General features: G+C 41.9%; 22 protein-coding genes, 2 long non-coding RNA genes and 1 other non-coding gene across 42 annotated transcripts; 14 read left to right on the forward strand and 11 right to left on the reverse strand.

Annotated features, from left to right (window-relative positions):
* The first annotated feature begins 213 nt into the window (after nt 1-213).
* Nucleotides 214-23,109, forward strand: LOC118229055 (solute carrier organic anion transporter family member 2A1-like). 2 transcript variants are annotated; one of them, XM_035420711.1, is made up of 14 exons: nt 214-424; nt 8,285-8,422; nt 10,881-11,043; nt 13,015-13,227; nt 13,536-13,634; nt 14,235-14,374; nt 15,116-15,191; nt 15,596-15,760; nt 16,056-16,269; nt 17,986-18,127; nt 19,124-19,293; nt 19,990-20,054; nt 21,065-21,188; nt 21,286-23,109. In XM_035420711.1, the coding sequence occupies exons 1-14, from the start codon at nt 362-364 to the stop codon at nt 21,404-21,406; spliced, it is 1,893 nt and encodes a 630-aa protein (XP_035276602.1). In that variant the 5' UTR covers nt 214-361; the 3' UTR covers nt 21,407-23,109. The 2 variants fall into 2 exon arrangements, with proteins under 2 accessions (XP_035276602.1, XP_035276601.1); XM_035420710.1 differs by having other exon boundaries at nt 215-424; nt 17,980-18,127.
* Nucleotides 23,110-24,131: 1,022 nt separating this feature from the next.
* Nucleotides 24,132-100,389, forward strand: LOC118230536 (ras-related protein Rab-6B-like). The gene is made up of 8 exons (XM_035423641.1): nt 24,132-24,365; nt 63,292-63,350; nt 74,462-74,515; nt 75,609-75,714; nt 77,773-77,884; nt 86,906-86,999; nt 90,872-90,938; nt 97,548-100,389. Exons 1-8 carry the CDS (start codon nt 24,296-24,298, stop codon nt 97,610-97,612), a joined length of 627 nt encoding a protein of 208 aa, XP_035279532.1. The 5' UTR covers nt 24,132-24,295; the 3' UTR covers nt 97,613-100,389.
* Nucleotides 100,390-101,072: 683 nt separating this feature from the next.
* aire (autoimmune regulator) lies at nt 101,073-116,206 on the forward strand. The gene is made up of 14 exons (XM_035420918.1): nt 101,073-101,575; nt 103,563-103,747; nt 104,374-104,548; nt 104,635-104,775; nt 104,921-104,986; nt 105,440-105,553; nt 107,088-107,230; nt 107,666-107,787; nt 107,882-107,951; nt 109,482-109,604; nt 110,418-110,536; nt 110,859-110,946; nt 114,098-114,187; nt 114,488-116,206. The coding sequence occupies exons 2-14, from the start codon at nt 103,601-103,603 to the stop codon at nt 114,566-114,568; spliced, it is 1,479 nt and encodes a 492-aa protein (XP_035276809.1). The 5' UTR covers nt 101,073-101,575; nt 103,563-103,600; the 3' UTR covers nt 114,569-116,206.
* LOC118229187 (RING finger protein 208-like) lies at nt 115,456-120,558 on the reverse strand. The gene is made up of 4 exons (XM_035420919.1): nt 120,415-120,558; nt 117,057-117,436; nt 116,225-116,323; nt 115,456-115,544 (listed from the first exon to the last, which is right to left on the reverse strand). The coding sequence occupies exons 2-4, from the start codon at nt 117,404-117,406 to the stop codon at nt 115,529-115,531; spliced, it is 465 nt and encodes a 154-aa protein (XP_035276810.1). The 5' UTR covers nt 117,407-117,436; nt 120,415-120,558; the 3' UTR covers nt 115,456-115,528.
* Nucleotides 120,559-123,951: 3,393 nt separating this feature from the next.
* On the reverse strand, nt 123,952-124,023 carry trnap-ugg. Its single transcript has one exon. It is a non-coding gene; the product is annotated as a tRNA-Pro (tRNA).
* A 30,088-nt stretch (nt 124,024-154,111) lies between these two features.
* On the forward strand, nt 154,112-166,875 carry LOC118230542 (angiomotin-like 2a). The gene is made up of 11 exons (XM_035423647.1): nt 154,112-154,320; nt 155,698-156,519; nt 156,697-156,886; nt 158,722-158,866; nt 159,121-159,210; nt 161,958-162,253; nt 162,504-162,697; nt 162,814-162,915; nt 163,063-163,235; nt 163,660-163,830; nt 164,671-166,875. The coding sequence occupies exons 2-11, from the start codon at nt 155,786-155,788 to the stop codon at nt 164,754-164,756; spliced, it is 2,181 nt and encodes a 726-aa protein (XP_035279538.1). The 5' UTR covers nt 154,112-154,320; nt 155,698-155,785; the 3' UTR covers nt 164,757-166,875.
* Nucleotides 166,876-184,812: 17,937 nt separating this feature from the next.
* LOC118229133 lies at nt 184,813-189,780 on the reverse strand. Of its 5 annotated transcripts, XM_035420830.1 has the most exons (4): nt 189,458-189,780; nt 188,893-188,945; nt 187,546-187,727; nt 184,813-185,891 (listed from the first exon to the last, which is right to left on the reverse strand). In XM_035420830.1, exons 2-4 carry the CDS (start codon nt 188,933-188,935, stop codon nt 185,571-185,573), a joined length of 546 nt encoding a protein of 181 aa, XP_035276721.1. In that variant the 5' UTR covers nt 188,936-188,945; nt 189,458-189,780; the 3' UTR covers nt 184,813-185,570. The 5 variants fall into 5 exon arrangements, with proteins under 5 accessions (XP_035276721.1, XP_035276719.1, XP_035276723.1 ...); XM_035420828.1 differs by lacking the exon at nt 188,893-188,945; XM_035420832.1 differs by lacking the exons at nt 188,893-188,945; nt 189,458-189,780 and adding an exon at nt 189,311-189,451.
* A 3,195-nt stretch (nt 189,781-192,975) lies between these two features.
* Nucleotides 192,976-207,204, forward strand: sap130b (Sin3A-associated protein b). Its single transcript, XM_035424018.1, has 21 exons — nt 192,976-193,465; nt 194,439-194,564; nt 194,831-195,087; nt 195,456-195,623; nt 195,733-195,859; nt 196,427-196,548; nt 197,516-197,640; nt 198,279-198,426; nt 198,534-198,624; nt 199,024-199,128; nt 199,581-199,722; nt 200,234-200,352; nt 200,667-200,939; nt 201,661-201,832; nt 201,955-202,059; nt 202,808-203,175; nt 203,637-203,879; nt 204,313-204,438; nt 204,584-204,687; nt 204,912-205,025; nt 205,367-207,204. The coding sequence occupies exons 2-21, from the start codon at nt 194,456-194,458 to the stop codon at nt 205,523-205,525; spliced, it is 3,177 nt and encodes a 1,058-aa protein (XP_035279909.1). The 5' UTR covers nt 192,976-193,465; nt 194,439-194,455; the 3' UTR covers nt 205,526-207,204.
* Nucleotides 207,205-213,467: 6,263 nt separating this feature from the next.
* On the forward strand, nt 213,468-242,396 carry LOC118229238 (unconventional myosin-VIIb-like). 2 transcript variants are annotated; one of them, XM_035421036.1, is made up of 49 exons: nt 213,468-213,693; nt 214,349-214,384; nt 214,995-215,020; nt 215,194-215,295; nt 215,584-215,736; nt 216,935-217,119; nt 217,322-217,443; nt 217,563-217,705; nt 218,167-218,280; nt 218,688-218,841; nt 218,952-219,028; nt 219,551-219,670; nt 219,979-220,121; nt 220,675-220,885; nt 221,001-221,136; nt 221,528-221,697; nt 222,773-222,913; nt 224,633-224,791; nt 225,248-225,340; nt 226,229-226,323; nt 226,629-226,713; nt 227,265-227,483; nt 227,994-228,197; nt 228,690-228,905; nt 229,105-229,254; nt 229,486-229,563; nt 229,791-229,945; nt 230,702-230,828; nt 231,094-231,213; nt 231,303-231,476; nt 231,957-232,184; nt 232,871-233,038; nt 233,251-233,368; nt 233,841-233,967; nt 234,257-234,423; nt 234,825-235,006; nt 235,795-235,916; nt 236,121-236,257; nt 237,034-237,187; nt 237,424-237,579; nt 238,528-238,633; nt 238,723-238,836; nt 239,310-239,412; nt 239,520-239,626; nt 240,110-240,295; nt 240,804-240,920; nt 241,022-241,105; nt 241,222-241,341; nt 241,696-242,396. In XM_035421036.1, the coding sequence occupies exons 3-49, from the start codon at nt 215,003-215,005 to the stop codon at nt 241,789-241,791; spliced, it is 6,456 nt and encodes a 2,151-aa protein (XP_035276927.1). In that variant the 5' UTR covers nt 213,468-213,693; nt 214,349-214,384; nt 214,995-215,002; the 3' UTR covers nt 241,792-242,396. The 2 variants fall into 2 exon arrangements, with proteins under 2 accessions (XP_035276927.1, XP_035276926.1); XM_035421035.1 differs by lacking the exon at nt 214,349-214,384 and having other exon boundaries at nt 213,469-213,693.
* A 2,031-nt stretch (nt 242,397-244,427) lies between these two features.
* On the forward strand, nt 244,428-251,076 carry LOC118229389 (uracil nucleotide/cysteinyl leukotriene receptor-like). The gene is made up of 2 exons (XM_035421312.1): nt 244,428-244,519; nt 247,518-251,076. Exon 2 carries the CDS (start codon nt 247,527-247,529, stop codon nt 248,547-248,549), a length of 1,023 nt encoding a protein of 340 aa, XP_035277203.1. The 5' UTR covers nt 244,428-244,519; nt 247,518-247,526; the 3' UTR covers nt 248,550-251,076.
* Nucleotides 251,077-251,202: 126 nt separating this feature from the next.
* On the forward strand, nt 251,203-305,743 carry LOC118229388 (F-BAR domain only protein 1-like). Of its 3 annotated transcripts, none has more exons than XM_035421309.1 (27): nt 251,203-252,383; nt 261,968-262,016; nt 272,774-272,865; nt 277,171-277,245; nt 277,627-277,768; nt 278,612-278,764; nt 279,446-279,550; nt 281,836-281,967; nt 282,728-282,824; nt 283,485-283,599; nt 284,737-284,761; nt 288,346-288,403; nt 289,929-290,110; nt 290,681-290,705; nt 291,285-291,347; nt 292,161-292,233; nt 292,684-292,763; nt 294,004-295,065; nt 295,589-295,698; nt 296,547-296,679; nt 296,976-297,090; nt 297,684-297,839; nt 297,951-298,083; nt 298,304-298,500; nt 298,904-298,968; nt 299,268-299,435; nt 305,098-305,743. In XM_035421309.1, exons 2-27 carry the CDS (start codon nt 261,990-261,992, stop codon nt 305,124-305,126), a joined length of 3,612 nt encoding a protein of 1,203 aa, XP_035277200.1. In that variant the 5' UTR covers nt 251,203-252,383; nt 261,968-261,989; the 3' UTR covers nt 305,127-305,743. The 3 variants fall into 3 exon arrangements, with proteins under 3 accessions (XP_035277200.1, XP_035277201.1, XP_035277202.1); XM_035421310.1 differs by having other exon boundaries at nt 292,182-292,233; XM_035421311.1 differs by having other exon boundaries at nt 281,869-281,967.
* LOC118229390 lies at nt 301,183-304,920 on the reverse strand. The gene is made up of 6 exons (XR_004765661.1): nt 304,668-304,920; nt 302,942-303,096; nt 302,491-302,563; nt 302,054-302,160; nt 301,816-301,884; nt 301,183-301,652 (listed from the first exon to the last, which is right to left on the reverse strand). It is a non-coding gene; the product is annotated as an uncharacterized LOC118229390 (long non-coding RNA).
* A 2,309-nt stretch (nt 305,744-308,052) lies between the features above and the next one.
* Nucleotides 308,053-355,125, reverse strand: LOC118229392 (DNA-binding protein RFX2-like). The gene is made up of 16 exons (XM_035421315.1): nt 354,958-355,125; nt 336,809-336,921; nt 335,246-335,328; nt 334,097-334,358; nt 329,045-329,226; nt 328,213-328,332; nt 327,324-327,445; nt 325,725-325,843; nt 321,924-322,036; nt 320,413-320,564; nt 319,655-319,752; nt 313,817-313,966; nt 311,027-311,235; nt 310,604-310,757; nt 308,896-308,932; nt 308,053-308,200 (listed from the first exon to the last, which is right to left on the reverse strand). Exons 2-16 carry the CDS (start codon nt 336,911-336,913, stop codon nt 308,076-308,078), a joined length of 2,031 nt encoding a protein of 676 aa, XP_035277206.1. The 5' UTR covers nt 336,914-336,921; nt 354,958-355,125; the 3' UTR covers nt 308,053-308,075.
* Nucleotides 355,126-358,446: 3,321 nt separating this feature from the next.
* LOC118229393 (oocyte zinc finger protein XlCOF6.1-like) lies at nt 358,447-364,053 on the forward strand. 2 transcript variants are annotated; one of them, XM_035421317.1, is made up of 3 exons: nt 358,447-358,769; nt 359,299-360,614; nt 363,211-364,053. In XM_035421317.1, exons 2-3 carry the CDS (start codon nt 359,523-359,525, stop codon nt 363,340-363,342), a joined length of 1,224 nt encoding a protein of 407 aa, XP_035277208.1. In that variant the 5' UTR covers nt 358,447-358,769; nt 359,299-359,522; the 3' UTR covers nt 363,343-364,053. The 2 variants fall into 2 exon arrangements, with proteins under 2 accessions (XP_035277208.1, XP_035277207.1); XM_035421316.1 differs by lacking the exon at nt 363,211-364,053 and having other exon boundaries at nt 359,299-361,538.
* A 98-nt stretch (nt 364,054-364,151) lies between these two features.
* LOC118229391 (long-chain-fatty-acid--CoA ligase ACSBG2-like) lies at nt 364,152-381,594 on the forward strand. Its single transcript, XM_035421313.1, has 15 exons — nt 364,152-364,273; nt 372,037-372,160; nt 372,259-372,365; nt 373,007-373,275; nt 374,264-374,352; nt 374,741-374,861; nt 375,727-375,807; nt 376,185-376,334; nt 376,753-376,929; nt 377,508-377,689; nt 377,815-378,054; nt 378,812-379,029; nt 379,279-379,418; nt 380,658-380,904; nt 381,255-381,594. Exons 2-15 carry the CDS (start codon nt 372,060-372,062, stop codon nt 381,332-381,334), a joined length of 2,202 nt encoding a protein of 733 aa, XP_035277204.1. The 5' UTR covers nt 364,152-364,273; nt 372,037-372,059; the 3' UTR covers nt 381,335-381,594.
* A 2,683-nt stretch (nt 381,595-384,277) lies between these two features.
* LOC118229750 (protein ENL-like) lies at nt 384,278-401,875 on the reverse strand. 2 transcript variants are annotated; one of them, XM_035422063.1, is made up of 12 exons: nt 401,751-401,875; nt 397,400-397,580; nt 396,705-396,787; nt 393,851-393,994; nt 393,132-393,257; nt 389,229-389,975; nt 388,743-388,833; nt 388,467-388,578; nt 388,028-388,121; nt 387,686-387,754; nt 387,447-387,518; nt 384,278-387,120 (listed from the first exon to the last, which is right to left on the reverse strand). In XM_035422063.1, exons 1-12 carry the CDS (start codon nt 401,760-401,762, stop codon nt 386,992-386,994), a joined length of 1,860 nt encoding a protein of 619 aa, XP_035277954.1. In that variant the 5' UTR covers nt 401,763-401,875; the 3' UTR covers nt 384,278-386,991. The 2 variants fall into 2 exon arrangements, with proteins under 2 accessions (XP_035277954.1, XP_035277953.1); XM_035422062.1 differs by having other exon boundaries at nt 387,677-387,754.
* Nucleotides 401,876-403,924: 2,049 nt separating this feature from the next.
* On the reverse strand, nt 403,925-412,208 carry LOC118229753 (alkaline ceramidase 1-like). 4 transcript variants are annotated; one of them, XM_035422070.1, is made up of 7 exons: nt 412,114-412,208; nt 410,872-410,966; nt 410,093-410,207; nt 406,280-406,418; nt 405,937-406,074; nt 405,454-405,591; nt 403,925-405,014 (listed from the first exon to the last, which is right to left on the reverse strand). In XM_035422070.1, exons 2-7 carry the CDS (start codon nt 410,962-410,964, stop codon nt 404,837-404,839), a joined length of 801 nt encoding a protein of 266 aa, XP_035277961.1. In that variant the 5' UTR covers nt 410,965-410,966; nt 412,114-412,208; the 3' UTR covers nt 403,925-404,836. The 4 variants fall into 4 exon arrangements, with proteins under 4 accessions (XP_035277961.1, XP_035277960.1, XP_035277959.1 ...); XM_035422069.1 differs by having other exon boundaries at nt 410,872-410,972; nt 412,114-412,204; XM_035422068.1 differs by lacking the exon at nt 412,114-412,208 and adding an exon at nt 411,583-411,655.
* Nucleotides 412,209-413,622: 1,414 nt separating this feature from the next.
* LOC118229754 (acidic leucine-rich nuclear phosphoprotein 32 family member B-like) lies at nt 413,623-419,130 on the reverse strand. Its single transcript, XM_035422071.1, has 7 exons — nt 418,787-419,130; nt 417,819-417,968; nt 417,174-417,296; nt 416,464-416,647; nt 415,958-416,070; nt 414,779-414,815; nt 413,623-414,409 (listed from the first exon to the last, which is right to left on the reverse strand). Exons 1-7 carry the CDS (start codon nt 418,838-418,840, stop codon nt 414,288-414,290), a joined length of 783 nt encoding a protein of 260 aa, XP_035277962.1. The 5' UTR covers nt 418,841-419,130; the 3' UTR covers nt 413,623-414,287.
* A 3,173-nt stretch (nt 419,131-422,303) lies between these two features.
* LOC118229752 (uncharacterized protein C2orf72 homolog) lies at nt 422,304-424,989 on the reverse strand. 2 transcript variants are annotated; one of them, XM_035422065.1, is made up of 3 exons: nt 424,121-424,989; nt 423,532-423,639; nt 422,304-422,980 (listed from the first exon to the last, which is right to left on the reverse strand). In XM_035422065.1, the coding sequence occupies exons 1-3, from the start codon at nt 424,854-424,856 to the stop codon at nt 422,844-422,846; spliced, it is 981 nt and encodes a 326-aa protein (XP_035277956.1). In that variant the 5' UTR covers nt 424,857-424,989; the 3' UTR covers nt 422,304-422,843. The 2 variants fall into 2 exon arrangements, with proteins under 2 accessions (XP_035277956.1, XP_035277955.1); XM_035422064.1 differs by having other exon boundaries at nt 422,304-422,989; nt 424,121-424,988.
* A 2,433-nt stretch (nt 424,990-427,422) lies between these two features.
* LOC118228804 (coiled-coil domain-containing protein 39-like) lies at nt 427,423-443,697 on the forward strand. Of its 2 annotated transcripts, none has more exons than XM_035420235.1 (21): nt 427,423-427,626; nt 427,852-427,971; nt 428,551-428,697; nt 429,145-429,303; nt 429,559-429,651; nt 429,869-429,997; nt 430,121-430,312; nt 430,973-431,076; nt 432,927-433,059; nt 433,333-433,527; nt 434,316-434,480; nt 434,915-435,052; nt 435,521-435,729; nt 436,919-437,042; nt 437,428-437,587; nt 438,052-438,158; nt 438,705-438,845; nt 439,566-439,745; nt 440,039-440,121; nt 440,416-440,541; nt 441,567-443,697. In XM_035420235.1, the coding sequence occupies exons 1-21, from the start codon at nt 427,537-427,539 to the stop codon at nt 441,769-441,771; spliced, it is 3,000 nt and encodes a 999-aa protein (XP_035276126.1). In that variant the 5' UTR covers nt 427,423-427,536; the 3' UTR covers nt 441,772-443,697. The 2 variants fall into 2 exon arrangements, with proteins under 2 accessions (XP_035276126.1, XP_035276127.1); XM_035420236.1 differs by having other exon boundaries at nt 441,591-443,697.
* A 7,912-nt stretch (nt 443,698-451,609) lies between these two features.
* On the forward strand, nt 451,610-461,836 carry eif2b5 (eukaryotic translation initiation factor 2B, subunit 5 epsilon). Its single transcript, XM_035423152.1, has 16 exons — nt 451,610-451,831; nt 452,531-452,655; nt 453,084-453,269; nt 453,711-453,888; nt 454,344-454,424; nt 454,527-454,604; nt 455,247-455,559; nt 455,663-455,808; nt 455,906-456,050; nt 456,846-456,947; nt 457,508-457,615; nt 458,434-458,524; nt 458,914-459,037; nt 459,562-459,687; nt 460,623-460,733; nt 461,337-461,836. The coding sequence occupies exons 1-16, from the start codon at nt 451,667-451,669 to the stop codon at nt 461,406-461,408; spliced, it is 2,151 nt and encodes a 716-aa protein (XP_035279043.1). The 5' UTR covers nt 451,610-451,666; the 3' UTR covers nt 461,409-461,836.
* Nucleotides 461,837-461,840: 4 nt separating this feature from the next.
* On the reverse strand, nt 461,841-468,351 carry LOC118230284 (mitochondrial ubiquitin ligase activator of nfkb 1-A). Its single transcript, XM_035423153.1, has 5 exons — nt 468,192-468,351; nt 464,697-464,816; nt 463,724-463,811; nt 463,448-463,568; nt 461,841-463,110 (listed from the first exon to the last, which is right to left on the reverse strand). The coding sequence occupies exons 2-5, from the start codon at nt 464,802-464,804 to the stop codon at nt 462,612-462,614; spliced, it is 816 nt and encodes a 271-aa protein (XP_035279044.1). The 5' UTR covers nt 464,805-464,816; nt 468,192-468,351; the 3' UTR covers nt 461,841-462,611.
* A 3,312-nt stretch (nt 468,352-471,663) lies between these two features.
* Nucleotides 471,664-475,273, reverse strand: dnajc19 (DnaJ (Hsp40) homolog, subfamily C, member 19). The gene is made up of 6 exons (XM_035420804.1): nt 475,118-475,273; nt 474,539-474,590; nt 474,036-474,109; nt 473,828-473,907; nt 473,672-473,742; nt 471,664-473,289 (listed from the first exon to the last, which is right to left on the reverse strand). Exons 1-6 carry the CDS (start codon nt 475,118-475,120, stop codon nt 473,219-473,221), a joined length of 351 nt encoding a protein of 116 aa, XP_035276695.1. The 5' UTR covers nt 475,121-475,273; the 3' UTR covers nt 471,664-473,218.
* A 35,050-nt stretch (nt 475,274-510,323) lies between these two features.
* Nucleotides 510,324-568,436, forward strand: LOC118228762. 3 transcript variants are annotated; one of them, XR_004765532.1, is made up of 5 exons: nt 510,324-510,357; nt 511,170-511,254; nt 555,944-556,020; nt 557,192-557,360; nt 567,376-568,436. It is a non-coding gene; the product is annotated as an uncharacterized LOC118228762 (long non-coding RNA). The 3 variants fall into 3 exon arrangements; XR_004765531.1 differs by lacking the exon at nt 510,324-510,357 and having other exon boundaries at nt 510,976-511,254; XR_004765530.1 differs by lacking the exons at nt 510,324-510,357; nt 511,170-511,254 and adding an exon at nt 528,891-529,466.
* Nucleotides 532,664-534,748, forward strand: LOC118228761 (transcription factor Sox-2-like). The gene has a single exon (XM_035420170.1). The coding sequence runs from the start codon at nt 533,102-533,104 to the stop codon at nt 534,041-534,043; it is 942 nt and encodes a 313-aa protein (XP_035276061.1). The 5' UTR covers nt 532,664-533,101; the 3' UTR covers nt 534,044-534,748.
* Nucleotides 568,437-576,716: the final 8,280 nt, after the last annotated feature.

The following is a 576,716-nucleotide window of genomic DNA, read 5'->3' on the forward strand; positions in this document are numbered from 1 at the left end:
GGTATTATCATTGCTCTACAAATGTCTGTTGGATGATTTAATGCAATACTTTATTAAAAAAAAGTTTTTTTAAGTTACATAAACCATATGAATCAGCGCCATATCTTGTTCGAAGTGGTGCAAACTTGGTTCTGTATGACGATCTGTATGACGATCTGCATGTGAAACATTTCGTGTCTGTACAAGCTAAAATTCTGTGAGCAGTGTCAAATTACATCACAGAAAGACATAAAAGTACCCTCAGAAGTATGAACCAACGCGCTCGTGTTTCTGAGATGTCACTGGTTGGAGGTAAAGCAACGTTGAGGTGTTAAACGCGCGGACTTTATCTTGCAAAGTGGAAAGTGCAATATCCTTTAGAATGGAAAAGAAAGCCAAGATGATTTCAAGCTCCAAAATAACTTCTGTGTTCTGTAACATCAAGGTATTTATTTATTTATTTATTTATTTATTTATTTATTTATTATGGACTACATAATTGTTCGTAGTGTTGATTTTTTATTTTTGGTAATAATTGACGTTGGTTCGTAAATTTGACAACGGTGCATGTTGTGCTTTAGTGTGCTCATTCAATAAGTTTCAGCATCCACTCCCTTATTCCCAACACTAGTTTAATTTTCAGTGCCGTAGCGCACAGCACATGCAATGTAGCATTATCTGCACAAATACTATCGATCATTAACGGCAACAGCCTTCAATAGCCTACACCATATTTAATGTATCTCTTTTATCATTATGCAGGCTACCACCTTTAAAAAGCATATTTGAATACAAAATGGAAATGCTCTTATTTGATTCCAGCATTACTGCTTTGTTTGTCCCTCAGTTGTGACAGGGTTGTTTTATAGCACTAAACAGTGATTTTCAGAGAACCTGTTTTTAACAATCTGCGTACTATTACATTCAAATATAATAGGAAAGAACATGACCTAAAATACCTTGGGTCATTCTGTCTTAAAATGAGAATTTATTGCCTTTTTTTATAGTGAGAAAAAAATCATCATTATAAATCATCATACGTAGGCTATGCTGTCTAAAACTGCATAGCACTTAGATACACCCAAGATATGAGACCCATGGATATATGGATGTTCTTTTTGCCCCGAGTACAAAATAAAAGTTCGTTTAATATGACTGACAGAGCAAAACTTGAACAATCGCCAAAAGCTACATGCAGTGCAGTGGTCTACCTTAGGTAGAATATAATCTCTCTGGTCTTGTTTAAACTCACCTGGAATGTGCTGCTCTAAACTGCAGATATGCTTAGACCAAGTTTTTACATTCTATCTGGCTCCTTCTATGAAGTGTTTTGCATAAATACATGCGTGTCCCATTGCATTGTATTTTGTTTTAGTTTGGCTGCGTCGGATGGTTGTAAGGTGCAGATGTTTAGCTTGGTTTGTAATCTCTGCAGTTTCAATCCCCAGACAGGTCACGTCTACCTTTGAGTGTGTTAATAAGCTTGAATTGCCTTATTTAATAACTTGATGCATGTATGGGTAATGTGTCACAAGGTATTGCTATGCAAGTCAAACTGGATAAGTTGGTCTGGTTAGTAAAAATACCTTTTATTGAATATGGTGTAGAAAGGATGTTAAGAAGTGTTTTATTAAGTTAATTTGCTAGTAATGATGGAGGGTTAATGCCATATGACATAAACAAACATTAGAGTGGTGTTTGGTAAGTATTCTGGTAAGCTGAACAGATATGGAACAGAAGGAGATCTCCTATTGCAATATTTTCAATAAAGGTGTAGCATGCGTCAAATAATGATAATTAAGTCAGCTAAATTCAGTAATGAATGCAGATCAAGCCTTTGTTTATGTAGACAAAGCCTTTGTTTATCTCTTATTCAGCCACCAGAGATTCTGTTTTGCTCATGTATATAGGACAAAGTTATTGAAATGAAAGATATTTGGTTTGTAATGTAGTCTTTTTATAGTGATAGATCTTTACTTTGTTGAGCATAGGCATGTACTTGAAAAATGTACAAATTTTACTAAAGATTATGACATACATTTCAACATCATGGTCTAAGTTTAGAAAAAAGCACAATACATGCAGAGTCAAATTTCTCCTGTTCCCCCGTGGGTCCAGGCTGAGTATCAGCATCCAGCTGTTAGAGGTCTCTTTCATCAATAGACATAGGCCTGGATTCAATAATCATTTGTCTTTAAATTTGACTTGCCATTCAATGGAAGCATTTAGTTCTTTCACAAACATAGCTTCGTGAGTTCAGCCAAGACCAAGGTTGACTTGCCAGATAGCAATCGTGAAGAATAAAATAATAATAATAATAATTTGGCCGCTGTGCCTGTTTCTGCATGTTTTCTTGAAGCCCGCTTCTAGATTTCTTCATGTGGCCATGTTCTCTGCCCTTGGAGAATAAAGGTAATACCCAGCAGGCAGAGATATTTTCCTATGGTGATAGTAAACTCCTGATGTATTTGAACATGTAAGTCTCTTTTAAGAAAGCATTGTTGGGTTTCCTTTGCCATGGCTCTTTCTTTTCTGGCCCTTGTTTTCTCAGTTGGGATTCAAACCCGATTCAAACTCATGCAGCAGAGGTTATTGAATGTCCACCACGGGCTGCCAATACCTCCTGGAACTTAAGTAACAGTGCAGTTAGTTCCCTTGGCTTGGGACCTTGGGCTTTTAGCTAGCTTTTACTGTAGATAGTTTACCATATTGCTTGTTGTGCAGTACAGCTGGGAAGGGTAGCAGTTGGAGGGCTGTCCGTACAATGGGGAGGTAGTGCGGTGTCGTTTTCCACAGTTTAGACCTGCTTTGCTGCAGACCTGGCTCAAACAATTATTTATTTATTTTCCTGCACATTTTAAGAGGAGCTTCTAGTTTCACAAATATTTTCAAATGGATTTCTTCTTTCAACTGGCTGTACGATTGTATGTTTGGTTAATAACACTGAAAATTCTCAAGTGTTTTCCAGTTTTCCTGGCATCTAGTTTTTAGTATGAAAAATACATATCTGGCCCAGGCCTGCTCTTCTGTGAGGTCATCGACGGCACCCGCCCACTAGCAAATGTCAGGGAGGGGTCTGCACCTGCCTGTTAGAATGCGCCCTCTCACTGCGTCAACAGACACTTTGATGCAGTGCTACTAACGTCACTCACCTCCAGATTTATCAACCCCTTTCCCATGATCCTGCTGTGCTCATGCTGGAGCATAATCAAAATGAGGGAGGCATGCTCGGTAGCACAGCAGCATAGACCGTACGCTAAGGAGGCAAGCAACCTGCTTTTGGTGAACAAAAACTCTGTCTCTACTGCTACACGATGCTTGGCGTGACGCAGAATACAGGAGTATTCTCTCCCAACAGCTGGACAATGGAAAATACTTAATTGCTGGAATCAGTAACATTCAGTGCTCTGAACAACATGTTTTGGTTATTCTGGTCTTCTTCAGACAGTGAAGCTCCAGGCATTAATATGAAGACTCACATCCTTTGAGCATGGTTTTATACACACTGGCCAGATGGTGGATGTGTAGTTGTGGTCCAAGAAGTATCACTTTTGAACTTCAATTTCACTTATAATCGCAGTTGAGTTGTCACTGCGCTTTCTACTTTTGGTTCTGTGTAAAAATTCAGACTATCTGACTGAGGTATTTTATTAAAGTCACGTAACTACAATTTAGCATAGTTTATCGTATCACTACCTATTCAGCAATATCCGTAAAGTATAAAGGTGTAATTCCAGACCCCCCCCCCCCCAAAATAAAAAAAAGTTTGGAATTGACAGAGTAGTTTCTGTAGACTTGTGCTTATGTATAATGACTGGAAGAGTGTGGGCAACTTCTGTTTCATTCCCCTCTCTCTACTCTAGCCTGTAAATTAAAAAAACTAGTTTCTTAGTGTGTATGTGTGTGTGTGTGTGTGTCTGGGTGCTTCTGTGTGTCTGTGTGCATTTTAATTTGATTTTGTTTTCATTTTTGCATATCCCCAGTCATTCTACAGCTTGTCAGATCAACAACATCCTCATGCTAATCATTTCTCCCTTGAGCAGAGTGCACATGAGTCATTAAGTGCAGCAAACGTTAGCGATAGCTACAGGCTCCCTTCTGCGAGAATGTGCGAGTAATCACAGAGTTGTTTTTACATAATGTCAGGGAAAATTGTGGGTTAGTGTATGAACCTGCAGGCGCTGTGGGGAGTGACGTGAACACCTGAATGCAAACTACCGTAATAGCAGGCCTTGTTCCCTCATTTATTTATTTATTTTTTTAAGGCCATGTCAGTCTTAGTGTAGAGGCAGCTCTATTGATTTGTGCTGTGTTGTTAAGGAAATTGTTGAAAGGAAAACCGCGGTTGTTCGTTTAATTGATGTTCATCCGGAAACAGCTGCAGAGTGGCCAACTAAAGACTGTGCGCCAGAGTGGAAATAATAGTCAGTGAAACTCTTGCCACTTTCATCATCTTCATTGCAGAACTATCAGCAGATGTAGTTGTGCCAAAGCTGTGCTTAGTTAGCATAACACTTCATATTTGCGAGTTGATTGCTGAATTCACCAACAGTGTTTGTGGAAAAAAAAATCCTTTCTTTTAATTGTCTGTTACAGTTAAGGGAACATGTTGATTTAATCCCAGCTATAGTAGGCGTGTACATCACATGAGTAAATATTAATTTTACTTCATCTAATGATTTAAATTTTTTATTCTCTTTATTTGAAAATTGAGTTTTATTTGATTGTATCTTCCAAGTAATTCTGAGGACACTTTTCCCATTATGAAGCCCTATAAAGCCCTTCTGTGAAGAAAAAATAGATGCAAAGGAGGAAAGTTTGTGATATATTACAGAGGCGTGCTTTTACAGGTGTTCACCAAACAAAAAGAAATAAATTAGCCTCCGATCTGTTGCAGACTTGTGGCTGGTGATTGTTGGTTAGTTGTACAGCTGCCAAAAAATGTTTAATTTGTGCCAAGGTTTTTTCTTTTGCTCGGTAGTGTTTATTTTCTCTGTATGCAGCCCAATCCTGGAGCAGGAAGTGCTTTTATGTACGGAACAAATACATGATAACCCTCTTGTAGTGTTTGTCAAAGGAAAGGATTATTGTTGTGTAGAAAAGTTACTTCATGAAGGAAGATCAACACCAGCCCAAAGGTATCCTCGTGCCTCACTTGACATAAAGCATTTTGAAACAATATTTCTGCGTCAACGCTGAAAATAGACACCAAAAAACTTCCTGCCTTTCTCCAGACGCAGCAAGACACCAGATATGGACAATGGCTGCCGGAGATATAGAAGCAAAGGAACTTCTTGAGTTGTGCGGTCACTTGTTCTGCTCATTCTGTGGAAATGCTAGTGCTATCGTGCAGATGTCGTCATATCACGCTAGGATCACATGAAATGCAATAGATGTCATTTATTGCTCAAGCCACTTCGGCGTATATCTACTTACCCTTCCTCCCCTCAAACCACTGAAGAGACTAACAAGTGATAAGTTCACTCAGGAATGTGCGAACTGTATGTTCACAGCCAAAGGCATACTTCACACGTATGCCAGTGCACATGCTGATGAATGCTCGTGTGTGGTTGTTGGTATAATTTGAACATGCACACAGCAAAGCACATCCCATTACTGATATTTAGCAGAGATATCCACGGTGAATTATGGACTGTCTTACAAGACGGATTGCCTATGACATTGCCGTCAGGGCTGTTTAATGTCCTGGGGGTAAGATTAAAATCATTCTTGGCAAAAACCTTCAAACTTTTATGAAAGCTCATTTACTCAAAGCAAAAAAATGTAATTAATTTGTACAGAAGTACAGAAAAGAGTACATCCTTTTAAAAGTTTTAATTTCATGCTGCATATTTCCCCGTGGGAGAGATCGAAAGATTCACATTGATTGAAATCTCTCATCTGTTCGCCATAGCTTTTTAAAGTCAGATTTTATCCCCGCTATGTAAAGCCCAGTGATATTATTTTGGCTCATACCATCACTGAAACCTCCTCTGTCCATTGGGTAGTGCACAGACACGCATGCACTCTGTCCATTGGGTAGTGCACAGACACGCATGCACTCTGTCCATTGGGTAGTGCACAGACACGCATGCACTCTGTCCATTGGGTAGTGCACAGACACGCATGCACTCTGTCCATTGGGTAGTGCACAGACACGCATGCACTCTGTCCATTGGGTAGTGCACAGACACGCATGCACTCTGTCCATTGGGTAGTGCACAGACACGCATGCACTCTGTCCATTGGGTAGTGCACAGACACGCATGCACTCTGTCCATTGGGTAGTGCACAGACACGCTTGCACTCTGTCCATTGGGTAGTGCACAGACACGCTTGCACTCTGTCCTCGGGAGCACTTTGTGCTTCTTTTCACTCCACGGTCTGGATGAACTGCGCAACCATTGTGTTAAAGCCGAACACCTTCTGTGCAGCTGACACAGGCAATGCTTTGGCCAATTATATGACAGTCTGTCTGGCTCTCATCTACAGTTGGCACTGGTGTGGTCAGGATCTGTTATTAGACTACAGACTCATCAACGGCAGAAACCAAGCCAGTGAGTTCTGAAAGAAAGACTGTAAAGGTAAATGGTTACATTGCTAACCATAATGGCCTTCATTCCTAAAAAATGTCAAATGTGGGGTAAGGCTCCTCCAATGCAATACAATCACTTGATTAGGTTTGATTTGTTCGCAATGACCACCAGCATGAGTAATTTAACCAACAGTATCTATGAGTATCGCTTTATTCCAGTGTAGTGTAGATCTTTATCCAGAAAGCACAGATTATTGCAACCTTTTAGAATGTACCGTAAGGTTTCAAACCTTAATTTATACTGTACAGGGAAATCACATTGATACACTGGGTCCCTTTATCAATGGAGCCCTGAAGACGAAAGAAAAAAAAAACAGTCTAACAGGCAAACGCTAAAGATTCCAAGAGATAAAATGAGTATTTAAAAATGAACTAAAAATAAATAAAAAAACAACCAAGCAGTTCAATTCAGTCAGAACATTTACATTCAAATCTAGCCAGTTTCTTGATCAGGGTCTTGAATTAGCCCATGGTAATCAAAAGAGTTCAGCTTGCGGTAAATGACGTTGTATTGTGTCCACATTTTCTTTTTGATAAACCACAGCTTTCCAGCTGCATTGTAAGAATGTCTTTTTCCACATGAAAAAGCTTAAATGATTTTGGTGACCCAAAAAAAAGAAGACCATCTTTTTACAACTCTCCATAACCTAAAAAATTTGTAAATGTTTTCAATTATATGGCTTTTTGAGTACAGCTAGAGACTGTGCAATGTAGAATAGTTGCTACAACTCTTGAGTGCTTAGTGACATTTCCTTTGTGAAGGGGTGCTACTATGTAAAATTGGATTGATGGATTAAGTCTCATTGCATAATTGATGCAAAGAAGTCAAATACATTCAGTTGTCTAAGAAATGTCCTGGAGCTCAATTTCAGTGGCCTAAGTAATCATTTTTATACATTTACTTTCACATTTGCGACTCTTCTGAGTTAAGCTCAATGCTTCTGTTACAGTGACACATCTTTTTCAAGTTTGTTTTAGCCTCTGACATTTTAGGAAGGCAGTTTGACAATCTGCAAATGCTTTCATTTTTACAAAAAGAAACAAAAACTGACTTCAAAGCCATTTTTAAAAAAATGAATGGGATTCAGTTTCTGCTCTCTGATAAATATCTGCTATGTGTAGCTGTAGCATTTAAATGAACTTTTATGTCAGTTACAGTTGCCTGACCTACAGACGCTGTGGCGCTGTGGTGATATGTCTGACGTTTAAAAAATACAGGGGATCAGTCATGGGGTGATTTATTCAGGACTGGATCTGAGCATCAAATCCTGTTTGAACTATTTTGTGGGAATGAGATATACTGTGCTGATGCTGGGCCGTAGGTACTATGTGGTCTATTTCCTAAATATGTATTATTATACAGAATTGAAAGGGATGTGACTTGTGCCCCAGTGCTGTAATTATGGAGATGGATTCTATAGCTGGAATTGGCACTTCTGTGGTTAATGTCCTGGTGTTATACTGTAGCTGCAAGTTTTATTCCTATAGCTACAATGGGGACTCATACTGTGCTTAATGCCCCAGTGTTGTAGTTATAGAGTTGATTCTTGCAGTGGGAATGGAGACTCAATCCTGTCGTTAAGGTCCTGATGTTATAGTGATAGTTGATTTTGCTGGAATGGGGACTTACCCAATGACCCCTGTTTCAGAATGGTAGAAAGTAGAAAGTGGTACCTAAGGCTTCAGTCCCATTTTGTCTTCTCCCCACAGTTCTTTGTTCTGTGCCATGGCCTACTGCAGTTGTCCCAGCTCCTCTACAGTGCATACCTCAAGAGCAGCATCACCACCATCGAGAGACGCTTTGGCCTCAGCAGTTCCTCCTCAGGCATCATTTCCTCCCTGCACGAGGTAGAGCACCGCCTCTCAGCCCTGAAGGGCAAGCCTTTCTAACAGTGCTGATGGGAAATGAAGTCTGAAGTTTGCTAGACTTTGCTCTGGACTTTATTTCCCATTACCCTGGAGCTAGACTTTACCCAAGGATTCAGCTACATTCTTGTTTCTTCTGAATAATCTGCGTCTGAGTCTACATTCTGTGTCTGATACCAGTGTGTGTATGGCTATTGCTAGGGCAGCTTTGGGTAGTGGTCTGCAGAAACATCTCTGTAAGCATGCTGGCATATTGTTTTGGGTTTTGATCACTTCATTACCATACAATGCTAGCATGATTGGATATGTAAAATAAGATATGGAAGTCATTTTATTTGCAATTTTTTTGGCTCATTTAGCAATTATTCAAGAACCATAGTATCTCAGCAAAAAATTCTGTATTTTATTACTGGAGCAATTTGAATACTACATCCATATGTGAACCAAATGCCGCATATCATTCATAATTAGACTTTAGACTTTATAGTCCTCAGAGAGGAGATTCTTATTCACAGATTGTAAATGCATGCAAGGTATGGCAGAACAAGAGACAAGGGAACAGGGAACAAGAAGAGACTTAAACACTTCAAGCAGGGATTAAGACACCATCAATCACAGGTTGTTGTTAATTCTGATGCGGCAGGGAATGAGTGTCCCTGCTGAAGCAGCTGTTTTTCATGGTGCAGACTCCGGTACCTCCCACCAGATAGGAGGGTTTAAAATTGCAGCGTGAGCCAGATCAGATGTAGCAACGAGGGCTTTGTGGTTTGGGTGGTGGTGTGGGTGTTGAGGTCGAAGACGTTGGTTCTGGTGACGCTCTGCAGTTTGCCTCTGTTGGTCATTGTCATGATGATGCAAGGACAGAAATGCCTTATATGTGCACGCATTCCACTATGCTATTGTAGTAGGGGGACGTGTTTGGGATTTACTGACAGTTTCCTGATAAGAGTAAAAAACCTTTTTAAGAGTGATATACACAATAAATGCACATGTTGTCTCTAATAAAAGAAACACAGCCGATGTGAATTGCCATTGGGGGCTGGGGGGTTATAAACAGATCATTCAGAAATGTTTCAGCTGTTGTGGCCTTTGGAACATCCTGGGTCTGTGAATCCATGAACATTTTTTATATTAATCTTAAGACACATCCTTTTAGCAACGCATTTATCTAGTTTTTTTTCATTGCCTTTATTTATTTATTTACTGTATTTATTCATATTGCTATTACTATTATTGCTGCTATTGCTGCTGTTTGCTGTTTTGCTGTTCTTGCCATCACGGAGTAATCTAATTTTACTTTTATCCATTCCCCTTTTTGTGTACATTGAGTTGCAGCTGTTGTGTGAAATGTGCTATACCAAGTTTGATTGAAATATGATATTTTTACCTAGTTTACTTTAAAATTATACATAACTACTTGACTCTCTGTTTAGAAGACTGGAGACTCAGCACAATAGCTGCCATTTGTCAAACAAGCTGTCAAATTTGTGACATTTTGGATCCTGGTCGTGTGAGCTTGCTCCTCGACATGCCCAGTGGCATTTATAATTGATCATCCGATGTGGGGCTAGAACAGGAGAAGGTAAAATGGACATGATCTGTTTCCATATTTCATGCCCACCTGTTTGAATCATTTAACCATCCCTATAATTTACTTTTTGATATTTTGCGAAATGTATTCAGTGGCCCCATGGTTACCAGATGGAGAATATTCTTGGGTCCTTCTATGAAAGATTTTACTGTGGTCTATTCTATGGTGTTGTTGTATTCAACTGATTGGCTAATTAGACCAAGGTAATTGGTGGTAATAAAAGTCTTCACACTAGCCCTCCAGGAATATAATTGCCCACCTCTAAATTGGAATAATCATCTCTCCTGCACCTGCTTCTCCAAGCCTCTTTTACCATTATGTAGTCTATTATTTTGAAGCCTGGTCCTTTCACACACATGCCTCTTGTCTATTGTATTGTGTCAGAAAATGCCTGACCTTCGTTTCTATTTCTGTCTGAGTGCAAGCAGTTTGACGCAAAATCATCACAGAATCTCAAAAGTTGGAGTGGCGAGAATGCAGCCTAAGGTTTTGTAGCTGCCACTACAGTCTCCATTGTTTTTGAAACCATCCATGGCCTGTACACATAAACAATTAATTTCCATAGCATGTATATGAGAGAGCATGCATACCATCTCCAATGGTCTTAAGATAACTTTCAGTTCATTTCTTAAGTAAATTAGTTCCTTGAACACATTGCACTTTTTGATGCATCGTGCTGTACTATCTGACCCCCCCTCCACCCAGCTGTATTTCAAATAACTGACGCAGGGAGCCTCAGCAGTCTCTGCAAAAACCCTGGTTGATTATTTGTTTGGCTGTACGTGTGATCATTGTGCGGCAGGCTTACCGATGTGGCACTGATCTGAAGGTGCTTTGTATCTGCGCCAGGTGGGGAACACGGTGCTGATTGTGTTCGTGAGCTACTTCGGGAGTCGGGTTCACCGGCCACGCCTCATCGGGCTGGGAGGCCTGCTCATGTCCGTCAGCGCCATCATCCTCACCCTACCTCAGTTCCTGTCGCAGCCCTATGTCTTCTACTCCACCTTATTGGGTGAGAACCATCTCTGTTTTTAGTAGGTGAGGTCTACATTGTTCCTGCACCTTTCAGTAAGGTTGCTCTGCTCAGTTAGACAGGGAGAAGACAAGAGGTACAAGCTGCTGGATTTTTTGTCCTCAAATTATTCAAAAGTAATATACTGGTTTGAATGAGAATCTGGGGAATTTTTTACAACCTTGTCACAGGTGAAATATTTTACTCACAAACAAAATGTTGTATTTTTTTTATATTATTGATTTGCAAGTGGTCAAGAAAATATACTCATGCCAGTTTAGTAAAATATGACAGTACCTCAGGCCTACATTGTGCTGTCTTTGGCAAAGGTTTGAGGTTCAAGTTTGAGGTTTTGCTTGAATATTCATGTAAATATTCACATATTAAGATTGTTTGAACTCAATGCATGTCATTTATGTTCGTTGATGGACTAGAAGCTGACTAAAATGCATCAATATAATTTTACACTTATGTCTGTCATTGTAATTGTATATTGCTATCCATGGCACCATACCTGGCACACGGTTCATTGGGGGAAAAAATGTTAGGTGTGAGAATGTCAAATGGGAGAAAACCCAAGTTGCAGAATGTGGTAATGGAAAATAACAGTCAAAAATGATTTGGGTGAGATGGCTTTAAAGGCCAAAGTAAAAAAATAAAAAAAAAATAAAAAAGGCAAAGAGGAATTTGAGATGAGCTTTTATTGTGGCAAGCAGAGCCAAAAAAAACACATCTGCTAAAAAATGTAATTTTCTTTTTGCTTTGCTTGCTACAATAGAGGCTTTTGAAATAATTCCTGGGTTTTTAGGATCTTCTTTGCCATATTGGAAACCATTTTATATTGACTTTTGATCTCAAAATCATTTAATCCTCAAAATCCTTTGTTATTCTGGGTCAGTGAGAGCTACAACTTACCGTGTCATTACATATTGTATAGTATACAGTTACAGCTTCCAGAGTTCCTGCGTTCACAAAACTAACAATATTCTGTTACTGCCTGGTCTTCCATTATTTCCTACACTGATGCATTATGGATGTGAGGACACAAAGCTGCTGTAGTGTATTTTCTTTTGATTTCCTGGTGCCTGGATAGGTATTAGCCATGTGCAGTATGTGTGCCCGAATCCTCATACTGGAGTCTTTCTACTTGACCAGTTCAAAACAATCAGGTTACGGGTGTGCTGCTGGCTGCATTTAGAGTCTACCCTGATGCTTACAGAGCATAAATCATGCAGAAACTTTATATCACAAGCTGCCACCAAGAAGATTAAAGATCTCATAGCCTGTTCATTTGTATTCATATTCGGAAGTTGTTCATATGCCAGAGCTTACATACCTTGGAATCAGGTCTGGGGTGCTTTTCAAAGGTAATGAAATTTGTTTTGGGAAATTCAGACTATAGTAATACTAGGATCCAGACTCACAACAATTATTTATTTATTTTTTTTGCAAGTGTCCTTTCCTGCTGCCCCAGTGTAAAATCTACTTGCTGGAGCAGGGCTCCGAAACCTTGGTCCTGAAAAGCAACGGGCTCTGCTTATTTTCATTAGCAGTTGATTAATCAGTTAAAGCAGTTAAAGCAGATTCAGGATGTTAAGGTGAAAGAAAAACTAGCAGGCCATGTTCCTATCTGAGATTAGTGCTAGGGAACCTTGGTATAGAGCAGGGGTGTCAAACTAAATTGTCATCTGATGGTTTTTGTGATTTCCTTTCCATCAACTACAGTTAAGGCCTTGAAAATCAGGTTAGTGGATTCTTCAGCCAGTCAATTACTTAAATGAACCACTGGTACCGTGAACCCCCAAAGAACCAGTATACATAGACATTGAGGCCCTCCAGGACTGAAGTTTGACACCTGTGATATGGAGTATCCAGCGCTGCGTCTAGCCTGGATATCCCAAGGTCCTGCTCTGTTGACATGTTTCAGGTTTCTGTGTGGCGGTTTTCAGTCCCCCTGTTTGTGCGCCGCAGACAACCCTGATGTGTGCGACTTCAGAGGAAACTCCTCAGCGGCGGACAGCTGTGGGGAGGAGGGTTCCCGCCAGCTCACCGACACCAGCAACCTGTGGCTACTGATGGCCACCGCCCAGCTGCTGTTCGGGGTGGGCTCCGTGCCCATCCAGCCGTTCGGCATCTCCTACGTGGACGATTTCGCGGAGGCGGGAAACTCTCCTCTTTACATCGGTAACCACCTCCCGGCTGCCCGCACCAGACCCGGGTCAAATGCGTATTTTGTTTTGGTTTTCAAATATTTTTCTAAGCTTTACTGATCTTGTCTGGTGTATTGGAACCAATTAAATACTCTCAAAAAGTGCAAACCTCACCTCCTGGTCATATTGGCAGGCTCAGTTATACAAGATCAATAGAGCACAGAAAAGTATTTGAATCCAAAACAAAGACATATTTGAGCCAGGTCTGGCCCGCACACTTCAAACAGAGCCGTTAAAAAGAGACGCGCGGGTATACTTACGCGTCTACTTCACTCTTTCCAGCCATCCTCTTCTCGGTCTCTGTGTTTGGGCCCGCCTTCGGATATCTGTTGGGATCTGTGATGCTGCGGATCTACGTGGACGTGGGCAGAACTGACCCAGGTACTGTACCTCTACATTGGTCCTTTGCTACTGTGCTTTGGATGGTTAGGTGTGTCACCTGACAAAAGACTTTTCCTGGGTTTGTTTTTCATTTGCTTATTGACTTTTTTCACATATGACATAATCATAATCATTTTTAGATTCCCAGGGACACACATATATAACCATAACAGTCTGATAAATAGTTAATCTTTTTTTAAACAATATAAAGACCCTAGCAGGAGAAGCTATGTCTAAACTTTGCCAAATACATGCACCCCAGCTGAACTTCTAGTTTCTAGTGAGTATAAATAAAAAGAATATTAAAAGAATAACATCTGTAAAGATTTAAAGTTACAAAGATCATATTATAAAACCAACATGCATTAAATTACACGATACTGTACAAGGCTAAAAATATATAAAATTAAAGTGAATAGTGCATTAAAAATCATATCTCATTGAATTGTATTACTTTCCAAAGTTATTTTTCTCTCAAGATAAATTACGAGTTTTTTCAAGATAAGCAGCTCTCAAGTCTCAGCAGTGATATGCAGTATGTGTGGTCAGTGGTCACTCGTACCCTTGGTTTTGCTGAACCTGAGGCGTCTCACCCCACAGCCAGCGTTCTGGAGCTGAGCCCCACTGATCCGCGCTGGGTTGGGGCCTGGTGGATGGGTCTCCTGGTCTCCTCTGGCTGTCTGGCTCTCACCTCTATCCCCTACTTTTTCTTCCCCCGGGAAATGCAACGGGAGTTGCATGTAGGTGGCTATATTTCATCTCAGGCCTTCTCTCCATAGGTTTAAAAACAGTCAAATTGCCATTTGTGGAATGTGTTCTGAACTGCTTTGGGATGCATAATTTGCTTCTAAATGAAAGAATGCAGTTAGCCCCCACCCCCGAACATATACAGACATGGTACCGCTGCATAACACAAAACATGTTTTTCTAAAACCAGAGACACACAGCAGCACACACACCTACACACATACACACAGTGCTGAAAGATACAAACACACAATTGAATAGCATTACTTGTTGGCTGATGGCCTGTGCAAATCTTTTCTGTGAGAGAAGCCAGTGTGTGCTAATGATAAACAGCTAATAGAACCTTCGTAAGGCAGCAGCGGGAGTGGTACATGAAAAATGCTCATGAAATGTATCAGTTTTAAAGCTTACCGTCTTTCCCCTCTCATTTATCTGAGTTCTTGGTCTCTCTACCCAGGTTATTTAATACTGCAACAATCAACCTCATCAGGAAAATATATTTGCTTAAAGCTAGTGGATAAGATGTGATACCGCTTCTTTCTTGGAACTGTGGTACACAGACCTAGTCTTAAAAAAACAAATTGTTAAAAGAAAAGTGTATCAATCATGGGAAATGTGCCTCAGTAGATTGCTTAAATAAATTTCCCACATATAGCTTTCGAAAAGCAACATTCCAATATAAGAGCTCAGATTTTGTGCTCCTTTATGCGTGACACGAATAAATTATTTCCCAGGAGACTGAAGCTGAATCCGATACTTTGAAAGAAGACCCAAAGAAGCCTGCAGTATCTTTGTTTGACTTTCTTAAGAGTAAGTTCTTCATAACACATTATATTTGGTGATGGTCGGTCTGCTGTACTCTCTAACTAATTCTGACAAATGAAACTAAAGTTGGAATTATTTTTGTTCTTTACTATAATTTAATATATATTTAAATTATAATATATAATATATATGTATATATTTAATTGATTCTACTATGTAATGTGTGGCACCATATCCTGGGTCGGTTCACAGTAATGTGTATTACAGTTACTGTTGTGTCATCCAAAGCCTTTTTAAAGGGTACTGTCAACAGGCTTATTTCTATAAGAGGGGCCTACTTGCCATTACAACTCTCTAAATCCCCCAATAGATGTTTGAAGCAACTGTGTATGTGGTGTTTGTTTCCGTGACCATGCACATGCATATTTCTGGCTCTGATCCAATTGCAGTGTTCCCCCGGCTGTTTGTGAGGCTGTTGCTAAGTCCGCTCTTCTTGCTGCTGGTTCTGGCCCAGTGCTGCTTCTCCTCGGTGATTGCCGGGTTGTCCACCTTCCTCAACAAGTTCCTGGAGCGACAGTACAGCACCTCCGCCGCTCACGCCAGCTTGCTCATTGGTGAGCTGGAGTAATTAGCTTGAAGTATTTCAAATATTTGGTTGACCCTGGTCTGAAGTGTGTACGCTCTGTCCAAACATCATTGAGCAGCTGTGCTATCTCCAAAATTCTTAGCATGTTTAATCAAGTATCAAACGTGCTTTGGATAGCTTGAGAGCTTTCACCCATTGCTCGGTTTTGAGTACTTCTGGTATCTACTCCACTGTAGCTCCCTCTCATTGGTGCTTTAGATGCCTCTGCTGATTGGCCAATACCCCTCTTAGAGGCCTCCTCTCCTGTCCCCTCCATCCCACAGGGGCAATAAACCTGCCAGCGGCTGCTGTGGGCATGCTCCTAGGCGGGGTGATCATGAAGCGGGCCAGCCTCTCCCTGAAGACCATCCCCAGGTTCTCCGTGGCTGTGCTGTTTGTCTCCATCGTGCTGTGCATCCCTCTCTTTTTCATGGGCTGTTCCACACAGAAGATTGCCGGGGTCAATGTCCCCTACAGGGATCCTTCAACCATCGACAGGTGAGTGAAAGGTTCCCTCATCTGACCTCCTAACATAGTACAACGCATTTTTAGATTTAACAAATACAGATGGACATGTACTGGATTTGGGCAGGGTTCAACATTAAGTCTTAGACTCTCTAGACTAATCATCAGCAGTCAAACTAGCTTGTTTTGAATAAAACTAAAAACATGTTTGGTCCTGCCTGACCAAGGTTGCATTCCCCAAATGAAGGTCATGCAAAGTAGGTGCAGACTGCGTCTGTTGATCCTGACCATGATTTATGTAAAATTTAAAAAGGGCAAATAATGATGACCCAACAGATAGTAAACCCAGGGGAAAGGATATAATCTTTCTCAGGGTATAATTTTCAGTATTATAAATAAAGAAAAAGAGTCATTCATGTTCAATTGAACGCATTTGACAATTTATCAAGTTTCTGGATAATCATGAAGCAAGAGGATGTTTTGCAGTTGTCACACTCAAGGAGATGAGTCAATAGAAATTTCAATCCAGCCAAAACAACTTATCCTTCCTCCAGGCCAGACTGAGGCCTTGCATTGAGTGATTATAATAATCAACAAGGCCTTACGTAGTCAAATAGAAATTCAGAGAAAGGAATTAAGCCAGCCAATCCTGTCTGAGGGAGGAGGCTTAGAATTCCTTGGCAGTTGCATATACGCTGGCCTCACATGGAAGTGAGGCTCCAGGCCTCCTCAGTGGGGTCAGCTTGAATCCATGGCAAGCACAGCGTGAAACTGTATTGGCATGGACAGCACTATCACACAAAATGGCAGTATAATGAGTAGATTCTTCCAAACAAAACACCAGTCAAAATAGTTAAAAAGTCATTAAAGATTATGTTAAAAATAACAAAATGGCATACTGGCGTTATCAGTGAACTAATTATTTATAGCAAATGTTATATAGCTAACTTGTTTTGATGTATTCCTATTTTGGTACATATAGGCTGAAATAAAAATGCAGTCCATTCCAGTTTCCAGCGAATGATTCACTGCAAATATGGAATAGTGATGGTATTATAAATTTAAATAGCTCTAAAATAGCTCTTGTTTGCATAGTTTAAGAATAATTGTCCTACCTAGAATTTTACCACTTAGATTTAAATAATTTAACATTATATTATTATTTTAAAGAAATCTTACCCCACTTTGCCTAATTTAACCAAATTTTGCTTAATGCTTGCTCAAATCATGCTTAATGCTTGCATTTTTACAGTTAAAGATCTGTAATGATATAGCTAGATAACTAAAGCAGCTACAGTTCTTTTAAAACCCTTCAACGAACTAAGTTTTTAACTAATTTTTTTCTTTTGTTACACATTTTATGAAATCTTGTTTTTATCATGTTGTTCATTTATTCAGTGCAAGAAAAGCTAGATTTGAAATTAGTATAAAATTAGAATGAATTAAAATTCAGTTCACATGTTAGCTTAGTTGATTAAGGCCATTGCTGAAGTTAGCTTAGCTACTGACAGTTTGATTAACTTTAATCGATTAGCTATCTGATTGACTACCTAATTCTATTGGCTACTTCCACTAATTATTTCACAAAAAGCCTTGAATGGAAAACTTGTTTCCAGTGTTCTGGACTCCTCATTGAAAAAGCAATTAAAATAGTAAAAAAAAGTATGTAGTAAGTCTTGTTTTATTATTTATTATGTATTATTTTCCACAGCAACTGGTTTAGAACTGATCATTTTTGTGCAGATCCTTGTCCACATGCAACTCCAACTGCTCCTGTCTTAAGAGCGCCTTCAACCCGGTATGTGGTTCGGACAACATGGAATACATCTCGCCCTGTCATGCAGGCTGCACCAGCTTCTCAATGGACCCAGAGAAAGCAAAGAGAGTCCAAGTGAGTCTACAATCCTTCAGACCAATCAAAGCCAACAGCATGGTGTTTCTCAGGCCTAATGAGAACATACTGCTTTATAGAAGCATAGCCGCAGTGCGTTTCAGACAAACTGCAAGCGTCTCATATCAGCTGAAGCTGGGTTGTCTTTTGCAGGGAAATCAACACAAAGCTGAGTCTTTTTTGGCTTTGTGGTTGTATCCCCCGACAGATCTCCACTTATTTAACTCTAATTGAATCAAGATGGCCAATTTAGCCCGTAACACAACAGACAGAATCGGCTCAAGTAGCGATCAATTACCCAATACAGCCAAACTATAATTAACAAAAGCACGAACAGGAAGTTGTTTAAGTAGCACAAATCACTTAATGTTTTGCATTTTAGAAATAATCGATTTTTCTCATGTCTTCTGGAATTCAATGTAAACAGGAGAAAGCAATTAGACTTATTTCTATTATTCTGTGCAGTAAAGGGCCAGAAGCTCATCAAAGGATCTCTTAACAAAAACTACAGACTATATTCTGTTTCATTGCTCAGGATAGTCATGGCATCGCTTAAGGAGGGAGGGTTTCAGTAGGCAGCACTTTTCTGCCTCATGGCACAGTGGCGGCTACCCTGGATGATGCCTGTGCTCTGCCTGCCCCAACTGCACATGACGTGTATTCCTTCCACACAATGAGTGCACTGCTCAGCTGATAACCAACCTGTGGAAAAAATAAGGAGGATATGCTTCAGAAGACACAGATGGCAATTTTCCCCCTCTTCTGATCTGACAGAGGACAGGCCTACAAATATGTCTGGGTTTTCCAGCCCAAACATATTTGCTGAAAAACTGCTAATCGAAATCTCAAATTGAGTGCAAACTTTAACTATACATTTGATTGTGTTAACCTTATTTTAACATTATAGCATTTAAAGTAACAGCATAAAACAAGCTTCAATATAGCCACAGTAGTCGTGAGGACACAGATGTTAAAATTACCTTCGTGTGCCCGCAGTTCTACACCAACTGCAGCTGTGTCCTGGACCGGGACGTCCCGGGGAGTGCCCGCCCTGGCTCATGTGAAAACAGTTGCCCGCACTTCCTCCTGCCTGTCATTTTCATCATCTCCCTCGCTGGGTTCATTGCCTGCCTGTCCCACAACCCCATCTACATGATGGTACTAAGGTAGGGCAGCATTACCCTGCTACAGAATTTCAGATTACTGTCCACACTGTGTGCTTCATAATGGATGGTAAAACCTTGGTAAAGATGGTAATCATGTATTTTAGGTAGATGCACTTCCTAAGCTACTCTGCATAAGTGTATCTGTTAATTGCATAAATGTGAATTGCAATGATTCAATTATTTGGCAGATACTTTTAGCCAAAGCTAACTGCAAAAGTATATTTTGCATGGTAAACAAACATCTTAAGAGCTTCCTGCCATATACAGTGAACTAATTTACATAACATTACTATGTCCCAAATATGTCTCTAATGGTGACACCAAAGTGTACAAATAAAATAAAAAATAAAAAATCTGATACTGCGCACTTTATCCTCATGTGAATTGTTTGATTACAAATGTAAAACTGTGGAGTACAAAGCCAAATCAAGAAAAGATATGCCCCAAACATTATATCTTCCCCAGACATTATGCAGCTCAGTGTCACTGCCAACATCAAGATGATTGTCTCAAGATCTACGAGTTAGAGGGAGAGAAGCGTTAATTAGTTGCATTGAGGCAGAAACACTGATGTGTAATTTTAAGGCAGGCTTTGAAACATTTGCAGAATACAAACTCTCCAAAGGTAGTTACATTTTTTTTCCTGATAGGAAGTTTCATGCTGAATTGTTTCTTTTGCTTTTTGTCTGAATTCAGAACTGTCCCTCATGAAGAAAAGTCTTTTGCTATAGGAGTTCAGTTTTTGCTCATGAGGGTGCTGGGTAAGTACAATCAATGCTCATTTCAGTGACACTGAAATAAGCTTTTTTACTGTATACATGTGCAGGAATTATATTAACTGTTAAACTGAACTGGATTCTACTGCAGTTCTACTTTCAGATAGATTATGAAATGAAATATAAAATTCTGGTTTGTTATTACTTTTTTAAGACAAGAATTCTGTTTCATTCATGTATTATGATAAGTGATTCAATTCAATTTGCATAGAACTTTTTGCTTATGCTCTGTTTCAAAGATGCTTTATAGGAAAATAGGGAACTAAGAATAGGAAAGACTAGGCCTGAGCCCCATGAAAAAATAGAAAGCAAGTTAAAACCCCAAGTCAGATGAAAAACACTGAAATATTGGCAAGAAAATACTCTCCTGTGGGACAAAATCTTAGGAAAAAACCGGCGTAGAAGAGCAGCCCATCCATCACTAGCCGGCCCAATGTCAGTGCTTAAAGTCCTAAATTCTAATGGGGAGGTAATGGGAAATCTACTGGGCAAGCAATCATAGTGGTTGGGGAGCTTGCAGCCCAGGGTATTAGACTAGATCATAAAAAGGCAATGTAGGTACTGTAAAGGGACGTTTATTAAAAGCTTAATAGGCAGATCAGAGGAGCAGGATGATGCATCTATGCCTCCAGGTTGCATGATATTAGAACAACAAATTTTTCTTTTAATGTCATGATATTTTGTATTATTATATTCTTGCCATTTAAAGAGAGCACATCATATCCTTTCGGGATTTCAATTGCATTGCTTTACTCAAAGCTAAGCAAATTACAAATACCTTGTGAATGGTACAGCTAGTGCTGTTCTGACGTTTACAGAGCAAAAATGGGCTTGCCATCACCTTGTTTATTTTTTGCAATCCAGTGTTGTAGCTCCCCCCAGTGACAGGAATTGCAGTATTCTAAGGAGAGGACGATGCGTGTTTATATAAGACATTAATAAATCACTGCAGCATGTTCGGGTCCTAACCGATGGTCACTCTCACCTCGCCTCAGCCTGGTTGCCGGCCCCGGCTGTGTTTGGGATGGCCATTGACTCCACGTGCATGTGGTGGAAGCGCCTCTGCGGCAACAGGCTGGGCTCCTGCGGTTACTACGACAACAACCTCCTTAGAAACAGGTAGGGCGGCGATGCGATACGACCGTTCTCGTATTAGGATTGCAAGGACCTGGAGGTTGAGTTACCCTTCACCACCCCCAATTCTGTCCTCTTGCAGGTACCTTGGCCTCCAGGTGGGCTGCAAAGCCATGGGCATCTTCCTCCTGGCCTTGGTGGGCTGGAAGGTGCAGCGGACCGAAGAGTACTGCCTGGAGAAGAAGCCAGAGGGTCCAGTGTGAAGAGCCTCCTCCAGCAGCTCTTCAGACTCAGACCTCCTGTGACTTTTTTTGCCGTGTGATTCGGCCCCTTTCAGAGCCCATCCTGCATCAGGAGAGATGGAAAGACCCGTCCGTGCGAGACTGGCTGTCACATGACTGCTCAAGTCTAGAGAGCCTCAAAAGGGAGGCTCCCCACTGAGCCCAGTGGCCTAAACTCGTGTCCTTACAGGCGGGTTTTTCCACAAATGGTTGAAGAACTGCATTTCAACTACTGAGGGTCTGAAATATTTAGCAAGCAATTCATTTGGGCCTTTTCATTTTGTACTGTCACTGTAGGCCGTCCCTGACGCTCAGGAATTGGCTGCTACTTAGAACAACTAAGCGCTTTGTACTGGCAAAATATTTACATTTTTTTTATTCTCACAGCAACTTCCTGATCCCTTGGGCTGAGTAAAAATGGCTCACAACAAAGCATTCCAGTCACTGGCTGTAAGCTCCTTACCCACATAGCTGGTGTACTTGATGCAGAATTTCCTATTTTACACAGTTAAACCTGTGGATTAGGATAAATGCGCATACACAGGGTAACATTTCCCATGCAGTATGTAAGGTGTGCAGGAGCTGCATTTAACAACTTACATAATGTTTAAAATGTATTACAAGGATTGTTATACCTGGCCATTTTGGCATTTATTGGAAAAAAAAACTGTTGTTTTGAAAAGGTTAATATTCCTAAAATACTACACTCCAAGCCAATACAGTGCCCATTGGAAGGATTCGTTATAATTGATTGATGTGTTCGCAATCACATATATAGATTGTCAGTATATGTTTGAAGCTCAAATAGTGAATGGCATTGCAAAATGTTTACTGTATTAACTGGTGGAAGGGGTTGTTTGATTGGAAATAGTCTGCCTTTTCTAGTTGTGAAAGTCAATGTTCATTTTAATCAAGCTCAATATTTACATTTTCAGAGGATTTTACTTAAAAAGTTACTGTTAAACACACAAGTGCCTAACATGCAATATTTAACATATTTTGTATTTATATGTTTCTAATTTGTGAAAAACTTTTTTGTAAACCAATAACAGAACAGTGTCATCCAGTGTTGTAGCTATTCATATTTTGTTTGTAGGATCTTAAAAAATCTTTGAATGGGATCATTACAGACATGAAGTGAAAGAGGTTACAGATATAATCTGATAATTTAAAATGTTACTTAAAAGCAATAGATTTCAGTGATTATTACATATTGATGTTTTGTTTTCTGATATAATAAAGGTAAAGAAAATTAAACCTTGTTGAAACTAAATCATGAAAGACAGCTCTTTAAGCTTTCATCTGATTTAACAGCAGTTTCTATGACATTTACTTTTACAGCTTTAGTCAAGCTTACATGTTTTTAATAAGGTATTTTTTATATACATACTTTTCAAACAAACTATTTTGAGGAACATATTTCCTGAAGCACATTGACCGGATTTATTGAGATTGCAGGTAAGCAACTGGAAGTGGATAGACGAATGGACAGATACACAGAAGACAGATTGGCAGACGGACTGACAGACTATACTATGAGATGGTGATATGTGTATGTTTATATTGTAATGTATTAACTGTGAATGTGAAATGTGAGATGTCTTGTTATTTTTGTGCAGTAGGATCTCTCTGGTCCAAGACAATTTTCTCCCTTGGGAGACAATAAAGTAAACCTTAACCTTAAACTTAACCTTAAGCATCTGCCAAGTCATGGCTTGGCGGGGCATGCCCCATACCTATGCAGCACCGAGAGTTTGGCACTTTTCAACGTTTCCTACAGAAATGACCACAGTGACCACAGACTCTCAGCCCTTAAGAACATTAACTTCTGTACCTTCTGCCCTCATGCAAACACACAGAATTCAGATAAAACCTCACACGTCCATACAATAAAGCCTCGAACTTGGGATATTTAGCATTTTTCTCTTTCTCCTGCCCATCACAAATGCTCCATTCACTGTCAATAATTCTCCCCATTGAACATTTAGCTACATTTTCTGCCAATAACAATGTCTGATTAAAGTAGTCTGATCAAAGTAGCCAATTGCAGAAAACTCAGATACACAGGTAAAATAGACATATATGGAAGTGCACATGTGATGGTATTTCAGCCAACAGCACACATAGAAGAACATAATTTAAATTGATGTGTTAAACAGCTGATGAAAAATTACACTCCAGAAAGGATATGTTTAAAGTTTTAAACTTCAGCCAAATAAGTAAAATAGTATCATTTATTTTAAAAAGTAGAATAATAAAAATCTTACTTGTGAGCACAATTTTCTCAACAAAATAATATCAATAATAACAATAATAATAATAATAATAATAATAATAATAATATTTATTTTATTTATGCTGCACTTTCCAAAAGCACTGTACGCAGACAATTGTTCAAACATAGTGTAGTCATTTTTAAATTCTTAAGTGTAACATGGCTGAATTGTAGTTTATTTCCACTATACATTATTGTAATTTTATACTTTCATGTGACACATACAAATTAAATTACCACATTCTCTTCTGATGGTAAGAAAAAAAAACAGGTTATGTTACGTTAAATAATTTAGGAAACATTGGGCAGCATTGCTTTGGAATAGAGTTTGCTTAATTTGTGTGTGCTTCAATCCAGCATGACGTCATTTGTGAGAGAGGCAGGGGAGGCCAGCGAGAGCGGCAGACAGACAAACTGAGGGAGGAGAGGCCGCGCAGGCGCACAGGCCTCCCAAACTGACAGGAAAGGCAGTGCAGCATTCCCATCGCTTCGTGGATAGAAGCGCATCTTTACACGGCGAGCATCCACAGCAAGAGTACCTGAACCGTGGGGAAACGCAGATTAATTGTCTACTACTGTAAAAAAGCAACCCAAACATGTCTGTGGGTGGTGACTTTGGGAACCCTTTGAGAAAATTCAAACTCGTTTTTCTGGGGGAGCAAAGCGGTGAGTTTCGTTTATTTTAATGTTGCTTAATTTTATTTCACCGGATTAACCTGCATACACCTGCTGGACCTGATTAAATGAATTCTTGGCTAGTTGTGTCGAAAGAAAACAAGAGCTTATTAAAAGCTCCGGGTTTAATTGAATTATGTCAACGAACGCATTGGGCTCTAAGTTTCAATTTGGTAATTTTTGGGGGATTTGAATGTTGATAAATCATGATGAAAAAAATATAGGAAGAAATAACTCATTTTGTTGTTTTAAGAGTCGCAACTTTAAATAAACGCACTGTCATAATGGATTGTTTTCATAATAGTCCTGGGAACAACTATTTTTTGCATATATTGTGGCGTGAGTTTTAAGGCACTACGTAACAAACATGAAGTAAAATTTATATTGTTGGGTTAATTCTATGTAGTGGTGTCAAGCTATATATATATATTTATATATATATATATATATCATACGCCCTAATAATAATTTACGCTTTCAAATCGGGAGGGAGAAGGAATATTTAACGATTTCAAATGAGCGAGCAGCACTTGGATTTGAATGGATAAATAAATAAATAAATCCTCTGTTGAGACACACCCTGGTTGCTACTGTCTGTAGAATAACTTGTTACAGCTGCAGTCTTCGCCGCCGTCTTTTATTGCCTGATAGTGCAGAAGAGGACGACCAGAGTTGGTATATTAGCGTATTTTAGCGCCTCGGGCAATAAAAAAACAACAAAATCTCAAAAGAAAATCTGGATGCATTGAAAACTATTAATATGAAAAAAAACTCCCACATAGCTACATAACTGATAAGAGCTATCCATGCACATCTTCATATTTTTTCACTTTCATTCCAAGAGAATATGACCGTCAGCATATTAGAATTCGTTGAATTCAGCGTTCCGGGAACAATCAATGTTGATGTGTTTCATATGGAACTGCGCTGTCACCGCTTCCACTTGCTTATTTTGAAGCGTGATAATAGGGACATTGAAGTCGAAACTGTCTTTGCCACAGCACAAACAACCAACAACAACAAATTGCTGCGTGTATGTGAAGAGCTAACAAACGGATAGATATGTATTCTTCTAAATCGGGAAAATCTCGTTTTGTTGTCCCATAAGCCTTCTGGGTAAGCACTTGTCATGTCGGGAAACTACGTTGGCGATTGCCCATTCCCATTCTAATTTGGCTGCAAAGCAGACTTGCATTGCCCACAGCCCATAACTAAAGTGATTGTACACCGAGGATTCTGGCAGAGGTAGCTGGCCTTGCGTTATGTTAATTAAAATGATCAAACATTTTGTTGTATGTTGCATGTACGAGTCTAGCAATGTGTAGTTTAAATGACAATTCTAACAGAATGCACTGCATGGGTTTCGTAAAAGCGAAGTGGCTAAAGAGACCCGTCGCTCCATGGGAACGCATTGGTGGCGGTGGGAATGCACCTGCCATCTGATCCTTTGACAGCACGTATTATGCCACCTGTCTGCTATGTCCTAGCAATGCAGACATATCAGCAGAGTGACATGTGTAGGAAACATGGCCCATGACCTGAAGACCTCCGCACGAATATTATAAACCTGGAGCATGTAGTTGTCTGTAAACTGTTGTCTGTAAACTGTAGCTGTTTGAATTTTGTCCACTGAAATGCCTTATCTGTCATAAATCAAATTTTTTCCTAAATTTGCACGCTCCGATCTAAATGTGCTTTGTGCACAAGTATGGAATGTAGAAAATGAACTCTTCCTTTATTTACTAGCTATGTTTCAATCATATGGAGTGTGACTTTACAATTTTTCTATGACTGTGTATGTCATATTATTTGCATTACATTTTGTAGTCTCTAGTGAGAAAGTGAATTTAGTATTAAGATGCTCCAAGAAAGTAGATTTGGCTAGCATTGTGAAACACAGATTTAATTACTGGTCAATTTTTATAAATTTTCAGCATGTCTGTTTGACCACTTTTCCTGGGTTTGCAAGTCTCAGTAGACTGCTGTTTTCACCAATGAATGGCAATGTGCCCAACATGGCTACAGGGTTCACGGGATTGCCCCATGTGCTGGTGTGAGAATGGCTGGCCCTAAGGGGCCACTGGTCTGGGTCAAACACTGCCCTATACTGTATGTCAGCCTGTCACGGCTCCCTCGCAAATTCCCATGGGTTTACTTCTGCAGAGACTGCCCTTTCGTCATCAGCTATGTGATTGACATGGCAGTCGTCAAATACTCTTTGGCCACTGGAAGAGCGAGCTTACCGCATTTTGGCAGGATATCCTCTACCAGGTAATGTGCCCGCTAAGTTTGTATATTTACAAGCAGCATGATTTGTCGGAGGTTTGGAGACCGTACACAGACTGTGGCCGATCCTGGGATTGAACTGCGCTGCTCTGCATGTTTCTGTCGCCTGGTTTAATTGGAGTCAACAGGAGTCTAGGCTTTGGGAGAGTCTGCTCGCAGTGGATTTCACCATCAATGTAAACGTTTGACTGGCAGAGGGATGTTTTTGAAGCCAGGTCTCCTCTTGCCTAGGGAGAATTGAAAGGCACCTGAAGCGCTGTCCGTGGTGCTGAAGCTCCAGCCTTAGAGATAGAGGCGCAAGTTGAAAGTTCTGTGCATTAAGAGATCCCGGGCCCGGCTGCGCTGTCTCAGATAACGTGTTCCTTGGCCTTATCACAAAAAAGACAGGCAGCAGTGTGGAATCTCTTAGGCCAGGGTGTCTGGAGATAGAGGCAGCTGCTATCCGCCCCGCTTTGATTGGTCAATGCCGTCTCTCTTCCAGCTCAGCCCGTAATCGCGCGCTGGTGCTCAGGCAACCGCGAATCCACAGCAGGCCCGACGGCGTAATTTATTCATCCAGAGGACGGGCCCTGGTCAGGGAGGAGTTGGGCAGAGCCACGGTAGTCGCACGGCCCTATGGCTGCAATGACTGTGATGACCTCCCCTCTGTAGGTTCCTGATAGGAATTCAAAGGCCATGGCCGCAGCTGGGGATGTGATTAAAAAAAAGCATGAGATATGAATTTGTAAGCAGATGAATATACATGCAGTAAAATACCTACAAGTGGACTACCCTTTGAGCCAGCTATTAACATGTACAGCAGGGTAGCTGGACTGCAGATATGCGAGCGTGGACATGGGAGCATCTGTTTCCTTAAACAAGATTCATAACTAATATCACAATTTGATGTTTTGGAAGGTGCACTGACACAACTGAGGTGGGTGTCTGTGACAGCAGCCAAAGCAGAATGTAAAAACCTGACTCACATTAATGATGACTCATAAGCAATCGATGTGAACTCCACTACTCAGTGATGTGTTAGTGGGGATGATCAGCATCCCAGAACTGCACACTGAATATCCTATATCGAAAATACTTAAATATAAATACATATATATATATATATATATATATATATATATATACATATAAATACTTTACAATATAGTCAACTATATGTTTCTTAAAAGAAAATGTATTTATATTATCTCTAAATATATACATTTATAAAATATACCTTATTTCTGGCAGGAAGGACATACCGTAGGTGCGTGTGATGTGTGCGTATATATAAATATGTTGGTATATCTTTATATATTTTATATATTATTTCTGAGTAAAACATGATAAATATTTAATTTCAAATTCTTTCTTGGCGTGGGAAGCCTGTGCGTACGTCCTCCCGTGTCACTGTGTGATGTTTCTGAAGGCTTCAGGGCAAAGTAAAACACAGCTGGAGTGGCGGTGGAAAATAAAGAGCGAGAGTGGCGGAGGGGAGCAGATAGGCCGAGAGGGAGCGGGGAGGGCGCGTGTCTTTTGCAGGGAGAATATTAAGCGAGCTGTCAGAACCCCCCCCACCCCCCGCACAACCACCCCGCCCCGAGCACCACAGTCAGCTCTCGGTTATCCTCGTGTTGCCTGTGCGCGGAGAGAGCCGGGCTTAATTGGCTGACTGCAATCCATGTATCCACATTTATTAAGGGGCAGCCATGCTGAACCAGAGAGGCGGCCTGCCGGTGAATGTAGGAGAAGGCTTGTTTGGGGGGATCTGCAGGATCAGTGTTGGAAGGGCATATTGATGTAGTGTGTCCGCCCTTCCTCTATTCATTCAGTTTTCCATGTAGTGTCAATACAAAGACTAACATACTGAAAAGACAGCTATTTATGTACCTTTTCCATTTTGTTTACACATAAAGCCCATACACAGGCAATTTTAGATAACAGGTATACATTGCTATAACATTATACGAGTCCCTTGGTAGTCACTCTTAACCAAATTTGAGAATGCTGGTTTTAGAAGCATTGTCTGGCTGGTGTGTAGGATCCACAGCTTAGACTAAGAGCTGCTTTGAATAGGTGATGAGAAATTGACAGAAATGTTGAAGAGCAGATTCCAAGCAGACACTGTGGTGCCCTGCAATAGGAGAGGTCAAACAAGAGGGAGGACTTTTTAGCCAAGTTGAAATTTAGTTGATGGTTTGCCAGATGGTTGCAACTAGAAAGTTGATACCAGAGTATTGCAGGAGATAAGGAAAGTTGTTTGACATCAGTCTAGCAATAATAAGACACGGGAGGGGGGCTATGGGAGGACATGACAGAACAGTCTTCATATAGGGAGAGAAGAGAGGATCAAGGACCGAACCCCGGAGGACACCTGTTGAGAGGATATATTATGAGGTCTGGAAACTGTGCCTCATGTGCAACTTAGTCTATCAAGGGCATGAGCAAAGCAGTTGAGCTCTGTGCTGCAGAAGGTAATGAGGGAAGATGCTGGCTAGAGATTGAGGAGGATTGGAATGGAGGATTAGAACCTTTGCTGCGGTCAGCTGTTTATTGAGTGGTCAGCTTTGAAACCATTGAGGTGTTGAGGGGCTAGGAACTCATTTTGAAAGAGAAAGGGATAGTTGGTTGAAAACAGTATGTTCAGGAGTATGGTGGAAAAGGGAAGGAGAGAGACAGGACTCTATTTCCAGATGACAGAGGATTCAAGAGTGGGTTTCTTGAGCAGGGATGTAACACAATATTGTTTGAAGATAGCAGGGGCACATCCAGTGGACAAGGAGGAGTTCACCGGAGGAGATAAATGAGAAGTTGTCAGGAGAGTCTGAGATGGACTGGAGGAGGGGCCTGGGGACAGGGTCTAGGGAACAGGTAGTTAGACTATGAGATAGCAGAATTTGAGAGAGGTCAACATCTGAAAGGGCAGGGCTAATGAGCGAGGAGAAGCGCAGGGTTGTATGGGGAAAGGACTAACTGATGTGTTGGGGACTCCACCATCTTAAAGGAGTAGCAGATGTCAGCAGCCTTCCCATCAAAGAAAGTAGGAAAGTCATCAGCAGTGAGGGTTGAAGGAGGTACGGGAGGGGGAGGGTTGAGGAGTGGCACTGTGTAGGTGATTAGGCCTGAGCCACTAATGATGAGTAAATGTTCATAATTAAAGTAATATCTTTCGCCTTTTGTCTGTCAGGGGCATAGACAGAGGGCTTTGCCAAAGTGAACAGTCCCCTCCAGCTATCACTCTATAGAAAAATGATGGCTCAAAATTATGATTGTGCACCAGCAGCCAGTATACAGATTTGGTACTATTGAGGGACACATGCTAATGTATCTCTTCAGTATGACTCTTGGCAACTCGTCTAAAGCTAATTACATTTTTGACCTCCAATAGGGCTAGCATGTACACATCAGGCCAGGGCACACACTGTCTGTGATCTCTCCTCCATCAAGCATAACGATTGTCCTTCCTGTTCACATAGGGTTTTAATTCATGATAATTGTGGCAGAGTTTTTCCCCGTTAAAACAAAGTGTCATGTTCTTAAATGTAATATCTATTTGTGTTGTTCCCTAAACTCATAGAGGAAAAAATGAAACAGAAGTGAAATGTAGTTATCTTCAAGGTTGCACCTAGTCATTTCAGACAAGTCCAAGTAAATGTGTTTGTCTCTACAGTTCAGAATCTCTTTTTCCTTTTTCCTTTTTCCTTGGGGACAATACATTGTGTAGCAGGAGCCAAACAAAAGAAAGTATGTTCAAATGGAAAATATAGAATTGAAAATATCAATGGCAACATGCTGTGATCTCAGGATAATTAACATAATGTTCTAGTTCGATGAATTTGCGCTAACTATGTCAGTGCTGAGCTCATTTGCATGAACCTGCAGGGTTTGTCTGAGGACACAGCGGCATCTTTTGTTGCCAACAGGAAGTCTTGCTCGTTGCCATGAGTCAAGATAAAGGGTACTGATACCTTTACCGTTAAAATATTTTTAAAAACAGCGTGGATTGTCATTTATCGAGGCCATTTTGACTCCTGTGGCGTGTTCTTAATCCATCTCCTACAGTGCGGCTGTCCAGACACAGCAGACCACAGGGAGAGAGAACAGGAAGGGCCATCTTTTTCTGAGAACCACCCCTGTGTGTACCCTCAATTCCCCCCCCCCCCCCCCCCCCCCCCGCTTCTTCTAGTTCAGGCAGAATGTGCATGGATAGAGCTGTGCCCCTTCTACTTCATCAGTATCTGCTTGCTATCTCTCTCTCTTTCTCTCTCTCTCTCTTTCTCTCTTTCTCTCTCTCTCTCTTTTTCTCTCTCTCTCGCTCTCTCTCTTTCTCTCTTTCTCTCTCTCTCTCTCTAAATCAGGATTCTTCATCAGTTCTTCCAGCATTTTTTTTTCTTTCAAAACACTGCCTTCAGGCCAAACATTTCTCACATACTATTTATAAAACAGTGCGTGAACAAGCTATGCTGTACATTTGTGCGAGCAAAGAGGATGCCTTCTTAATGCATAGCTAGTGCTCTATTATTCTGTTAAAAGTGAGAGGTGTGCCGATACTGGAGATGCACACCTAGACTCACAAATTTGACATCAAAATTACACTTTTCCTTCTCAAGGCCAGGAGTACATCTGCAATGAGCCGTATTTAGCCATATTTGAATGGCTCTCCTCTGAATGATAAAATATTATACTAAAATATTCAGCAAGTTCTTTTGCTTGACCAGTGGCTTTGTGCAGAATTGTGTGACTCATTTCATCAAGAGAATATATTTATTGAAACGGAAGATTAAGATTAAATCCTGCAATCCACTCATTGGGCCTCATTATACAATCAAACATGCATACGATCAAATTTGATCGTTAACTATGCAAACAGTTCTGTGAACATTTTGGCATTCGTTATTTTTTTTTCTTATCTGAATTTATTTCATTTGAATTCTTGGTAAAATCTAAATCTGTGTTTGTTTCCAAACAAACTCCTAAGGTAATATGCAAAAGATATTTCTATTTAGTATGCTTTATTATTAATGCATTTTAAGTAGTTACAGACCTAACGTTTACAACAAATGTTGATCAATACAATTGCATTTCAATTTCAGTTTCGCTTTATTTTTACTTTTAAGAACAAGTTTGGTAGTTTTAGCTTCGTTATTTCAAAACCGTATTCTTATTTTTATTTCAGTTTACGGTGGTGTTTATTCCCCCCTCATGCACTTTTCATCTTACTTTTATTTATAATAACCTTGTTGGTAACAAGTGTAATTCAGTTCATTTATGGATTAATGAAGAGATTTATGATAATTGGTAATGCTATATGACCCACAAATGTGCGGCCAAACCCAACATTCAGCAATGGCGTATTTGTTGCTTTCGGTTTACTTGGCTAATCGTGCCTTGGGGAGAGAGGGCGTCCTTATGGGACCGCGCATATGAGGCGCAGATATGTTTGGAGAGAGCGGTGAATGGCTGGTGTTTGCACACGGCCCTGAAGGCACCATTCCCTTTGTGGGATTGCAAAGGTGTTTCCTTACATTTGCACGAACAGGCACGCGCGCTCAATTTACAAACAAATGGTTATTTGTCCTCTGCTAACCCTCGGATATGCACAAAATCAAAGGCCTGCTCATTACATGAATCCCACGTCGGTTTTTCTTTGCTACCTTTTTAAGAACAGAATTTTTTAGGATTGAATACACGTTTTGTGAATGAGGCCCATTTTCTGTTCCCTAACCACTATGTGTCATTGTCACCCAAGTTTTGAATGCAGTATGTGAACTCCTCCCTGTCATTAAAATATAACAAAGGCACTCACACACCTGTAAGGAGTTGGAAACCACTCTAATGTCACCTTAGAGGCTTGTATTCAAAGCAGATGAAAGACATTATCTTAGTCTATCCCTCGCTGTCTATCTTAGTCTATCCCTCTCATAACAGGACAGTATTTCCTTCAATACTTGCTGAGCAAATTACTCAGCAAGGACTTATCAGAGAAGTGTATTCTGTGCTACAGCTGAGCATGTGCTCCATCTGTTTTGTGAAAACAGAGGCCAAAGCTTGCCGTAATTGCACATGCAGTTGTATCTGTGTATGCCTTTGGTTTCGCAATGAATGTATATATTATCCATACTCCGAAGAGAGGAAAAAGAGTTTGGTACTGAACAATTTACTTGACACTTTAAACAATCAAACAGAAATGCTGAAAATCAAGGTAAATAATGTCACGGCCTATATGCCTGGATTTAGACGATCATTTTTTATTAGCATTGATTTTCAAATAAATGTCTCTGTTTACTGTTTTCTTCACAGAAAAGATCAGCAATCACTGCAATTATGTTAACAGCCAATGTGAAGAAAAGATACCTACTACAAAGTCACATATCGATTTAATTCAGACCAATAAGTTCTTGTTTCCTGTAGTCTTGCAAACAGCTTTGACTTGTCTGAAAAGAGGCCGCAGGGTGAGGCAATACTTGTTTTATAAGAGGAAAGAGTGCTGTTATTGAAGTGACTGAGGTTAAGACAAGCATTAAGCAAAGCATTCTAGTGTTATGGTGATTTTCCATATCTCTCTCTCTTTCTCTCTCTCTCTCTCACTCACCCCCTCCCTTTCCCCTCTAGGATCTGGAAAGCACACTTTAATTATAGATCAGCAGCGGTGATGGGTTATACAACTAACTCTACCACTTTCAGGGTCCTCACACGTACAACCCTGCAGGGCTTTTACCAGCTACTCTCTTCTGTTCTATTTTGTTTTGTTTTTTTCTTCGGCTTCCTGCATTTTAATGAGATCCTCCAAGCACCTTTAGTAAATATTCCTCCAGTTCATCCTACTGAATAAAACAACCCTTTGGATGCTACCTGCTTTCGTGTGAGGAGCTGTATACCAGCCGGTCTGTACATTAGTCCTCATACTTGGGGAGTGGATAGTGTGGGAAATATCAAGCTATTGAAATGTGCCGCTATACTGTGCTAGAAATGCATTGGACCAAAACATACAGTATTATACGCAAAACATTATATTTTCCTTTTAAATTTGTGAAATGAATGGCAGTTCATCTATATCCCTCAGTAGGCCCAATCATCGTTTAAAGCCATAGCTTCAGGGTTTATTATGCAGAACATGGCTAAATTTTTCTCAGCTAAATTGTCTGAGCTGAAATTCCGATAACCGCAAAACATTGTTGATAACGGTGGTTATTTGTCTTTGTAAGAAATAAATGTCATCCATAAAAATAATGTAGGCTGCACTATTTATGAATGCCAAAATACAGTTTCTGCAGATTAAGAAAACCAGTAGTAGTACAATATGTTTTGAATTGCATCTAATAATTGGAAGTGTAATTTTTTCACTGTAAATGTGCATTGTCTGGAGAACTGGATTTTTATATTTCATCCATTATATTTCACATTCATTACATTTATGTTTCTTTCCTGTCACACATTACATTTTCCTATTAACTGGATGAAAACCTTTTATATAATGAAAACTACATTACAAAGAATTATGTGCTGTAATGTAAGACTATTTTGTCCCTTAAAAATATCTTTGTTAAATAGTTCAAGTAAAAAGGTACAGAAAAAAAAAAAACATTAAAAAAATTCTTTTTTATAGACAACTTTAAGAAGCATATATTTTTCCTGAGACTGTGGTGGTGTTGGTTCTGCAGAACCCTGCTGTAGGCATGATGTAGGTCTGTTGGTTTTATCTTGTATTCATCTAACACTGTTAAGTGGCTTAACCTTGGGATTTGGTTTACTGGTCACTGCTTTTTCAAGCTTATTTTGAGCAGAATCTCTTGGCTTCAGACAATGCTACTGCCCACATGCAGTACACATGTATATTTACCAATGCATGTCAGAAATGCATATTTCTTTGATGTGTGTTCTAATTAAAAATGTTGATCACAAAAAGTGCACATTTGAAGAATGTGACTATATTGTACAATAGGCTGAAGTTCCATAAATATACTGTATGGTTTCAGCTTTGTTTATATTAGAACCCACCTCTCATCTATTCCTTTGTTTGGAAATAGGTGACAGAACCAAGGCTATACTACATTGATTTGCACCCTGTTTCCAAGCACAGAGGAAAATTGCAGGCAGCTAGGTTTATTGACAACATTTTAGTTTAATCCCATTAAAACTCAAAATGTTTCAAAAATGTTGAGGAACATACAGGTTTAAATTCCTGTTTTGCTGTGAGATAATGTTATGATATAATCATTCCCCAGACATTCTTAGAATATATTTATCTCAAACATGTTCCGACAAAGTGAAAACATTCCATGCATGTCGCATGCAAATGTATTTGGACCATCCCCTGACAGCTACAGTATGATGATGTTGTAATGAAAACATAATGGGAGATATGTCATCAAAATTCAAAGAATGTTCTGAATGTAAGCATTGCAATGGCAAACTCTAAGCATTGACAACTTTCCCCATAAATTAGTAAGAATAACTGTCCTCCATTTGACTTCTTTTTAACTGGAATTATAAAAATGAAAAACGTTCAAAGACCATTCCAACTTTCTCCTTTGCAACATAGGAATGAAGTTCAAGGGAACTCTAGGAAACCAGAAGCCAGCTTTTTTGGAATGTTCTGGGAGTGAAAAACAGTTAGCCAGGGTGACCTTCTTTAGAAAGGTTAAAACCCCTGTTCAGTTTTGCATCTCTGGTGTCCTATAATTATGGCCAAATTTCATGGCAAAAGTAGAGGAAAGCAGGGTAGTAGCCTGTTCTTTGTAGTAGATGGCTTGGTCGCCAGAGGTTAAGACGAAACTCACTCAACTATGTCATGTCCTGTGGTACTTATCTTGATTTAGCAAACTTTTCAGGAGGTTATGTGTATCGACAGATAAAATATTGATATGTAATCTGTTTAAAAGAATATCTTTGTACATCTACAACTTCCTCCTTCAGTTCTTAGCCTGTGTGGCACTGCAGTTGGAGATTTTAATGCATGCATCTCTCTGGCAATTAAAATATTGATTATTTAGACTACTCTTAAGAAGTCACCCTGGAAAAGAGCAGGATTTAGAAAATGTGTGGACACAAATTTTTATTGGCTGAGATAGGCCTCAATGACTCATCAAAAGTGGGGGGGGGGGTTTACAACCCACCAGTAAACCGACTGTAGAAGACTCACCATGGACAGCACATACGGAGAACTCTTTATCGTAATATCTCCGGCGAGGTTCCGTGTACACTCGTTTCACTAATCAAAGCAAGGATTACACAAAATTATTGAATTACTATGGCCCTCTGAGCTACTTCAGTCTATAGTTACATAAAATGATTTTAGGTCATTGATTAGTCACAGCCTATGGCAACATGCATAACTATGTAGTGTTTAGGGATGTCACCTAGGTATTTAGGCCTTTACAAATGATTTCTGTAATACAATACTAATGTTGTAGCTAATTTGCTGCAAAGACAAATGGTCATTAGATTAGATGTGAAACTGTGTTTCTTTCTAGATGTTTCTGAAATGCATGTTGGGATGGAACCCAGTTATGTAAGGGGTGGGGTGTTTAGCCTCTTTTTTACTTCTCAGTCTGTTTATGTCCTTCTCTTTTCCCGACAGTCGGGAGTAAGTTTATGTTGGCCTTAAAGCAGGTCTGTTAGATCAGGTTACTGGGGCTTCCCCCGCCTGATGAGCCCTGGTGTCAGCAGTCAACGTGACTGACAGTTCATTTCGTCTGAGCGAGCTGATGCAGTCGTACTCTAAGACAGCATGATTCTCAGACTCTGTGACCGAGAGAAGCTACAGAATCTCACCCGAGCTTACAGCTGCTGAGGAAAGATGAGAACATGTGTATTGTTCACCCTGTTTTGTTAAATCATATTTTGCCACGTGTTTAATATGAGAGTGGTATATGACAAATGCGTATATCGTGGTTCATTTTGAAAGGCTTTAATTTGAATATTTTACAATGCTTTCATGATCAGTGAAACTGGTCTTCTCAACTTGCATTTTACTAACACCTCATAGCCATCATTGACAAAGGTTTCGGCATGGGAAACAGAAAAAAATCTGCTTGCACTGTCTTCTAAAAGAAAGTTTTAAAGATGGAAACAACTAAATCCTTTAGAGTCATTTGTATAATTTTGGTAGCACTCAGTTACAAGCTGGAATATATAATAAATAATGCTTTAAGTGTTTCTATTATCATCTGCAGATGGCAAAAAAAAATGTTTTTGGGGATGCCATTTCATTTCTGGTTGGCTTCCTTCTTGAATATCAGAATAAACAATATACATTTCAAACTCTATATCATTTTAATGGGGTTTTAAGAATTTTTTACAGGAATGGAAAGTGGACTCTATTAATGCATTGTTATCTTATAGCATAATAAGGCAGTTTGTGTAGGAATTTGTGTAGGATTTCAGGCACGCATACTGTCGTTGTTCACACATTTAATGTTTTGCCTGTCCTACTGCCGACCATTTGGAGCCCAGTGTGTGTGCAGGTAAATATTCAGAGGCACACTGTCGGGGTTAGGGCTGGTCCTGTGGCTTAAGTTTGTTGCTTTATCGAGCAAAAGTCCAACTTATAAAGATAATCTCTTTCATTTCACATCTCGTCGCACTCGTGTGCGACAGAGCTCTTTCGCTTCGACGGTCTGGTAGGAGCTGCTGACCGGCACCTTTGATCTGCTATTGACTGAGCTGGACAGCATCCAATGGGAGTAACCGATCATAAGCAACGTTGTAAACCCCTCCCTTTCCAGGAACCACTTGGGCAATGCTTTTCATTGTATGTGCAGTTGCATTTGCCTCTTAATGGATGAAATTTATCAAATTGAGACATTTAGGGCCAATTACACAGCAAAGTACATTTGAGGTAAAAAAAAAAAAACAAAAAAGAAAAAAAAAAACTTACTTCGTATCTTTCAGCATGCTGTTGTGTAATATAATTTAGGACAACCAGTACTGAGATTCAGCAAGTTCTATTTCCTGAATCTACACTCAAACTTTTTTCACATGTGTGAATGCAGTGACATTTTTAATGTAGACATGAAAGCAAATAACTGATTTACATCCGCTTACTACAATATTCAAAGGGGAACAGCAAGGAATTCATAAACAATGTCCAGGAAATTCAATATGACATTTTACAACAGATGAGATATGTGTCTGTCACAAAACCTATTCCTTGAAATCATGATAAGCATATTTATTCTCGACAATGAAAATTTCATGTGAGTGTAATAGGCCTATCTGTAGAAGTTTAAAATTCAATTTTGTCTCTCCAAAATAATACAGCTAAATTTGAGCTTCTTTATAGTATCAATGTCCTTGAGTTCCCTGTTCCCTAGAATTTCTCCTGAAACATCCAGCCCTGGGTTAACCATTGACCACACAGATCCAAGATCATTTTACAATTACCAAAACCTGGTATCAATAATTAGGAGGATTTTTTAAAAATTAACGTCAGGAAAGCTGACTCTAGATTAATGCCTAGTATTTTTTTTCATTCATTTATATCAATATATGTATATATTTTTGTGTGTGTCAAGTAATTTGTTTCTGAATTGTTGTTTGTTCATTGTCTAGCTGATAACTTAAGATATGTTATTCCTTATATTCTCAAACAAGGGGAATCAAACTCTGCATTGACCTAACTTGAAGGATGAGGCTGTGCAAACAAGGTTTGAAGTAGTGCCTCCTTTAGCCATGGCATTTTTTCTGCATTAGCTAAGCCTGTTTTTGCCAAAACTTTGGCTTTCTTTTTAAAAACCAAAGAGACCACACGCAGTGTAATGGACCTGTTTACTGGCAGCTGGGTAAAATCTGTCCGAGACAGCAACATCCTTAGACATTTTAATACTGGGTGCAGGTACATATATTTGGTCTGCACCAGGGTTTTGAACTGTCAAAGTTCAAATGCAAGATGAAAGACATTCACCGTACAATGTAAGATGTGTGCACCTGTGCAGTAGCCATAAATGACATAAATGAAACTACTGTAGCTATGTCAAAGGGCAGGGAATTCTGAGTGGTGACAGAGAGAGCAACAAAGTCTTGCTCCATTTACCCCATTGTCTTATGTAGTTTTATTATACCTGCTAAATTTCCCAACAGGCTCCTGTGACAGCTTGGTTGCGTGGTGTCATCATGTATTATGGTATACCATTTGGCTTATGATATCTCACTATTTTATCATTGAATATCATGGTATATGGCGTACCCTTTCATCCCTTGATCCAGCATAGTTGAGTGAATGTAATCCGGTGGATCAGTGACATCAAACAACCTCGCTGATACTCAACCTCTACAAAGAAGCAATTAAATTTCCAATAAGCTTTAGATGCCTCAGGTGTCCAGGGAACAACTTGATTCTACTGCTGCAACTACAGTCGACTGCATGAAGCATTGCTGCAGTGGGATTTCTGTTCCAAATGGCAATGCTAAGGTCAGCAAGTCTTCTTCCCAAGCCTCGGTATTAATAATATCAGAGTTTTAGCTTTCACCCATAAAATCAAATCTGCCTCCAATATGCTGGTTTATAAGGCTGCGTAAAAATCTCTTTGAATTGATGGTCTCATAACAATTTTATTAAAGGCTGCGCCGTAAAAGAAATTCTCCAAATTTGTAACTCAGTGATATTCATGCTATGGATTATTGGAAATGTAAGTGTGTGTGTGTGAGGGGGGGAGGTGGGGGTGAGTTTCATTGTCCAATTTCTGCTCGGAACGATAAACTCGTATAACCCAAGAGATTCAAATTTGCAGAACTGAGCAACACAAGGGAGGGTGATGCATCGCGCCAGTGCAGTTTCAGACGCTCAGGCCGATGTTTGATTGCGGCTCAGGCTGGTGCGGAATTATCCGGATGACAGGATCCCGTTAAAAGGGAGCCCAGCTGCTCCGACAGCCAAACGGCTCAAAGTGTACCTAGTCCCGCTGAGGAGGAAGTCTGTCGTATCCCAGCATGCTGTGTGCCATTCCTCTGGCATCTGGTAGCTTCTGTGAGTATTAGTTTTTCTTCCGTCTCCGCTGAGGTGTACCAGTACAACTCACGGACCAATAGGCCGTGTAGCACACAACCAAGAGATTGCGGCTATTCCAATCTGTGGTGAAAGGCCACCCAGTTTTATTTTCTCTGATTTCTTTTACATTCATTTTTTTCCTCCTTTATTGTTCAGTTAACCTGTTAGGTCACCTACGACATCCATTTTCATTTGATTCTGTTTCGACTTTGGGGGAATCAAATTTGGCAGAAAGTACTAGGCATTTACTAATTTAGATGTAAATAGGATGATTAGGTGGACAGATGAGGGAGGCCATTTTTGTGGAAATTAGAAAACTACGATTAACACCTCAACTATTGATAATGTATCTGAAATTGCCACAGCGAATCAGGACCTCAGTTTAATTCCTTATCCCAAGGATGGATCCATATGATCAAGACAGGCATGCAAATATAAGCCTTAGGTATCCAGTGTTACAAACTCGGGGAGTAATCGAATTATGAGTAGTTTGCAGATGTAATGAGATGGATAAGTTTTGGGTTGATCACTTTAAAGCTATGTGTTGAGATAATGGGCAGAGGGGGCACCAACACTGATATTTGTGGTGGTTATAAAAATAACAGTAATAACAATGAAGAAGAAAAAAAATAATTATAAGAAAAATGCATTCATTACTTAATAAAACTTCTTTCCAAAGTTCCCTGCTAAGTACAGGCACATACAAATTAGGTAAAGAAACACATTCATCTCAATAAAAGAAACACAAACTGAAAAAATGTAATGAAGTTTAAAAAAAAAAAAAAACCCCTAAAAACCTATACAAGCCGAAGCAAATGACAGCCAGTGCAGAATTCGTCCAATGGGCAGCCACTAAAAACCAAATAAAAATTAATGAAGGCAGCGACTTAAAAGGGTCTTTAAAAAGCAGCGTTTTCCCTGCAGCTTTTAAAGTGAGGAGTGAAAAAGCACAGACTGAGCTATTTGTCAGGCTGGTGTATCTGAAGTGCCTGGCCTGGCCTGGCCTGATGTAATTACTTTGATTTTTGAGGACTTCTCAAGCAAGCTTAGAGCTTTTGTCCTTCAAAAAAAAAAAAAAAAATCAATAAACACGGTTTTTCATTACAAGGGTTACTCCCTAGACTTTTTGTTTATTCATTTGGTTTTGAGCACCTCGTTTTTTCCCCCCGCTATCTATTGTTTTCTGATTCAGACGGTCCCATGCAGAGCGACTGCTAGTTATTGGAACGATTGCAATTTCACAGCGGGACTCTGGGGCTCTCTGCGAAGATCGATGCGCTCCTGTTTATTAATCAATACCTCCATGGTAATGTAGCAACATTTGAGTCAGGGGTAGAGTTGGCTAATGGAAAATGTATTTTGCCCTTTTGGGATCGCAAAACTCACTTTGATGTAACAGTTTTTAACAAAACCATCCACGTACGCATCGCTCCGTCCAGCTAAACATTAGCCTTTCTCACCTTCCGCGCAACGAGAGTGCGATTGATTCCCATTGTTTGCCGTGTTTCAAAGGAGCTTGTTTCGTGATGTCCATCGTGAATGAGGCGTGTCTGGTTCATGAGATGAGCATTTTTTTTACTGCACGGGAATACGCAAGAGTGGAGAGTGAATTCTGTTTTAACTTCTAATAGGTTTCATCGGGACATAAATTAAATAATCCATTTATAAGAGAAAAATAAGCATTAGCCAGTGATGTGGTATAGTGAAAAGGAGAGTTTGTGACATTTGACATTGGATGTAGAAGGATAAAGAAAGCAGTTGGACTTTATTATGGCTGGTGAGTCATGTTATAGAGTAACTGTCATATGATAAGAAGCATCTCTGGGTGTAATGCCTTGAGCTGACAGTGTAGCATAATGGTTAGGAATTCAGTAATATAATCAGAAGGCTGCGGGTTTTAATCTAGCTGTGGTACACTTTAGTTTGGAACTGAATCTGACATATCATGGATATTATGTCAGTAAAATGTAAGGTGCATTAACTGGCCTCGGAAGAATATGTACTGTTCCAAGAGTTAATCCCTTTACCCTTTTGATGTCTTCCAAACTATTCTCATAAGGTATGTGGCATAGCATAGCTGAATTGTACCAGCTACCTTGTTTGCTCGCACAAAATATCAGAGAATTGCTACCATAAAGAAGTGGAAACCAGGAAATCCATAGCCCGGGTGTTTAATGTACTGTATCAACTGTGTCATTGTCCCTGCGAGAATGCACAGTAAATAGTGCTCTTGAATTCAGCACTAAAACAGAAGCGTGCTGCCTGCAGCTTTAATTGATCTTCCCAATAGTGTAATCTTTATGCACAACATTGGTGGCTGGTGCCTTCAGAAATTGAGGAGGCTTCGAGTTTGTTGGGTTGTGTTTGTGTATGCCTACCAGTGTGTGTGTGTGTGTGTGTGTGTGCGCGCGTGTGTGTGTGTGTGCGCGTGTGTGGATGCGTGTGTGCGTGGGTGTGTGTGTGTGTGCGTGTGTGTGCATGTGGGTGCCTGTGTGTGTGTGTGTGTGTGCGTACGTGCATGCCTGTGTGTGTGTGCGCGCGTGTGGGTGCGTGTGTGCGTGGGTGTGTGTGTGTGCGCGTGTGGGTGCGTGTGTGCGTGCCTGTGTGTGTGTGTACGCGTGTGTGGGCATTTGGGTGTTTATGTCGGGGTGTGTTTGGCTGTGCACAGGGAATATTGCACTGGTATTCGGGTGACCTCTGAGGGCTTTGCAGGGTGGGATCTGCAACGCTGTGGCAGGGACCTGCAGACAGTGAAAGTGACAGGAGCAGTGGTCTCTGAATCTAATATTAGCAGTGATCTCTTGCACCTTCTGCGCACTGGTTCATTTGGGCTGTACCGTAATCGACAAGAGTTGATCCACGCTGGTGGCCACAGCTCGATTTGCTTTTCTATTGTGTTCTGTTGGCTTCTAGCGGCCCAAGGCATACCCAAAATGCATTGCAATGTTGATGATGATATTTATAGATGGATGCACTTTTGGTAGATGATCGGACTCTTTAGGTGGGTGCATACATCACTTGCTACAAGGAGATTTTTTATTTGTGATGCTAGTGTCTGGTTTTTTCGGTCAGCAAAAGCATAGATATAGTGACACAGACGTATATTGTTGATGGATATATTGTCTGGCCAAATGATCATCAGACAAAAAAATACAAAAGTGTTTTTACTGATACGAAAGTGTACCTTGATTTTTGTTCAGTTATATTGGTGCTGTGTATTTAAAGTATGTAAATGTAGGCTAATCTCATGGAATAAATGATCAATTCAGTTCAAGATTAATCTAGAATAAATATTGCCATGGTTAGCTAAGCCCTTAGCTAGCTAAGTGCTTTGCTAAGCAGTTTTGCTAAAATGTTCGCTACGTTTTATGCACTTATTTGTTGACAATTTGTCATTTGCCTGCAGTTATCTGTTCTGGTACATCCTCTTGCCAAAATGACCATTGTGACATAACCTAGCTCCAAATTTTATTATAATAATGCTAGCTCCAGAAATGAAATCAAACTGTTTCTGGATCAGTGTCATGAGCTCGGATCATGTTTGAACAAGTTCAAAAACTCCAGCATGGGTCCAGTGCAGGACTGGCTTGGTTCCAATGTGCCAGTGCAAAAGGTATATCTGATATAAACAGTGATCTCTGAATCTGATACAAGCAGGGATTTCTGAGTCTCATATAAGTCTCACTGACTTTGCCAATGGATCCAGGACCTTGGCAGACTGTTCTCAGTCGAAACCAACCTGTGACATATATTATTTTTTACGCCTCGTCCCAGATAATAGTATCGATTTCTCATTCAGAATCCTCACAGAATTGTCATATTTTTTAAATCCATTTTTGGTTCTTGGATTGTGTGCCGAAGCACCAGAAGTCTTGCAGAAGCCCCCTTTTGCTGACGCTTTGAAAGAAATAAAAGAAGGAACAGCTGTTGTTATAAAATCAGATTTTGAATACTACTTCTTTGTTATTGAATTCACATAATTGGAATATGGCTGAGTCCTACAGTTTGTCCTTGATGTTACCCAATCTTCTCAGTCATACATTGCATGTGTGCTGTTGGTCAATTGAACAGTACTTAGGTGCATGCTCCTTGCTTGCCTTGCACATTGTTACATTTTAATAAGTCAGCTATGAGTATTCATTTGTCCCTATTCTCATGTTTCCATGGATTTCTGGTGTGGAAGCTAGATCTGAATTGTGTCTGTGTTTAATGCTGTTCTGTGATACTTTAATTGAAATGATTCAGTTATTTTTTCAACTACTTTTGAAAGTACTCTGCCTTAGACAGTGACTTATACAGTACATCTATTCTTTCATTTCTGACATTACTGGAAGTACACCGGTTGTGTCTGCTGTGTCTTCAGTCTTAATGATCCATTTGAAAGTATTACTCTAATGCAAAGACCACTAAAGACAAAAAAAGTCATCAGTCAGTCAGTATATTTCACTATTCCTCCTTAGATGTTTAAACACAAATTGGATGCTGCATTTCCCTCGTGATACCTTCAACTGTCAGATAAATGACAGCCCACTTCAATGGCATGCAGTTAACCCCCCCCCACACACACACACACACATACACACATCCAGAGAAATTTTTTTTTCTTTTTTTGCGAACCTCACTTAAATTATTCATCCATGTTATTTCTGAGAGGAGTGTATTACTAAACCCATTTATTTAAAAGGCAACCGAAATTAGGTAACTAGCTAATTGCTTATTATTAAAATGTCAATTGCATAGATTTTCATATTAAAATCCAAAATGTACACTTCAGGACCTGATGACCAAGGAACCAGTCTCAACAGTGGGATCCTATTTAACATGTAATTGGAAGGCAGTGAAGTGGTGCTTACACAGAAAATGTCTTCCTTTGAACACAAAGGATATGCTTTGCCATTTGATGAATGTGCAACCAGCACAGCTCTAGAGTTTTCTATCTGTCCAATATGGGGCAACTGTCTGTTCTGAAATATGATATGCTGGCCCTCTATCTGAAACCTACCTGCTGCCAATAGAAATAGTGGAATTATTAAAGTGTCAATTGAAAATCATGTTAAACACACTTTAAGAAACAGTTGTATTGACAATAAACAAATACTGATTTTTTATTTTATTTTTTACAATGTGTAGGTCTGGTCCTGTGACCAGTTCAGGTGACCTATGATTCATCTTAAAAGGACAGAAATCCACATTGAATTTGTAGCCTCTGTGAGACCCGCATGTGTGAGTTGCAGCTGCGGCGTGAAAAGAAGCAGCTGGCTGGCAGGTGTGTGTTTCAGAGGAAAGCTGCAAATTGCCTTCACTTTCTCAAGCCAGCACCAGGGGCCATATATGAGCATGCTTTTTACATAGTCTGTAAATCGGACACTCCGGATTCAGGTGGAATTGGAAATGCCAAATTATTCTTAAAAAATAAAAGTAGAAAAACAAATTTGTACCCTGATGAAGACTCAGCACTGAGTTTAAACATGTTAGTATTTTTATGTTGTCTAGCCATGTTGGAATAAAGACTTTAAAAAAAAAACTTTTATCACTATCACAGAGTACCTCAGATTTTTCAAGACTGTTAAACCCCACTAGTGGACCACTTTTTTAGACAGTTCTCGAAGCCACTTGCTAAGTATTTCCCATCCGGAAGAGCACCTGATACTTATTTACCGGTAGATTTTAATATCATGATTCAGTGCAGCACTTCCATATGATTTCATTTTTTAAACAGTATATTGATTTTAAATATACAGTGCAATGTTGAACGAAGAGTTATATCCAGGTATTAAAATTGGGAACTTTAATACCTGGGTATTTCAGTGGTGAAACTGTCAATCCTCATTCTTTCTTTTTATTATTGTAATGCCCATGCAATTCAGTGTACCTCTGCCATGTGAGTAATAATAAACTTGAACTTGAACATGACCACAAGTGAAAATTCATTGAGATGAAAATTAAAATGAATATGCTTAATGTCATTACAATAATTATAACCTGCTACAAAAAATAGCTAGCTAGCTTTGTTGTAGTTTTAATGACAAGCTCAGCACAATGATCTTTTCTCACATTCTGAAGCTAACTTGAATGTGGTAAAAGCATAGCTATATATCAATTAGATAGGTAGCCAGAACAAAACAATTCTTTGCTGGCTAACAAGCAACCAGTTTTGAGATTAATTAACATTACAATCTAGCTAGCAGATAAAATTAGCTAACAAAATTAGCTAGCTAAATAAAATTATAAATAAATAAAATAAATAAATAAATAAAATAAATAAATAAATAAAATAAATAGCATCATGACAATATATGACAAACAAGCAATGATAATTAGCATGCTAACATCTCAAAGAAATGACTCGGCTTCAAAGATTTAGCTATTGCCTCTATGAGAATGTAGCTGACATAGCTACCTTAACAAATGTCAAGGAAATGGAGTGCTATTGGTCTCATGTTATAGCTATTATTTCACAACTGTTACCCTGCTGATGTAAGGGCCAGTGAATAAAATGGTGACAAGTTGACATAAACTGGTGTGGCTTTTTTGTGTTATAGGAATGTGTGAGTTTTTACCACTGAGTAAAATAAGTTTTTCCAGTACCAGCTTATTTTACCCATTTTTAACAGGGGCCATGTGACATATGAACAGAACTGTTCTAGCTATGAATAGGCTCAAACAGAGCTTGCCATGCAGAGCTTGTTACCCCTGGTCCTGATACCCAATGACAGTCAGAAAAAGATTCAAACAGCCAGTGACTGAATGAAGTCTCCATTAAAACACAGCTTAACATGACAGAAGCTGCGTTAGCACGATGAAGGGCCGCAAAAGGGCAGTAATAGATTAAAAAACGTGAACGTTTTTTTTTTTGCAGACTCTTGCACTTGTCTAGATTATGTGTCTGAGAAATTTGCGCATGTTATGTTAAAAGCGACCGGTCATGCAGTCAATGGCTGTCACGCTGCACTTGAACCAGGAGCTGCCAGAACGGAGCCCACAGCAAACTCATTTGCCTTGTGCAACCTTGTGCTGCGAAACAACGGCGCAGCAGTGATTTTTCGGGTCAGATACTAAAGGATGCTTGTTTTATCCCCCGCAGCCTTCTGGCCTGGCACCCCCCGTGCAGACACATATGCACTCGCTATGTGAACAGAATCTAATTTAAACATGGAAATGTCAGGCTCCCTCCCTCTCTCGGGCAGGCGGGGCGGCCACTGCGGCAGACATATGGCTCATATCTCCTTTCCAGGCAGTCATCGTCGCTGTGGGAGCCATATATTTCCACAGTGTTATCATTTCTGTGTGTGTGTGTGTGTGTGTGGATATGTGTGCGTGTGTGTGGGTATGTGTGCGTGTGTGTGCAATGCGTGTGTGTGTGCGTATGTGTGTGTGTATGCGTGTGTGTGTGTGCATGCGTGTGCGTGTGCGTGTGTGTGTGTGTGCGTGTGTGCATGCGTGTGTGTGTGTGTGTGCGTGTGTGTGAAAGAGGAGTGGAGGGTAAGAGAGGGAGAAGGCAGGAGAGGGAGGAGGAGAGAGAGAGTTTCCTGTGCATTTATTGAGAGGAAATAAACTGCATTTAGGCTGTACTGGTCTCTAATGTGGCATTTGTTTACAACTCCACCAGATAGGTGTGTGAGCACCTTGGTGCCTTTATTTTATTTGTGCAATAACAAAAAGGTGTATGCATTTCTGTACTGGGGTGCCAATGTTCTCTAGTGTTTAGGAAAACAGTAACAAGAGGTTGCAGATTTTAAGTGAGACTTCAAGTTAGGTTACAGCTTACTGTGTTGTCAGCAAATAAACCCTAAGATGAATGGAGCTATGTGATTTTGTCCAAGGACGTTGGCTAAGCAAACAAATAAATTCAAGTCCAGGTCTGTATGGTAGTGCCAAATTCAATACTTTCTGACATGGACAGTTACTCACAACGTAGTCTGAGAATTATTGATGCTTGTGAAAGAATAGACCAAGGGCTTGAAGCTTGCTGCAGTTTCACCAAATAACGTACAATCAATAGTATTTACTGTCCCAGCGCTTTCATGTGATTTGTGCGTATTTTTTGTTTTTTATGTGCTAAAGAAAGGAGAGGTAATTGGGCAGGAAATCAAGCTTTATCTTTCCCAGGTTACGTGCCACCAGACCCATGCTATGTTTCCCAGAAAGCTGGCAGGGCCCTCTATTGGTCCAATGCGCCAGGCCAACTGGGCATGGCGTGCTCATCCAAAACCTCCGCTCCGCATGAGTGGGCTACACTACGCCAGCTCCGTTTCCACGGCACCGACAACACCAGGGTCAGATGCCACCGCTGAGGAAATGACCCAGGAAAGGGAATTGTGGGATTGTATGCATTATCTGCATTGTGAGAGGGAAACATCTTTGAGATGTGACATGCATTTCTGTAAGACTAGAGTATACAGTATTGTCTAGTATCATCTAGAGTGGAATGACACAGTTATCGCTAAGGTACAGGTCTGCTGAATCAGTTCTCAGTCAATCTGTGAGATACAGTAAACAAAGCCATAAACTACTGCTCACCTCTGTCGGGTGGTTTATTTTGTTGATTTCAGCTGGGTGGACACTAGAAACTGGAAAATATTTGGCCATTTATTTTGAGAGAGGGAAAAAACACATCAGCCTCTTAAGACTATTAATGGCAATAATCAGCCAACCGAACACCCCCTTCCCCTCCCTCGCCTCATTTTAATAACTTCTGACACTGTCTCCAAAGAAATCTTTTAAGGGACTAACAGAGACTGTCAATCCCCAGTCCCCCTCTACAGAAAAATAAGGCTGCATTACTCTAATCTTTTATTAATTGATTTATTTTCTTTATACGAAAAACAGGGCCTCATCCTTTACCAGTATTGAGTACTTAAATTTGATTTTCTGACTGAAAGAGGATTATGCCTCCGTGGAATACCCATCATGTCTGTGACAGGGCTGTAATAAAAGAGAAGAAAGAAATGGTTAATCTTGCAGTACAGTGAAGAGAGGGGGGAATTTGTTGGGTTTGCAGGGAGGGAAAAGCTTTACCCTTTCACACTGATTTTCCAGGCTTAGGTTGTTGTTATTTTTAATCTGCATTCTTTTGGAGAAAGAAGTGTCTGATTGCTCTAGCTTTGGAGCAGTCAAGTACTGTGGGCTGGATACAAGAAATGCTACTATGTTTCAGAAGCTTCATAATGACCTGACTGCACAGGCTCAATGAAGATTCATCAGCTTCGTAGGTTCGGAGGATCCAGTGCCCTGAACGTTCAATTTTAATCTCATGTCTTCTCCCCCTGTGCAAAGATAATTGTCAAAATATTCAGACTCAGTATTATTGGTGCTCTCTTCTACTTGGTGTTTCTTTCATAAAAGGTCACTGTATACAATTTCTGACACAGCTTGATAAAGGATTCTGAAGTTTGTCCTCATTCCTGCTGAGAAAATAGACCTGCGAAATTGAGAGGAATTTGAAGCAATGCTCATGGTATACAGTGCAGTGCTCTGCCATACTTCAATTGATGTTTCAGTCCTGTCAGTGTGTAACAAATTGACCCTCTGGTGGTGCACTGATACCAGATTTCTCAGGATGAACCCTCGGTCAGATCTTAAAGGCATACTACACAGGATATTTTTCCTTGCTTTGCTCGTGTGTTTAAAGTCAAAAATGACTCCTCCTTCGTTCTCAACTCCGCCTATACCCCTAGGATGACGAAGCTCACGCACAAGCAAATTGCATTACAGACTGTCAAAATCACATCTCTTTCATTCATTCCAGTCAGGTAGTCACAAGTATGTCAAAATGCTCAACTGACATATGCATAAAGGTTACGGGGTAGCTAGATTTAACTTAGTGATGATGGACCGGACCTATGCGAGCCACTGTTAGCACAGCACCAGTGGGTTTCAGTCTGCTGGGAAAAATCTGGAACATAAACATTTACATTCACAAACACATCCATTCATTGTCGCTTTTGCTTTTATTTATTTTTTGCATCTTTACGTAGTCTAGCTTTGTGTATCTATTGCAGCAAAGTTGTATGCCTCTCCGGCCGCATAGCTCGATGGGAGGCTACCTTCCCCCTTTAGCAGATTGCGTAGAAGATGTCCAGGCTGCAGCCAATCAGCCAACCCCTCGTGGCAACAAAGGCACACCACCCGAACAGTCACCTAAGATATGAATATAGGAAAAATGCAATGTGTGTCTCTGACCCTGTATATCTGTATATTGGTATCTAGTAGTCTCTAGCAGTAACCCAGCTGAAAACACTCACTGTAGCCAATCCATACACGTTTCATCTTTGTCTTCTCCTTTTTCTATTGGTCACATGCTGTTCAGATACAGCCCAGAAAGAGGCCCACGCCCAGAAATGTCCTGAATACTATACAAATACTGGTGGACTAGCAAGGACTGGGCAGAAGTGCACACAGGCTCAGATTTCCAGGGCATCATAGTAGTGACTATGTTTTCAAGGTGAAAATCCTACATAGTATGTCTTTAAATAAATGTTCTTAAAAAATTATACATTTTTGATAGCAAACAGGAAATACACTGGCCCATGCTGCCATTTTGTCAGTTTTCTGTGATACTGAATTTTAATTATAACATCAGCAAATTGAAATGAAACACATGAACTTCAGAAATATATTTGAGTTTTGATATGTAAAGGTTAAGCATTCATAATCAATATTAAAATGGCTTGCTTATCCTATCAAACTGAACTTCATTATCTGCTGAGGTCAAGCTGGTGCGCTTTCTGCACAAGTTTTGATTTGGTGCTCTAGTTGGACAGGGTCTTGGGAGTCAATGGTTTGGCATGGTAAAATGATGAAATAGGGACGCCATATCCCGTGATACGCATTTTACAGGGACCCTCACTCTTTAATAGCACCTCTGTCCAAAAATTTACTGACGGTGCTTTTAAGGTTTTTTATATGAACTATGTTTAGTGTTGTGTTGTGTACCACCCTTTGTGCCCAATGACCAATCAGGTTTCCCCTTGAGGGATAATAAAGTTTTATTGCACTGTGAAACACAACTAACCAATCCCACACCCTGCAGGAGCAATGCATTTGAAAATGCCAAGGAATAAAAAAATAACCCTTAAATGCACATTCAGAGAAAGCTGGGAATATGTTACAAGAGGATTTTAGTTTCTGGCAACCCTGTGAGGCACTTGGATAAATTATTGTTTTTTGAGATTACGGAACGACCTAATTAGCTTGCTAATTAGTTACAGAATAGCTATCCAGCTAACTGATCTACAACTAACAAAAGCCATGTGGAGCTTGTATGGTGTTCAGATACTTATAGCTTGCAATCTTATGGAAATAATTTTGCTGTGAGGCGACTGTGCAACCTACTGCACCACCGCCCCATCCTTAACCAATTGGAGCTCATTGTTGGGAAGAAACACATCCACTGTTTTCCTTATTTCTTTTGAGGTAAGACAACATATACTATTTTATCATGTGGTACACCATGTGGAAAATAAATCACACCAGACCACTGGATAGGCCTTGTAGTCAAGCCCTACAGCCTGGCTATGGTACGACACCATTTTAGAGCATTACTCTGAGTGTTTCTGTGATCTAATGAATTCATTTTCATGCACAACTGATTTAAAAACAATGAGACTATCTGCATCGTAAAGCAGCCCGTGAGCCAGACTCTTGACATCTGCTTTTGCATGAAATTAATTGGGTGAAAGCTAACTGCACCGAATGCTTTGCATAGAGAACTCCTCTGGCATCTCTTCGTTTTTGTATCACTGTGTTGTTGTTAAGGACATGTTCATTTTGCAGAGTTTGCGTGTGATGTGCAGTATAAATGGCTGAGCTTCCTGACCTGGGAGACACTGGAGAGAACACTGGAGAATTGAAAATATGCAAAGTGTGTTCTTTCGCGGTGAAAACTAGGGCCGTTGCAGTGGGAATAACGCTCGCGCCACGGCCCTCGCTGTGAGACTGAGCTCTTGCGTATTGACGGCAAATGATTGTCTCAAGGGGGCGGAGGGCTGGGAGGGGTGGGGGTGGGGGTGGGGGTGATGCTTTGGATCTTTCCCCAGCTGCTGTTTGTACAGTACTGTAGACAGCCTGTCTGGTGACTTTAGCAATATCAAGGTACAAATCCCTAAGTTATGGATTCCATTTAAGAAAACTGTAAAAACTGTGAAATGCGAGGAAACGGTGTTTGATTTGAGCTTTGTTGAATAGGTCATGTATGCATTTTAAAGTCAAATACAGACTCGGCGTAGCATATGTGGCATCAGTGATAAGGTTTCAAGTGTTGTTTAGGTCTGGTGGCATTCTGCAGCTTTCCAATGATGCAAATGAATTAGTCTTTAAAGGTAGAGTGAAGTGGACCTAATTGATTTACAGCCCATCTACCTGTTTTTCCACCTCAGTGGTTGATTCTCCTCACAGCGGAGTTGTGAGCTCATTTGGGGTCAGTAGAGTCTCCCCCCTCCCCACTCCCCTCTCTTTCTGTTTCTTTAATGGGAGCACCTCATGAAACATCCCTGCCGTCCTGCTGTGTCCAATGAATTTTTGATCGCCCCCCCATCTTCGCGGCATGGCTGCCTCACGCCGCTGCAATGTGCAAAGACGGAGGGGGGAGCTGCCAGTTTATTTTTGGGACCCTTGTAGCCAAAGGAATACAGCCGGGACTCCCCGCCCATACCGCTCTCACAGGGGTGTTGCTTGTTGTTTCCCACCTGCCCCCACACCCTGGGTGCTGCCACGATGTCTTCAGCCTTTTTGTAAATGACGGCACTCTCCCCATACCACTGCGATCATCGACTATCACTCTGTGCAGATCATCACAATGCTCCTGTGGCCACGAGCGTCCCATTGGTCTGCTGAAAAGGCCTGGCTGTGGTCTATTCAAGATACAAATGTGTAGTGTTTTACAATTTAATACTATATATAAATATACAAACTAAGTAAATACAAAAATAAATATCAGCATACAGAGTCTCGGTCAAAGTAATATGTAATGTGTTTTTGAAAAATTCCAGGAACGATGTTTTGAGTGGTGTTATGTAGGATTTATTAAAATGTAGATTTACTTTTACATTTTTGTGATGAGATAAGAGCAAAGTCTGTGATCCAGATATTCTGAAATGTACGCACAAATCCAATATCAATTTCCTCTAGTGGATAGTGCTCAGAGAAATCTCTCTCATTTGCAGTGGTAACGTATTCCATAATAATTGTTTGTATTTAAAGTTTGAGGTGTTGCTCTCCAGCCTAGTAATTTAGTTTTTAACTCATATTCCTTTATGATTCACATTAAGCTCCTAACAAGAACTTACTGGTCTGTCCGAACCTCAAATTGGCCTGTTTCAACGCCTTGTCAATGTACAGTAAATCACTGTAATACTAGAATGTGCAAATCGATTCCTGCAATTCCCTGCTTTGTCATCTATATGCAGATAGACCCATGCTGTAGAATAACTAACAAGACAGCCATTCGTCATAGGAGACTATTATGAAATAATCCTTTCTGTCTAAATGTCTCTGTCACACTCCGACATGCACCATATTTTGAAAGCAAAATCTTCCTTCAGTGTTTGGTGGTTATAGTGGAACGTGGCAGTCCAGTGCTTACTGTGCTCTAGAAAGTTCTATAAGGCTATATAAGATGAATCAGAGAGGGCAGACTTCCCATCACAGGGCCGTCCTTTTCGTTTCTGGGGAGGCTGCACCATGAAGCATTGCTATGCACAGATCATAAATCAATAGCCCCCACTGTAGCGCCTGCCCATTTACATGGACAGAGTTATCTCAGAGATGGGTGGGGCTACCGAGAGGACCTTTAATTATCATAAGACTGAAGGGCACCTGACAGCTTGATGGAATTAAATCAGTTTCCCCTACGGCGCTCATTGGGGACTTGACTGAGATGTTGGGAACATGAAATCGAGTAAGTAATATGGATTCCAGGAGTCGTTTGAAAGTTAATACAGCCAGAAACAGAAATCAGAGATGGACAAAGGGGAGTGGTAATAAACTAAATTATGTAATATATTTAGCCAACATAAAAAATAGAAAACACCGGTTTAAAGACAGTTATGTTAAATAGCGTGTTAGGCGACCAGTGAGGGCTGTTTGCACTGTGGCATAACCAGAATCTCAGATTCTACAGGAAGAAAATGGCACCACTCTTCTCACTCACAAAAAAAGTAAAAATGGGAAATGCTGTCTCTGGCATTGTTCTATAATATTCTCTATAACACTTGGCTTCGTTCAGATCTGGTGACTGAGAATGGTGTCACGTGAATGACATCAGCGTTATGCTCCTCAAACCCTTGGGTATCTGTGTGTGCATTATTGTCATCTTACAAAACTTCAAAAAAGAAATTGAAAAAATTTGAATAGAAGAAACGTGGAGGGAAGGTAATCACTCATTGTCGTTTATGACTGACAGTGGCCCTAACTTATGAGTGTACCCAGGATAAATGTATTCCACACCATTATGACACCACCAGAACCCTTCCCTTTTGGAGGACAGGCGTGTATCCATAGCTCACATAGTTTATAAACATAGTTCATATACAGTGCCATGTCATTTCCATTGTTTATATAGCATCAGAGTCCTTTATTTTCCTTCTTGCAAGAATATCCCATTAATGCTCCGCAGAGCTGTTTCCCCCTTCCTTTCTGCCATTAGAAAGCAGCTCTTCATCCTCTTGTAATATTTTATGCCCCAGTTGTAATGGCTGCTGGGCATAAGAGCAGTCATTTGGCCAGTCTCATTTGTGTGCCTGTTCCTCCCAGCCAGGGGGACAGTGCTTGCATTCTGTACTGGAAGGCTCCCTCAGCCTTGTGGGCTCCTTGACATCATGTTACCTCATGTGAAACAACAACTCTACATGCAATATGCCCAAAATTACTGAGAGCATAACTTGTCTTTGTTTGTTCCTCAGTACCTAGACCTTCCTTCAGTCTTCAGTGCCCCTTTTTGTCATTATGATCATTCTGAATAATGTTTTTTCCTGGAAATACAAACATGATATTTTGTGGGCCGTTTCATGAATGGAATAATCATGGGTCGCTATTATTACTATGATTATGATTATTATCAGTATTGTTATTATTACTATTATATATTATTATCATATTCATTCTTCTTCTTCTTGGTGGTCTTCTTCTTCTGTACATCGAATTCTGCATTCTGAAGAATGATATGTACAGGTTATGTACATGTAATGTATGTGAAAACAAAACATAAAAGCTCTTGTCTAGCCTCTTAACGCATGCTCACAAAAAACCCTTGTGAAGGCAAATTAGTCTGTGCTTAATGTAGTTATTTTGCTCATCAAGAAGTCAACTACCACAAAGTGCAATCAAGCCATTCCCCCATCACCAACAAATCATAACAAACTATGCCTGGCACTGAGGTGAGATAGCCAATTAAGCCAATTAACAGCTGAGAGGTAAGCCTGTTAGTAAGTAAATATGGATCCCTTTCTTTGAGGCAGAACATCAGGGTTGTTTTTAGGAATAGCCTTTTATCTTGGTAGGGTCAAAAAGGCAGAGCCTTCTTTTGCAGTGTCTCATGCTGGGCTGTAAACTGATTAGAATGTATTAGTCACTAGGAGTGCAGGCATATACTCAGAACCTGCATCTGAGTAGTACAAGTACACTCCTCTGTTCTTAGTAACCCCAGGAAGCCAGTGCTGGGAGAACATCTTCCCTGCAAAATGGCTGCACTTATGCCCCTGTGCAGCTGTCGCCTTGGAAGAGCTGATTACACTGATTCCTGTATGCCCTATGTCTGCGTTCCACATACACTAGCCCTCTATGCAATGTTAGAGTTTAATGGTAGCCTATTATTGTGGTATTAAGGGGAACAACTGTACTCATCAACCCCTATATATATTCTGGTGAATGCAGGGACAGCTGACTCTGTTCTATTCGTTTTGCACTGCTAGTAGTGTGTGTGTGTGTGTGTGTGTGTGCATGCATTTGTGCTTGCGTGTGTGTGTGTGTCTGTGCATGCTTGTGTGTGTGTGTGTGTGTATGTGTGTGTGCATGCGTGTGTGTCAGTATGGGACTAAGCAGGTGATTGTGATTATTATCTCTTTCCCAGAGATAATGATGCTTAAGTAAAATGTAATATTCTACGGTTACAGTGTAATTGCATCGTTATTTGGGCCACTAAACAGTGGGAATATTAATAACTACTGTGTGGAATGTGATTGCTGTAAAATTTCATATTATGTGTGAAACGATCATTAAAAATCTTATATCGTTGAAGATGCATTTTAAATTTGTTTTTAAGATGCTATAACCTACAAAATACAAATATTAATAGCTGCTGTTAAACTGGCATTGCACTGTCAAAAATGAAAATAAGATTAACATTGGAAATCTCATGTTTGCCCTATTTCACTTTATTTATAACACCTTTAAAACCCTTAAGCTTTCCTATCATTCGTCCTGTCGGCAAAATCCAAGAAAATAAGCGGCAAAAATATCTAAAACTTTTGTGCTACCGCGGAATATAAAAACTGTTCTCTTGATTTTTTTATGGCTTGCAAACATGTCCTTAAATGTGTGACCTACATAGCTGGACGCGTGGGGGTGAAAGAAACGTTGTTAAGCATTGCTAGAATGTTCTTATTCAGCACAACCTAACTGCAACTTTGTAAGAAGTGTGCCAGTTGGGAACTCACCTTTCTCAATGATAAAATACATAATAAACGAATAGAGAAAAAAGAGCAACGCATCCTGTAATAGCATAGACTGTGAATAAAAAAGCAGTAATCCTCTCAGAAAATGTCAGTACTTTATTGTACCGTACAATTTTCTAAAGCTTTTATAAAGTTGATATCTGCGGAAAGTATTTGGCTGGATGTGCCTTGCTCATGACAATAGACGGGCCATGTGAGGCTGATGGATAAGCAAAGGCTTTACAGATTCAGTAAATCATATTCTCCCTCTTTCCGACAATGTCTGTAGGTATCTTGTTAGCTTGTCGTCAACTTGCTGGAACTGAGGGCAAACCAGGAGTGCCAGGTGAACGTGTGGTCTGATCATTTTATCTGACTGAGATTAGAGAAAAGGTGAAAAGGGTGATTTTGGCTGGATAGGTCAATTTTGGGATATTATTATATTTTTAGCTTCTACACTTACTGTAGTTTCATAAAATATCCAAAACGGCGATCAGAAATAACTTTAAATAGTTCATTTAGATGTTACAGTTATAGTTATGAAATTTGACATGATGCTTCTTAACCAAAATAGCTAGTGGTTTACTGAAGATGTTTTAAATATATTTTGTCAATTATATTTTATAGAGTATTTTATGTAAAAAAATAGCAAGAAATCTGATTTTTTTGGCATATTCATAGTTTTTTAAATAATTCATCAATAAAACAAATTATCAAAAAACCCCTCTGTAAATTACCAGCTGTTGAGTTATTCATCACATTGAAACAATAAAATGTACTTTAGCTTAATCCACTGAGGAAAATAAGTGTTTGAACTATTATGCAAATTAGTATTTTTTTATTATTCATTAGCTGATTTGCATATGTTCCTTAAAAAAAGTAATAATACAAAAAATGTTTGCATTTGTGTCCACATTCAAAATATGAAATATGGAATATTTTTTCCCGATTCACCTGTGGTACCTCCCCTTAATTAATGTTTCCCATGTGCTAAATCTGTAATTCACACAGTAAAGGCAGGGGATAGTAATCACTCTAGAGTGGATGCAAACTAACATATAATAAACTCTGGTCTACATAAAAATGAGGTGTCACATTTATAACATACTTAAGCCTTTTGATTGGATTGTGAAAATCTAATGTTGGTTGATTTGGGTGCCTATCATCACGGTAAACAAAATCTGGTTCTTGAAAATCAGAAGATGCCTCAGTCTTAACCTAACATATATCAGTCTTTGCGCGCTTAACCTTTTGCCTTTTAACTTCAGTTGCAAGTAGGCGGGTAGGCTTCTAAGATTACTTCTTGACAGGGCTCCATAATTTATTCGAGTTTTGGGAGAAAGGGCTAAAGGGAGATTAATCTTGGCGCTGTTAGCATGGAGGAGCTGTTGAGGTTGAAGCAGCGTTGGCCATTTGTCACCCGTATGAGACATTGATTTTAGCGACAGGTCTCCTCCTGTGGGAAATTGGTGACTTTGATGTGGGTCACCTCACCGGTCTTCATCATCCGCCTCCCTTTGCCTCTCCCTGCGGCGTCGGCGGGATTGGCCGTCCCTGTAAGGTAATCAAATCTAAACACAATGATCTCCCATCGCAAGCCGTGGAGACTGGAAAATGATGTCCCTTTCAATCTCTATTACCATTCATTGTCACTTAAATGTGCGGCCCTCTGATTGGTGAGCGTTTCCGCTCGTCGGTACAGTTTTTTTTGTTTGTTACAGTAACAGAGAGCAGAACGGTCATCAACATTTGCCACATCAGAATCCATCCTTCTAGTTAGAGAATGAAGGGTCATTTAAGTGGGCAAGCTACAATGTAGAGTACAGCTGCATTGGTGACATGTACAGTACAGCTGCATTGGTGTACGCATTCCTCTTATAGTTCTGTACTCCTCTTATAGTTCTGAAGAATTGGAAACCTGTTTCCCAGGTGCAGTGGTGTCCTCTGTGTGGATGTGGGCATAACATCTGGTGTACTGCAAATTAATTTGGCTGTTTTATCTATGGCCTTTTTGCTGTAAAATAGCCTTAGACTTAGACCTGAAATTCTGTTTGCTTATTAGTTTTAGATTGTTGAAGGTCTTTATCTTAATACTATGTGCCTTACTTTTTCATTTATTTGCCAGCCTTGTATCCAACCAATTGAAATTTAGCTGTCTTAAAGATTTGTATTATGAAATCTCAATTCCTTAATCAGTTTATGTAATCCATAACGTAGTGGGAACTCAAGGAGTGTGCAGTCTCATGTTGATCAGTGCAGCTGGATCAGTCAGTAGGTAAAATTGCTTCATCTTTGTTGTCCTCCTCTGGCTCATACAGATGTCAGTAGACTGGTCTGAAGAGCCATTTGGCTTTAATGCCTACCTGTTTTCCACATTGCTTTGTACATGTTTTTTCTTCAAAGTGCGATTTTTGCAAAGTAACTGATTTAAGGGGAGAAGACAGGCTGTCAAAATTTGACAATTCCTTTTGTGAGAAGACAAAAGCTTTTTTAAATTTGCTGCCATGGTTACTAATGTTTGAAGCTCTTCTTCCTTGTTTTTATTTTATTTAATAACTTTTTGTTTCTTTGTCATCAGGGTTGCTCCATCATGGGAAGACTATCACTGACTATATCTGTGTGAATACAGCATGGTAAAGTGTCTTAGGATTGCTTTGTCCTTAAATTCTTACCAGCTCATGAACTCCTGTGTGAGGACCACTGTAGACATATTATTTCACATACAACTCTAACCCTGCATATATGGAGTTTTTAGACTGAGGGTATTGGATGTGATCCATGCCCTCACCTCTATGTTGGTTCCAGATGTTTATTCTCATAGTTTATTCAGGTCATTATAAAGCCCATTAACTGCTCAATGATGAAGGAACCTAATTACTGGGGAGTGAAAGCAGGATAAAAAAAATGGTTGATGATAACGCTCTTTTGATTTAGTTCTTTTAATGACTGCATTTTTATTTTACTCACCAGACATCACCTGACCTGATTGCATAAATAGTTGTGCTCTCAAAGTTTTGCATGGATTTCGGGGAGCTTTTTGTAATCTGTCTGGGAGCTTTTTGTAATCTGCATATATTCAACACAAGTGTTCAGTAACTTCACAATAATTTGGTCTTTTCGATAAAAATTTATAGGCCTCTTTGATTACTGTATGATGCAATAAGCAAACCGCAGGGACAGACTTGCCCAGATGATGATAAGGAGACAAATGGTAATCAGCATATTTAGTAATTAAGACTGTAAATGAGATCTTGATTTCTAGAAATGGGTGGGTAATGAGGGCAGAAGCGCAGCTTATTACACTGTCTGATAAGTGCTCTTTATGCTGGCTTCCATTATTAATGCCGCTGTTGGTGTTTTATCGGCATTGTTCATATTGGAAGATCAGTCCTTTCAGTAATATATCCTGCAAGCTGCATGTTTGTGGTATTATGTTGTGCAAGACAAGCCAATAGTCCCACCGGTATGAACAGGGTTAATTTTTTTCTTCTGAATGTCTGAGCATTGCAAAGTAAAACAAATATATATAAACCATTAATGGCTGGGTTTTTAAAATTTATCAAAAAAATTAATTTCCTTTGTTTTCCCCCCAAACTAGAATTCTAAAATGTTTACAAATGTAAAGCTTGGAAAGTAGGTCAGATTGAAACAGGATTATAATTTTTTTATCACAAAGGCAGGGCTGGTGCCACACTGACATCTGCAAGCACAACAGGAGGTTTTGTTATCATGGAAACACATCTCGGGTAATTACTAGTTTATTTAATTTATTCTGTTTTAATAAACAGGGTCTGGGGAGAAGCTTTCTGCTTTAGAAGCAGTCTGCTTGTGGAATTGGAGGCATGCCTGTGTGTGTGTGTGTGTGTGCATTAGTCATGTATGCTGAAATATTACATTACATGTGCATGTGTATGAGTATGCTTTCTTCCGTAGTGGCAACACATTTTACATTTGATCAGACAATATTTACACTGTGTCCTCAGAAATTGTACTTCCCCTGTGCTGGCCTTCAACCGACATAGATCAGAGAGAAAGAATGCATATTCATTAAATACATATCCAATTATCACTACTGTTTTGAAGGGTTTACTCCATCATTACAGAGATCTGACCATTCCTTAAGTAGATGCAATATAGTCTTGAACATTTTGGCTTTGTTGGATTCCTCTGGTATTTCACACCCCGGCCAGGAGAAGCCTTTCAAGGACTCGGCCGTGCATTGGCACTGATGAAAGAAGGGGATATGGCCAGGGACCATTGGTTTCTTTGACTTTGTTCCCAGTTAAATGTCAGTCTCCCAGGAGCCGGGTCCATGGATTTCATCCGAGAGGATTTAAATGTATATCAAAAAGCCGCCAAAGTTTGGCGTCCCATGGCGAGGCTGTACGCTGCTGGCAGAGGTGCTGGCTAATTAATCGTCGGCTCTTTTTTTCAACCAGCAACATAAAGGGCCTCTCTGAGCCCCTGGGCCTTGATGTTTTTAGGGCAAACAGTAAGGTAGCCGCAAGCAGGAATTGAGGGGTCCAACCACAAAACTCCAATTAGCAAAAAACAGAATATAGAGCAGAAGAATTTATGGAATCTTTTATTGCTGTAATTGTGTGAAAAGTTTCATTGTTTCATTTCACATTTAGAAAAGGCATGAGTTGTTGCTGGGCTGCTGCTGGATTTGCTCTTGACCTCAGGATTTGCAGGTCTGAATCATAACAGCTCAAATGTATATTTTATTGAGAGTATGGCACACAGTATTTATAATATATAATAATACGTTTTTTAGTTTCATTCAGTTTCCACAGCAACTTGCTCTTAGTACACTGGCATGGTAATAAGCTACATTCTTGCATTCTTGCAACAAAATTTGGCCAGCTAATTCAGTCTCCTGGTGAACATGCTCAAGGGCATCATATTTATATTTAATATTGATGTGTCGAAGTATGGAAATTAATTCCACCTGCCATTTTTGCATTTTCTAGAGAGACTTATAAAGTGCCTGAAACAAGTACACTGGATATTGGATTTTTTTTTCCCTGGCAGAGAGATGACAATGCAGCTAAAACTTTATTGAGTGGAAGTCCAAGGAGGTCATTTAATCTAACACGGCTGTGAATTCACCATGTAGGTCCGTTCCTCGACTGCATGAGCGAATGCATATATGAGGCAGCTGGTTGGAGGTTAGATACCCAGGCCCGAACATATGCCGTCCATCACCAAAACGCTTGGCACACAGCATCTCTCCTCATGTATATGTAATTACCAGAAAAATGATGTGTGCCCCTGGTGCCAGAGATGGGACATTAAACATTTAGGAGGTGTAAAATTGGACAGCCATCACATAGACGGGCCATGTGGAAGTCAGCCAAGTTGATCTCTTCTGGTCCACTGCCACTGTGTGGATTATGGTCTGTATAAAAAATTTCAGGCAAATTTTGGGTGTCAGTGTTTTAAATACACTAGCACGTAGAGTTGTACCCTGTAACACACCACGGTACTTTAACAATTGCAGTATCATTCTTCTTTCAAATAAAATTGACCCTACAGTGGTGGAATTGGCAGTAGAAGATTTGTATCTAGATTTTAAACTAACAGAAATAGTTTTTTTGGATTTTCCATGAGGGACCAGATTAAAGGGTCTTGGCAGGGATGTTAAACACATTGACAGATGTTCGGCCAGCCAAAACGTTACCTCGGAAAAGCAATCGGAGGGCATTAAGGGCAGAAGTTGTACGCCCCTCACTCCTCTCCAGCGCACTCAGCACAAAACTCGCCCGTCCATCGCATTAAAACGCCATCTCCAAACAGATCAGCTGTTTCCAAGGGAGCTGCGGCGCGCGCAGGATCAATAACCTGAGGCAGGGGGACCGAACGCTAAAATGATAAGCCTGTATTTATTCGCCGGCTTTAATAAGGCCTCGCGAGCCTTATTAATTTACATTTTTCCACCGTAAAAATCCAACAGACCCTTGTCTTCGGGGGGAATTTGCATTTAAATGACTCACGACGGCCTGCTCCTGGACGCGACTGCTTCTGCACAGTCACGGCAGTCCACTCGAACCTGCCCGGGGGGAGACGGACCCGCCCGCCCCCTTTCACCCCCGTCTAATCCTCTTGTCCTGAAGCCCCGCCCACAGTGGGTGTCATTTCCTTTACCGTGCCGTCGAGGGTCTGTGATTAACACATAATTCCGAGTGCTGGATTGTAATCTGGGTGACATCGGCTGAGCGGTGTTTATCGGGGCCTTGTAGTCCACCACTTTATTTCTACATTACAGGGAGGAGAACGTGTTTTCCAGCTGTGCTGGAGCCTTAAGTTGCTACTTTACAGGTTTAATGGACCAGAATAAACAGACTAAATACGGAAAATGCAAATTATCAATGGCTTTTTTTTTTTTGCTTAGGTATTTTATTGAGCGAATTAACTGCAGCAAGCCTTTTGCTGACGTCAGACGTGAGTCTCAAATGAAATATGATGCCATAATGTGTGCTTGTGCGAAATGACTTTTACATATATGTTGCACCAACATGTCTGTGCATCAGCTGTTAACCGCTTTTTATAGTTATCTTGCAGCGTATATATTTTTATACCAAATAGAGTGGCACTTTTACATATATGTTGCACCAATAGCAAGGGTATAGCTATAGTCCAGGGCCCACCAAGCTTGGTCCAGTCCTGGAGAGTCACAGGGTTTGCTGGTTTTTGTTGTTACTCACAATAAAATGATAAATTAATAAAGTTTAATGCAAAAACATCATTAATTTACCTTACCTGGGACTAAATCTGTTGCTGAATTTCAGAAGAAAACAAAAATTGGCAGACTCTGGCTCTCCAGGCCCAGTGCTTTAACTTGCTATATAGAAAGCTGCATAATTCTTCTCTCCTGCCAAAGTTTGTTCCATAAACTCTCCGCATATTGATTTCAAATGTATAATGCTGCATTAAAATGAAAAAAGGAATTACTATCAATCCTGTACTAATAGACTGTCCTGTAGTGATTTTAACCTTATCTGTGTCTTTACAGTTGGGAAAACATCCCTGATCACGAGGTTCATGTATGACAGCTTCGACAACACGTACCAGGTATGTCCTCACCTATGTAAATGACCATATATGCAGTATTTATAACTCTGCTTCATCCACAATGTTTGAAAATCCAATTTTGGACTTAACGACTCGGTGATGAAGTGCTGCTGATAATTACTTTATCACGAACCGTGTAATATTGACATAATTGTTTACACAGTCACTCAAAGGGCAAAAATGTTACAAAAACTGCTTGTGTGCACGGACGTGGATGGTACAGAGCTGATTTATTAGTCCAGTCTAATGACTTGAACTGACTAATTTATTTTACACTGAAAAACGGTCTCAGTGTGTCTTTCTATCCTCCATATATCACTGTCTGCTAAAATTTAGGAAAGCAGCCAGGGGAGGTTTGTGCTGGTTTGACCCGAAGGAATTGTTTCTGTTATGAGTGATTTTCATAGGCAGAAGGCAAAGGACATGCAACATCCTGTGACTGTCTGTCAGAGCATGTATCTGCTATTCCTTCCTCTTGACATTAATTAAAGTCTGGTGGCACCAGGAAAACCTGAGAGAACTCAGATCTCCTCACACTGGTGTCTAGACACATCCAATGTCATTAGAGAACTCACATCTCCTCACACTGAGGTCTAGACACATCCAAGGCCATTAGGGAGCTCACATCTCCTCACACTGGAGTCTAGATACATCCAAGGCCATTAGAGAGCTCACAACTCACCCTGGAGTCTAGATGCATCCAAGGTCATTAGAGAGTTCACATCTCCTCACACTGGAGTCTAGACACATCCAAGGTATTAGAAGGCTCTTGGTGAGGATGGGTCTGCTAAAAGTGAATGTCCCAGAAAAAGAGGAGCACAGAGATGGTTTCTCAACATTTTAAGATCATCAGGGAGCATTTGGGGGTTTGCTCTGCACTTGTTGATTCACTGCCTGTTTTGGTGAGGTGCGTCTTCCAGTAATCTTGCTCTTGGCTCACAGGTGTTCTTAAGTATTGCCCAGCTTTTCATTTGTTGAAACATGATGATGAGTGTTTCTGCTCTTCCCTACCTAGCTTTCATTCTCTAATATTTTCTCACACCCTTTCCCAATGCATGTCATTACAATTTGACTAGTATCCTCAAACAACCGAAATACAAAAATCCATCAAAGTTTTAGTATGGAGTGGAGCATTGAGGAGAGATGGATGACAGAAAGAGAAAAAAGGAGTATAGATTACTACAATATTTTCTCTTTCATATTTTATAAAAAAGTGTTTTTAAGTATACTTTTCTCCCTCAAATTCAGATATACGTAAAGCAACTTAAAGGTAAATAATGTGTCGTAGCTTACCATTGATAGGAGGCTCACTTTTGCTTAAACTTTTATATTTTCGTATTCTAGTCTGTAGTTTGTATTCTGGTCATTTCTCCTTCGAATTCTTCAAACCTCTGTCCTTGATTTGCAGTCTGTAGATTATAGAAGGTCTACAAAACAGCAATCTAACTTTATGGGAACTGGCATGAAGTGAGTAATTTTGGATTTGGAAAAGCATTTTTCACAATGAGTTGCAGAGAAGAAAGGACTGAGAGCCTATCAAAAAAACAGAAATGCTCTAGAACTGTCTAACCAGAGGCATATTTTTCATTTCAGAAGAAATGCTCAGCTTTGTTGATTCTCCACTTTCCTTTTTCCCTGAAGGGGTTAGGCCTAACACCTTTTCAGAGCACGAGGCATAACCAGGGCTATTCCATGCCTCTGAAAGTGTTCAGATCTTTCACCTCAGTGCGTTGTGAGAACGTTATTATCTTAGCAGCCATTTTGAAATCCCCACAGCAACTAGTAGTCTCTGCCAGAGCAGCAGGGCACTTATTCTGGTGGGGAAACATGACCGGGAGTGAATTAGGCAGACAGGTAACCCCACTCTGCCAAAGCAGGTCTCCGTAGTGACGCAGAGGATGCACATTCCTATGTGTGTGTGTGTTCGTCTCTGTGACAGTTCATCTAGATCATGGTTTTCCTTTATTTCTCTGGATTCCCCTTTCCTTAATGAGGCCGCTGAAGGACTCGTCCAACTTCAAACCCACCCAAAGAAACAGAAGCACTCACCAAAGCAAGGGTGCTACCGCTAACATGTCCAAGAACACAATATCATATATTTTGTTGGCATAACATGACTAATTAATTTTGCTCAAAACAAAACCAAATTAGTAGAAACACAAGTCCATGCAAATTTGGTTAATTATTTGAAATGTAATTCATTTAAAAGCCCTGTAATAGAACATCACAGCTGTTTTTCAATTTATCTCATTTGAAAGATTGTGGCTCCTTCCTCCTTAGCCCTTCTAAGGAGGCCAGGTCATTTCAGAAGTGCAGGGAGGAAGCGCATGCTTTCAGGCAAGTGCACTTCACCGGCTGTCTGACAGCCAGGTCTAGAGGGGTGGAACTGCCAGAAGCACTCTTAACCCCTGTCTCCATCAGCTCAACTTCATACATTTGGCTCCAGACAAAAGGAATTTACATATTCATAAATCATTCTGCAAGTCGCTGCAGCGGGCTCTATTTAATAAGTGCGCCGAGGAGCATGAAAGCAGAGCAGTGATTTGAAATGTAAGGATTCTTTTTTTTCATCTTGAGGTTGAAGGCTAAGGCATGGTAGCAGCCCTTGTCTGTGGTAGACCTTTTTTTAAGACAAAGCACTGATTTAATTTTGTATGAAGGGGCTGTACTTTGTATTGGCAGGAAAGGTTGAGCTTGAGGCATTTGTGTGTGTGTGTGTGTGTGTGTGTGTGTATGGGATGTGTTTGTGCACGCGTATGTAATCGGGGTTAGCTCTTCCCTAAAGAGTGTGAGCTTGCTGAATGTCACCTCCCAGGCAGTTGGCACGGTGACAGGTAGCAGTGGAGCTGGACCTTTTTGCAGAAAGGCTCCCAGGACCTCCTGGCCTTAAGCCCCGCCCACTGCAGTCCTGCTGCTGAGCCCGGGCAGACATACCGGGAGCAGCCGAGGCCACTGGCCGGACTGAACAGCGGGGAGCGTGCCCTGCCTACTGCAGGGGGCCCGTAGCTGGGTAGGAGCAGGCTCAGGGTGGGGCTGGGAGCCTGCTTTACCAGATCGGTTTAATCTGTTCCGCCATACCTCCCGCTGTACAAAACCATATGCTGCATCACAGTTTTTCTGAAATATTCACTTCCCGCGAATTGTGTCTTAAACACAGTCACGCGGAACTTGGCATGGTGATGCAAGCTTTACCAGGGCTTGGCACTCACCCTGTTTAGTCTCTCTGAATTATCTGTTATCAAACAGCTTGGTGGACCTGTTAATTTGAACTAATTGCGCCTAATTATCACGGCAATTATATAATTAACATTTAAAGTATAGTGAGGGCTGCAGAAACAGTGTTGGTATCCACTGGCTTATGTGTTCTGTCTTATCAGGTTTCTTAAGTTCTTGTCTTTTTTTGTGTTTCTACATGATATTGTTCCACGTGTTTCAAAAACTTTTCAGGCATATTTCAGATTCCTACTTGGTGTTTAAAAAAGTACATGGAAGCACATTTGCGGGTGAAAATAGTCCCTGGGTGGAATTATCCCTGTTATCTTTGTGTACAATGATTGTCTGGGTAACTGTACAGCTGATAATGGGAGTTATTGACTTGACAATGTTGTGTGGGAGCATGTAGTAGCCTATACTCAGTACCTCCTCATCGCAATTAATGCAGCATCACTCCACACTGCACAGAGGATTGGTGTGTGTGTGCACATGGGTGTGTGTGTGTGGCACTAGTGTGTCATCTGGTGGGGCCAGTGTTGTGAGGAGCAGTTGTGTTGCTAGGGCCTCTGCTGAGAGACACTGGTTGAAGGGGGAAGGGGACAGAGGGGCAGGGGGTGGGTGTGGCGTATAGGGAGGAGGGAAAGAGGACGGACGGACAGACCGCCGGGCGGGAGGACAGACGTCAGCCGCGGCTGCCGGGGAACTGCGGCCGAACGACATCACGGAATCCCCTCTCTCGGGCGAGATCCCAGAGGAGCAGAGCCGCTCTCTAAGCGCTATCTGAGCCGTCAGTCAGCGCTGGTATCCAGGCGTGACTGCGCTCCCCTCTCTGCTCCTGACTAAAGGGAGTACAGTTAGCGCTAGATGATTACTGTCAACCATTGAAAGGAAATTCATTTGCATATTTCTGGCTGATTGCGTTAACAACGCAAGGCACTCCGTCATGCTTCTGATCTCGCATCACTCCCTCCTGTTTTATCATGTAACGGGTGCATTTTGGATTTTTGTTTTAGTTTGTGTACACTGATGCCTAGCAAAATTATGACAATTTTCTGAGATTACCCAGAGGATTTTTACAAACAGTTTAAAGAATATTTTAAAAATAGTTTAAGGAATTAGCTGGTCAGTTTTTTAAGGTTAACAAAGCAGTTCTTTATATCGGGCAGATATGTTGTAATGAAACGTCATGTTTTCAATAGCAAGCATCCTGTTCTTTCAGGGTTAATTCTGTTAAAAAAAGAATTAAGACAAACTGTGAGGTACATGTGCATTATAACCATGCCAAATCAAAACTAAGAAGTTTAATTTATTTTATGGATAGTTGACTTCTGGTTCATACCAATAATAAGACACATTACAGCCTGTCTGAATCCTATTTTAAATTACATTTTTCTCTGGCTTTCTTTTTGAGAGTAGTATTACCAAAGCCAGGCATTTGCTAGAATAGCAAGGTTAAAAAACAATCAGACAATAGCAAAGAATGAGCAATAACATGGACGTAGCAATTACACCACGCAATAATATGAATCAACTAGCACATTGTCTTTCTCTGGCAAAGCCGTGCTGGAGGGCTGATCCCTTTGGCCCTGGTTTGTCAGAGACCCTGCAGTGTTCACTCTGCTCTCAGCCACAGGGCTGAAAATCGCACTTTCAAATTTATGCCCCCTGCATCGCATGACGTCATGCCTTCTAAGTGCTCTGTAAGGCCGCTGCGAGCTGTTGTGATCTAATCAATGAGGCTTAATTAAACGCTGCGGGTGTTGCGCCCTTATTTGTCTTTGGAGAAATGGGCCTATTGATACCTAATTGGCAACTTGCCAGCCGCAACTTTCAGGCGCCTATGGATATAGTGCTGAATGTGTCCTGCAGCAAAAGCCCAGCTTACAGGTTGTCTGCAGGCTTTTCCTTCAACAGCCGTGCTCAAAGACAATCAGATATTTTCTAGCTGAACATATTCACATTCACATGCACTTCCATAGATTTTTACATTTAATATATCACAGATCATTTTTTTTTCTTTTTTACATATTTTATTTCATTGTTTCATTATTAAGAAAAAAAACCTCCTTTATACTTTCATTCAAGGGTATGTGTTAAAGATTTAAAGATGCAAACATGAAGTGTTAATTGGAGCCAAAACCTGTAGCATAGCATCCGGTATATACGAATATGCATTCATGCCCACACATGTTTACACACGTATGTATGCGTGTTCACGCTTGTTGTACTATATCATTGCGCTAAAACATTGACTCAGTATTAACGGGTTGAGCAGGACATTTAACAGTTTTTCCGGGGAGAACATAATTTCCATTTAAGGGTGCTCCCTCATTCTCTGACAGGAGCTGGTGGAAGAAGGCGGGGTTCGGCTGCACCCGATGAGGGTAGTTAAAAAAGCCGGATGGGGCTGGCGCTCCGTGGACCTCTCCTAGCTGGTTTGGGCCAGACGACAAATTACTCACCGCGTTTCCAGAACTAGACAGTGACAGATGATGCTGGCGGGTGCCCAAAATCTGCCTGCGCCTAAAGGCTGGTGCGGACTGGGGACAGTTAGCATGTGGCAGAGAGTAATAATAAGAATAATCAATTTGATTTAGACATTGTCTTTCATCTCATTATCTCAGTGTACTTTATAGTATGGGAGGGGAATGTATTTATAGTGTAGAGGGGACCACCAATGTAGAACAGCATCTGGCTGATTCATGGCAGCCATTTTGTAACAGAATGCTCTCCGAACGTCAGCCAAGGAACAACACTAATTACTGTAGTTTAGCCAAGTTTACTGTGGGATGATTAGAAGCCCAGATTGGAAATACAGCTAGAACACCTAGGATTTTTCTGTTATTTAATGCCCATTTAAGACTGGCCATTTGAGACTGCAGTGTCCTCATTGCTGTACTGGGGCATAGATTTTTCTGTTTGGTCAGGGGAAGACAGCCTCCTGCTGTCCCAAAAACTTCACTTCCAGTAACAATGTAGTTTTTCCAAGAAGTACTAAACAAGCTCAGCCTTAGTGAGCTGCAGTTGTCAGGCTGGAGTCTCAGTGTGGTATGGCTGCTGCCAGCAAGTTACCCTGACTGTCAGTGGGTGGTTAACATGAGTCTACCAGGCTAAATACAGAGCAGTGCAGTACAGAGTTTGCAGTGGAGCGCTGATTGGCCCATGACAAAAATCACTGAATTCTGATTGGCATGATGATTATAGAATCACACACTTTATATCCTGAGGCTAAGAAATAATGTGGAGCGATCAAAGCAGCAGGATCACTGGACAGCCCAAAAGATGTGCAGCTCAGCATTGCGTGTGATTTCGAGAGAGATGAATCAGTTTCCTTTGAAAGATGAGCAGTTGATTAATCCAAAGGTATTTTTCACAGGCGTTCTGCTCTCCTTCCTTTGGGATTCAGTGAGAACCATACGCACCCAAATTATACTGTTTGTCAGTAGCCAATTGTTTTTCCCAGAACAAAAAAAATTCAAAGGTAAATTGCTTCGTTATGCCTTGATTCCAGGCTGCTCTGGGTTTAGCCCAAGGCTAATGCTAGCTTGAATATTGGGTGCGTTTAGATTTCCTGTGCTTCTGAAATTCCATTCCTATAATGCAGTATTTTCTGATGGGCATAAATTGATTCTACTGCATTGCTGCTGCATTCTCATTACTCAAAGCCTGCTTTCGGTTGCCACTATCATTCACCATCCTCTTCCTCCTTATTGCCCATTACCTGATTAATCATTGTACCCCTGTGCACGTATGCCATGATCATTACAAGACACAGGCACAAGGAATCATGGGAGAGCTGGCTAGGCAGCAGCAGTCAGTGTGTTAATGTGGAAGTGCGGTCATTAAAAATTGAAAAGGTCATGAATAATTCGCATGGGTTTCATATGCGTGCGAGATGTTCTCTGTATGGGATTCTATATTTAACACTGAACTCACAGGAAGTCTAATTCCACCATTCGTCAGGAAAATCTTCGCTCTTTTGTGCACCTTTGACAAGACGGTATGTAGAAATGATGAGAACAGAAGCCTCCTTTTATGCCGTGGTATGATTTTTTTTCCTCTGAGAAGAATGCATGCTTATCATGCTTTTCATATTAGAAACAGTTCATTAATGTTATCACAGCATTGCTCTAAGGTTGGATGGCATAACACTGCATCAACATTATAGGAGCCTTATCCGTTAGTTGTGTTTCTGTCATTAAATATATAGATATAGTTCAAAGCCTTTAAACGGGTTGGAGGGGCTGGAGCTTTACATGTGCTTAAATCTGGGGACCTGCAGGGTGCAGCGAGGCGTGGTTTAGGGGTAGAAGCCGTACCTCTCTGTGCCAGAGGCCTATGGTGCATGCTGTGCAGCAGGCAGCATCGCCACGGGTGCAGGCTTATTATTGAGATGTCGATTCCATACTGTGTGTGGGGCTGGCAGATGGACTGATGAGAGAGAGAGAGAGAGAGAGAGAGAGAGAGAGAGAGAGAGAGAGAGAGAGAGAGAGAGAGAGAGAGAGAGAGAGAGAGAGAGAGAGAGAGAGAGAGAGAGAGAGAGAGAGAGAGAGAGAGAGAGAGAGAGAGAGAGAGAGAGAGAGAGAGAGAGACCACACACGTCCCTGTATAAATATAAAATGTGAGAATTAATATTGTTCATTATACATTTACTGTAATACATACTACAGTAATAACAGTGGCAGAAATATAGAAGTCTATCTAATTAGTATTTACATTTATGTGATCAAGGATCCACCATGTTTTGGCTTAGGATATACAGGGTTACTGCAAATATCCAATTTCACTAGTTGTTTTTGCTGTCACAGCCTATTGTACACATAGTTGAAGCTAATACATTAACTCTAGCTGTGAAGGCTACAGTTGCCTGTAGGAGTTTAGGAGGCCTCAATCCAACTCGCCTTGCTCAGATTTTGCTCCTACAATATTGGGACAGACTCAACATGGTGGGTGGCATATTCCAAAGGGAGGAGAGTTCGGTTATAAGGGTGTAGTTGAGGGTGTATTGAGAGCAGCATCAGAGGCACTCACATTAGGCCCATTACACTGAACAGTCATGTATTGTTCAGTATTGTATATTAACACAGCAGGACTATATAGCTATAATACGGAACCCTAAACCTTAATATACATACCATGGTGATGGAGCATGTTGTCTGTTGATCAAGACTGACTAAATACGTAAACATACAGTGATTTGGATTCTGTTAACATTTGTCTTTAAATTTGACTTATATAACTATAGATGATAAAAACCTAAATGAAAATGATTTGAAAAGGTTTTTTTCATATGTAGTTTGGTGAGTTCAGCAGTATCTCAAAAGATTACACTAACGTGGTTGTGTAGTAAAAAGCTAAAACTTGAATTTATTTCTAAGTAATGGCAAATGTTGACTCTATGCCATTGTCTTCATAGAAGCACAATCACTAGAGTGTCTGACAAAATTATTTTTTTCAATGATGGATTTCATTTAATCTGCCGCGGTATTCTCTTGACATGTATGGAACATGGGCACGGCATTATGAATTTGGTGCTTCAACAAAAAACTACAATGTGCCCACAATTTCCACCTGTTATCATAACATGGGAGCAGGTGCAAAAAAAAAGACATTTGTTGGTATCCCCATAAATGTTTCTGGCAGCTTCTGGCGGTTTGAGGGGGCGGAGCCTGCTCCATTCCTTCGCCGCCAAGATCCAGAGCGCGCCAGCCGGCGAACCGCCGTGTCGGGACCCAGCCGAATTCCCCTCCGCGTTGTTGTTATCAGTAATTCTGTTTGTCAGATGGGGGCCTTATCGCGGCTGACAAGAGGCCGCTTTCCTCTGAAGCAGACACGGACTGCTGGATGCGCTCTTCGGCTGCTGGGATTTCACTGACATGACTGCGCCTGAGACTGGGGCCTCAATCAATAACCCTTCAGCTTCGACCCCTCCACCTTTTTAGCTGTAAAGCCGGTGCTCTTAGATGGAGTGAGAGCAACGAGCGTACCGCTCCGGGCACCTCTGTTCCTCTCTACATGCTCTGAAGAGGAAGCTTTAAGCACTCTCAAAGCCCTGCGGGATTTATGCATTGCGAAATTGTCGGGAAGTTTGAAAAGTCTCTAATGATTTATATGACATTTGTAACTTTTGATTGAGTTCAGCTTTGTCTTAAACTTTTAATACAGCTGAGAGGCTGGCAAGAGGTAATTGCCGCATTAAATTTCAGGAGCATCTATTTTTCCCCACCTGCTTCTATTTAGAGTCTGTAGCAACAAAGCCGTAAAAATCCTGCAAGAACTTTTCCCCCTTTCCTCAGCTGGTCTTTGGCGGTACCTGCTGATGTTGGCCATGTTCTGGGGCTCATTCAACAATGCAAGGTTGTCATTACGCACAGAGGTTTGCTGCGGGACACAAATGTCAATCAGGAGTGATTAGACACGCGTTACTGGTCTTTTGACATTGGATGCTAGCGTGACGGCATGAGGGTAATGGCACAGCCATAGTGTCAATGCTGTTCATTAGCCAGGTGCATGACAGCTTGGGCCTTGGTTGAATACCCTATTATGCGTTTAATGAGGATCTTGCTGTCACTGTAAGAGGCTCTTCCAAAAGGTGAGCCATTTCCTTGTTGACCTTGTTGGAAGAGGGGTAATTGAGCATGGTGCACATGCTTAAAATACAGGCAGAGCATAGTTACATTTAGTGCAGGTATGAACATGAAATGCCCTTCTTTGTTAAAAAAAGTAGCCATTCACTTATGGATTATAAACTCTTATAATAGGTTGTCAAATACATTGTGATTACAAACCTAATGATCCTGTCCACCATTTTACTGTAATTGACCACATCGTTAGTTGTTAGCTAAGAGAGCAGACTGAAAGAACTCATGATCCTTAGCCTGTGCTTGCACTGTTGTGGTACTGAGAGGTCAGTGGAGAGATTTGACAAAATATGTATTTGTAGCATTTGTCTCAATTTAGTGAAGTAATTAACTGATTTGTATTACAGATTCATACACTACCGGTTTTAGTACACTTAACTTATGTTTTTGTACTCACGTTTTATGAAATTTAAGCAGTTTGTGTCAGTTTCCAACCTCAAATGGAACTTGGTAAGAAGTAAATAGACCGAAGTTAAAACAAATCTGTTACTATATATGATAGTGACATGCATTTTTGAAAAGCAATATTTGGCAAAATAAATAAGTAAACAAAATCAATCCATTTTCTAACAAGAGGAGTAAAATTGGGCTTGTTCTGGATGAATTGGGCAGAAAGGCTGAGGAGAAGCAACCCGCAAGTGCAGCACATCTGTGGGAACATTTACAGCAGTGTTGGTGTTAACTTTCAGAACCGTATGACTGTCCTTGTAGAAAAAAATGTCATGAATATGTTCAGTAGTTATTACTGCAAAAGGTGGCCATTTTGGTGAATCTAAGGTTTAGATCATTTTTTTGTTAAACAAAAGGTGACAGGTTTATTTCTTTTTTATGTCTGATTGCTTAAAAATTGTGGGTACTAAAAATTTTTTTACCAGTAGCTTATACTGTATTTTTATGGTGTGCTGGCAGGGACCAGCTAGTGGGCTAAATTGATTTTAAATCTTATTTCAGTTGCTAGCTCGCTAGCTTAAAATAAAACCTGAAAATAAATAGTTTTCTTATTATTTATTAAGTTCAGGTCTTATTAGCAAGATTAAAAGCTTCTATACCTTAGACTAGTCTTCCTATTGTTGTCTTCTGCCTTCAATGTGTTTGGGTTTTTGGTGGTATGGAAGCATTAAAATAATTTAAAAACTTTTGGTCTTGCTATGTGAATCTCTCTCTCTTTCTCTGTTTGTGTGTGTATGTGTGTGTGTGTATGTACATCGTTTTGAACACAAAAATATTGACTTAATATTTCTCTCTTGTACATCACAGGCAACGATTGGAATTGACTTCTTATCAAAAACAATGTATTTAGAAGACCGAACGGTGAGTTCTTTTCATCTAAAATCAATTGCTTTGTAGTACAAATATAATCAAAATATTGATATATCCTCAAATGTATCAACCTTTAAATTAGTCTTTAATGATTAAATCTTTAATCATTCTTTCCCAGAATCCTATACTAATGTCACTTAAGTATCATAATACAGTGTTTATAATCGCTTTTTACATTTTATAACATGTTAAATAATTAATAAGGCATTATTTGTATCATTTTTTAAATGAACACCATTTGTCTGAATGAAAAAGTGGAAAAATGTTATTACAGTAATTTTAAATAAAAATAGATACGTAGTTAATGCATTGCAGGTATGTGGCAGTAAAGATTAGGCTAAATATTCAAACATTTTGGTGACTTGGCATCATCACTGAAATTAAGTTAGGCCCCATTTGTGCTGAAAAATGTTGAGTGTAGATCTTCTACTAACTGAATTTGAAAAGTCAGTTTTGTTTATTTTTCCTAGGTAGGCACAAAACCTTTTTCAAGCGATCATAGTTTTGGTTAGGTTTAAGGCTTTTGATTAAATTAAAAGATGAGGTTTAATACTCGAACATTTTGGCATACTGAATTCATTGGTGAAATGGCTTTTAGTCTCTGTACTGAAATATATTGAGTGTGGATCTTCTACTAACTGAATTTGAAAAGTCAGTTCTGTTTATTTTTCCTAGGTAGGCACAAAACCTTTTTCAAGCAATCATAGTTTTGGTTAGGTATAAGGCTTTTGATTAAATTAAAAGATGAGGTTTAATACTCGAACATTTTGGCATACTGGCTTCATTGGTGAAATGGTGTTTAGTCTCTGTACTGAAATATACTGAGTGTGGATCTTATTAATGCAAGTATTACAGTTAATGGTCCGGGTTGGGGACAAATTTAGTCAAGTCAAGAAATCAGTTGAAGGAATATAGGGAATTTTTTTAATGAATAGAATTTCGTCCCAGAATTGACAGAATTTAAATGGATGCCAATTCTGCACCCAATTGTGTGTATACACTTACCATACCTTGAGAGGGACCCTTTTCCCTGAGGCGTGGAGTGAGTGAGTGATGTCATCCTGCTCCGCCCTCTGAACCCCAGGTGAGGCTGCAGCTGTGGGACACGGCGGGACAGGAACGGTTCAGGAGCCTCATCCCCAGCTACATCCGTGACTCCACTGTGGCCGTGGTGGTGTATGACATCACAAGTGAGTACGCTCAATGCCCACCCCGTGCTAAAGTGGTGTCAATTGGTGAGTGTCAGTTGTATAGCTCTTTTGCAGCTCAATGTTGTTCACAGAGGAGACAATACAATTTAATGTAACAAAAACAGCATATTGTAAAAGGCAACAAGGACAGATCTTTGACGTGGGTGTAAATATATATACAAATAGCCCTTCCTACCTCCCATAAATATAAATCTATCTACTTCCTGACTCTTTAATGTACAGTATAACATTATCATGCCCTATTATAAAACAGCACACTTGAAGTCTCATGAAACCACCATCCATAGCCATTCCAACTTCCACTGACCTCCTGGTAATAAACCTTCATTCTTATATGCACAAAGCAATTTCAGATACCCCCAGAGCATGCATGCACGGACATGCATGCACACACACACACCCACACTCACATGCATACATATGTGCATACACATGCATGCACACACACATACACACACAAACACACACATGCATATGAACTTCCTGTGCTATCTAACTTACTGTGTCTAACTGCCTGCATTACTCATTGTAGTATGACAGAGAACATGGTCAGTCAATGGGCATGTCTATGGTTAAAATATATTCACTGACTACCAATGCTTTCCTGTGCCTTCCTGAATTGCGTCTTTATTTATTACTGTTCTGAAAAACATCCATCACAATACCACAGCTTTGACCACTGCTGACAATCCTGCTTGGTCCTTCAGGAGAGCTGCAAGCAACACAACTGAATGGTTTCATTTAAACAGGAATTCTTTTGAGAAAACATCCCTCACAAATTGTTGACAGAAATTGTCTAACTATCCCATGTCACTGGATTTGTTGAGTCCTTTACGGTTTAAATCTGCACAATAGTCTTTATGATTGACTTTGTGAAAGATACATTGATCAATTGTTTTTTGTAATCACGTTCAATGCCAAAAATTTCACAGTTCTCTGCAGAATTGTTATGGGTCTTTGCGGGGAACCAATGATTTGGCCCTGGTTCTCCACGGTTGTCCTTCTCGTTCCAGCGTGCACATCGGGACCCCATAAATCAGTTTCTGTGGGGGTTCTGTCTGTTTTTTTTCCCCCACAATGAAAACAGACAGGTTTATTGTCTCGAAATCCCACCGTAGCTATCGGGGCTGGGATTTAATACGCTCGCAAGCGAGAGAAATGGGGTCACTTAAATATCGGGGGCCCCTGGGGACATGGGATTGCAAGTGTAATTTTATAGGCAAAGCGCCACTGAGCTAAAGACAGCCGTGCACTTTCACCTTTGAACATGTGATAGGTTTACCACAATCCGCTCCAATCCAGGATTGTGGTAAATTTAACCTAACTGGACACATCTTGCCAAGAGACTGTACTACTGGCCACATCTGGTGACTTGGCATAAACATATATATGAAATAAGAGTTTTGACAGTAGGTTTTTACTCTTTTAAATTTAAGCAAGTGTCTGTACTGAAACTGAAATGTATTTTGTTTCCAGAGATCTGGCTCTATCAACCAAAATATTGCTCAATACATTTTACACAAACATTCCCACAATGAAACAATTCAAAGACTACATGCTGCACTGATAAAGTGACCCGATATATCAGCTGTACCTGCAGTTAAAGACATGATTATAATAATGATGATGACGATGGTGATGATGTTGCTGATGATGATGATGATAATGGTTTTTACAGCTATCCAATGATGATAATCTAATGTAGCCTCTAAATAATTCAGAAACATATCTCTGATATGATAGTAGGACCCATTAAAGCTGTTTATGCTTGTTCCATACCCCGACAATCATATAAATTAAGACTGTGTTGTTTTGCTACAGCCACAAGGGGGCCACAATAGGGCAGGTGGATGAGATCCCCTCTGAAAATACATTTACTCTTCAACACACCTCTGATATTGTTACAGTCCATGTCCCTAAAATCTACACCAGTTTCGTTTGGGCTACATTTGACAGTACTTAACTGTAACAACAACCGACATATTTCATTTTGTCTATGCATCTTTGACACTGCCTTGTGCCTCCTGTTCTCCACAGATGTTAATTCCTTCCAGCAGACTTCCAAATGGATTGATGATGTCAGAACAGAAAGAGGAAGTGATGTCATCATCATGTTAGTGGGCAACAAAACAGACCTGGCTGATAAGAGGTGAGTGCTGCTTCATTTTGGTGGTAGCGGGCACTTGAAAAATATCTGTATTGTCTCGGGAAGTCCCCCCACCCACTGTGAGATTGAAGATGTTTCAGCCTCTACTGTATGCAGCAGCACCACCTTCAGTCTTCTTATTCCATTGTAGAGTAGTCACATCTGGTGGTGCGTACATTTCGGAAAGTCTACTCTGATAGGGTCAGCCATGTCGACCTCTCACACCACAGTTTGTACCCCGGTGTCTTTTCATGCCTCTGTGCCTTGTCATAAATTTGAAGTTGTCAGATGGAGTGATGCGGCACTCAACCAAAACATTTCCGGATGAAAGCTCAGCAAAGCTCCGTCCAGTACTGGGGGAAGGGTATGGGGGCAGCCGCCTAATGACCTCGCCGTGATGCGTAGCCCCGTGGTTCCGCACGTTTCCTCTGAAATGTTCTTGTGTACTTCTTCCGAGGGTGGGGGTTGGGGGTTGTGGGGTTGTGGGTGAACAGAACAGCCTGCTGCTAGGCTTGATCTCCCCCACCCCACTTTGTCATCTTAAAGCTCGCTATTTAAGAGCGAGCATCTGTCAGGAGCAGTACCTTGAAGCCCGTGCCCTTGGCCATCTCGAGCTGAATGCATTAGCATTTTTTTCCTGCCTGGAAGAAGTGATTGGGTGGACGGGTGGCAGGGGGGCATTTTCCCCCTCTGGCCTTTTCTTTTATGCAAAGGGGTTATCTTTGATTTGTGTGCGCTATTGAAAATTTTCATCAAATTTTTCATCTCTAATTAAGAATATCAGTTGTGTACATGGGCTCATTCTTTATTCTTATTCCTGAGTGGCTGTCAAACAGCTTTACATCCGCGTTAAGCCAGCTGAGCGGTACATTATAATAGCCCCTGGGATCCTGTTTTTTCTTTCTCTAAAAAAAGTCTTTATTGACACTGAAATAATCATAGAATGAGTACATTTTTGAACATGCACTTACGTTTTACATGAATTCAGTTGGCTAAGCAGGTCTCCAGTGGAGACAAATGGAAGGAGTCGGGTTCCTACATTTGCCTTTGTTAACCGAGTTTTGCTTGTATGAACTGTAGCTAATGTATAAAGCTGTAATACTTCTATGCTCATGTAATAAAAAATGAGCGACCGTGTGACTAATTTATAATGCTGCAGAGTGATAATGTAGTCTCCACATTGCTCTGCCATACTCTCCATTTGTCGCTGCCACTGCTTTGTTTTATTAGTGCTAATGCAATTCGCTGGCAGATTTCTGGAGGTCTCCTACCGGCATTAAACAGCCTAACACCTGCTCACAATGCTGTTTCATAATAGTTTCCCTCTGCCCCTCCAGAACCATAGACCTTACAAGCAAGAGACAGTCATTACAGTTCTCTCATAGGGAAATGGTATGGCTTCACTTTTTTCCAATTACCTGTTGGCGCTGTGTGCTATTGATATTACAATATTTCCACGGCTTGTGCCAAGCCGAACCGCAGGTAACGCATGGCACATGGCCTCCCGGATTTGGACACGGCTTTAACGCTCGCTTCTCCCCTCTTTCGCTGCTCATTTGCATGACCGCTTCGCCGACGCGAGGGTCGTGCACTCGCCCCTCTGTAAGAATAACTTGGCGGGTTTGCTGAAGTGCCACAGCCGCGCGACCTGCAATACGTCTCATCGTTCCTGGCAGGTTAACGGTCTCTGTGAAGGTCGTTTAGAAAGGCGGCGGGAGGGACGGAGGTTTCGGCTTCGAGGCCGCGAGCCCCCTCGACGCGACGGGCCGCCGGACGGCGTCGGGAGCTTAGGCTGGACGAGGTGCTTTTACGCCGTCGCATCGCGGTTATTTAGAACAGCAAAGCGTGAAAGGCAGACCGTGAAACCGAGCGAAAAGGATGTCCAGGCGCACGTCAAACCACAGAATTGCCGTAATCCAGTCCAATTTCCTAGTGTCACGGAAGAACTCCGGGGAGGGCGCGGCTTTGAACCGAAAACCTAATCAATCGGGGCTGGCTGAGGGAAGTTGAATTTATTTACCTCAAAATAAGCATTGAAAGAGTGTATTGTTCTTAAGCTTCCCCGTAACAGCAGTGCACTGAAAGAACCGATTGTGTCTGCTGTCGCTCTCCAGACTCGGCAGAGACAAAGTCCATTCCGATTGGATCTGACCTTGTGTCTTGAATCCATTACCACAGCAACCAAGACAATATGGGCTGTTATTCTAATCAGTATCAAAGGCTTTTCTCTTACATTCTCAGGAGAATAATGCCAAACATACCGTTTTGTGGATAATCCATGTATTGCACATGCCAACCAGGGACATGTTTTGTGTTTTATAACAGTTTCATCACAGCAGCAGTTTCTGTTCTTTTTTAAAACCAGAAAGGTTGCTGACATGGTTGTAATTCATTTGCCAACTGCTTTAATGTCTCAGCTTAAGGAATGATAACATCCAGTCAGCAAGGTCTCTCATTTTTGTTTCCGAGAAAATTAACTTTCATTGTTTGGTTTGTGACAGAACCTGATACAGGCATGATCAAAACAGTTCATGCTGTATTACAACCTCTATCCTGTTCTGTATAACACAAATGTAAAGGTTACATTAAACAGTGTATAGCATTATTTATGTTTGTTCATTGTTAATTAATTTGATAATTTGACACATCTTGCCATTGTAATTAGTCAAACATTGAATATTTATATTTATCTGAATGTTCATAACATTCTGTTCTAGCGCACATTTTTGTAATTATTGAGATTTGCCATCACTATCAAAATCAAAGATGCAGTGGCACTTTCTTCAATCCCCGATTCACATCCATTTAGGTAATAATTCCTCTCAGTTTGTGTTTCCCTGGCTGTTGTAATGAAATGTGACACATTCCAGTTGGAAGAAACTGACTTATAATAAACCTTGTTAGCTATCAGAAAACACCATAGATTAAATCACAGTAGGTGAGAGAGGGAGCACTCTATTGATTGAAATGAAAATTGGGATTGTTTTTTTTTTGTTTTTTTTGTTTCCCTCTTCCCCCTGCCAGGGTTTGAGTCTATAGGAACATACATGATTGCCTTTGTGGAAGCTGCAGCAGGTTGGTGTTATCTGGTGAATAATTTATAGGAAGTTGTTAAAAAAAGAAGCAAAGGTTGCTATTAAGGATGATTCATCTGCACCTTTACTTATAGCTCCTGAAATATTTATCAAGAGACACCCGCTTTGTGCTGGTCCAAACCGAGTGGGTCATTTTGGATATATTCCACAAACAATTGACAAAATCTCTCGCATTTTTATGGTGCGACCATATATAATGTCATGCAATGTTAATGAGAGCTTGCTTGCACTGTGCTACCTACCAACACTAGTGAATGTTAGTGTTTGAGGTACAGCGTATTCAGAACAAAATCCTTACCTGGGTAATATTTTGAGCTTGGACCAGTAGGTTTGAAATGTGTGAAATAGGTTTTTTTTTTTTATTATACCAGGCAATTTTTGTGTTCAATTTGTAAAACTCAATATATTCATTTAGCACATAGGATGACTTACAAAACAGAGTACAAGCTTTCAAATATGACTTAAGAACTACAGTAGTATAACTGCACATGAGTAATATATCCCAGGGCTGATTTACTGAAGTTTTTAGCATACAAGCAAAGGATATTTCTCCATAAAAAATTATTTGGTCAAGAGAGTCATTTCCCTCATTGTCAGTAAAGCTGAGGGTTTGTCATGGAAGTCACAGGTGCCATGGATTCCATGACATTTCCTATTTTGTGCCATTTCTATGATTTCCTGTGTTTATAGTGCTTTCTGTGTGCTTTCAGCAGTTTTGGATGGTAACTGTCAACTGTGTCATTTGTATAGGCCTCCGCATTTTTAACAATAGCCTACTGCCAAATGCTGGGAGTAACAAAGTGTGACACTGTATACAGATTCTGGAATGCCCTTGGATTAAGATTCTTGTCCTTTATCTTTATCTTACCAGTTGTTTGACGGCCCCTCTCAACATATTGTACCAAAACAAACTACATGCAGATTATTTTAATAATTCAATTTGAGCATGCTCTGTTTCTAACACAATTTTGTTAAATAATTGGCAAGAAGGCGTGCTCTTTCTTTCTGTGATGCACCAAATTAAGTGAGTAAATGCACCAGCCATTTCACTCATAGGCTGCTCCTAGCCGTTTGAAGAAAAAAAAGAAACTTTAAGCACCTGTTACTGCTACAGTTGCTCATCTTATTTCATTTGATTCCCACTGTTGTGCATGAGATATATTAATTATTTAAATAAATTAACATAAAAACTCCGGGATTTCTTGCGGTTTTTTTTTCTTGTTTTTTCAGTTTTCCATGATTTTAAACAGGTTTGTTGTGACTGCTTAATGACTTCAGCCACTATTTTCCGTGACAAACACCCAGCCTTATTAATCAATATTCTGTAGTATTTTAGTGTCAGTTGTTTAGAAAATGTGGCATGTTTAAAAAATTCAACATAACAACACATTGAGGATTTTCAGTAAATACGTTGCCAGAAACATTATTCTTCTCTGCTAGATGACATCGCTTATCAAACAGTCTCTTCTGAGGTTTTGATTGGCCAGACATCTCGGTGTTGACCAGATATTCTGTATTCACAACAGCACACAGTCATGCCCCCGCTCAGCACTGCCTACCAATTAGTACCGGGGACAGAATGCACGTTACACATCACCCCTGGGCCCTCTTAATGAATGCCTTTGCATTATGAGGCAGTCAGGATTGTACAGCCCACACCATATCATACAGGCCAGTGTCATAATTCAGAGCGCTTATTGTTCTATCTTTGCAGGGACCCTTCATGAGGAATAAGCTTTCAGGAGGCCAGTCCTTCTACATGTTACTGGTGATATTGTTAGGTAGATTACATCCCTTACCCTCTTTGTTCAAAGTGTCATGCTCATGTATAGTACAAGTCATGCAATGGCAAGTCATCCTTGCATTTGCTTTTTTACGCTTTCAAAAATGAACCAGATGACAACAGCTATTTCAGGCTGTCTGTCAGTGTAACAATGGGGAAGACATGGAAGTAAGTTGGTAAACTCTGCACTAGTGTCAGGAAGAAGCTGGTAGTGCATGGAGCAGATTGCTCAGTGCTACACGTGCAGAACTGCAGGTACATTTTGAGCCAAGATGGGCGGAAGGGCTTGTTCTCATGTACTACTAATATGCCTCCTGACTCCAAAAAAAAAACAAAAAAACAAGTAACTTGTAATAATTAAACAGGAAGTAGCAAACAAGGCTCCTGAGTGAGTAATCAGTCACGATGTGGACAGAAAGCGTGCACAACTTATCGACTGGCCCTTCAGTCACATCTCATTTGCCTTTTTTCTTGCGTTCAGTGGCCAACAGACCAGACCAGGCCAGAGACGCATCTGCCAATCCTGACTACAGCAAGCTCACTTTAAAAAAAAAAAAAAAAAGGCAATCTGTTTGCAATAAGGGAAAAACCAATTTTCCCCACTGCGCCTCGGAAGCACCTCGGAATGCTGAAACGCCGCTTAATCCAAGTACATTTGGAGGCGGCGGATCGCATGGTAATAACGTTTAGGAGGCTATTAGCATTGGAACACGGGCTTAGATGTCTCGAAATTCCCACCGGCTTCCTCTCAGTCTCCAGCCAAAGTCTAATTGACAGATCGCCAGGCAGGAAAGTGCTGGGTGTGCAGTTTATGCATTGGACCAACAATCGGTCAATTAACATTCCATCCCAGGCATAATAGCCGATGAAGCTCCGGGGCTGTGGCAGGGGCGGGCTAACTCCTAGGACGAGAAATGCGCTCGGAGTGCCGTACGGTCCACATAGCGTCTGCAGGCTTTGTGGCGTCGGCATGCTTAGAAAACAACTCGCAGTCCATCCTTTATAAGCGATGTGAGTGCGCTCCTCCGATTACCTGCAATCTACGCGTTACTTCTTCTGTGTACAGTAGCCTACTGTTTGAAGTCTTTTGCTTTGAGTGTTCCAGGCCATTTTAAAGAGCGATGCTTTGAGTGTGTGTACTTTAGCGCTGATGATGGACAATGTGCTTCTATGGTGGAAATTGGTTCCAACAAAAGAGAAGCAGATGGCATTCTGCTGTTCCAAATTACCCACCAGTGTCAGCTAGAATCATCCACCTTGCTGGGGGGGGGGGAGGAGGGGAGGGGAGCGAGCAGTGCCAATGAACAGAGCCTTTTGCTGAAGGGATCAACAGCCGATTCCAGATCATGGCTTCGTTATGCAGCTCTGAGCTGTGAGAAAGCGCACTGCTTTTGATCTCAAAATAAGAGTCACATTTACCCCTCTCCTGTGGCCATTTCTATTACCATCTCTGGGATAATTTCTGCCAGGTCAGTGGTTTCTCTGAAATGAGCACAGCACGCGAGACCTTAAAGACAATATATTCACTGTTCACCAGGTAAATGGATTTTCCTCTTTTTTTTTTTGAAGATGCTGTAGTAACAGAGTGCTGAGACTGATGTTCTTGAAGTCATTGAATGGCATTGTAAAGCCAGTGGCCTGAATTCAATTGGCAACTGTTCTTAGATGAGACTTAATTAAATGCAGGTGTTTTTATGTTCACCAAGTTTTTATGTCCCCCAAAACAGTTCAGCGAATTCAGCAATCAGCAAGAGCAACTTGCCAACTCTGTTTATGTGGAAAATAATTAATTGCAAGTCAAAGTAAAAGACATTAGCATGATTTTATGCTTGCCAATGTATTGCTAAGGTTATTTTTTGGGGAGAATATGCAGAAGGTTTAAGTGCTAGTGAGCCCGCTCATTCACATTTTACCAATCCCCTGCTGCCGTTTCTGTATGAGATTATCTTAAAAAGAAGCTGTAGAAGCTGGCATGGTCACAAGGCAATCAGTATCACCGTGGAAACAGACCAGTTTGCCCGCACTCGCTTTCCACCAACAGACTGAGCTGGAGAACGATTGCTCTTTCAGTCCAGCACTGGACCTGCCAATCTGAACTCGCAGTCTAAATCAAAACTCACGGCGTCATACATTTCAATTCACTGGTGCAAAATATGAGGCGCAACAGCACTTCTGGGGCATGTCACTGTCCGTAGGCTTCTCTTCTTCTAATTATGGAAGGCTTCCTAACATTTTTGACTCCTGTTCCTTTATGCTCCATTTCTTCCCATTGCTCACTTTGTACTACTTTTCCCAGTCTCTCCTTGGAAACACTTGAAAGAGAGAAGAAAGATGCCACCTGGCTCGGTACAAAGCCCATTTGGGAGGCCATGGAAGCCATATGTGACCCACAGCACGGAGGCCCCTCATTTCCTTTGCTTTTTTTTGAACTCTGTGATGGTTCACGATGTAAACCATCAAAGAAAGTCAGAGCTTATCGTCAGGATGGCTTCAATCTGACTCACCACTCAATGGAAACACCTGACCAAAGAACTTTTCATTTCATCAGTCTTCCACTTTTCTGTTTACAATGACTTAAATGCAGGCCAGTTTTTACTGAAAGATCGGTAACATAGAATATACAGTCTTTTTTGTGTCGAAAGAGCCCACAGACTCGCAGACTCGCAAATTGTAGTCAGTTTTGTCTCAGACCTGGACGATGGTCCCATCCAAATCAATTTTTGTGTCTAAATTCAGCTGCAGGATTGGGCGGGACAGCGAGGTCCGGCACCTGGTAAACGGTAATGACATGCCTATCCCGAGGACCACAGCACCACTGCAGCGGGGAGTTTTAGACTCACCGTTTCTTCACTCGAGTAGAACTGGGGGGGGGGGGGGGGGGGGGGGGGGGGGCGAGGCTCTTATTACCATAATGAGAGGGCCTGCAAAAGCATAGCACACGTTGACTCATTCTCCCAACACAACAGTTGTCAAGACGAACATTCAAATATTGTTTTTATATGATCGGTTCCACACCCTCGAGGCTCACTGAAGGAAACCGAAAGTAATGTGCAATTTTAAGGATGATGCCTGCTTTTATTGTACTTTGAATATTGAATATTGAATTAATGGAATTTTTTACTTGAGCACAGGGGTTCTTTGCAGCTATGCTGTTCCTCTGATAAGGCTGGGCGAATACAGAGCCAATGTTTTGGCGTACGCATATTCCTTCTTACTTACCAAATTTTAATTCGTTTTTCTGTCAGTCATTGTTAATCAATGGGAAGAGATTTCTGAAATGGGATACTCACAGCATAAGTATTGTGATAAGCATGTAATGGTGCAATGACTACAGCACTGCTTCCTTAACAGTGGGTTGGAACCCACTGACGAGTTGTGGGAGTGGCTGAGGTGGGCTATTAGGTACACATAAAATAAATCTCTTTCTAAACGGTATACACTTTCCACTGATGTCCAATTTTACACCGCACTAGTTACGTACTCTCTATTAGGCTACGGTGTATGTGCAGTTGTTTTGCTATAAATTCCACATTTGAACAAATATTGGGTGACAGTTTAATTTAAGACATTGCTGGTTTAAATCATGTGTGGAACTCGTAATTAAGATATTGCTGAATAACACAATTAGGAAGCATCACACTGTCTGGTGCCCAGTCAGAAAATGGACGAAGAGCCCAGCCAACTCGTACAATGCAGCAGTCTCCCGTAGGGCGGTAGGCACTGTGATTTAAGCATGGTCATGTCCCAGCTGGCTACGTGTAATCGGAAAACAATACGAGTCACTACTTTTATTACTGTGCCAATAGCCCTCTTCAGAAACCCGAATGCAGATTCATTCATTAGTGTGTCAACAAAATGCGCTTTAATTACTATCTGCCCACACAGCTGTGAATCAGTTTTCCCATCATTTAATTAATGAGGTAAGATTGCAGTGGAAAACAGCGACTTATGAGGCTTGCTCAGGCGAATCACTCTTTTGTGTTTTCTTTTGGATGAAGATCATTTTAAATAATCTTTTACTCTGAATATAAATGGAGTGACTTATTTCCCCTTAATCTCATTTGCTTTTGAATCAGTAATTTCCATTTGGATCAACCTTGGCGGTTTTTGCTCACAGAACATCTGTCATTTTAAACATTTCCTCAGGCAAATTACAATTGAAGAGGGAGAGCAGAGAGCCAAAGAGCTGAATGTAATGTTCATCGAGACCAGCGCAAAGACTGGCTACAACGTCAAGCAGGTAAGCCTACCGTCAACAGTATGGACAGCAGGGATGGAAGGGAGAGGATCTGTAAACCCCCAGTGTGGGTGGATATATCAAATACGATAGTCAGCCAATCAATGTGTTTTGCTGTTGAGAGCAGTGTTTTGGTTGGTTTACAGCCCATCGAAGCCTCGCTCTTCCATCACTGTTGAATAGCTTAGGCCAGGCATGGCCAAATCTGGTCCTGGAAAGCAGTTTTTTGTTGCTACTCAGCACTTAATTGATCATACAATGCATTTTATAATTAAATCACTTTGCCCGATTTCTTGCATCTAAACTGACTGTCTGCTGCTTTTTTTAAAAGGTTAAAAAAAAGAGTTCTTTCCAGACCCGGAGTCTTTCCACGTTCAGAATGGGAAAGCCCAGGTTTATACAGCCAACGTGTTGTTTGATTTTCCTCCTATACACAAAAATGCATGGTGCTGTTTTAGTTGTGATGCACAACTTTCCTTTTCCTGTTTGTAAACTGGCTGAATGCCTGTGACTAAACACAATGTCCTAAAAATCAATGTGTCACATAATCAGCACAAACCGTAGAAGCAGCCAGCAAATCACTTGTGCGTTTACAGTGGTTCTGTTTGGTTAATATTTCTTGCCTTCTCCCCCAGGGTACTTTCCAATAGGCTACATTAGTTTGACAGCTGTGCAGTCTTGAGTGAAACATATGTGTATAAATTCTAGATTAATTAACTACCTTATTTAAATAAGGTCATATCATTTAAAGGTATAGTTTACACTCAAGTGTGTCAAAATTTTCCAAAGGGGCAATTTTCAGTCATGGTATCTATTTTCAGTACGGCATATTAACAACAACAAAAATAAATTAATAAATAAAAAATAGCAAATACCCAGAGCTTACATATGTAGAGTTTACATTCTTTTATATTCTTTTTATATTCTAATAAGGCCATTAAATGCACAACATGAATACATAGCAGTTGCCTTCAATGTAATTTACAGTTGTCAGAAATAACCATCTGAAACAGAAATAACTGGCAGTTTTTCAATAATTACGGCACATCAAGATAAATATTCACAGCTGTGTCAACATTCAGACTAAATACACTGATTATCTGACATGATGAGCTCGAGTTGATAGTCCGAGATACAAGATGTCTAAGGGTGCACAGTAAAAATGGTTCAATCACATATTTTTTACAACCCATCTTCAACCCATCCTACCTGATACTCTAGAATATATATAAATTTAGCATGCAAAGTCTGCCGCGAAGTGCTTAGCCAAACCTATGGCCTCTCCTGGCTGCAGTTATGTCATCACAGGCATGCATAGGTCAATGGGACTTGACTGATGTGTGTTGGAGGAGGATAGATCCTCACTATAGAGGTCATGGCATATTGATTCGACTCTGCGCTTTGATCAAAAAGCAGCCATTTCGCTCTTTGCATTTACAAGAACAGCTGAGGTCCTTTGGGATTCAGCAGATTTCACATGATACCCACTACGCCAGGCCACATTAAAAAGGAGGCTAGGTATATATGTACGTCCATGTTACTGTACTGTGTATGCATATCAGTAATACTGATACAAATTTCTATGCGCAAGTAATGTAAATATATCTTTGCTACAGGTACCCAAGAATATATTACGATCGTTAATTTTGCTTGTAATTGCTGAAATGATTGTAATGAAACATTATTTTTACAAGCACCCCTTTCAGTGATTACCAAGCAAGTCATAAATCCAGTTGTCACCCAAGGTTAATTTGTGTTGTATCAGTTTTAGTAATCATTTAACTTTGTACACACTACATTGTCTCAATAATTGTTTTGCTGCTGAAAAATTTAGTACAAAAGGCTCCACTTGAATAATTATAGCTGAGATAAAAGTGAAACCAAATGAAAAGAAAAGAAAGATCCAACAAATAATTGCTGAGAATGGTTGGGTTTCAAACAACATTTGTCCTTGCCTTTGACTAACAATTAAAAGCAATAATTATTCTTGAAAAATAATTCTTTGAAAACACAATTTCGCAAGTCCAACAATAATTAAAAGGTCAAGGACAAATGTTAATAGAATACAGACCAATGCATGCTTATGAAAAAACCCTAATTAGTCCTGTCCTGTTTTTTCTCCAGTCATGCTGAAACACTAGACCTTTTATCTTCAATACTGCTTGGCTATAGGAGAATAATGGGATGGCTGGGGACTGAAACAATAACCCACATACTGAAGACTCCACTGTTCAAATAGCCTGCCTCCTTCCATACCCTTTTAACTGCATATAGTGAATATCACAAAAAGATATATTGAAGATAATTTTGTGAAAAATCTGTTTATTATTGGTGTATACATTATTCATGTACACGTTTAGTCTACTAATGTATGCTTATTGTTCTAAGCACTACGTTCAGTTGAACAATAGAATTTACGGTTATCATAAATGTGGTAACATGCGTATACCATACATGTATTTGGGATATTGCAATGCAATATTTATAGCATGTGGTGTATACTGTTTAGACAACTTTGAATAGTCGTCCTTAATTACACTACCAAGAAATATATTTTTTTCAGATGTCCTGTTTTATCGCACTGAAGTTCATAATTATGTGTGTGTATGTGTGTGCGTGCATGCGTGCATCTGTGTGTGTCTGTGGTTTGCCAACAATTACGATGTCGCATTTGTATGCTGTCCCAATCACAAAGTTTTATAGGCTCCTGTTGCCTGAGCTGTCAAGAGCATTTGCTTGAATGCGGCAAACAAAATTTTATCAGCAGCTTTTATTTATTCATTTATTTATTTATTGCTCTGACCTGTGTGATTGCTTAGTTTTCCATATATTCGTGCCAAAACTGCATGATGGATTAAAATCCAATTTAACAAATCGGGGCCTAAATACAGGTCTGTGCTGTTTGCTGTTGCTTGGAAGCTGGCAGCTGATTATGCTGGATTTCCATTTTGCTGACGGCTTTGCTCAGCACCACTTAAGGGGGCATGATGGTACCGACAGGCTAAATAAAAAGAGGTCTCAGTCCGATAAATGGACGTACACCACTGTCCATTGTAATGCTGAAAGATGAGCTTTGTTTTAGCTATGTACTTGGACCAGTCCTCCTTCTCACCATTTGATCATAGCATATTTACCAGTGAAAACTTTAATAAACATGTGCTTTTTGCTGCCTTATCATACGTGTACATCGTTTGTCTGTTGATAAATAGCACCACATATACAGTATATTTACCTTGAATCTTAACACAGCTGGAAGTAAGTTCTTTGCGGGCATTTTTTGCACATTTTCCTTTCCCAATAACCTTTGCATGAGCCACTGGGGAAGGACAAAAGTCACATGATCCACTGCAAGAACAATGCATTTGTATCCAAACAAACCGGGGCACATTAATGGCCCTCACGTGCAGGGCCTCGGTAATGACCCAGCAAAGACTGCTTTCAGAGTCATTTCAGAGTCGGTCTCTGGAAATGGGCATTCGCGAGAGAGAGATGCACTGTGGTTAATTGTGTGTCTGAAATGGAGCTCTTCCCCAGCCCCGCAGTGTTTTTGGGCTCTGATTGGGAGTAACAGGACGGGAAGCTCAGTCCGCAGAACCAGACGGGGATGGCGGTCGCCGAGCTGCACCGAGTCACGGCTCTGTCTGCCAGGCGGCCGCTATGTCGGGCCTGGCTAGCGGAACATGAGTTCCTGGGTCTCTGAGCTGCGGATGAACGGAGCTGCCTTGTAGCCGGGTCAGGGTGGACGCGTCCTTCGGCTGAGTGGAGTGTTTGGGCCTGCGGGGGAGAGTATGAACCCAAACCCGGACCCCTCGTCCTTGAGTCGAGCCTGAGCGGCAGGCTTCTGACCCTTCTCTCTCTCTCCCTCTCCTTGGCAGCTGTTTCGACGTGTGGCGGCCGCCCTGCCAGGGATGGAGAGCATGCAGGAGACGAGCAAAGAAGGCAGTATCCTTTCTCTTTCGCCTCACATTGTGGCCTACAATTGCTTTTCAGTCTGGAAATACTGGAATTGTCTCCTAAACAACTATCAACATTAAATGAAATTTTCATATTATGGCCCCAAAAGTATGATTACCTTTCAATGGGGAGATGGTCTATTGCAGCATAAATCCACAATTGTCTTTCGGCTGGGAAATAGTTATATTGCAGTCTACAACAAAACATTTTATAATACATTTTTTTCTTCTGAGGTTATAGAACTCATCAAGCAATTCATTCTGTAACTACAATTTCCTTACAGTGGGGAAACACTGGAATTGTGGAGTAAACGACTATCAACTTTAAACATTGACAAAATCACCGTGGTCCAAAACCACAATTGCATTTCCGTGGGAAAAAAACCTTGATTATGACTACACTTTTTTAAAAACTATTTTCAGTTTGCAGCAGTTTGAATTTTGAGTTTGCCAAAAAATCAGTCTGCGTAGTTTGTGGATATGTGGTTTGACAGATATCTTGAGTAGGGTTGTGAATGTGTGTTCCTCTGATAAAAGAGGATATGATTAAGCTTTCTCATGGCGTAATCTCCAGCTGACTGGATGTTAACTGTACACTGTAGCAAAGACATTGATTACTGATCGGTGATTACATAGAATCAAATATAACTACAGTGCCCTCCATAACCTTTGGGACAAGGGCATATTTTTTTTTCATGATTTGGTTCTGTACTCCACATTAAACAATTCACATGTGGTTTAAATTCACCTTCTTGGCTTCTAATAAAGGGTATTTGTTATACATTTTGGTTTCACCATGTAGAAATGACAGCACTTTTTATCCATAGCCTCTCTATTTTAGGGCACCGTAATGTTTGGGACAAATTGCTTCACACATTGCTGATTAGTGAAATGTATAAAAAGTGCAGTAATGGTGAAATCAAAATGTTCTTTAAAAACTGTCCTTTAATGAAAGTTGGGATTCTGGACTTTGTCTAAAACATTATGGAGGGCACTGCAGAAAGCACTGAGCACCTGCCATTTATTTTTACTTTTCTGTTTCTGTTCCCAAATATATAATCTACTCTTTTAAACAGTCCAGCATTTCTGACTTTTTTTTTTTTTTTTAATATCAGAACTAATCCATCTGGAAGCAGAACATCTGTACAGGATATGGAAATGTAGAATGCCATTTGAGAGCCAAAACCTGAAAGAACTTGTTTCAGATCACTTTTGCCTACATCATTTTATGATGCTATTATGATGAGAAAATTTAAAACATTTTATTTAATTTTACGTTTTGTGCAGTGTGGATCATAAAACTGAGCACAGTGATCAATTTGTTTTTCATCTGTAATGCCGGTTTTTCGTCAGAAATACTCTGGCTGGAATGAGCTCATGAGTTGTAGAGTGAAAGAAGCCTGCCTCTTTTATGAGCTCATTCACTGTCATCAACTGCATTGTCACATTTTCAGTGTTGCTAAATTGAAGGTTTTCCCAAATCACAAAACTGAGGTGGATTCACTTGTCAATGCACTGGGAATAAAAATAGTGATGTGATTTGCTGTGAATCTGATTGAACAAGACTGTGGAATGAGATGCATCAAGCAGTGAATTCTTGGTCGGCAGGCAGCGAACCCACAGACGGGCAGTCGGATAACCAGTACTGAACGTGGTTAATGTGTGGCACTTGAATCAGTGGGGCCTGGTTCCCTCTCTTCATCCCCTCCCTGTGGCTCCATATATTGGAATGGACAGGAATACTGTAACCCAGTAACATTTAAATTGCTGATTCTACTTTTAGATGTTGATATAGCTTTTACTTTGATTAACATCATTTTGACTTACCAGTCATCGTTTCCCTCCTCTTCATTATTATATGAAAACAATTGTAATACCTATTACTTAAATGTATATTATTATTAGTATACATATATTTATTGAAAACATGTTCATGAATGGAATATTTTAGCATTATTCCTCAATTTATTAAATTACATGAATTATAGTGATTATAGTATATTAATTGCATTAAAACAGGGGTCATTGTGAAGCTGGTGACTAGCAAACAGATTTTTTTTTATAAAGGTTAACTTGTTCTTTAAAAAAGTTCCCACCTGCACTGTTAGCCACAAAGTTTCTAGGCTACACCTCTTCCTATTTTTTGGATTTTTCAGTATTAAAGTACTTTAAGGTTTGTTTGATGAAATACTTAAGTGTGGTTGATTGAACTGCTTATGACCAAAACTGTCTAAGTGCATTTCATTGAAGCTGGTGGTAAATTTTCTTAATCCTTCCACATGTTTATTTTTCTTGTCAGCCTCATTGGTGGTTAAATAGAGCCTCACACCACTCAACATTTATATGAGTCATTACCTATTAAGGTCATGTAATAGATCCTCTTCTCTCATTTTCTGCCTCCTGAATATTTTGTTTTTAGCACTCTTTAGCACTTCATCTCAGTATTTCTTTCGCACTAGGTAACAGCACAAAATGAGCTGCCATCCCATTTCTCTTTCAAACATGGGTTCTTCTCTTATGTACAACAACTATACCCATCCAGTTGTGGACACACAATCAATGCCCATATCCCAAGGGGATGGAGGGCTGTATAAATCCTATATGGAAAATACTGGGAAATACTCCTATAATGGAAAATGCCCGCTCTGCTTTCTTTGACATATTAATTTAGTCGAAAGTGGCTTGGATTTGTTTCGCTTATCCCAATGGAACGCTTCCTTGGGGCAATGGTGTGGGTCTCCCGAATTACTATGTGGAGTGAGTGCCTGGGAGTCGTCACGTAGGACACCTCGTCATCAGTCAAGCAAATGGAGCGCATATGAACAGCTTGCGCCAGGCAGCCAACGCTCGTCCCGATCACCGTAGGCCACTTGGAAAGAGGGCCTTCATTTGTACTGCTTATAAATTGTACGGTGCTGAGCAGCCTCACCCGGCCCCTCAATTCAAGTAAGACAAACTCTCACTACCTCGCAATTTGTCACCGTAGTCATAAGATAATCGGAAAAGCGCAAGCGGCGAAGGGCATTCTTTTGTAACTGTACAGACCGCAATCTGAAAACGGGATTCGTGCCGTTAACACTAACATTTTGCTGATCGTATTTCGGAAAACTGTTTGCCTCAGAAGAAAAACATCCAATATATATCAGAAATGTCATTTTGCACGCTCCCGTGGTGTGACGTGAACATAAGCGAAGCAGCTATTGTTAGTTTGACGCTGTTTGTGTTGCTTTTCGCTTTGGCACGCCGTTCGTTTTCCAAGGAAGTCAGCGTTCAGGGATGAAAGTGGAGTACTCTTGAACATGCTGCTTTCTGTTCTTGCGGAATGTTGTCTTTTCCTTCTTCCACACAGCCAGTTACGCATCTGGTTTTCTTTGACGGATTACTTTTTACTCTGAAAACAAGATAACATTTACCCTAACCTACCTCCTCTTTTCCATGGTAATTGACAGCGCTTATTACCATGCCCCCACCCATATTTCTACAGTTTGTGCCACGTCTCCTTTTTTTTGTTCCTTCATCAGACGTGTCATCGCCATAGTAACCAGCGATGTTCAGAAAATTGCGTTCATTTTCATTTTTCCTTAGCTTCCATTTGCCTGTCTTAAAAAATCATTCAATGCAATTTATATTTTCTACATTTGTGAACTGTAAAGCTTATTTCAGACATTGGAGTCACCAGTGACCCCAGTCCGAAATTTGTCTTTCTCCTTTAAAGATTGGGACACCCTTGTTTGAATGTTCATCTGCATAACTGTATGTGGTACATACATAAAAAGTTGGACAGTTCTGATTGGTCTGGGGCATTAATGTGAAGAAGTACCAAGACAGTGCAGTGCAGTGCAGTGACCCCAACCCAGTTTAAAAGTGTACCATGCTAGAAATGAGAAAATTCTAGAATAAAGCCTGCTTCTTTTGTAATATGTTTTGGGGCACCATTTATAAGAAAAGAAGAGAGCAAAGGTTTGATAATCAAGAAATAGCCTCTCACAGAACAGACAGTGCCATATGTTCTTGCCCCCCCCCCTCCTGAATTTGTGTTAGGTTGGTGGTAAGCTGAGACCCTTTTCAGTGAAAACAAAAGACAGTGGTTGATGCAGTTTATGAGAGCCACTTCTTATAATTGCCTGTTTCCTTAGGAGAAGGTCAGGTTACTAGTTACCAGAGTCCAGTTGATTTATGAAGGGTGCCGGGACCCGCGTGTAATAAACCTCTTTTCTGCTTTTGAAGGGCAATCTGGATGTTTAGACCCTGCTCATTATCTCCAGTGCATAGCGGAAGGCAGAGGTCAGGTGAAGACATTGTCACCTTAAGGTCTATTGTGTTAATGGGAATAGTAAAGTCGGCCGATGGGCACTTTGTGACCTGTGTACAGATGCAGCAGTGCAAGCATTTAGTGTTCATCACTCTGAAAACTTCAAAAACCTCATTCCCCAGATTCATTGATATGTTGTTATCAGCAGCAATACAAAATACATCACTCCTGACTTGCATTAATTGCTTTAAGTCTGTCAATTCCCCTCACTTAGGGGTCTATCTGTCCCCTTTACTTAGGGGTCTATCTGATACCCTCATTTAGGGGCCTCTCTGTAGCCCTCATTTAGGGGTCTATCTGTACCCTCACTTTGGGATCTATCTGTCTCCTTGCTTAAGGGTTAGTTTGTACCCTAACATTGGAGGCTCGCCATCTCCCTCACATAGAGGTCTATATGTTCTCTGAGATATGTCTGCCTCCCTCACTGGGTTCCCTGGATATCATTTTCCTTTCCATTTGCTGATTGTGCTCAGCTGTATCCTTCAGGTGTAATCTGCCAAACGGCCAATCCTCCCTCCATTGTGGCTCACCATGTCCCTGCCCAGCATCAGCCAGTCCTTTAGGCAACACCCATCAGCTCTCAGGGACCAAGGCCCAACAGCCTCATCAAAGCTCCTCTCTCACAGCATGCCAAGGCTAACCGTCCCCTCCCCCCCCTTACCCATCCCCAGGAGGGTCACTCCCATGGCCCTTTCCGAACTGTTGACAAGGCCCAAGAGTCCTCCCGCTCTGAAACATTCCACGGATACCCAGGAGCCTGAAATCTACACAGGCCCTGTCGATTACATCAGCAGCCAAGGAAAGAGCCAGAGGGAGAGAGCTGAGAGCTCAGTCCTGAAAACTTGCCACTTTGTCAATAAGAGAGCCTTTCAGACATTACTCCACCCACATGGTGCCAAAGCACTCGGGTCTGCTTTCAATTCTGATTGGCTGCCAACAGTTTATATTTAATCTATATTTCAACCTTCGCTGGCTCAAATGCACATCGCATGCATTTTTTATTCTTTTTATTTTCTGTGGTGTATTTTCCCAGCTGAAGCCTTTTTACATAGACAAATTAGGCCTTGTTAATAGCCTTACTGAAATTAGAAGCTGTGATTGGAAATACCTCTCCAACACCTGCGGTTAGAGAATATTTTTCCTTTTACACAACACTGTTTCACTGATGAGGGTACTATGCTTCTTATCTTCTCATTTTTAATTATTTTTTAAATCATTTAAATTTGGAAAACGCAAATGCAAATCTTTAAGGAATACCGCATTTTTCTCATTCATTTTTTTTTTATCAGTCTGGCCTCTTTTTTTTATCAGTCTCGCCTCTTTTTTCCAGCTCAGTGTTTTTGTCCCTGTATTTACATTGTTGTGCTTTGACGGCTGTCATGGCATGGTAGAAAAAGTGGTAGAAAAGATAGCAGAGAACTGTGCTCTGGAGAGGGGGGGGGGGCTGGGCGGGGGCAAGTTTGGAGTCAACAGGGAAGAATGCCAGAATGCCAGCTCCTGAGAGACCGCAGAGTGCTGCCAAGGCTGCAGGGAGCGATGATGCAGCACATTTCCTGCTGAATGTCAGGCCTCCGTCAGTACTGCTTTCCTCTTGGCTGCCTGCAGTGTGGTCTGTAGGATATTCTTATTTTGTCCTTCAGTTCAGCTCAATTAAATTGGATTCAGTTCAATTATATTCATTTATATAAAATTTGCTACAATTGTATGATATTACTCCTTTTTTTTCCAATTAAAAAAAAACACATGGAGAGACCATGAAATACACTAGCAACCCATCTAAAAGTACTGCACTGAGCTATTTTGATTATCATAGAAAGCTTATTATCCTTTACAATAGCTACAGTGTATTACATGAAAACATTTCTTTAAATAGATGCAATGAATTTGTAATGCATAAAAGCATCTGAGTTATTTATAGGTACTGTAAACCATCCATTTCACAGATTTTGCTATCGCTGTGTTCTCTTTGTTATGTCGGTTCTTGTGATAGTACAACAGTGGATTTACAGGTCTATCAGAAAACAACTGCTTGTTGTATTTTATTTTTTTATTTGAGCTATTTTTGTTTTGTGTTGTGCTTGTTATGTGTTTTTTATTCATAGAAAAACAATAGTGGGTTACATTAAGTGGAAATTAAGGTTTAAAACAAATATATAAATTGTGTGCATAGGCAAAAACAAGAGAGGTCAAAATGGGAGATGTTTGCTTACTGTATATCATCTCATCATGTACTGACTGTGCTGAGCCCTTTTCCTACAAATTTTTCCTTAATGGCGCACTCTCCAGTGATTGACATCAAGCTGGACAAACCACAGGAGCCTCCAACCAGCGAGAGTGGGTGTTCCTGTTAATGCACAGGACTGGACTGGGCAGCTTCATTTACCACATGCTTGTTGTGTTGCTTCCTATTGGTTAGCTTCCAGTTGAGTTTTCAGATATTCGGATATTTGGCCTTTTACATCTGATTGGTTGGAACTAGTGTCTTCAATCTTCAGTTGTAAAATATTGTACTTTATTAACTAAATTGCCAAAAAGTTTTAAAAATTCAAAAATGAAAAAAAAAACAGAAAGGAAAAAAATGGTAGATTAATTTCAAATGTGTGTATACTTTTTGAAAACTAGAATGGTACAGTTTTTTGTTTTGTATTTTTGTATACATAAGGAAAAGCACTAAAATGATGCAGACAACCTAAGTATTCAGCTTGTTCAAGAGTGAGAGGGATTGGGCTGGATAGTCCAATAAAAATAGCATTCCTAAGTGAATATACACAGCATGCATGCAAGCAGTTTTTGAGCGTTAATTCTGTCTGCTGGTGTACACAAGTTTAAAATGTTAAAGCTTATTAACACCTGTGACTTTATGCATCACGTGGAAAGTTATCTTGTCCAACATTCCTGTAAAAAAAAAAAAAAAAACTGGATTTCAGTACATGATTTAAGAATTTGTTTTTCAGTCAGTTGAATGTGTAAATGTTACCTATCTATACAAGCAACTTTAGATAGCAACTGGGCCCTTTGAACAAGCCATGTCCTTTGCATCAGTGCATATTGACCATTTTTGCTGATGGAATTTCACAAGCTTTCCCAAACACTGAGACATGCTACAAAGTACTGTATATAGTGTTTATATGATTGTGATCACTCTTTGTTAGATACAGTCCTTATTCACCCATGTAGAAGATACATAGCAGGCTTTAAGGATCAAAGGGCTTCACTCCAGCCTTTGTCTTTTCCCACTGACAGCCACACATTCGCTGCACAGTGTCTTATGTCTTATCTATAGTCTGTTTTGTCATGGCCTTACTCTCTAACCGATTCACTGGATAAAATTACATTGGTAGCTGATCTGTCCCACTCCATCTACCTACAATACCTCTTAAGAACGTGTGCTTTTCTGGCCTCGTCTCCACAAAAAAATCACGGGAGACATGACTGGCAATAGACAACAGTAGTATGCACATTTCGGCCTTTGCTGCGCTTAAAGTTATGAAGTTAGCCGCCGTTAGCATGGAGCAACGAGGGATGACCTCTACAGGGATTGGGTGTCCTGAGATTGTCCTCAAGACAAAGACAACATTGGTCAGCCTGTCTAAAAAACCGAAGCGCTATGAAAGCACTTAGCTGTTTTCGCGGGACTGCCTTGGGGGGGACCACACTCACCACAGAGCTCGCTTACCAAGAAAAACTTGGTCCGTTAGCATGGTGCAACGTCTGCAGGTTTATATGCAAAAATTTTAAAAAGGAAATTAACACTAGGGAACAGCAAAGGAACTTCAAAACATTCAGATTTCTGGTGGCCCAGTGGTTAGTGAAATGGTTGTTTTATTTGACATGTCTTCTTTGTGTGAGAATTAAATGCACTTTTTGTATATGTTTTGACAATGAAATATCTGCATAGTAGCCTTTTCCATTAATGAAACATTACACGCATCTTCATAGGAGCTAGAATACCTTAAAGATTCATATTGTGTTTTTAAATGATGCATAATTATTAGAAAGCTATTTTCAAAATGGCTAACATTGTCAGGCTCAATTCAACCAAAATATTTATGCAGGAACCTCTTAGAATATGAGGATACAGCTGGAGTAAGGTGCAGGCGTGTGCTGCTGCCGTATGTTTCTGAATGCTTTTAGATGAGTTGAACAGGAGATGGGTTCACTGTGTCTGTACATCTGACTAAGACCAGGATACCACTTGCTTTAATCAAAGAACACTAAAATCGTCTGACAAACACCCTTCTACAATATTTACTTATTTGCTTCTAGCCCTTTCTCTGCCAATAGAGGACTTTGACTGTAAATTTGTCTGTTAATCTGAAATGTTGAAAGTGCACTGTAGATTCATATCCAACCGTTGTTGTTTTCAACATAGATGTATATTGCTGCCTGAGAGGACTGCAGAAGGGGTAAAATATTCAGGCGCTCACTGGACAACTAAACTGGAGAGCCCAACCCCCACCCACCCCCTCGCCCCACACTGTAAAATACCATGGCGCATATCCACCATAGTTGTGAAGGAAGCCCAGAAAGCCTCCTCGTAGTTGTCCATGTTACCGCTTACTTTGATGAGCTTTTTTCTCCCGTTTACTTGTTTATTACACCGGTGCCTTCTTGGAACACTTTTTGGCATGTCATGTGCTCCTTGTGGGGGGTCTAGAACATTCTGCAGTGGGGCTTTTGGGCATAGAAATGAAAACCTGGGGAGTTTGGGGTGGGGAGTACTTCTTAATTGGGTTAATTGACATGTGTATTTGTCATTCATTTACCACGTACCTTAGAATGTGTCAGAGCATTTTTTTGTTTTGTTGAGTCAGCGCTGTAGCCAGGCCTGGAGTGTCAGCAGAACCTTCCATGTAAGGAAGTACCCACCTTGGTATAGTTTCATTTGGCTGGGCTTTGAGAGGGAGGACTGGCATTCCCCCAGCTTCCACACAGCACTAGGGGCCCGTAGTGCTTTCTGTAGCGTTGCTTCAACGTCACGGCAACGTCGAGGCAATGTTGTGCGCTAGCTGGGGTCCTGCTAGGTAGGGTGAGGCCATTCACCTTCAGGGCAGGCTCTTCATTCACACTGTATAGAGATTTAGCATGTCTGTCTAAAAGATCAATAAAAATGTCTTATTACCAAAAACTGTGAGTGGTTCAATCATTATCAAATGCGTTTTTTTCACCTGATGATTTATTATGGGAATTTCAATTACCTTATTGTGTGCTTGATGTTTTCCATTTGGGTTTATTTTTAAATTTTTACATTACATTTGACTTAATTCGATGAAACCTTTCGTCAATCAGTTGTATATACCACATACTGTATTTCTCAGACAGAAGGGCCACCTATAGTTGTTGTGTAGTATCCTGATAATATTAATTGTGTGTGCATTTGTACATTTATTCCATTGCTGTAAGCGACCAATGGAGAGGAGCCATTTGAACTAATGTTCCTAGCAGCAACTAAAAATAAATTGCATGCGTATGTATTAGTGTGTATGTATGTGTGTATCTTTGTGTGGGTGTATATTTATGAACCCGAATATACATATAGCCAAGTAAACATTTTTTTAAATATCATATGTAATGTCAGACCAAAGGGTCCATGAACTGGAAGTACAGTGACTGCATTTTAGCTGGTGTTACCACATGCTGTACATCTGGAAAGACCCTTTTTGCAGACTAAATGTGTGTGAGTTTTCGTGAGGGTGTCACCTGCGCAGTGCTGTCAGCTGCAGCACTTACGATGCTGTCACCCCCCCCCCCCCCCCCCCCTCCCCAAAGAACATAGAGTGTCCCAGGGGACAAGGCAAGGGGTCCTAGAGGGGACATGGCCCAGAGGGTGGAACCGACCCATGCAACAGTTCAACTGTGGACTTTCCAAACCACGGCCACTTACCAGCCCGCTGCTCCCACTGTCTAATGGAAACTCTGTTGCAGAGGTCAGGAAGCTATTTAAGGAATGTACTCTCAAGTGGTATCTGGATTGGCGTTGGCAAAGTGCAGAAGAGAGACACAGAAGAAAACAACTGTCTGACTCTGAATTTGCGATTGGTAATGTTAGGTGCTGAGACTGTAAGTTAATCTTCACCCATGTGATCCAAATGGCCTTTGCCCTATTAGGAGTAAATTTAAGTATCGGTTCATATGGCAGTAGATGGGAGTCCGGTTTAACAAGCAAATTAAGTGTCAGTTTCAAGTTTAATGGTTCCAGATCCTCCCATTGTCACAAAAAGTGCTAACTGGCAACTTCTCAAATGGCTCTAATGCCACATAAAAGTGGGTTGCAGTGGGTGATTCCTTCAGGATTCATATTCTAAACACTGAAGGTAAGTGCTTTATGTTCATTGTTTTTCATCATGTCTATTATATCTGCATATGTATGGGACCAGATATATGCACCTCAGAGTTGACGGACTGACAGACCATTAAACAGGGTATGAACCCAGAAGTAGCATTAGCACTTTTCATATTATAAAATAGGCTATATATGTAGATTCTATGCTATTGTCAAAAATTAAGCATCGAATAGATTAATCATAAGTTGTACTGATGAAAAAACTTTGAATACACTCTACCTTTAGAACTGTGTGTTGGGTCCATCTATAATCAGAAATTTTGTCAAAGGACGGAACAATGGTAGTCTACTCTAACCTTTACAACAAAACATGTTTTAATGTGTTCCCTCACACTTTGACAGATGTATTCCTTCATTGACTGTGCTAGAAACAGTTTAAGGTGAGCTGGGTGGCCAAACGCCACCTACACGTCTTCAGACCGCTGCTCCAAATTCAACGTTGCTTCACTGATGCTGTGTCTATTAAAGACACGTCAAGAACCATCCCTAACTTGCTTTGAATTCACCAGTTTGTCTCAAGGGCATAATTTACAACCCCTCAACATTACAAAAAAGGCCAAATTACTCCCCCAATAATATTGCATGATGATGAGAAAAATAACTCCATGTAAAGATGGGGATTTCATGATGTGATTGGGATGTGCTGATCAGTAAGGCTAGAAGTCGCAGGTGCCACTTCCGTGACTCCCAATTTTTTCAATTTCTGTGACTGTTGCAGCAGTTTTTTGTGCTTTCTGTGAGTCTTCAGCAGTTTCAGATGGTAACTGTCCACCTTAACGTAGCCTACAGTGTCATTTGTATAGGCCCACACATTTGAACAATAGCCTGTTGCCAAATGTTGGGAGAAACAAAGTCTGACAAAGTATACAGATTCTGGAATGTGCTGGGATCAAGATTCTCATGCGTGTTGCAATCAGATGTTTGACGGCCCCTGTCAACAGTGTTGATGCCCAGCACTCCTTCCCCCATTACAGTGACATTAGTGACAACTGGCACTCATCAAGGACCCAGACCTTGCAATGTACAACATAATGTACCAGAACAAACTTTAAAGAAATAATGTTAAATAATACCATGTTTTATTCTTACTGATGCAATTTGAGCATGCTTTATTTCTAACATTGTTCTGTTAAAGGCAAAAAAGCATGCTTTCAGTGATGGACCAAATTAAGCAAGTAAATGCACCAGCCTATCAATGTATTGCACTCATAGGCTGTTCCTAGCAGTTAGATTTTTTTATTTTAAGCACTCATTATTGTTGCCACAGGTGTGCATGTTATTTCAATTGTTTGCCAGTGCTGTGCAAATGTTTATGCTAATAAATTAACTTCTTTTTTAGTGATTTTCAACAACTTTGCCGTGACTGCTCCACACCTTCAGCCATTATTTTGTGTGGCAAACACTCACCCTTACTGACCAGTAATCTCTAGCATTTTCCCTTTAGAATTCACTAGAAATTATCATTTTGCAGCAGACTTTAGTGTCAAACTAACCACACAAACACTGATGTTGTTTCTGCTGCTGCTGTGTTTTAGTTGAATGAAAAGTGGCAAGTGCACATTACATTACATTACATTACAGGCATTTAGCAGACGCTCTTATCCAGAGCGACGTACAACAAGTGTATCAATTCAAGGTGCAGAGGTGCAGAAAAACACACTAGAGTGAAGTAAAGATCGTAGTGCCAGAAGTGATCACATAGATCAGGACTCCAACCCTGTAGGGTAACCTGTTCAGCAAAAGTGCACCATACGTGTACATTAAATTTCTTTCATGCGTCATCTTGCTGCCCAAAAAGCCCTCCCATTATCCTCTAGAGGGTCCCAACCTACAGTTTGGGAACCACAGTTTTGTTTATTTCTTTTTTTTTATACACAAACAGTAACAAAGAGAGTGCTTGTTTATTTGTATATCCTGTGCTGTGTTAAGCTCGGTAACTCTGTCACTGTTGTCCCCAGTGCCTCTCTGTCTCTTTCCAGTATCTTAACTTGAAGTGATGTGGACTGCTGAGCACTCCGGGGACGCCGACCTTCACTCCCAACTCAGGGTGTCCAGGACTGAGATCGCCATGGCGATAGACGACCCCTTCCCCTTGCTCTATGGGCTGGCTGACAATGACATCATCACTGAGCATATGTTCAAGGTACTGCATCTTTCAGTTCAGATCTCTTCTCATTCAGCGGTGCCAAGAATGAGCTGTCTCTCAAACTGGTACAGCTTCACATAACCATGGAACATATCAACTGTATCAGGACCATAAAATAAAGTTTGATTGTTCCCTTCTGATTCATTAAAGTTCATTGCGAGCCCCTTTCAAAGTAAATTGATATTTTAGACTACAAGCATAGAGAGTTTGAAAATCTAATCCAGATAAAGACATTGCAAATCTATCAGGATAGCTGGGGATGAAAAATATAGCTTTGCAAGAGATTGCAAATTTGTAACATGACCAATTTTAGACTGGAAACTGGTGAGACACAGTGCTTTGAGCAGAAAAGGAGATACATATCTGCATGATCAACTTATAATATTCAGTAACCTGTGATTCAGTAACCTGCGACCAAGAATTCTGTATTTATTATCAGTATTGTTGTTGCATTTGTTATTGATGATGAATTATAATAATAATAATAATTATTATTATTATTATTATTATTATAGTATTGTTGTTGTTTGTATTCACTATTAATACTAATACTAATACTACTACTACTACTAATAATAATAATAATAATAATAATAATAATAATGTACCATGGTCTTCTGCAGGAGACTCTGGAGAGGACGAGACAGGAGGGGATACACAAGGCAAGCTACTCCCTGCTCACCTGGCTCCTGGACAGAGAGCCTCGTGTCATCCAAGCCTTCTGGAATAATCTTTCCAAGGAGTACAACCGGGAAAGGTACCCCAAACTGCAGGCAGTCTTTGCCAGCCTCCAGCGAGGTAAACAGCATTGGACCAGAGCGGGGTGTGGAAGGGTCTCTGGTTAGTGCAGAGGAAATGACATTGGACTCGTTTCCTGCTCATAGACAGGGGCCTAGGTGGACAGAAGAGGGCTAAGAAGCCGTTTGGTGGCAACAGGATGGTCCTTCAGCCGCGAGCTCAACAGGGCAGGAAAAGAAGCCCTAGGGAGGATGAGCAGCCCCACCCCAAGAGAGCCAACAGTCCAGGTCAGCCGTCCACAAGGGGGCGACATACTGCCATGAGCCCATTCTACACCATTCAATCCATGAAAGGAAACCAAAGTAACACTAAACCAGAACAAGCAATACCACTACCAATCCCATACAAATTACTGTTCGCATGATATTACAGGGAACAAATTGAAGACAATGAGGAAGACAGAAAGTGCTGAAGTATCCCGGTTGCCAGCAGGAAGTGGTAAGCCTGCAATGGCAGGTAGTATTGCGTCAGTGGGGAAGGAATCTTTCTGGTATGAAGGTAACAACAACAAATAAACCCTGGAGGTTGAAAATACAATTTTAGGGAAATTCTGGGTAAGACATATTAATTATTTACTGATCACATTTACAATTAATTTTACAATGGTGCATGTAATTAAACACTCTCTCAATTTATTTTTTGTAAACATTTACAATTATTTGTTATTGAACTATTAATGGAATATTATATTCAGAAATATTCCCTAACTGCCATTTAAGGAAAATATTACATTACAGTTTACATTTAAGGAAATATTACAAGCAGGGGTTAAAGGTTCAAGAAACCCACAGGGAATGTGTGTCAAGCTTTAGTAATATTTTACGAGTTAATTTAGCAGAAACTCTTAAAATCTCTTGAATGCATTTGTGAATTAAATGTGAGCTCTCATAGGTATCCAGGCAGTGGCTACCTCAGTCCAGAGGGCGGTGACGGTTTCATCTGGTGAGCTGCCGGTCAGCTGTGGGTCAGTGGAGGAGATCCTCATTAAACAGGTCTTTGAGTCTGGTAAGCCCAAGCCTCACTTGTCAGGCTTATAACTCTATTGTACTTTGAGCCTGGCCAGGATGACACAGCATTTCTGGGATGAAATTGACCATTGGTTAATTATCTTTTCTAATAAACCAATGGACAGTTACTTCTGATGACACGTGACCTTATGTAGGTGGTACTACAATTGGAGGCAGTGATTGAAGCCAGTAGCATAACAACAACTTGCCCTAATGATATCACAAGGAAACCAATCTCACAAACTGTAACTGCCCTTCCCCAGCATTCAAGATAACCTGAGACAACCTAGCCTTTTGAGACCTAGGGTGATTTTTGACATTTTTTCACTATCCTCAGTTTTTTTAAATTTTTTTTATGACAGATTTTAAACAGGTTTATCTAACAGGTAACCCCTCATGCAATCCCTAATTTCTTTCCAAAAGACTTGTCCCTATCAGTCAGGCCTAAGCCTTTGTAAGATACTTTAGTTGGTAGCCCCCCTTATATGAGAAAAAAAACATTTTTGCTAAATAAAAAATATGTTAATTTGAATATATCTCCAAAATAAAAAGTGTCAATTCAGGTTTATCATCTTACTTTATGAGAATAAGTTGTATTAAGTAACCGCATCATAGACCCATGTCAATAGGACACGTCAGTGCTTTATATATATACAGTATGTATAGAAATATCAGAATACTTGGTGGAAATATGCTCAGAGAACTGAAATGGTCAAATAAAACAGTTTACTTTTAAAATAAATACATTTATAAATACCTATTAATATAATTACTACTCATTATTATCTTTCCATAAATTGAATGATTACAAGAAACTGAAGCAGGTGACAAATAGCCTACGTTCGTTTTCACAATGTATTCAGTTTCACGTCATCCTCAATTCCACGGAAATAAACTTCCTGATTCCCAGAAAGTCCCTGAACCATCACTGCTAATGGCTTTAAGTGGAAGATCTACTGATAACGATTGTGTATGAGGCACGTAAACAATTGTGTAAAGAATTACAACTATGAGGAAGTGACTTCTTCCGGTCCGTGTGTGGTTTCAGCAGATACTACGTTTACTATAGTCATGACTATTCAAACGCAACCCTGGTTTTAATGTCGGTCGATTCGACATATTTAAGAGTTGCAAGTCTCCCCTGCTTAACAAAAAAGAAAAGAAAATGATCATACCTTCAGAAACAACAGAGTTGTTCGACGGTGATTAAAGTTAGGGCTTTTTGAGGCAATCTGCGTCATTCGGCTTCAAAAGGCACTATTTCAGAAAATGATGGCATGTGGACATGACACCATCTGGATGCATGACACAGCCAGGCAGTTAATGCTGAGCATATCAAGTATTTAACAGCAGTACATTTTTTTCAGGGTGTCAGGCACTTTTGATCACTCAATGGCTCAGGCATTTCCCCCTGGAATGCTGTCCCTGCTCTCCCTGCCCCCCTTCCCCCCCAAATAAAACAAACAACAAAGCTCTTCCTTATATACCAGTATTTGAAGGCTGTTTATTATACCACATTTGCTTTCTTATAGGGAGCTCTAAAAAGTGTATTAAAATGGGCGGTGAATTCTACTCCCCTGGAAAGCTGGATGAGTTAGGAAGAAACAAGGTCAAGACTGCTAAGACCCAAGTTCGCCACAAGGCGGCGACATCAGCAAGCACCAGAATAACTGAGGTAATTCGAAACTACTATTACTTTGCATTACATTATTTTTTAGTCTGCGATTACGTGTTCATAGATAATAAATAATTTTTTGCTCGTTAGATTTTAAGGCTGGACAGTAGCAGGCAATGCGTGTTTTAACTTATCAAGTGCATAGCCGATCGTGTTTTTGGCGCCATTTGGGCTGTTTTAAAGATTTTAAAGCAGTGGTGTGTGAATTCTATTTGTGTGTCCTCCTCTTGGTTTAACTCTTGAACAAATGATCAATGCATGCTTTCAGCTTCTTCCACAACTGCTTGTGTGTTTTGTACCAGTTTGTTCAGATATGTTTCAACACATACGGATTAAGAGTGAGGCAGCGATTCTCGAATGCTACAAAAATGTGCGTGCCGGTATCGCTGCTGCAACGTTAGCGGATTTTCTGAACGTGACCCGGGCTGATTCCAGGTCCCCCGGAACGACGACGAGTGCTCGGTGTGCAAGGACGGGGGCGAGCTCATCTGCTGCGACGGCTGTCCCAGGGCCTTCCATCTCTCCTGTCTGGTGCCCCCTCTCACCTCCATCCCCAGGTAGGACACGAAAGCACTGCGGGTGGGGCAAGGCATCGAATGCAACGTCGACACTGAGGAGAAACCAGGCCCGCTGTCGTGTGTGTGCTTCCAGCGGCACGTGGCGCTGTCAGCAGTGTCGTGGCAACCGAGCTGAGGCTGAGAAGACCTACATACCTGTGCAGGTGTGTAACTAACGTATTGTTTTACACTGCTTGTCTTGAGGCAAAATCTATATTTCATGTCGAACTACTGGGCCTTATAAACCTAGTCACATATGACATGTCAGGCAGTTTTTCTGTAGGCTAACCTTATAACAATGTTTTCACATTGTTTCATAATGTTTTCATAATTTGTGAGTAAGGTACCTGTTGGCTGGGATTTTTGGACAGTTAGTGGTTATCATGTTAAATGACTAGCAAATCACTTGGAAACTCAAACTCAACCTTTATTTGTATGGCACCTTTCATACATAGGGCAGCTCAATGTGCTTCACCATGGGCAAAAAATAAAAACATAAAAATGACATACATAATGGGACACACAAGGTGAAAATAAAATATAAGATAAATAGAAGATAATAAGTAAAAACTACATAGGTGGAATGGGGGTACAGTATTTAAAAAGTAAAAATCACCAAAATAATTAAATACAGTGGGCTCCAGAATTATTGGCACCCTTGATAAAATGCTTTAAAAAATGCTAAGCTAAAAAATAATAGTTATTGACATAAGCTTTATTTTCCAACACGTGTAAACTAGTGTGCTTGATTAATGATCCATTGGGATAAATCAAAGTATTACATTTTTTTAATAAAAAATATTTCCACAAAAAACAGGTTCCACAATTATTCGCACCCCTGGTTTAATAATTTGTGAAAACACCCCTGGCAAAGATGGCAGCCATGAGTCTTTTCCTATAATTTGTGATAAGGTTAGAGAACACATTTGGAGGGATTTCTGACCATTGCTCCATGTAGAACTTTTTAGAATCATTGATATCTATGGGTTTGCACTTATGGACCCCCCCTCTTCAGTTCAGACCACAGGTTTTTGATGGAATTTAAGTCTGGAGACTGAGATTACCATTGGAAAACATGGATGTTGATTTCACTTAAGCATTTCTGTTTAGTTTTTGATGTATGCTTGGAGTCATTGTCCTGCTGGACAATCTACCTATGACCAAGTCCTAGCTTCTTAGCAGAGACAACCAAATTTTCTGCCAGAATTTCCTTGTACTTTGTTGAATTCATTGTGCCATTGATCTAAAATAGCAAAAGCCACTGCCAGCAAAACATGACCCACCTCCATATTTGACAGTAGGTATGGGGTGCTTCTCCTGTATGCATTCCCCTTTTTCCGCCAAACATGTCGATGGTGTGTATGGCCAAAACATTCAATTTTGGTCTAATCTGACAATACCACTCTCTTCCAGTCATAATTCAAATGAGGTTTGGCAAGCTCCAGATTCTTGGTTTTGTTTATTGTGTTCAGTAAAGGCTGTCTTCGTGGTATGGAGGTGCCATTGTATGTTTCTATTTTATGTTCAGATACTAATCATAACATAAAATAGAAAAAGAAACAATCAGACATGGCAGGAACGGAGCTTTAAGAACTACCCGCCGTGGCTTTCCATGGCTGCCTGTTTCCTGTCTGTCCAAGTATGCTTCAGGGCATGACCTCTGACCTATGTGTTCCTGCTTGACCCTCCTGCAGACTGCCAAGCTAACTGAGACCAGCTCCAGCTCCTCGGTCGACTTCTCCTTCTTCTCCGCCCTCTCCTCTGCCTCGCTGTCCAGTGTCACCACCACCAAGAGCAGCCAGACCTCGGCCGCTCAGGTGATACCATGGGCACCAGGGCATTGTGGGTAATGAGGAAGGAATGTGTCCTAAACAAAACAGAACTAAGAACTGGACTATACTGCCTACTTAAGTCCGTCTTGGTAGAAAGTGTGAGATCACTGAACTTCGCTTACTTACTGGATTGAGGGATGGTGTCTTAGTTGGATCCCACTGGTGGAAATCTTTAGGCTAAAAATCTCAATGAACACACTGTGTTGACAGGTTTATGCAACAAAGTTTTTTAAAGAAGCATTTGCTATTGTTCCGCTGAATTCTGAGAACAGGATCTAATAGCTAGTTACAATAGTTCTTATAGCAGGCTTCCACTGTACTTATAATCCCTCTTTACAGTAAGTTAGATGAACAATAGCCTGAATGTGGAGGAACAGGTTTTGTCAATATTTGCATGACACATTATAACCTTTGAGTTATTGAAGGGACATGTGTGTACCTCAATGTGTGTGTATGTATGTGTGTGTGTGTGTGTGTGTGTATGCACGTTCATGCAAATCTATGCGTATGTGTGTGTATATGTTTATGGGTGTATGTGTGTGTGCGGACATGTGTGTATATGTTTATGTGTGTGTGTGTGTGTGTGTGTGTGTATGTTTATGTGTGTGTGCGGACATGTGTGTTTATGTGTGTATGTGTGTGTGTGGACATGTGTGTGTAAATGTTTACGTGTGTGCGTGTGTGCGTGTGTGTGCGGACATGTGTGTGTGTGTGTGTGTGTGTATGTATGTGTATATGTGTATGTGTATGTGTGTGCGTGTGTGTGTGTGTGGCTGTGTGTGTATCCCGTGTATCCAGATCCCAGGTGCTGAGTGTGCAGGTGTGGGGCAGAAGTGTGGTGTGTGCCTGCAGGGAGGAGAGCTGACCGCCTGTCCTCAGTGTCTACAGGCCTTCCACCCTCACTGCTACTTCCCCAGGTGAGATGTGTCTAGTAGGCCATCCACAGATCCACCCAAGTACCGTAAGTTACACCGCATCTTCACCCTTCATTTAGTGTATTTTTCATTTGAAGACCGCAACATTTTCACAGAAGCACTTCAGAGTACTCTAAATTTTTACACAAATATTGTCATGCCAGCTGCTACATGGTTCAAAGGGAACCAACTGATCAGCCAAATACTAATCAGTGAAAAATATTGAATAAACCGATTGCTTCAGAGGGCAGTATGGTGGACAGTGTGAGGCAAGCTCTGCTCTGTACTGAAGCGCCTCTCTGTATTTCTCCCTGCTTCTCCACAGCGGAAAGTCCAAGTGCAGGTCCTGCTGTAAGACATGGGGCAGTATCAACGAACGCGAACGTCCGGTGGCTGAGTCAGAGAGCATGCAGGTATCTGCCGGTCGCTAGTGCCCCCGCATGCTTTAATCACTGTGTGCATTCGGCTTTGAATGGACTGAGGAACATCAAGTAATGGCATGTGATCAAAGGAACAGAACAAGTTACTCACAGTTTGTATTCTTGGCGTTGGACAGTTCAAAACCTTTAAAGGTCCTGAGTGTTCTGAGCGATAACGTCCCTCAGTAAACTAGCAAGGGAATGCAGCCAAGTTTGAACCAGCTTTACAACTACCCAAGGGCAGACTGAGGGGTTGCGGGAACGAACAGTCTGGACTGGAATGTACCAGAATGTACTGGTCTTTTATCATGTCAGGGGATTGTCATGCTCCAGGGAGATCACCTTGGATTTTTACTTGAATTTAAAATTGGGTCCAGTGTTCCTTATCACTGTTCCATCAGTAAAGCAGACTGAAAACATCACAGGGCCAAACAAGAATTTGTGGGGGTTTAATGCGTGTTAAAGAAGTACAGCAGCCTCCAAAATTATAGGCACCCTTGCTAATGATGACCATGAAAAGACTGTATAAACGTAATAATACTGGGAATGTGCTGTGTTGTGAGATGAAATCAGAAAAGTAGACACAGGCAGTATTCACAAAACTGACACACTGCTTTTAGCTGTATAAAATGTGATAAAAGCAGTTTTTACATTTGTACGTTAGCTGCAAGGCACACGTATATTTGTGAGTTTCTAATGCGATTTATTGAGGCTGGTGGTGACCGTGGAAACCGGGTGTTGAATTCAGTTCAGGCCACATCAACATGGCCTCTGTTATATAGAAGAACGATAAGGAGACTACACCAGAGATTTAACTGGGCGAACACTTCCTGCTTGAATATCCCGCTTTTGTACAAAAAAAACAAAAACTTTTCTTCACATCCCACATGTTCTTGCCTCTGGCTCATTTCTAGTTTCAAGTACATAGTCAGCAGCTGGGCATAGTTCACATTCCCAGAGCTTTGCCAGTACTCTCATATCAGTGTTGTTTACCAGGTAAGTTGTTATTGTTCTCATGAACATAAACCAAGCCATTAAAATGACAGCAGTGTTCAGTGGAAACAGGAAAAAAAACTTTCTTTGTTTTCAATAATTTCCCTTGATTGACAGGTGTGCCAATGATCTGAATAATTCAATGGCAGGTAAACAGATAGCTTCTTCCATAACGTCATGTTAGGGAGATGTAACGATCACTTTAGAAAAATCAGTCGTAATCATTAATACACTTGAATACACTTAATCATTATACACTTAATTAATAAAGATACAGATGGGTGACAAAGAAAAAACCTGAATAAATGAGTGGAGAAACATAAAAAATGCAGATGTTTTCATACAGGTGTACTGCATGATACAATTAAGCAATTAGCATCCTATCATGCTCTGGCATGTATAAAAATGCTGAGCAGGCCCAGTTGACCTTGATTTTGGATCAATATGGTAAGAGAAAAAGATCTAAGTAACTTTGCAAGAGGGTTCATTATTGGGGTGTTCCAAGAGGAACAGTGACTAATGTGACGTCTATGGGAAAGACATCAATAAGTAGGGTCGAAAATTGTGGTCGAAAGTGCACATTCAATGACCGTGATTCTCGTACATTTGTGCGATATGTAAGGAAAAACAGAAGAGCAACTCTTCCTCAGGTGACTGAGAATTTCAATGCAGGATGGGATCAGACTCAGAAAGAACAGTCCATTGACATCTACGTAGAAAGGGATATTATAGTATGGTTGCAGTGCATAAACCCCTCATTACAAAGACAAATGCACATTTGAGAGTTCAGCAGTGCAAAAACCATAGTCTACAGAGATGTGGAAAAAAGTGATATGGTCAGATGAGTCATCCTTCACCATGTTCTCAACAAGTGGGTGAGTGCATGTGTGGTATACACCAAGAGAACAGTACAGGCCTGAATGCCTGACCTCTACAGTGATGGGGTATAGTGGCTCTGTTATGCTGTGGGGGGCATTTTCCTGTCATGGTTTGGGTCCATTTTTCCCCTTTGAGGGAAGGGTCACTGCAAATAAATACAAAGTTATCCTGAGTGATCACCTTTATCTTATGATGAAACATTTCAATCCTGATGGGAGTAGTCTCTTCCAGGATAATAATGCCCCCATCCACAGGACACGTGGGGTCACTGAATGGTTTGATGAGTATGAAAATGATGTGAATCATATGCTATGGCCTTCGCAGTCACCAGATCTCAACCCAGTGTTAAGACAAGGCCCTCCACTACCATCAAAACACCAAATTAGGGAATATTTTTGGAAGAATGGTGTTCCATCCCTCCGTAGAGTTCCAGAAACTTGTAGAATCTATGCCAAGTTGCATTGAAGCTGTTCTGGCAGCTTGTGGTGGCCCAACACCTTACTAAGACACTTCATGTTGGTTTTTCCTTCAATTTGTCACCCGTCTGTACATCACTGTGTTCACTCCTGCATTAGCTTTCAGCACAACCTGCAATAAAAGCTTTAAAAAACTTTTCTTTAAGATTGTTTCAATTACAGAATCTGCACATTACAGATCTTTGCCATGAATGTTCTCTAAGTTTCATTCCTGAGAATTAAGTGTACATATATTGTACATGTACAATTTTAAAATAATGTTGATAAAATGTGCATGATTTTATAATACAAATGAAACTGATTTTATTACTTGCCTAAATAGACTAATTAAGATGAACTGGCTATATCTGAAGATATTGAGTATCGATTTTAATTGTTGTATTTATTAAGGAAAATGAATGAAAACAGGTTGAGAACAATGATCAGTTTAAAGAGGTTTTCGGCCCTGTCTGTTCTCAGCTCAGCAACTGCCACTGGTTGTGCTCAAGTACAAAATTATGTATGTTAAAAGTTAGTCACTCTGGATAACAGCCTCTGCTAAAGGCCTGTAATGCAACGCAATCATTCTTTTGAGGATCGAGGTCTGAAAAGACCGAAACGTTTGCCTTTGTGTTTGTGCACCTGAACCATTTTTGTTCTTTTTTTTTTTTTTTTACCTTTTATGAAGAGGTTCAGTTATTGTGGACATTTTCTCTTTTCCTATAACAACCTGGTCAAGAGGTGTCAGTACTAAAAGACATGTGACAGGTAACATGAAGTAAAGGCAGACTCATGCCCATGTCTATCTGCGTCGACAGGTTGCCCTGTACGATGCCCCCCCTGAGCAGAGTGCCCCCGTCTCAGAACAGATGCTGAACAAGGAAGAGCTGGACTCTCTCATGGGGGAGGTGAGCGAAGCTTTGAATCACCTTTCAGTCACCTTTCAGCACTGCCCTTTGACCTTATCCAGACCTGCTGAGAATATCTTCATGTTTAGCCATTTTCGGCTCTAATTGTCTGCTGAGAGTGTCATGGTCATGCTCAGATGACACATTATTATTATTATTATTATTATTATTATTATTACTACTGTTATTATTACTGATTTGTGCTTGACTGTTTGGGAAAGGAGTGGGAGGTGCGATGATAAAGAAAAATATTTTGGACCATGTCTGTCTATCTGTCCATGTCTGTCTGTGTTTGTGCAGAATTCCATCGATGGGATCCTGCAGTGGGCCTTGCAGAACATCTCCCGGCCTCTGGCTGAGAACCAGGGCTTCTTTCAGTGAGGCTGCTAGCTTTGGACATAGCTGGCGCTCAGCTATATAAGCGTTTTCCATTTATACCAGTAGTCATGTACTCTTTGCACTTGGGTGAAAGGATCAAGATTTGAGACAATCAACAAAAACAAACTATAAGACAAGGACTGGACTGCACAAAAAAATGTCTACAGGACAACAATACATTTATTTGATGTTGACTTGTTTTTGCTGTATTTGGGTGTACATAGTGAGCTTGTTTTAGAAAAGTGTATATGACAGCCACATGTAAGTTTCACTCTACAGGTTATTTGCAAGTCGTGCTTCTGTGATGTAATGGTCTGAAACAGTTAATAAAAGTGCTTACTTGGCAAGGCAGAACTGTTCTTCTTTATACTTTCTGTTTACAGCCAGCAGCAGCACATCCATAAATAAGTTTGACTTTTTTTTTTTTTTTACCTTATAACAAAGTATTTGAAGTATTAGGTCAGGACTCTTCATTGGAACTGGGTCATAATTTCAAAAATGTACGAAGTAACTGGTTTCTCAAAAAACTATGTCACTGACAACGGAACTGGATAGCTTCAGGCAATATCTGTCCTTAAGCTTAAGCTCAATCACAACCTACAAGATATAACAACTTGTACCACCAGAACATTACCCTTTATCAATCATAAGCATTATCAATCATAATATAGTTCACATTATAACTTGTAAAAAAACGAGGCAATTTAGAAGCTTAACTTAAACAGCTGATTTCCTGTACAATTGCTGAAAGACAGTTTTTTACACAATCTGTATCCTTCATGAGGTCCCTAAAGATTTAAATATTGTGAATGCGTACGTCACATTTTTAACTTGATATACAAGGTGAAATTTATATTTGAGAATTAAAACATTAAACTTTACAGTAGATCATCGTCTTCCTCTGTCTTCTCTCCTGGTTTTTAATTCTTCTTGGAAGTCCCCTCAAAACTCTAGACTCTTGTGTCATGACGTGCTACATCTGTTAGAATAAAAAAAGTGCAGTCAGTTGGTATGACTAAAACAGGAAGACTGCCACATGAACTATTGCGTAAACAATGGTTAGGTTGGTTCCATGTAAAAATGAATATCAAGGAAACGTATTTTGGAATAGCCAAACACTTGCATCTTTTGCCACTATGACTCACTGAATTGGTGTGTGTGTGAGTGGTAGCACGCACTAGATATGCATAAACATTTTCTTTGTGGCTCACTTTTGAACAACTTTGTAACATTTGCTGTGCAAGGTAAACTATAGTTCCAGCGTGAATTGGCATGTGAATAATAGTTGCTGCTAGCACATTGCTTTCATAAACATGGGAGCATCTTCATTAAAGTAATGAAGTTTTCCTAACAATATACTTTGTTGACTGCTTTTCTGTTCTCTTGTACCGATTGTATTGACAGCGTATGTCGTTTGTTGCACTTGCTCAATGTGTACATGACATATTGTCTAACATAGTTTAGCATAGCATGGTGTTGCTTCACAAAAATGTCCCATTTTATCTGGATTGTCTCAAATTATGACTTGCCCGAACAATACATTTTTGCTACTCTGGTGTTTTATTTATTTTTTTAAATGGTGACTAAAGACAAGTAGTTCGAGTGAATCACTGCCTACTAATAAGAATGACAACGCGCAAATGTGAGGTAGCAACTCACGTCTGGTGGCTGATCTGGAAAGTTCTCTGCAAGTTGTTGGAGAGTCTCTTCAGGATGGGGGGAACCTCTAGATGAAGCTTGTAGCTCTTGAGAGAAGACCTGATGAGGAGGTGAGAGAGAGAGAGAGAGAGAGAGAGAGTGCGAAGTTAGCGCAGAACCACACAATCCCCCCATAACCCACTGATTTGACTGTTAAAGGTGTATCGCAGAGCGATGTCTGTTCACGTCCCGGCATTCGAGACAGCCTCTGGCTTTAAAGTTCACCAATGAACCTCAGTCTGCCAGCCGGGACCTGCCTCCACACGCTCTTTTATCAGCGCGTGTTCTGAACTCGCCAGAAACATTACTACAAGTGTTTTGACTGCTGAACATTCGTAGGAGAGTGATGTCAATTCATCAAAGGGACAGGTGAGATGAGTCACAGGTTGCATCACCTCCTGAGACCCGGCAGAAAAACATTTAAGTATTTAAATTTTTTTCACATAAACATACAAGAGTCTTAAATATTATTTACTCTATTTTTGTTATATCCCTCGTAATGTTGGCTTCTGCATGGTACAATATACGGTTGTTGACATTAAGGCCAGGCTTCTGTCCCCGACAGAGGACAAAAGTGAATTGCTGGTCCTTTCTCTGGCTTGCTGACCCGAGGTCTCGGCATTCATGAGCACCTGTGATTTGCATTCTGTGTACTGATCAAAGCCTTAAAAATCAGAGCTCTGACAGAAAGGTGAAAAATTACACTCTGTATCCTAAGTTCCCTAAATGAGTAAAACTGGCCTGACCTATAATATGGACCAATAGGTTTGGAGAGGGGGGCTAGGATACGCACCATTTTGACTGTTGAGTGAGTTGGACCTGTCTGGTGGCCTGCCCCTGGCTCTTCTCCTCCTCCTCCTCCTCTCTCTCCTCTTCATTCTTGTCCTCGTGTTCGGAGATCTGGTCCCACAGCTCGGTGTGGACCCACAGCCCCTCTTGCAGGCTGAGGTTGGGCCCCACGCAGGTGGTCCAGCGGCAGAAGGGGCAGCGTACGGCCAGGAGGGAGCTGAGGGCCCGGCTCATGCGCTCCAGGCACAGGGTGCACAAGACGTGGCTGCAGTGCAGCAGGCGAGGGACCCGCTCCGAGCGAGTGTAAGCCTGGTAGCACACCCCGCACTCCCGGTCCTCCTCACACACAACCATGTTTCGACACACTTGGGGGGGGTGGGGTGACTGTGGAGAAGAAACACAGAGTTACAGTTACACACCACAACCAATCTGTGAGGAACAAAAGGTTATAGGACAAAAGGTTAGAGGACAAAATAAAACCACGGGGACTTTAATTTGACACTAGAGAAATGTGCCTAGCCTGCGGATTGCATTATATCAGTAAATCAGTTAAATTGTGCTTTCATCTTAAAATGCACAACCAGTTCAGACTATAGATATAATTGGTGAGGTGAGTTATCTGTATAAAAAAAAAAAACTTTGATTGAAGAAAACCTGCACAGCATGCATCTCTCAAAGGTAAGAGTGAATGCCACTCATCCAGGTAACATCCTCATCCACTGTATGAATGGATTTTGTGCCAAATGACAGTCATGCAAGTTCTCAAGTCAAGTCTAGTCAGCTTTATTGTCATTCCAGCCATATACAATGCAGTTTACAGTGGAACAAAATGGCGTTTCTCCTGGTCATTGGTGCAATACATACAATATACAGTACTGTGCAAAAGTCTTAGGCACCCTAGATTTTTAAATATAATAGATAATATATATTTGGTCTTTAGTGTGCATTAGTGTGTCAGTAGAAAAGAGCAAATGTGAGATTTCTAAACATGAATTTTCCAAAAAATGAAATTTTACAGATACATTTTTGTATTTTTCAGATAAAAACTTGAACAAGGGTCTCTGGGATTACCTGGAGAGCCAGAAGCAAGCAAAACAGTCAAAATCTGCAGATTAACTGTGGCAAAATGCTCCAAAATGCTTGGAACAACCTACCAGCCGGTTTTCTTTTAAAACTACAGGACAGTGTACCTAAGAGGATTGATGTAGTTTTAAAGGTGAAGGGTGGTCACACCAAACATTGATTTTATTTAGTTTTTAACTATTTACTGCTCTTTATATATATTTTTTTTTTTGATATTTATAACCTTTCATTTCATTATTTTTAAAAGCATCTTAGCTGTACAGCATTTTTTTTTACAGGTGCCTAAGACTTTTGCACAGTACTGGATATACAAGACATATAGACAAGGACGGGGCTGTATGCCCAGGACTATACATAGTCCAAGTGTAATAGACATGACGAGTGCAACTCCATACAATACAATCCAGGACAGTATAAAAACAGAACAGTAAGTACACAATAAATACACTAAATGGAATAAAATTAAGAATTAATTAAGTTACAAATACGTAATAGAAAAAGAAATAGTGTCTAAAGTATGGTGTAGCAGCATGGTATAGTGGGTGGAGGTAGTCCCTGAGAAAGTAGTCCAGAGGAAATGTAATGCAACAGGATGTATAAAAATAAAATAAGTGGCTAGAGTGGGGGGCTAGAAAATTAATCACGTGAAACAATGCTTGTAGTATCTACTGCATATCTGGCAGCAGCACAGTGGTTTGAGGCTCATTTGATACCCTGGACCCTTGATGACTTAAAGCCATTCAGCCAACAAATGTGTTCCATACTGTATCAGCATAATTTACAGCTGAATCTAGTCCCACCCCCCAGTTCCCATAGAAATCCATTCAAATGCAAAGAGTTTTTGTATCGCTTGTAGGACAACATGAAAATACGATATCCAGACTCTGATGATGTTGATAGGTCACAGACATCAGGAAGTCATGGCATGCAAATGATAAGCAACCAAACACAAAACACGACTCTTTTATTTGACATTATGTTGATTTGTCTACTGTATAAGTGAATTTCCCTGTTTCTAGCTTTTCCCCAAACAGTTCACTGCGGCAAAAGTAAACAAGCAAATGGTGGCACAGGCGGTCTCAGGAGTGCATTTGTTCAATTCTTGCTAATTTTCTGACCAATGATTCAGTCCAGATCCGGAGCCGTGACAGAAGCCCTGGGGGATTTTTTGGTCTGACAAAAATTGAACTCTTTAGCCTGAAAGCAAGCCATTGTTTTGTGCAACCCAAACACAGCCCTTGGCGGCAGCATGCTATAGGGTTGCTTTTCAGTGGTTGGGACTGGAAAGCCTGTTGCCATCAAGGATGAGATGAAGACAAATACAGGCATACTCATCCAGATGTTCACCAGAGCTCTGTGCTTAGTGTGAAGATTTATTGGGCTAACAGGAATAAGTTAAGTGAACAATATAAAAACCAATAAAAAGCTCTTGCACAGTCCACAGCCTCCAGTCATATGTCCTGCCACTAGTTTGAAGTATTTACATGAATAAAATATTTTTTTTGTTTGTTTTGGTTTGCTTTCAGTGAATGTAGAGAACTCCAGGTGTAACCACAGGCTAGGCTTATCATTGCAGTAAACATTTGCATATTGCTTGCATTACTTACAATGCAGGTAAACATGTAAAGGCTTGCAGAAATTTGAAGTACACATTGTAGGCCTGTGTGTGCATGTGCTTATGTGTGTATGTGTGTGTGTGAGTGCGCATTCAAGAGAAACTGGCCTAGATTTAGTCAGCATTTGGCCTGCATTTTGACTTGCAATTAGATGCAAATACTTTTTGGTAGTTCAGTTTTTATTGAGTGGTTGAAACAGAATATATTTGATCTTCAGTCACACCATTTTCATTAAAATGGAACTCCTGCTTTTAAATTTTTTTTAAAATAAGTACAAAATCATTTTCCGATTTCATTTAAAATTAAACACATTTACAAAGAATGTATAATATCAGCAATATTAAAGATACTCATTTCTTTCTTCATAGCCAAACTATGCCTGTAAAGCAAAAAGTATTTTCGGTTTCAACAAAGTGATGACCTTTGACTGGCTATTAAGTTTCACTGATAATCTTTAGTAGCTTTACAGGTCAAACATGATAAGCAGTTATTTCAGGGAATCAAGTAATTTAAAAGAATAACTAATGCTGTATATTATTTGTTTAGTTGACCATTGTTTCCCAATAATTTGTATAGTACAATTTAACAGAAATTAATTTTTCACAATGGACCTGAATCACTTAAGATTACCAAGGGATCAGTGGAGAAGGACATTTTACTCACTGTAGTCCTTACTCTTGCTGCCAGACGGAGGATGCTGTGTTCTCCTGTAATGGTGACGCGTTGTATTTCCAGTGTTCTTGCGTGTTCAGTCTTGGTCCCCTCAGCTTGACAAACTGGTTCTGCTGATCTTTCTAGCTCTCTTTCTTCCTCTCTGTTACATTGGAAGTTCAGTTATACCGCACAGTGTTTTATAGGCAACATGAACAATTTGGCCCGCCTCCCTTTTCCAGCTAAGTTCCAAAGAAATGAGATACGTAGGTTCATTAAAACATACTGGACACACCAGTTTGGCTCATTTTATAGCATCCAAGAGAATTGAATATGTGTCATTAGCATGTACTCTATCTGATCTTAGTTTTTTTTGTCATATTATTATTATTATTATTATTATTATTATTATTATTATAGTAATGGAGGGTGAGGGTTCAAGTCCTCTATAAGTTTTAGATTTACTGGGGTTTTAGTGAGATTTGCTTTCATCCCTCTTCAAAGTAGCAAGTCTCAAGAAAATGAATAAATGTCTTTTTGTGATTTTGGAAATTTTCTGTGACAGACATATCTTTTAACCTAGAATTCACTTGCCATACACATGTCCACCTAAGACCCAGCAATCACCTGTAGGGGACATGAGTCTCTGGTCATAATCTCAAGAACCATGCAGTGCCGTAAAAAAAGCCCTCATCCTGATTTTCTCTATTATTGCATATTTTTCACACTGAATGGTGTCAAATCTCTTGACAAAAGTTTATATCAGACAAAGGGAAACTGAGTATACACCAAACAGTTTTCAAACACCCATATCACTCATGTGAAAAATAATTCCCCTCTTAGTTACTCAATGAACCAATTAACCAAATTTAATTGATAAATAGATTCAGCTGATTGAACACAGCCAGATAATAAGATTCAGCTGATTTCAGCAAGCCCTGCTGAATCTATATAATCATATATACTCATATTGAACCTTACCATCAGAGTGAAGTAATCACCACAAAGTTTCTATAAGCACACAATCAAAGGCAATTTCAGAAGAGATGAGCATAAAAGTCTGAAATATATCTGGTCTGAAAGGATTACAGAGCCACTTCTAAAGCTCTGGGACTTCATCGAACCACAGTGAGAGCCATTATCTCCAAATGTGGAACACTTGAAACAGTGATAAATCTTCCCAGGATTGGGTGGTCTATCAAAGTTTTTCCAAGGACGCCGCAACAACTCCTCCAAGAAGTTGCAAAAGTTCCCAGAAGCACAGTCAAAGAATGGCAGGCCTCTCTAGCCTCAGCTAAGGTCAGTGTTCATGACCCCACGAACAACACCAGGTCAAAACCTAGTATGTGGCTGGAACTAACACACGTGATCCGGGCGACCAATGGTGTGACTTCATAACTCGGCTGACCAATGGGGTAACTTCATCACACACTCAGTCACTAAGTCACTCAGTCACAGACATTCACGTTTGCAGGGCTGGCCCCGCTGTTGCGGTCCAGCCAAAAAGAAAGAAACTGGGCAGAAATGGGATTCATGGGAGAGTAGCAAGGCGGAAACCACTACTAACCAAGAGAACCATCAATGCTCATCTCACATTTGCAATAAAGTATCTAGATGATCCCCAAGCAGTCAGAGTTCATGATCTATGTACAGGTGAGTCAAAAGTGAAACCTTTGGATAACACAGGTTTCATTATGTCTGCCATAAAGCAATATAATACAACATTTCACAGAAATAAACAATCACATCCCGCATCACATTCATTTTCTGTTTCAGGAGGAACAGTTTCTTTTTTTTTTTTCTTTTTTCACTTTTATTTATTTATTTTTTTAATTTTTTTTTTTTTAATTTATTAACCAAACAAGTGGAGACAAGTACAGGATACAGGGACACCTAAACAAATGAAAGGGATTGTCCAAAGTAAGACAAAGAAAAACAACAAAGACAAAAGGGACAAAGGTAAACTGAGGAATACAACACGGGTTCAAACTGGTGGGTATGTTAGAGTGAAGAATCGAGAGGGAGAGAAAAAAAAAATAATAATAAAATAAAATAATAATAAAGTAGAGAAAAATAAATAAATAAAAACAATAATAAACAAAACCATTTTAAGCAGTTTGGTATGAATGTGGTTAGTATCGGAGTTGTCAAGGATGACTGTGTGTGTGTGTGTGTGTGTGTGTGTGAGTGTGTGTGTCTATGGATTGAGTGTGGGGGAAAGAAGGATAGAAAAAAAAGGAATGAGTGTGTGAATGAGTAAATAAGTATAGTGAGTGTTTTCAAACTATGGGTTGTAGACAGAAAAACAACAAGTTAGAGGAATCAGGTTTGTAAGAAATCCATGAGAGATGACCAGATTGGGTGGGGTCCTGTTGCAGTGTTATTGATTGAGGTGGATAACTTTGCCACGTAATCTATGAGTAAGTTTTTCCAGTGTGTAAATATGGTGCTCCTCGATTTCCAGTCCATCAACCCCCTCCTACCACCGTTGCACCACTGGTCCTACTGCATTTTCTGTATTGTATGTGTTTTTATTGTATCTTTGTCTGTTTTTTTTTTGTCGATAATTTTGCTTGTATTCCCTGTGTTGTAAAGCATCTTTGAGTCTGTGAAAAGCGCTATATAAAATACATGTATTATTATTATTATTATTATTATTATTATTATTATTATTATTATTGTTATTATTATTATTATTATTATTATTAATATTAACAATAGTCAAATGTGGTGGTGACAGTGTGACAGTGTCTGGATGCTTTGCTGCCTTGGGGCACAGCGAAGTGAAAGATCAAAATTTGGTCACTGTTTTTGTTGCAAAAGTTGGTGCAACTAGTTATTAAGTTTACGTTAAAACTGATGGTCTGTGGTAGTCCTGCTGTCTCCTACACAGAGGTATATAGCATTACCAATGATCTTGTTTAATGTACTGAACCTGTGTAGTACGTTCGGTGGCTATTTGCAAATGTTAGGCATGTGATATTTGTTATAAAACTCTATTTTATGGATAGCCACCTGGAGGTGCATTTACGAGTAAGGTTAAATAGATAGTTTGCTTTCTGGGGTTTTAAAATGTTTATTTCTATTTTTAGTGTTTTTAATTAGCCCAGGTAACAGTGTGTGTGTGTGTGTGTGTGTGTAAGGAGGGATACTTTTGATATTTCCGGTGTTCATTTTAAAGCACATGCTTTCCATGCAAAGATTTATTTTCACATCAAGGAATTCCAAGAACTCACTCTAAATCTTTACAATGAACTTCTGTGTTTATATTTACCATGAACACTCCCGCATGTTATTTGACTCCTAGGTAACTATTAACTTGCAGAATTGCAGACATAGCTCCACAGAAACGGCTGTATTTTTTGGGGGGGCCTATGATTTTGAAGACAAACTGTACAGTTTACGTTTCTCCTTTGTTGTTCTTATAAGCTTTTCTGTTCAGGAACATACTGAAAAGGCTACGAATGAACGATTATTCAGACACAATGAATCACTTGTTTGGATGGATCACCTGATTGATTCAGTAAGATATTGAACAGGAAAAAGTGTGGGCTCGTCCGGGATTTGAACCCGGGACCTCTCGCACCCAAAGCGAGAATCATACCCCTAGACCAACGAGCCCTATGGAAATAAAGCAATGGAACAATTGTATATAATAGATGTATATGCATGTTGCCTGAAAGGAATCGAGCATTTTGGTTACGAAAATCAAACACAATCGTCAAATAAATTCAGATAATTCGCCATCTAGCTAAGATCTCTAAAAATAGATGTGTAACAAATGCATGGATCATGCATAACTAGTAATGTGTAAAAATTGCAGTTTTGTATATTTAACTACTTTCATGTCACACTGTAAAGTCTGGAAAACACGTTTAGGAATACAACAGTTACAGCACATTTTCTGGCTTCATGTTATTTAGAATGGTAAATTCTCTGCTCATGCCTTCCAAATGTTAGCTGTTTTGTATACTTTTGTCTACAGTGCCCCCGCGTGCGTAAGGCTGGTATAGCAATAAAAAACAAACAATGTGCTTTCCTTTGTAGTGGCACGAGGGGAATAATAATAATAATAATAATAATAATAATCACCATCATCATCATCATCATCATCAAAGAAGTCAAAAACATGACACAATTAAGGCAAAATTAAACAAAAAAATTAACTTAAAAATTTTTTTTTTAAAGAGACTAAATTTGGAATTAGATTCTTACACCAAACAAATTGCCATGGGTCTTTATTATCAGGGATGAATTAATCTTGGGAAACTGAAAACATATCCCAAATCACACCAGAGACTAGCGAGGTGGTGAGGTATTTTATAATTTGTCCATTTGTTGCACTGAGCATTGAATATTCTGTTTGGTCAAGCCGGAATGCAGCCTTCTAATTGCGCATGAATACCACTTTCAGCAGCAACTTAGTTTTTCCAGGAGGTCCCCGTTCCAAGCACTAGCCATTGGCCAACCCCAACCCTGTCTGGCTTCAGAAATCAGACAACAATCCAACTTATTCTATAATTTGTGAAACACACACTTGTGCATTGGTTAAATGCACAGTTGTGTTGGCTAAAATCATTTTTTTAAAATTAAATCTAAACTGTGATGATGTTGATGTTTAGGCAAATTACTAAATTTAAACTGCCTGAAAAATTTTTAAATACATTTTTTAATTGATTCATTTTGATGTTTCATTTCATTTAACATCCTGGAGTTTCATTTTGGAGCATCATCAATCACGGAACACTATGATTTTCATTATGAAGGAATGTATTCATGAGTCGACCACGGAAGATAACTGCTCAATAGGGCAGGGCTGAGCAATGCTTCCATTTAAGGAGCTTTTTTCCTGAAAATTCATGTGCTAACTGAAAAAATAATCTGGGGCACATTTACTATTTGGAATGCATTAGTGTGCTCCTAAATTTTTAAATGTATGCACACATGTGCTCCTTTGAAAAAAAATGTTAGAGTACAGCCCTACAGGAATGGGACCTTTATAAGACGAAAATGATTGTGGGTCTGTTATTGATGTAGGTCTATTCTCAATGTCCTCAGCCTCCATATGGATAAATGGGAATTTTCTTAATGCACACATAATGGTCATATTTTATGCACATTTTGAATTTGTGCATATTTTTCTGTGGTCATCACTGGACCCTCTTCTGCCAGTTGTTAGATCTTTTCACTCGTCAGTTCCACAACTGAGTTTGAGGTGGGCACTTAATATGGAGCTTGTGCAGGAAGACTGTGGGTGACTGGCTGGTTGGGCTGCTGCACAAGAAGACGCAGAAGTCCCTGAAAGTCCTCCTTCCTCTGGTTTCACTACAGACAGTTAAACACCATCTTGCAGTACTACCGGCCTCAGCGGATATTGCCACTGCCTGGATTCAACACCAGACCCATCTACACGATGTGTAGATGTTTTGACACAGACATGTGTATGGATGAGTTAGAACAACATGAAAAAATGCATCCTAGTGCATGTGATAGCATTTTTGACTGCAAAAATGCATGATTGCTGCACTTTTATTTCAGCAGGGGGCGACATATAACCCCTGTTGCCTAAAACACTGCATGTGCGTGATACACCCCATGAGCCCAAAGGCATGGATAGTTTAGTCGACAGTGTACAGTGGCACTGGCCTAGACATGGCTTTGTGTCTGCCTTGGCTATGTTACTAGCATTATGTAGGCAGCAAAGGGGCACAGTTGGCTTGGGGAGATGTGAGGGGTGCCCTGGGTATGGAGGTAAATGCCATGGCTCATACCCACAGGATTCTGTCATTTTCCCTGGCCAAGACCTCCCAGTCTCGGTAGGGCCCTCTGGGTTGTTGAATAAGGGTTTCAGTGACAGGAATGTGAATGCAGATCCAGTGCTGTCAACTCCACTGCTCCCCCCTACCCCATCCCATCCATTTATGAGCAGCATGAGAAAGCCCATGTGGAATTTTAATGTCAACCATGTGGGACTCAGATATTTGTGAAGGTAACAGCCAAACATAATTACTGATGTGCAGTCGACGGGGAATTCTCACATTGTGCAGATGGCCCCGATAGCATCACGGACAAAGAAAAAAAAAAGATAATTTTCCTGCACAGATAATTCAAAGAATAAAAGGAATATTGTTTCTGTAAAAACAAATAAATAAATAAATCTTTGTGAGTAATAGTTACTGTTGAAAATATTTTGTACTAGGCTGGGGGCCAGTTTTCCTGTATTTGGTCTCTATGGTTACCAGCTCCATTATGCCCAACAAACAGAGACAAGGAATTTAGTGTGGTGGACATTTACTCTCCAAGGAGTATGAGAAACATGCTTTTAATGTGAACAGGTTCCTCGTTGGGCTGTATCCTTTGGTTGCAAAAAGGGCAGTGAAGCTGATCATTCATCAAAGATTTTCTGAAGCCAAAGGGCAAGGTTTGCATTGGTGGTTAACATAACAGAACATTTAATAAAACATAACATAATGATGAGAACAGGCCATTCCGTCCAACAATGCTTTCCATTTTCATGAATAAATTGTACCTAGTGCTCTGCTTACAGACTAACTAGAAAGTATCTAACACTGTATCAAGTCTGGTCTTGAAAATCTCCAGTTTCCACCTCTGCTACATGACCTGGTAGACTATTCCACAAATTGGTTACTCTCTGTGTGAAAAAAATCTTCCTAATGTCTGTACAGAATTTACCTTTTGTTCATTTCCATTTGTTCATGTCGTTCTACTCACAGCACTCAACCTGGTTGTGTTCTAACTTTTCAACAATATCATCCCGGTCCTTTTCTGGTCCTGTTATGGTCATTGTGAAAGTGCTACCATGTCAATCTCATTGTAAATCATATTTGCATATAAACACTAAACAAAAGCGAGGCATTAATTAGATACAGTTGAATGCTTGCTCTTAAGACCTTATGTAAGAATTCCACACAGGCACATCTTTGAAAGAAACATGAGTGATGTCCCTGCCCTTTAGCCAGATGTGTTGAAAGTCCTGCCATTGTGGTGCATTTTGTCAGGCTGCTGCCAACATCAACACCACACAGGGAGCAAACAACAGAGGGCGCTATTGTTATCTCTGTCTACCACATGACTGAAGCGATCTCAAATGGTCTGGATTGTACCATGACAGAAAAAAACATAACTGCAAGCTGGAAGATTATAATGTTTAAAACCACAAAAAATGACCATTACCGTGTACGGGTGAAATAAAAGATCACCAAATGTTTCCCGCCTTTGTGTCTCCTAGGGTCACATGATGAGAGGTGACTGTGATCACAACTCCCAGGTTATATGAAAACTAGAACTATCACACTGCAGCATTCCCTGCCAAAAGCATCACTACACAGTCCACACTAAGGCAAACAAACAAAGGCTTCTCTGTCAATTGCAATATAAATTTCAATTTACATTGTTTAACAGTACATATTGCCAAAGCTTATGTATTTGTCATAACAATTGCATTATTATCATTATTATTATTGTTGTTATTGTTGTTGTTGTTATTATTTTAGACTGGTTTAGAAGAAGAAGAAGATAAGCAATATTAACAAAATAACTATGTCAAGAAACAAAAAGTATTAATATAAATCAGATGTCATTGTAATATCAGTTAAAATGTGTAAAATCTTTCAGGCTTTGGCAGGCAGATACATATTTTACCGCCAAAGTTGTGTAACGCAGCCTATTGCCTCTCTGAGGAGGAGTTGCTGCGGTCTACATCGAACAAAAATATAATTTTTATAAGTTAAGTGAGGCCAGGGGTTGCTGACTGTCCCAGGTTTGTTAATATGAATGTTGAATATAGGGCTGGACTCAAGCCCTGTCACACTCCACGCCCCTGAGTGAAGAAATGGCTTGTTTTTTGCGGCCTTAATTGCTCACTTCCGTGTTCATTGTAGGAACATCCCTTTCTATAATTGTATACATTAAACCATCCCAGTTTTCTGGAAGGCGATAAAGCAAGAAAATGCTTTATTCTTGTTTTGGTTGACATTTTTGTCCATTAGGGGAATAATACGGTCACTTATACAGGGATTTGATAAATTACCAATCTGGTTTTCAGTCAAAATTGTGGTTTTTAAAAAGTTCCCAATCCTGGTTTATAATACTACAGGATCTTCCCCAATATTCAGTGTCTTGGTAGTTGTTAGGGTTAATTTTGTCTCCACTTGATTGCAGAAGTCAGGAAAATAGTTTAAACTGAGAACCAAATTGAACTGTTTTTAAATGACCCTCTTAAATCCCCCCCCCATCTCTCTCTCTCAAACACACACACACACACACGTACATACACAATGGACGAGTCTAAATGCCAACTTATACATTTAAAACACAGAATTACATAAATATTGACTGGTTTGCTGCTTAGACTAGTGCTTATCTGATCTATACTGTAAACACAGCAGACAACAATTTGGTTTATTACTTTCAGTTTAAGGACAGGGGTATGATTATATGCTGTTGTTTTGCTATCATCCGAAGGTATGTAAATATCTTCGCTCTTTGCAATGAACTGGGTTGGCTTGCAGCTCTCTGACATGTTTATCTCATGTTACAAAGCCAGTACAATTTTTGGTCTATTTTCTTTCTGTTAATTCAAGCTCATAAACAAGAAAATGTTTCATGAAACATTTTTGTTGAAAAAAAGCATCAATATCTAGAGCAAAACAGTCTGGTTTGAGCCCCAAAACTGGATTCTGCTGGGAGAATTTCACAGTAGGATAAGGTTGATATTGTTGGGACTCTCATGGATATTTGCACACTATTGCCAAAACAAATAGTCGCACATCATGAACCAGATTCCTGTCATATTTCTAGTGTTTGCATGCACAACATTTCAGTCCAGCCAGGTGGCAGTTTTCCTGCTCTTTTTTCAGTTTTCTTCGGCTGATAAGTCTTCACTGATAAGTCTTTGTTCCCCTGAGGGCAGCTATGATCTGTATTTTTGTGTTTCATTTTTCAAACTGTTGCCTGGAGTATAACTGCCGGTTTTCTTGATGCGCACACCTGACACATTTTTGATAAAATGTATAGGATACCTTTTCAAAAGGCAAAACAAAGAGGGATTTGTATCATTTTGGCAACAATGTTTTCTCATTTAATGAACTATTGTCCTTGCTTCAAATGTATGCATTACTGAAGGCTATAACATTAGTTTGGAAGTTGTCAGTGGCTTATTACACATTAAAGTTTCCCTGAATCTCCAGCAGGCATTACCTCTGAAGTTGTAAAATGCTCTGGGGAAGTGAAGTCTGTCTGTAAAATCCTACGGCGCATTTTAATTGTGCCTGACATTCCTTGGGAGGGAAAAGGGAAAAGGCGAAAGGTGAACAGCTTTCCCACAATTGTCCGGCCGCTCTGTGCGAGGCTCACATCGCCCAGACCTCAGAGGAGCGTTTAGTCTGCGCACCAATCTGCGCTCCACTTCCTGTGACAATCTGCTGCCTCATTAGCCCACAAATCTCATTGTTTTGGGGGGTGCGTAGAGGAAGCGGGCGGTTTGTTGGCCTTGTACCCAGACCGCCAGAGCGGCAATCTGAGAGTACTGCTTAGATAAAGAATGCATTTTTATCAGCTTGTGCCATGAGGGCCAGGGGGTGGTGATGGACACGGAAGGGCTAGGGAAAAAGTCGGCACATTGGTGCCCACAGCCTCGCTCTCCCCATACCCAAGAACAGAGATACTCAAATCTGGTCCTCAAGGCCAGTTGTACTTCTGGTTTTTATTCCACCCCTGTAATTATAACTGATGTGAATCTGGAACACCAAGAAAGTTCATTCTCTGGGCAAGCAGTGGCATTAATCAATAAATTAACTATCTGTTGGATAAGAAAATACTACTGGCCTCAAGGGCCAGATTTGAGTATGTCTGTTCAAGAGTTTTGATGTCCAAGCATGACCATAGCAAAAAAAAAAATTCTCATAAGGCACCATGGCTTTTGTTAGGTTAGGAACATAATATGGCAAATGCACACAAAAGTATAGAATAACTATATAGAATTTTACATTGTATAATAAGTTTATTATAATGTATGTGGGGCGGCACGGTGCTGCAGTGGGTAGCACTGTCGCCTCACAGCAAGAAGGTCGAGGGTTCGAATCTTTGCTTGGGGCCTTTCTGTGTGCAGTTTGCATGTTCTCCCCGTGTCCACCTGGGTTTCCTCCGGGTACTCCGGTTTCCTTCCACAGCCCGAAGACATGCAGGTAGGCCGATTGGAGACGCTTAATTGCCCATAGGTATGAGTGTGTGAGTGAATGGTGTGCGTGCCCTGCGATAGATTGGCGGCCTGTCCAGGGTGTATTCCTGCCTCTCGCCCAATGCACGCTACGATAGGCTCCAGCACCCCCTGCGACCCTGCTCAGGATAAGCGGGTATAGATAATGGATGAATGGATGGATGGATAATGTATGTGGCATAGATAATGATACATTAAAGACACATTTATGTGATTATTTTCTATAATTATAATATAATGTGAAAGCATGGCCTGCACAGAGCTAAGAGGAGCTCCAAGACAGTTCTCACAAAAGGCATCAGTGCATCAGCTTCAACAAGACCATCAAATAAAAGCTTTCTCGTTCACAATTTGCAGGTTTCCAAGAATAATGGAGGGTATGGGACAGAGACAGCCACCGAGTCAGGAGATGACGAGATCAGGGTCGAGGAGATCAAGAATGCCGATGTCAGGTGATGTTTGTATACATATAAACTACTGTATGGTATCTAATCTGACACCACGGAAACTTCCAAATCAGTATGTGGTAAAAGCAAATGTAAGTAATTGATTTGTCTTGGTTGCAGTGTAAAAGTGAAGAAAAAGCCAAATATGAGAATGGTTACGCATACCATTCGTGTGTTCTAAAAGGCCCTCGCACACACCAGAAATACTGAAGGACATTTGTCTGGTGGTATGTGTTGTGCTATGTCTGTGTGTCACCACAGAGACAGAAAAAGAACGCTGGAAACCAGGCACGTCTCCCCCTGTCTGGCATTTAAGTGCATGCATAGTGCTGGTTTGGAATCCTTTTTGGGGGTCATGTGACCTGTTATGTAAAGTGCTTTACAGGGCTAGTAATGAGGGCAGCACTTTGGAAATTCTCCATTAGTCAGTTCTGGTTTTGCCACAACCTTGGCTAACCCCCTATATCCCCCCTCCTCCCCCGACCCCCTCCCCCCCCCCCTTGCATTCCAAACTCCTGTACATGATTGGCGCCTTACACCAGTCTTCTCCTCTGTTGAAAGCCACTGCGCATGCAGGGACGGAGTGTGGCGCAGTGGGTAAGGAACTGCGCTCGTAACCGAAAGGTCGCAGGTTCGATTCCCGGGTAAGGACACTGCCGTTGTACCCTTGAGCAAGGTACTTAACCTGCATTGCTTCAGTATATATCCAGCTGTATAAATGGATACTATGTAAAAAAAAAAAAAAAGTTGTGTAAGTCGCTCTGGATAAGAGCGTCTGCTAAAATGCCTGTAATGTAATGTAATGCATGCTTTGCATATCACAAGTACGGCAGCAGGACGTAGGTCGCTGGGGAATGAATCCGAGCCTCGTGTCCCAAATTCCTGTCCGAGCGTAAACAGCTCTTCCACCAAGACTCTGTGGCCCCCGCCGGTTCCTCCGCTCAGAAGGGCCAGAGCTGTGAATGCGCACTTTAACATGAAGGCCTGAGATTAGCAGTGGACATTCAGTGCAGTGGTGCATTATGTAAGCCAAATGCCTTACAGAATGTAATAGGTTATTGTTTTTTATAATTGTTGAATTATTTATGTCTCAGCATTTGAAAAAAAATCAATGTTTACAAACATCAGTAAAAAACCTATTTAACGTGAAACTAAAATCTGCTGGTTTATCGATGTTGTCTGATTGTATTGTACTGTCTTCTTTAATGTAATTGTATATATGTGTGTTTGGTTAGCACTGTGTAAAGTGTGTGATTTGCAAACATTTGATGAATATAATGTATTATCATTATGATATCATATTACATATATTGTAAATAAACCGTGACAAGCCCTATAATTTTTGTGAAATATGTGTGCCGGGGGTGGTAATGAGGCAGGAGGCTGAAAGCCAAGAGAAAAAGAATAAAGAAAAAAAAGTTCTGTTCCCACCCCAAGAGTGTGTCTATATGTAATGAGAACCATAAATATGGCTTTGAGTGGTTTATTTCACTTATACTGGGGCACTTATCATAAATCAGAATAAAATTGCAAATGTACAAAAATAGAGAGTAAAAATTATTTCCTTCTTACATTGTCAAGATGCAAGAAGAGAGTAAGAGTTTTTGTTAGCTACATTTTTGTGTTGTAGATAGCATCGAGGGACTAGCACTGTTCAAGCAATCAAACTAGTACAGGAAACATATTCACATACTGTATGAGAGCTGACTTTTCATAGATATATACAAATAGAATAATAGCAAAATATTCTGGCTTAAGTCAATTTCAGCTGACGTTAGAAAACAAGAATGAAATCAAGAATGAAATGTTGTACTAATGCTAGCAAGTGAACTAGTTAAGTATGATATTATTGGGAGCTAGCATTAGCACGCTACTTAGTTGACCAACAGTATCTAACCAGTGCTAAGCTTGTGGGTTTGTAGGACTCTAATGAAGTGAGCAGAAAAGCCTGGTGTAGACTGTAGGTTAGTAGTGCACGCTTAGTAGCTAGCTAGAAAGCTTAGCTCTACCTAGTTATTCTCAAATATGTTAGCAAGTTAACCAGTCAATTGTTTCCTTTACTGCAAGCTAATTAAGTAAGCAACTGATGTGGTATAAAAAAACTACATAGAATCTCTGATATCACTTAAAATATCTGACATTAATAGTTACAATGTCATTGCATTTCATTGACTAGGTACCTCATAAAACAATTTATGAGGTATCTAGGAATTGGTTTAAGTGGTAGGAGTCAGTTCCACTTCAGCAATTATATCATAAAAGTTGGGTAAACATGTGCAGCATAAATTGTCTGATCAGTTGTCTTGAAATGAAATTTCCATAATGTAGCAGATCAGTATTTGAGATTCTCGGTCTCTTTGTTGTAGATTATGGAATCGTGTTTTAAAAAGATCACTTACTGGCATTTTTCATAATATTTCAGGTTCAGTGTATGTTTTTGATTGGCCCAGATAGTTTTTGTGTGCAATGAACTGTATTTCACTGCATTTAACCACAATACCATTGCCCCTATACCAGCCATGGTGAAACTAGCAAGACACATGAAACTTCTATATCTAAAATATCCTTAATGGCATAGAAAAACTAAAATAAACTAAAACTGAAATAATATATTTTTTAAAACCTTTAGCAAATAAAACAATAATTTAAACAAAGGGAAGTATTACGGCAAAGATTAGGCCTTTTATTCTGTGGGCATATTAGTATGTGATATGAAAATGAGAAGGAATTTTACAGTGAAGTATGTGTGATAACGCCACGTGCTTATCAGCCAGTCAGAATTCCAAATAATTCAAGACGCACACACATACACACACGCACACATGCACACGCACACACCCACATGCATACACACACAATTTTATGTGCATTACATTTTTTGTTTGTACTTTCACAATGTGCAATGTTCATATTTTGTGATTAGATCAAAGGACAATCAAAGTGACAGTGATTGATTTTACAAAAACAAAAATGCCATCTCATGCTGAGAAAGTAATGAGCAACCAAAGATTAAAACATATCACATGGTATTGCGCTACAGAATTGTAAATACTCCATGGTTTTTCAGTTACACCAGGAATTTTTGGGGGTATAATTCTGTTTACATTCTTTTTGTAGCGTTGACGTAAATACCGACGACTGCTTTAATTGCCAACTCCCGCTCATGAACTCTGGCGGACAGAAGAAAAGCCCCAGAGGTCGTTTCCTTCCTCAGATTCAGCTGTAATACTTTCAGAGATTAATGAGAGATCAGAAACCTTTCAAACAATGAAAAGGACCAAAGCCTTTTCAGGGTTTGTTTAGCTAATGAACCTTTCCACAAGCATGCTAACTCAATAACTGTTGTTTCCAGTTCAAAATGAAAATGAACACACATCAAAATGATCATAGTGGAGAACATTCCTACGTATTGTGTGTGTGTGTGTGTGTGTGTGTGAGAGAGAGAGAGAGAGAGAGAGAGAGAGAGAGGCCACGCAAATCTCTTCATTTTCTGTACATGAGTGTTTGTCTGACTGGAGTTCTGATGGACCTATTCCATAATGAAATGGTGTCTCAACAAAATATGGATATATTTAATATTGTAGTTTTACTTGCTATCAAGATATCAAATATTCAGTCAACTTTATCAAAAACTGAATTTAAATGTGACCTCTTGAGCGTAACCCAGGACATTCCCCCATGGGGTTAAAAATAGCGCTAAGAACAATGTGCATCTGTTAGCGCTGTGTTAGCCATAGTCCCCTCATTTCACTTGGGCATGTCATTCAAGCTCAGACAGGGGATCTGAGGACAAAATGGGCCTTGAATGACCATATGTAAGTTCCTGTGGCCTGAACAGATCCATTTTAGTGTGAAATTTGTATTCATGTGATGAGGGATGCCTTTCTCTCTCACCACATCAGATGCTTCTGATAGATTGTTTTAACTGTGTTATTAAGTTCAAAAATTGAGTTCACAACCCACTACAAAATGCTGTCACTTCTTTTACTGATGATGATTAATGATTTTAATTGCAGGTCAGCGATACAGGAGAAATCGGTTAGTATGCTCTAGGGTGCATCTGACACAACAATGAGGTAAAGTGGAGAATGTTTTTTCTTTTTTTTAAAGATTTTATGGAACATAATTATGAAAGGCATCACTTTGGTCTCAAATTAACTCGATTTCAGTGGCTGTTGCATTAACAAATTAACACAAACCATAAAAAGGTCATCTTTAGCAAACCATTCAAAAACTTGACATCTGACACTCCAGACATACGCATTGTACTCGTTGGGGTTGCAGGTGAAATCTGCTCTCTGGATTTTAACGACTGAATTCCGTTTGAAGGAAGCTAAGTGTGAGAGCGGGAGTTGGTAAAGGCGGGAAGGAAAACCAGTAAATGCCGTTATCAGTGGCTTGTGCCGTGAAACTATTTGCCTGCAGGGAAGCCTGAGTTATGGCTTCCAGAAAAAAGTGTCCGACGGTTTGGAATGCAGAAGACATGAATAATTATCTGCAATTACACCTGGAGTTCCTGAATAGAAAGCGCAGTGCTTTAACATTTAGAGAGGGGCAAGTGTCAAAGCTCAATGTTTGAAGGCCATCGCTCTGGTAACACTGTTACACACCCTCTGGTCTGAGTTGGGTTGAAGTCACAGAGTCTTGAACAAGGCAAAGCAGAAGGATTTGGGGTCCTGTATGACATAAAAAAGGCCTGAGCTTATCAAAATGTTGGGTTGAAACCTTGTTTGCTCTCACATACAATTATGTTCTTCTGAAGGCGTTTGAAGAATGTTACATTTTTCTACTATATTTGTTTAACAGTTACGCCTGTCAGCAACTGCAGATTTAAATCATATGTATCCTGTCAGTTATTTAGCACATTTCTACAGAAGAGATTTTAGTAACTAGGGCAAAGTACCATTCTCAGGGATACAGCAGTATCTTGCCAGGACTGAACTGACAACCTATGACCTTTAGCTCCAGAGTCCACTACACAGCTCCAGAGTTTCACACCACATGTCAGTGACTAACTGTGAATGAATTTCCTGAACTGAGCACTTTTTGGAAACCTTGCAATATGCTAGGATTGAGCATTCAAGTTGAGTTTCCAAATGGCTCTATCTGTTAGGGTTGCCAGATTTAGAATCTGTCAAGACCAGACAACATGCACAGCTGGAAGCGTAACTGTGAACGAGTTCGGCAGCTATCCTGGGTGAAAATCCCCCCCGGGAAAAAAAAAGGACATTTTAACAGTTAAATGCATCAATCTGGTGCACATTGAGAGAAAGATTAAGTCTGTGAAGAATTTTGTGCTTTTGTAAACAATCCAATCATAAACCGTATGCAGTTGTATGAACTTGAAAGATGCTTGAACCTATAATTGAGCCATCAAATAAATTAGTAAAAAAGTTTGCATGTGTTGTACTGGTTTATTTCAAGTACCTGGAATCATGGTCAAGTAAAATCACATTCAAGTAAAAGCTTGATGGTGAATTAAAGTTAACATATCAAGGAAAGCATTTCTACAGCCAAAACCAATTACTTTTTTCAACTTCAAATAGTTAAAATGTTTAATCAACAGGTTTCAAGTTCTCCAGACAGGAGATATTCCAACTACACAAATATCTGGTACATATCACAGTCAGTCAGTCAGAACCTTTATTTAAATTCTCGGAGGTACAATTGAGGGCCAGGCCCTCATTTTCAATGTAGCCGAGATTACAAACACAATTAAAACACAATAGGTGTAATGAAAGATCATAGAATATAGATACAGCAACTAACATATTAAATAATAAAATAACAGTAATAAAATACAGTAAAATATAATAAAAAAATAAAAATAAAATAAAATAATAAAATAAATAAAATCAGCACAGATACGATCAAAAACAGATTCACTCAGACACAGGAATGTTAAAAACCAGCGATCTAAACTACCCATAAGTAGGTAGAGAGCTGATTTTCAGCAATTGTTGGAGCTCATTCTAGGAGGATGGGGCACTAAAATGGAATGCTGACTTCCCAATTTCTGATCGAGCCCGAGGGACCTTAAGCATAAGCAAGCCATTTGATCGGGTTTGATAGGGTCCAGAGCGCCACTCTAACAGCCTTGTAATATAAGGTGGAAGACACAGTCGAGACATAGTTTGCTAACTTGGAACATGGAAATAATGCAGCCTACTAGTACAGTACAAGTGTACAACTAACGTTAATTGTTTTGACTTGACAGACCATTGTAACCACTTTGTTTATATCTATGTAAATGTAGCAAGAGTTACCTCAGGAAACAGGCTACGATATCAAACTTAGCCAGCCGCTAATAATTCATATCATACAGTATCACAGTCCCTCACGTAACATTAGGCTTTACAGTCAGGACACAGAGAGCTTTGCTAACTTGATGCTGGAAATAATGTTTTGAACCATTGTAACCACATTCCCATTGATGTAGCTAGCGAATAGACCAGTAACTCAAACAATGTTGTCTTCTCAAAATGTGTTCTGGACTGTTGCCTCGTGGAAGTTGAGATGCAGGACTCGGGTTCGAGAGACACTACAGTGAATGGCGAAGGCCTGCTCTCATCTCGTGCACATGTGTAGCTAGGGGAAGCGAGTAGAGAGGTGACTGGCTGCAATTGAGAGCTACTTTGCTGAAGTGATGGTGCAAAGCACACTGTGTTCTTTTGTGTTTATTGTGGAAGTCAAAAATATTTTGGCTTCATTCTGAAAGTGTGACAGGACAAATTAAACTGTGACGGGCCGTCACCGTTTAGTTAACTAATGGGAAACACCACAATTCAGTATAACGCAAAATGTCTTTCATCGGTTACTCTGACCGCAGACTACATTGGGGTTGGGACCACAAACTGGACCTGTACAAATAATTTGAAAACTGGACATTCCAGTGAAAAAAACAGAAATCTGGCAACCCTGCTATCTGTATCTGTACAAATTACAATATTATTCTTTTATATGTAAGTAGACAGACCAGAAGACCAGAAATAGGCTATTTAAACTGGAAGTTTCATATATGAGAGAAAATGCCCGTTTTCTAATCTGAACAACATAGGCATTGCAGTTGTGCTTTCAAATTTATAGTGTGTGTGTATATAAATATGTGTGGGTGCATGTCTGTTTGTGTGTGTCATGAAAACTTGTTCCCACGTTTGACAGTTTTGACAGCCAGACTTTAAACAGTGGAATATTTTCCAGGACTCGGCTCCCACCTGATTTCCCTAGGTTGGTTTCACAGAGGTTTCATTTCGATTAGCTTTTGCCCCCAGGTACTGAGGGAAGATTGAGCAGGTAACACCGCAACACCATTAACAAAGACATCTCCAGCTAAGAACTGTCTCTTTTCATTTGCATGTTGGGCTGCTATTCACCCTATGGCCAATTGGCCATCTACCCAGCACTAGGATGAGCAAATTCCAGATATGCAGGACGATCCCACATTCTGACTCTCTGTTCTTAGCATTGCGTCAGATTAAAGTATGTAGCCATCTGAACTCATGATGGCATAATGATCATAATGGCTGTGCTTCCTGTTTAAACTGTTGAGTCCTTTCCCTCCCACTCATTGACTCTGTGCTCCTCAGTCAAAATAGTCATTTTGTCTTGGATGGCAAAGGCGGTACTCACATACCCTGTGGCTCAACTGAGTTTATGTATTGCATCAGGATATGACAAATTGTGTACACGTAGTGTCAGCCCACAATGCCCCAACAAATCTTGTTTCAGCTTTCCCTCTTCCTGTCTCACGGTGCCCTATAAAATACTGCTTGTACTATGATTGGACAGTTCTAATCCGGTCGCCCTTCCCAGAAAGCCGAATAAGGGTGTATGGGGCAGCTATCCGACCTGAGACCAGTGCGGGGAGCAGAAAATAAAGGAATAGCACCAAAAAGTGTCTGCCTTTACAGGAGAAGAATTTGTAAATGAGAGCAGAGAGTGAAAATTAGTTTAAAGGTAAATGGACTGCATTTATATAGCGCTTTTATCCAAAGCGCTTTACAATTGATGCCTCTCATTCACCAGAGCAGTTAGGGGTTAGGTGTCTTGCTCAGGGACACTTCAACATGGCCAAGGCATGGATCGAACCAACAACCCTCCGACTGCCAGACAACCGCTCTTACCTCCTGAGCTATGTCGACCCCACGAGGGGACTGGCTCATTCCAACATGCCAGGAGTTCTAGGGTAAGGGGCCAAGTTCATACCAAAGTGCCAGCATTTCACAGAGGACCAGGGTGTGACTTCCTCATTCCTACCTGTTACCTTTCATCCATTGCCTCAGAAGGATGGCTGACTGAGACATTCCACAGGGCTGTAGTGAAATGTTTGCCCAGTGCTCCTGTCTACGGTCTGGACCGGCTCTGCCACAGCGTGGGTCCCGATGTGTAGCATGAACACTTTGGACCGAAAAGACAAGAGGCTCGGACAATTATTCCATTTCAAAGCCACGCTACAACGTGGCTTTGAAATGGCCACGTTAATATACTTGACATAATGTTACATATCACAGTCGAGACATAGTTTGCTAACTTGGAACATGGAAATAATGCAGCCTACTACTACAGTACAAGTGTACAACTAACATCACGACTGAAATTTCATACATGTTTGTTGGTGTTAAAAATCCAGTTTAACTGCATACTGTTTCCAGTCACAAAGAAAGAATGAACAGAACTATGCACAATGAGATTTCTCAGCCTTACATTTTCATGTAACAATTACAAGAATGAGTGACCTTCATTTTTTGTGAGTTGCAGTACTTCCCCTACCCTTCCTTACTGGTGTCTGCTTTCTACTTATCATCCACTATCTCAGAGTGTTTCCCCTTTTACGTTTGTCTTTATTTTAATGAAGAGCATGGCTGAAGTTCAGGTTCAGTACCCGTTCCATCGGGTGCTGGCCGCATTCCCCTCACGATGATATTAAGGCCTCTATTTCTGGATCTGGTGGCAGTCGGGGTCGGTAAACAACTGGTCCCTTTGTCCCCTATCACTGGGAGGCCTGTCTCACTCCTCTCTTTCATCTCCAGCGCACCACAGAAATATTCTGAGAAATATGCAACAAATATGGGACTTGAGGAGAAGAGCGATGGAAAAAACAGCCTGTCCTTTTTTTGTTTTTAAAAAAGTGCCAATCATCTTTCTTGGAGGACTCACATACATTTCTAATTCCAGCTTTGGGCCCTTTATTTTTCTTTTCTTCCCAGAATTGCTGCTTACTTCAAGGGTATTTTATTGTTTTCCACAGAAATGTGCACATTTTTGGTTTTGTGACTACATGCAAAGAACTCCCATCCCCTTTCCTATGTTTGTGAAGGAGAGTCTCATATATCAACCCAGACAAGAATGCAGATATTCCGGTTTGGCACAGGGAAAGCACAGGCCAGGGAGTGTACGTTGTTTGCCTCAACGCTGGCAGCCGTAAATGTGGAATAAATGCGTGTACAGCAGGTGTAAATATGTTTTTGTGAGAATACTCTGAATCATCTTGTTGGGTCATTAGTTGTTTAGTCAGCAACAGCCAATGAGTTCTTCAGACATTATGTATACATGAAACAAGAGGTATATGTGTAACTGAAATTAGAAATCATAGTCTAATGTCAAATCTGATTCACAAAGGCTCATCTGAAACTAACTTTGTGATGAAGAGAACTGTGTGGGAGCCAAGAAACCTCTCCCTAGTCTTACTCAATTATGGAATTGTCTGATGTGTCATGAAATTGAGTTGGACTTTTTGTGTCTGATAATTGATGCTCTTGCGCTGATTCCTGAATCCATTAATGTCAAAGTCTTTGTGCATTATTCTAGGAAATGAAGCAGAGTAATATCGAATAAAACATTAATTAAGGTATCCACAGTGCATTCTTTTCACTTGTATGACAGTGGGAAGAATGCATACCATTAGGACTATAAATCGGCATTTAAACTGTTTGGGACAAAGGCATATTTTTTCTTGATTTGGCTTTGTACTCCACATTTTTTGTTAAAATGCAAATCCTCAGCTGTTATTAAAGGGTATTTTAGTACATTTTGGTTTCATCATGTAGACATTATAGCACATTTTATATATCAGACTCCCATTTCAGGGCACCATAATGTGTGGGACAAATGGCTTCACAGGTGTTTTTGATTAGTCTTGTATGTTCAGTTGCTTGTTTAGTGCAGGTATAAGAGAGCTTCCAGTATCTAGTCCTGTTTATAGGCTTTTGATTGCCTTTGGAGTCTGTTATTGGGATTTGTCAAAATGAGCAACCAGAGTTGTGAAAATGAAAGTCAAGGAAGCCATTTTTAAGGCAGAGAAATTTGATAAATAAATAAATAAATAAATAAATAAAGACATAGGCCAAACCTGTTTGGGGAAACATCAAGAAAAAAGAGAGCGCTGGTGAGCTCAATAACCACAAAGGGCCTGGCAGGCTAAGCAAGATATGTGCAGTTGATGACAGAAGAATTCTCACTATAAAGAAGAAAATCCCACAAACACCTGTCTAACAGATCACAAGCGCACTTCAGGAGGCAGGTGTAGATGGGTCAGTGACTATTGTCCACAAGAAACTTTATGCTAACAGCTTTTCATCCTACAGCAAGACAATGATTCCAAACATACTGCTAAAGCAACAAAGGACATTTTCAAAGCCAAAAACTGAAACTTTCAAAGAGAAAACCTGAGGCAACTAACCCCTGAAACAAGAAGGAGCTGAAGATGGCTGCATCACTAGCCTGGTAGAGTACCACAGAAGATACTCAGCATCTGGTGATATCTGAGGGTCACAGACTTCAAGCAGTAATTGCATGCAAAGGATATGTGACAAAGTACTAAATGTTGACAACTTTCATTTACATAACTAATACGTCTCAAACATTACAGTGTCCTGAAATTTGGGGGGGGGGGGGGGGGGGGGGGGAGCTAAGTATGAACAGTGCTGTCATGGTGGAACCAAAATGTATAAAATATTCTTTAATAAAAAACTGAGAATCACAACATGTGAACTGTTTGATCTAAAATTGTGGAGTACAGAGCCAAATCAAGAAAAAAATATTTCTTGTCCCAAACATTACAGAGGGCATGGTATCAGTACATGGATTGAAATATGAAAGTGTTTCTAATGTCCTTTATTTGATATTTTAACATTAACACAGTTTGACTGTTTTTCTATGGGAATGAGAATGGGGTGTGAAAGTATTTGTTTATGGTGGAAAGGCATGGCATTCTCAGGTGTGCTCAGGGAGACATGTTCAGGGTCACAGCTTAACACACAGAAAGGACAATGTCATTAGCAGCTGAGCGGATCACAAATGCCTTTCCCCAAACCCGAGCTCTCTCTCCGTTTCACCGAGAGCTGAGGAGGAAGCGGGAGCGCCTCCGCGGCTGCTTCCCAGCGGAAGCGGGGAAGCCGATCCGCCATTGTTCTTCTGGGAACGGCTCCTCGCGGATTCGGGGCCGGCACCCCGGCCTCTCTTTGATCCGCGGTGGAAACGGAGCCCGCGCGACTCCCGGGGGGGTGGGAGAGACACCTCGGCCCTCCCTTTCAGGTGGCCGTCCTGGGACAATGGGGCCTCCGCGAGCCAGTTGACGCTTCTTTAAAGTCTCGCACCCTCGAACCGAGACCTCATTGTGCGGCATCGGCTTCGAGGCTAAATAGAGCCCGCAGGTGAAAGCGCCCATTTCCCTGTCGTTCTCAAGAAGAATGGCTCTTTCTAACGCGGGCTTTGTTTCTTCTGAACAACGGACACATGACAAACTTTGTGGGGACCTTTATAACAGTATACTGTTTGAGGAAATGGGAGTGGAGCTTCCTAAATTTTTTCACGCTCCTTAGGGAGTGGTGTGGGCCTTTTCTTTCATTGAACCTATTCAGGGATTCGATTGAAAAATGGAACCATGATTAATGAATCTTTTTAAAATTTTCAGCCTCTTCATTTGTTTCAACCAAAGCCCGTTCAGAAACATACAAGATTATTCCTCTGAAGGAAAAGTGCGGGCGTGCACATATTGTATTCTCACCGTGAGCATATTTAAGGCAGGAAGCGTTCACAAAAGAAATACAATACGATTGAGACGCACCTGAACCTGTCAGGCGCTCTGCGTCTCTCTTTTTCAGTTATCGCATCATCGCTCATTGTTTTAGTCCAGTTCAATAGGTCTGTTTCAAGATGATGACACGGCTATGGTCAATTCTGGCCCCCAGACTGCTGTCGGGAATTTTTATGGCCGGAAAACTCACTCTTTGGCCGTCTGGCTGAAAACGGCAGGAACGGCTCGCATAAATCCAGGGAACATCCGTAATTTTAGAACAGCTCCGCATTCCTTTGCAGTTCACTGAGCCAAGCCCTTCCACAGCACCCCCCACCCCCCCCCCCCCCCCACCCCCCCCCCCCACCCCCATCAGGAAGAGAGGCACAATGGGAGCAAATCGCCAGAAGCATGCAGTCTCACAGTTTTGCCAGAGAAGGGGGTGGGGGGGGGGTATGAGGTGTTGGAAAATGGCGTCCATGGGTTCCATGAAGTAAAACTTTTGCCTGCTAGAATGGGGAGAAAATATTATTGATGTACAACCAAGGGAATGAAACACTCAGCAAGATCTGTGGGTTGGAATTTTGATCAAACCCATCAGAATGTTATCATTCTTAAACATAATGCTGGTTGTAGGCATTTGACCATAAAGGGATAGGTTTCTTTCTGGGTTTTTGCCATCATAGCAGTTTTAGCATATGTTTTCAATTGGCCCTGACAGTTTTTTGTGTGTGATGAACGACAGTTTCGATACTTACCGAAGTTTCTGATGGCCTGTCAGCTTTAAAATGGACGGTTTGGAGCATTTGGGGGTTTGTGGTCCAAAGCAGGAAAATACATTTCAAGTAACTCAAAAGCAGATAGTGCACATGTATATTGCCATATGATTCTTCAAAAAATATGTTAGATTTTTTTTTTTTTCAGTTGGAACCATTTCCTGTATTGCATGCAACCTGAGGCTGCTGTAATGAGAGAAGTAGGTTAGGAACAATATAAAAAACTGATATTTATGTTTATGAAAGTATGTTATGTGTATAAAAACTATATTACATTACATTACATTACATTACAGGCATTTAGCAGACGCTCTTATCCAGAGCGACGTACAACAAGTGCATCAGTTCAAGGTGCAGAGGTGCAGAAAACACACTAGAGTGAAGTAAAGATCGTAGTGCCAGAAGTGACCACATAGATCAGAACTCCAACCCTGTAGGGTAACCTGTTCAGCAAACAAACAAACAATCCTGCCAAGTACAAAACTAGCACTGAAATCACATTTGCATAAAATTGTCTATTTTTTTTAATTACTTTTTTGCGGTCAAATGTACAGACGATGGAAATGTAATGTGACAGTACAAGCAGCATTGGAAGTGTACTTGTATTTATATTACTTGATGTGTTGTTCTTTCTTTTGACCACAAACCTCCAAATGCCCCACACCAGCCATTATAAAGATGGTTGGTCATTGGAAACGTCTGTAAGTATATAAAATATTCTTTATTGCAAATAAATTCTGTCTTGGCCAATTGGGAACATACACTAAAACTGAAATAAGATCAAAAAAGCCAGCAAGTGAGTAATCCTTATCCAATTCATGGCATTTTGTATAAATTTAGATTTAAAAGCAAAAAATACCCTTGAAAATCAAATGCAAACATCTTCCCCTCTCTGTCACATTATTCTGATTTTACATGATAACTGCATTAGACATAATATTATGGGATGCCAGTACAAAGCAGTAAAAAATTTTCCCAGTGATGAAAGTATATAAGTATATATTATATGAGATGTTTTTTTTTCTTCTAATAACTAATTTGCTAATGATTGATCTCTAAGGCATTAATAGTGTTTGTTCATGGAAACTTACTGTATTTTTTAAACTATAATTCGGTACTTGATCACAGATCTGTTCCGATGTTTTTTCAGAAATCTAAATAGGATTTCACTGATGGTAATAAAAGCAATAAAAACAACAACAACACTAAGCTCTGACAACCAGAGCACTCTCTCATCGTAGCGGCAGCTGTCTAGGAGAGGGTACTGTCGTTGGGACGGAGTGTGGCACAGTGGGTAAGGAACTGCGCTCGTAACCGAAAGGTCGCAGGTTCGAATCCCGGGTAAGGACACTGCCGTTGTACCCTTGAGCAAGGTACTTAACCTGCGTTGCTTCAGTCTATATCCAGCTGTATAAATGGATACAATGTAAAGTGCTATGTAAAAAGTTGTGTAAGTCGCTCTGGATAAGAGCGTCTGCTAAATGCCTATAATGTAATGTAATGTAATGTTAAGCTACGTATGGGAAGGCAAATCTGTCTCATTGAGATGGCTGAGGAGCTGAGCTGTCTGTCTGCCTCAACTATGAAACTGATGCATCATGGTCCCTGAGTCTCATCATGCAACCAGGTGTGTGTGTGTGTGTGTGCGCGCGCACGCACAAGTTTGTGTATGTACAAGTTGTGTACGTACGAGCATGTCTTGCAGGTGGAGTAGGTGCGTGTTTGTGATTTGCGCGAGCGCAGGAGTGTGTGGCATGCGTGCGTTTCTGTGTGTGTGCCCTGTGCATGCGTGGCGTGTAATCTCTTCCAGCCAGGCTCCTCTCCTCCATTATCCCCATACCATAATTCAATCAGCACACTATTGTGAGGGACCCAGCCCCCACAAACCCGACCACGCCTGTTTCATCAGACCATCTGCCGCAACATGAATAGTGCCTAAATTCCTCCTTTCAGCACTCAAAGCGTTCTACACAGAGGGCAAACCACACCTCAACCACCAACACTAATGTGCAGCTCACCTGGTGGGGGTGGTACCATGGCACTGGGGGGTGGGGGGGTGTATACATCAGCTGCTGCATTCCATTCCTAATGTCTGAACAGTGTCTATTCTGTAATGGGTACGACAAAGTGAGTCAAAGCTTAAAACTGTGAAGAAACACTCAACATAATTATTTAACCATTTGTAAGGTGTGAAGTGTGTTGGCTTTACAACTAATATTATGTGAACCTGGAACAGAATGCTCAGAACATGTGTCAGCAAAGATGATTACTGTATGAAATCACACATTTTCAGACTCAGAATCAGACTTTTCCTTTACCCTCGAAAAATCACTGCTATTGTGATCAGTATGTTCCCATTAGATCTGTCAGCACATTTAGCAGAGTAAATCACTCACACAACATGTTTGGTGGCTCAATGTACACATTTCAAGATATTTTGAAAACCTTTTGAACAATGCTTGCTGTTGTTGTTGCGGCAATACAACCCTTTTCTAAGACTGTTATATAATATGTTGGGAAACAGAAGACTAATTTTGCTGTTTGTACCCCATGTTACTTCATATAGATACAATTGTCTAAATTGTTGAAATTTCTTTTAGCCTTTTCTTGCTGGATTACATTTCTTCTGGAGGTATTTCCGCAAAGAACAAATGGAGAAAAAATAACATTTGTCTTTGCAATCTTACACTTGAAGACACCGTAGTACTTGACCCAACAGTACCTGACCCAAAAAAAACAACATAAATAAAAAATAGACAACATGCACAACCTCATAACAGCATCCACAACACCCTCTCCGTCTCCCCAATTCACCACCCACCCCACTAGCCAAACTGTTGTAATAGTTACAACGACTATTCTAACTGTGATCACACAAGTACTCCATTGTAATAGATGATGCTGTATCAAGACCGTAACAGAGAAAGCCCTACACCTGCTTCCACTAATCTGCAGACGGAATGTGTACCACAGCAGGGGCTGGAATAAGCCTGCCATTCAGCAGTGAGCCCCACTTGTACAGTGGGACAGGTGGAGGGCTAGTGAGGGTGAAGTGGTAGGGGGATAGGACTTTGAGCAGTTTTGACTCATGTATGCTAATGTCACTGAGCAACTCTTGGGCCCACCAGCAAATTTGCCTTATATATACCAGAGGTTTAGCCCTGAGGTCACCACAAACTCCCAGAATTCCCCTTGGTGCAGGCGTGGGCAACGGGACCAACGGCTCTATTGTTGGTGTGTTTGGTGTCAGGCTGTCAGCTGGTGTTAGGCATCACGTAAGCCTAGAGGCAATGGATATTTGTTTGTATGCACTTAAACTGCCAGTTACTAATTCTGATCGGGTGCTAGAGTGTGGTTTATTCAAGATGTGATGTTTTGAATCCCAATTTGTGTATAATCACTATTTCCAAACTTAAGAACAATGATTTAGTGAAAACTGAAATTGTTTAAAAGTACTTTTCAATTTTATTTGTATGTAAATATACAATATGTTCCACTGTGAGCTAAATGTAGAACTTTTTTTTCAATATATATAGATATTTTTTATTTATCCTGACATTCCACTGAAATCTGATTGATTTCAAATTGAGATGATCTGCACATTTATTGACATAATTCCATGGATTAATTCAGCTAGTTCAAGTGTGGAGGCAATGAATACAGAGAAGCTCAATACAATTCAGAAAGTTACTTTAAATACACGGAAGAATAAAGATTTTTATTTATTTCTTCATTTTTAAAAGGTCAGGAAACAAATTGTTTCCAAAACATTGTGTTAAGAAAGAGAATTGCTGCCCAAACAGCAAAATAATGGCATTCAACTCAATCCCAAAGCAATTATGTTATGGGCCAAACAAAGGCTGTTTATTTTGTGATTTTTTGAAGGCATTAGAGCTAATTACGCTTTGCAACTTTAAATGCTTTTTCTGCAAGGCTGGCATTAGGGAATGCTTGACCTTTCAGTTTCTGAGTAAGGGCAGGCCCCGGTTCTGTTAAATGACCCAGTTTACGCACTCAGATTTCCCTTTTTCCAAATTCTGGTCTGATGATCAGATCGGCCGAAAAGAACTTTCATTTCCAGCAAAAGGTCGGCAAAATATGAACGCGTCTGGTGCCGCCCACAACTGACCGGTTTTACGTAGGCTACTTGAACTAATTGGACAACGGTGAAATGATAAAATTCGATATATAATAGCTGTTTAATCTTGTAGGGGGGACGAAAGAAGTGCAATTATCTTCCCATTAAATGTCAGAATGTCCACGCTGAGGATGTCTCGCATCGTCTTTTTATTGTCGACACAGAGCGAGGCATTGTTCTGCGCAACGTGAGTGATGCGCTCCCTGCGTCCAAAGTACAGTCGGTTAATGAAAAGGAAAAAACGTACAACTTGTCTTTGAAGGCCCCGACCAGAGGAATATTCCTCGCTTAATTACAGACGCCAACCTTAAAGGGGCAGACGTCATGGAAGTTACAGAAGACAAAGCGTGCCTTATTCATGGAAACGTCTTTTTTTGTATCACCTGTTGGAGCGTTAGTGGTATTTTAGCTACAGGTAAATGGAAACTATTCGATGAAGCGATAAATGACCCAATGCATGAATGCATCGCATCTTTGTTCAGTCATTACTTACATGCAGCAACAAAAAGCGACAGTACTGTGACATCGTCATTCGTATTATTAGAATTCATAAAGTGGTTTTGAAAGAGGCTTTAAATGTTCGAAAGAAATAATACCTTCTTTTGTATGATTATGATCAGAAAGCAAATAAAGAAATGCTATTTATTTGTGCCTACATAAAACTATAGTAACTTGTGAGAGTTGTTCAGTAGAAAATTCCCCCTATAACCAACAAGAAGAAACAGAAAGTACTTTTGCTAGGTTAGGACTGTTCATAAGGGAAGCACTGAAAGAGTACACAAATTTGACCAAAAAAACATTGTAGTTTGTTTTGTATATATACATATTTGACTGCACTGTAAGATGGTGCCATTCACTTTTCTAATGACTGTCAATGGTCCACAGAGATGATAGTCGTGTTCATATGAAAAAACATATAGAAAGGTAAGGAGGCAGCATAGATGTAGAGATGTGTTCGAATTTGCGGACAGTGTCGTTTGCCACATAAATGGTAAATGGACTGCATTTATATAGCGCTTTTATCCAAAGCGCTTTACAATTGATGCCTCTCATTCGCCAGAGCAGTTAGGGGTTAGGCCTTTTTGCTCAAGGACACTTCGACACGCTCAGGCCGGGGTTTGAACCGGCAACCCTCCGACTGCCAGACAATCGCTCTTACCTCCTGAGCCATGATCCATAAGGTCAGTTTTTATGGAAATGAATAACTGAATGGTAATTTGAGAGCCCGGCAGTTGCAGCTGTTACTGGGAGCAGGAGAACTGCATCCTGCTCCCCAATGGCCTGCTGTTGCTTCTGACCACAGCAGATTTGGTTAGGCAAATGAGCAGCGGGGGCCTAGGGGCTGGTGATAAGTTGCTTTAGAGATGACAATCACATTTCTGCCCTATGCCCCATCAGCCCCAGGCTACGCCACTATTGACTGCATTTGGAACGTTGGCCGCATGCAAAGTCAATCTGCACCATCCCTAGCACCACTGGGACCTAAGGTTACAGAATAGTTCAGAGACATAATACAATCACTCATGTAGGCCTGGGCTATCTGGTTTTGTGGTTTCAACTCTTTAACACACACACACACACACATACATGTATATATATAGGCAGCCAGTGTTCTTATTGGTAAAGAAACTGGCTTCTTTTGTGGAAGTGAATGGTGTCATGTACTGTTCCACATCTTCCATGTCACCATTGTGAATTAATACTGTAGAAAATTAACTGAGTAACTGCTTTGAAAGATCTCTCTGAGAATTAAAAACTGTAGATTTACAGTGCAAATCAGCAAGATTAGAAAAACTGAACTAGAATATGTGGGAATATTACATTCAGTTTTAAGCCGAAATTCAGTTAATTTTATATGTATATGCAACTGTATAAATGGAAAACATGCAAAACAATAAGATGTTTGCATTTGCTTTGATAAGTGTGCCCGCCTTGCAAATCCGTAATGATACTTAAAGTGACTAAACAACTAAATAGAGGAGTGAATTGAATCACTCAGATACTATATTATCTCCCCGTCCAGTGCTTACATTTTTTAAATTCCAACTGTATTTGCATGCGTAGACAGTTGAAGAAAGAAAAGGTGGACTTTGTGATTACTATATATGTCTTTATCAGCAACACACACACACCCACACAAACGCACACGCACACACACACACACATACACACGCGCACACGCACACGCACACACACACTCACGGTCATAGTCCAATAATTCACAGGGTATGTTGATACTTACACTGACACCATTGTGTCTGTGTGGAAAGTGTGGACAAGCTGGACCTGGCATGCTGCTCTTTTGTTCTCGGGGAAAATTCCAATTAGGGAGAAAATGTCGGTGGCTGCAGGGAGCCCCCTGATTGTGGCAGTCGCTGGGGTTCAATCAGCTCCCATTGACATGGTAATGCAGAGAATGCACTAATTTCCTCTTTCACCAGAGGACAAAGGGGGTCGAGGCACAGCTCCTTGGCTCTCAATTCTGATCACACAGAGTGTGCTCAACACTCTCTTTTACACACACACACACACACACACACACACACACTTACACAAAACGGCTATTGAAGGAAATGGCTATTGAAGGAAATGGGCCTACATTGAAATATTCTTTTGCATGAAGTCAGTGATATATGTGTTCCATTCTTAGGGGAGCATTCCGTATTCTTAAATATGAAAAGGATTTTTATCAGTGATTCAAGAGCTGCTGACAGTATAAGAAATTTGATCGATTCACAGATGCAAGTGAATGCACATACGCGCACACACACACACACACACACACAAAATTATATTTTTTACTTTTCAATGATGCTATAAGAACAGACTAAACATCAGGGGAAAATTTGAATATATACAATATATACCCTTTATAGCTGAGAAATGTGATGCCAACTGGCCACTGTAATTTACACTACATGGGAGGGAGCTGACTGAATGGAATGATCCATGAAAATGACCAATGTCAATGCACCTGATTTGGACAAGCAGAGATACTGATGGCTATCTTATCTGTGTAACTAAACCAAGACATCTGTGTAGCCAAAGCAACAGAATATTTTCCAAAGATCACATCCAGGTGTGTAAGCAAATGATCATTTCCAGGCAGTTCATTTTCAACTGCCCCTGTCACCTTTCACTTGCTGACATACTGATATTTATGTTAGTGTGTGTGTGTGTGTGTGTGTGTGTGTGTGTGAGAGAGAGAGTGTGTTTGTGTGTGTGTGTGTGACTGGGGAGGGTGCACACACATGCATGTGTGTGCATGTGTATCTGTTTGTTGGGGGTGATGGGGGCAGCAGATGGGGAGCCTCATTCTATACTTCCTGGTGCGTGGAGAACAATGTACCTCTTAGAGCTGTGATTAAGGCAAGGATTTTATTCAGGGACAGCTGGTAGGCTGCCTGCCTAGCATTTGTCTTCTCCTACATATGAACAGATACAATTACACACACATACACACACACACACACACACGTGCACACATGCACAAGCACACACAGCTACACAATCACAAATGCATTAAAAAAACTCCTAAATTCAGAATCACCACTCCAGGGTATAGTCAAATATTTACAGGCCGGGGGCAGAACTATAGCAGGGCGCTGGGGCATGGGTGGGGGGGGGGGGGTTCTCAACCTTTGTTATTATTTACCAGTCATTTGAAGTTTAATTCTGTGGTTTCATGGCATCACATCATTTATCCTTTTCAGACAGGAAAATGACTGGAAATACTGTCCAGGCAACTTTAAATGGATACTCAAGATGATACCTTTGTTTACATGGAAATCCCATATGCAGCTTCATACAGTATAGTAGTTCATAATTGGGACATGATACAGTTGATATGATTTGAATTGTACTGTAGCTCATCATTAAGAATAATGATCAAAGAGGGGAGGAGGTGGTGGGGAAAATGTAAAAGAAAAATAGATTTAAAAAACAGTAGTGGCAGAAGTTTGAAGGTAACCTCCTGTCCACATGCACACAACTGGGTGCAAAATTAAAGGGAAATGATTCAATGAGTCAATGATCTTGAGTTTTGAAATATCACTAAGCAATGCAGGCATATACGGTTAGTTCAGCATTAAGAAAAATAGTGGTGTTCTTAACAACTTGAGAAAAGGGAAAATAGTATACAATGCGGTCCATAAAAAATTTGTACAGCGACACACGTTTTGTTGTTTTTGCTCTGTACTCCAGCACATTGGATTTGAAATGAAACAAAATGAACATGAGGTTAAAATACTGGCTGTCAGCTTTGATTAGAAGGTATTTACATCCATGTTGGGTGATGTTTTTAGGAATTACAGCATTTTTTATACATAGCCCCCCAACCCATTTTAGGGGACCAGAAGTAATCATACAGTTGGCTGCTCAGCTGTTTCTTCCTTTGTCTGTTATTGCATCATTAGTTCATGCACAAGAAAGGTCAGAAAAGGTCTAGAGTTGATTCCAGCTGTGGCATTTGTCTTTTGTCGCAGTCTCTCAACATGAGGACAGAAGAAGTGGCAATGCCATCATAATGAGGCTGAAAAATCAGAATAAATAAGACATACCCAAAACACTGAGTGCATCAGAATCTACTGCTTGAAACATTGTTAAGATGCAAGAACGCACTAGTGAGCTCAGCAATACCAAACAACCTGATAGACCATGAAAAACCACTGTATTGGATGACAGAAGAGATGAAAAGGATGAAAAAAGCCTGTGAACTGTATGGAACACACTGTGCCCAGAATAAAAAGTTGCACCCCAAAATCTGTGGCTGCACCCCCCCCCCCCCCCCCCCCCTCCCCACCCCCAATCAGAACAGTCCAGAAGCAGGACTGTCTCAGGAGAACAGATGGCCCTCACAAAGCCATCACAGGGTTTCTGAATCCTGTCTGTCTCATGCATCTGCATTCTGCGTCATGATCCTGTTGTTAGCGTGGGCTCCTAAAACACTTAATCGCATCTCATTTTTGTCCAGCCGAGTACAAAATTGGACATATTACAGTGGCTTCAAGCTCCTCCAATTCGGTCACGTCTGGCGTGTGGTCAGTGCGCTTTCCACAGAGCCTATAGATTGGCTGATGTCTCTCATCACACGCTGGAAAGGCCATGGCCTGTGTGGCCATATCCCGGCATGTTTTTCTTATTTTGTGGGCAGTGGCCATACCTGTGATTTCTGTACCAGCTTCAATAACAATAAGCAGTTGGATATACTGTACGTACATGTGCCTGCTGCATCACATACCATTACATTTCAGGACTGTTACAGTTGCCCATCAGGGTAACATTGTGCGTGGATGCCTTTTATTCATTGTTAAAATCATCAAAAATTGTTAGAATTATTATAATTATTAAGTGACATGCAGAAAGATAGTGTGTAGCTACCATCTTAATGGTCTCTGGCATGAAAATGAACCTCCTTTTTTTGTCCTCTATTTCAAAGTCTTTCAAATGCTGTCGCCATCTTACCTGACAATTCAGTTATTTCTCTTCTGAATAATGCTGCCGTTAAGATCAATAATGCGCACATGGAAACATAAAACATGTACGGCTATGAAAACTACAGCAGCTACTAAAACATTTGGAGACTATATTATTACAATGACAAGGAAAATATTATTAAACTATTTAAAAGCTTTACCTTTTCGTTTGATTAAATTAGCAATAGTCATTTCAGTCAACGAAAATTTTAACATAGTCATTTCTGAATGACTATGTTAAGAGAAAGAAATATTAATTTCCTATATGCTTGATCTCCTATACAGTATCTTCAGATAATTAGTTTCCACTAAGGAAGCGCACCATACAACACTGGGCCAATGCTGAAAACTATCAACGCGTGATATAGCGCAGTTGCTACACAGTTGTGGTGGACTGGAATTGCGATTTAACTAATCCTCCAATTATTCAAAAACATGACGTTTTCTATGTTTGTTTTTTATTACATTCAAAATGACAAACCGACCGGTTAAGTATTTTATTACCTCTCTCTCTTTCTGTCTCTTGCTTGCTTGCTCGCTCGCCCTCCCTCTCTCTCTGTGCGCGGTTTCAACATTTGATCCCGGGAGAACCTGGAGCTCGCGCATTCCAAACATTCCAGCCTCAGCGAACAATCAGGCCTCAGTTATTTATTAGCTCACTGCGCTCGCAGCGGAGTTCAGTCTACAGCACGCACACTCTCTGGACGTATCCACAAGCGCTCTCAGTGGATCTTGAACCGGGTTTCAAATTAAAGATTGAGGATTCAGTTTACGGAAATAAATACGCGCTGTGTACACGTCCAAAACCTCTGACTGTGATGAGTCTTTGAGTTTGTGAGTACTTTCGTTTTATTTGTATTCTAGTGTTTTTGTGTTGTGCTATGTTTTAATTTAGTTTGGCTTTACTGTGTGTGAACCTGTGCCGTGTTGACTGTTCATACTTTCATATGCTTATGGGACATTGGTTATGGTTATTATTTATTGAGGAATGTATTTATTTTTAACTGAGGACAAGGACGCAATGTATGCAGTACAATAATATAATTATTGGATACGTATGATTTTCCCCAAAAAGTATTTTGTTGGAAATAATGGAACCTAGGCGTTCTGCCTTTTAGTCGCTATGATTCCGCTGTTTTGGAAACGCTGTTTGTTTTTGTTTTATTTAGCTCAAAGATTTCTTTATCCCAAGTTTAACGCGAAGTTATGTCCTGTTATGATTTTCATTAGAGAAACCTATACCGCCTTCTCGGGAGGTAAAGTTGTGTCAGTGTTTCGTAAAATTTACTGGTGGAGTCCCGAGACGAGTGAATCGGTCGTTGTGAGGCAATGCGTATGGAATTTGCTCATTTCCCAGGAAGTGATCTACGTAAAGCAACACCCATACACGCATTCCACATTGCAAAATCTAAATAAGAAGTAAATAACTGTTACCAAATGGTTTATTAAATCTATGATAACGTGGGTTCAGTTGTCAACTTTTTTTTTTGTTGAGAATATTAGCGACACGCAGTAAAAAAAATTCGGTGCACTCATGCTTACACGAGCTGTGCTTTTATTGTTTTTTTGTCTTACTATTTAGAGTTGTTTGTCTTGCACATTCAAACTCGCGTCAATATGTATTCTCCATTTGGGTGCCAAAAGAAGGGTTCTCGAGGGAAAATGAATTGATATTTTGGGGCAGCCATGTCGTTGCTATGGCAATAACCCTTGAGAGTTGGAACATGTAGCCCCACGGAGTCACGACTGGTATGCGCCGTGTTTTTGTATCGGGGCACATGTGCCCTAGAGGGTAAAAAGATTCCACAGTTCCATTCAGCATTCAAGATGGGGCCTCGTTAGTTTTGCCGCTGCCTTCTGTCTTTTCCTGCATTTCTGGAAAGCATGGGTTCTGAGCATTCCCTTCCAACTTAAGTTTATTTTCTGTCATTTTGTTATAAATAGAATGGTATGTATTGGGAATGCCAGCAACTGGAAGCCAACAATAATTGGAACTGCTTATTTCAGCTCAGGTATTTCTGTGAAAGAATTTACCTCCCGTGCTATTTTAATCCTATATATTCATAGGTTGGTGTGACTGGTTAATGTGGTGTTTTCTGAAGTGGTGTAGTGTGTCTTTTGGCTTCTCGAAATCCAGGGAACTAAAATTTGTTTTTACATTTTTTTGGTTTCTGCTTAAAGTGCTGATTGTTGTGCTTCTGTTCCAACTAGGTTCACCCATCAGACGAACATCCCCCTTCCCCCTCTTCACCCAGTGTGAATAAGTCATCACTACCTTTTGCTTCAAGTACACCTGAAAATGAGAACAGCGGAGGAGTCGTCTGGCACGGTCCTGCACCGCCTCATCCAGGAGCAGTTGAGGTTTGGCAACCCCACAGACACCCGCACCCTGCTGGCCATCCAGCAGCAGGCCCTGCGAGGTGGGGGCAGCGGCGGGGGCGCAGGTAGCCCACGCTCGTCCCTGGAGAGCCTCACGCAGGAGGAGTCCCAGTTCCTCCAGCTCTCAGCCCGACAGGAACCCCAAGGCCAGGAGCACCAGGGGGACTACCAGCACTCTGAGAGCTACCAGCTCTACCAGCTCCATGGAGAGGAACTGCCCACCTATGAAGAGGCCAAGGCCCACTCCCAGTACCTAGCCTCCCAAAGGGGCCAGATGGGGCTGGCTTCATACACCCTGCCCGAGGCCACAGTCATGGAAGGGATGGATCACCAGGATGAGGGCTTGCGGGACATGAAACGGAGCCACGTGCGCTCGCTTAGCGAGAGGCTAATGCAGCTGTCCCTGGAGCGGAGCGGGGCTCGGGCCGGCATGGCCTTGAGCTCCTCGCACAGCTACCCCCAGCTCACCAGCTACAACAATTACCACGAACTCAACCCCAGTCAGGGGTCCCAGTACAGCCCCGACCATCGCGGCCCCCCTCCGGAGTACCCCTTTTCTGTCAAGGCCCCCGAATATATGCTTTACAATTCCCAGGAGCATGGACAGTGCTACAGCGAACCACCACCACCACCATTCCATTCCCAGCATAACAGGTAATGGACGTAATGGAGTGAATGGACTATCACTCAAAATAAAAAGAAATGGTTATTGAGTAATTTCAAAACCACTTCACCTCCTTGGCAAAAATAAAATCTGGTGTGTGGTTGTACATAATACATCAACATTTTTGGTTGGTAGTTAATATATAACCATGGTCCTCCTTTTTGCAGGTATGTGCAGGCTCAGCCACCAGTGTCACACCAGAGTGCACTGACCTCTGCTGGTGTGGAGGCCTTCATGGCAGCCCACGCTGTCTCTAGCAGCAACCAGATGGCCCAGATGGAGGCGCTCATGACGGAGAACGAGAGGCTGAGGAGGGAGCTGGAGGGCTACAGTGAGAAGGCCATGAGGATCCAGAAGGTGAGGAAAAGACTTTGTTCAAATTTCATGAGTGCTCAGTTTTACTTTCACACACTCCTTCCACTCCACTGTAGTCTTTCTAGAGGTGTTCTCTAGATAGAGATTTGAATCTGAGATATTTGTGAGCACAAATGGTATAGCAAATATCCATGTCCCATCAAACCCAGTTGAAGAACCAAAACTAAGGCAGTAGTAAGGGTAGGGTGTGAAGTCTGGTTTTAATATGGTTTACGAAGGGTGTGGATTTCATTAGTGATCAAACGTTAGTCATTGCCACACCAGAAAGATTGACATTCCAGAAGGATTAGCTTTCTAGCAACTCTGGAATGTACAACAGGGGACTGATTAATCTTTTTCTTCATTTATGGTCATTTGCATTCACAATGGTGGGATGATATTGCTGTCAAAAATATCAAACAACTTGTGTTTTGTAGTGTTAAGCACCGGAACACCTCCCAGTGGTATGTTTATGTATATGAAACTGAAATAAAAGAAAATTGGCGAAGAACAAGTTTGTGCTGACTTCAGCCTCTTACTGTAGCAGTGGGGCCATCACAGTCCATAAAAACCATCACAGATGCAGTTGGTCTAATTGTTTTTAAGGGCTGTAATGGCCCAGCTGTGGGTTCCGGAATGCAAGCGTATCAGTGAGCGCAAGAGTAGCAAACCCAGACAAATCCCATAATCCTCCTTGGGGGCAAAGGCCCAGAACTGGGAGTCCTTGTTGGGCAGGCTGGTTGGTGAGCACTGTCTGTGTTTGAGGGGTGGGGGGTTGGGGGGTTGGGGGGTGGGGGGGGGGGGGTGGATAGAAAGGGAAAAGCAGCCGTCGTGCAGCCAATTCCTGCTTTTGTTGTCAGGGCCCCTGGTGAGCATTTGCCTGCACCCTGAGCGGCTGCAGATGCCCTGGCTAATCCAGGAGATGTCAGGGTGTGACATGGGGCCCTGACCTCAGTACAGCTGAGGGGCTTTGAGTACAGCAAGCGACAGGCAGCTCTAACAGTTGGCTCTCTGAGACTGAAAGGCCTTATTCACTTTCAGCCTTCACTTATTCCCTACCAGCCTCCTTAAGGGTTGGTTCATGCCCTCATTCTTCTTCCCTGTCAGATGTGAGCACAGAGATCCTATTGTGTGTGTGTGTGTGGGTACTTTGAATAGGAAAACAGATTTGGCTAGCTGACTTAGTTGATCAAGTCTGAGAGAACTGACTCCTGTTATCTCTTACAAAATGTTTAAAAACCCACACATGTAAGTCTTAAATCAATCAATGAGGCCTTATGTCTTGTTTTTTCCATGACCAGCCCCATACCTTTTTTCCGATTTCAGTTGGCGCGTTTGGAGTCTTCTCGCGAACGATATGTTGCATCACCTGGGTTCCGTTCTCTCTCATGCAGAAGGAATGATAATTATAGAGGTGGAAAGTTACACAAGCAGGTTGCCTGGAATAAATACGCCCAGGCAGATATGATTTGAGTAATGTTTCCTTTGTGGAGGCTTGTACACATTCGCCATGGCTTACCCCCCCCCCCCCCCCGCTCTCTGCTTCACTGAGCTGGCTCTCTGCCCACTCGAGAAATAAATGCGGCAACACCTGGAACTGGGGCCTTAGCTCTCAGAAATGTTGATTCAGTTCCCAGTCCCAGAGGAGCAGTTTGCATGTGGGCACACGTGATAAATGTGGCGACTAGGTACACGTGCGTATACAGTCTGCCGCCATATTTTCTGCCTAGTGAAGCTGATCTTTGTTTATTGAGGTGACTGCAAAGGTATGTGAGATGTTCCCGAGGCTTATAATGAAAAGTGGTTCTAAGTAGAGAATGCATGTCTCTATTTTTCAGCTGGAGCTGGAGATCCAGAGGATATCAGAGGCCTATGAGACGCTCATGAAGGGTTGCTCCAAGCGGGAGACCCTGGAGAAAACCATGAGGAACAAGCTGGAGGCCGAGATCAAGAGGCTACACGACTTCAACCGGGACCTGAGAGGTAAGCCCCTTAACCCTTCAGCCTCAGTCTGCCAGCCATGTAGTTTCACATGGCCTGAATACACGTGAGGTCATAAAAAGGTCACCATTGGTCATGTATGTGCTGACATACATGACCAATGGTGCTCATGCTCTGGACCTCCTGGTTAGCATTTGGAAAGTTTAAATCTGTTGCAGAGACATTGATGCTGGTTGTGTGGTCATTTTCCACTGGGGAAAATTGTAACTGTTTGGTCTGACCTTTCTTTGTCGCAGACCGCCTGGAAACGGCAAGCCAGCAATCTGCTAAAGAAGTCGAAGCTGCTGACCAAAACCAACATGTCTTGGCCGAGCTCACAGAGCAGAGTGAGTAGAACGATTGTCACATTTTCTGCTAAATATCTAAAGAGCCTGACTGGAAAAGAAATGCGCACTCATTAAGGTTCAAGCCTCCTGGCAGTGTTAGTGACTATTTGAAAGACTTTTTTTCTCACTGTCTCAGAAGTGAAAGACCAAAGATCAGTAGAATTAACTAGAGTTAAACTCTGACTCAGCCTACAAATTTATGGTGCATTGTGTACAACTTTAATTTGTTTCTCTTGAGTCAGGCTTTTATTTTTTAGATTAGGATAGTGCCCTTCTGGAATCTGTTATGTATTGCAGATTTTGCAAGCTTGAGAGTTTCTCATAAGCCTGCAGAGGAGCATGAGGTTTCTGGCAGGGCTGTCTGTTTGGGGAATTGTTGTGGTTTGCCTCAAAATGCCAAAAGTTACAAAGCGCATATTGACACTCGGTGACGTAGAAAAAAACATTTTAAGGAATTCATAAAGGGGGGGGTGAGAATCAAAGTGTCATCAGTAATCAACACCAAATGAGCCCGTTCTGTCAGGGGGAGGGCTAGGAGGTGGGGTTCTAAGGAATTTCCTTCCTGCGACAGGAAATAAAAAACGAATCTAAAACAAAACAGAAATGCAATCTTCGACAATCTGGGCTGTTGTATAAAACGATGTGTTCCCGAAGCCCCTGTTTTTAATAAGAGGAATGCTTGACTGCATTCATATGCCGTGACCAGCGCCTAACAAAATTTTGTTGTGAACCTTTTGTGTTTATGCCAGTTAAGCACATCCTTAAGATACGGCAATCTGAGCTATTGCAATTATGCAAGAGTGTTCTTTTTTCATCAAAGTTTAGAGACAGAGAATGCCTGTAACTCTGGGTTAAGTCGGGGGCTGGGTTAAGTATGGTAGGCAGCGATACTTTGTGAATGTGTGCTGTGGGATGGCTGGAGGCTTGGTTAATGTGTAGTCTGCCCTCCCAATTGCAAGCTGCACTTGGCATATGAGCAGCAGCCATTCTTCTCAGGGGCAGTAAATGTGGCCTGGATTCTTGAAATTCCTTGGCCAATTCAGGCTGTTCCGCACACCGGGGATGCCTCCCTCCGGCAGCTAGCACAGATAGCCGTCTTTCTCTCTCCCCAATTGGAGCTGCCAGAACCAGCATTCTGAGACTCCCATCCTGGCTTCTGCCCACTTGGGGCATACCAGATCCAGTCTGCCATGTCTCCTGTTTGCACTGTTTTGTGACCCAAAGTCATGATGGAACGGGGGGAGTTCTGACCAAGTCTGCTACTCTCCCGCCACTTCTGTTTTTTTCCCCCCGCATTGTCAGATCAACAGCATCTGATCTGATCCAGCAGACTTGGCAGGAAGACATCTGTAGCATTGTTTATCTTTGAACAGATCCTGTGCCTGATTTGATCAGCCATTAATCTGTGTGAACACAGTTTAAGTCCTTAAGTATGTACAAGGTGGCTTTTTCTTATCTGAAATGGATTTATTTTTCTTGTTTGTTAAAGTGGCCCTGTCCATATTACAAAGAAATGCCAGAACAACGATTAGGGCCATACATTCCAAACATAACCAATAATGGTTTTGAAATAGTTTGCTTTTTCCTAGTTTAATAAAACCTTGTAGCTACACTATTTCTCGCATTAAACTAAATACTAGTGTGTTTTGTGTAGAGGCCATTCAAATTGTCGATTGTAGTAAATGCTACATCCTACTGAATTACTTTAATCGTGTCATTCTTCTTCAGGGAGGAAGTGTTGTCACAGTGTTTAAAAATCACAATATTTTATACAGCTAACAAATTAACAAAGTTTTGCTTATGTGCCCTAAAAGTAAACCAGCAAAAAAAGTGACAATCTGCGAGACAATTTTGTGTGAAACGGTGAATGCCTGGAGCCATGTTTGAAATGAACCGCGCTGTTTCTGGAGATGCTGCGGAGATATGAGGCTTTTCTATGCTGCAGGGGCATGTGGACATTCTTTAGCTCCAATGAACACAAAGGCATGTTTGTGGCACCAAGGAGGGTGTGCATTCTCAAAGTGGAAGCCATTTAGGTTGTGTAATCTGTACTTACTCTGAGAGCGCGGTTAATGGTGAAAGCTCTCCAAGCTTGTTCAAGGGATTAGGTGTTCAGTGTGACCAAAAAAATACGCTTGAGTGAAAGTTGAAAAGGGCTATTAGTGGGGAAAAATAATTTGCTGCAGAGCAATGCCAATGTGTTTACATCATTCTCCTGCCATTTGTTTCATTGTCTGGTCCATTCATGGGAATTGAGTTATCTGAAGTGCTGGAACTCAGATAAGGGTGCAGGGTGGAGGGGCTGAGGCGCCAGTTAGAGGTGCGGGGTCTCCCTCAGAGGAATGCCCATAAGTGGGTCACAGGGAGTAGGCGGCTCCTCCTGGCTCTTCCTTGCATTCCAGACGGCCTTGTGTAAATCAAGCGCTCTGGTCTTTGTTCAAACTCCGGGACCTAAAAGAGCAGGAAGTTGGGGGGGATGGGATGGGATGGGGGTGGGGTTGATATCCCTAGAGGAAAAAGGCATTCAGGAATCCACCTCACCCCCCCCCCCCCAACCCCACCCTGATGTTAGTATGATCCCCATTTTGATTTAACAGCCTTCCTTTCAGGAGAGCCCCAAGTGACAAATTAGTGTGCTTTACAAAGGAATTCTCTGATGGGCATCCTTGGTTCCAATCCACGTCTTCAGCAGTAAACAAAAAAAGACCAACTTTCTCAAAGCAAAAATGTTTCTGTCACCCCTGCAGATGAGGAGCAGCAGCGGGAGAGGGCGCGCCTGGAGCGGGAGGTGCTGCGGCTGCGGGCCTCCGGCGAGGAGCAGCGGCAGAGGCTGGAGGCGCTGGAGCAGGCGCTGAGCTCGGCCCAGTCACGCAGCCGGCAGCTGGAGGAGGAGCTGCGGCGGAAGCGGGCCTACGTGGAGAAGGTGGAGCGGCTGCAGCACGCGCTGGCCCAGCTGCAGGCCGCCTGCGAGAAGAGAGAGACCCTGGAGCAGCGGCTGCGTCTGCGGCTGGAGCAGGAGCTCAGGATGCTGCGCGCGCACCAGGTGAGCCGTCCTACCCACAAGCCTTTGCTTTTCACCAAAGCCACAGTCCTACCCTCAATGTTTTTCGTCAAGGCCCATAGTTCTACGTGCATTCCTGAATGCTGGTCCAACCCAGAATTCTTTTCAAGGTGGCCGTGCCTTTTATTACATCTCCATTTGAAGTAGTTGCCTGTAATGCCTGTAATGTAATGTAATGTAGTTGAAGACCGGAATGTTCCTAACCAGGTTCTCCCCTTTGTGTCTCCTTTAGCGCCAGTCACACAACACGGGTTTGGCCACGCCGAGCGAGCTGAGCACAGCCTCCTTGCAGGAGAGCCTGCGGGAGAAAGAGGAGCGGATTCTGGCCCTGGAGGCTGATATGACCAGGTGGGAGCAGAAGTATCTGGAGGAGAGCACCATGCGCCAGTTTGCCATGGATGCAGCCGCCACAGCAGCCGCCCAGAGGTGAGTCACAGGTCACATGGTCACTGACCCAATCAGGGAGACATGCATTGCCGTTGTTTTTATTTGATGTTATGGTTTCTTTACGGATTCCTAATGGTTGCTGTCTTATCCCACAGGGATACGACCATCATCAACCACTCTCCCCGTCACTCCCCCAAAAATAGCTTCAATGAGGATTTACCAACAGCCAATCAGAGGAATCAGGAGATGGAGAACAGGTATTACCACGCCCAGCTTTCCTTGTTTGTAGCTCTTCCCTTGTGTCATGTTAAGGCATTTAAGAAATACTGTATTGGAAGTGTGTGTATTTTTACAGCATGTAGCTAGTTTGGTAAGCAGCGCTAAGTGTTGCGTGTTGTTCGTAGGATCCGGGCGCTGTACGCGCAGATCCTGGAGAAGGACGCGATGATCAACGTGCTGGAGCAGCGGTCCCGTCGGGATCAGGCCAGGCCCGAGCAGCAGGGCCTGCGCTCCGCCAAGTCCGTGCCCTCCATCAACTGCCTGACCGTGTCTGCCGACCACGCGGGCCAACCGAAAGGTGAGCGCAGAGTCGCACTGAGAGCAAGTTCAAGATGGTAGAATCCGCAGCAAGATTTGGGTCAATTCAATTATGATTCAGTGAATCCAGGGCGTTACTTGAGGTTCAGTTCATTCCCTGGAAAAAAATCTTCACAGACATTTAGACAGCTTATGAATTGCATTCCAATGCATTTCCTGAATGGAAATTGAACTAACCCTGATCCGTAAAGTTGCCAATTCCATGGTTCCAATTCCATGACCGTCTTCAGTGTGCTAATGAACGCTGTCCCCACATGGCCTTCAGGAAAATGCGTGTAACGTTGTCACTCAGGAATCCTATGAATTGCAAAGAGAGCTTCTCTGAGAGGAGAAATGTGTACTCTACAGGCGAGACTTGGCGGTAATTAACGGGCTTCCTCTCGTTTTTCCTCTGCGTGCAATAGGGAAGAGCCTCTCGGATGACCAGACAGCTGTCGCGTCTTCCTGTGCCCTGTCTGGCTCTCCCCGGTCCTTGAGCCGTGACTGCGGCACCCAGGTTGACCTCCTTCCCCAGGAGTCTCCGGTTACGGCCCGGCCTGCCGGCGCCCCGGTGTCCGGAGCGGCTCCCACCCCCGGTGAGTCTACCTTCCCCCCCTCCACCCCCACAGGAATAGTGGGCCCCCTCTGGATTGTGGATCAGAGGCACAGAATTCTTGAGGACTTTTATCTTTTACTTAGCTGAAAACCCTGACCGCAAACCTGTTGGGCCTTCTTAGACATGGCAGGTTCACCCTTTGGAATAGCAGTTAGGCAGAGTTGAGAAACACTGAGGAATAAGTGACTACTGGGGAAAAGAACGGTTTCCATATCCTGTCACCCCCCATACTCGAAGATCAGTAAAATGCAGCTAATGCTAAACGGTACACAGGCTGTTATGTATTTATAGCTCAGCAGAGCAGACCAGTGCCTTCACACTCGCATGGTTAAACTGTAACTGGGGCACTCGGTAATGGAAGTGGTGGAAGTTTTCCATTCAGGCCACTGGCGATTTAGTTATTAAAACCTTGACTGTGTGCCTGTGCCTGCCATTACCAAGGTTGTTGCCACCGTGTGTACACGCGGGCGGTTTGCTTTTCCGCGCAAACATTAGGGCCTGTTTGCAGAGCCGTTTCGATGTGTTTGTGCAAGTGCACAGCAGCACTTGGAAAACGAGCCTCTCTGGTTCTGTTCACGGTCTGCTCTCCACTCGAGCGTGCGCTTGCACACCATCAAGGTGAACGCGCAGTCACATATTAGCCGAGCCACAGTAACTGTGGAAAATTAGTGACCGAGTCTGTCAGCACAAGTCAAGCATGCAGTCAGGATTCCACCTTAGCCAAGTTATAGCCCAGGTGCATAGTGATGTTTTTACATTAGATGTGCCATGTACAATGTTAGCAAACTCCTAATATTCCTTTTTTCCTTTCTCTGTATAGATAATACGAAGCAGCAGAAGCCCTCTATCAATGCGTACAAGGGCCTCAACAGCTTGGAGGCAGGAGCGGTGGAAATATTTATCTGAAGAATTCGTGGAGACCCCACGAGACAAAGGCTTTCCACAGCTGCGATGAGGCAGAAAGAGACGTACACCCTCCTGCGATTTCACGAAAAGGGGACGCTGCGCTTTGCCGTTCAGAAGCTGCAACGAGAGAAAAGGATCTTCAGAGAAAGGCTGGCTCCTCCCACTTGGTGAAAAGCCACTGCTGTGAGACGGAAAAGTACGTGCTTGTTTCGAGACGAGAAGGACGGGACTGTGGAGTCGCACGTAAAAAAGAAAGCCGAGCTTTCCTTAAGTGCGTCTCTACTCTAAAAAGGGCTCACGTCGGTTCTGTCATTATATTCATCTGCCTGGTGCAAGAGATGGGTGTGAATCTTTCGAGGTACATGGACAGTGTTTCACCTGCCAAGGGCAGCTGATGGACTACATGTATATAAAAACCTTCTTTGTAATAGCTGCTGCTTCTCGTGACAGTGTGTGAAGTGCTGTTGTTGCAGCACTTAGTTCTTGCCCCCAAGATGGAAAAGAATCCTGAATGTATATTATTATTATTATTATTATTATTATTATTATTAATAATGCATCGACATACCATCCTCATGTGCATGTGATTTTTATGTATGTTTCCATTGTATGATGAGGTGTTGAGCTACAGTGTTGAGGATTCTCATGTCTGTTTGTAAGAAAAGCATACTGCGTCCACGGTGTGTCATGTCACAGAAATGTCGTCTATGGCGACCGGGCCTTTGGTTGCTCCTCTCCCTTGCTGGCCTTCCCCGTACGGTGCAGCGCATTGTTAAGCTAGTAGGAATCCTTGCGCAATGCACTCCATTCTTCTCTCAGGGCGACGGCCCTGGCGCATTCTCCCCCTGCCCCGCAGCATTTGCACACTGCATAGCAACTATTCCCCCTGCGCAGCAATAATTTCGCGCTGCACAGCAACAGTTCAACATAGCGACGGCTAGTTTTCTGCGAACGTAGATAAACAGCGGTCCGCTATTAGTCAGCCTGAATTTACGCTGTGGCCGGTAGTCTGTGTTAATGCCCGACGAGGCCCATTGTCAGCCGTACAATGGGAACGGGGACCCTCGCTTCGCGAGCTGCGACAAGGTGGCAGCCTGCTCTGTTTAATATTGTCAGAGACACTTAAGATTTCACTCTCGGGAGAAGAGAGGCCTCTTTCGCAAGACTCCCATTTTTCAGATACCTCTGAAGAGCAGGTTATCGTTTTGGACCAAGGACGGCAAATGCCCGAATGCCTCTCCTTAATCTTCCCGCATTCCTCTCCATTGGAATGGCTCTGGTGGAGGAACAGGGCTATCTGTAGTTTGATGACACCCACACACTTTCAAAATGGCAAGCATTCAGTTCATTTCCTTGGTCTATTTATTTCCTCTTAGCCCATGTAGCTGGTTCTGTTCATGGTTTTCAAAATTGACAAGCAGTTATATTCAGCACCTTGAAAGTAACTTGCCTTGTTTGGACAAGTTATTGTCATTTTGTTTGCTGACAACCGTGTTCTCTGGTGAAACAACACCATTTTAACGCAGCAAAACAGAACCCAACAGTTGTGAGCTAGCGTGTACATGTGTGTAATTATGTTCACCTTGCATGGAGAACCAGTGGAAGTCTCTATTGATGTGTCTGTCCTTTGTGTTCATCAGTAGGCTGTGTGTCTTGCAAGATAGGATGTGTGTCTTGGCTGGCTGTGAGCTTGAGAGGAGTGAAGATTGATTGTTTTGTTTCAGAAATCTATAATCCCTGTCTTTCTCCAAATGCTACTCTTTTATTTTTGTATTTTCTAATGTGACGCATCTGCTGGCCAGAGCGACACTAGGAAAATCCTTTTGCTAACCCTTTTGTCATTTGATCTCTGTTTACAGAAAGACTGTTTTAAAATGGAAAACTTAATATATTTTGTATTCTTTAATATGCATTTACTGCCATGAACATAATGCCAAAGATTCGCATTACAATTAAGTTATAACAGAGCGTTAAAAAAACTCAACAGGACTATGTCTAGCTACCCTGTTTAAGTTTGTTGACTCGTACTTCGATGTTTCTGTGAACCTGGGAATTTTGTATTGAAATGCCAGAAACATTTCATTAATACAATAAAAACCTTAATATATATGTAATATTACAACTTTGTCTTTCTTTCATTTACAGTTGTAGCTTCCTTTTTGTTCCTTGTTCGTATTTCACTATTGTTATCTGCATGTATTGTGTTTATCAAACCATTTTTGTGAATTAAGAAAATTGTGTAAATATTTGTCACTGTCAGTGTAATGACAGAGTCATTTCAGATAGATGCACAATGCCGCTTTTGTGCCAAATTCATCGAGAGCATGGTAAGATTGGATTGGACTCCTGGTGAGGGGGTGATGTTTTTTGATCTGTCCGCTTATCAAAATTCTTCCACATGTATGTTTGGCATGCCATCTCTTATTCACTGCTTAAGTAGGCCATCTGATTGGCAACACAGTTCTGGCACCTGCTAAAGAATGGGCCCTATCAGTACACTTCCCAAAAAGCTCCCAGAGAATCTGGCCTAAGGAACTTCCTGGAAAGTGATCTCAAGGTAACGCCTACTGTTTACTAGGAAAGGGTTTGTTCATTCACAGTACTCTATGGTGGCGTCAATGGCAAAATAACTCAGTCACCCCAGACTACACCTTTACCAGTCACCCCAGTCTATACCTTTCTACTTGGTAAGCATTTGGAGGTTTTGTTTACAAATACCATTTCCCTTGAGAACCTTTGGATGTCAAATCTCTGAGGATAAATATTGAAAATTATGACTCATTGGAATAGTCTGCTGTAAAATGATAAAAAGAAAAAAAAGGTGGGCATGTTTTTTTCACTCCACGTGTGAACAGTATGTAAATATTTTCCCACCCCCCCCCCTCCCCAGGCAAACAGGTGCTATAACAACGAAGAATTGTGTGTCAATTGCACCCACAGATCTCAGGTTGCTCTGAGAATGGTCTTACTGAAATCTCAGTACATTTAATAAAGTGATATTAGCCACTAACTTCAGCTACAGCTTACATAATTATGTTTTATTTTGTCATTCAAATGATATGCACTGCTACAGTTCTCTCAAAACATTGATGAATTATTTGAGAAAACCAATCAAGAGCACATATGGTCTCTCTCACACACACACACGCACACACACACACACACAAACAGGAAGGCCCCTTCATCCCGATTCTGAGTAGAATTAACAAATGTTGATTTATTCCAAAAAATGTATTCTCCATCAAGCTTAGATTGAAATAGTCTTTGTCATGTTGGCTCAGCCACAAGGAATGCACAACAAAAACACATACCACACATTGCCCTGAAACTGTTAAGAAAAAAATAGGCGGTTGCGTAACAATGTTTGGGAAATTGAGCTTGTAACCTCAATATTGCAGATTTAGTTCCCAGGTGGAGCAATGCCATTGTGCCTTTTAGCAAGATATATAAGCTGAATTGCTTCAGTAAATATCCAGATGCATAAATTGGCTTGTTAAAAGAATGCAAGAATGTATGTTTGTCTGGATAAGAGTGTCTGGTAAATAACTAAATGTAGGAAACTTTACAAAAAACAGAAAGACAAAGAAGCATTGATCAAATTTTAAAAAATTAACATTGATACTGAGTCATTGGCTCAGATGCAGAAATCATATTCATTCCAGGAGCTTACTTTCAAAAGTGTGCAATGAACATCGTCATCGTCATTTTCAAGAAGGCTGCATAAAGGAACATATGAAGAGCCTAGACTAAAGAGTCACATTCAAGTATTGCACTGCATCGTCAAAGGATAAGGATAATTTGCGCATTTCGGATATTTAGCTTTATGTGTAAATAGGAGAGGTTAAAGGGTTCAAGATAGACTCAACAGCTAAGAAATGGGTGTGTTGCCAATTGTTTGATATTGATATCTCAAGAATTGTGTTACCTTGTCTCTCGGCGGGGTGAAGAAAACTTCACTGCAGCCACATTTTTGTTTATTTTATCCCGCTGGAATTCCAAATATCCTCGACTGTGTGGCCTCACAGGCGGATCGCATTCCAAACTGGCTTTGTGTGCGGAAAAAAAGACATGGGGGCTCGGCGAAGGATTCAATGAACCAGATCTGATGCAACACCTGTCCAGCAGCATCAACAAAAGCCTGTTAAAGAACAATTAACAAGGTCACGGGGTATTGCTGGAACAGCAGTTTGGCAGAGCCTGCTGCATGTGCCTGTAAAGTCAGCCCAGAAATACTCAGCGGATGGATCATTAAAACCAGGGGAGACATTCCTCAACTCCCTAATCACGTCACAAAAAAGTATCTGCATCTGATTCACATCACGACGGTCAGTTCTCACTGTTAGGAAGTTGTATTTAGTTCTAAACGAAAACAGAAATGCCTAATACAAGGATGCCTGAGGCAAACTCTGAGAAGCCTGAGATAATCGGAATTAAAAATTGAAAAATGAAAATAAAAATGCTGTGTACAAGATATGTCTTTCTACAAACCAATAATGAATGAAGGCAAATGTGTAGTAGTTCATGTGATGATTAAAGCTGTGGGGCTACTATGGTTTCTGGATGGCTTGCGACTTGAAGAACAGGTTTGTTAAATAGCCTTTATAGCAGATTGTATTGAAAGCTAATGCAGTAGTTAACAAAGTGATACATTTTTTTTTGTGAAGTGTATCCCAAATAATTAAAAGTGATTTTTTTAAATTGAATCAATTAATCTCCCCAACATGATGTGAAGGAGCTGTGTGTTTACTGGCCAATGGATTATTCAGATTATTGGCACACTTGTTAATCATGGAAAATTAATGAAAAGGTTGAGACCAATGATCTAAAGTGAGTTTTTTGCCCTGTTTATTTTCACTTCATCAACTGCCTCTGGGAATAGTACAGAAAGCTAAATGGTTTCATTCCACATTTGGATAATTTGGCTAGGGAGCTAGCAATACTTTCGGCATACAGGATTGAATAGCCAATCTTTTTTTGAATAGCCAGTACCAATGAGCAGGATGTCATACTATAGCAAAAATACATAAGGAATGTTGAGACATACCACAGACATATTTTTGCTATTGCACACAAAGCTAAATGGTTTTACTCCATCTTTGAAACCAGTTGCAAGAACAATAGTCTTGGCTGTTGATCAAACCCAGAACATCAGCATTTGAAGTTTGAGCAAATAAACCATTTGACAATGGGTCAAACAGTTAAAAGAACAGTAATGTATTACTATACATTGTAATATTGTGTAATATTCTATGTTATATTATAACATTCACATATTCCTTAAGAAATGTTTTTTTCTTCCAGACCACTAGCTGTGAAAGAAGCAAAATAAAGTGACTAACATACTTGTTGGAAGACGAAAAGAAAAACTTGAGAAACTGGCACACACATAAAGCAATAATAGCACGTTTCCAGCTGCCTTAATTAAATTAGACCTTTACTAATCATGACTCCAAAACATAATGGAATACTTGTGGCCTGATGTAGCTGTAAATGACGTAGGGTTGAGCCGCACAGGACAGTTGGGTCACTGCAGGAATTTGCCCTCTCTGTGCTACAAGACCCAAATAAAGGGGCACTCCACAGAAGCTGAGGGCAGGACAAAGGCAGCTTTAAGCTGAGCAGAACCAGTATGGTTAGTAGAGAGCTGCAGACAAAACCCTTGGAGCAGATAATTAGTATACGTGCAGCTTCCCTCTTGCATTGTCCCGTTGTGCACATGTCAGTGAAAACGGATCCCCTGTTCAAGGTTACGTTCATTTTGTATAAAACTTTGTGTGAACCTTTGCATGAACTTTTTGTTAAAAAATTCATCTGACCATGCTGATCCAGGTGCATTATTAGACCTGGATATAAAAATATATTACCAGGGATAAGACACCTGAATTATCAAGGGAAAAAAAATGTAAAGAAAATAGCCACAAGTATTTATTTTTTTTATTTTTTATTTTTATGCTATTTTATCTTTATCTACCCAGCATGTAAGTTAACTGAAAACTAAATTATGATTTGCAGTGCCGGCTGGTTTTCAGGTGTAAAGGCATCTGAATATAATCTGTGACTTGTTTCTCTGTATTATTTATGTAGATGACGATGGGATTCCTAGAAGCATGATTTAACAAAATCCCACAATTACATTTTTCCTTTAAAGGAACTCTTCCCAGAGTAGAGTTTCCAATTGAGCTGTACAGTGAACAGAGGGCGGGGTTTCCACGAATCGGTCACAATAGCCATGAATACATACGCATGGTACCAGCTCAACTCGACTCGACTCTACTTGCTTTTGGTACCAGGTACTTCGTTTCCCACTGCAGATAGTACCCCCGTCAATGTAGCTGCTCGTCATTAGTGACGCCGCATGAAATGCGTTGCTCTGGCCAATCAGTGTTTTCAAGTCACCTTTTGGTATCGCCTCAGCTCGCTTCGAACCTCGACGGAGGTGATACCAAAAAAGTACCAGGTACCAGGCACTATCCACAACTTTGCACGATGGAAAACCAAAAAAGTCGAGTCGGGTTGAGCCGGTACCATGCGGTGGAAAAGCGGCTAATGTGAAATGTGTCCCCACACACCTCCTGGCAGAGAAGGTGTGAGGCGGCTGAGGTGGCAATATATAAATACTTCACAGTTCGCTGTGAGCATGTTTAGTTGTGGCAGACCGATGTGACTTTTGTTGTTTTGGGGCGGGGGGGGGGATGGGGGGGGGGTGGGTTGGGGTGGTGACATTTCCGAAATTCTTCATCTCGTCAACACAGACGTAGGAGGCCAGGCCACTATGTTTGATCTGCTCACCAGAGGTGTTTTCTGCACCACCCTGGGAAAATGACAGGGCTGTCAGAATCAAGAGGCATATGTCTTAGGCAGTTCAAATAATGGCAGGTAATATCAGGGAGATACATGATCCAGTGTACTGGATATCTGATTTTGCCATGTAACATTTTATTAATGTTAGCGTAGCCAGGGTTCTGTCTTATTTACCATTTCCCTAATGAAGACTTACAGCGGAAACATAGCTTTTCAAGATTGAATAACAGTAGACATTTTATACTTTCATTGTTCTCATTCTTGTAACATTTTAGTAATACAGAAACAATTCTATTGCATTTCATGTTTTTTTTTTGCTTTCTTTAGCAATCTTTTCTTTATAGAAATATAAAATGCGGAATGAAATAGTGAATTTTGATGTATGTAGCAAAGTTTTAGCAGCCGAGAGAAACTGACATGACTCCAAAATACGCATACATGCCAGGATGCATTGCTGTCAGCAATGGTCTTGTCTTAAATTGAACCATTTAATGTTTTTTTTAAATATGCAATACCTTTTGTGATTCTTCATGCTACTTTGGTAAAATGTACTTTCTATAAATTTTAATTAAATGGTGTTTCAAAAGCGTATTTGCGTATTCAAAATAAGGGTCTGCATGGGAAAAAAGCTGCACACAGATCCGCACCACATAGGACAGAACAACATATCCCATAAAGAATATTTATCACTAGAAAAAACATATTTCTGTGACAAAACAGAAGATGTCCCATCAGTGAATAACATTCCAAAGTGTCTCTATAACATGTTATTTTCTTGCATCCACATTATAGCAGTGTTCAAGTGGAAAAGCAACCACATAATTTATGTATGTGAACAGGTTCTTTTTTTTTTTTTCCTGGATAGTTTCATGTTAGTTTCAGTCAATCGTCCATGCCCTTCAGCTTCGGGGCATGTGAGGTAATAGATTGATTTCCCTACATCAATCCATTGCATTCTCATTTCTTAACCAAGCCAGCCTTAATTATATGGATTTCTTTGTGGAATGCCCTGGAACAAATATTTTTGGAAAAAGAAAACATTCAGTCAAGTGCTTTGTCCACTTGTTGTAGTGATTCCAAAATGTTGTGCCTGTAGACATTTGAGAATGCGTTCTTTCCTCCCACCCCACATAAAACGAGCTTCTCTCTGTTGAATTATTGTTTTGAAACTGGAAAGGATCATTTAGCTTTCTTATTGCTGATTTTGCGGACACACAATATTCGAAATAAAATAAGAAATTTGCCTCCAGGACCCAACATCATTTAGAAATAAATGTAACTGGAAAGTTGTTGAATCAGTTCCATGGAAAAATTGAATGCACAATATAATGCATAGCATACATTTTTTTAAAAATATAGACATTAAGAGGAATTAGAAAAAGGAAGACATGACAATGAAAACATTCAATATTACATTTACTAATACTGGTAAGATACTGACTGAGCTCTTATTACTACAGGGAACAAATTCATTTGGGAAGCTCGCATTTAAAAGCATGTGATGAACTCTCATTGGCATTTTCAAGAGGACAGCATAAAAACAGGAGGAACACACAGTACGTAAGCGGTAAATACAGGTAAACACCAGTCGGCATGTTAACGGAATGTAGAAAAAAGCGTGATCTTTCTAAAAAAACGGCATTTCTGAAGGTAATCCGCATAGGGTCACGAGTATCACCAAAACAGTATGACGTAAACGGCAATGAGTTGGATACATTGGCATTTCAGAGGAGCAGACAACATGTTATGAGTCACGGTGTTTGGGTGGGTGAAAAACAACACCAAAAAGGGTGTGTCCTGTATTCAGTCACTCATGAGCCTCCGGGGTGAAATGCAAACTATGCGTGTACTGTAACAGTTTCTTCAGTGCTATCATTCAGGGTATTGAAATGTGTTGTGACGGAAAGGACATGGGCCCATGCCCTTGACAGCATACCCAATAAGCACCTAAGTGACGTTACAGCCATGTGACAACGACCAAACAACGTTACAGAAACGTTACCAGAAGGTTGTGTCTGTTGGGTAATTATGGTCAGATTATCTCAGTCTCTCCACTTCTGTAATTTGGCAGAAGGACAGACTCTTACCCATCAAACACAGATGGTATCTTACTGACCCATCTCCAGACACTGCCTCATATGATTCTGTAAATACAAACAGAATTCTGGTAAGTTATTTAGTTGAATGAGCTAGTTCTTTGAGGGAGATTTGTTACTTGTACATCCCAGTAATTCATTTTCTTAGGCTTCATTTACATGTTCACATAAACTACAGAAAGCTTTCAGTTAAATTCAAGCTTCAGTTATGTTACTGTGAAGCAATCTTCAAAAGTAAATAGTCTGACTGTCACAGAGCAATTCTTGATGCCTTTTGAATGTGAAAACATGAGTTCAAGGCAAACCAACTGCAGAATTGATTTAGTGTTTTACAAGCTCACCTAATTCCACAAATTGGTCAACAAAGGGAGACAGCAATACACTTCCTTGTTAATTCAGAATTTCACATAAAAAATTCTAACCGAAAATATTATATCCCTTAAGAAATGGAATATACTGAAATTATGCTGCAATAAAAGTTATTGCAGCCCTTTACTATGTATGGGCAAATATTCTGCTTTCAGATACTGCAGTACATTTTAAAAACACTACTGTAAAATATATTTATCATTATATTGTATAAATATTTCTCATACTTTATTTCAGTATTATCCATTTTCATAAGGAATGTAACCTGAGGGTAGAAGAGTACGATAATACATTTCAATAATATTTAGATATTCTATGTCTTCTTAAATGCAGCTAGAAAGCTGAAACATGGATTTATCTGGGAACTGTGTGATTATCTACCATATATTTTCACAGTAGCCTAATTGATTCTGCGAAGCTACCTCATAATTCAGAGAAAATGAGCTTGAAATGTCATTTGATCCCTTTGAAGTCCCTTTGAACCCTATCTATAGAAATTCTGCAAATTTTTACTGTGTTTATCTACACAGAGGTCTGTTGTAATCCACATCACTCCTACTAAATCAGGAGATACACGTCATGCACAATATCTCTCCTCCTTTCCCAAGGCCTCAGTCAGACAGAATTCTGACGGACAGCAGTAAGCCTACGATCGCATCTGGAGAATTTGCCTTATCGCCTCAGCAAGCATAAACCTGGTCTTGGGATCTGGGATTCCTGTATGTGGGACCAGGAATCCCAGATCCAGATGGAAATATATCCCTAATTTTTTCGATAGCCAGGATCGCAGCGGGAATTCTGGAAGCAGCGGTACGCTCTCGCCGAAGCGGTGGCAGCTTTTATTTACGAGCCGCGGAGCGCTCCGACAAGCTGCCAGCGTTCTTTATGCTTTCGGCAGGGGTTGTTATCCTTTGGCCTCCCAGTCCCTCGGAGAATGTACAGTATTCAGGAGGAGGGAACATCGCAAAGGGTGTCACAGGTTAAATACCAGCAGAAGCATGTCCTGTCTCGAAACGTTTGTTTCCAGGCTTTACAATCGTTTCTGATCCTGTTGTGTAGCCGCGTCATAAATCCAGTCGTTAATAAGGTGTGAAGTTAGTTTGATTTTAGTCGCTGGCATATCTGAATGACACTCATGGCTTGTCAGTACACTTCACTTGCGCTTTTTAAACGATGATTTATTATCATTTATTTATTTATACATATTTGTTGGCCAGTGATTAATAGTGAGCCACCCAGACACCCAAAGAGTCAAACTCAGAAAACATGCCAGTCAGTTCATGTGTACCCTTTACTGAGGTTATCCCGAGGACATCCAGCAGATCGAATGATTTCACGGGGCTTGAATGCATTTCAGCTTGGAGCAATGAAACAAAGTGTTGTTGTCCACTGGCTTGTATCAAAGCATCTGCAAAAAACAGTTCCTGCAGTGTTCAATGTCCCGCCATCTTTAAAACACTTTCATGATCTGAAAGAAGTGATTTGTGTAAAGAATCTGAACAAAATTACACAGCTGTTATTGGTAGGAGAAAGCTGTCACTGTGGAGCATGTGTGTTATGAACCTGTTAGCCTATCGATCAATTGCTCTGACTTCGAATACAAATTTCCACCATCAATTAACTGGAGGGGGAAATAAGCTCAGTGACAAGCAGGGTTCAATTCACATGGGTTGAAACATCCCGAGAGGCAAATAAATTGATATCATCTTGGCAAAGTCGCTTTCAAAAGAACAGCATGTGCAATACATATAATACATGTGCAATCTATTAGTCTTGTAACACAACAGGGAGTGATATTGAGTCTCCACCTCTCACAGAAATAAAAAATAACCTTTGCTCTACTATGTACTGTATGTTAAATATGTTACAAACTTTAAGTATGCACATTTTGTTATACTGCCTTTCAGCACTTTTGCCTTTTAGTTCATTTCAGTTCAACTTCATTAAAATTAGTCGCAGGGTATCTTTCAGAGAATGACATGTACAGTATAGTCACAATACTATGTTGTAAAGTGCTGGTAGGTACTGTGCCCTTGTTTTTTTATTGTGACTTAGAGTATTACTACTAGGCTGCATAATAAATAGCCTAAAAGGGACAATAAACAGTTAGTTCAGTTTATCTGTCCAACAGGGCTTAATCTAGTCCCAAAGTTCCATTATTTGAGCATGCATCTCTATATCACTTAAATGATAATAAGGTCAATGAAGTGCAAGCATAATTTCAGGAAACAGAACAAATTGAATGCTATAGACTGTCTGCGGGGGCATGAAATCAAGGTATCTCTGAAGGTTGGCAAGTAGGAGGACCAAATGGATTTGGCTTCAATGCCTAGATGGTCTCCATGTGCTGGTGCATTCACTTCTCAAATCCAGACCTTAATACCCAATGAATCAATAGCTATAATGAAGCAGAAAGATTTTTTAAAAAATCAATAAATTGGTGTGTGTTGATGGGCCAGATCCTTTTTCCCCTCCATTATTAATCAAAAGCCCAGTTATACAAACCTTCATTGGACAGAGGGTGTAATTGTTAACCAGATCCAGCTATGTGATTGATGGTTAAAATGACACATGTTTGGGACATATGACAAATTAACTTGGCTGTCTAACTACATGTACTTGCTTTTATTTGTTTAAATGATTGTTTGGTGACTGACGAGAGTTTCGTCCTATTAAAGCACTGTTCTAATTCATGGATGGATGGGCCTCTGATATGGATTCTGGACTGGACTAGCGCCAACTGTGGCCAGCAGTCCTGCAGGGCAACATGCAATTGACTCTAGAGCTGTGCAGAGAGAGGAGGGATTCAGTCAACCAGGACACATTGCACTCCAGCCATCCTTGATGGTCGAAAGGAAGTCCACCCATAAAGCTGCACATGAAGTGTCTTCCTCCGACTCATGTCTGTGCGGGCCTGAATCACGAACTGCAGTTTGGTAAGAAGCAGCTGCTGACATCACGTGCATCGGAGGTAAGCGCATGCTTGTCTGCACTCTCCTGAACTGAAAATGAAGGTTGCATGAAGGTAGCAAGATTGGGCATTCCTAAGTGAGGAGAAAAAGGTGGAGGGACGCATAAAAACATGGCTGCTTTCCGCACTGAACATTGTGTAATAGAGTGGTTGCATTTAATTCCATTAACACAGATCATAGTGCACAAATTGAAGCACCTCTTCCAAGTCTCAAAAACATAATGAAATGTTGCCTGCATTTACCCAGTACCTGTAATGAACCTTGCGGCATGCTGCCAGAAAAATAATTTGGCAATTTATTTTCCGCATCGCTGAACTCAGATCAAAAAATGTCTATTGTTTGGGGATCTCTGAGACATTGAGATATCAGACTTGTGTGGAAACTGAAAGCCTTGGACCGATCATGTGGTAACACGCTTACCCTCCCAAACGCAAAGGGCAAAGCACGGTGCGAAGAAACATTAAACATCTGAATTCAATTTGCAGCATGAGGATACGTGCCCACACAGTGACTGATTCTCAGCTGTGAGCTTTCAGTTCATCAGGTGGCCCACTTAATAACTGTTTCCCGCAGAATCCAGATATCGCCTTTTATTTCCAGGGCCCAGGAACGCACATTTCTGAGCGCATTGCAAAGGTCTCCAGTTGGAACTCAGGGGCTGACAGCTGGTTCGCGTATGTGCGAGGAAACTTACTGTCATGAGGATATCCAGAAAGCAGATACTCACTCTCAAAATATGTAAAGATTGTGCCCAGGGAGAAAGACCGTCATTTTGGCTGAAATCTTACCAAAGTACCAGGAGAGAATTTAAAACATTGTGGCCATCAGCCCCCTGACACACAGGCAAAGCTGATATCATCCAAAATGAGCATTGCAGCAGGGAAATGCTACCTGACAGAGCAGCCAATCACATTACCTGTAGTTCAGGCCTGTTTATGGCTTCCACAGGTAGGGGTGTAGAGAGACCAACATACTGTAAGTGCATTACTTAGTAGATCTGAGCTGGCATTATAATATGCTGCTGCTGGCTCTTACTTTGTAGTGTCTTGGTATGTCAATGTAACGATCAACAAAAGCTATTTTCTAAAAGTGGTGACACAAACAATTGTTTGGTAAAGGACAGTTTACCGTTTTATATTTATTAGACCATGGTAAAATCATTATTCAAAATACTGAACTCTGTGGTGAAACCAGCAAAATTCCTGCAATTTGAATTCTTAACAATTTGAAAACAAACTCTACACTCTAAATCTGTAAACTTTTTTCACCAATTTTCAACAATTTTAAAAATTTGTATGATCGTGCATTTTGGATCATTACATTTTTAGTTGATTGTGTCAAGAATCTGAAAGAGTGTTTTCAAATTTGACCAGTACTAGGCTGAATTATTTTAAGGTCATGTTTAACGTGAGTCTGATATATAGACAAATGGAAATTATTTTTTGGCACATTAAATCATAACAATAAAAACATGGTTTTCGTATATGGTGCTGTCCTGGAATTCTTACGCTCCTTGACTGTCGGGACAGAATGTTCTCTGAAATTATTGTTTTAATGTTTGTATCAATAAAATGCATAAAAGGTTGTTCCCGGAAGATTTGGCAAGATGCTCGATAGCTATATATAATTAAACGGGATTCAAGGAACTGAAGTTATTGCTTGAACCTGTTACAGTCTTCATGCTGTATCCATGGAGACCATAATATTTTCATCCCCATCTTTCCCTCCTGAACGAAAGCGATGCCAGGTATCCATTGTTTTTGGACACAAGCCTGAAAAGGCACTGAGCCATAATGGAGATCCTGATCCTGGAGAGCTCAAGCTATGCATCAGAATAAGCCTGACAGATTGCATGTGTTTCTTTCTGTTTATTTATAATCTACGCACTCCTTGCACAAGCCTGGCAAGCAAGTATTGTTTTATTAACAGGGGAATTCCAATATTTTATTTTACGAGAAAAAGTATGCAAGTGTGCCATTTTTCTCATTGAAAAGTTTTCTTTGGATATTTTGAACTCATGTTACGCTGTTTGCCCCTACATTACCCAGTAAGTACTTCTATGAGAGTCATGCACATCAATCCATTCATATAGCTTGTTTGTTGTTTGTACTGTACATGTATTGTATGCATTACGTACATTCAAGCTAGCAAGCATACAGTGGCCCACTATAGTGGCACACCTGTCAGTCCACCAGCATCTTGTCAATTGGCACCATGGTGGTGTGCTCGTGAACAGCTGAAGTAATCAGCTCAGTAACAGCTCAGGATCAGGATCAGGATCTGCTGGTAAGGCAATGCAAGATAGCTGGTGAATTGTCCTGAAGCTAAAAGAGTGTGGATTTACAATATACTGTCGGGAATGTGTTTGCCTCCTGGGATAGCACGAGAAGATGCTTTGTTTGGAAGTGCTGAGCTCTATGGTGAAATTTAAAACAAAGAAAAACCACTAAAGAAAACATTAATTAAATGAACACACATATACCTGCTGGCAGTGGACACAGTAGGGGTTTCAGTCTGCCTGAGGCTTTGGCATAACGTCGCAGTGAACAGGGGAGGAGGCTGTGTTTTCCCTGCTAATTGCAGTGGAATCTGTTTAAATACGGGTGCTGCCAGCTTCAAGCCGCTGAGGGCCACCGCAGCCCCGTCACATGCGAGAGCAAAACAGAGAAGCCTTTATGAGCACAGGCGACAGAAATAACAGCCAACCCTGGCAAAATGGCCAAGGTCTGGGAGCTCTACACTGAGGTGACACAGAGACACATCAGCCGGGTGACATCATAGCTAACCACCAGGCCTGGTCAATGTGCCAGTAATGCCTAGCATACACTACAGGATTTTCAGGAACGATTTTTCGGGTTTCAAGATGTTAAGAAAATCTTCTAAAAATATTAAGTCTTTGCATGAACGCTCCGCATAAGCACCCCGATGGCCTTTTAATCTGAGACGTTCAGAGACTCAATCGCAGCTCTGCCAATACAGCCTTAAGCTAGTCTGTGGCTCTCATGAGAATATAAACTGATTTGATTTTATCACAGGTCTTCAAGCATGGCTCGTTTTGTGTGTAATCTCTTGACCATAGACTGAGAACACGTGTTTAGTGTGAGCATTCCTAGGATGAAAATACCAGTGATTTTTATAAGAGACGGTCATTAAATTTTAGATGCTCTCCATTGTTTGGATTTTGAAAGTTGCGTAGTGTGCGCAAGGCATAAGATGATGCTCACAGTGGCCTGTATTGTGTAGGAGAGGGGGGCGGGGTAGCAGCTACTCCCATGGCTCCGCTTCCCCTTTCCCGTGGCCTCGCTCCACTGCTGACATCATTTCCCTTTCCTCCCTGGCACACACAGGGCCTTGTTTTTTGCCACCTTCCCCTTCGCCCTTGTTTATTCAGCATAACAACATTTCAAGCTCCCAGTGGGTCTACCTGTCAGCGTCTGAATTAATGGGCCTGTGCATGTCAACATATTCTCTGTGTCAAAGGCAGTGGAGGCAGTTGCCATAGCCGGGCAGAACCCCCCGGGTGTATCTGCAAGGTTTTCCATGCGGAAAAGCACAAGGTTCTCTTCCAACTTCAGGCAAACTGTCAGGATTATTACAGCCTCTGGGGATAACTGCACACGGGCCGTGGGCACACACACTCAGTCACTGAAAACTCCCAGCAGACGGCAGCAATCTTACGATGCCAAGAGGAGGCAGCAGCACTCTGTGTCATTCGCACACACGAGTCAAATAAATATTTCAAATACGTTAACGCTTTAGACGCCAGTAATTTTCCTCAGCGAGCAATGCAAGCTATAAATAGCCTGATCTGATAATTGCTCATGCAAACAGCTTTCTATATATTGCTTTTCACAATGCTTGACCGGGTGAATAGATTGTACATAATGTGTTAGTATGACAAAAAATACTAACACGTGCACACCCAAACCAGTGATACAGGTCCACAACATAGCAAAGTAGGTAAATGTGATAGAATCTGCACCCCACATTAACAGCTGTCAAATAGCCAAGAATGTATTTTAAAATACACCATAACATGATCAGTGTTTTGTCCTGTACTGCTTCTTCTTCTTCAGGAATTCCATGCAAGGCATTAACCAAAAGTGTTCAGACTTCAGACAATGAGAAACAAACACTATCGCGGTAGCAAATAAAAAAGAAACTTCGGAATGGAATGCAAGCTCTTGAGAAAAAGACCTAGGCAAGTGCCTGAATGTCTCCATTTCTCAAGAAGTTCTTGTCAAAATATTAGGTTAGCCCTCCGGAATGACATCTGAACCTAAGCCAGAAAAGTTTATTTTGCTGATCCTCTCCCGTTACCAGTGACAGTCGCAGTAAGTCATACGGGAGGAGCCGTAATGGAAACCTTTCCTGGCGCTTACATTACCCACACTCCTCTCTGGCAGGTGGGACAGGCGCGTTTTTCTCTGTACTCCCTGGACAGGAAGCGGGAACGTCACCGTTTTAGAAAGTGACTGGAATGTAAAACAGGTGGCAGCGCCTAGCGCTAATGAAAATGCCTTTTGTTCAGGCAGCTTCTGAACAACTTGTTAACTTAATCTCGGAGTTGACGCATAGCAATGCTGACAATGGCAACAATGCTATGCCATTGTGTGTCAACGGGGCAAGGGACATGACATACGCTTAAGGGATTTTAAACTTCGGAGCCAGCACAGATACAATTAAAATTTGATTCAAAATTATGGGATGCACCACTGGACAAAGACATATTGTCCGGGCTGGATTGGCCATCAGACCCTGACATTTCCTATGGAAGTAAATATCCTGTGTCCTTGGGTAAACAGGCTATTTGTAAATGTCCATAAACGAATGTAAATCAAGAATTCTCCTTTCCTAATCATCAAAATGTCCAAGACAACCACATGATTTATGATCCTCCACATTTATTTCTAATGTTAAGTCAACGTCACACAAGACTATATATTATGTGGTTATTTAACTCCTATCCCCAACCAAGAATTATTCGCAATGAAACCAAATGCAGTTAACTGAGCTGCACTCATATTCTGGCTGATGTCAATTGATTTTAGGCCTCGGGGTCCTATAATAAAAACACCATTGAAAACGTAAGAGATGTCTCACTGAAGTATATGCTTTGTACACGGACTGTTTGTCTTTTGCATTTCATATAAAAAAATCACAAATCTTTGATTTCACCAACAATGAAAGGATGGACAGACAACATACAATAATATTTTTGGACCAAGAGGATTTCACGATCAGTGAAAATAGTAAAAGCTTTAAAACTACTACTTCTAAACTTCACCTACCTTTTCTTAAAAGAAAAATTGAAAGGCTCAAGAAATTCTTATTTTGCCTGATGTCCTTTGCCATTGTGTCCTTCATCACATCTGGATGCTGCGATCTATTTCCTTTAAGTTCTTAATCTTCATGAAACACTGAATGGAGGAGTTTGATGCTGCTTTTCAAGGGGGAGGGGGGGAGGTCGGTGGGTTATAAAATGAATTATATGATAATAATTTTTGGCTGCACAGATAACAAATGGTGGAATTTGAAAGACCAACCATCCAATCATGCACAGCATACCAGCGAAGCAAAAAAAGCACCAATGGGCTCATTGCCAAACATCTGCATCTCATTCCCACTGACATATGCTTACATACCAGGAGGGTTGTGCATTTTAACTTCCTTTACGTGTTTGAATTCCTTGGACACAAGTGGTTATAATGAGATTTTGTCATGGGCCAAGGTATGTGCAAATAGAAGCAAATACTTTTTAAAATACTTTAATTTCTTTTGACAAAAAATTGGTTATGTTGTTATATGTTACCAGTGTATTCAGGTTTTACTGTTAATTTTATGAAACATATCGTCATAAAAACACTTATTGTGTGCATTTATTATTTTTGTTCAACATTAATATGATCCTACTTGATTGGTTCTCATTGGGAAAACATACCCTATGACAGACTGAGTTCCTTTTCAACCTTTAAATCTTTTGCATGAGGTACTGCTGCTACTGCAGTTATTATGAGTGCATGGTGAGTGAAATGTCAACAGTGTTTTGGTAAAACTAAATACTGCCACCTAGTGTTCTCAGACAATAATTATAAACATTCAAGAGGATCTGCATGAAATCGTTTCAAATAGGCTAACCTCAATACAATTCTCCCAAAATACAAAATAACAGTACAAAAGAAATACATTGAATATTTAAATCTGTTTCCAAAAGTATATATATATATATATATATATATATATATATATATATATATTATTATTATTATTATTACATATGTATGGTTATCTAATATACATTACACAAAGTAAATGCACTTTTCTTTGAGATCCAGGGGTTCCTACCTTCACATCAAAGGTGAAAAGTACTTAAATAGACTCACAATTATTGTGCCAGCATAAAAACAAACCAACCAAATGGAGACAAATGACAACCATAACAATAATATGTCTATGCAAGAGGGTTAGGCATGGAAAAAATGCCAGATGAAAAAAGGGGGTATTACTGATAAGTCCAAAAATTAAGTGTGATGGTTTTATGCAATATTTAAAAATATCTCAAATTTTACTTCAAAAGGTAGGATGTGAAGAAGGACTGTGTGATGCATAGGCACAAGCTAAAGTACTGTAGACTGCCCCCACATCTCTATGATGGCAATGATTTGATTGTAGCTCTAGTGTTGGTTTTCTAGACATGTTAAATGCACCTTCAGTAAGTGGCATTGGCTAAAAGCAACTAGTTATTTCCTAAATTGCAAATTGCAACCAGAGCTGTACCTGATGTGTAACTTCTAGTAAATTATTTGACATACAAACAGACCAACGCGGCAAAAGTACACAATATTCTGTACTTTATAATCCAGTTTATTTACTTCTTAGCTTATTTAGTTCTTAACTGTAACATTAAGGAAAGTGTACATTGCAGTCCAAGCCCATACCTGAACCAGTAACCTCCTGCTTAAAAACCCATCTCTTCATCCCTAAAGGCCATGTGTGCGCAGTGTTTTCACCTTCTACATCTTCTGATTTATTTATGGTACTCTTCTTATAATGAGCAAATGTGGCAGCCATATTAGATTTTCCACCGAACCATGTGACCTCACAGTACAGATGCAGTCCATTGCCCACTACACTGTAAAAATGGTGAAGTGGCAAAGGTACAAAACTGTAAACAGCTGAAATGTAAATAATTGCATTATATTATTGTATTTTATAATATCAATTGTGAAATGGAACTATTGAATGTAATTATACTGCACGTGATGGATTTTGCGTAACCTATACATGCGATAATGTGTAAAATGTGTATTTCACAAAGGCATAACATGTACATGAATCGACACATGATTTTGGCATGGTTATTTTAGTATTTATTTTTTCTATATAGATAATAGCTTCATACAATAATAGTTATTTTATACTCATTTTACTCTGTGGTTGTATGTGTGGTTTTTGGGCAGCAGACACAAAGCAAATTTCTGTGTTACCAGAAAAAACTTAAAAGTATAACCTTCTCTTATTTAAGGTGAAACACTGAAATACTGAAATATTTCTTCGACATACCGCCTGCTACCGTATGCTTAGTATATCGGTACAGGTATTTATATGGTAAAGGTCCGGTGACCCAGTTTCCAGTATTTTGCCGTAAAATGCACCTTTTTTTACAGTGTACAAACATGCCAGGTTTTGCAAGTATTTGAGAATCTGGATTTTACACCCCTTTTTCTAAAGTGGTGGATGAGAAGAAGAAAAAAAACCCTGAACAGTATCAATATGGTGCCTTACACACCTGCTCTGTGCCATTACAATAATGCCATAAAGTCATATCAAGTCATATTTTATTTACATTTCAGAGACAGGGAGATTTATGTTATTCTTCACTGGCACCGCTGTAGCCTCTTTGCCCTACAAGGCTAACCAGAGGGTAAGGGAAGATACCATAGAGCAACAGAAAAAGAGCAATTAGGATTAACCAGGGGGCCGTAGTAAGTCACATTTTACATTTTGGCCTGGAATTGTGGGTCCTCATCCTTACAGGGCTGCACAGAGTGCATATATAGGAACTGTAGAGATTCGGACGTGCAGTGCAGGCTAGGAAGTAATGGAAAACAGCCTCTACTGTGCATGTTGAGTGCAAAAGAGCTAGCTGCCCATTGAGCTCAATGTAGAAAACCAAGATGATTTAACTACTGAAGAAAACCTCATTGGTCAGTTTTTTGTGATCATAAATTTCATTGTGTGAAATGGTCGTTGTTTTAGTCCAAAAGTTTTGGAAAAATATTTATAAAAATTTATTTACTGCACATTTGCCTAAAAAATTCAACATTTCATTTAATTAATCTGCTGTTCACATGAAACGTTTCGATTATTAATCGAGTTTCAAAATACTATTGGGGAAGGTTTATTTTGCCTTCAAAAGTCTGATATTCCCCATTCACTTTGATGGGAGCTCCACGTTTAGCGCTCAACACGCGCAGTACAGGCTTACTTCTGGGGCTACACAGATTAGGCTGGCTGAGGGCCTGCTTGCCTGTCCAGTTAAATATGCATCTATGGGACTGCGTTGTGCTCCCTCACTAAGACTGGGAATGCTCTTGGTGAGGAAGCTGCATCACCGTGTCCAGCTGCACGTCCAGCAACACCTGCTGTATGCGCAGTCTCGCCACTTTCTGCATTTGCGCCGTTTCCATCTGCCTGAGTTCCGAAGCAACAAATTTGCCAAAAATGTCAAAGGAGTCTTCTGCCGGAGGTTCCCTGGCATTCCCAGTGTCCAATCTGTCTTCGTACGCCAGCCTCATCCTCTTCTCCGTGGCGACACTGCCAGCATTACCGTTCTGTGGCTGGTTTGGAAAATCGGCCTCCTTCTTCTTGTCGGTCTTCAATCTGTCTTCGGTCACCTGCAAATGTGTGACCAGACATATGCATCCCTTCAAAAAACACACTCATGTGCAGATGCTATAATATATTACTCAGAAAAAAAACTCAATGGCTGAAACTGTCACTTGTTATATGCTAAATATTTCTTTTTTGTGGCTTCCAAATGAAACATGTGACTACACTCTTTTTTCGTGAGACGTTATTCAGTTAATTCATTACCTACAGTGCAATATTAGGTGGCCAGTAAGTCAGCCATTCTTCTCTAAAGACTGAGGTGAAACCAGTTCTCAGTCCATCAAAAGCAAAAATACAAACAGAGGTAATGATTCTGGATCAGACCAAGACACTTCATAAAGAGCATGAAATGCAGGCCTAATGTACTTTCCCAAATATGATGCTCTCTACCTGTGACCTATCAGTGCTGCCTTAGACTGATTGGCTAAACATCCCCTGACACACCCCAAGTGACAAACCACTACTCTCTTTATAAAACTGGATATATAACAGACTTGTGGAAAAAGGCAACCTTTATGTCTGCTGCAGCTTTGACGGAGAGATTACGAGTTTGAACTGAGTTCATGTTCATTAAATATTTATAAATGATCACAGCAGTTAATAACATGACAGCTCAGCTGATCCTGGACGACTTCTACTGGGCAGTACTAGTCTGTTTTCTTATGGGAACATCCTGGTGATCTCAAAAACATGCATATCTTGTAAAATTCCTTTGTAAGCCTTGATAACTTAGGGTGTTGAAAACTGGTTTGCTATTTATTATTATTATTATTATTATTATTATTATTATTATTATTATTATTATTATTATTATCAGTTGTTGAAGTAGGACATTTAGTAAATAGTGTGCTTCAAGAATTGGCACCTGTTTGTAAAAAATCCTTTCACTGACTTTAGTAGTGCCTGAGGATTTGCCTCATTTAACACAGCTGCTGTTTGCATATGCAAATTACAGGGCTACTTACAGCTGGTTCTCCCTCCCCTTCCTCTGACAGTTGAGCACAAGTAGGTCAGAAGACACAGCAAGGAAAAACCAAGTGGTTTGATTATTAGTATGTGTGATAAGCAACCATTGTGGATAGGTTTTATGCATAGAAGCTCTCCAAAAGGATATCTTTTGGCTGAAATACAGGGCTTAGCCAAAAATATGGAATGTAGTTTGTGTGGTTCCTTCGACAAAATTAGCTTCTGGGAGTGGAAGATGGATGTGAAAAATAGATATTCACAATATTGCAATTGGGAGAGGTTTGGTGCCATTTTGAGAGGCTTTTGGGAACAAACCATTGGTAAAGCACATCAAATTTCACTTCTTCGTTAAATTGACTCCACAACTTTTTTCCTGGTATTGCAGACATCCCGAAGTACGATTTTGAAAAATAAACCTGGTTTTGTCCAGTATCAGAAATGCATGTAATCACTACAGAATAGAGAAGTATTACATTTCATTGCTGTTTTTTAGAATAAACATGTCCTGTATGTTTACTGAGTGGGACTCCCATAGGATCAGGGAATTTGGTAATTTTGGAACTAATGTGCTCTTTATTTCAAGCTTTGACCAATTTCTGAACTGTATATAGTTTTGGCAATAACAAGGTTTATTTAAGATGGGTGGATTCTTGGGGTTTAAGTGGTTATCATTTAAATGATTTTGAAACTGACCTCTTCATTGACTTCAATCGTTGATATTGAGGCATCAGACTTCTCCAAAAACTTCAGTACTGACAAGAGGTACCATTTTGATGAGGAAACTTGACAGTTTGTGACAGGTGAAAAGCGTGTCTTCTGTCTCTCTCTGGCATATTGACTTCGTAAGTTCTTCATTTTTTTCAGTAGTTCTTCCACTGTTGGGCAGAAAAAAACAAAGGATCATTGTAATATGAAAACAAATCAATAAATTTTAAAATTACTAGCACAACATAAGTAAAAGCATACAAATGTCAACCAATACACTTCACATTGATACACAGTTGTTGTGCCCAGAGTGGCAGGGTTTACTTTTTGTGTCCCTACCAATGTCTGTCCAACTCCAGTAATTATGTTAAAATTCTGGACCTGTAACAAATAATGTTTGCCCTTGTTGATCAATGCCTATACCACCCTGTTTTACATAATAGCAACCAAGTTTTTTTTATTTTATTTTTTTTACACTCATGGAAGTAGATAAGCAGACTTCAAGCAAGTTATGATTTTTAAAAACACTTTTTATTTGTATATAGCTTCCTTAATTAATTATAAAGCAGAGGACAGGTGCCTAGGGAGCTATTGAGTCTCTACAGCTTGTGAGTCTGGTTGTTAACAATTAATACTTTACATAACAGACTAAATTAAAGTGTTTCAATTCAAGGGACTGAAACTTAATTCGCAAGGTCACTTGTGGGTAGCTGCTCCTGTAGCTAGTGTTCAATTAGTATTCAATTAAACATAACCAACCGTTCACTGTGCGTTGCAATTTAAGCCAACACTCGTCATGAAAATGCATTTGCAAGGCCATTTCCAAAAATGTTTGTTTAAAGTATTATTATTATTATTATTATTATCCTAATATTTGGCAAAACGCTGTTCAGTTTCCCATTTGACGATTTATGTTTGCACGAATACCTTGCTAATACCAATGAAAATGCTTAATTTTTCAGCCTTACGTTTCCGTGTAGCCTATTGTTTAATCAGGTAGTTCAGTTCATTTATGTTCATCTGGACAATGTCAAGCTGCTGTTTTTGTTGAACACCATCGTCCTCAAGTAGCCTTGTATCGTAAAGAACTCAAATAGCCATTATAGCTCAGCAGAACTACAGAAAGTTAGCAACAGAGGAAACAGGCTCGACATGAACGAAATATATATATTGCACTACCCTTGTTTTATTTATACTCACGTTACATAACCATTTGCCATAATCACCAGTTTTGTTGATCTACCTAGCATTTATTTCCCTTCAGCGGACGTATTTTGTTGACTTATTTTGTTCCTTCGCCCAAGCGGGCGACTTTGACCATTCCTCTCGACTTACCTGTTGTGTCCAAATGTTGAGCAATTTCTTCGGTATCACGCATTTTGTGTCATCTATCATGATAATCATTAGCACATCAAATTTAACTTCTTCGTTCAGTCGACTCCAAACTTTTTTTCTGGTGTTGCAGACATGCATCCCGAGGTACGATTTCGAAAAATAAACCTGGTTTTGTCGAGTATCAGAAATGCATGTAATCACCACAGAATGAAGTATTACATTGCACTGTTGTTTTTTGGAATAAACATGTCCTGTATGGACTCCTGTAGGATCAGGGGATTTGGTCATTTTGGAACTAAAATAAACAAGGTACTTCAATAGCCATTCTAGCTCAGTAGAACTGTAAAAAGTTAGCAACAGAAGAAACAGGCTCGACATGAACGAAATATATATTTCACTACCCTTGCTTTATACTTACGTTACAGGACCATTTGCCATAATCAACAGTTTTGTTGATCTACCTAGCATTTTTTTTTCCTTCAGCGGACGTATTTGTTGACTTATTTTGTTCCTTCGCCCAAGCGGGCGACTTTGACCATTGGAGAGTTGAGCAACACCGACTTACCTGTTGTGCCCAAATGTTGAGCCATGTCTACGGTATCACGCCTTTTGTGCCATCTATCATGACATTCATTATCAACATTGTGCAGTGAGGGCTTTGTTTTCCATAGTTTACAGAGCTCCTCTACTTTTGGCCGGGTCCAAAATTCTTTCCCCTCCATGCTGGTACAGGGAACTGTCTACTGTGCGAAACAGATTAGCCTACTTTCACTTCCCTGTCGATCAGTGTAAACGAGAGATTTTAATGTTACCGTTTGTCATAGATTATCGTCGGAAACGAGTAGAAGTGCGAACCAAGCAACAACCGGAGACAAAATTGTGTTTCCGGTGCAGGATAGTTGCCTCATTTGGCGTTAATGCGCAGGCGCAGTGGTAAATACACTAGTGTCTATGTAGCGAGCTGCGAGTGTGGTCACCACGCTCAGAGCTGTGGGCAGAGACACCACCAGCTCCACTGAACTGTATAAGAACTAGAAGGGAAACTGCCTTCTCAAAACGGTGTCAGTACAAAAGTTGTTGCTCGTACGAAACGTGTTGCTTTCCGCTTTCAGTCGGGTTCCGGAACTGGTGTCAAAGTACATTTCTTTAAATTAAACAATAGAGTACAGTCATGACGTCTTTTTGCTCGCCAACCCGAAAACAAGGTATGTGGTTAACGTAAGGCTAAGCGTTTCACGTTTTGTTCTAGGAGATAAATTACAGTAATTAATGTCTCAACCGTGAATTTAGGAGCCGTTATGTGGTTGAAAGAAGTGAATTGCTAACAAGTTGCTATATTGAAACTACAACAACGGTCCATTTCTTAACTACCGCTCAAGGTTCCATATTAGCCCGCCGGCCTTCGCGTGACAAGTATTGTAGTTTCAATATAGCAACTTGTTAACAACTTACTTTTTTAAGTAAGTTGTAATTTATCCTGTAGAACAAAACGTGAAACTCTTAGGCTTACGTTAAACGCAGACCTTATTTTCGACAGGAAACGAAATCTCTACGGGGAAAAAAAACATTGTAAATCTGGTGAGGGAACCCATGACTGAAAAATATTATATGTAGCCTACTTCCAACTTGCTGATGGAAATACAACAACACGATTGGTAGTTTCCGGACATTAAAACCACAATGCAACAGGAAATTAATTCCTCCTATCTTTTTGGAAAATTTCCCTGGGCATACAGAACCAAAATCTGTCTTCTGATTTAAAAAAAGAAGTATTTTCAGCGTTCCATTGATGCAATTGATTTTCAGAGTTCAGTTGATATTCAGTTACATTGATACAATCATTTTCAGCAGACCAGAGTTTTCAACAAAACAAATTCAACTAGGACCCCTTTTTAAAAAATATATATATATTTTTTGTCATACTGGTTATTTGAGTAATTCCTGTTTTGAGTCTATTAGTGTTGATGTGAGATGTCAGCAATTTATAGTCAGAATTAAGAAGGTCTAGTGGTATAAAATTGCATTTTTGAGTCCTTTCCTGGTTTAGGTAGTAGAATAATAACTCCTTGCCTCTTAGTAGGAGGAAGTGTATGATTTTCAATTATTTCCTTTATAGTGTTATAAAAAGCAGTTCATCCCAAAAGTGTCCATAGAAGTTAAAAGTTAGACATTCTGATCTAGGTAACCTGTCCAGTTTTACACAAAATAAGGCCTTATCTAGCTTCTCAGGGGGTCCTTAGGTCCACATCACAAGTATTTTTAAAACTTTGGTTTATTTTGGGGATTAAGTGTGTCACTTTTCTGAAGAAAGCAGCACAATAAGTAAGGGGAAAAGATGACAAATAAAGATTATGGTGAAAGTTAAAAACTTCCTTGTCAATAGTGTTATGGTCATTACATTTTATATCATTTATGAGAAATGTTTATGGCATTTCTTTCTTGGTGTATTTTTTATAGCTTACAAAAGTGTGCTGTGACCCTTTCCCCCTCTTCAATCTACCTAGCTCAAGACGTAATATATGCCCCCTTTTATTTCTTTATGCAAATTTCATCTAGTTATGGTTAAGCCATAATGTTTTGTTTATCATTGTCAGTAAGAGTGGCCTTGTTACAGAATTAGTTCATTCCTGAATTTGATTGGCCTCCTCCAAGCATTGGAGTCTGTTAAGGGGTTTGCTAAATGAAATTGAGGAATTCCCACTTTTTGGAATAAGATGTAAAGTTCTTCCTGTTTACTTGCGATATAATACATTTAATGCCATTACAGTAGTTATTGTATAAAACAGAGGAGTTGAATTTCCAATAGTCTTTATTATGGAGCATTACCAGAGGAGAGTTTTCTCTATCATAAACTAGAAGTCTGTACAACACTAAATTTTTAGGCCTTGCAGCAGGGCCCCCTTTGTTTCGTGGCACTGAACCTCTCAAGGACAACAAGAAGTTGGAAGTACTGCATGTACGTGTGTCTCTGTGTGTATGTGTGTTTTTCCCACGGTGCACAGGAACTGGCGCCGTGGGCTGTGCATGGCAAATTGTGGTCACTCACTTACTCACTCACTCACTCACGGATGACCTTTGAGGGACGTTTTGTGGGACGCATGCGCAGGTGGTGCTTCGTTTAGTGGGATGCATGCGCAGGTGGTGCCAGCTAAAATGTGTCTGCTGAAGTGAGTTGCGCCGTGGGTCTGGACGGTTCTGTGCTTGTCTTTCTCTCTATCTCCTCTACATTTCTCAGAGTCCAAACTGGTGAGCTTGGCCTTTCCATTATCCTCCCCCCTGCCATCCTACCAGGGAGGAACCATGACACTATGCTGTCTGGGACTCTGAGAACAACTCAAAGATAAAGTCTAAGTAATTATTTTTGATTTAAAACTTGTTTATGTAATGTTGAAGGCTAAGAGGTCACTGTGTGCTCATTCAGTTTTCATGCCATATGTCATGCCTGGTTATTATCTGGAGAGAATTTTCTCTGCTCAACAGATGCAAAACCAGGGGGTTTTAATCCAACCAGATTAAACAATGATCCATTAATTGTGCAGCTGATTGATACGTTTTTTGACATTTTTTGAAAGGTTTTGTGTGTGAAGAAAGATTTTTTTCAAATGATTTAGAACAGGAATACCTGCCCACTCCAAGGTAATGTTTATAATTGTGATGCTGCTAAATTAAATCTGCTCATATTTATAGCAAGTGGAAGTGTAACATCAGAGTACAAACTCCTTTGGAATTACTTGAAGTGTACTTTTTTCTTTAGACCACAAACCCATAGCTGCAATTGTAAAGTTGGCAGGTATTCAGAAACTTGTCTAAATATTTAAAATATCCAAAGTGCAGCCCAAAACTCTGGACCAAACTGAAACGTTCACTAAAAATAAAACTTAAAAAACACAAGCAGAAGTGAAGTACCCCTTTAACTCATGGCTTCCATTTTATGAAGCCTTAAATGAAAAATAATGATCCTTTCACAAGAAACGTTATATTTGGTAACTATAATTCAATTCTGAACTGACTTCAAGTTCATTGATAACTAAAGTGGTCAGGTTGGCTCATTAACACCAGTACCCCAATACGATTAGGTGAATGGCTTATAAATATTTAGAGACTTGCTCAAGCTCATTGGTTAATTAGGAAGAAAGGAATTCAAATAGGGCGGGTTCGCATTGAACCAAAGAGATTCGCCTTTGTGGCCATTTCTCTGGATACATAACAAGGCCCTAGTTGATTGGTTATTCTGTTTCCAACACGCGCCCTTCGAAATGTTATCTGCTATTGGTCAACTCAGAATCATTTTTCTTTTGATTGGATGTAAATCTGTGCGGTTTTCGCCGAGAGCAGTCCTCTTCCGGTGTGACTCATTGGTGTTGTTGAAGAGACGGATGGAGAAGACTGACCCCGCTAATACGGTTTATGATGAGTTGGGCTGTTTGTTTTAAAAGCAGATATTGTACGGCAAACTGAAAGAATAAAGTGAACATCGATGAAAAGTAAAGGGACTGAACAATCACCCGGAATACATATACCTGGAACATTTCAGCATATCTGACGAAGAACGAAGCTAAAAAGATCATTTACGGTAAGGGGCGCCTTGTTCTTTGCACATTTAGCAAGCTTAATAGCTGCCTTCTCTTGCGTTTGATTGATTTTACTTTGAAAATAATTATTTTTTTCTTGAAGAAATGCTGACTATCTTGATTTGTTCACTTGCCGGCGTCTATGCCTGCATACTCCGCTACATAGCCGGCCACATATGTATCATTGATGGCTTGCTGTATAGCTCGCTGGAGCTAGCTTTTTATTTTACACATCCACGCGTCGTTTTGCTGTATATTTCTTCTTCGCTTACTAGCAACCTCGTAGTGCAGATAATGAAATTATGTAAAATGTGTTCTAATTAATTAGCTTGTTGACGTTTGCTGGATAGCAAGTATGGCATGATTTGTTCAATGCAGGGGTGGGAACAAACAACCCTTTTTTATAAATGCATATTCACCGCCTTAATAATATTGCGGAAGAGTATCTGGCTCTGGAGTTATTACTGTTGTCTGGGGAAGTATTTACGTGTATTTAATTAGCGTTACGTTTGGTTGTCTGAACTGCGACGTGAAATTCTGGACATCGAGCATATGTGTAGGGTACCTGCCTGGCTAGCAAGTTAGTTAGCAACCGAATCGTGCTAGCGAGCTTTGGCACTAATGGGATCTGCTTTTAGTAACGTTACTGTTATGTATAGACTTCATTGTGCAGTGAATCAGCATATCCAGGGTACCTTACAGTGTTTTTTCCTCCCATTTAACCTTTTTATATACCCGGCATTGATAATCTTTTTAAACGTTTCATTTGAAAGTAACATTATGTTTGCTGCATCCTGAATAAAATGCGGGAACTAGCTTGCTGAGGGCATTGACTGTAAACATTGGCAGCAGTATGTCTTGCTATAGCCTTAAGTTTTGTTAAATAGTTAATGCGACTAGTGTTTCGTAAACATTTAAATGATCAAGCACTGTGAACTGGAAGACATGTCAGACAAAACGATACTTTCTGAACAGAAATAAAGTTTGCCAACATGAGCTCCCAGCAGTTTCCGAGGTCCGGAGTACCCGCCCCTGGCCTAGGACAAGCCCAAATGCAGGGAGCCACCACTACCATGGTGCCTGGAACCCAGTCAAACATAGGTAATGTGAAGTTGCAGAGAAATGAGAAGACTTTATGCATTAGTCCTAACTGCTGTATCCAAACTACAAAATGTGCAGAGTATGGTTGTTATATAGGCCTGTGTGGTGTAGGTTTTTTTTACAGTGTTGAAAAATTGGATTGTGTAATGGTTCATTCAGTCGAGTGTACCATGGGCATCATTTTTCAGATGGGGCCAAAGTTGCCTGGCTACCAAAATCAATCCCATTCAGTCAAATGCTTGCTTGCTTTGTACCGTGCCCTGCAGCGGGGAGCGAGGACGGGTGCAGAGACGGCGACCACGGGCCACGTGACCACGCCCCCAGCGGAGGAGCGGCCATGCCTTTCCGTGACGAGAAGCAGGAGACCGTGGTGGTCCGGCCCTACCCGCAGGTCCAGGGCCACGGGCAGCCTTTGACTCTGCCCCAGCACCTGATACAGCCCGGCACCCCTGTCACTGTGTCTGCCCCGCCCGCCCACCTCACCCAAGGCCTGCCCCTGGCCTTCACCGAGGGACCCATGAAGGTAGATGCCCGGCCTGGGCGATTGTGGTTACCCCTGTAGGAACTGCAAACCTGAACCCTCGAACTGTAAAGCTGCAGTTACTTCTGTTTTGCTTCATTAATGAGTCTTAAATTAGCTTGATAGAAATAGCTGTCTTTAACTGCTGTCAGGCTATCAGTAATGTAGAAATTAGTCATATGGACATATGCTAGCAATATGGTGACTGGTGAACTAGGATTGGTTACCTGGGCTGCAACTTTTTTGGTGATATTTCAGTTTTTTTTTTTTTTTTTTTAAAGTTCCACTCATCACAAATTCAAAATACGCATAAAAACGGTTGGATGGAAACCCCACTGTTGTCATTTATCCAAACTTCTGGTGTCTTCCAGTCTGCCCTGAAGACGCCCATGCCCAGCAGGCTGATCGCCCCGGCGCCAGCCTCCAGCCAGGGCCACCTCGCGGTGCCGCCCAAGGTGCCCGGCCACGTCACCGTCACCATGGAGAGCAGCATGCCTCAGACCTCCGCCATCCCCGTGGCGACCATAAGCGGCCAGCAGGTGAGGCCCACGCTCTTCCCCCCCCGCAGGCGCGCACACTCGCTCCGTTGAGGGCTTTTCGCGTCCCTGGTCCGTGGCGAGTCGCGCTGAGGTGTGTCTGTCTCCACAGGGGCACTCCAGTAACCTGCATCACCTCATGGCCACGAACGTGCAGATCATCCGGAGCAGCACGCCGGCCCTGCAGATAGGCTCGTCCCCGGCCCCTCCGCACACCTTCACCTCCCATTTACCCAGAGGTCAGTGGGGGGAACCTGCTTCCTCCGTGTTGCTCACACCCTGACGTAGGGCACCGTTGGAATCGCTGCCATATATTTGGTTCAAGTTTGGGTGTTTTCAAGTTTGGTGTAGCAGTTTTATTCATCCTTAGTTTGAAATGCATCCTTTAAATGACCGTAAGCTTACTGCAGGTTAATGGCAATTTTCAACCATATTCAGAACAGATTTCTTCTTTCATATGTGTGTTTTGGTTAGGAACGTTTCACTGGAACTTCACAGCGCTGCAGGAGTGTTTTCAGACTTTAACAGCATGCCAATAAGTCTTTAAAATGCATATAGGACCCGTTTCCTAAGTTTATTTATATAGCAAATGTTATACATAAGAAAGTCATTCATACAGGATGCAAACTTGCATACATGCAAGAAAAATGTATGAAATATAGCACTATGCAGGTCAGCCCTGTCCTGCATTTCGACGGCGGTTTTTGTGTGCTGAGCAGCGCTGTGAATGGGGCGGGTGCTCAGCGCTCGTGGTGCTCAGCGCTTGTGGTGCTCAGCGTGCGTTTGTGCTGACCGTCTCCCCGCAGGTGCCGCCGCCGCCGCCGTGATGTCCAGCTCCAAAGGGCCCACGGTCCTGCGGCCGGCCGCGGGGCCCAGCTCGGGGGCCGGCCAGCCCGCCGTCCCGAACTTCATCCACCAGCCCATCCAGGTACCCCCCGCCCCGCTGCAGGGAGGGGTCAGGGCTGGCCCGATTCAGCTCTGCTCCCTTTCAGTTTGGCCAGTTCACGACATTCAGTTGTTTATTGAGATATGTTGTACTTTTTCAATTCATTACATTACATTGCAGGCATTTAGCAGACGCTCTTATCCGGAGTGACTTGTACAAATTTTTTTTCATAGCATTTACATTGCATCCATTTATACAGCTGGATATATTACTGAAGCAATGCAGGTTAAGTACCTTGCTCGATGTTACAACGGCGATGTCCTACCTGGAAATCGAACCTGACCTTTTAGGTTACAAGACCTGCTCCTTACCCATTGTACTACACTGCCGCCCAATTCATGAATTTTAACCGGCTGAATCGAATTGGGAATTTAAATTGTGTGCGAGTACCCTACGGATTCTTTTTTTTCATGTAAATATTTTACATCTCTGATGCTCTGCTTTTAATTTGCCGTTTTGTACTTGAATGTGGATTGTGTTTTTTTTTTTTTAGTCAAAGAAGCGTGTCGCATTTGTTCTGTCAGTTCGGTGAGGTCCAAGTCAAATGAAACCAAAGTGCACAGTCTGAATTCAGGCCATGCCCGTGCAGAATGGGGCTGGCAGTGCTGCGGGTTTGGTGCGAAATTGACCGTAGCATCACAGAGCAGCAGCCTCTGGTCTAATGGCCTCCTGCAGTAAGTGCACGTGAAACGTGCCACTCCAAGGCAATAACTGCACAGCTCAGCTGGAGGACTGCGGAGTGAAGACGAGCGTCGTTTGGCAACGCGGCGCTCGTTCGCTCTCCCCCGTTTACTAAAGGCGTTGGCGGAGATGGCGGCTAGGAACATAACTGCCCATTCCATATGGGGGGGGGGTGAGAAGGTTCTAGGCTACGAAGGGGTTCCGTAAAGAAGGAGGAAACGTTTCTGACCGCCAGTCGGAGTGACCGCCTCTCTCTCGTTTCCCCCAGTCGCGTCCCGTCGTCACCACGTCCACGGCGGTGCTTCCCGCCGTGGTGGCCCCCGTCTCGGCCACCCGGGCCCAGTCCCCCGTCATCACCACGGCCGCCACGCACTCCGCGGAGATGGTGCACGGGTAAGGACCCGCCCTTTCTGGGGTTCAGCGTTAACATCCGACAGTCACCAACAGGACCACAAAGGATCACGTCTGCTCGGTAGTCTGTGGTAGTCAGATTCATTCCTGCTGCGTCTACCTTTGTGTGCGATATATTTGATTGCATGTCTTGCTGTAGTGAGCTACAGATGATGGAAAACAGGTCATGGTTTCTACAAGGGCTGTTGATGTAGTTTAATTTGCCGTTTGATATTCAAGCTATAGTAGTAGTAGCCTGCAGCCTTGGACGTCCAAGTACAGCTGCACACACGACATCAAAACTCAGGGAATGATGAAATATATGACTTTGGAAGTAGGAATGAAAAACCTGTCATTCACATTATAATACTTCTTTATGCTGGTGTACTAGGCCATACATAGAAATTTGATATTATTGAATTGGGATTTTTTGAAAATGTAATGTGTGGAAGAAATTTGCCACTGCAGCATTTGTAATGACTATTAGCCTTGTTCGACTGATTTACTTTAATGCTAACGTCCTGGTAATGATTATGCAGAATCCATTCATCTGAATTTCGTCTACTGTATGTGGAATGCATGCCACTGCACCAGGTGGTGACGCTTAAATCTTGTAAATCTGATCTCCGTTCCGGTTTCAGACGTCCCGGCCTGGCCATGCACCCTCCTCCGGCCACCATCAGCATACAGCGGCCCCCCTCCTCGCGGGACACCGCCACGCGCATCACCCTGCCCTCCCACCCCGCCATCGGGGCGCAGAAGCCCCAGCAGCCTCACACCATGACGCAGGTCAGGGCCCCTTCCCAGCATGCCTTTCAGGCGCGGCCTCCTCCTTCGTCGCGCTTTCGTCAGACCCCCGTTAAGCAAACTCCCCTCCTCTCTCGCCCCTTCTGCAGAAGCCTATTTTTAGCACTGTGACTCCTGTTGCTGCGGCGACAGTGGCCCCCATCTTGGCCACCAACACTGTGCCATCCCCTACGACTACAGGTACGCCTGCTCGGCGCACACTTTATTAATGTGTACCATAGAGTGATTCTGACGTTCCTCTTTTTCTGTTGACAATTGATTCAATGAGAACAGAATCGGCTGTCATTAAGCAAATAAGAATCTCTTGTCTTTTGCTTATCCGAAAAGTCCAGTGACAATTCTGAACATTTCAGTGCTAACAAAAAGAACGGCCTATCCTTCTGTTATGTGCATTGCATAGAAAATGTGCGGGTAGCTAGGCTTTCAAGGTTTGTTCCTGAATGGAGCAAATGGAGCTGAATTTGCTAGCTGAGTGCTCAGCGACACAATGCTGAGTGCTAAGTAACTCACAATGGTGTGAATTAGCCAGGGATTCAAACTGAGCGTGATGCTAGCGAAATGCTTCCTCCTCTGTCGCAGGGTCCGTGCCCCACACGCAGATGACTGCCAGTAACATCGTCACCATGACGATGCCTTCTCATTCGTCCCACGCCACGGCGGTGACCACCTCCACCATCCCCGTGGGTAAGCGCGTGCCACCTTGTCTCGCCACCGCGCTGGCACAAGCCACCCAGAATTCCACGGCAAACTCTTTCCTTCCTCCCAGGGTGATACTCTGTCTGCCATTGCTCCACCCCCACATAAGGAGGTTTAACAGTGTACCATTTTAAAAACGACTCCACCGTATGATTGACCCTTAAAGTGCAGGAATGGACACTGCATTGCAGTTCGACCATTTCAGGTTTTATTACAAGCAGGCATTGCTACAAGCAGGTTGGTGCATTGAGTTTAGTCTGCCTGTTGGTGGCACGCTAACCCTCTTATGGTAGGACCTGAAATGGCTCCAGCTGCTATGAGTTAGGAGCGTCATGTTTGTCTGCAGTGTTCGTTTGAAATGTGTGAGCTAGTCCCAAGGCTTTTTGTATCTGATGCTGAGTATATTTGTGTGTTTGTTTTGACCGTCGCGCTCTCCGCAGCAAAAGTAGTGCCTCAGCCGATTGCCCACACCTCGCCCCGAATCCAGCCAGACTACCCCGGGGAGAGGGGGAACCTCATCCCCATCTCTGGCCACCGCTCCTCCCCAAACCCCGTTACCATGGAGGCCCGCAGCGACAACAGGTAAGCATTGCTGGGACTCTTTATGATGAGCTTTTCACAGATCCTGTGCGGGAGTAGTCTTTAGGATATGGCTTTTTTAGATCCAGTGAGGGAATAGTCTTTAGGATCTCCCTTTCACAGATCCTATGAGAGAATAGTATTTAGGATCTCCCTTTCACAGATCCTATGAGAGAATAGTCTTTAGGATCTCCCTTTCACAGATCCTATGAGAGAATAGTCTTTAGGATCTCCCTTTCACAGATCCTGTGAGAGAATAGTCTTTAGGATCTCCCTTTCACAGATCCTGTGAGAGAATAGTCTTTAGGATCTCCCTTTCACAGATCCTGTGAGAGAATAGTCTTTAGGGTACTCCTTTCTAAGATCCTCTGAGAATATGAGCTCTAAATGCCTCGGTAGTGCCTAGCAGATGATGTGGAAAAACTGAGTTTGCTGCTGGCATCTTGAAGCAGTATTGTTTTTTTTTTTTTTCCTCCACTGACCTTATCAAAACCCCTGTCTACCCCCCCTACAGGCAACCTGTGCCAGTGCAGTTCCAGTACTTCCTGCCCACATACCCCTCCTCTCCGTACCCGCTGACACACACCTACACGCCCATCACCAGCTCCGTGTCCACTATACGCCAGTACCCAGGTACTGCACAGCGGTGCATTAGAGGCCTGTTCTAAAGCCAGGCGCTCTGTGTCTAGAATGGGAAAGAAAATGTGCAGTTTGTGTAACTGGTTTCTGTAAGAAGTAATTTGCTATTTAGCCAGTGGTGAGTTGGTTGATGAGTTAACTGCACCACCATAGAGGTTTATGGTTTGAATCCCTCCCAGCTACACAAAATGATTTGTCAGGATAAGTGACTCCCCATTGGTTTATGATCAAAATGCATGTGCAGAAGTTGAGCTGTGAGCGCCTGTTCTGATTGGCCTGTTCCGGTTGTTTTTTCCATCGTTGCGCAGTGACGCCTCAGGCCCCCAGCTCGGCCATGCCGGCCCAGACGGGGGTGGGCGTGGCCTCGGCGGTCCACCTCAACTCCATGCAGCTGATGACCGTCGACCGGATCACTCAGATCAGCACGCAGGGCATCCAGCCCGCGGCCATGGCCGCCCAGGGCATCCAGTCCGCACCGATCGGGGCGCAGGGGCTGCACACCTCGGCGCCGATCGGCACGCAGGGCATCCAGCCGGCGCCAATCAACACGCAGCAGCCGCAGACGGAGGCCAAGGCGTCGGGTAAAGTCTTCAGCATTACAGTCTTCGGAAGTGCTTTAATTTTACCCTTGAAATTGGTTACTGAGTCAAACCAATGAAACTGAATCCCTGGTTTTTCAACAGAGGGTCCTTGAAGGTGCTGTTGGGGGGGTCTCTGATCGGACAGTGATTATATTGAGATTTGGGGAAACTTTTCAAATGATTTTTGGAATTACCCTTTGATTTGATGGGGGCCTCCTGGATACTTTTGAGCCTGGGTGGCCGGGGGGGGGGTCCATGTATCAGAAACGGTTAAATAGCTTGATTTTTACCAAATAATTATTGGGCATCAGTGAAAATTGCAGTGATAGAAAAAAAACAAACACTCACCAAAAAACGAGTGTAAGTTGATCACAGGAACATATGCAATTGGAAAGGAGAATACTCGCACACTCGCTCGATGCTCAAAAAACGAATAATTGTATTTATTTGCCTTGAGATCGGTGGCATTTGCCTTCGACCTCACGAGTATTCATCAGAGCTCTGATTACTATTCAAATGGGTCAATATAAAACCTGCACCCTCGGTGTCCCATAGGTACATGACTCCATTATGTGAGCATCTGTGAAAACCAGCAGACCCTGTAGCTCTCCTGACTAGAGTCGGTGACCCTTGATCTAATGCATTTGTATGATGGCGAGACATCTATTTTTTTTTTATTCCTCTCTAAGGTAGTGGTTTCTGTTTTACTCTCTTTCTATAGTCGTTCTGCCCGACGGCTCCACCCTGGTGGCCAACCCCATCAATACGTTCAGCGGGACCCAGCCGGTCACCACCGTGGTACAAACGCACCCCCAGGGAGGCGGCACCGGCGCGCCCACCCTGGTCTCCTCCCCCCGGCCCAGCATCCTCCGCAAGAAGCCGGCCAATGAGGGGTGAGGAGGCGTGTCCCGAGACCACCGGAAGATCACACTGTGTCGCACGCATTCGCCAGGTTGTGTTGCTTGACTGTCCGGGCGAACCGTTTGATTTGCTGTTGGGTTGATTTTGTCCTCAGGTCCGCGGTGCGGAAGAGCCTGATCCCAGCACAGCCAGGCGAATCCACGAGCCCCAGGCTGGACGGCAGCATACGGAGCGCGTCTGGGTCCCCACGGCCAGCTGGGTAATCTATCCACGACTTGTATTTAATGTTTTAGGGCGTCACTTCTGTAATCTATATATTTTTTTCAAGTTTAAGGGTGTAATTAATACCCCAAATGCATTGCCATTTTGAGTAGCACCAGGCCCGATTAGAAAGATGCAACTGTGCTTGGTAGTGGCCTCCTACTGGTGGCTTCGCTCATTACACTCACTGGAGCTGGAATGATTCAAACTGGTGTGCACTGGGAATTACTATAATAATGTCACAAGCCCGGATGACACACATTAGTATGCATTTGGAATGAATGTAATCAGTTTGAAAAGGCTCAGGGGACCAATTTGAGTGTATCAATAGCTGGCGTAATCTATTTCTCTCACTTGTTCCTGCTCTTTTTCCGTCTTTCTTTCTCTTTACAATTTTGGCAGCAGTGTTTTGTACAAGTTGTAGTCTTTCAATAACTTTTGGTAACTTAAGGACTACAAAAGCTGCTTACCAAAAGTGTGCGCAAACTTCTTTGCATCATGCAGTGTTAGGAAGGGTCTTGCTCACCCTGGTGCTTACCTTGCTTTAGCTGAAGGCATCTGCTAAATATCAAACAAACTGTAATTGTAGATTATATGTCAGTGCTTGGCTCCCCACCTACATGTGATCGCATTTCATCTGAAGAATCCGAAGCACCTCCATGGAATGATCTCCACAGATTGTCGACCTGTTGAGACTCATTGTAATGTCGATGGTGTTGTAAGGTAATATGTAATCTCTCTTTCAGAGTGAAGCAGAAGCCTGACATCCACGTGGCCATCGCTCCCCCGGTGACGGCCGCCGTGGAGGCCCTGCCCAATCAGAGCGGCGACCACCAGCAGCAGGCCCCGCCCTCGTCGGCCCAGCACCCGTCCCAGGCCGTCCCCGCGCTCCTGGCCGCGGCGGCCGCGCCCCCCTCCCAGCCCGCCGCCGCCGCGCTGTCCGCCATCCCGGCGGCCGTGGCCGTCACCCCGCCCATCCCCGCCTCCATGGCCAACGTGGTGGCCCCGCCCACGCAGCCGGCGGCCAGCAGCACGGCGGCCTGCGCCGTCAGCTCCGCCCTCCCGGAGATCAAGGTCAAGCAGGAGGTGGAGCCCGTGGACACCTCCCAGCCAGGTACCCCGCCTCGTTCTCATTTAGACACGCTAACCACGCCCCCTCAGTCACATGACAGTCACAAATCTGTATTACAGTCAAAACCTTTCAGATTTTTCTTTCTTTGAAAACTTTAAGACTGTGGCCCTCAGCTCTGTTTGTACTGTAGACCTTGGACTCTGCTGGTTTTTTGTTGTTAAAGGGATTTTTCCATAGCCCTATTTTCAACTTCCTTATGATGTTGATTGATAAAAGAACATGTCATGCCAGTTCAGCCTTCACATAATAACCAGACATGGAGTTCCTGTTTGTGAGCTGCAGCTTATAATGGAACTGAACCAGGGCAACCTAATGCAGCTCCAAAACCACACACATACTCCACAGTGCACCTTCAGTGAAAAGAATTCCAGTTTTCGGTTCGATAATGTGCAGATTCGGTTTGCCCGACATCGCTCTCTTAACGGGCTGCGTGTCCCTCGCAGTGCCCTCGGTGACCCCCAGCGCCGCCCCCGCGCTCACCCTCATGGGGAACTCCCTGTGCGTCGCCGCGGGCGACACCATCCCGGGCGCCTCGCCCCGCAAGAAGCCGCGGAAGCAGCAGCACATCATCTCCACCGAGGAGAGCGAGATGATGGAGACCAACAGCACGGACGAGGAGAAGGTCACCGCCCGGCCCCTCAGCATCCGGCCCGAGAAGCGCAAGTCCCCCCCCAAGGAGTACATCGGTACGCCCCCGGCCCTCCCTTTCCTCCCTTTCCTCTTACTCATTGTGCTCTGAATCATTGTGGTTGGGATCGTAAATTACCAGAGTCCAGGGTCATAGTGAAAGTCCTGCCATGTGTTTCTTACACCCTTGAACTCAGCCAGCTGATTGCAGTAATTGGTTCTACTTCCTGGCTGAAGAATTGTGCTGATCTAATCTTGAACTAATCTGAGTGATTGGAACAAAATACTGGGGAGGACTTTTACTTTCTGATTCTGGATTTTCCCACCTCTGGAATTTATGATCAGACTACCTTAGCCTATAAGTGAAGTGAAGTCTTGCTGTGAATTTTGATGACCCCTTCCTTCTTGCAATGGCACGTGGGGCAAAGTGCTACGGATTTGGTTAAATTCACTGCCCGCCACAGCCCCTGATGGTACGCTCTGCCTTTTCAGACGAGGAAGGCGTCCGCTACGTGCCGGTACGCTCGCGCCCGCCCGTCACCCTGCTGCGCCAGTACCGCAACCCCTGGAAGGCCGCCTACCACCACTTCCAGAGATACAGCGACATCCGGGTCAAAGGTCAGCTCGCCGCACGATCCTAAAATACACGCGTGTCATATTTTTTTTTTGCCTCCGCTCGTTGTTTTCGGTCTGGAGGCCGTAGCGTGACGCTAACACGGTCACCTGGAGGAGAGTGTGATGTCTTGACGCTTCTTGCTTGCAGAAGAGAAGAAGGGCTCCCTGCAGGACGTGGCCAATCAGAAGGGCGTGGTTTGCCGAGCGCAGGGCTGGAAGATCCACCTCTGCGCCGCACAGCTCCTGCAGCTGGTGAGCGGGGATCCGGGTGGGGGGCGGGGCGCGGGGCCAACTGCAGCGAGGTTCCCGCCTTTTACTCCCTGACTCCCGTACTCTACAGGGAGTAGAAGCCGACCCTTAGCATTTAAAGAGTTCCTTTGTTATTGCGGTGTTCAAAAATATGAGAAAAGCCAAAAGAAGGAAGGAAATCCTGCATTGGCCTTGAATAACTCCTTTTCTTCTTCTTCGGTCCCCAGACCAGCTTGGAGCATGACGTGTACAGCCGACTCACCACCCTCCAGGAGGGCCTGATCCCAAAGAAGAAAGGCGGGTCCGACGACGACCTCCACCGCATCAACGAGCTCATCCAGGTGAGATCCCCCCCCTCAGCGCTGCTGGCACATGAAACAATACAGCGATTACAAAGAAGTGAACCTTTTTAGTAGCGTTAGCCTGACTCCTCTTTCTGAGACCACTTCAGAACCTTGAAAACCTTTATCTTTCCTCATTCTGTGCCCCAGGGCTGCCCAACCCTGTTACTGGAGATCTATTGTCTTCTAGGTTTTCATTTAAACCCTGATTTGGCTCACCTGACTCTACTAACTGGCAGCTCAATGAGATTTCTATCTGTCGAATGATGTGTGCTTTGATAGGGTTGGAGTGGAAACCTACAGGACAAACACAGAAATTGAGAATGTCTCTTGCCCTCTAGGGTAACATGCAGCGCTGCAAGCTGGTGATGGACCAGATCACCGAGGCCCGCGACGCCATGATGAAGGTTCTGGACCACAAGGAGCGAGTCATGAAGCTGCTCAACAAGAACGGCGGTGCCAAGAAGGTGTCCAAGCTCAAGCGCAAAGACAAGGCCTAAAAAAAAACGAGCCGCCGCCCCGTTTCTTCCAACCTCCCGTCCGTCGGGAGGAAGACGGCGGTTCCCAGGATCGCGGTTGTTCCGCCGAGCACAATCACACCGGCCGCCAAAAGAGGAAAAAAAAAACTGAACGAAAGGACAGCGGGGGAGACGGCGGGATTCCGCCTTGGGGCTCTGGCCGGTATAGGAACCCGTCGATTTGTATTTTTTACCGGACAAATGGCTCCGCTTCCATCACCTTAAAAGCCGGACGTTTAGAGATGGGCCAATCCAGACCTTGGTTTCCATTTCTCCGCCAACGTTGCATTTCAATCAAGGATTTAAAGAGCTTTTGTCCTTTCCTCTTGCCTGCCTCTGTCGGTGACAGAGCCGGTAGCACTTCTTTTGTGGGTGAGGACAAATACCGAATCTGCCACTGGTGTGATTTGTAAGCGTTGGAAAGAGCACTAGGTGGTGCTAGCAGTCTTAACTGTTCACCTGAACCTTAAGGAGCCAGCAGCGGACACTGCTGATCGTCTTCGCCTGGCAAAACTCCTCTCTTCTGAAAGAAGCTTTCCGTGTCTCCGTCTGCCCCAGTTTTGTTAGACGTCTGACGAATTACCTGTCCCCTTAATTTTGAAAAATTCCAGGAACTCAGATGAGGGTATTAGGCTTTGATTTTCAAGTGCTCCCCTCCCCCCCCCCCCCCCCCCCCTTTGCCAATAAGTAATCATGAAACCATGACTCTGCCATGATTTGTCCTAGTTTCGGTTTCGTGTGAAGGTTTCAATTTAAAGTAAAGCCTAGGTTCAGAAGGCCGTGGGGTGGGGCCTGACGTTCTGAACCGAAGCACAGGAACGAAGCATTGGAAATGGTCTGTTTTTCAAACTTAACGTGAGGTTGGACATGCGGAAACCTTTATGCTTTTGGGCCTCTCCCCTAGAACACTTACAATAAGCTACATCCATAGCATTTTCATTGGCAAATGTACTTGGTTCCCCTCCAGAATCAATGTGAGCCTCGAGTATGCCATGAATTGGCAACGTGATGTTGCCGTCCACCCGTATTTGCACTCCCGCTGCTTTCAGATTGACGTGGAACACCAAATCAATATTGTATATTACATCACTGTTGGCTCTGTTGAGGAGTCGTATAGCGGGCAGTTGTTTTGGCCCTTTTTGTTCTGTTTTTTTTTTCGACAATACAGGCAGATTTGCCTTATAAAGGGAGATACTGACTTTGAGGTGAGATCTGCTTGGTTGTCGAATGTCTCTCCTTACGAAAGCTGCGTGGGGAGTATTTCACTGTCAACAGGTGGATAACATGAAAATCATGTTTAAAAGTAGAAACATTATAAAGTGACTATAAAAGAGCAAGAAAAGTTAAATCTATATAATAGGAATGCCAAAAATGAGCATTTCTTTTTATGTTATGTGTTTAAAAAAAGAAGCTAAATAAAAGTAGGTTTTTTTCGTCTTGTAAATGAAAATGAGTTTTATTCCTTGTTTTTCTTTTGTATTTTATTAAGTAGTTCACTCGTACTGTTTTGAAGCATTTGATTTTGACTGTGCCCTGTAATTTTGCTGATGGTTGGTGTATGTTTATGCTGTTGTCACCTTAAAATCGGAACCTCTGTACATAGGTTTTCTGTGTCATGAGATTATACTCCCATTACTGCAGTAAAATGCTTTGTACATTTTGTGCTTTTTGTTCATTTTTATGCCTTCCCACGTTGCCTTTGAAGAAGCTGATCTGATCTGTGGTGTGGTTTTCCGTTTACACCGCAGGTAATCTTTATTTTGTTTTCCATCTCTAGACGTCTCTCCCTGTCCAAACCTTTAAGGCAGGGGTATGGAACCCCTATCTCAGGAAGAAGTGTTAGTTTCTGGATTTCTTGCTAACTATACTTAATTTTTAATTGGCCCAATCACTTACGACATTACAGTTATTGGTGAGCATGAAGTGTGTTTACTTCACTATATGAATAGTGAATATATATACTGTGTATATATATATATGTGTATATATACATATACACACATATATATATATATACACATATATGTATATGTATATATATATATATATATATGTGATGCACTATATGCATCACTATGTGAAGCCGCAGCTGATTGAATAGTAGTAAAGGTTAGAAAAGAAGCTTCGTAAATATAAGGTTGTGGGTTTGGGCCCCAGGTGAGGCAGTACTGTTGTACCCTCCAGTTAGGTTCTTGTTTGCAATTCCTGTGAATTTCCCATAGGAGTGCGAGCTATGCTACTCCCATATATACACTTGGAAAGGGCGGTGAATAGAACTTAGGAAATGGTATCGAAAACATAGTCGAATGTGCAAAATGAAAAAGTTAATTGTGTGTAATGTGAATCAAGAATGTAGCATCAAGAATGATCAAACCTAGCAGGCATGGCCTCAAAAAGAGAATAGCACGCCGATTAAATAATCTAGTCTCCTTTCTGTTGCATCTGGAATTTTCTAATATGGGCATTAGCCCAAAAGGTACAAAATATGACAATACCAAATTCTTCATTGAGTTCTCTGGGAAACCTGGTTTGTAAATTTTTGTACATTTTTTTCCCCTTTGGAACGTAAGAGGAAATATTTGTCTACTGTGAACTTGAAGATGTTTGTCCTTTACCAGTAATGATTTGCTTCTTAGCCAGTCATCCCTGTATCTTATGAGGATATCTGCTTTTCCCATTTTACAACCTCTCAGCAGAAACATTGCCTTTACTCTAGTTTTCCTGTAGCACTATAGTAACGCTCCAGGTTGTCAGTTCCTCTATACAAGCTCATAAATTCCTTCGTACTGTAAAACCGTCACATAATTTTTCCACTTTTTGACAGAAAAAAAAGTTCATTTCCCACGAAAAGGTGGTCGCTGAAGATTTTTTATTATTGTTGTATATGCTCTTATGTGCTCTTTGTGAAGTAGGTCATCAGAATGTGTGAAAAAATAAGTGCTTTCCATAAACAATTTATCTAGTCAAGACCTGAATGGCTTATAACCACAAGTGGTAATTCTTTATGTCTGGAAAAAGACCATTAACCCAATATTGATCAGTGTTTTCAGTATGCTGTTGTCTGTGAATACTGATACTAGTGCCCATTAACTGGAGATCACCCTGGTGATAATCAGCTGTGTAAACGGAACAAGAATCGCACGCACTGCCACTCCCTTACCGAGAGGCAGTTTGCCTCCTGGGTCACTTACGTCACATCCATTGTCATAATCTATTTTCATCCAGACCCCCATATTGAAATTGGTTTGCACTATTCTGTTACAGTCGCTGCCAAATTTTGTGGCAAAGTTGAAGGTACGTGAACATCCTCAGTCCTACCTGTTCTGGGGTCCAGACCCCCCCAGCTTGTTGCTAACAATTATATAGTCCGGGGACTTGCACTTGTGAACTTACAGTACTTACAGTGATGTGAAAAAGAAAGTAAACTCTCTCTTAATTCTATGGTTGTGCATATTGGGACATTGTTAACCCTCATATACTCAGGAGGTCCTAACAGTAGATAAATCTTAACTCGTGACAACACACAATAGATCATTTTATGTTGTCATTATTTATTCAACTAAAAATGAGCCAGCATGCAGAATCCTTATGTGAACTAGTGTACCCCATGATTCAGTCTCTTGTAGAACCACTTCCGCAGCATTAACCTGAAGTTTTCCGTATTCTTTCATCGCATCGGCCCACTCCTTACATTACTGCTTCCGCTCATTGACATTTAAGGGCATTTGCTAATTCCCTCCACAACATCTTAATGGGGTTGAGGTCTGGATATTGACGTAGCCATTCCAAAACCCTGATTCTTCTCTTTTTCCAGCCATTTGCTGGTATGCTTAGGATCATTGTCCTCTTGTATGATGCACTTTCGGCCAAGCTTTAATTGTCAAACAGATGGTCTCACATTTTCCTCTAGGAATAGGTGTGGCAAACTCTCCTGGAGGGCCACAGTGTCTGCAGTTATTTGTGGTTTTCTTTCAGCAGTCAGTTCAGGCCTTAGTAACATGGTGTGTGGAGTCTTTAGCCAATAAATGACTTAAATGAATCACTTGTGCTGAAATGCACTGAAAACTAGCAGATTTTGCGGCCCTCCAGGACTGGAGTTTGACACCCCTGCTCTAGAATATGCTGGTGTAGAGAGGACTCAATGATTGAGAGGCATCCATATCCTGTGGCTGTGAAACAGCCTTAAATCATCACCCCTCTACCACCATGCTTGACACTTAGTGGGTTTACACGATGTTTGAAAAAGTCGATTTATTGTATTAGTCCAACTAAAACTGGACTTGTAAAAATCATGTAAACATTGTAGTCCGACTGAAATCGTACGAAGTCGAATTTTTCGAAGTCGGACTAACATACCTAGATAATGCGGTTCGGGGTTGATTTACTACGGCATGCATACGCTTCAATCGGACTACAATTGGCCTAGGGGTTCTGCGCATGTTCCGTAATTTACATAGAAACTTTACGCTCACGGTGGCCAAGCGGAATCGATAACGTTTCAGAAAATATATAACTTTAAAAGATTTAATTCAATCTTCAACTGGGACTTTTGCTGTTTATTGAGGGTGTGACTGAAAGTTTCAGTGCCGCTGACTGTAATTGAATGTTTTTCACATTTACCGTTTGATTGGGCAAGTAGCCTGCCATTGAAAGTACATTTTTATGGGTTAGTGCTGTCTGATTGTACTTCACATTAACCTTGTACGGCGATCAATAAAAGTTAATAGCACAGTATCACTTAATTATTGTCACTTTTATCACCACTGTAATGAACTAAAAAAAGGCGACAAACAACCTTTTCTGTGAGAAATGCATTGTCGAGCTCACGCACATACACTGCTGACGACATTCTAAAGCTCCGTTTTGCCCTCCCTAGTATCATGGCAAAAAAAAAACATTTCTGGACGGACAAGGAGACCAACTTCATGCTATCGCAACTAAAGGAGTTAAATATCCTAAAATACATGGATGGAAGAAAACTGCGGAATGACGAACTATTCAAAAAAGTTGCGACAAGATTGGAGGAAGCTGGATTTATAAGAAGCCTTAGTCAGACACACCTCGGTCAATAATTCGATTCTTTCCGAGTCATGTATATTGGGACAACGACAATAATCCAATTAAATCTCATCTTTGGCCAAATCGAGCTATTAATATAGCTCGATTTCAACTGTGCATGTAAACGTACTTGATGTGTGGTTCTTGTGGTGATATGCAGTGTTTGATTTTCACCCAACATGGCATTGTGCACTACTGCCAAACAACACCATTTTCTCTCATTTGTCTAGAGAAGTGTTCAAGCAGTTTTGTGATTCATTCAGTTGGAATTTTGCAAGCTGTCTGAAAAAATATTACAGAAATAAACAGATTAGATATGCATGCTAATCTAGTCTCCTTTCAGTTACAAATGTTCTAATATAGGTAATTAAACATTAGACTACTGTCAATCTCCAGAATGTACGAATATGGTTTTTTGACAGATTATTCAATGGGACCATCGGGGGACCTACTGTAACGTGTAAAGGTGTATCGTAGATAGATATTATCATCACATGTTTGAATAAGTCAGAGTAAATATTTGTCCACCATCAAGATGAATCTGTGAAGACGTGTCTGTTCTTTACGAGATAATTTATTTCTTACCCTCGTAAAATAGAGGGATGACTAGCTATCTTAGATTACTGTTTTATGATGTCCTCAAAGAAACATAACCTTTCTTGTAGTTTTCCTTTTGTAGTCATTCAGTTCCTCTGTAAAAGCTTACATAAAAATGAATTTGTACTGTAAAAAAAAAAAGTTTCACTCTATGGAAGAGGTAGTCGTTAAAGACAAAACTTAAATCATTCAGATCCAGTGGCTGCAGAACAGCCCCAAATCATCACCCCTACACCAACATGCTAGACAGTTGGCATGAGGTTCTTGTGGTGAAGTGGTATTTCATTTGCATCAAACTTGGCGTGGTGCATTTCAGCCAATCAACTCCATTTGGGTCTCATCTGTCCCGAGGATAGAGTTCCACAAGTCATGTGGTTCATTCAGGTGCAATTTTGCAATCCTAAACTGTGCCGCAATTTTTGTAAAGAAGAAGATATTTTGTCCTGGCTACCCTTCCATGAAAACTATACTTACTCAGTCTTTTTCTTGGAGTTTACCATTTACCATGTTGACATAGGTTTTTTAGATCCCTGGGTGTAGCTTTGGGATTCATTGCGATTTCTCAGACCGTATAGTCTGATGTTGGGGTGAATTTGGTGGGACACCCACTCCTGGAACTGAATTGAATGATCTCCAAATGTAAATTATCTTTCTCACTGTGGAATTACTTTGAAGGTGGAAAATCCATAGGTTTAGAAGGTAAAGTCCTCCCCAGTATTTTGTTTCAATCACCTGGATTTGCTAATTAGCGCACTTCTTCAGCCAGGAGGTAGAACTAGTTGGTGAAACCAGCTGGCTGAGTTCATGTGTGGAAGAAAGACATAGCAGGACTTTTACTTTCTGTCCCCTTTCCACCTCGAGGAATGATGAACATTTTTATAGCCCTTCCCAGATTGATGAGGAGAAACAATTGCTTTCTATTACAGATATCTTTTGTGAGCATGCTGTTTTAACATATAAACCTAAATGCACCAGACCAAACTGTCAAAGTTTCACCTTCTACATACAGGTGGTAGCACATCCTGATACTCAACTAATTGTATGTGTGTTTGATCCTAATGACCTTTACTGATATGGAAGCAGTAACTTTTTGCACTTACTTTTTCACACATGGCATTTTGGCTTATTTTTGGTTGAATAAATAATGACAAAATAAAATGAGTTTGCTGTAAGTCACATATGGATAGATTTACTGCCAGGACTTTGGTTGGTCTCCATCTCTCATACCACACAACGATTGCCAATGGCAGAACGGGAGCGCTAAAAGCATTGCAGTGGGTGCACTGATTCGACCTGAAAATGATAAGACTGTCGTTAAGAACACTAAACCCAGCATCTGCCTGCCAAAAACATAACCACCTTTGATTGGTATGGTCCAACTTCCTCATTGCTGCTAAGATAATGTGATTCTTTAAAGCGTCAGATGGTATTTTTGACACGCAATGATGGTGAAAATTGCCTGTTTATTCACATATATAATTCTGCAATAATATAACTTTTGAAAAGTAGTCAATTCTAATTGGTATCTAATTGCAACATAGTTAGTGGAACCCCATTACTATCCTGAGACTGGATCAGGTAAGAGTGAAAACACATTTTACAATTTTATATGCTCCACCTGCTACTGGACCTGAAAGAGGTGATATAACAAGGCCAGATTGTGAAACTGTGAAAAGGCATTTTGAGCATTTCTACCATCCTTCTGAGCAAATAGATGTGTTCTAAAAGCAATCGCGTGCTTATCATAATTGGTCTCAATATTTCTTCACTGATATTCAGCATGTACCTAAAGTATTACATACTGATTTGATTTACATACTGATGTGATTTTGTATGTTTTCTGGTTGTGCTTCACTATAAAGAAGAACAAGGAAGTTTATGTAACATTAGTACTGCCTTGATTTTGTCTTCTGCAGAGTAATGTTTGTTCAGGGGGATGTGCAAGTCCACTAATTCCCTTCGAGAGGAACCACTCCTTTACAGATATTAAACGTGGGCGCTATTGCTGTCATTTACAGCATAATTGCCTCTCTGTTTATTCTGGAGGATTGCATATGTATGCTACGTGCGATGCAGGTCTCTGGCTCCAAAGTTCAGGGGGCATTGAGCATTTCTGATTCTATAACCGGAAGACGGCAAACAACGTTTGTTGCCAGTTGTGACCACACCAAGTGCAGTGGCTGTAATTTTTAAGTAGTTGCTCATATTTGAATATAGTTTGGTATACAGATTTTATTTTATTTTATTTTTTTTGCAGCAGGAATATCAAAGCTGAGTATTTGGGGTTAGGGAAAATTACTTATAGGGTAAAAGTCAGCGGGGATAAAGAGTGGGGCGTTTCGAGCAAAGGTTCAATTGAGACGTCACGTTGGAGGTGGCGCCCACTTCCTGGTCCATGTGTCAGTAGCCGAGGTGGAAACGAGTTTGGTTGGGCACTACTATTGGGGAGGCCAGAGAGGATTTTAGAGGACAACCACTGCAGGCGTTGTCCCTAGGTAAGACTAGCCATCAGGTTTAATACCTTTTGTTTTCTCAGGCTGCCAAGGTTTATTTTCAAGGCTATTTTATTATTTTGGTGAACTTGACATTCACCTCGACAGAAATATTAGCACAACTAGTTTTCGAATACTTGCACTGTCATTGAGTACAAAATGGCACATTCATCAGTACTGGATTAGTAAAATCTCATAGATGCTAGCTGTCTCAATTAATGTTCTGTTCTGAGAAGCCATGACATAATATTGATACTGTATATGCTTTTCTGTGGTCATTTGCAAATTATGAGTTTTGGAATTGTTTTATGAAACATATGACACAATAAATAAAGAACCTGGGAGTTGAAGTTACTTGATTTCTAATACTGTTGCATTGAAAAACAGTACAGTGCTTATATGACAATATTCACAAATCACAATATCAATGTTTTCACATTTCATATTATTGTGAATTAATGATATCTTGTTTGACTCCCTGGTGGTCAGGATTTTGTGAAATATATTTTGTACATTCACACAAATAGCACATTTTGTAACAGGTACTTGGAAAGGACATTTTCCAAGCTTTGCTTAGTAGACCTGAATCTCAATTCTTCTGAAAAATGTATAAAATTAGTTTTAGTAAGTAGTTGATTTATTTACTGAACATTTTCAGGCAACTTGCATGATTAATCTGAGAAGCTTTCTTATGGTAAGAATATTATCGTCCTTGAATTTGATTTGAATGTATAACTCTCTGTGTACCGTTGAAGAATTCTAAGCTGTCCATAAGTTTCTGAACTTGTATAGAACCAAACAAAGTACAGACTAGATCACCAAAGCATAAAATAAATCAATTGTCTCTGGGACATTATATTTCGAAGACATTCTAAATTGCACTTACCTAAACAAAACAAAGTTTTAAAAAATATGGTAACGTTTTTATATCTAACAATGTCATGTGTATACTTTTCTGTATGTCAAATGATATTAGAGATTGTTTGGCAGTAAAAAAAAAAGTTAATATTCTAGTTATGTATTTATGTATTTATTTATTAAAATGTAAGTAAATTTAAGTACATTTAGAACATTTTATTGAATAAAAGACTGCTACACTTCTTACTAAGGGGTTGTTAGCTTAATAATAGCACCTCATTGCCTCAAGGAGCTATAGCTCAGGTGGGGCAACCTTCAGTTCCAGCTGACTTCCTACCTGTACATGACAGCGAGATAAAAGTTAGGGAATAACTCTGGGGACAGCAGGTGTGTGATCAGTTTCTTTCATGATTTGAAGCTCTTTTTATTCTTCTGATTTTTTTCAGAATCAGATATGGTAGTGCTAAGAGAGGTAAGACATCCATCCAGTCATGCTCTGCTATTTTTCATGTATGTCATGCTGTGTGAAAATCTTATATATTCCCAAATAATTAAACCTCGAGTGAGATTTTTGCTTTCATTTTCTGGCGGCCATTTTGGTGAAAGCTGCAGACGTGCTCAGTGACTTTGGTTGCTGGGTTTCAGGGAGATTATGTGTGGGTGGATTCCAGCATCGGGGTGCCAATCGGCGCCCAGGTCAAAGTCACGGGTGCTGGACACCGGCTGCTCATTGACGATGAAGGAAAGGTAGGGTGCAGGACGGCCATTAGCCTAGATCTTTTCAGCAGCTAATCGTGGCCTGTATACAAATCAACATATTTACTCTGACTTTGAATAAATGAGGTTCAATATTTTTTCCTCACAAACATAGTATAGAAAGTTAAGTGATCACCAAATTAGCCCGTGAACTGTGTGAAGCAAATAAGTAATACTTAAATGTATTTGTAAGTCAAATTTAAAGACAAATTTTGATGAATCCAGGCCCATGTCAAGTACATTTCTTTTATACTGGGTACTGTCTCCGTTACGTTGCAGGAGCACAAGATCACCAAGAAGAACGAGGGCTCAATTCGGCCTATGAACCCCACTTCTGTCAGCGGGGTGGACGACATGATCCAACTAGGCGACCTCAATGAAGCAGGCCTCCTCCACAACCTCTTGATCCGTCACAGAGAAGGCCTCATATACGTGGGTTCTGGCAGAGTGGTCAAAGCCACCTTTAGTGACGTTGTTACAGTAAATCTACGAATACATTGCCTGAAAGCTGTGGAAATTGGTTTCAGTATTAAATAACACAGCCAGAGTAAAACAGCCTCAGAGTACCATAATCATTTATTATATAAGTGAAGTTATTGTGTAGTATAGACAGTCCTCTTTTTTGGACTTTTTAGAGCATGTAGTCTGCCCTCTCGTAATAGTTCTTTGCTTCATTCAAACAGCGGAGAGGCTATCAGATAGTGAAGGAATCACAGGTCAGAAAGGGCCATAGACAGGGTATCAAATCCCCGCCCACAAAGGGAAGTTTCTGCGTGGCTCTGGAGCTTGCTAACCTATGGACTGCACCACAGGTCTCACCAGACTTCAGTTGTTTTGGAAAGTCTGTAATAGTCTTTCCTGGATCGTAAAAACTGGGGAAAAGTAATGCATGTTATATTGTAAAACTGATATAAAAACAATGAGGAAATGTATCTCCAATAACCAAGCCCCTATATAGGCTCATAACCAGACCATGGGTGGCAACTTCATGAGTGACAATGAGCTGCTGGTGCCAGCCTGTCTGGCACTTGTCTGTGACTGGGGCTGGCTCTGCCCATGGACCTGCAGACTGTGGGAAATTGCTCAGAGGAAACATTTTTTAACTAGTAATAATTCTATTCAGTGAAAAGATGTGGTGTCATAATTATCCCTGTCTGTTTTCAGTACTTTGTGCACCCTCCCTTTGCAAGCATAACACTACAGAGTGGTTGTCTATAGAGTTTCATAAGATTGGTGAACACATTAGATCTTTGACCCTTCCTCTATACATAATATTAAAAAATCCTTCAGATGCTTAATTTGCCATTTATAGACTGCCCTCTCCAATTCAAATTGTGGGTTTTTGGATTGTGTTCCAGTCTGGTCATGTTGAAGAAATTCATTTTTTTGGGCAGTTAACCGTTTCTTGGTAGAATTTTTGGTTGGGAAATTTTTTCTGGACCCATAGATGCAAAGCAACCCTATAGCATTTCTGACACCACATGCACTGCTGGTGCATGTGGTCAAAAAGGTTCCAGTGCTATTTGCTCATCAAGGGTTCCAATGAATTGTTGAGGACACTGTATGGAGGGCACTGTATTTATGTACAGCATGTGTAGTGATGTAACAGGCAGTGTTCTTCCCCATTCAGACCTACACAGGCTCCATCCTGGTAGCAGTCAACCCCTACCAGCTGCTGCCCATCTACACGGCCGAGCAGGTGCGCCTCTACCACAACCGGCGTCTGGGCGAGCTGCCCCCGCACATCTTCGCCATCGCCGACAGCTGCTACTTCAACATGCGGCGCAACCTCAGGGACCAGTGCTGCATCATCAGGTTAGCCCCGCCCCCACTCCCACACAGCAGGGCCAGCCCCGCCCCTTTTTCCCTCTTTCTGTCCACCTGTGTCAGTGGGGAGCTCCGTTTATGTGGCTCTTTCACTGCCAGGTCTGCTCATTCTAAGGGAGCCCGTTCTCATTATGTGTACTGTCTGTGTCTGTGTGAGCGCCAGTTAGCCTGTCTCGTTTCTCTGTGCCAGTGGGGAGTCTGGTGCTGGCAAGACGGAGAACACCAAGCTCATGCTGCAGTTTCTGGCCGCCGTGAGCGGTCAGCACTCCTGGATCGAGCAGCAGATCCTGGAGGCCAACCCCATTCTAGAAGGTGTGCTATGCTCTTTACATTGTTTTCCGGTCACACACAGTCTGTGATATTCAATGATGCCTCATTAAAATTCCAAGTTAAACCTCCTGGTGACCTCAGTGACCCTGCTGCTTCAACAGCCTTCGGCAACGCGAAGACCATTCGAAACGACAACTCCAGCCGCTTCGGGAAGTACACCGACATCTACTTCAACAAGAACTGGGTCATCGAGGGGGCGCGCGTGGAGCAGTACCTGCTGGAGAAGTCCCGCGTCTGTCGCCAGGTAGGCACACAGTGTGGCTGGGCCTCTGCCAGCTTCTGTGAGAGGCGGTAGCTTGCACGCTACTCTTACTATGAGCTGTATATAAATTATAAATGGCAAATTGTTTCTCTGAAGCTTGGGTATGTGTCTGAGTGTGGGATAAGACATTGGACCACTAAGCTTGTTCACCCTTATGGGTGGCAGTGTGGTGTAGTGGATAAGCAACTGGCCTGGTAAACTGAAACATGCAGGCTCAGATCCTAAGCCAAGAGCTATTTGGGTGAAGTCACACAAGGGACATCCATAGCCTTGATTACTCCAATAAAGCCTACCCAGCTATAAAATTGATGGATGAAAAGCGCCAGTTACTGTAACTGGTCCTAGATAATTGTGTCTTTTGACCAAATCAATTATGACCAGCCCGTTTCTTGGCGCAATGAGGAAATTTGATGATTTTTTAATTTGTCATTTATTCTTTGCAGACTGCAGAAGAACGAAACTACCACATCTTTTATTGCATGTTGTTGGGGATGCCAGCCGAGCAGAAGAAGACTCTGTCTTTGAGAGGTGCTGAAGAGTACAACTACCTGACTATGGTATGGTATGGCATAAGAAGCCTAAAGCATAACGATCCAGTTTGCCAAGTAACATGACCTCGACTAGCTCCCGTGGACAAGGAATATACTGCATTATATAGTGCTTCTATGTGGACTTTTTGGAAAATATGTTAAGTATATGTCATGGCAATAGATTCAAAAATGTATCTTGCAATATCTGAAAACGGTAATAATGAGTATATTTGATCATATATTGTCACGTTTTATTTCTGTTGATTGAAGTTTATTCCATTCCCAGAAGTTTCTCTAGTTGTATAGCATAGAAGTGATAAATAGGCGCAATAAACTTATCACAATGATGCTTCAAAGGCATGAGGTCTAAATGTTGTTGTTTTTATGAGTCAGCACTCATCAAATGGCAATGACTGAAGCCTCTGCCTCTACAGGGAAACTGTACCACCTGTGACGGAAGGGATGATGTCAAAGAGTATGCGCGCATCCGCTCGGCCATGAAGATCCTTACCTTCACAGAGAAGGAATCCTGGGAGATCTTCAAGTTGCTGGCTGCCATCCTCCACCTGGGCAATGTCAACTTCGAAGGTGAAGACTGGGGCCCATCAGTCCCATCTATGGTGGAGGAGAAATGGATTCTGAAAGCTTTGTGGGCCAACGGGACTAGAATGAATGTATTTTTTCTTGCTGTTTAACAGGCACTATCTTGAACAACATGGAGGGCTGTGACATCATGAACTCAGATCATTTCAAAATGGCCGCTAAGCTGCTGGAGGTATCTGTGGCATGTCGCTTTCTTATAGTGTCGTGTTATTGCGTTTCTAATAATTTGGTCGGTGCACTTATCCAGAGTGACTTGCAGGGCTATTGTGGAATGTAGTACATAGAGTGTACATCATGGGAGCTGCATAGGAGAATGGGCATGCATATGAAATGTATGCAACATCAAGTAACACATTAAACAGTAAAACAGAAAGTCCCATACAAAAATATTCTCTATGAAGTCCATAGTGCAGTGAAGCACTTCACACTTAACCTAGCCAGAGTTTTCTCAGATTTCAATGTCACTGGGCAAGAGCAGCTCCTCTGACAGATTATGCTCCTACCATCCACCTGCATTATCTTCACATGAACCTGAACCTTTATGCCGTTAGGAATGTTACTGCTAGTCTGCATTCCCCCTGGGCACACTGTAGTGACAGGAAGGGCCTAGGTGTGAGTAGGAAAACAGTAAATAATTATATGTAGTTAGAGAAATCTATTTTATTTTTTGACTCCATTATTCTTCTTTCCTCAGGTGGATATCCATGCATTGGAAACCAGTCTTACATATCGCTCCATCCTGACCAATAGGGAGAGTGTGACTAAGCCCCTCACCTCCGAACAGGCTATGGATGGCAGGGATGCCTTCGTCAAGGTATGGGAACTGCCTCAGAAATGTTGATTGCCCTGCACATTTTGAACTTGGCTGACCTTATAAATGGCAATGGGGAATGATAGATCCTTAAAAGCGGTCTCTGTTTAATGGGCTCTGGTACTTTCCTATTAAACAGAACAAAGCATTTTCCCAAAACACATCTCATTTCAAGTTGTGTTAATGTTATCAGTGGGCCTCAGCTCTTTGCTCACTGTACTTGCTGTGTGTGTGTGTGTGTGTGTGTGTGTGTGTTTGTGTGTTTGTGTCTGCATGTGCATGTGTGCGTGTGCCTGTGTGTCTTTCTCCAGGCCATTTATGGGAGGATGTTTGTATGGATAGCTGAGAAAATCAACAGTGCCATCAACAAGTCTCCTTCTAATGGTCCTACCTATGTCCGTAAATCCATTGGGCTGCTGGACATCTTTGGCTTTGAGAATTTCAACAAGAACAGGTGGTTGCACAATCACATGCTTTCTCTCCACTTACATGTGTTGCAATACTATGGAATCCTGCAATATTTGTTCATTTCTATAAAGTTTTTATGGACCGCTATACCCATATGATTGAGATATGGTTATGCAATTTCCTAATCAGAAGTGTGTAGTTGCTGAGAAAAGGTGTCAAAATTGTTCTTCAGGGATGTTTACAATGATGGGCATGTTTGACTGAATACTTTCACAGGGTTTTATTTTATTATGCAGTTATGCTAGGCTTTTGATAGTGGTGAAAAAAGGCTGAGGTGGATGCATATAATAGCTCATGTTCCAATCTCAAAATGGAGGTCCTGCTTTTTCCGCAGTCCAATTCCGTTGCATGCGATTTAGTTTTAATTCACCATGCAATTCCTTATTTACTCTTTTTGAATACATATCAAATTAATTGGCTATGATAAAACCGTGATTCATTAAATTGAGAGACCAAGTGAAAAAAAAAAAAAAAAAAAAAAATATTAGGCTGTAACAAATACACACATTTTGCATTTGACGTCAATTTATGTGGTCTAGCTTTGAACAGCTGTGCATCAACTTTGCGAACGAGCAGCTGCAACAGTTCTTCGTGCAGCATGTCTTCAAGCTGGAGCAGGATGAGTACAACTGCGAGAACATAGTCTGGAAGCACATCGTCTTCAACGACAACCAACGCACCTTGGACTTGATGGCAATCAAGCCCCTCAACATCTTGGCCCTCATCGATGAAGAGAGCACCTTTCCAAAGGTAACACACGTGCGCCCTGCTTTCTGAAGTTGGTTGGCAAGTCCCAGCAAGTTGTAGTTCATTGTTTGTTGAGTACATTTACAATCTGTAACAGTAATATGTGTAATAAATTCAGGGTACGGACATTACCATGTTGAACAAGATGAACCAAGTGCATGGGAAGAGCAAAATGTACCTCCCTCCTAGGAACTACCATGACAAGCAGTTTGGGATCCAGCACTTTGCTGGAGTGGTCTACTATGACTCCGAAGGTATCCAGCAAGATACTGCACATGGCCTTGAGCTGCCACTCTAATCCCTCTTTATACCTTTGGTGATTCCTACAATATAAGGGTCTATGCTGCTTTTCTTGTCTTTAATCAATATGAGTTAACAATACTGAACCAAAATACATTTTCTTCTGCAGCAACAACATACATTGACAATTTATCTACACAACATAAATAAGTCATAAAATTTCTCAATGATGAAACCATTATGACAAACCTCCACAACTTTTTACAGTGTATTTACAGAGTTTACGTCAGATACTTACAAGACATACCTTTCTCAACATATAGTCAGTGTGTTATTAATGCAGCATGGAAGCCGAACTTTTGAAAACATTTTTTATCTTCAGCTAATTGTTTGGTCGTTTTCCAGGTTTTCTGGAGAAGAACAAAGATTCCGTTAGCACAGACATCATGAAGCTGGTGGAAAACTCATCCAGCAAGCTCCTCAAGCAGATCTTCAGATCTGACATCACATCAAATGCAGTGATGAGCTCTGCCCGCAATGGTCGGGTAATACTAACCCCGAAAAGTACCCTGCGGGTGAGTAGAGTGAACTGAAACTTACTATTCATGTTTGGATGCATTTATGAATGCATTCTCAATTAAGTCCTGTAGGGCAGAAAATGAAGTTGCACTAAACCAGAAATCCAAACATCATTAACTTAAAATATTATTTAAAAAATAACAATATTTTATTTTTAAGATTTTACAATATCAGGAACATTTTCAGGAAAAATAAACACATTTATCTTCTGATATTATGCTTTGTCAGATGGAACAACAATTCATTAGTACTAAATTTAATTTCAGACAAATCTTCAACTATAGACCCATTTGCATTGATTCAATCTTGCAGTATGTCTATTCTTGCATTGTAATTCAGTCCTCCGCCAGCTAGAGGTCATGATAACCTTTGTCAAGCCACTTCTCAAACAATAATCCCAATTGGACAACCTCAATAATCTAAGTTGATAAATAAATTGCTACTAATTAAGCATAAATGATGATTGACAGCAATGTTTGCTAGCAACACTCATGTTAAATTCAGTTCAATTACTATTGCGAACATTCTGCAGTATTTTTAAAGGTTGTACAGGGGCATGATAGGTTTTATTAGAAGCAGTGGGAAATGCCCACATTAAAAATGACAGCAGTTATATAACAATTTACTTGCACAAAAAAAGTTAATAAAAAATAAATTCTTTACTCAACTAATTAACAAATCATGGTCTTAAATGTAGACTTTAAGTAAAACCCAGCTGCACTCAATGACCAGGTTTGAGAACCACTGGCTCAAAGATATACTTTTCATTGCATTTCAACTTCCATCCAAGTTCACTTTCCTTTCGGGCTCTCCCCATATTACGTCAACTAATTATTTTCATAAATGTTTCAATTAGAAACTCAAGTGTACAATTAGTCACTTGACTTGGCTGTTGAAGTGCCTGTGGGGACTACTGGAGGACAACCATTGAAATACAAGTTTAAATCCCTGCAGGTCACATGGTGGAGACAAACTTGTGTCCCTAGTCATTGTACATTGAAAATCATCAAAACTACATCAATGCAGCAGATTTTTTTAAATCTACATACAAACATCTCCTTCTCTCCATAGCAAATGTCAGAAACAAGGAAGCAGATGCCCACACTGAGTGGTCAGTTTCGCCAGTCCCTCGACTCCCTGATGAAGGCCTTATCAGACTGCGAGCCCTACTTTGTGCGCTGCTTTAAACCCAACGAGTACAAAAAGCCCTTGGTAATTAGACACAATCTAATTGTATGCTTATCTCTACTGCATTTTGTCTTACGTCGCATTTGTACTGACTTAATGTTACCTATGCTTGTTCATTGTCTTTCGGCAAAATTAATCAAAATGACCAAGAAATTTATTTTTTATCCAGTTTTTTTTTTTGTTAAAATTTTCACGTGGTTTTGAAGGTAACATATCTAAAAGCTAAAAATTACAAAGATTGAAGCCATCCCCGAACCTCAGTTTCAGACATTCAGAATCCTTTGCATTGTACCTTGAATGGTATTTGCTCAGTGATGGGATAACACCGACAAGGTTTTGGAACTGGAGTCCCTAACCTAGCCGGTTGTCCAGATGACAACCACCTGCATGAGGTCCCTCTGCTCTTATCCTCTTTGGCAGACCTCAGAATCGCAAGATCTCTTAATCTGTGCTACCCTGTCTCAGGGTATAGTAGAATGCTGGAACATGTAGACTTACCCGGCTGGCAATTGAATCTGCGGTTTTTGCATGACAGACAGGCACAGTGATCTAAACATTATACTACACTGCCACCGTATATCTATGACTATTGACAAATAGACACAAGAATGTCGCAACTGTAAATTCCTAAGAAATTCCGCTGTTGAAAATCCTACTAGCCTTGAAGAATTGCTCAATAAGTATACTACTGCCCAGAGGGTTCATGCAGAATACAACCTTTAACTTGACATAGTTTTTATGTGCTTACGGAGGGCTTGTGCTGAGTCAGGAGAAATGGCTGGTTCATGGCTGGACCTGCAGAATGTGTGTAATCATATGGCTCTCCTTCCTGAGGGAATTCTGTGTTAGTCTGATTTTCTGCATGTTTTTGCTGTTCTGGCACCTGTTGATAGGCAACTCAATGATTTATATACAGTGCACACACACACACACACACATATATATATATATATATATATATATATATATATATATATATATATATATGCTTCTTTGCAGATGCTTTTATCTAAAGTGATGTACAGTATATACTGTATATATGTATACATTTTTTAGTATATGTAGCCCTCTGGGATCAAACCCTCATTCTACCAATGCTTAATGCTCGGTCAACTGAGCCATGGGAGTACTATTGATTGATTTAAACACCTGAGCACCACCCAGAATGCACAAGACATGATACCCAGATAATGTTAAGAACAGCTGATATTCCTGGAGCAGGAAGCAAATCGCTGCCTGGCAACAGCATTGATCCATAGATGACAGATGGTAGGTGCTAATAAAAGAAAATATCACAGTTATGGCATATCTACAACTCTATTGCAGTTATCAGGTTTAGCATCCCTCTCAAACTTCATACAAGAAATTTCATATTTTGTTAGAATGGTCAGTTTTGAGCCATCAATGTTTGGGAGTTATATCACTGAGGATATTTAAAGGACCTTACATAGACCTTGAAGATTCCATATCAATAATAAAACCTTTATTTGCATGGACTTTGTATTTAAGCCATAAAACGATTGGCTTTTATAGTAGCCTTATGCTGTCAGTTAAACATTAGACAGAAAAAGTAATTGTGATGAACAGTGAGTTATGCATTTCTGAATCAAATTTGATCATGCAATTTTGACGGCACTATTATACAATACAGACCATATTTTGAGATTTGTAGAATCATCGACTATGATGTAATGGTCTACAGGGCTTGGTATTTTAGCCTTGAGCTTTCTTTCCTCCTCACAGCTGTTTGACAGGGAGCTGTGTATGAGACAGCTACGTTACTCTGGGATGATGGAGACCATTCGAATTCGCAAATCGGGGTACCCCATCCGGCACACCTTTCAGCAGTTCCTGAATCGGTACCGGGTGCTGCTGAAGACCACCCTTTGTGATCCCAAAAAGGTGACAGATATGCTTTTACCCTCAATTTGATCTTTCACTCTTCATACTGGCTTTTGCAGTGCTAGCCACTGTTGTGTCCTTGCCTCACCAGTTTACCTCCTTTTGTTTTCTCGCATGATACAGTCCTCCATCAGCTGTTTGCTTCTTGGGATTTATTGATAAATTTCCAGTTGTGCAAAATATTCAATTCGTCGGTATGCAGTGTACCAGGTGGATAAGACATGCTTTTCATAGCATTTAAACATCCATCCATGTTCACTTTTCTTCCTTACTTTCCCAAAATTAGACCAACCAATTGTTTTCTCAATTAGAAACTCTTTTTTTTTTTATGATTATTCACTTGATTGTACAGTTGAAGTGCCTATGGGGACCCCTTGGTTAAATCCCTGCAGGTCACGTGGTGGAGATAAAACTGTTGGCCTTACTCATTAGTAACAACTGACTTCTCCTGCACAGGAACGTGCAGACAAGTGCTGTGACTGTATCTGCAAGGCTGTCATTCAAGGGGCAGGAGACTGGAAAATTGGAATGACAAAGATTTTTCTGAAGGTACTGAAGGCACCAAACCTGTCTAAAACATGAGTTAAATCTTACATGGGTGTAATTTAAGTACATTAAAAATGGAATTTCTGACAGTGGATATTATTAAAAAAGAATATGGTCCAAGGTAAAAATGCTCTTTTTCAACACTGGTTTTCAGTGTAATGATTCACTCCTGGGTTTAGAATCATATTAGCATGTCATAGTAGTCCCACATAGGTAGGAGGCCATGTGTGGAATCATCACCTAGAGAGGCTTTCATTCGGCAGGGTTGCATCTGCCACACTGATCAGCTCTTCTGGTTGATTATAAGGGCTATATATTGCTGTCCATAGAGGTGTACATAGACACAATGGGCCTCATTCACAAAACTTTTGTCAAATTATTATTACTTTTGTTCTTAAAAATGTTCCTATGAAAAAACACTATGAGACTCATGACACATGTGCAAACTTTTGTTTTCGTGCATATCCCAGATATGAGATGATGAATGCTGGCTATTTGTAAATTTTATGCACAATCCTGTTCAAGTGATTTGCATGAGGAAGCAGCCATGAACAAAAATAAATCAGAAAAAAATGATGAATGCCGAAATGTTATTGGAAACGTTCTTACACGCAGTTTACAATCAAATGTGATCATACGCATGTTTTGTGAATGAGGCCCAATGACTGTACAATGCAGTCGGTGGGCTAAGTGACTAATTGGGCACAAGATCTTTGGTGGAGAGGAGCCTTGTTTGTCTGCATTTGCCCAAATCAGTCAAGGATATTCCTGGGATGAGAAGGGCCTATGAATATGACTGGGCATTCCAAACTGGAAAGAAACATAAAAATCAGTCTTAATCGTTTGCTGAAAAAATAGCGAAAAGTATAAACCTTGGTCCCTTGATCCTAGGATTTCCATGACTCCCTACTGGAGCTAGCGAGAGACAAGGAGATCCACCGGAAAGCCGCCATCATCCAGAGGGTCATGCGAGGCTACAAACACAGGTACGGACACAGATGCACCAGTCTCTTTAGTGTGACAGATCATTTCCTGGACTGGCTTTACACTCACTTCCCGCCACTGTTCACAGTGTCCACTCAAGATCCATGAATTTCTTATCATCAACGTGAACTACAGCATACCTTTATTACTTAACTGCACCCATTGAACTTCAATCAGCTGGTGACTGAAGGGCACCTCATAGCACATTGGATCTCCAGGATTGGTAACACAGTCAACTGGTGTATGGCTTGGATTCCCAGTAGTGGTCATAACAGAGCTGTTTGTTGTCACCCTGTGTGTCCTGCAGGAAGAACTTTGTCTCGCAAAGGAAGGCAGCGTTGCTCATACAGAAGACCTGGAGAGGCTACAAAGGCAGGCAGCAGCACAGAATGGTGAGCTAATAGCCCATTGGTTAGCAGCAGCAGAGAAACTGAACCTTTACTCCTGTAAATAAAATTGTCTTTACAGTTTTTGCCCTCATAGTTGAAAGTTTAGGTTTCTTATATGAAAATTAAGCATGCAGTGCCAAATTCACTAGCACAGTTTCTCACTGCATACATTTAATGTATACGTTACGGTCTTACAAATCATTGTCATTTAATTTCATCTGTCCTTCTTTTCTTGTCTTTGTTGGTCTGATGTAACAATAATATCTTATTACTCTCATATTGTCATCTCGGCCCAAATTCCTTGGATGTACTAGTCAAGTAGACTTGCATCGGACACGTTTATAAAAATATGTCAAAGTTTTTTGTAACCGAATCCCCCCCCCCCCCCCCCCCAACACCACCTCACCCTAGCCCGAAACAAAAATAACGTTGTCTGAACTAGATGCTGATGAGCTGACGAATAGGGATGTGAGCTAGTGAGCGTCATGAGCTGATCAGCTGACGAGCTGGCTCTGAGCTGATGGAAAGGCCCTTTGCCCCTGTACCCCTCGCAGGTCCAGCTGGGTTACCGCCGACTGCAGGCTAAGATCCGCGCTCGACGGATGCGCTCGCACTACATGCAGAAGCAGGAGGCGGCCGTGCTGCTGCAGGCCCAAGTCCGGGGATACCTGAACAGGAAAGAGTGGGACCGCAAGAAGAAGGCCGTCAGGGTGCTCCAGGCCCACACCAGAGGAGCGCTGGCCCGGAAGACCTACAAAGGCATCAAGGATGCTGTGAGTTCATTATGTCTGGAGAAACTGGCTCAACTATGACAGTGTGGATCCATGTTGAGCCTGTGAGCAACTAGACATATGAACCAAAAATGTTAATGTTAATTTATGTTTTACAGACTGGATTTAACATTTATCCTTTATATTTTGTCATTATTTGTAAAGTTTAAAAATCTTTGATAAGCATTTCATCTGTTGTTTCCTGCATGTGTAGGTATTAATGTGTGAGACTGACAGGGTGTTGTCCTATTTGATGAAAATGACGGCATTTCATTATAACTTATATTGTATTAAAGGCTGACTGCAGTCAGTACTATAATGCATCACCCTCCTCAATCTGATTCTGGGGACTTTGCGCCAACATACTGGCTAATTCCTGCCAAATCCAGTGTCTGTATTTAATCAGCCTCTGCTCTCGGAGCTGCTAGGTGGTTTATCCGGTTTAGGCACAGCTCCAGTGTGTGGATGGCCCCCCGGGGTCTGGGATCTGACATTCCCTTGTGTCTCCGGCAGGCATTCCTTTCTGCCCAGGAGAAGCGAGCCCAGGAGGAGCACGCCCAGGAGCTGCAGCGTCGTTTGGAGGAGGTGCTCCAGAAGCAGGAGACCAGCACTGCGTCCCGGGAGGAAATTAGCGACCAGGAAATGGTGGAGAACATCTTCGGCTTTTTGCCTACCACAGTCGGTGGGCAGGAGGGACAAGCTCCTGTCGGCTTTGAGGTTAGACTTCCAAAATACTTGCTAAAGGCCTCTGCTTTAACAAGATATGATTGTGTATGGGCTTAACAGCAAGTTGCAGCCAGAAAGCAGTTTAAACAGTATATAAATACTGGCAAAGAAAGAAATTTGTGCATCCGCTATATGCTTCAGTATGAGTCCATAGGGTTTGTTAATCCCTTACAGAAACAGAATATTTGCAGTATATTGTAAATATGTGGAATTAGGAAAGTATAATGATAAATATATTTCACACCAATGTAATATATATTAGAATAAGGCAATTATTTGTATATTTGCTAATACATTGTAAAATGATGCAGTATCTTGACAATATCCAGTATTTCTCAGTCTTACCTAGGTCTTCATCAGAAAGATGAGCAGACCCATGTGAGGTTGAAATTTTAACCAGTTCTGTGGTCTTATATCTCAAGCTGGTCTTGGCACAAGCAGTAATAGTGATTTAAATTTTTCACTGTTTTGTTCTATCCTTAGGACCTGGAGGGGAAGAAGGTTGTGTTGGAGGAAGTTGACACGGAAGACATTCCTATTGTGGAGGAAGCTCCTGAGAAGGAAGAGGAGGAAATTGATGATGAGCACTCCTTTGCCAAATTTGCCTCCATGCACTTCCAGAACTCAGCCACGCACACCCACATCAATCAGAGGCTGCGCCGCACCCTCCTGTTCCACGATGATGAAGGCGACGCCCTGGTACCCCACTTTGCACAGGAGGCTGTGCACCCTTTTCCTTTACTGTCTCCATGGTTGGGCGAAAAGTAAAGCTGCTTAGATGTTTATATGCCCCCTTACTAGGGTGTTTACAGGTGAAGCTGTTGTGCCTGGTCTTTGCTCAAAGTTGCCATGATGCCAGTAGAGCCCATCTCAGATGTCTACCTGTTGTCCTCCTCAGGCTTGTCTGACCGTGTGGTGGATGATCCTGAGGTTTATGGGAGACATCCCTGAGCCCAAACAGCAGGACCAGGATGAGAACCAGTCCATCCAACAAAACCTGGGACAAAGGAAGGACCGTCGCCTTAGCAACCTGGTCGGCCTTGAACAGGTGCCCAGCTGGCTGCTTTGTGATGAATCTCTCCTTAAATCGTAGCTGCTTATCCAGATGAAACCTCTGCTAAATGTGGCCTGTCAGGATAGAAGATGGTTTCTACAAAGATTGAGGACATTTTAGAAGGCAGCAGTTTTAGAGGCTGTACTGGAATTGATATGCTTGTACTTTGAAGCCAAGACTTGGCACGAAGTAGTACTTTCTGATTTATTTAAGCTTTTGTTATAGAAACTCCTGAAAAGACACAAAAAAGGGAGCAAAGGGAGTGGTCCCAGCAGAAGGAAACCTTCAATGATTCCTGAAGAGGTGAGAGATACAGAGAGGTAGTCTCTTGTTTTCTGGGATCAGGCCCAAAGGAGATCTCCACAGCTTATACTCCACATAACTTTGCCTCTGCATAATGGCCTCACCTTCACATTGCACTATCATGGATTGTAATCATTTTAGTCCATAGATAAAATATCTTAGGACTCATTGATTTGTGTAATTGGCTCTAGTCATTTGTGTTTATTTCGGTTATTTTGTGATTTCAGCCTGCAGCGGAAGCCCCAAACGTCTCTGCAACACCACCTCCAAAGGAGGAGGGTTATGTAATGATTGGAGAAGGACCCACCCTGGATCGGCCAATGACATCTCTGGAAAAAATCCATGTCATTGTTGGATATGCTATCGTCAGACCAGACACCAGGTAGTGAACTAGAGTTTTGATCGAGAGGAAGTTTCACAAATATTGCCTATTTACTATTTTATGTGTGATTGTAAATTCTGGAGCTAAAAAAAGATTTAACTCCGGAGTTGACAACCCTTGTCACGGAGCGCCAGAGTTGCTCCACACAAGCCTACATGTATAAGTACATAACTGTATTAATTATTACACTTAATGAATATAAGTGATCGTGTTTTCAGCATTTCACCATCAATTCTCTGAATATTCAGGCTGAGGCCTTTTAGAAAAAATGTTCAATTAAGGTCATTCAGTAGAATTTTTCTTTTGGAAGACCCTCTAAAAAAAAAAGTGCTGCGTTCATTTGAAATCATCTTGGTTGTCTTGCTTTCCTGAAGTTTTGATTTTAGAATGTTCATTAGTGAGGTTGCACTGGACAAGTTGAACAAATTTGAGCTATTGGTCTGGCAATGTGCACTTCATCAACTTATAACAAAATGTGGTAGCTAACATATTTAAGTTACATAAGTTATTCACGTTTAGCGTATTTTTCATTTTCTCTTCATCAAATATATTGGTTAATTGAACATGACATTGTTCATTTTTGGGGGGAAAATCCTTTCACAAAAAAAAAAAATGGAAAAAGTCCTGCAATTAATTGTTATAAAAATATACACGCTTGATTTGATGGCCATTTCTCTGGTTCACCTACCCATCTCAGTGTTCCTACTGTAGCTTTGTGTGTCTGTGAGCCAATGCTGCTTTCCTCCTGTGCTCCAGGGACGAGATCTACTGTCAGATCTGCAAGCAGTTGGTGAAGAACACGAACCGCAACAGCTGCGTCCGTGGCTGGATTCTCCTGTCCATCTGTCTCGGCATCTTCCCGCCGACTGATCGCTTTATCAAGGTGGCCTCAAGCAGCCTCTCTGCCGTCAGACCTTCTGTTTGCTGAACAAGTTACTCTACAGGGTTGGAGTCCTGATCTATGTGGTCACTTCTGGCACTACACTCTTTACTTCACTCTAGTGTGTTTCTTTTGTACCTCTGCACCTTGAACTAATGCACTTGTTGTACGTCGCTCTGGATAAGAGCGTCTGCTAAATGCCTGTAATGTAATGATAATTTTCCAGAGTCAAAAAAGCATTTTCACTTTTATTAATCTGTCCTTACAGTACCTCCAAAACTTCATCCATGCTGGTCCCGCTGAGCACTCGGCTCACTGTGCCGAGAGGCTCCATCGCGTCATGGCTAATGGGGTGCGCAGTGAGCCCACTTGCTGGGTAGAGCTGCAGGTAAAAGTCACTTTGAAAGCCTGTGGTAGCTGCTTCCTGTTTTTACAACACAAGTTGACAAATCCTTATCCTGCCCTTTGATTTACTAGGCCACCAAGACCAAAAAGCCCATAGTAGTATCGGTAACCCTAATTGATGGCAACAACATCAGTGTGCGCCTGGACTCGGCATCCACCTCCAGGGAAGTCTGCAAATTCATCGCCCGGAAAATCAACCTGCAGGACACCTTTGGCTTCTCTCTTTACATCGCTTTGTATGAAAAGGTAGGACACGTGGCCTACTTCTGCTATGCAGCACCGTTTACAGGAAATGTTTTTTCAGGAAAATGGGTCAGGAATGCATCTTAAACAGAATACAGATAAAAGGCAATAATAAAACAGCAATTTTGAAGCTAACAAAAGACACAATGGATTTGTAGGTAGTTTATTCGTGAAATCTCAAGCTTTAACATTTCTTTGAGCTTCTTTAAGACGTTCCAAATCATAGAATCCTTTTGTACTGCTGCTGTGTTAGTTTTAAGAAGTCATTCAACCAAAAAGGTCAATCCCTCATGAAGAGCTTGAATTTTACAAAAATTAGCTGGTAGAATCATGTTGTTATAAGCTGCCTGTTGATTCAATTTGGGAACAGGAAGTTGTTTCCTCTTCCACTTCATATCCATCTGTAACTATGAGAAAACCTTGGCGCAGGGCAGCAAGATTTGATCGTAAGTCCCTGTTCACTGTGCTATGGTGTTCTTTCAGGTGTGGTCACTGGGCAGTGGTGGAGACCACGTGATGGATGCAATCTCACAGTGTGAGCAGGAAGTGAAGAGGAAGGGCGGGGAGGAGCAACACGCCCCCTGGCGCCTTTATTACCGTAAGGAGATATTCACCCCCTGGCACAACTGCCTACAGGACGCCCTCAGCACTGACCTCGTCTACAAACAGATCATCCGAGGGCTCAAGTGTGGGGAGTATCAATCCGACAAGGTAACCAAGGTTTTTGGTCCCCAAGCTTTTTCACATTCAGTTTCTCAGTGGTATTCATTTTCACTCTTGGAGAACTTGGTTTTTCATGTTCTGATGTTTCTCAGTATATAAATTGATCAATTGAAGCTTCGGTTTCACAGTTCACCCACATCACCTGGTTTAAAATGTGTGATTACATCATTAACTCACTTAAATTTTAAAGCACAAACAAGCAAAAGCCACCCATGTTGATGTTGATCTCCATGGGCAAGAGCAATAACCACTGGGAACACTCTTTTCCCACGATGGTCTCATGACTCCCACTGAACCCTGACCCTGAGTGCTGTCACTTTTGGTTAGTTCTAGTTGCAGAACTGAAGAACTAGAACTAGATCCAAAATGTACACTCAAGTGCTCAAAATGGAGTAATTGCTGCCACTCCGTCCCCCACTCCTCCCCCCCCCCCCCTCCTGGATTTAGCACAGTGAGTACAGGTTTGTTGCTGAAGCCATTGTGTATCAAGAATGCCAGGTCGTTGTCACATTTTCTCCAGGTAATTACCTCAATGGGAAAATAGGTCCACCGACCCATTAGCGATGACAGGAATGATTGATGATAGCAGGGAGTTCTGTAATTAGCTTAACCTGTCTATTTTTTTATGGATTGTGAACCATCCAAATTCATGTCGGGATTCTTCTCTCATTCAGGAGGATGATTTTGTCCAGCTTGCTGCAAAGCACTTCTACGTACAGTTTGGGGCCGACACTAGGGACGAAAATGCAAAGAAAGTCGTGGAAGAGTGCATAATCATCAATCTGGTTGAAACAAAGTCAGAAGCCAAATTGGTGCAGCTGGTGAAAGCAGCACACATTCAGGTACACTGACCTGCTTTGTGCTGTGAAGTCACATTCGACAGACTGGGTGGAGATGGGGCTCTCATAAAATCCTTGTAAAATCCATAGAATGCAAATATTATCTTCTGATTGTCGCTCTCATTTCTCATCATAAGTTTCTTCCTGTTCGGTATTGTGAAGCTGGCTGTGGATTAATAAATCACCCATCTTGGTTTTTCATTTTTATCTTTTAGAATCCTTACATAAATTCCAAGACGGATCCTGGCCTTGTGAAAAAGGAAGTGGTTGATTACGCTCGGCATAGATGGCCTATGCTCTTTGCTAAGTCATTTAAAGTTGTAAAGATATCAGGTAAAAAAAAACAAACATTTATTTAACATTTACAATTGTACATTTGGCAGCTACTTTATTCCAGAGACTTTCAACGTCATTATACAAGCATCAACAAAACAAGAATTAATTAATTTTTCAAGCATGGATAATATATAACCATATCAAAATACTATTCAATCATGGGACATTTAAAATAGAGATGTCAGATCAGCAAAGCTTCAAATGGGAGCCAAAACTTTCCACATTTATTTTGCTTTCTACAAAAGGCTTATTCACATGGTCTTCCCTGATTGGATGGTTGTCCTTGACAGATTGTTTAGCCTTGCAATAACAATAGCAGTGTGCCAGCATTTATCCCCAATCAGGACATTACAGAAAACTGAATTTTGGGAACCGGGACAAGCTGAAGAATCTTGGAATTGTGGTTCTTTAGTGTTTCCCAAGTCTATTTGCTGATTGCTGTATGTGCTATTGAATCCATCTTTCTTAGGTCCCGTTTTACCCCAAAACACGTTCGTTGTCACCATCAGCTGGACTGGAATCTTTTTCTTGGATGAGAAGGAGAGATCTCTCCTGGAACTTTCTTATCCAGAGGTGACTGGGATCAACCTAGAGAGGTACTGGTCAGACCGAGGTTGCTGACATAGGACAATTGAGAAAACTTCTGATTGTACTAAGTGGTTGGCATTAATAATAGACAAATGCATTCAACATTGGTCGATGAACTTACAGTAACTGAGTTCCAAATAAAACATGTGCTTGCTTTTTTCACAAGCACAGTTTAGAAATAGAAAAATTTAACCTGTCGAAGAATTTGTGAAGATAAAAACGAACACATTAATTTATTTAGAACTCAAGTTGAAATGTTGATTGAATTCATAGAGTCTCTCTCTCTGCTCTCCTCAGTGATGAAAGGTCTTCTGGCCAGTTAGTCTATCTCTCCACGCTGAAGGGGGACTTCACCCTCAGCGCTGTCTCGGCTGTGGACATGGTAGAGCTGGTGCACCAGTTTCTGGAGGGGCTGAAGGAACGTTCCCGATACTGTGTAGCCTTGCATGATGTGAACCGGCAAGGTAAGAAGGAAATAAGTTAATTTTCCTCCATTTCTTATTCCATCCAGGGTTTAACTTCAAGGTATGTATTTCAGATCTGGTTGATCAGGGGTTGCCAAAGCTGGAACGCCTCAAAATGTGGTGGTTTTCATTGTTACTTGGCACTCAATTGATCAGTTAAAGCAATTGCTCACACAGTGACTCACCTCCAGAAGTGTCTTGGCAAACTGGTTGCTGATTTTAATGCTGAAAACAAAGACCAGTCAACCCTGCGATTTGCTAGGACCAGGATTGGACTACTTTCGCTAGATTCCTGATTCATGAAGCTGTGAAAACTGCCGCGTAAGCCTCTAAAAGAATACAGGATAGCGTGTGAACAAATACCGGAGCATTAAATATAGTTTGACTTTTTGTCTTCACAGATGATCCCACATTTCTCAGCTGCAAGAAAGGAGACGTGCTCCTCATTATCAAAGACAACGAGCCCTCGTCCGACCGCAGTTGGATGAAATGCCAAAATGAGCGAACCGGTCAGATTGGGGCGGTGTCTACAGATGCTGTCTTGGTTCTGGCCACTTTGGAAAAGCCCACTAATGAAGTGTTGGTATGAGCCTGCAAGGGACACTATTGTAAAGATCAGACCTGAGTCAAATAATTATTTTAAATAATTTAAACCTGCAGAAACCAGATATTTCAGGCAGATTATTAACATTTTTAAAAGAAACATCCATATTCTGCAACATTTCATATGGTTGCGTATTTGGGTTAGTGACAAATTTTGTTGAGACCTCCCAGAGATCTGAGTGTTTAATAATAATAAGAAAAGAATTATGTCAAATTTATTCATTTGGTTCCAACATTCAATACATTTGAAATGTATTATTTGTTATCCAACATCCAATACAAAATTAATTAAAAGCATCAGAATACAGTACACAGTGAGGAAATACATTTAGCTGCAGCACACAATACAAAAGAATGTAAATACATTACACATAGGAAATACAAAGTTTTACTGGATTGCGTGTTGGAGCCAAATTAATTTCCCCATTGTGGTATAATACAGCTGACTTATTTTTTTATTATTATTAAACACTCAGATCCCTGAGAGGTCTCAACAAAATTAGTCACTAACTCAAATGTACAGCCATATGAACATTTTTTTTCCTGAATATCGGTGAATATGACTGCTTCTTTTAAACATGTCAGTTATCTGCCTGAAATATCTGGTTTCTACAGGTTTAAAGTATTTGAAATAATTATTTGACAGCTCCGTTTACAAATCTAATCGAAATCTAGATTACCTCTGTATGTATCTGAACCAGTGATGTGTGATGAAATGTTAATCAGAAGTCTGTGAGTTTACACATCTCGGGTCGGCCATGTTTCCAGAGTCTCCTGAACCTGTCACCAGAGCAAAGGGTTAGCATTGTCCAGAATGCCAAGAAAGAGGAAGGCGCCAGCGACAGAGTGGCACCCATCTCACTCAAAGAATTCTCCTTTGAGTACTTCCGGTAAACAGCCTTGGAAAAATCTAGAGACTCCCCATAAGTAACTGACCCACAGAAAAATAATTGCATTTCCTACATATTTCCTTACATATTTGTTCAAATGAACTACGTTTATATTTCATTTTTAGTGACATATATTTCTTATATATTTCATTGAAGAGTCATTGTTGAGATAACAGACATTTGTGTTCTATCCGGGTCCTCCAGGCAGCCCAGCAAAGACCGGCAGGCGCTCTCCAGGGAGAGGCTGTGGGCCATCTCTCGGGAGCCCCTGAAGCAGCCGCTGCTGAACAGCCTGGTGGGCAACTCTGAGCTGAGTCATCTGGCCTGCATGTCCTTCACTGATATCCTTCCTGCAATTAGAGACTTAAACTGGGAACTGCTTCACCGACCACTGGAAATTTAATTATCCATCCATCCATCCATCCACTATCTATACCCACTTAATTCTGGGTAGGGTGGAGGGGAGGGGTTGGAGCCTATCTCAGTGTACATTGGGCAGGAATACATCCTGGACAGGTTGACAATCTATCGCAGGGCACACCAACCATTTACTCAAACATGTCTATAGGACATTTAGAGTCTCCAATTAGCCTAACCTGCATGTCTTTGTACTGTGGGAAGAAACCGGAGTACCTGGAGGAAACCCACGCGGACACAGGTTTTATTTATTAAAAACAATATTTTTCAGTGTACAATTGAGTGTATGATGTTGCTTATTTATTATACAGTTAATTTATCAAGCTTTTATTGGCTTTGTTTACAAACTCTCTCCATAACAATTAAATATTCATACATAAGTATAATGTGTTCCTTTTTCAGTCCTGGCTTGTTTTGGGCAGTAAATTGATGCTTTATGAAAAGGTTTTTTGAAAATCTTGGGAGTTTTCATTACAGGGTGGCTTGCTGTACTGCAAAGGAAGCATGTCTAAAATGTGGAAATCTTGGGAGTTTTCAGTGCAAGGTGGCTTGCTGTACTGCAAAGCAAGCATGTCCTATATGCGGAAATCTTGTGTGAGCACTCCTTTGCGGGAGAAGGTCGTACCTCAGAAAAAGAGGTTTCTCTTTCACCTATCTTACTACACGGAAGCATGTTTATTTTCCTTTATGTTGCCTCTACCCATCTTGAAATACATGGGAGATTACCCTGTAAAGCACGTACGCGGCCCGCTGGAGCTCACGGACCAGATCTTCGGCCCAGCCACGCAGCACGAGGAACTGAGGGACGAGGTCTACTGCCAGATCATGAAGCAGATGACCAGCAACGGCAACATGTGCGTGCTGCCTCGAACAAAATGACCCGGTCAAGACAAAGAATATATTCCGTCTGTAAACAAAATTGGGGACAAAACATCCATAAGCTAACATGCATGCTATTTACGGCCATGAGCTTACAGTACACCTAGTATGTCCATCTAAAACCTTCCCTGGGTTAATAATATGCAATATATATATAATACCTAATGACATGAACCCAGTGCCTCAGTGTGCTGTGTGTCGTCCCTTCCAGGCTCAGCTTGGAGAACGGCTGGCAGCTGATGTGGCTGTGCTGCGGACTGTTCCGACCCAGCCAGGTCCTGCTGAGGCACACGCAGCGCTTCCTGGAGTCCCGGCCGAGGGAGCCCCTGGCCTCCGACTGCCTCCAGAGGCTGCAGGGCATAATGCGGTAGGGCCACTGCGCACAGCGCCAACATTTCAGTTTGTTCATTCATTTATTTAGGTTTTACAATACATTACATTTATTTAGTGGAAGCTTTTATCCAAAGTGACGTACAAAAGCGCATATCAAGGTCATTGGAACAACTACAAAAGACAGGTTTGATAAGGAACAATACTCATTTTGTATTATTCATAGCCAAGACCACAAAGTCCAGTTCACGCAGTAAACATTATTCTGACCTAACCTATGCTAAGTCAACCTAGGGGGCAGGTTTCACATTCACTGTCTTTCAAAGAGGGATTTAGATCTCCAAAGCTCAGCATAAGCAATGCGCAGACATGCAAAGCAAGCACAATGTGTTGCAGTAAAAAAAACCTGCATGTGAACATAAACTTAGCTGGCTTTGATAAAATTTTGATAGCTGTAGGAAGTAAGTTCATGATCAAGCCCAAATATCTATGTGGCTGACAGTAATACTTCCCTCTGATGTAGTTGCCAGTGAGTCACAGAGAGACACGGTACTGGAATGCATTTGCACAGGGATCTGCCTAAGCTACTGTAACAGATTATCTCTGACTTGCATATCCTGCAGCCAGTGCTCTCCCCCTCTCCCAGTGCAATGTGGAGCAGGTCACTTAGTGAGTGAATGGGCCCATTCTGCATAGATTCGCTGCCTGTTTTCTTTGCTTCACAATTTATTCAACATCCTTCAACAATTCTTGAGCTGAGGCAGCAAAGATGTAATCAAAGAGGGTGTACTCTGTCTTACTGTGATTTACAAAGTCCACAGCACAAGAGTCATTACACCAGGGTGCCCGTGGGAATGATTTTTTGGTGCATTCTGACATCTATTTGCTTGCAGCTTGCTTTTAGCCCACCATTCGGACAGGGCAGTCAGTGGCTGTGCTTTTCCACATCGAGATGTGGATGAGAAACGTGGTTTTCCTCTTTCAGAATTGAACCCAGGAAGAGGCCTCCTCACCAGGTAGAGGTTGACGCCATCCAGCAGAACAGCACCCAGATCTTCCACAAAGTGCACTTTCCCAATGACACAGAGGAGGTAGGAGTCTTCTTCAGTAATAATGCAAGAGAAAGTGCCTGCTTTGTCTCTGTCCCATTGTTTCACGCTCAGTGTTCTCTTTCTGTTAGCTCTTTGAGGTGACCACCACCACCAGGATCAGGGAGCTCTGTCGCAGCATTGCCAACAAACTCATGCTGTCATCACCTGACGGTTATAGTCTTTTTGTAAAAACTCCTGAAAAGGTAAATCGAAAACACAAGCACACAAGCTTTTCTTCATGCCATTTTAGAATTAGCAATGGACACTTCACCAGGTCTCAGCTATAATCGCTGTGATTGAGATTGAGGTTGTATTCTGTTGTGTCTCTTGCTTAGTCTGTTGGTTTCAAGTGTAAATTTGAAAATAACAGCGGGCGGGAAAAAATAACCAATCAAAAAGGGGCAGGAGCAAGCTTGGTCAATGAAAACATCAGTTTACTGATTTCTTTGGAGGCGCACAATCTAGCAAGTGCTGAAAAATGAGTGCTCAACAATCAGTAACTGCAGAACACAGTGGCTTGGTTCATACCTACAGTCAGTGTCAGTCTCAATGTACTTCTTCCACCCTTAAAGTCATTTTCTGACAATAGCAAACAGATAAATGGTTTTGATCACATCTTTGTGTTCTCAAAAATGTGAGAACGCCTCAAAAATGTTGTCGCCTGTGTTCATTTCAGGTGCAGAGCTTGAAGGATACAGACTACTTCTTTGACAGCCTGAGGCAGATCACCGAATTGTCTAAGAAAGCAAGAGCCAAAGAGTCAAAGAAAGTCAAAGAGGGTAATGCATGCAAACCAAGTGCATATGAAAAATAGACATGGCCTCACAATATTAGTTTTCACAGCTGACGTATGTGCACTCACGGAAGGGCTTTATTTGAATTGCAGGAATACCAACAAGTATGCCGTACCTTGTGTTCTTCATGAGGAAACTGTGGTTCAATGTGTCCCCTGGGAGAGATTGGAAGGCTGACCTCATTTTCCACTTCCCCCAGGTAGAGCAAACCGTTACTTTCCCGTGTTATGGAAGTTCACCTTTAGGGTTTTTGCATTATGATGATCAATTTGGTGACAGCTAATTCAAACCAAGCTTAATTACACTTACATACTTATCTTTGTTCATAGACCTTTAAGAATGATCACACAAACTTGTGAAATGGGCTAGCCGATCCAAACTTGCTTGTATTTTACTGTATACTTTGCAGTCAGTTATTTAAAAACTTGATTGAGGAAATTCCAATCCTCATTTGATTTTTCATCAGCACAGAACAATTTAGCTTTCTTGTGAATGATCAGTTAGGTATCTCACATTTTCACATGTACACGTTTACAGCTTAATCAATGGCTACTTTCCTGCCATATATTTTGTACATCAGTAGTGGGTGGGGGATTCAAGGGGGGGGGGGGGGGGTTCACCCCCCACCCTTAATAGGACAGCTTTTCAGTTTAGCCTGACCCTCTGTGCTTTGGACCTACAGGAGCTCCCGAAGTACCTGCGTGGGTACCACAAGTGTACCAAGGAGGATATGTTCAACCTGGGTGGCCTTCTGTTCAGAACAAAGGTCGACACTGACAGGTCGGAGTTCATCATGATCCCCAGGATGCTGAAGGACCTGGTGCCCTCTGACCAGCTGAACGCTGCATCCCCTGAGGAATGGAAAAAGGTGAGGGGCCCAAGGGTGGATCCACCCTCGGACACCCTGTGTACCCCGGATGTCTAAAGTAGAGGGTTCCCAAACTTTTGGAACTCATTCCCCACTTCAGCCAATAAATTTTCTGTCACCCGACCTGGATGTATGCTAATGTGTTTTAGCATGCAGTTCTTATTGTAAGTATTGGGACAGCAATAAGTCAAAATTCCCAATACTTAAACAGCCTAGTTTTTTTATCCAATGGAGAATATAGGAGGCAAGTCCAGAATGTGACACATAACATTTGAAAGGAAAGTGTATTATATACAATAAGATATTTTTCTTCATGGGATATTCACAAGCCACCTCAACCTCACCTACGTATAGGCAACCTGTGGGAACTGACCCACATTTCTTGAACGACAGTTCACATAAAAATCATTAAATTACTCCTGTCCTCATCACAGTCCACCCAGACAACAATTAGAGAAATGGTGCAATCAGCAGAAAACCTAAAACATCTTCTGAACTTTATTTTCAGAACATAATCGCATCTTACAACAAGCAGGCCGGCATGACAGTGGATGAAGCGAAAGTGGCGTTCCTGAAGGTCATTGCCAAGTGGCCCACCTTCGGCTGTACTTTCTTTGAAACGAGGGTAGGAGCTGTGTATTTTAAGAGAACTGCGATGATCGACAGGCACAAAAATGTATTTGAAAAATGGTGACTCACGGTAGAACGTATCCTCTCACATTCCAGCAAACCTCCCAATCCAGTTTACCAGGTGTCATAAGGTTAGCAATCAGCAAGCACGGAGTTGCCATCATTGATCCCAAAACTAAGGTAAATTTTCAAATTGCCTATCATTTATTGTGTATTTTCCTCATACAAATAAGCACCAGAGAGGCCATATTAACATATTAAAAATGATATTTATGTTCCACTTTGCCATGCTTTAGGATGGGCTTGCGAAATACACATTCAACGAAATTACAAACTGGTCCAGTGGAAACACCTACTTTCACATGACCATTGGGAATCTGGTCAAGGGAGGAACGCTACTATGTGAGACCCCTCTGGTAAGTGATCTTTCATTTCATCAGATGTGGCCTTAGCATCATAGTGTGCAACACCAATTTTAAATGTTGAACCTAAAAATTGTTTATTTTTGTACATAAATAAACATTGTGTATATGTACAATACTGAATCTTGTGTGCTGTTCCTATGTTTTTAATAATACTTTCTAGTATTCAATTTATGGCATAGAGAGGGCATGTCATATTTCATATTTCATATGTGCTGTCCCCTTGATCCATCTAGCATATTCCTTTCTGCTATCTTAAGGGGGTGTAGTGTCAACTGTGAGATAGCACAGTGAGTTAGCTTGCTGATCCTAATACTCATGACTACTTTTTTTGTCTTTGCTCAAAAGGGTTACAAAATAGATGACCTGTTGGCCTCCTACATCGACATGTATCTCAACGAGCGGAAAGCGGTGCGGCCCAAAAACCAGCTCTTCCGAAGCTGAGGCCTGCTGCCATACGTCAGGGGTAGTCAATCACGTTTTCCACCGCACTCACAGTCCGAACCCGAAAACCTATGTCCAACTGTACGGCTCAACATAGCCTACGCTGTTTCATGAATACCAACTGCAGGACTGTTTCCAAATAGGAATTTGTTAATATTAAAGCACCGTATGACTCTTGTACAACTCTACAATTTACTATAAACCAAAGATGCACTGTCAGAATGCGATGACATCACTCCTGTCCTGAGTAGATCAGCTCTGAATGTTTTCTGTAGTGATGTTCTTCCCTCTCTACCATCTTAATGCTCAAACTTGGTGTTTTGAAGTCACTGACTTAAAGTAATTGTGGAAAAGTCATATATGTGAAGATTTAAAATACAAAATAAAAAAAAATATATACAGGATATCTTTTAATATATGTGAAGGTATTACACGTATTTAAACAATGATTTTATATTGCCAGTTTCATATACTTTTGCCCACACATCATGGAATATAGTGTAAAATTACGTATACCTGTGTGTAAAATATGCTCTAATATATAGGAAAAATGAATGGTGATTTTTTCATTTTATTGTAAAAATCAAAAATAAATGATTGACAAACCAACTTGATGCATTCCTGTGGTCAATTTTCGAAATTTGACAGTAAGAATGGCTTGGTGACATCTGTAAGATTTTATGCTTTTTGGATGCTGCGAAAAGGGACAGCTCTAGAAATTACCCAGTCATTAAAGGGTTATTCCCACCAGAACAGAACACTACAATTTTAACTGCGGCAACAACTAAAAATAACTGTCCTGCACCTATACCAAGAACTTTATTATTATTATTTTTCACATACTGGGCCTCATTCACAAAACATGTGTACAATCACATTTGATCGTAAACTGTGTGTAAGAACATTTCCAACATTTTTGCATTCATTATTTTTTTCTTATCTGTATTTGTTCATGGCTGTTTCCTTATGAAAATAACATGAACACAACTGTGCATAAAATTAACTAACAGTCAGCATTCATCATCTCATACACCTGGGATGTACACAGAAACAAAGGTCTGCACATGTGTCATGAATTACATACTGTTTTTTTCGTAAGAACATTTGTAAGAACAAAAGTATGAATAATTTAAGAAAGGTTTTGTGAATGAGGCCCATTGTGTTTAGCAAGTCTCTTGTAGGAGGTTTACCCTTGGTAGACTAACAAGAGGACTTTGTTTAATACCTTCATGCTGAAACTTAATTTTTTCCATTTTTGCCAGGTTTTTGCTGTTTGGTTTAAAGTTTATAACACCAGATGTCAACAGTGCACACCATAACAGCTTAAATTAACAAAAACCCTTGTATCATTTATTATATCATAATTCAGCCATTGAATAGACCTACTAATTGCTCATATGTCGGTAGAGGATCTATAGGCTTAACTAACATTAATTGAGAAATGTGAGCAGGATAGCTGCAGTAGGATAGTTTAAAAGTAGGGAACCAGCTCATTTTTAAAAACAAAGCTAGCTACCTATGTTGTATTGGAAATAATAATTAAGAAAAATGAAACGTACTGGATACCTTTGTACCTTGAAGATAATTTTTTGCCCACTTTTCTTGCCTAAGGTGTTAGTTACTACAGTAACCTACTTATATAATATCTGTATCTGTGCAGTTATATTTGCATTTCTATTGGCTAGAAGTATTTCATTTTTGGAGAAAAACAAAAACGGAGCTTGAACAGGATAGTTGGGGAGTTATCAACAGTTACTGTCAGCAACAAAAAGTCACTGTCACCACAGTTTCCATAAAACAGTGCCCTCATTCAGGTCCCTGAGTCCTGTTGGCATGCAGATGGGACAGGAGGCAGGGAAAGCAAAGTGTCGGATCTACAGCTGTGATCTCTGCGTGAAAGAAATTGTATCTCCAAGGATGCACATCTGTCTGGTCGGAACGTGACCGACTATCTTGGGCCTGTATGCGAGTCCCTCAATGCAACACACAATGCCATGAAAAGCCTTAGCTCTGTCTCACTCTGCCGCCCTTTGTTCTTTACTCCCAGGAGAACAGGGGGCCTTTTTAAAAACTCAGACAGCCCATAAAAGAGTATCTCAGTCCCTGCATCCATAAAGTGGCTGGCTAACGGCACAATCATCCTTCTATTTATTGATACGAGGGAGAGTTTCTCTATGAGAGCCCTGACGGGCTTGTTTCCATGGCACCGTGGCTGGCAGCTCATCTCAGTGGAGGTTTGCCGTTCTTTGCTTCTGACCATCACCCAAGTCACTGTTGACTTAAACTGTCCAGTGCACAAGAAGGTCTGAGAGTAGATGATTTGGTGCAGGACAGGAGGGGTGGCCAAGGGGTCAAACGAAAGCCTCCCCCATCAAAGCTCTGCGATCAGGCACGTGGAGTACTGACTGTGCCCAGGGCGCCTTGTTTACCAGCAAATAATGAGCTGAGGGTGACTGACGTGAGGGTACGCCTCCTTCCCCTGCCTTAGCCTTGGCTAAAATACACTGCACCTCGGTGATCTCCCCAGTCCGCACGCTACTCTCCACGAAAGACCTGGAGGCACACACCAAGCCCCTGCTCCGGGAGCCATTTGTCCTCAGACCCGTTCCTGGACCCCTCCCCCCTCCCCCCTCTCCCCTCTCTGAAGGCATTCCTACTCTGCTCCAGACGGACAGACAGACAGCTGTTGCAGCACTCTGTGCGAAGAAGGACTGCTGCCTGGTGACTGGTGAGTACCCCTCTCAAATTAAGGTGTCTATCTGTGGTTTTCAGTTATGAACAGCCAGACCAGTGGGTGGAATATTTTAAATATTTAGATTTACATTTGCATTTTGTTTTATTTTCTTCCCTCATAATGTTTGTGTTAACCCTGTACAGGTCTGCTCAACTGTGGGTTGTGGGTTTTTTCTTGGTGTGCCCATTTAAGGGTTAAGCTCATACTTTATCTTAATTTAAGTTCATTCTCATTCAGAATTGAACTCTGGCTTGAGACTTAAATTTAACTGCCCTGATAAATTTGTCTTTTTTAGACTGTGTCTGTGTCTGTTTTGCTGGCCTGACATTGATTTATTTTGCATCAGAATTAAATAAATGCGACAGAACAATAGTCTTTCCAGAAGCCCAGTCCAGCGCCTTAGATTCACCCAGGGAAAGAGAGAATTTTTGTTAGACCTCTCAGCTGTCCTGCTGTCATAGGTGGCCAGGGGTTTTCCTAATGAAAAAAACAACCCACCACATTCATTATTTCAAACAAACTGCCGCAGCTGACGCCAGCTTTGCATAGCTGTGTCATGCAGTCACATTGATAGACTCTGAACGGATTTGACCAGTCTTTGAACGGCTAAGCTAAAGAATCCAATTCTCTTTTGTGTTCTTCAGGAATTTCCTGTTAGAGATTTGCTTACCCTAATTGTGATTAAAGCATGACTTTGGTATCAGCGTTAAGACTGCATAGTGGCTGCATTTTTCAGAATGCTTCCTCAATATTTGCATCCCTATGTACCCATTATATTCTTTCCCTTCTGGGTGGCTGGATCAGTTCAATTATTTAAACCTCCAAAATGATGCAAGTCTGCACAAGGCTTGACAGTTGTTTTGAGAATATTTACGTAATATTTCTCCCCATTGACGCATGAGAAAGATAGATGTCTTGGTAGGGAGATACCTTGGGAAATGTAGTTCTCCCTTTGTGTAATTATGCAATTATATCTTCCATGAAGAACTGAAAAGTTTTAGAACTTTTAAACAGAAAATGCCTACTATAATTTATTGATTAGCATTATTTATTAATTAGATGGACAGATGAAATTTTTACCAACAAAATAAATGTAAATGTTCACCAGTCCAGTCTACGTCAGTAATATCAGTTAATATGGTTACGGTTAATCTGAAAACAATTGCTTAGATGGTATCTCGTAGCCATGGCTTTTGAAAATGGTTATTTATTGAAATAGCAGTTGCATGTTGAGATTTGAACACTGTTCTGATACAGTAGACTTTAAAGGTTAAATATAGGCTCTATCATTAATTATTTTGAACATCAGGGGGAGTGAAAAAAACTACCACTGTAAGTTCAATATAGAATTGATAGACTGATCTGATGCATCATACTGAAAAAGTTGAGAAATTCATTTTAGATTGGGTGTATGTATTCTGTGTCTGTGGTTGAATGTTCTGTTTGTAAAGAAATTCAGAAATGATTGACACTCAACCTTTTTATTTAGTAAGATGAGGCTGAAAAATTCATATTCTTCCACATACTCCTTCATCTGTGAAACGGCGTTCTAGACTGATGGTAGTTTTAGTACCTGACTCTATAGCAATAGGTGCACAGGTGCACAAGCTAATTTCAGAGGAAATGCCAGTCAGATTTTTTATTTCCATGTAAGTCTGTAGCTGTAAGAAATTGGGTAACTACTTTCAGAGAAGATACACAGTCATCCTTTTTAGTTAAGCTAAAGCTAAAAGATTCATATTGCCTTCTTCAGGTCTAAACCTGTTCTGAATTCTAAATGATACTCATTTCTCAAATCGCTTGCGAGAGTAGCAGGCCGCCGAGAGTAACATTCTGAAAGTAGCACATATCCTCACGGTAGAGTCTTTCTTTCCTCTTTAAATTAAATTATTCCTATCAGAGTTAGGGTTAATTCCTTCAAATTTGCAATTGAATTGAAATCAGCTAATTAAATGAAAAATCCCCATAGGACACTATGGGAAACCTGAATAGAATTTCATTGCCTGTGTTGAAATATAAATCAAATAAAAATCAAGCTGTAATAAGCTCCAAAAGGCAAATAGTTTAAGCCCACAAAAAAATTAATGACATACCCGTTAACTGCACAGCAAAGCTAAGCGGGTCAGACAATCGTAACCCAACAATAGTTTGGGGGGAGAAGAGAGGAATTGGGGGCGGAACAAACAGACCTTGTGACGATGCGAGGCTGCCGTCTGACACAGTGCGGCCGTCGAGGCTGTCGGGGGACCTGCATCTGGCCCGGAGACATCTGCACATTCCCCGCGGACACACAGCTTCTGTTTCCCAGCGTCTCTGGCTCTGCGTCCCGAAGACAAACAAGGCGCTGTCGTATTTACCGCGGCACATGTTCGCCGCGGAGGCTGCGTGTTGTGCCATCAGTCATCTTTCAGTTGCGCTCTTCAACGCGCGTGGAGCCCCAGATATACAAACGGCGGATTCCTCCCCTGTCCAAACAGAGACCGAGTTGTATAGCGCATTCCTGAAGCCTGTACGGTATCCACATCAGCTGCGGTGACAAGTGCTAGCGAGATCCCTGCTGAAAGTCAAATACCCCTCACAGACACACAGACGAGCACTGGTGACAGGAGTCTGTTTAATGGTGACATTAAATAAGATGATGTTAAGTATTATGTGTAGTTTCTGCCAAGTGAGCCTGCCAAGGGAATACTGATGGAAATTAGCTAACTCTGGCTATCTATGAATGGGTGCAACTGCAGACATGTTGATTTTGGTTTGCATTGCCCCTTTCAATTAAATACAGAAATAGATAAATAGTCCCTTAATGACTTTTTTGCCAAGATAGTAGTGTGTCAAAAGAATCTGACACACTACTACTAGCTGACAAACTACTGGCTGAAGCACAATTTATGCAAATTTAAAGAACAGCACATTTATGTGAGTTACACAAAGTGATGAGAGAACATGTTTTCTGTGATTTCCATAACACATTTTACTTCATGTTTTGCCCTAGCTGAACGTAATGGAATCCCCTGCGACAGATGTCAGCACTCTGTTCTTCAACCAATCGACAGAGAGCTGCGGGAGGGAGACCAAGCTGGAGGACATGGTCTTCGGGGGCTACTACATCGTGGTCTTCCTCCTGGCCTTGACCGGGAACAGCCTGGCCCTGTGGATCTTCTCCCACCAGCGCGGAACGTCCACTCCCACCAACGTCTTCCTCCTGCACCTGGCCGTAGCCGACCTCTCCTACGTAGTCATCTTGCCGCTGCGAGCCGCCTACCACCTGACGGGGGGCCACTGGCCATTTGGCGAGGTGGCGTGCCGGCTGGCCGGGTACCTGTTCTACGTCAACATGTACGCCAGCCTGTACTTCCTGGCCTGCATGGCGGCGGACCGCTACCTCGCCGTGGTGCACGCCGTGAGGTCGCTGAAGCTCCGGCGGGCTCGCCACGCCCACGCGCTCAGCTCCGCCCTGTGGGTCCTGGTGACCGTCTCCATGGCGCCGCTGCTGGTCAGCCGGCAGACGTGGGAGACGGAGGAGGGCGGGGCCACGGCGTGCCAGCAGCTGTACCGGGAGAAGGCGTCGCAGCGGGCGCTGGCCTCTCTGGCGGTGGCCTTCACCCCGCCCTTCCTGGCCACGCTCACCTGCTACCTGCTGATCATCCGCGGGCTCCGGCGCGGCTCGCGCCTGGAGCCGGCGCTCAAGCTCAAGGCCCTGCGCACCGTGGGCCTGGTCCTGCTCATCTACGTGGTCTGCTTCCTGCCCTACCACGCCAGCCGCGCCCTCTTCATCCTGGGCTACGGCCACCCGGGCGTCTCCTGCCGGGCCAGGCGCGGCCTGGCGCTGGCCAACCGCCTGACCTCCTCCCTCACCTGCCTGAACGGGGCCCTGGACCCCCTGGTCTATCTGTTCGGGGCCGAGAGGTTCCGGGGGAGCCTGCGCAGCCTCTTCCGCAGGGACAGGGGGCGGGGCTCCGCCGCCACCACTGGGGAGCGGAAGGAAACGCACGAGAGCTCCGCTAGCGTCAAGTCTGAGTGCTGAGCTGTGGGGAGATGTTAGCGGCACCCTGGATGCTGCCCATCGCTGTAGGTTTCATTTCAACTTACGGGGAGACGCACTGCTGGACCACCTAGCCTGAAGTAGTCAAACGTCATGTCTCACAAGTATTTTAACTCATGTTGGGACCGATTCATCTAAAAATAAGGGGGTCACGTGTCTCCCCGTCTCCCACCAAAACTGCACATATGTCATCACCAATGCCTTGCAAACTTGTCACTATGACTGGCTGTTCTTTTTATATAGCAAGCCGGTCCAAGAGTCCTATGTTCAACATATGATGGTTGAAATGGATGGATGGATTTATAATACAAAACCTGATGTATACTACGCTGTACACTGTGGCAGAGTTTAGTTTTTTAAGCGTTACTTTTGAGCAAGATTTTTTTTTAAGCATTGAAAGGTTGACATAATTGCTGGCAAACAGAACAGTTTCATTGGTAAACTTGGTTAAAAAAAAGATTATCATCACTCCTCAGTACTACAGATGATAGACCCATTGCAAGCTTGCTTCAGACTAATAACATTTGGTCATTTCTTTGCTTTTTGAGTACTGTGCTGAGTGATAAATATCTGCACCAATCAGGAGCCAAATCATTTTTTGGTTTCTGTTTAGATATTTTATATAACATAGACATAATCATTTTTTGCACTTCCTTGTTTTTCTACTGCACTTATGAGAATGGCTGGCCTTCAGGTTTATTGTTGTATTGCAGGTAATTGGGCTTGACTTTCAACTATTTAAAACCAACTGTGCAACTGTGTGACTTGTACGTATATTTTCAGTGTAATTCTTTTAAGCCTAAATGTCCCTGCTGAAGCAGTAAGCATACTGGTTATAAAACATAGATTTGTGACTGTTTCTGAAAGTAAGAAAGTAATCTTTGTGGACTGAAAATGTGTATTCTTTTGTTCCTGACAGTGCGTAGCGTACACTTGCCAGTTTGTGAGCTTGTTTTTGTGCAAGAATCTTTTTGTCATAATAACTGTGTGAAAAATGTAATATCTTTTTTGTTTCAAAGTTTGTTGGAGGGTGCATTTGGAGTAGTGTGGAATTGTGGTCAGGGTTGTAAGCTCATTGGCTTAAAAGAAGGCCAAGATTCTGGAGGTGGGCTTCACCCCTAAATGGAACCTGTACGTGTCATACATGTGATGCCCATTTTACATTAATTACATTCAGGCTCTGTAATGTTTGGGATGAAGACTTTTTTCTATATTTGGCTCTGTACTCCACAATTTTATATTTGCAGTACAGAGCCAAATCAAGAAAAGAAATGTCTTTGTTCCAAACATCACGGAGCTCACTGTACGCGTGTAGGATATTCCCTTAACCAGGGTGAATTACATAGCTTACCTGTACATTTTACATATTGTCCATTTGAACTCAGATTGGATCTGCACTGAAGCAGTTCAGATGATAGTATCTTGCCAAATGGTACCACACCAATGCCCCACCTGGGATTTGAAACTGTGGCCTCACAAGCCCAGCTCCCTAGCCTATACTAGCCAATATAGTTTAATATACTATAATGACATATAATGACATCCCTCTCTGAGTCTCACCGCTGTAGTCTGACCATTCACTATTCCATTTACACTTGATGGTAGGCCACTTATTGATTTGTGGGATCCTTCATTTTTTGTTTGTCCTGTGAATTCTAACACACCAAGAGATAACTTGGTCATGGGAAATCTAGGGTAGACTTACATTTAATCACACTGTGGCATGGATCCCCCTCACTCACTTGAGGAACATAGGAAATGGCACTATGCTCCCTGCTACCTCTTGCACTGAACTGAAAATGATTTTGATTTATATGATCTTTTTTCTGTTTTATTTTCTTGTTCACTCCTTTTCCTGTCTTCATATGGATTTCTGACTCCACACCAGCTTTACTCATGATTTGTTTGACCATGGACAGACCTTTGTGGAACACTACAAAATAGCCTCCTTAGATACGATTCTATTGACAGAAACGTACTGTTCTCTGTAATTATTTTTTTCACTGAATTGCTTTATCTGTAGAACATAATTTTGCAAGACAAAATTCATAATTGACCATTTGAAAGGTTTTTGAAAGATCTTAAAATATAGAAAAAATATATTCACATGTCTTTTAATATCCAGTGACCAGGGCCAACACATGTACCCTTGGGCCAAAGTATCTTCGGTTCAGTCAGACGGAAGATGTTTAGCAAAAGAGGCAGACATTTGCTATGAGGACAAAATTAAGAAGAACAAAGGAGTTAAAAAAAGAGGAAAGAAGGGACATACGCTACCCACATAATAATCACGATCATAATATTGTAGTAGTTGTTAGTTAGCCACCACACGCTAGCTATATGTTGGCTCCACCACTGTTGTTTCCCATAATGCTTTGTGTTAGTGCTGTAACCATGGGTGAGATGTGATGTTCTGACGGTGGCCTTTGGCCGTTCTGGCCAACGTGAGTAGCACCAATGGTGAAACTGTGTGCTTACTATGGCAAATAAAAGTAGTGTTAGTGCCTCATCCCCCCAGTTGAGTCAAAAGTGCTTTATTTTTCACAGAGATAGTTGAGGAGTAGGACTGACAGAAACAGGGAGATTGTTGGGTGGGGAACAGCAGGTGAGGTGAGAGAGCCAGAAAGCTGTGTTCAGTCATTTTTATTGGCTTATACTACCCTCTACCGACTGATCCTGGTAAGTACTATAATTGGTTCACAAGCACCTCCCCATTTTTTAATTGGTCAACTCTAAACTGCTGGGCATTTTCTGAGAAAGGATAACAAACTTACATTTAAATTACATTTTATTTCAGCTCTCAAGAATTACACAGTATCTTTGCTCATGTGTAGAGGCGGCCGAAGACACAGATGCAGATACATAATATAGAGCTTGGAAGTAAAATGTAGGAGTTCACAGAAGCTTCTAAAATAATTTGTAGAATAGAATTTGGAAGAAAATAACCAATGAAAAAACCAACGGTTCAAGATGATGACATAAAATGTAGTGAATAGATTGTGGAGAGATTCTGATCCTTAATCCCATTTTCTGACTCAAGCACAGTACCACATAAGGGCACAAGGGGGAGACAATGGAAAGCGTTTCAGCCTGGAGATGTCCTTGTCCATGAAGGATTTTTTCGTTTTGCGCTTTATTAAGAAATTGCCAAATATTTCTGGTTACGAGATTTTATTATTATTATTATTATTATTTTGTAACCAGAAATATTTGGCTATTTCTGTGGACACAACAGATGTTTTAGGGGGATTTAGTATTACAAATTGAAATGTATTCTACACTGTATTTTTATCTGGTGGATTATTTGAGAAGAGTAGTGTGACCAGAAATATTAGCCAACTTCTGTGGACACAACGTCGCTGAAAGCCAAAATGATGCATCCTATTGTAGAAACCTCTCGTTTCCGTATTTAAATTCCGGAAATATCCTATGCATTCTTTATTATAAGTTCCTCCTTTTTAGTAGGTAGTGATAATAAGATAATAATGCAATTTTCTCACATAAAGAAATTCTCACGTGGGCGTTTGCATGAGAAATCACGGTCAGCACAGAATAGTCCTGGAGACAGCTCAGCCGCGCTAACTGTGGTTCTACCTTTTACCATGCCCAGTTTGCCCACACAACCACGCTCCCCGAGGCTTGACTGACAAGATACCGAACCAATCGCGGTTATATAGGGCGGAGATACGCGGGCGACGAAAAAAGGCTTGTTAAAATTGAACCAAGATACACTTTGCAATTGCACGTTTGGTCGGACGTGCGGACAGATCAACGAGATTAAAATGTACTGCGTTGCTATTTTAAACATATGATCAGGTAAGTCTGATTTTGTCTTGTTTTAGTGAAATTTTATTTGTTCTGGACAGTTAGCTACGGTAAGAACTGGCTGACTCTAGGTTATCTTGACTGGCATCTTTTGCTAACATTCAAATGGAAATCGAAAAACTGGAACAGGGAAGAATATCGCTTTTCGGAATAAGAATAGACAGTTTATGCATTTTTAAAATGCATTAAATGAAAGTGCCGCTTAACTAGTTTTGACTAATTGGATTGGTTTGGTATAGGTCTTTCGGGACGATCGATATGTATTAGTATATATTAGTAATTATACATTTAGCAACCCCGTGTTTATTTTGGCACGTGTGCGTAAATGACAACTAGCAAGTATTTACATTGTTGCAAGCTAGATACCTATTCTTAATGATGCTACATGGCTGTAGCTACTTGGATTAACTTCTGTCATACCAGCAGTATGATTTCAGGTCGATTTGATTGCTTGCCGTTAAAAACCATCCGCAATTTTTCATTAGCTTAAAATGAAAAACTGGTGTAAAATGTTCATTGCTAATTCTGTGTCAGAGCGATCAGACTTTATAAGTGTAGCCAGTTACCTATAGATATGTTGGAAGCAATGGGCAACTTGTGGTTTCAAGTGTTGCTTTAGTGATTTGTATGAACCTACAAAGATAATTAAGACCGTTATGTTCTTGATATTCATTGGGTAAGCACTGGTTCCTAAATTAGGCTACTATCGCATTAAAGTTTATTTTTGTTTTTTTGGCAACTACTGGAATCTTGTTATCATTATTATTAATCTTATTATATAATTATTATTATATTATCTTATTATTATTTTAAATCAAATAATTGATTTGCCCTTGCTCTTAGTTTAATGGGCAATGTCTCTGGGTCGGTTGAGGCAGAATTTATTGTGTTTAACAGACAAACTTTGACACCTGATTGAACTGCCAAGCTCAGGTGGCAAATCATTTTCAAATCAAACTGAAGCTTCACAGCTAGTCTACATCACCGCTGAGAACTCGGCAAGGATTCGTACGCGTGAATGTAATTATGCTTTATACCGTATCTGCAGAGATTGCAAGTAAAAGGACAAATAAAAAGAACAAATGAAACATTCTATCTCTGCTTCTAGTTTGAAATTAAGTCTTCTCAGCTGTTGCGTCGTTAATACATCGTAATTTTTCATATTTGCTTGAACAGAAAAAACGTGTCTGTCTTGCGTGAATATGAAAGGGACGATACTGGAAACTTCGCAAGAAAATATGGTTATTTCAACAAGTTGTTGAAAGAATCCATCGTCATTCCCTGTTTTTATTTATTAGTGTGCTACTTCTCCCGACATCCCCTAAAGCAGCGTGGCGAACATGAATTAGTAAAGAGGCGTCCCTCTGAAGCACACTGCCGGTGGCAGCTGTGCCACAGTGCCAAAGAGGACATGGCAATGCCTGGGGCATAACCGGCCCAGCCTGAAGCCACCCTGGTCCAGCTTCCTGGCAGATGGGACCTTCTGGTCCTTTGTGCCCGTGTGGGGCCTGGTGAGGTGTTGAGCCTGTAAATAACATTACAGAGTGGTGGCAGGGTCTAAATGACACCACTTTTGTACATATAGTCTATGTGTCCTTATGTGTGAATGCAGTGGTGTATTGTGGTTAGGGGAATAATAAGCAGAAATTGTCTGTTAACCGATTCCAGGTGGCCTCTTCTGTTATTGCCCTGAGCAATGGTGCCTATAGCCAGAAAGGCTTCAGTAAACATCATCTAGAAAGAATCTAATTGAAAATTTAATGAATGGTGATGTATGTCAATAATTAAAATGATTGTAAATAAGGTCATTATTTAAGGTTATTCAAATAAAAATGAAACACTTTTATCAAAGACCATTCTGAGCATCGTGGTGTTTCTCCTTTGATTGTTGATTACAATCTGTGTATGTGTTAGCACCACAGAAACAATCCAACTTGCACTGACACACCAAGAAGCAGGAGGTGGTTCCGCTGCAGGCAGAAGCCCTTATTTGTGACTGAACATAATATCAAGTAATATCGCTTGTTTCATAAGTGTCAGTATCGCAGCCATGGCATGGTCACACAGTCAAGCATGTCTGGTGTGCATGGATTCTGTGCCTGTGCCTATTGTTCTACGGCCAGAGAATTCTTTGTAGAAGTGACTTAAATAGGCAAACTAGTCAGTGGATAATAACAGCCATTGTTGTATTCTGGTGTATACTGCAGATAGATGCTGTACATCTAATGAGAGCCCAATTTGCTCAACTGAAACCTGCAAGGGACTATGATTTGTGCTCATATTAGCATCTAAATTAAAGGTGTTGTTTTCAGTGGAAAAATTGCACCGTCTTTCATGTGTCTTTAGCAGTGGCCTTATTCCAACACTCCACAAATGAGTTCTGGGACGTGAGCTGCCCACACTCTGTCCTGATTACTTACAGAGTAATTGGTGTACCATTTAGGCCTTTCCAGTAGCTTTTACTACTAAGGGAAGATTTAGTGCTGTGCTTTCTTATTAGGTTCTTAGCATTTGAGATGTAAGTGACTCAGGCCTGGTGGGTGGGTAGAGGTAGAGGGAGGAGGATCAGGAGAGACGCAGGCTCGTCGCATGTATTACCTGCGTATTCAGGCTCAGTCAACAAACAAAAAATATCTACCTCAGTGCTACACTGTGATCCGTGACTCTGGTGAGCCAGAATTGTGAAGGCATCATTGTCAGGCTATCAATATAATGTCAGTCACCTGGAAGAGATGTGTTTAAGAAGAGCATCTTTTAAAAGATTTTATTGACTGACAAAATTACCCCAGATTTGTACACTACTGGGGTTTCCACTTCCTTATCTCTGTTTAATCCTGTCTGTATCGTTTTTGCTGGTGCTCTTCTTGCCTATTTTCGTGATCCCATTTCTGTCTCACTCTTTCTTTGTTTGTTGCTCTCTCTCTCTCTCTCTCTCTCTCTCCCTCCCTCCCTCCCTCTCTCTCTCTCTTTCTCTCTCTCTCTCTCCCTCTCTCTCTCTCTCTCCCTCTCTCTTTCTCTCTGCTGTGTCCACCTCTCCACTCCTCTGCAGTGCCAGTGCCAATGACAGATGGAATAGTGAAGAATTGAGCAGGCTGTTAATAATCGATGGTTGGCTGTGTTGTTATTTTTCCCCATTTGGCCCATATCTCTCCTGCAGGATGCTGAACTGGTTCTAATTCGGTTGTGTGTGTATGTGTGTGTGGGTGTGGGTGCGTGTGTGTGTGTGTGTGTGGGGGGGGGGGGGTGTTGTGTGCATTTGCTTGTGTGAACCTGTATAGGTGCTTGTGTATGTGTGCATGCGCTCCTGTCTGTATTTGAGTATGCCGGTGTGAATGCGCATTCCGTGTGTCTACGCTCTGCGTGTCTGTCTGTCTGTGTATTTGCCTAAAGGCAGTGCAGACGTATGTTGTGTGTGTGTATGTGTGTGTGATTTTGTGTACTTCTATGTTTACATATGTTCTGGCTTCTATATATTATAGTGCATAGAGTGTGTGTTTGTGTATTATGTACATATGTGTTCGTATGCATGTGTGTGCCCGGGGGCGAGCAAGCGAAAGGGTGTGCCCAGAGAAAAGCGTCTGTCAGGGGCTCGGTTCCAATCTGGCTGCCCAACAGGGAGAGCTGCCCGCCAGGGAGGGGGTGAAGGACACCCCTGAGGGTGGCGGCAGGGCTCTTAAAGGGCTGTTTTTCCACTGTGGCCATCTGTTTAACTGCTGTTTGTTTCTACCATCAATATGGCTTTGAGACACCACTGTACTGTCCCATGCCTTATGTGCTGTGTGCAACCCTGAACGATGTTCACCTCTGTCTGAAACACCTGATTGGGCTCTAGATGTGTCAGTATATTCAGAATAGTCAATAATTGATATGGTGGCTGTACAGGTAGATAGACCTATGGACATTACAGTCCTAGGGCACACACTTTCAAACACTAGATAGATAGACCTTTGGACATTGTAGTCCTGGGGTACACACTTCCATATACTTGGGGACAGATAGACCTTTGGGCATTATAGTCATAGGATACACGCTTCTTATACTTGGGGACAGATAGACCCATGGACATTGTAGTCTTGGGGTACACACATCCACACACTTGGGGACAGATAGACCTTTGGACATTGTAGTCCTGTGGTACACACTTTCATATACTTGGGGACAGATAGACCCATGGACATTGTAGTCCTGCGGTACACACATCCACACGCTTGGGGACAGCGGGTATTTCCTCTGCTGGTGATGTGTTGTGCTCTGAGTTCGATGCTGACATAACCTTAGGCGCGTGTAACATCGGCAAGTGGATATTTACAGTGATGAGCTGACAAGAGGCAGATAGGCTCTTGAGTGCAAAGGCTGGGGAATAAAAAAGACAAATGCATGCACACACACAGTGTGACATCAAGCACAATATTGTGACAAACGATGGCATAGGCAGCAAGCAGACAGGCCGCTAGCAGAAGCAGGCTACGAATACAAACGGCACCAAACACAGATGCATGTACATATGTAAGTGAGTGAAGCAATGTCTAACAATAAAAACAACACATTAGAAGCAGGTTGGGGTGGGGTAAAGCGTTAAAACATATGGCAGCACCGACGAAACGCAAGAAAGCGGGCTGTTATTGATTTTATTGGTTTAGGAAAGCTGTTACCTAACGTTTTCGGGTCCTCCACTTTTATGTACAGTCTGTGTGTACGTGTATTTTAAATGTGCGGGTGTGTATATGTATGACTGATGTGTTGTCAGTGGTGAATCAACTGGAAGTGCTGAACTTGAGTCAGAATTGGATTGGAATACCTGTGAGGCAAACACACCATTCTGTGATGCTGTCTATCTTTAGAGAGTGCAATATTAAAGTCCTGAGCCAATGGAAGCTCCGAGCTTCTCTTTGTGTTTTTACTCTATTCAACACCCGCCTACAGGTAGGTCATCCTGTCTGCGCCTCATACAGGCTTTCAACATTAACAGCGCTGCGCCGTGCACTTTGAACAAGGCCCGATTTATGCTAGCGAGCTCCGGGGTATTTAAGGAAGTAATTAACTTGTCAGTTAACTTGTGAGAATTGCAATTTGTGCATTCCATTGTGGACTAATGATCTGTAACACTCCGGGGAAATGGGCTATATGACAAGCGCATCTAGCGTAGGGGATACGCATCAGTAAAGACTTCGGTGATAAAATAACAACAGTGTCCTGCCTCAGAGACTTTCTCCTCGTCGGTACAGCTTTGTGCGTTTCAGTGACTCACAACTTACCTGCTAATAGCAGCATTGCAGTACACCAGATGGCAATCTTCAGGGCTTTCCAACGGTGGCCGCGAGTATCCGTCATATACATTGCAAGCGAGAATCCATATCTCACAGGTGCACCGCTGGGTATCGCTTCCTCAAAACGAGGTTTTAATGTGTTACCACGAGTCCCAAAGCCATTTACAACTGCTGTTTTCATTAGCACTGCTAGATAAATGTTTTACATTCATTTCCTCTCGGTGAGGGTCACAGTTTGTGGCATTGTGAGTGTTTTTTTTTAGCTTAACCAGTGTGCATAACTCCTGGCCTTGGGAGGTCAAAGGGCCCCAGCTTCACATTATGCCCACGCTCTTAACCAGCCATTTGTCTAACAGAGGTCTTCAAGTGTTTGAGTACAACAATAAAACAGGTAGGATCACAGCCTCTTGTGTAAAGTGATACGCACAGGGTAAATGTCAGCACTCTTAAAAATGTTTCAAGTTGTAAATCACAAAACGCGTGCACCAAGTCGGTTTTGTTTCTCGGTTCTGTTAAAGCCCCGCTCTTCTGTTTCTCCCCTCCCTCTCTCCACCTAGAAAAGGCAATCTCTGTCTCCTTTGCAAATGGGAGTTCATTTCGGCAGATGGAAATTAACGTTCAGAACGGGCCTGGTACTGTGTTCCATCTACCGGTTCTGTCCATGCCACAAGGGCAGCTGAGGTACTGAGGTACCGTGGTCTGCACTCAACCTGCGGCTTTCCTCAGCAATTACGACAGCACCTGGGGCAGAGAACTGCCTTGTTGCAATAGCAGATTAGTGATCTATAGTCAGTCGTGATTACAGTGATATTGACTTTGGTGATAGGTATATTCAGTATTGGTGATTATGAAGGCTAGGTGTTTGTCCTGGAAATATTGGTCATTGTTGTTAAATCTGAAATAACACGTGCAACTGTAGCAAGTGCTTGAAGTAAAAAAAATAAAAAATAACTGGGCAGTTGCCACTAGTAAAAAATACGAGTAAAATGCGTTGATAGGCTGGTGCATTTAATCGGTTTGTTCCGTCACGGAAGTAAAAATTGTGCTTTTTTGCCGTGACAAGAATGGTTTTGGAAACAGCGTGCTCAAATTGCATTATTAAAATAATAGGAATATAATGTGTCCATTTGTATATTTTTAAAGTTTTATTTGGTACATTTTGTAACCTACATTACGAGGCTGAGGCTTTGATGGAGCACCTGTTGTCACTGATAGCATTACCTTTATGCAGGGGAGCACAACAGGGGTGGACTGATCCGTTTCGGAATTTTTCTGCCAACTTCTGCTCTTTAATTACATGTATACACTATATGCCCAAAAGCATCTGAACACTCCTTGGTATGGGACTGTTTTTCATGGTTTGGACTAGGCCCCTTAGTGATGTGAAGGCAAATCTTAATGCTATAGCATACAATCACATTCTAGACAATTCTGTGCTTCCCTTACAGTTTTGGTAATGCCCTTTCCTGTTTCAGCTGAAATTTCAGAAATTGGATGTCAGCTGTCCACTTGCTTTTGGCCATGTAGTGTATTTGTATAAGCACCAGATATCACCGCGGAGGTGTATCGCAAGGTTTTACTGTGCTCAAGTACATGGGTGAATCAGCATAGTTTTTCGAGCTGTCAGAAAACTAAAACTAAGGTAATTGGTTGGAACAAATACCAGCACGCAGAGTTGTGCACCCCTGCTGTAACGAGAGAAAGAGCACTCCGCATGAAACATTGTTGACAGAGGCAGTCAAACATCTGATTTCAACAACTGGCTGAAGGATATGTTAAGGTAGACAGTTGCTGTCGAAAAACTGACAACAAAATCTGAAAAAGCACCAAAAAATTGACAAAAATGCAGAAATGGCATAAAATGGGGAAAGGCCCCCCAAAAAAATGCGAAAATCACACACAACTGTGACACACACAACTTCTGTGACAAAAACCAGCCATAGTGATTGTAGCTGACTGTATGAAATGTTGACTGTATATCGCGGCAATTAATGATTGTTGCAGTCTGATTTGCGATTAGATTTGCCTGTAAGGATTAGGCTAGTGATCAGAGTTCTTTCTAGTGATTGATTATTAGTTGTCTGTGGTGATTAGTTATTATAGTTTGCTGGCGATTAGTTATTCAAGCTGTGTCTGGCTAAAGTGCACTCAGTTCCCAGTTGCAGTTAATGAGTAGCACCATCTATGGCAATCAGTTTTTGGAGCTGTCTGGTTATTGATTAGGGGTGTCTGTAGCCATGAATGATCAGCACTTTCTCTGGTGATTAGTGCTTATAATATTCTTAGGAGATCAGCTGTCTTTCACCACCTGGGTAATGGCTCCCCAGTGGATAGGTTTCTCCACGGGGGGGGGGGGGGGGGGGGACCTGTCAATCTTCGGTGGACGTTCTCTTCCCTGCACTCACAAACAGGTATTACTCCTGCCACAGATTGATGGAGAGCATGTCACTGCTGCACAAGGAAAAATCACAGTGCCACATTATTGCCGTAGCCGCGAAGGAGTGGGCAGGGAGATTTGATTCAGCCGGCAGGCTATCATGCTGTTGTTGGGTGTGTGTCTTGTGTCTTGGGTGCAGAAATCTGAAAGCTGACTATGTGACTCACTGTAGATAAAGAGATGTAAATTAGGCAGATTCACTGTTGGAATGTGTGTGTGTGTGTGTGTGTGTGTGTGTGTGTGTGCGCGTGTGGGTGGGTGTGTTTGTGGTTGTGTGTTTGCATTTGCGTTTTTGTGTGTGTTTTTTTGTGTGTGTCTGTGTGCGGGGTACCGTGGTGTGTGTGCAAGGTGGGCGTCTTTTTTCCGACTCCCAGGTGACTGTCATGGTGAGTGTTAGATGACTGTGGTCTGCTCTGCAGCCTTAGCACTGTATCAGTTTTTTCTCTCTCCCACTCAACCTCCGTGCTTCCTTTTCTCCGTCTCTGAATGTCTTCGCTTGTATATCTTTCCCTCGGCTCCAGTAACTTCGTTTCTCAGATGACGGGTGATAAATGAGGAGTGTAGGTGGTGGTGTTATTTTAGTTGTCGAAATTTGTCCTTTCCGCGCACGTTGTCTGTGGCTAATAAGGTGAAGTGACCCGCCTAACTTCGCCTCATCTTTCCTCCTCTTCTCTGCTCCTCCTCCCACTCTTCCCTGCCCTTTGCCTGGGTGATTCTGTTATTCATACGGCCGGTCTTTTGACCCAGAGCGACATCTTTTGCGTGTTTAATGTTCACCGCGTCGCACCTGGGTGAATTTGCAGCGCGATGTGCTTGGTCCGGAGGTTTTTTTTCGGCTTCGGTCCCAGAAGCTCTTTCTGAAGAGGTGCCGGTTGCTTGTGAAAGCAGGCATGCAGAACAGTGAGTACTCGTGCTGTGCTGCGCTAAAGTTTAAGCTGGAGCCTAGCGCCTCTTCAGAGGAGCAGAGCTGCTCTAAGCACACAGGGTGGTCATGGGAATTGATGACCCTCCTTAGCTGCGCGACATAGAGTACATGTACATATGAGCATTAATTCCTTCTTTTTTATGGAACAATCGATATACATATAGACCATATACATACAGTATGCGTGCAAATTTTACTCACTCGGGTCTGGTGTAGATTTACATTAGAGAGGACAGGTGTTATACGAGAGGATGACAAGGTCATTTTTGATCTCTGAATGAAAGATGTAACAGTTTCTGAATCTTTCACGATCTGGGGAAGGTCACTGTAAAGTTTTGGAACCATGAAGCAAGAAGCTCTGCCACATACATTAAAAGTTTGCACCCAGTTAGACAACCTCCTTTGACCTGAGGGTCCTACTTAATGTGATCAAATATGGTTTTATGCGACTACAAATAAGTTTCATGCAGCTCGGTTTCCTGCAACTGAAAATGAATTTCAAATACTCAGGAAAGTTGGTTAGAAGCTTGATTTGAGCTTTAGGATTTTCTGGAACTGCCTTCACCCAACTGTAGAAAAAAAACGTAACCAAACAAAAGATTTTTTTTCTTTTCTGCCATTAAGTATGCTGCTACATGGTTCGGAGTAGGCATTGATAAAAATGGACGGCTGCTCACCTCATTCATCTGCTTGTGTGTCTTGCCGGAGGCATCTTCCAACCCGGCATCGTATCTAGGGACAATGTTAACCAGGGTCATTGTTCTGTGGAGACGTCTATGGTTTGCTGCAGGAGTGGGTCTGAAGGATTAGTGAGTGGGTGCAGCAACAGACTCAGGGAAACTTTTGCTTTTATATGCTTTTCAGAGAGCTGGGTGGAGAGGATTCTCGTCTTTCTCACAAATGTTCAGTCAGGCCTCTTAATGCCTATTTTCTTTTCCTCTTTCAGATCTCACTAAGCTCCGAACAAGATGGCGTTCTTCAAAAACAACTTCTGGGTGAGTGCGTCGGTCGAATCCTCTGTTGTTTGGGCTTCCTGTTTTTGACCTGGTGTCAGTTCGCGTAGTTGCCTTCTGACGATGCAGACAAACGGGTCCGGTGTCCAAGCGGAGATTGCTTTAAGCTTACTGGAGAATTGGTGTGAGGCAGCGCTGTGGGCTGTGTGAAATTTATTCAGGCCTTCCACTGGTGTTTGTCACTTCTCCTTAGTGCTCTGAGACCTCCAAGTCCCATCTCATTGTGCTTATAGAGCTGTGTCTGCAACACAAGTGATGAATGAAGTGCCAATGAGAGAGGGATCTTGGGTATTGAAAAGTCTCTGTCGTGGTTGTTTGGGAATACAAACTGTTTGGAAAGCATTTAGTTGGATGCCTCCATCATAATAAAGTGGTTTTCTAGGGCTCTTAGTGTATGATTGGTGCATTGAACATTCTCTTGGTTTAATTCCAAAAATAGTACACTCTCTCTTTCTCTGTCTCTCTCTTTCTCACACACACACACACACATACATTCTTTCTGACTAGAAAATGTAAAATGTCCTTCTAAATCCAGAGGTCAGCATTAACAGTTAAATCACTGATAATTTTTCATAGCACAAACCTAGGTGCTGGAGCAGGATTAAAAAGGTGGATGGGGTTCTGCCAGTTAGAGCTCAAATATAAACCTTTCGTTTGAACAGTCAGTCCGAGGTGGAGAGAGATAGGGATGTTGTCCCCTAGAGTGATCCCAGATATGCACGAGGCCTCTTTGTTTCTCTGCCTACGTTGTGAGTGAGAAGCGGACGGTTCCCTGCGGAACCTGGGTCGCCAAATGGCGGGAAACGGGCCAGGCCTCTGTAGTCCTCTCCCAGGGGCGCGTTGTGCACTCTGGACTGTCAGCACATCTGGACAGGCTAATTTTGGTCCTGGTCCTCTATTACTTGGCCAGCTTGGAACAGCAGGTCAGCTGGAACCTTCCAGAATAGCAGGGCGGTGGACCGGAATCTCGCACCAAGCGGTGCAAGTCACCCTCAGTCTGTAGACAGTAAAAAAACATTTCCAGTTGTAACGATGAAACTAAATTGTTCATTTTTGTCCACATGGCAACAGTTGTTTTGACACATTGTAATCTTTTTAAGTGGGTTCTAAGAAATCTAAGGAAAGTGATTTAATTGACTCATTATTGTAGTTGTTGTAATGTAGCCACATTCATTCATTTGAGCATTAGAATTAGCTGTTAGCATTGAATAACTCTTTGACATTATTGTAATTTTACAGTTTATATCTTCAGCTGTCATTCCTGGTGGAAACGGGCATTTAGGTGCCGTTTTACACGGAGCGCAATGTTCTGGTGTTCTGATGTTTCTGGTGTTTTCCCAGTGCTCCAGTTGCCTGGCAGAATGACACACTGACCGTCAGCACAACCTCATGATACAGCAAATTCTCACAGCCCCAGTGAGCTGATTCAGCCAGGCTTGTACTCCTGACTGGCAGCCAAACATACACACACACACACACACACACACATACACATACAGGCACATACACACACACACGCACACGCACACACACACACACACATACAGGCACATACACACACACACACATACACACACACGCACACACACATACAGGCACATACACACACACACTCGCATACACCTGCATGCACATACCCAGACATGCGTACACACACGCACACCCCACACACACACACCATCACATACACTTGCACACACGTGCAGGCACATGCAAACGCACACACGCATACACTTGCACGCACCTGCATACACACTACACACACATGCTTGCATGCACATGCATATACAAATACACACATACACATCTCACATTGTGTCTACAAACAAATAGATAGTTAAAATATCTCTAAATAGAGAAATCTGCAAACCGTAAAGCTATTTCTGTGAAACCACGTGGGTCAGGTGCGCATGGATTCAAACGCACAATCCAATTTCAGCTCAACAGCTGACGACTGGGGAACAGTCAATAACAATGCAACAGAAGCTAAGGCTACTGCTGGTAATCTGCTAATGGAGACATTGCTCCTGAGAAAGACAGTCAGTACATTCTCCATTATTCTCAGTAGTGCAGCAGCCTTGAGAGCATTTGGATGAGCTGTCAGCCTTCAGATTCGGAAGCTGTGATGGGTGAATGAGGATTGGGCTATGAGACATGGGATAGCATTAGTCACAGAGACAGTCGCACCTCTCTATTCAGCAGGGGGCTAGCAGCAGGGGTTGGGGGTGTATGGAGGAGGAGGAGGGGGAGGTTCTGTAACGGATGCCTCTGCAGGGGTATTTGACCATCCCAACTCCCCCCCCTCCCCATCCCCCCACCCACCAACCCACCCTCCACAGACATACCGCCCCATTGTGAAAACTTTGGCTCAGCGTCAAAGCTGACTGTGTCAATTGAGCGGTGGGCCCCGTGACCCCCCCCCCGCCCCCCCCCCCCCCCGCCTTTGTGGCGCAGGCCTCATCGTGCGGGGATGGGGCGGAGGGGGGGACGAGTGGACCGCTGGGTTTGAAATGTAAGATTCCTCCATTGTGTCAGACAAAGCCGGCCAAAGCCCCTTCTCGCCCATTAAAGTGCACGAGCGCTGCAGCGGGGGCTACAGGTTCACATCCCTGGCATGGGCCCCGCCGCTCACATCAGGCATCGGTTACAATGGATGAAAGCAGTTGCAGTAGTTACATTGGCTGGCTTCACTCCACCCTGACCAGGGTCATCGGTTTCCTGAATGAAATACTACCTCAGGGGGTTTCTGGGAATTGTGGTACATTGTGTAAGAGGGGATTATAATTGGTATTTTCATTACATACTGGATAGTTTCATAATTACTTTTATGCCCATACTTAAATGTGTCATTTTTCCACAAGAGCAAAGATACGTTGTGTGATCAACACCCTTTATTTCTGATTAGTAGTGTGGTGCATATGGAGGCTTTTGAGTATAGGTTATTGGGTCTTCTGTAAAGTGTACACTGTAAAGTGTGCTTACATAGAGCATTACTAAGTGTGGACAGCAGTACATACTAATAATCAAAGATCATTTGAGTGAAGTGGCCGGCACTGTCATAGTAAAACCTGACATCCTCAACGTGGCAACAACAGTCTGTGGCCCTCCATACTCCACACTCAATTAAAAAATAATAAGAATTAAAAAAAACCTTTTTAAATAGCCATTTTGCTTGCTAACCCCATCAACGAACCTTCTGTAGTAATATTGCGTCAGCCTTTTGGTTAAGGGACCCCGGGCAGATTTCTTCAGACTTATTAACTTGAAATGAGACCGGCGTCTTCACCACAGACAGGCGTCTTCACCACAGACAGCAGTCTGGCGGTCGACTGGAGGCCGAGAAGGAGCGGCTGGCGCGCACGTGCGAGACCGTTTGCGGGAATTGCTGAGGAGCGGCAATTAATTTCGGCTCAGAGAGCAAAGCGCCAACTGCTGCGACCAACTGCCAATGAACTGCAAGCGGGAGTCGGAGCGGGGGGGGGGCTAATCCTCGGCTCCGTCTCGAATGTTATTTTGGGCGGGGTCGCGGGTTACCTGCCGGATCCCAAAAACCCGAGCGCGCGCCTCGTTCCTGCTTTTGGTGGAGGGGGAGAGGGGAGGCTTGGGTGAGGGGTTGTGTGTTTGCGTCAAAGTCGCCCCTGCTGAACTTTAATGCATTTTGGAAACTTCGCAGAATCTTCAGTGTCCAGGTGTTGCAAGGCCCGTTCCATCGTCGCTAGCGACGGAGGAGAGTCGAGCTAGTACTGCTCTCCCACCTCTTAAGTGAGCTAGCTGCTTTTGTAAGCCTCTGGAGATATTGTTTCATTTGGAAAGTAATTCTGTAATTTTCTTTGACTGCAAATGAATAAATAACTAGTGCCTCTGGACCTTTCAAAGTTTTTTTGTAGCAAAACAAATTGTAATCCAGTGATTTTCTTCTTCTTCTGGAATATGAAAAGGTTTTATACATGTAACCTGCACATGATTGTCTTATCCAAGATTATTTCTGTATCGGGGTCATCTCTATAACTTTTCAAAGCATTTTTCAACTTCATGCACAGTGCATGTTCTGATTCAGGAAGGTCTGTTTGAGACTGAAGATCGGTCATATAAGATGTGGGACATTTGGTCTTATTTCAAAGTTCAATAGGCACTAGTTCATTTTTTTGTTGTTGCAGATGGAAACGCACACCGATTGTGAAAAGGAGTGTGAATAAACTTTATACGTGCGCATATATGGACTGTGTTACTATGCTTACCTTGCACGGCATCACCTGTCTGCTGGCCCCGTTCCGCAGGTGCACGCGGCAGGGGAAATGAAAGTCTTGTTTCTTTTGAAATGGCGCTAGCATCCCGTAATTGTAATTATGTAAATGCGTCCCTCGGATATAAGCAGAAACTGTCTCGTTCCGATTGCCCGCCTCGTATCTCTCCGTCTGGAGTAACGGGGCAGAGAACCCCGGGGGCTGGTGGCTTAATTTAGGCGCGGGAGCTCGGGGCCAGCCGCGGATCGCCGTCGGTGAATTAGATTAATGAAAACGAGCACAATGACTCGCCGTTCTGCCGGATAAAGGGACTGACTGGCGAGGTGAGAGATTCGGGGCGGCGATGTAAAGCCGGGAAAAGGTAATTTGAAACGGGCGGCCCGTGAGGTCCGCCGGCTGCGAGCGCCGCCGGCATCTGCGCGTCGCACCCGCCCCGCCCCTCTCGCTTACTGCTGACTGCAGCTGCTCTGCGCCGAAGCCATTAATCACCGCGGTAACAGCGACAGGCGCGCGGCGGGCTCCTGCGCGTAGCGCGCTCTTGCGCAGGTGGATTTAATTAGCCCAGCGCTAACGCCCTGGGAAAATGGGTCATTGGAATCGTCCGCAATAATTTTAATGGTCCCAGTCGTGATGTAGGATGTTTAGCCCAGGTGATCGATGGTTGGAACTGACTTGGGAAGCCGGTCCAAGCATTTGCCCTAATAACAGCTTGGATGAAATCCTAAACTGATCTGGGGTCAGTGTACACTGTGTGAGCCTGACCATGGATCAGTCGGCCTACACGGGGCAACACCGGCAGCGTATGCTTAGCGATCTATCCACCTGCTTGCTTTTTTATGGTGAAGGATTTAGAAGTTGCGGGTCTAGACGGGTTTTAGACACAGACGGGACTCAGCCCCAAAACGCGATACCGATAATCTGATGCCGATAATCTGATGCCGTAACACGATTCGAACTGCCGGTTAATCCCGAAGCTTTTTCTTTTGCCATATGCCTCACCTCAGTGGTTATGTTACTGCGATCAAAGACCTTGGGTTTTATACGACTTCTGTTTCAACTTCACATTCCGCAGTAACTTAATATATTCCGTCCCACTTACGGATCTGGGTCCCGCTGGGGCACTAAAGGGGGAGGGTCCTGTTTCGGGAGGAAGTGCTCCAGGTGTTGCCAGTGCCTGGCTGTCGGCCAGTGATTTTCAAGGGACTTTTCACAGGGAGGGTCGTCATAACAACGGGTGACATTTATATAATGCCTTTCTTGCCACGATCTCAAAGCACTCTACAGAGAAGTGGAGAAAACATAACTCGGCCATCACAAATGTTTCTGAATGAATGCATGAATGAATGAGAATTCATTTTCAAGAATTTGTTTTGCATATAGTCTCACTCACATACAATATAGCACAGCCCTTCAAAGAAAGCAACACTTGAAAAGAGCACCTAGATTATGCATGACAGCCTTTATATGCTTAGCACACATCGGCTGAGGTAAAGAGGGATTGACAGTTATTCATCCAATTAAGCGCAGGGATGATTTTGTCATTCCTGGACGTGACTCTCCCACTTTTTGCCTCCTTTGGCAAAATGCCGAGTTCCACTCTCGCTAATACTCGAAGGCTCAGAGGCTTAGAAACAGTGTTCAGACTGACAGCCCATCACCATCAGTCCATTCAATTCAGCTGGACAGGTTCAACACTGACCTTCATTCACACCATGTTTATCTAGCGACGGATGCTCACAGTTAGTTCTCCCAGATTAAAGTCTTCCATGCAGGATTGGTGCTAGCATTTCACTTCTCACATTACTGCTGCTTATCACTTGGTTGTTTGAAATGCGTCACTTAAATAGACCAGCAATTAAATATTTTTTTTCCCCATCTCACAGATCTAATGCGCGGATAGGAAACTGCTTTGTTTTATTACAAGCTTTCAGTTCTTGACCTTGTAGGTTACTTAAACAAAAAATAATTTAAAAAAAGCCTCCCACAGTGATTGAAACTGGGCAGATTTTATTTAGTTTGGGATATGAAACCATAGTTTTATTTTATTTAGTCTGGGATGTGAAACCATAGCAACAACAGTCATTCACTGTTTGAGCAGGGCAGTCCCCTGCATCATTATAAACAGAAATAGCAGAAGACAGCTGAATTGGTATCATGGAGCAATTCAGTAGGACAGCTGAATTTGTATTAGAATAAGGTTTCCACTTCAGAACGGGCCAGACTAGAAGCCAGAATAATGCATCACCAGCGTTCGTCCATACAGTCACAGTGTGGGGACTGATCATTAGAGCCTGCAACAGAAAGGGGGAAAGCAATGGTCTGTCACTGTGTCTGTGATTACAGCTACTGTCTCATCTGCTCACTCAGAGAACACCACTGCGATTACGTCCACCGAACCGGGGGTTTTCAACCTTTTCTGATCCAGGGACCCTCCAGCCACGCTCGGAGTCATCCAGGGGACCCCCACCCTGAGTTAAAAAGGGTTATGTTTAAAAAAGGTTTTATATTTTGAAATATTTTCCCAAATCAATATATAGTCATAGCATACCAAGCCTGGCCAGGGAGCCCCTGCAGTGCCTTCAAGAACCCCCTGGGGTTTGCACACCCGCTGTTGTAAATCCGGACACTAAAGGATTTCAAATGGCCTGCTGAGTTTGGCTGAATGTCATCGTTAGCACAAATCACCACAAGTTGTTGCTGTTTTCCCGGTTGGCTCTGATATTTACGATATAGCATGAGCATCCATTGATTTTTTTTTCTGTAGAGAGACCGACTCAATCAGAATAGTCTTTGTAATCACATATATCAATCTTATAATCATCCTGCCAGAACTAGGGAGGTTGAAGTAGGCCAGGATTCCTTGGGTTACTGCTGCATTAATTCCCACCATCTATGTGCCAGGGGTCTACAGGCTTACTTTTGTCAGTTAGACGTACAGCTCTCCTCTGGTCAGCACCATCTCTCCTATTGTTCTGTGCAGCCTGTGAAGCATTTGTTTTATTGCAGGCGAGTACTTTAACTGCAGATCTTTGTGTGGATTTGTGTGTATTTGCTGTGTGTTTGTGTGTGTGCATGCCACTAATGGCAGAAACGCAAGGCACAATTTTGGGGGTAATAATTGAAAATGTCTTCAGTTTGTTCAGATACATTTTAATTCCCCTTTAAAATGTATCTAAAATGTAAGCAAAAAAAATTAAGGGCGACATTCATTAGAAGGACAATATCAGTCATGAGAAGTGAACGTGTGTTTACAATGAGTCTAACGTGGAGTTTGATGTTGAATTGGCTTCTATTGGATGAGGGGTGGGGGGGTTTGCTTACACGGGTATATCTAAATATCTAAATATTGAAGCAAGCAACCTAAAAACTGTCTGGGGTGCACACAAAAGCCCAGGTAGGTGTGAAAATGACCCCAGAAGTGTTATAAAGTGAAATTCCCCTTTTTATATCAAATGTGTTCCAAGATATGTTTTTAAACTGCATTATTTCAGCCTTTTTTGTGAGAACTGGAATTCTCTAACTGTAGAACATTCAGACAAATCGAAAGCTCGGAATTCCCCTTCCTACAACTCGTCTTTGTTAAAGTAATTAGCCCCGTTAATGCCTGTGTGTATTGTGCAGGGGTGTTGTAATTAACAGCAAAACGGTTAAATGAACACACAGCCTGTTGAAATGGGAGAGTAATTTGCAGACGCTCCCTCGGGCAGTGTGGGAGGCCAGTAGGCCGGGGAAGCCTGTGACAGACGACAGCGGTGCTGGCCTTGTCTCATACGCAGTCGGCTCCGTAGATGTGGAGCTTGGGTGATTTGTGTGTTAAGGCTACTGGTGGTTATTATTCATAACTGTCTTTCTCGGAAACTGAATGAGGACTCTTCTGTCAATTCCCTGCCCCACTACATATCTGGTTTCTTCATCCTTCAAGGATGCAACGAGCGGATTTGTTGAATTGGTTATTGACATTGTGTCAGTTATCCACAAAACTCTCAAGAAGATTGAAAAGGTACATGTCTTCCTTTTGTTGCAGAATTTGGAGCTAGGGTTAGCATCATTGTCCTCCATGATGGACACTTTAAAATTTTACTGTCTGTGAAGGACATGAATGTTCTATATGATTTTTTCAATTTTTTACTTAGGTTGCAGATAAAAAACCATAGATATGGAACGTTTTTACACAGATGCGGGTATCCATGCCCAGACATGGTTTGGAGACGCAGCTGCGGACTGTGACTTCACCCCTGGAGAAGCAATAGGCGTATGATTAGTTCCCTTAACTTGTGAACCCTGGCCTTTAGCTCAGCAGGTTAATTGTATCTCCTGTAATGTGGAGTATCTTGAATATTTGGCTTGAACCTTGCAGCAGGCCTAGCCTTGTCACATTTATTCCATGAACTGTAGCTGTCAGTTATGCTTTTGTGTCTGTGTGTGTGTGTGTGTGTGTGTGTGTGTGTGTGTGTGTGTAATTGTGTGTTGTTAAGTGAACTAGACTGCAATACGTGGGCAAATCAGGGTGGCTCTCCTTTCTTGGGGTCAATTTCCAGCAGAGAATCCAGGGTTGGAGACCACTGATGAATTAAGGACTGTTAAATAAGGGAACTGTGGAGGCATAACATGCGGTATGAATTAATTACACACATCCTCCGTTCTCCACCATAGCCGCGCGTTATATAAGCACAGCATTATACATCATCTAACCTTTTGTTTTAAACATTATGGATATTTTTGTGCTAAGATGTTAAATGTGAACTGGAATGTGACCTTTACTGAAACAAATGGCCAGCTAGCTGCCCACTAACAAAAATTTTAGCATTGTTGGATTTAAATAGGCACGAGTGCTTCCTAAGATCTCGACAAGCTGTTCTAAATTTGGGATATTAGGTAGATGCATAATTAGCTTTTTTGGAGTGTGTGTGTGTGTGTGTGTGTCTGAGTGCTTACGTGCCTCTGAGTAGGTTTGCTCACCTTTGTCCAGGGAAGAATTATGCTCTTAGCATTTCCCTGCAAACTGTGGGCTGTCTGACCTGCTGTATGAGGACAGAGAACACACTCCTCCACAGTGATTCAGAGGAGCATTCAAAACCCTTTTCATTCATTTATATTGTGTAGATAGCGCCGCTTGCACAGATCCCAACCTCAGGGATGTGCGTCAGGAATGAATGCCATTCGGTACTAATGGCTGAACTTCAGTTGAAACTAGGTGCCCTGATCAGATGAAACCAAAATTGCACTTGGTCAAAGTACACCAGTGGTGGGTTTGGCTTCAGAATAAAGATATTCATGTTGTAAAGGATGGCATATCTGTGGAGAATAATATGGCATTGCTTTTCACCTGGGGTTCTTGCTAAGGTAGATAGAATCATGAACTCAAAGAAGCCATTTAGGTGAAAGGTGCTGTTCTGCAATGGCCATCTCAGACTTGAACTCGATTAAGAATGAGTGGGAATTAGTGGTTTGAATTGAAGGGCACCTCACAAACAGACCAAACTTGAAAAATTCCAGGGCATGGTAAGACATATGTTCACATGTTCGCTAATGTCATAAAGTGCAAAAAAGATGACTCTGTATTTTTATCCTTGGGAAGAGGTGGGTGCACAAAATACTGAGCACAGTGGGTCCCAATAATTTTAACACTTATGTATTTGGCAAATAAAACTCTCTGAGCAAATGTATTCGTATAAAATAACATAATGTCCTCATTCGTGTGATACATTGTAGCTCATTGCCTGTGTTTAGTTTATTTTATACAGCCTTTTTTTGCTAAGCTTTGCCAAAGGTTCCAGTACAACCATTTTTGGCATGGAGGGCGCTGTGTGTATGTGAAATAAATATGATTTACGGCGGTCCTTGATGGGCGGAAAGTGTTTGTGTGTGTGGGGGGCGGGGGGGGGGGGGGGGGGGGGGGGGGGGGGGCTACATCTGTGTCCCGTTTAGGCAGTGGGATCTGCATCTCGAGTCCGGGGCTGTGTGAGTGGTGTCATACTGCAGAAGGACACGGCCCCTGGTTTACACCACAGGGCCTCGGGAGCCCGTACCGAGAGGCAGCCTGCTCGTGTTCGGAGTCTTGTCACGTGCGCTGTCGGCACTCCTGAGCGCGCTCAGGTAGAACTGATGGAGAAGACGCTTCCGGCAGTTTCAGCAAAAAGGCGGAAATCCCCACCCTGAGTCTGACATGTGTTCCGGAGTTTCTGGTGTGAGGGGGCGTTCTCCAGTTTATCCTGCACGTTTTCGAGCAGTGACTACCCCCATGCCAGACACACACACACACACACACGTACGCACCCACAAACACGCACACACACACACACAAAGGCCCAAACCGTCAAGCACATACACACGTACACACACAGGGCATATTTGTGCACAGCCTGCTCCTTCTGCGATTGACGTGGGGAATTCATATTTATTCATTGAGCTCCGGAAGATGCTTGAGCACAGAATGCCAGACATCTCAGCGCATCTCCCAGCTGAAGATCTGAGCTAGCATGTGTTGTGTTGCAGGGGGAGAAGAACACGGGATTCGACGTGCTTTACCACAACATGAAGCACGGACAGCTTGCCGCCAAAGAGCTGGCGGAGTTTGTGCGAGAGAGGTAAGGAGTGAGGGGGAAGGAGGGAGGAGTGTTGTTTGGGTGGCAGACTGTTCGTGGGAGAGGTGGGGGAGGGCAGAGGAGGAGCGAGGGGAGGTGGATATCTGTGCGAAAAACATGAGTGAGTTCACTGTCCTCATGATTAACACCTCTGGAGACAAGCATGTCTTAATTGGCTCATTTTGATAAACTCTCCCTCACATAAGTTGTCACAAGCTGATAATTGATTTGACAGCCCCATTCACCGCACATTAAGGGGAGAGCCACTCGCTCCAAACACTTACATTGGCGAGAAGTAGCGTGTCATTCATCTACTTTGTTTGCCCCCGAATTGAAAGACAGAGCTGACCTAGCTCTCAAAAACAGAGCCCGGAGAGCAATTAAATTTTTATTGATTCCTCCTCCCACCTGGCAGCAGTGTTAGAATAGAACACAATATGGCTTCATTTTCTTCCTTCAAAATCTGCCGTAGGCTTCTCTGCTCACTTGTTTGCGTACTTATTATCTTATTATTTTTAGATATTCTATATGCCTTATATCTACACTTCAGAAAAGCCTGTTTAAATATGTGCAAAGGCAGTGTGCAGGGATGTCCAGAAGAATCTGTGGACGGGTTGTTTCTGAAAACTTTTTAACTTTCCATATATTGTCGTCATAGCCTACCATATTTCCTTGGCATCGACCCAGCTCTTTGCGGCCTTTTGTTTTATTTTTTGCCCGGTGCTCACCTCCGAAGGACCCGCCAGTGTCTCTCCTGCTCTGTCTGACTGCGTGACGGGAGCGCGAATGGGAAGAGAGGGGGAGAGATTGATGGAGCGCCGGGCTCAGATGGCGGGTCGTCTGATCGTCGTGATAATAGCGCTTCTGCTTCTGGGACTTCTCCTCATTGTGCTTCCCGGGCGCCCCGGAATATCAGTTAGTCCGTAATTAAGCGGAACGGTTGACTTAATTGCCGTAATTAAGCCCGCTCGAGCTCGGCGCCTCGCGGAGTCCTCCGTCACGCTTCGAGCGGACGGGAGAGATGACATCGGCACGGCGCCATCGGGGCACCGAACCCCGCTCTCTCTCTCTCTCTCTCTCTCTCTCTTTCTCTCTCTCTCTCTCTCTTCCGTTTGAACGGCTCCCGTTTCCAGTGCCAGCCGTCGACTGGAGCCAAGTGCCATCTATCTCATTGCCACTCGGGTTCTCAACAAGTGAACACGAACGTAGCGCCGCGCGAATTTTAGTTTGCCGCTTAAGTGAAATTTAAAGCTGAGCGAAATGTGTTTTGCGCTGCTTTTGTGCCTTTCTGATGGGGTGTGAAATAAGTGGGTGAGCTCTTCCGAGTCGCAGGTACGGAAAATTATCCGTTGCGGTGTTAATCGAAATAATTCTGCAGTGGCTTTCCGCGCCGCTCTTTCTGTTTTACATAAAGGTTAGTGTTTCTCCCATTTTGAAATCGCCCGCTGTGCGTTGTCATACTTTTGCGTCACTGCTGTGATACTAGTCACTAGTTTCCCACTGATTATTTTCGTGCCAAGCCAAGCAGTGTGCTATAGGAGAGCTATTGAGGGATAGCTGCATCTCATGTTGGCAATAAATGTAATGTATATGTGCTAGTGAGTTCTAGGGCACATATGGAGCAGTAACCCATTGAAACCGGATTGACCGGAGCCCACTTTTTCCCAGTTGTATGGAGTCAATGTATCCTCCTTCAGTTTGGATCGATTCTAAATAGTCTAAGTCTGAATATTCAGCATCTGAATGGTGAAACGTGAATATCTCCAGCACATGGTCACCTGCATTCACAAAGCCTGATAGTTAATCAGATTATGTAGTTAGGGGTTTAGAAGATGCTAAATCCAAAAACATCTACAGCACCCCAGGACCCAGGTTGCCTGACCCTTGCCTAGACATCATTGTTTACTCCTGATGTACACCAGGGGCGTGTTTCACAAAAAGTTTGTTTTACTTCAGTCCATGTTCCAGATTTGGGAGGGTTCTGGGTTTTACTCTGTGCAGTTGTCCAGCTAAATCAGTAATCCTGCTTCGTAAAACATGGCTGACTCATGTCCTGGAGAGCCACAGTGTTCGCAGGTACTTGTGCTTGCCTTTAAATCAGCAGCTTGCTAAGGCCTTGAGAACAAGGTGTGTGTATTCTTTAGCCATTCAATGGCATAAATGAATCACTGGCACTGAAACACTCCAAAGACCAGCAGACACTGCAGCCCTCCAGGACTGGATCCTGAATGCTATTATGTAGTCTATGAGGCACAGCCTGTCCTGTGCTTAACCACTCAAACAATTCCAAGACATTCAGACCATCACAGGTACAACTTATGTAAGGATTTGGGGCATTCATAAGTCAATCAGTGGCGAAGAAAAGCTGCTTCATATGAAAATTAGTCAACTGAATTTTGATTATTTAAGCATGTGAAATAATTGTGTTTGTCTCCTCTGACCTTGGGATTCAGTGTAAATGTTGGAAATGTGCTGAGTCTGACTTTGTCCATTTCTCTCATATTTTAACATTTTAATGAGGCGTCAGCAGGAGCACCTCGGGCAAGAAACAGTGCTGATGGTGTGAAAATCTGTGGTGAGAGAGCTTCCAACATGACAGGGAGGAAACTTACATGGAGGGTTCCCACAATCCTTTGCGTTGTTTTGGTGTGGGTTTGGAGGAGCCGAGTGGCCTCGTTTTCCTGTTCTGCTACCAAAACGGTCTGGGTTTGTTTCCATTTCTGCAGATTTGGGATGCCCAATTGCAATCTAGTCCCATCGCTGTATAAGCACTTTGTCAGTTTGGGAGGAGGCAGACTCGCACGTGTGTCCTCCCACAAGCTTTTAGCTGGCTGCTGCTGCTTCTTCTGTTTTTAAATCTGCCATCTACCAGCTGAGATGCGCAGTCATTGCATCGAAGGGCTTCCTTCTTTTGCAGCTGGAGCAGGCAGACCACAGGCATGCAGCAGACTTTAGGAGTTAGCGAATGCGCAAATAGGCTGCCTCTTGAATCACTCCCTGACTGTTTGAAATGTGTGTGCACTTCTAAAAACGCGAAGGAAAATGGCTGTACTCTCAAGTACTGTTCTCTGTGGAGCACTTTCAGTCAGCGTTGACCTTTAACTTTGTCACACAAACACATTTTGGCATTTTCAGGCCTGAAATCGCCAAACATAACTTGCCATATTGTTATATAAAAAAAACAGGTTTACATTTTATTTTAAGTCAAGAGATAAAACATTCCAAAGCACAGGCTGGGACTGGATTGGAGATTTCCTTCACCTTGTTATAAGTCCTTGTTTCTCTTCCGTAACCAATGAAAAATAAGTGAATTTTTGCCAAGGGAAGGTAGTTTGTTTCAAATTTAATTTCCTCCATTCACAGTTGATCACTCACATGAAGGGAATTCTTTCTTTCCCTGCTATTTGAAGGGACAGTTGAATTATTTACTGTAATTAGGCTATTTATTATTTATACACCATCTGCACCAAATATGTACAGCGCATTATTAACAACGGGTCTGTTGTTCATTTTTTGTTTTCTTACAGTGCCATGAAAATGTGTTTTCCTCTTTCCTGATTTCCTCTCTTATTGCATATTTGTCACACTGACTGATTTCAGATCTTTAGACGAAATGTAATATTAGACAAAGGGAACCCGAGTAAAGACAAAACACATTTTAAAAATTATTATTTCATTTATTTCAAACACCCATATCACCCATGTGGAAAAAGTAATTGCCTGTAGTTTGCTGCTTGTTTATGCAATGTGTTGTCAAACAGTTGTTTTGTTTACACTTCAAAAGTTTTAGTAGTAATGCGAGAGTGATTTAGGTGTCAGTCATTAAAGTAATTGCCTGAATTGTCACACTACAATTTGCCTCATGTTTCTTTCTCTAATTTTGAATAAAAAATTTTCTTGTCAAGTCACCTGATACCTGCAGTTGTAGACTGTGCACTCCCCTCATACACTCACGCAAAATACAGCAACCATTTATATCACTTCAGGCAAACAGTACTACAGGACTGGTACCAATCGGAGGAGAGGCATATCTCTCATTGACAGCAACTAATGGCCTGTGGGTGTCCAGCCATTCCAGAGGAGCAGCTAATGCAGTGGAAAGCCAGGAACCCTGGTGGACTTATACCCACCCTACCCCTGGCAGGTTGAACTCGGTTGTGTCCCTTCACTTCAGAACGCACCATCTACTCAAGGATCTCCTGGCACTATGAAGGGATTGCATTACTTTAACGTATCGCAGTGTATGATTGGCCTCCCAGTGAGACACTCCCCTCCAATTGGCTGCTATTGTGTGTGCGTGCCTTACAGGGCAGCCATCGAAGAGACGTACTCCAAGTCCATGAGCAAGCTGGCCAAGATGGCGAGCAACGGAAGCACATTGGGGTGAGTGACAGGCGGGACGAATGCGCTCTCCGCCAGCAGTTCTCCCACCAGCGCAGGACTTCCTCTGCTTGCTTTTTATGATACTGACAGCGTTCGACAGACAATTTATGTTCTAAACAAATGGGTTGGAAGTGTAACAAGCAGGATATTGCAGGTCACAGCAGTTCATAGCAGATTCAAATCGATGGTGTCAGGCTTCCATGTTCCTCTTTAGAATCGCTTGACCCATTTACAGCGTTCTGAGTCAAAGTAAAGCTACAGCATGTATCTGTTAGACTCATATCTTTCTCTAATAGAAGAATTTCTGCATTGAAAGGAATGAACAGGTTTGATTTTGGTGGCCACTGGCTCTGTCCCCGTCCCCTCATCCCTTTCTCCCAGGACCTTCGCCCCCATGTGGGACGTGTTTCGCGTTTCGTCAGACAAGCTGGCCCTCTGCCATCTAGAGCTCATGAGGAAGATGAACTCTCTCATCAATGACATCAACAAGTATGGAGAAGAGCAGGTCAAAATCCACCGCAAGGTAAAAGAGGCCTGCGCTGTGTGGGGTTTTCACGGTTTCTCTCCCTTACTATTAACCTCACAGGTTAGTCGTGCTGATCCAGGATCAGTTAAACCGCCTTTGTGACCCTTCAGCTTCTTCGCCAAACATGCTGAAACTGATCCAAAGTCAGCACATTAGTAGCCCTGACTGACATGGCCTATTACTGTAGAAAGAGGAATTTTGATGAATCTCTTCATACCAAATATATTTTCCCTCTCTTATTACCGAAACTCTCTTCATACCAAAACAATTATACACAACATATAATGTGCCCTGTTGCATATAAAATGTACCCCAAATATCCCTTATTTTGCCTGAAAACAATTACACCAGCTTCTTATATGCTAATACTTGATTACATACATTGAATACTTAATTAAATTGGCAAACTCCTTTGCTCCCGTGTTTTGCTCTTTAGTATAGCGACATCCCCTTTTGTTACACGTGGACTACCTCTGGGTAAGGTCAGTGTAGACTGAAATAGCACTGAATTGAATTGAAATGATGATGCGCTGCACAACTACGTTCATCGAGAGCCATCTTCCCTACACCCACTGAGATGTGATGTGCACTCCATTACGCCTGCAGCCTCCGTGTTATTATTAGCATTAGGACAATGCAGGCCGTAGATGAGTGGCTGAGCTGTCGTCATTTGAACAGAGCGGCTCAAACCACCGCGTGAATGAAAGCCGGCCTGTCTCTCGCGCCGAGCTAACGCGGTGCCGTCGGGTCGAGCGTTCTCTCTCTAACAGGCCTGAGCGCGGGCGTCTGTCTCCTCCCACCCCCCACTCCCCCCCCCCCCCCCCCCCCCCCCCCCCCCAGACCAAGGAGGAGGTGGTGTCCACGCTGGAGTCGGTGCAGATGCTGCAGGTGCAGAGCGGCCAGCTGCAGAAGTCCCGGGAGAACTACCACAGCAAGTGCACGGACGCGGACCGCCTGCGCAGGGAGGGCGCCCCGCAGAAAGAGCTGGAGAAGGTGCGTGCTGCGCCCCCTCTCTGTGCCAGACGCCCGGTCGGTCCGGTCTGTTCTGTATTCTGTGCAGATAACGCACAGACGCTGTGTTACCCCACTGAGGGTTCCCTATTAGTGTACTAGAGTTATTAGGGAGCTGGGCTTGTAGCTTTGTGGGCACAGATTGAAATCCACCGCAGGACCTGCAATAAAAAATCTCATAATACTGTGATAAATCTAATATACAAACAATATCTAGCTTTAGAAATGGACAAAATGTAAAACTGTGTAAAGATGTTTAAGTTGCTTTGAATCAGGCTACCTGGCAGAGAAATAAATTGTAATAGTAGTGTAATATTAGATATGCCATTATGAAATATGGTAAGACTATTATGCTGTAGGTATTTGTATATATATAGATATATGTTTAGTATTGCATGTGGAGAATATGAGAATATCAACATATCTTTATTGCAGTTTGAACCAGCTGAAGTCAAGTGTGAAAATTGAAATGCGCATGATAATGATCCTTCTACAGTGAACTCAGTGATTTGTCATTTTGTAAATATGTGCAGGCTCCATATGTGGTCTGCATGTCCCCAAACCCTCCCTCCTTGTAATTTTCGTTATATACCATCTCTCTCTGTCATTCCCTCCCTCCCTCCCTCCCTCTCTCCCCCTGCTACCTCTCTCCTCATTCCCCAGGCGGAGATGAAGTCGAAAAAGGCAGCGGAGTCCTTCAGCTCCTCCGTGGAAAAATACAACCGAGTGGGCGGAGACTTTGAGCAGAAAATGTGCGAATCGGCACAGGTGAGGGGCGGGGGCCGCAGGCAGGGTCCAATCGGTGGAGGCCTGCGGGGAGAGGGAGGAGCAGGCTGGCACAGGGAGACAGGCAAGCCGTTTGAAGTCGTGCGTTAATGAATTATTGAAGGAAGACCTTTAAGGGAGGCCCCCTAGCTTCTCATCATGACCCTGCCCTGTCATCGCAGTTCGCGGCTTGACGCCACGGTGTTCAAACCCGCGGTGCTGTGGAGGGGTTTGTTACCGCGGATTGAGCGGCGCGTTCAGGCAGCGCTGTGTGCTCAGGAGCTCTTTTGACGAGTCGTTTAGGAGTTGTTGGGTTGTGCTGAAGCAAGCTGTTTTCAGTTGAGGGTGAGACTCAAGGTCTTTTTGCTGACGTTCCCCGCATATTGGTTTCGAGTGAGGCCAAGCAGGCTTTCCCTCCACTCTGCCTGGGCTGAGGCCCTGTGGAGTCTACAGCACACGTCACAATTCCAACGGGGACAAACTCATTAGCTGCCGTGCTACACCGTAACTGAGGAGATGGATGGGTTCAGTGGCCAAATGCGGGAACCCTTTATCTTGATGTTTTGGGGCGAAGGATGACTAATGGGTTTTTCTGGGCTATTAAAGTCAACGTGTGCACAGGAGATTAACAACTTGTAATACCTGTAATACTTTTCTGAGGTTAGCCCTGCTATTGCTAACGCTGTACAGGATACAGACTGGCAGCCTTGACCATTAGCCTGCATGCTGGGTTATTTGTACTTCTGAGTGTGTCCCGATCATTTGCGATATCTGTCACAGTCACACCTTGCTGTGCCAAAGAGGACTGAAACAGGTACAGGAGTGGGAGAGAGCGGCCCAGATCCACATTTATTTGACTCCACTTGCACTTGGACTCCAAGCGTGAGAGTGGTTTAAGTGAACAGTGTCCCAGTCCAGCTTGTTGTAAAGAACATGGTAAATATGATTTGGTTTAGTCACGGCTGCCCTGTAGAATCCGTAATGGGCAGCCCTGCTTTAGGGTTTTTTTTTTTTCCCCCCCTCAGCATGTGGGCGTCTCCATGGCGACCCTCAGTGTTTCCAGGGAGACCCTCCAACAAAATGTATGAACACTGCTATTTTTATGTGACTTGATGATGAAAACCCTTGCGGCAAAGTAATACACGTCATTATTTCTAAAATGGTACCAGGGATATTATAAATGGGTAGATTGTTGTGTTCGGTAAGGATCAGGACAGGTGTAATTAAGATGCTCCTCAACAAAAATTCAGCCCAGCCTACCACATCAATGTCCATCTGTCTTGTGATTCTCATATAATTTCTGTTTGTTCCTGATGATGTGTTTTTGTGTGTGTTTGTGTGTGTGTGTGTGTGTCTTTGTGTGCACGTGTTTCTTTTTATATTTGTCTCTTAGACAGTGTGGGGATGGGGCAGGGTAGCTCTGTTCTAGCTGGTGTGTATGTGTTAGTGTGTGTGTGTGTGTATTTGTGTGCGTGTATGTGTGTGTCTCTGTCTCTTAGTCAGTGTCGGAACAGGGCAGCATAGCTCTGATGTAACTGATGTGTGTGTGTGTGTGTGTGTCTCTCTCTGTCTCTTAGTCAGTGTGGGGACAGGGCAGGGTAGCTCTGATGTAGCTGGTGTGTTTGTGTGTGTGTGTGTGTGTTTGTGTGCATTGTGTCTCTCTCTGTCTCTTAGTCAGTGTGGGGACAGGGCAGGGTAGCTCTGATGTAGCTGGTGTGTTTGTGTGTGTGTGTGTGTGTGTTTGTGTGCATTGTGTCTCTCTCTGTCTCTTAGTCAGTGTGGGGACAGGGCATGGTAGCTCTGATGTAGCTGGTGTGTTTGTGTGTGTGTGTGTGTTTGTGTGCATTGTGTCTCTCTCTGTCTCTTAGTCAGTGTGGGGACAGGGCAGGGTAGCTCTGATGTAGCTGGTGTGTTTGTGTGTGTGTGTGTGTGTGTTTGTGTGCATTGTGTCTCTCTCTGTCTCTTAGTCAGTGTGGGGACAGGGCAGGGTAGCTCTGATGTAGCTGGTGTGTTTGTGTTTGTGTGTGTGTTTGTGTGCATTGTGTCTCTCTCTGTCTCTTAGTCAGTGTGGGGACAGGGCAGGGTAGCTCTGATGTAGCTGGTGTGTTTGTGTGTGTGTGTGTGTTTGTGTGCATTGTGTCTCTCTCTGTCTCTTAGTCAGTGTGGGGACAGGGCAGGGTAGCTCTGATGTAGCTGGTGTGTTTGTGTGTGTGTGTGTGTTTGTGTGCATTGTGTCTCTCTCTGTCTCTTAGTCAGTGTGGGGACAGGGCATGGTAGCTCTGATGTAGCTGGTGTTTGTGCTCTTGCTGTGCTGTGTGCAGAAGTTCCAGGAGCTGGAGGAGGTTCACCTGCGGCAGATGAAGCAGCTGATTAAGGCATATTCCCACTCCATAGAGGATACGCATGTGCAGGTGGGACAGGTATGCAAACCCGCCTGTCCGCTCTGCACTCCAAGGGAAGAGATGTCTTATTAGTCAACGCTTTGTACAGCTATCACACATCTCCCCAGTTTTATAATTCCAACCATACAAAGGTCACAATTGACCAATAGAGACCTTTTGTTGTTGGCACAGGGCTAATAGAACAGAGCTTAGACAGACTGACATATCCATGCGTTGGCGCCATACTGGAACTTAGCATGGCTAATTCACTTCCGGGCTAGGATCGATGTGTGGGTTCCTTTGGTGTTTTTAACTTGTGTAGTCAGGAGGGTTTAGGAATGAGGAGGCCCCCCCCTGCAGTCAGGAATGAAATCAGGAGCACCTCTTGTCTGCTGTTTGAAATGGTGTTCAGTGGTGCGGAACATGAATCGGGAACAGGAGGTCCTGGTAATTATCGATAAACTAATGTTACATGTACTCCATTTAGATGTCATGGAGCTACAAGACGCATCATTTTGAGAGAAAAAAATGAGGACATTTCTCGGCTCTGAGTTTTGCTAAAGTTGCGAATGCTTGTTTTGAGCTTTAATGTCTCCTTGAAACGGTGAGTCACAGCGCCTTGGCAGAGCAAGCGTGTTAGAGAGTGTGGGAAGGCCGTTATTCCCCACTGCGAGACTGCGGCTGAGTCACGACTCCCTCCTAAACGATAGGTATTAAAGATTCAAATGAGACCGTCTCTTAATGAGCGATGTGAAAAGCAGAGCCATGTTTTCTGTGGCTTGCTGGTCTGTCTCCCCAGGTGCACGAGGAGTTCAAGCAGAATGTGGAGAACATCGGGATTGAGAACCTCATTAAGAAGTTTGCTGAGCAAAAGGGCACGGGCACAGAGCGACCAGGTACCATTTACAACGCTGACTGAACGAACACAACACCAGCATAAAACAAAAACACCAGGTACCCCACATTGACCGTAGAGTGACCAGGTACCATTTACAACACTGACTGCACCAAACAAGCACAACACCAGCATAAAACAAAAACACCAAGTACCCCACATTGACCGTAGAGTGACCAGGTACCATTTACAACGCTGACTGAACGAACACAACACCAGCATAAAACAAAAACACCAGGTACCCCACATTGACCGTAGAGTGACCAGGTACCATTTACAACGCTGACTGAACGAACACAACACCAGCATAAAACAAAAACACCAGGTACCCCACATTGACCGTAGAGTGACCAGGTACCATTTACAACACCGACTGCACCAAACAAGCACAACACCAGCATAAAACAAAAACACCAAGTACCCCACACTGACCGTAGGGTGACCAAGTATCATTTACAACACCGACTGCACCAAACAAGCACAACACCAGCATAAAACAAAAACACCAAGTACCCCACACTGACCATAGAACAGTCGGAACCCCACGCTGACAATAGAACAGTAGGAACGCAACACTGACCATAGAACAGCAGGTACCCCTGAATGTGAGGTGTGAGGTGTGGCGACATTGTGACAGCAGTGTCTCTGCTGCGTGTTGTAGCTCCAGTGGGCTTTGAGGAGTTCAGCTCCAGTCAGGTGCCAGAGGGCAAGAAGAGCCGCAGCAAGGCTTTCCGCATACCGGGCCTGGGCAAGAGGGACAAGGAGCCCGACTCCACGTGAGTGCACACACTCACACACGCACTCCCGCACACACACTCCCACACACTCACACACACACTCACACACACACACTCCCACACACTCACACACACACTCACACACGCACTCCCACACACTCTCACACACGCACTCCCGCACACACACACACTCTCACACACGCACTCCCACACACTCACACACACACACACGCACTCCCACACACTCTCACACACGCACTCCCGCACACACACACACTCTCACACACGCACTCCCACACACTCACACACACACACACACACTCCCACACACTCACACACACACTCACACACGCACTCCCACACACTCTCACACACGCACTCCCGCACACACACACACTCTCACACACGCACTCCCACACACTCACACACACACACACGCACTCCCACACACTCTCACACACGCACTCCCGCACACACACACACTCTCACACACGCACTCCCACACACTCACACACACACACACGCACTCCCACACACTCACACACACTCACTCACACACTCACGCGTGAGCATGTACAGACACACGCACACACTCCCACATCACTCACACACACACACGCACGTGAGCACGCACACACACACACATACACACACTCCCACACACACACACACACACACACACGCACTCCCGCACACTCACACACACACACTCCCGCACACACACACACACACACACACACACACACACACTCCCGCACACGCACACGCACTCCCACACACTCTCACACACACACACACACACACACGCACGTGAGCATGTACAGACACACGCACACACTCCCACATCACTCACACACACACGCACGTGAGCATGCACACACACACACATACACACGCTACCACACACTCCTGCACACACACACACACGTGCGTGAGCATGTACAGACACACGCACACACTCCCACACATTCACACACACACACGCACGTGAGCACGCACACACACACATACACACGCTACCACACACTCCCACACACACACACACACGCAGACACACACACACACTGTTCATGTACTGTATGTGCTGTCATAGTGACTCACACTGTGACACACCCACACACAGATCCACCATTCATCCATCCTTTCACATGTCTTCCTCTGTCTTTTGTTTTCTAGGGACACAGCTGTCACTGAGGCTCCAGTGAGTATGATGCACACTCCCTCCCACGTTACCTCTCTCTCTCCCTCCCTCTCTCACACACACCCACACACATGCACACGCACACACATACACATACACAAACACCCTGATGAGGAACCTACCATATAAAGCTGGGCGTGAGGTTGTGTTTAGATCACACGCAAAGATGAATACAGGGAGAGAGAAGAGGTTATAGAAACCAGAACAGTGTTCTGCTCCCTCTCATTTCCCTCTCGCATTAGACCTGATGGAAACACGCAGTACAGAACAAACACACTGGTACCGCTTGCAGTGTCACGGTAACTGCCTATTTATAGACTTCCCAGAGCCCAGAGGTTTACTTTAGGAAGATGGGTGTTCAATCAATCTGCAGCTAAGAATATTTTTTAACAGAACCGTGTGACATACAGGGGGCGTTGGGATTGGATGCAGTGGGAAGAGGGGCTCTTTAATGACCGTTACCGCTCCACTAAACTCCCTTCTAAAATGCTTCAGATTCAAACGAGTGGAAGTGTGTGTGAATAACCATAAACAATAGCCAATTTCTGTTGTCTTCCAAGGCTGTGGCACCGTACTTCTTGTTAGCGATAGGCTTCCCACGCATCAGTATAAATAATGGGTTTCAATGACAGAAAACAATTGCTGCAACAAATCTAGAGCATGCTTAGCTATGCTAATGTATCACGTGGTCTGACTCCCAGGCTAGAGTCAGGATTTACTCGGGTTTGAGACTGAAGTGGGTTGGAGTCGTTACTCGGGTAACTGTGTTGCTAGCTTGTGCTGCACAGCAGATCTCCACAAGCTACCAGGGGCTATCAGTGAGATACATCGCTCTTCTCTTTTCAGTGCTAACTCTCCTGTAGTACCGTGTGCTCTGTAAAAGAGTGTGTAAAATAGTGGCTTGGTCACTGCGTCAAAGGAATGGAGATGCTTCAGCTGCAGAACTCATCTTTTGGCACAACTGGGGATTCCAAATTGGGGAGAAAAATTTAAAAAATATGAAAGCGAACGTGTCTGTAAATATCTCATTGGTCCACTATTTGTGGAGCGAATTTAGTGCCAATATTATTTACACGTTTCACAACTCATGCCTGTTTTTTGAGGTGCAAAATTCACACGTGTTTTACGCATTGCAAAACACAAATCTTCTTTTATCGATTTCAAACAAATTACAAACTATTAAACTCAAACAGTAGACACGGAAAAATGCTAATAATTTTGGCACTATTATTCCATGTAAGAGGAAATATCCACACGTACATGCTGCAATCAAAATGAAGGTGTCCTCAGCCAATCAGGGGAAGAATAGATCATGACCAATCAATGACAGCAGCAAAGTGTTCAGTAATCCCAGAGAATAATATAGTAACCACTTTCATAGAGACTTACATTGGAATAATTTAGTGTGAAATTTTTTCTAGCTTGCTAGTTTTCAAGCCAGCCAGCTGCCAACCTAGTTACACAGCAATAACCGTCATGGCCTTGAGTCCAGAAACAATTACAATATATCTGTTTGGGAAATTTGCATGTAAGTATAAAGTTGGAACGCTACAATATCCTTTAATATGTAGGTTATGTTATGTATCGTGTGGCTGCATATAAACAGCCATGTTCTAACATTGTGCTAGCATATACCATTTCCATAGCACATTTTCTTTAACTGTGTAGCGATTATTAAATTATCATCTTCGGTTTACCGTTCACCTCTTGTCGGTGCTGCAGCGAAATAAGAGTAAACATGAAAGGTATCCTCCCACCCTCTCACTTTCCATTCATGTGTATTCCAGTGCCGCCTTTCTGGTGTCTATTTCTATTACAGTGCATTGCTATAAAGCAAATGTGTCCCAAAATGTTTTCAGGATTTTAAATGATATGTTGGCCCAGGAAAAAAAAAGCAAATAGAAATGCTTGCAATTTCACAAATTAAAATCACATTTAATTGTGTAGTGCATTCCCCAGAACAGCTGTCACAGTGCACTTTACAGTGTACCCCGGCCTACCCCCCCCCACAAAAGCATTCCTAGGGCAACAGTGGCAAGGAAGAACTCCCTAGATGGGGAAGGCAGAAACCTTAGGGGAAAACAGACTTAAGAAGAGGAGCCCATCCTCCTCTGGCTAGCTCTAGGAGTTCTTAATGTACTTAAATAGGTCTGATCCGATAGTTAACAATCAATTCTGAATAATTTGCTTGCTAGAGTGGGGAGTGATGAAGGGGTTCGGAATTGCTTGAGTGCAGCAGGTGTAGGAGGTGGCGGTCCGGGGGGGGCGGGCGGGGGCGGGCGGGGGGGTTGGGCATGGGCACTGTTCAGGCATCTCAACGCTGCAGCATGCTCCACCGGTAAGAGAGGGAGATTAGGGAAGAGCAGTGGGAAGCTAGCAGGGGCACAGATGGGACATTTGGCTACAGGTGTCCCCGTAATGTGTCCCTGTCATGCATTGCCATACGGTGTCAGTTCACTGCCAGATCATTTGCATTGCTGATTACTGCAAAAACAAAAAATTGTTGACAAATGAAAAGGGGTGTACTGTTAATCTATAGACCTGTATGTTTGAGATCATAGTCATTTCAGTGAAATCATGTTCTTAGAAATTGATGCTATTGTTTAGGTGTGGTCCGGGGCATGCATTGCTGTACACTGCCAGTTCACCACCGGCTCATTTGCATAGCTGATCAGTGCAAAAATGTTAAATTGTTACCAAATGAAAGAGGGTATACATTTTTATCTATAGATCCATATCTTTTTTAAATTATGCAGTCATTTGAAATCTCGTTCTCAGCAGTTGTTGCTGCTCTTCATTTCGGCATCGGCACCGTTTTAAAAGTATTGTTTAGCACCGGTGTCGTCAAAATTTAAACGATACCCATATCTAATTAATGCTACAGAGCAGAAACTCCAACTCCTGAATTTTTCATCATATCCATGCTTCAAATTATTTTTTAGCTACAAGCAATTCAAAGCCGACTATGTCTCTTGCTAGCTGAACGTGTAAGTTAGTGATGTGGAAGCTTGTTAGTCTGCCTTTTATTCAAATGAAATGAATTGCTTGCATAAAATTGGCCATTGTTCGGCCAACAATTGCCCATTAAAACATTATCTTTACTGCAAGCGACTAATCAAAGATGTTTAAGCTGATCATCTATCTTGGGAATTAATACATTTTTCATTAGATATTGCCAAAATCTCTGATATCTCACCTGCACATCTATGATGCTTTCAGCTCATGTCCAGTTTCCTGCTCCCTTGCCTGCTCTCACTGATTGGTTATGAGCTACTCTTCCTCTGATTGGCTGTGGATACCTTCATTTGGATTAGTGCATAGTGCATGCACATGCTGTTTTTTTTTCCCGAGCAGGAAAATAGAAGCATAATGATTTTTATTTTTGTGTGTGTCTGCAGCCTGAGCTTTGTAGTTTGTGATTTGTGGTTTGAGATCTGTAAAACTGGAAGCATAAAACACATAAATTGTGTTTTATGGTGCACAAAACGCTTGAATTGTGATACACGTGTAAATAATATAGGCAGTAAATTCGCTCCATTTGCTATGCCAATAAACTGAATGGAACAAAATTTTTCTGCCTGCAGAATTCCCCACAAGTGGACGACGAGGGCTTCGTGATCCGAGCAGACGGCGATCAGAATGATATCCTTCCTTGTGACACTGTGGGTGCGGCTCAGTACCTGAACCTTCAGCTGCATTATGGGAAATTAGCAGGAGGACCTCTCAGACTCTCAGCGCTGGGAGCGTAAGAATGTTGAGACGGTTTCAGACTGACTTTTTCAGCTCCCATTAGTAATCGTGCCTCAGTCACATGCAGATCCTTCTGCTGTTCCTGCGATGTTCAGGATGAATAGCATCTCGTTCAGTGGAGTGACATCTTGTGGTTCACATCATGGTCATCTCTGTGGAAGGGTCAGGTCATGAAATTGGCCTTTTCTGTGTGTTCTGATGCTGCTTTGTTAGAGCAGCTGGTTAGATTAAGTAAGGGCCAGTCACGCTCCAAGTGATTACGTACCAATATGAGGTCATGCACACTCTGCATCATCTCTTTCACAGTACACACATATGCATGGACACACACACACACACACACACACACACGTACACACACAAGAAAACAGGCAAACCCACATGAACACAATTAGCACAAACATATATAGCACAAATATATGAGCACAAACACACATACACATGAACATGGGCATAAAAGCACAGACAAAATAGACACAGGCATACATATACCTGCAAGGAGAATGCTGAGGGGTTGGGGTAGGGCAGGAGGAGTTGATACCTGGTTCTCCATCCTGTCCTGTGCCACCTGGCACACGGCAAGCGTGTGAACTGGCGTGAACTTTGCTGTGGTGGTCTGAATGGAAGCACAATTTAAGTCTGTGAGCAAGAAATAGTTAAACTGAATGCAATTACACTGGTTCATGGAAGAATAGCCATTGCTAATGGTGAATTGATTTGTCTAATTGCATTTTGGGTTTAATCGATATCAAACCCAAGTCAATCACCATCTGACTGCATTAGGCTTTCTGCTGTACTGAGTGATGCTGCTACTTTGCAGTGTGTTGTATTCTTGTCTGTCGTGCTCATTCAGCTCACCAGAGGTGGCTGTTGAACTAAAGAGGAGGGACCAACCTCAATTTAAATCATTGCTCATTGTAGCTTTCTCTTTCTTCTCTTCGCATAACAGAATACAAATGACAGAATCCAATTTAGTGAAATTGATTTAATTATTTCAAATAATGCGCTTTTACTTAAAGAACAAAATCAGTTAATGTAGAATGTATTATACCAGCCTTGAGCACAGTGCACAATAAAAGCTAGCAAACAAACTTCACGTAGATTTCCCATGAGCGGCCAGTTGGCTTGATATGCACAAATCTGATGGATATATTATTATTTTTATAAGCAAAGTGCATTTGTACATATGCACACGCATACATAAACTACATGTGTGTAGCAAGTTTAAGGATACAGCGAAACTGTTCACTGTCACTTTCTTGCAACACCCTTCAAACGCGTTTCAAACCTGCAGTTAAAAGGAACTGCAGCTGCTCTGCAGTGTAGCCTCCTACTCTAGACCACGTAGACCTGTCCTCGGCCCCACCCCGGCTCATGCCGCTCTGCTCCTTGACCCCGCCCCCTCCTCCCGCTGCACGCCTCTCCCAGGAGAAAGACTGCAGCTTCTTCTCCAGCGACTCCGACTTTGACGACGAGGAGCCCAAGAAGTTCAACATCCAGATCCGCCCGGTGGGCAACGGCGGGAGGGGCCACGCGGCGGCCGAGGAGCGGGAGCTGAGGGCCACCGTGGGGGCCCTGACGCTGCCCCCCAACAGAGCGGTAGGAGACCGGCTGGGAAGGGGGGAGGGGGGAGGAGTCTAGGAAGAGGGCAGGAAACAGCGAGGGATCTGCCTGATATTATCGCTAAACCAAAGCACTTTCACAAGAAGCATTCACTCGAGAGAGTTACCCGGAGACTCATTTGTTCCACTGTGATATGTTTTCTAGGAATCTTATAAATCTTGCTGTCATGTTAATGGAACAACTCAATGTGACCTTCCTGAGGAAACCGCAGCCAAACTTCAATATAATAGTTTTACATATCTTTGAACAGAATTCAAATTTTGCAGCGGAGTGTTTCATTTCATTCTTTTGTGTTGAATCACCATAAAAAGTACTGACAAAATGTTATTCATGTTGGGAAGCGCGCATACTCCTTCCTTTGTTAAATGCCATGGCCACTGCCAATGCCAAGTTCACACTCACCAAAGCACTCATCGTGCTACATCATGGCCACTTATCCAGGAACAAAGCGAAATAGCTATCTGAACTTGTAAACGTTTTATCGGGTATGTGTTTTTAAAAGCACGTTTTTGTGTGGCTCAATTTTTTTCTTTTCCTTCGTTCCAGGTCTCTGTGAAGAGGCATCTCTCCAGTAAGTTCTGTGCGGTTTCAGCCCATGCCCTTAGGTAACACTTCGGTAAACGTAAATTCAGCCTCGTCCAATTGGCTGGCAGTCTGGAGTCCGGACTTACCCCTCACAGACCGCCGCCTTCTGCAGGACTGATCTCAGATCAGTGTCCGGAGAATGTGCACTTTGTGTCATTGTGGAACCCTGAGCATGGTTGGGGAGAAGGCCAGGAGTGGGTGTAGAGTGGCTCAATTGAAGAGACCCTGTTTTGTATCCTATGTGATGTCTTAACTGACTGACTTTTTTAGTGCTTCTTGTTCAACCCTTATTTTTCCTCTTCAGTTCCCCCCTCTTTTTGTGAGGGGGGGTGGAATGTGGACATGAGGTGTAGTTGTGTCCTTTTTTGTCTTAATTTGGGGGGGGTGCATACAGTTATTAACTGCATTGTGCTCTTTGGCTTCCCACGATGGGAAAAAAACTCACACAAATAAAAACAATATTTTTAACTCGACCCACCACCAACCTCAAGGTAAAAAAAATCATTGTTTTTGTTTGTGAGTTTTGTCCTTATCAGTATTTTTCCCATCATCCCCTCTGCCACAGGGAACTCCAGCTGCACGGCTGGAGCACGCTCAGAAGGTGAAGGGGATTCCGCCCCCCGCAGGGGTGGGTCAGATTTGTCTTGTACTTCCTGTGTGGTGTGAACACTATTCATTGGTTAGGGTCCGGGTAAAATGTTTTTATATAAATGTTACTGTATTCATGTATTTTACCGGATTTAATCTAGGCTGTTTTTTATGTGCAGTCCGTGGGTGGGATGTAATCATACAGATAGAGCACAATGACTCAGTGGACCACTGTCTAAATAACAGCTCTTAGGATATCTGGTGTTCCGGAGCAGCTATAATAGTGTCGCTTCATGCTGAGGGGCTCTACCCAATGAGCTACTACTACAGTAAAGCAAAGAAATGTGATTGGTAGGCCCAGTGCTTTCACACATCTACTTTCTTGGAAAAGATAACTACCTGGTGGGTGCTTGGTATGGCCAACCATACACTTTTACTGGGTTTAATTTTATTTGGTTCATCTAGGGAACTTTATTTCAAGTTAATTTCATTTCATGTGCACATGTCTTATAGCATGTAGTGGTTTGTTTTTGTCTTTTTTTGAGAGAGTGTTTAGTTAAGGTTTCAGTGATTCAGACTGGAGGGGTTAATGGTACTGTGTCACCACTGTAATCATTTGCTTATAAATCTGTGTTAATTGAGTATTGGACAGGATAGGAAAGAAGACACACCCACGTTTTATGAGGTTTCTGACTATAGCAGTAATATGTGCACTTAAAATAATAAAAGAAAATGTTGCACACTTAACGTTAACTATGCATTTTGTTAGATTCCTTATTTACAACAAAATTTACAAAAATACTTTTATGAGAACGCAGTGTGATAAAGTATGTCCATGTTGATTGATTGACAGTTGTTCCCGATTCCTCTGCAGAGAGTGAAAAGGAAGGACTGCGGAGATCGACCTCCAGTCCTGACCACGGCAGGTAAATAAATGCCCTTCTGCTCGAAAGAAGAAGGACATTTTAGCACAAATACAGTACATCAGTACTCTTCAGTTGCAACCCATTCTACTGCCAATGTTTTTCAATGGAGATTGCATGGCTGTATGCTTGATTCCATGCACCTGTTTGAAATGGTTGTTGCTCAAATAGCCAAAACCGCTAATTAAATTGGGTGTCCACATGCTTTTGGAAATGTATTATTATTCGGAATCGATAGTCTTCCCTTCTCCCATAACTTCATGAGATTTAAGTTTTGTTTTTGATTTTGTATTATATCATTAATGAGCTTTCTGAAGATGCATCAAAGTGGAATTTTTCAGCGTCAACAGAAAGGAGACGACTGTCAATGTTGAGGATGTGGAGTTGACCATCTGGTTAGTGGAATAGCTGGCTTCCTTCATCTCTCCTCCTGTTTTTACACCATCTGTTTAGGCTGAACTGCAGTGTTTCTGGCTCGGAGAAGCTCTTTGGACCTCCGCTGGACTCCGCCTTCAAGTCCAGCAGCTTTGCAGGTAAAATTTGGCTTCAGGTAATTTTCCAGTTTCAGGGAAGTTTTGAGGTAATAAGATAAGAACTGTGCTTGATAAGATCGTTTGGATTAATGAAACTCTCGTTTTTTAATTAGGGTTGTCATATTGCCTTTCGCTGGTGCCTACTACTCTTTATAGCCTATAATTCAGTCCACCTGTGGTAAGATTCTCATTACGTGGTAAGCTTGCGCATGAAGCCACCTGTTTAGTCTTCGCTGGCAGTGATTCTGTTGTGGTACCTGAATCGTTGCCATTCAGTTAGTGATTATTATTAACCAAGTGATGTCATTTAATGCGTCCTCAGTATGTGCAATTGAATACGGCGTTCACACAGTGGTGTGGATGGCCATTGACCCATGTTCATGCATTCATCCACCATTATTTTGGATGCGTCACTGATAAATTGTTTACCAGTAACACTATTTGATATGTCAACTGGTAATTTTTGGCAGTTATTCAGTGTTTGTAATATATACCTGGGCAGAATTCAAATGGTACCTTTTGCAGCTTTTCAAATGATCCTATTCTCTGCATGAATCGGTAAAGGTTTCAATCACCACAGTAAATTCATCTCAAGACTGCGACGCCCTGGAGCTGTGTGATGAATCATTATACTGTAGGATGTGCTGAAAAATAGTCATTACACCTACATAAAAATCTGTTACATTGGCTTAAGCCATGAAGAAGCAGAAGGTGAATTGCTTTCTTTGTTGTTTTGTTCAATTTCCTTGTTTATTTTCATTTGTGTATTTGTGAATGATGTGTTATTAATACATAATTTAGCCAAATAATTACATTGCAGAAATGTACCGTATTGCCGTCCAAAGTATGGGGTACATTCAGAGATCGCTGTCTCTGAGTTTTAAGGTTAATCTTTTTTTTTTTTTTTTTTTTTTTTTTTGACTATGACTTTAAAATGTATGTACCAGACCACAATTAGGCTACAGCACAGTTGGAAAAATTGGTTGCAAAATTCAGCCATAGTGGACAGAAATGGCTTTGTGACCCAAAAGTAAGTCGTACTCATATAACATATCTAACGTAGCTTGGATTTTGTGTACGGTTACAGAAGTCTTTGCTCTTTTAAAAATCGATTGCAAGCCTTTATAGTTCCCCTTTTGGATCTTGGGCTTATGTTTGTGAAGCCCTGTTTCACGTGGGAATGTTTTTGAAGGAATATGAGGTTTTGATGAGGAGTAACAGGGGATGTTCTTCCTCCCAGATGCTGCTTTCTCCTCTGAGTCCTCCTCTCCAGAGAACGTGGAGGACTCGGGGCTGGACTCCCCTTCCCATCAGCCTCTGGGGCCCTCTCCAGAGCCTGCCGGTTGGGCGGCCTGGCCGTCCACTGCGCAGGGCAGAGAGCCGGGCAGTCTGGGAAGGGCGTCCGACCCCTTCCTGTCCGCCTTCCGGGACCCTTCCCCGGGTCGGACCGCTCCCGTGCAGGACGACTCGGCGGGGGCGTGGTCCGGCGCCCCCCGCTCTCCCCGGCCCGCCCCCGACGTGGACCCCGCCTTCTTCACCTTCCCGGCGTTCGGGCGCGGCCTGGCGCCGCCGGAGCTGGACGCCCCGGTGTGGAGCTGCAAGCACATCCCGCCGGAGGACCCCTTCCTGGCGGCGTTCGAGCGGACGGCCCCCCCGGAGCTGGGCGCCTCCCCGGAGCCCTGGGCCCCCGCCCGACCCCGACTGTCCCGGGAAGGCCGGGGGCTCAAAGACCCGCCCAAGGGGGGGCCGGAGGGGCGCGGGGACCCCTTCGCCTCCCACGGCGACAAGAAGGGCCCGTCCGCTTCCTCCTCTTCCTCCTCCTCCTCCTCGTCCCAGAAAGAGAGGGACAGAGGCGCCCCCATTTTGGAGTCCCCCGAAGACCCGTTCTCCATCACCATAATCGGCAGCCCCTCCCACCAGTCCACCCTGGCCGCGGCCGCGGCGGCCCAGAGCTCCAGCAGCAGCAGCAGCAGCAGCAGCAGGCTGGCCCCCGCCCCCAGCTCTGGCCCCGCCCCTGGCCCCGCCCATGGCCCCACCTCCGGGTCCGCCTCCAGGCCTAGGAAGGAGCTGGTGCGCTGGAACTCCATGCATAACCCCTTCAGCGAGACCGGCAAAACCGGAGCGCCCGCAGGGACAGGAAGTGGGCGGAAGGAGGGCAGAAAGCAGCGAGCTTCGGAGGGAGGCCCACGCAGGAACGGCCTGCCTCTCACGCGGCATTCTGGGCCGCAGGAGGACCTGTGCTTCTCTACAGAAAATGACCAGAACTGCTTGAGCCTGAGCAGTCAGCCGTCCCGGAGCGGAGGTACTCAGTCACACACACACATACACACGCACACACACGCACGCACACGCACACACACACACGCACACACACGCACACACACGCGTATGCACGTACATGCACACACTACCAGCACTAACACAGGGAACTATAATGCCATGCCAGATTTTCATTAATCACTCTGTCAACACTGCAGAACTTGAGTGAGAATGTATTAGCCATCAATTCTAGTGGCCCCGTGGCACTTATTATAGTGTAGCACCTCGAAGTGCTTTGAGGATTTAAATCGCAAACGTCATTTTCTCTCCATTTCCACTTGTGTAATTTTATCCTATTTAATTAATCTAATTCCTGCTAATGAAGTGATGGGATCATGCTTACTGCTAAACAAACTATGAAATTGACTGCAAAAATATTCAGTCAAAATGTAACTTACCGAATATCAAATACAATACAAATTTATTAACTTCATTTTTGTATATTAATATCGATGTACTTCTCTCAGTGCTCAGTATATTATTTTTGACTCGTTCTCTCCCTTCAGACACACCCCCTCCATCTCGGCGGGACAGCGCGGAGCTGCTGCTGGCGGCCCCCCCTCGCCCGTCCCGGTCCAGACGGGTCACCGCGGGCCGGCAGAGTGGTTCTGAACGGGTATTAATTTTTTATCATTTTTCTTACTTTTATTTTACTTTTATTGTCTCCGGTGCAAAAATAAAACGGCGCCTGATGCCATTAAAATCTGGGAAGAAAAAATAAGAAAAATAAATAGTGCTTATTAAAGTTTAAAAGTTTTAAAACGATTATTTAGGAGCGATAGTTCAGTTGGGTTTTGTTCTGTCACGGACTTTTGTAGAGCACCTCCGACTGTCCAATCAGATTTCAGATCTCCCGTGTATCCTGAAATCTGCCCAAAGAGCAGATGTGGGAAAAATGAGATTTTCTTTCTCTTCCAAAGCGGTCTGGCTGACACCACAAAAAGACCGAGCGCAAAGCTGACGGGACGCTTCTCTATTCGTTTTGAGAAATCGCTGCATTTCAACCGTTCGCAGTTATCCGCGCCGCCTCACAGCGATCATCAAAGCCGTGCGTTTGTGATGCGCGTTCCCTTCGCTCCGGAGAGTTCCGCCTGCGCCTCAGTTCTCGACGGAGAGCGGTTTTGTAAAAAAGCTGACAGCTTTGTCATGCCTACAGCTGGTTTTAAAACGTAATGTCTCTACAAGGCGTGTCGGTTATGGGTCCGCTTTGTCACCCTGGGCCCATGTTCAGAGAAGCAATGCTGATCTAGGAAGAGTTTAGCCCTGTCTGTGTCTCAAGCTTATCCACTAAAATGAGCTAAAAGGCAAAAGTGATACATCAGCAGTGTAACACCAAGGTGCTTTACTAATTTGGGCCCGGGTCTGCATTTGATTGCACTCCCCAGATGCAGTGTGTATGTAAAGTGTGTGTGAGGTCACAGCGCAGGCTTGGCCGTGTAACCCCTGTCTGCCTTCCCGTCTCAGTCCAGGTCTCTTTGCTCCTCCCCCCGGACTGGCCCCAGCCCCCCCCTCACCGTCTCCTCCTCCTCCTCCTCCAGCCCGAGCGAGTGGGCGGGGCAGCCGTCAATCGCCCCCCGAGCGGCCAGCCCCGCCAGAGGTGGGTGCCCGTCCGAACGTACGAAACTCAAACTCAGATACACTTCAGTGGCAGGACGTGCACATCACAGTGTACTGTTGTTTACATAAAATGCTATTCAAACATCAACTGCCTTTGTAGTGCCCTTTGTTCAAATGGCTAATGTTAATGTTTTTTTCCTGTGAGCTTAATACCAGATGTTAAGTATGTTCATCCCCTCCTTAGATTTAGAAACAAATACATGTCATTTATATATGATATTTCTCCAACGAGTCTCACTCCCCCCCCACTCCCTCCCCCGCCCTCTCTCCTCGCAGCGGGGTTATCCCGGGGGCCCAGCCCGATCTCCCTCAGCGCCCAGGAGTCCTGGCCGGTGGCAGCGGCCATCACAGAGTACATCAATGCCTACTTCAGAGGCGGGGAGCACAATCGGTCAGTGCCCATCGCCGCAGGTGCGAGAGAGAGAGAGAGAGAGAGAGAGCCGAGGGGCTGGAGCTCGCCCAACTGAGCTGGCGTCTGTTGTCGCTTTGTCTCCCGCTCTCTTCTCCTCTATCTCTCTCTCTCTCTCTCTCTATCTCTGTCACACATCCTCTTTTTCACACCCCTCCACCTATCCCTCTGTTCCCTTCATTCAAATTCAAAGGAAATGCTTCATTGGAATGACATTTAGTGTGACTGTGTTGTTTGATTTAAAATCTAAAATTGTGGAGTGCAGAGCCAAATCTAGAGAAAAACATCTTTGTCCGAAACATTATGAAGGGCACTTTGTGTATATATTAGGGATGGGCATTTTAAATTACTTTCATTGATCGATTAATGGCAGGATTTAATCGATGAAATCAAACATTGTTTTTAGAGGCTGTAAAAGCATGTGCCAATAGGCCAGACCACTGCCATAACAATAAAATCCAATAAGCTCGTAGGCTTTGGCCCATGAGAGGCTGTTAGTGAGCAGATGGGCTGTACACAACAATGCAACAAATGTAAAATATGTAGAGAAACTGAACATGAATTCGTCCCTCCAGCTGCCTGGTGAAGATAACGGGTGACCTCACCATGTCCTTTCCCGCCGCAATCCTGCGCACCTTCACTGCCAACCCCAACGCCCCCGTCCTCAGCTTCCGATTGGTCAACATCGCTCGGGTGGACCACTTCCTGCCCAACCAAAAGCTGCTCTACAAGTAAGCTTGAGTGCGAGTCCCAGAGTAAATTGTTTATGTCATGAGGAAATGCAAACCCACAAGGTTACTTCCATGAAGGAGAAAACTGCATTTCGGTGTGCTTTCCTTCAGCGACCCCTCCCAGAATGATCCGGACAACAGGGACTTCTGGTTCAACATGCAGGCCCTTAACGTCTATCTCCAGAGAGAGGCTGAACTCAATCCCCAAGCCTCGTACTACAACGTGACTCTACTGAAGTACCAGGTGAGATATCCTGGTTGTATTGTGTTCACTTATCATTCGCTAGATGTTTAATGTTTACTGATGTCGCCGTTTACTATGGCTTTACGTACTAATGTGTTTGTTGACAGTAAAACATCTTGAAGAACTCTCCCTTGCTTTTCACCAGTAGGGAACGTGTCCCAGTTTATTTTTGTGCTGATGGTTTTGTTTCACTCTGTTTCTGTCCTTTCCTCTCCCGTAGTTCTCCTCCCAGGACCCGGGCAGCGCCCCCTTGCTGCTGTCTGCGGAATGCCAGCGCAGTGGCACGGTGACCCGCGTCTCCCTGGACTACCACTGTTGCCCGGCGACCGCCCCGGCCACCCAGCTGACGGGCGTGCAGGTCATGATGTCCCTCGATCACACCGCCACTGACCTACAGTGCCAGCCGTCCGCATCATGGTGAGAGACAGAGATGGGTGGGGGGCAGAGAGAGAGCAGGAGGGACTGAGAAGGAGAGAGAGAGATGAGGGGGTTGGGGGTAGGGGTGGGGGTAGGGGTAGGGGTAGGGGGAGGGGGATCGAGGCAATAGCTCCTTTCCCACAGCAGGAACCTTTTAAAGAACTCAGGAACTTTTTCTGCCGAACTCAGGGGGTGGTAGACAGGAAGCGAGGGAGGCTGAGAAAGAGGGGGGAGGTAGAGAGATGAGTAAAGCGCAGGAGAGACGGAGCGAAACAGGATCCGGTAGATGGAAAGAGGTAGGAGTGACGGGGATAGAGAGAGGGGGCGAAGGAACGGTTATAAATTAAACTGAATGGATGTGTGGAAAAAATGAAGAGACAACTCTCCGTTCCTCTTTCGACAGGAATACGGAGGAGAGACGGTTACTGTGGAAACTGCCTAACCTCTCCCCCACCAACCACAGCAAAGGTCAGCCTTTCATCTCCGTCAGATGTGATGTCCTTGCTTTCTTTTTGAATCTGCCCACAGACAAAAAGAGGCTGATGGGTAACAGGAATAACCTCTGCCTCAGACGGGTCTGTCGAAGGCAGCGTAGCCGCGCGGCGCGATTAGCATAAGCGCGTGGGCGGAAGGGGGGGAGGCGGCGGCCGCGTGCGGGCGGAAGCGGGGGAGATATTAATACACGCTCCGGCGTGGGAGAGCTCCGGCAGGGTGGGGGGGCGTTTCTAACCCGGGTCTTCCGTCTCTCCCCCCCCCGTCTCCCGCAGGTTCGGGGACGCTGTGCGCCAGCTGGCAGTGTCTGGAGGTGCCCCGCGGGCCGCCGCCCAGCCTGCTGGTGCAGTTCGTGGGCTCCGGGGCCACCCTGTCGGGCATGGACGTGCAGGTGGCGGGCAGCCGCTACCGCATGTCGCTGGTGAAGAAGAGGTTCGCCACCGGTAAGCGCGCACACGCACGCACACACATGTACACAAACAAATAAACACACACACCGACAATGTTACGTGCTCCAGCACCATAACACACAGCATGAGGAAAACCTACACACACACACATACACACACTAACCGACAGCATGAGGAAAACCTATACACACCCTCTAAGACACAGCATGAGGATAACCTACACACACACACAGTAATACATAGCATGAGACTAACCTACAAACACGCACACAAACACTTCTGGAGATTTTACAAAAATGATGCTCATGGCAAGATGTATGGTGTAGCCTCTACGGCAGCCAATTACGGCAAGCCATATTCCAATTATTTGCAATTATTTTTTCTCACAAGAACAAATAGTCATAATAGGTGTATTTTATTCGTCTTATGACTGTCCATGGGTCGATTTCATGATTTATTGCGTCATTTGGGCACAGTGCCAATATTTGTTCTGGACCAATGAGGTACGGTTTGCGTCACTTCCGGATTACTGCGGAGGACTGAGCTACAGTAGGTGCTATAGTCTATGGTCACTGGGGTGGGCGGTGGCGCTTCTTGGCCTTGACATTGCGGCTCTGACCTAGTCAAATCACCAGTAGTCTACACAGTTGCGACGCACATTTGTGAACTAGCCAACAGTTTTGTTTGGAAGTGCAAAATCAATGGCAAATTTGCCTACCTGGTGTAGTCTCACAGCCCACCCGATTCGATAATGACCTACTTATTTGACAAAATTTACGATTTAGCCAAAGCCAACATTTTGTTATTTTGAGCGGTTTGTTTGATGATCGCATATCTATTATGAGAAAAGTTTTAACCATTAAGAACTTTCAGACAATCAATTCTAGTTGTATCTTGGCTTTCTCGGTGGCTATTTATAAAGACTTTTCCTCAATATTATTTGACGTAATAGAAGCAGAATTTTGAAGCCGATCTCAACTGAATTCCATTTTATTCAAATCACATCAGGGTCAGCTCTTCGTTTCCTGCTGTACCCTTCTTATTTGGAAAAAAATTGCAGTTTGTGAAGGAACAGCAGGCTCTGAAAGGAACCAGTCATTTCTCCACTGTGACTTCAGGCCCAGGACTTAAAACACAATGGCTTCCACCCTTTCTTGCTGTTTCATTCATTTGAGCCATAGGGCTTGTTACAAGGATGGTAGGTTGGCAGCTAAATTACAAACATACCGGATACAAATTGGACGTATCGAGGCCTATTCAATCAATATTGACTCTTACAAATCCACACATACAGTGAGCACCATAATTCATTGGACAGTGACCTTTTTTGTTATTTTGGTTCTGTACTCTAGCACTTTGAGTTTGAAAGGATACTATGACAATGAGGTTGAAGTGCAAACTGTCAGCTTTAATTTGAGGGTATTTTCATCCATATCGGATGAACCGTTTATAAATGACAAGCACCTTTTGTACATGGTCCCCCCCGTTTTAAGGTACTATGAGTATTTGTTGTGCCCCCACATAAAGGGAGGATGGACAGTGACCTGTGAAATTAGCTCTCCATTATCTGGAAGTGCTGATAATACCAGGTCTAATTTGAATGTTGGTTAGATAGGGGAGACATAGCTCAGGAGGTAAGACCGATTGTCTGGCAGTCGGAGGGTTGCCGGTTCAAACCCCGCCCTGGGCGTGTCGAAGTGTTCTTGAGCAAGACACCTAACCCCTAACCACTAACTGCTCTGGCGAATGAGAGGCATCAATTGTAAAGCGCTTTGGATAAAAGCGCTATATAAATGCAGTCCATTTACCAGATTATTTTTTATTTTGTTATTTATTGAAGAGATGGAAAAGGGGGATATGGGGATGAACATGACTTATAAGGAAGATGGTATCAGCAGCTGGTTTAGAGGGAAGATAGTATCAGAAGGTGGTTTAGAAGGAAGATAGTATCAGAAGGTGGTTTAGAAGGAAGATAGTATCAGAAGGTAGCTTAGAAGGAAGATAGTATCAGAAGGTAGCTTAGAAGGAAGATAGTATCAGAAGGTAGCTTAGAAGGAAGATAGTATCAGCAGCTGGTTTAGAGGGAAGATGGAATGTGGTTCTGAGGGAAGATGGAATTAGAAGGTCTGCAGCATCTAGTTGAAAGCGCTGATGATGGTCATGAGCTGGGGTGGTGTTCTGGCTAAGGGCCTGTCTGCACAATCTGCTGCTATCTTGCCACCTGCTTGACTGTGTTTTGTCCAATTCCAGCTGAGAACAGAGTACCCCAAAACAACAGGAATTACCAACAGTTCCACTGCTACAAGTACACAATGAACCTACCCACACAACAGCAGCTGCCCATCTCAATCTCTGTATCATTACTGAGGTTGTGGCATAAGTGAACCTTCAGCCACACCATGCTGCTGCTCACCAGTCAAGCTTTTTTCAGACAGCGTACGTCATGGGTGATGGTTCCAATCTTTTGGACATCCTTACATCTCTAGAATATAACAACAAAACAAAAAGACAACATGACATTTAGCCACCAGGAACAAGTTTAAATTCAAATTAAATGGTCAGACAACGAGCTAAGCTGTTTTGTTTAATCTGCAGAACATTTTTGTTCTGACCAGCGGGATCAGATCGGGTCTTGGGAGAGCAGCACTTACTCCTCTGCTGCTGGTGGTGCGAGCCAGGACAGGTATGCGCGATCGGAATGAGCAGCGCTGGAACCCTGTGCTGAAGGGGGGTTTTTCCAGTGCGTGCATTTCCAGAGCTGTTCAAGAGAGAATGGCACAGTCCCACAGTAAGATAACACTGTGTCCAGGACCCCTATTCATACTGGTTGCAATTCCCCTAAGCCCAGTCCATTCTGAAAGCAGTAGAGTGAACTGGAGCTCCAAATTTGCAGTCACGTGGTGTACAGAAGTGACTCCTGTGTGCATGATCAAAAGGATGCAGGATGTTGTACAGCAGGACAGAACAGGCAAGTCAGGCCATTCAGCAACACCCATTCTGATTGGCTCCTCTCTGGGGCCGTCAGTAGCAGAAGCCATTTTCCATCTATTGGCCAATCCGTGTGCAGCTACAGTAGGCAAGCTCTTACCCAAGCAGACCTTGTGGGCCTCTTCAGCATACTCTGAATGCCAGGATAGAGAATCCAGGCAATGCTCAGAGGCCTGAAAAAGAAGCAAAGTAATCAGGAGCATGAAGCATTGCTGCTCTGTTAAAAGTCAATTTAAATCTAGTCTACACAGCAGGAGTGCGTCACAGCAGATTTTTATGACAAACACTTCAGCCGATTAGTGAGCCAACACACACACTTGACACCCCTGCTACAAACAAAAATATCACAACATTACCGTTACCCAACAGATGTTTTCTATTCCATAAAGGATTAGTGTCAATTTACTAATGAACTGTTTGCACACAAGTAGAACCATAGATATTATAATCTGCATGAAATACAACAATATAGTAATATGATATATTCTAATGGATGTTCAGAAACACGTTACTGACGAACACAGGAGCTGACCTGGTAGGGTCTCACTAACCTGCAAAACGTCATCCTGGGACACACTGCAGGTGAACATGGTCTCGTCCACCTGTGTGGCACAATCGGATGTGGTAATCTCCACTGTTTGGGTGGCTGCATCCCGAAAGCTGGTCCCTAGATTTCTCTCAGCCCCAGACGACAGGGAGGACCTGTCTGGAATGAAAAGAAACAGAACAAGGCACTTTGTGACACACACTCACACTTCACCTTGCTTACACAACTATGAAACAGACACTTCTAGTCATCACAGCTAGTCTGTAGCTGGCCAAAGCTGGTCAAATCCAATGAAGCAGGTAGAGTAAACTGATGGTCAAACTGGTTGACCAGCTGAAAGTATCAAAACGTATCACAGTTTAAACCAGCGTGACCAGTTTAGGCTGGTTTACACTGGAATTTTCAGCAGCAATGTGTGTTTATGAAGTAGGAGGAAGCTTCTCAGGGAAAGACTGAAATAGCTTCTAAAGTCAATCTACTTGTGCACTGTGACGTGGCAGGGCAGACCAATAGTAAATTTACTACAGGGTGTAATGTGGCCCAGTCCATGATATGTCCCTGAGTGACACCAAAATTACTTCATTCATACAAGATATTTTAACTTCGACATTTCAGCTGCGACGCACATTTGTGAACTAGCTAACAGTTTTGTTTGGAAGTGCAAAATCAATGGCAAATTTGCCTACCTGGTGTAGTCTCACAGCCCACCCGATTCGACAATGACCTCCTTATTTGACTAAATTTACGATTTAGCCAAATCCAACATTTTGTTATTTTGAGCGGTTTGCTTGATGATCGCATATCTATTATGAAAAAGGTTTTAACTATTATGAAAAAGGTTTTAACTATTAAGAACTATCAGACAATCAATTCTAGTTGTATCTTCGCTTTCCCATTGGCTATTTATAAAGACTTTTCCTCGATATTATTTGACGTAATAGAAGCAGAATTTTGAAGCCGATCTCAACTGAATTCCATTTTATTTGGCTTCCATAACATTCGTGAACTAGTTTCTCTTGTGACGTTAAATAAACATTCGAATTCTTGTGTTATTTTGCAACTTGCCTTTGACTGCTTATGCAGTCCCGACACTTCAGTCATAACCATACTTGCCTTGGTCTGGTAAATATTTCTTTAGTACCACACAATAAGCGAACGCGAAAAGAAATACAGAAGCTACAGAAACTACGTGCAGCTCAGAAATCGTTCGGCGCTCGGTGATGTCACAAGTAATATGAGATAATAGCTGAATTAATTAATTAATAAGAAATAACAAAAACGAACAAGATATATATATATATTTTTTTTTATCAGGCAGACAAGTAGAAATGTAACAAACAACTGGTGACTGATGAACCACAGTGTTGGAGAGTACAGGTGTCATCTAAAATAATTTCCCCCTCAGAAATAAATTCACCCCTGTCAACATTTAATGGGAACGTCTGTTTCAGTGAGCGTTGGACTGACAGCCGCTGTCTATTGGAGCCGCACAGCTGGAGTGAAAACCATGACTTGGCGCGCTTCTAGGAATTCAAATAGTAGAGTTTCGTGATATAAATATAGAAACAAATTTCAACAGCACGAAATACGCAATACCACTAAATTTCGTATTACAATCGGACATAGAAGCAAGCACTTTCCTGCTTCGCTAAGAACCGCAAGCTAACTAGCTAGCTTAGTTAATCTTGGGCGGAATAAGCGGCTGCTGTAGCCAACGTTATTTTACTTACCTCGATGTGCTTCCTCAAATTTGATGGCATTTATTTCCCTGGGTTGTGGCAACCAAAGTAGACTATGATGTCAGAATGCAAAGGGAATGTCTGTTTCAGCGAGGGTTGGAGTGACAGTTGTTGTCTCTTCATTCTCCACCAATAACATTATTGGTATGGAAATAAGCAAAATTTTTTAGTCTCTGGTTTGAACACCTGCCATAACACCTTCTGAGCTGTGATCCTTCCTCTCTCTCTAACCCTCTCCGCTTTCTCCCTGTCTGAATAAAGCAAAAAAAAAAAAAAAAAAACTAAAGGAGAGCAGACTGTCCACTCACCTTTCGATTAAAAAACAAAACACGAGACTCATTGTGTAATGCTTTATTGGTCTAAGGTGTCATAGATGCCCTTGAACATTGAGAGGCTCGTGTTTCTCTCTCCATTTCTGCAGGGAAGTACATGGCCGGCTGCTCCATCTGAGCAGGAGAGGAAGAGGCCTCCTGGGAGCTTTCGCACACCGAACGCACTTTCGATTTTCCCGCGGAGCCCAGAGCCCAAGGGCCCGCCACGCACCGGGGAACATCACGTCCGCTGTTCCGCTACCCTGACCCCCCCCCTCCTCCTCCTCCTCCTCGGCGTGAGAGGGGACGTGCACTTACCCGGGGACCGTCACACAAAACCTAGTACTTACCTTAGAGGTGTTCTTCATTGGTTCACAGTTCAGAAATCCCGCCCGTTCTTTGTGGGAGTGTATTTCCTTTTCTTCTTTGTGCTCTAAGCAATGTGAATTGTGTGTGCCTTGGGTGAAGATCTTGAGTTGGGGAAACCATGGATGTAACAATCTGGCAGGACTAAGGACCGTGTACAGACAAATATGTGTTTATATGATCTCATGCATATGTACCTGAAATGGAACTGCCATGAAAAGTAGATTTTTTAAGTATTTATATATTGCTCAAGGTAGACGCAGTAGTTAGTTATGCAGACATGTCTGGGTTGTAGAGTACGTGTGAATCAGGCAAAAATCAGTCTGTGTAAATCTAAGGATTTGTTCAGGTGGGACTAATAAAACTGCCAATTTCTTTTTCAAAGACGTTTAACAGTCCCTTTCGTGTTTTTTTTTTTTTGCCTAACCAGAACCAGAAATTTAATCAGTTGATTTTTTTTTTTACACCAATTTATTACAGTGTGACTGGTACAAAATACAATTCAAATGGTTGCAGACCACGGTCTGCTTTCCAGCAAGGGAAAGTGTAGTCAAGAACAGGCTGTAAAAATAAACATTCAACATACTCAAGAGTAAGAATCAGAACTAGACCAGTAGAAAATAAACCCTCATCCCAGGTTTAAACAGCATTAAAAACAGTAAGTTCAATTACATTTAAGAAACGATGTTCCCCACTGTGACTAGCGCAAGCCTCAAAGGAACAAAGCCAGGTAGCCTTGCAGCCAACGACGCTAAAACAACACAAAGGCTGTCTTGGCGATGATGTAAGAGGAAATGGTCAAATTATTACCTGCACATTGAAGTAGTGTTCATAAATAAAAGGCGTGTCAGGAATCGGGCCTGAAGGTTGCGCGGAAAGCGTCGCTAGAACTGAAAAAACGAAGGTCGGCTCTCTGACCTTTCAGAACGACCCGCCTGTTTTATTTCCCGCCGCGCAGTTAGCCAGCCTGCTGTTCGCCCGCCATGGGTTTAGCCTGCCGCTAATTTAGCCTGTCGTGTTAGCCTGCGTTACAGTTAATTTTCTGTGTGTAGCAGACAGGCTAACCTACATTGCGGCTAACCTGCTGTGTGGTTACCCACTGTACGGTTAGCCTGCCATATGGTTAGCCTGCTGCGCGTTTAGTCTAGTCATTTCACGTGAGGGAGACGGCCTCAGTTACAACTGTACATTCTTCAACAGCTCAAGATACATGTACAGTACAAACATTTGAGTTTGGTTTTTAAAAATCCCGTTAACCCCTTACTTCATATAAGACGGCTGCTACATTACATGGACCGTGCGTAAAGGAAATCTAGAACAAAAGGCTATTCCAGCCTTACAGTTTATTATGGTGGGAGTGGTTCAGCTGCACACAGAATGCAGGAGACCGCAAAATGAACTTTCATGAACTGCCTTCAGAGCCCCCAAATAAATGTTCTTAGGTTTCATTTTGTTTTATGAGAGAAAGGGCTCGATGCCTTTGATAGCTGACCAGTGGGGGTTGGAACAGAGCCAGGAGGGAGGGGCCTGAGCTCTGCAGGCTCAACCATTGCAGCAGCGCCACCTGCTGAAAACTGCCGTGAGCGCAGAGCACACAGCATGCGGGTGAGCGGCGGCGGAGCAGAGCCAATGAGAGTGTAGAAAAAGCCTCTGCCAATGACAGTGTGGAGAACGCCGACTCGGTCCAACGGTTGGCTCAGGAGCCCAGGGGGAGGGCCGTGCTCCGGAGACCCGGCTGCCTTTCAGAAGACCGGAGAATGGCCCAACGTTTTCGCTGCAAAGGAAGGTCTTGGCTGGCATGGAAACGGCCCCACGGGGGCACAGTGTCACGCCCCCAGGGGTGTGGGGGTGGGGGTCTGCATTACTGCGTGAAGTAACCCTCCGCCCATTTCCGGAGCTGCGAGGTGCTTCAAGGGTGGAGGCTCCGAAACCGTACATTCCTACGCGGTGAACATCAAGAGGCACAGCAGAGGGTGGAGTTTCTGTGGATGGGGGGGGGGGAGGGGGAGGGGCTTAGTAGCTCACAAAGCAGTGGTAACCAACCCTGTTCCTGGAGATCTACCGTCCTGCAGGGTTTTCACTCCAACCCTAATTTGGCACACCCGCACTCTTACCAATCATCAGCTCAACGCGGATTGTTATCTGTATGAATGAGGCGTGCTTTGTTAAAGGCTGGAGTGAAAACCTACAGGACGGCGGATCTCCAGGAACAGGGTCGGTTGCCACAGTCGTAAAAGGCACTGGAGCGGCGCTACAGCACAGCTGTAAAAAAATGCCGCTCGTAAAGAGGCCACGCGTGTCCTGCTGAACTTCGGCTCCGCGCCGAGTTCTTCCGTTCTCAATACGAACCGCAGCGGGGGGGGGGGGGGGGGGAGAGGGAACGAGGCCGGGGCGTTACCCCGGGCGACGCGAAATGTCCTCGCGACGTCGCTGAAATGTTGCAGCAACGTTGTGAGGACGTTTTGTTGTTGCCTGGGCCTGTAACCCAGAAATGCCACAATCTACTGACAGTTTTTTATTTTTTTCTTCCCCCTACTGCTAAAGGAATCTGAAGCTCCCGTCAGGGGAACCTGAAACGCAGTGCCCTGAGCGCACAGTTGACGCTGCGGAAACTGCGTGAGCTCGCGTGGAGCTGTAGAGCTGATGGGTAACTCCGCCCACCCTCCCAGCGCAGGACTGGGGGTGGGGGGGTTGGGGGGGGGGGGTGTGGGGTGGGCGGGTCTCAGATCTCCTGCAGCGAGTGGCTGATCTCGATCCTCTCCCTCTTGACCGGCAGTTCCCCGGGGTCCCTGGACGCGTCTCCGTTGCTGCTCAGATCCCCGATATCGCCAGGGAAGTGAGACGGGTCTGTGGGAGGGGAGACAGGAGGCTGTGAGGGTAGCATTCCTCTTTCTGAAAGGGCACTATTTGATGTGCTAACGTTATGGAGTTCTACTAAACTAAGCTAGTGATTCTAGCTAGCTAGCCAGTTAACTAGCTAGCTTGTTTGTTAGCTTGGGTTTTGTGCATGGCATCAAAGCTAGATAGCCAAGAAATAACTGCTAGGCAATAAATAAGGTTCCTGACATGTAAAACAGATTTAAAAGCAGAATTGCTTTTGCAGTGGTGTTAGCATGAACTAGCCGGCTAGTTAACTGGGTGGCTGGAGTTGCCGAAAAAAGCAAGAAGCTCACTTCACACCAGCCAGAACAGACAGAAGACGTGACTAGGGGGTAGATACATGGGGGAGGGGCCAGGTACTCAGAGGTAGCAGAATGGAGCTGGTGTGCAGGGACGATATTTCGAAAAAACGGAACAGCCCCTTTAGCTACCGCATTAGGCTAGCAGCAAAGTTTAGAATTTGAGGCGAGCCGATATCGTTAGCCAGTGGAGGGAGACGAGAAGGCAAATGGCATGGCTGAGCCTGGGGAGGTTGTTAGATCATATACTGCAGGTATACATCACAGTTAACCACACTGAACTTCATGCTGATGAAACTGTGTGGACGACCGTGTGGAAAATGAATGTGGCTTTAGTGCAAGAGCCAAGAGCTGGACTCTTACCTTTATCCATGAGGGTCATAGAGCTGAGGTCACTGAACTGTGATAAAGAGAGAACAGAATCAGACACATCTATCACACATGACCCAATAAATATACCCTTACATTAGAATGTTCCAGAGAATTTTTCTTGATGCATTGCACGCATCTGTGTTTAATTGTGTACAAAAAACTCCCTGCACATATATGCCTCACAGTTTTTTTGTTTTTTTGAATTCAGCTAGGGTTTGAGTGAGCTTTATGTCAATTGCAACTCCCTCCCACCCCCCCAAATCTGCCTTAATGCACATTTAGTAGGGAAATTGAGCTTCAGAATGTAGACAGCATACGTGTGCATATGAGGGTATGTAAGACTTTTAGAAGTTTGGGTATCCTTTTTATTAAATTAGCTTCAATGGAGGGAAAAGTCACAAATGAATCCTAGCTGTGGTGTTATAGCTTGTTCTATATTGAATAAACCCTTATAGCAAGCACGAGAAATGGCACCAGCCACAAAAAGAGCTTTCCACTGAAAAAAGTGAAACGTTGGATCAACTTTAAATTCTTCTACAAGTGGTCACATCTAAAAATTTTAATCTGACTGAAATTTAAACAAAAAATAAATGAGTTCATTTAAGTCAAAATTTTCTAGATGTGACCGGGCTAAGAACTTTGAAGAATTTTAAGTTTCTATTTTTTTCAGCATCCATTATTCCTTTAATCGAATGTTCAAAGTGACACGTTTCCATTATGTCCAGCGGCACTGTAATATCCGTCCTTCATTCGAAACTTGGCACGAGTCCCAGGAGGGAATGGGATTACATCTCGGAAAGTTATAGGTTTCCTAAATCTGCTTGACCGCTATCCATCATTCGAAGTGGCGCGAACGCCCTTTTTCTACGTGAATTACATCAGCCGTGTTCGGCACTGTACCCTGCTGTGTCTAAACTTACAAGGACAGCGTTTTCCTGATTAGAGCCTCAAATGCCATTCATCCAAGAAACTTTCAAACCTATAACCAATAATTTTGGACTTTTCAGTTATGATGCAAGATTTGTAAAGTGGTCAGTGAAAATTCAGACGGCTCAAACTTGAGCCAGTCACCCGAAGGTAGAACGCTGAGACTCGCAAAGCAAACAGCCGAGGATGAATAATGGAACACAGTCACGGCTATCTGCTGTATGTGCTTCAAAAGCCCTACTCTTACGATGTTAGTTTTAAATTCACAAGAACTCTACTTAATGACAAGTCCACTTTCTCTGTCTGATAATTTAAGATTTAACTGATATTTTATAATAATATTTACATTGACATACATAAACAACATTTCAGGATACCCTATCTAGCCTACCAACACTTTAAACCACTCAATAACGATGTTCTATTCGACTAACTTTCATTTTGTTTAGGACGGAGTGTAGCACAGTGGGTAAGGAACTGGGCATGTAACCGAAAGGTCGCAGGTTCGATTCCCGGGTAGGACACTGCCGTTGTACTCTCGAGCAAGGTACTTAACCGAAATTGCTTCAGTATATATCCAGCTGTATAAATGGATACAATGTAAAAATGCTATGTAAAAAAGTTGTGTAAGTCGCTCTGGATAAGAGCGTCTGCTAAATGCCTGTAATGTAATGTTTATAAGGCTCGTTTCCATTGGGCACGTCACGCGGATTCTTAAGTGGAGTGAAGGTGAGTACTAGCCTCGCAGCGTAGGCCCTGCGCCGGCGCTCACCTCTCCCATGACGGCGATGGGCGTCTCGCCGGTCGCCTGGGCGACGCGGTGCTCCACCAGGTAGAACATGTACTCGTCGTAGAGCAGGCGGATGAGGTGGAAGGAGCCGAAGCTGGCGGCGCTGCGGAGGGTCAGGTCCCGAATCACCATGGAGCTGCGGAGAGGGGGGGCGGGGCTCACAGTCAAGAGCTTTTGTATATACGGCGACGCTATCGAGACGAAATCCGCAAAATCAACAAATAAATCCAAGCGCTGCTTTATTTTCATCTGTCGAGAGTTGCTGACTTGGAAAATTTTCATTTCATTTATAAGAACTTCCAAGTTTATTTACACTTCATTTTTAGTTTAGTGAACTTTGAAGGTTTTTTATGGACACGTGGCCTGAGCGCATAACGTAGCGTAGAGGTGCTTAAATAGCTGTACCTGTAGAAGGACCACTTGAGCAGGAACTGGCGCGCAGCCTTGGGGAAGCTGGGGCTGCCCTCGTGGGGCCTGAGGACCTGATTGACCACGCTGTCCAGCCAGAGCGCCCACTGGTCCAGAGAGCTCTGCTGCTGCAGGGTCACCTTAAAGTCCTGCTCCAGGCGCTGCACCATGGCCTCATTACACTGGCACACCCACGAGGCCTGCTCCTGCAATACAGCGCACACACAGGGTCTGAGGATACAATACAATACACACGCTGCTGCAATATAACACACACACGCACACAGACTGAGGATACAATACACACATGGACTGAGGATACAATACACACACACACACACAGCTGCAATATAACACACACAGACTGAGGATACAATACACACACACACTGCTGCAATATAACACACACAGACTGAGGATACAATACGCACTTCTGCAATATAACACACACACACAGACTGAGGATACAATACAAACACACACTGCTGCAATATACCACACACATGCACACACAGACTGAGGATACAATACACACACTGCTGCAATATAACACACACGGTCTGAGGATACAATACAAACACACACTGCTGCAATATAACACACACACGCACACACACAGACTGAGGATACAATACACACATGGACTGAGGATACAATACACACACACTGCTGCAATATAACACACACACGCACACACAGACTGAGGATACAATACACACATGGACTGAGGATACAATACACACACACACTGCTGCAATATAACACACACACGCACACACAGACTGAGGATACAATACACACACACACACTGCTGCAATATAACACACACACACACACAGACTGAGGATACAATACACACATGGACTGAGGATACAATACACACACACACTGCTGCAATATAACACACACACGCACACACAGACTGAGGATACAATACACACATGGACTGAGGATTCAATACACACACACACTGCTGCAATATAACACACACACGCACACACAGACTGAGGATACAATACACACACACACACTGCTGCAATATAACACACACACACACACAGACTGAGGATACAATACACACATGGACTGAGGATACAATACACACACACACTGCTGCAATATAACACACACACGCACACACAGACTGAGGATACAATACACACATGGACTGAGGATTCAATACACACACACACTGCTGCAATATAACACACACACGCGGACTGAGGATACAATACACACACACACGCACTCCTGCAATACAACACACACACACGGACTGAGGATACAATACACACACACACACACGCACTCCTGCAATACAACACACACACACGGACTGAGGATACAATATACACACACATGCACTCCTGCAATACAACGCACACATGCACACACAGACTGAGGATACAACACACACACATGCACTCCTGCAATACAACACACACACACAGACTGAGGATACAATACACACACACACATGCACTCCTGCAATACAACACAAACACATACACACAGACAGACTGAGGATACAATACACACAGACTGAGGATACAACACACACACGCATGCATGGACTGAGGACACAAGACCCAAACACACACACTCCAGCAATACAACATGGAAATTAACGTTCGAATGTGAAAGGGAAAAAAATGTGGCTGCATTGTAGCAGTTTTCCTCTCAACCTGAACTGTGTTAAAAATAAATCGTGAATTTTAGCACCTCCACTGGCGAAACAGAAGTCACGGGGTCACACGGGTCGTGGCTATGCTGCTACTCAACAAACAGGGCACTTTGGTTTCATCCCCGGTGCGATCGGAACACACCTCTTCCTCCACTGGGAACACAGTGAATAAAAAGATTGGCACAGGCCTCTTCCCAAGTGGACCATCTGGTGTTTTTGGCATATGACCCACAGGCCTGACATTGGCATAAAACGCTTAATCAGTCTTGGGAGTTCCAGCATTTTGGCAGGATAACGTTAACACTATGCTGATCTTAGATCCCTCTCCAAAAGGTCCAAGAAAGTACTTTTCAGTTTGTTTTTAATGGCACTTTATTGTAAATAATCCATCAGGATCAACATTCTTTTTAGGCACATTTCTAGAAATTGTGCGACTTAATTTTATTTCAACAAAATAATAATGAACAGGGAGGTGACGTGGTACACAAGTACGCATGCAGGGCGAAAAGAGTAAAATACGCAACAACTGGATTGTGACTATTTTTAGGTGTCCATCTATTTTTAGGTACACTTTTCGTTACGACATAAAATTGCTGCTCATTTTGATCTTTTTGCCCTGCATTCTTACTTGCAGACCATTCATGTGAACCCCTGGTTATAAAAGCGTACTGTATGTAGATCTTAAAAGCCATCTTGAACGTTTTTCAACTTCTGCGTTCATGTTTATTTCAAATAATATGTACCTACGCTATTCAAGTCTCTCATTGTATTGGTTCGCCATCTTGTGGACACGACGCTGAGCCAGTTAACACAGCCCGAATTTAACACAGCCCAAAAGTCGGTCAAATTCTGGCATGTAATAAAACATTTAAAACTGTAATATATGTTTGAATATATTGAAACGTATGGGTTTTTTTTTTTTTGAAAGAATATTCAAACATAATTTTTGGCCAATGTTGACAGCCCTAACGCACGCATACTGAGGATACAAGACACACACATGCACACACCCACGCACACACACAGTACACACACACACACGCACGCAGCACAATGAGCAAACAGTGACACAGCTGTGAGGGCTTGTCAGAGGGGCTCATTACCTGCACGTTGGTGAAGTCCACTCGGTTGAGGTCGCTGAGCATCTGGTTGATCTGTGAGGTGTTCTGCAGCACCGCCCGGGCCGCCTGAGCCAGGTGATTCAGAGACGTGTACCTGCGCAGCGTCTGCGCAAACGCGCTCACTACTGCCACCTGCAGGGCGGAGGAAAAAGGGCTGATCACACGCTAATGCTGTCACAGGAAACACTGCACACTGTCTCACAGGCTAACACTGTCACAGGAAACGCACTGCACACTGTCTGACATGCTAACGCTGTCACAGGAAACACACTAACACTATCTCACACACTAACGCTGCCACAGGAAACACACTGCATACTGTCTCACACACTAACGCTGTCACAGGAAACACACTGCACACTGTCTCACACACTAACGCTGTCACAGGAAACACACTGCACACTGTCTCACACGCTAACGCTGTCACAGGAAACACACTAACACTATCTCACACACTAACGCTGTCACAGGAAACACACTGCACACTGTCTGACATGCTAACACTGTCACAGGAAACACACTAACACTATCTCACACACTAACGCTGCCACAGGAAACACACTGCACACTGTCTCACACACTAACGCTGCCACAGGAAACACACTGCACACTATCTCACACACTAACGCTGTCACAGGAAACACACTGCACACTGTCACAGGAAACACACTGCACACTGTCCCACACACTAACGCTGTCACAGGAAACACACTAACACTGTCTCACACACTAACGCTGTCACAGGAAACACACTGCACACTGTCTGACATGCTAACACTGTCACAGGAAACACACTAACACTGTCTCACACACTAACGCTGTCACAGGAAACACACTAACACTGTCTCACACACTAACACTGTCACAGGAAACACACTGCACACTGTCACAGGAAACACACTGCACACTGTCTCACACGCTAACGCTGTCACAGGAAACACACTGCACACTGTCTCACACGCTAACGCTGTCACAGGAAACACACTGCACACTGTCTCACACACTAACGCTGTCACAGGAAACACACTGCACACTGTCTCACACACTAACGCTGTCACAGGAAACACACTGCACACTGTCTCACACACTAACGCTGCCACAGGAAACACACTGCACACCGTCTCACACACTAACACTGTCTCAGGAAACACACTGCAGACTGTCTCACACACTAACGCTGTCACAGCAAACACACTGCACACTATCTCTCACACACTAACGCTGCCACAGGAAACACACTAACACTGTCTCACACACTAACGCTGTCACAGGAAACACACTGCACACTGTCTCACACACTAACGCTGTCACAGGAAACACACTGCACACTATCTCTCACACACTAACGCTGTCACAGCAAACACACTGCACACTATCTCTCACACACTAACGCTGCCACAGGAAACACACTAACACTGTCTCACACACTAACGCTGTCACAGGAAACACACTGCACACTGTCTCACACACTAACGCTGTCACAGGAAACACACTGCACACTGTCTCACACACTAACGCTGCCACAGGAAACACACTAACACTATCTCACACACTAACGCTGTCACAGGAAACACACTGCACACTGTCTCACACACTAACGCTGTCACAGGAAACACACTAACACTGTCTCACACACTAACGCTGTCACAGGAAACACACTAACACTGTCTCACACGCTAACGCTGTCACAGGAAACACACTGCACACTGTCCCACACACTAACGCTGTCACAGGAAACACACTGCACACTGTCTCACACGCTAACGCTGTCACAGGAAACACACTGCACACTGTCCCACACACTAACGCTGCCACAGGAAACACACTGCACACTGTCCCACACACTAACGCTGTCACAGGAAACACACTAACACTGTCTCACACAGTAACGCTGTCACAGGAAACACACTGCACACTGTCTCACACACTAACGCTGTCACAGGAAACACACTGGACACTGTCTCACACACTAACGCTGTCACAGGAAACACACTGCACACTGTCTCACACACTAACGCTGCCACAGGAAACACACTGCACACCGTCTCACACACTAACGCTGTCACAGGAAACACACTGCACACTATCTCACACACTAACGCTGTCACAGGAAACACACTGCAGACTGCCACAGGAAACACACTGCACACCGTCTCACACACTAACGCTGTCACAGGAAACACACTGCACACTGTCTCACACACTAACGCTGTCACAGGAAACACACTGCACACTGTCTCACACACTAACGCTGTCACAGGAAACACTGCACACTGTCTCACAGGCTAACGCTGTCACAGGAAACACACTGCACACTGTCACAGGAAACACACTGCACACCGTCTCACACACTAACGCTGTCACAGGAAACACACTGGACACTGTCTCACACGCTAACGCTGTCACAGGAAACACACTGGACACTGTCTCACACACTAACACTGTCACAGGAAACACACTGCAGACTGCCACAGGAAACACACTGCACACCGTCTCACACACTAACGCTGTCACAGGAAACACACTGCACACTGTCTCACACACTAACGCTGTCACAGGAAACACACTGCACACCGTCTCACACACTAACGCTGTCACAGGAAACACACTGCACACTGTCCCACACGCTAACGCTGTCACAGGAAACACACTGCACACTGTCTCACACACTAACACTGTCACAGGAAACACACTGCACACCGTCTCACACACTAACGCTGTCACAGGAAACACACTGCAGACTGCCACAGGAAACACACTGCACACCGTCTCACACACTAACGCTGTCACAGGAAACACACTGCACACTGTCTCACACACTAACGCTGTCACAGGAAACACACTGCACACTGTCTCACACACTAACGCTGTCACAGGAAACACTGCACACTGTCTCACAGGCTAACGCTGTCACAGGAAACACACTGCACACTGTCACAGGAAACACACTGCACACCGTCTCACACACTAACGCTGTCACAGGAAACACACTGGACACTGTCTCACACGCTAACGCTGTCACAGGAAACACACTGGACACTGTCTCACACACTAACACTGTCACAGGAAACACACTGCAGACTGCCACAGGAAACACACTGCACACCGTCTCACACACTAACGCTGTCACAGGAAACACACTGCACACTGTCTCACACACTAACGCTGTCACAGGAAACACACTGCACACCGTCTCACACACTAACGCTGTCACAGGAAACACACTGCACACTGTCTCACACACTAACACTGTCACAGGAAACACACTGCAGACTGCCACAGGAAACACACTGCACACCGTCTCACACACTAACGCTGTCACAGGAAACACACTGCACACTGTCTCACACACTAACGCTGTCACAGGAAACACACTGCACACTGTCTCACACACTAACGCTGTCACAGGAAGCACACTGCACACTGTCCCACATGATAACGCTGTCACAGGAAACACACTGCACACTATCTCACACACTAACGCTGTCACAGGAAACGCACTGCAGACTGTCTCACACACTAACGCTGTCTCAGGAAACACACTGCAGACTGTCTCACACGCTAACGCTGTCACAGGAAACACACTGCACACCGTCTCACACACTGACGCTGCCACAGGAAACACACTAACACTATCTCACACACTAACGCTGTCACAGGAAACACACTGCACACTATCTCTCACACACTAACGCTGTCACAGCAAACACACTGCACACTATCTCTCACACACTAACGCTGCCACAGGAAACACACTGCAGACTGCCACAGGAAACACACTGCACACTGTCTCACACACTAACGCTGTCACAGGAAACACACTGCACACTGTCTCACACACTAACGCTGTCACAGGAAACACACTGCACACTGTCTCACACACTAACGCTGTCACAGGAAACACACTGCACACTGTCTCACACACTAACGCTGCCACAGGAAACACACTAACACTATCTCACACACTAACGCTGTCACAGGAAACACACTGCACACTGTCTCACACACTAACGCTGTCACAGGAAACACACTAACACTGTCTCACACACTAACGCTGTCACAGGAAACACACTAACACTGTCTCACACGCTAACGCTGTCACAGGAAACACACTGCACACTGTCCCACACACTAACGGTGTCACAGGAAACACTGCACACTGTCCCACACACTAACGCTGTCACAGGAAACACACTGCACACTGTCTCACACGCTAACGCTGTCACAGGAAACACACTGCACACTGTCCCACACACTAACGCTGCCACAGGAAACACACTGCACACTGTCCCACACACTAACGCTGTCACAGGAAACACACTAACACTGTCTCACACACTAACGCTGTCACAGGAAACACACTGCACACCGTCTCACACACTAACGCTGTCACAGGAAACACACTGCACACTGTCCCACACACTAACGCTGTCACAGGAAACACACTGCACACTGTCACAGGAAACACACTGCACACCGTCTCACACACTAACGCTGTCACAGGAAACACACTGCACACTGTCTCACACACTAACGCTGTCACAGGAAACACACTAACACTGTCTCACACACTAACGCTGTCACAGGAAACGCATTGCACACTGTCTCACACACTAACGCTGTCACAGGAAACACACTGCAGACTGCCACAGGAAACACACTGCACACTGTCTCACACACTAACGCTGTCACAGGAAACACACTGCAGACTGCCACAGGAAACACACTGCACACTGTCCCACACACTAACGCTGTCACAGGAAACACACTGCACACTGTCCCACACACTAACGCTGTCACAGGAAACGCACTGCACACCGTCTCACACACTAACGCTGTCACAGGAAACACACTGCACACTATCTCACACACTAACACTGTCACAGGAAACACACTGCACACCGTCTCACACACTAACGCTGTCACAGGAAACACACTGCACACTCTCACACACTAACGCTGTCACAGGAAACACACTAACACTGTCTCACACACTAACGCTGTCACAGGAAACACACTGCACACTGTCTCACACACTAACGCTGTCACAGGAAACACACTGCACACCGTCTCACACACTAACGCTGTCACAGGAAACACACTGGACACTGTCTCACACACTAACGCTGCCACAGGAAACACACTGCACACTGTCTCACACACTAACACTGTCACAGGAAACACACTGCAGACTGCCACAGGAAACACACTGCACTCTGTCTCACACACTAACGCTGTCACAGGAAATGCAGTGCACACTGTCACAAGAAACACACTAACACTGTCACAGGAAATACACTGCATACTATCTCACACACTAACACTGTCACAGGAAACACACTAACACTGTCTCACACACTAACGCTGTCACAGGAAACACACTGGACACTGTCTCACACACTAACACTGTCACAGGAAACACACTGCAGACTGCCACAGGAAACACACTGCACACCGTCTCACACACTAACACTGTCACAGGAAACACACTGCACACTGTCTCACACACTAACCCTGTCACAGGAAACACACTAACACTGTCTCACACACTAACGCTGTCACAGGAAACACACTGCACACTGTCTCACACACTAACCCTGTCACAGGAAACACACTAACACTGTCTCACACACTAACGCTGTCACAGGAAACACACTGCACACTGTCTCACACGCTAACGCTGTCACAGGAAACACACTGCAGACTGTCACAGGAAACGCACTGCACTCTGTCTCACACGTGTCAGGGAACTCAACCCCAGAGGGAAGAGCACAGAAGGCCGGGACACAGTGCGGAGGGGGTGGGGGGGGGGGGGGGTACCTTGGTACGGACGATCTCCTGGGGGAAGTGGCTCATGGCGGCGGTCAGCCAGCCCTCCAGGCTCTTGGCAAAGTTGCGGATGGCTTGCGTGAGAGTGCCTGGGGGCGGGGACAAAAGAGACGACGGGCAGAGCTGAAACCAAAAAACACGCCAACAAACCGACATCTGACAAATCAGGCCCGCCTCCTGAGCGGGTGCTCCGACCCGCGGCGTCTCTCGTCCAGTCTCGCGGCTGAGCGCGCGGCGACGGAGCGAGGAGAAGCACCGCCTGTCAATCCTCATCAACTCAGCGAAGCGGGAAAAAAAAGAGCGCAAACCGAAAAAAAGAGATGCACAAACTGACAGGGTATCCAGTGTCGGAAAAGGCTAGCAAAGCTAGCTGTTTTTTTCCTTCAGCGATAATGCTACAGGTATGCTCTGTGTAAAGACAGGTTAGCTGGGTAGCAGTATTTCATTTGGCCGCAATGCGAACTGTTGGGGTCTTAGGCTAACATCGCGCTTTTTGATAATAAACGGACCTCCTGTGCTGCCTTGGTGATGCTGCACTTTTTATCCCTGAGAGTAAACCTGATGTTCTCCGCTTCTGTACGCCGCTCTGGGTACAAGCGTCTGCTAAGTGACTGCAGTGTAGTGTAGTGTAGTGTAGTACACATGGAAAAGCTGGTGATATGAGAGACTGGACAGCGGAGGAAGGAGTAGAGAAAGCAGAAGAGAAGCAGTGGAAAAGCGTGACGGACGGCGAGAGGGGCGGGACTTACTGGGGACGGGGCGGAGCACGTCGGGGATGAGGATCTCCACCAGGGCCTGGTACAGGACGTGGTCGCAGCTGCGCATCCACTGCGTCACCGGCTCGTAGTGGCACAGGGCCACCAGCGTCTCCTGGGACAGGGCGCCGTCTGCCTCCCCCTCGCTGCAGACACACACACACTGACCTCTCAGCTCTCTGCACGGCCATCCGGCAAGTTACAGTCACAACCGACAATTACTGCCCAGCAAGTTACAGTCACAACCAATCACTGCCCTGCCCGTTACCGTCACAACCAATCACTGCCCTGCCCGTTACCATCACAACCAATCACTGCCCTGCCATTTACAGTCACAGCCTATCACAGCCCAGAAAGTTACAGTCACAACCCACAATTACTGCCCAGCAAGTTACAGTCACAACCAATCATTGCCCTGCCCGCTACTGTCACAACCAATCACTGCCCTGCCATTTACAGTCACAGCCTATCACAGCCCAGAAAGTTACGGTCACAACCAACACTGCCCTGCAAGTTAAAGTCACAATCAATCACAGCCCTGTAAGTTACAGCCAAGTCAAATCACAGCCCTGTAAGTTACAGTCACAAGGAATCACAGCCCTGCAAGATTAGTCACAACCAGGCACAGCCCCACAAGTTAGTCACAAAACACAGACCGAACCAACCACGTAAATTAGTCTCAACCTAACAGGCCTCTAAAGTTACAGTCACAGTCATACACAGTCCTGGAAGTTAGTCACAACCAAATACAGCCATGTAAATTATAACCATAACCAAACACAACTACAAGGCACCTTTCAAGCAATCTTAAAGTTGTGACAGAGTTGGATAAAATATTCATTAGAATTTCTGCAACCCTCTAGACACCATAGAAAATCCCTGTACTGACAGTTTAAAAAGGAACATCTCATCAGTATTCAGATCAAAAAAAGGTTTTGGTTAGTGACATGCTTGGCTTAAAATTCTCAGGGATCAGAAGGAGTGTTTTCAAATTTTGCCTGCACTTAAAGAGTTCAAAGTATTCCATGTGTATGCAAACCAAGTTAGTGAGCAGCTATTGTTCTAGAAAGACTTAGCTTTCATTTATGCTGTATTTAAGAACCTGGCCTTTGTCATCCCAAATAAGATACTTTAATTTGAACTTGAATGAGCTGTAGGCTAGCAATTACTTGTTTTTGTAGCATGCACATAAAAAAATCACAGTATAGTATATATCCAAAATACACACTTTACTGCAGTTTGCTTATCATAGTTTTGTGTCGGTGCCTGTGTGGTATACTCACACTGTGTGTGGTGCAGGAACGGGCCTGTGTGCAAACGTGTGTGTGTGTGTGTGTGTGTGTGCATGTGTGTGTGTCAGAATGTGCTGAATGAATAACTATACTATTCACGGTATCATCTCTGCTCAGAAGGCTCTTTTCCCATGCTGCAATGGGACTGCTGGGTATGAAAACAACAGCATTTCCTGCAGGGAGAGCAGTAGCTGTAGGCCGGTGCAGACTGACCTGCCAGGCAGTGGGGTGGCTCTGCCACTAGATGGCGCTGCTGAACACCAGAAGGTCTGCCAGAGCTTCTCGATGTAGTGGAACTGCAGGTTCATCACCACGTCCAGAGTAGCCTGGGAGAGTACACACACACACACACACACACACACACACACACACACACAAATAAACTCAGTTAAGTCACAGTATCGCACAGTCAGCAACTCATTACCCTTTTAGCAATACGCTTTCACGTGGGATGTTATCGACTGCCTGTACTACATAGCTTCGTTTGCCGAATGCCCAGGATTTATTCGCTTCTCTTTGTGTTTTCACACCGACCGGAAACTTTTCTTTATCGGTCTTGTGTGAACACCCCCCCCCCCCCCCCCCCCCCCCCCACCAACGGCGAGCGCACATTCCTCCTCTCGTGAGTGTGTGAGACCTCTCACTGAGAGAACGAGGTGCGGACCGACGCCCGCGTCGCCGACGGCGCGCCCCGACAAACACGACGCGCCCGCAAACGCCGCCGCACGCCGCGCTTTTTCGCCCGCTCGCCCGCCAGCTCCAAACGCGTGTCAGAGACACACAGCACCAGAAAGCCTATCGAAGTGAGGTCTCCGCGCTCCTACGCGTTAGCGCACGCGCACGTGCGCGGTAACAACGTGACAAGAAAGCACTGCATGCTACGGTAAATTAACTTGTGGAAGTGTCAGAGGTTGTTTTACCCCTGTTTCCCGGTCAAATTACCACAAATGTGGCTCCGTAGTTATGGCTAATTATCTTCCTGCCTCTAATTGGCTACACACTCCGTTGCGCGTTCCGCGCAGTTCCTCACACACACGACGTACACAACGGGGCGGCAGCGTAGTATAATGGGTTAAGGAACTGGTTTTTGTAACCTGAAAGGTCACAGGTTCCAGGACACTGCCGTTGTACCCTAGAGCAAGGTACTTAACCTGCATTGCTCCAGTAATATATCCAGCTGTATACATGGATGCAATGCAAATGCTATGCAAAAAAAAAAAAAAAGTCACTCTGGATAAGAGCATCTGCCAAATGCCTGTAATGTAAAGGAACAATAACGTGACAATAACACGCTGCGCGTCAAGAGCAAATTAACCTCTGGAAGTTTCCGAGGGGGTTTGACCCTGATTTCCCGCTCAAATCCCCGAACGTGGCTCTGCGGATGTGACTAATTATCTCCCTGCCTCTAATTGGCCACACGGCCCTCAGCCCGTTCCACACAGCCTCTCTCTGTTGACCTACCTAGTTAAAATAAACGAGGTCTTAGAGTCAAGACTGAGAGAACACAATTCTGTTAAATCAGATGTTTTCACATATGTAGACCGGTCTTTCATTTCCAAAATTAACGCAGAGATGAGTCAGAATTCCCAAACCTGAAAGCAGAAAGCGTAATGATTTCAAACGCTACGATCCGCTCTGCTGGTGGCCTGCTAACTGATTTGCGGTCTAAGATTACTTCAGCCCAGATCACCAGGAGCGCGGAGGCATGGGACGCTCCTCATCACACTTTTACACGCCCGTCCTTTCAGTCCACGGGCTCTGAGCAGAGCACTCTCATCTCCGTACTCCGTCAGACCGGACTGGAAACGGCCGCAGCCGATTGGATTACAGCGTCCGTATGATGCAAACTAGAAAGTCTGCACAGCCTTCCAGAAAAATCCCACAGAACTAAATCCAATTCCGTTCAATTTTATTCGTACAGCACGTCTTGCAGAGACGTTGAGACGCGGTAATTCTCAAAAAGACTTTTGGCGGGAACGGAGCAGAGACCGGGAATGCATCCCGAAAATACAACAGCAGCAAGCGAGGTACTTCTCTCTTCTCAGAAACTCCGCTGTAGAAAAGGAAAAAAAATACTGATACTGCGGTGAGAAAAAAACGTTGTCATGGGAACACTACTCAGGGCAATCCCAGCGTAGAGGGGAGCCTATCCTCTGCTGGCCAGCCAAGCGTCAGCAGTTTAGCTGGGCTGAATGGTAACGGGGAGGTAATGGGAAATCCATCCATCCATCCATCCATTATCTATACCCACTTATATCCAGGTCAGGGTTGCGGGAGGCGCTGGAACCTATCCCAGTGTGCACTGGGCGAGAGGCAGGAATGCTCCCTGGACAGGTCACCAGTGTATCGGAGGGCACAATGGGAAATCTAATGGTTAAAAAAAAAATCATTGCAGTTGGGGAGTTTACAGCCCAGGGTATTACACTAAATTTATTACAAAAAAATTACCTGGGACATGTATGGTTTTTATCAGAGGATGCTTGCGTTTTTTGAAAAAATATATATATGTACTGTTGTTTGTTACTGGTAAAAAGGCAGTCCATGCAATAAAGTGTATATTAATAGGCTGGTCGGAACATCAAGACTATCCATCTATACAGGATATATATAAGTCAGCTCAGCCCCAGTAATTTAACGTTATAAACCCAACGCCGTGTTTCTGACCCAACAGTGTCGTTCCCCAACTTGTCAGGAGTCTCAAACGTACATTTTTCTATACATTGGTATCCCCTCCACCCCTCCACCGCCCCCCCCATCCACTTCTGGCACAGTTCCAGCACCTTCGCCTCCAGATCGCATCGCATCTGCAGACGCGTCTCTCTCTCTCTCTCTCTCTCGGCGGACGCCCGCAGCGCAGGGAAGGCTCGGAGCGCGCGCGGCGGCTACGTCTCCCCTCCGTGAGGCAGCAGGTGTTCTTTTTCAGCGAGCGCAGACGAGGCCGCGGAGAGTTCTGGAAGCCTGTCCCCATTAGCGGCGATGCTCTCCAGACGCCGGCCATCTGGCGCGGCGTTCGGCCGAACCCCGGCAACGGCGGAGCGCAGGCTCCCCCCCCCCCAAACCCCCCCCACCCCCCACCCCGTGATCTACGGCCGCGGTTTCCTCCGGGCGTCGCCACGGCAACCTTATTTACAGCTGGCGCTGGCGGCGGCGGCTCGGACGTGGAACTCCGAGCTCTCGCCGCGGTTTGAGCAAGCCACCTGACCTCCGACCCCCGTGCGGACGAACGCGCGGCCCAAGCAAACAGGTGACGGTAACACGTCGCCGCAGGGGCAGCGCGCAGAGCTGCTATTGAGCAATACACTGAGCTAAAGCAAACGCAGGAGCCCTCAGAGGAACCTTCAGCTTTGAGCCCCACTGGATAAAGCTGACTGTGGACTGACTGTGACTGGACACGAGCGACGACTCAAACAGTACTGCAGATGAGACACGGTGCACGTACCCAGACAACCCCGTACAACCCCACGTTCACGTGGAAACGGGTCTCCACAGGCTGAAAGATGCACATACACGCAAACACACACAACGGGCATAAACACATACAACACACACAAATACACACATACAAACACACACACACACACACATGCATACAAACACACACACAAACACAAACTCATGCATACACATGTACACACACATACACGTATACAAACACACACACAAACACAAACTCATGCACACACACACACACACACACACACACACAGCGGTGGTTATCAGGGACACGTCGCCGGGTGAGGGGGGGAACGTCAGAGGGGTGACGGAGGGTGTATTATCTGATTACCCATTACAGAGCAGCCGGGGTTAGACTGAGGCCTGGATTCAATCAACATTCGCCCTTCTTCCCCCCCCCCCCCCACCCCACCCCCCCTCACAGAAACAGTTTGGAGCCGCCGGTCTGGTCGACGGCTGAACTCGCCGCACCCGTGTTGGGATAAATGCAGACGGGACGCAGGCCAGCGTGTTTATTCGGGAGCCTGGTGGGGGGGGGGGGGGGGGGGGGCGAAGCCGTACCTCACAGTGGTCCCGGTACAGGCTCTGCAGCTTCTTCAGGTCGCCCGCCGCGATGCCGTCGGGGAGGGGGTGCGAGCCCGGGTCCGGGGAGGGGAACGGGGGCAGGACATGGGACACATCTGCCGAAAAAGAAAAACGCAAACAACCGCACTCACAATCTGGAGATGAGACCAACCATGTTACAGATATGGGTAAACCCACCCATAAAGAGTAATATATATACATACATATATATATATATAATGAACATAACAGTGGACAGAAGAATGTCACTAAGTAAGGGATGCGGTCAACCAAGGAGTGAAATTCTACAGGGGGAATACGACACCAACAGAGGGTCGGTGAACTTATGTTTAGCTCACGGAGGTTGAAAAGGCTAGCCGTCATTTCCAAATATCCTGTGAAAGATATCACACCTCAGACGTCACTGTTTGTGAAACGTGTTCTTCAACACGTCTCGGTCATCGAAGCCTCCTGCCAAACACACCCCACCCCTCTTTCAAAGGGACTCCAGGCCTGAGGCAACCGGGCCTGTCTAGCATTTTCATACGTGACCCTATGCATGCTGGGATGCTTGATTAACAGAGAACACACCTACCGTGTGTGGCAGCCTCTGCTTTGCATAAACACCTCCCTCTCGAAAACACGCCCCCTCGTCATTTGCAAATTCGGGGAACTTGTGCTTTTGGAGTAAGTTCTCAATTTACATTGACGCCCCACCCAATATTCATTCATAAATGGGTGAGTTGTAACTAACGTAAACAAACACTGTAAGAATCACCCGTACACGCAGCTGGCAAGCTTTAAAAAGTACTTTAAAAAAAAAAAATCACTATTACACTTTCAGAAAAGACTGCAAGCGGTAGGTGAAAAGTCAGAAAGAAACGTGTACGTGTGTTGACAGAAACTGAAAGCTATTGACTAGGAAGAAGTAGGTAGAGGGTCAAGAACACACGGGCTGGACTGTGAGCTTGAGGTCAGGAAGGCACAGTTCTTGTGATGTCATAAAAGACACAATGTGAAGTTATAACAGGTGGTTTCTGACCAGCCAGGCCAACTTCAACCATTTCCAGTGCAGTCAGTGAATGAAAACATGTTTGCTGCTGGCCAATGTGAGTTACGATGAGGGAGGTGTGCTTTCTGTCCCTCATTCACCCAGGAGCTTCCATTTGTTTCTGCACTACCTGTAGGTCTCCACAAACTAACGGACATATGTATCTCACATAGAGGGCCTCTCTCCCTTTAAATGCAATGATATAAATAAATAAATAAATAAATAAATAAATAAATAAACATGGCTTCCAACACAATGACATAGACAGTGTTAAACTAAATCTAAACAGTTTCGGTTGAACGGATTGATAGGGTTGTTTTCCATCAGATATGCTGAGGCCTGTGTTAAACCCTGTTCCAGGGCCTGTGCTGAGGCCTGTAATGAGGGCCTGTGCTGAGGCCTGTAATGAGGACCTGTGCTGAGGCCTGTAATGAGGGCCTGTGCTGAGGCCTGTAATGAGGACCTGTGCTGGGGCCTGTGCTGAACCCTGTGCTGAGCCCTGTGCAGGCTCCTGTGCCCAGTGGGCACAGCGTCGGGGCTCTTACCGATGTACTGCTGGTGGTGCTGGCTCTGGGAGGACTCGGACTGCTCGGGGGGGCTGCTCAGGTGATGGGGGCCGCCGGACAGGCCGTCGCCCATGCTGTCCATCCTCTGCAGCGGCTTGTACCTGCACCCGGGGGGGGGGGGGGGGGGGGCACAGCGGAAACAAGGGGGAGTCACTGAGCAAGCTCACCAGCCAGCGCCGCTACCACTCACACACGTACCGACACGCTCGCTCGCTAACGCGCGCGCGCGCGCGCACACACACACACACACACACACACACACACACACACACACACACACACACACACACACACACACACAGCCTGATCAATGTTCCTGCTCGTCACATAATTACAGGTTCAGCACAAATCCGCAGTAAGCGCGAAGGGCTTAGGGAGCTTCAGTCTGCAGAACTGCAGGTGCAAATCCAGGGGGAGGCACAGCAGCTGTTCCCCCTGAGCAAAGCAATTCGTTATGAACGATTTCTGAAATTATCCCGTTGGCTGTACAAACGGAGAGCGTTTCAAAAACAGAAGCGGCCCACACTCGCATAGATACGGGCGTCTCCCACAACCAGACAAAACGGAGCGAAGGAATAAAAAGAGCAAAGAAAGAAGAAAATATATTTAGCGGCCTATGGGTAGGAAGAGAGAGAGAGAGAGAGAGAGAGAGAGGCAGCAGGGTTTTATGTTTACGCCCCTTCCAAGGAGGACATCTGCTCCCGAGCAGAGAAATTTAGGAGCACGCTAACGCACCCAAATTAGTCTACGTGCTCCTAAATTATTTATCCTGTTAGCACACATCATTTTTCAGGAGCAAATGCCCCGTAAAAAGGGAGCGCTACAGGCGGGGTTAGCGTACTTTCAGAGGTGGACAGAGGCCCCTCACCTGCGCTTCTGGTGCACAAACTGCTGCCTCATGGCCATGTACTGGGAGTCCTCCTGCAAGCGGTTGAGCGGGGATTCGGGCTTCAGCCGGATGCCGTAGTAGTGGTACTTGGAGTTCCCCCTGCGAGAGACAGAGAGGGGGGGGGGGGGAGAGTCCGTTCACTCCGTCCCCGCCGCTAGCGGACGCTAGCGTCGCTCTGGGAGCGGGCGTCAGGAAGCCCGGCCATGTCGAGGGCCGGACTTCCTCTTCAGACTACGCCTGGGCTAACTGCCACCGCTCTGTGAGTCATTTCACTTAAATTCCCCTCTTTCATGCCACTCATGTTGCACGTGCCTCCATTCTAGCACTCATTGTAATTTGCATTTGTCCTAATATCGTAGTTTGTACTTCCCCCCTAGTTTGACTTAGCATAAGTTAGGTCAGGATAATGTCCACTGCGTGAACTGGACTGAACTGTGTTCTTGGCTATGAATAGCTGTACGAATTGAGTATTGTTCCTTATCGAACCTGTGTTATGTAGTTGTTCCAATGAACTTGATATGCAATATCGTAGCTTGTACTTCCCCCTAGTTTGACTTGGCATAAGTTAGGTCAGAATAATGTCCACTGCGTGAACTGGACTGAACTGTGTTCTTGGCTATGAACAGCTGTACGAATTGAGTATTGTACCTTATCGAACCTGTGTTTTGTAGTTGTTCCAATGAACTTGATATGCACTTTTGTACGTCGCTTTGGATAAAAGCGTCTGCTAAATAAATGTAATGTAATGTAATATAATGAGGGGGGGGGGGGGGGGCAGGTGCGCGTAGCGGGAGCGCGGCGAATGGCGGACCTGGTCCCCAGCCGGCGGGTCTTCAGGCCCATGAAGACGGAGCGGATGAGCTTGCCGAAGGAGGCGGCGTTGACGGGGTCCAGCTTCTGCTCCTGGCAGTGGCGCAGGTAGTGGTAGTACAGGGAGCTGCGCGGCAGGCTCACCCCCTCCGCCGTTTCGTAGTTGTCCAGCAGCCACTGCAGCTGGACACAGCACAGGCTCGCCGTCAGCACAGCTGAGGCGGACGGACACACACACACGGCACACACAGCGCCGCTCAATACAACCAATCAGACCTGGGTCAAATACGTATTTGTTCTTTATTAAAATACTTTTCTGTACTCTACTGATCTTGCCTGGTGTAACTGAGCCTGCCAATATGACCAGAAGGCAGGGTTTGCACTTTTATGAGAGTATTTCATTGGTTCCAATACACCAGACAAGAGTAGTAAAGCGTAGAAAAGTATTTGAATCCAAAACAAATACGTATTTGACCCAGGTCTGCATCCAACAGATAAAAACAGGAGGGCTCAGAGGTGCAGAGTGACTCCAGGGTTTAAACACACACACACACACACACATGCACACACACACTTTTTCACATACTCATGGCCACGCTCATACACATATGCTCACACAGACCGTATAGCCTCTGCATGTTCACAGAATTGACAGCAGACTCATCCCTGAAGGATGATGAAAAAAATGTCCCAGCATGCATCTGTTCCACTCCAGGTAACCGAAAATGCACTGACACCGTAATTTCATTTCCATGTGTGGGGCGGTCTGGTAAAGCGCTCAGAAATAGCCCTTGGCTGACAGTTCTTCTAAGAACTTATATTTATATTACAAATATGCTTCTAAGCATATTTGCTATGAGCCTGTCAAAAAGGTTGGAGTGACAGAAAGCAGAAGCCTCAGAAGGTTCACACATGGCTAAAAACCTGGAGAGGTGTAACATCTTCCTGGCTCGCTTCCCACAGCCTTGTTCCCCTAAAACTTTAACACACTCCACGCTCTGGCAGAAACTGGAGAGTGAACAACTGTGTGGTCATGTTTTACTGTGTAAATGTGTGCGTTCAACTGTGTGAGCATGTGTAAATGTGCGTGTATGTGCTATATGTCTAAGCATGATTGTGTGCACGCATGTCTGTGTGTGTCTGCGTGTGTGTGCAAGCATGTGTAAGCATGTGTGGTTGAGTGCATGTGTGTGTGTGTGTGTGTGTATTTATGAGTGTACGTGTCTGTGTGTGTGCGTGAGTGTGCGTATGTGTGTGCGCATATATGTGTGCCTGCGTGTGAGTGTGCACGCATGTCTGCGTGTGTGTGCAAGCATGTGTGGTTGAGTGCGTGTGTGTGTGTGTGTGTGTGTGTGTATTTGTGAGCGTACGTGTCTGTGTGTGTGCGTGAGTGTGTGTGCGCATATATGTGTGTCTGCGTGAGTGTGCACGCATGTTTGTGTGTGTGTCTGCGTGTGTGTGCAAGCATGTGTAAGCATGTGTGTGTGTGTGCCTGTGCGTGTGTGCGTCAGCTTGTGTGCGTGTGTCTGTGTTTGCGTGCATGTGTGTGTGTGCGCATATGTGTGTCTGCGTGTGAGTGTGCACGCATGTCTCTGTGTGTGTCTGCGTGTGTGTGCAAGCGTGTGTAAGCATGCGTGTGTGTGTGTGTGTGTGCCTGTGTGTGTGCGTCAGCTTGTGTGTGCGTGTGTCTGTGTTAGCGCGCATGTGTACGTGTGTAAGCATTTGCGTGTGTGTATGTGTTTTGCATGGGAGAAATGAAACGCATGCAAAGCTTCACTCAGGAGCGGGTTCATTCAGAGCCGCTCTGCGCCCGAAAACGGATTCGAGCTCCAGCGCCGAGCCGACTCTTCGACAGCCGCGCTGGGCGCGGAGGCAGTCTGTCGAGGGAGCGCGTGCGCTAACTCCAGCGACAGACGGACGCGCCGCCCGCCGTCCTGTTCGCTCTCAGCCTCTCCGCAAAGCCTCCCGGTTTAAGCTAGCGCGGCTGCTGTGATCGGGGCTTGCTTCGGTCGAGCTGCGATCCCTTTGGACTTTCAGAGATTTTCTAAGCACCATTTCAAGTCGACAGGGACAAAAAAAAACAAAAAAAACAAACAGAAAGCATGCCAAAAAAATATAAAAGAGAGTGACAAAAAAAAAAAAAAAAAGAAAAGGGCCGGGGAAAACCAAAAAAAAGAAAACGGGAAAGGAAAATAGCGCCGTTAGCCGCGGGCCGGGCTTCTCCGTTTCACAGTCGCGGCGCGGCGTGGAGCTGAATTTCTAGCCGGCTGACAAAAAGCATGCAAATGAGCCGTGCCCCGGGGGGGGGTTAAGCCGCGGGCCGAAGGGGCCCCCTCGCCCCGCGCGCTGGCTCATGCAAATGCGCGCGGCGAGCGGCGGCTAAGGATCGCTAACGCTCTCAATGGGCCGACTGCGAGACGGCTATCCGATTCACAAAGAGTAGCTCTGCGGTGGGGGGGGGGGCGGGGCTGAAGGGAGCCACGCACCTCTACGCGTACCTCTGTAACGGCTTCCGTTTGCAACGCCGCCAGAAATGACCCATAATCCCTCTCTCTCAGCCGCCAGCCGCTAAAGTCGGCGCTAACCGCGGGCGAATGTGAAAAGAGCGGGAACGGAATCCGACCCATTTAAAAATTGCGCATTGCAAAAAATAGCCAGTAGTGGAAATTCAGGTTTTTCTACACCGAGCGAGCGCTCTTCCCTGCGCCTTCGCTCCTTCCACTTGACGTGTAACGCAAGGGCTTGTGAAAGAGGAAGCCGGGGACAGGGTTGAGCTGACGGTGGTAAAAAACCTGGGGAGGCCAACCTGAAGTGATTCTCACATGCGGTTATAGCTAGTACAGCGTTCCTGCTGCCGGAAATGTACAAATCTAGCGTTGCAATGGGTGGGGGGGGGGGGGGGGGGGGGCATTAAATCTAGCGGCCAAGTCAACACCAAATAAAGCCAAAAGGTTCTTGTTCGCCAGCTTTTTACATCATTTGGGAGCTTGAACGTGATTGGGCCAAATCATAGCGCGGTTACACCAACTGTGCATGGAGGGAGGGGGGCTTTTCATTTGAGACCACCCTGGCGTTGAACCAATGGTGCAGTCTATTCATTTGTATGTGAAAGTACAGCGACACAATGGCTTCACATTCAATCATCTTAGCCCAGTGAGATAAATAACAGCATTACAATATTAAGTTTGTTCTCATGGGAACCTAAACTGTGTCTGTAACAGTGCTCTGCTTCACTAATTTGGAAGCTTATTGTTTCACCAAATCACCTGAAAGCAATTTTGAATTTGTAATCAAACAATTTACACATGATTAAAGTCTCAGCTTGTATTAAAGGTATTTTCATTCATTTTGGTTTCCTCGTGTAGAAATTACAGGACTTTTTATACATAGCCCCCCCCCCCCCCCCCCCCCGTACCATACTTTTTGGGACAAATGGCTGCACAGGTGTTTGTGATTAGTCAGGTCAAGTGCTTCCTTAGTGAAGGTATAAAACAGCTTTCAGGGAGAGAGCACTGGCGACCTCAGCAATCGAAAAGGGCCTTGTAGGCCAAGGAAGATGACTGTTGATGACTACAGTTGATGAATGATGACTGAAGAATTCTCACCATAATTTTAAAAAACCCCAAATGCCCATCTGCCAGAGAAACACTCAGGCAGGCGTGGATGTGTCACTGACTACTGTCTGCAGAAGACTTCACAAACAGAACTAAAGAGGCTACACTGCAAGATGCAAAGTACTAGCTGCAAAAACAGGATGTATGGAACCCAAAAGGAATTACCAAAAACCCAAAGCACCCCCCCTCATATGTGAAACACGGGGGTGTTATGGTGTTATGGGCATGTATGGCTGCCACAGTTACTGGCTCACTTGTCTTCACTGATAATGTAACGGCTGATAGCAGCAGCAGAATTAATTCTGAAGTGCACAGAAGCGTATTTTCTGCAAAAGGTCAACCCAATGCAATCCAAACTCATTGGAGGTTGCTTCATCCTACAGCGAGACAATGATCCCAAACATACTGCTAACACAACAAAGGCACTTTTCAAAACCAAAAACTGGGAAGGTTCTTGACTGGCCAACTCATTCACCTGAACTGAATCCAATGCATTCCATATGTTTAATAAGAGAAAACTTGAGGCAACCAGCCCCTGAAACAAGTAGGAGCTGAAGATGGCTGCAGTACAGGCATGGCAGAGCATCACCAGAGAAGATACTCAACATCTGGTGTTGTCTAAGGGTCACAGAATTCTAAAAGTCATAACATGCAAAGGATATGCGACAAAGTACTAAACTTGACTACTTTCATTTACATAACATTGACATGTCCCAAACATTATGGAGCCCTGAAATGGGGTGGTTATGTATAAAAAGTTTCTCTAATTTCTACATGGTGAACCCAATATGTATAAAAATATCCTCAAAAAAAGCATTTAATGTGCACTTTAACCACAAGTGAATTGTTTGATTACAAATCTAAAATTGTGGAGTACAGAGCTAAATAAAAAATATATATGTATATTTCTTTAACCAAAACATTAAGGAGCTATATTATAGATAAATAAAATGAAAACGGGAACCGAGACCATGGGCTAGCTACTTGCGTTCTGGGTTTTGGTTCCCGTCTCAGAACTGTTGCATCCTTCACTCTCCTGCCAGTAGACCCTGCTACCGGGCATCTGCTGAATATCTGCTCAAACTGACACCCCTGGCAGGCCCTCAGTAGTGCTGCGCTTACTCACACGACCAGGCGCAGCGCCACATACTGCAGTGTTATTACTGTATCACTGCTACCATGCTAGCTCTTTGGCCTGGTTTAGTCAGCAAGGCTAACGATTCCAACATACATAATTACTGACATCAAGGGAGACATATGCTTGTAATGCCTCCAAACCAAAAGGGCCAGAGCGCTTGTCACTGTGATATGATGAACTGCAACAGTCTTACTGAGAGTAACCGTCATTCTCGCCTCCAGTTAAGCCACTATATAGGGAAGGAGTGGACCATTTGGGACACAGTCAGGGGGGAGAGGACAGAGCAAACTCGGGGCTGTACCATTGCAGAGGAGGAGCGGGAGGTGTGGTGGCGGCTGCCCTCGGCCGAGCCGCTGTGGATGATGTAAGCGTTGCCGCCGGAGATGATCTGCCCGCCTCTGGCCTCCATGGAGACGCCCGCCATGCCGTGGGAGGGAACGCTGGCCGACGACACCACGGCGGTCACCTGGCCGCCGCCCCCCCCGGCCTGCGCGTCCATGTAGCCGCCCCCGCCCGACTGCGCGTACAGCTGGGCCTGGGGGTTGTAGGAGTAGGCCGCCCGGCTGAGCGAAGCAGGAGGCGGAGAGACGGTTAGACGCGAGGCGCGCCGGCACGCCCTCAGAAAAACTGCACACAACCCCTCAACATTTTTACTGCCCTTTAACGGAGAACTCAACACTCAGACACCAAGTCATACATCGCTGAGGAAAAGGATGGCCAAAATCAGTTCAACATAATGACTCATCATAATATCTGCCTTCTGCTTTAAATAGCTGTTAACCATTGCTTTTTTGTCAAGGTACTCATCTCCATCAGATTCCCAGTAAAATAAAGATTAAAAATAAATCCAAAGTGAGCTTTGTAGCCCCAATTTTTCCTTTACTCCTCAACTTAATCACAATTGTAAGCCTCTCCTGTCATTGCAGCACTCTCTGTGTTTGTTGTCAATCGCCACTTGTTCACACTCTGGGTCTGATTGACTAAGAGACCTCCAGCATATGCAAAACTCACAACACTGATGATTGGTGCAAAACAAATACCATGACTAATCATTGGTCATGTTGTTGGTTCTGTGTGTGCTAAAAGGTTTTGCATGAGCTGAAGGTCTTAGTAAATCGTGTGAGTTCATTTCAATTCTCATTTCCACTGCAAATGCCCGACAAATAACAGCAATTATATGAAAATGAAGAAACAAATCAATTACAATAACTTGCTTTCCGAAGACAGTAATGTTAAAGTGAGAACTCAGAAAAACGTTTTAAAAACCACAAACCGTCAAGCTTCACTGCTAAAGGTTCCGCAGCCCAATGGATAACCGCATTTACAGAAAGTGCTGGGAATGGCACACTGCGTAACGCAAAAGTGCTTCCCCTGGTTACTTCCTGTCCCCTAATCTGTGAAACGGTCTAAGGCGTGTATCGCAGGCTGAGCAGAGGCGGCTGGTTCTTACATGGTTCCGTTGGGGTAGACGGCCTCCCCTCCGTCTACATACTGGGTTTGGACTGGGTACACGTGCTGAACCACATGATGGACCTACGGAAAGACAGACATACAGCAAGGACTCTCAGAGTACATACACACCACTGGTAACCCAAGACATGCCTGGAAAGAGCGTCTATTGCACCCAAGAAGCACATTACAACAACAGGAAAAAAAGCCACAGACAAATGAAAGCACTCAGCTGAGCAGGTGGTTTGAGGGGTAATTACACTGTAAATCATGTTTTTTTTTGTTGCTGTAAATGTGTTTGTATGCTTACTTTATAATGATACATTTTCATCCATGCTGTTATTTCAACATTTGTGAAACAATACCATTTGGCAGGAAATAAATAGAAAAGCATTGTCTTCACTCTAGCCCCACCCAATTGTGATGTCAGAGTACAAAGGAGGTACTACTACATAACATAAATGTCAATCAAGATATCCAACCAGAAAATTGTTGCCGCACACAAATTCGTCTGTTTACTTTTTAATACGAGAGAACACTGTTGGCACCTGATCGCCTAGATTGGTTTTGGCCGAATGTTTTCAAAGCGGTAAAACATGGCAGGCTGTTCAGTCAGGCTGAAACAGGGAGTTCCAGGGAATTACTCTTTAACCATGACTTTCTCCCCTTGGAGCGAAACCAAACCAAACGCTCATTTAATCAGGCAGGTCGAGCCTTAAAGAGACCTACTGGAGTTTTTCTAAAAATATTGTTCGGTTTATATTGGCCTAGACAGTTCTTCTGTGCGATGAATGTTAAAACAAAAAAATAACTTCAGAACAGCTTGTACAGTGATGGTATTCCTCAAGAGACTGTATGTGTGTATATTTATCAGATTTGTTAAACTATATTTTTGGTTCTATACATTTGCTATGCTGCATGCAGCCTGAGACCACTGTGCTCAATGAAGCAAGTGGCATTGCCTCCTACATCAGCAGTGCTACATATGCAAAAAAGAAGTAACTTCAGTAAAGGTAAGACTTCAAAGCAAGAGATTACAGAAGCCATGCATATTACATACAGTAGATGGCAGTACAGCGCCCCTGCAGTCTACACAGGTGCGCATTCACACACTCACACACACACACACACGCACACACACACAAAACTTCCTCCAGACCCTGGTTTTCCAGAAGAGTTCAGGTCACTGGGACTGGAAGCACTCCTGAGGGTCTGTACATTGCTGTGAGTTTGACTCAGCCTAGGTTTACCAGCTGCTATAGCTGAATCCCTTAGCTCAATTAATTATACACCACTGCTTCACTCCGTAAGAAATGCTAACACCTGTGTTCGGATTCATAACTGAAAGTTAAGTGCCGGGCTCCTTGTGCTTGGAGTGGATCGGTCTGTGTGCTTTATCTCTGCTTGCGAGCCCAGTTTTGGATGTGTCTGAGAGAAAGAATCTGATAGCGATAGCGAGCTCCTGCAGGGGCTGAGCATTCGTGAAGACGAGTGGTTGGTCGCTCCTGTCCTTTCAGTCGGAGCCTGCTTTTTGGAAACGGGGCGGCGGTGCATGGTGGGATACCTGCTGGGAGGCCGGGACGGGCTGCACCACGGGGGCCTGGACGGAGGTGGAGGTGTGCAGCACCACGGTGGAGGCGGAGTCAGACCCGCCCTCTGAGCTCTGCATGCTGAACACTGAGGGGGAGAGAGAGAGAGAGAGAACACCACATTCAAACCACTCACCTTACCTCCATTTCAGAGGCTGCTGAAAACACGAATGCATGAGAGACAGGGAACGTGTGTGTGTCCTGTCGCTCAATAAAATAAACGCAATAAAGATCTAAAAAATACAAATCTGTAAACATAAATACAGCACAAAACATTACGTATGGGAGATAGTAATTCAAGTAGTTCAAAGTTGAAACAGTTGAAACGATGAAGTAACAGGAGAAGAAACAAATCAACGCAAAAGTTGAAAACCTAAAGCATCAGCATAACTCAGTATCAGAAGTCTATGACTTCCTTAGATTTTCTTCACTACTTAAAAAAAAAAAAAAAAAAAACACTTGTTAAAAATACTTTATATTTCATAACAAACTCATCCAAAACACTGGGGAAGGCCTTTTTAACTGAGCAGCACTGTAAGCTGTAGCTACACTCACAGCGGGAACCAATGCATTCCAACAGAAACCGCAGGTCTCAGCTGGGCCCACACAGAGCCCAGCTGTGCTAAGAGGAGCCACGCGAGCGCACTAGCATGCGCCGCCCGCCCCTCCCGCCCCTCCCGCCCGAGAGCAGTCCGGCGTGGCGCTGAAGGAAAGCGCCTCTCGCGCGGTAATCGCGGGCAGACCGCAGTCCCCCGACGCGCCAGCGGAGGCGCTGTCACGCAAAGAGGCCTTCAAACTAAAATTACAAGGGGGGGGGGGGGGGGGGGGGGGAGTGAAATGAAAGAGAAGGAAAAGGGAGGGAGCGGGGGAGAATACGGCCGAATCGCTCCCTCCCATGCTCTCGCCGAAGCTCTGAATCCCCCCCCCCCCCCACACCCCACCCCCCCGCACTCCCCCACCCCCCCCCCCACTCCCCCACCCCCCCCACCAGGGCCCTCGCAGCGCGCGTCGGTCGCTTCAGACGGGAGCCTTTCTCCAGGGGCTCCCATAATCCAGCTGATATGAGGAAATTCCCCAAAGCTTTGTAAACGTTTTGCCAGTTGCCATGGAGAGGGATCCATGGCGACCACCCTTAACTTTGCCCCCTCCCCCTCCCAACCCTGTGCTCCTGCCTTTCTCTTCTCTTTTTAAAGCTCGGGCAAGTAACAGGAGCGTGACAGGGAGGAGAGCGAGAGAACAATGGAACGAGAGGAGGAGGAGGAGGAGGAGGAAAAGAGAGGCAGTGAGAGAGAAGGTCGGCGTAAAGGGGGGGAAGGCCTGAGAGCCTGAGAGGGGGTGAGAGACGGTATGAATGTGTGGGAGGGAGATAGAGAGGAAGAAGGAGAGCGCTCTCTCAGAAGCTGAGGGAAGCCCATCTCCAAGGCCGGTTAATCTCGACCCGAAACGCCGTCGTCATCCAGACGCTCGCCAGCTTCCCCGCGCCCAAACGAGGCCGCCAAAACAGCCGAAACCATCCGAAACACGAGACACCGTCAGAAATAAAGGCGGAAAATTCCGGAATCGTCTCATGCGTGTCCCGGCCGCTGTCGTTTTATAGCCATCTACATTCAGAAGCGTCACGGGCTTTTTTTTTTTTAACTGTAAGAGTCCCGCTGCACATCTAGCCAACAGAAGGCGACCACACAATTGGCTCATAAAAAAGACGCCAGGTGGGCCATACCCTGCTGGCTATGGATGGATGTAGCTTGCAGCCATTAACTCTACATACAGTATATGTGCAGAATCTCACTATTGGGTTAGCTGAAATTTCGAGGCGCAGCATTTCAACAAACATGCCGTTTAACATAACATAACATAAAGCGTTGCGTGATTATGAGAACAGGCCCTTCAGCCCAACAATGCTCGCCATTTTCTCTTTGCTTCTCAGACTCTGTCACGTGGTCAGTAACTGGCTCAGTCTCCTTCTCACTTTGAGTTTGGCAGGGCGATGGAAGTACGGGCTCAGTTAAACTGACTGTGTGCGAGTGTGATGTGCACACGCGCGAGAGAGAAAGAGAGGCTGTTCATTGGTTAAGGTGAGCGCACACATGTCTAGCTTATTCCAAACACAGCCCTTACTGTAGCTACCAAAATTCGTTGTTATGACGCTTGTTAAAAAAATCATTTTGTGCACCCTGAGATCGCACGCTAGCCGAACGCGCCGTCGCACGCTAGCGCGTCCAGCGCACGGGCGCGGCGACCGCAGAACCACGGACGACCGGTCGACCGGAGAGCTGACCGGCGCTCGCCTCGGCCCTGCAGACCGAAGCCCCAAGACGCCGTGACCAATCACACCTCTCCGCGCTAGGACCGGGTGGAAACACGCCACCTGACAGCAGGGGGGGTTCCCAAATTTCTGGAGTAGCGAGCCAGGTGTGAAAAGTAACAAGTCAGGGGCTGTTTTGTTTTGCTGCGGGGGAGACAAATTGTTCCGACGCACAATTTGTGTAACGCTAATTAGCAAACCGCGAACACACGTCTAAAAGTAGCCCGTCAAACAGAGGCCTGTAGTCGGCCGTTTAGCCGACGGATTGGGAGCTCCCAGACGACACCGAACGCCGTCTCCGCCGGTCGGCCTTCTCCCCCTCCACAGCCACCGAAAACAACGGGCAACAACCGACCCCCCCCCCCACCCTCCCCCCCCGCGGCGGGGGGGGTCTGGTGCTACGCCTCCGTTAGCCAGCGGCTGGCGGCAGGGCTGCCCTTTAAAAAGCGGGCCTCGTCCTCACGTCCCTCGCCGGGGGGAAAACAAAAGCAGCTCGCGACGCGTCGTTAGAGCCATTGTGCTCGCCGCAAAGGGGAGCGCCGCAGCCGTTGACCAATTTCCCTTTTTTTTTTTTTTTTTCCCCCCTTACAAGTCACCTGCTTTTAACGAGGAGGAATGAAAGGAAACGTTACGGAGACCTCCGTAATTACTTAGCCCCCCGGCAGTATAAATGCATAGCTGCTTGCGACTTGGTTTTGAAAATGCGGGGGTTGGGGTGGGGGAAGGGGGGTGGGGTTAAGCAGGTCTGTCAATGACAGATCTCACTTAAACAGCTTGCGTCCAGAGAAAAACACATACAGATGTTCGATTTGAAAAAAAAAAAAAAAACCAGGAGTCCGCAGTCTTGGCCTTTGTTTGCACCGGCCTGCGCTGTTTGCGGAGCAACAGTGGTTGCCAGGGGCGACGCAGTCCACTCCTGTTTTCAGGAGCCTGTTGCTAGGTGACCGACGGAATACTTCCCCAAACTAAATAATTGCACCACTCCCGCTGATTCGCTAATATTTCACATTAACCAGAAACCTGCTACAGCAAACACAGGGGCTCTTTTTATTTATTTATTTTTTTGCAGATGCACAGGAGGAGGCGGAACAGAGGGTTGTGACAAGAGAGTCGTTCTTCGGCCGAGGAGAGACGCAGCCCAACAGTCACAGCCGTCTTGAGAACGCTTAGCCTAAATCGCCTCCCTGCCCCCCGCGGCCGCGGACGGCACTTCTCCGTTTTACCGCGCGGCTCAGCGGCAGACAGGGAGTCGTGCTAAACTAATCAGGTAAGGTAAGATCGACCCGCGCCGGGCCGCCGTTCCGAAAACAGCCCCGGCCCCCGGCTCGGAAAAACGCCGCTTCCGATTTCAGCCCTCCGGCCTCCGCCGACCCGAGCGGGGGGAAAAAAGCGGCACGCGTGCCGGAGCGGGAGGGATCCTCTCCGGCGTGCCCGAACCCGTCGCGAAAAACAGCGCGAAGACGAGTCCCGCGCCGCCGACGCGGTTCTGCGCACGCTCGCGCAGCCACTTGACAGGAAAGAGACGTCCCCCCCTTCCTTCCTCTCCGTGAATCTCATTACTATCGTCCGTAGCCAAAGACACCCCCGGGGGGCCTCTTCGGCCTTTGTTTAAACAAGATTCGAAAACGCGTCTGCCTGCGCTTTCCTCCGCGGCGAACGTCCCCCGAGCGGCGTTCCTCCCCCCCCCCTTCAGTTACCCAGAATGCCTTCCGTACTGCTGGATTAGAGGGCCTCTGGGACGTCCGCTGTGCGCCTCCATCCAGCCCGAGTGCGGTTTAAGCAGCATTACAGCTCCCAGTCGAGCGCAGTTTAGTTAGCATTAGCGCCCGCAGCCTACGCAGAGTTCAGTCGGCGGAAGCACTCTCAGCTGAGTAGTTAGCATCAACGCTTGGAGGATGAGTGCAGTTTAGTTAGCATTAAAGCTTGAAGCCTAATCACAGTTCAGTTGGCATTAAAGCCTGTAGCCTAATGAGTTTAGTTAGCCTTAGCGCTCCCAGCTGAGCAGTTCAGTTGGCATTAATGCCTGGACCATGTGCACAGTTTAAATGGAATTAGCGCTTCCAGCCTGACCACAGTTAAAACAGAAATAGCATTATTTTAAGGCAGAACATGGTCTGCTGTAACTCATGTGGTTTCTGTCAGATCTGAGAATGAAGAGAAGCATACATTTTGAGTCAAGCAGTTGCAGGAGTTTGTGACCGCAATTCTACTACAAAAAATCATCAAATTACTATCCCAGATGTGAATACTGTCTTGTTAGCAATGGCATTTGTCAGTAACACCCCCTATGGTCTCTGACAAGTATGTCACTGAGGAGTAGAAGTGTCCCGGTGTGCAAATGTGGTATGGAAATCCCATTAAATGCACACTCCATGGGAGTTTTTTTCTGTTTACAAACTTCAATGTTTCGTGGAACATTCCTTTCGCCAAATCTAGATTCTATAAAAAAAATAGGCAATTTTTCATAGGGTTGGCAGCCTAAACCCGACACCACTCTGGCAGCAGTTCCCATATGACCAGTACCTACTGGACCAAATCGGAACGTAGATTTCGGTGCCTAATTTCTCAAAACCTCAAAATCTAAACACTATCCAACCCACAATTTTTCCGTAGTGTAAAGTTGCCCTCCAGGTGGATACGTAGCTAAATTAACTCTAGCCCAGTGATGGGGAGCACCAAAGACCATTTTCATGCCATGAAAACCCCTGTGAGTGGATCCTCTGAGGAAATTAGCAAAATGCATTAAAAGGCTAATATTTAGATATGGACTTAAGGCTGTTTTATACTTCTGCGTAGTACGCGTAAAAATGGGTCTGCGGGGTTGTGCGGAACGTGCGGCATGTGCGACGGTTGCAGACCACGGCCGCGTTGAGGCCGCGTACCTCCTCAAAAACTTAAAAGCGCGTAGTTAGCAACCAGTGCTCGCATACGCCGCAAAGAAGATGATTGGTTGACTGCTGACGTGAGGTCACTGGCATACGGCTCTGGCTAACAGGTTATAGCCTAACAGTTGATTCACAAAACCGATAGGCAACGTTAAATATGCGACTAAAAGCGCTTTTGTCAGGTGAATGTCTTTGTTGCAACAAGTTACAGTAGCTGAGCATCTTTGTGATGATTGGTGCAGTATTTAGTAGGTCTGGAAATATGAATGACGGTGTTGGCTTTTGAACTATAACGGTCAGTAACAAAATCTAATCACGTGGCCTGCGCAACCTGTGCAACATGCCGCACAGGTATAAATGATCTGCCCGTTCACGAGTGCCGCACACAACGCAAACTACGCAGACTACGCACAAGTATAAAACAGCCTTTAGGCTCATATTCAGGAGAGTAAAGCAATTCTATCACCATTCTATTGTCTTTAACTTTGATGCAATTGCCAATACCCCACCCTCAAACACCATTTTTCCCCGCAACATTCACCTAAATTAACTCTCCAGAACTCTCCTAGAGGTTGCGAGTCTGCTTACAGGATCATCACATGATGCCAATGGAATGAGGCAAAACTTTCAATACTTGAACTATGGAGGAGGTAGAGAGAGAGAGAGAGAGAGAGAGAGAGAGAGAGAGAGAGAGAGAGAGAGGAAGAGGCTTGCATGTCTTTCAGTGACACACGCACTCTCTCGGACAAAGAAGGACGCCCCAGAATGAAAACAAACACGCCGTAAAGCTTTGAGAAGATGCTTCACGTGGGGGGACCTCGCGGTCAAACCCTGGAGGGCCGTCGCGTCCAAAGGTTTTCGACGTGCTCCCACGCGTAAGTGCTTAATTTAAGACGCCGAAAGGAAATCGCACAAAAACAGCGGAGACCGCAGTCCTCCAGGACGGGAGTTTGAGACCCCTGCTTCCGCGTGATCTGAACCTACTTTCCCGCGAGGAGCGGGGTTAGCACGGCGCACGCTCCTGTCCAACACGCTCACGGGATCACATCTGGAAAGCAGAGAGGGCATCGATCATTCCGCAAACCGTGCAGCCTGGACCGCGAACAGGACCGCGTGGCGCTAACGTCACCCGGGGGGGGGGGAACGAAACGTGCGCAGAGCTGGAACGGCTACCCGTCAGCGCGCCGCAAATCGAGCCTGGCCGCGTTAGGCTCTGCTTCGCCTTGGCTCCAAGTTCTCCTCAGAGAAGTCAATCCTCATAGCGAAGAGAAGTTCACTGAGAGCTTTAAGAACTGGGGGGGGGGGGGGAATCATAGGGAGAAGGGAAGAATGAGCTTAGCCTTCTTAGCCAAAAAAAAAAAAAAAAACAGGACTGTTAGTCTGAGGAGAGAGTTATAGAAATACACCAACAAGTCCATGACGCCCTCATCTCAGTGACCGCGACCTGCCAGCTCAACCTGGTCCGACCGACACGCTCCCCTTGGCGACCGCGAACGCGGCGCACCTCAAGCCTTCCAGACGAAGTGGTCGACAGCGACGGGCCCGAGAGAGCAGCTGCCTTTGACAGCGTCGCCAGCCCGGAGAAGTCCCGGACAGTCCCGCCACTGCGAGACTTAAGGGCTTAAGAGGCAGCTGCGATACAGCACCGCGGAAACAACGACCCTTCACTCAGGTCTACGCGCGGCTACCTCTCTGCAAACGGCGGGGCAAACTGGCACCGAACGCACCGGGTTTCTGTCTTTACGGCGTCAGTAGACGCAAGCTGTCGCGCGGGATGTTACGACCCTCTTCATCCAGCATTGGAACTGAGCCACAGCATTAAAATAACTGAATACTATGTACAAGGCAATAGGACAGTACTGAAACTTACAGTGATGTTCAGTGGTTGTTCTACAGAGGTGGTAGGGGCGGTAGAATTCAAGAGACTATAATGTATTTCGTTGACTGATCCGCAAAGGTAAAATTAATCTTGCCTCCAGCAAGAGACATAAACCATGCAATAACATAAAATATGAATTGCAAAGGTCCAGTAGGCTAATAAGCAACCATCGCATGATTTTTCGCCTTGCACATCAACAGTAGTCCAAAAACACAAAAGCACATGAAATAAAACAGACAAAAACAGCACAATTAAATTGTATGGTTTGAAAAGCAACTACCCTGTTAAAGTAACAAATAAGTAGCAACACACATCATCACACAACCTCTGACAAACAATCAGACCAAAAGGCTATAACTTCCTACTGCACAAGCAGCCTCGGTCATTTGAGGCTAAATGTGTGGACGCTAGCCGTTGAGTTATGGTTTATCGTTATAGGTAGGCTATTGTTATAGCGCCGCTAGAAACTGGCCTCTAAGGGGCTGAGTCGCACAGACGTCCAATATGACCCGTGAAGCGCGTCCACCGGGGAGAAAAAGTGCTTCAGAGGAAGGACAAGAGCGGAAAACCAGCAGACATTTCGGCTCCTGACACCTGCGTCGGCAAAGCCGCGCTCTTCCCCCCGCCCTGCGCCAGGTGCCCTCGTTAAAGACGAGCGCTGCCAGAAGGCTTGAAAACCCCTGTCACTCAAATCCCGGCCCGCCATCCATCAGAACTGCTGGTTTTTCCACTCTCCCTTTACCTGGGAGGCAGGTGTGAAGACGGTCCAGGCAATCAGTAGCACGAATTAGTGTTCCACCTAAGATTTTTTTCCAGCAGTGGCGCAACGCAAGGGTTCTCAGGTTTACGGTTTAGGTTAACTCAATGGCCCACTCCCAAACGGAACCCTCTGCACTCACGGACTATGGACTCGTAGACTTTAATATTTCCAGGGACGAGCGGGCAAGGGCTTGAGGGGGTATACGAAGGCTGAAATGGGACTAGACTTCTGACATCACCCAGTACGAGACACATTGCTGAGAGACGAAGACACAACCGTACAAACTCAAAACACCACTATTTGTTTGACTCTTGTTTGAAACAGGTAATTTTGTCCACAGAATGTGATTCAGCCAATGTTGCATGGAGGCACATACAACTGATTCTCGGAACTTTAATTTTACTAGCAGATTCGTACATTCACCGGTGTTGGAGCCAGCATCTCATTTGCACGTAAAGCCAGTAATCCTTCACTTGTACGTATTTACCGCTCCGTACGGAGGAGCTGGGATAACGCACAACGCTGAGAGTGAATCCTAGAAATCTTCCTGAAACAAATAACAATGATGAAGAGTTGAAAAATTGTTCCTGTGAGAATTGACATAACATTATCGGATCAGCAAACCTTCCGGTGCATAAACTGGGGGAAAAACAGTAACCAACAGTATCTAACATTACAAATCTATAAATGTCACCATTATAATCAACATAGGCAAAACTACGATATGCAAGACCTAAATTGCGTGCTAACTCGCTACACTCATGGTTATATTTTTTATTCAGCTGAACGTGAGCTACTGTTACACAGTTAACAGCAGAGGCTAATAGCTAACAATCTAGCTTAGTTTGTCATAAAGTGTTTAGTTAACAACTAGCGAACATATTATTTGTTTAAGGGTATTATTTACAGCGCACAACATTATATTACACTCACAAAAACATCCTCTGCAGTGTCGCTTGATTCTAAATCAGAACCGCAGCAAATCACCACACTTCTATGGTGAACAGTGTTCTTCTGCCTTCACTGATTCACACTGACATGTCTGATATCTCTGAAAAAGTCAAATGATAATAAATGTGTCCTTCCCATTGGCTACATGTATTTATATATTAGAAGTCACTGAGCCATTTTGATTGGTTTGAAAAGTGCAGTGCGGTCATCAAAAGTAACAGTTCTAGGTTATAATGGGTTCGTTCGCATAATACTAATACCGGTGTGAGAAATGAACGAATAAACTGGCAGAGACTGATCCACAGTCCTCACCCTGATTTCACCTGGTGGGGGACAAAAAATATTCCAGGTGCTGGAAATCTAGCAGTGACACTGCGCCTTTATGTAGCCCCGCCCCAAATCCAAATCCGGCACTGGTTTTCTTTTCTCCTCCGGTAATTAACTGAACAATTAAGCAGTGTTTCCCCTGCATTAGTGGTAACCAACCATATGACTGGAGATCTACCATCCTGTAGGTTTTCGTTTCCACTCTATTTTGGCACACCTGTCTGCGCTAATTAGCATCTCAATGCAGATCTTTAGCCGTTAAATGAGCGGTGCTTTGTTAGGGCTGGAGGGAAAGCCTACAGCAAGGACAGATCTCCAAGAACAGGGTTGATTACCACTAATGCAGGGGAAACACTGCTTAATTGTTCAGTTAATTACCGGGGAGAAAAGAAAACCAGTGCCGGATTTGGATTCGGGGGCCAGATGTCAGGTTTAAAAGGCACTGTGTATTAATGATGAAACTACCAGCTAAAGTCTGCACTTGCTGAGAAGGGGCCAAAGTTAAATAAACATGCGTTAGCACACAATGGAGCGGGCTAATTACGGAGCCATAGAATGCGTCGCTGATAGAGTCTCTCCGTACACACACACACATATGCTGGGTCACCTCTTCAGTCCCGAGCACCTGTCTTCACCAGCTGCCCGAGCCGCGCAGAGCTGAAAACCGTGACTTCTCAAAAGCTCAGTGCTCATCGTACGCCACATTCCTCATTACAAGTCAGCACAATCTTAAATGCTATTGGCTACGGATACACGATATTGAGGCTGATATCAATCAACAATATCTGTTTGTCCATGTTGGCTTATGACGATCCGGTTTCACATTAAAGCTCAAATCCGAACCTGCAACCAAGTTTTCACAGTCATGGAAGAAGTTGATGAGCGCAGATTTTATTTGTAAAACAAAATATTTTACATATTTTATACTACTTTATTATTAAGCAGAGAGCTGTGATTGACTCTGCATAGGTTGTATAGTAATAGCTTTTCTTCTGAGTTTGTCTGGCAAAATGATACATTAAAAATAAGTGATAAAAGATCCACAAGACTTTGACTGATTCAGCAAGATATTTCCACATAATTTACATCATCAGTGGTGCACTGAATGTGTTGCCTCATTCAAGCAAAGTCTAAATTTTAACAAAATTATTCACACCACTGATGAAGATGAGCAAAGAGGGAAAAATTACTGTACAATAATCAATACAGACAATGAGCTAAGCTATGCTAAAACAAACTGGTAAAATAATCTATGATTTTATAGTAGTAAAATACCTCAGAGAGAGAAATTTTGTTTAACAATACCCCCACACCCCCCCCCCCCCCAAAAAAAGTCACAATTATTCACACCATTAAGTGTTTTAAATAAAATTCAGCAAAAATGAATCCACATTAACACGTTATTTCTTAAAGAAACTCCATTTTAGGGAAATGCACTGTGGCCAACCATGGCTTATCGGGTATGAACATGTCAGTGGCCTCATCGTAGCGCGTACATAAGAACCTGAGAGGGTGGAAGGGGGCCAGGAGGCGAAGCCTAAGTAACGGGAATCTGTGCACGCTGATTGCCAAAGAGCGCGCTGCCCATTAAATTCAACGTAGAAAACCAAGTTTTACAATAGCTTTACGGTTGCGAAACATTAAGTCGTATAAACCTACGCGTGAGCTATTCCCTTTCAAGGATCACTGCTGCGCTAACCTGTGGGAAGGCCTTGCGAACTGAGCGAAATACTGTGAACACTTTTAGGGATCGGTCAGATTCTCTTAAAGTCTACGCAGTTCACCCGGAGTCGTCCTGTCGCAGCTTGCCAAGCAACATATTTAGTTTTGCTGGATGGTGCCTACAGCTGACGGGACCAAACAATAGCTGCGCTCGTGCCAGCGCCTCCGTCAATCAGCACTTCGGTCTAGCATTCAGAGAATTCTTCCCTTTACTCGCTCTTCCGCCATCACGTTTCCTATAAAGTTTTACTACAATTACAATTGCTTTATTACAATTGCGTCGTTTAGCAGCGTTCAACTGACATTTCCAAGCGATTTAAATAGCTAAATAAGATGTACTAAGCCACCATATGAGAATAACTCTGAGGGAGTTCAGTGGGTGGAGTCATAACGCTCATTCACATATGCACTCCTTCAGGGATATTTGATTTACGAATGAAACATGCATACGAGCGATTTACGAACAAAATCCAAACGAACATGTTATGAATCATGCGCACGCACAATGCAGTAACCGGTTGTGCAATAACATTTAGGATGAAATCCACAAACATTCTGCAGTATGCATAAGCCCCAGGTAATATAACCTACATGTAAAATCCATATGTCATCCATCACCATAGAGAAAGGAAAACAACCTTTTGTTGAGTCCACTGAATCATTATTATAGCTGATAATTTTCCAACTTAAACTACAGCTCAGTCCTTGCATTATTTCTAATCTTTTTGTTCATGTCAAGGGTGTGAATAATTATTTTGGAGGGCACTGTAACTGTGATCTCAAATAAAGGGAACCATTTTTTCATGTGAGGGATGTCTCAATCCATTTGTGCAGATGCCAAATTTGGCCAATCTTCACCCATTTAGGAGGTGTTCTATTTAAGGCTTCATAGCTTCAGATGTGAGCATCAGAGAGACTTGGAAAATGGCTGAAATGAAGCAAGACAATTGTACTATTTACAATACTGGCTGAGATTAGTTTATATTCATAATTTAGGTAGAAATAAAGTGCCACTATGTGAAGATTTGCACGTTAACAATGTAAATGCCTATCCCCGCTTTATATTTGCGTGTTTATTTCTCAAATGGATGGATCAAGATAATAAATGACCACAGAATCTTGAAAGGGGCCTCTTTACTTGTAAAACTAGTGGTAAATTCATACATTTATTCCACAGTTAGTCGCAGATATTGATAGTAGAATGACGTGGTATAATTACACAAGAACTCTTGTGGGGGGGGGGGGGGGGGGCTTGTTGAATAGACAACTTACACTGCAATGGTGGCACTTATAAGCTCCGTATTTGGTGTTAGTTGTAGCGTATCATCTATGAATAAAGTGAGAGCAGGAAGTTTGTTGTTTCCATTCATAGTTTGCTCACAGGAGCACTGAATGTCTGAGTCAACCAATCTCAGAATGTCACCGTCCTGGCCAATAGGGGGCTTGTACGAAGGGGTTAATCATTTTAATTTACACTTACTCAATGTCAGTGTTCATAGTGACTCTTACACAGAACCAATCAGAAGCAAAATCAGGTATATTAAAATGGAATGATTGTTAAAAATAAATTGATATCACAGTGTTTGAATAAACTGGATTGAATATTTGCAGATTACTGGAGACATATGCATGAGACCTGCCATTTGTTTTGCAACCAAGTCAACAAGGCAGTCCTGTCTTGTGATAAACAGTGCTTTACATCTACGGCACCCACAGACACACACACACACACACACACACACACACACACAAAGGAACAGCAGCACAGGTAACCTGTGTTTTGTAGTTGTCCAATGACCATGATATGCACTTTTATACGTCACTTTGGATAGAAACGTCTGCTAAATACATGTAATGTAAATGCAATGTATTAGTATTACACTACACACAACACTGTTCTCTCACCCATTCATAAGAAACACGCCTCTCCCTCTCACCCCCAGCCCCCCCCCAGCCACCACCCCCCCCGACCTGTCAGTGCTTGCTCCTTGTCTGCACACCAACCGCACTGAGCCAGATGAAAACCTTGATTAGAACCAACTTTTCAGAGAATGTCGCTGCGCTCCCCGCTCTCGTCCAAGATCTGTGTATTTGTGTACGGGGTTGCCATGTGAACACAACAGCTGGGCGCTGTCACATTAGTTCCGCGAGTTTTGCTCCCGTACTTTTATCATTTCCTTCTCCGGGGTTTTTTGGGCCGGGGAAAAAAAGCTGCATTTTTACTAAAATAGCTAACTTTGAAATGTAAAGCTTAATCGCACAATCAACAAAGAGCGCAATTATCCACATAGAGGCCATGGTCCACATTTGGGGCCATTCCCACAAAACACAGGGCTGGATATATTATCAATAATCAAGAACAGTGTATTTTTTTCAACGTGGATTGTATTCCTCTGACAAATGTGCCCAGAGGAGTTTGGGAGCGTAGAGTTCTGGGTTCAATGAGACCACATCTAAAAACTAGCAAAGAAAAATACTGGGTTAAAAAAGTCTCGTATACAAACTGTGGTAGTTGAACTCTCAACCGTGTCAAACACCCACATCTACTATAGACAACAGAGTACATTTCCTGCACTGGTATTTGGTCCCATCAATAATTTACCCAAGTAGCATTAATCATTCAGGCTCCATTGTCTGTCTGGAAGATGAACCTTGTGTGGGTGGGAACCAGTAGTAGTGAATTTGATTATCGGTAACAAGATATTTGCCTCTTAATTAACACGGCGGCCGGATTTTCATGCCACAAAAGGTTTTTAACAAGTTGCCCCTCTGGGGAACCACTTTCACAAATGAGCAGGGGCAGCCACTTCAAACACGCGGTCGCTGGATTTGGGACTGGCATTCACAATGCATTAGATGTGAGCAAAGTAATCTAAATATGGACCATAATCTGACCTGAAATGCTGCCCACCCCCCCACCCCCCACCCCCCACCCCCCCAGAGTTTCGAGGCGCGGTATATCTGAAAGTGAATAGTGCGAGACCGCTAGGGGGAGGTCATAGGAACGAGACTGATTTAATGTGTCATCACCCAGCGCCCGTCACAAGGACAGAGAACAGGACAGAGACGCTTCGGTTTGCCTTTATTAACCACTTGGGAGAATGACTGGCACAGCACCACCTAGCTGCAGGATCTTTAAATGCATGTTCCTGGGATCGTTGGGTATGGAGAGCATAGCTGCAGCAAGGATAACTGGAGATGATTTTTAATAAGCACAAAGAGACTCCATTGGCAGGGATGACTTAATGATCGAGCCTTTACAAGAGGAAGCCTCGAGGGTCTTTAACTCCTCACAGCAGCATACTAACAGGAACTTCAGAACATCTGTTCAATACAGTCCATCAGCAGGATGCAAGCCCAACCCCTAATACAGGCAGAGAGTGTTTGTCTTTATTATCATTATCATGATTATTTCATTGCCTGGCAGGCATTTAAATTCACTGTGAATTACACAGCATTCGTCTTCTCCAAATCATCTTTTGCTGGATAGGTACTGGAACAATTCAGATCTGATACCAACCTCAAGAGTATATCGGAATAGGCTTAGATGAGAACTGAACGCTACACCTCCTGGCACCCAGAGCGGTCTACACAAATTCCAGCCGTCAAAAAAGGAAACTTGTTACCCATTCCACAGCACAGCCAAACTGAATTACATTGTAACGATTTTGCATGTCATTACACTTTAACTAGTCAAAGTATGCAAGTTAAAAATATGCATGGACAAATTTCATACAATCTAGGCCTATTTGCAAGAAAATTTTCCCTATGATTGGAATGCCAACTTGTATCCCCCCCATATACTCCCCGTGTACTCATTTGGACTAATCACGGTCTTCTAGACCTTATCCACCACTCGCAGGTGTTTGCGTTAAGCATTTCATAGCATGCACATTTGTTTGCATGGTACATATTAACCTTTCACACTGCTCGTATAAATCACTTGGTGATAAGCATGCGCTGTCGCGTGCTTGAATTTATATACAATTTACTGTCCCTCTGATGTCTCTCTCTCTACTTCAGCTGTGCCTGGCGGACTTTGGTATGAGCGTGTTGGAAACAACGTGTTCCATACCACCCAACTGTGCAAAAGCCCACGGTTGAAATGATAAAAAAGTGTCACGAAATCCACCATTCATACACTGACAATAGGCACCCACTTCACTCCACAGTGGGTCGGGATCTTAGTACACACGTGACTTATAACCACACGGTGAACTGAACTGTAGCACACCTATTTTGAAACACGCATGTGCTTATCGTTGTTATTTATGGAAATACCTAACCCTAAGTGCACAGACGAAGGATACAAAAGGATAATCACTCCATTGCCCATCGTTCTTTCCGTAAAAGAGGATAAGCACATTTGTGTTTAGAAACAGGTGTGGCCTACAGTTCAGCTGTGTTCACTGTGTAGTTCTAAATCACATTTTTATAGAGATCCAGACCCGTGTGTGGTAATAAATCAGGATTTTATGGAGATCATAGCCCACCGTGGCATATAGGTGGGTACCCATTTTCAGCACAAGAATGGTGGACTTCGTAACACCTTTCCACCATTTTAGTCGTGGATTGTTTCACAGTTGGGTGTCCACACATACCTTCGCACAAACGTGCGGCCAGAGGACAAGCAGAAATCCTCCATGCAGATGACATGAAAACACACACACACTATGTTCATGCACTATATTCACATTACGAATCAACACTCTCTGCACTAATACACCACACGTGATTGCTGCTTCCTGCTTTCCTAATACATTCATTTATTTATTGCTGTGCTATGGCAATGCCCTAGGCTTTCTTCTCCAACCTCCATTTCCATTGCTCATTAAGGGGCCCTGATGTCCCCTGGTTGGTTCTTATGCCCTATCTTCTAGCACAGCCATGAATGGGAGAGGTGAGCACAGGAGAAACAAATGCAGCGGGCCTGCAAAGAAGACAAGGACTTTTCATTTTACCAAACATGATGTTTTAAATATAAAACGTTCTATGCATAACTGACTAGCAAACTTGGCATTTAGCAAATTGTTGCAATATTGACCGATGCCATTCTGACCAATCAGTGTAGCATAATTTAAATATTATCAGCCTTCAAAACTTTTTTATAAAATGTCCTCTAAGCTATGTTATCTTTGAGAATATTAGCGTCCTAAGCAGAAATTTGAAACGCTGCCTTCACCTGAGTGCCTTTATGAAAATTGCCTGAGAACTACATTCTTGACTCTGCTGGTGATTTCTCAGTTGTCCTTCATACAAGTGGGAATCAATTACATTTCTTTTTTTTAAATCTTCCTGAAGTTAGCAGACACGTAACATTCAGAAGATTGATACAATGTCTTAAAAGGCACACCCTTGATGTGTGATAAATACTCAATTTCCATGAGCTATGGCAAGAAGTAGTGTATTAAGTGCTCTCAACAATCTATTCAAATGTGACTTCTTAAACCAGGGGGGGGAAAGATCACTGTCCCCACCTTCCACCAGTTTCAGTACAAGAGATAAAAGTTAGGCTAATTGTTTATCACCAATGGTCCTGTAAACAGGCTATGAATTGAACACTCACCACCAGCCAAATGCTGGTAAGATGTTGATTGTGGCCAGTAAGATTTTTCTACTCTAGAAGCTACTTTGGCAGGTAACCAACCAGTTACTGTTACATTGTAAAAGGTAATGTGGCTGATACAATGTTGAAAACCCCTGGTGATTTCGGGGAATCCACAAGGCACTCTGACCAGTGGGTGAAAAAGAATATTTAATGCCCTGCCTGTAAACCTAAAATTTTGCTTCGATCAAAACTCCTGTTGATTTGCCTGGTAGATTTGCCTATTTTGACTTATAGGCCTAGTATCTAACTTCAATAATCCATGCCTGTTGTACAGCACACAGGGCACATCTCAGGCGTTGGAGAGCAAATATAGCAGTGCTCAAAATGTATTAGTAAATCGTATTCCGTTTCAGTTGATGAACCACAAAGGTCTATAAGGGTCATACGTGGTTCAAATATTATTCATTCATAATTTGATTGCAATTACTGGTCAAATTGGAATCGAAAGTGTCTAAATGTTTGTGTGTAACTGTCGAGCTACACAACTACAACTGCAGACGAGTGGTTACAAAAGAATGACGAAAGCAAATGTTTACATGCACAGATGACAGCGACATTTCACTTAGTGCGCAAGTTAGGTGTGGTTAGCTACAGTCTTATTCGTTTCCCGTACCAACTCATTTACTTCTGGGTTTCACTTTGGAATCGCGATCCCAAACGTTTTTTATCTAAACATAATATCTTATAAATAAGATACCATAAATATTTGACCAAATGAATGGTTAAGATTGAATATGTAATGGTCTTTCAATTGCAATTCATCAGGATAAATCACTCCCATGAATAAACGATTAATCTACCTGTGTTTTAATTTTAAATTGAAAGTAATTATAAAAATAGGTTGTTTTAACTTTTGAGTTGAATTATCCACAAAATACAGCAAAAACTGAAATGTTAGCCAGTGTGTAAAGAAGGACAAGTTTTCAAGAACTACCAAGCTATCCAACGTAACTAATGGCTAGTAATGCAACATGCTAAAAGAGTCGGGAGTGTCGCCCCATTTATATCACGTCAATGCCCAGTGGGGATTTAAACACTGACACTGTGTTAAAACCGCAGCTAAGTTTGTTAAAACGAATTTCAAATCTAGCTAGCTGATATATGGCTAAGTTTGGATGCCGAAGAAAGCATTAGTTAGCAGCAGGTTAACCAAGTTAGAAAACTAACGTTTGCTGTATAACTACACAAACCACCAAAGAGATGTTTATTAGGCTAGCTAGCTACGTAAGGTTGGCCAACGTCAACTGTAAGCTAGCGTTAGTTACGCAGCTAGTTTTCCCCGGCTAGCTAGCTACGATATCTTTAGCTAACTAACGTTAGTTTATGTTCATTTATAGCTAGCTAGACACGTTAGAAAGAGGAAACGAAAACTCAGATAACGTCTGCAAATCATAACTAGCCAACGTTAACGTCGCTGTCGAACTACAGAGGTAACGTTAGTTGAAACTATACGGTAACAATCTTAGCTACTGGTTTTGTGGTTGGTTTGTTAGACACTTTTTTCTGTGCGGCCAAAAACCCGTTCTCGGTCCGTTGCTGATCAACTTTGTATTTCAGGTTGGCTAACTTATTTAGAGATGGTGAATTGGGAATTAAGCAAGAAATTATAACTAGCTATTCATAAATTTCCAAAGAGTAACAGAATAATAGAATAGTAAATCATTGGTCTCAATAAAGATATATTCACCTTTGCCTTCTCTTTAGTTCGGCCCTGGCTGTCCTCTTTCTCTCACACACTCACTTTTCCCGTTGCTGCTGCTGCTGTTGCTGCGTGTTGCTCCCGTTGGTAACTGTCTCCACGACTACAGTCACTATGGCGCGTGAGGGTCTCGAGGCAACTGTTGCTATCCTTTTCTGCTACGTCATCGTCTAAAAAAAGTAAAAAAATAAATTAAAGCCTGTCCCTCCCTCAACCTCCCGCCCTCTCCACCTTTTCCAGCTCACTCGAACGTGGAACGCGGGCTGCGCAGCGGGAATCTCTTGACAGTAAACTCCTAAAGGTGCAGTGTGTAGACCTACATAGGTCATGCAAATAACATTTTTTATTCTTCCCCATCGATATAGGTGGTCACTTCCTCGGTGCCCTAATAACTACTGTCCTGTATCTTATTAGCTTAGTTTACCTGGAACCCGTTCAGCTCTGTTCTGCACAAATTGAAGAGGTGAAGGGGTCTTTCGTTGACTAAACAGCTGGTTTAGCATTCAGCCACAAGCTTGACTCAAAATGCAATTGTGTATTGAGTTAGCATTTTCCAATAAGACTCACATGAACACAACCTGTCAGAGCTGCTGTTTATGGAATATTGCGCAAACTGGCACATAAGGCTAGTCTAAACTCCAAGTGCCCCATCTCTATCACATTATGAGTATGAGAATGAACCTGCAAGTGAGGCTAGGCTATTGCCGTTTTTTTTAAAAAAAGGTGTTAGACTACAGTAATGGAGGGCTGCAGTGTCTCACGTTGTTTGCTATAATTCAGCATTTAAGTAATTAGTTTAAGTCATTGATTAGTTAAGTCATTGTGTGGGCACTTTATACTTTGTCCACACACCTTGTTTCCAAGGATTAAATTGGCTGCTGATTGGAAGGAAAGAAGGCTGAAAACCCTGCAGCCCTCCAGGACATAATGTAATTAATTTACTGCATGATAAATGTGTGTTTTGCTAATTTATTTTACATCAATTTCATTTGTAATTAAGTCTTTGGCACAAATTAATTGATCACATGTATATCCAACCCTCCTTGCCATTTTAAACGTGAAAATCAGGCTTGACTGCAGTTTTTCTGTTTGCATTTTTCAATCTAATCTGTTAAGTCTGTCTCAAATAATTCTGGCAGGTGCACAAACAATACGTGTTATTATTTATTAATTGGCTGATGCTCTTAACAAATAGTAATCTATCTTCTGACCTGGCACAATTCCTCCCACTATTATTCAGTTATTTACCGCTTCTCATTCCTTTCAAATTTGATGCAATAATGCTTTTTTAAGAAAAAAATATTTTGAATATATATCTATATGTTTATACATTTAATTTAATTTACACTTAAGAGGGAAATGAGGGTTGGACTCTCTTAATGACTGCAAAGAGTCAGACAAGTTTGAAAATTGTCTTGCACAGACTGTTCCCATGTGTACTAATGCTGGGGTTCCCAAACTTTTTCTCCTCAAAGCTTTCTAAAATGACCATCCTGTGGACTGCCATCTCAGTAAAATGGCTAAAATCTGATACCATTATCCAACACACGCTATAGACAGCACGTTATTAATGCATGTCTATATCATGCATTGTGTTATGGATTTATACAAGCCATTTAGCTATTTAGTTCAAAAGAGTGATTTCTGTATTTTCAAGCATATGTAAACCAGAAAAGTGTCTTACAACATTTGCTCAACTTGATCCGCAGAGATGCCTGCCCCCTACTGGTCAACCAGTGGGAATTTGCAGAACTGTGTGGTTTTCCCAAGATCTCCCATGAGAAGATGACTCTTAAAATGGGAATGCTACAGGAAAGCCAAGCTAACTGTAATATTTACAGTGTCTTATGTGATTTATGTCACACAGTGAACAGTCATCATGTGTAGGCTTAGACTGCACCGCTAAGCAACTGACCAATGCTCATTTTACCCAAAGAATGAGATGTCAAAAACATATCAGGTGAATTAACTAGCAATGATTCAAGATTTCAGACCTGCCAGACACTAGGATTGGGACAGTCTCACATTAAACAGCATCTGCAAGCTGGTGCAAAGTAACGGCTTTAATACTTGTATGGATTCCAGAGGTGGTCTCTTGCAACGATAACCTTTGAATTGCTCGATTGCTAGTTACTAACTAATGGAAGCAAACAATGTCAAAATTACCTGTGTCCTGTACAATGAACACCATGCTTCTACTGCAAAGTTATGTTAAAGGTTTATTAATAGTAGTTTGATTTAGTGTAAGTCCTGTGTTTTGTTTTTTTGGCATTCAGTATACAGTATATATAATTTTTGTTTTTGTTGGTTTGTGATGCTTTCTTCACTTGACACAGTTTTGAACATTCTAAATTCCACCCATAGGTTGTTGTCATCCTGAATATTGCTCACTAAGCAGAGTGATTTCTTCTCTCAGTCACACGGAACACTTATATGATTTTTTGGCACAAATGTGTCAAGAGGAGAACCTGGACTAGACTCATTGAAATTAACAAAAAATAAATTAGTTGTACCACAATTGTGTGAAATTGCAAAGAAATAAGACTACATTTGGAGGCATGAATAACAATGATGGCTTATTGTTTATTTGCTAACTCTTGCAATGAGGGGGAGTTATAATGTGCCTCTACTAGAATATGCTGCATCATCTTAATGGTATAATTTATTTTCACTGCCAGGGAGTGAAGATACTGTATCTATTGTAAAACTTTAGTGATAAACAGTCTCTGCCAAAATCATGATTCAGCTGTACTTTGCACTATTGACCTTGTTGCAGGATGTTTAGAATTGTACAGTGTGGCTGGTTTTTAACTGTGAGGAGAGAAGTTAATAAAACACCTTTTTGTTATTTCAAGCATATTAATGTATATTTATATATGTGTGTCATTTATATTTAAGTGTTAAGCAGATGATGTTATCCAGAATTACTTTTAAACATGTATACATAAAGGTTTAGGCAAACATGGGTTTTGGCTGATTTATAAAATTACATTTCTGCATTTATGTTAGAAACTTCTTATATGAGTCATGCATGTGCCTTCACTAACACTGACAAACACAAGGGAAAGTGTGGGAGGAAATATATTTAAATAGGCCTACAGTTCCGTGGGAGAGCCTATACTCTCTTTAGGGTGATAAGAAGAGGAAACTACATAGTCTGAGTTTAAAATCATTATTGATACTGATCGTTTGCAACATGTAAAAGCAACGCAACAAAAGTAGATCCTACAGAGTTGCCTATAACAAATACAGAGTTTACCTATAATGAACTTTTAACAGTTAATTATAATATTAATTAATTTGGAACCACTGAGTTTATTCATTCCAAAGGTTGTAAATCGTACTGAATGAAGTAAATACACACTAAACGGGCCTATGTGGTAGCCCACTCAAGCATGCAATAAGGCGGGAGTGAGTTATCTTGTATCCAATAAAAAACCTCTATATAAGCAAAAGACACTTCCTTCCCTTGGTATCTCACGGCTACGTCACGTGGCTGTTCCTCTAGTTCTGCCAAGCGAAAGTGGATGCAGAGCGCTATTCGTCGGTGTTCTTTTATGACATTGAATGTTTATTTTGAATTATTCTATGCGTTTCGATTTATATGCTTATCGAGAATTTGATTTATATTTACGAAAGTGTTGCATTATCACTGTATCTGGATCGCTCAAAACTGCCACAGCTGTCTGCTCTGGGAAGAAAGCGAAGAAAGCGGTGGTCAGCAACGCTATGCCTGTGTGAACAAGAGAACCTGAATCTCTGATGTTTAAGAGGGACAGGATAATAAACGTCATAACTCGGTCAGTATTGCACGATTTAGAGTGTGAATTGTGGCACGGTCAAGGAAAGCACGGCTGTTCGTTGCGTTTTCCAGTAGGGCATTTTTTCAAACGACCGCACAGTGCAACAGTAGCCTACACACATTACTCAAAGCGGCCTTGTGACCGCAAGTCAAGGCTGTTTGGACTTGATAGCAGAGCATGTTTTGTGCATAGTAATAAAAATGAACCATTACAGTGGAGCTATTTATCTGTCTTGTGATCCTGCATGATTTAAAACCAAGGAGATGCATATGTCTCTAAACCTTCTTGGTTTAAATGATTTAATTTAGCAGAAGATTTGACTTTTTCTGCCTTATAAAATGATACGTACTTTTCGTTGCTTTTGAGAAATTCATCTAAGCATTATTTTGTTTCTTCAAAGCAGAGGCAATATTTATATGGCTTTTGAACAAACCAATGTTTATGAACTGTGATGCATTTGCTTAAGTGTGAAAAGAAAAAATGACAATGTCTTTTTGGTCTTATTTTTGCTATTCCTTTCTTGCAGAGTGCTCTTATGCAAGCTTACTGTTGATGAGCAGAGTGGACCAACAGATGGACTCTTTCAGGAGCCAACAGCTTGTGTTTCATTAAGGCACCAAAAAGCACTGTGCTTGGGGTAGAAGAGTTGCATGGAGTATAGGCAGGGCGAATATTGCTAGGAAACTTTTAGTCCTAACCAAAAGAAGAATATCTGTAGGCTTCGACACAAAGTTGGGGTAAGCCTCTTGTATGAAAGGTAAGATGTCTCAAGATCTTATGGAATCAGATTATTTGCCCCCAGTGAGAGCAGATCAAATTAAAACAGAAAGAGAAGATGAAGAGTACTTCCTGGTTGAGCAACTCTCCAGTCAGAGTTGGGATTCGGCAGACGATGAACCCAATGCATGTTTCGACACGGACGAGGAAGACTCTTACTTGAAGCTTTGTTCTGACCAAATAAAAATTGAGAATGATGAACTGGAACGTGCAGGATCTGAGCAACATTTTATGGAAGGACCCGACAAATGTACTGACTCACCAGAAAACACAACAGCGGACAAATCCCGTAGAAGAGATCTCACGGAGTCGGAGGCTGAGCAGTCTAACGGACTGCAAAGTCAGGCTGGAATCAAATGGTCGTGCCTGCGGTGCAATATGACGTTCGCTGATGGAAGCTACCTGAAGACCCACGAGGAAACTCACAAAGCCGGGAAAGCGTACTCCTGTCCTGACTGCGGGAAGGGTTTCAATCACATAAGCAACATGAAAAGACATCAGCTCATCCACAGAGATGAAAAGCCGCACTATTGTGCGGAATGCGGGAAGGGCTTCAACAGATTGAGTAGCTTAAAGGTGCACAAGCTTAATCACACAGGGGAGAAATTATTTACATGCTCAGAGTGCGGAAAGAGTTACAGTATAATGAAATACTTGAAACTGCATCAGCGAACACACTCTGGCGAGAGACCCTTCCCTTGCACCGAGTGTGGAAAGAGTTTTGGTCGTTTTAATAACTTGAAAAGACATCAGCTGATTCACACTGGGGAGAAGCCCTTCTCTTGCCCTGATTGTGAGAAGAGTTTCAATCAGTTAAGTAGCTTGAAAACCCATCGACTCATTCACACAGGGGAGAGAATGTTTTCCTGCACAGAGTGTGGCAAGCGCTTTACTCATTTAAGGAACTTGAAAGACCACCTTCAGATCCACAAAGGGGAGAAGCCGTACTCGTGCACGGAGTGCGGAAAGTGCTTCAATCGATTGGACAACTTCAAGTCGCACAAGCTAATTCACACGGGGGAGCGGCCGTTCTCTTGCACGGAATGCGAAAAGAGTTTCAACAAGTTGAGTAGCTTGAAAAGGCATCGCGTCACTCACACGGGAGAGAAAATGTATTCTTGTCCAGACTGTGAGAAGAGGTTCAGTCAGCTGAGTAGCTTGAAAAGACATTGCCTTATTCATAGGAGAGAAATTGCATTCTTGCACCGTGTGTGGGAAGAGCTGCAATCGGTTAAGTAACGTGAAGGGGGAAGAAATGCCTGCTTGTTGACAAAGGATAGATATTTTCAGTGGATTTTGATAGCATGCAGCAGGTGTAAAGAGGGAAGTGAACCAAATTTTCAACAAACACCTGGGCTTCTTCCCGAGACTGCCTCTCCCCTGAGTCTGTTGCTCAGTATTTTTATGATTATGCAATTCATATGCCTTTGGTTACAATACAGCTGTGGTGTACCCAATTTATATTAACCCACGCGCTATGATGTTTGGTGTCATAAATGGGGAGAGGCAGCATGAAATGACTTGGTATGGTAATCACGAAAAATGATAATAGTGGATTTAATGGTATCAGGATCTTCATATGATATCAGTTTGTGAGGTAAATTTTAATTTAAATTAAAAATGTAAAATTACTTATTTTTGAGTTTATAAAAATGTGTTGTTCTGGAATCAATCAATATTTTTATTAATACTTTGCTACCATAGGAATCCTTGGTCATCAAAAGTGATTTGTTTAAAACTGGAAGAGAAGGATAATACTTTCTTAACACTTATGAATGTAACATATTTGCAATGCAGGCAATGGTTTGTGGACCCTTTATTTAAATTTGGGGGAGATATTGGTTATCTCAATATGTATGGGATGACAATGAAGCTTTTCATTACAGCTTTAATTTGAATAAAGTAAATGGGCAGTTATTTTGACTTTTGAGCACTCAAGAATGTCAGAACCCGCCAAGTTAAGTTGCTGTAACATGACACTTTCATTATTGTGCCCTCTTGAGGGGGTCTACTGTTAGCCTATTACTCGCTAAGGTATCTTGCATACATACAGAACCGTAAAGAAACAAAAAAAGTCAGCTCTTTCAGGTGAGAATGGATAAGGTTAGCATGCGTCATCTCAGACACCCATAGGTGGCTCTGGTAGAACCAAAGAACTTCTCCACTAACCATAATATTTATTGTGGGGGGGGTGGGCGGGGGTAGGGGCTGGGGAGCAAATGTGCCCCCACCCACCCCCTCCAATATCAAACTCACTCCTACGCCCCTGCCTGTAGGCTGTCATTTGAACCCTAATCTGGCACACCTGATTCTACTAATTAAAGCAGTAAAATGACGAGAGAAGATGGTAGGGAGGACGCCATTTACATTACATTGCAAGCACGTAGCAGACGCTCTCATATCTAGAGCGATGTAAAAAAAATGTGGGCAACATCACTGTCACTCAGGACTGTGGAAATATGGTGTCACAACAAGGCACAGAGGCAAACTTTTAATCAGTACTTAATGTAAACCTAATAAAAAAATGTGCATTGTAACAATAGAAGGTACGACTAGACAGGTAACCATTATTTACACAGGTGGACCTATAACATCCAAGTGGAAATCCAGAGAAAGAAAGGATATCTAAATGGAGTAGAGGGGGCCTTGATTTCACAGAGTTCAGATGGGGCCTATGGCTCTCCAGAACCAGGGTGGGGGATCCCTGCTTTACAGTACCAAAAAGGTGATGACACTGATCTGTTTAGCCTCTGAGATGGTGGGAGCTGTTTTCATTTGTAAGCTGCAACAGAAAAGCCTACCGTTTCATCACGACTGAGCATCTTGCTGGAGAAGTGTAGCCTTCCAATCAGTCCCTACAGTCCTCAGCATTACCATGAAGCAGAGGTGAAAAGTTCAGGGGGTCAAAAAAAGAAAAGTCCTGATGTGTGTTTCTTCCACCATGAACTCAGCCAGCTGATCTCACTGACTAATTAGTTCTACCTCCTGGCTGATGAATTGTGCTAATTATCAAATCCAGGTGATTGTACCAAAAACTGGGGAGAACTTTTACTTTCTGAACATGGATTTTCCACTGCTGCCATGAAGTGCTGTCTACATGAAGCAGTTGATGTTCGGTGGCTTAGAATTAGAACAGGGATAGGTAATTCAGGCTCTGGAGTGCTAGAGAATTGTTACTGTATTTTATTTAATTATTTTTGCTGCATTCAATGCCCTAACTACATAATTATATGAATTATTGTGCTTGCTGACCACAGGTTACCATATACTAGTTGTACTCAGTATTTCATTTTTCAGACTGAATATTTAGGCTCCCTATCGCTAATTGAACAAGACCCAGAAACTTCTAGAACAGTGGTCTCCAACCCTGGTCCTGGAGAGCTACAGGGTCTGCTGGTTTTCATAGTGACTCTGCACTTCATGAATCAATTAGAGCAGTTGATTACACAGTTAACTCAACTCACCTGGTGTCTTGGGTCTCAATTGGGTGCTGATTTTAAGGTAAAAACAATAACCAGCAGACCCTAGTGCTCTCCAGGACCAGGGTTGGAGAACACTGCTCTAGAACTTCAGAACCAGGGTCTCGGGGCCTTCCCCATGGTTTAGAACACCATCGAGTGAAAGTCCGAGAATTCAGAATTTGACTTTGATCATCTTACAGGTGTCACTGCATCCGAAGGACCTTCCTGTCACCCCAGCAGGGTATTGTCAGAATATATTGCTTCGCGGTCATCTGGAGCAGAACAAAATGACCGACAGCTGCTGGAGTAACCACCCAACCCGTGATGGGTGACCAAACTGTGTGCATGATAATGTAGTTTACTCAATGTCCAATAGGTGGTGTCATAGCTTTGGAAATCAGTGCATCACATCAAGAGGTATTGGCTATTGAGTTACATTTTCTACTGTACCATCACATACTTGTCTGTCAGGTTAAGCCTAATTTTTTTAAACATTCATTTTAGTCATTACATTTCCTCAAAACTACACTATTACCTTTGTTTGGGGATTGGAAATAAAATGTAATTGGACATGGTAAGGTAAATATTTTCAAGATCTGTATGTCTGGTTTTTAGCATAAATGTAATACTGTTTAGACAAAACTGAAAACCATGAGTGGCTACCTACAGCACATGATGTGGCTTCCCAAGACAAGAGTTAGGGAGTACTTCCTGTAGGTATTCAGCAGTGATGAGTCCTACCTGCCTGGTTCAGGGCCAAGGATGCAACTGCATTGTAAGACACAGCTAAGCACACAGCTCATTTATCAACAAAGCCTGACAGACTGTTATCAAAATCGCAAATATGTTGGAATAAGTAAATGTTGCCATATTGTAATGTAATTATGAACATCTCACAAGAGCAGCAGCATTGTGTTTTGCTATATATATATTTAACTAATTCCCTCTCGCTAATTGCATTAGTTAAATGTGTATCTGCAAAAGATCACAACAGCGTAGTTTCCTATTGCTATTCGCATGTCCGTGATGCAACTTTGTCATATTGCTAACAACTAGCATCCCTTTCAAAATAACGGAATGAATAACACCTGTTAGGGGAATATCACGTGACGAAACATAAACGTCTAATCCTGGAAAATGAGCCACAATTGCGATTTGAGTTGCACCTCCAGCGTCAATTTGTCCTAGCGTGTTATCTGCGCACCTTCGCTGGTTCTGTTTTGACTTGATACTAATTTTCCTTCTGATTAGGCTACGTTCCAGGTAAGAACTTTAAAGTAAACTTATAAAATATAACTTGCTAGCACATTCCTTGCGTAAAAGTGCCCATCCGACACAATGTCGTATGTCCCTCATACAGCATGGCTAATACAAATATGTTTGCTAGTTTGCGTCTTGCGTCTATTCTTGCTCTAATCGGAAACTTTTTAAGTGGTCTCGTCGCGGTTTCGGTTGTTCAACTTTCGTGTGTTTCGGCATTGCCTTCAAGTATTTTTGTATGCAGACTGGTATTGAAACAATCGACACCGATAGTGACCTACAATGACTATTTAAATTGTGATTTCGAACATTTGAATATTGTATCCAAGTACTAAACGGATATCTGCTGAAAAATCCAACTCAAACCAGGTTGTTTGCGCTGTGTGTTCAACAACTTTGGCCACCAGTTTGACCAGCCATAGACCAGCTATGACCGCAACCAACATAGACCAACATATAATCCCAGCTAATTTTCCTGGTCACGAGAGCAGTGTTGAGATTGTGTGATTTCACATTTTAACGAAGATAAAATATGGGTGGTAAACCATAATTTACATCCCCCACATTTTCAATAAGTATAGCATATTTCCAAACAGTATTGAATCTTCAAGTAGAAAACAAAGGCATCATCAAAAGTGAATAAATAAAGTGGGGGGAAAAAGTGTCACAATTTGCATACGTTTAAAAATAAAAATCGGATGCTCAGGGGAGAAAGTTATAATTTTGGCTTTTTTTCCAGGGTTTCCAGGTAAAATTAAATGTGGCTTTGAATGCCACATCGTTTGGTTTCTGGTCCAGAAATTTGCTGCTATGTATATGGTATTCACCAAGATACTTTATTTCATTAAACTATTATATTTCATTATTAGAAAGGTCATCTTTCTTTACTCCGAAACCTACGTGTTCAAATGTTGAATTAAAAGGCATACAGTTATTATAAACACAGCGCATTATATCAGCCCAAAACCTTCGGATATAATTGCTATAACTCCACCTATGCTGGAGCCGACTCCGTTGACTGTTTTATGTCGAAATAGGCTAACCTACTGTGCTACACTTTTACCCTTGTGTAACATGCCACAATAAAATAATGCATTTATGACACATCAAAACATAGTCCCTAGGGGTGTTTAAATTATATCGATAATAGTTCCCACTTCTGCTAGACTGCTTCTAATTCTGGAATTAATCGTATCTGTTTCTACGGAGATACCACGGAAAGTGCGCTTCATTAAATTATGTTGAAATGATGTACAAAAAAATTATACATGGGAGTATCCCTTGATGTATGTTAGGTAAACTAAAATTCCTGGGGAGAATTCAAAAGAATTGGTGGGATGTCATAGATCACAACGATGCCACTGCGTGACCGAAGGTAACCTCCTGTTAGCAGTAGAATCCAGAGAGTCGTTTTGCCTATCGATTGTTAGGATGGCTGTGCGCAACGGATGCAGCACAGAGCAGTTTTTCGGTTTACAAATTATTGGGGGAAAGCAGCGTGTGTTCGGGCATGGGTATCAGAGCTCTGAGAAAGATGTTGTCTGGTGCAGTGAAATTGAAGGTAGCTAGAGGCTGCTTAATTCCACAGTGAATCATTGATTATACCTTTAACCTGAATTTATTTCCCAGCAGTATGAATGTAAACAGTGGCATGCGGCCCTATACAAGTATGGTGCACAGATGCATTAAATGTCATTATAATGATTACTTAAAACTGCAACATGAATTCGTTTTGACATGCTGTGTAATAAACGGAATGCAATGAATGGTTTTGCAGTGACCAGTAATGCTCTTATAGTTGCCCTGGTCAATGCATCTGCCAGATAAATGATTCGGAACACATCAAACCTAGCCGGAAAAATAGCAGTTTAATTATTATTTTTTTCTGTCCATTAACATCTTCTCCAAAACATACATTAGCTTAAGTTGTAGATGGTGTTTGAAATGCAGAAGTTGCTAACGCATCCGATACTCGCGATGTCTCACCTGACCGGCTTTTCAAGGTAAACAGGGCAGTTGTTAGAATTGCCTCATGATTGTTAGCCTGCATACCGACTCAGACATTAGTGGAATGCAAATATACAGGTTTCTGTCAATGACAGTGCGTGCGGTTTACATCTTTTCTGTAGTGGGCACAATGGTTTGTGTAAAGTATGCTCCTTGTAAATTATGGAATGTCACACTTTTAGCCAGGATAAGTGTCATGGGAACGTTAATGACCACAGTGAGTCAGGACCTCGGTTTAACGTCTCATCCGAAAGACAGCATCTCCTACAGCACAGTGTCCCCGTCACTGCACTGGGTCATTGGGGTTTATTTGACCAGAGGGAAGATAGTGCATGGTGGTATGGCTGCTGGCATATGGTATATTGTACACACACACACACACACATCTATATGTATGGATATGTCTGTGTTCATATAAATTCTATTTGCTTTGCCCTGAAGGAGATGTCACATGATTAAAAGCAACTCTTGAATCCAGGCAAACAAATGTATTTTAGTGTGAATGGTGGAATGGTGTTTCTGTGATTGAAGCATTTCTATTTAGGGCCCTCACAGCTTAGAGACCTTCAGCTGTATCACAGGATTTATATTATTTCTACAAATGCACAGCCCAATTTCAAGCGCATCAGCAATTTAAAGATGGCTTTCAAAAACAGAGAATGGCCATGTGATAATTTGAGCTTCCGGACATAAATGCTATAGTAAAAATATAAGATGCATCTGTCCTGTAGAGATAAAGCCAGAGGTTTGCCCTTGCACCCTCACCCTTCTGTTGAGTAGTTTCACAATGTGAGTTTCTAGCTGAGTGTACATGTGAAATAACCCACATAGGTTTGTATAGACATTTAATTTTTTATTTCATTTTTATCACCATATCAAGCACACTGTTTCTCGCAGTTTTCATTTTTTCTTGTTCACCATCTTTAATCTACAATGATGCAATCAAACAGCAGTATGGTGTCCTTTTAAGAATACACACGAGTGATTATCATTGCCACGATTGCTCTGAGATCTTTGCATTGCAAAACGATGTTAAAATTTTCAGCAAACTCTGAAGTCAGTCTTTTTAGTAATGAGAGGCTGTGGAGAGGAAAGATTTCCCTGTGGAAGTGAACTGTACTCTCTTTTGTATGTTTATTTGAATATGTGTGAGCAAATAGACAGGTCTGTTGAAACATGCGTGTTTCATATTGAATATCAAATGAATTGTATTCCCTTCTTGGCATGCCCTTCACAACTTTTTCGAAGAAGGTAGGAATGTCCCTGTTTGTAAGTGTTCATGTTTATGCAGGTTTGCTAGCTTGCTTGCATTTCTACTGAACAAACAGGAAAGTCTTGTCTCCCTGAGGTCATTGGCCTCTGAGTCGTTAAGAAAGATCTGGGCCAGGGAAACTTCATCTACAGAATTTTGGCGCCAAGAGTGTGTTTTCACTGGTGGGAGAGGAAGTCGGCCATAAATGCATAAAGAATTTTGCATCACACTCTTGCAAGTTTTATTTTAGCACAACAGCACAATATGAATTGTTAACAATGAGTTTACAGTTGTTTTTCCATCTTGTGGCAGATAGCATCTCACTTCAGTATAACGGGTGCAAATCAAAGGCTGCCTTTTTTCAGGATGTCATGTCAACTTCCAATAAAATGATTGAACTAAATAATTAGATTTTAAATTATTGATAATATCACAGGCTACTGCTGGAGAGGGGCAATGTGATAATATACTGAGGAGATGATTCCTATCTTCTGACCTTTTGTTGACGAATAACTAAATTGCAGATGAGAAAATGAGAAACTGCCTCAAACTGTTGTATAGCTATAGGGTATAGATCAATGGCTTCCAAACTTTGAATCACAAGGTGCACACAAGTATTACTGAATATAGCCTAATACACATTATTTGGTCATTCACACCAGTCAAATTAAACCCTTCTGTTCCTTGCACTGCACTTGCATTAAACATATGTTTTTATGTTCATACTTGAACGTATAGTAGGCTACATTTCAAAGGGTGGACCCCAGAAATTGTATTTGCTCCTTAAGGCAGTAATAGACTAAGAAGTTTTGGGAACCACCTGACAATATGACTGGAAAGCCAGTCCAGCCTGGAATCATTGTCAGTTTCAACCAGAAGAGGTATTTTCAACTGCAAATGCAGCCAAATTGGCCAATGATTTGATCTTGATAAGAGCCAGTCTGTCAACCAGAGACTCCTCCTCTCTCTCTATCCTTGTCAGGCGAGAGTATTTTGTGGTGTGATGAGCTGGTTCAACCAATGGGGAAAGTGGGGAAAGCTTCTCCACTGTTCACCTGCACCTACATTGGGATCCTGCTTTTGGAAAAGGGGCTGGGCTATAGGAGGAGGAGAAGGGAGTGGCCTTTGAGCATGAATGATGCAATGTATACATGACAATGTATATAGTAAAGTGGGAGGTCTGGAAACGCCTGCAGCTGCTGAATATAGAGCACAAACGCTGGTCCAGGGTCAATCTGCAAACCTGAAACCTCAAGGAGACCAGAGGGTAGTGAGAATATACTGGAAAACCCTGGGATAAAGAATGCATCGTAAGTATTTTTCCATTATATGTTCAGCATGCTGTTTGTGGGGAGCCGTTACAGTGCTATGTGTCATGACTGGACAAGGACTACTTACAGGGAACATACCAGTTTCAGGCATGGAGTGTCTGTGGCATGTGTACCGGTGGCTTGCGTAGACATGCTTTACATGAGGCTACGTTGATAGTCTGTGTGTGTCTTGAAGGGGGGTCAGTCTTGCAGCTTTTTGTTTGGATTTAGAATGCATTTTGTGGTGTCTCAACGTGTAGGCCTACAGGTTGTTCTGATGAGCTGGTTGAGGGAGAGACTCCCGCAGCCCCCAATCTTTCTCACTGGCTCGTTGAGCAGAACTGTGGCATGAGAGCAGAACCGTGGCAGGAAACCCGAAAGGCTGTCGGCTCATTTTAAAAGACCGATACCGGGTGAAACTTTTGGAGAGGCCAATAATTTTATCTCAATCAAAAAGGGAGGACTAAAGCCAGGTGGGCTGTTTTGCAGTTGAAATGAGCAAACACGGAGCCCTGTGCATTAATACGTGCAGTGAATTCAGGAGCTGTTAGCTCAGTTTTTAAACATGCCTGCGATTCTGAGCTTGTATTCTGACTTTCTAACCTGCTGTGCAGAGTTTCTGGTATATATGGTATGGAGTGCCTACTGTTTTATGGAAAACATTGACCATTACAATTTTCAACTACGTCCATTGAGCATCTTGAGTGAAAAAACGCATCCCTTTAGGTGTGAGATGCGATAAAAATCAGTTTTGAACTGTGATTTGAGGTCTAATTCATTCCTAAACACATGAGATTGAGTAGGAGCAGTCATGTCTCCCAGGTAAGTTCCCAGTATCAAATTGAAACCACTGCCCCCCCCCCCCCCCCCCCCCATTGTTAAATTCTTACATTCTTCTCACATTTGTTCTTAATAAAAGTTCCTTTGAAAAAACTAAATGTCGGATTCATCAAAAAGGCGCAGACCCTCGTGTGTATCTATCCCAGGTGTATTGGAGGATGAATTCCCTTTGTTCTTTAATTGCGCGCCTGTTCATGTTGATTTGCATAAGGAAACACCCTTGCAATCTCGTAAAAGCCATGCCACCTTCAGGGCCATGTACGAACATTGGCCATTCATCGTTTACTGCAAACATATCTGTGCCGTATGCGCACTGTCTTCCCAAGGCACGATTAACCAAGTAATCCAAAAGCAGCAAATTTGCCATTGCTAAATGCTGGGTTTGGCCATGTGCATGTGGGTCTCTATAGGAAGGAATTATAATGAATTCTAATAAATGGTGCAGTGGGTAGCACTGTCACCTCACAGCAAGACGGTCATGGTTCGTGTCTGGCCTGAGCCTTTCTGTGTGGAGTATGCATGTTCTCCTCGTATCCATGTGGGTTTCCTCTGGGTCCTCTTGTTTCCTCCCACAGTCCAAAGATTAATTGGAGACGCTCAATTGCCCGTAGGTATGAGTGTGTGAGGGAATGGTGTGTGTCCCCTGCGCTAGATTGGTGGCCTGTTCAGAGTGTAATCCTGCCTCTCACCCAGTGCATGCTGGGATAGGTTCCAACACTCCCTGTGACCCTGCCCAGGATAAGATAATGATGGTATAGATAATGGGTGGGTGCGAATGAAATACACATTACAAGGGTAATTAAAATAAAGTGTGAACGGGATTAAATATAAAAACAAGAGTATTTGAAAACTAAACTAAAACTACTAAACCTTCTCTTAACTAAAGCTAAACTGAAACTGAAATCAAAAGTTAGTTTACAAATTGATCATATAATCATTTATACACATTTGTTATTAACATGAGGTCTGTAACTACTTAAAAGGAAGCATTGTAAATAGAAACATCTGCATTATGCTTTTACGCATGTTTCGAAACGCATACATTTTGATCTTACCAAAGAACAAATTCAGATAAGAAAAGGATGAATGGCGAAATGTTCATGAAAACATTCGTAAGCACTGTTAAATAACAGTCAAATTTGATCGTATGCGTGTTTAGAGGCCTGTTGTGATCAACTGTTTCACAGGGACCCACTTGCACTGAGAATATACTATTACTTACTATCTCCATCCTTGAACCACCAGCCATGGCCATTTGCTTCCGGCTGCCATTTTGAATTGGTTGCAGTGCTTGCATAATCGGTGATTCTGAAAGCTAAAAGAATGATACTAATAATGCTTTTCAGGTCATTTAAACCAACAGTAAGATGAAGAGATCATTCTCAGCACCAGGAGTTATACAAGTAGAAACTCTGAAACTCTTTGAGCATTGCTATTTTTTTGGGGGGTGGTGTAGGTGTTTCCTCTGAATTTCCTGCCTTTGTTAGTCTGGCATTGACAAGTGAGAAGAATGTGGGCAGGGAATTTTATGGAATGGTTTGCTGGCTACCAGCCCACCTGCTCATTAAAAAACTGTAGTGCTGAATTTCACATTGCATGCAGATGGAGTCACTGGATTTAAGTGGCTGAAAAAGGAAGGGTTGACCCAGACCCTCTCTTATGAGACAGATTTTAGAATGAGAATGGAATAGGTTTTTGTTCTGGGTTTATACACAGTTTAAAGCATTTTTAAAAAAACGAGCCAAACAATTATTAGCATATAGGGAAAGGATAATTTAGAAATAACATGAACATTAATATAGGCAGATTTGTTCAGTAAACTGTTTTATGGTAAATTATGTTTGAAGGTCTCTTGTCTGCGATCATTTGAGTCCAATATCGATAGAGCTTATTTCAGTAAGTAACATAAACTGTGTGGGCCCTTACGCTCAGATTAGTCTCTCCTGTCAACAAGTCATTTTGATTGATCATTGCATCCATGTCTTATTTTTAATATCTGCTTGACTACAGTGAAGACACTTGTGCTGTTATATACCCAGAATCCTTCAGTGGAAACATCATCGAAGCAACGCAAATGCTTTTTAATAAATCAAACGAGAATATCTCCTTTCAAGAGTGTTTTCAAACAAGTGTGGAATAGGTTTTAAAGGTGGAATGGAAAAAACACTGCAAACCTATGGTAGAGTAGAGTCAAACAAGGCCTCAACTTTCAATATTTGTCATGTTTAATGTTGTGGAGCAGGAACCCAGCCAGTAGCTGCAGTTCATGAAAGTAAATTTGTATATTGGCTTAGGGAGACGTAGGTCCCAACTGGGTACTGTTGCTGAACCTGTGACATCTGACCTTCATCCCTTAGTGACCGCCTGTGAGCCCACCGCCATGTCCACCACCACAGCAATGGACCCAGCTGCGGATGCCGGTCTAATGCAGCTCAGCGGCTCCGCCTCCGTGGATGACATCAATGGACGGCCTGTGGCCATGTACGTGCTATGTCAGTTATCTTCTTGGGTCAGGTCATCATACTCACTTTTCAGACACATTAACAGCCCTTTCTGACACTTGTGCACGCTTTCTGTAGGGAGTCATCAGGGGAAGAGTCTGCCTGTGAGAGGGAGGAGGAAGTGGAGACCCCAGGTGAGCCCGTCCCTCAGCCCATCCAGACTCGGGACCCACACACACAGAAAGGTGGGTGTGTGCACGTGCGCACTCAAGCACAGGCACACAGACATTAGACAAGCAACTCATTCAAAATGGTGTCATTTTGGAGATGAAGCAAACAATTAGCTTGGTGACTAACACTGCAGATTGTTACCATGTTGAAAAGATGATTCGCTTCAAAGTTGGGTAACTAGACAGCCTTAAGACTTTGAATACATGAAATCCCCATCATAATTTATGTGCAAGTCTATGTGAAGTCCACCCAGTGAGGGGTATACTGTGGTCACTGCTTTCTGTTTCTCAGTTCTGGGAACCTGTTAATGAGGCCATTAAGGCCTCCTCACCCTCCCTATTGTTGGGCCGTGCATGTGCTGTTTTTTGGGCTGCTGAAGGGGGCCACAGTCGCCAGTGACTGCTTGTGTTGGCAGAGACTGAGCACTGCCTGGTGCCTGCTTTCAGGTTGGGGATTTGATCAGAAACACCAAAGGAAGGCCCTACTTGTAGGGACATTTGGTTTTTACATCTCTCCCGAAAGAGGAGGTCGCCTACCGTACTGAGTCTCCCTCATTACACTGGGACGTGTGCTCACCCTCTGCAAGTCCCCCGCCTCGCCTACCTGTTTGCACCTGCATCTCACGTCTCTCTCCTCCCACCCCGTCCCCCCTTAGGTGAGGCACCACGTCTCGAGACTTCGTCCCCGCTCGTGCCCACTTCCCAGCTGTGGACCAGCCGCGGCGACGGGACCGTGAAGCTGAGGATGTCAGAGTCTGGGCCGGCTGCCGAGCCACCTGTCACCGTGCACGAGGTCTTCACCAGGACGGTGGAGAGATTCGGGGGCCAGACTGCACTGGTCAGGAAGGAGGGCGAGAAATGGAGGACACTAAACTTCAAAGAGTACTATGAACAGTGCAGAGCTGCTGCTAAGAGCTTCCTCAAGGTGAGGCCTCACAGTGCCTAGCAATTTTCTCACTCTGTCACAGACACAGTACAAGCATTTATGGCTTAGGCCTGATACACAGCACATCAATTGCATTCTGATTATATTCAGTGATGCACATGCTACTCCCATAATTTGAACAGTTGGCGCATTGAACATTACTTTTACAGTAAGTTGAGGTTCATTTAATCCTTAAAAAACCACAACACAAAACTAAACAAATGGAATACCTTGCCAATCATTCTGTGATGGCTAGAAGGCCTGCAGTAAGATGAACTGACTCAATCTCCAATACACCATTTCCCCATTAACGTAATAATAAATTTTCAACCTGATGGAAGGTCAAATATGACAGTGGAAGTTTAGGGTCAGGTTGTGTTGTGTGTTTCTCTGGCAGTGATGTACGGTCTGATTATGCTGTTGGATTTCTGGCTGATCAATTGCCTAGAAACCAGGCTGCTGTTCTGCATTTTCATAAATCTTGAAAAACCAGTCCATTATCTCCGTTCACCAAAGGAGCTGTGGGTGGAATGGTATCTTGCATGAATGCAGTGTCAAGTGTCCGGTGAATGATGCCTGTGTGAGTGGCTCTTGTGCAGTGACTGTTGAGCAAATGGTAAAAGCACAGTGTGGTAAATCCACAGTGAGTGTTGGGTGAATCTTCACTGAATGTTGAGTGATCGGTATGTGCTGAGTGAATGTTGAACTGTGAGTCAGTGTTGAATGAGCTATGAGGGTTGAGGAGTGTTGAGTCTTGGGTACGTGTTGGGTGAGCGGTGCTTGCTGTGTGAAAGTAGGGTGGCCAGTGATGAGTGCATATTCAGTGATCAGTGAGTGTCGAAAGGACGTTGAGTGAGCGGTGAATGTTGTACAGTGGTTGTTGAGCAAGTGTTGCGTGAGCAGTGAGCATTGATTGAATGTTAACTGAATGCTGAGCGTTGGGTGAGCATTGAGTGCCATACTCTGACTGAGCCTCTGTCTCGGACAGCTGGGTCTGGAACGCTACCACAGCGTGGGCATTCTGGGCTTCAACTCCACCGAGTGGTTGATCTCCAATATTGGAGCGATTTTCGCAGGGTGAGTCCTCACTCTATACTTTTATTGACCTTCCTTTGGAAGGTACCAAACGATTCCTGACACAGCAGTTAATTTGAAGGGTTCAGTAAAAAAAAACTCCCACTGCTATGACTGAAGAGGCAGATGAAGGCATGGCAGTGACTGACTGTTGTTCTGTAACAGCAACCCACACCAAATCTACGAAGAATAAATGACTTGCTTCTGCAAAGTAACTTCCTACAAAACGACTTAAAAAAAAAAAATTAAAAAAAAACTCTTGCTGTTGCTGCATAGCCATTGAAATAGAATGAGTGTAAATGCAAAACTACCAAACATGATGAATAAAGTGCCAACATCACCATGTGAAGTGAAAGATTTAAGAGTCACCCTCTTTTCTTAACTCCCCCAGCGGGTTTGGTGTGGGCATCTATAGCACCAGCTCTCCGGAAGCATGCCGGTATGTGGCCGAAAACTGCCAGGCCAACATCCTGGTGGTGGAGAATCACACGCAGCTAGAGAAGATCCTTGAGGTATGTGGGGCCAAATGGGGCAGGGTGGAATAGGCTCGCTGCTGGCTCACTTACAGGACACTTCAGACTTTTCTCTTCAGTAGACAATTTACGCTCAGATATTTAATAGGAAGTTGAAATTGGGCTTCGTATGAAAAGTAAATGTTTGGAAATTTCACCTTAAAGCCAGCAGCTAATTCAGACCTTAGAAACCAGGGGGTCTGTTAAGGGGTGCCATGAGGGATTTGGGCCACATTTTAAAAAAATCTCACTTTGGTCCCCATTTTTGGTAGTTGCATAGGATGACCAAATCCCGAACCATTTCCTGTTCATTCCATTGCAAAGAGATCACACATTTACATTTGCCATTAGTGCATATTTAGGATATTTTCATGGAATTATTTCCAGTTACATTGCATAATGATCCATAATTATACCTAAATATACAGCAGTGGCACAAATAAACAAACACTTGCTCTGTGAAGACACACAACCGCATAAATGTACTAAGGTAGGCAGTTTCTGTTGATAATAGTCGACAGCGGACGTCGAAGTGGCACGCGTGGCATCTGTTTCATTCTTTTCTGCAATTAACCAGATTCAACGATTCAAGTTTCAACTTGAAATTCAATATCATTCAAGATGAATTGGTGCAAATAAATTCATGGACCATTTCTAAGTGCTTTACAGGTTTTTATTATTTATTTATTTTATTTTACTTTATTTTATTTGCATAATATAACTATAGGCAGCTTGAAAAAAACATTTAAAGGGCCTGCCTAAGACATTTCAATGCAAGAAAAACCTCAAGGTCTAGCATTTACTTTTTATACTAGATTTATATCATGCATGTTTGTTTTAATGATGTAACTCTTCTGTATTACAGGTTCAAGACAAGCTTCCACACTTGAAAGCCATAATCCAGTACAGCGGTGAATTAAAAGAATCAAGGTCAAATGTATTCACGGTGGGTTTGTCTCCTCTGCTGAATATGTCTAACTGAATTCATATTTCAAAACTTTCTGTTTCTGATAATGCTTTCTATAGCTTGTGCATAAATACAGACCTTTTGGCATATATATTCATATATATCTGAAGGGCAGGGTGCTATTATGATAACCTGACATCTTTCAAAGTTCTTAATTTGCAAAGCTGCAGAATCCGGGCATTCCTTGCATACAGCACACAGGCACATTAGTTTGTGTTCTCACATTTTTTGTCATGTCATTCTTTAATTCTTGACGCTCGCGACAAACCGTACGAGATTATGAGTCTAAAACGTTTCAGATTTTATCCACTTTTTGTGAATGTTCATGAGTGTATTGTTTTTTTGCGTGTGCTAAGTGGGCGGAGTTCATGCGGATGGGGCAAGAAGTACCCGATGCCCAGCTGGATGGCATCATCGCCAGCCAGAAACCCAACCAGTGCTGCTGCATGATTTACACCTCGGGAACCACAGGGGTGCCTAAGGGCGCGATGCTGAGCCACGACAATGTGAGTGCGCCACTTGCCAATCGTCTAGTCCCGGTGTCTACCGAGGAGAAAAAACAAGGATAAATGGCTAGTTTCCCATAAGTTATTTGCCCAGTCATTGCATTGCAAGGGTTTTCACTATTGTTTACTCACCGTATGTAAATTCAATAAGTGCATGCAAACTACAATAAATCCAGCAAATGTATTTTTGTTACCATATATTGTCTCCCCCCCCCCCCCCCCCCCCCCCGTATTGACTTCTAATGTTCCACTTATTACGGTTGCAAAATATTCTGTTTTGAACAAATCTTGCTTTTAAAAAAAATCTAGTCGCGAATCTCTATTTTAAAATAATATAACTGTTCGAAATTGTGCGGTAGCCTCGTTACGCACAGCTTGCCTCTGTAATGCATCACAAACCCCTCTGACCCTTTTGCAGGTGACCTGGGTGGCCCGGCAGTCCGTGAAATACATGGGGTTCACGGACGCCGACGTCATGCAGGAGGTGGTGGTCAGCTACCTGCCGCTGAGTCACGTCGCCGCGCAGATCATTGACATCTGGATGATGTTGACGATCGGGGGGGCCACCTACTTTGCTCAGCCGGATGCCCTAAAGGTGATCTGGGGGCAACAGGTGCAGGGCAACATTTGGGGGGTGGGGGGGATTTTGATGGATATTTGTATTAGTATTGCATGATTTTTCATTTGTTAACACTGTTTTATAACTGATTCTCGGTGTTTCCTTGGTGTCCTGAAGCAAAAGAACAGAGTGACACATTAGATATGCATTTTTTTCTGCCCTTCCATGTTTTTATTAATGACATGAGAAGGAAGACGAGTGTATCGTGGGACCGATAAAATACGAGAAAAATGTCCACTTCAGTCCTTATATAGCTCCGCCTTACCTACATACGAGCTCAACCTGACATTACATAACTAGGTTCTACAACCAGAATTTTCTCAGGGCAGTTCTCGCAAGGGTAAGGTGTCTCCAATGATACAACAGCAATTCATCAGAGTTGAAGTATAGACCTTCAGGTATGGAGTTGTGTGCTTCGCAGCCCTTAAGCTGTGTGTGGGCTTACAGGCGTGCGTGCGTGCGTGCGTGCGTGCGTGCGTGCGTGCGTGCGTGCGTGCGTGCGTGCGTGCGCGTATGCGTTCTCCAGCTAAACGTTGTGCCGTCCCTCCTCTCAGGGCTCTCTGGTCAACACGCTAAGGGAAGTGCGGCCCACGTGCTTCTTGGCCGTGCCTCGCGTGTGGGAGAAGATGCAGGAGGGGATCGTGTCCACCTCCGCCAAGTCCTCCGCCATACGCAAGAAGGTGGCCGTCTGGGCCAAGGGCGTGGGGCTGAAGACCAACCTCCGCATGATGCAGGGGTACGAGGGGAAGAGGGGGATTTTTTTTCGGGGGGGGGGGATGACGGGATGAGGTTGTAACGCTCCGGTGGTTAGACTTGAAAAGGGGTCGGTTTCAGTACGCCTCTTCCTTCGGCTCCCTGCAGCACGGCGCCGTCGGGACCCCCCCTGGACTACCTGCTGGCGAAGAAGCTGGTGTTCCGGAAGGTCCGCAAGGCCCTGGGCCTGGACCGCTGCACCACATGCTGCACCGGGGCTGCGCCCATCGCCAAGGAGACGCTGGAGTTCTTCCTCAGCCTGGACATCCCTCTCTTCGAGCTGTACGGCATGAGCGAGTGCTCCGGTCCCCAAAGCTTGTCCCTGAACCACAGCTTCCACCTCGGCAGGTAAACGCGCACGCTCACGCGCTCGCTCTCAGACGTGCAAGCAAAAACGCCTTTCCGGCAGCTTCTCCTGCGGCTGGCTGCTAACATCATAGTAGCGGACTGAATGCGAATGCTGCTGCTGTCGGTTGCTGCTGTTACGTTTTGCACCTTCTTCACTGAGAGCAATTAATGTTTTCTCAAAAAACAATAGTTTAAATATTTGTATTTCATTAGATAGTTTGCTTGCCGGTGGCTAATCCATAGATAAAGCTACACTGACAACGATACAACCAAACGCCCAACGACCATGCTGTAACATATTAGATGCTGGTAAACAAGTGATACCCATCAACTGCTTTCAGTTTATTCATCATCAAACAGTTGAGTGTTCATTGGTGTAGGGTAGCTGAACTGAACATGCAGTGGACACAATCAATGCATGATTAAGTCACATAAAATGGCAAAAAAAAAACCGCAGAGCAGATGTATACTTGGTGTGTACTGGTGTCAATTTTTGTATGTACAATTTAACAGATATGTTTGCATTTGGTGACCTTAATTCTCTTAACAGACTAATTATCCCAGAAATTGTCTACATCACTGAGTGCTTTCATTGAATTGCATTTTTGTGTGTACATCCAACAGTACATCATTTTGATGTAAAAAGGCAGTTTTTTCAGAGTCTCTGTCAAGTGCATTGGTGGGTAGCAGTGTGATTATTTTAAGGAAATTTTGAAATGAAAGACCAAACCTGCATGTGCCTCTTCCCTCTTGGAAGCTGTGGGAAGAATTACCCTGGAAGCATGACAAAGATCTTGAACCCGGATGACAACGGAGAGGGAGAGATCTGCATGTGGGGCCGCCACGTCTTCATGGGCTACCTCAACATGCCCGACAAAACTGCGGAGGCGCTGGACGACGAAGGCTGGCTGCGCTCCGGGGATCTGGGCCGGTGCGACGCAGACGGCTTCCTCTACATCACAGGGCGCATCAAAGGTGAATGCAAAAAAAAAAAAAAACCAAAAACAAACGCAGTCCCTTCAGCTACTAACCGTACCTTAACGGTCAACGCCGACGCCAGTCTCGGCCGCGCTTGAGGTGAACATAATCACCAGATGCAACTGTCTTTCTCTTAATTTGCGGAGATACTGGCTCTGTTCCTCTGTAAAAAATAAAAAATAAAAAAAAAGCCTTCAATAGCTGCCTGTAAAGACCTTTTTACACGTGTGTGTGTGCCCTTTCCAGAACTGATCATCACTGCTGGTGGAGAGAACATCCCGCCGGTGCCCACTGAGGATGCTGTGAAGGAGGCCGTGCCGCTGATCAGTAACGCCATGCTCATCGGGGACAAGAGGAAGTTCCTCTCCATGCTGCTCACCATCAAGGTATGAGCTGCGTGCGTCTGCTTGTTCACACCCGCTCATCTCGCAGCCTCAAGTCCATTTCAGTGCTTGTGTCTGGCAACAGACGCTGCAGTCTCTGGTTCCAACTGGAGTGAATAACTACGCGTCAGTCCGTCGCTATATTCCTGAGCATTCAACAGGTTTCTGGGACAGAACGGTAGTATAGCAAAAAAAAAAAAAAAAAACTAAAACTATGTTAACCCTTTTTTGTTTTGCCAGAGTTGTGCAGATGGCATCTAGAGCGGTGTTTATCTACATGTAATTGAGTTCTTGGCCCAAAATGGAAGTTTATGGTCTGCTAATTAAATCCATAAACAAGTCCAATTCAGTTTGAATGTTAAAGGGAATACCTGCGGATGTTACTGGCAAAGCACATTAAATTAGCTGCCACAAGATAATTATTGCCATTTGCCGGCCAGGGTGGGAGTTCATTTCAGGACGCGATCCTGAGTGGTTGATCACAGAAGTGGCATTCATTTTAAATGGTCTCAGCTATCTGAGAAATGCATGTACAATCAGTGAGGGATCTGTGCTGACTGGCAGAATGCTCTATGGCCGGTCCGTCTCCTTATCCGGCAGCGCATGCCTGATATCACATGGTGTGGTTGTAGTTTTTGAATCATAAAATTGATCTCTTCAGCAGGATGCTTGTGGATGAGTATGGCAGTATAAGGCTACATTCTCTGTATGGACTGTAGACACACATTGCCATCTAGTGGTCTGTCGGGCACTTACAATGCATATTAACCAAAGAGTGCCAAGGCTAATTAGATAATAGCGTCATTTTGATTTTATAGATGTGAGTTCATTACTTTATTAACTGGCAATGAACGATGCATGGATTGGCAAATTGTAAAATGAACAGATCAATTTGTTAAAAAGGAGCAACATATGAAATTACTTAAAACATTTAAGATTGTGTGACTTCTTAGTCTTAAAATAAGCATCAGTTCACAACATACCTGGGTAAACTAACGATTGAAACCCGGATTAAACATGCAAGTGGCTTGCGGTGCTGTTTCTACGCCGCACAAGTGTAAAGCGGAGTATCTCCAGGGTGAGAGCGCCACAACTGGTCAAGCTCAGAGAACCACAAAGTTACGACTTTAACGAGTCAGGCTATACAGCTGCCGTTGTGGGCATTGACCCAGTTGCGCAGGTGGTTCTCCCGGATGGCAGCTGTCTGACCAGCCCCTGACCCCATCCCTTTGGGCCCCCTAGTGCAAGATGAACCTCGAGACGGGCGAGCCGACGGACGAGCTGACGGACGAGGCGGTGGAGCTGTGCCGCAGGCTGGGAAGCGGCGCCACGCGGGTCTCCGAAATCGCCGGCGGGCGGGACCACGCCGTCAACGCCGCCATACAGGACGGCATCAGCCGCGCCAACGAGCGCGCCGCCTCCAACGCCCAGCGCGTCCAGAAGTGGCTTGTGCTAGACAGGGAATTCTCCGTCCCGGGGGGAGAGCTGGGTGAGCCAATGGGAACGCCGCTATGAGGGGGGTGGGTGGGGGCGGGGCTTGTCACAGTGTGTATGACGTCTGCAGGCATGGTCCTGCATCTCGCCAACCTTAAAACGCCACAAGTTGTTGTGTATCAAAGTATGAAGCAGGTCTACATGTAGTATAATGAGCAGTGTTACAGAGCGCACTAAAATGCAAGTTGTCATCCTACTGTACCACACTGTCTGACACCAAACGCTGCTTCAGCCCTGTATTGATATAGAAATGGTGTCCCTCTTCTCTTCTCCTCTCCTCCCCACCCCCCCCCCCCCCCCCCCCCCCCCCCCCCCCCCCCCCCCCCCCCCCCCCCCCCCCCCCAGGACCCACAATGAAGCTGAAGAGGCCAATGGTCTTGAAGATGTACCAAGAGCAGATTGACAAATTCTATAACGATGCGTAGACTCCCACCAGCCCTGTCAACATCGTGCTTCTGAAATGAGACTTGACAGTACAATCTCCCCAACCCCGCACGCCATTCCGAGACCAGATCTACAGAAATGCACCGAATGCTCATTTCAAATTCTGTGAAAAAATGTAATGTCTGTATAACTTTTTTTTTTTTTTTTTTTACTTTAATGTTTTGGGTGTGGTTAAACTGGGAAATAATTTGTAAATATCAAATTTGTTTATTTTTAAACAGTATTTATTAATAAAAACCAGGGTTCATACACTTTTTCACCAATGATTTTCATTGACTTTTCCATGACTTATCCACAACCTTTAACTGAATTTCCATGACCAAAACAAACTTTCTCAGCAGGACGATTTAAAATTATTTATTGTAACACTAAGTAAAATTAGGTCTGCATCTGAAACATATGGTGCCTCTCTAAAACAAATAAACACCAGACAGACACACTTAGATACATTCTTTCATATTTTAATTCGAATAGTTTAACATTTTGTCTTCGTGAGCTTGACATTCTTACCTTTAATGCTGATTTTAAATGGCTTAATATTAGCCTGCAATCACTCCCTTTTGCAGCACTCCACTGTCACGCGACACAGAGAGCTAATGCGTTTACTTATGTTACCTGAGGACAAAAGTTTATGTTCAATTTATTAGCGTTATCGAAAGCTGAAAAGTTGAAGCGAACGATTACGGCTTTTTTTTTTAAACATTAACGTAGTGTTTTGTGTAGCGACCCGGTTGAAACAGCTAATTTCTCCGATGCAGTTTACTGGCGGTTGATTTAATTAGCGGTATTAATGTGACGAGAAGCGCTTTGTCGTTTGAATACATAACACGCAATTCCTTGAAGAGTCGACACATTTTAGGCGTGACAGTTTAACTGTTACTTGTAAATCGTACTGTTATATTGTCGTTTTTTATCAATAAAAAAATCTATTGCATATATTGTTGGTGCTCCTTACATTTTGGTGGGTGCTCCTAACTTTTTGAAATTGGGAGCACCAGTGCTACCAAGTAAAAAAAGTTAATTTCGAGACCTGATATATTATTGAAGCTGCACTTCCCTGGCATATTGTTGGCACAGTAGGGCCTACGTTTACTAACTGCTACATTAGCAAAAGCGTGTCTGTTGGGCGTGCCTGTAAACAGACTGAGCCAGACCGAATTAACTTCTCACACCACCAAAATACCGCGAAGATTACGTACCAATTTACGTTTTATTACTATACATACCATTTTTATGATTGGATTAATTAGCAATTGTATTTGATGCAATTTTAGCTATATTTCCATTACTTTTCAAAAAATATTATTTTCCATAACTTTTCCAGGGCCTGGAAATTGCATTTTAAATTTCAATGACTTTTCCAAGTTTTTCATGACCGTACGAACCCTGAAAAATTATTGTGGGATTAAGTGATCATGATTACAAATCGAATCCAAAATCAGCCACACAGGAACCCAGAAAGTGATCAGTTGTTTTCAAGTCTGTGTAAATAAACGTGTTTTTTTCTTAACTCATTTTAGATTTATAATCAAACAATTCACATGTGGTTAAATTGCAAGTTGTCAGCTTTTAGTAAATAAGTAAAAAAAAAAATACATTTTGGTTTCACCATGTAAAAATAACCACTTTTTATGCAGTGCCCCCACCCCCAGTTGTGTTCTCTACTTGGTCAAACTGAAATATATCAAAATACCCTTTAATAAAAGCTGATAATCCACAATTTAATCACATGTGCATTGTTTGTTTCAAACCTAACAATTTCAGAATAGAGCCAAATCATGAAAAAATGTCTGTCTCAAGCATAATGGAGCTCACTATATATTCTGGTTTTAATAAGGCATTTTTAATCTGGAAATGTGGCAGGAAAGAAATATACAGGAAAACAAATGTAAAATAGTTGTAGATTTATTTTGTTAGTAGCCTTGTCTTGTAAAAAAGAATTTTCTGCAAATCCAAAATGCTGAGCAATATTGAATATTGCTGTATAATTTAATGACACTGTGCAGGAATATATGAAGAATAGCCAAAGGTTAGCTGTGGCAGACCTTTCTTGGTACTGGCATTGTTCTACAGAGGAGTGTTTGTGCAATGTACAATAGGCATGAGTATTGAAACTACATCCCAGCAATAGAGCCATAATTCTCTTCTTTTATACCTTTTGAAGGCCTTCGGTGTTCTTTTTGTGCGCAACAATACATCACTATGCCTTATTGGACTTGGTCAGTGTTCCTATTTTTTCCAGTTTGAAATGTACGTTTCCATACATCTGGTCTTGTAGTTTTTGTAGCTTCAAGCTCTGGTGCAGATGTCACACTGACTGGCTGCATTCAAGTACTGCGGTTCCTTCTACTTTAACCTACCAGTGTGTGACATCAGTGAGTGCACATAACTGACCTTAAGTATGCAGATGGACACCATTTCATTTTTTTCAGGAAAGGCATACTACATTTCTCTACTGTTGATGCGCACTTGTCTATGACTGATCTAGATGTCACATGGGTAGTGAGTACCAATCAGTAGAACACGTATTGTGCACAGAGAGGTCACACAGATCAGGGGTAGGTAGCCAGCAATGTTGTTTTCGCTCCACCCAAACGCAATTATGCAACTGGACTAATAATTATTAGGCTTAATGAAGAAGACTCAATGTGTTAGATGTACTCAACATTTGACCATTCAGAATGAATATTCATGCTCAGTCTTGTTGAACCAAAAAACCAGGAAAATCAGGACTAGGGCTACCTACCCACCATGGATGCTCCGGAAAGAGAAAAAGGTTTAGATGTTTAGCCATCTGAAATCACCTTGGACATCAGGGAAGACAATGCCACAAAGTTGGCTTGACCTCTGTATGACCCTTGCTCAGCTTCTGACAAGTCTCTCAGTCCTGTCGAAGTTCAGTGACCAAACTAATACAAGGGGCAGACAGTACTCACTGACTTTATTAATATGATTCAAAAATAAAAATTATAGTTCTTGTTACAACTTGCACTATATGGCCACATGGTGGCACGAAATGCCAAGTTAATACCAAACTCACAATACCAAATTTGAGCTTCTGTTCTGTCCATGGAACCCACCAATTCCATCTTCAATACCCCTGTTAAATACGACCCACCCCAGCAGATACAAACCACACCCACCAGCACAGCACAGTCTCCTCCCACATTACATCCCTAAGATAATCTGCAGGTTATCCTGCAGTCAAGCTGAAATGCTTTGTTCTACCACCCCGATTCTGATTTCCTATGGTACATTTTTTTCTGTCCTTGCGAGTTAGAGGTCAGAAACTGCTTGGAGCAAAGGGAAAAAATGTGGGAATGAGACTTTGTGCCTGGGTGTTGTAACCATACCTCACAGAGTACAGACGACTAGAACGGTGCCACATATTTTGAGTAAAAACACTCAAATATTCGACACACACACGCACATTACTTTCAGTAACAATCTAATAAGCACACATTCAGTCTGCTCTACATGCTTTCCTAAGACAACAACCGAGTCAGCTTATCGTACAAGGAATACACGCCCTCCGAAATAAAACCTGTCACATAGTGTCTGACTGTTAAAAAAAAAAAAAAAAGAACGAAAATAAAATGAAATACTAGTGTCCAACTGTAAAAAAAAAAAAAAAAATGTGATACTAAGGCTAACGTATACAGATCTGGGGGCTGTGTTTCTTTGTATGACATAACATGCCAATAAAAATACTAGAACAATTAAATAGAACTTTTTTAAAAAAGGTAGGCAAAAAATCAATACTATTTTGCATGTAAATATAGTATAAAATCATTAAAAATACAGTTTAGATAATTCCATAAGTACTGAAGTCGCCACAGCCACAAAAGTGCAGAGGTATATAAATTAAACTGACTGTCAGTAGACGGAGGGACTCTCTTGGGGGTCGAGGGCTGTTCCTCCACCCCTTTCTGTTCCCATTTGTTTACAAACAAGGGACGTGCTGAGCGCCTGGGTCAAAGGTCAAAGTTGGTGGACTCTGGGTTCTGGAGTTTAAAAGTTCAGGCGCACAATTATGGACTGGTACACACACACACGGCCGTTTGCTCCCTCTCCTGCGTTTTTGCGGTTGGGTTTCCCCACAGAAATTGTTATTTTTTTGGGGGGGGGGGGGGGGGGACCGACGACATCAGTTTATCTTTTCCCCAGGAAAGAAAGAGAGGGTCAGCCAGGCGCTGTGGAAAATGTGCTTTCTCACAGTTTTAGACACTTTGAATCGAACTCTCCACTCATCCATGAAAGACTTCTTTGCACCGCTAGCCTAGCAACGGAGTGGAGTCCACCATTAAAGCTATCAAAGTCACAATAAATAGGCATTTCACATGGACCATACGCGTGGGGGGGGGGGGGGGGGGCGGGCAGTTCAAGTGTAAAAGGGTCGACTGAGGAGCCACAGTGGGTTTGGTTATGGCTGTCTGAACTAGCACATGACGCAGCATTCCAGTGCTCCTGGGACCTCATCTGACGTAGATCCATTCTGCTGAACCCGACCTCGAAATTGCACCTTCCATCGGACACGTGAGAAATCGCCTTTCGTCCGGGTCTGTTCTGTTTGGTGAAGCTCTGTCCTCTGAAGGCCTGTCCTGCCCCTCCGCCTTAAGATGCAGTCGAGGGGAACCCCAACTGGACAACTCTTCGCCGGTCTGGGCCGCATTCTGACCACGGGGTGGGGGTGGAGGGGGATCCCAGTTTTTCCAAGTGACAGACAAACTGCCCCCCCTTGAAGATAAAGGCACTGAGGAGGCGGGGGGGGGGTGGTGAGCGCTTCTTGTGAGCCCATTAAAAAAAATTTGTACAAAAACAAGACGAAAGTACATTCATGCCTTGCAATTCTTAACCGTATCCATTTTGGCTAGCAAAAATGCCTGAAAACAGCAATAAAATAAGAGTTAAATACAAGGCTTGACCAATTTATTGACTCAAACTTGAAAGGCTGCTTCTCAATGCTTCTTCACCCCCCTCAAGAGGCTCCTCCTCTTAGTTCCTTGCAAATTAATCCCTTGCACGTACCCATGATGCCGTGGGTGGGCAAAGTAGAGGCAGGACAGGAAGGAGCTGGGGAAGGGGAAGGTATGGGGCCTGAGGAGAAGTCACCAGTATTTTGAAAAGAAGAAATGTGAATGCAGCAGGGATAGGGTGAGTGTGGAGAGTGATGGAGAGCCAGGATGCAGGGCTTGCTCCCGGTGCCAGGACCAGGAGCAAGATGACAGCTGCCACTCAAGCTTTGGTGCAAAGTGTACAACACAGTTCTACCGTTGCTCTACCCGAAGACAAGCGTGTAGAAATACATGGGGTCAGGTTCTGAGAGGAGAAAGGGCAGAAGAAGGGGAGAAGATGGGCGAGGCTGGAAGGCAGAGGAACTGCTGGGCCGCAATGCACACGACACTCCTCCGGTCCATCGGCCCGGCCTCTGGCCGCGTCCTAGCAAGGTTCGCTTTGTTCTGTGCCGTTCGTGGTCCTCTCCTTTCCTTCTCTGCGGCTCCGCTCGTCCGTCCGTCCCTCGCCGCCGGGCGCTCTCACGGGTTCCTCTTTCTCTCAGCGCCCCTCACACCTCCCCTCCGGGGTCCTGGCGGAGACGGCGGAGTTGGAGAAGACTCCTCGCCTGGAAGGACGCTTCCTGTCACGTGGCTGTGGCCTCCAGGTAGCTCTGTAGTTTACGGACCGTCGACTCGTCCAGGGAGAAGAGGTCAAAGTCGAAGGTGGTGTTGGTGACATTGAAGTGGCCGGTCTCCTCGATGAGGTTCACGATCTGACGGGACAGACGTACAAGACTGACGCTTAAACGGTCAAAATCCTCCCTACAACGCTTTCAGATTCCATGTAAGCGAGAAAACAATGACGCTACCAAAAAAACCAAAGCTCGGTCTACTGTCTAACATAAGAAAGTCTCCGAATGTAGGCAATCTGCACACAGTTCCTCATGGAAGCAGTTCAACTACCTTGCTCAACAGCACCACAGCAGTGGCTCACCTGGGATATGAACTGGTGAATGATATAGCTCAGTATGTTAGCCACTATATGCTGCCCTACTACACGCATACACCTGACCGCGCCAGTCCAGCCGCAAGCTCAAACCTGCTGTAGGACGTTCCTCTCCCTCAAAGCCATCAGTCGGCGGTGGAGGTCCACCAACTCCTCTGTGTACGCCTGAGGAGAGCAGAGAGGCGATTGCCTGGGTAAGATGGGACTATTAGCTAACGCTAATAGCATATCACTGCCTAAATGTGCCGTACTGCTTTTGCACCAACATTTACAAAACCATTGCAAACAAACGGGAAATAAGATGTAAATAAAAGTTGATTTACCCTTCCTACCTTGTCGTACCCTTTCTTCAACATCTTCTCTGTCCTGGTACAAGGGTCTGGGCTCTTTCTCCCAGAGTTCTGCAGAGAGGGAGAGAGACAAAGAAACAGAAGAGAGGGGGGGAAAGAGGGAGAACGGGGGATTTTAGGCATTTTATGATCTTCTAAACTCTTCCACACCTGAGGCGCGCCCAGCATGGTAAACAGTGACCCATAAGTGCTGTCAGCCAACCACGTTGTAGGACGTTCTGCTGCGGGGATGGAGACTCACACTGTCGGCACGTTCCTGAGGTGGAGCGGCGCTTACTCACCTTGCTGGAGGTGTGGTTCTGTGGCGGGGGGGCACGACCTCACCTTGTTGTTGATGTGTTTCTGCTGCGGAGGCGGGGCTTCTCGACTCGGGGGGTGGGATCCGTCGCTGCTGTCGCTCTCGCTGTCCAGGCTCAAACTGAGAAGAGGAGGAGGGACAGACCGCTCAGCCAGCGCGGCTTTATTCACGATGCTTCTAGCGCGCGCGCGTGTGTGTGTGTGTGTGTGTGTGTGTGTGTCTGTGAGTGCAAGCACACGTGTTCCTACAAGGTCTGTCAGTGACACTGACCCCGACGCTCTTGTCTGAGGCAGCGGGTCCGTGTATTTATAGGACCGCTGCTCGCTGTATTCCCGCGGACGGCTGCGCGGGAGCGACATACTGACCGCGAGAGCGGCATACTGACCGCGAGAGCGGCATACTGACCGCGAGAGCGACATACTGACCGCGAGAGCGACATACTGACCGCGAGAGCGACATACTGACCGCGAGTCGCGGTTGGGCGGGTTCGTTTTGACGGGCGTCCCCCCTTCGGAGCTGCTGTCGTCGTCGTCCGACTCCTCCGACTGCAGGTCCTCCACCATGGAGCGCAGGGGACCTGAGAGAAAGGGGACGGTCACCGACACGTCGCGCTCACCGAATAACGGACACGCGCACTCGCCCACTCAGACGCGCACTCATTCACGCACACTTAAAAGCGGACTCATACACGGACACTCGCACACTCGCACATTCGCTCACTCGCACGCACGCGCACCGCACCTTGGCCTTGCTTCTGCGAGGGCTCAAAGTCGGAGTCGGAGCTGGAGTCAGAGCTGGAGGTGGAGTTGGAGGGGCTCGAAGGGGCCGATTGCTTTTGGGGAGACAGAATTCGGCCGGTTAACCGCTCGCATGTCAGGCACACACCACAAACACTAGTCAAAAAAAGCTGGTCTGTAATGGTAAATGGTAAATGGACTGCACTTATATAGCGCTTTCATCCAAAGCGCTTTACAACTGATGCCTCTCATTCGCCAGAGCAGTTAGGGGTTAGGTGTCTTGCTCAAGGACACTTCGACACGCCCAGGGCGGGGTCTGAACCGGCGACCCTTCGACTGCCAGACAATCCTCCTGACCTCCTGAGCCATGTCGCCCCAGTAATGAACTCGGCTTCTCATCTCCGCCAGGTGCTCGGGGCTGATGAATAACGTGGGTACACTGTGACAAAGCAAAGTGCCCGTGTAAGTGGGGAGGGCGGCGGCCTCTCACCTCAGACTTGGAGGAGGCCTCGTCTTCCGAGTTGGACTCCTCGGACTCGGGCGGCTTCTTGGGCTCCTTGACCTCGGGCACCTCTGGCACCTCTGGCACCTCGGGCACCTCGGGCACCTCCGGCACTTCCGGCGTCTCCGTCTTCACCTTGACCCAGCGCCGCTTGCTCTTCGGGGGTTTCTTGTCCGGGTAGGTGGGCGGCGCTGCCGTGGTGGAGGAGGAGGAGGAGGAGATGCGGGGGGAGGTGCCAGAGAAGCCCCCGCCGCTCTTGGGCCCCTCGGGGGCCCCCTTCTTGGGCTTCTTGACGCTAGGCTTGGGGGACTCCATGGCCGAGGGCCGCTTGCTGGGGGCCTTGGGCTCCGGCGGGCCCCCTCCTCCCCCTCCTCCTCCTCCTCCTCCTCCTCCTCCTCCGCCCCCTCCCCCACTCCCCCCGCCCTTCGGGGACATGCCCTCCTTCAGCGTGAGCTTCGGCTCTTTGAAGGCCGCCTTGGGCGGGGCCTTGCTCTCCTCCTTCAGCTTGACCTCGGCAGTCTTCTTGGAGGACGAGGAGTTGGAGGAGGAGGAAGATGACGAGGGGTCGCGGGCGGGCTTGCTGCTGCCGCCGCCGCCGTCGCGGTCACGGTCGCCCTCACCCTTGGACACGGCCTTGCTCTCGGAGTCCTTGCGCGGTCGCTCCCGGTGCTCCTTGGCTGGCCTGTGAGGCTTTGGACCCTTGCTGCTGCCTCCACTACCATCTTTATTTGGCTCCTGTTCGGGTGGGTTAGTCAATCACAGTTAACATTCACAAAAAACACACAGCCAACAAACACACACTCAAATAACAAGCTAATGAATTCGATGAACTACATTCACTTTATTTTTTCCAAATTTTTGCATAAATTACCATGAATTCTCATACTCGTACCAGATATATGACGTCACATGGTTTACAGGGAACATTTGCAAAACCTTCATGCATTTTTAATGTAACAGCAAGGAAGGAACATTTTCAAATGAGGTATTTCCTCATTCAATCAATAGTAGTGCGGTCATTAACCTTTTTAAGCCATTCAAAATTAACCACAACAACCTGCAGTCAAGATCCACCACAGTACTGTGCAAGAGTCAGAGACCATCCTTTTTCATTTTTTCAGTTTCCAGGCAAATAAGCCATTCAATGCAATTTTTTTTCAGAGTCAGACAATAATGCAGAAAATACACATTTAACAGAAAATAACAGAAAAGCCTCCACAACCACATAAAATATAAAAGTATTTGTCCACTCTTAAATAAAATAAAAGAAAGGCTCGTCTCTGACTTTTGCACAGTACAGTATATGCACCAACCTGATAGACATCCAGTCTACTAACTGAGCACAGAAAAAAACTGAGCTTGTGAGTATGGTGAAATGAATACTGGATTTCGGAAACTGACAAGTATCCGCTTACGCTGCTCGCTTTCATGCGGTAACATGGTGTAGCGACAGGAGCATGGCTGTAATCAACACTATGCCAACACTGGACTGTGCCAAGCGAAACACAAACCAGAGGCCAAAGCCTAAAGAAGCCTGATCTCAACATCAAACCAAGTGTTCTGGAGTAAGGGTAGCCCTAAAACCCAACAGTGCTGTCGGGTGATTGAACTGCCTCTGGTCTCAGTGGCGTGCTTCAGGGACGTACCAACCCCCCGTCCGATTCAAAGCCCCCCACACACCATGATAACCCTAAAACACTATTTGGAAGGGTGGCCGATTTATTTGGCCAATTAAATGTCATCAGCTGACCAAGAGGTCGGAATGAGTGGCGGGTTTCTGGAATTTGGACAGCACTCCCAACCAAAAACACACGAATCGAGCTACGAACAAAGCAACAAACAAGAATGTTCCCATTTTGATTTCCTCGATTACTCATGTACATTGAATCACTTCCTCTGACTTTGTTCTTCCCAGTGTATTACATGTGAAATCTTCTTGTTTATTATTTAAACAAATGCGATAAGTAAGCAACACAAGTGAATAAAACTGACTGGCTTAAATTTTCACTCAGAAGTCCCAACAGAGAGCCAAAGAGTACACAATGACAATGAACACTGGAACATAAGGATTTACACAGAGCACAAATATAGATATAGACAGATATAGATATACAGATATAGATATAGATATATATATATAGAATAATTACAGCTGACGGACCTGGGCTGCCCTGCCAAAGTCAAAATCTGACACTGACCGTTTCCTTCTTTATATAGAATGTTAGCCTTCTGACACCCAACCAAAATATTTTTGGCCGAAACCTGACCCCTTCCAAGACTGAAGACTTAGCCGTGGGACGACCGGGGCGGCTGTTTCCCATGGTTACGTCTCCACGGTCTCCTGATTTTAACCGCGAACCACAAGATCACTTCAGAACAGAGTAGCCGAGTAGCGCTTTTAGCTCCTTTTAGACTTCAGTTCTGACACCCACTGACCTAAAGTTTCCTTATGAACATATGTAGTTCTGTTCTATGAACATATGTAGTTCTGTTTTATGAACATATGTAGTTCTGTTTTATGAACATATGTAGTTCTGTTTTTTGAACATATGTAGTTCTGTTTTATGAACATATGTAGTTCTGTTTTATGAACATATGTAGTTCTGTTTTATGAACATATGTAGTTCTGTTTTATGAACATATGTAGTTCTGTTTTTTGAACATATGTAGTTCTGTTTTTTAACATATGTAGTTCTGTTTTTTGAACATATGTAGTTCTGTTTTATGAACATATGTAGTTCTGTTTTTTTGAACAAGATATTTCCATTAATACGATGCAAAAATCACATATCATTATACACTGCCCAAAAGACTAATCACATTGAGCAAAACCTGTCAATAAAAACTTGCATTTTAATTTACTTTTCAAAATCATTAAACAAAATCTATTTTATGATCATTTAGTTTCAATCTTTTCTGTAAGTACAAGTATTCTGCCTTAAGCTGAATACCAGGTCCATTCTTTGCAGAGGCTAATTCAGGACTTTCTAATATTGATTTTATTAGGCCAATCATTTCTTTCTGTTGCTGACAATCTTTCAGAAAGCTAATCTGAATTAGAAAATATAATCGGTTTAAACAAGCTTATGGATTTTTAAAATTATTTAGTGATGAGATAATTTCTTCTTGTTACAATGGCAACGTGAATGATATGACTGCATTTACCAAACCATTTAGTGCAATGATGAAAGGCATGCCTTTGTAAAATTATTGTTGCAAATGAAAACTGCATTCAGGGTTTGAATTTTTTTTCAATTCAATTCAGTTCAAATTATTGTCATTATACCAGTACCAGTATAACAAACAGTCTTGTTTGTCAGTCTCTCTGGTGCAACATAAAAGCACAGTGCAGACACTGACAGTTAAAAGTAAGGCAAGTAAGGCAGTGACCACGCATGAGAAGAACTGGGCGCCGCCAGTCATCCATCCAGGAAAACCACTGATTCGGAAAACTGTAACAAGTGGTGATAGCTGCAGGTCGTCTGCGGTATAAAGGCTCAATTGTTAACTCGCATTGGAAATCGAAAATTCTGGGCTTAACCCAGAATGTCCTACCATGTTAACATCTGCTTGCTCCATACAAAGCCGTGATGCGAGTGGACATGCTATGAACGATCAGCTTAAAACAGGGTCAAAGTTCAACCGATTTGAACTTTGAGGATCGCAACTTGGCAGTAACAGCAGGCTGCTGCCAAGTTGGGAATCAACGCTCCTTCCATAGGAATTTAATGGTTTGGCGCCATGTCGAGCGTTTTGATGCTGGTCAAGTGAAAGTGGCTTTAGTAATAAATACATGGCAGTGTTTAAGAAATGTGTTTACAATGTTATAATAAAAAGGGGGAAAAAATGTATAGCAGAGGTTAGTGTGTCATATAAGGCACTTGGGCTGACCTTTGACCCGTGGGAGGGCTTGGTCTTCTTCGGGTCGGAGAAGGCGGAGAGTGGAATTGTGGGAAGCATGGGGTAGTCAGGGCTGGGCCTGGACACAGGCTCCTCCCCCTCAGGCACCACCATCACCTGATGGAGAAAATAACAAGAGAGGGTGAGAGAGAGCAGAGAAAAAAGATAAGTAGTAGGGAGAGGGGGTGAGAGGAAAGAAAACAAACAAGGGATGAAGCAAGGAGAAAGGCGAGAAGGGCAGAATACAGCGCATATGAAAATGAGTTGTCACACAAAGAAGATCAGTTCAGATTTAAGCTGCTTAGGTCTGAATGCAAACAGAAAGTCAGCACCAATACAGTGACAATCAAGATTAAAAAATAATATTGGCAACCCTTTAATACACAACCCAAAAAATAACAACTCAAATATGCGCAAATATGTAAATGCAAACTTTCTGTGGGGTATAGAAAGCCTAGTCATAAATATTGAGTCATAATAACAATAACAGCGATACCAACAATAGCAATAACAAAGAGATGTGGAGTTGGGGTTCTTTGACCTTTCAATTAATTAGACTAGGAAATTTACAATTCAATTAAAAAAATCTTCAGAGGATATGATGGGCACTTTCAATTCATAATCTGAGTATCAGGTAGTATTTTTTTTTTTTTTTAACTGACATTTCGAACACCGCCCACAGCTCCACCCCGCCCCCCCCCTCCACTCACCCCCCCAGCTTTGAGCAGCTTGCGGCGGAACTCGTGGGTGGGGTTGTTGAAGGTCAGCTTCTCGCAGCGCAGGTGGTTCACAGGCGGGTTCCCCTCCAGGTTGAGGAACAGGTCGTAGTTGAAGCACACCTTCTTCGGCTCCTCCTGCAGCCACAGAGACAGGGGGGCGGGGACGTTTTTGTGAAATCACTGGTGTCGTGAGCGCTGTGGAAATATGCGCCGCTCTCCGTAGTGATGACGCCAAAAATTTCTATTTGATTTGCAACGCCAGAGGTACAAATCTGCGCGAGACTCCTTTCGCGTGAATCACCCAGGGCGGAATGAAAGTGTGACTTTTGAATTTTGTGAGATGAAGCATTCACTTCCATGGTGCCAACTATGTGCAGATTATCCCACTACCACAAAGTAAGAAAGGGCATTATTATTATTACACAGTCTACGGGAACTTTGTACATCAAATACATTTTTCAGAGAGAAACCCTAAAAGAAAAGAAGAGCATGCCCTAATATGATGTACATGAATACACACGCTGTAATAAAAAAGGCAGGACTTTGAAAAAGCAAACCTGTGGACAAAGGAAAAACGCAGAGGGACACGGGCTCATAAAATTAACTTTAAATCAGAAATAATTCTTCTGTACTCACCAATTCTGTGCCCTGCCTCTCCCTCTCCTTCTCACTCTCTCTTTCTCTCTCTCACTCTCACTCTCTCCTACTGCAGCCTCCCAGTGTCCTGAACCTGTCAGTCTGTCCCTCTGTCTGCACTGTCCGTCCCGTGAAGTGGCTGGAGCGGCCCACGAGGATTTGCTCTCCCAGACTGCCTCAGCTAACCGCTAATCGCTTATTTTCCCTCACGCTCTGAGGAGAAACAAAAGCCAACCTCCCTTTCACTCAACGACTGTAACTGTTGACTCAGGGCTGGGGTTCCTAATCCTGGCCCTGCAGCCTGTGTGCACTGGTTCTCATTCAAGCCCATCTCTTGGTCAGTTAATGGTCAGAAAAAACATGCGTTCTCCCATGAACTTTAACATACAGTTTATAACAGTGCAGTTTTCTTAAAACTCTGCAGCTGACATTTTAGTGTAGCTAACGTTATGCCAGTCTGTAATCCTGTAATCCTCCTTGCCAAGGAGTCACAGCTAAAAATGTTGATGCCTGTTGATGAGGACGTGCCAGGAGAAAAGAGGGGATGGGGGTGTGCCTCTTTCTCTGTGGGCAGGGCCAGGTGTTATTATTTTCAAAATGTTTTCACAACATTGCGATCATTGAGAAAGTAAATTTCTAAAATAACACATTATGACATAATGTGCCCTAAAGATGGTAAATAATGCCCTTTATACTGTACCAAATTACATACATTAACTTCTTTCAATATGTCATACACCACCACTTTAGTGAACACAACGGGTCAACTACAGCACCAATTCCAACCAACTTGAGTCCACATTCCACGATAGGCCACAGAACTGCATTACAACTGGAACGGCTATCCAAATATGTGAAATAAGGATTCTCTGTTGTAATGCACTTTGGTGCTTGCATTTTTGTGGTCTAGTGGTTTAAACCTGTGGTTTAAACTCCAGCTAAGCACACTACTGCTAACCCCCACCCCCCCACCAGTGGCACACCCAGGAAATATCTCCTGAGGAGTATTGCCAAACACAGAAAACTGTTCAGGGTGTCCAAGAGGGGGAATGTTTGAAATGTAATAGAACATTCTTCCGATTGAATAAGCACAGTGTTTATCAATGACGTCAAACTTTTCTGCCCTTGTTCAATGAATGGAACAGGGCTTCCCAAACAACAGTGCATGCTGAATTTGGTACGAAATGAATCGTCCATTTTCAGCATTTAACACGCTGTGAATGGAGCAACAGTTTGCAAAAGGGACAAGGCCTATATAGTGTGGATCTTAATAATTGAGTGACTACGATTGATCGACAAGCAAAATCACACTGGAGTCCTAAACACGGAAGGTGCAAACACCCGAGAACATTCATTCACTCTGAAGGATTTAAATCAAACACAAAAACCATGGGAAGCACAAAGACATGTTCTCAATTACCTCAACAAATTATGGGATTAGCTGGAGCTAAAACCAGTTTACACAGGGCTCTCTAGGACTAGGAGTTTTAGGAATATTAGCATGTTTAGTATATTAGCACAAAGGTGCCCACAGAGCCTGATGGCCCAGGAGAGCTGCAGGGTCTACTGGTTTTTACTTTAACCTTGAAATAAGTTACAGTTTCAGACTCAATTAACCAAGTGAGGTGAGACAACTTTGAAAAAACCAACTGCTTTATTTGATCAATTAGGTGCCGAGTGAAAAAGAAGACTGCACCCTGTGGCTCTCCATCACGGTATTAGCAGATTGTGCGGGTAAAACCATGGAATACTGGAGACAGATCTGTGGTCCAATCTACACCGTTCTCGCTATTCTACCTGGAGCACAGCAGGAAGGGGAAGAAACTGACAATCCTAAACATACATTCTAGGGCAAAAGTACCAAAACCTTGCATGAAGTGGGACAATCTGGTCCAGTCTGGCCCGTACCAGTCCAGCCTGATCCAGTCCAACAAGAAAAGCCCAGAGGCAAAACGGGCATGGCGGACAAGGACTCTCGACCGTATTAATATTCGGATCTTCACTTTTACTCAACCACTGCAGAGCACGGTAAAGACGAACGCACATGGAAAACGGCAGTGTGAGGGACTGACAAACGATCCCGCTTCACGGTGATACACGTGTAGAATCCCAAACGCAGAGTTCCTTCGTGAGGGAAAGGAAGCGAACGCATCTGAAAATGAAACCCAGGAAAAGCGTTTGGTTGGACGTGCATGTTATAAATACCCACCTTGTTCTTGAAATAGACCTCTATTGGCATGAGGAAGCCGGCATACCCCGACTCCTCCACTTTGTATGGTGGCTCCTTGCACACTGCGGATTCAAACAGGAGCCACACAGCAAATTATCGAGCAACTGCTCAAGAACACAGACACAAAGAAAGTCGATCAGAGTGCATAATCAAGAAAATCACTTGTAGGAAAATGAAGAAGTCAAAATGATGACTATGGCCAAATTACGGTACGTCTGCGGCTCCCAGCTTCCACTAACACAATGGAAATAACCACGGCAATTGAAGGGAAAATGACCTATAATAATGAATGACCTACAAACCAATTTATTGTCTCAATGCTCATATGAAAGATTTTAAATGGAAGTGCACTAAAATAAAGTGTATTTCAGCACTAAAGGTTAAAAGCAGTTGTACAGGTCAAAAGAATTCTGTGCCTGCATTCACGACAGGTCTGTTCTCAAGATTTCTCTGTGAAAACTTGGCCTTCATAGGTGATCACAGATGCTTAGACATGAAGGCAGTACACAGAAAAGATTCAATCTGCCCACGTCTTACAGAAATCACTGAGTGCTGTGCTTTCGTGAATGTAGTTACTCAATTTCTTATTAAAAAGCCTGAAGTTTTTGTTGGTATGCTAGGTTTCAGCCATGACAGTAGCAGACCCATGGAAATGGCAGCCTCTGTGGACCCACCTCTCTTGGGCTTGGGGAAGCTCTCGTGCAGTCGAAACACCACTTTGTCCACAAAGTGCTGGATGTCGCCCATTTCGGGCCCTCTGACAAACACCATCCAGTCGTGCGTGAAGCCCTCCGTGGTGACCTTCTTCCGCAGCTGAGCCCGGTGGCCCAGCTCCAACTTCACCTGCACCGTGCACTGTGGGGAGAAAGAACTCGAACATCAGTACTGAACCTACAGGCCACCGGTCACCATCCCAGGGAGACAGTAGGCCTAAGTAACAAAGAAAGTAACAAAAATAGAGTAACAAGCATGATGGAAAAACAAACAAAGAGGGTCTTCCAACGCAATTCATACTGCCAATTGTATAGGCCTACTTATTTGCAGACATTGAATTATTTTAACTTTATAAAGTGGCTATATCCACGACAACAAGTGAGGTCTCAAGTTCAGTCTCATAAGTGCATTTTAGACCCTCATGGCCCTGTACTCTTGCAGCCTTCATGTAATGAAGCTGAACACTTCAGACAATATCACAGTTTGTAAGACCGAAGTCCTTGAGGCTGAATCCACTAACCAGAAGATGGGAGCGCGGCTCCCAAAATTTTAGAATCGACTCCAACTGACTCTGGCTGAAATTTCAGGAGTCGTTGGAATAGACTCTTCAACTCCAACAGAATCCTATCGCAAAGTGCGGTTTTCAAACACGTATGAACCATATTACACATTGATAGGCCAATGGTGTAGCCTAGTGTATGCTACTTGAGAATGGTGAACATATGCTAGCCTCGATTAGCAATTCAATTTAACCTTTAATTGGGCCAAAAATTACGAAGAAATGAGAGCAAATATTAATGCGTAATTGCATGAATCAAACAGTGACTATTACACGCGTGATATGTGATATGCAGTTATGTAGATAACATGCAGTTATCCAGTACAATACAATATTATAAAAATAAATAAAATGGCATTGATGGGTCTTGGAGACTGTTTTTCTGTTTACAGTATTAACTGCTTTTCAATAGGGAATTGGGAGCCAATTACATTTCTTATTAATGTATAGGTAATCTTGCCAAAATGGTCAAAAATGAGTAATCATAGTAGTAATAATAATAATAATAATAATAATAAAGATTTCATTGAATTTAAGCTACACAGTTAAAATGATACATAAACGATGTAGACTTCGAAATAACTTTCAGCCAAGACTGTACGTAGACAGACATCTTTGTGCTTGTTTTTATAACCAGATTTTGCTGGGTGGGTAATAGGCTATATACAAATACGAGACAAGGTGAGTGTAGAAAGGGTTAAACATTCAATGACGTGGTTTAGGTGTAGCTTAATAAGCGAAGAAGGGGTGGGAGGCGCCCCTTTTTGGTTTATTGCTCTTTCTTGTCCTAAGTGCTGACGAGGGGAAAAAGTGCTAGCTAGATACAAGACCAATGAATGCTCCCGGGCTGAATGCGAATTTGGGGCGAGTGTGTTGGATGTGTTTAAAACTTTGTGGCTCTTTGATTGATCCCTATTTTGTGATCACTCGGGGCGCTGGATGAAGGCTAAATGATCACCAGTCTACTACAGATGAAATCACTTCCACGGACTGTGGTAGTGAAAAGACTGTGTTGTTGTTTACAACTGACAGATACACGCCAGCATGCAATCAGTTCGGCAGTGATCCAATCAAAGATACAAGGGTTGATGGTGATTCGGCTACTTTTCAAATTAGGCTACATTCAAAGTCTATTGGAAACCAAAACCAGCCTAGGTTACACAATACACTCCTTTTCGCTTCAGAACTTTATCTCTTGAGCTTTACTGAAAAGAAGCCAGGGCCATTAACCTTATGGGGGAAGTCGTCTCATCTCTATCAGATGAAAGTCCTTTACATAGCACAGCCTTTGATTGCAGCTCAGAGGCATGAAAAGCTTTTAAATGCTTCCACGTCACCGATGAGCTTTTATTATATTTGAGCCACCTTTTACATAAGTTACAGGACATTTTTTGTCATCACTCGAAGTAATATAACTCCAAATTGTTGATGTCACCATATCATACGCTTATTTACACACAGAAAGATGACGGCAGTGCTGACAGACGACATGACAAGGCAGCAGTGAAGTGTTTTTTTTACGGTATATGGTTAGCTGGCTACAGTTTATGATGGGTAGACTATCATATAGCGTATCTCCCCAATCCATACCCGAGTTGTCCTACCTAAAGTGATGAATGAACGCAATTGAATAAACGTCGGGGCATTGAAATAATCGTTGACGTTGAGCTGAAGTAGAATAGAACGGCATTCTGATGAGCAATGACAATCGACTCTTTCGGAGTTGACTCCCCATCCCTAGTCGGGACTCGGGAGTGCGGACATTTGGATTCAACCCAACAGTGCATCTATTAAGAATCAACCAACGATACACACCTGAGTGAAAGTGGTCATGCCTCCTTGACAGCACTGCTTTGGCCTCATAATACGCTTGCAAGGGTAATGGATTTACACTGCAGTGAACATGGAAGCCTGACAGCTAGATTCATTTGAACATTCATGCCAACCTCACCGGATATCAATAAATATTTGCATCATTAAGAGATGAATGATGTATAGTATTTAGTCGGTCTCAGAAGCAAAGCACACCAACAAAGAATGCACCATATGAATGGTGGTGGTAAGGTTTTTTATGCACAAATGATACGACCAGAGCTGAGTGCGGTACCACTAACAAACAGTTAACTGCGCCTGATAGACGAACAAATTCACCAATTTTTCGCAATTGTTAACGGGCAAACTTTACGACATACCTACAGCCCCGTCAACTTTAACTGCGAAGAATTTCTGCGAACCATAGACTAATCAGGATATTCAACTGACATCCTCTTATTAAAAATCAAGGCATCTAGGCTAACCATCATTTAAAAAAATAATTAAAAAATACAAATCCAAAAACCAGATACGACTCAAACAAATAATAACCTGACTTTCCTTTTGCTTATGTTATCCTTTCTGACTGCGATTGAACGGTCCAACGTACGACGACTGTAGACTTGGCTTTTCCGGCAAGAAGTTGCTCTGCTTTTCTACCCGGCTTCATATTAGGACAGTAACAAATGCCAGCCACAAGACTTAAAATCAATATACTTCTAAGAGCTTATTTTGATCAACTTATTTTAAGTGAATAGAAGAAAGTATGCTTTGAAGTGTTTGCTAAAAAGTAAACGATCTGCTGAGTGGCTTGCTACTGCTAGGTGTACTGAGGGCACCTACATAACTAATTGTTCAACAAAGTAGGCTAAGGCCGGGTAGTTAGCAAGCTAGCTTACTCAGTGAGCCAGCCACATTCCAAATAGGGCAATATATCGATAGATAGGTTTCTCCCTACCTTGCTATGTGCAAAGCAATAACTTAATTAGCTGTCGAATGAGCCAGTCACACTTGTAAGTAAACCAAGTTAGCTGACGCCAATTTTCCTAGCTAGGTAGATAGCCTAGCTTGTTAACATTAGTAACTTAATGTCAAAAGTACCATTTACAAAAATGTACACATGCTAACACGATAGTTAGTCAAGCCAGCACAGCACTGAATTAAGCAAAGTTTAACTTCTAAGGCACGCAGTGTAATACAAATAAATGCCAACTAGTCAGCCAAAATCCTCAAATAACATAAATACGCTATCGTAAAAAATACAACATATAATCACACAATTAGGTCTATCTGGCATGCTAGCTAGCTACAACACTTCCAATATGCATAAGACTAAAGCTAGCTTACTTTCTACTAGCTAAGCAAAACGACTTGGGGCTAATCAGCTATAGCGAAGCAAGAGCTGTTCCCGCTAGTAGTTTCAATCTTTCTCACCGGCCTGCACTACCAGCACTAAGCTAACTTGCTAACTAACGTTGGCTATCCATTTCCTCGCCTTCCTTCAACGAGCTTAATCTCAATGTGAAGACATGGAAAATACAATCACATAGGCTAGCAATATAGCACCCATGCTACTAGTTTCCAGTAGTTAGCATCAACACAGCGACATCATCGCACCTCAATAACTGGGAGCCAGGAGCTCTATTTTCTAAGGCTAGGCTACTACCCATTTCAAACTCCCGAGGCCTGATACGGCACCACACGGACCCATTTTATGAAGCTAGCTAGCTTGCCAGCAATGCGTGTCTTCCTCGAGAGTACGTTAACATTACCTTGCTATGCTGGCTACGTCCCTGTGTCATTTTATCAGCAGTGCTAACATTAACTAGCAATCACGGCATTGTGACTTTTGGGTATGTGATTTTCCCCCTCACGCTCCCAATCTGTCGCGTCGGTAGTGAGCGTTAAATACAAGCCAGGGAGCAGGAACGTCTCATTACCTGGTTCTCCATGATTCCCTGGCCTCTGCAATTACTCTATTTATTTACAGCGGCTTTCCCAACGCCTCATTGTGTGTCAATCCAGTAACCGGAAGCCACGCACAATTCCACCCTCAAACTCAAGGCACCCATTCGAAACAGAATGCGCGTGGAACCAATCGGTTACGGAAAAGCTTTGGCGGCTGGTAAAAGTAGAGCCAATCGTAGTTTTGTCTAGGTGGGACTTCCCTCCGGTGACTGACAGTAGTAAGAACCAGCCAGCCAGCCCACCCGAATTTACCCATTTTTAGTTAATGCATGTAAACCCTTTCATGCATGAACTATTAAAAATCTGAGCAGGATTTTTTCAGATGATTTTTATTACGCAAAGTAAAATAATAACAAACAAATAATAACAAAATTAAAAAAACTTTTTTTTTTTAATTTAAATTTTTTTTTTTTTTTTAAATATACATTCCAAAAACGTATTTAGCACGTATTAACGTATGTGGACACCATGCATCAAAGGAGTAAAATGGGGTTGAATGGCACTTTGGAGTACACAGATTTAAAATGTGTTTCTAAGCATTTTAAATGAATGTATTCACAGTTATATCAATGTCATTGCTAAACAGATATTTAACACAAAGAAATCCAGCATCAATTAAATTTTTTCAAAGGTGTCATTTTTGCATGAAAACTATGTCAAACATGCAAAAATGTCATGACTGTGCATAGGAGGTATCATCCAACTGAAATGTGTTTTTATGTAAATATGTATTCTGACCAGCAACAACAATTAATCAAGGAAGATTGACAAAAACAATTGAAAGATATAGGCGAAGCGTGTGTTGGTTGGGTCTTGACTGTGAACTGTCAAACTCTCCTACGAAGGGAGATGGGACACCGTGGTAATCATTATCCCAGCAATTCCATGATCTATTTTTGCCTCTCCCTCTCTGGTGTCTTGGTGAATCTTCATCAACCTCTTCCTCACTCCCTGTCTACCTCTCCATCTCAATTCCTGTCTCAGCGCTGGACTCTCCCTCTGTTGGCTCATACTCCTCATCACTAATGTTGTCATTATCATTGCAATCTGATGCACTCCCTGATGGAGTCTCCTCAGTCACACTGTTACATAATATAGATGGCCTGCACTATAGTCCCTGATTGAAGAAAAAAAAAAAAAAAATAGAAAACTATTTAGAGTAAGACTTCTAAAAAATAAATACATATGCACATATGTATGTTTGTGCGTATGCACACACACATACCCATACACAACTATTGTATATGATATATATTGTCTGTTTTTAAAAACATATAACCTACAATAATATTTTTTTAAAATCAAAAAGGCAATATTTCCCCTGCAATGTAAATAATCCTGCAAAGAAGGACTAAGAAATGACGCATGGTCACAAGCACATACACAACTGTGTAGTACATAGTCTATTATTGACACTATGTTGATTGAAAATATGTCCAATACCATTTTTGGCGGGCAAAAGGCAATTTTATCCCTGCAATGCCAAAAAGTCAGCCAAAATGAGATTTAAAAATAACTGAATGTGTGCATGTGAACATAGCCACACCTATATAACACAAAGAATCTATTATTAATATCATGTTTATTAAAAATATTTACAATAGCATTTATGAGACATCAAGAGCCTGGAAAATACAACAAAAATCCTTGTAAACAGTTTAGCACCATTGCATATGAGGACAGTTAGTTTATGAAGTAAAAAAAAAAATCACATTATAATAATCTAATTGTGTGCATCTGCTAGATACAAATAATAATAATAATAATAATAATAATAATAATAATAATAATAATGTTGGACACCATGCCTCAAAAGTTCTGCTGAGATCCTTCTTACAACTTTTCTTATTATTGGTTAGTAACCTATACAATTATTTATAACTACAAAGAGAACCTGTAACCATTCCAATAAATGACTGAAATTAAAATAGGCTTCTTTTTATTATATTACATTATATATAAGTAACAAATATTTCAGAGTTCTGAAGAGGTTTTACTGCATAAAAAAATAATCTGAACTCCAACCTCAAATCTTAGAGGTTAATGTTTTCAGACAAATGATTCAGGACATTTTTTTTTTACTGTATACTATGACTAATAACAATAATAACAATAATAATAATAATAATAATAATAATAATAATAATAATAATAATAATAATAAACAAGGATCTTCCCATTACTGCAACAATCCCCTGCCCCTTCCAAAGATAAGAGGTTTGTATGCACATCCTCTGAAACATGAACAGTCAGATATACCACTTCTTTTCACTCTGCAGAGCACCAGTTGAGCTGCCTTGCCACAGTGCTGGAGGGCTGTACATCTTCTGTGGCTGAAGACTGAGGCAGACTGGACGTGCCTCGTCATCTATAGAAGTTACTACTCATCATGAGTTGGGAATACCCTATGTAAACCTTCCTCCACGGGTGATGTTATGGCCAATTGTGAGCCACACCATGACACTTTCAATCACGGTCAGCATAGGCATGGTCAGGAAAGTTTTCTGAACCACGAGAGACATCACTGCAGAGAAAACAAGTTCCCTTCATTGAGAAAACAAGTTCTTTTTCATACTGAAACCCAATGTGAGCCCCAAAGCAAATTGTGGAATAAATCCTATATGAATTTTCTATTGCAGGGATACTCAAATTTGGCCCTTGAGGTTGGTTTTCTTTTCTGCCTGGTAGCTAATTGATCAATTAATGTCACCGATTGGCCAGATGAACTGACCTGCCACCCCAGGTTTAAATTAGTCCTATATTAGAGGGGAAGAATGAAAACCAGCAGTACTACTGGCCTTGGGGACCGCATTTGAATATCCCTACTCTGTAGCACTCACAAGGTAGTTCAGTCACATACTAACTAAATAAATAACTCATATATGCATTTACTACTATTCAGAATCCCATTCCTGAGTTAACTCTGTCAGCACACAAACATATAATAGATATATAAAACAGTTAAAGGAAAGAAAAAAAGTCACTTTCAGTGGTTATGCACAGCAATTACAAAGGAGTGACTTCCTCTCATCACCCCCTCACACACACAATGAGTTCGCTAGCAGCATTTCTTTGTCTTGATTGGGCCCTTGAGTACGACATATGGCAGGCCTAAGTCCCAGCTTTCACATGGCCAGTACTGTAGAGCTGGCTGAGAATACGGGATCTCATAGTGGGCATCCAGGTAGGACAGCAGGGAGGTTCCATAGGCTGTGGCCATCACAATCAGGATATGCCTGGTGGGAGGAGTACAACCATTAATGGACTTGGTTGCTACTGCGCACTATCAGAGAAGGTAAAGTAGAGATTCAGCCATGTCCTTTCTTTCCACCCTATTTCTATTTCTCTCTTTCTCTCTCATTGTTCAATTTGATTCAAAAGCTTTATCAGCATGAAATATCAATATGTGTCATAGGCATACATCACGTGGCAAAGCTTAATATACAAATAGTAGCGTAGAAGTACTATAGTCATAGCAATGACATTGCAATACTGTAGTCATAGCAATAACAACTGTAATAGTAAAATAATACAAAGACTATAATGATTTTGATAGAGAATTAAATATATTCTGATTTCAGTTTCTCTCTCTCTCTCTCTCTCTCTATCTCTTTCTCACTACCTCCTTCTCTCTCATTCCATTATCCCATCTCTTTGTCTATTTATTCCTCTCACCAAATTGCGTGCAGGTAGCAGAAGTTCATCTTTTGCCAGAAGCTGCAGCCGAAGCGATCACTGATCCAGCAGCAGATCGCAAGGACCCACAAGCCAATAGCTTGGCGGGCCAATCGCAATGCCTTGGGGTTTGTGCAACTTTTGGAGATAGAAGGAGCAAGAAAGAAAAAGGGAGAAACGACTAAACATCAGACACAACACAACATGTGAGATATCATAGCTATTAATAATAATAATAATAATAATAATAATAATAATTATTATTATTATTATTATAATAATAATAACAACAACAACAACAACAACAACAATAATAATAATAATAATAATAATTTATTATTATTATTATTATTATTATTATTATTATTACTATTATTACTATTATTATGTTGTTGTTGTTGTTTCTTGTTACTTGTGATGAAGTGATATATGCTGGGTCATGGTCAGGTGGCAGACGACAGGAGAAAGAGTCTAGTGCCTTACATGCGCATCTCCAACACTACTGAGTAGACGACATGTATGGCGAAGCAGTTGAGAGCGTAAGCATTGGCGACTGGCTTAAAGAAGGAGGACACTGTGGTGATCACTGTTATCCCTAGAACCACGCAGGAGAAATGTGACCTGGAGCAAGGAGAAAGGGACCATATAGAAGTAAAGTTAAAAACACTGGAAGTCACATTTAGTATTGTGTGCTTACACACTGCATTCGACACATCAGCACGTCCAAACAGGAATGACAGAAAACAGCAGTATCTATGAGTACGCATGGTGGGAATGGTGACTTTCTAGGTACAAGGTATGTAAAATTGGACAAATTTGTACACACCTGTCCTTGATGAAGAAGGGGAAATGCCTACGTGGAAACCAGAGGGAGTAGCCAGCGGCTAACACCCACAAAATGGAGAGCTCATCCAGCAACTGCCCCATGAGGCTCAGTGTCATATGAAAATACATAGAAAACAGACCTAGAGAGAGAGAGAGAGAGAGAGAGAGAGAGAGAGATCACACTTCAACTGAGCTGGCTGATCGTTATTTCAACAGATTTAACAAATTAATTTCATTAGAATTATATTTACAGTAAAGGAAAATATGAAATAGTGCCACAAAAAAAAAAAAAAAAAAATATGGATGACGTGGGACATCAAGAAATCATGTTGTGCACAATGGTATGTTTAACATATTGCTGTTACCCAGGGATGCAATTTTACTGATTTTTTTGCACTATAATATTTTGAACAGCCCACTGAAATTTACACAGTTGCTAGATGGTGATTTCTTATGAAGCACAATATCAAAAATAAAAACTCACAATCATTAGGGTGACCTGGGGGAAATAGTAACACCTTTTGGTTTTCACACAATTACTCAAAAGCAACTGAAGATATCCAAGTCAAGCTTCTAAGTAAGCAACTTGCATCTGTCTTAATGTTCATATGATTCAAATTCCCAATATTACCTCTAAAATGTCATGTGGGTACAGGGGCAAATGTAACATTGCCATGAAATTGTTATAGTGACATTAAATACATAATTCCCCTACTTAAAGAAAACAGTGTTAAGTCAACAATTCAGCCTCAAGGTTAATTTAAGCCTTATTGTGCAATTCAGGTAAACATTTTTTGTCATACCAATTGACTATTAACATCGAAAAGGGCTTAGGAGTCGAACATAATTAGAAACATTTTTTGCAATTATTGAAAACATTTAGCTAAAAGAATGTTTATGGGTCAAACTTAGAGTGGGGATAATTTTAATCAGTATTATTATTTTTTTAAATAATATGAACACATAGGCGTACACCAGGAATGATGTGCACCGGTAGGTATTTAGCTTACTCTAACCACTAGATGTGTGAAGTTACATAGCCTAACAATTATAGCCTACAATACCCGGGGTCAAAGAAAGAGTTAACCGACAAATCGAAGGAAGTATTGCGGATAAACACACACTATTATTCTGTAGAACCTAAATGAAATACACCTGTCTTCGTTGTATTATCTTATTTGATTTAGTCGTAGAATATTAGGCTACGTGGACATGATTTGAAACCACTTTCTTATTAGTCGTAGTTCAATCGCTGAAATAGCCCAATGAAATACAATAGCCTACACAAAAGACGAAATATGTTGCAAAACACAATTAAATTGAAGTCAATTACAAACAATCAAATGTTGTAAAACATTAAAATAAAGTTGTGGTTCTACATCATCCGGGCTTATGTCGTCTAACCGGTTTGTGGCTTATGTATAGTCTAATGATTCACTGTATGATACATGGAGTTCATTGATTCAAATGTATTTATTTATTTAATTTATTTAAAAAAATATTTAAAAAAAAATTCATTTAACACCGTACGGATTTGTGAATATTATAAATTAAAATCGTTATACATGAAAAAAGTAACAATTTTCTGTAATCTATTCGTCCAAGAAATAAGTTTTGACGACCTATTCATTCATTCATTCATTCATTCAACACCGCACGAATTCGCGAATACTATTAATTAAAATCGATAGCATGTAAAAAGTAACTATTTGCTGTAATGTATTCGTCCAAGAAATGTTTTGACGCCAGAAAAGGACAACTGTCAGTATGAGATTAGCCGAATTGCAAAATAATAATAATAATAATACTAACAATAATAATAATAATAACAATAATAATAATAACAACAACAATAATAATAATAATAATTATTATTATATATATTTATTTATGTTTGTCATACCATAGACCTACTGTATCGTCTATTGTGAACACATTCACAGAATCCCTTCGAAAATTATGTGTTTTTACTAATACTTTTAGAAATGTTTCCTTAATTTTTTATTTGTTTCAATTCGGACTTCGGACTGTCAGCTTCAATAACCTTGCGAAGTCCATGCATTTTTCCAAGTCGCACCGTGCTTTTCATTTACGTTGCCCCCAGATAGAGGCAGCATAACCTAAGAAGTTTGTTTCCACTTTTTACACTTTTCTCATTTGTGAACGTCTGTCTAATCGGCTGACATTGGCCAAGTAGCCTACTACACTTGGCAGCTAATCTCAATTATTTATCAAATATTGTTCTGGTATAAATTTGCTTTTCTTTTTCTCTGTTGTTGTTTAAATGAAGGTGTGTTGTGTCGATGATAAGATAAGATAAGATAAGATAAGATAAGATAAGATAAGACAGACTTTATTAATCCCCAGGTGGGGAAATTTGGGTGTTACAGCAGCAGATAAAAACAACATATCACACATAGACATAAAAAGTGCTTTTAGATATTTGCTTTAACAATAATAATAATAATAATAATAATAATAATAATAATAATAATAATAATAACAATAATAATAACAATAATAATAATAATAAATAAATAAATAAATAAATAAATAAAATAAAATAAAATGAAAAAGTGCTTTTTTAGTGCAGCAGCAATGTCCTTTAAAAGGCACGGCTGTCATTATGCAGTCTGATGGCGGTTAACACAAAGGAACGCCTCAGGCGCTCCATCTTGCACCTGGGGTGGATGAGCCTATGGCTGAAGGCGATCCCCATCCGCCACAACTAATACTTACTTAATTAATTATTCCGGTAAATCTAAATCAGTTGCTTTGATACATGTTTAAAACCACTGGAATCCATTCAAGGAAGTGACAGAGTTTATTTTGCAAATACAAAAAGAAAAGATTGAATCGCCATTCATTTCGACATCACAGAATGGAACAGCACCGTAAAGGGGAAAGCTATCCCAAAATTTGATATGCTCTCTATACAGTTGGTAATTTTGTATACTATCTCTATAGTTGGCAATCTTTCAATACCAACTATGTGGTCTGCGTCTGCATAAGACTATTTAAATTAAGGATGACATATAGTCTCCTTTTCTTATCATTTGAGAGAATGCAGTTCCTAATATTTTGAAATGGGATCATACTATAATGGCAATAAATCTATTGCTTTCTCCATATTTCTCTATATTTCTGACCAAAATATTTCAGAGGTATCTGAAGGTTTAGAGTAAAGTAGTTTATGTAGCCTCCACTGAATTTTCCAAAGAAAAGGAGAAAGGGTAGACATCAATTATACATGAGTGCTGTCATTGTTTGGGGTGGGGCTTTGCACATTTTTTATGAAATAACACATTATAATATGACCAAATAGAAATTATATAGATCAATTATGTGTATGATAAGGACCAGCATATTAAGTAATGCTTTTTGGCAGGAGTGTGAATGTTTAATTGATTCATTAAAATTGTAGGTTCAAGACATGATGCGGAAAATATGTGCTCTCAACCAAGTCAATAAAGTTGCTGTGTCTTTTCACACTTCAATCCACAAAATGAGCTTACACATATAGTTAGAAGATGGTGCTTCATATGCAGCACTTTAGCAACCTGACTATGGGTGCAGGATTGACCACTGGGGGTGCTGGTCAGCTCTAAGATGTGGTCATCCTGGCCCAATGCCCTGCAGACGTGCTGGCCAATCAATGCTGGCACAGTTTGAGTTTCTTCCCAGACCACACTAGATCCAGAAACTAGAGCAGTGCCTTTAAAGGATGTGCCCTGGTCACAGCAATTATTTAAAAAAGCCTAAACTTCCATTGGACTAGTGAGCCAGCCCTCAGGTTGCAGTGCTGGGGACTTACCGACAAAGATCATCATGATCCAAACAAGATGCACGGCCAGGTTTCGTTCCCTGGCATAAGGGTGCAGCAGATAAAGCATCATGGGGGAGACCACAAAGAACACGAGATTGCTCATCTGCACAAGAGGACAAACTAGTTTTACTCAAACAGCAATTTCAAGAACAGGCATTCTACAGGTTCAGGTTCAGGTTACTTTATTACTCAGGTTACTCTACAGTCACCTATCAACCAATTACAACAAAGATGTGACTACAAATACCACATTGGATCTGCAGTTCTGATTTAGACTAATAATTCTAAATAAAAAAGGAAATGTTATGATCTAGCTATAAATTGTAATCCTGACACAAATCATTTAAATTACTACTCTTTCATTAAAACCTGCATCAACCGGACACTTGAGGATCTGTGCAAATTTGAAGCTCCCCATTAACAAAAGTGGTCTGTATGAAGAAAAGGGTAGCACATTTATTGAAAAATTAAAGCATGGCATGTGATCAAATCATTCTTCATTCTTCAAATTTTAAACAAAAAACTCCAAAAGCTGAGTTATCTGTCTCTAGTTGTATTACATTATCTGGTTGGTCAGATACCCTTATTATCATATATCCTTACAGGCACACAGCTGAAATTTTATATATCAGAGCTTCAAACCTAGAATGCAGCACTGGTGCCTTGCCTTGCATTTGTACCTGCAAACTTCGGCAATCAAGTCAAGATGCCTAAGCATTGCGTCACACAATCACCACATGGAATAAATGGGCTGCAGGATCTCTTACTGTATTGAAAAATTCAACCACTGTCTCAGAATGCCGATAGTTGTCTTCACACCAGTCCACCTCCGAGCTCTCATAGGAAAAGATCCCTGCCATGACTGTGTCAATACATGAGAGAGAGAGAGAGAGAGAGAGAGAGAGAGAGAGAGAGAGAGAGGGAGGGAGGGAGGGAGGGAGGGAGGGAGGGAGGGAGAGAGAGAGAGAGAGAGAGAGAGAGAGAGAGAGAGAGAGAGAGAGAGAGAGAGAGAGAGAGAGAGAGAGAGAGAGAGAGAGAGAGAGAGAGAGATGTTTTCATGCCACACTACTATTGTGTATGTGCCATATCGTTAGATGTGATATCCTGGTTATGTGGATTGTGAAAAGAAACACTCCTTATCAAGGCTGAAACCAGCCAGCATGTACAGATGCAACACTATTCCAATTTGAAACCAAATCATGTGCATTTACCCATATACTGTATTTATCATGTGAGGTGTATTACAATTATGAGACTCATTACAGTGAAGGTCTGTAATTCTCAGTAAACAAATTACACTTTTATGCATTTTAATTGTGCAATTATTGAAAATGTATATTATTCTGTATATTTATCAGGTTGTCATTTGGTGTTTTGAAATATTGTTTAATACTGTTTTTATTTTATATAATTGTTGTTTGAAAATGACCGGATTAAACAAATTTAATGCCACAAAACAACAAAGATGATACCCTTACCTTACCCTTGACGTTGCCTGACACTTCATCATTCACATCACAACCAAAGTTATTTTTTTTTTTATTCGTGTTAGCAAGCGAATTCGTGTAGCAAGCGAATGATATTTAATTAATTGAACTAAAGTGGAACTAAACCCATGGACGGTGGTCAAGAATAACGCGCTTAAAACGCAGAACTATATGAAATTTCAGTTAAATCATTTCATATTAACACATGATGTATGCTGCTACAGCGTAGCCTATTACATCAGCGCATTATTACGATTGATGTAAACGGAATCATCCTCCTGGTAGAAATGACAGCAGTGCTTTAAATGTTGATGTATATGTATATATACGGGCGGCAGTGTTACTATTAGTTACCAGAAACGACGCGCAAAAGAGCGTCTCCCTCTAATACGCATTAAAGCAATCACACGTGCAGCGACAGAACGAATAGTAAGAGTGGGCTAATAAAACACAAACGTAACGACACCGCACACACATTTGAAAAAAGAAAAAGATTTTACCATTGAGCTAATTTTTTTTTACCTGCAGTCCAAGATCCAGCCACTTGTAGAATGAGTAGTTCTAGAGGGTGACAAATGCTCCCTTTTAAGTGAAACGGGCGTGCCGGTGACACCACACGTTGGATTAGTGTGCCAAGCGATCATGTGAATTCTTGAACTCTGTCCCAAGCAGCCAAACCCAGTAGGAGTTACGCATGACAATAGATTGAAACGTAGGGCAATCCCTCATCTTAAAACTTTCATGACATGAAAAATTTGGCATGGTTACTGGGCTCAATCCTGACAGGAACACGGGCACAACGCTGAGACAAAGCAGTCAACTACAAGGGCACCCTTGTCACTTACACAGACTGCAGACACAAGGGAGACCTGTCTAACTTTCCAGCCAAACAGCAGTCACAGCTCCACAGCTCTGGTCTTGGAGTAAGCTCACAAAAAGTATAGCAGGGATGACTGAAAGCTCTTCACAAGTAAATGCACACGTTTCTGGGATACTGTACTTTAATGTGATAAAGAGGACAATAATTGTATGCTAGTGATTGATAATAGCAATAACGATCACTTCACAATTCCTTGGAAACCTAAACATCACACGGCATTAATACAGGGTTGGGGAAAAAAAGACAATGGAAGCGCTCTTAAGAGGGAGGAGAAAAAAAATGGGGGTTTACAGGGGAGACAGGCCCAACTGGTCTGCCTTTCGATCCAACAAGCAGCTCCTGTTCAACCACTGTGGAAAAAAAACAACTCCATGGTCGTTAAACAGCATATCAGTTCAGAATGTCACATTTAGATTATGTATCGTATGGAAAGGCGGGAAGGTATTTAACAAGACCACTATTAGCACTTCTGGGATTGGCTGTGTACACAATATCGAACAGATTGCAAAAGAAGTTGAACCAACAACTAGGTCTCAGCTGTCAGAGACCAGAATAAACACGAGTGAGTACAGCAGGTTTGACAGGTTGGTAAGATTTCATGGAATCTTTCATGCCATTTAGCTAAACATTTGGAAGGAAAATCACAGCAGAAATAACCAGTAATCTTTTAAATAGGCTATATATTAATTTTAGGGAGCTTTAAAGACAATTTGCAATAAAGCACCATGGATAATACTTTATGAAAATACAAGCATATATTTTCATGGTCAACTGCAATGCTACTTGTTCAATTCAAGTAGACAATTATTGTGGATTCTTCACACACAACCATATCAGCTACATGTACACCATTATCAAGATGGAAATAACTGAAGCTCTATGGTAACTATTAGCTTCTTCGGCCCATGGGCCTTGTTTTTAGATCAAGTGTTTAAGACCAAGTAAACTGACATTGCTTATGAAAACTGGGACTAAACAGAATCTGTTTAATCTACATCAGTTATTTCACCCAATAACTAAACCTAAGAATGAAAACTTGACCACATGGAAATCTTTAAATCGGTTAGATAAGGTGCGTTCGTACGTCTAATACAGCTTACACAAATGCACGCACACACACACAGAATGTCCTACAAAAAAAAGCTCACAACTCACTTCCACAGAACTGATCATTCTTTTAATATGACACAGTTTAAAAAAAATCAAGACAGTTGGCTAAAACCACTGCAGAATGGCATTTAAAAATGCGAGTGTGTTAAATCTATACAGTGTATTATTTACATTTCCCCAGCTGCGACTGCACTGTGCACATCCGCATGTGTGAGAGGGAGATCTCTGTTGCCTAGCAGGTTCACTGTCGACACAGATGTCACTCTACACCCGATCCCAGCCACATAATACTGCAAAAAAATCACAGGCATCTCACAAATTCAAAGTATCTTTGTTATGTTAAAGGAAAGCACAATGGAAGTGCTGACATAGAAAGTTACAAACTCAGAAAATATTCAAGTTTTCAAAAATTGGGATGGCAGGTATGCCATCCCGCCAAGTTACGCCTTGGCGGGGGCATGCCCCATATAAGATATGTACAGTATGAGAAAGTCCGACCGCCGAGCACAGGCCTGAGGTTTGATTTCTGTTTGTGTGTGTTGTGTGTGTGTGGTCGTAGCGCTGGTGGAAGAGAGAACCAATCTAACAGCCACATTTCCCAAATCTACCCAATATCACCCTAACCCCCGACTCTCCCTGAAGCAGCTGCACCCCAGTGTATTTCATGAAAACCACCCCAGAGGAACCCTAGTCTGAGTAAAGAAGCTCATTCGTCATCATCATCATCATCATCACTGTCATCTTCGTCGTCGTCATTCTCAACATCATCATCGTCATCTTCCTCCTCTCCATCGCCCTCCCTCTTCCTCTTCTCTCCCCGGCTGGTCTCTGGGGGGTGAAATAAGCACGTCACATTCTAGCACTCAGTTACCGTTCTGCATGATCACACCAGACTAAGTACATAGCTCAGGATGTAAGAGCGGTTGTCTGGCAGTCGGAGGGTTGCCGGTTCAATCCCCGCCCTGGGCGTGTCAAAGTGTCCCTGAGCAAGACACTTAACCCCTAACTGCTCTGGTGAATGAGAGGCATCAATTGTAAAGCGCTTTGGATAAAAGCGCTATATAAATGCAGTCCATTTACCATCCATTTACCATTACACCCAACGCACAAAGGCTGTCCGCGAACATTACATTACAGGCATTTAGCAGACGCTCTTATCCAGAGCGACTTGAACATGAAGCGAAAGGAACCACAAACCTTCCTCTTCGTCGCTGTCTTCCTCTTCATCATCATCCTGAAAAGACCACGGAAAGATTACTTCTGGTTAGTTCTCTGCGCACCAATCGAACCAATTCCAGAAAATAAATATTCTAAAAGCGTTTGGTCTGGTGTCAGGTCCTTCCGCAGAATCTCAAGAAGAAAAATCAATTAAACTGGTTAAATTGGATGGTAGCTTCCATTTATAGTCCAGCAGCAGAACCATATAACTACGCAGCTGCAGTTTTCAAGGAAATGGAGTAGGTTGCCGGCTAGCTATCCATGACAGAAAACATACTGTGAGAGTACTTTAACTCAAGATCAAGTGAAATTTTAATATCAAGTTACGTGAGTGACGGCGAACCTAGCATAAAACAGGATTGCTTTTATGAATGTGGGATACCCAGCGGGCTAGCTAGCTAATTAGCAAACTATTTAACATGCAAATAGATGCTTGCCATTTTAGAAAACTAGCCTAAATAGTAAGAGTTCTACACAGTGAAAGGTCTTGTTGGTTAAATATCGTGTCAAGAAACAGGTGGATCTTGATCCTCAGTTTGAAAATGAATGTTACTTTAGTCATCACTGCTACTGCACATCATAAAACACCGTTCACAAAAACTGGATGACTAGCTTGCTCAACTGTCAACTTTGTTTACAAAAATGACACTATGGGCCGCTGCCAAGCAACTGCCACCATGATCACCTGTTGCGCAACAAGGAGTAGTAACGGCTGTGAACTACAATCGCATAGTTCAGGCAAGTGGTTCAAAACTAAAAACATTGTCTTTTGACTACATTGGCATACTTTGATCACAAGATACGCATATATATATATATATATATATACACACACACACACACACACACACACACATATATATAATTTATGCAAGCAAATAAACGTATAAGGAAGTGTTTATTTAAGTGTGGTTTATCAATAGTGTCGTTGTTAAATAGCTGTTGGGGTGATTCTCATTAAATCAATGTTATTTGGCTAACAATGCTAATGGTTAACAGACACTGAGCTACGCGTACTCGAGGCAGGAGGGCTTGAGCCCGACACGTCCCAAAACTTATGACATAATTTGTGGCGAATGGCTTAGCAGACCTGGGTCTAAAAATGCTAACTATCCCTTTGAATGACACAATGAGGCACTGTTCCGATCGTCCGCTTACATCATCGCCAGCTTCAACATCATTGTCGTCATCGTCCTCATCATCGTCGTCATCGTCATCATCATTCTCTTCCACATCCAGGTCTCCATCCTCATCCTCACTCAGCCCATCTTCTGTGGGAGCACAAACCAACACCAACCGAATGATGCACAGACTGATGAACATCGTCTTCACTGCATCTTCTGATCTACAGTACAAATGCTTTTCAAATTCATTTTTTGTGCTCCTAACTGGGTGCGACTGAACTAGGCTAATTTGACATCCTGTGAGTCAGACTCAGGAAGTCAAAAGCATTGCTGTTATGCTAATGACAAAGTGTTCTGCCAATATGTGGCTCATGAATTCAGTTAGCCTCACTGGCCCAGCTCATAACCCTATGAGCCATAGCAGGTGGCCGCTCCAGTGTGCGATAAGGCTACCCGAGGCTGCTATTCGGCAAACATGACCGCACATGATTTTGACATGGCCTACAACGACAGCAGAATGTAAAGCCATGCTGCTCTCACCGTCCTCATCGAGCTCATCGTCCAGGCAGTCCGGGTCTGAATCCAAGGCCTCCTCGTCGTCGGCGTCGAAGCCGTCCAGGTAGGTGATCTGAGGCAAGAGCTCCAGCACGCTGTCCCTGTAGTCCAGCAGCATGGTCACCTCGCAGTTAAACAGGTCCACACTGCTCAGCGCAGCCAGCTTCTTCTGCAGGGGGAGGCATCACAGGTTAAGGCTAGCTCAGGGGGCATATACCATCTGGGCCTATGTATAGATCCATGTACAGTCCTTTACTTTTACATATTATGATTGACATGGTGTAGTGATGTTGGCAGACCGTTTCAAAACGTGAGTTACCTAAATGAAAACACAGGCGAGAACTCCGGTCGGAAGCGGCGGAAACTGAGCAGGCTCGACCAATCACGGTGGCGCGGAGCGCAGGAAAAGGGAACCCACAGGAAACCACCACGTGGGTACTGCCTGTCCTGCATATGTGGCAGCTACGCCTTTACTCATTAAAACGCAAAGCTGCTCCTCCATAATGGACAAAAGTGGGCTGCCAATCAGCACAATTGCGTATTCCGGCCAGGGACCATCACGGCAGCCCAACTGCACCCGATGAAAGTACACGCAATCCGCAAGACACGTACCAACTCACTCAAATACTTATGCACACGGTCTCTCTCCCTCTCGTACACACACATATGCGCACACGCACAGGGAGAAACATTACCAGGGGATCCAGGGTGCTGAGGTCTTTGATCTTGTTTCCACTTAGATTGAGGTGCGTGAGGGAAGGTGCCCGCTCAGCGAGGGCCTCCAGCCCCCCCGAGATCCGATTGTCACTCAGCTCCAGCTGTGAAAGATTTCAGCACACAAGCCCAATCAAAAAAAAAAAAAAAAAGACAAAGGGACAAATTAAGGTGTCAAAAACAATTATTCATCTACACCACAGCAAAACATTAACCAGACCAGAACAGACGACATGTTGAAGGGACTTGGAGAATGCAAAAGTTGGTTTCAAGACAAGCATGCATAAAATATTCTTCTCAAAATATCACAATCCACATTTCAAAGCTATGTTCACTACCCATGTCACATGTTGCTTCAGCATAGCCTAAACAACCACTAATCACATATTAGTTTAGTTTCCCTCCCTAAAGTCTAGGAAATTTCAATTTTCCTCTCTATTATTCTGCAACCACGACTTCACAGCAGCAAAAAAAGATAAACAATGTGGAATTGGACGGGTTAGCCTACAGTTATTGTAAGATTATTCATTTTTATTGGTGTAATTTATAGAAATTGTACACCACAAATTCCACGTAATACACACATCAGTAAACACACGCACATATTTACTGGCTGTTTTATTTACCTTCCGGAGTTTGGGGAGTTTTGGCAGGTTATCAAGGGAAACCAGATTGACATTGATCATACTGAGGAATTCCAAGTTCAGAAATTCAGACGAAAGACCCATAATCTTGCCATCATCAGAACGGCAATTATCCAGAACCAGTTCTTTGACCTGAAAAATAAGTGGAGCGAATCAATTTTCGTTACTAGCATGCTTTACTTGGCGTCATGCGCGTGAGGTCTCTACGAGCCAGTGCTGCCCCCATCCGGGCAATGAGAGGCGCTTTTAGGGCAGACTGCTCCTATTTGCAGTTTTTGTTTAACTTCTATTCTTATACAGTTCAGCGGTAAACTCGGACTTATAATCGCCTCTCATGGTATTTAGACGCACAATTTTAAGTTCTGAGTCATGTGCATTAACCACTGTTCCACAGTACCCTACCTAAATTGCAGGCTTCAGTCTGGTATGCTTAATAGCTTGCATGAACTAGGCATTATGAAGTCTACAAACAAACTTGCTGTTCGGTGTTAGCGTTTTATGCAGTGTAACAATAAAAATGAACCACCAACAGAAGATGCTGTAGCTAGTAGGTTACGTGGTGCAATCGTGAACAGGAATGTGCGCTATTGGCTAAGTTGCCAGTTACTTGTTTATTGCAAGAGATTCAAAACAAGACCACATAACAGACGACACAATATATCGCAATTCCTGGAAATGTAATTCCTATAACACGTTTTTTTTGTTGAAAAAGTAACATAGCCCACCTAGCTAGCACTGACTCACACTGTTCTGCCGACCATGTGCGGAAAGTGTGCTGCTCTACCCAATGAGGTTACTCGGCGCTTGCCTAGAAAAGCCGCGCCATAACGTAATTCAAAGATAGAAAAACAGCAAGCCAGTAAAAAATATTGTTTCTTTTAACATATAGAACTACAAGTAGAAATTGTTGCTACAACGCTGGCAATTTTAAAAGGTTTTACTGACTTTACCTCTGCCGGCTTCCTGTTCCGAAGCTCTAAGTTAATTCTTTTCTCCATGTCCATCTTGTTCGGTGGCTACCTTGCTAGCACTTATAGAGCGTACTTACAGAAGCGGTAAGTATCGGACTGCAGTCTCAAACAGTGGAAAAGGGTGAAAAACAATGCTTCGTTATTCAAGTTTTCTAAACACGATATCAAACCAATTACACGATGATAGCAATAGCCTCACAGACTCACGCTCCGTGTGTGCAGCCTAACAGCAACACTAGTAACCACTCCGCTAACGTTAGCTACTTAGCTATTCCAGGCGCCAAGCGGAGAAGACAAAAAAAGTACTTCAAGTTGGATGCACAATTTGCGCACGACTGCCCTCTTTGGTTAGTAGTGTGTAGTACAACAAGCACCGTCGGACGGAAGTTTGGCCATTTCGGACAAGCGACCCAGATACAGAAAATGAACAGTCTTCTGCGCTATTTTCTAATACATGTACGCTATGATTCATAGCCGTTACTTTCGATCGCAGATAGGTGACAGAAAAGTTTGTAGCTAATTTTATTACAATTAGATTAGAAATAATGTGATCTTAATTATATGTTTTTCCATTTTAAATGTTTTTTTTTTTCACCTAGCCACACAGTCGAACACCTATTACGATGGACGTCAATGCTACGTCTTTTCAGTAAAGAAAACACGTTTTGCATTTTTATATGTGCGTTTGTTTTGTTTTTTTTGCTTACTTTGTCACCAAAATATCACATTAATTCATCGACGGTGTTTTTGTTTTTATGGGAGCGCTTTATTGTCAACTTGGATAACCCCAGCTACAGTTCAACAAAAATAACGCTAAGTGGACTGGAGAATTTGTTGTACCTGTACTTCACAAACTTCGGGCGGCGGTGGGCATTCAGGAAGGAAGATACTCCCCCCTGTAGGGAGCTGGCCAGTATTGTTCAGAATTGTTGTTGGCCACTTGAAAGCGCGCTTCTCAAAACCAAAAGAAACACTCGCTATAACGTTGTCTCTAAAAGTCACTCAACACTTTTTTTATGAAATCAAAACTACTGAGAGTTAATTATAAGTTCTTGGCTCTTATATCTTAGCTGTAACCATGTTTTTGACCTTAGAAATTTTGTGGGTTATTACAAAAACAAAGACAATACCACGCTGGAATTGAACTGATCTACAAAAAATTATGTACACGATCAAAAGTTAAGTTAACGCTATGTCTCAGTTCTATCTTTTCCCTTCCATAGGTTGAATCCCTTATATCTGTTACACTATCGGAAAATAAGAAGAATAATTTAAAACTGCTATGATGGATATTCATTTTTCTTATTTTATTTCCTTCCTGACTGTTGTTCTGTTGTTCTGAATGTTGTTCTCTTTCAATAATGCAAAAAAGTCTCAAGGGTGTATTAACAGTCACTGGTTTATAAAAGTTGGTTAGTAAAAGATGAGAAAATCAGCCACGGCAACTACAAATAAATTACACATGCATAGAAGCTGAGTGGATCCATAAAACAAAAAGGATGGTTACAGTATATCATCTTTGTTATGAATAAGTTTCTTGTAGATCCGGAAAAGAGAGCTATCCTGAATCATCTGTCAATCAGTTAGTACACTGGCTCCAACTAATGACTCAATGAATGTATGCTTTTTCTTTAAGCCACTGTTTGTTAAATATAACCAAACCTATTAAATAATAAGGAGTGGCTAAATCATACATTAAAACTGCATATACTGGGGCTGTTTATCCAAAGGGTTGTCCAGGCGAACAAACCCACAGAGGGGCAGTATTGCAGTACTCATAATGGCCCTCATTCACAAAACTTTTCTTAAATTATTCTTACTTTTGAAAATGTTCTCACAAAAAAATAATTAAAAAAAACATTACGTGATTCATGACACATGTGCAGACCTTTGTTTTTGTACATACCCCAGGTGTATTAGATGATGAATGCTGACTGTTTGTAAATTTAATGCACAATCGTGTTCATGTGATTAGCATAAGGAAATAGCCATGAACAAATACAGATAAGAAAAAAATGATGAATGCCGAAATTTGCCTGGAAAAGTTACACATTTTACAATAAAATGTGATCGTACACATTTTGTGAATGAGGCCCAATGTTTTTATTATCAGCAGCAAGTGCACAGAGTGGAGCAAAAAGGACATAGATCAGGCAACATCCAAGCAGAGCAAACAAAAGGGTGAGAGTCCATTTGCCAGCTTCACCATATAGTAGAAAATACAAAAATAGGACACCCAAAAGGCTTAAGGTCTATAAAGTACCTGAATGTACATTTCAGAGTGGAGAAATATTTTTGTTTTGAGCCAGAAAACATGAGTTCTTACAGGTGATATTCTTAAACTGATCTGTCTTCCATACAGTACCAAGAGGCAGTAATTCTACATCTGAGCCATAATTTCAGGGCTTTGAATTTAAAAGTTAGTAGAAATACTGGAAATGAAATGTGGTAGATCTATGTGATTTATATAAGTATGGAATCTAATCATTTATTCATCTTCCCATATCTCTTTAAACCCTATTTTCTTATGAATCAACAGTATAAAATAAGTTTGTTTCAAAGGGGCAAGTACAAAGTATTGGCATTTTAACATGAACTCTTGGTTTATTGCTCTCTTGATGAGAGTCTGATTCCACATAGATTGCTGAAAAATATCCCCAAAGACAAGGGGTAAACTTAATGTGCTACTATCGTTGGCATTCAACGACATGATTGCTTGGGGGAAGTCCACGGGTGTTAAATTAATCATAGAAAACTCCACTGAATAACACCCTCCCTCACTGGATAATTCTGTGACTAGAAATATGCTGCACCGTCAGCTTCCAGCTATCATCACCACTAAAGTGCAGTCTGAAATTCCATACCAGACCATAAGGCACAGACACATGCTGCAATGTGAAGCACCTCTGCTGGTAGTCCTTTTGTTAAGTAATTAAACACAATTGCTTGTAGTATTACATTAATATTGTTTGTCCAATTAGAATAGGAAAGTACAAAAGGAAATTGATGCTAAGCAGCCCAGCATTGCCTAAATTCTATTTTTGCTTGCAAGGCATACAAAAACTGACAACAGAAGATTCAAGGACTGTACAATCAGGTGGTTTTCAGCTTGGTAGGAAATATCTCTTAGAGCAGTGTCTCTTGACCTCAGGACCCACTTTGTATGCTGGTATTTGTCAAAGCCAATCTCTTGATTAATTAAGGTTGTTGTCAATATGTTTAAGTTATACCATAATAGTGTGGTTAAATCTATTTTAACATAATGCAGATTTGGCTTGTTGACATTTGCTGATATTATACACCGTTCGTTTTGCACAGAAGTTTTCAGGTTTCCACACTCTCAGCAAATGGGAACCAACTGATTTCACTTGTCAGTTTGCAATTAAATCAATTAAAATGGAACCTCTTTCAATTAGAGTCATTTGCCATATAGTAAACACAGCACAGTAAATGAAAGCATAAGTTGGTCTGAACAACTGAAATTCCTGGAATGTGATCATGTGAACATACACCATTTATTTTTTAGGGCATCATAGCTATTCTGGCATAATCTGGCTTTAAGCAGGTAAATAACTTGTCAGTAGACTGTAAAAGTACTAATTAAGAACATTTAACAGCTCATTACAATACACAGTTTGCATTATAGTTGAAACAAAAACCAGTATAAACAGTATAGGCCCCCAGGACTGGAGCTGAGAAACACTACTTTAGTGCAGGGAACCCCTGGGTACTCTGGTTTTTGTAACAGCCAATCTCTTGCTCAATTAAGGTTGCAAAATATTTCCTAAATTATCGTCCAATTATGTTACATGTTATAATTAATTAATACAACTAAATATACTTTATTCAACAATATTTTTTATGTTTCATTTTTGGAAAATGACTCCAGTTCAATATTTTGCCAGTCTTATTTGTTAACTGACACAAGCCACAACTAAACTTTTGTTTCCCCCCCAACCCCCCCGCCGACCCCCCCCCCCCCCCCAAATCCTCAAAGTTTTGACATTTTGAAGAGGTGCCAGCAGTGACCACTCCACTAGGTCACAGGTTGCCCCGGAGACTGTTCTGCATTACCATCCAGACTGCTGACTCCAAAGTCTGGTTCCAATTGGTCTTCTTTGCACTGTTCATCAGTCATGCAGCTTGTCTTCAGGGGAAGTCCTTCAACACTCTCTGGAAGACCTCAAAAGACAGCACAGGGTAATGCCATAAACTCTGCAGATTCACCAGTTTCTAGTTCCAGTGTTTTTTCTGGCGCTACACTACAGTACAGAACATCCACTGCCACCGTATTTTACTCAGTAACCCCCCTTCACAAATATTGATACAATGCCTCAAATTGGAATGTTTCCACTAAGTTAAACAGTAGGGAGACAGACCATGCAATGTTAAGGATTTGAGTTTTGAGTCTAAACAACTTTCGTAATGCATCCTCTAAATCGGGTTTTTAATTTTTATTTAAACCTTTTCTGAACTGGGGACCTCTACCCAGGCTCAAAGGCATCCAGTAGACCCCCACTATACTGTAAGATAAAAAAAAAAAGTTTTATTTTTAAAAAAGCTTCCATATTTTGAAATATTTTCCCAAACCTATATATAGTCATTGCATATCAAGTCAGGCCAGGGACCCCCAACAGTACCTTCAAGGAGCCCCAGTTGAAAACCCAGGCTCTAAATCACAATGGTATTCAATCATAACCACAGTCATTGATGTCATTCTTCACCTTGATGCCTGTAGCTTGAGGAGATCTTGGCTGAGTTCATCTTTTTTCTGGGTGTCCACGGGAAACACTTTTGCATCAAGGGCAGGTTGTGACTGTTATCAATACATTCTGTGAAAAGAAGAGCAAGTTATAAATGCCAGCCATATTTTGACAGAAATAATGTCAGTTTTTACTGTGAGTTTTATTGTCCAGGATTTTCAATGTTTTCATTATGAACTGAATTAAGGCTGTGAAGTAGCCTAGTCTAGATAAACAAAACTGACTGAATTGTTTTAGGTTTAAACTTAGTTACCCATAAAATTATTTTCAGGAACATCCAGTGGGAGAGAGACCAATGTTAGCGTTAATCAAAAACAGACTCTAACGCTTTCAATTTCACCTCAAAAAAGAACTCAGTGCCGTCTACTTAGTTGCACAGTAGCCTACATATCTTTCACTCGGAAGAGCATCCATTTCACGTTGGATCACATCAGGATCGACACATTCCTTAACGCAGAACTGCAGAAAAAATATAACGATGATAAATGTAGTTTTAGTTTTTTGGATGGAGAATAATAAAAAATAGCAGCTAGATTTAGCCAATACTCACCTGAATTAAGCGATGTTTGGAGAGTTCTGCAAGCATTCTTCTTTATTGTAACATTTCTGTTCGCCTTGTTCGGCACGAACTGTCCAACCCATATTGACTCCGTAGGATGTTTTTTGAATACAGAGCGCATCAGGGACTCCAACATAACTACTGACAGTTCGCTTTCTTCGTTTTCGACAGTAGTGCGCACCAAGCCAAGCAGAGCAGGTCGGATACTGGCTAGTTTTGTGCGAGCTCTCACATCTTTCAATATTTCTTTTAAACACGCATGGTTTTCGCAGCAATTTACAAATTCGCGCTTGAAAATAAATATTATCATTTGAGAATCAATGGTGGCTTGCGCAGGTTTTAGCCTTGCATCAGTTTGTATGTGATGCACGTTTTGTCCTGGCACTTCTCTGTTCTCTGCTGTCTGAACTTGCACTGAATTCTCACTGGAGTCGCAGCAGGTTTTCATGTCGCGTGCTGCAATGTTCCCTTTTTTTCCATTGCACTTATTATATTCAGTGGGTTTCTCTTTGCTTGTGGCGGCTCTGCTTCGGCGTAGAGGAATCGTGTCATAGAACAAGTCTTTTACAAGTTCCTCGAAAACATTTAGTTGGTTTACGTCTTCTGGTTGGAAGACGCTGCTCACGAGATGAATTCTCTCCTTGCCCCCCATCTCGGCAACAGTTTGCCGAAACGCATCTTCTACCGAAGACTTCTCGTCCCTAAGATTCTGAATCTGTAAGTCCATTTCAGGTCGACTCCAGGAGTTTACGGTTATGATATCGAGGACGCCCGTTTACTGTGAAAGCAGCTGGACATAACTGGTGAATAGGCTACTCGTATGTTTGAAAAGTTTCTGGGGGTGGAGTGTGTAGCAAGCGAATGCAATTCACAAAGGCGGGCCTTTCTCTGGTTGGATTTTCTTAAGCAAACAAAGCTCGATACAAAGTTCATATTTTGTAATCGACAGAAAGCTACATTGATTAGTAAATAATTTTGCAAGATGAAAGCAGGCAATACAAGTTAACAGAATTGACACCATTAAGGACTGTAACCACAAGCCACACACACACGCCCCATAATGTTCACTCAGTTAATTAATTGGCTGATAAAAAAATACGTCGCCGCGCATTTTATTTAATTGAATTGGTAATGTCAGAGGAACTCATTTTTAAAAAGTGTTTTGTGACAAATAGACTGACTTCAGTGTCCGTGTCCCTGTAGAAGATCTCCTGACAGCCTTGTGTGTAGTGTTCTCTCTCCTTTGCTCCAAGCAGTTAAACAAGCTCTTACACAGTCAATGTATACGACAGACTAACAGGCGATTAAAATAAAGACAACAAACAGAGGAACTGAGAACATTGAAATTGTAGGACGTACGGATACACACATGGACACATAAACAAACCAGTTTTTACGTGTTCATAGACAACAGCAGAGAAAAGAGAATGATAGTAAATTGCATGGCACCACCGTGTGTTAGATAGATAGAGAGGTCGCATTTGTTTGATCTCTGGTCAACATTTCATCCTTTCGTCATAATGACCTCTGAAGTGCAGCTGGCCACTTTGTTCCTGTTGAACGTAACTGAACAATAAACTGAAGGACTGCAGTTGTCGTAAACACTTTTAATATTTAAACTTTCCCATGGGGCGCTGCCTTGATGCATTAGGCCAGTGTGACTGTGACAACGTGTTAGCAAAGATTATGTTTGCTAAATTCGTATTGCAAATATTGACATATTCCATTTGTTCTCTGAAGAATACCATGTTTAAAGAGTTAAAGTGGATGTCATGAATTGATATGGATTAAAGTTTTTTAAAATACATTATTTAACCCCAGGGCATGCAAAACAATGCAGTTGGGGGAAATTCCAGTATTTTCTCTTAAGTAGTTAAGAGGAGTTGGGGCTGTCAATGAAAGGTTTAACATATCTCACCTTGGTCAGTATCGAGACTAGAGCGAGTCAAGATTACTGAAATTTCTGATCTGGGGAGGAATGTGCACGGAATGGTCTGGTCTGGCGGAAAATAGATAAATCCTTTCTCAGGTGCTAAATGTACGTTCATTGAAGAGTCCTGCTGCAAACAGCAAAGATTATGTTTGCTAAATTCGTATTGCAAATATTTACATATTCCATTTGTTCTCTGAAGAATACCATGTTTAAAGAGTTAAAGTGGATGTCATGAATTGATATGGATTAAAGTTTTTTTAAATACATTATTTAACCCCAGGGCATGCAAAACAATGCAGTTGGGGGAAATTCCAGTATTTTCTCTTAAGTAGTTAAGAGGAGTTGGGGCTGTCAATGAAAGGTTTAACATATCTCACCTTGGTCAGTATCGAGACTAGAGTGAGTCAAGATTACTGAAATTTCTGATCTGGGGAGGAATGTGCACGGAATGGTCTGGTCTGGCGGAAAATAGATAAATCCTTTCTCAGGTGCTAAATGTACGTTCATTGAAGAGTCCTGCTGCAAACAAATTTAAAACTAGGCTACACATTTTTATACTTGCAATAAATATTTAACAACAGTGGTATTTGTGGAGATTGAGATTGTGCTTGAATAATTCGGTTTGGCTATTATACTTTTTTAAATGAATCATTTTTTAAACAGTTATTTACATCTGAACAAATGCCAGTTTAAATCTCCGTTTATAGTTTAAAGGAAAATTATACATTTTTATCAAACGAATGGCTGTAAAGATTTAAGTTGAATATTTTTGGCTGTGGCAGCAGTTCTTATATGCTATCTCGATGTAAGACACATACGTCAATAAATAAAGCCAGTCTTAAAATGCCTCTTGCTGAACTTAGTTTTATCATTTGTTGTATCCATAGTTAACAATTACGTTTTATTGGTCTTTTTTTCAGAACATCAATCTGGCTCCTGTTACAGCTAATTAGCTTATATGAACGCTTCATTGATCTAGCACCTGCATAAATATTTTTTTAATGTGAGCACTTTTCAGATTTTACCGGTATAGTTATATAGACTATTTTACACCAGTTTTGAATCACTTTACGTTGACAATATGCGCAGAAAGACCTAATTAAATAATGAAACTAATAAACCAAAATGTTTTGGTCTTAAATACAATAAAAAAACATTTTGTTTATTTTGCGCCTGCAAAATATTGAAAAAGATTTACACGTACTTGCAAATGACATGATAATATAACGCTACATGTAAAGCGTAGCCTAGTAGATTCAAGTTTATCAGTAAGAGGAACGCTTCAATACTGCCCTCCATTGGAGAACATAGTACATTTTCTACATCCGGGCAGACCGCGTTGCTATGGGTGTTTTTAGAAAACAAAGTGGAGCGGCATCTTTCTTGGACAACTTGAGTCTAGTTTATCAGCAGTTTTATTGCCAGTATTTGACGAGATACTCAGTATTTACGTTTGCATTTAGCCCGAAGGACAATGTCAAGCGCGGTTTTATACGAGATAGGCTGGACTGATGGCTTTGCTATTCCTGTTGCAAATACAGAAAATAAAGCGTTGCAGGAAGAGGTGAGTGTCACTGAGACTGACCGATTAAGCCAAAACGCCTGGCTGCTATTTAGCTATTTAACTAGATGTAAGGGGAAAACATTGGGTTAGTAATTAATGTGTATCTTTAAAATACTGCATACATGTCATTAAAATTTAGTTTCCTTTTTTGGTTTCCTATATAATATCATTAGAGGTGAAATTGCTCTGTTCACTTTTTACATCTGTTTATTTTACATTTCACAGATTCAGAAGAAACAAAAAGAAAATTCAATCTTGGAAGCCAAAATCAGTGAGCATAAAGAAAAAATCCAGGCATTATCTGACCATCTCAAAAATGTCAGACAGGAGCTATCTCACACCCAGGTACACTGTTTTGTATTTACGTGTGTATTAGGTGTGACAGGGTCTGAGACTTTTACAGTATGATTTTACATTACACTATGTGTGGCCCACATACTGTTGTACTAGCCTAACACTGTGCCATAGTCAGCATTTCCTTGGTGTTATTCTATGATCAGTGGAGAGTTTGCACTTTATTGACACGTTTTTTTATGGTCTGTGGGGAAAAAAAACAAAAAAACCATTTGGTTCCCCTGCCCTCCTTTCTACAGATTGGTCCTGAATACATGGGGCCTGCTCCACTGCTAGATGTTTGATGGGGAAAGGAGTTTTGTAATGGAGGAACCCCATTACGTCAACCCTGTTTTCTCATTGCAGTGTTCACCTAGCACATTGGTGAAGACTGCTTTTGTTAACACAAGTGTCACAAGAATTGGTGACCTGTTTCATTTTAAGAGTTTGAGTAAAGGCCCAAGATTATAGAGTCTAAACCTGAGGTTTAACTAAACACACTGCAGTGGACCCCTTTTGCATAAGCTCTTTCTGCATCTTGTGTTAATGCGCTTGTCGTTGTCCATGCACATTTTTCCTGTGTGTCTGCAGGTGCTCTGTAGAGCGGTTGAGAAGGAGACGGAGTCCGAGGCTCATTTTAAGGCCCTGGCGGAAAGAGAAATGGGGCGTCTGAGACAGGAGATCACTCAGCTGGAGAACGAGCTGGGTGCCCTACGGGAAAGAAGGAATGCACAGGAGGTGAGTTTAAACCTGTTTGTGATGCAGTATATGCGCTCTAAATGCAGCCGTATGTCCCAATCGGGATGAAGAGGACTAGGGATACAAAGACTAAGTGTTATCAGGGCCTCCCAGTGTAGCACATCCAGCTAAAGCAAATGTGATAATATGCAATATGAACATTACATTACATTACAGACATTTAGCAGACACTCTTATCCAGAGCGACTTACACAGCTTTTTACATTTTTTAAAAATTACTTTATTTCTTTATTTTTTGTTACACATTTTTTAAACATATATTAGAGAACATATTAGAATGGTGCAGGATTTTCTGTTTCAGAAAGTTTAACTGCTGTCTTTTGCACGTTTACCTGTTATTAACCAATGACTGCTTATGGTTCAGTATGAGTCATGCAGCTTAACTTAACTGCGACTAAATCTTTTCCCTCTTGTGGCGTCTCACAGAACAATATCTTCAAAGCCACTCAGAAGCTTGAAGAGCTCAAGGGCCAGCTGAACTGGGATCAGAAGACGCTGGACACCTGGCTGGAAGAATCAGCTCAAAAGGACCAAGACACCATGGCCATCCTCAAATACGCCCAGCAAGATGAGGCCAGGATAAAGGTTAGAGGCATTTGACCTGTGATGCCACTTTAAAGATCTTCATCATGAAACTGTGGGTTGGAGGGCACTGCTATCCTGTTCAGAATAATTTTGAAACATGTCTTCTGTAACGAAATGAAACTATTCACTGCTTACCTCACGTAACGTTACAATGGCAGTGCCACACATGGGAATTGAACCTGCAACCCTTGCTCCAACAACCCAGCACTTTTGGTATTGTATGTACTGAATGCTGTTTCTCACTGGGTGCTGCAGGTGCTGACTCTGCGCGTTGAGAAATTGACTCTGGAGGCCAATCAGAAGCGCAAGGTCCTGGACAACGAACGGACCGAGACCATGACGGCTCAGGTTAAGTAACGATGCCTGGCCTGGGTGGTCTAACACTGGGCTATATTCTGCCTAACACTGGTCTGGAGCTAACTGATGGGTCATGCTTTACAGCGAAAGGGTGAAAATCACCTCAACTACCTCCAATGTGCAGCGCTCACCTGGGTGATGCAGATGGGTGCTAGTCATTGGCAATTCATGTTTTTGTGCTTATTGATAAAACTTGTTTTGGAGACAGATTGCGCTGGATAAGACTGCTGAGAGCTTGCGTCAAGCCCATGGGGAGCGGCAGGAGCTCATTCGCCAGTGGGGGAACACCATTGAGCAAATGAGAAAGCGGGACCAGGAGCTGCAGCAGTGTGCATTGGTAACCAACAGAGGGCACTAGGCAGCTTGTTATCACTGACAGAACCAGTCATATGAATATCAAGCGTATGCACCCATACAATGGGGAGACTTTCAGTATAATAATTCACGTCTCCCCTTCCAGCTGCTTTCCCAGATGAAGCAGGAGGTTCGGGAGAGGCAGGACCGGATAAAGGAGAAGAAGAACTTCCTGGAAACCCAGGAGGAAAACAACAGGGAGTACGAGAGGAAGATCACGGGAACAGAGCGTCTGGCCGCCAAACTGAGGGGCGAGCTCCAGGAGCTGGAGGCCAACCGCACGCGATTACAGGACGAGGTTCGACTGGCCAGCACTGCGTGCCACTGTGCCAAAGACTACACAGACAGCCACAGATCATATGCTACCGTATTAGTGTCTCTCAGAGAGATAATATCTCTTTAAAAATTAATTCAATAAAAATAAAATTAAACAATGTATTTGAAAATATTTTCACTGCAACATGTTTTTGTCATCCAAAACACTTATGTAAAAAAAAGTTTAAAAAACTTTCTGCTTGGCTTCAGGATGATATGGAATATTGAATCAGAAATATAGAATTAGAATCCACGGTTGGGCTACTGACGAACGACTGAGGTTTTATGTGTCTTTGTAAACCAATAAGGCTCTTAAAACCAACGTGGTAAATTGGTTTAAGATTGGTTCTGAGGATTGATGTAACAATCCTAATGCATAATATTTTGAGCCAATTCAGATTTTACTAGCTGCTGCTTAGTGGAATGAATGGAAACTTGGTGGTATACTATCCCACTTGTTGTAAAACCTGAAATGGCTCAGATTTGTATGCATTAGGAGTGCTGTCCCCATCTCTGTAATGACACAGATGCCCTTCAGGACTAGCATAATGTGCAGCCCTGGTTTTCAAAATAATTATAGTTCTTATTAGTATTCTCTATTGCCTCTTGTGCATGGTAATCGCATTCCTTGTTATTTGTACAGTTGGAAACCTTGAGACGTAACGTGGACCAGACTAACATAGCTGTAGAGGCTAGGAGGTCCCAGCTGGCTGACTTGAAAAGAGAAATTCAGGACAAAAATAACAAGTAAGTAGATGTTATTGTGTTTGAGATCAGTATCATCATGGATGGCTGTTAGAGATCACCAAGCTCACAGGTGCCTTTTAATAAGGCAGTGTGTACTGCGAAACGAGGCAGACACGAGTTGAGCAAAACTATGTGCATTCGGCTGAAGAACATCACACTGAATAAGAGTCATCATGGCCTACAGGATTTGCCTATCTTTTGAACTGATGGTTCTAAAATGAATTAGCAATGACCTTAATTTTTAAAATATTTGTGATGTTCAGATCAGTCCCATTAATAAATAAACCAAGATATTTTACTAAACGGAAATGCCTTAAGCTGCTTTCCTTTTGGTAAAATTTTGTGGCCATACACAAAAAGTTCTGCATATTTGGATTTTGGTTTATAAGGAATCTCACCGCCATCCATCAGTAAGACCGTGCCAGGTGCTTTAGGTCATTGTGTTCTATGGAATTACAGCCTGGATTTGCTCCAATGCTTAGTGCTTACAAAACCGGTATTTCAAACAAGAGAGGCTTATGTTCCACATTCAGTGAAGAAACACAGGCAGTAAGGCCCATAAGTTTGCTTTAGTTCAAAATGCATGTTCAGTGTTATGCAAACTTTATATGGACCGTTGGTCTCCAATGTTCCTTCCAACTTGGGTTGTGTCTGAAAACTGTAAAGTTTCAGACTTTAGTCTGCCTTTCTTCATCTGATCTATAGAGGATGGAATGGTGAGAACAATATGGCAGAAATCTAAACTAGTCAATCAGTAGTTTCTTCCCATCAGTCAACTGGCAATGGAAGGAAGAAAGAAAGGGAGTGAGCATACTAAGTCTGAGTTAGGTCTTGGTTTATAGCTTCTAGACCCTGGATGTTCTAGATTCTCCTAGATTCCTGCCCTATCTCAGTGATGTTCGGCTGTAGTCCCCCACTAAGAAGTTATCTATAATGAGAAACAGTGCAGGGTCTCTAGATGTGTGTTTCAGAGTGCTTGCCTTTTGATTGTGATGTCAGACATTTAACTGTCAGAAACGGTATGCGCGCTTAGTAATATAAATAGTCTGTATTTAATTTAAGTACATACATTTTAGACAGACACATTCTTGCCCTTTCCTCTCCATAGCTGAAGCTCTTCAGTCAGATTTAGCATCTTCCCTCTTTTTTTTTCTAGTCCTATTGGACCTTTCTTCAGCTTTTTACACTGTGTACCATCAGCTCCTCTCCACCATGATCACACTTGGGCCATCAGACGCTGCTCTTAAAATGATTGACTCTTACATATCTTGGTTCCTCTCCCATCCCCACCCCCAATACATTTTATATTATTTCAGGTTATGATATGATTTATGGTTTTAGGTTATTTTTCTTTGGGCTTGGTCTGGATGTAATCTGCATGTATTCTGGATTAGTATTTTGGTTATTAACATAGCTGACATTCATTTTTCCTTTAGTGATGCTACATATATTCTCACTGGTCTGTGAATGTTGTTAGCCAAGTTTGGCATTATTTCTTATATAAATAAGGTGAATGCTTTTATGTTCTCCTACGTTGAGAGTCTGTCTGCTAAATCTAATTGAATGTAATGAGCATGAATGTACAAAATTCAGACATTACAAATTGAGAGTAAATATGGGTCAAATTGAAAAGAGATGCATAGTATGTTAAATGACACTTGTTAAGTGCTTACAGTGTGTAATGCTATTAAATAATGAGTGTAAGGTTTGGAGTGCAGGGTGCAATGATGTTAAATGATAATTGTGAAGTGTGGAGTGCAGTGTGGAGTGGCGCTAAATGCTAATTGTGAGGTGTGGAGCGCAGTGTGCATTGACATTATGGTAGAGAGTGAAATGGTCGTTTTGTGCAGAGTGAAGCACGCCAGGCTCCGCAACACAGCTCTGGAGGAGAAACTGGAGAGTGTGACGCAGTCTGCGGTCAGCATGGAGGAGAGGGCAGCGCAGTTTGAGCAGATGCTGATGGAGGAGGAGCAGACTGAAAGAGTACGTACGGTCATCTTGGGTTAGCCCTCTCAAATGGGAGCAGAATTACACCCTCCTCTGTTAAAATGATTACATTAATCTATTTTTAGTCATTTCCAGGATGTATGTGGATTGGTATTGTTTCCCTCTCACATAATAATAATAATAATAATAATAATGTGTTTATCTGAGATTTATGTTCAGTGTGCGCTGGTTTTGCCTCTATGGAAAAATATCAGTTGTAAACCTTTAATTGTTATCTTGCTTATTTGTTGTGTCATCTTTTTTCCCCAGGAGATTGACTCTCAGCTGCGTGAAAATCAGAAAGTCCTGGCCCGGGGACGACAGGAGCTACAGACGCTCAAGTCCAAGGAGAAGACCCTATTGGCCGAGATCTCTGGGAGCCGCGCCACTCTCTCCAACCTCAACAGCCGGTTGGACAAACTGGAGCACAGCTCTTTGCAACAGCAGGAGATGATTTACAATAAGGCAAGGGATCAGCCAATATCCTGGAGCCTTAAAGATATAATCTACACAGAGATGAACCTGTGTTTAGTGGTGTCTTAAAGACATTTGCACCTCCTTAGTAGCCTCCTTACAGTCACCACACCCTCATCAGTAGCATCCTTAGAGAGGTCAGCCCCTTCGCAGTAACCTCCTTCCTTCAGTCATTGCTCAAAACCAATGGTTCACTGGGGTCATTCCAGTGGCCATTACGAAACAAGACATGTTGATTAAACAGAATGTGGGACAGAAATAGGGTTACACAGAGGACATGCGTGTTTATGACACAGATTATTTATTTAGCCCTCATGCATCCACAAGGATGTGATCTTACTTTTGCAATGCATTACCAGTAAACAATCCCTCAAGCAGTTCGCTGGGACCATTCATCAAATATTTTGTATGATTTGACAGCTGATCCAATCTCCACTGCCTCCATTCAACTGTCTGCTTTTGTAGAAAGCTGGTGGGATGACCATTATGCCAATGGTAACAGCTAGTTGGCACTGTATGTTTGACCAGTCCAGCAAACAGCCTCTATATGGGTATATTTAACAAGTGACATGAAGTGAAAAAAAACTCCTCCCCATAAGCCGCTGTAATAATGAATAATTCCAGTAATTATCGCATGTATATGGTAAAATGTCCAGTGCCCTCTGTCAGAGTGCATATGAGTCCAACAGAGACCATATGTGCTCTGTAAGAGTTGATTTAATGCTGAACATTTTGCACTGTGTATATTTGTTTGAGTGTAACGGCTGCGTGTGTAACAGGACTTCCAGATACAGCTGCTGGAGAGGAAGCTGTCACGGCTGAGGGGGGAGGGGAACACAGAGGAGGAGCAGGCCCTGAAGAAGAAGGAGTCCGAGCTGGCCGCGGCCCTGGAAGAGGAGAGGAAGACGGCCAAAATGCTGGCGCTGCAGCTGAAAAAGCTCCAGGTGCTTACCGTGTGCTCCGTTTGTCTCCCTTAACAAGGGCATTCCTCTTTGTTGAGGCTAGCATGAAATGTAAACAAGACCAGGCCAAAACCTAGTATATGGCTGGACCGAATCGGCCGACCAATGGTGTAACTTCATCACTCAGTCACTCAGTCACAGACATGCGCGGTGTAACTTCATCACTCACTCAGTCACTCAGTCACAGACATTCATGTTTATAGGGCTAGCCCCACTGTTGCGCTCCAGCCAAAATGTTGTCTGCTGTGACGTAAAGTTGTGTGGACAAAAATTGGTGTGTATAATACTGAGGACTGGGTGTGGTCTTGCTTACTTGTTGTCTACATCGCTATCTCGCTGTGCCTTTGAGAGGAGCTTTGCGCCCATCTGTGTGGTTTGGTCTTCTCATGTTAAAGCAGCCTTCCTTTTGGTTTCAGGATGAGATTTACTGTGCTAAGAAAGAGACCGAGAAGACTGGGGCTCAGAAGAGAGAACTGACTGAGAAAATTGAGGAGCTGAACCTCTTCAATGACATCTCTGACAAGGAACTGAACAAACTGCGTTTCAAAAAGCAGGTGAGGAGAAGGTGAGAGAGCAGCGGATAGGAATAGACTCCCCATTCTGCAAAAGCCTGGTCAAAGATCCCTGTGGCATTACTATGACCAATCAAAACCCGGGGATAGCATTTGGTTCAAGGCACCAACTGTTTATAAACCAGCCCAGTAAAGTTTATTGACTTAGTGTTTGCTTGTTACACCTTAAGGTTAATACTCTTAGCCTTTTTTTAAGCTTCAGATTCATACCAAGCTCAATCCATGATGTGTGCAGTGGCAACAGTTTTTCTTCAGTGCTCTGTGACAATACCCATGCAAAAAATGCACTCTAAAATATTTCCCCATCATTTACATAGTGTGTTCGGTATGCTGACCTGCTGTTCTCCAAACCCATTGCTTGGAAAACTGCACCAGGTGCCTATTAAATTGTGTGTCAAACCGGTCCTTTGGTGTGTTCGGCCTTTCACTGTGTCTGTTGTACTTCCGAAGGACACCATGGTGGAGAACAACATAGTGAAACTGGAGGTGAAGCACATGAGGGACCTGCTGTACAACAAGGCAGACAGCGTCCTCTCCCTGGAGAAGCAGAGGCTTCAGCTCCAGGCGGCCATGAGGGAGAGGCAGGTGGAGATCAACGTCCACAGGGAGATGCTTCAAAAACAGATCAAAATTGCCGACCAGGAACGTCAGAAACTCAGGTAAGCGGCTCAGCGAGTATATAAATATTTTCTAAAATCAGTGCTTGGTTGAGTGTTCTTTTGTGATGGGATGGCTTTTCTAACACCACACTTGACCAAACAAGTCCTGCAGACTCTAGTTTTAGCACATCTAGACTGTTGCCCAATGATATGGTAAGGTGCTGCAAAGAAGGATCTAGGAAAACTGCAGCTGGCTCAGAACAAAGAAGCTCATCTTGCCCTTTGATGCACGCTAAGGTCTAATGTAAACCATATGCATGTCAATCTTTCCTGGTTGAAAGTTGAGGAGAGGCTGACGGCATCACTCCTTGTGTTTGTTTGAAGCATTAACGTATTGAAAATTCCTAATTGTTTGTATAGTCAACTCATATTCAGCTCTAACACAGATACCTACCCCACCAGACATGCCACTAGAGGTCTCTACACAGTTCCTAAATCTAGAACACAATCAAAGCAATGCACAGTATTTTATTGAGTCATGATTGCATGGAACAGGTTGCTAAAGCACACAATAAAGCAACCTTTAAAAAACAAGTGAAGCAACACCTAATGGCCCTACGCCTCTAACCACATTTTGTACATTTTTTATGTATAGGAATATCAATATGTATATGAATATGTTGCAAGATTTCACTTTGTATGTATATTCAGTGCTTATGAATTTAGTGTATATTAATATATATATAAGTGTATATGAATAAGAATATGTATGGTAATATGTTTGCGAGAAAGAATATTGTTAGTTATACTTTTCTGATTGTTATTTCATGTGGTTGTTTTGTCTGTAAGTGTCTTATCTGCTGTGTGTTTTGTGTGGACCCCAGGAAGAGTAGCTGATGTTCTGCATCAGCTAATGGGGATCCTAAAAAATTCCTAAAATCCTAAATACTTCACCCTTATCAGATGAGCAAATTCTTTGAAAATAGTAATGTAAAACAATTTGACGACCATTTATTTTAAACTTCTTGGAAAATGTTCAGTGTAAAATATAGTCTGATAGAACACATTGTGCTCTAATAAAACCAATTTTAGTGTAATGCAGTACACTTGATGATATGGACGCATGTTAGTTATGTAGTGTAGAAGTCTGGTAAACACTGAACGTTTTACTGTGTATCTTATGATCTCAAGCTATTTCAGTACTTGAGTCTGAATGAAGCTTTTGCTCTTTGTATGCTTTCTTAATTAGCGCTGAGGCGCATGAAAGACTCTCCAAAATTGACAAGATGAGGAAGAAGTATGAGATCCTCACCATATCCATGGCAGCCCCAGAAGGAGAGGAGGAGAAGTCCCCAGCTTATTATGTCATCAAAGTGAGCCTTGATGAAATTATGCAGTGAGAGTACTTTTTCACCCAAAAAATCCTGTAATCTCATTGGTTCTAGCAAGTTTTAACCAGCGTTGATTTATTTACCGATGCACCACTAGAGAATTTTGTAGTTCGAATCACTCCCTCCAGTTGGAGCCCCATCAACAGAAGATTATTAAAGGCTGACTGCTGGATTGTTAGCAAAGCACATTATCATAAATCGTTGGATGTATCTCACATTAAAATGTACTGTAATACCATGAAAAGGGAAACTAATTCAACTTTATGTCAGCCCAAAAAGAATCAAATGAACTATACAGGAGGAACACTGTACCCAAATGATACATTTCAGCATATTTCAATCTGAACATGTGACTGTGTGTTACCAGGCTGCGCAAGAGAAGGAAGAGCTGCAGCGTAAAGGAGACGACCTGGATGCTAAAATCCGTCGGACGGAGAAAGAGATCCAGGCGCTGGAAAACACCCTCCACGTGCTGAGGAGCACCAACGCCGTGTACCGCAAGGCCTTCGGCAAGGTCACGGAGTCCAGTACGTCACGCAGTAGCGCCTCAGGCGTGTCACCCGGCTTGTTGTGTCTGTAAACCGGAACTGTTGACCTTTTTACACGCAACTTGAGATATCCACACAGCCTTCACAAAACAATGCCCCTCGCGTCACTAGTGTTTTCTGTGTGGGTGTCTCTGTGGCAGTAGAATTCCCCGTGTGTTGCTTCCGCATTTCATCTTCATTGGAGTTCAGAATCACAAGTGCCCTCTCAGCAATTTAAGTACAGTAAGGAACACATTTCCTAAATATACCCTGAAAGTACAATGATGTCCAATTTGGGCACTAATAAGCATTTCTTACAAGCAAAAAAGGTACAAATGAATTGCGTATTGCTGTTATGTGTCTAGAGGGTACCACCCCAGTGACAAGCATTTGTACCTTTTGGGCACTTTTTTATAATATTTTTCTGAGAGCATGTCAATGTTTCAGCCTTGTCTTTTCTGCAGGTGAGGAATATCAAGAAAAGCTGAAACTTGAGGACCAAAAGAGGGCTGTAGATGAACTATATCTCTATAAGAGGAGGCAAATCAGAGAACTTGAGGAAAATATTCAGGTATACCTGATTCAACCATCCATTTGATCAATTAGGTTTTTAATAGAAAAATTGACTTATTCTCTTAAATACAACAGTTGATTTACACAGGAACTCACGTGCTTTACATCCATTGCCATCTACCTAAATGTCAAATTTTTAAATATGAGAAGTAAATCACCAATGCCTATAAACTTGGTCAGATTAATTAAGAGCAGTGTTGTGGCGGTGTAGTGTTGAGTGGTGTGGTACCATTTTAGTCAACTATACAAATAAGCGGTTGATGTGTATTTCAACTTCAGAGTGCAACAATCTCATAAACAGCACCAGATAAGCTGAGCCTAGGGCCATTTTAATGAGGAAAATAGACATACAGATGGCCTAATTAGGGGGCCAGGCACTGCAGGTGTGTCGGCATCCTATTGAATTTCTTCTAGTTTTTATTACACACAGCAGTCAACGTGGCAGATCTTGCTGTGTGCGAATTGTTTGGCAGCAGTTAACAGCTTATTGTGTCTATCATTACTGCGATTGAATGAAAAACCATGATTTCCTTTACACTTCCAGGGCATGAACAATACCCTTGAAGACCTACTGCAGGAGGAAGCCATGCACCGCAGGAAAACGGACGAAGCTGAATCGCAGATCCTGTCCCTGAACAAGGAGCTGGGCTCACAAAAAGAGAAGCTGGACAGGGTTACCAAACAGGTATGAAAAAGACAAAGAGGCTTGTCAAACAGGTTTGGGAAAACAAAAAAACGAACCATTTTTCCCACCTGACATACCTGGGCGTGTCGAAGTGTCCTTGAGCAAGACACCTAACCCCTAAATGCTCTGGCGAATGAGAGGCATCAATTGTAAAGCGCTTTGGATAAAAGCGCTATATAAATGCAGTCCATTTACCATTTACATACAAACCGGTATAGAAATTGACAAAGGATTAGGAATGACACAAATTCAAGCACCATAAAATATTGTAATAGACACACAAATGTATTGGGTGCTCCTAACTGTTTTGTAAAAATATAAAAAATGTCATTATTTCCATAGAATAGGAACTCTCAAAATGGCAGGACTATGTATAAAAAGGGCTGTAAATCCTACACAGATTGCCCGTCATGGATGTAAATATCCTCAATTTAAAGCTGACAGTCTGCACTTTAAGCCCATATCCATTGTTTTATTTGAAATGCAATGTACAGGAGCATGGTTCCAAAACAACAAAAAATGTGTCACTGTCACAGTACTTTTGCATTTAACTGTAGAACTTTCCCAATGCTTACAGTAGTACACCATAATAAGGTAACTTGTAAATGAACCACTGGGAATTGATTTGTTTGTTAGTTTGAATGGTTGGCTAGTTTGTTGCTTGGCAACATTTCTGAGATATTTTCCTCTGTATTTTCATGACCTCTTCTTTCATAAAAGTGCTCCAAGCTGACCAGGGAGATCCGGTCTGCCAAAAAGACCAAAGGTAAGACGTGGGAGGAGCATGACATAGACCTTCGTGAGCTGAAGGAGTTCAACAAGACTGTGAACAAGGTGCTGCTGGAAGCTATGGATGGGAACCCTGACCTGAGGTCAGCGCTGCAGTCCTACTTTCAGGAGGTACATTTCCACTGATGGAATTCCACAAATGCCAAATTATGATCCACAGGCTGTGGCACAAAACTGTAGTTAGTATTGTGCTTATCTATTAGCAGCTGGTTCCACCACAACCCAAAGCTGGAAATAGTGTAATTGGAAATTGTGGAAAATACTGTGCAATTACGTTGATTGTATACTGTATACTGACTTGAAGTAATTATTTAATTTTAAGATGATTATATGATTAAAATTATTAATTTTATTTATAATTATGAATAATTATTCATTTTAATTTTAAGAAGCCTTTTTTGTAGGCCAGCCTGCCCCTGCCCACACCTGGATCAGCGTCAGGCAGCAGACAGAGCTCAAAGTCTGCCTCGATTCGCAGCTCTGTCAGGTAAGGACAACAGGCTCAAGCCCAGCAACTATTTTGGCCTCAACTTTCACCGAGATTTTGAAGAAAACAAATACTTTTATTCCTATATAAATATTTTCAAATGACTTCATGGACCAACCAACAAATATTTTTTTAGTTTGTAAAAACTTTCCCTTTGGTCGCTTACTCATAATTGCTATGGTGGCTATAACCATGCTAACAAACTAAAAACTTGTTGGGTCAAATTAAGACGTACAGATAGAGGCACTGTCCCTCCCCTGTCTTTGGCCACTTCTATACCTCTGTTTGTATCAGGTCAGCTGACTCTTCTTGTAGCAGCAGCCCTAGAGGCAGCCTACCCTTGCCAACTGCAGTGTCCATGCCAGCCAGCAGGCAGAGCTCAAAGCCTGCTTCGGCTCGCAGCTCCATGTCCTCTGCCAGGTAAGCGCTAAAGACGTACTCTGTGCTCTCTTTCCAATGAACCTCCGCTGTGACCGCGCCCCATAGCGAGATGATGTGAGACTACTTGTGTCATTTCTCTGTCATTTGTCTAGTCATTTCTCTGTCACACACAAGGAGTAAACCAATATGTAATGTTTTTATTTACTCCTGTTTAGCTAGCAAGAGAGATAGCTAGCTAGACTATTGTGAATACATATTTCCTACACTCCTCTGTCACACACAAAGTAAATAAATACATAATATGTGTATGTATGTATGTATTAGCTAATGAGAGAGATATGCGTTTGTAGCACAAGCAAGCTACTTGAGATGGGGTCTGCCACAGCAAAGAGCGCTTGTAGTCACCAAATCCAAGGGCAAATTGCATACACTTAAGGCTAATTCAACAAGGCCGACAGTGAATGAATCATCCACACACTTAGCCCTATAATTCACAGTTGTTATGCATTCTCTTGGATTTGGACCATGGCTTTTTAAATTTAGCTTTATCCTTAAATAGTCAAACGTGATACCTGTATGAACTGGCACGAGGTGCCATTATTATATTTTGTCTCCAGTTGGTTGTTGCTATCTTACATTACATTACAGGCATTTAGCTCTTATCCAGAGCAACTTTTACATACAATTTACAGTATCCAGGGAATCGAACCAGTGACCTTCAGGTTACAAGACCAACTCCTTATCCATTATACTACTCTGACTGCCGCTATCTATATTGCTCTGTCGATGATGCTGCAGTGTTGTTGCGTGGCCAAGAGTTTGTTGTACCAGAGGCTAAGATTCTATGATTTGTCAGTGATCTCAGGTTCACAATTTGACTTCTGTGCTAGTTTAACAGTGCTAAATAGTGATGCGAACAAACTGAATTATGAATGAGCATTGAGTTGTCCCTTGCCCATTTACCAAGTAGCCAGTTCCACACCTGCCTTTATTTTGCCCAGGTTACTGTTGAACCCCTGTGGGTTAGAGCTGTGTCCCGTCAATGATGCTTGTCATCTGATCAGGTCGTCTGGTTCTTCCTGTGGCAGCGACCCAGGAGCCTCAGCTCTGCAGTCTCCCCATGTGACCACGGTGGACCTGGGGTTGCAGCTGGCCGTGACGAGCCCTCCGCTCGCTGCCGCCTCTCCGCGGGACTCGAGACGGGGAAGCTCCGCTGCCAGCACCAGCAGCAGCACCAGCAGCCGGAGGTCCCAACGCAAAAGCCCGTAGAGCCTCCCCTTCCCTCCCCGTCTGACTGCTCACATACTACTGGACTGAATCATTTGTCAAATAGCAGTAAAACCTGGGGGGTAAGATGTAGGTTTTGTATCAATTTTCCGTTTTCTATGGGATAATTTTTTCTTGCCTGTTCCATCTTGCAGTTTGTGCTCTTCCTTGAAGGCTATCTAATGTAGCATTTCCACGATTTGCAAGTACAGAAGCCAACAGATGAGTCTTTACTGCACATTGGTGGAGTCTGCAAATCTCTGGAGCAGTGTGTTCAGAGGAGCAGGTAGGTGAACTGCTAAAACTGCAAGTTAAGCTGGTTATAATAATAATAATAATAATAATAAACTTTATTTGTATAGCACATTTAAAAAAAAAAAAGTTTACGAAGTGCTTTACAGAAGATAGTAAAAAAGATAGCAAAATAGCAAAACCAGAATCGGTTTAATAAAAATAATATTTAAAAAAACAAACAAATAAAAAAAATAAAATAAAATAAAAAGATGGTGGGAACTCAATTTGATGAACTATCAATTGCTTCATCAGACTTGTTTCAATCCCTGACACAAGAGGGCACTCTATGATTCAGGATGTGTTACAATTTGTCCATTACAAACTAGACTAATTCAAAATCATGGAAAGGATAGATATACTGCACAAATCTGGTGGGGTCATAGGCTATTTCCTTGCAACCCAAAATAATATCAGGAGAGGTTAGCAAATGTAAAATCTGTAGGGTTTTCTTGTTCACTTTTAGTTACTGTAACTATAACCCAGTCTTGTCTTGAACCATTCACATCATCATGAACCTAATTTGTGGAAGAGAGCAAGTGTGAGAGAGACTACTGGGTAGTAGGAGCTATCTTGCCTGCTTGCTTGGCTAGGTAGCCAGCAGTAACGTGCTTGCTAGCTAGCAACAGCCCAGACCGGTATTGTCTGATTGTTAGTTGTTTCATCTCCTGAGTCTCTTACTCAGAAGATGAAATCATTGAGGCTGATAGAGATTTGACAGCTGTCTGTTCCCCAACACCTGCAGTGTCTGATGCAGCCAGACTGAGGCCAAATGCAGTCTCATATCATGGCTGATTATTTAGCATATCTGGGTTAGTGGTGTTTGTAAATGACAGCTTGCTAAATTATCTATTGCTATGCTTCATGATTAGGGATATGTCAGTGTTAAATGAATTTGGTTTGTTGTTAACTCAACATTTGCAACATTTACATATATACAGAATACACTGTATACTACAGCATATGGAGTTTCCATTGCACTGATTAACATCATGTAATTTAACTAAAATATGTATAAAACATAGGACAACATTTATTATGTGTGTACAGCTTTGATTGCAATGATTAAAATAATGTACAACTGAAATCTGCAGAATATTTTGAGAATCCTTTGATGTGTGTCAAGTTCTGATTGCAAGGATTTACATAATGTGATTTCACTGAGATCTGTTCAATACATAGAGCATCAGTGGAAATGGGAGGGCGACAGATTAATTAATTCACCACACAAATGTGCTTTTTAGTAGATCATATAAAGCAAAATAGTTGTGTCTTGATTGTATTCTCTTTTTTTGAGAAATGATTTGTCCTGACTATTAATAATCTTGCTCAACTGGATTGTCGTAATATGATCGCTCTGAGAAAGTCTTTATCCAACTCAAATAGACTGGAAGACTGAAAGAAGTAGACTGAAAAATATATGTCTTTGGATGTGTATGTTCATTGTTTTGTAATGCAAATATTGATTGATTTCTGTAAAAGCTTACTCTGCATTGATGTTCCAACATTAATTTGTATCTGGGGGAAATGTCTTGTTTTGATGAAAACATTAATAATATTAATATGCTAACAGCATTTCCTTTTGTCTGAAGATCAAAGTCTGTGAAAATGTGTTGAATTAAATGAATATCAAACTCATACATATGTAGCATGTTTTATCCTGTGCATATTTTGGTTGATAAAGATTTTTTGATAGAAATGTGTGTAAATAATTAGGCCACAATATTTATTGTGATATTTTACCAAGATAGAAATGGCTATCTTGGTAAAATCCATGGAAAAACACTCCCTTTGCCAAAGAGTACTACCATTGCATATGTCAATAATATTGCTTTTATTATTCAGCTAAAGTAAATATTTTGGGAATTTTACCTTTGACTAAACGATCACTGCTACTACCAACAATTAGTTGGACAGTGTTAGATTTCATGGATTTTATGTTGAACGACATGGGAACGCCCTCCTCTGGAGAGCAGTACATGAAACCTGCTTCCTTGTACTAAACAAACAGAAGCTATTCTCTCTGCCTTCCAAAAGGGACAATCTCTCTCTCTAAAAGACAACCCCTTTACTTATAAATTAACCAAAAACAAAATGATCTTTCTTCTTTCATTTTTTGTGGGATATTTTTGTTTATCGTATGGACAATCCCCAGCACCAGGTAAGTGAATTTAGAGCAGGTTTATTTCCAGTCTTAAAATGTGAACTACCAAGGTAGGTTGATACTGAAATTTTAAGCAATATTAAAGAATGGCGAGAATAACAAAGAATACTGTCATGTTTTGACAGTGTTATCCTGTATCGATGCCCGACTTTTTTATTCCCTGTAGGGAACATGAGGCTCCTGTCTTAAGACTCTTGTATTGTGTAAATAAAATTTAAATACTTAAACTTTTTCCTGGCAGGTTTCGAGAGGATAAAGTAATAAATTAAGCTACTGCATTACAAATATACCAGGAGATTTATCTGGGTTAAGTTTAATATTGCAGGACTAGTGCCTACTGAGAAACCTTTACTTTGATAATGATAATGATAAGTCATGTGTACTTTTAGTACATCATTCAACAATAGGTATTGTGTATTGAACTTCACAAAGCCATGTAGGGTGCAGCAAGCCCAGCATATGTACACACAGATTGCACTGTGTACATACAGTTCAATCAAAAGTATTAGGACAGTGACACATTTTTTGTTGTTTGGATCTGAAATAAAACCAAATCTTTATGGTAGTCTTTTATACACCTACGCCTACATCCTGGAGCGTGTTCTTGATTTGTTTGATGGTTGAAAAGGAGTTTTTCTTCACAACTGAAAGTATTCTTGAGTCATCTAGTGATCTTCTGTGGTTTATCTATTTATGCGCTCATCAATGCATTCTTAAAATTTTATATTTTCTGTGAGTAAAACATAAAAACATATTTACAGTCTGGATGATGCCAGTTGTCAATTGATATGACACAGGGCTACAAACAATGTCGATTGTGAAGTGTTTTTGATTAAATTAATGTTATAATGCTGCTGGGAGGCTCCTCCTGTTAAGACACTGATGTAGTGTATGGTGAACCCAGTAGTCTGAAATCAGGTTTTTATATTAGCAGGCCTGGGTTGTAGTGTACCCTGAAGATGGAAAGATTCAGTTGCCAGTGTGACTCTGTCTCATTGCACACTAGCGACCCCCTCTGGTAAATTGGGTATCTGCTGCTTGCCTGTCCAATGAGTTAAGTAAATGAACCCTGGAATGAATAGCAGCAGGGCACTTGTGTTTGGAGGACAGCCTGTGCTTGATTGAGCTGTCCCAAATTTCCAATGGATGTTACACAGATGAGCCTGGTTTACAAACACAATTGCACATTCAAAATTAGGATAAAAATGGAAAACTAACATTCTAGCAGTTTCCACTCAGGTAACAGTGCACATCAGCTCCAACAGCTGATTCAATAATAATACTGTGTTTTCCTCCTCCAGATATAGTGGTATCAACTGCTGCACCACTACCAGCTTCAGATTCAGCTACTGCAGATATTCCAACTACCATAAAAATTACTCCAAATCCTGAAACTGAAACTTCACCTTTTCCAGGTGCAGTAATTTGAACTTCTGCTCCAGCTTTTTAATTAAATAATTCTATCTTCATGTCTAAAATGTTCCTTTTTTCTGACAGTCTTACTGCCAGTAATTATTGGACTGCGGGTGTCCGTCAAATCCATGGTTGAACTTAATTTTGTGACAATTAAGCCATTTCTACAACAGGTAATTTGAATGTATCTGAATTTCCTTTGCTTCCTACAATATTATTATTATTATTATTATTATTATTAGTGTGAAATCTGTATGGAATGCAAAAACAAAAAAAAATGTTGACAAGCAAATTTTACCAACTGGATATTTTAGCTACTGGAAAGTTGTTAAAAATTTGAATACAGAAATACATTTTTGTCAAGCACAATTAAAATAAAATTAAATTCCAATGTATTGGAAGGCATATATCATGAGTTTTAGTATAGATATCATATTTATTTAAATTAAATGAATGGTTAATTCAATACCCTTCTCCACTTTTCTTTCAGATCGTAAATTTTCTTTCACCATATCATGGACCCTTTCAAATCACTGTGAAAAATATATCGCGCATCACAACAACCTAAACAACATTAATAATAACAGGATAACAACACAGCATTTGTAATTAGTGTAATGTAGTCATGTGAATTAAATTGTAATACATTTTGTTTTTTATTTATGCAAATCAAAATATTAATAACACATTATTGCCTTACTACTGCATACATTATTATATTGGCTATATGTTTTTATACATTCATTTATATAGTGTAAGGTAGGCTCAAAATGACTAATGTTATTTTATGACCCACTGTCAAACATGCTAAATCATAAATTACAGAAATAATGGGCTTGATACAAAATCATATGTAAATTGGACAGACTCCATTATTATAAGAAACTGTATAATGTCTACATTCTACTTGCTATGAACATACCTTTTTTCTTTCTTTTTTTGTGGCCACAAAAAATGTAATTCCAGGATGACTAGACCATCAGCTCCTGTCATTATTGTTTCTTTTGGGTGTGTCCTAGTCATCCAACAATGAACACAATTCATGTTCACTGAAATGGAAATTCAACTACATGTAAAAAGATCAATCCCAAAGCAATCTCCAGACAATTGAGTATCTTTATAGGCTAAACCATTTTCAAACTTAAAAACAATTATTGAATATGGCTCTATATGAAATGTAGTTTAAATATGTTTATTTCTTCTATCCTGTCAGGAGCAAAGTTATTTTTTTTATACATTTGGAATAACATCCATGAGTATTTAGAGAAAAGAAACGAGACTACATCAGTTCCTTTTAGGAATGGTTGTGTGTGTTAAATCTGGGACAAGTTCAACATTTTAGATTGTGGTCACATCCTTTTAACACCGTATATATTTACTGATTCATTCTGTGAATGCTGTCATTTTTCTCTGCTTGTGTATGCATGGTCCATAAATTCATTATGTGTAATATGGTCTGTTGTATTGCACATAGCAATGTAGGTCTAACTGTCTTGATTATGGAGGTGTGGTTAAATGGACCACAGCTAAGAGGTTTTGGTGGGTGGTTACATTATTGCACATAGTGAACAGAACACTATCACTACCCTCTGAGGAAAATCCAAGGGCCAAAACGTTTGCATTTCATTTTTGACCACCGTTTTTGTACCCGTGGGAGTGAATAAAACTTGTTTTAATCGCATATTGTGCACATCTACATTGTGTGGGTCTTTTTGTAACCAAACAAGTGATTTCTACTGGCCTACACAGTAACCAACACCAAATTTTATAGGGCGTGGTGAGTTTGTTAATTTGCCCAAATATGCTAGTCACACTTTGGCATTCAGCATATGTTCTTATCTAGAGAAACACAGTTTCAGTTATTTTTTTCCTTTTTGGTGCCGTTATGCAGCTGGATAAATGCCAAATAAAGGGTGCTCAAGTGTATCTAACAGTATCCAATATGGAAAGTGAACGTATGACTTATGTTCATTTCAATTTGAGAATTCACCTTTTCTTTCTTTCTTTCAAAATTCTTCTTATTGAATTTCACAGGGTGGAACCTCACAGATGGCAGTAGTCAATGCCATTATTAAGCGATGATGGACAAAGTGTATCCAGTTTATCATATATTATGTTTACATGGACAGTGCCAATAATAATCAGCAAAAATCTCAACATGGCATTTGTAAGAGAAAGTTTCAACAAATAGTGGCAGAAAAATGCAAATAAGTTTAACCCATTCAGTCGCACAGGCTTGTATTCAGTTCAGAGTGGGTTTATTTGCATTCATTCAATTTTTTTACAGTGAAATTTCCAACCAATCTGGTCACATGATACACTTTACTGTATATACTACTATATAATCTATTTTACACTGCCAATGTTTTAATGACAATGGTTCCTAATTTTGTAACATGTGGGGTTCTCACCTTCTGTGCATTTTGGAAATCCACAGATGACACAATTCACAGTAAAACCAGTATCCTTATCATGGCAAGGATTTAGTGAACAAAATCCATAGTAAGTTTAGTCCCAAAACATTAACTCAAAGAAATATTTAATGTCTTGTTTACTTAGCAATTCTCCAGAGGAATTATCAATTTTGTCTGTTTTGCCATTGCATACACACCAGAAGTATTGAGTACATAGGAATGTTATTATCTCCAGTTTGTATAGACACTCTGAAATAAGTGGCATGCTATTATAGCAACGACAGTGAATCATTTTAACCAATGACAATGTTCCTAAAGGTGTATTGGTTGTTAGGCTCACATAAAAGACACGCATTATTTCTCCTGCGTAAAAAAACCATAACCTTTTTGGCATGCTGAAAATATTACACACTGGCAAAAAAGTTCTTGACACTTTACGCCTGAAAAAGTTGTGGTTTTACAACAATAATTTATTTTGCAATGCATAAGTCTAAACAGAAGACTCGCCATTTGGACACCTTGGAAGAAATCACTCATTGGAGTGAATGTTTCTGAAGAGGACAGTGAAAACAGCTTTGACTCCACAGCAGAGGACATGTTCAATGAAGGACTTGATCCCATTTTACACTGTGGACCACTCTACCCTCCTGTCCTCCCTGGCAGCAACAGGGATCCGCGGCACAGTCCTTGACTGGATTGAGTCCTACCTCTCTGACCGCTCCTTCCAGGTTGCCTGGGCGGGTAAGGTATCACCACCCCGTCCCCTCACCACCGGAGTTCCCCAGGGCTCAGTCCTTGGTCCCCTTCTCTTCTCCATGTACACCAGATCCCTTGGCCCTGTAATATCTGCCCATGGCTTGTCCTATCATTCCTATGCCGACGACACGCAACTCTTTCTCTCCTTCTCCCCATCGGACACACAGGTCCCCGCCCGCATCTCCGCTTGCCTGAGGGACATACAGAGCTGGATGGACAATCACCACCTGAAGCTCAACCCGGGAAAGACGGAGCTAATCTTTATTCCTGCTCTATCCTCTCCCCTCCTCGACTTTTCCATTTCCTTAGGGGACACCGTAGTGACATCATCACCCTGCGCCAAGAATCTCGGAGTGATGATGGACAACAGGCTGTCCCTCTCCAACAACACTGCAGCAGTAACCCGGGCATGCAGATTTTTCCTATACAACATCCGCAGAATCCGCCCCTTTCTCACCACCTACTCAACCCAGCTCCTGGTCCAAGCAATGGTTCTATCCCGCCTGGACTACTGCAACTCTCTTCTGGCTGGACTACCGGCATCTGCCACCAGACCCCTGCAGCTCATTCAGAATGCTGCGGCTCGTCTGGTCTTCAACCTCCCCAGACACTCCCACGTAACTCCCCTGCTCACTACCCTCCACTGGCTGCCTGTTATAGCTCGCATCAAATTCAAAACATTGGTTCTAGCATACCAGGCAGTCAAGGGATCAGCCCCAGCATACCTTCACAAGATATTCAAACCCTACATGCCAGCCAGATCCCTCCGTTCTGCTACCTCAGGACGCCTAGCACCTCCCCCTCTTCGCACCTGCACTTCCAGAACACGTCTCCTGTCTGTTCTGGCCCCACGATGGTGGAATGACCTCCCTGTGGAGGTCAGAACAGCTGAGACTGTGACCCATTTCAAACGACGACTGAAGACCCACCTCTTCAGGCTGCACCTCTCCCCATCCCTCCCTTCCCCCCCTGTAAATGACTAAACTTAGGGTTGTAACTAGGCAGCTGTTTAATAGGTGACTTAGTTGATGCGCCAGTCTTAACGACTACTTGTATTTTTATTTATTTTTATTTTTCCATAGATTGCGTTGTTGCCGTTCTCGTTGTTAGTGTTATCAGTTTAACCACCAGGGTCCAGGTTGAACTATGCGGTTGTTCCCTGTACTTGGACCGGTATTTCTCTCTAGGGGTTTCGTCATACTTGTTCCTGGTTATGGTTATACACTTTGTTGTACGTCGCTCTGGATAAGAGCGTCTGCCAAATGCCTGTAATGTAATGTAATGTAATATATTGGTGAGCATCTAAATATATTCTCAAAATACTTTTTTGTTCAATACACTTGTAAATAAGGAGTAGGCCTGATTCTGAATAATAATTGTGGTGTGTGAAATTTTGGGATGTGTGTGACATTCTACTTGTTCCTATAGCACTTTCATGTTACACATTTACCTGTGCCACTCTCTTGTTACATGTACCTCCATCCAGCACTTATATTGTACTTTGTATGATTATCTTGATGTTGTAGCTTGTCATGCCTCCTAGTTTTCCTTAGCATAGGCTAGGCCAGAGAGTAAGGTTTACTGTGTGAACTGGACTTAATGTGTTCATGGCTATGAATAACTGTTACAAAATGAGTATTGTACCTTATCAAACCTGTGCCTTGTAGTTATTCCACTGACCTTCGGTATACACTTATTGTACATCGCTTTGGAAAGAAGTGTCTGCCAAATAAATGTAATGTAATGTAACATGTTGATGGGGGTGGGGTATTTGAAATGCAGGGGGAAAGTCTTCCACAAGCATACAGTAGTATTTACAACTCTGAAACAGTGGTCTCAAACCCGTTGCCATGGGGGACGTGTGTATACAGGTTTTCATTCCAACCAATTAATGCTGGCTTAATTGAGGCCAATTACTCATTCACCCATGTGCATTTAACTGCATTGAAGCACATAATATAAGCAAGTTTTTATTTAGACAATGCGGGTCACCATAGACGTCGAGTCACCATTATGTGCAAACCTGCATCCCTAATTCAGCAAATAATTGAACTGATTATATAATCAAGATCTGTGGCTCCCTTATGTTTCTAACCCCAGAAGACACAGTCACGAGCATCTGTATCCACTAGAAAAAAAGAAAAAAACAATTATTTAGGAGAGAAAAACCTTCAACTTCTACTGTTTGAGGTTCTGTTACCTTATTTCAGTAATACTTAAGAGTACTTCTGACTCTTGGGAAACACACACCCACGGGTTACCTTTCAGAAGAGACTAAGATTATACCTGTAGTCAAAAAATAAAATATTAATTTTATTTTGGGCTCGTGTCATTTTCAGGCTTGTGTTTGAAAGAGGGGTACCACAGAAGGGGTTAAAAAATGAATTATTTAATACAATAAAACATTTTTTTTTAAAGGAACAAAAAAGCAACACACACATGCACACATGAGAAGAGAAAAGTGAAGCGAAGACAGAAGAGGGAAGAGATGTGATGAGAATTTCTGCTTTTAAAAAATAGGTGGGTGGAATTAGGTTCTATGTAACGGGGAAAAAAATATGAGGAAATGCTATATACCTTCACAATCTGATAGATAACAACACACATCCTGAAGACTATTACAACTGCAGTTGCAATGGTGAATGTGTCATCCAGTACAGCAGAAACATGCAAACATTAATTTTCTATCACCAGTAACAATGAACCCACACACATATAGACCTAAGAGAATTCGATTTTCTAGCAAGCATACACCATTCGATGTTCGTGATGTCATTAGCGAACTGCTGGGGAAGTGGTTTGTCTCCATCCGGCCGCCGTAGTGAACGGGAAGACAGCCGTGCTGAAGACGAATGACAACATGGCTGGAAGAGTGGCGGAGCCGAATCGTGCCACCTCGGGAGGTGGAAATGCCAAAAGAAAAGCTGCTCCCGACCAGGAGGAAGAGGAGTTGCCACTCCAGGCTGTCATTGTAGCTGACAGCTTCAATCGGAGATTTTTCCCCATTACGAAAGATCAACCAAGAGTACGTATAGGACGCATATGCCTTGGGTGCATGCTGGTGATGCTAATGGAAAATTCATGTATGACCGCGAAACTCAGTTTTTCGTAAAGTAATATCATATTTAGGTGGCGTTGTGTAACACTGGCTATCTTATGATGTAGAAGCGAGCGAGCAAGGTAACGTGCTTTGGCTTGATGAAAGAGCCCATCAATAGTTCTGATCGTGATTTGGCACTTTTGACGACTAGCTGCCGTTGGTTCGCTAGCTATTAGTTGTCGGTAGCATACGGGTTAGCTACAGTGATGATTGCTAATGTTATAAAGCTGCCTGTCTGCCATGTTTCTGTTTTTGTTACATTAAAATGAACTTATTTTAGCTCCACCGCCACCTGCCTTCATCGCATTTGCTAGATCCCATTAAAGTCAGCTACCTTCCATTAAAGTAGGCTACCTCAATAGTTTAACATGCCATCTTTATAGCCTGGTCCTCATCTCTGAAATCAACCTTTTCCATCTAGGCACGAAGACAGCATAGACCAAAAATGAAATGTTTTATTTGCATTGCAGTACAGTGAGACAGACTGAAACCGTCATTCATCTCGCACTTAAGTGTGTGTGCGCGCGCGCATCTACTCATTCTCTTCTAATGACTTGCATAAGTTAGCAAGTAAACTCTGACCAAATCAGTATTGACACTGTTTTCTGCGTTTCTTTCGTTCAGGCTCTTTTACCTCTTGCTAATGTGGCCATGATTGACTACACCCTAGAGTTCCTCACTTCCACGGGGGTCCAGGAGACCTTTGTGTTTTGTTGCTGGATGTCCAATAAAATAAAGGAGCACTTGTTGTGAGTAGCTTTATTTGCATCTGTGTGAAATATAGATAGATATAGAACATTTCAGCCATATAGACTTACAAGTTGCAGATTTAAATTATTACTTTGTGATAATATGATCTTATTTATTTCCTCCCTACTGGAAATTCCGGCTAAACCCAGCTGTGATTCTGAGCTGGTCAGCTGGTCTGTGGCTGGTTAAAGCTCGTTAAGATAGTAGAGTAGGCTGGTGTTCAAACTGGTGGACTAGCTGACTATTGGGTGGTGAGCTGGTGAACAGCTGTTGTCTGGTTAGGCTGGTTTAAGCTGGAATTTTCAGCAGGGCTGCACTACGCATTACTCTGCTGTTTAAGGTGCATCTTTTTACTGACCGTATTAATTTTTTGAAATTATTTACTGCTGCTTCTCCTCTGGATGCCTTAATTTGTTTTCCTTGACAGGAATTCAAAATGGTGTCGTCCCACCTCCCCAAACACAGTCCACATCATCACTTCAGACCTGTACCGGTCCCTGGGCGATGTGCTTCGGGATGTAGACCACAAGAACCTTGTGCGCTCAGACTTTCTTCTGGTCTATGGGGACGTGGTGTCAAATATAGATGTCACCCAAGCTCTGCAGGAGCACAGGTGAGGGAGAGAGGGTTGGGGATAGAGGAATAAAGGAAAAGAAAGTTGCTGAACTCAATAGTATATGAACTTGGGTGCCAGTACAGCGTTAAATATGCAAACATTAGATGAGGGCCGCATTACCATAAAATATTTTTATATATGTTTTATTTAGACCTGAGGATCCCCTTGCACCTAAGGATCTCTCTCAAGTTGGACATCTAATTTCCAGTTGAATTTTTAAAGTCATTTGTCTGAATGATCTGACTAGTTAAATAATATCCCTCCTTCTACGCCTCTGATGATTTGCGGTGATTTGTTCCTTTGCAAAATGATGAGGTTGTGCTTTACATCACCTAGGTTGGTGCTATACATTTGTGAGTACCACTTTCTCAGGATTTTTGTTCCGTGCAATAGCCTTTTCTGTCTAAAGTTAATCGTCACTCTGTCTTCCCCTAAAAGGCAACGCCGTAAAATTGAAAAGAACATCTCTGTGATGACGATGATCTTCAAAGAGTCCTCCCCTGGTCACAAGACCCGCTGCGAGGAGGATGATGTCATTGTTGCCATGGACAGCAAGAGCAAATGTGTGCTTCACTACCAGAAGACCCATGGGCTGAAGAGGCTGCAGTTCCCCATGGTATGCAGGGCATTTTTCACCTGTTATCGCTGGTGTCAGAAAGACTTTGATCACTATTCAATACTTTCTAAACCATCAAGCTTTATTGCAATGACAGTTATATTAATTGTGCCTATAAGCCTATTAATTGTGTAATTAGTTAGGCCAACTAAAACATGTTAATGAAGTGTATAATGGTTGACTTTTAATTATTGGGCCCTAACACTTGGTGTGTCCTCATTCTAGCCAAGCAACTGCACTGGTTTTTGCTATAATGTTGAGGTTGAATTTTTTTCCACCAGTTTAAGTCTGCAGATGTAAAATGATACTTTTGAAAATAAGTGTTTTTCAGGGAAGTGTTTTTATTGTTGCGCAAAGACGCACACTGCCAGAGACCTAGATAATAGTTGCTCTGTGCTTTGCGAATTAATGGTATGCCAATAAATCTTTTTTTTGTCATTCTTTTGAACTTGAAGAATATATTCCACAGTGGAAGCGATGAGTTTGAAATTCGACATGACCTTCTTGACTGCCACATCTGCATTTGCTCTCCTCAGGTAGGTCTGCCCCTCTGTCCAGGACTGCCCCTCTGAAACATGTGTTCTAGCCCTTGCGAAGAACAGTAATGGGCCTGAAATGTTTGCGCTGTTTGTTTTTAGGTTGCAGAGCTGTTCACAGACAACTTTGACTACCAGACGAGAAATGACTTTGTACGTGGGATTCTGGTCAATGAAGAGGTAGGACTTTTGCCCTTATTGATATATACATTTATATTATCTAATTAGAATTCTGTGGGGTTTGTCTGACCCACCTTCCACACCTTAACTCCACAAAAACTGGCTTATCTAAAAGCTGACCAATTTACTTATTAAAGTGGCCTTGTAATGTTTGAAGCAGGGCTAAGTGCAAAGATAATTAGATACTTCAGCTCAGCTATTGAATAACTCCTTGAAAATAGATATTTACTTATGCTTTTAACTACAGAGGGGATATTTGTAGTTAAAATAGTTAAGTCCAGCCAGTAGTCCAATCTCTACCTTCAGGCAAAGTATATTCCAAGTGACATGACCAAATTGTACCATGTTGTTCTCTGCACAAAACTGCCTCTGAAAATGTAAATTCCAAACTGGCAGGCCTCAACAATCATTACCTATAGACATTAAGACCTAATCAGGCTAAGCATCCTCTCATGATCATTCGTTAGCTATGCATGGGCCCTCCTCCTGTTTCAGCTACATAAAATGTGGGCATTTCTTTACACATTCCCAGCTTTTATTGGAGGGTATTTTGGTTTGGTTTGTAGAAATTACATGGGGCTGCTAAGTCCATGTGCTCCACAAATTTCTGCCACTACGAATTTTCTTCCTGTTTCTTCTCAGATCCTGGGGAACCAGATCCACCTCCATGTGACGGGAGACGGCTATGGGGCTCGCGTGTCCAACCTGCTGATGTACGACTCCGTCTCCTCGGACATGGTCCGGCGCTGGGTGTACCCCCTCACCCCTGAGGCCAACTTCACTGACCAGGAGGGGCAGGGCTGCACGCACTCCCGCCACAACGTGTACCGCGGCGCTGGCGTCAGCCTGGGCCACGGCAGCCAGATGGTGGAGAATGTGCTGATTGGCCGGGAGACCAGCATCGGGGCCAACTGCCACATTTCAAACAGCGTCATTGGCAACAACTGCACCATTGGTATTGCCTGATTTGCCATTGTACATTAAAACGCTCAAAGTGCTTAGACGTGTCCTTGGGAGTGATGAAAGAGTTTGTCTGAGAAGCGTCGTTTTTCTTTCAGGGGACAATGTGGTTCTGGACAGGGCCTACATCTGGAACAACGTTTGTATTGCCAACGACTCGGAGATCAGGCAGTCAGTCCTCTGCGACAACGTGGTGGTGAAGGAGAAGGTGAAGCTGAAGCGCCAGTGCGTGCTTGCGTTTAACGTGAGTGAATTGCGCGCCGTGTGTCACAACCACCTCACCGTAGGTCAACAACCACGGCAGTGAAGACGAATAAGCGGTGAATGCTCCTTATTTGCAGGTGGTGGTAGGCCCAAACATATCTCTTCCGGAAGGCACCGTGGTGTCCATGCACAATCCCGATGAGGAAGAGGATGAGGACGAGGACGAGTTCCTGAGCGACGACGCTGAAGTCAGCAACAGCCAGACAAAGACGAAACTCAAAGGTATTCAAATGCAACTAAGAGTGCGATCATCTGTGTTGTTTGCATGTTTTCCTGTTTGTACCTAATGTTGACATAATGAGTTGACGCACTATATTAAATGGCTGGCCAGATTACACATTTCTTTTTGTTGGGTGTGACAACAAACAAGGGACTATCTAACTGCTGCTCAAACAAATCAGTGTTTTGCAATGACAAGCTTTGAGCAGCAGTTAGATGGTCTGTGAAGGCTCCACTCATATATCTAGATGTCCAGCCAATAAGAAGAAATGCAAATTGTCAAGTGTCATCATGTGCAGAATTAAGAGTGGGTTTTCTCCTGGTTTAAAGAGAATGTACATGTGTAAGACCACAAAAGTTAGGTATGCTGAAAAAACTGTAGATGACCAGCGTTCTTTATTCTGCAGGAGGAGGGTCTGTTCACATGAAATGACATGTGTCCAGAATTCCACAGAGGGGCAGTCCCTCTGGGAATTTGTAACGTTTATGTCACATAACTCATGTTTACATTAAGCATTAGCAAATCATCGCTTGTTTCATTCTAGTGATTCCCAAATAAGGTTAGTAAGGATAGATATATCTTTTAAGAGAAAGCAGATCTCCCTCACCATGCCTAGGCTCCCTCCATCTAGACTACAGCGTTAATGATCAATGACAATTATGGATATTATTTATTAATGTATTAGTTATTATAATAGTATTGTTTGTTATATTAGTAGAAATGCATATGTATATAGATATAACTAGCATATGATTCACCTACGCATTTTAACTTCAAACGCGATTATATGGTTTCAGCCTTCAGTGCTACAGAGGTTGGCGTGGAGGGCAGGGGCTACATTTGGAGGGCAAGCAGCTTGGCAGAGGCAGACGAAGAAGAACTTGCACAGTCTCTGTGGGGTAAGAGTACCAGGAAGCACATTACATGCCAGCCTGACCCCAACTTCGGTCATTTGATCAGAAGCAGACCAACTTGATCCAGGGTGGCGTACTGTACATAGCATACTGTACATATTGGAATTGTTCAGTTTTTAGCCAACAGTTATGGCTTATTCAGATTTGGACTTGTGGTGTCATATGTTCCTTGCCCTTTGTACAACACTGCCCATATTAATAGCTATTGTCTGTGGTGACATGTCAGGCGAAGACCATCTAAAATAAAGTCTCTGTTGTATCTTAACAGCACTTTTCTTGGTTTCAGCTATGTGAAAATTTTTGTCTTTGACAGAAGGGAGGGCTGGTTTGCAAAGAAGCTAATCAGTGATAAATGATCAAGGATAATTAGTCTAAAGAGGCAGTGATCAATATTAACTAGTCTATGGTAGCAATGGTAAATAATTCATTTATGGAGGCAGTGGTCAGTGATAACTGGTCTGTGGAGGCAGTGATCAGTGACAATTGGTCTATGGTGGCTATGATCAGTAGTAGCTGATCTATGGAGTCTGGTGCTGTGGTTCCAGGGCTGGAGCTGAATCCTGACCCGGAGAGTGACAGCGAGAGCGAGGCGAGCGAGGGCTCTCATGACCTGGGCAGCCGCGGAGTGTCGCCAGAGCTGGATGACGTCTCAGGTGAGAACCCGACATTGTATTCAACACTTAATTTGGGGGGGAAGTCAAGAGACCTAGGAAGTCGAGAGGCCCTATGGCAGATTGTCACATGACAAAGAGTCAGAATGCTTGATTAATCAAAGTGTTTGAGTATAATATCAATGCATAATGTTGCAAGGCAAAAACAATGAATGATTAAGCATACTTAGTTTGTAATTTTAGACATTACCCTGTGAAACAAATGCATTATTACAGTGATGGTGTACATTTTTTGCGATATCAATGCGAAATAGATGTGCGGACAAAATAGATCACAGACATTGGCAGTAGGCCTTTGTGCCCCGCTGTTAAGGGGAATGAAAAGAGGTCATTTGATTGCCTGTGGGTGAATCCAGCTGCCACACACCCACGTATAATATATTTAGCATAATCCAGCCCTTTTTCCACCTGCACCACACGCTTTGAGGTGTGCGCTCCTCACCTGTGGTCAAGTAAAATGCCAACATTCAATAGCCACACCCAGTGCACACACGCACTGCACTGTTGACTGCGCCGATGTGCCCTGCAACATTGATTTCTGGAAAATAGAGCCCAATGAGACATACAATAGACTGTCTTAAATGCTTTATTCATGAAATGTAATCGGGCAGAATTAGTTGAGGTGTTTAATAAATTAATAAATGCAATTGAGAGGTCAGGGAGATTTTAGGAATTTTATTTAGGAGACATTAGGTCAGAATCCTTGAGATGCTGCAGGAAGTGTCTGGAGTTCTTGAGAAAGAAGTGCTCTATGTATGAGACATAATGAAAGATTGTTACAATACAGTGCATGTCCTCAGTGTTCCATACAGAGGTACTGGGAACCTTACAGAGAGGACAGGAAGAGAACATTGGCTGTGACAATCTGGTGCTGGAGATCAACTCTTTGAAGTAAGAGATCCCTTTATGAGGAGAAAAATAGCCTGAATCATTTAGTGAAATGTGGTAATGTACGACAAAAAAAAATCTAAATCAGTATTTAATTCTATTCTATTATAATTCTATCTACAGCAAATACTCTACAGTTTAAAATAAATTCATGTTTTTTTATTACGATCATGTCATCTAGCAGGGTCATATTCAGGCAAACTTCCAATCTAAGTGACGATTTCAGCAAATATTAAAAACTTAAAACAAATCTAGAATAAATTGATAAGTGTACAATGCAAAGTAATTAACAATGTGTGCATGAGTGGCAAAACGTTTCTTTAGTTTTTAGAGTAAGAACTTCAAATTGTGGAATAATATTCCTTTGCTCTGCTTCTTTGTTCTTTTGACAGGTATGCCTACAACATCTCGCTGAAGGAGGTGATGCAGATCCTGACTAAGGTGGTGCTGGAGTTCCCCTTGCAGCAGCAGGGTTCCCAGCTGACAGCCCCCCAGTACTGCTCTTCACTGCTACCGGTGGGTGTTCTTCCTCGACAGCAGCTGCTCCTGCCCCCCTCCGAACCTTGAAACCTCCATCGAACTGCCGCCTCAATGCGTCTCAGTAACTGTCCCAACTCATCCCATCTTGAGAGTAGCAGGTCATAAATTTATTTGAAATCTTTGGACACCAGTAAACGTACATAAAATTTTAATGGAAGCTTGCATTTTCAACAATATTCTGAGTAATAATGGTGAAAATGTGTATATTCTATGTGTATAGAAGTGCAAGATGATACATCTTGGACTCCAGGATGAATTGTGGCATGGGCGTTAACCATGAGAGAGTGAAGGTTTTGAACTCAGGGTCAGAAGCCCCAGAGAATTTTAACATGCTCCTAGCGAGTGTCCTGGTAAAATTCCTGCCTGTACCTCTGGCCACTTAATCCTAAACCCATCTGATTGCCTATACTGCTTCTTGCATTCCCTACTTTGATTACCCAGTTTGCAAATGAGAATGGAGTTCCAATTCACATACTTAAAATCATCTCTTCTTCTCTCAGCTGTTGAAGAAATGGGCTCCTGTTTTCAAGAATTACATCAAGAGAGCCCAAGATCACCTCGACTGCCTGGGGGCCATAGAGGAGTTCTTCCTGGAGCATGAGGCCTTCTGGGGCGTCATGGTGAAAGTGAGTGTTCAGTAATGTTATCTGGGATCTTGCCCATTGTGGAAAGCCTTTTCTTTCTCACCTGTGGCAGACTGTTCTTACTCTGGCTTGAGTTGATCTTCAAAAAAGTTTGTCCCTCAAAAATGGGTTCCTGTACAATTTGGAAGGTTTGGACCTAATATGTATCTCTGCTACTTCTCGCTTGCTTCCTCTGCTACTTTTCACACAATGTGGGTCTCTTCCTGTCGTCTCTTGATCCCATCGTACTCTTGTACCTGACACCAAGTACTCTCAGCGTTTTATAGTTTATTTTTTTAACTGTTTCTTCCAAGCCATTCACGTATTTCTCCATGAAGTCATAATCATGAACATATCAAACTGCAACTACACCATATCTACATATAAGACTTGTTTTGGTATATAGTTTTAACTGTATTAACCACATTGACCTCATTCTGGAATGCTGCAGTTTTTGTGGTGTGTGGTTTAGCTCTTCACTCCCTTTTGCTACTGTGTTGCGTAGGCTGTTTCTCTCTTTGGTGGACCAGGCTACACTGCCTGAACTCTTGTCCTTCCCGTTTATATTGCGGTTTCTCTTGTCGTTCTGGTCGTCTTCTTTTTCTCTCACCAACTATTCTTGCAATTTGTTTTTTAGAATAATTGGCCCTTCTTTAAAGTGAGGCCTTAGCCTCAGCATGACAGTTGTTATACACCTTATCCATTTATTTTCATAGTATCTACTTGTATATCTGGACATTTACTGGAGTTATATACCTTATTGATGATTGCAACTATACTGCCTCACTTGGGAATGGAACCTAAAACATGGCAACAGGACAGTCATTTTAATACACACTGCTACCTTCATAGCTGCTCTCACAGCCATATTTGGGCGAATCATATTAGAGTTGTTTGTGATTAGGTGATTGGCTGAGTGTGTGCTGTGCTTTTTCCAGGTTTTAATGAATGTATACCAGCTGGAAATCTTAGAGGAAGAAGCCATAATGCGATGGTTTTCCCACGGCGTGACTTCAGATAAGAGCCGGCTTCTACGCAAGAACCAGGGGGTGAGTCAGAAAGTGAGAGTGGAAATCGGTTAAAAATGCAAAAACATCATTCTGTTGTGTGCTGAAGACATTTGAATGTGGATAAAAGTGGTCACAGTTTTGGGCACGGGTCTTGTACAGATCTTTTGCTGTGCTTGCTGAGTTGTGCTTGAACTTTACACCAATGGGGAAAATATGCAGATTGGTCTTTAATATTGCTACATCTCGTAACAAATGTGTCATATTCCGAACAATTCTTCAGTTTGAAGTACAATAAGAATGTCTTGTAGCTCCAGCTGAATTTAAACAAAATCGAGAAGTGGGCAGAAAATGGCAAATGAAATTCAGTATAGCTAAATGTGAACTCTGTGGGTTTCCAAGACCAGGCTTGATACAGTGTTAGATACTATCCAGCCTGTAGGTAATCAGAGCACTGGATACAGTTTACTTGGGAAAATGGCTAGCATTGTTGGGCTGAATGGCCTGTTCTCGTCATTATGATATATTAATTTTCTTTGTAGTTTGTATCTGGGTATGTGGCTTACTTTTCTTTGTGGTATAGTCATGTGATACATTTCACCCTGGGAATTGCTGACCTAGAGCTTCTGTCTGGTTCCCCCCCAGCTCTTAAAGTTCATCCAATGGCTAGAGGAGGCAGAGGATGAGTCATCAGAGGAGGAGGGGGATGGGGCATGAGCCAGGCACCCCCTACACAACCCCACAGAATGGCCCTGAGCAGGAACACTTGGGGTGGGGGTGTGTGTATCAACTGAGATTGGGGGGGGGGGGAGTGGACTATATGTTGGTCGCTGCTTTGAAACTTATTTTTCATGTGTTGACTGAAAACTGATAATTTCAGGTCAGACTTGGTCAAGGGCTTCAACACAGACCAGCACTGTCAGTCATGTGAGCGCTCCCCCCTGCCTAAAAGAATGAATATTTAAAAAAACAAAGAGCCCCCCCCCCCCCAAATGGATGTACAACATAAACTGGAAGTGAAAATTGGTTTCCACATTGGGAGTAATGAGCAGTGAAATAACATGCTGTAGTACTATGACACTGTCTTTGATGTTGTTACCCTCACATGGCATTCAGGGAGGCAATAAAGAGACCCAAGGAAGGAAGTTGTGTGTCATTTCTCACCCATTCAATCGGGTCAACAATTTATTTTACCTGGGTGCTACCATCGCGATGATTCAGACATAGTACTTGCAAAAGAAAGGCCTTGTAGTCTTACAGTATCTACAGATGTTCTTACCCTGAACAATTTACCAAATCTTTCATTTAATATGAGTTATTTAGACACTGGGTAGCAATTCAGTACATTGCTTAGTGGTACAGCAGTGCCTGACCAGGGGTTTAAAGGTACTACTTACTGATTACATTCTTTATGCGACCAGACACCACTGCTGTCCATTTATTTCCACTAACTTCACAGAGATGCATGTCTCACTTATATTTTGAAGTCACTTTTTTAAAAAACCACACCTAAAATGTAAATTAACTTGGAATCAGTGTAAGTCTAGCCAGAAACATGTTTATATTTTTCAATCACAGTAAGAAAGGATAGAAAAAAAAATTATATATATATATTACCCCATACATTGTGACATTTTATGATTTTTTTGTGCACTGCAAATTACACGATTACAAGCTGATTTGTCCTTGTGTTTACTCGAATACTCTTAAAAAAAATTTTTTTTTTAATGCAATCCAGTTTTTTGTTCCTAAAGCCTGTTTTACAGCAGCAGACCTGCTTAAAGGCGTAGCAAAGCATTTTCTCAGGCGTAGGCTCGCCTGCGCGACAACGCTCTTCGATAATATCGATTTTCCAATTACATTCTTTCTAAATGTTTAAGAATCTGCTGCCGAGTACTGGCTTACTTGAGTAAACGGTCCCTAGTTCCTACCCCTCCTGCGTTCATATTTCTGGTATGCCCTGTAGAGGGTCCAGGCTAGCAGCGTGGCTCCTGCAAGGCCGAAGACGGCCGTCAGTATTTTCCACATGGTGGCTGTGCTTTCGTGCGTCCCCAAGTAGGTTTGGTAGTTGCTCGTGAACAGGAGATACGGCTGTCCATTTGTGGGGGGCTGCAGCTTTAGCATACGGCCCTGTTCCAGGACTACCTCCCCAAAGCCCGTCAATGGGGTCCCCACGCGAAGAATATTCTCTGTCTCCTCCAGGCAAAATGGCCTCTCCCCAACCAGGTCATGCACCACAAAGTTCAGCAGTCCGTCCCTGGCATACTTCACCTTATGGTAGACCTGCTCGAGGTAGGGCTCCACAGCCTCCAGTGGAGATTGGACTTTCACTGCCACCTTGCTAACAAAAGCTCCTGGACACACCAGGTGGAAGGGCACCATGTTATTTGATTTGTTCGTATTCATCTTCCTGCGAATCCTGATTGGGGAGGAAAAGGAAAACTCAAAAAATGTTGAAGTTACATGAACAGAAAAGACAACCAAAAAGGAGCATGTTCTGGGAACAAACATACGAGTTTGACCCTGGTTTAATATGCATATTTAATCAATCACACACACTTGAAATACTTTTACCTTTAATTATGGAATAGCATCTGAAAACCCTCCTGCTAATCCCTGAGAATTTTTTAACAAAGCATGTTACCAATCAAAACCTACAATCACACGAAATAAATGTATTAAAGCATTCTAAGCATTTACCCGTCTGGTCTGCCTGTGGTGGAAAACCCCGTCGTTTGTGAGAGTGATATACTAACCATGTCCTTGATGTTGGATTCCACATTTCCCAAGTCTCCTCCACTAGCACCTTCTGTATCACCCCAAAGCATTGTGGTTTATATTTGCTTTCCAAAGGATCACCAACAGGCTGCACCACCCCTAAAACATACATGCAGCCAATAACCTTTGGCTTTGAGTTTTCCCATGCAACGCTATTTACTACATATTTCAGCTCAACTTTGTTGGTGAGTTAAGTTGTAACTATTCAACAAACAAATGTATATCTGTCAGACAATGTTTCTAATGTCCTTTACCTTCTACTGCAACATACGGCAACCTTTTCTGTGGTGACGCTTTTACTGTCCTTAACAGGTCTTCGTTGGGTTGAAATTTTTGGATTTCCTTGTTTGAAGAGACAAACAGAGTTTCTTATTAACATTCAAAATTAAAATTCTAAAATTCTCACTTTTAACATTTTAAAATAACACATTTCCATAATGAAAACCTTGTTTCTACTGGAATGCCATGCCAACTTAATGTATGCTGCACAGGACTAATACATCTAATCGCAGCTGGGGATAATGTTTCTGGTTTTCTTGCCTGGTCATGTTTAAAAAAGTCCCATTTCTTATTCAGCAGTCATGGCATGGCCTTTGCCTCATATGATGTCATAAAGAGCAAGTCAAGATTACCAAGATTGTGATTAATTGTAATTAGTATTTTATATATACAGTGACCAATCGAACCACTGCCAAACATGGCGCCGAATTAAAACTGTGTATACTCATTAATTGGCTAAAAAAACCTCTCCCTCGCCACATTAGCTAATGTGTGGTGAGCGTTCTGGCGCAAAATGGCTGCCGTGCATCACCCAGGTGGGTGCTACACATTAGTGGTGTGTGAGGTGAGTTCCTACTCATCACTGTAAAGCACTTTGAGTGTTCAGAAAAGTGCTATATAAATGCAATGATTCATTCATTATGGCTTTAAACTTTTTGTTTAGTGACACTCAGATTCAGAGAGCACAGATTCAGATTCTGCTCCAAACAGAAAAAAACAATAGCTCCATAAAGAAGCATAAACTTTGACAGATGGACGTCCATGATTTCAAAATCGCATTAGTTTACTTGGCGCGGCAAAAAAAAAAAAAAAGAAAAAGAAAGAAAAGGAGGAGGAGGCTTGTTGCAGTGTTCAGTTTAACCCTGTGGAAAGATCAGATGAATAATGTACAAAACAATAACAAAAGGACAGCACATTCATTTTGACAAAATGCTCTAAATGCTTTACCTTAATCTGTTGTATTTCTCGTTTCTTCTCTTGGTATAAGTTGTAAAAGAGGCGCGAAAATAATAAACTAGAACCTACACAGATAAATGTTATGGGGGATTCATCCATTGTGAATACAAGCTGAAATAAAAAGAGGAAAAAGATCAGACTAACATAGGTTAATGGCCACAAAGGCTCAAAAAGAAATGGTTCGAAATGGTGGGAAAGCTACAAAATATTCTTAGTGGTTATGTTTACTTAAGAAGCATGTAAAAGGCTTTAATATAGGAAATGAGATATCCAAGCATCACCTGCTATTTGGTACATTTAATTATTGTACATATTTCCATAAAACATTCAGAGGAAATAAATCAATATTATTTATATGGTAACCAATGAAAATATCAGAACCAATACAGGAAACAGATGCATGTGCAGACAAAAGAGTTCATGTATGGGAGAGTCGCCATAAATGTAAAAGTAAATGCAGTCCGATGGTACGTTCATACCATCTAGTCGGTATAATTGTAACAGAGGTGTGGAATAACTGTAACAGTAAATGAAAATGCCCTATAATGTGTGTACGCAGGTTTTTTCTGTAAATACTAGTGTTAATCAAGGAACACATTTCAAATGCTAAAGTAAGACCAGCCACATCATCAAATTATGATGCATGGGGCTTTATTCATGAAAAAAGATGAAGTTAACATTGACGCACAAGCAAGCTCGTACCTTAGTGTGAAGTGAGTTTTGATAATGTCCAAATCTATGAGGAAAGCTGCTTTTTTCTTATCACACAGGTAAGCTTTTACAAAGCTGACAGTTTACCATTCAGACCAATCTGGTGTGTAGTTATTCTAAAAGCCCTGTGACCAGGTGGTTGTTTCTTTTCCATTAATCACTTTTGAGCCTCCAGAAGATGAGTCTATGCAAGGCAGCAAGCAAATTATCTAAACACATTTAACATAAACAGTGAACTAACTTAAAAAGTCAAACATGTTGATGAGTAAAATTGATTTCTTTAGTAAATATTAAACACCATTTAAAAAAAAAAATGGCTAACCAAAAGGACACTACATATTGATGGTTTTCAACACCATCTAGTGTCCCTAAGTTCTAAATATGAAGCCCTCTCCATGACCTCCCTGGGTAACAACCCTCTCGTTTCCTCTAGACGCCTTTCTGTAAATATAATAGCAAACAAGCACATTGTTTGTTATAGCAACTCAAAGGGGACATAACTGTTGTTACAGCTGTTACATTTATACAGACAGGGACATCATGTTTTTTGGTCACCTAGCATCCAATTCCTGCTAGAATACACTCCAAAAACCATACTAACTTTTCAAGGACAGATAACTTTTTTAAAGTGTATGATTTTACTAATCACAAATAAAAATAAAGCCTGATACATGCAAATTACTTCCTTCAGAGATGTTTTTTCGGAAATTTCCTGCGAAGGTTGCTGTTCCTTTGGGAAAAGCTTGGGAGTAGCCATGTAGCACATGAACAAACCTGAAATGGCTCACGGTAGCCGCATTGTACATTAAGTTACTGACTGTGTCACATTTATCAAGTGTTACATTTGTGGCGACTCTCCCCTACATACATAAGTGTGCATGCACGTGCATCACGTTTTCGTCCACAAAATCGAAATTCTGACACTTGTTTATGACCAGATGTGCATCTGAACTGATTTGGGTGAAATATTACTGTAGCATTTAAAAAATAATCCCACTCAAAACTTTCTGTAAACCAATACAGGCCTATTGAACATGGGACAATTCTTACAGGAACTTCTCCTCAAAAGACACTTGGCAGAAGGTCCTGATGTACCAATTATCCTGCTCCAAACTTTCTATGTAAACAAATACAAGCCTATTGAACATTTTTTGGAAATTCTTGCTGCAGAAAGGCCTGTACTGCCTTACTTCGATTCACAAATATTATAAACTTTGTTTTACTTAAATTTAGTGACAACTTGTTAATATCAAACCATTTCTTTAAGACTTTCAAGTCCCTTTCCACTGTATTCAGAAGCCCTTCCAAACTTTTCCCGGAGCAATATAAATTTGTGTCATCAGCAAATAAAACAAATTTTAACAATTTAGACACTTTACAAATATAATTTATATACAATATAAACAGTTTAGGGCCTAGCACAGAACCTTGTGGAACCCCACAAGTAACCTTCAACAAATCAGATTCAACGTTATTTATTTGTACATATTGATGTCTATCATCAAGGTAACTACTTAGCCATGAGTGTGCTATTCCTCTAATACCATATCTCTCCAGTTTCTTCATTAATAAGCCATTGTCAATGGTAACGAATGCTTTTTTTTAGGTCTAGAAACACCCCCACAGCATATTCCTTGTTGTCCATTGCAGTAGAAATCTCTTCTACATAGAGCTTCTACATGGAGCTTCATGTTTAATCGAATTAACAGTAGGCTACAATCAGAATAAAAATATCTCATGTAACCACCTCATTCGGAATAGACTATCCCATTCCGATTTCATTCGGTTTGAAAAGGGTGGTGTAAAAATTGTTAATCTGATCGATAGGAGAATTGTTACAAATGTTTAACGCTTGAACCAACTATTTTATTTGAACATATTCTTTCTGCGCATGTTCATTCACAGTGGAAGTGACCTCAACGAAGACAACTGGTTTGAGGGCGACTCACTTTTCCTTTTGGAAACGTTAAAAGAATTAAAAATCGTGGAATACCTCGATGCGCAAAATAGTTAGTTATTCAAACAAGTGTGGGAAAAAATGGAAAGCGGAAAAAGTGGACTCACTTGTGTTCTCCTGTTTAGTAACTGTAGTATAATTACATTCTATTGACACTGCTGTCTGATACCCTATAAGAATTGACACTATCGATGCAAATATTGTACACACCATGCGTATTTGGAGATCTTTGTAGTCATTTGTATTGTGTTCGCGAACTCCAGGTCAAACGAGAGTTAGGAATTCTAAGTTTCATTCCGATTACATGCTTGCGCATATGTTGCGCTCGATTTTATAAATAATGATCAATAAAGCTCTTTAAATAATTTAAACGCACACCACAATCAGATCAACGTGCACGTAAACAGTTCATTTGGAATCTTCAATCGGAATGAATGTATTTGGAATTATGAAAAAGTATGCATGTAAACGTGGCGTAGAACGCGGAAACGCGATCATTTCCTTACATTCGGCTCTCCCACAACAGTGGTTTTGTTTAAAGGCTACAATGGCGTTCACACTGGCATTAGTCAATCGTTTGGATCAGTATCTTTATCAGCGTTTTCTGAGAGTTATTCAGCTCAATTAGCCAAACCAGCTCTAAAGCTTACAAAATGCCTGACTAGACATCTAGGACTGCAAAATTTCTGTAGCCTAGCGGTCAGACCATGCGATATAACCAACAGAGCTGCCCATAACCTGTGCTGACATCAAGACTAGCCTATACTAGAATTTTTCAAAAAAGTTGCGAAGAACATAAGCGTATAATTAGGTTTTACCTGTTTGCTATTATTCACAGGATAAGCAGGATATGCTTCCGATCACCAAGATCATCGGTTTCTCTTTCACAAAACCATAGAACGTTAGGTTACGCAAGTAAAACTTTGCGTGCACGGTTGCCAGACCATTATGTCTTGCTCGGTAAATATAAGCCAGTGAGCGTCATATGACGTTAAAATGCTGCAACGAAAGGTTAAAATCAACATTCGTTTTGAAAACGAAAAATAAAACTGGACAAATGACATTTTGCTTATTGCATCAACGAGAGTCGTTACTGAAACGTATAGGACTATATGGCTATTTTATCTGACAATAATGATCCATAAGGCTGATTTATACATTTTAATTTACTTCGGTTCATGAATTATTCGCAGAAAATCCGACAACAAGTGGCAATCGACGTTTCCATTAATGAAAGGGCGCAATCAACGTGAGGCGAAAAAGTCAGAACTGGCAGTCCTTAGTTTCCGTGTGCATGGGTTTCAATCTACGGTTTCACTGCAGAATCTCTAACGGAGTAGCCTATTCCCAAACTCGGTGCTGTGGGGCTCGGATGCTCGTTTTAGTTCCAGTCGGAACTGCATCCTCAAACAGGCAATAATGAGCTGTTATTTATTGTCAGTTGCACATCTTTTACGTCCATTGAGGGTTGCTTTACCCAAACACTAAGTATAGTTACAGAAACAGATATTAGTCAAAGAATGTATTCTCCCATGAATGTAGGGAATTTTAATCAGACAAACCAGGTCTCAGATCCTGCTTTCGTTTTTCTGCATTGTACTGTGGCAGATGGTTCTTTTGAAATAAGTTATATTTGGATTGATTTATTGATACACCTATATCTGCTGATATCAGCATTCTAAAAGCTGAGTCTGCGCACATACAGTCACTAAAACAAAACTATTTGTGGAAAATAAACGGTTTGAAGGCTAAGTAAATGCAATGAGTCAAACATGAATTATGTTAAAATCTGTTCAAGCACAGAATTATGGAACTACTAATGCCCTGTTACTCAAATCACAGCACTCGAGGGCAGAGAACTGCTGGATTTCCACTCTCTCTTTATCTGTAAGTCAGGTGTGAAGACAGTCACACTAACTGTTCAGCTCAAATTCCTGGGAGAAAAGAAATCCAGGACCATATTTAAATTTGAAGGCCAGATTTGAGTATCCATGTACACACATGCCCTCTTTATCCAATAAGACACAGGTCGTCATCAACATTAAAATCATGTGGCTGGGGTATCGGACTCCATTAAGCTGTTCATGCAGTTGGGTTTTTCCGTGTTTCAGAACATAATTTACTGACTGGAAATAAAGAAACTAGGTATAAACCTGCAGACAGTGCAGCATCAAGAACTGGAGTTTGACTCCTTTGTTATATGCAAGGAGTGCAATTCCATTTCTGAAGGGCAGTGCAGCCTTTCGTTGTCACCAATTACATTGGACAAGTGAACTGATTATCTGAATACATTTATGCTGATTTACACGTATAATAGACCACAATGAGATGTTTGATGTTTGGACACGGGAACAGTATTCAGCTAATATTTATGACCATATCACGAAATTTAGCAAAAATATCAATTACTAAATGATTGAGCTAATTAAATAATTGAGAAGAAGTTGACATGAAATCCTGAAACAGATATGGCCCTCTTTGCCCACACTTGCTCTATTTCAAGTTCAACACTACTCAACTCCAGGCCCTGTGGGCCACAGTGACCGCAGGCATTTGCTCCCACTCTGCACTACACCACTTGATTTTGCTAATTACTTCACCTCCTTGTTTCAGGAAGTAAGCTCATTAGTGAAATCAGGTGGTGTAGGGCATAGTTAGAGCAAATACATACAGTTATTGTAGCCCGTAGGACCTGGAGTTCAGTAGCCCTGCTCTGTGGATTCCCTAACAATAAAATTAGGCACATATAAATATGTTGTCACAAGAAGGAGCTTTTTGATTCTAAGAATTACATTTATTGGACGCGAGTGAACTATTTATTCGTCTATTTTTAAACTACAACATACAGTAGGGACAGTATGTTCTGGCACAGGTTATGTTCATGGTCAAAAAAACATTGCCTTGTTTCAAAGTGGCCTGCTTTAGTTGATCCAATCAGAAGGCACTTGTTTTTTTCTCTCTCCTAAGGTCATCAAAGGGAAATCCTTGGACAACTAAAAGACACTAAAAGGCAAATATAGGGTGTGCTTGGTTGCTTCCCGCTGGAAACTCAATTACCTAACGGAGAAAACACCAGAACACCAGTGTTTCAGCATGGCTTTGCCGCACTACATGGCCACTATTCCCTTTGGATATTAAGTTTGAATGCCTGAGCTGTTACAAATAAGAGAGTAATATCTGTGAGATGCAATTTAAAATGCAATTAAATCCCTGTTGATTGATTTGTGATTGCTGTGGATCAGGTTCAGCTTTAGTTTAAAGAGTTCTAGTTTTAAAGTTGTTTTTTTGGAACAGGGAATGAATACTTTATTTTGTTTTTGTGGTGGTTCTTTAGTACTACATTGCTTTCTACTTCTTTCTTTTGTTCCTGTCACACAGTAGTTGGAGGGGTGATTCTCTAGCAAGGTCTGGCTAACTGGTGTCTTCCTCAGCTCCCTCTTCCTTTGCTGATGTCAACTGGATGCCTTTTTTCATTTATAGTTAATTAAAAGTAATAAGCTTATTTTTGTGAGTGCATAATTTCTATTTTTGTTTCCAGTCGCTATATTGCATTTGTATAGTTAACAAATTTAATCTTAAATCAGCGTTGTTTTGACTTGTTGGTTTATTCCGCAAGTTTATTGTTTGACTAACCTTTAAACACATTTCTAGATATAAACTGGAGCCACTATTTTAAATAATAACAATAATTTAAATTTTCTACTATTTGAATACGTGTGGCATTTTGGAGTCTTCTGTCCCTTGTTCCTGTGGGCTGTCTTTCAGCAGAGTAACCTTTTCTAAAGGGGCTATATCATATTAGACTGGGCTGGATCCAGAGCTTTCATGCTATATTGTCACTTAATCCTATTTGCCCTAAAAAAAGAAAAGAAAAACACACACACAGTACATGGTATATTGGTATATACAGTCCTTTTTTATTGGTTACAAACAGAGTTCACCCTTTGTGAGGGAGATAATCGGATATGAACCAACTGAACAGTAAGCAGCAGTAACATTAGTGTTTTGATTTTCCAAGGATTTATGCACTTATATTAAATACCTTAACTACCAAATGGCTATTTATGTATGTGATTTGAACAACAAACATGATAGCATTGGTTATATATAGTATATTATTGTTCTATTATTTTATAGAATTTGATCATACATGCTTAAATTGAGGAAATAATTTTCATGAAAGTACTATGAACACCTTATGAAGGCCTTATGAGGGGACATTTTCTGGAAAGTGTCAACATCTACTCAATCAATAATCTCACATAATCAAAGCCTCTTTCTTCTCACTGGTTAATACTTCAGTGTGTGAGATGGATCAGTGAGTCCTGGCATGTTACTTGGTAATTTCATTAAAAATACTCTCAGCATGACAAAATGACACCCTTTGGAGCTGTATGCTGTACCCACAAAGAGGAGAGTCCCGTCTCATTAATGGAACAGAACCAGCAGAATTAGCTTGAATCTAATTACGAGTCATATTATCTAATGTAAAAACATGCCGGTCTTTGCTCTCTGTCATTTTGACTGCTGTAGCAATTAGTTTTGGCCCCTGTAAAATGCCACCCTTTAATCATCTGAATGGGAATGTGATTGGCTGGGCAGTTTAATCTTACTTTAATGAAAAACTAATGGACACACAGAAAATTACTTTTTTCTGTCAAGGAAGAAAAAAAAATCTATTCCCTGCTTTTGACAATATCAAAAGCATCTCTGATAATAGCTAGGGCAGTTTCGCCAACTCCACTGCACAAAGCAAACAGGCCATTTTACCACACCCAAAGTTGGACAGAAAAAGAGGCTACAATTATCAACAAAGCTTAAAAAAACCTCACCACTGCAGCAGGATTTCTCTCTATGGATCAGGCCATTCAGAACCTATCATCTCATTGTAGCCAGGTCTGAAGTGTCAGTACTATAAAATGCAGCCAGACAAATGACTCTCAAAATGGCTCGGCAGCTAATTTTCAATTAAACCTATGAATGGCCTAAAGACTAGAGGAAAATAAACACAGAGGAGACTGGATGGCAAGAGATTTTGTTTTTAACCGTTCCTTTGGATGCTATACAAGACACACCAGGAGCCTCTACAATTCAGGCCTAAAAAGGACTAAAATGCTATTCATGAGATCAGAATAATCTTTTTTAACTTTAGTCTGTTAAAACCACTGAGTTTAATTTTCTACAAAGTCATACTGCTGTGTTTACCCTAACAGGGGAGTGACCTTCTCAGAAGTAAAACTGAGAAGTGAAGCTTCACAGCCTGCATTGCTGCAGAAATTTGGGTTATTCTCATTCAGAAATGCCATGCCTGTCCATTGCTCTGTGGTTCACTCAAGCTAAACCACAATTTGATTTGTGAATGCTTCTCAAGGAAACAAATATTTGTATTTTGTTTAGTGTTTCCAGGGATGTCTTTTACACAAATATTGACAGTATTTCATACTATCCAGCAATTTAGTACATTTCTGTACACATGGGCTATAGATTATACCCAATGTAGATTTAAAAAACCAACCACAGCACAGTACCACAAAATTCTTTCAAATTTATCTTGTAAGTACATGTCTTTACTGCATATGCATAACTAGCAGCAATATGTGCCACTCATGCTCATTATTAATGAACAGCTGCAAAAGATTCTGTACCCAAATTTCCTCTATCCTCAAGCACACCCCACTCAAAAAAAGCAGCATGAAGAAACTAATTAACAGGCTGAACAAGGAAGACAACACATAACAACCAAAGAGATTAAGTATTTACAAACACCAATTTATTTTTGTTATTATAAGGATGACAGATCATTGAAGAGGCTTCGCTGGACAATTTGAAGTGCAATGAATGAGATCTATTTCTTAGCTTGCCCATCCAACAGATCTTTCGCTTCGTTTATTTTCGCGGCAAGGTACGGCGATCCTCCTGCAAAATGGGGTGGAAGAAAATCAATGGGCCAATTTGCATTCAATTCTACATTATTTGGTATATAAAGTGGTTAATAAGCCTTGATATAAGTAAAATGGCTAACTGCTCTAACATTGCAAAATAGAGATTGTCATGACTGATTTATTTAAGAAGAGGACATCAGTACACTTCTTATGAAGTAATTACAGGGTGGTTTAATTTTCCCATATCTGTCTGAGAGTATTAACATTTTTTAAAGTGATTTGGGTGAAAAAAATGTTGCAATGAAAATATTTTCAATAATAGCATTTTATGTTTATTGAATGTCCCTTGTAGTGTAGGTTTCTTCCACTTTAACCAGATGAAAATTCAGAGGTATTTCAATCGAAAATGACTGTACCTCTGTCCGGGTGATTCAATACCATTATTTTCCTATGCGCTTCTCTTATTTTGGCTTTGTTAGCAGTGGGGCTGGAAGGAAAAAATCAAAAGTTAAGCTCATCAATAATTAATAAATCAAAACCATACTTTTCAGTTGACTAACAGACTTCCATACCTGACTCCTAAAATTAACGAAGCTTCTCTTTTGGTCATTTTTGGGTCAAATCCACCTCTGTAGTACCCAGCACCAAATGCCTGTACGGAGAACAAAATTAACATTTCAGTAACATTTCATTTTAAAATACGGTTTAAATTGATTGAAGCACTACAATTCCATATTAGTAGTCTGTTTATCCGTGTAAATAATTGACTGTGCTACTTACAGATTTGGGAAGATTCTGCAGGGCCTGCTTCACTTGTGGTTCCATGACTTTCATTGCCTGTACAGCATAGCGACCTACACCAATGAAAGAAAAAAAAAAAAACCCCGGCGTTAGTGGTGTCCACAGACAGTCAGCTACTTTGTGAAAATTTCATACATAGATGGATAGTCTTTACTTTCCAAGTTCCAAGTTAAATATGTGCTTCTTCAGGGTATACAAATCTTTTGTATCTTCTGCTAGAGTTGTCAGGGATGATGCCCAAAGTGTACCAATGGAAAGCGTATACCAAAATACTTATTGAAATGTGTTGGCAAAGGCACAAAGTGGTTTAACAGAATGCGTATTCAGTTAACAAGTTAGATATGCATAGATACAGATATATATTGCTGTGTGTCACAGATTGATATTTAAGAGGTAATCCTACTTGCTGTACTATTTGAGACTGACGTGCTCTCAAGCAAGTTTTACCATGAAGTGTTTTAAATGTAGTCCAAATAACAAACCTGCAAATCCTGCAGCAGCTATTGTCAGTCCAACGGCAACCAATGTACTGGCCTGGAAAGATAACAAAAGAACTCCTCAGACAGACAGTTACCTTACAGCTAATCAGATGGGACAAATGTTTAACTAGTAATGTAGCCCTGCAGTATACGGTTAATCGCCACTTCGATATGTGCAAGTAAAGTATTGCTGTTGCGACTTGTAATCGATAACATTACAAATACTCACTTGACTTGAGGTAGTCTATTCTTCCTAGTTTGATTGCCAAGCAGTTAGCTGGCTAGCTAGCTACCGCCGGGCAAACCACGATATCTGGCTGTACCAATGAACTACATAAGAACAGTTAAGTGGGCTGTGCAGCATCATTGAACCCTGGACAAGTTTTCTGGCTGGGTGGTTACAGGAAAACTGACATGAAGCTAACCAAAATAAAGACGAAAAGCCATGTTTCATGCCTCCACATCTACAGCTAACTAGATAACATTTAGCTAGCGACAGAAAACGTTACGACTGTTTTCGCTCCAAAAAGATACCTATATGTGTTCATCAGCAATAGCTTTGAAATGAAAATAAACCCTTACCATATTTTGTGTGCGGTTATTTTCTTCACAATATGTGCAAGCATAACTTTATGTCACCCACACCTTACAATGATCAAAACACCATCTAAGTTCCCATGTTTTCAAAGTACAATATTGTAAGGTCACGAGTATTTTGAATGCCGGAAAGGAACTCTTAACGTCGCAGCGACATACGCTACGGCAGCAAAGATGGTGAGTACAAGATGTAGACGTCTACAAATAAAAAAGATCATACACTTTTATTGTGATAAAAATAAAATATTTTTATACATATGCATGAGTAGACTCAAACAAAAGAGGTTGTACCTTAGTCAACTTGTTTTAAACAAATAAGAGCAGAAATATTTACTTTTATAAAATTGCCTCTGTATGGTTTGAAAGTAAGGGTCAGGTGCTCTTTTCCATGTTAAGGCTGACTGACTTCACAGAACAGCAGCTGTGCAAAACTATTCAGAACACTGTATACACATTTGAAAGACAAACTTGCCACAGCTGCAATGCAAGATCGAAAGATCCTAGTTATTGATACCTTTTGCTAACATACAATGTTGTCTGCCAGTAGGAAACATATGGAAACAATACATTTTAGTTGACCTGCAGCATTCAATAAAATATAGGTTTTATTATAATTATGGCCTTGGAGAGTGGGGCAGATTGGCTTGTGCCTCAATAACATTTAAAAACCCAACTGTTTGAGTTGTGTCCATAAATCATGCAGTACTGGGGTGACAAGTGTGGCAGACAACATTCAAACCCATATACCAATCCACCTGTTTGGCTGGATGTTCACTTCCCTGCTATGACATCCTCAGTACTGTGACCCCATCTCTTTTGGTGACCCTCTCTGCTTTCCTCCTCCTGAATAAAGTGGGGGGAAAAAAACAAACGGAGGGTGGTCTGACTGCTCTCCTTTAACATACATCATACAGAATCACAGCTCTGGCTGCTCTGTAAAATAATTGGCTGTAAATTTACAGTAACTTACTGACTACTAGTTACTGTAAGCTTCACAGTAAATTACTGTTACTGTTAACCTGTTTACTGTTAACCTTTTGAGAGTAATTCACTATATACTGTGATTTAGAGTAAACAAGACCATGAATTACTTTGACATTGCTGTATGCTGCTCTAGAATTACAGTAATCAGGCATTTTTAAATTACAGCAATCACACCGTATTTACACATATCAATTGTAAAAGTAATGAAACTCAGTAGCCAGTAATTTATCATAAAAAAACTGTTAATATTTTTTAAATGCTGTGTATTGCACTTTTATATTTACATTTAGAACCTTCAACAAAGATTTTCAACAATTTAAAAACATTTAAAAAAGACTTTTTAATTTAAAAGTCTCTGAAGAATGACTGAAACATTGCATTTATATAGCACTTTTTTGGATGCTCAATGTGCTATACAGTGAAGGGGGGAACTCACATCAACCACCACCAATGTGTAGCACCTACCTTGGTGAAGCACAGCAGCCATTTTGCACCAGAACATTCACCACATATCAGCTAAGGTGGAGAGGGAGCAAATAAACAACAATGCAGCTGTACAACCTCCAATGTAAACACAGTATACAGTCCAGTCAGAAGAGTATGTCTACACTGACATTCACTCAGAATCTCAGAAAAGGGGAAACTCTCTGGGTGAAGCCCGCCCTCTTCTTTTATTTTGAGACTCTTTCTGGGTTGATGCCCAAGAAGCACCTATTTACAAAATGGCAAGACAAAAGCTTTCAGTTTCATAGACATTTTTGGCATTGTTCCTCCAAGGCATATTCAATAATGCCTCTTTCCTTCAAACACTGGATACAACAAAGAAAATTACTGAAAGCCAAGTGAGATCGATGCCACATTTATTTCAACACACAACAACACCTGATATTCTGGGCTCATCAGAAGCATTGGAGTTGTAAATTGCACAATTAAACTGACAAGTTTAATTATTAGAAATAATTAGTAATAATTTCAGTATGAAATAATGTTAAATCACATAACACCCGATTCCCAAATTGTTTTATGTTAGTGCTTTGATATCAGATATAAGTTGCTTACAAAGCAAACTCATAAGCAACCTTATTTAAAAAGAAAATGATAAACAACTTATATGCAAAAGATAATTTATTTGCTCATCCATTCATTGATTTTATGAGCTTAGACAGCTAGGCTAACATTAAATTAGCATTAAATTACCTCCATAATTTGTAACAGTGTGAATGTGCAATGCCTACTCACAAAAACCTAAAGGAAGCCACATTTTCTATTGGATTCATGAAACCAATCCACCAATTTAATTCCTTTGTCCAGCAGAACTCTACTTTATTGATTAATGAAAGAACAAATATCATTTTTCTCTTCCTCTTTTTTTTTGAAGAGCCTGAAATGTCAAGCATTTAAAGCGAAATATTCTGGCCCCTCTGAGCTGCAATATTCAACCAGGGTAGCCTTTTGTCTAAAATGAAATATTCTGACATAAATATAATAGAGAAATTAGAAATGGGGATTATTGTCTCATGAGAGCACGGAGCGGTAGATGCGCTAAGTGATAGCACAGGCAGCGCTTCCAATTAAAATATGCAGTAGAGCCTCGAAGCATTCACTTTCAGCTGCAGAGAGAGCGAGAGGAACCTGCATTAGAATGGAAGGAAGGGATATATCACATTATCCTACTTCCTCCAGGGCATATAACGGTATTTACATTTCATTATGGTAATTGCTTGTGTCCGAAAGTACGAAAGGTGATTCCTTCTGTGAAATGCATACATACAAACATATAATAAAAAAAATCTACAATAATGTCTAGATTAAGATAATTAAATTTGAGGATGCAACACATCTGCAAATGAAATCTTGAGGAAATTATATTGTCTGTTTCAAGAAATTATTGTGCCAGTGAAGTACCTGAACTTTATTTTACAAGTCTGGAACTTTATTGGGGTTGTTTGATATCTGCTTATTCATACAAATGCCCCAGGGAGTAGAGAAGAATATCCTATATTAATAAGGCGGACAACGATAACTCTACAGCAAAGGAGTTTCAGAAGTGTTTCGCTCAGACTCAAAGAGGCTGTTTTAACGGGAGAGAATATTTTTATTTGTCCCAAACTATGAGAGGAGATATGCAATGCGACTAAAATATTTATCGGCCATTACCTCAGGTCCTTCACGACATGAAGGACATGGACCCAACAGCCCAGACCCCGGTAATGGTCTACATTGAACTCAACCCATTCAATCCACACATAGGAACTGATGGACATATCATAGACTGATATGATTCGATATTGCAATGCAACGGATTTCTCGTACTGCCGCTGATGCTTAATACATACCATAATAACCCCATACAATGTAGCTGGAGCGATTCACAGATTTACCTTTGTAGTCATTTTAAGATTTCTTAGTTCAAACATTAGCTAAATATTAGGCCAGGGTCCATATTTTTAAAGCATCTTAAAGAGTAGGATTGATGATCTAGTATGAATTTATCCTCTTCATATTTTAAAATGATCATTGTGTTCTGAGATTCTTCATGATTAGATAAGCAGATTGATTCTTTTTTCATGATCTGATGATAAATGAGTAGAAATGAAGCAAATTCCACCACCCTGTGTGATTTCATCTTCACTACTTGATGCTAGAAGGAAGATAATTACAGATGTGTATTTCTTATTACTTCAGCACCTACAGGAATATATAATAATTAAGTTGTTAACCCAAGATTACAAGGGCTATTCAAGCAGTTTTCAGGCATCCTTTTCAAAACATATTTTCATGTTGGCTTTTATTTTTATTTATCCCGTGGTATGGCTTTATTTTATTTCATTCTTTCTTATTATTTCTCAATATATCCTAGTTTTATTTTATTTGTGCTGCTTGTTATGATGCTTTTTTTGGAAGGCCCTTTGAAAGCAATGTATAAAAAAGTGCTTTATCATAAATAAATTACATTGTACAGCCATTTTGGAGATATTGCAGTCTGGATGAATGCACTGTTATGTCTGTTTAAAAGGCAATGGTTTTAAATAAGTTACTGAATCCCTTGCAGTTTCTCTCAGAAATTGTATTTCCAAATCTACTATTCTTGTCCTTGAAGGAAGAATCCCTCAATTCAAAATGAAGCATTAGTTGGAGTAAATTTATTTTATATTATGTATTTAATTAAAAATCACATCAGAGGAAAGGCTCATAATGCTGATATGCAATATAAGACATTAAATATAATTCTAAAACGTTTATATCTTTTGCCTCAAATTTCCTAACACACATTTGTGTATTTAACCCTTGTCCCAAGGAACTGTAGTGTTTACAGTGGGATAATGACCAAGTTGGATCTATTATAAAGCTGTGCCTCTCCACTGAAACAAAGTAGCCAGAGATTTAATGGTTCATGGAGTCCTTGAGAAGCTGCTATTGTCCCTGAACATAACTGCCTTACCTGTTTTGACAAACAGGCCTGAATGATGGCTTATGATTATATGAATAAATTGGAACCCCATTTACAATACAACAGTGAACTGCAGCTGAAATTTGAAGGCATGACAATAATTCATGGAAAGGTAATGGACAAAAAAAAGCTTCCAGTTTAAATATGCTGTTGTTTAGTGTACGTTTCCATGGATATAGCGCCCTCTGTCATTTGAACAAGGAAAGACAGGATGCAGCAATAACTTGATTCATACAATATAAGCTCACTTTCATATACAATGCAATTCTATTTACTGTAAATTGGCAAACATCTGTACGGGTAATTTTCACAAAATTCCAAGAAGAAACTGATATGCCATAAAATGTAAAGACAACCAAGACTATTTCACAGCCCTGTTAATGTTTTAATAGAGTGCATGCAACACCAAGAAAAAATAAATAATATATTTTTATTTTCAATTTTAACTGTTTCGTCTCTTCTGGTTCCAGATGGTTGATTTAATTTTAAGTAATTATTCAATTAAGACATTTTCCCATAACAAGGTTTGAGATACTTTCCCCCCTACTTCTAGAATTATGTAACAGTTTGACATCACTTCAAATATTTGAAGGCTTTGATAAATGATTTTTCATAAATGCATATTCTGAAAAAACAAAAGATGCTCAGGCTATTTTTTTTGCTTGCTTAATAATCCAGCAAGATTGAAATAATCTTATTACTGGAAATATGCTTTTTGAATACTGTTCTGATTTTGCTTAGAATACTTCTGTGAACAAAATCTGTTCACAAATGTTGAATTAGTTATTAAAGAAAACATCTTTCCTTTGTCTTAAAGCTAGTATCCCTAGTGAACCCAGCTGTTTAAGTTTTGTCCTAATTGTTCTCAGTTAATGAGAGAGATCTTATGACTTATGGGATAGGCAATACCAGTTTTGTGATCAAACTGACAAGTAGCCACTATAATTCCCTAAACACATGTCTCTGGGAAATAACAGAATCCAAATTTGAATGTTCAAAGCTTTATGCCTTGGAAGCATACTGAGCGGCTGGGACAGGCCTTATTTAACCCCAGTGAAAGAAAAGCCACAGCACACATGTTGAACATTTTGCTTTGTTGCTGAATTTAAATCCCATATACTGTGCTATTCATTTTCAGAAGGAGAAGGAAGTTCAGAAGGCTCCATGAGTCAGAGAATGTGAAACTGAAATATCCGTGTGAAAAATCTGCAGGTCAGGTAACCTGAGCCGTCACGTTCTCCTTCCGTTGTAATCCCCTTGACAACAATATACCTTAGCGACACAGGCGCATTGTGTATTTTGCCAGGATAAAATTATTCCAATTATTCCAACAGATGGCATCAAAACACTAGCCTGCATTTTAGTGATCAGCAACTCTCTATAAAACCATAGTGAGGAGACAGACCTACATCAGCTGTCCATTTATGTACAAAATGTAACTTCCTTATGCTGTTTGGAATACAAGCATAACATATAACATTGCTCCAACATATACTGAGTTTAGTTCTTGTGAGCACTCTGTGTAAAAACTATTAATTTTTCATTCATATTTCCCAGTATTATGTGTATTATTAAAGCTGCATGGTAAGCGATGACTGCATGCACTCTTTCGTGTGTGCAGAAATTTATCATTTTTCTGCCATTTTGTGTTTTGTCTGTCTTTTGTGTAAAGACCCAATTATTCAAATCCTGTCTTACAAGAAGGGAAGTTGAACAATTAGTCAAACAAATCCACAAAAAGCACGAGTGTGCCATTATGACAGGCCTCAATTTTTACGTCTCGGGCTTTTATGACAAACATAATTATGCACCAGCTGCGTTAAAATGTTTTAATGAAAATGTAGGCCTATGCCTGTCCAAAAAAAGAATAAGCAGAAATATGAAGGTGTTGAATCAAATATAATGAATTCACAAAGTATTAAGGGTGTAAGACAAACAAGACGTAAATACGCGGACTGATGTACATGAGCACTTTTAGCAGTGGGCCTGCTTTCCAGGGTGCGGGGATGCAGCGATGCTTCGTGCTGCATATTTAAAGACCGGCCTTTTGTGTCGTTCCTGGAAGCAGGGCTCATTCACCGTAGGAGGTGAGAGTGTCAGTCAATAACGAATGCATGCTTGATGACCTCATGGGAGCAAGCTAATCCTGGCCACCCCCTTCATTTACAGAGAGTCCATTGTGCGGGATAGGTCAGTCGTTAGATTGGCTCTTTCAAAGCCGACTCGTGTGTACGTTTCGGCTTCTGACAAACCACAGCCAAAAGGATACGCCGTAATAGAATATGGATTGAAGCAGATTAATCCCGAGAGGTCTGAAATATCAGAGAAAGATTGACTGTAATAAGGGTCATACAGCCAATTTATGAAGGAGCATTTTCACTTTTTCAAGTCTTTCATGCAATTGTTTATCTAATCACAGAGGAGGGTGCTTATGTGAGCGTCCTGTTGAATCACTGTGCGATTAATGGAATCGAGAAATGTGAGCAAGTGTACTATAGGGCAGCAATATAAATTGTCCTCAAATTAAGAAGCATGAAAATATATGTTGATTTAAAAAATATTTTCATTCATTTTCACTCAGACATGAATGAAGGGGAAACATGTTTTAGTCAGATTTTCTTTCAGTGTTCAAAATTAAATTATATTTTTGATCATTAAAGAGTAGATGTTAGTGTTGTTAAAAACCATGATATAACATCATTTAATTTGCTGTACTTGAATTTTAGGAATCTGCTGAAACATTACTTTGTTTTTCGGTGAGTTTGAAGGAAAACTGTCAAGCTGTTTTGGTGTAACCAAGCGTAACCAGAAACCAAACATTCAAAAGCAACAGCATTTAATAGCTGAAGTAGATGTTAAATAAGTCTGCTTTCCCCCTATAAAGCAATATACAAAATGCATCTTATTAAATTTTTCTGGGAAAAAAAGCATATTTATCACTATGTATTAAATGCAGATGAAATTGTATGTCGAAAATTTACAGTTACATCACAATAAAACACAGTTTCACTTTGCTATGCTATTTTTAAATAACATTTTCACACTGTTGGGTGCAAATAGACAAGACTTACAGCTGTCTCAGAGGTGCTCTCAAGGTAATGATGGGTATCTGTTTCCACTAATTGAATGTGATTTGATGTGAATGTCCCCATCCATCTGCCTGGGGCTTACTGCTGACTCTGTCAAAGCTCACTGTTGGTGGAGAGCTGATCCCTTATCCCTAGAGACCCAGTGAGGGTATTTCCCAGAAGGCATCAGGCATTGTGACATCACAGCTGAGCTGATGGTCTTGGATAAATCATCAGAGCCTGTGTGCTTAAGTGATGAGCATCCTTACAGTTCTCCATACCTTTACATTCTGATATTTTCCCCTTCATTATTTAACATTATGCATTTACTTCTTGTCCACCATACTATGGTGCGTGGTTTCTGAAAATGACTCTGAATAAAACATATATACTTTGGTCTAATTGGAACACATTTCATATGTCATAGAAAGTGAGGTACAGAAATTAAACAAATATGTGACTGAATCTATTTAATAGCTAATATAATAGTGCTGGTTTTGACTTTTGAGTGTTCTTACCTCACCTCATGTGTGGATTCATCTTCAAAAACATTGATGAAAACTCTGTGATAACAGATAAGAATGGTTCTTGTGTATGCTAATATATGCTACACTACCCACCTTGACTAGGCTTTCTGTAATTGCTCAACTTGGATGAAATTCCTTCATGAAATTCAGTCCCACTCTCAAGGTTTGTGGCAACATCAACATTTTAAATCTGCGGGTCACACTTTAAAAGCATTTTAGGAAGGATGTGTTCTGAAATTGTGGTAATAGTTACACACACCCCCCCCCCCCCCCCACCCCCCACACACACAATGGAATGCAGCACGTTTTTTAAACATAACATAATAATCTGCATTGTTCCATAATTTCCCCCAATCTGAAATAATCAACTGTGCTGCCCACACCAAAACAAGGAGCACAGTCTCTCAGTCAGACTATTTTACACTCTACTACCGGAGTGCTGGTGCTGATTGGAGGAAAGGTATATGCCTCAGTGACAACAGCTAGTGCCCAGTGTGCACCTGGCATATGGTTGGAAGGACCACTGAAAATCCCTGTTTTACTTAAACTCCTTACCCCTTGGTGGGATGAAACCAGTGGTATCCTTCCCCTGTGGAGTAGTCAGGTGATGATGCTGCCGAAGTGTGAACTTTCGATGTTGGGCTTATACTGCCCCAATTGTGCTTGCAGAGAGCACCTTTACCAACTGAGTCACTTGGGAGCTGATTCAGGCCTAAAGGGTTTAACTGTCACGGACAGCTTCCACCAACCAACTGCAGCCAGCTCGCAGAAGATTTACATTACATGTCTGGGGAGTAACTTGGCCAGATGGCTTTTGGCAAGAACCCATGACCCACGAGGGCTACTGCGAGGCAGGAGAACAAGGTGGATCCTCTCGGCCTAATTAATTTTCTATTATAGCACCTGTTTCGGAACAGATAGGGCCAGAACGTGCTCTCCAGACGCGACAGCAGGCTCACCGTTAAATGGGCTTGGGCGGAATTATGTTAAGCTGAGACTTTGATCTTCTGTAGCCACCGAAATGGAAATATGTTTATGCTGGCTTCTGACCTCGGAATGCGATCAGTCCGGGGAATACAGCTGATTAATCCCGGCCACGGAGTTAAACGAGGCCCAACACCGCTGCCGTCTGCCTGTCTCGCTTCTCTTTTCTAATGATGCGGATTACTCGATGTTTCTCGCTTCGTTAAAGTTGGTCTCTCATCGCTGACAACTGTTTCATGAGGCTATAGAAAACAAATATCGCAGGCAGTTCCTTTCATATTTACATGTTCGTTGCTTTCATTTTCCTCTGTTATCTGCGGTTAAAATGGCAATGAAACTGATTGCCCTTCCGGATCTTCACATGTCACGACTTTGGTTAATACATTTACTGACTAATCAAATTGATCACAATTGTGAAAAATATGTCACTGCTTTAAGTATCCGTGAGGCAAATGAGATGAAGTGTCAGTAACATTATAAGTGGTGAGCTTGGCACCTCTAACTGCAACCCCTGCCTGATGATAAATGGTATATATTTAAATGATAATTTATATGATAAATATGACATGATGATGATACATTCATTTCCAATGATTAGCAGCATTAATAAGATACTATATAAGAAAAAATATTACAAATGAAAACGATACATTTAAAGCATTTATTCCTTCAGTTATCAGGAGTGGTGGGTGAGGGGTAAAATTGGGTGAATTAAATGCTTTGTCTATTCAAATATTCAAAAACACAAATATGTAACGCCTCATTTGTCTTTAGAAAAGTCTGAGATACTAGAAATAGAGTGTACAGAGAGTTAAAATCCATTGCCCATATTTTTGTCCACTTCTGGGCATAAGCCCAGACTGTCCCACAAGTTTTTAAAAAAAAACTAGTTTGTTTTTAAATCAAATGTGGTCTACCATTGGGTAAGCAGACAGTTAAAAGTTAACATGAGCAAACTGACATTTCCCACTGCTCTCAATATCAGACATAAGCATGTGCACAAGACAAGTCTGAAGACCTTCTTAGAGATCCTGCGCAACTTTAACTTAACAAAAATTATCAAAATTTGTGTCACTCTGCCAAGTCTGAGTAGGGCCCTATATGCACAAACTACTACCTAACATAGCTTCCATTGTACATTTGTGTATTTTCACATGACACATCCTCTTCTCGGAAAATAGAGTTTCATCCACAGGAACATCAATCAGCGGATAAAAGCCTGACCATTCTCCAAGCCCTGTGGAGCATCTGCCTGGTCTGAGCAACCCAAAATTGGCTGAACAAATATTTACGCGGCAACTTTCCACAAGTGTGTCTGCTCTTTCCAATGGCTTAGCGTCTTGATCCACATTCAATCATTCATTTCAACCTTCTTTTTCATTACCTGGGCTTAGAAGCTGAAATTGATTTGCCAGATGTGTTAGTTCACACCTCACATAATTGCCTTTTTCCATCTTTCATCAGCTTTTCATTGAATGGTCACCGATTGTTGTCTGTTGCCTTCTGCGGTTTCCATTCAAGCCAGCAGGGACAGCGCTAGTGGTTTTAAATGAGGGCCCGTATTTATAAAGCATCTCAGGCTATGATTGCTGATCTCAGATCAGTTTTCTCCTGTCCACACCCTAGCCGTATCCATTATGAGCTCAAAGGCAAAACTAGATCAGAACTCATACTCCGAGATACTTTATGAATATGTGCCCAGGTCTTCCTTGTTTGGCCTGACTGACCTTCTGTTTTCCTTCTCCAGAATATATGTTCTTGCATGATGCTTGTATTACATGAATTTCATTCATCATATCACTTATATGCAGTAATATTTAATTCATTTTCTGGGTTTAATGAATCCCTCCATATTCAAAAGCCCAGGTCTGCTGTCTGTTTGCTGCTCCTTTACTTACTTTAGCACTAGCACTAGTAATTTGATTAAAGTAACTTTTCTATTAATAAAATGTCAATGTATACTGTGCAGTGGTATTCATTCTCGTGGAATTAATAAGAAACTAAATCTACAAATCTGCTGACTGCATGTTGAAGCCGTCTATGAGATGTCTTCCTCCATCTCAACTCTACACAAGCTTGGCTGTGGACTATGTTCGGAAAGGAAGCAGACAGGTGACACCACCTGTCTCTGAGGAGAACCGCGGATGTCTTCACTCTCCCGAATCGGTAGTGGGGATCGCACATGAACATGCCTGAAAATAGTTAATTGGACATTCTGAATTTAAGGTGGGAATTGGACATGTTCAGCCCCTTGTTGGACACTCTCGTTATTATTGGTCTTTGAACATTCACTGCATTTTAAACTGTGGAAACTGTAAACAGCACAGTATACTCATACAATACACTATTTCATCGCGGGCCACGATGGTGTCTGGGGACATGCATCCATCGCTCTATCTGGGTTCATATGCGGATCTTTGGTTCACTGCTCCTCGCAATTCCCCGAGCCTTCCAACATCCTGTTTTAGGAGTTGATTTGGGGTGGGAGGAGGGTAAAGTGTTTAATCAAGCCTTCTAAATTACATTTCATGCTTGGGCCAACTTGTGACAACTTGATGTTTTTCAAGTGCATTGCTGTTTTGTGGGTGATAACAAAATAATCATACATCATATTTCGGCACTGAGAATACTTTCAGACGCGTACAGTACGTGCAATCAAGTCTTTTATTTGAAAATGAGTCACACACTCGAGAGACCCCTCGACAGTAAGACATTGCATGTGCAGTGGTGTATTCAAATTGCATGCTTTGCTGCGAAGACTGCTCTTTAAAAAAAAGTGACAGGGGTCTTTTGGTTTGCCGTAGCAGTGTTCCGCACTGCGTTTACACGGGTCGCGTTCGCAGACAATATGTATACGATTGAAGCGCATTTTCTGCAATCTCTGTGAAAGTGCAATCTCGTCCTTGAGGTGGTAAGAAATAGGCTGATTTTCTTTTGGATTCAAGCACTGATGGTTAGCCCAGGCGGGTTCCAGGCTCCCCCCATTATATCTGTTTGCTTCCTTTCTCCCCACACCTGGCTGACTCTCACAGATGTGCATCCACTGGGGATGCGACATCAAAATAAGCCTAAAGAAAGAGAGGAACGATTAGATGCAATTTCGTAAGAAAAAAAGACCATCTGTTATATGCATTACCTCTATTCAACGAATAACCTTTCATTGCTTGCCAGATTTGTTTTAAGGCTCATGAAAATACGTGGGCCTGTATTTCGTAAAGTGGGGGATGTATTAAAGCTCCTTGTATTAAGGTGAAAATTTCAGTTACAATTTCAGTAACAATTTAACTATTTCAGTATATCTTTAGAGGCAATGCAGATTACATTACCATATGAAGAGGATCATGATGGGTCTGTTCATAAGATGTATAGGGGTGATTTCAAGGAAAATTAGTTTTTCTATTACAATATTTTGGCATAATACGTAATGCTTTGAAATATATACACCTCAGAATATATTTCATGCTTTGAGAACACATGATTTAGAAACTGAGAGATGTGAGAATGTGATTGAATATGGATATGACTAACAGTGGGTATTCTTGAATTTCTTGTAAATTAATTCCATGCTGAAATGTTGCATGTTGGCATGCTTATTTAGCTGCGTTTTTCGTAAAGCAGTGTTGCTGGCTCTCAGATTTGAAAGTTAACAAATTCACCCTCAAAGTTGTTTAATAACTTAAAAGCATAAATATTTGGTCAAACAGCAATGTAATCTGGCTGTTCAACTTGTTTCTGGCTGTGGTATCAAAATTAATTATAAAGTTCAATAATGTATCAAAGGCTGCTTTATCTGATGATCAGGTTAACAGTTTAGAAGTTTCAAAATTATTACTCTTTGTCATGGGCAGCATGTGGAAATATAGCTAACAACAATTGCACATACACCACTGATTCTAATAACCCACCACTTCTAAAGCTCTGGTATTAATTTGATTAATTTAACCCCCATTTTCCCCCCTGTTTGGTATGCCCAATTTATGTGCACTTGTGGCTGTAACCTGGCTGTTAATTCAGGACGGGCAAGCACATACTCTCTTCTGAAACATGGCGTCAAATGAACCGCTGCTTCTTTTCAATCTACAGTCCACTACTGAAACTTCCACAGGTGTGAAGTTAGCTTGTAGCTTGTAGCTTATAGCCACGGACTGAAACCCCTCCAACACATAGGTGACACTACGGGGAATTATGTGCTTCCCTGTGGGGTTGCTGGTTTTCTGATAAATCCATCCTTACCCCTCAGAATGACCTACCTACCTGAGCATGCGCTCAGAAGTTTTGTTACTTGCTGTACCCTCCTTTCCTCCATTACCATCCCCTCTCCTCCGTGCCCCAGAAACCAATCTTTGTGCCCTCCCTCCAGTGTCCCAAAATTGGAGGAGATGAACAAAGTGGCTTCAAACTTGGCTCCACGTCTCCTCCAGCAACATTGATGTATGCTACCATGGAAATCTTTTCGCATTTTTAGGGGAGATAATCGTACTTACGCCCACAGGGATTAAATGAACCAACCCACCACCACCATCTCTCATAACACTAACTGCAAACTTTAACGCTAGCTAACACTAATCGCTCGCAAGTAAAGGAGTATAACTTGACACCATACATTTTCTTAATCCATCGGCCATTTTTGGTAGTCCAGGCAGTAGGCCACCTGTAAGTGTCACTGCTGTTAGACTATCTGTGGACCAGCTTTGCACGTCAATCTAATAGGCTTAAATAATCCAAGAAGTCACAAAATATCCAAGAAGAACATCCAAAGAACTGCAGGCCTCTCTAGCCTCAGCTATGATCAGTGTTTATGACTCCACAATAAAACAGAGACTGGGAAAAAATAGGATTCATGAGAGAGTAGCAATGCGGAAACCACTGCTAACCAAAAGAAACATCAATGCTCGTCTCACATTTGCAAAAAACATCCCCATTATGTCTGGCGTAAAACAAATACAGCATTTCACATCAGGAACATTACACAAGCATTCAAACATGATGGTGGTATTGCGATGGTGTGGGGATGCTTTGCTGCCCAGTACCTGTACAACTGGTCATTATTCCAGTTCCAGAATGAACCATAAATTCTTCTCTGTACCAGAAAATTCTTAAGGAGAATATCAGGTCATCTGTCCGTGACCTGAAGCTGAAGCGTAATTGGGTTATGCAGCAAGACAATGATTCAAAACACAAAAGCAAGTTCACACCTGAATGGCAGGAAAGAAACTAAATTAAAGTTTTGGAATGGTCTGGACAAAGTCCTGACTTGAACCCAAGAGATGCTGTGAAAAAACCTGAAACGAGTAGTTCATGCTCAAAAACCTACCAATTTTCTGAATCAAAGCAGTTCTGCAAAGAAAAGTGTGCTAAAATTACTCAACAGCAATGAAAAAGACTGATATCAAATTATAGGAAGTGTTGCAGTTATTGCTGCTAAAGGTGGTGCAAGCTGTTATTTTAAGTTTAAGGTGGCAGTTACTTTTTCACCTGGGTGATATGGTTGTTTGATCACTTTTTTCATTAAATTAGATAATGTGTTTTGTGTTTACTCAGGTTTCTTTGTCTAATACTACATTGTCTGTAAAGATCTGAAACTAAATATGCAACAATAAAGAACATCAGTAAGGGGGCAAATATATTTTCATGGCACTGTAAGCCTATAGAGGAGAAATTTCAGAATGCAAACACATTGAATTGATGTTACTACAAATATTCCAGCGTGAAAAGATATCAAATATGGCATTTTTAATATGAAAAAAATTAAAGATGACCACTTTAAGGGCTAATTATACTCAATTCACATTAAAATAACAATGTGGTAAATTCAAATGACCTACCAACCAATGCAGGTCTAGCTGAGGAGGAGAACTTTTTCAGACCAGTTTGACCATATATCTTGGTCATTCTGGGAAGGTAGGGTGATTTAATAGAACACTAGACAGAGTTAGCACTAGCACAATCTGAATAGTACATATTAAGCACGTACCAGACCACCCTGGAGGAGGATTTTTGAATAGGATGCGCCACCCAGCTGCCCACACCTGCATTTTTAACATTGAATGTTCTGTCTCCCAAGTTCTCAACCACTGAAATTTGATTTCATGCATTATGAATAATTGTGTAGGGGCATGGCTAAGCACAACAGTGTAGCAATGGATGTTATGAGCTGGGCTATAGCACTGGAAACTCTTGTTACCAATTGTAAGACCTGTTAGTCTACAGAACCTGTGACATAACAATGTTTATTTATAATATTCAGATGTACTGATTGTTATTTGGTTAGTTATATAGTTATTTGATACTGGGAAATGTTTTTTAAATCTTATTAACCTCTGGGTGTTGCTCACTGACCCATTGTAATAATATTATATGATAATTACTATTTCTTCTATTATTTAATGGTTATGTTGCTCAGTAATTGATCCCCCCCCCTCAGCTGTCTCAAATGTAATCTAGGTTTCAGATGTTCTTTCCTGTACCGTTAGATGAAAGGTGAACTCTGACTGATGGTTATGTCCTCTGGAAGTTATACAGTAACCTTTCTGCAGCCAGGCTGCTTGGCAGGTGAAAATGTACAATTATATTTTCTACCCCTTATCTGCGTTGAGTCATATTACTTTAGAATTACGTAGTCATTTTCAAGTGCTGCAATTGTATTAGCTGCCATGATTTGAGTGCTTGTTAATAGCTGACCTGAAAATAGAGGCTCTGATTGGTAGTTCCTTTCTAATTAGCTTGTACACCTGTGGTGTATAAGACTGCCATCAGCATGCAATCCCATTTCACCGATGAAGGCACTATGCAGAAACAGGTGGAAATTTCAGCCTCATCTTAATAAAAAAAAACAATAAGTGTGGATCTTTTCAGAATGTAAATGCTTTGCATATTGAAATAGACGTTTCAGGATTATATTCTTAATACAACAGTCGCCCCATTGCCGCTTTTAATTTTGATTGACACTGCATTTAGAGGACAAATACTGCTCTGAAGTATCTTTCTCATAATTATGATGTGTCACCTTAATTTTCTTCTACCTTTCGGGGCATAGCATACGAGGGTAGATTTTCAGGATTGTATTGCATAAATGCTAAAATTTAGGCTTCTGCTGAAGATTCCCTGAACTAGAATTTTAGTTGTAGGGGCTATCTTGTCACTTTCTGTCCCCTTCTTTTTCGCGCTTTGCAAAATGCTCTAATTTCCTGGCTGAGTGCGATGTTTATTATGAGACCGAAATTGAAAATTGTGGGTAATAGAGTGAGCTTCAATCCAGGGCCAATTGTGAATCTAAATTACTTGCTTCTTTTCAATGCCATTGACTGAACAGAGCTTTGTGCACCTTGCACCTAATCAACCCACAGTGACCCCAGACGCAGCAGCCTTCACAGATTAATAATAAAATCTTTGCTTCAGACAGTGATTTGGTGCCAAAATGGTGCTCATTTTACTCAGAAAATGTTGAGTGAAAGAGAGTGAAATTATTCTTTTTCTCTGTCCTTGCAGCCCAGCTTGTTGTTGTTGTACGACACTTACTTTTTGAATTTGGATCTTTAAGCTGTTTTTTTCTTATAATGTGTTTTTCTGTGATGTCTGTAAAACTTCTGTATTAAACACCCAAAACAGCCTGGTGAAGCTCAGGCTTGTGTGGATATACTGAGTGAGAAATAGTAAGCCGTATGTATTTCTAGAACTCTCCAAATAGCTGTTGTCGGATTAATCACTATACAGAGGATCTCATGATTTGAAGAAACATGATATGGATAATTAAAAAATGTTCAAATGTAGCACAAACAGCAGAACACCAGAATAGTATTGTTAATGTATACCTAAAAAAAAACACTAAGTATCATTAAATAACATAAAAGTAAATTGTGACTGCAAAAAAGCAAACAAATCCTGCTGAAAAGAATAAAAAATCACAACTTGGTAATAGTGTTTTACAATGAAGGACCGTGTGATTATTTCCCCCCCCCCCCATTAATATCAATATCACACCCGTATCAGATGATAAGACTGCAGTTCGCAGTTCTGTCTCTTGCTTTGGCTCTTTGTCTCACCTTGTCTTTATTTGTTTGCACTTGCTGCCTATCACCAGAAGGGGGTGACCTATCATCCTCACAGGAAGCATTTCCCATTATGCAGGCTGTGAAATCACATCACTAATATCCCCATTAGTTATCAATGGGTTATAAACACAATAGGTACAGTTATAGAAATTTAATTATCAGTTTGACAGCTTAGATATTACTCTCAAACTTCAGTGAATCTCTCTACAGCCCTGATGCGGGATGAATGTGATGACAGTCATGCCTTGGTTTAAACGTGCTGCGAAGGAAATACTTTAAATTAATATATATATTTTTACAATTTTTTAAAATCAAATTAGATTTAAAGTATATAAGGGAGAATCATATTTTTTTACAAATCCAAGACAGGATATGTACACATCAAACCTAGTTGTTACAGACTCAATTGCATATTGGAAGTTAGTAAACATCCAGCAGGGGAATATAGAGTAATATACACTAAAGGAACATTAACAGTTCAGTTTGTGATTATATTGTCAATCATATATTTACTTTCCATAGTGTGTGGCAAATTCACCTAATGTCAAAAGTAGAAGTTCAGTCCATATTGCTAGAGATATACTGGAAAGGGAAGCATTCTGGCAGCTTGCACAGTTTAGCATTTATAATAAGAAAGTGAATTTTGTTTTCAGAACCCACTGCTTTATTCTCGCACACAATAGCACAAAAGCAGGGCAGGCCGCATCATCTGTGTGACTGTGCCCAACACTATGGGACAGAATATAATAGAACGGAACAGAATAGAATACAATAGATTAGAACGGAATAGAATGTACTTTATTGATGCATATGCAGTAGGATGAGACTTCTGTAAGAATAACACAAATGATAAAGGGGGCATCACTTAAAAAGTGTCTCTGAGGTAAATTGATGTACACGCCATTGCATGTACATGACCAGCAGGCTTTAAACAATAACTAATTCAGTTGTGTGCACATATTTAGCTGATTATTCTGAATGAAAACCTTTTGCATTGGGGAGATTGGAATGCTTTGGGATAGCAAAGTCATTTCTAGAATGAGTTTGAGATTTGTAGGGCTTCAAGGGATGGGCAGGACTGAAAGCGTAACTCCACAGATAATTGCTCCAATAAAATCACTAGGATGATTGTTACATCCACAGACTATTTGATAGAAAACTTGAAACATGTTGTCATTACTTGTAATTGTATTGCTATCATGTAAAGATATCAGATACAAGTTGCCTAATATATAAACTGCAGATAAGATTTCTAGTTTCTAGTTTTGTTTTTCAGAACAACGTGACTCATCATAATTTGAATAATTTAGCAAGAAACGTGATTCCACCTCTCTCCCATAGACCTCTCTTTTGAGGTTTGGGGGAAGCCAGAAGAAATCACATGATCAGAGGGCAGTTCCTTCATTATGCAGCTGAAACAATGGGACCTTCATGCTTGCGCTAATTATTATTCTGAGAATGTGCTAATTTGTTGCTTCCAAACCGACTGTCAGTTCAGGCCCTGAAAAGGGTGGCTTGCCAGCCATTGCAAACCCTGTGAAAGGGGCTCTTTCACTGGGGATAGTGTGATGGGAATGACCCTTTGGCATATGTGCCCAGGGGTGAGGGCACCATGCCAGCTTCTTCAGTCTTGTACCCGGCTCTGGCACATGAACTATTAAAATGAGTCAATCCAGACTTCAGTAAATGTCACAACGGACAGCCTGAATGACTACCACTATTGTCATGTTGCGAAACTGCTGCTTCCATCACGTGTATATGATGATCTGTTATTATGCTTTTTCTTTTCACTGAAGAAAAAATCCTAATACAAATGCTAACTCAGTATTGTAGTGGCATCTTGCTGGATGGGGGGAAACGTCTTTGGCATTAGGTAAAGGAAATGAGAATTCAGTTAAAATCCTAAAATTACCTTCAGAAATAGACTAATTTTGGCAAAAACCTCCTCATTATTTCTTGCTGTACAAGTACAAGTATAGCATTTACTTTAACTATTTAAATGAGGCCAATTTACGAATGGTTTACTGCAGTGTGCCTGTGAACTAGTACTAAAGATTTATTTTGAACAATTATTTTACTAATTTTCTGCCAATTAAGAATGACCATTGTGGCTCTCATATCCACATGCAATGAGCAATGCAGCTCAAGCAAATGTTCCCCTCAAATGTACTTACCTGCTAGTCAGTGATTGGCTCATTCAACTAATGCAAGAGCCCTTTGTCCCACAGGGAATTCCTCACAGAAATCCCATTAAAATGTTAACCAATGTGGAATTAATCTATTTGTTGCACAGAACATATTTTTTTCACTGTAAAAAAGTGCAATGACAGTCATCTGACTATGTATCTTAATAATAAGAAAAAAACAAAATTTGAAGGTCTGAGCATGTTTCATGAATCTTCATAGGAACTTGTCTTAAGAACAAAAGTAAGAAGAATTTAAAAAAAGGTTTTGTGAATGAGGCCCAATGAAACAATGTTAGAATGGGCTAAGCGTTATGTGAATTGTCATATCAGTCAATAAGACTATACACATGTGTAAATACCTGACACGAAAGTTCAGGAGAATTCTTTATGCATGATTAAGATTTTGAGACTGAACCGGAGGTTTCTATCATCTTATCTTGATGGAGTCCCATACGGTGTGTAGTGCAACTCATCAGTAGGTTACTGGTGGTTGGAGAGGCCCCCTCAGAGCGATATGATATTTGGCACATGAAACAGCCATTTGTCAATGTCCCCTTTCTCTGGGACAAATATTTCTGTAATGGGGCCAGGCAGACTCTTCACTTGAGTTGGGAAAGCTTAGATAACGACGGGGCTGGATTTGAATCACCACTCTGACCTGTGACATAGTTCCTGGCTCATTGCTATGCAGGGTTGGGCCCCCCATGCGAAAGAAAGCTCTGTGCCAGACGCTGCTTGTGAGAGCCAGAGGATGGCATTTTTGGCAGCCAAAGCCCCACAGCTCAGACCACGAGGTGGGCGGCCTCATTATGACATAATCCTTCATCCATTATGTCTGCTATTAATAGTTTGTGACAGTAGCTGGGGCTCTCTCCGCGACCTGGCTCGGGTTGAACTCTTGAGCTTTGCAAACCACCGTAAAACTGACTTGTTTCTATTCAGGGACACACTCATTGAATGTACAGTAAGGCTGACTAAATACCCCTTCAATTTACAACTTGCCACAAAGCACTGTCACAAGTGGAGATAAACATTTAAGAATAGGCAGCTGTTAATTTTTTTAATTAGCTTCTGTATCTTTTATTGCTTCATCGCATGCTTCGTAATACTTTCACATGACTATGAATTTGTTAAACATTTAGGTGGGTCAGTTCTCGATCCTGGCCCATTGCCGAAGGCCATCTGAATGGAAAGGAAGAAGTTGGTAAACTCTTTGAGAGATACAAAACAGCTTGTTGCATTGTGGTCAGCATCTCGGTACTGTTGGCTGCAGGCAGAGTATGGTCATGGACCATGTTTTTTTGTGTGTGTGTGTGCGTGTGTGTGTTGGGGAGTAGTTGGGAAGTAGTTCACTTACATTTATTTAGACTGGCAGTTTAATAAAATTTTGCAGCAGTTTCCTGGTAGTTCTACTACATTCAAATTTCTGTAGCGTTTGTAGTGGTTGACTTTTTTTTTGAAATTTTGAGGTGTAGTGAACAACAAGAACTACTTTTTGGCCTAAACTATATATTTCTAAACCCCTTTGACCAAATACTGCCTCCTCTCTGCTTTTCTTCTAATCCTGATTGGCGATATGGTAAATGGACTGCATTTATATAGCACTTTTATCCAAAGTGCTTTACAATTGATGCCTCTCATTCACCCATTCACACACGCACTCACACACCAACGGTGAAAGGCTGCCATGCAAGGTACCAATCAGCTTGTTGGGAGCAATTAGGGGTTAGGTGTCTTGCTCAGGGACACTTCGACACACCCAGGATGGAGGATCGAACCAGCAACCTGCCGACTGCCAGACAACCGCTCTTACCTCCTGAGCTATGTCGCACTCCACTCCACTATAGTTGCTGACGGTCAACTCCCCACTGAGCTGTACAGTGCTTCTCCCCATGTGAAAAAAAGGCATTGCTCACACGCTCGTCATGTCTGGGGAACAATTATGGCCCTATTTAAGCAAATACTTAGTAAGAACTGTCTCAACAGAGAAAAAGTATCTTTTCACGTGAGCTTTGCAAGCCAAAAATGCAAATCATGTAGTTTGAACTATGTTTTTTGAGTAATTCTAGTTTAACAAGCTGCCTTTCTCTTTAGGGTAGCTTGACTGTAGTTCATCTACTTTCAGTTATTGGTAGTTTGTACGACTACACTTTGAGAACAGCTTCCTCAAAGCTGGATGTGTGTGTGTTTGTGTGTGGATGTGTGTGCAGGTGCATATCTGTGCGGGTATGTACATGCTTCCGCCTGTGACTGTGCATGTGCACTTTTGCGTAGACGTGGGCATGCGTGTGCGCTCTTCTGCGTGGTGCGTGCCCACCCATCCATGCGTGTGTGTTACTCCTCGTGGTTTTGTGCATGTGCACTGGCGTGCGCTTCTGTGCGTGCGCATGGGATTCTGCGGGGGTGTGCGCATATCTGCGTGGTCAAAGAAAATGGGAGGGAAAATAAGTGCACAGGAGTAGGCGGAGGTCAGCAAGGCTGGCCGTGCTGGGAAAGAGGCCGGGGACAGCGTGACTGGCACGTGAAGACAGCATTGCTCACACACAGTGACTCATAAATGTCACAGTGACCCCATCTCTCTGTAAATTACCGCAGATGAATAGGAGACTCATGAAAGAATCATCCTATTCAGCCATCCCCCCATTGAGGGTCCCACTTTAGAGGAGGCTTGAGAAATGTGTTTATAAAACAGTAATTTTGAAAATACTGAAAGTTCATAAATGCTCTGCTCTGATTGTGCATTTCACCTTGGTTTGGCATGTGTCCATATATTTATGAAAATGGTGATGATAACAGTGCCTGTTCTCAACAATAAGACAATATTGGGGAACTCATCAATAAAAATAATGAAATTATTTTAGTTTTGTTGATTAATTCGTCTGGGGGGAAATATGAATTTGTGAAACCATATCCATATGTTCTGTATTTTTATTTTCAGGAGGACTTTTGTGAACAAACCAAAAGCTTTGAAATGAATTGAATTGAAACATGGTTAAACCCTTTTTGGTCAGTATTCTGTGATGAAGCCCAGCTCTGAATCTTTTAGAAACGTAACTATTGTCTTACAGACAGATATATAATTAGTGTGTCGCAGTAAACCATTGCTGTTGTTCTTTGAAAGGGCATGAGTCAGGGAGTCATATATAGAGGCTGGCCTTTTTCTAACACATGATCAATTTGTGTTTTTGTCCTCTGATCATGGGGTCTCATATTTCCTGCACCCCTCTCCTTATACCACCAGCAGCAAACTGTACATTCCTGGTGTCATTTATTTTTAGCATTGAAGCTGGCAGTAGTTGTGTTCAGGCGCAATCTTCACTGCTGATTCAGGACAGTGAAGTCATCAGTGGTGGTTCTCCCCGAAACACATGGTGTCACCAGCCTGCTTCTTTTCACAGCCCACAGCCAAGCTCGCACAGAGCTGAGTCGGAGGAAGACCTGCCATATGTGGCTGTGGCATGCAGTCCACAGGCACCTGATCCACCAGCAGGGGGTGCTAGAGAGTGCTGAAACCCAGACCCTTCACGGAGTGAACCCATCAAAACCCCCCCCGGACTCTCGATGATGTAATCGCCAATTGTGCGTCACCCAGTGGAGCTACCAGCCAGTCAGCACTGGTATTCTCCGGATTTGCTTCGAGACCATGAGGCTCATCCATACACAACATTGTGGTGCCCTCACTGAATGAACAACCCAGCAGCCAGCATTTTTGCCTTCTGTATCAGGTAGGGCAACTGTGGGCTCAATAGAGATGGGATCACACTACAGAAAGTTCCATGGCTGGAAATCAAAGCCCTAGCTGCATAAAGGGGGTTTTTATGGACCTAGAATCAGCTGCTCTACAGACTGTGGTCTTACTAATAAGTGTCAGCTTAGGTTGCTACACCAGCAAATGTAGTTTGGATGGTTCTTCTATCGAGCCATACAGAGTAGGGAATTTGCTGTGACTTGAGGATTCCATGCTAATATGGTGACTTAGGCTTACACGTTAAAGGCACCAGTATACACAAAAGGAAATCAAACTTTTTGTTCAAAACAACATGAATTCATATGGCACAGTGTGTGCCAACCCCCAGCATGAACTGTTCTCAAGCAGTTTGCAAACAGCCTGCCAGGTCGCAGACTTCCCCCTGTCTGCAATTGGTCATGTCTAGGTGAGATACAGAATATTTGAGAAAGTGGTGTCCTATCTGATAGGTTTGCCACGATAGAGACACCAGTTCCTGAAATATCCTGAAATTTTCTGTATCCTATGGTAGCATTATCATGGTCATGACTGGAATAGCCTACTTTTGAGATTAGTATATTGAGCATATTGAGTATACTGACAATGATATGTTTACTGGTGGTTCCTTTTTAAAAAGTTTTCATGTCATTTGGCGAATACTGTCTCCTTAAATGCAAAGCGGTGATAAGTACAGTTGAATTTTGTAAACAGGGCAATGAATAGGTATACAGTCTCCAGTGTTACAGATGAACTTGGTCACTGGGCTAGTAACATTGTCATTTGACATTTTTACACAGATGATATGAAGAATGTGAAATAACTTCCAGGGTCTTCCGGGGGCTCCCTGCACCAGAAAACTTTTGAAAACATGCATATCGCCGACCACTGACAAAAGTGTGGATCACTTCCATCATCATGGATCCTCCATACCCAGATCCAGTATAAGATTGTGGGTTCACACCTCCACCCACCCATGCATGCTCAACTGTTGTAGCATAGCCTATTATGCATGCACTTTGCACAATGAGTAATCAGGGTAGATCTCCATACAACAAGGCTTATTCTGATGGCATGCCAAGGCATTACAGTGGTCACGTCAGCCCATGGAATGCTGCGTCTTTAGAACGCAGGTCATTTCAAAATCTGGATTTTCCATGAATTTACTTGTGACCTGACAAAAAGTATACTCACGATAACAACACAATAAAAGTATATTGTTCATAATTTTATTATGACATTTGAAAAAGGAAGCTAGATGCAATATGCTACAAATAATTTTTGGGCGTTCTGATCTAAACAGTTTTTTTGCCACAAAGGCTAATAATATTAAAAACACTAGAAGCAATTTTTTAATTTACTCAGCAAGCAAGCTACAGTGTGATATGTCATTATAAACTTTTCATTCAAATTAAGCACTTTCTCTTTGAATCTCGCAATGCTACCAATAGTGGTGTAAATATTATCTCAACAAAAACATGTTTTCAATGTAAAAAAATGGAAAGTTACTCACACATACAAAGCACTTTCTTTAAGTCATTAAATAAAACTTGCTAAATCTAGACCTGTCATTAAAAGTATTCATATCAAAATGAGAACAAGTTACAACAAACAATATTGGATATCTTAGCTAACACAAATCAAACAAGCTGTATTCCGAAGCAACGCTACCCAGTGTTTCCCAAATTATTTAATGTAACTTGGCCCTGTGTTTTTTCATTTTACCATCAACATTGCCATTTGCGAGACAGTTTGCCATGATATGCACGAATCAGCTACATACCTTTGCAATAAAAACACAGTCACATTCCGTCCCCAGTCATGAAACAATATTATGAGTGGTTTGCATGTAAAACGCATTTCAGAAATATAAATGAATTTCCCAGAAAGATTATACAGCTGTAAAAGAAATAGTTTTGTTTATGTTTTGGCAATTATTTGTTAGCAAGCAATCTACCTTCCACATAAAACGAAAGATGGCAACTGGAAGTTTTTTAATACATATGCACTGAGTATCCTGCAAGCAATTGGCTACTTTCAAGATCCAGTGTTGCCATTGGCTGATGTAGGTAAATGTCCAATGAGCAGAATTATCGATTCTGGTACTGGAGCAGTTTTGATGATGTAATCGGCAGGAAAAGAACAACAAGAAGGAAAAAACACAAAAATCACCCAAGTTTGGGGGATTTATTGTGTGAACGTGTGAAGTTAGAGAAGGTACAGAAGTTAATGTTCTTATGGGTTGAGAGGCTGTAGTCATTGTGGTTATTTCTGTAGGAACCTCTGAAAAGTGCCACACTCTCGGTGCTGTGCAGGTATGAAGGATGCTTCCCCACCAAGGCATAACTTGGCGAGGTGGCATACTTGCCATCCCAATAAGATTTAATCATAAAAATAATGGTTGGGGTGACAGAGGTCCTGATGGTCTACCAGTGCCAAGACCACATACTTCCATTATATTTAAAGCAAAAGTGCACAAGGAGAAGGTAAATGTCCTGCAGGATGGTCAAGTTTTACAGAACAGCATGAAAACATTTTTGTTCCAGCAAATCAACCCAAAATATGCAAAATAAATGAAATGAGTGTAATGGGTTTTCCCTCATCACGTACTCCTACCTGGCTGCCATTGTTCTTCTGGTAGTCAAACTCTGTTGGAAACATTCAATGGACTTTTAAAGCGCAATTCAATTTGTCATCCTGAAATGTAAATTGTGATTGATTATTACATGGAGTGAGAACTGAATAGGTACTGCTGACTAATTCTGCAGGGGACCATGGACTGTGGAGGGAATGCGTGGTCTTGAGAGGTGAGTCATTAAGTGTAATTTTAGCTTCTGTGCGCCCAGAGTAGAGCTTGAGGAGAAACGTATGGGCAGGTGCAATGCACCTCTGGAAATTTTAATTCTTATCTGCTAAGGAGCAGTCCATTTACATATCAATGGGCCCCACAAGCAACATCGAACCTGGAGAAGTGTACCTCAGTTTGAAAGCAATTAATGTTGGATTGAGATGGGTATCACACGGTCCCAGGTTTAGATGGATCCAGGTGAGATATTATATGAAGCTGAAAATTGTGAGTATAAATTTTCCTGATTTAAATATTAAATTTTATTAGTACTGTTTCTTCATTGCATAACCATGCAGCTTTGGATCTTTAAATTGGTATACAATCTCTGTACAATGTGACACAAAACATATTTTGCTTATCCATGAAAATAACCAAATGACGTAATCAAGAATACCCAACATGATACAGTAAACCAGTGACTTAAAAAAAAATTTGTATAAATTTGTGCTTGCCATGCAAAGCACAGGTACTGTCATCAGTTAGTTTTGTGAATTATGCCTTTAATATAAACAAAAGGTATTAGCGGGTCCATTTTTATCAGATTCTGTAATATGTCGCAACACCAGGGTACAGAACAATTAATATTAGTTCATAACAGTTTCAGTGTTGAATAAAGACCCATTTAGAACTGATAATACACAGTGACAAACGTAAGTTGCAAATGATTTTTTTAAATGCTTGCTACTTGAAGAGGAACCTGGTTTGAAGGAGAGTGCCTTACAGATGAAAGTTTTCTTCACCCATTTCCTGAAGCTGACATGTAGTCCCCCAAATATGATCTTGCTACTTTCAATGAGGGTTATGTAAGCCACCATCACAGATAAACTCTTACAGGGAGAAATGTTGGTCTTCATAGTTTTTTTTTTCATCAGCAATACAAACCACACAAGTAGAATATTTAATTAATCTGAAATACTTTCACTGTGAATGAAAATACAAATATAAAAAAGAGTGATCTATTGCATCTGCTCTCAACAAGAAATGTGGAGGCGTTTTCTTGTTGAGAGCAGAAAACCCCTCCCCCCCTCCCAAACAATCCGTTTGGAACTCCTCTCAAACTGAATTTCTGGTGACGCCACTGGCTTTCATGATTTGCAGCTTAATTGATGTCCTAAAAGCTGAACATCACCCCTGATTTAATTTTTCCTTGCTCTCTGATGAGGGTTTTTACAAAAAAACAATTAGGATAATTCAGGACAATATTTTCCCCGCAGTTGGTCAGGGACTACTGAATGTGCATGTATTTGTCATAGTGACAACGTATTAGCTTTTGCTTCATAATATTCTCTTCTTCTTTTTGTCCTTTTCTGTCCTTCTATCTTTTTCCTTTCTCCGTCTTATCTGTCCCCACTTCTCAATTAGCATTTCCTTTCTCCGTGGGTCCACACCACAGTAAGATTCCCTTGTAAAATGCAGAATGTATAATTAATTACCCAGCTCGCTGTAATTACTGACAAATAAACCACGTCCTTCTCATTGCTACAAATGCGGCGGTGGGTAAAACCAGTCTATGCTTTATCAACTGCAAATATGCAGCCCTTTTGAGAGCACTCCTGTTGATGAAGCTGACAAATTTGACAATAATTAGCCGAAACAGATGAGGACAAAATTATAGCTGACAATACAGCTCCATCGTGCTGGAGGACCTGGGAGGTGGGGCAGACTAACTTGGCATGGTTCAGGCCCCGATTTCTAATTAACAGTCTTTATGCCAGTGAGAAAAAAAAAAGAAAAAAAGAAAAAAACAGGACTGGTAATTGTTTTCATCTAATGGCCGCAGGGAGTGATCATGGTAATAAAGTTAATTAGCTGAACAAACTGCTTCCCAATGATGCACCATAGGGAATGCTGTAATTCAGATGCAATTAGGGAAAGGTAATGGTAAAAGATGCATGAAATATATATATATATATATATATATATATTTATATATGCATGTGCTGCTTTTGCATGCTTCTTTTGCTACTGTGTCAAATTGCTCTCACCCTCCATCACCCCATCAATACCTGTTGTCTGGATTTTCTTCTAGGTACTGGGGGGGGGGGGGGGGGGGGGGGGTTCTGGTATTCCTCCTGTTTAGTTAGGGAGATGTGTCGTGGTCCCTTTTAGATAAAGTACTGCATGGTGGTGCATGCACTGTAGTTCCTGAAGCAGACCCATTAAGCGGCAAACCATGGTGATGTTTGAATTATGAATCTACCTTACTAACGGCACAACAGACCAAGTGTATAACGTTAGTGCAGACGCCTCCAAAATTAAGCAGCAACATCTGCGTTGCGATTCGGTCCAGTAAGTATCGTTACCGGTCGTATAAAAACTGTTGCATGATAATGACTTCTTCAGGTCAAAATGGTTCACATTCACCGCTGCACCTGTACTGATAACTACTTCTTAACTAGGCTACTGAAGTTACCCTGCAATGCCACATTTCTAAATTAATGTCAGCTAGCCCTATTAAGTTACTTGAAACAATTTAGGAAACATCGGGTAGCATTGCTATGGAATACAGCTTGTTTATAAATTGTGTGAGCTAAGATAGCCAATATTGTCTCTTGTAACTTGGTGCAATTTTGATCAATACTTTCAATGGCAGGCTTAGATTTGAATGAATGACTTATAGACAGTGCTTTGTAGGCTATGTGTAAGTAACTTGGCATTTTTTACAACGTTGAAAACGTGTTTTTCATCAGATTACATTTTGTCTAAAGATCTGAAACTATTCAGTGTGACAAATATACAATAACAGAGGAAATCAGGAAGGGGGAAAATACTTTTTCACGGCACTGTAGTAGAGATATTACAAACAGAGCTGAAAAGTGAGGTGAAGGAGTTAAAAACACTGGTAACACCACGACACATCCTTTTCTGCAGTGTGAGCTGTTGCCAAGCATGTTTTTTTTATACTTATGTGCAGTTAACCTGGTATCACCTGGGTGACTGCTTATTACTGGAAGCCCCACAGTTCTTCTTCAACACTGGTGGACAATAGAAGCTTTCAATTCATCACTGTGGGGGCCTACGGGAGCCATAGGAACCAACAGACAGCTGCCAGTTGAATTGACATTTTGATGGAAGATAGGCATTATGGGAAATGGCTGTCACCTGATGGAAGTGGTGGCCACTCAGATAACCTTTATCAAAACAGCAGAAACAAAGCTGGCAAAGGGGGAAATAGCAATAGCATAAAACATGATCACAGCCCTGCCCCTAGGGAACGTGCATCTTCTAACTGACTCTGTATTATAGCGACAATGAATGAAACTGGGAGTAATCAAAGGCCACAGGTTCAACTCCCAGAAGGGATTGTATAATTGTACCCTTAAACAAGGCGCTTGACCTCAATCACTTTCCGGGCTATCCAACAGTACAAATTAATACAAAAAAATGTATTAGAACTGATATAGGCCTACAGTTTTGATTAATTAATTGAATTAATTACTTATAGACAGTGCTTTGTTTGCTTAGTTACACTTAGGGTGGTATTTCTGAAGTGTATCTTCAAGTATGTCATGAGGTCAGTGTCTCCAAGGCATGCTTTTGCTGAATTTTCACAAAATACCAACACGTCACCATCGTGCAACTGAGCCCAGATTCTACTGTATGTTTAAGTCATTTTAGAAAAGCTGTCTGTGATGAATTAATTTACTGTCTCTCAGAGCTGCATCTTGAATAACGTGAAATCTCACACAATGTGAGCTCAGACTTCGGAAATTTTAACAACATGAAAAAGGCACCGCTAAACTTTTGAGCCCCAAGAGGATCAAACACAAAATTTTACCTCTCAGTGTGATGCAAGATCATGTTGGTGCAAGTCGCAAATCTGGTACAAACGTATCTGACTATAGCCACCCATACACAGTACTATGTCCAGTGATAATTCAACTATAACAGTGTTAATTCAACTATTAACAGATTTGGTCCCACATTTTAGAGTGTTCAGCTAATTGTATGATTTGTTTTCACTGTGCAAGATATTACCGGTGTTGTATTCATCTGGTTCAACAATGACTTAAAGGGGACACAATTTGGACTAATTTATTGTTGGGAAAGACAAAGACAAAACTCATTCTTAATGCTAGCACACTGGACTAACTAAGTATCTTAGGTCATATTATTTATATTGATGGTAAATAACAATCAAAGTACAATAAATTAGATGAGGAAATCGGAATGACAAGTTAATTATAGTAATTATAGTAAATCTTCTGGTATAGATGTTCATGCATTTATGTTAAATGTTGTGTACCATGATTCCTTCTGTTAGGAGAGACCTCTAAATAATAAATTTGCCATCTGTTTGCTATACACATTTATTGTGGTATGAAATTTAAAACACAGGTGTCACTTCAGTGATGTTTTCAAAGGTTTTGTTGTTTAATTACCCTCAGTTTACATTTAAAAAATGAAAACTCATTATGCTGCTTCTATAGTCCACTGTAATCTTAGCAAACAAACCAATTCTATCCACATTTTTATTAATATTTAATATGAATGTTATTACACAATCTTGCCTTATTAGGCTGTGTGAATAGGAAAACTAGAATGTAGGTATTAAAACAGAAGCAAGATGAATCTATACTTTCAGTTCTGAAATCTTGCAGGTATGGCGTCTGAGAGGGCGAATGTGTGTGGCCTTTGTTACGTGACCAATTACATACCTTAACAATATATTACCCAGTAACAAACTTAGCAGGGCCGACATTCCTGCCACCATGACAAGCCCATTAAACATCTCCTAAGGAGTGCTGCAGAACATTGCAAACCTTTCAGTGTGAACTTCCTGTTGAATGGACGGAACACTTGATGAAACATAACAGAACATTCTGTCTATTGAATGAGCTCCCAGACAGCTCATTATCACAATGCTGTTAGATACCTGTGTGTGACCAGGGATACAAGCAGAGCTGTTGCTGCGGGATTGTGTTCCCCTGTTAAGTGTAGTAGAACTCCCCTGGGAGAGTTTACGTTACAGGCACCACATGGTTGTGTGATATTTCACACCCAGGAGTGCCAAGCGCCACCTGACCCCTCTTTACTTGCCAGTGCTCCTGTGAACTCTGTTTAACAACAATACAGGGTGATCTTTGGGTGTATTCACACATCAACCGGGTATTTAAACAGCTATTACGCACCCTTCTTCACACTTGAGGGTATGTATAATTGTAGCATTGTTCTGAAGTATGAATAATGTCCATTGTGTAAGGTGACATCGGATAAGAGTACGAGAACTCCCATTTGCTGGGGGGCTTTGGTTTTCAAAACCTGTTGAAAACCCAGCTCGGATCCGAACGCGCATCCATACAGATTCAAATGTGATTCAAAATGTATTTTTCCCTTCAGTTTCGGGTCTTTACAGAAAAATGACAAAATTGCTAGTTTCGTTTTTGGAATTCTGTGAGTTCTGTGGGATCATGGCTGTTTTAAACATAGATACATGATTCCTAAATATCTTGAATAAGTTCGCATTGAATGAAGGTGACATACTTTGGGATTGGACTACTGCAGAACTGAAAGTGTGGCTAAATTGGTCCCGCAATGTATTCCTCCAATGCACTTGTTCACAAGTCAAAGACTATATTTCAGACTAATAGCCACACACCACGCAACAGCACAGCTAGCACAGCCAATCACTGACAACTGGTAACCCACAAGCCCCTGGGGAAATACTAGGCGACTTTGATACAGAGGAACCCTAACCAACTTAAGCCCACCCAACCCCTGTGGGATGCAGTATTTCTGCATGTTTTTGACTATAGTGGGTTGCAGTTCTTCTCCCTTCCCCATAAACCGGGGGCCACTGCAGAGCTGCATCAAATCACCAGCGCACACAGATGACTAGGGGACCTCAATGCCAAACTACTACATTTTTAAATCTTCTGCCTTCATGGAAAACACCTGTAATACTAAAATATGCTAAGGAGACATTGACTAATTTGTGAAACGGTGCGCAAGCCCAATTTTTTTTCAATTTTAAGTCACAAAGTGACAGAAGCACAGTGACCATCAACAATGGAGAGGTGGAATAAAAGATAACTTATTAACTGGGAATCCAGGTAGCATCCTTTTGAAAACTGTGTCCAAAATATTTGGAAAAGCAGTGGAAATAATGCCTACTTAAAAAGCATAGACACAGGGCTCCATTAGGCAACTCAAAGCGTCAAATTGATGATGGCAAATTGGTGGACCTGGGGCTATGCTAATTTTTTAAAATCAGATTTACATCCTACAAACAATTAATATAATTTTGTAGTGTGCATAATTTGTTTTGGCTACTTTAGTTCTCAGATTGCCCAGAAACTTATTGTCACACATGCTAAGGCTAGGCAACCATGTGTGCACGCTGTAATACATCTTATTTTCTGGAAATTACAAAAGTCTTGCATTTTCTTATCCAATCGACAGTGGCCCCCCTACTGATAGAACATTGATGTCCCAATTTTTAATAGTATTTATATTTCTCTGAAATTAAACCCTAAAATTACAATGCAGGTTTGTTAAAAACATTAGTTTATATCAGCCTGTCACTTGCTCTGCAGGATAATAAAATAGCAGAGTGCTAATAGCCCGAACCATAACAGTATATAGCTTGATGAAGTATCTCTAGCTTTATGCAAATGTTGAGTAAGTTTCAGTAATGGCAGAAAAACAACCTGCTCCTGCATTGTCAGCGCTATGTAATGCCAAAAGAAGAAAGGAGAATTGGATCGAGCTCACTCTACTCAAACTAGAATAAACCTAGGAGCACAATTCAGAAGATGGTGAGAGCTTCGGCACCGAGTGGGGTTGAACGGACGTGGAGCTTGCATTGTTTCTACGAGGCAGGTACGCCTAAATTTCAACACCAATTTGCCTGGACTTTCTGCTTACCAGCCAATTGTACCTTCAATGAATTTAGCCACTGAAGTAGCTAGGTAGCTATTATTGATAAAGTTACTTAATTCAGCAGCTAGTTCTTGGAAGAAGGAAATGTTTGCTAACCAAACCGTATCTGTGTGATAAGAGAAGTTTTAGCTAGCTAGGTAAACTAACGTTACCTCGCGATAGATGTTAGCTAGAACTGGCAATAACTCTGTTTACCAGTTGTAACTAGCTAATGCCTGGTTCAGATTAACACTGCACAAACGTTATGGGGCCTAGCACATAATTCAGCAAGCTGTATAATTCAGCTAGCCATCACTGTTAATTGTAGTGTTTGAGTAAAACTGGTTCACTGAAAGGTTAGCTCCTTTGTTTATTAAATTTGTAGTGTAGCTATCAGTCTGCTTGCTGAGAAGGAGTAGTAGCTAGAATGCACGTGTGGAGGCAGGGGCTTTTGGTGGTTGGCTCTTTCTCTGTGGGCAGAGTCAACTGGTGTTAGATTTTGTTTCACTGCATTGTGACCATTGAGAAAGTTGCATACTGCTGCTTTAATTCAAATTTTCAACTGTGGATGCACAGTGAATAATTTTGAGACACTATTGACACTTAAATAAGACTAGTAAGAACTAGATGAACATTGCCCTAGTGGCCCATAGTAAATAGGGTTAAAGTCTAGCTATTCGTTTGTTCACATTATGTAACGCAAATGTAGCTAATGATAGCAATGATTATTGGTGTAGATTTATTTACTTTTATCGTAGTATTGGGACAGAATTTATTCATCTCATCTAGGGTGGCAAAATGAGCAGATCCTGGCCTTCATGGACAGACTGGTCACAAAAATCCTTTCTAAAATCCTTTCACAAAAAACACACACTCTGCATGAAGTAGGCTATGTGCAACTGTCTTTAAGCATATATTTTTGTCTCCAGAGATACATAAAAATGTACAAAAATTCCATCTCTTATTCTCTCAGAATTCTGAAACAACAAGCAACAACCATTAAATGGACAGTAACAACAGTAGTGAACATTTAAATGAGTATTTATTGTCAATTTTTTCTCCACAAAATATTCTGCATCTGTGCTATTTATATTTTATATTTGTAATTCATGTATATCAGTTAAATGTGTATTTCTGTAATCCAGATTATTTTCAAAACTCTTTACAATTAAATTCATTCATTTAATTTTCAGGAACATGTGTTGAACATTTTTCTTAAAATTTTGGGCAAAACGACATTCATCTGTGGGGAAACATGACAATTACTATTTTGCTTTGATACCCCATAGGCCCCTTTATTTGCTTAATTAAGCTGTATTCAGTTCATTTATTTAAATTCCAATAAAGATAAGGGAGTTTCCCACATTGTAATTAATAATCCCCGGAGGGATCCCTGAAATTATTGTAAACAAACTGAAAGCAATGGAAAAATATAAAAGGAAATGGCTGAACCAGGCCAGTTCCACAGTGTGCTTTAATTACTTCCCGGCTGAATATACACTTATCCAGGTGGAGAAATTGGCGCTGATTAAATTCTATGCATCATTACTGATACCAGTTTCTTTCTCATGATCATGATTCAGGTTTTTTTCTTGCACTATGGTTGGATTCTTGATTGAAATTAAAATATAGTTTATAATGTCTTTTTTTTCAATCTGTGGCCACACCAAAATAAAGTAATGTAAGTAATGGAATGAAGACATACTGTATTGGACAATGTGGCAAGCAGCCAAAATGGCATCTTTTCACATGGTTGGCGATAGTGACCCTGCCTACGGAGAGTGAAAATGCTAATTCTAATGGGCACACACAAACCGTGTTTTCAAATGCAGTTACTGAGTATTACATGAAGTACCATTATGAGAGTTAAAACCTCAAGCCTACATGGAAATAGCTTTTCAAACCTCAAAACAATTCCTTGTTGACACTTGAATGGTTTTATTTGTACACAGATAACATTGCATATGTGCCAGATATAAAGAAGGGCATCTATATAGCACGGTTGCAAATGAAAAACCCTCAAGTTCAGTCATATCGTAGACTCTTTTCATTTACCTTTAGCAAGGCTCCTGTTTTCAGTTTAAAAGAATGGCCTTTTTCTAGAGAAGCAGTCTGAGAATGGGTCTAATACAATCCCTCAATGGAGGGGTTTTTATGTGGACTCATTTGAAAAGAAGCTGTCAGGATTTTTCTGCAGTTGACAGAAAAGGCTAAATCTACAGCGCGATGACAGTGATAAATGGAAAGCTTTTTTGTCTGCCTGCTGTTGTGTAGCCATCACAGAGGAGAATTTCAGCATTGTGCAATTTACTCTGAAAGCTCCTTTCTGCATGCACATCCAGTGACATCATTGCTTCGTTTTGGGGGATGATAAAAGCTAGCCGTTGATTCAGCCGTCAATTGACCGGTTTCAGGAGTGTTGAAAATGTGTGCTCCTTCCAGACACTCTGGCTACCTGGAAAACCGCAGTCTCTTGGGAAAATGTGGCAGTAGGCATGTACAGGGAAGTGGAATGTTGCCAGCTGCAGTTTCGAGATGGTGGTGAGTCCTCCCATGTCACTATTGAGTTCACTATAATAATATTCTGTAGGATTGCTATTTATTTGCTTTTAAATGTGAGAACTGAAGTTATACAGTTCCTTAATCATAAAGCCAAAATGTTTAAGCAAACTGTAAATCATTTCATTTGTCTATGAATATGCTGTGTTACGTGTTTATTCACAATGGGTATTTTGTAAATTACTGATTGAATTTGACCCACCCCCTAAAATATATTTTATATTGCAAAGCCTCCTGGAATTTATATGTTTTCCTTACTGTTGGTACATTAATAAGCATGCATGTTTGTATTGCTTGTGTCTGCATGAAGCTGCACTTTATTTGGAGAATTTGTGCATGGACAATGGCTGGCTATTTAATAGTTGTCTTCTCTAAGACCTGTTTGTGTCAAGGTGGTCCAGTTTTCTCATCTTATATCTGGCCTACTGATACTCACAAATGTGGCAAATTTTGGTGTCTGCTTGCTTGGCGAAAGGGTGTGTGAGGAGGATTACAGGCCCGCAGAAGGCTGTGATGTCACCAGCGTAATCCAGCCCAGGGTTTCCTGGCAACCGCACTGTCTATTCTGTTCGGCTATGTGAAAAATGTTGAATATCAACAATGGCCTTCAGTGTTGTATTGTTGAGTTTTGTATGAACTAATCTTGCTTCGCTAAGAAAAAAAGACCTACAGCTTGGACAAAAGTCTACAGCATTCGTGGCTGCCCCTACACCAATTCGGGCACAGACTGGGGAAGACATGCATGGCTTGCGCTCCCTTCAGGCGTGACTTGTTCCTGTTATGTCATCCACCAGCATTGGTCCTGCTGCCAGCTGTGTGGGGCAAGTCCAGGACAACCCCTGGACATATCAAGAGCGCTGACCTCTGATTTAAGGAAAGGTAAGCCGCATGCTAGCTTCTGCCTGTTCCTCTGAGACAACACCAGTTTCTGTGGCTTTGGGCTCTGGGCTCAGGTGGCTTTGCCAAAAGCAGGCAAATCCATAATGGGTGAACAGTATACTAGGGACAGGGGGCCATTTATTTTGATCTCTGGCTGAGAACGCTGTCAATCAGTTTGGGCTAAGGTAAAGTATGGTGTCCCAGTCTGATTTTCCGTAAGACTGGAAAATTTGATTTGTCTGTGGATCTGAAGGCGATGAAAGTAAGGGCTTGAGGTGGTGGCAATGTCTATTTATTGATGTTCCGCTTTTTACTCTTTGGTATACGGTTGTGGACGCCATCTTTTTCAGCTTAGAAGAGTTTGCAATGGAGGTCATGTCCTTTTGGACAAGTTGATAGGGGTGTGGACTTAAATTCAATGTTCAGTAATTTTATTGACTTCAGATATTTCAAAGACCCTTGCCTACCTTTGCATATACTGAAATATCAGAGAATGTATCTTTACCTGTGATATTGCTTAATCAAAGATTATGGTCAGATGTAGTCCTACATTTAAAACTCATTTTACTGTTTTAGGTCATTGCTAAAAACCTGTGAACCACCAGTAGTTTTGCTTCATAATATTATGTGTATTATAATAGCTAACTGTGCTAAACTCTACATAAGATATTAATTATGTTTCATTAGCTAACTCTGGTATGCTACATTTTAGCATCACAGAGTCCAACCAGTGCTTTGTACTGTATGTTTGAATAGTTCACAGTGGTATGGTAAACTTTGACATCAGAGAGTCTGATTACTGCTTCATGCAGTGTATTAGGAAAACTGTAGTTCTTTTTGCTGTGCTAGAACTCTGAGAGCCTGATTAGTGCCTGATTAGCCTGGGGTAGAGTGCTAGCAGCAGCGTGAGACTGGTACTTGGTATATGTCTTAGTGGCTGTCATATAGTGCATGGTCTATGAGTGAAAGCTACACCATAGGGCTCATTTGGCATGACCCAGGTGGGTGCTATACATTGCTGATGGTTGTGGTGAGTTCTCTCCACCCCCCTAACTGTAAAGCCATGACATTTAAATGCTATATGCTATATGCTTTCTTCTTCTTCTTCTTCTTCTTCTTCTTCTTCTTCTTAATATCCTCTCCCTCTATATGCAAAGTCATCTGATTCACGGCTCTGTTGAGGCCTTGAGCTCAAAGCCTTCCCCTCGCTGTGCTTCACCATCAGCTGATTGCACTGTAGGGTGGAACTGAAGAAGAAAATCTGGTGGAGTTTGAGAATTAGCGCTAAGGGCCTCCGGTGTACTATAAAGGCAGGCTGGAGAAATAGACATGATTGGGCATGGACAGTGGACTTTAGTTCTGCTTGGTTACACCTTAAAAAGGTGGCCTTCTGCCCTACAGGTCAGAAGCAGAAGATGACTACATTACAGGGCTTTTTTTCTGGGTTCTTTTGTTCAAGGGAGTTTTTCCGTCCATTCCAACCATTACAACCACTCAGGGTTGGCACGGCAACAAAAGGACAAGTTACCACATTGTGCGAGTGCAAGGAAGTGACATATCGCTAAGATGATGTTTACATATTAACTTGACAGTAAGTCTTACGGACAGTAAACACATGGGCTTTTACCAGACTGCACATTGCACATCTGAAGAACACATCTGTTTGATGCCTGTTTTTATCACGTGTATTTTAAATGTGGACATGAAGTCATGGCACAGATGTATTGAGGCCACTTGCAAGCTTAAAAAAGATTGGCTCAAGTTTTCCAGTCTGATATTAAATAATAAATAGGAAAAAGAAACATAATACAAGTGTATAGTTACTGAAAATACACTGAATCATATGAATGTATTAGCACATTTTTATTTCCTAGATGTCTAATTTATTTATCTTTGAGCAACCTTATGTTTGAGTTATACAATTGTGAATAATGGTCCATGCTTTTACACATCTGAAAACAAAAATATTTTTTTTATTATTAATTAATTTTATTAATAGGACCAATGTGGATGGTTTCAACATGTAATGATGTAACCTAAAAATGCAGGTCTGGGGTGAAATTTTCATGAGTAAAATTTCCTTTAGTTTCCATATATTTCCCTTGCTCTTGTTGGTATATTCAATACATTAAATGTTCTTTTCTTTGCTTTAATACAGAATTGGTTGGAGAATGATTTTTGCTTTTGCCTTATGAGTGATGGGCAGCATTTTAATGGATATATTGTGTGTAATTCATTTTTGAAAGATTAAAACCACATCATACACTTTGTTGCAAGATACCTTGGCAAAAAGCATTTTTGTATTTTAAAATAATCAACATGCATTCTGGTAACTTTGGGTTTTGCCCTTGGAGTCTAATTCAAATATGGAAATTGCAAAAATTGAAGATGTCACATTTTCTTTTGGAGCCAAATAAAATACTGACCAGTACAATATTTAGTTTTATCTACAGTTATTATAGTTATTTTATCTATATTATTTATTTAATAAAGACTTATTAAAAGTCCTTAAGATGGAAACAAGAAATCTGATTGCCCAGCTAGGGGAGTATAGTGATACAGTTTTAAACTGCTGGTGATCAAACATGCAATCTTTAAAAAAGTTCTGAACAATCATATAAAGTTACCTGTGAACATACAATACATAACAGACCCCAAAATCAATCAGAAGCCTAGAATCAAGACTAGACACTGAAAGCTTTTATACCTGCACTAAGGAAGCAATTGAACACACCTGACTAATCAGAAACACCTGTGAAGCCATTTGTCACAAACGTTATCGTGCCCTGAAATGAGGGGGGGGGGGGGGGGGGGGGGGTCTATGTATAAAAAGTGTTGTAATTTCCACATGGTGAAACCAAAGTGTATGAAATACCCTTAAATAAAAGCTGGGAGTGTGCACTTTAATCAAGTGAATTGTTTGATTACAAATCTAAAATCGTGGAATACAGAGCCAAATTAAAATAAAAAATATGCCTTTGTCCCAAACATTATGGAGCTGACTGTATACAGCCTGCAAATCTACCTCTCTACTTCTCTAATAAATGATTTGTTATTGCATTTGGCCCTTACATACGTTTCATAACTTTTCCGCTGTTTGTCATGACAATCATCTTTCAACGAGCTCTTTGTCCCTCTTCACAATTAACAAGCAAGAATTTTCATACCTTGAATTATTGGCATGCACAATGCATTCCAGTTTTTGGTTTGCGGTTGTTCCAAGGTCTAAAAGGAACATACTTCACCTTGCATGTCTAATTTCTTGTATTTTGTAATGCTGTCTGCCCTTCAAGCTAATGGGAGTTTCTTAGTACAGTCCATTACAATCGAATGTCCTTGTCCTCAGTGCTCACATCAAGGTCAGAACTAAATTGCATTTGCTATGAATTTCGATTGCAGTGTTATTCAAAAAAGTCTTTCTTTATTCATTAAAGCTCACCAACTAAAACATTTTAATTTCTATACAGGGATTTAAACATTTTTTTGTTTTTGCTTAAGGGGTTTATGGTGTGTGTTGGGTACCCTCATACACATTAAAGTTCATCAGAAAGGTTTGTTCTCAATGGCCCTTTAGGTAAGACATAACCTTTCTCCTAATTAAATTCATACTTGTCCAGATATGTAAAAGTGTACCTGTGACATGAAATTCATAAAAACACAGAGCCTCTATAATAACATTTAACTTATTGTTTATTATCTTGTATCATCCAATATTGATGAAATGGTAGAAAACATTTATTAGGTGAAGATAAATGGTTGATTAAGATTTACATTGTTGAATGGAATCTACATTACAAAAAGAAAATGTATTTTGTACTGTAAAAATATAAATCCTATATATCTTGGGAGATCATTAAGCTGACTTTACAAAACTTGTTGTGATATTTTGGTTTCAGAGTGGTCAACAGCAAGCTTTCAGGGAACACATTCTGTTCCACTTTGAACAGCTGGTGTTATGAGGTGCACTTATTGACTATGATTAATTGATTAGTTGAATCAGGTGTTTTAATGCTGGGCTAAAACCATTTTAAGTGAAGCAATTGAAATATTTCTGGGTACGTATGAGAGCTACTTTGAAAATATATATTCACAATTTCAAAATGTAAAATTCTATTTGTTGTGATACCTTACTTTGGGGGGGGGGGGGTATCTCGTAGGAAGATACTCTGCGGTGTATTTTTTTCCCCCATCCCTGCTCATCACCCAATCAATGATAAGAGTTTTCTTTGGGTGTCTGCTGCAAATGAGAGAGGATGCACACTAATAACCTGACACATCACCACCCAGCTCAGATAATGGTCTGTTCTGCACTGCTAGCCATTATAGTGTTAATTAAGGAGCCGCGGCACAAACAATGGAGCCGAGCGGGCCTTGATAATGCGATGTGTGCTGCTCCCATTCAGGTCCTGCTCTGGCTCCCCTGGCCTACCCCCCCACCCCCCCTCCCCCAAGTGAAGCAGTCTTTGTTTCGCTACCTTTGTATTCGTTCTTTTCACACTCTCTTTCCCTCTGGTCCCTCTGAGGAAAAAAAAAAAAGGCTGCCCAATTAGCTGCTCAATAAGCCTGATTTGTGGAGGTGGTTTCGCAGCGTGATCACCTAGCCTCATCGCAGAGGACAGCATTCCAGCCAGGGCAATTGCAGGTGAGAATGCAGCATTTCTGGGTAGCCAAGGGTCACCCAGCCCAAAGCACTGCTGGAGATACTGTTGGGTTTGCACGGAAGTGAGCCACTGAGGTGACTCATAGCCAACTCTGTAACATGACCAAAAACAGGCCAAGCAGGACAAATTGAACAGTGCGGCTAAGAAGGGAAACAAGTTGATAATGTTGACTCGCAAATAAATTAAAGTGCTCATGTTTCTTTCTATAAACATAATTCTGTAAATTCAGCAATCAGACAAATCATTTTTACAAACTGTTTCTTAAGAAAAGTTAAGTTTGTAGTAAATGTAGGTCTCCACAGTCAGACGTGGCAGAGATGGCAGCACCCATATATAAAGTGTACAATCTAAAGCAAATGACTCTTGAATTAGAAATAAGTCTAATGTGCACCGTCTATATTGCTGCATCTGAAATAGTATCTCAGGTTAGAGACAGAATTGTGGTGGATCCTTGCATTATATTTACCGGGATCTTAGGTGTGAATGATACTTGGTTCTTTGGAAATGATAAATTTGTATTGTAGAGCAATCCTTTCTCAATATTTGGCATGATGTGCAGTACCAAGCACAGGAAATAGCCCTCACATGGCAGATTTAAGAATGGTTTTCGTGTCTTCCACAACTTTCCCTGCCTTTTGTATTCACACGGACTAATCACAAGGTGCAAAAACAGCCCCACATTTTGTGACCGGTATTATTTGCTTACTGGATTATTTTTTTCCCTGGGACTGACAGTACAGCTGGTTGTGACATATAGACAGGTAATACTGAGATGAAATACCAGCCCCCAGCCACCCCCCCCCCCCCAAAAAAAAAAAAAAAAACTTTAATCTGAGCACAATTGAACATGCTTAGTTTCTGTTTATCCATGCATTGTGTAAGAATAATCTGGAGCTGACTGACACACAGAGTCAATCAGGAGCTGTCACGGGAATGCATTGTCTTCGTGTTATACAGACATTGAGAGGATAAATACAAATAGGATTACTGAAAATCACAAATCTGCTGAAATAAATAGCATTATACCTTCTTCCAGTTCAATTTGTTTTCCAGGATTTTCTTACTGTGGATTGTCAGTGTAAAAATAATATTAAATGCATTGCTTGATTTTACAGAATTACTTATTAAGACTTACATTTTAACATTTAAATAAAGTGAACACATAATTTTGCATGCATAGGATTGTTAAATAGAATAATTAGTACCCAATATTATGTAGACCTTCAAACAAAGTATAAAAATGAATGTTCATTTATAGATGCAAGAATGTACTTTTCTGCCTTTAAGCTGCAATGGTTATTTTTGCCCACAATACATTTAATACATGCATCTTGCACCTGTGAAAAGAAAGTGCTCTTGTGCTACGTTGCTTTAATACCTGTGAAAACACCAAAAAAAATACATGTGAAATTGAGTCTACCTGGCAAGAGTTATATATTGAAGAAGTACATTTGTCTCATGAAGATATCACTGATGGCCAAGGGAATTGAATACTCCTATACCAGCATATATTAGCAAAGGTTCAACAACCATTGACAAGATTTTTCTATGAAAGGGCAATATTTGTTTTCACTGATAAATCACATAGAACTTATAAATAGGATAATGGTGAGTTGTTAAGAAATTGTGCTAAATTTCCATAGATTCAAGGATTGGTTATAGGTAGTAGGATCTGAAAAGGCTATAATTAGTGATGGGAGAGTGAGGTTTCATAGTTCCCATCATGGGTGGAGCAACAATGAGCTGAATATTTGTTTGAACTGAGCATTGTGTTACACTGTGGAGAGCAATATGTGGTGTAATGCTGTACTTTGAGACTTTCATATGCTGACCTGAGAAGCTGAAACTAATGACTGATGTCAATTACATATGTTACATACAGGCTCTTCGGCTGTGCATTTCCGTGCTCTTCAGGATCTGTGCTATTCAACGCTCTTTAGGCTCTGTGCTCTTCAGGCTGTGCTCTTTGGACTCTGTGCTCTCCAGTGCTCTTTAGGCTTTGTGCTCTTCAGTGCTCTGTGCTCTTTAGGCTTTGTGCTCTTCAGTGCTCTGTGCTCTTTAGGCTCTGTGCTCTTCAGGCTGTGCTCTTCAGGCTCTGTGCTCTTTGGACTCTGTGCTCTCCAGTGCTCTTTAGGCTCTGTGCTCTTCAGGTTGTGCTCTTTAGGCTGATTCTCTGTTTTATTCTTGGTCATGTGGCTCTATCATAAGAATATTATTCAATTCACTTTTGTTTTCCTCTGAATGTCCTTCAAATACAAAAAGTCTGGAAAATGAGTTACAGTGAAATATCTCCTATCCTAATAGCTTTATGAGTGCCCAATATATAAAAATGCATGGCGTACATTTGCCCTAACTCACAAAATCGCAATTAAGACTGCATTAACAACACAAAAGATACATAATTATTCCCATTTCAGATATTTACCCACAGCACAACAGAACCGTCGAATTGGATGTAGTGTTATTAGATTGGTAATAACCTAGAAACAGGTAATACGTAAATGATTACGGACGTGAATCAGGGCTCTGTGCTCTTTAGGCTCTGTGCTCTTCAGGCTGTGCTCTTTGGACTCTGTGCTCTTCAGGCTGTGCGCTCTGCAGGCTCAGTGCTCTTTGGACTCTGTGCTCTTCAGGCTGTGCGCTCTGCAGGCTCTGTGCTCTTTGGACTCTGTGCTCTTCAGGCTGTGCGCTCTGCAGGCTCAGTGCTCTTTGGACTCTGTGCTCTTCAGGCTGTGCGCTCTGCAGGCTCTGTGCTCTTTGGACTCTGTGCTCTTCAGGCTGTGCGCTCTGCAGGCTCTGTGCTCTTTGGACTCTGTGCTCTTCAGTGCTCTTTAGGCTCTGTGCTCTTCAGGTTGTGCTCTTTAGGCTGATTCTCTGTTTTATTCTTGGTCATGTGGCTCTATCATAAGAATATTATTCAATTCACTTTTGTTTTCCTCTGAATGTCCTTCAAATACAAAAAGTCTGGAAAATGAGTTACAGTGAAATATCTCCTATCCTAATAGCTTTATGAGTGCCCAATATATAAAAATGCATGGCGTACATTTGCCCTAACTCACAAAATCGCAATTAAGACTGCATTAACAACACAAAAGATACATAATTATTCCCATTTCAGATATTTACCCACAGCACAACAGAACCGTCGAATTGGATGAAGTGTTATTAGATTGGTAATAACCTAGAAACAGGTAATACGTAAATGATTACGGACGTGAATCAGGGCTCTGTCCTGTTCTGTGAGCTCAAACGGGAGAAACTGAACCGGGTGACAGGTCTGCACTAAACCAATGCTTTCCTTATTAATGAACCGTATGTCTTCAAACGTTTATTGCATCTATTGCGTTTCATCCAATATAGAGAAGTTCCTATGGAGTGAATATCGCTCAAGGCGTCTGAAAAATAGTTTTTCCTCATTATGCAACATATCTGCAGCATTAGCCCTATTGAAATGCTAATTGTGCTTTTTATAGAGAAGATGAGCTCTGTATTTGGTCCCTCCACTTCAATCTCTACAGCCGGCAGTAAATGATATACCTTGTGCAGTAAATATGGGTCCGCCACTTCTCAGAAAATTGAAAGCGCATTAGTGTTATCCATTCCCTAAGATTATTGCCACTTTATAATTTCAGATCTGAGGAGCTGATAATATTAAGTGGAATGTGGAGCCCTCATTAGTAATAAAATGGCTTCACCCATCGGCACAAAGGAATACGTAAATTGTGTGCCGGGCAAAAAAAAAATTGGAACCTCTTTAAAATCTATTTTAAAGGACAAGGCAGAAAAACCACTATTTTTCATCCTTTGTTTGTCAAAATTCATGATATTTGCCATGATTAACATTTGAATGAAGCCCTGTGAATTTTAGAAGCAACCAACTGCATTTTGGGGATTCACTACAGCACTACCTCTTCAATAATCACACTGCCAGTTTGCGCAGGCATTTATTATCAAATTATTATGCTTTTCATCAGCCACTTTCAGGTATTACCGTTTTGTTATCGGCTGTTGAATATATGCAATCTATCGCCAATTTTCATTGTTATTTGAATTTATTTATTTATTTATTTATTTAAATACTTTTCCAAGACAAAATTCATGGTTCCAAGACAACCATGGTTCAAAAAAAACATGTGGTAAGTAAACAGTAGTTGAAGCTTCTTGGAAAGGTGGGAGTGTGATTGTTAAAGTTCGGTGAAGACCAGTTAGGGACAAACTGTTTTTATGTTATGAAAGAATGAAAGATCCTAGGTAATTAGCTAGCTGGCTAGCTGGCTAACTTCTCTAACCCAACCCACAACAAATATTGACTAGTTAGCTGTTTTAGCCACAGACATATTTTTTAGATAATCATTGAGGGGCCCTTTAACATCATTCCCAAGGCAGCCTTGCACAATTTATTACTTCTGTAATTGAGTTTGCCCTCTGTTTCTGGACACCAATTTGCAAGTGTCTGTTGATATGTTTATCGACACAATCATAAACAGGACATAATTAGCATATTCTCTGTCATTCATTCTCCTGAGCTTGCATACAATTAAGTCAAGGCAAATTAGTTAAATAATGAGAAACTATATACCAACATTGCATCTTTCTCATATATGTCCTTCTGCGTATTTTAGCTACAACTTATGTTGTAAATCGTGTAAAACGTAATTGTGTGAGTATTTGTGCCCTTATTATTAACCATAAGCCCTGTTTTATTACCTTTTAAAAGATATCAGTGCTGTTATTTTAGTAATATTGTTAATAACTCAATTAATAGACTTAGAGAAGCAGACACTGTTAAAAGTGATGTAAAAAGTTTTAATCATTTCAAAATAGACCTGTCAGTGAATCCCCCCAGACATAATGGGTTGCTCTTATTGATATTTATTGCATTGCAGAATTCTTTTTCTCAGCATTCACCTTTATCCAAAGCGAAACTAGCGCTCTAGAAACAATTTCCCACTTCTGTCGTTCTGAATAAACCCTAGAGCTCCGCGCCCTTTTGAATGTCACCGTGACCGAAGTGGTCCTCCCGTGCCTCGTATGCTCACTGTGTGGTGCGAGCCATCGCCTCATCCTCCACTGCCTCTTCCGTCTCAATCTGTCTATCTATCCAGGCCAGGTGGCTGCTCGCTGATGAACCTGGAGGCCCCATTGTCCGCTTGTCAGCGGCCGTTAGCCTGCCCGTTAGCCCGGAATCCTTTCCCCCGATTGACAGTGCCCCTTTCAAACTTCGTCTTCTCCCATTGATCTGTTTTCTCCTGCTCCCTCCTTTCCCTTTTGTTTTCTTATCATAGCTTCGGGGCTATAATGTGCAAAGTATTGACAGGACTCGAGGGCCATGGTCGATCGGGAGCTAATGCATCCCTTAATCCGGGTTTTGTCACACCGTGCGCATTTCTCTTGGGTCTTGAGTTCTTGGGGAGGGGGGGGGGGGGGGTGGGGGGGTATGGAAGAGGTGCAAAACTGGGTTGAGCCCAGTTTTATTTAGTAGACAGACCCATCCGTCAATCAAATCGCGAGCCCATCCGTGCGCTGAATGACACTGGGACCCGGCTGAAGGAATTCGATAACAACGCATTGTCAGGGCTCAGGCTGAGTCTTTTTGATAAAGAATTACATTTGACTGAAGGAGATAAGCGTGTGTGTGTGTGTGTGTGTGTTCGTTTGAGTGTGCACTCTTGTGTGTGTGTGTGTGTGTGTGTGTGTCTGCGGTTGGGGGGGAGGTGTTGTTGGCTTTGATGTAGAGGGTGTCATGTATTTAGCATGTGCTGGTGTAACTAATACCTCTGGTTAAAAAAAAAAAACATATGGATTCAGTAGCTGCAGTTTGCTTATGTTGTGGATATGCTTGGATTATTTAATGGGATGCTTGACAGTCCTGTTCATGCAGATACAGGCTACTGCGCTCAGCGATGTGCACAAACTGTTGTGTAATGCTATGCTTTTACAGAAGATTTGGCTCCACCACTTTGTCGAGCCATGCCAGAGGAGATGAACATGGTGGCATCTTTATTTGTGTCCTCGGATTATTATTTGCTGCTGTGTCTGGAAAAAAGCAGCCCCTCAGCAATGCAGAGATGAGTCAAACACAAAGACTCACGAAGATCCTTCTAGTCTGCCTAACCTAGAAAAGCCCTCAACGATTCCTGATGACAACAATGCATATCAGTTGACCTGTCAATGTGTTGCACTTCAAGACTGGAGGTTTTGTTTCTCTTTTAATAGACAGGCTGGCATGCTTCGATAGATGCTCAGAAAGTAAAATTGATGGTTTAGTTGGAGTTTGTGGTGAATTCATTGTCCGTGGAGTCCCAGGAGTTCATTGATCAGTGGAGATTTACCCCATGTTTATTATATATTTGGCATACCCTTATGTTATGCGCAGAGGTCTTGTTGATCATGGTAAATCTATGTGGAGGATATAATCATATTTTAAAGTGTACTAAATGTGCGATGAAATTTAGGTTATTATACTCTAAAAATAGTTTTTAACTATCTGCACTAAGGCCCAGATTCAATCAGTAGTTGTTCTTGTTCTTGACTTACAAGTAAACTGTCAAACAAATAGCACAGTCTTTGCCAAGTCCAGCAATGACCAAAATGATCTCACAAAACTTTGTTGCTGAATCAAAACATTTCCATTTAACTGTAAGTCAACATTGGCTGGCAGGTCAAGTTCTTGTTGTCTGATGACTACTTTGACCAAAACTAATGTTTCATTTATTTATTATTTATTTTTAATGAAATCATTTTAACATTACTGCCCTGACGCAAAGCACGAACTTTTCCAGGGTTCAAAATTTATGAAATAAATATGATGTTTTTGCCTATATGCAACAAAATTTGAAATGATGAGACTTGGAAATTCTCACCATTCTCACCTGTATTAAAATAATTGTCCTGATGCATACAATACTTACAATTTTAGCAATGAGAAGCATTGTAGCAGTGCAGATGAACAGCTACAATCGCATTAAGTGAACTATGATGTATCTGCTTGCCTTAATAAATAAGTTGTTGGGCCTCCTTCAGTTGAATCCATATAAGAGATGATTTAACACTGAACATTTATATGACCAAAGAATGAGACTGCAGTAAAAATTATTATTATTATTATTATTCTTATTAACAGGAACAACAACAACAGCAATAACAACAACAAAACAACAACACTAATAATAATAATAATAATAATAATAATAATAATAATAATAATAATGAAAGCTTCGATTTTCAGATTTCCTTATTTGCGAGTGCAGAGGGATGCTGACCTACAAAAAGATTTCTGAAAGAAAATACAGAAAAGAGAGAAATTACCTGAGGGCAAGAACAGGGTCACGATGATGACCTGCACATTAACGCGCTATATGATAAATTTTGTGTTTTGTGTTCCGAATGACTAGAGGCTGAAAGGGGAAAAATCAATGTAAGAGTGGTTGAAAGTAGCCTGGCAAATTACATGCGCTCAGCTAGTCCATTGTGCATCCACTACACACTGAAGACGGAGCAAGACGATGGAGATGGCGTGTGGGCTATGTGTTCATTACCTTCCCCTGAGGATAATGCATTTGACATGTATGCTTATATGTCTGTCCACTTGTAAGTCCTCCTGTCTGTCTGTGCAGTGGCAACATTTCACCACCAGAGGCTGGAGCTGAATGAAAGGAATGATGATGGTCTGCAATCTCAGATCCCTATTACACATTACCTGTTCCTAGAATGTTTGAGGAGGGAAATTAGGTTGTGTTCCTCTGACGTGCATTATAAAATCCAGATGGGTCCAGTTTCCTGACCAGAAATACTTTTCACAGACTGCCTGTGTTGCTTGAAAAAAAAAAGTTTTTTACAATATTGCAGTTATGCTGTGTAGTTATGGAGAATGTCAATGTGTACAACAGTGAATAACATTCTTTAAAATGTTTATCCTTTTACTAGCCCAGACAGGCAAACTTCCATGTTATGTTTTTGGGGGTTTGCAGACATGTCCTTAAATTGTTTTCCTGTGAAAAAAGATTCTAAGACAATAAGTACAATCTGTCCCTTTTTACAATGTAGCTAGAAAGTTGTGGTTTTGGAAGGTAGTAGAAAACGACCTTTGTCAAAAAGTTGCAATGTTTTGCGCTATCCAGGAGCTGCCATTATTCCTTTCACATAAAAACAACCTTTGCACTAAAAGGCAAATTTCACAGTTTTGATTCATAACATTAACATTATTACTGCATAGCTTTGGCTATTATAGAGGACTTTCAGAGATGGCTATGTTTATGAATTAATGGAATCACTTTATGTTTCATAGTATCTATGTCCATTAATCTTGTCTATAATTAATGCATATCATCTTGAATAATATACTTACATTATTAGCTAGGAATATTTTTTTCAATTCTATTTCTGCCAAATCTCACTTTTGCTGAAGGACATGGTAGACATAGTAGTATGACCAGATCAATGGGTGACAAGAATAACACAGTCATGATTAAAATAAGTAATAATAACACCGCAGACAGCACACACACTTATGGTACAGCAATGAACACTCTTTCCCCTTGCTAACACCGAATCTCTCAGTATAAATCGGAGAGTGTCTACATTATGCGGTCTTAAATCAATTTTTTTTTCAGATTTATCTAATATCAGCGTGAACATTGTAAAAAAAACTATTCCAAACAACAAGAAAATTGGAGCTTCAGTTTTTCTCTGTATTTACATGTTTAAAATGATGTTTAGCGCAAATCAGGCGGAATCCGCGTGTCTGTGTCTCTGGCGAGCCGGCGAAACGCACGCGTGTAATGCGACCAGGGGTGGCAGCGCGCGACGGCGTTATTCAATTAGCATGTATTTGTACTGAAGGGTCGCATGGCGCCGTTTAGCGCAGCAGATGTTGCCAGCGGGAGGTAAGAGAGCTGTCAGCTGAAGGCTCTTCAGCGCCAGCCCGGGCGGCAGACGGGAAGAATGACAGATGTTGCAAACTGTTGCGCGCACTCGTGGCAGGATGCTCGGCGCCGAGTGCCTGCTCTGCGCTCCCGGCAGACCTCTCCCTCCAGGCCTTTCCTTCGGTAACCCGAGCCCCGTCTTTGCTTTTCACGGATGGCCCGCACTGAAGCGGCGCGTCCGGTCCCAGGGCTCCGCGCCTACGTGGATTTTGTGAGCCAGTTGTGAAATTCCACAACCAGCGTTTAAACGATAGACACAAAGCAAGCCGGTTGAGAAATTTGCACAGGGTCACAGCTCGCTTGCCAATGGAGATTTCGCACCTGGATCCTCTGTAAGTCTTGTTTTGTGCATCACTCGTGGTATAGGCTGGAATGCTGACTGTTCGTGGATGTGCCACTTCTCCCAAATTATGTCATGTAAGCACTTCTTACTGAATGTCCCATTTCCTTCCTTCCATAGATTAAGAACATGCACTTCAGAAGAGTTTTACAAGCCACATCATACTTTTGAGGCAAGTGTGCACACGTGTTTGTGTGTGCACATGAGCATGTCTGGTATGTCTCTCTGTGTGAATGTGTGTGTGTGTGTATGTGTGTGTGCGTGCACATGAGCATGTCCGGTATGTCTGCGTGTGGATGTGTATCTGTATTTGTGTGTATGTGTGTGTGCACATGAGCATGTGTGGTATGTCTGTGTGTGGATGTGTATCTGTATTTGTGTGTATGTGTGTGTGTACATGAGCATGTGTGGTATGTCTGTGTGTGGATGTGTATCTGTATTTGTGTGTATGTGTGTGTGTGTGTGCACATGAGCATGTGTAGTATGTCTGTGTGTGGATGTGTATCTGTATTTGTGTGTATGTGTGTGTGTGTGTGCACATGAGCATGTGTGGTATGTCTGTGTGTGGATGTGTATCTGTATTTGTGTGTATGTGTGTGTGTGTGTGTGTGTGTGCGTGCACGCGTGCTCATGCATTCCTTCATCTCGGTTATTAGTACTAGCCATGTCCTGTTTGCCTGGGGACCTTTTTAAAGAAACATCATGGTTTGGCATCACATCATATGTCTCTTTGCAATGCATTTACCTGTTAATGTGCCCAAATTATACCCCCCCCCCCCCCCCCAGAAAAAAAACTGTTTTGAATAGAGTTTATTTTCATTTTAACATTTTAAATAGCCACTAATCTATTGCATGCCGAATTATACAGAAGAACGCTGTTCCTGTATCTTGGTAATCTGGGTGTTCACTTTGTCACACATTAGAACACTGATATGATCAACAAGGTAGCAGTTTTATTTCTCAAAATGCCTTGGATGGGCTTTACAACCATCCCCCCCAGGCTAAACATTTTGATCCCACACATTGCACTGGCATCAAAAAACAGCATTAGCTCTATGAAAAGTGCCAGCTCAGAGACAGCATTCAAGCAGCATGCATATAGGATGCCTGCTTTTTTTCTGCTTGTTTATCGCCAGCAGAGAGCAGTCTCTACTGGTGATAAAGCTGATCCCAGGACAGCAGAGAGCCAAAGGGATAAGAGAGCTGGGTCTTACCTTCGCCCTCCATCCCAGTCTATCCCCCCTGAATGCCAGGAACCAACAACCTGAAAACCAGACACTCTGATTTCCATGACAACCTTGATCTTTTCATTTAGCCTTGCTTTGCAGACTTTGTAAATAGGTCCTCTGTGTTTGTCCTTAATTTTTGGTACCGTTTATACACTGTTTATGTACTTCAGGTTCTCATGAATTTGTGTCTGTCCTCTGTTGTTGTGTGAAAAAGAAAAAAAAAATGCTTGTTTCAATGTGTGAGGACAGAATTTACTATAATTCAAAGCATAGATCACAGTAAAGAAAAAAAAAAAAACAGACAAAAACACTTTTTTTTACACCTTACACAAGAGATGTGGATATAACACAATGGTTCGCATATATGTACATTTTTGACTGGTCCCATCCATTCTCCTCCACATCGTGGCATTAATGAAAGGGACAGTTGTTAAAATGGACGCCAAGAACAAAATGTCCAAATTATTTTTATTGCCGCTAAAGAATACAAAGCGTGACTGCCATCCATCCTGTGTCTTGAACGTTTTCCCTGCCTGAGGAAAGACTTATGTGGATCACTCTCGTATGGTACTATTACGTCTGACACTGAAATCAAAAGTGAGTATTCTCATGCTGCGTTACTTCCTTGGCTGCTTTCTAAGTGACTCTCACCACTTGATTACAGGGGATGAGAGGAACGCCTCATTTCTCTTTGTTATGGGCTCAGCTGTCAGTAATCCTGCACAAAGGGGCCAGGCTCTAAGAGCCATAGGATTTGCCTCCGGGATTATGCTCTCGCGGATAACGGTGCGCAGTCAGAGGAGACTGAGCTTTTATTCAAATTCAAACGGGCCGGTAAACAAAGACCATCGGTATGTGTGGTGATGGGAACCACTAAAGAAAACTAAGACGGCAGATCACAGTTTCTGCCTCTTACGCACTTTTATGGAGCAACTACTGTATTGAACATACGTAATTACCACCTGCCTTGAGGTTGTTGGTTTGACCAGTGCTTAGCGTGTCCAACTGAATGTTTTCCCAAAGTTACTTTATTATTTTTACACCTGCATTCAACGAGCTGACCCTCTCTTCGTCCAGGATCAGGGTTAGCCAACCTTGGACAAAGCATGCGTGCTCTGTATACGATCTTATTGCATAGATACATATTTTTAAAAGAAACAGAACGAGGAAATACATGTGAAAATATATGTAATTAAGAAGGAAACATTCCAAGGATCATCTATCTTGACCTATCTTTAGATTCACTATTTTCAAATTGAGAGGAGGTAATAATCTGAAATGTTTTACAAAGACACTGAAGTGAAGAAAGTTTGTATTGTGGCATGGTTTTCTTCAAAATGCCAATTTCCATTTAATCCTTTTAAATCTGCAATCTATGGCCATGATGTTATGTCAACTAGAGGTTAATGGAATTCAAAGAATAACACTTAATGACAGTCGTTCCAACCCTCTGCATGTACAGCCCTTTAGATGTAGTGTAGCCTAATGAACATCTTAGCTGTAGGACCAAGGAAAAACAAGTAGTTTTGTATTACTGATTCACTCAAAATTACATCTTCATAAAACTCTTAATCTGGAGGGATGATATATTAACATGTTCAATGAGCCCAGTCTCAACGATGAGAGGAAAAAGAACAGGTGTTAACGCTGTCGCGTGTCGCCAGAGTGAAATGGTTGAGCAAATTAATAATCGCTGCCCTTACCATTTTCCCCCCACCGGTTACACGCCTGACACATTAATGTGGTGTTTTCGGCGTGCCAGCATAACGTAAAATCAACGAGCCTGGATACCTCCTGCCTTCTTATGAAGACCTTTGTCTTTTATCTTTAAAGTATATTACTACACTCTCAAAGTTCAAATAGAAAATGCAGATGCAGCCAATTTGTCGTATGTGCAGTTGTAAGTCACAATTAAACATACAGAGAATGGTTGTTAGAAATAGGAAGGGCATAGTCAACTACATAAAAAGACACTGTTCATTGTGTTTTAGGTGATTTGTACATTTTTGTACCGTGACTAAATAAAACAAACACAAACGACCACCTGAAACCATCCTTGGTCAAGCTACCCAACAGAACTAATCAAGTCCTTATCTAGAAGCAGATGTGAATCTTAATCATTGATGACATGTTCTGGTACCTTTAACTTAGTTTTTCGTCGCAACCGCTTTACTGATGAACTTTCTTTATGCTTATTCATTACAGATTGTATTAAAAGCCATCTAAACCGTGACCAATGTGTGCTAAATAAAACACATATTTTGGTATATTTAGCAACAGTAGAAGGTACAATCCATTGTAAAATTTTGATTTTGATTTTAGGCTGTAACTCTTTCATACCAATTATTATTATTATTATTATTATTATTATTGTTGTTGTTGTTATTATTATTATTGACATAAATATTCATAGTTATTGAATTTCATCAGACCTAGCAAAGTCTTTTCTGTATAGGAGAGAAAAATGGCATCAAATGCCTTTTCTGTGGATTCAATAAACAGAACCCATTACCTCACGACCGCTTTTGTTGGCCCCATTCAAGTGAGAACAAAATGGTTATTCAGAACGCTTTAGGTTTTTATTGTGGGTAGTATTCACAAAGAGCTGTGTTGTATTAAAAAGAACCATCTGTAGCAGAAACAATGGCTTCAAATTATCTTTGAATACCCACTGAAAAACATAAAGCTTTTCCTCCTCGTTGTGTGCAGTGAGGGTATAAAGCGAACTTGGTAGCTGACTTTTTGGTGTTCTTGACGCATTCCTCAAATCGTCACCTTTTCGGTTTTCTTTTGCGACGAACCGGTCTGCTTTTGTTTTGGGTAGCGAGATAAGGCAAACGTTTACCGAGCGGGCTAGATGGGCACACTCTTAAGGAGCTGTCGCGTCTCGGGAAAGCGGACGGAGCATCGCGAAGCTGGGAATTTGAATGCCGTGGAAGGATGCGGTCTCCAAGCCGCATCAATGGAGATCTATGCTGCTGAAATAGCTACATTTATAGTCTGAAAGATGTAGTAAACCATCCTACCAATCAATGTTCTTCGGAGAGCACCAGACCGGGTACGTATAGGAATATGCTGGATAGCACAGTTATAGGTATTATTGAAACAAAAGCGTGAGAATTTGAATTCCTTGTAAGTAAACAATAGTGTGAAAATTTGGAGGCAAGTTTGGAACGGCGTCATGGCTGAATTGCAGAACTGTTGTGTTGCCCCGGTTTTTCGAACATGTGGGACGAGTAGCAGTGAAATAAATTCAAAGTGCAAAAGATAGCACCACCTTTACCGCACTGAAAGCAAACTCAATTATATAAAATGTAGCTAATAACTGAAAAATTGGATTAAATTGAAAATGTCATATAAAAGACATTTGCTGTAGGCTATACATTTGCGGGGGCTACAAAATACAGTCTAAACACCTTTAAAATAAGAAACTGCAATGTAGTAACGTTCTGCGCTTTTGTAAAAATTATAGCCTATTTTAAAGGGCGACGTTTACCAGCGTGGAACAAGAGAAGCTTAGTTGGACACGTGTCATATCTTGAAGCAACCTGTCGTCCCCCCTCGGTAAAGGAATGCTATTGCAATTTTCACCTGGTGCCGTTATAAATCACTTGTCTGGATTATAAAGCTAATTGATGAAAATGTCATAAATAAAACAAACATTTATTTGTAGGCATGCTTAGTTGAGTTTCTCTATTAACGCTTGGCATATTAATTCTTAGTCAAGTCTCTTTTGTGAAAGTCAACATTTTATTAAATTCATTACCATAGTTAGATCGATTGAAATTCATATTTGACTCATGTCATTTTGGATTACCGGTTATTAAAACAATGAAGAGAATTATTAATTTGAGAATATTTCAAGTCCTGTTTTTTTTTTTTTTTTTTTTTTTTTTTTTAAAGGGGGAAAACTATTAGAAATTAACCAAATATCCACGTAAGATATGTTCCCAAACATGAATATACTAATACTAAATATCTCCCGATAATCACTTGGTTCCCCATGGACAGTAGCCTACCCTAAAAAAATGTTTCATTTGTGTTCCTGAAATATTATAGCTAAATTAATTTCAAATTTTATATTTAGGCTAAGTCTCTGTGCTCTACCGAATAGCCGAATTTAGGCACAACAAAGACAACTTTGCTTTGCCATCAACAGAAATGAATGATTCATTAATAATTCATATGAATTAATGGGTTTGAATCAAATTCTGATCTTGGTGTGATAAGCTCCCCGGTAGGCTATTTCTTTACATGCAGATTAATTGTGCTCTGTCTTTGCAATATGAAAACATACGGAAAAGACGATCTGTTACTTTTTTTTTGAGAATATTGTTTTTAATAAACTAATTTGTGAAAGTACAATTCCTTTTCAAGTCGTGTTACGGAAAATAGAAAACGTAGCCTACTTGCCGAAAGTCTTGTTACCAGGATACAAGTTAAGATCTGGGTCGGCAACTGATGGTAACCGACATGGCTGTACAGTAACAGTCATGTTATACATAATGATAGTATGAAACTTGATATCGAAGGCAGACCTGATAATAATAATAATAATAATAATAATAATAATAATAATGTGCAATTTCATCTCGCATCCAAAATAACCAAAATAAATTGGCAGTAGACATAGCTATTTGAAATGACTTAGCCTAATATTCCCTGCTATTGTATGATTCAACTATAGCCTACATTTAGGCTATCATAAGCTACAGCTATATATTACATTCTGTCAATCACTGGGTAAACAATCTCACTACTGGTGGACTTCCCACTCTCCAATCCCCTTTTTCATGATTGTAAAAAATAGAGGTGGATCGCATACAAAATAAATTAAACAAATCAACCAACTTTGGACTGACTACAAAATGGACAAAACTTAGATTGGACTCGACAATACGTTTTTAAAATGTAGCCTACATATCAGTATAGCTTTTTTTTGCATAACAAAAAAATTAATCTATGTATATAGCTTACAGTATTCATGTTATTCAAGATTTAAAATGCCGGCAATTTTATCATCGCGAGATATAAATTGTTGGACACATCTGTTTTGTTTTGTTGCAAAGATGGAGACATTAAACAATGATCCTAAATTTTGTTTGACTACACTGTATTTACATATTTAGTAGGCCTTCTAGTACATTTTATTATAAAATAGATACCAATGTCATACTAGGCCTACGCCAACAACCGCCAATGAACTCAAATACGACTACAGTGATTTTAATGTTAATTATTCATTCTTCCGTCCGTCTGTAAATGTTTGAAATGTAATTCTTAAATGAAGTAAGGACCTTAAACCAATTAAGTAGGCTACCAAGATAATTTTGATGTACAGTTTTAAATTACATATTTGTTTCGTTAATAACTAACTGACCAGTAGACGGCACTGTTGGTACATAACAATGTTGCACCGTCCTGTCCAAATTTATTTATGGACCTTTGAGGTAGCCTATGTGCATTTCTACATTAACTATAAATATGCTCTGAGTGTATTCTTCTAGACTTTCAGGTACAAGTTTTTTATATATTCTATTTTTTCAAGTTACTTCCAAAAAATAACAACACATCAAGTCCACTTTGAGTTAAATGTAAATATATTTAACCACTGGCTCCATATGTCAACCCATTTTGAACCATGGGGAGAAAGTTTGCCCGATGACAAGCAGTTTTCTTTATCATTTGAGGCGATGGGCGTTCAAGCAACAAAGGTCTTAAATAGCATTGTGGTGGTAAACAAACGAGCTTTTGCTTGGCCGACATGGCAACACCAGCCGAGACAAAACTTATTTATATTAAGGTAGGTTCTTCATTCAACTTAATCCATTGAGGCCCTTTCATTTTAATAACGAAGGCACACCTTACGTTACCAGAAACATAGGCATACCTAAAGTTTTAACGTAACCATTGAGATGTCAACGTGTAAGTAATAAGTAATATTGGACAAATAGTATTAACAAGTTTTTTTCCAGTAATATTCGTTTTGAGAACATGGGGTTTACTTTGTATCATTAATGAATATTATTATACGAATCTATTAATATTATAAAAAATCTATGGATTTTACAATGAAATGCGGGGAATGTTTAGGCTACTTTAATTTAAAATAGTCGGTTAGGCAATATGCCATTTAATTCCGAACGTAATATAAGTGGGCCTCGTCCAGTTCATTCGCATATAAAGTGTACGGTAACGAAGACTAATATGATTTGCGTGGGACAGTACTTCGCAGAATGAGAGCCTTCTAAAATATCATGTAAATAACGCTCGCTACAATAATGAATATGAAGCGACCATTGGCTAACTTTAAAGTGGTCTCTGCCTCACAGTACCAACACTAACCGCGAGTAACCCCGCCTCTTTATGCCAATAAAAGACACAGTCCTGGCTGAGCGAACAGTCGCTCCGTGATTGGTTAGGTAAAACCCATTTATTCCCTGACAGCCCCCGTCACATGAATGGTTGTCTATTAACTTGTTCAAAAAGTATTTGGAGTTGTCAAGGCTCCTACGAAGAGGGAGAACTAGTCGTTGATTCTTAAAAACCCAAGAGAGAAGTTCGTGGAGCAATAGAGGATCCACCTGGTGAAGAGAAAAAAGTTTCTGAAAGCAAATAGGAAATAACGACGAACGGCCTCTGGCTTGGAGTTTTGTTCTCTTTGGAGAAGCAAGTGACAAACAACCAGTTGAAATGTATAGCATGATGGAAACCGAACTGAAACCTCCCGCCCCACAGACAACTTCTGTGGTTACGGGGAATTCTAATGCTTCGGGAAACAACCAGAAAAACAGCCCGGATCGAGTCAAGAGACCGATGAACGCGTTTATGGTTTGGTCCAGGGGCCAACGTAGAAAAATGGCACAGGAGAATCCAAAAATGCACAATTCCGAAATTAGCAAACGACTCGGGGCAGAGTGGAAACTTCTATCCGAAAGCGAGAAGCGTCCTTTCATCGACGAAGCGAAGCGTCTCCGTGCTCTTCACATGAAGGAGCATCCGGATTACAAATACAGACCCCGGCGGAAAACCAAAACGCTGATGAAAAAGGACAAGTACACCCTGCCAGGTGGGCTTCTTGCGCCGGGCGGTAATGCTCTGAGCGCCGGGGTGGGGGCTGGTTTGGGTGCGGGAGTAAATCAGAGAATGGACAGTTATGCACACATGAATGGTTGGACCAACGGAGGCTATGGCATGATGCAGGAACAGCTCGGCTACTCGCAGCACCCTGGTTTAAATGCTCACAACACGGCACAGATGCAGAGCATGCACCGCTACGACATGAGCGCACTTCAGTACACTTCTATGACCAATTCACAGACCTACATGAACGGATCCCCCACATACAGCATGTCATACTCTCAGCAGAACACTCCAGGTATGACTCTTGGTTCTATGAGTTCGGTGGTAAAGTCGGAATCCAGTTCTAGTCCACCCGTAGTCACTTCCTCGGCTCATTCGAGGGCTGCCCCGTGTCAGACCGGAGATCTTCGGGATATGATAAGCATGTACCTACCGGGAGCTGAAGTCCCGGAACAAACAGCCCAAAGCAGACTTCACATGTCTCAGCATTACCAGACCGCCCCGGTACCTGGCGCGACCATTAACGGCACATTGCCTTTATCACATTTGTAAAGTACGTTTCTTCACAGAAACCGGACTATTTTTGTACAGAACATTTTGCGGGACAAGGGAAAAGTTTATAGTACTGAAGGAAAAACCTCAAACTTTCTTTTTCTTAAAGCAAGGTTTAAATGAACGGATGAAATGTTTTTTCTTTTCAAAGGGATACCATATTTTGGAAATTGAGAAATCTCCTCTTGTCAGTTGTTTTATTATCAAGTAACTTTTGTACAGTATTTATCAAAACACTTATCAATCAACATGATTGTGCATTATGAGAATTGTCACATTTTCTAAACAAAATTTCTACAGAAGAGATGCAATGAAGTGGCAGAGTGGAAATTTTAAAGAATTTCTAACAATGCACAGCGGAGAAAGGGAAAAGAGATATAAACCGGTTAAAGGTTTCTCCTTGAAGGTACATATAGTGTACTAAACCGTTTTTAGTTTTGTAAGAAAAGTAACGAATAATACAAAAAGTACAAGTAAACATAATGTTTAATTTATATATTCGTTTCCCTCTTTCCTCTGTTAAAAACGCGAATTTTGTGTTTATACTTTTTGTTGTTTGTAATATTTCTGTAGATAGATTGTGACATTTAGTTTTTATTTTCATTTCCGTAGTTGTATTTTCAAATTTGGCTCTGTAGCCGACACTCCATGTACATAATAATGATTTGAACTAATAACATCCTTATAACAGTCACAATTTCAGTTTTTTTTTTTTACAATATACAGAGTTTGAAATAAATAAATATTTGAAATGTGTACACATGGATATTGTTTTGATTGCATTCGCCATTTCAATACTTGCATTGTTATTATTGCCAAATCATTGTCAGTGGATTTGGTTTACTTGCTACTTCCATACAATTGGCCTATATAACTTATTCTACATTTTAAAATATGAATATACTTTTGTGAAATGACTATAATTTGTAATGGGATTTTAATAATAATGGTTTTATATTTGGTTTCATTATCAGTGCTGAATGCTACATTTCGGACATGCCATTTACTATTTATTTTGATTATTGTTATTCATATCCAGAAACCTTGTAATAACCGTTTTTTATGTATAATTAAAAGTATTACCAACATTTTAATCTGGGAAAATCGAATGCATTTTACGCGCGTACTCTGTGCGCGTGATTGCGCATGTATCTCACTCTTAGCTAATATATTACATGGGCTTTGCATTTATGGCATTTCAGTTAAGTGGAAACATGTCTAACTTAAAATGATGCGTGCGCCACATGCCTCAAAATTGTGTTTCCTATTACATGTTGTTTAAGGTTACAAGCTGAACGCGCTCCAAAAGTTGAAGACCTCCATTTAGGGAGTTTGTCATTCCACAAACATGTGAGGCTTCTTCTTCGTGGAGTTTATAGAGTAAAAAGAAAACGATTTTTTCCCTGTGGATGTGTGCTTTAAATTAAATCCAGTCATTGTGACTGTAGAATAGGCAAATTTTAATATAAGTAAGAAACCATAAAGTATAAGTGCACTTAATTTCTTTAAGTGTCAAATCCACTGAGTTAAATGCTTTTACATACATTCACATCGGTATATAATCGACAAATAGAAGGCATAGAAAATACTTATCAGACAAATGTGATGATAATAATAATAATACTATTTGATAGGACTGCAAATAGCCAGTGACACGTCTTACGAAATGTTTGGATTTAGTTCTAACTGGCCTACGACATATGATTTTCAGTTACAGGCGATTTTAAGTAATTTAGGACAAAACTTTTTTTTATCTCTTAATAGCACGTCGGGACATAAATACCTAATGTCTAATTATCGAATTATATTGCTACAGTTCGGAGAATCACGTTGTTTTATATTGGGGCCGCATACGCCTAAAGTTATATGTATATTTAGATACCATTTACTTTGTTAAAGTGTCTTTTATTTATTGCACATTGTATATAATACAAAATATTATTCATTGCTACTCACGTGTGTGTATTTAAAACGACCACACATTCACAAGGTATCCCTTGTGACTTGTGGGCCTATAGCACTCTAAATCTGATGTGCGTTAGAATATTGTACATAACTGCAATGGTAGATTAGCACGCTTGCTTGCCAAGGCTGGGGAGCTTCTGTTACACAGCATCTCAAGGGAGAGGAGCTCACATTAACCGCTAAATGAATATTTGACGAGGGCTCATTCTCAAGTATTATTACTACAAACGTGTCCCTGCTGGACTTTCAAAGGGTCAGGGAACAGTGGTTCAATTAATTATTTATATAAGCAATGGAACTGGTTGTAGTAGTTGAAGATGCTTACTAAACTATGCGCGCTTTAAAGGTCGAATGCAGCTGGATATTTTTATAAATTGCTAAACGCAAACGTTATTTGAGTTTTTTTTTAATCACAAAAAAAAAAAAAAAAAAACACCATTCGTTTCCTTTGTCGCCTGTTTTGCGCAGGACTGATAAAACCCAAGATACCAGCAGTTATTTCTATGGTATACAGGTATTCATTGCTTATTGGGATTAAGCGGTAATATGTAATTATCAAATGTCTATAAATTATGAATTGTGGTAATTACTTCGCGGAATGGGCTGAACGTGAAAAACAACTACACAATAATACCTTCATCAGAGTTTTCTTGACATTTATAGAACCCCAAGAATATCAGGGTTCGAGGCGTTAAAACATAGGCCTCCGTCAGTATTACAGTGGGCCTCGTTTAGAAATATCACAATGGGAAATCAGAGGCGAGTGAAGCAATGCAGTTTTCTGACTGTGGGTTGCTTATAATTGAGAAAATCCACTTTAGAGACGATTTTGATTGGATTTTAAGGACCGACAACTTGTTGTAACAGGTGTCATTCGCCTATACATCATCAGGTTTTTATTTTTCCCGTATAGATCAAGATACCTTGGGGAGGATGAGGATGCAACAGGTTCCAACCTTTAAAGATGAAACTGCGCACACTACTTCGGTGTTATGTATCTGTTATGTAACTGTATCATATTCAGAATTTATTGATATACTTATTTTTTTAATTAATTTTGTGAGGACCGGGTTGCTATTACAATGCGATACATCCAAGGTTTAAAAAAAAACAGCGACCTATAGCCTGCTCATTTGTTTTCTATATGTCCTTTCTACCAGGTCGCACTGCTTGGTAGACTTCAACTTCCTGTACTGGAAAAAAAAAAGTAATGAAGAGTAAATTATCCTCCCGTGGACCTTATGGACACATACCAAACCTTTAGTAGGTCTATCCTTCAGTGCTAACGTGGGATAAAGCCTTCACGGTCTTCTATCCTGAAGTACCATCAATCAATAGAATTGCAATATTTTTCAAAGCACTTTAGAGAGCTTGAAGTATTGCCCGAACGTATCACAGAAGGCACATTTTAACATAGAAATGAACGCATTTAATCTGATAGCCTATAGCCGTAGCCGTTAAAAGATATAAATAACATTTTTAACCCTACCAATTATTTAGTCTCAAGGCCAAAACATCATTCATAAATTATTAATGAAATGAAAATAACTGTGATGTCGCGTTTCTGTCCTCCCCGATCATTGGGTTTTGGGTTGTGGTGGGGTGGGGGTGGGGGGGGGGGGGGGGGTATTGTGAAGTATATAATTGAAACCTGTTAGAGGATGTGGTCTGTTTTAGCAGAATGTCGAAAATGAACGATTTCCTTAGCCAGTGCAGGTGCAGGAAAGTGGGCTTTAGAGAATGGGAGTTCAGCCAAAATGCGCATTCTGTTCAATAGACCACACATTGTCTACCGGCAGGGCACCATCTCTGCGCGTTCACACTTTTAGGCTCAGACCTCTGCGAGTGCATTGCACTGCAGTGCTTCTTAGATCACACCAACTGCGCCCTTGAACTTTCTAGAGCTATATATCAACTTTCATACATCATTGACAACACCCGTAGGCCATCATTTGGGTTTTTTTATCAGCTTACACGGTATAATTGCACTCCTGTGGCCAACTTCTGTTAAATTTGGTGGAATGATTTGTTTAGTATGAAATGTTTTCCTACATCGTAGGGAAACTGTGTGCCACTATTCACTGTGTGAGTGAATTTGTGTGTGTATAATGAATGCATGCAAGATACAAAAAAGATCTTTCACTAACAGTTTAGATGTGCGTTAGTAGCTTGTACATTATAATTCAGTTTTTATGGTAAGGATACTGAAATTCTTAAAGAAAAAACAATCCTGTTTCATTTATTAAAGCGATTGAAATGGCAATCATTGTTCCCTAGTCTCAATGCCGTCAATCAATACACAATGACAACCTATAGCTGCTGCTAGGCATATTTAACTGAACCATATAATTTCTAAATGGAGCGCTATTTCATTACCGTCGACAATGACTCCCACTATCATTGTCTTTACATTAAATCACACACAGTTTAATGTATAGCATATTAATAAAAAAATTAAAAAACAGACCGTGCAACGTCCAAAGAACTTCCATTTCTTCTATAATATGCTGGGTTCTGTAGTTTAATTTCTTAGACTTTATTATAATGATAGAATGAGTGTTATAGGCTACTTTCATTGTAGGCTATATCTTATAATATTGCAAATCCAGTTAATGAAATTGAATAGTCGTGATGTAAATATAAAAAGTGAGCAAGCAGAGTGACCGTCCGTGCGAGGTTTGTTTATGGGGAGATAAGAACAATGAAACTGATTTGGCTATATACAGTGTATACTGGGTTGGTGACTATAATTCGAGTTTGAAGGCTACGTTCTTAATCGTTATTGAACAGCAGGTAATTGGTCTGTCTTTTCGACAATCACAGTCCCGTTATAATATAGGCCTAATGCAACACGTTTCACACGATTGGCTCCCACTGAGAACACAATTTATTTTCATGTGGTGGTTTTCAAAGAAAACAATGCAGATCTAATTGTGCAGATTTGAGAAGTTACCCGCTGCTAATGGACAGTAGTCGAATTTTAAGCAGAAGACGGACCTTTGTTTTTCTAACATTCATAAAACAAGCCGGTTGAGATGACTTCAGCATATAGCTTTTAGTGTAAATATCATTAGGGAGAAGCCATTGTTTCATGTGGTTGCCAAGGCTTTAATTAAGAACACCGATAAACCCAGAGGTTTGTTCCACATTAATGTAGGCCTATAAAAAGTTACAATGTAATTTTCACAAAAGCCTTTCAACAAATAAAAAATGCAGCACTATTTCAGTTTGCTGGTCTACATATAATGTTCGTCCACACTCAATGAATAAAGTATTAACTTAAATAAAATTGTAATTTTCCCACCGTATTGTTAACCTACACGTTTGCTGTCCCACAAATCGGGAGCTAATACATTTGTTGCAGAAACAATCCATGCTGCAACAGGTGAAGGCCGAAGAACACTAAAACGTTAAGAAGTAGGCACAAATATAAAATGCCCGTGTTTAAGTCAATTTTGTGGTTACGTTGACTTATTTAACAGCAAAAACAGTTACGAGCAACAGTCACTGATGTAACCGTGTGTCCACCACTTCGCGTAAATTGGGAACAATAGCCTGTTGCTTTCGTGAGGACCGGTTATGGCACGAGGGTGGTCAAGAGCTGCATAGCATACAGTAGGCCTATCTACGCGTCACTGGTTTAACCCCGAATGGCTAGTTGTGATTGAAATATTAACAAAGATGACATCTTATGAAGCTACCGATGAAGTACAGCCGTGTGCTTATTTATAAGTGGCATGCCTTGGTGGAAATATGTTTAGTTTGCCTATTTTACAAAACGAATGACCAATTGCCATTCAAACAAATTGGCTGGCTTAATTTCAAAATACTAGACCTCATGTGTAAGACCCATTTAAACTTTTACATGTACCCTACATCTGTAGCTTTTGGTGTTTTAACAGACATTAAATCCATGAACGTTTGTCAATCTACTATCATATAATGATTAATCTCTTCAGAAGTTTTACTGCTGTGGTTTAGCCTATTGTTAGTCTTATCAGACAACACTGATTAGAAACCAAGACATTTGTTGGTCAGTCCCTACCTATGGTATACTGTACCTCATGGTTTACTGTCCTAAATTTGCCTCAGTAGGCCTATACAGAGCTTTACCTTAGATTAGTACAGTAAGAGAGCCTGTTGAATGCAATACTTATCAAATCCTATTGTCTATGTCAAGGACTTAGCTAGGTCTACACTGAATTCAGATATAGCTCTGTGAGATTATGCATTTATAATTATTATAAGACATTATAAGTAATTATTTCCTGAGAATAGTTGGACCTAGATTGTTCTGGCTGTGCCTTCATTACACTGGAGTGAATCATTTGCATTGGCTAAGCAGGTTGATGTTGGGCCGTTGTCACCTGGGTATAAATTCATATTACGATACTGTCTGTTTGATCAGTGAGTGTAATGGCTGGAAACTGACAAACTGAATCTTTTGTCATTTGTTGCCTGGAGGGAATTTCTGTTTAGTATGCCTATCTGCTCTAGACCTATAAAAGAAGTTTTGTTTTGTATGTGAAGTTAGGCTATGTCACATGAGGAACAATCCAACAGAACCAACATGAAAGCGTTAAAATGTAAAAACGCATAAGCCGGCAATAAAAAATGAACACCAATGAGGGTATGATCCACTGACAAACTTATTCACAAAGCTGATTTATATCAGTGTTTGTTTCTTATTGGTTGGTAGGCCCTATGAGCAACCTAGATTTTTTATTTTTTCATAAGCTCTCTCATTTAGATGGTAAATGTAATTATTTTTCTGGGAGCATCAGACATTTGTAAGTATAGACAAAATGACACAAATGGGCAAGACGGGCCTAACCACACACTGTGAAAGGGGAATTGTGTGTAAAACTACCCTTAATCTTGTCTAGGGCAAGTATTTTAGATCAATCCCTTCCTAAAACCCGACAGTTCGTTGCCTCTTTGAGTTAAAAAAGACAGGCTTTTGTATGCTTTTAGAAGAAAAGGTTTACAAAAAGTTGGTCTGGTTTCAGAAGGGACCCCACAAAGGATCTTTTTTTATTTCTCTGGCGTGACCCTAACCCTCTGAATAGAAGTAAGCGGAGAACTCGGCCCCGAACGCGTGGGCTTGCTTACAATCCAACTAGCTGAATAAATACAATCAAATTGCTGTGGGCTGACCACAATCTACAGTTCGGTTCTTAAGTCATGTTTAAGACCTGTGATCCTAATAGTCTACACACTGAAAAAGGGCATACATCCGCAAAATGTTTTTTTATTTATTAATTTTTTTTTTTTTTTTGCGGGCGGTGATTGGGTCAAATACATGGTCAATTAAAAAAATATTTTAGGATAGGCCCAAGGTCAAAAGCATATTGGCATCACATTTTTGCAAGTCATTGTAATCAATTATATGATTTACCCATATGGAAACTAATAAACAAATGCATAATAGAAAATGTGACATTTTTAACCCAAAGAAGCGAGAATATATCCGCACACTGTTTTTTCTGCTCCCAAAGTGATTTAATAGTTCAATGTTTTGACCTCAAAGGTCTTCGCCAGGTACACTTTGGGAGCTGAAATAGTGTGCGGATATACTCTCTCTTCTTACTAACTATTTTTTTTATCCTGCACCTGTTGGAATATTTTGGATGTGCGTGCATTCCCCCGGACTACATTTTTAGCCCACCACCGGAACAGTGAAAAACGAATGGACTAATTGATCCAAACTAGAGGGTTTACGACCCCTTTGCTTTTGATTTCATTTCTTAAAGCTTTGAATGAAAAGTTATTATCAACATGAGCCACTTGGTGAACTGAGATTTAGCCTACTGTAGGACTGTGGAGGTTTAGAAGAGGGAAAATGAGGCCAACTCATTTAATAGGATGACAGCTTGCGCGCAGTAAACTTACACAAAGTTATTCTCATTGGCTTACTCATATGTAGGCTCTTTTATGTTAGTCTACAACTGGGAAAATGAAAAACACAATGTATATGCCTACATTTTCCCCCACCATAGCCTAAATACCATTTTGAGGAAATGATGTAGGCTATTCAACTTATCATAACAGTAGGCTAGTGTCAGTTGTAGCCTAACTTGTACTTAATTATACTATACTCAAAATTTTATACTTAACTTCAAAAGTTGGCTATTGATCGTTCAAGTCCACTATGGATTATCATGCATTTGACAGTCGTCTTGTTTTCACATTGTTACTCATTTGGTGTTTTATTTGGATTTACATATGCTTCCACCAAAAAACCAATAGGACAATCAAAGCGAGGAACCTTGTTTCTTTCCTATATTTGGCACATTTGGTTTGTTTTGTGACTGTCAAAAGTGAACTATCTATCACACTGTAGGCTGCAGTAGCAGTATGTATTGCTTGAACAGGCAATGATCCTGCATCGCAATTTGTTCACAGTTTTTTGTATTACCTTAAGCAACAAGCTAACAATATTTTGTGTGACTGCTTAATAGAGCGGTTATCTTCATTATAATTCCAACAGTCTGCCAGGAACGACTGTCAGGACTCCTGTCTGTTCTGTTCGCAGTTTAAATATGGAGTCGGGTCAGAGCTGGGCTGCAGGGGCCTAATCTAGAATCATTGTCAGCGCTGGACTCGGTCACTGCCTTCGATTGTAAATACGGGAGGGAGTTCACACGCCTATCGAGTGACCGAGGAGAACAAGCGAGCCATTTTAATCTCCCAGCTATCTCCCCATCGCTGAGATCAGAGCTCTGTCACTATCGAGCTCATCATTGTGTCCCCTCTGTGAAATGACAGCTCCGACAGCGGCCAGAAATGGTTTGGTGGCGGGAGTAGGTTTCATCGTCCGTGCAGGAAACTTCCACTCACAAACTCGCAAGTTGCCTAAAACCACTTAAACGCAGGCCCAGCTCTTGACTCTCAATCTGCAGTGGCCTACGAACTAAATCATTTATTTTCCAAAATGGATTTATGCATGTTTTAAGATAGATTTAACAAAATCACAGAATTTACAAAAAACTAATATTTAATCTATAGGCCTAATCTGCATTTAAAATCATTTTGAAACAATGGGCATTACTTGTTTTGTGTGTTCTAGTCCTACGGGAATATCAGAGAAGGCTAAGTGTTAACCACACAACAGCAAATTAAAAAATAAAGCATTTGAATAGCCTTAAAGTTGGAAACGTCACATTTTATTCCATTCTTTGTCAGGAGATCGCACAGTGTTCAAGATGAATATGTAGAGTGAGTATTTACGGTTTTCTTCCGAATAGGCTGTTGTGTAGGCTACACAAAAAAAACTGGGCTATAGTTTACAATGTAGCGCTGCGGATGAAGAAGCACTTCAGTTCCTACAGCACGAATTATTAGCCTTCAGATGTCTGTTCTCCAAACAGAAAAGCCCAGGAATTGGCGAGGCGCCATGTCAAGTTAGCGTTGGAGCAGGATGAAGCAGATCCCGAACAGCTGCTCTTCTCCTATCGATTATGCTATCTGACAGCGCGGGCGCTTTGCGGTACTTATGCAGATCTCACATCAAACGCGACTCATTCCGCATTCGCCCCGAGTTTATTCAAACAAGCCAGTCCCTTGACTTCAATGATTGCGCAATATTTAAGGGAGCAGGACACCACCCCCCCCCCCCCCGCGCCACCCTGTAGAACGTGTGTGCCACATCAACGATCAGTTACTGTCGTAGCATCTTGTACATTTTTGTAAGATCATTATTGATGTAATTCATTATTCGCAAAAAATGGAGACTTCAGTGCTTAAAAATGATGGTTAGGATATTCACTCTATTTAGCTTTAACTTATTCCTTAAGTTCACAGGGTTCTCAGAGATATATAAGTTGAATAATCATGTACTTAGGGGAACTTTAAAGGACTGTAATTGCATGTTATGCATGTTGTGCATGGAAGGAAACTTGAATTTTATTGGTCCACATTGGTGTAAATAATGAACATGAAAACACTTCAAAAATAGGTCATTAAAATTAAATCAATTTTTTTTGCACAGCTGTCATTTTAAAATGTTTCCTGTCATCTTGACTTTTTCAAAAATTGCGCAAGGCTTATGAGGAAGATCTGCTAAGTCACATAAATACAGATCCTACAAAAAATGTATGGCTAAACATCCATAAATGCATTTCACACATAATGGAACTTGAAAATAAAATCAGTCCCGTTAGACCACAAGGACACAAAATATTAACACTTGAAAACACAAATTATTTAAACTGAAATTCCCTTCACAAAGATTTTACCTGCTATTTTGCAATTTCAGTTTCTGAATCGCTATCCATTTAACGTCAGTCTATTTGGGAAGGGCTGAGAAGCTTGTGTTTGCTCATGCTTATTTTGCTCACCTATTTTTTTCCACTTCTATTCACATTTATCTTTTAGACTTATGCTAACTTTTTGTGGAATAGCAGCACACTGCACAAATGCAGTTCAAGGAAGCACCTTTTCAAAATAAAATCATTGGGGTGCGGGGACAGGGGGTGGGGAGTGGGGGGGGGGGGCAACATTTGCATTCATACTTAGCAAGCGGCTGAGATTCTGCTTCCCTTCATTTTTTTCTCCTTCCAGTAAGAAGGATAAGCTTGGGATGCCTAGTCGCCGTGGTAACTGCCAGAACAATTTATTTGAAGTTTGAAGAGGTCAGTTTGCGGGGTCAACAACTCCCGCCTCCGCCTGCACTGGCTTCTGTTGAGGACAGGCGCCTGTGGTGGGAGCAGCGGACAGGGCCCGGTCCCTGGGTGGTGGGCAGCTCTGACTCTGATATAAATTTTTTGAGTCAGTTTGCGGGCCGGCCTCCACAGGTGGTCGGCAAAATCGATTTTAACCCCCTGACCCCGTCCAGCAGAAGCGCGACTGACAAGCCTAGGCCGGGATTTAGCCGACAGTGACAGATTTCCTCTCAGAGCCGCGAGGGGGTCCGTACAAATGGGCCCCCAGAAATGTGTGAGTGTGCTGGAGGTGGTTGTTAAAAGCTTGTTAAGTGTTTTCAATGGCGAGAGAGAGAGAGTTTGTGAATGTGTATGTGCTCATGGAAGTGGGGTTCCCAGTGCATTAATCAACCCCACCAGCTTCTCTTGAGGAGTTGCGCATGCAAAGATTGGTAATTTATTCAAATGTTAAACATTTTGGTAGTATGTCACTCCAGCAATATATTTCAGTCACACAAGCACACAAACACACGTGCACAAGCACACTCACACACACAGGCACGCACACACACACACACACACACACACGTAACCTTTGTAAAATTCTACAGTGTAAATAATAGCATGGACACTCCAACTGATTCAAGTACTGGCACTGAACATCTGCAGACTGTAATTATCCCTCGCCACAAGCATAGCGTTACACACAAGGATTACACTGTGGCTGTATATTGACATTTATAGAATTAATGATTATAATTATAAAACATTTAAATGCTTCCTTAAGAGCAATGTGTACAATATCAACTACGAAAGAGAATTCATTGTTAAATATCTTAAAATCAAATATTCAATTGCATACACATAACAAAGTTTAAGAAACTCTGTGTGAAAAAATATATTCATGATGTACTTTATTTGTAATTATTTTGGTCGGATCATCTTAGGAAGTGAACCAAGATAGTAATGTAAATATAATTTTTATTATTTACATCTAGGTTTTCCAATTCAATTCTTGTGTGAGGCACTGCTGTTGTAAACCACGTAATGATACTTACAATGAATTGCTCCAGCAGACGTCCAATCATATAAATGTTCTTTACTGAAAATGAAAGCATTAACACCTAGATGAGAATCTAAGCAAACAAATTATGTAATTATTTAAGAACAAGTAACCCAGGAGCAATACAGATACTGAATGATTTTCACCTATCATCTTGGGAATTCAGAGTGAAACAAAATGCAAACACAGATTTCAGACATAATTGCCTCATTCATTTTTGAAAAATAAATACTAATCTGTCTTCATCACAAGGAACTATGGTAGGTGCAAACTTCAAAAAATTCCTTTTAGTTTTCCAAATTTGTGAAATCATTGTTTACCTGTAATTACAGTAGCATGTGAAATGGCTAATGAAGCATAAAAGTAAACACTGTTTATCCGTGTATGTCTTTAGATATACTAAAGTATACGGATTAGTTTTTCTGTCATTTGGATTCAATGAACGTTCATGGTTCAGGGAACAGGAACCACATACCCCTTTTAGGGACAGAGGGAAACAGTATCAGTGCATTATCATTTATTATTTTCCTTTTCAATAGTGCTTGTGCAAGGGGACATTCAATGGTCAATTTTTCAATGCTTAAACATGACAAACATTCAGTAACCCAATTTCACAGATACGTCTCAAACGGAAGCAAATTATTCCTCATAGGCTTCATATGTTACCCAGTCTTCTGCACTGAGGCATTTCCAACCAGAAGGCAATATAGTGGCATTACATTTCTTGAGTGATTCAGAAATGTATAACCTTCATTATGCTCTCTTCGTGCTTCTGCAGTAATTCAGAAAAGATCATTCTTTCCACCAGATTTATCCACCAGATGTTGAAACCTAGTCAAAAAGTAGTTAATTGCATTAGTCAATCCCTAAGACGATGTCTTGAATTGTTGAATTTCAAAATGCTTGGTAAAGACAGTCTTACATTTATTGGCCTGCTCTATTTTAAACTTATATTAACCCCTTTTTAATGCAGCACAGTAAACCATTTACACCTGGCAAGAAGCAAAGGGCAGGCATCCCATTTGGTCAAGCACCTGAACCTACAATCATTGCCCATCATTCTTAAGGCTTCTTTCTTTCGAGTACAGTTGGAGAAGCATATGGGTTATTAGACTCGTTAATAGCTCCAGCCTCTATTTGCTAATAAATGTTCTCCTTTTGACCAGTCCTGTGTTCCACTCCAGACATACAGTATTTCCTACATTCAGATCATTATTTGACAAAGCATCTGGAACTGCCTTGACCAGCTTCTTACATCAACAGAATTATGGCCCAATTGGAGTCTTCAAACTGAAACTCACACGGTTTTTCACAGATGAATCTTTGAGGCCTTTTTTTTTTAGGAGACCTCTTTTCAGTTTCTCTTCCAATAACAGGTGTCAGCCATGTCATTGCTAATGCATCACTCTTTTAGAGGGGAGTGTAATGTTCTGCCCTGTCCCATTCTTTACTAGAGTGCAACAATTCACAATTGCACAGGCTTATTCCGAGAAGAGACAATTTTATTAAACACATTTTATTTTATTAAATCAGCCTCCTGGCAAACATGGCACACATGAAATCATCAACACTGCAAACAAATTCACCAGAGAGTTGAACAGTTTCCTATCAGGGCATAGTGACTTGCCTTGTTAGGACCTTTATTGAAGAGGCAGTCTAACGTACTAAAGGCTTCCTCCATCTCTTTAGGTAATTTGGGTAGCCTAGTTCAATATAGCATACCTGCCCTACACCTTCAATGCTGATTAGTGTGTTTTGTGGGTAGTTAACAGTGAGTAATATGGATACGGTAGAGAGTCTATGAAACATATGTGACATGCAACCCATAAACTAACAATATTGTTTCACATGCCTCACCACCAAACCATGTGGTTGTTTATAAGATTTGTATTTCCGTTCAATTTCCTCAGCATTGTCTTCTGCTGATGTACTCTGGTAGGGTAACATGGGACTCCATTGTCATCTGTGGGTATACTCCGGAAGTATAACATAGGACTCTATTGTCATCTGTGGGTATACTCCGGAAGTGTAACATAGGACTCCATTGTCATCTGTGGGTATACTCTGGAAGTGTAACATGGGACTTCATTGTCATCTGCTGGTATACTCTGGAAGTGTAACATGGGACTCCATTGTCATCTGCTGGTATACTCCGGAAGTATAACATAGGACTCTATTGTCATCTGTGGGTATACTCCGGAAGTGTAACATAGGACTCCATTGTCATCTGTGGGTATACTCTGGAAGTGTAACATGGGACTCCATTGTCATCTGTGGGTATACTCTGGAAGTTTAACACGGGATCTTCTAAAGCTTCTGTTTGTCCCCCAACAGACTGAGATTAGAATTGATACGTTAATTGATAGGTTACTCTTGAGGGTACTTGTTTTTTCTGCTGCACCAGGGCTCTCCTGGTTTCATTGACCAAAGTGACCTGTGGGAATTGGAGCTGTTGCTCATCCTTGTCCATGGACAATCCAGGAAATGTTTGTTTTGCTCCTCTTTAAAGTCACGCTCACTCTGCTGACCACACCATGGATAGTACCTTCCCATAAGTTATGTCACTGTGATTTTTCATGATTTCATCTAATCTCTCAGGGCGTATCCCCTCGGAGAGTGCTGTGTTCAGATCTAGAGGCAGCAGACAGTCTAATGGATCTTCACAGCTAATGGATGTGTGTCTTTGATCAGTTGAATAGCCTGAACTGGTCTGGTAGATTCTGCTATGTGAACATCAACAAGATTTGAGTGCTAGGTATAGAAGTCTGCAATGGCCATCTCGGCATAAATAGGACTACTTACTTTCACCCTTGGTTTTATTCTAGTGCGAATCAGGCTATGGAGAGAATCACAATGAATGTGTAGGTGTTTCTATTTCAGGGACCCCCTCCTTCTTGGATGCTGGACAGTCTTAACTGCATGATTGCATGGTTTCTCAATGCATTTACCTCAACAGTATTTGCAACTGTGAGACCGTTCATTTGCTTCTGGAAATATGCAGCAAGATCCTGTACGTATGATCCTCAACGATTTTCTCCGCTGACACATCACCAGTGTCAAGTCCTTGCTGTGTATCAGAGAGAAAACAAGGTGTTTGCGAAGATAAAATACCAACACCTGTTTTTAAATGAGTCAAATATTAAGACTAATGTTGAAAAATTACCATACCCACAATGCACCTGTACACACTACAGCAGTCAGCTGACAGGACCATTTTCTTGATCTGCTTTGATAAACACAGCTGTAAAAATAAATACAAAGTATTTGTTGAATGGCAATAATTTTAAGGTATTATTTAGTCTTGAATTATCCTTAATCACAGAGAAGCAGATTGTGGGGGGAGGGGGGGGGGGGGGGGGCATCTGTAGGAGAAGGAGATGAAAAACCAAAGACACTTGTTTCGGCAAAATTATGTGAATCACAACACAAGTGGTACTACAGGTCATTACAAATGTGAGCACAGCATTATCAAAGCTTGTTGCTGTAAATTAAATCTAATGAACAAATGGCTATCTTTTGATTTCTTCATAATTAGCTGTAGTACTAGTCGTGGCTGAAGAGGTGGAATTATCATTTCTGTATTCAACCTCCCTAAAAGCATTATTAAGGAGTCTATTACAACTATAATGCCCCAAGACACCGTGAGAACAAGGGAAACAGTCGATGCCCTGTCATCTAGATGGATTGTGTCTTCCCTCTGTGAGTCAGGCGTCTGTCATGTGTTTAATTGCCTGATTCATTCTTGAGTGCTTTCAGGGCCAAATGAGTGGGAACTATGGTTCCAGGGGGGCTTCTTTACGTGATTGAATTTGAATTTGTTTTGGACCCCCCCCCCCCAACACACACACACACACACACACGCACGCACACACACACATACACACACATCCCGGCCCACATTTCCACACGGAGGTCTAATTTCCACCTCATTCATGGTCCGTGAGTGATGCGTCACAAACTGGAAGAAAGAAAGTGCTGTGTGACATCATGGAAAGCACTGAAGAGCCTTGATCCACACTGTGGGCACCCCACCACCCCCCCAAGTTCAAACCCTGGAAGCATGCATGTGAATCACACTTTTTTTACTGAACAGTAGGAATGTGGCTAAATGCTAACTTGGGGATATATTGCAGTTTCGCTGTGCATTTAAGAGTATATGGGAATTGTAATAAAAATATTAGGAAAACACAGGAGGAATTTTCTTCTCTCCGTATGTCAACTGTCATTTTATAATATATATATATATATATATATATATATACATATATATATATACTGGCATAACAGGGAATAAAGATTAGTGGAAAATACTTTAATTTCCCAGTAATTTCTTATTAATCATCAATGAGTACGGAGAACTAATGTTAATTAATGGGACAAAAAACTGAACAGAATTTTTCTCAGTGCTGGTTATAATCTTTATTGACTGCTTTTGTAGTGCCTGTCATCAACATTAATTGTTGTTCAGTGGCAATCCTGAAGTAGAAATTACTCACTGTGTCTATATTATTTTCTATATGCTCATTATCAAGTAATACTATAAAATCATCTGTTTTTCCAGTGTCTGGTCGAAAATTCTTTCCTATGGTGTTTGTATTTGGGCAAGCATGGAATTATTTAACATTATCGGGAATTCTGTTAACTTTGGCCCTTAACTTTTCTTTAACTAATGATTAAAGTTTATTTTCCTTCACATATGGGTTTGCAATCACCAACTCTAGCTTGCCAAACCGAAAGAAAACGGATGATTTGTCAGTCAAAGCTAAGGACAAATGATTAATTGAATCCGGGCCAAACGTTTCATTAATGGTTAATTAGTGGAACCTTAATCCTGTTACCAAAAAAAAAAAAAAAAGCTGTTAACTGCAAGGATCAGTAACTCTTGGAAAGCCTCCTGACACAAAGGTTCTGAGGCAGCAGAGAAAACCTTTGCTGTTCGCCCCCTCTCTGGTTTACTGGCCGACCTCGGTGGCGCACGTTCGTTTAACGGGACGTTTTTTTTTTTGACTAGTTGGCATTACTCATCAGTGCCACGGCGGTTTTTGTTTCAAAAGTGCTGCAGTGGGGGAAAGAGGGTTTTTGCCCATCAGCAGTGTGAGCCGTCAGCAGGCAGGACGAACAAAAGGGCGCTCCAAATCCGTGCCGTTTGCAGCATTGCTCAGGGGGGCCAGCCTGGGCTAAACGCAACCCCCCCCCCCCCCTCCCCCCCCGTCCTCTGCGTAGAAACAAAAAAAATAACAAACCTAAAAAGCTGTTTCGCTGTTTCAGGGGTAGGCCCCGTGTACTTATCATATATTCTACGACCTTTTTAAATTTCTTTTTTTTTTAATTTCATTTTTCTTTTCCACGAAAACTCATCATTTGTTCTTTATTAGCAATGATTACATCTTAAAATTATAGTTGGTTAGAAACAAGTTGATTTATTAATGTATCTAAGGCTTCTTTTATTGAATATTTTAAAAGATGAAGAGAAGTCACTGTTCTGTACTGTGTTGTATTGTACTGTGTTCCAGTTATATGCCAGTTAATTAAGCACTGAGCATTAAAACCTTTCACCTGACCACAAAATGAAATTATTGATATGGAACATATTTTAAAAATGGAGGAAATAAATTATTACCAGCAAAGAACCAGAGGCTCTGTAATTCATAGGAGCAATTCCACTGAACCTATAGGACAGATTTGTACTTTGGTTGCAAATTAGCTGGGGCATACTCGGGGCTGAGCACCGCGAAAGAAGAGACAACGTTCTCCCTCTCCACGCCCTAGGTCCCTCCGAAAAAGACCCAACCCTACTTGAACCCATAAACTACACTCTACAGAGTCATTACTGTCATTTCACAATTTTTGGACAACTCGACAACAGCGAACAATCCATGTTTTTGTGCCCCGCTGTGCCAAAGAATACAACAGGGGATGGCATCGACGGGCCCTAAAGGCAGGACTTTGTAGGCCTCGCCAAGACCCCCAACAAGCCCCCTTTATGCTTGGCTCCCCTCGCAAGAATTACTACTGCAGCGCCTTGCTTGCGGATCAGCCAGTTCTTCTGCGGGGGTAGGAGGCCCGTCCTGTACTTGTGACATACAGTAAAACAGCGGCCCTCATTCATCGGACGCTCCGCATGTAATAAACCGCCGAAAAAAACGGGAGGCAGCTGCGGCGCGCGGGGCCCCCAAAAAACAAGGACGCCCATTCTCTGCAGCCCCAACGTTTCGAGCGGCGCTGCCGGCTAGCCCGCGTCCGAAAAATTCTTAGCAATCATACAGATTTTTGCCCCCAAATTCCAGCCTCGATTTGTTTTTTAAGGTTTGAGAGGGCGACAATAGTTTCTATTTTATTGGACTGGGTACTGGACTCGTGCTGAAAAGGCAGTCGAAACCCACAAACGGAGTCATCGGGGTATGTCTCCTTGTATGGCGTGGCATGGTCATGTGGTTCTCCACACATGTTGACTTTGTGTACAATTTTCATTTTAATTTATTACTTTATTCATAGTTCTTCTTTCTGTAGCTTTCTATGTCACAATTTTGCCTGAAACTTCTTGAATACAGTACTGATCTAGACATGCCACTTCAAGAGGGACTGGAGGGGACGCGATTCCACTCGCTACATTCTTGTTCACTGAATGGGTCCCTTGTGGCTTGTGGCTTAGTAAGCACTCGCTCCTAGCCTCTTTTTTGTTGAGTGGTTTTTACCCCAGATAGACGGGTCTCTCGCAGTTTTTCTGTTTGATGGAGGAGAAGAATGAAAGGGCAGATGAGCTGCTGGCTTTGCGGAGCACAGCGTGAGGCAGGGTAAGCGGCTTCTTTCTCAGCTTCTGCCCCAAGTTGCCTTCCCCTGATCTGGGATCAGTTATGGGTTAATTTATGCTTATAAACAGTTATAAACGCAAAGTCAGTCAACCGGAGGAGCTTTTATCCAGTTAGTGTACGTACATGTATACAGTACATATACATATACATATACATACAACACAGGAAATGCTGGCTGTTTTCAAGTAGCCAGTTTATATGTGAAATATAGCTGCTGACATTTTAACTGAGGTTCTAAGTGCTACTGTTTGGGAGTAAGCAAATAAAACCTCCATATGGGCATAATGCTTGTGGTAGGGTTCTGACTTCTCCTGTTTCCGGGTAGGAAGGGGTGATAATGGTAGAGGATTAAGCACTGAAGGTAGGCCAACAAGCAGAGAAGACAGATTTCTCAGATCACATAAAAATGAATAACAAAAATGATTTGGTCTTGGTCTGTCATCTCCACATTTTTGACGAGTAACTGAACTAAATGAATAAAGAATTCTCCCGCAGGAGCCAAAAAAGAACACGTGCAGTATTATAACTTTGACTCAGCCCGTAAATTGGGTGACTGACAGTCAGTGAACCATTGACAGAATATTCAGCTACTGTGGTTTACACAAGAAGGGAATCCCAAATTCAGCTTTCTGTAACTATTATGCAACCAGTGCCTTCGTCGCATTCTCCTAATTTGCAAGCCAGGTGCATCTTGTGACCTTTGAGCCCTCTTCTTCCTCCCTATTGTCTCCCATCAGGAAGATGGAATACTATGAATTCCAAAGACCCTGTCTTCATGGGTGCGGACTCGCGTGGGTATCGAGGCAGAAAGGAATCTGACAGTTGGGGATCTCCTGCTGGTGGTGGGATTTTTTGAGTGACGGGAGGGGGTTGGGGAAGGGCATGCCTCGGCTGTCACGTGCCTCTGACGTTCCTTACCGCCATTGTGAGTGACAGATGCCAGTCCTTTCTCCTCGCTCGCCGTCGAATAAAGCGAGGGCCACAATGCCAGTGAAGCTCTTCCTGTTTTGTACCGCAGGCAGCTTCAGACCTCTCTTCACATCTTGGTTTCTCAGGGGTACACCATTGACTGGCCTCCTTCGGTCTCAGTGGAAAGCAATTTTACAGTAGAATTTCTCAGCCATACAAGCAGTCTTAGCAATGTTGCGCATGCACGGTCAAGCCTGAGTGCAAATTTTACTTCCTGAAGCTTTGGACAATAAAATATTTAGCTTGTTTTCATATTTTTAAGAGCTAAGCTGCCCTTCAGAAACAAAATGGAGACGATGAATGGTAGTGACCATAGCAGTCTCTTGGTGAAAATAATGAATCTCTTTACTGCTTTGGTAATGTAAGGACTGTCAATTTGAATATAAATGAATCTAATTCCATATCACTAGTTACCAATGAATGAGGCTAAATTTAGGCTCAGTCTACAGTTAACGACAGCATTAAGGAGGCCCCTTGAGAGAATATGGTGCTGTCCCTTATCTGTAATTGCGTTTGCTAAAAGATAAGTCTGAAACTTTTATATTTATGTTTAAGTATCTTAAAAAATAGCAATACTGATTTTTAAGTTTAAACAGTGTGACATTTATTGACTCATTTTAATTTATATATTTTTGAGACATAATAATCATTTTGTATTATGTAATGGTATCTAATAGCTTTGGAATGATAAGTCATAGTTTTTAATGCAGATGTTTTTGACTGGATGGGGAGAAAATACAGTTGGGTACAATTAAACCAGATCTACCTCAATAATAACGTCACAATGACCATGATATGCACTTTTGTACGTTGCTTTGGATAAAAGTGTCTGCTAAATAAATGTAATGTTATGCTATTCAATTCAATTCTAATTTTTTATTCTATTATCCCAGTAAAACTGTCAAACCAGTAGATAAAAACAAAAGTTTCAAAGTGGTGAACCTATCACCAATGTTGAGTCGTGAAATTACCCCACAATGGTACTTTTTATTGCCTTTTATTACAGCTTCCTGTTTCATTAACAGGAAACAGCGGACATTCGCACAGTAGGGAGCCTGTTCTGAACTCAAAAAAGTAAAATAAATAATAAATAAATAAATAAATAAACATAAGAAAAATTTTGTTGTAAACGATTCAGAATTCAAAAAAGGACAAATTGAATTGGTTGAAGGATGCTGTGTGGCAAAAGATCATTTGCTACCCAGTCTTGCAGAGATTTCAACATGTCAGCAGGGAATTTGAGGAAGGGTGGGGGGCAGGTAATTCCCTATCCCAAAGCGTGCAGCCCCCAGCTTGCGAACTGAGACTGGCGGAGCAGGGCAGACAATAATGGGGAGAGGAAGGGAGGGACTGAAAACGTGGAGAGCCCCCCTACCCCGCGACAGAAGTAGAAAAAAAAAGCCTATTATATGGTTGCAAATCAGTCCCTTGCCATTATTTAATTTACCACAGCCTGAAGGAACACTGCTTCCTCCAAACTGCACTGGCCACTTACTGCTCTGTTGGTCAGTCTGGGTCGCTACGGCAGTAGCTATTGCTCCCTCTGTCCCAGTTCAGCAGTCGCACATCACTTTTGCCAGTCTGTTTTGCCTCACTGCAGTGGCCACTTGCGACTTTGTTAGCCAGTCTGGTCTATTGCATCGGTCACTCGTTTTCCACAGGCTTGAGTGGATAGGCTCCATTGTTCCTGAGAAGTGTTCCAGCATTTAAACAGCACTTTCTCTCCTGGAATGCGCTAATCCTGGAATCTCTTTAGTAATGCACACACTAAGCCTTATTTACTTATTTATACTGTTTTTGTTAGGTAAAATAGGCCCAGCTAAGATGGCATCATATCCTGCTAAGACCTGGCAATTCATTTTTCTCCCCTGTAGAGGAGATGCATCTCTATACAAATTAAACTGTGCTGAAACTTTCTTTACACGGCTACACGGGGCATTCAATGAAAATAACGTAAATGATATTTTTGAAAGATTTCACTGCAACATGTTTTTGACATCCATGACACTTGTGCTATGTCAAACATGTTTAAATACTAAATGACTGTTTTTCTGACAAGTCTCAGGAGCTTAGTTGCCATAAAACATTACCTTTTAATTGATTAGAAAACAACATCAGAAAAAACATGAGCTTTTCTGCAGCTTGAATAGATCACTTGATGGGTAATCTTAAACACAAACAATTCAGCACATTATGCAGAGCACTGGGGTACAGTGACAGTGGGTCAAATAGCAGATGCTCATAAAGTTTATGTTCAAACAACTGTGAACCATAACTACACAGACAATGGTATGACAACAGCAATAGCATTACATAGCATGCATCTGGGTGTGAAAGGTGTGGAGATGAATTTTTCTTCGAGACTGTTCTAAGGAGATGATGTGCCATGCAGTGACACTTGTAGTCATGCTTATTTCTCTTCTCTTTCTTCCTCCTTCCTTTGCCCCAGACTACAGTGATGGTAATGGGATTTTCTGGACACCTGTGCAAGGGCTGCACATCCAGGGGATTATAACGAAGGGACGGGTGAGTCGGCTCAAATTATTGTCACGTTTGCCCGTACAACGGGCAAACGCCAGCGTCACACCGTCTTCCGACGCTGCAAATCCTATATCATGCTTCGCTCCGTCTCTCTCGCACCCGGGGTACATGTGGCAGAGGTCCAGAGTCCCAGCATCGCAGCTGGACACCAAGGTCATTGTGTGTGCCCCCAAAGGACTGACGCTCTGTGGTATTAGCTGTTGACCACTTGAGGTTTCATGCACTCTCCTGAGTGAGAAATAAATGCATAACTTCAGGAGTTTCTGCACAAATAATAATGCAGGCCGAGGCTTTTTGTAAAAACCTTGGCCTGTATTCAATCGGCATTCGTCTCTAACATTGACAAACAAATAAATGAAAGTTGTTTTTTTTTTCATAAAGATTTTTTCAAGAAAATTTGCCAAACAAGAAAAGTCAAATGTTGATTGAATTGTGGGTTTCTTTATCATTACAATTTAATTAAGACATTGACCCTCATTCAGAAGCAAAAATATTACATTACCAGATGACCACAAATACAAAGGAATCACAAATTGTTTGGAAAGTGATATCAAAATGCGAAACTTTTTTAAATTGAAATTCACTTGTATTACTTTAGCCTTATTTTTTCTCACCTTGTTGCTATAAATCATTTAAACCAATAACACATGGAATATCATTAGAACAGTATTTTATCCGTACATTTTAGCTTTCTGAAAATCACGGCATAATAATGAATGGTCAATTGGTGACAACTGCTACACTGCTACCAAAAAATTATTCCATGCTCCCACTGATACTTGTTCCAAACTTGCTGACTTTAGCTGGTCCAACTTGCAGTTACAAAGAGCGGAGTATCTCTAATTTTTTTATCACAGGAAAGTCTGACACATTTCTGCTTAATGGTCACATTTTTCAGCAGTGATATTGCGGTGAATCTAGGTGTTACATACAATAATACAGAGCTAGAAAAGGCATAATTGCTTATGCATCTTCTGGGTCCTACACTGTTTGGTTTATATTTTTGTCTGTAAAGATGTATCTCTGAGGTTGGGCTGTATTTGGTATTTGAAAAACCAATATGCCCTATTTGCCCCCCCCCCCCCCCCCCCCCCCCTTATTCCCATCCAGTTTTTTGGTCCCTCATAAGTTTTCTGTGGGTGTCTGTGCCATCCAGGAACGGGTGTTTGTAAACAGCTGATGACATGGCGACGCGAGGCTGAGAACGGGAGACGAGCGCCACAGAAGCAGCGAAACGCACGCGTGGCCGTCAGACGACGCTCAGCGACGAGGCGGATCCAGACAGCGCGGCTTGTCGGCGGCCCGGCGGCGGGAGCGGGACGGAGGTATTTACGAGCCCGCCGGTCAGGGGAGATGGTCATTACCGACCCAGAGGCCCGGGCGGCAGGGCCTTCCCATGGTCACCTCGGTGTGCGAATACGTAATGAGCTGGATGGCTCCATTTGTTACGGCTGATTAAGCGCAAACAATGACCCCAAACAGAACCCAGCGCTGGACTCACAATAGTAACTGGAGAGCCCCAAGGCGCTGTCTCCATCATTTTAGAGGGAAAGAGAGAGAGAGGGAGTGGGAGGGTGGAGTTAAGGGTGGGGGGAGGGGGGGGGGGGTAGGGGGGCATGTGAGAAACTTCAGTGTTCAAATCTTTCCCCAAAATGAAGTGCGCCTTTATTTTCATATATACTTTGTGATTACCCTGTCACAGAGGCAGTGTGTGTATTTTATCCATGGGTCTCTGTGGGGGTACAGTATTCTCTGTCCATGCCATTCACGCTTAGAAGAATGAAATTTGATCATAGGGGGACATTTAAAAACTTCAATTGAAAATAAATGTCCTTTTAATTCCGACACTGTTTTTTATTTAGCTATAAATACATGTTGGAAGTTGTCCTCTGTGATATTTCACTGATTTATGTTAATATGTAGGTATCATGTAAGTTTAACAGGGCACCATTCAATTAAAACATTTAAATTATTGGGTAGCACTTGGTAATCTCGATTCTGTACCAATTTCATATGTCCATTAGTTGGTTCTTCTTTGAAGGCGCTGACTTGCCGGAACATCCAATCGTAGTGGAAACCCTGTTTCTTTGGACAAACCTTCCTAACTTAGTCTCTGTAACAGCCTGCCTTCATTTTCCAGTCTTCTTTAAGTTACACAATGAGATAAACCTCTGTACCCTAATACATACTGTATTCTGAATAAATACTGAATATGAATAAACCCACAAAGACCCACGTGCCTTTCAGTCATATAACTTGCTTTCCCTACTTGTGTTTCGTATGATTATTTAAGGCTGTTTAAATGTACTGAAATGGGAGGGGCAGTTAGCTGTGGAAGAGACTGGGATAAGTCACGCTTAATTGTATTTCATAAATTAAAAAAGGGGCCCCATTAGAATATGCTTTCTGAAATAAAATGATAAAATGGACAAAACATTCTTAATTTGGCAAATATACTCAAGTGAACTAGAAGGAGCAAATTCTACTGAATGTTATACCAAAAAAAAAACAGTTTTATTTTGGTAAATATTCCTGTTTAATTTTTCTCATTCATTAGTTTGGAAATCATGAAATGCAATGATCTACTGATGGTGGTTACGCTCATATTTAGGCTACATGTGAATTTGTCAACCTCAGGAAAACAGGCACTAAAATAAAAGGGCCCACACATACTGTGAAGTGTGACAGAGGAAGTCAGAGAGGTGGTTCCTCTACGTAAATAAAATTGGACCCTGTAAATATTTAACTTTCTGTCTGTGCTGCGGTTATATAGCTTGCATTGTCATTGGCAATGCCCCAGTGTGACTTCCTTTCAACAGCAAGATAACTGGTCTGGCTGGCTGGTGTATCACCTCAGATCATTAGGAACACTGCATAAAACACCATTCCTATTGTTTGCCTTTGGAGATAGGGACTATATGCCGCTGTGGGTGCATGTCTCAGACTAGAACCCACCTCCTAGTGTGCATGGAATGTCACAGATTCTGTAGACACACCAGATACCCAGCTCTACTTTCGTAACATTGAGAGTTCTGTCGCCTTTCGCTTGAAGCTAAGGCATTCCAGTTGAATACATCTTATGACTAATCATAGAGGGGTGTAACCAAGGACGAAACTGTTGCAACGTTGTATATTTCACCTGCTTTTAATTTATATTCAAAAACTCAAGAGAATAGCAGTGAAACTCCTGTTACTAACTGTAACCTTATGCATTTAGGAAAGAGAGTGACAGGTGTGAATGCATCAGGTCCTTCTGCCCATCTGGTTTTTGTATAGAATCTGTAGCACAGTCTCAGTGAGTGAGTTGCATCACTACTGTGCTCATTCTCCCAGCAGATGTTTTTCTTTTCCCCTAAATTATAGTAGCTGCAATCACATCTGTTGGCAGCGACTATAATTTATTAGAAGGCATATTCTTGGTATTAGGTGTACTAGATTTATTCTTTGCCATTCAAAGGATACTCCATGCAATCTTTTCAAATGATTGTTGCATGTGGGTACATTTGCTGAATAAGCTTGGAGTTGTGTAGAAATTGTGGCAATTCAATTTTTGTTGGTTTGTAAAATTGAAAACCAAGGAATCAGTGAATAAATGTATTGAACCAGAAGACATTGACTTGTTTTGGACAATACGTTTGTTGTCAGAGTTGCATTGCCTGACCAATGTAAAATAAATAAATAAATATCCTATCATGATCAATTAAAAAACAAAATGTCAGACACCTAAAGACAATTGGCTAAAATAAACAGAAATAACTATTTTGTTGTGATTCAAGTTTGTGTCATGTTCAAAGAACCCTCCTGCATTAATGCAACCACTGGAAGATTATGAAAACCCCATAATCCCCAAGATTGCTATTATATTGGGATCACTAAAAATCATCGTACAATGTACAACCTAACATAGTAAACGATTTCTAAGATCAAAATGATTATTTTATGAAAACACCCTCAACCCACCCTACTAATGATCTGCTTTCACTTAAAGAAAAACATGTGGGTAATGGTTATTCTCATCAGAAATTTTATTATTATAGCTTACTGTTTTGCACCGCCACTTTGCTATACAAATCAAATACAATTGTTGAGACACACAGCGACGGCCCAAGTCAAACTAACAGGCTGGCACCATCAAAATTCCAACACCAATCCACTTGAAAAGCACTTTATCCACTCACTTATTTGAAGGGCATCTGACAAGCCTCACATTCCTTACAATCATCTGCTGTCACCTTCAAAATCAGCCCCTGAGCTCTGACGCTTTTGACAGGTAGCCTGTAGCTAGTGTATTTAGTCTTCCCTGTCCAAAAAGATTCTTTAATTTAAACAGCGCTCTGCTATTGCGACTGTGACAAGCGATGTCATAAGCAACAGCAGTAGCCTACACACCTCATCCAAGATTACCAGATTGTGTTCCACAATAAGCATTTTTGCAAGAAGACTGAGATGTGTGTTGAGCGAACCTGAATGACGACAGTTCAGCAGGGAAGGTTGTTCATATATCCCCGTTGTAGTGGTCAGACAGAGATTTTGACACAGTTGAGTTCGGCGATTGCTTTTTAAAAAGCCATCCAACTGTGGCTACCTTTCTCTCCTGGTCCATTTTATCTTTTCTCTTATGAGATCTAGTGTTTGTGTTTATAAGACATTCTGATACGCTTATTTGTAGCTAGGACTCCTCTTTATTCTCTTCCTCAGCTAGCTAGCTAGCTGACCTTAGAATTTCACTTCCAAAACTAGCTAGCAGTTAAGCCATTCTGTTTCATCATTACGTTATTACATGATGAAAAATAAGACACTTGACATTGGACAACGTACACAGACAAATTTCTCAGAAATTGAAATTGAATTGAATATTTTTAACAATATTTTCCGTAGAATGGGCATACAGGTTTGACATGATCGCAGACTATAGTACAAAGTATAATAACCATGATCGAGTTCAGTTATGCTATATTGATATATTCAATCAGATGGCACTAAGGAGAAAAACATGTGCTTTATCCAATGTGGAGGAAGCGTCTCAAATGATAGGGCGTGTAAATGAACAAACTTTTCTTTAGGTAGGGCTAGCAAGAGGATCATGGGCCCTCCCACACCACAGGACCCAGTGCCCGCACTGCCTATATCTCAGCCACTGGTACCTGCCTAAACATCCTCATCTCCTTTTAGACCTCTATTGATAAGATTGGGACGTAATGGGAGAAAATATAAAATCTGTTTGATTCAACTTTGTCAAAGATTTTCTCATTTATTGTTTTCACTCACATTTTTCTTTCATTTTAATTGCAGGCAAAATAACAATTTCGCATTAGAGAGCAGGGGAGAAACAGAAATCCATCAACCCTTTACGGACATTATTATTGACCCATTCGATCAACTCATAGTCCACACTAATGTTGTGACCCCTGTCTGCAAAAACAGCTTGAATGGACATACTGTATTGAGCTACTCTCTGTGGGTACTGAAGGACAGTTTCGGGAGTTTTGAATGGCACAGACGGCAGAGATCTGAAAGAGAAGAAATCACGTCGACTGGAACACTCAATCATTCAGTGGATTTAATTCGACTGATTGATTTTTTTTGTGTGTGTGTGTGTGTGAATGTTACCGAGCGAGTCACCTAGAAGGTCAGGTGAGCGCTGGCCGTGAAAGCAGGCAATAGCCAGTGGGTGGACTGCAATAGGACGAGTGTGTAAGCGGGGGGACGAGGCCCATTGTTCCGCAGGACTCCACAGGAATTAAGCGTGGCAGGCCCTGTGTCACCGGGTGCTGACCCCAGGCCTTTCAGAAACCCGCACTCCCCGCCGACCGCAGCCCGCAGAGAGGTCAAAAACACTTAAGGGTCAGCCAGTGACCCCCCCCCCCACCCTTGTCCTGCCCCAGTCTGACCAGAACTAGGCTTTTCACAAAAAAGGAAAACGCTTCACTAGGAGCTCCGGGTATGTGCGGAGGTCATCGGCACTGTTGTTCTAAACCTTTCACACCCTTTGAAAATACATTTTGGCACCAATTCAGTAAGGTTGCGCGCTTCCTGTTTTTCAGTCTGCGTCTTTCGGCGATGGTTATCGAGAGCTGAAAAGTACATCAGTGGCAGCGGCGACTCAGAGTCAAGGATAAAGTACAACTCTTCAGTTTTCTTCTCATGACCTCTATCGGTTGATTGACATTAGCATCTTTATATGTTCAAATAAAAATAAATTACTGTTTGTAAGGCCAGTTCAATCAGTCTCAAATATTAATGGCCACTCATCTCCACTAACCTCAAGATGCACTGCATGACCTGTGACTCTTAAAGAACATACTGGAGTACAATTTATCCCAACTAGTATAAAACATTACTGCAACAATTTTTTAAAATGTTGATACAAGGTTATGCACTTTAGTGGGGAATAACAGTAGTTTTACGTTTCCATTTTTCCTCCCCAAACCACAACTTTCCAACTACATTGTAAATAGATCCGGATTACGCTAATACTTTCTTTAATTGAGTGAAATTCAGAAAGGAGATTTGGATGTAGATTTTAAGAATGTGTTTCAAAATCACAATAGTTTCAAACTGATGTCGTCTTCCATTAGTGCCTGACATGGAACTGTTCAGCATAAAGGAAAATGGTAAGATGTTTTTGGAATTATCATAAATTTCACCATTCTAACTCCACAAGCAGCCAATATTCAAACTTTCAAACGGATATCGCCTTCCTTCCGTACGTGATGCGGAACTCCTCGGGCTGGTGCACTCAGCGGGTGAAGTTCCCCTCCCAGCTGTTCCACCTGGGCTGGCTGCATGTTGTTTTGATGTTCAGGCACTGACAGACTCACCCATTGGCCACCTGTCAGAACAGCGGCACATTTTCCATACATAGTTTTTTTCCCCTCCCTCCCCGCTACAGTTGAAAGTTGCCGATATTGCCGCACGACACAAATTACTTGGCGTCAGTCACCCAAGGCCAAGAGGCCTCGTTCGACACGTTTTAAATCATCTACGAGCGGCGCATTTTCCAGTGTGACAGATGTGCGGTGTAACAGCGGTGCCTTGTAAAAACATCTGATCCGGGGGCTCGAGGCCATCCAGCCCCGGCTAAATAAAATGACTGCCACCCTCCCGCGATGAAAGCCGGTCGGATAATTAGCGCCGAGCCGCGCTATCGCAGCCGCTCCCCCCTCGAGACACTGCATTGTCCCGGATAGTGAACTGCGCCACGGTCTATCTGAGCTGACTGGGCGCACTGTCCGCGTGACCTTGGCTCGGGTTCAATTAGCGTTTGCGCTTAATTCTGTTTCTTAACACAGCGCGATGAGCGCATTTGAACTCTCCACTGTTTGTGACGAAATAGACCAACTCTTGCTTTTGTTTCAGAGCCAGAGTTAAGGACTAATGCTGATTAAATGTAGGCCTCTGCTTTATTGCATAGTTGAGTGAGGGATCAAATTAGTCATCCTTTGACCCTTTAGCTAGTTTCACAGAACATAATCACGTGATCTTTTAACAACTTTACATCTCAGTGGACATGAATTATACTGTAAAAAAAGAAAGGACAACCGGTATGCTCATAATGATATGTCTAAGGTAGTCTTGTGTACATTAGAAACATACTGTTCTTCAGTAATGTGCTTATGGAGACTGTATAGATGGAGAAACATATGTCCAAATATTATTATACTTTAATTATAATTATTATTATGCTTTAAAATCAGGCTTAATATTTTTTACTTTAAAATGAAAATGAGTGTGCTTTGAAGAGGCGGATTATTTGGTCCACATCGTAGGCACCATAATTAAAATTTTGGTCTTACCGTCTGTGAACCAAAGCCTTTCTGAACTGTAATTGTAATTAATTTTGTCCTTCACAAAATTCAGAGTTCCTTTTCTATTATTGTGTTTATGCAGCATGTTGAGTTCAGTCAGCCACTGCAGTTAATGAAAAAATATTATGTAAGCTATTTTAAAATAACATTATTATACAAGACTCTTTCATACTATTTTTTGAAATGTCACTGATAGATTATTCAAAGTTTTATGAAGGGAAAAACACACTTGAGTCAATTAAATATATGAGGATAAAGGATGAGGATGATGAAATTGAAAAATTACATTCACCAAATGCAACAGTACTTGCTGTAGAAAATTTATGGTGTGTTTAATGTGCGAGATTTGAGACTGTGAGAATGAAAAATGTGAATTGGCAAAAAGAAACAATATTCACTACGATTCACACAATTCACTATGAATCAACTTTACTAATGATATGTTCAAAGATACTCATCACAGTTGATATCTTATTGAGGACCCCTTTCCCAAAACACATATGGATATGTAGTGCGAACAGACCTATTCAGAGAACATGCACCCTGCCGAAGTTATGCAGCAGTAGTCCAATCCTGAAATTCTGTAACCACCACTGCTCTGCCAGCCACAGACACCACCCAAAAAATATGTTCTGTTCACTAGCCCCCTGCTCCACTGCTATAAAACAACTTTCACTGGTACACGGCTGCTTAAAAAAGTTTAGAAAAATCCCAAAACAGGAGATGTTTTCATTGTTATCAGATTGATAAAACGAGGCGTGTTGACAAACATTATTTCTTTGAGTTGCTTGAAATGAGAGGTCCAGATCTTCTTGTGCCCAAATGGAATCAGAGACGGGGGAAAATTTCCTTAGCATCAACAGGACATTGTGTGAACATTGCCAACATGGTTATTTACTTGTGTGGCATATCACAAGGCTCTTTGTAATCCGCTGATCATATCTTGAATACAAAGCAGTTACTTGCCTTCTGGCTGTTCATACAAACTGAATGAATGGGGACGTTCTTGTTCCCTTCTCCAAAGTGTAATCTGAATTGAAATAGAAAGCACCACCCAGAGAAATCTGGCCATGAGAGCAAGGTACAGTTCTGTCCTAATCCACTTTGAATGCTCATACTAAGTACAGTAATTAATGAGCACTTTTTAAATGCTTATATATTCATGGACTAAAATACGTTTATAAATGAAATAGTCAGAGACAAAGACAAGACACTTAAAAAATGCACAACATAGTAACAAACAATAGATAATATCCACAATTTGATTAATATTGTTGTCCAGAGTAGTAGACATGGATAAGTTTTTTGTAAACTGCGGAAATGCAGGGTCATGCAATAGCTCCAGTATGTGAGTGAAAATACAAAACGAAAACAAACAAATTATTGTGATAACATGTTCAGAAAGCCTTGAATGGTAAAACAGCGAAAGGGCATGAACCACCCAATGTGTTATATGCCTGAATCATAAAAGTGAATGAATAACATAACATTTATTGAGCTCACATGGATGGAATGAAAATTTGTCCAGGGTGAAATCTCTCAAAACATTAAATTCAGCACCTGACACCTGCATCTTGTCCTAACCCACCGGAGGGCCCCGCAGGGCCCCGGGGCCCCAGTCCCTCTCTAGCGAGGCTCTTGGCACTGGACAAGCCCTGTTCTTATGCTCCTGGGGCACAATAAACAATTTCCCAGCTTAAAGGCTAAATGGGCTGGATGATAAAACAGAGGACTGCATCTAGCCAGGTATTCTGGGATACTTGTGGGCCTTTCTTGCCATGACAAAAGTGGTAAAGAGCATCCAGGGTGAGAGAATGAAATGATTGATGGCAAAAAGCCATGGAAACACCTCCACCCTTGCAACCTGACTCCTGGCAGCTCAGAGGGAAACTGAGGAAGGATTTTTATTTATTTATTTATTGATTTTTTTTTCCTGCTCCTGCCACTCTCGGTGACCAAGCTCTTAATGAAATAAAAATACATATTATGATGCGAATGTTGCCGTTTGCTGTATTTGTAAGGGTTCTCGTCTTTCCCAAAGCTTGTCATCCCTGTTAAGAAATAAGGCCCGTATTCATTCATTGTCTCAGGATGTGTTTAGCTTTGTAGCTAATCATGAGCAATGTTTGGATATGGACAAGAGAAATCTGATCCTGGATCAACACTAATCCTACTCTGAGACACTTGATGAATATGGGCCCAGATCTTTTCCTGTTGATGAAATACAGAGACCCCAGATCAGATTTTATTAAGCCACGAATAACATTATACTTGTTTTTCACTATGCCGTTATAGTCCCTGATTATTACATATTGAAGGTAGGACCTAAATTCCTAATGACCTAAATGTTTAGCAAGACAAAACAAGTAAGAAGCTCTTTAATTTGTTTTTCCAAAAACAGTATCATTATATACACTATCATCTTTGTCAAAAGGAACTGCATTTTGGTCTATTGGTGAAATTTGGACAGTGGTAACAGAGAATTTATGGACTAATCTGACATACTCCAACCCTCCAACAGAACTTGAATTCACTTGAACTCTGAAGTACCTTCACTTGTAGGAGCAAAAAAATAGTTTGGCTTCTCTGTACAGTTACCACCTAACAGGAATCATTCATGAAATCACTTCAACGAGGGCAGGTTTGTCACATGCGACACCCTGGATGAACAGAGGAAACAGAATGCAGGCCAGGCGGCTTATATGACTCACCTCTACTTACTATAATTGTTTTCCAGCCCCACTGTGACTTGAATAGCACCCCCCCCCCAAAACACACTCTATTTCTCACAAAGAGAGCTGTTTGCCTCGCATATTTATTTACTATTTTAGCGAAGCACAGACTCTGTACATTATACTGGTATATCCACAGTGTAGAGAACTGATTTGCATTTAACATGGTGTCCACTCTAAAATTCTGTCTCGGAGACTTGGACTAAGGTTATGCTTGGGACATAACCGCTATTAAAAGCTTTGCCTTTAAGAAAGGAGAAAATTAAAGCCATGATTGCAATTACATGGCTGTTAAAAGTGAACGCATTTACTTTGGACTTGTAGTTGAAATGGCAGTACTGCATCAGTCACATGAACCAAATAAAATCCCAGCTATGAGAACATTGCAGTGGTCCCTGCAGGACACCACTAACCCCTTGGAGAAAGGCTGTAAACTGTACAGGATACTGAGACCAAACAAAGCACCGAACAGGGCCTTAATATGCACTTTGTAGAGTATGTCATATTGTTAATTATGCTAAGTCTCCTAAATCTACTACCCCCCGCAGAGTCCCATTAAATATCACGGCATGACTCGATAGCTCTAATGTGTGTGTAAAAGGATTGAGATGGCCCCTCTCAAAGTGGAGACAGTGCCAGAGTTAATGTTGTGTTTGGATTAACTTGTTCACTGCATAACCCAATAGGTCCAGAAGAAAATAAATATGTTTATCTTTAACTTGCTAAACAAAATACATGCCCTCCATTTTGTTTTGTTTTTTGTTTGTTTGTTTTTTTTTTTTTTTTTGTTTTTTTTACAGAAAACTCCATTGGCTAAAGGCAAACTGGAATCTCCTCCAGGTGCTCCTAGGTAGCAGAGTGGGCGGGGCCATCTCCTTCTGTCCTCCCCAAGTGCCATCAATCACCTTTCAACTCTTCCCTGAGGACAGAATCCAAGAAAGGTCATCTTACCTGTCTCATTACCACAGCCGTCAATGCGACTGTGCTGTATGCGTGTGTGAGGTCTGAACATAACAGGTTGTCAGCAGGATCGTGCAGATGAGGTCAAATCATGAACAAACATTTAATTCACAGACTGCTAAATGTATTTTCCATTGCGATTTTTGTTGGTGTTTCCAAGAGAAAGTGATATAGGATATGCTAACATATAAAGATGCATACACTCAGTCTCCAAACGTTTAGGTAAATAGACATTACAAACCATATACAATACATGGGAATCATAAAAAAGTTCCCTTTCATGAAGTGGCAGATTCCCGGCACACAGTATCCTGCCGTAGTATTTTGCGATCTCAGAGATCGCCATGGCGAGTGATGTCAGTGGAAGTCGGCCAGGTACGGGGCGGGGCGGCCAGCGAGGGGGAGGCGGTTCGCGGCGACGCATGTTTGTCTGCCCTCCACCAATACCCACCTGTTGCAGGGCGTAGCTCCCTGGCACAGCTGGGGCCTGTTTTCTGAGCACCCAACCCCCTCCCCCCGCCTCCACTCCCTTTGTCCTCTCAGCCTGGCCTGCTGTTATTTTAGACCCGGGAAACTTCCAGAAGCACCTGAAGAGCGTCAGCTATCTGCCGCGCGGAGACGGGGCCCCGTGCCTGTCTTTACCTGCCGGGGCGAGACAAAGCGGGGGCCCAGACGAGCCGCGCGCCCTCGGTCGCACACCGAGCAAACCGAGCATGCCCAGGTGCGCGCGCGGACCCGGCCTTCCATCAACATCCTGTCACGCCGGAGATGTTTATCCAATTTGTCAAGATAATCTTTCCTTAAACAAGCGCTGGGGGAGCCGGGGCCCCATTCCCTATCGCGCCCGGCCTCTGAGTCGCAGACCTGCTTTTCCACCCCCCCGCCCCGGCCCTGCCCTCTTCTGCAGCCACCACCCCCCCCCCCCCCCCCCCGGCCCTGCCCTCTTCTGCAGCCTCCCCCCCCCCACTTTTGCTGGAGTACAGTGTGTGTGTCTGTGTGTGTGTGTGGGGGTCGGGGGGGGGGGGGGGGGGGGGGGCACATGGTACACACACGTACACACAGGGTTTATATTCATCAATGCAAAACAATAAATTCTGTTACATATTAATATCCTACAAAAACATATTTTATGAAAAAATAATCTTATGAAGCTTTTTGTTTGACATCCCATTGGTTTGGATGGGTTTATATTGAGGGCATCTCAGAAAATCTAACTGTGCTTGGCAGACAGTGCATTTCATTACATTACAGCACTGAAGAGATTTTGATGAGATTGTTCATTTTCAAATAATTACCTTTGAAATTAGAATATTTGAAATGAATTTCACAAATAATACAAAGACAAAAATCATATTGAATTGTTCATGTACTGTATTTCTTTTTTGAAAAAAGCTGTTGAATATCTTATTAAAAACATGCCTTTTGTGGGTTAAGATCTTCCACGAGTAGACGAACAACCAGAGAATTCTGAATATTGTACAACATTGCGCAATCAGGAAAAAATCACTGGCACTCAGAGGCCTATGACTGATATGAATTTGAATGACCAACAATGAATTATATCTAATGGATACATCTCTGTGGTGACACTAAGTCTAAATACACACCATGAATCCCAGCTGATTTCACTGCGCAGGTAAGTGTTTATGTGTTTGTGATGTGAAGTTGGATTTAGTCTTTCCTGATTTAATAAAGACATTATCATTTCTGTTTTTCTAAGCCTTTGGTTATTTTACTGTGTTATCAAGAAAGAAGGTTGATGGTACTTGTCAAATTATCATTACAGTGCTTTATTGAAATAGCAGACAAATAGCACAGAATTGGAAACAATTTTATGGATGCTGAAACACACAGCAGTGAACATTTTTATAAAAGCTCAGCAGACAGATTGCAAGAGTGAGACAGAGTGGTGGCCAGCTGCATATGTTTTGGGAGATGCACACTCAAATTTGTGCCTTCCCTGTTGCATAGGAGATTTTTCAGTGATTGGACAGGCTGGATAAGCATGATAAAAAGTTCCATAGCACCAGCACCCAACACAACTCAGGGCACCCCCACAACAAGATTTGGTTTCATCGTCCTTCCTTCAGATCATACTAGTTGTGTTCAACCACATGATATCTGTAAGGTCCAAAACAAAGCATGTGGGTCAGTGGATTTTCTTTCCGTTAAATATGAGAACTTTGTGCACTTCAAAAAGTCAACTTTGAGTCAGTTAGCAAATGCGGTGGCTGAGTTTGCATGGTAACTTTGAACAAAAAGAGCCACTGGTATTTCTTGTCATTCAGAAAAAGAAGAAACTCCTAGATTTGCCATGCATTTTCTTTAAAGTGTCCTATAGTGAAAAGTGTTGGCTATATCACATTGTTATGTAACCAATTGCCCTTAAAAACCGAGAACAAGGCTGCTTTGCTATCCTTATGACAGAAACTCCTAACATGCTGTGGCTTCTCCCTGTTCTTAAAACTTTGGCTACCTAATCTGTGACAAGAATGTAAAATCCACTTAAAATATTAGTTTTTCTGTTTTGAGTGTATGGGTGTGGGAGGTGTGGGAGTTGAAATTTCCAGGTGTCGTGGATAAGCTCTACTGCACAAGTGTAAGGTTTTCTTGAAGGTAAGCTATGGTTATTTTCAATAGCTATTTTCTATTCCATTGTTCATCATACTGTTAAACAATAGAATATAATGATTTTGTGCTTGTAACTGGAAGTGATCTTTAAAATAATTTTCCAGAAAAAATGTTCCTTTCGAATATTAAGCCATAAAGACTTTTAATGGCCATGCAGTCCACCTACTGTAAGCTAGGCATTTTCAACAGTTGTCCCGGGTAAAATGTGCTGTTGGAGGTAGCATGTATTCCCAAATAAGCCATTGTATTCACCATGGCTGTTCTCTACCTGTTTACATGATAGAGTAATGCATTTACCATCCTGCAAATAGCACTCAACAAATATACATAAGCAATGGCATTAATATTAGGATATGTAATACAATACGTAAACACTAACACAATCTACATTATTGGTAATCGCCAACATCAGTGTAGTTCAAAATACAGGGGCTGTCCTCATGTCTTTTATCTTTTATCTGTGCCTGTTTTTTTGTGAATGGCTGGATGTTTTCCTTCAGCTCGTTGAATTGCCCACATTAAGGAATCTACCGTGTGGAAGGTCTAGACATTACAAAGCTGCAGTACTGGTCGAGCAGGTTTCTTGCTTCAGCGTTAGCATGAGGCCAAGATCAAAACAAGTGGAGGCCCAGCTGGAACACCCACAAACCACCGCAGTGGAACTGAACTCTAGTCAGTTCTCCATGTTTGTTTTCACATGCATAATCGGTTTATCTTGAGAACACGACGCTTAATGTTGGCTGATGAAACAGCTGTATTGACAAGATGCTACATGACCTACAAGTACACAAACAGCTTTATTCTGGCACAGACTCATAATATTACTTCTGTTGTTTCCACCGTAATATTACAGCAGAAAACAAGTCACTTTCCAGGCAGTTTTCTAGACAGCCTGAAACCAACTCTGTCCTGGTGAACAACAGTAAGATGAAGAATATCTGCTGCTCCCCAAATTGAAGAGAGACATTCCAGAATTGAGCATCTGTCCTGCATCCTGACAGGTGAATCTTTGGGATCCCATTTGTCCAGATAATTAAACAGATGGGAAATTTATGGTGCCGGAAATAAAAACCAAAAAAATTAGGCTATTTCATTACGTTATAAAACTTTTTCCCGCCAACCTCAGCAAAGTGGCACATGTATCTGAGAGATCTTACACAATAATGTGAGCTTTTGGTCAACAGTGTGAGGAAGGAAGAGCTAGGATGCCTTTTTAATGCAAAAACAGATTGAAAAACTATAAACTTTCTGATAGGTAAAATAGGTATGTTTAGTTTGAATCACAAGGCTAGTTCAGAAGCTGCAAAGATGCAACAGGAAACCAAGAGCCATCCTCAAAGAATGTGTAAAGACTGAGTAAGTACTGAAATGAGGGAGGAAAACACTACCTGTGGATCCGTGCTTTGCATAACTGCAGCAGAAAGCTTTTTGTAATGTTTAGAGAAGGTAATTCAGCGTGAATGATGTTGGAGAGGTAAATGTGAAACATCATGCTGGTGGGAAAGACCATGTAATTAAATCAAAAAGTTAGAATGCAAATATCCTTGTCTTCTGCTTCAACCACAAACCAAATGAATGATTCAACAATCAAGTTTCCTCAATCTGTTTATTAAAACTGACCATAGCACTGAACACAGATTTGGAAATGGCAAAATATGTAAATTGCGGTCTAAATAAAATGAAATTTGGCAAAAATATGTTTGCACCACTAATCTTCCATACATGATACTGCAATGCAATTGGTTTTGTATTTAATTAAGATGCTCAGAAATAATATACTTTCACGGAAATCCCCTTGCTCTTTCACTGTTTCTACCTACCCCCACCCTCATCCCAGGTTTGTATTCTTGTCATCTGGTCTAAATTTGTTTTAAGGTTAAAATTTGAGAGCCTGCATTATCTCTGATTTCATCATCCATGAGTTGTGTTTTCATTCCACGTAGTGCCCGTCTGCTCGATAATTTTAAATGTGGAGCTTAGCTAGCAAACTTCTATCTAGGGTTGTGAGCATAAAAAGAGATTATTGTTTACTATGTTCCACACTAACTTGAGCGTAATTTTCTCAAGTGTTACAGTTGAGGAAGTTATAATTATATTATTATTGTTACTTTTCTCAGCAATGTAATGGAACTGACCATTTGCAAATGGATATTGACATTGTGATTAACATAACGATTCACCAGTCACAGCACATATAGCAACGTTAACAAATCTGCCAACTTCAGAGAAGCTTTTCAATTCTTGAATGAAAGTCAGCTTTGGGAGATGATGATTTGAGTAATTAATGTACAGTAAATGACCCGTTGTTGGAAGAAAAGATGTGGTTGGCACACCCATAACTTGACTTGAGTGAGTGGGGGGGATGTGATTTTTGTGTCAGTTCCAAAATGAAAAACAAGCCAAAATACAAACTATAACATCCTAGTTCCTTATTAAACTTGGCTGAGAAAAGTAGCATTGATTTTTTTAACATTCTTCTTGGCGGTGGATGCTGGAAATCCACTCTGTTTGCTTCCTAATCCCCTCGCCAGTGGATGTTGTTAAGGGTTACCAATGGCAGTTGATTACCGGATTGGGTAAATGAGGAAATCAGGTCCTTTCATTACTTCCTCATAATGCTGAAGAGAGTCTTCTGGCACTTTGCCTTCCCAGGTCCCCGAACCTCTAATTAAGCAGCTGGCATTTCCACATTTTTCCTTATGCCCTCCCTCTTAATAAGCATCGCAGCCAATCAGATTTCTCCACCTGAAAGGGTAGGCCTGGACCTGGGGCTAAAGCTCTAGTGAGCAAACGGCAACATGCGAATCTAAGACAGTTTCGGAGCACTAGTGGAGTCACTGATCACAGCAGTTCAATGGCATCAGAACTTGCAGTAGTCCCCTCTGGCTCTCTTTCTGATCAAACTCTTATGGAAAAAAAAGCCTACAGTAGCTGCATTGATGGCCCCTCAGGTGAAAGGAGTTTTACAATACAAACTAAAATGTAAAGGAATATTCTTTTACTTTCAGGTTATAATAAGAAACAAATACACATAAAGTAAACATATATCAATTGTTTGCCCTCTTTCATGTGTACTTTAATTTATTATATATTTTTTTACTATTTAACTAGCACTAGTGAAGCAATATATGCAGTATATTATGACACATTTAAATAAAATATCCTATGAATGAGGGAGAGTACTCAAAAATTGTTTAATTTGAATATACTTTGACACTTTTCCTCCTGGGAGCAACAATATAATTCAAGCAGTATATTACAATTGTTGTGCTGCCATAAGAATTCATTGCTCTGCAAAAACCTCAAATTAGAATCACAAAGCAATCAGGGAAGTGAAACGGTATTAAAAAATCTGAAATAAAATGCACAGTAATGACACTTGTAATTAAAAGCTTTTCTGTGAAACGGTTTTAGAATTTCACCTTCCGATAATCATTAAGCGTTTCCCCCGTTCGGCATCCTCTCGCCAGCTGGCTGCCCCATCTCTCAGAGCACCTGGCAGCCGCTCCTCGTGGCCCCGGCTCCCTGTCCTCGTCCTCCAATGGCGGAGCGGCGTTGCCCCGTCAGTCAAGGAGGCTGGCAGCTTTCTTCGGCGAACCTCTAAAAACTCACCTTTCAAGCTCCACCTCAATATTTTTGTTTAATAATAAAAAAATAAAAATAAATCCTCCCTCCCATTATCTCAAAGGTCTTTAGGAATGCACATTGATGGTGGCATTCATGTGAACGTAACTGTGTGCCTCTCGCTCTTGCGTTTTTTTGTGCGCTTACTGTATGTAATGCTTTTTGTTGATTTGGCTAACAGCTTCTGCTCAACGACTGAATGGTAAATTGTAATGCGTACATCAAGGAAAGCATTGTGAGTCACGTCAAGCACAGAATCCAGGGATCGTCAGTCTGATTTATGAGTGCTTGGGTGTCTCCCCGAGAACAACCCTCGGGTTTTATTTTCTCATAGAATCAGCCAACATCTTACACGTGTACTTGCGTTCCTCATTCCGGTAGCAGCAGCTAGGCTAACTCTCCAGGAGGTCTCAGACGGGGGCACTGCTTTAGAACAAAAAAAAAACTCCTGCCACCTAAGCTCCCTTTTGTTTTAAACTCCATACTTCACTGTCGTTGTGGGAAGCAATGGAGCACGACCGATCCCCGCTTTTTAAACCTTTTTTTTTTTTGGGACGACCTTTCACCTCCGTAAGGGTGCTGCAGGAATCCCGCTGAAAGGGCCGAGCGGGATTTGTTTATGCGGGATTGTTCGCGTCGGATTGGCGCAAAGTCGGACGCGAGGCCGCGGGCTGAACTCGAGCGCAATCGCTCCCGCTCCGGGTCCAGTGCCGCTCTTTAGCCTCGTCGCGCGTTCGGCAAAACAGAGCGGTTCGCCTCCCGAAAAAAAAGCTGGCGACCCACAGGTACGCAAGCCGGAATTATGCTGATGTCGATCACGGCGGCGCGGCCGCGGGGCCAACGCCGGACGAGGGTCCCTCATACCGCAGGCGGATGTTTTCCTCACGACTAATTTGCCGGAAATCAGGATGGAGGCATTGCCTCATGGCAGGATGTGCCGGGTGAAGCGGCGCGCTAATCCTCAGAGCAAACCATGCAGACAGCAAGCTGTGACAGGGGCCCACACCGAAGAACAACCCGGTTTAAAAAAAAGCAGAGGACCTTTGGAGCTTCAGCCTGTTTTAAAATAAAAAAAAAAACATTTCCCCTGTAACAGTGAGAAAATCTCTCATTTCATGTGGATATCTGGGAAGAGAATTGAAAAAAAAAAACCATAATTTTCCAACAACAAAAAAAAAAGGTTCTGGAATATGCATTTTGAATTAGGCAATAGTTTTCATGTTCACTCTGTATTTTGCCAATACCTTGTTTACATTTTTCAGAATAGGAGTGCCATGCTAGGATCAGGCTTTTCCCTGTCCATATCATTACTTTTTCCATTACGAGTTAAAAGAATTCCTACTTTAAGACACTTTGTGAATATGGGACCAGCTTTGCATAACTTTGATGTTAATTCAGTCAACTTTGGTTTACAATAAAATGTGTTTGTTTTCACACGGTTCAGTCAGTTCAGTGACCTCCAAAGTGAAGAAAATAGTAGCATGCATACATACAGGCACACATACACGCACACACACACACACACGCACATTTAATAAGTCGTACTAAAGGAAAACTATTGACTGAGCCCACATTGACAGGCATTCTGAAAACTGAACATTTTTGAAGAACTGAGAATTTTCAGTAGCTGTAATGAACAGCCATAAACCTTCATAATGCCATAGCTGTTATAACCGAAATGTAATCCTGCAAGCGGCTTTTCCCGTCGCATGCGTCACAGGCCGGGTAATTAGGCAGAAAAGGACAGGCGGAAAAAAAAGAGGAGGGGGGGGGGGGACTGCGCCGTGGTAACGCCACCCCTGGCACCGCCGGGCCTTCTCCGGTCATTAGCGCCGGCGTCCATCACCAGCGAGCCGGCGAAATGACAACGTGCGCCGACGTCCCGGTCAGGCGGGAAACGAAGGCCCACCGACGGCGGCGCGAGCGGCCCCGACGGAGATGCCCTGCGACAGGTCTCCGCCGGGATGCAGCTGGAGGGCGGCATCTGTTCGGGCGGGGTCAGGCGGAAGCCCCGCCTCTCTCCGTTTTGCAGCTGCGGCCGAAGCGAGGAGACGGTTGGGGAGCCTGGGGACCCCACGGGGCTCCTGGGTCCGTTAAAACCGCCACGGCCTTAATCCTCGCCGAGATTCCGTCAGCGTCTCCCTTGGCGACACGTTTAATGTGGTGGTATTCTGCCACGTATCGAGCACAATTCAGTGCTCAGAGCACTCTGTTGTTCAAGCTGAATCTCTCTCTCTCTCTCTCTCTCTCTCTGTTTCTCTCTCTCTCTGTCTCTTTCTCTCTCTGCCTCTTTCTCTCTCTCTCTCTCTCTCTCTCAACATGCTCTGCCTTTTTCATTGAATAACAAATTAAATTGCCAACTTCTTATTTCAGTGCACATTTTTGTTCTGTTCAGCAACCTATGAATACTAAATGAAAGCGTTACTGAAATTTGTTATTCATTTACAATTTAGCGGATGCTTTTAGCCAAAACATTCCACAATATTATACCGCGAGACTTCTATATTCATGCCACAATAGAGTATATAATATATTTATGTGCCCCGTACATCATTAGCTTCTGCTGTATTCATGTCCTTTTCCTCTTTCACTAATATTTTCCCTACGGAAGAATGTTCCCATTCTTTTGGTTTGGCACACGGATTTGCTTCACAAGTCTAAACAACCCCTCTGTGTAAGCATGTTTACAACACTTTACTGATGTTTTTCAAATGTGTGCCGCAGCATGAACAAGTAATGGTTTTGGTAACATTCACTTTTCACACTAGATAGAGGACATAGAAAAAAAATCAACCCTTCAGCTTTGTTACCTCTAAATGTTGCATTTTCTGTTTGCTTGCTCAGTATAAAATTAAACTTTTGATATTTTTTCACAAACTACCACGACATTTATTTGCTGAAAAAAACTGGTCAAAATACTGAAATT

Source organism: Anguilla anguilla, chromosome 6, assembly GCF_013347855.1.
Source record: "Anguilla anguilla isolate fAngAng1 chromosome 6, fAngAng1.pri, whole genome shotgun sequence".
Taxonomy (NCBI): Eukaryota; Metazoa; Chordata; class Actinopteri; order Anguilliformes; family Anguillidae; genus Anguilla; species Anguilla anguilla.

What these genes read in the sequence shown, in the direction of transcription:
- LOC118228804 (XM_035420235.1), top strand. Translation starts at nt 427,537, where the DNA reads ATGTCAAGCGCGGTTTTATACGAGATAGGCTGGACTGATGGCTTTGCT. An exon ending in AGGAGATGATTTACAATAAG is followed by an intron (nt 433,528 to 434,315) that starts GCAAGGGATCAG and finishes CGTGTGTAACAG; the next exon opens with GACTTCCAGATACAGCTGCT. An exon ending in TGCAGTCCTACTTTCAGGAG is followed by an intron (nt 439,746 to 440,038) that starts GTACATTTCCAC and finishes CCTTTTTTGTAG; the next exon opens with GCCAGCCTGCCCCTGCCCAC.
- LOC118229389 (XM_035421312.1), top strand. Translation starts at nt 247,527, where the DNA reads ATGGAATCCCCTGCGACAGATGTCAGCACTCTGTTCTTCAACCAATCG.
- LOC118229391 (XM_035421313.1), top strand. Translation starts at nt 372,060, where the DNA reads ATGTCCACCACCACAGCAATGGACCCAGCTGCGGATGCCGGTCTAATG. An exon ending in ATTGGAGCGATTTTCGCAGG is followed by an intron (nt 374,353 to 374,740) that starts GTGAGTCCTCAC and finishes TAACTCCCCCAG; the next exon opens with CGGGTTTGGTGTGGGCATCT. An exon ending in CTCAGCCGGATGCCCTAAAG is followed by an intron (nt 376,930 to 377,507) that starts GTGATCTGGGGG and finishes CCCTCCTCTCAG; the next exon opens with GGCTCTCTGGTCAACACGCT.
- LOC118228761 (XM_035420170.1), top strand. Translation starts at nt 533,102, where the DNA reads ATGTATAGCATGATGGAAACCGAACTGAAACCTCCCGCCCCACAGACA.
- LOC118229753 (XM_035422070.1), bottom strand. Translation starts at nt 410,964, where the DNA reads ATGGCAGGGATCTTTTCCTATGAGAGCTCGGAGGTGGACTGGTGTGAA. An exon ending in GTAGTGTTGGAGATGCGCAT is followed by an intron (nt 405,592 to 405,936) that starts GTAAGGCACTAG and finishes TATCTCCAAAAG; the next exon opens with TTGCACAAACCCCAAGGCAT. An exon ending in TGCTACCTGCACGCAATTTG is followed by an intron (nt 405,015 to 405,453) that starts GTGAGAGGAATA and finishes TCCTCCCACCAG; the next exon opens with GCATATCCTGATTGTGATGG.
- LOC118229388 (XM_035421309.1), top strand. Translation starts at nt 261,990, where the DNA reads ATGGCGTTCTTCAAAAACAACTTCTGG. An exon ending in TCTTCAAAAACAACTTCTGG is followed by an intron (nt 262,017 to 272,773) that starts GTGAGTGCGTCG and finishes GTTGTGTTGCAG; the next exon opens with GGGGAGAAGAACACGGGATT. An exon ending in GGCAGAGTGGTTCTGAACGG is followed by an intron (nt 295,699 to 296,546) that starts GTATTAATTTTT and finishes TTCCCGTCTCAG; the next exon opens with TCCAGGTCTCTTTGCTCCTC.
- aire (XM_035420918.1), top strand. Translation starts at nt 103,601, where the DNA reads ATGTGGACTGCTGAGCACTCCGGGGACGCCGACCTTCACTCCCAACTC. An exon ending in CTTTGCCAGCCTCCAGCGAG is followed by an intron (nt 104,549 to 104,634) that starts GTAAACAGCATT and finishes TCCTGCTCATAG; the next exon opens with ACAGGGGCCTAGGTGGACAG. An exon ending in CAAGCACCAGAATAACTGAG is followed by an intron (nt 107,231 to 107,665) that starts GTAATTCGAAAC and finishes GGCTGATTCCAG; the next exon opens with GTCCCCCGGAACGACGACGA.
- LOC118229187 (XM_035420919.1), bottom strand. Translation starts at nt 117,406, where the DNA reads ATGGTTGTGTGTGAGGAGGACCGGGAGTGCGGGGTGTGCTACCAGGCT. An exon ending in CTCACTCAACAGTCAAAATG is followed by an intron (nt 116,324 to 117,056) that starts GTGCGTATCCTA and finishes CCTCCTCATCAG; the next exon opens with GTCTTCTCTCAAGAGCTACA.
- LOC118229750 (XM_035422062.1), bottom strand. An exon ending in CTTCCCCAAGCCCAAGAGAG is followed by an intron (nt 396,788 to 397,399) that starts GTGGGTCCACAG and finishes TTGAATCCGCAG; the next exon opens with TGTGCAAGGAGCCACCATAC. An exon ending in AGCCCTCCCACGGGTCAAAG is followed by an intron (nt 389,976 to 393,131) that starts GTCAGCCCAAGT and finishes CCACCCGAACAG; the next exon opens with GAGCCAAATAAAGATGGTAG.
- sap130b (XM_035424018.1), top strand. Translation starts at nt 194,456, where the DNA reads ATGAGCTCCCAGCAGTTTCCGAGGTCCGGAGTACCCGCCCCTGGCCTA. An exon ending in TCCGCGGAGATGGTGCACGG is followed by an intron (nt 197,641 to 198,278) that starts GTAAGGACCCGC and finishes TTCCGGTTTCAG; the next exon opens with ACGTCCCGGCCTGGCCATGC. An exon ending in AGCCTCACACCATGACGCAG is followed by an intron (nt 198,427 to 198,533) that starts GTCAGGGCCCCT and finishes CCCCTTCTGCAG; the next exon opens with AAGCCTATTTTTAGCACTGT.
- LOC118230536 (XM_035423641.1), top strand. Translation starts at nt 24,296, where the DNA reads ATGTCTGTGGGTGGTGACTTTGGGAACCCTTTGAGAAAATTCAAACTC. An exon ending in TTTTCTGGGGGAGCAAAGCG is followed by an intron (nt 24,366 to 63,291) that starts GTGAGTTTCGTT and finishes GTGTCTTTACAG; the next exon opens with TTGGGAAAACATCCCTGATC. An exon ending in GGAGACGAGCAAAGAAGGCA is followed by an intron (nt 90,939 to 97,547) that starts GTATCCTTTCTC and finishes CGCACTCTCCAG; the next exon opens with TGATTGACATCAAGCTGGAC.
- LOC118229238 (XM_035421036.1), top strand. An exon ending in ATGATGAAGGCGACGCCCTG is followed by an intron (nt 228,906 to 229,104) that starts GTACCCCACTTT and finishes TGTCCTCCTCAG; the next exon opens with GCTTGTCTGACCGTGTGGTG. An exon ending in TACTATGTGAGACCCCTCTG is followed by an intron (nt 241,342 to 241,695) that starts GTAAGTGATCTT and finishes TTTGCTCAAAAG; the next exon opens with GGTTACAAAATAGATGACCT.
- dnajc19 (XM_035420804.1), bottom strand. An exon ending in AGCTGCTGCAGGATTTGCAG is followed by an intron (nt 474,110 to 474,538) that starts GTTTGTTATTTG and finishes TCATTGGTGTAG; the next exon opens with GTCGCTATGCTGTACAGGCA. An exon ending in ATTGAATCACCCGGACAGAG is followed by an intron (nt 473,290 to 473,671) that starts GTACAGTCATTT and finishes CCCATTTTGCAG; the next exon opens with GAGGATCGCCGTACCTTGCC.
- LOC118229754 (XM_035422071.1), bottom strand. Translation starts at nt 418,840, where the DNA reads ATGGACATGGAGAAAAGAATTAACTTAGAGCTTCGGAACAGGAAGCCG. An exon ending in GGAACAGGAAGCCGGCAGAG is followed by an intron (nt 417,969 to 418,786) that starts GTAAAGTCAGTA and finishes CTTATTTTTCAG; the next exon opens with GTCAAAGAACTGGTTCTGGA. An exon ending in CGATGAGCTCGATGAGGACG is followed by an intron (nt 416,071 to 416,463) that starts GTGAGAGCAGCA and finishes GTGCTCCCACAG; the next exon opens with AAGATGGGCTGAGTGAGGAT.
- LOC118229055 (XM_035420710.1), top strand. Translation starts at nt 362, where the DNA reads ATGGAAAAGAAAGCCAAGATGATTTCAAGCTCCAAAATAACTTCTGTG. An exon ending in TCACGCCAGCTTGCTCATTG is followed by an intron (nt 15,761 to 16,055) that starts GTGAGCTGGAGT and finishes TCCATCCCACAG; the next exon opens with GGGCAATAAACCTGCCAGCG. An exon ending in ATCTACATGATGGTACTAAG is followed by an intron (nt 19,294 to 19,989) that starts GTAGGGCAGCAT and finishes GTCTGAATTCAG; the next exon opens with AACTGTCCCTCATGAAGAAA.
- LOC118229393 (XM_035421316.1), top strand. Translation starts at nt 359,523, where the DNA reads ATGAAAGGTAAGATGTCTCAAGATCTTATGGAATCAGATTATTTGCCC.
- LOC118229133 (XM_035420828.1), bottom strand. Translation starts at nt 189,614, where the DNA reads ATGGAGGGGAAAGAATTTTGGACCCGGCCAAAAGTAGAGGAGCTCTGT. An exon ending in TCAACATTTGGGCACAACAG is followed by an intron (nt 187,728 to 189,457) that starts GTAAGTCGGTGT and finishes TCTGCCCAACAG; the next exon opens with TGGAAGAACTACTGAAAAAA. An exon ending in CGATTGAAGTCAATGAAGAG is followed by an intron (nt 185,892 to 187,545) that starts GTCAGTTTCAAA and finishes ACACATTTGCAG; the next exon opens with GTGACCGAAGACAGATTGAA.
- LOC118229392 (XM_035421315.1), bottom strand. Translation starts at nt 336,913, where the DNA reads ATGCAGAGCTCAGAGGGCGGGTCTGACTCCGCCTCCACCGTGGTGCTG. An exon ending in CCGTCCCGGCCTCCCAGCAG is followed by an intron (nt 335,329 to 336,808) that starts GTATCCCACCAT and finishes GTCTTTCCGTAG; the next exon opens with GTCCATCATGTGGTTCAGCA. An exon ending in CTCAAGTGGTCCTTCTACAG is followed by an intron (nt 310,758 to 311,026) that starts GTACAGCTATTT and finishes CCCTCTCCGCAG; the next exon opens with CTCCATGGTGATTCGGGACC.
- LOC118230542 (XM_035423647.1), top strand. Translation starts at nt 155,786, where the DNA reads ATGAGAACAGCGGAGGAGTCGTCTGGCACGGTCCTGCACCGCCTCATC. An exon ending in GCCACAGCAGCCGCCCAGAG is followed by an intron (nt 162,698 to 162,813) that starts GTGAGTCACAGG and finishes CTTATCCCACAG; the next exon opens with GGATACGACCATCATCAACC. An exon ending in CGGAGCGGCTCCCACCCCCG is followed by an intron (nt 163,831 to 164,670) that starts GTGAGTCTACCT and finishes TTCTCTGTATAG; the next exon opens with ATAATACGAAGCAGCAGAAG.
- LOC118230284 (XM_035423153.1), bottom strand. Translation starts at nt 464,804, where the DNA reads ATGGATGAATCCCCCATAACATTTATCTGTGTAGGTTCTAGTTTATTA. An exon ending in GAGAAATACAACAGATTAAG is followed by an intron (nt 463,812 to 464,696) that starts GTAAAGCATTTA and finishes TCTTCAAACAAG; the next exon opens with GAAATCCAAAAATTTCAACC. An exon ending in GCCGTATGTTGCAGTAGAAG is followed by an intron (nt 463,569 to 463,723) that starts GTAAAGGACATT and finishes TGTATGTTTTAG; the next exon opens with GGGTGGTGCAGCCTGTTGGT.
- LOC118229752 (XM_035422064.1), bottom strand. Translation starts at nt 424,856, where the DNA reads ATGGACTTACAGATTCAGAATCTTAGGGACGAGAAGTCTTCGGTAGAA. An exon ending in CCAAACATCGCTTAATTCAG is followed by an intron (nt 423,640 to 424,120) that starts GTGAGTATTGGC and finishes TTCTTTTCACAG; the next exon opens with AATGTATTGATAACAGTCAC. An exon ending in CTCAAGCTACAGGCATCAAG is followed by an intron (nt 422,990 to 423,531) that starts GTGAAGAATGAC and finishes CTGTCTTTTGAG; the next exon opens with GTCTTCCAGAGAGTGTTGAA.
- eif2b5 (XM_035423152.1), top strand. Translation starts at nt 451,667, where the DNA reads ATGGCTGGAAGAGTGGCGGAGCCGAATCGTGCCACCTCGGGAGGTGGA. An exon ending in TTACGAAAGATCAACCAAGA is followed by an intron (nt 451,832 to 452,530) that starts GTACGTATAGGA and finishes TCTTTCGTTCAG; the next exon opens with GCTCTTTTACCTCTTGCTAA. An exon ending in AGTGCGTGCTTGCGTTTAAC is followed by an intron (nt 455,809 to 455,905) that starts GTGAGTGAATTG and finishes CCTTATTTGCAG; the next exon opens with GTGGTGGTAGGCCCAAACAT.